We start from the raw sequence: 416884 nt of genomic DNA, 5'->3' as shown, positions 1-416884 counted from the left end.
TTCATGTTAAAAAGTAGACAAATAGAGTCTGTCTTCACAATTTTTACATTCTTTTATTTACTGTATTTAACCCATACAGTTTTAAGTCCAAATTGTAGGAACAAAAATGAAAGAACACTTGCTAAGTTTTATTTTTTAAAATCATCCTGTTTTGCCTAACATTGAGTATAGATAACATTGAGTATAGATGCATTCAACTTTTTACATTTTGATACCTGGTGTGTTATTGTAAGTAAAATAATAACCTTCAGACATTATACTTATTGAGTAAAGATTAACATATATGTAACGTATTTCACTGTTTTAAAATATTTAGCAATTTCAGTATGAATTTAGATAAAACAGATAATAAAATCAGAGGATATAATTTTGAGAACAATTTCTTCCTGGAGTAAGTGTTCTGATTAGATTTAACCAGGCCCTCATTAAAAGGTACATGTCCGTGCTTTACACTCAAGAGGGTTCCTAGCAAATGACCCCATGAAAACATTTACGTGGAATTCTCATCTCTGCCAAATGTGCTGGATTTTGGCATGGAATCAACAATGCTGATGTAATAGTAAGCTAACTTGGATAGAAAGAGCTCCCGACCTTCCTTTCCGGTAGGTGTAGTCTCATGGAAAATCACCTTTGAATCCAAAAAACTGAATGATGTAATGGGGGAAATGATGCCTGTGGGAAAATCTAGAGGAAGTCCCCAACTGATCAGTCTCCTTTTCTACCTCACTCTCAGATTCTGTGGGGAAACTTCCTAAAGGGGCCTCTTGTCAAGGATCATACAGTCAATGGCCATTTACTGACCAGCAGCAGCATGTGGAAGGCACAGCGCCTACGATTACAAAGGAGCTGTGAGGGCTGCTGAGCAAATGAGCTACTCTGCACCCTCCAGGCCTGTAGTTGGCTCTGATAGAGTCTAGCCTATGATCTGCCAGAAAATATTTGGCAAAGAGCTCACCTGTTCGCATAAGTACAAATATTCAGTTGACATGATTCCTCAAAGAGAGTTGTGAGGGTGAAAGTAAGTTCATTGTCCACCTGTAATCGTCCTGAACTTCTGAGGTAATGGATGTGAAAGTGCTTTATAGAAACACAATGCAAATACAAGGCACTTTCAGTGACTACTTCAGTACCAGAGGCTCTTGTGGAAACAAAGAGAGACACACATGGACCCGGGTCCCACATGAATAGACTGTTTTGCCATCCATTTTAGCCCTCTGAAAGAGTGTAGTTCACATCCCTTGCAGTGACTCATCTAGAGTGTCCTTTGGTGAACTACACATAGGCATTGATGTTCTTTGTTCTCCCAGCACATACCTGTGGTCCTTGTAACATTTGATGTGTACATTAGAAATCCATGATGTTTTTCAGGCAAAATAAAACATGTGAGGTAGAAGATCGGCCTAGAGCCTAAAGCATCATATAATGCACTCCCAAGTAACAGCTATATTTTATAGTATGTATGTGCCAGAAACAGAGAAACAGAGATGGCTCAGTTCTTTAATTCTCACAACAAACATGAAAGATGTACCATTATTACCCCCACTTTACAGATGAGAAAACAGAAGGGTATAGAAGTATAGTGATAGACCCCGAATCACACGCAGTAAATGGCAGTGTCAGACTCAAATCTAACAGGTCTGTTGCCAGTCTGTATAATTAGCATCTGCGCTATATACTTTTAAGTATTAGTTTTATGTATACTGCTCTATTTCTAATAAAAGTTGTACTATTTTGTAATATATCTGTCATCTTAGTTTTCACCAGATTTTAGCCCATGAGAGACTTCTCTGATGATTATTGTGTATACAATACTTTCTATTTGCAAAATATTTATCAATTGCAAATGTTGTACCATAAAATAATTTGAGAAATCCTCACTAAAGCAGAAAATAAACATGTGTTATATTAAAGGTGGACTTCATTAAGTAAGTACATACAGCTAGGTTCCACTTTATTAATTTTCAGCTTCTCATTTCTCGGTATACATGATCCGAATGGTTTTCACAGGGAAGTCTCAAGTGCTCTTCTCCTGTATGCTGCTGCTTTTTAAAGGTAGCTCATTTTCACTTACTTGTTCATCATCCTCTTCCTTCCTGCAATTCCAGAAGCCGTGTTACTAATTACTGACCTAGTCAACCCTCAAAGAGGACAAAGGCAGCTAAAATTGGAGTGCTCTTTACTTTAGAATCACAATGGATTTTCCATTTTTTAGAAAGTGTAAAGCATTTTTAACTGAAGGGCCCAGAGACCTTTCAGTTATATGGGCACTTCAGTTTCTGCTAAAAAAAAAAGTTATAATTCAATTTTTCTTTTTAAAAAGTATTTCACACACAATTTGAAGTATCTGTATGTGTATATACATGCAACAGGTATGCACGTATGTATATGAATTTTTCATTCTCGCGTTAGCATTTAAAGCCACAGAATTATAATGCTCATACTCATTGCAGAGATATTTCTCAAAAAGTTAGCAAGAATAAAAAATAGTACTAATTACAGTAGGGGATGAATAGTTGTAAATCACCTCGTCACAGAGCCTGGCTGATAGATGCTCCAGAAATATTTATGAAACTAAGATGAGCTATCACTGAACTGCTATCTCTGGCCTTGGAACCAAAAATGAAGAAGTTGGGGGCCGGGGATTTAGCTCAGTGGTTTCTCCGCCTGCTGCGCAAGCGCAAGGACGCCAGTTCGATCCCCGGGACCAAAAAAAAAAAAAAAAAGGAGTTGGTAAATACAGTGGACACTTGACTTACAAACTCGATTAGTTCCCCGAGGTCTGCTTGTAACTCAAGTTGGTTGTAAGTCAATACACCTGAGATCTGGATTTTTTTACCTGGGTACACACTATAGATAACAAAAGGCAGATGAATCTTCCATTAACCTAATTAACTCAAGTTGTTCGTATGTCAGGCTGGTCACAACTTGAGGGTCCACTATATATGAGAATTGAGAAGGAATTTAGAAATGATCGAATGCAACCCTTTTGTTTTTAAGATGAAGAAATCACTTCAGGAAAGCCTTCTCCAAGACCACACATTTGTTTAAAGGCAGATGCTGTGTTCATCACAACGTGTACTTCCGCACTCCCACCTGTTAGCGCATCTGCCGTGTACCTCACCCCTTTGAAGTGCTGGCCAGCGTTCTCACACAGTGCTGCCCAAGGCTAAGTTAATGCACCCCTGTGTGCCTCTAAATTTCTTAGCCACATTTTAAAAAAATTGTAATAAGTGAGATGAATTTTAGGAATATATTCAATTCAATATCATAAAATATTATAATTCCAATAACACTATAAAATTGATTAAGCAATTAATTTCCCATTACTATAAAAGTTGGTCATTGTTATCTCACTTTTTTGAGGTTTTTCAAAATCTGGAGTGTAAATCATATTTTCACACATCTCTGTTTGGATTAACCATGTTTCAAGTACTTAATAGTGACCTGGCGCTTTGAACTACCTTGTTAGGCAGAATGGCTCTAAAATCAAAGGGAAAGAAAGTATTATTATGCATTTTAAAAGTTGCAGTATTTTATTACTGTATATTTATTTATTTTGGGGGGCAGTACCAAAACCACTGAGCTAAATCCCCAGCCCCATTACTGTGTGCTTCTAAAATTCAATTTTAACATAAATGCACAAAAATAAACTATTCCCTATACGGAGTCAATATATATATAGATATTATACAAGTGTACATATATATGTAAACAAACCATCAAAATTACTGAATTAGATTGTTTTAGATACAACTTCTGCCAGACTTTCAAGGAAGCAATATCTTCCACCTTACACAAATTATCTCATTTTTCAAGTAACTCTCGACAAGTATACAATAAATTCCATTTGCAGCACAAGAGAGACTTAAACTGCTAAGTAACTTAAAACTATGACCCAGCAGATCAACAGTACCACACTGTTGATTAGCAACATTGTATATCGTTATCCATCATTTCCATATGCAAACGGAGAGTTGGTTCTGCTGTCACATAAGGGTCCTGCTGCTTGACAGACTGCTGCATAGGTCCTGCTTACCAGGTATTGTACTTACCAGAAAAATGAAAGAAGGAAGAGAGTTTGTCTTTCTCATCACTCTTCAAAATCTTGTTTCTAACAAGAAATTCTGTAGACGCAGAGACTATTGCATTATTCAGTGTTAATTCCCTGAAAAGTTAATGTCATTATGGGTTCAGGTAATGCCTTGACCTTTTTTTGTATATTTGTTCAAAGCTTTGCTATATATGTTGGTTGGTGGGTTTTTCCCTTTTTGAATTCCTTAGCTTTTGAAGTAATAACAGCTGAGAGGGGAAAGGAGAGGCAGGGGGTGGAAAAGAGAAGAAACTGATTCAGATCACATTCCTGGAAGCTTCTGATTTGGTACAGTACAATGCTTGAGATAATTTTATCTCTTTTTCAAAGGTCTATTACACTTTCCTTTTTTATTCTCTGCCCCAGAACATTAATCAGAAGACTACTCTAGTCTTTCCTCAAAGTTAATGGCTCCACATTAATAAGGTTTTTTTATTAATTAATATAAGGCAATGTAGCCTTGTCTTTAAATTTTTAATTCTTTTAGATGTTTATCACCAAACCTAGATTCTTATTACTCTCAATGAGTGAAGCAGATAGACATGTTAGAATGTTTGTAGCTATACGTAGCAGAAAACTACAACACGATTGGATTAAACCATAAACATCCCTGATATAAGAAAGTCAGTCATGTAGTAACACAGGAACATTATCAATTGCCTGAGTCCTTTTCATCCATATCTCTTGTCATCCTCAAGAATTGATTAGTCTTCTGACAGATGTCTACCATAATTCCAGTTCTATGCAGATAACTAAAAATGCAGAAAAAGGAACATGTTTTCTTCATGCTGTCTTTTTAAAATAGAGAAAAATCCTTCCCAGAGAGACTACACCTAGATGACTTCCCTTCAATGCCTCACTGAACAAAATTGTATCATGTGTCAATGTTTTAGCCAGTCACTACCCCAGAGACATTACCTCCATGACTAGCTGAGACTAGCAAGTCTCCCATGTGGGGCTGCACCTGAGGCTCGCTGCCCTGTAAGTACATGGCTGCAAAGTTTTGTGAGTATTTGGATTACACTAAGGGCCTAGTAAAAAGGAGGAATGGTTCTTGGTTGGGACATATATAGAGTCCACTTCAAATAAGTCAGAAATGGTGAAGGGCTTTAAGATATTGTCAGTGGGGCTAGAGAGACTTGGACTGTTTTGATCGATATTAAGGAGTTTCAGCTAAAGAGCACTTGGGTAATATTAGATGAGCGACATAAGTATTCTGCCTGGTGCAACTAGGACATTGGTGATGACGTTTATTTTGAATTAAGATAATATCCAAAAGGAGAAGCAGTTTAGAGGGAGAGTAGATCGAATTGTACCTGAGTGTGAATGGCAGGGGCCTAGACTGTTTGAAGGTCAAGAAAGGTTTTCTAGTCCTTAAAGCACTTTCAAATACTAAGGCATGTGTTAACCAATAACTGACAGAGGACAGTACTAGGGGTACTAAAGTTTATTGCAGAAAATGATGAGTAAAACAAGAGAGAAATGAAGGGGTTTAGAAAAAGAAGTACTCCTCTCAGGGTGAGAAAAAAGTGGGGGAATCTGGAGTTCCTCGTGAAATGTATAAATTTTAATTGAATCTTCAATAAAAGATTTGACGTACAATTATGTGTGGTGGCAAACATGGGTAATCCCAGCGCTGGAGGGTAGGGGTGGGGGGCTGAAGTAGGAGGAGAGCATGTTTAAGGATAGCCTGGGATGAATAGTAAGTTCAAAGCCAGCCGGAACTACATTGTGAGGCCAAAAAAAAAGGTTTGAATCCAGCTGTGTTGATGTATGCCTATAATTCCAGCTATTTGGGAGGCTGAGGCAGGAGGATTGTAGGTTCAAGGCCAGCCAGGGCAACTGAACAAGCTCATGTCTTGAATTAAAAAGTACTGGGACTACAGCTCAGTGGTAGAACTTTGCTGGGTTCCTTGCCCAGTACCTCAAAAAAACTTGACAAATAGGAATTGAAGAAAGGTGGGGTCACTCCACTCTCTGTAAGGCAGATTTGAGGAGTGGTGAGGAGGAGTTGGGTTGCTAGGGCAGGTTTGAATGGATAAAATCAATAGGAAGCTTGTGGAATAATTGCATAAAATATATTTCCTCTATTACTTTCATTGCAAACTGTATTAGTCAGCTATGCTACCGTAATGCTACATACAAAATAGTAGCATCTTACTCACCGGTGTGCTTGTGGGTCAGTGCTCATCACCTCAGTGTGCGTTCGTGAAGTTTGCATTCATATTTGTCCCTCAGGTCGCTCCTTCTTGGACAAACAGTTTCCCTCAGCATACTATGGTCATGCAACAGGTGACCATTCCAGAAACTCTTGGTACTTCACAAGGCTCAGCTTAGAGCAAGCAGGATCATTTGCACCCATTTTCTCTTAGTCAAAATGCATGATCCTGCCCAGTATCACTGGGCCGGGGACGTAGCTCAGTGGTGCTGTGCCTGCCTCGCAAGCACAAGGTCCTGGGTTTGATCCTCGGTGCCCAAAAATGAAACAAAATGTCCAGTATCATTGAGGGTGGAAGGTAGGGGCAAGGAAGACACTGAATCTTTCTAAACAATAGTCTAATATGTAACATAGGAGGAGTAGAATTGGATTTTGCTGAGCAGCCATGAAATTCCTAGAACACCAGGATTCTCAGCTACAGTGCCTAGCGGGCTTAGTGACAAACTCAGGAAAGCAGTCTCAGTAGAGTGACCTTTTTCTTCCTCTACGCTTGTGCTATTATCCCAAAGGGATGACATGGGCTGGTAAGTTGGTCACTGGGCCAACTAGGCAAAATAGAACCAGCAACTTCAGGAGCATCTCATTTTCATGATCAGTTGCCTTTGGTCTCATGCAGCAACATTGCTCCATTCTCCTAGGCTTAATTAGAGGCTGCTGTTGCCTTCCTCACCAGCCCTGCTAGTGAGTGATAAAAACTCAAACAATAAAATACTTGCACTGTTTTCCTTAATATGTAGTTTTTGGACTTCTTCCAAAAATCCAACACATTTATGAAAGTTGAACCAAGTCACTGTGCTAATTATTCTACCAACTGTGTATCTTAATTAGTTGTTTAACACGTGGTCCGCAGAAGTGACATGGGTTTCCCCATTGTATAGCTAACTTACATACCTGAGATTTGAAGACATCTTCAAACTATTTTATTTCTAGAGAGCAAATGAATTGCTGCATAAATAAGAAATTTTAGTAGTGTTTTTTAATTCCTGAATCAAATATATGGCTAAGGTTGTATTTAATGGATCCATAAATTCTCAACCCCAAATGGCTCCATGATGCTTGAGTAGATCCTGTAAATAAAGTATGTGCACACATACATGTGAGAGCCTTGTTTTATAAAACATGTTTTAATAAGACACCAGTGATGTGGTCGTAAAATATAAAAGTGAAGCTCACTTCCTGCTTCTCTATACTTCCCAAATTTCATTCAGCACTTTTTCTGCACTTCATTCTGTGCTTTTTTTGCTACTGGCAATGATTAGTGAGCCTGAAAAGGCCGCATACAGTGGAGGAAGAGATGTCCTTCCTGACACTCTTCAGTCCTGAGGCTCCAAGTCCACAATTCCTTAGAAAATTTCTAGCTTCACTTTTAGGGTTCTTTTCCCCCTACATATTAAAAGAGGTATTTGAGAGAAAGGAAAAAGAACAGGGAAATCACAAAGACAAGAATTTCAGCAGGAGACAAGATTTTAAAAGTATATTTATGTTTAAGCATTAAATATTACCTGTCACAGGGGTTGTCATTGAAGAATCTCAGTGAGCCCTGAGCATGAAAATCTGGTTCAGGAAGAACAATACATTGGAAGATGCCTGGCCACACATGTCATAGGAGGAAGGCCCTGGTCAAGTCTAGTTTCTAGGAGTGCATTCCCAGGGGCAACAGAGAAGTTCAAGTCTAGTTTCTAGGAGTGCGTTCCCAGGGGGAACAGAGAAGTTGCAGGCTGGGTAATACGGCAGCTGCATTGTGAGAATGAATGAGGATATCAACTTGGAAGAGTAAGAGTAGAAAGAATTCAGAGAGATAGAATAAAAGCTGAAATTGGTAGAAATAGGTTAAGCTTAATGTAAAGGTCATGAGAGCCTGTATTTCATCCGTGGCTGGAGTACTTTTCTGCACTTCACCTGGGATGGGTCCTTATACCAACCAATTTGGAAATTGAGCTTCAGATTTTTTTATTTGCTACAAAGAAATTGATTAACTGAAAAAAAAAAAGGTTACTTAATTGATTTGTTTTAAGGTAAAAGAAACAAAAGCCTTCAAAGAGAATTGTTGCTTGATTGGTAAGTGGGTTGATTTGTCAATAAGAAAATGGAAGGAAGGAAGGAAGGGAGGGAGGGAAACAAAAGAATGAAAAGTGAAATAAGCGTTCTCTAATTTCACAGTTTTTAAAATCGAAGCTGGATGTGCTGGCACACCCCTTTTATTCCAGCACTCAGGAGGTTGAAGCAGGAGGACTGCTGTGAGTTTGAAGACAGCCTGGGATACATAGTGAGTCCAAGGCCAGCCTGAGCTATCTAGCACGAGTATGTCTCAGTAAAGAAAAAGTCTAATAATTATTACTAAATTATGCCCTCTTCATCAGATTTTTGACCATTTTTTCAATCTATACAACTCAGATGTGTCCTATTTCAGTGTGTTGTATTTATAAAATGGTTTTTGAATTTTAAAAACATATGAATGTTAGTATTTTTATAAATCACAGTAGACAAACTGTGGATAATGAATTATATCAAATAAGTATGATTACAAGTAGATACTTTTAAGTTAGAATTAAGTAACGAGTTAATAGACTATTTACCTGGCATGCAGGAGATATTGGGTTTGATACCCAGCACAGCCAAAACTAAAGCAAAAATAGAAATAATTTCAGTAAGTTGTCAAGGCAAAATATTTCACCTTGTTTCCTCCTGTATTTAGGTTTCTTATAAAACATAGCTTATATTTATATATAAGGTATTGTCCATAAAGCCTCAAATTATATATAATATTTTATATTTTAATAGGTCAGTCATACCCTTTTGGATACTGTGTTCCTAGTCTAAGTGCCAAATAGTGTTTTAAATTCATTTAGGCAATTTGGCTAGCATTTCTCTCATCTAATCATCAACTTATCCATAATAGGGAGTTTGCCTGCACACTTACATGCACACTCACACACTCACACACACACACACACACACACACACATGGAGGGGAGAGAGGGAGAAGGAGAGAGAAAGAGAGGCTCTACAATAGGAGACAAGAAGATTGACTGGAGACTCAGGAAATCAGAAAAGTGTGACTGGGAATGTGACAGGACTGCTCTAACACTGTTGGTTCATACTAGGTGGCTGCTTCCCTGATCCTGGGCAGTAGTTTTGTTTTATTGTTTTAGAAAAACTGGTGTCAATACCGAATAGTTTCTCTAGTGTGAGAAACTGAAAGTATAAATAAGGACTAAAAGGTATAATAGATAGTGTGAAATAGGAAGAAAAGGGGCAAAGGGGAGGGGGAAGTGGGAGGGGTAGGGGAGAGGAAAGAAGGGAATGGAATGAATACGAGAAAATGGAGAAATGGAAATAAAGTCTTTGTAGATAGGGAGGGATGGAGCGGTTGAAGGGAGGGCAGGGGAATGGGGAAAAAATAAGAACCAAGATGGATTATGAAAAGGTGAAAATTTCCAATGATGAATGTCATTATGTGGTATACCTTAAATGTACCAATATAATTTAAAAAAAGAAATAGTGTAGAAAGTTTTACTTTATTTTACTTTTCGGTTTTTCCCTTGTTTCTGGAAGTAGTTCAAGATTTAGAAAGTATCTTCCCACTTGCATTTAGAAAACCCATTTCTAAAGACTCTCCTTCTGTGGAAAAACTCTTAATGTGACATTTGTAGAAACAATTTCAGAACAGAGTATTTTATTGCTTGTTTCAGCAGAGTTTTTAACTGTTCTTTTCTAAATACTACAAATGCCTAAAATACATAATTAGTTAACCGCAGAGATACAGCTCTACCTGATACAGTAATTATAGGTCACCTCAAAGATAGTAGTAACATCTTTTTATAAGACTTAATTCATATTTCTCTCACACAAAAAAATAGACACCGAATTATGACTGGAGTTTATATAAGACCAGTCTAAAGCCAACCATGGCTATGTAATTCCAATGATTCTCTCCCCATCAATGGAAAATTAGTGTCAGCTGAGCCGGAGTCCACAGAGTCTGAGTAAATGTCTGTTTCCTTGCCACAACTGAATGTGTGAAACTTTTTTCAAATGGTAAAATTACTATGAAAGGTCAGGAGATTAGTTTTACATGCATCATGGAATCCATTTGCTTTAATGGTATTATAACAAGAGAATAGACGTTTTTCCTGAGTTTAGAACCAAATTAGAATTCAAATATTCAGAATTCTGGCTCAACCCCAAACTATTTTCTTTAACGTGATCGTCCCTTGACAAAATGATATTCTTTCAAATTAGGAAGAAGGAGGATTTCTGGGAAAAAATATACACATATGAATATATGTATATATGCACTACTATTTGAAAGGAGCATGTAATCTAAAGGTACTGCACAGGAGCTCCATGCTGAGCTTGTCCTTCCTTAGATTATGAGCACCTTGAAAGCATATATTACATATATTCTGTAAATAGCTGCCCCTCGGGAAATAATAACTTTTCTTTCAAAAAATCAAGGAGAATCCACAGGTCTTTTGAATTTTAATTAATTACTGCATGTCAAAAAGTTGAGTCTCATACACTTCCCAAGTAATCAGCCCATATCTTTAGCTTCTTAACGTAAGCAAATTGTTCAATTGTGCCATCATTTTATTCATCTGTAGAAGTGAATAGTGTACATAGTAGGCAAACGCTAAATGCTATATGTATTGGTATTTCTATGAGTCTGAATTTCCTCTAATATGACAATAATGACTCATTTGAAACAATTCATTAGATTTGTCACTAACCCCTGTTATGTTTATAAAAATGCCTCCTGTATAGCCAGACCAGAGAATCTGTCTTATCTCAACTGTTTTATTATGTATTCCTTCATGAGGTATATACCACCAGTTAATTTAGAAACCATCCCTTTCTCTGTCATTCATCAAATCTTCATCACTCTATTCCGGGGGTTGAGCATACCCCCAGATACCTGTAGGAGGCTATGATGGGGACTAAAGAGAGACAGAAACAATATTCAAGGTATAAGGGAAGACTGACGGAGAGAAGTCTGTCTCTAGTGGACAAGGTGAATAAAACTCTGCAGTTGACCCACTTTTATTAGCCAGCCAGAAGCTCAGGGGAGGGGAGGGGTAGTGTACTTTTCCTGGAAAAGTGACTGCAGTAAGAATGGGGCTATAAAAATGAGTTAATCATCACAAAGGGAACAAATTAATGGGGATTAGGTCCTTCCCCATACCTGGATTCCTGCTTTTTTTTTTTTGCATTGTCCTCTGCAGATGTTATCTTCCCTCAGGAGTGCTGTGATTATGAGCTTTCTCCACAGAGCCAGGAAATACGCAGCCTTCCACATATTTCCCTATTCCTAAAGCAAGTTACATTGTCCTCGAGACTGCAGGGCCTAAGTCACAAAGTCTGGTCCCTGCCATTTTCCTCACATAGCTTGGTCCCCAACAACTCTACAGTTATTTTGTTTGCCTAAAAAGAATTATTTGTAAAGGAAGAATATTGGTGACAAACAAAATTCCCTACATTCTCTCTTTTTCCTGCCTTTGAAGAGTTTAAGGTCAGAGCACTAAACCCATACATGCTCTGGTTTAAAGAATAATTGAGTCAACTATCATAACAGAGGGCCTGAAAATATCTGAAGGTAAAAAAAAAAAAAAAAATCTGAAGGTAGAATGAATAGTTTATACTAAGCCAATATGCTCCAAGCTCTGAAAACATTCAGCAGCATAACCTCAACAGAACTATGAGGCAAAAAATAAGGGAAATGCTTTGGGCTTTGGAGCTTTTCATTTCCTGTGAGCAACACATCCCCTGCCCTTGTCTCACCTCCTGCTCATTGTCCTGGTGGAATCTTCCTGCGAGTTCCCTGCCTGTGCCTAGAGCCAAGTCCTTACATGAAGGCAAGAGCTGTTTGAAATTGTGATGTACAAAGCAGGTTCAGCTAGGCATAATTTGACTCTTTTGGAGGGCTGTGGCTATCTGTTAGTGGATTCTGCCTGTAGTTTGGGATGTCTTGGTTTACAGAGATGTAAAGTGTAATTGGCCTAAAAGATGTCTCTTAATAAAAAAAAAATCCTGTTAGGGAGGACCGTGGTCCCCTGCCTTGTTTCTACTAAGTGGAATGTTGTGTTAACTGATTTTGATAAGGGGTTGAGAAAAGGAACTGATTTTTCCACTACCACCTGAAGAAAGCAGGTAAAACTTGCTGTGACATGTTTGCCTCCTCTAATAGGTAGTGCGAATGTAGCTGCTTCTTTATGAAGGGCAAGCACCCCAACTTCTCCAATCTTTCCTTGAGTTGGGTCCCCTCTTCTTTCCGGCTGGTACCCCACAAGCCGGGTGATGCTCTCAAAATCTAGACAAGTGCCAGAAACACCATCTTCAGCTCAGATGTGCACTGGCTGACGAGAGGCAGGTGGTATGTGGTGAGGAAATGTCACCAGCCGCTAGGCCTCAAGTTATCAGCATGGATTGACAGCTAAGGGAGGTGGTGCATGCCTTTGTACTGTGGCCATAACCAGTGACTCTTGAGTGACCACAGTTTTGTCCCTACAGTAAACTTGAAAATACTGCACTGAAACAAGAAGATAGTACTTGAACCTGGCATCAGTTAAGGAGTAAAGTGTGCAAGGCCAAGCTTTCTCATTTTTCTACCCTGCTTATATGTGAGGTTGTAGATGTTTCCTTGGGGCTGACGAAGACAGATATCCTGTAGTTATGATGGTATCGGTATACGTCGGTCCGGGCACCTTTCCAACTTCATGACCATCATCAGTTATGTTTGGTGAAGGTTGTTTCCTCCATCCACTACCGAAATTGGCACCAACAGCGTTCTAGGGTTCATGACGCAGAGGTGGGTGTGGCTAAATTAATAGGTAGTTTTCCACCATCCCATACACAGTCTTTCCCACCTCCTTGTAAGCCAAGGCTATTTTCTCACTTCTCTTCCTGCCTATCTGAGGTCAGTTTATATATAAACCAATGGCAAGGTCGAAATTAGCTCTGAGCATTATGTTGAAGGGCTTAATCCTTCATACATTTCTTTCCCTTTTCCGCATTTCAGACTCTCAGCACTTTCACTTGCTACAGATTATGATCATGGACTGTTTATGATCACTATAACAAATACATTCCCTGTTCAAAGACTGAAGGAACCTAGATGGAATCATTTAAAAGGACTGATTTCAGCGATCAAAAACATGTAACATCAAAATAACATATTATTTTCAAAATATCATAAAGCTTATGATTTTACTAATTCCAAATTCAAATTTTATATCTGCCTTTAGAATTGCAAAAGCCCATAGCTCTGAAATGATACACATTCATGATATTGGAATTTGAGCCCTTGTCTTTATGTATCTCTGCTCAAATATTTAAGTCACTGTATCTGGGGAAAGTTTTGTTTTTGGATTTTGTTTGCTTTGGGGGATTGAAGCCAGGGTCTTATGCATGCTAAGCAGGTACTATACCACTGATTTACATCCCCAGCCCAAGTCTGGAAATGTTTCAGCTTTTCTGAGAGGTTCTCCCATTTCTGCAATCTCATTCTGCCTCTCCTCTTCTCTCTCTCTCCCTCAGCTTCTCCCTCTCTCTTTCCTCAAAACTCCTTCCTATCGCCACTTAGCATTAAAAATAAAAATCACACCAAAATTATTTTGGTGTCAATCTTGACCTCCCCATTTCATAGTAGGCTTCTCCTTTCTTATAGACTGAAGAAAGAAAAGAGAAAGGATATTCCTTTACTGGCCTAGAAGGAAATATGTCCTTTCCTTGTCCCTAAGTTAAAATACTTGAAGATTTACAAATTATTGGAGATTTAAGAGCAATTCCGACATGTGCAAACAGCATTGCAGAATTGCACCAAACACAGACAAACCTAAGCACCCATCTCATTTTGACCAGCTTTCAAGTATAGTTGCCAAGTCCTAATCAAAACTCTTCTTTGATGCCACAAAATAAGTATTGAAGAAGTATGTATTGGTTTAGGTTCCCACACAAGTAGACTCTGAGACAAGGAGTACAGGTAGTTTATTTTAAAATTTCAAGAAATACAAGTAAATGAGCATGAAAATGAGACAAGACATGGAAGGACACAAAGCGTCTACCATGGCAGTGGGAAATTGACTCAGTTCCTCAGTGGGGCTCAGGGAAACTGTCAAGGATCTCTCAGTCACCCGAACTGTGGGATGTGGAAGCTGGGCTTCTTTTCTACCAGTTCCTCCATCTACCATGTGTTTCTGGAGATGATTAATAGTCCACCATTTCTGGTTTATTAATGTATGGGCCAAGCATGTAGTTACAGCCAAAAATTAGCTCTTGAGCATAATTATTAACGACCCTCAGGCCAGGAGCTTCAGCTTTGAACGCTGATTATTCAGAAGATATGGGTACCAATAATTTCCCCTATAAGAGTCCTGGACCTGGAATTCATTATATGCAACTGTTTTGAATCAAGGTTATTCTTTGCGTGTCTGGAAAATCTAAACAAACTATTATTGTTTTTGTGTTGGTATTTAGGCATCTGAATATATATCATCAAATACAATCAAAAGAAGTATAAATTAGTTCATCACAAAATCAGATGTGCAGTCACATATTAACTTGAAGTTCTTTGTAGACTACCATTTGAAATAGGAGCTTCCGTAGGGAGAGATCTAAAAACATTTTTCTATGAAAGCTGTTTAATTACAATCTGCTTTAATGGTATTTTATCACAAACACAATGAGATATCGTCTCACCCCAATTAGGATTTCTATTATCGAAAAAAAGAAACTAACATGATGATGAGGATGTGGAGAAAGAAAATTCTCATACCTTGGTGGAGATGCAAATTAGTAAAATCACTATGAAAAATAGTATGAAGATTCTGCAAAGAACTAGAGATAGAACTACTGTATGGTCCAGCTATATCATTACTAGGTTTATATTTAAAGAAAATTAAATAACTATATCAAAGAAATTCCTATACACCTGTGTCTAGTGCAACACTTCTCAGAACTGCTAAGATACAGAATCAACCCTGGTGTCCATCAGAGGATGAATAAATGAAGAAAATGTGGTGTATTATACACAATAGAACTGAGAAGAAAGAATAAAATCCTGTGAGTAGTGACAACATGGATAGAATTGCAGGACATATTATTAAATGAAGTAAGTCAGACAGCTATTACATGTTCTCAATCACATGTGGAAGCTAAAAAAGTTGATCTCATAGGAGAGAGTTGTTACCAGAGGCTTGGAATGGGGAAGGTTGGGAGCCGGAGAGAATATGGTTAATAGGTACAAGGGTTGCATTGCAAATGAGAAATAACTTCCATTATTCTGTAGCAAAGAAGGGTAACTATAGTTGGTGGTAATTAATTGTATATTTCAGAATACATAGTAGAAATAACTTTGAACTTTCTCAGCACCAAGAAGTGGTAAATGGACTAATGACCGTACCACTTACTCTGATCTGTTCATGGATGTATCAAAATGTCACCCTATATCTTACAGACACATACCATTATGATGCATCGATTAAAAATTTAAAAATCTAGATCCTGGAGTCTAAAATAATAACACACTTTATCATATCATAAACCTTCAAAACAAATGTTTAACTATCTTCTGAAATGTGTAGGAAATGTTTCTTAAATGCCAAGTGACATTTGTAGAGATAAGCTGTAAGACAAGTTTTTTTACCACCAACTGAAATACGGTTTCATTAAATATCAGTCTTGATATTAATTGAGCTTGCTCTTTATTTGGGAAGACTAAAGCAAAGTTGTATTTAGGAATAATTCAACAACTTTAAGCTCTTCTAAATCATTTCAGCAACAAGGCCAAAAGAGAATTCTCGAATCTCAAAGTTGGAGGGAGCGTTCTACTTTTCTCCTATGCCTTGGGCAGGACTACCCACTATCACAGTTCTCTTCTCCGGTCTTCTACCCCGTCACTCTCTGTCTCCACAGAAATTGGCCCTTCCACCAGCCCCAAGGGAGCCCATTCCATTTTTATTAGGAAACTATTTACATAACCCCAAATCTCATCAAGATTTGCTAGAGTAACACTTTACATTCCCCCAAGCATCATCACTTTCCCTTTGCCTGTCCTTTTGTCTGCTGTTCTTCAAAAGAGAGCTGCTTGCTTTCTTCCATTGACTTCAAGATTTGGATCTAGGATTCCTTCTTTTTGAAATCTTCTCTGCTACCCAGCCCACGGGGATTTTTCTTTTCCTGCTTCTTTATCATAATATTCATTCATCCCCATATCCAGTCTTTATTGAGTGTTTCTCATGTGGTAAGCAGAGTCCTAGGTACTGGTGACACGGTAAGATATGAGACAAGCAATTTTTGCACTGACCAAAGTTCTGCTTAATAGGTGACATCTACAGTGAAGATCAAAAAATTTTCAGATCTAAGACCTAGGAAGTGAACAAAACACAATAATGTTGAATTCTTCGTGGGCATAGTACTCTTTTAATTGTAAACTCCTTCAAGTACTACTGCTTATTTATTTGTATTTGCCACAATGACCCGTAAATATTTGTTGACAGATCTCTCTTCATAAGTATGTAATACTACCCTAAATAGATAGTCAATTCGATCATTTGGGATTTATATGATGTTGTATTATAAGTACATGGTATTCATGGAAAGACATGTTTTCTTATAGAAGGCTGAGCAAATATCAAAATCTTAGTAGATGTTAACATGAAGTTGTCATGGAAATGCAAGAACTGGTTTCACTTTCAACTCTGAAATCCCTTCAGAATCAAGGCAGATTTTTCTAGCCCTTAATCTTCCTCCAGTCCCTGTTGATCCCTCCTGCTCCAGCCTTATCAGTCTCCCATTAGAAAGATATCAAGGGTCAAGTAAGTCACCCACTTACAGCTAATTACACTCAGTCCTATAATGGTTTTTACAGCAGCATAAGGAAGTATGAAACCCCAGTTAATACATGCACTGTCTACAATGCCTCTAATGACAAAAGATGACTCAGCTAAGGGGGAAAGCCTCTACTTATCAAGACAGAGTGCTTTCCTTTGAATTGTCACGTGGCAGCTGATCTTGCCTAACCAGGTGAGCTTAATATTGTTGTCTAAATGGCTGTGGGCTATGTGTGTATGTGTGTGTGATTGCTAATTGGAAAGCACCTGAATTAGTATTTGGTAGCATCATTATATTCATTGTATAATGGGAGAGCATGGTCCACAAGAGTTGGCATTATCTCTTCAGATATTGACTTAACAGCTACAAAATATGGAATAATCACAACTAGCTTGTAGATGTATTTATAGATAAAACACCTAGTAGATAGTAGGTGCTGAATAAATGTTAGTTTCCTTCTATCTTTTCTAGTTGACCTAACCAAATTATTCATTCAATTAGTCACTTAGATTTTAGCTAATGATTAAAGAGTAACAATGCAGGATTTAAAAAAAAAAAATCAAGTCCACTGGATTTGGTTTTATACATGGATTGAATAGGCAGTTGGCAGCATCACAGTTCATTCTTCAATTCAAAAATGTTCTCCTTGAAGGCCTGGGATGTTTACTATTGGAAATTAATCATACTGTGTTAAGTCACTATCATTTATCTACTAGTAAATATAAAATATTAAATTTTAGCCCACTGATGTATTAGCCATTCCACATAAATTAGTTTGTTATAGATTAATAGAATAGTAACTCAATTAAAAGAAAATCTGGTAACACAACAACCATCCCTTCCCAAACTTACTGTTTGGTTTTCCCAGCACTGGTAAGAGAGTATTTTCTACAATTTTGAATTAGTACCTCATCATTTAAAATGGAAAGATCTCCACATTTCTCTTTACAAATGGAAAACGTTGGCCATGTTTGTCTCTTGCTCCTTGAACAGCTGCTTCCTTGAACATCTGCATTTCTCATGGTTCCACCCCCATCAGTCTTTATTGTACTGACATTGAGGACAAATACAGGTGGCCGACCATCATCATTCTAAAGCTGCTTTGTTTTTTTCCCCTTACACTCAGCCTGCCCTGCTCCTTCCCAACACCATCTTCACTTCTGAAACAGGGAGGCTGAGGTGGAAGAAAGAAGCTGAGAAGGGAGTGTAGCACCTCCAAAGGAGATGTCGTTTTAACTGATTCTTAAAGACACTTTTTTGATATGATGGTTGCTAGATCTTTGATAGGAAGACACAAAACAATAGGACACACAGAGAATCTGAAAATGACACCTTTTTCAGATGTCCCTAGCCTTACAAGAATAGGTCAAATCTGAGGTCAGAAATTCCTGACTCTGACTTCACAGCTGGTGTTTCTAACTGGGAGAGGCCACTGGTATTGTAGGTACCTGGAGAGGATATTGTAGAAGCAGTGTCTGTGGTATGGATAAGGAAAGGCTATCAGAACATAAGCCTGGCAAGACCACAAAATGAGAGTCATACTTCTGACTTCACAGTTTGCCTTGGAATGACCTAAAGGTTTCAGTCAATACCCAGTACAACGTCCATTCATTGCAATTCTTCCTTGTATTTTTCCTGGGCTACTAGTTCAGGGTTGAGAAAATGAATCACATCTAATCTTTTACAAATAAAACTGATGGTTATTTTAACAGCTTATCAGTAGATAGTAAAAAGGTACTTGGTTAGCTTTCTTAAAGGATGGCTTTTGATGAACACCTGATTACCCCAATAAATTCTTCAGATGGCTCCTTGATCTTGTCATGCTTTCAGTGCCACATAAAAGAACCAAAAAGACAGGAAATATGTTTACTCTTGTCGTTTTTGCTCAACATTTATTTTTTGAATACTTACAATTTTCCATCAATATCTGAACATTCCTGGGTTCCTGCTAGCCTTCAGTGAGGATGACACTTGAAACTATCCACAGATTCAATCCATAAATAAACTCTTTTCAATGTGTAATGACAGTCACGAAATTCCCTTTTTCATATGCTCTGGGAGAATTCATTTCAACTCTATTTCTCAGCCTTAAAGGTGCACAGAAAGTATTTCCTCTGGAGCCATAAATTTTCTTCAGGCAGAGTCACAACAAAACAGCTGTGATAATTTTGTTGTTGTTGTTGTTCCCAAGCATTGAACTCAGGTCCTTGCACTTGCACAACAGGTGGCGAAACCACTGAACTAAATCCCCGGCCAGCTGTGATAATTCTTATTCATTGCAAGAATCCCAGTGATTGGGGGGGGGGAAAGGAGACACTGTCTTCTTCAATAGTAAAAACTCCAACTTATTGGATTATTTATTCATTTGAGTCCTCGACTGTTTATACTATTCTTTGAAGTGTTCTACCTATAGTCTTCCAATCACCCTAATTTCACCTGTTTTAAGATTTGGTACTTTGAGGCACAGAGAAGTCAGTAGTTTGGTTGGAAAAGAGGCCAAGTTGGGCTGTAGATTTCAGAAAATGTGCCTAACTACTATCAGATACTGCTTCAACTTGAACTTTAGGGGACTATTTAAAGATAGAAAGTAGAGTTGCATTGTCACCCATTTGAGAAACAGAAAGATAGGTTCACCATTTTAAACAGTTCCAAGAGCACAACTCACATAATGGTTTGTATCTGTAGTAGCCCCTGGAGTTGCTGAATGTACAGTCTATGTAGATAAATGGTCCCTCATACACAACAGCTTTTACTCTTCATTCTCATAAGTGGTTCTTAAAGAAACTGATTGACCTCAGATGAGCTTCTACTTAGCTCTCACCTCATATTTGGAATCAAAGATCAACGTTAAGTTCTCACAATTAATTTTATATCTTCCCACAACTGCTTTGCAGTTTCTAGGGGTGAATTAAACCCTCTGTAGCTATTTATTTTGTTTCTGGTCATGTAGAGCGATAGTTGAAGACTAGGGTTTTCAGAAATGAGCTTTAAGAAGTTGCAGGCCATTTGCTCACACATTTAATTCTCTGGGACAGGTGAGCATGGTCTGACCTTCTCATGCTGTTGCAGAGCCGGGAACAAAATGATAACTCACTGTACTCCAATGGAAGGCATGTTAACCCTGCACGCAACATTTGTGTTCGGTGGGGTGTGACTCCCAGTGAGTGGCGAGAGTCACTCAAGCATTGAAAATGACCTCAGAGTTTGCCTGGTAGGTACCGACCCACTCACAGAAGGGCAAGTACTTCTCTGCACTATGGAGCCATATTATTTGTATTATAGTGTCTATTCTGTGAGAACAAGAACAGTGAAGAAAAAAAACCATTTCATATGTAGAAAACAAAGTTCATTTCAAAGAAAAAAAATGAGCATATCTGTTCATCAGGTGAGCAGAATGAGAGTCAAGACTTCAAACTCTGATATACGTGTTTTCCTTTGGTCTAAAATCTTCTTTTTGGATTCCAATATCTCAAATTGGAGAAGGAAACTAAACCAGTTCTGAACTATGTCCCTGAGACTGAGTAAAAATGAATGAACTTTCTGCTATGTTGCCCTTCTTAAGGGCTCAATGTGCTGGACCACCAGCAGCTTTATGCTTCTGAGATTCTGTCTCAGTCCATAATCACTAGTCAAGTATTTGAAGGGACAATTTAACAAAAACCAGAAAAGCATATTATTGTTTTAATTTGGCCATTTGATGTATAAACCCTGCACACTTGATATTTTTAACTTGCAATCTCATGTGTTCAGTTATTTTTTAAAAAACAAAACAAAACAAAAACCAGAATACTGGTTTTTGGTTATCAAAGTTGGCAACCGCAATGTAATGTTCCTTTTATCCATTATCTATAATATTAAATATGAGCTGGATCATGAGTAAGCCCCCATATGAGGACTGCTTGAGGCCTTTCTTCATCTCATGAACAAAGGTAACTCATAATTATCAAAGTGGAACAAAAAATATCACACTATGGAGAAATAGTTAATATGTCTCCCTGCATGAACAACTTTATACCAGAATTCCCTTTCCTCACCGACTTCACCTCCGGGACTGTTGTTCATGGTGAGAGCTTAGTCTTCAGTGTGAAGAGCCTGCAAACTGTTCGTGGGTCATCAGAAAGTTTGTGAACTGAAAAATGAAGTAATGGGCTCCAAAATTTATAAAGAAAACACAATCCAGATTAATTAAGTGTTCCAAGCAACACATTTTGTCAATTTCAATAATTATCAGATGAATCTTTATGAAAATGTTATTACATTTGAATAAAGTCTTGTGAGCCAAATTTAATTCATTGTTCAAGTATTTCAAGCTTGCCAGATGCCTGCAAAGGAAGTGGGGCTAGTTGTTAAATGATTTTAATAGAAGCCACATCATTTCAGAAACACAACTATAAGGGTCTTTTTCAGATTTTTACAGCATTGTATAATATAGAAAGTGGGCCCATTTGAATATTTTGGATATGGTATATAGTGAGAATCACAAATCGTTTCTCGGCCTTTTGGCTAAAATCAAGTGTAGTAAGGATCACAAAAGTATCAAAACAGCCCTGTTATATGTATATAGCAGCTTTATGGGTGTATATAGAGAGATATATATAAATTGTTTTTTAAAATCATTGTATTTTAATGATCATTTATAGTTAGTATAAGATTACAAAAAAGATTAACTACCCGCAGATAGTCAATCTTGAGAGTCAATCGGGGATATCTTAGACCCTGGAAGAATGTAATTTACTGAAAACTTGTCAGCTGAATTAAAGCTCATATGCTATGAACTTAGTGGAGAGCTTTTTGTATCATTTCTTCATATAGCATAGCCCTCTGCCCTCAATTAATGAAGTGTTTTGACATTTTATCTCTGGTAGCTCATTTGCCTTCAACCTCCCATAAAACAGTGCCGTATTGAAGGCTCAATGTTTTTGCAAAACTACCAAACAAAGTAATCTCTTTAAGAACACAGGGAACACACTAGAGAAGTTTCTCTAAAAATTGTGGCTCTGTGTTACTTGAGTATTTACTTAGCATTCACTGCATGCCTGGAGTTAATGGGCTCTCTTTCTCCCCAGAAGAACACAGACTGATATACAAGGTCAGGTTAAATAGTAGCCAAGTCTCTTGTCCCTTTTATAGAAGCTATCCGTTCAAAAAAAATTAACTGCATGTATGATACAAATTGTTTTTATAAAAAGAAAAGAATATTAGTCATTTGAAGAGAAAAACTAACATAGCTGAAACACATTTTTAAAGGTTATTCTTTAATGCCGTATTTATATATACACTTGCCATCTGATATGAAAATACTTGAAATTTTTTTAGTATCTTAATTTCTAGAATGAAAAAAATGAGTATCTTTAATGATTTCAATGTCGTGTCCACAAAAAACAAGGATTAGGCACAATAAGTTTATCCATCTTACCATTTTTATCTAACAACAGCTAAATTGCAATTTAATATTTTCAGATAGTATGCTATTTCCTGAACTACTTTGATAATTATGAAGTAACCTTTGCTTAAGATAATAATTGCGAGTTTTAAAAATATTCTGTTGATATGTTACTTGCAATACTGCTTGTCTTAAGGTACTAGTTTTCCCAAAGTTATTATTGGGTTTGGTAAATGAATTTCAGTCCCAATTTAAGACCTGAAGCATGCCACTTAACCTCTTCTAGACCTCAGAGTGCTCAACTGATTAGTGGAAGAAATAATAGTCCCTACCTCGTGAATTTGTTTTAAACATTAAATGAGAGAAGAGAGCATCTTACCCAGTGCCTGGTGAGCACAGGACAAGTGGAGGTTTCTTGTCATCTCCTGGTCTCTCCCCTGGAGACAGAGGCCTAAGGCATATCCTGGTTCTTCCATCCATCTCTGTGGGGGAAAATTCTGTATGCCTCAGTTTCCTCACCTGATAAATATGTATATAATGTCTTCATGTGTGTGGTATTAATGTAAATGTCCTAATTCATGTAAAACACTTATTTGTGGCTCTAAATAGATTCACAGAGAACATTGGTCAGAATGTAGCCTTCCTGGTCAGATACAACCATTTCATTCATAGATGGATAACTTTGGCACATTTTTCAACATGCCACCAGCATCCACTCCATTGTTCTGCCAAGATATGGGGTAACATTTCCTGGAAAAGTCCTTCCTTTGAATTGAGCTTCCAAAAGGTCCCTGTTAGAAAGCAAATACTCTGGGTTGCACATTGCATAATGGCTTCTCCAGATTAAGGCCATTTCTTCTAACAAGTTAGGAAGGAATCTTTCCCTTTTAAACAGTGGTGCTATTGCTGGCTCTGGGCCTGCCTGAGACTTCTCCCAGTCCATTTCCTTAACCCATCAGTTCCTATTTTTTTGGGAATTTTTTTTTTTTATCATAAGGATATTGTAGGAACTCTGTTTTGTAAAAGAAATGCCTAAAGCAGCTTTCAGAGATAGAGGTTTATGAAAGGAAGACAAAAGCAACATTCAATTTTAAAATCTTATTCCAGCCATGAAGCAAATGCCACAAAAGGGTACAGGAAGAAAATTTGTAAAAGGCTTATCTGCCACTGTTTACCAAGGATTTATTCTGTTGTTAAGCAAACAAGCTGAGAACCAGATATTGTGCTAGGTACTGTGAATAAAAAGATGAATAAGCTCTATTTTCAAGGAACTCGTAGCAGTAAGGAGCTCTAGGACTAACTCTTAGGATACGAGGATGGGTGAAGAATTCTTTCACCTTGGAGCCTCCAGTCCAAATGAAGACAGCTTTGCGATGATGGTGGAGATAAGGACTCTGAAAGGAGTTACCATGAGTATCAGGAAATTTGCATAGTCATGCACCTAATTCAGACTAGAAAAAAGCAGGGCTAGAAGAGTGGACCCTTGGGTTAATCCCTGACCCCTAAAAAATAAAGGTACAAGGGAAGGAGCATAATTTTGCCAGAGAAGCAGATGCAAAGATCTGAAAATGATAGAGCATTAAATTGCAGATTGAGCAACATGCCTTCTTGTTTAATCTCAGAGGAACCCTGGGAAGATAGAGGTGTGCATAATGTCCACATGTACAGAAGAGGATGTCGAACCTCAAAAGGATAGTGTTTTCAAAGGTCACAAGGTCAAAATCAGTGGCTGAATGGTACCTGAGATATTAGTGTTCTTATGATCTCCACTGTGTGTTGCCATTCACTGCAAATATATTGCACCAGAGCAAAATAAATAATCCAAATTATTAACTCAAGGTATTTGGAGATTGAATCTAGTGAAGGAGACTAAACTGCTTAGTTTGTCTTGAAATTAGATGGTTTCTAATACTAATGTCAAATCTTACAGGCTGAGTAGGATGCATACTCAGTAGAAAAGGGGGGGAAAAGGTGAGAGATTCACCAGATGAATTCGGAACAAGGCATGTGAGATTGTGTGGCTGCCAGTGTAAGGCAGGAGACATTGGTTACTGAAGGCAAGGCTGAGTGATAGGTGGTGTGCAAAGGGTAGAAGTTTTTATGTAACACAAAAAGAAGGCTGGAATTGATTAAGTAAGGAATAGTCAAAAGTTTTATTCAAATAACTCAGCATTTGAAGGAATAACTCATGGATAATTTAGATAATAAACTTGAGATGTATAAAAAAAAGACAGGAAAATTATATGCAATATATTCTATAAAAGGGATCAGAGAGTTAAGATATAAACTAAGACAAAAACAGAAAGCAGTTATTTTAATCCAAACACTAATAGAGGATTAGTATCAAATAGTAACAGCTTTAAGCTTTAATGCTGCTTTACTGCATGTTTCAGTGACTTCAGTTTGTCCATTTTTATCATAGAAGGTTGGTTGTTAAAGGCTGGTAAGAGAGGGGAAGAGAAAGTTATTGTTTTGTGGGTCTAGGATTTTAGCTAGGGAAGATAGAAAAGTTTCGGAGTTGGACCATGGTGCTGGTTGCAACATCAGTGTGAATGTATCCTATACCATTGAATACAACACTTGGGCTTAAAATATATTTTATTGTTATGCAGACATAGTGAATTACTTTCTTTCAAAGTGAAACATAAATTTCTAGTTTTAATATAATGGAGAGAGAAGACTTTCCTACCATATTTTTCTTTTTAAAAAATTGTCCAAACCAACAATTAGTGCCAAAAAAAGTGAAAAGCACATTCCATCTTGAGGAAATGCAGATATTTTTAACTTCAAGGAATGATACATAAAAACATAGTATGAAGGGAAATGGTCAATGCCCTGAGTAAGAGGAAAGCACTACGAAGAGCTGCCTCACTTTGGAAGATGGGTGATTTCTGAAAATGGTGGGGGATTATATGAATGTGTGTATAACCTACACATATGCACAAGGATACACATAAGCTCACCCTTTCTCGGTATAGTTTACTTCTCTCTCCATGCAATACAGATACCAAGATATTAGGTAGAGAAGGGGAAGAATATCTGTCAACCAGCAACCCTGAATGAAGGTCTATAAATGAATTACTAAGACCTTCAGCTCTTGTTTCCTGCCTATGCTAGAACATTAGGAGGCAGATGCATATCTTTCTCAAGAAAAATAGAATTACCTGTAAGAAAAAAATACCACAAATAGTGGCATTTGTGGAGAGTCTGGAAAGTGCGTGCCTGTTGGCCCCGTTAGGTTGAGACTGATAGTGCACAAGTCCCACCGTGGACAGAGAGCCCACATCACCTTTCTGGGGCTTCGTCTTCAGGTGTGAACTGCGGTCAGGAATCAGGGAAGGAGTTGGAGGGTACCATTTTAATCCCAGCTTGATCCCAGTGTTTCAGGTACTTTCTTGATAACACTTCACAGTTTCAAAATGATGTTGCATTTTTAGAGATGTATTCAAATTTATTCAAATTTATGGTAGAGAGAAACATGAAGAGAAAAGGAGAGAAGTGGAAGTACAATACAAAGAAAATACATGAGCACCTGCCACACTTTAAATTGGATAAATTAAATTGGATAATCAATGGATTGCTACGTTTTCCTTGAGATCCAATATCAAATGAGCATAAAGTTCTGAATATCAATTACATAATGCATTTCATGTTGTCTTTACTGATCCCATACAAAAAATTTTTTCTCCCTTTAAAAGCTAGTTTTCTGGACCTTTGTATAGATAATTAAATAATTATCTATTATACATAATTAAATTTGTGGACAAATATTATATATTATCAGAGGTGTTGCATATTATTACCTTTTGAAATGATCATGTTAGTCAGCACTGCCTTACAAGGCAATCCAAAGGCCATGTATTGCGTAAGTAACAGCAATCCACCATTACACATGTTCAGAGATGGCCAAAGGCCTTATCTCATTTAATGGCTAACAGATTCATGATATTACCATATACACATATACCCTCAGCAGAGTGTTTATGCCTAAACATTAGACACAGACAGTGAAGTCAAATTGTTTAACCCTGGGTATCTTGAAAACTCTAAAATTTGCTGTTATATATTATGCCCCTCATATCCCATTAAGAATGTATATAATGTGCACGCCATTTTTAACAGATATTCATTCATTGTCATTGCCCAAGTGAGGAGAATGGGTGGCCTTTTTTAAAAAGTTCAAGAACTTGGTGTGCTTTTTAATACCCTCTCACACACAATATGAAGAGCAAGCTTTGGAATGACATATAACTGAGTCCAAGTATTTTGAACAAGTTCCTGATGTTTCTTATCATGAAATTAGTATATCACAGTACCTGGCAGGGAAACGTGATGAATAAATAAGAATGTATAATACACATAGCACTCAGTTGATAATTAAGAAATAATAATAATTATTCTAACCTGATATGTTATGAAGGAGCTAGAAAATCTTAATCTAAGAAGCCTTCAAAATTTAATACTCTGGAATTCTTGGGAGTTTAGTGATTTAGGAAGTTCTTGCCAATGAAAAAGCCTTGAATCCAATTGTATATATAGTGAGTATAATAAGATAAAAGGGAATGCTAGGAACCTACGAAAAATTTCCGTCTGTGTAAGGAACATACCACAATGTGGCTCAATAATGAGGAAGTGCTACAGGAGTCCAAAGTGACTGATTGTCTTTCATGTAGGGCACAATGCAGAATACCAGGAAGCTGTGAAAGCCGCAACGCCATGATCAGTTTTTCTAAGAAGTTAGTGTAACATATCTGCATTCCTGAATTTAAGTACATTTGACAGGACTAGATATCCTATTAGTTTATAATATAGTTGTGAGAATTCTACTTATGAAAGATTGGAAAGTGTAGTGTCACTGTAACCTGACAACAGGAGTTTACAGAGACAGAAGAGCAGATAGCCAGCTAAGTGATAGGATCTGAGAAAGCCTGCATTATACAGTAAAACCGTGACTTAACACCTCATCCAGTTGGTTTCAGTTCATGTTTTATATTAATTAATGGTTCTTAAAAATGCCATTAGTGGGCCGGGGATTTAGCTCAGTGGTTTCGCTGCCTGCTGCGGAAGCGCAAGGACCCAAGTTCGATCTCTGGTACCAAAAAAAAAAAAAAAAAATGCCATTAGTTCCACAAGTTATACTCATCACTGAATGATGAAGAAAGTCGATCATGTTTTAGGGTACGCCTGTGTAATTGATGTTTTCCCTAGAAGAGTTGCCATATTGCACTGGGACACAGTTGTATGAAAGAGATTTTAGGTATTTTTTGGAACCATTAGCACTTTTTTTCTATTAATACTTGTTTGTTTTGGGGGGTGGCATATCAAATTTATTTACTGAATATATAAATATAAAGTAATTTTTTTAATGTAAAGTTTTTTAAAAAGTGCATTAGTGAAAAATATATCAAGTAATGGTCTAGATGGATTGCTAATATGACACAAATAAGTGGTATTAAAATGACTGAAGTTTGAGAAACATATTACAAAGAGGTTTAATTCAACAAAAATATATACACGTGGATGACTTGGTGAGCTCAGACATCTGGGGTACTGTACATTGGGGTACCATCCACTGACATGTGATGACAAAAGGCATATAGAAAGCAGTCCACACAGCCTTATACAATTATGTGTACTAAGCAAATTGCTGAGAAGTAACAGTAGCTATGATGATATGCACATTCTCCAACATCCTACAGACAAGGGCATGAACTTTGTAATGCCTGTATAGCCTGGAATACTTTGCATCATTCTTTCACTGCAGTGGCAACCTTGATGTACCAGTCCAAAACAGTATGAGTATTCTAAATAGTTGCATAAATTGTCAGATTCTCTACTTCAACATGTTTTCTTTGGGAATAGAAGTGATACGTTTGTCAGTGGAACTGTTATTCCGTATTTAATAGATGCTTAAAGATATTTTAAGGTTTTCAGAGAAAGATTCTTGGAATACAGGAGATTTTGAACAAGTAAGTGAGAAACAGGACCAAATTCTTAAATATGTCTAACAAAGACGGGAGTGGCATTAAGCTAAGTAATCTCACTGGGACACAGAGCCTTCTAGGGACATTAGAACACAGGGCTCATTATTTCTGGAGCACTTAACATGTAACATTCAGACACTGCACTCTGTGATCATTGTCATTTTCTTTCTGAAATGACAAGCAGTCGACCTTACATGGAAGAAAGCACGACTACAAATAAAAGTAGCTGCTTAATTTTACTTGGTTTACCTTTTTTCTCCCTTGTATCATGTTAAAATTCCAAGTATAAAAATGTTAAACTTCCTGTCCTAAGCTTCCCCTTCTCAAATGAGGCCTAGCCTCACAAGCCTTTTGAGTTTTTAAAACTGTATGATTAGTAAACCTGCCTTAAAGAGCCAGCAATATACTGGACATGGGTCATAACTAATAACACATGAATGTCACTGGGCAGTCGAAGGAAAAGTGAGAAGCTGGAAGAGATAAATAACTACTGGGATTTACTTCAAAAATCTTGAGAATCATAAAAGAAGACTAAATCTCAAATACACAATACACCTTAAATTGTGACCAAGGGAAGAGTTGAAGGGCTTGTTGTAATAAGCTGCCAGAATCTCTGGCAGATGCCTTACTACTTTAATTTTCCAAGTTGTTTGGGTGGGTCACAACTGCACTCCAACATCCTGCCTACAAATGCTAAATAAATACCAAGTTCACGTCAGACTAGAGAACCAACGCACTAACGTGGTTACTCAAGGAATTTGAATACTTCTTTTCACTTGATAATTCACATCCACACTAATTGAAGTTGGCACAGCCAGAAGTGTATATTATTATATATATATATATCCCTTGTGCAAATGCTCAGAGGGATAATGAAGGTAGCCAAATGTAGATTCTGTTAGGAGCTGTGGGAATCAGCTTAGACTGTATCTACTGTAATAGAACAGTTTTTATTTCAGATGTAGGCTGCAGGGCAAGTATTGGTCTTGCAGATAGTAAGAGATATTTGCAGGGTGTAAGGTTTTGAAGCACTCCTAGGAACTAACAAACTAGGAGTCTCTGTGTACACAAATCAATGAATATACATGTCATTTTAAAAAACTAAGGTTTAGAAAACATTGAGCAAGGAAACAGGCACAGTACATGCAGCCACTTGTCTAGCAGCAATACATTAGATTTTTCAGATTAAACATTCCAGCACCACCCCACTCAAAGTGCCTGCTACACTTTCCTGAGTTTTTTAAGAGGCAATTTACATCCCTACAACCGACCCCACAGGGTGATACTAAATCTGATCACAAGGAACAGTTGCTAAGTCTCCATACCCTTTCAACTTTGCTCCTGAGGAGAACATGTAAGTTTTCAGTGTTTAAGTGTGGTGCTTAGAGAAAACGACTTTAAAAAAAAATAAACAAAAATCTCAGTGGCAACGGGTGTGTTCCTTATAAAGGTGCTTACAGAATCAGACCCTGAAAAACACAGACGCCTCATTTTCCAAAGGAGGAAATGGGTTTAGACGTTTTGAGAGGTCTCTAGTCTGTTTGGCTGGTTTACAGTCCTGGTCTCCCAGCTGATCTGTCTCTTCGCTTTGTAAGTTTCAGCAATTAACCAAGCCTGCCTGGGAGCTTGCTTCCCCCCCACCCCCCCAACTTCCCTGTGATGTTTTGAACTGCCTTCTCACAGACGTCATTCAGCCCTTGAGGAATAGTTTCTGCCTGGTGAGATTGAATGATACAGTTCTTATTCACAAAGGTTTAGAGTCAGATTCTAAGCAGGGGACACAACGGAAATGCCATTGGCAGGTAAATCTGCCCACCCCGATGCAGGGTGGAGAGCTTTGTTCCTTCCCTGACTTCTCTGCTTCACCAAGAAGACTGTTTTCCTGTGGTTGCGCCGAAGTGAAATTTCTTGGCAGGTCTCCGTGTTACAGGACCCGGTCATTGTCATTTTCTCTTCCTTTCTGTCTAGATGAGCACCTTCAGTGTTGGAAAGCTTTAAACCTGTGATTAATGGAGTTGCAAAATAGAGGGGATCAAGTGACCCCTTCAGTGCACTCCTTTCCTCTGTGACCCAGATGAAGAATAGATTCAAAAAAGCTCAGTTCCACCCTTGGCAATGCAATACAGAAAAGAAACTGTCACTTCCGAACAGGCTAGTACCCGGAGTAAAAGCATGAAGGAGGACAGCGCTCCTGGGGTTTAAGCCTTCCCGGAGAGCCGGACTGAGCACAGGAGGTGAACTCCAGGAAAAGGGGATTTCTTCAAGCAGTCCGCCTGGGAAAAGGAATATGTAAAATCTCCTTTGCAGAAAGACAGGTGACATGCATTAATTAGAAGACTTGAAAACACTTTTTTCTTTTTCCTTTTTTTGTTCTTTTTCCAAAATGAGCATTATTATGAAGCCAAGATCCCGGTCAACAAGTTCCCTAAGGACTACAGAAGCAACTTGGTAAAGTGCTTTTTCTCCTGCTTTCCCTCTTTCCATTTTAAGACTGACAGAATACGGAGTAGGTAGTGATTACTGACGCGGGCTGGTGTGTGATGTTAAGGTTTTGTAAGAACAGAGTGTTATTGGTGGCTCTTTTATTCTCTGTTTGCTCCCTGATCTTGTCTGCTCTGTCCAAAGAGGTGCTCACGTTATTTTTTAACTCCCTGTGGACTGTAGTAACTTATCAGGCGATAATCTTTGGAGAAAAAAAGAAACCGATAGCTGTGTTCGGAGTTTTGAAAATGAAGACTTTTTCATTTTTCTCTGTATGCTTTGGTCGCTTGTTATTTCAACTTCTCTGCTTGCTGCAAGTGGGCTGGAAGTTGTGCTTAAACACAAGTTTTGTGTTTAAAAATAATAATGCCTTGCGTGTTGGCCCAGATGTGTTTTATTTCTTTAGTATTTTATTTCTTTAATCATATATGCATGAAACCAACTTGAATATAAAACTATGTAGTTAAATCTATATCAAATTGCTAATCATTAAGTTATCTTTTATGATTTAATCATATTCCCTGTTAATCGTGGTTTTAGTAATTTTTATTTCTACCATTTTTTTAGACATTCTTGCTATGGAGCCTCAAACTCTTAGCAATCCTCCTGCCTCAGCCTCCCAAGTACTGGGATTATAGACGTGCGCCATCCTATCTGGCGATATTTCAACCATATTACATGTTTGTCTATTTCAATGTATTCTAATATTCATTTTACTGTTTCTCCAATGCTGCTTTGAAATGCTTAATAAGCATATGACCCAGAAGGAAAATTTCCCAACAAAGTGACTCTGGTGTCTAGAATAGCTATTTATAGAATATATGGCTGTTTCAAAGTTAATCTCATTTATCTAGTGATTGTAAATAAACAACAAACTCACCTCTTTGAAATGGAAGTAATTATACTTTCCATAGGAGAAATAAGAGCAGTGACTAAGGGCAGAGGGTTGGGACAGGATGTAAGCAGGCAAGCAAATCTATTACACATTTGTGAGCAGGCAAAGACAGTCTAAACATTCAAATCATTTCCATCAGAAATTCAGCCCTGCTTATGTGGATGGGGACTTGTGTGCTGTTATTACCCTAGTACTTTATAGTGAACCAAAAGTAAGAATTGCCCATTCGGTAGTATTTCTAATGAAGTTTTAGTAAGTTGTAGATAAAGATTTTGCCACCTGTAATGCTTGTATTTCCTTATAAAATAATACATGTGATAACCCATTGAGTTTATTTCAAGACAATTTTTATCTACAAATATATTTGTAAAGCCATTTATTTTGCTAATACTGGGAAATATTCAGAACTAGTTCATGAATTCCCATACCAAATCTAAATCTCTGATGTATGTAATCACAATTCATAAAATAAGTGAATCTTATGCATTTGTGATAGCTCACGTGTAAGAAAATAGAAACTAAAATAAATAGGATTTAACCAAGCTATTTTTCTCATTGCCTAAACTGCTAGGAGACATTTTCAAATTCATGGCTCAAATGGCAAGAACTAATTTCAGGAGACTAATGTTAGCACCCTTTACTCTTCAGAAATTGTCACAGTTTATTTTTATCCACAACTCTTGTGTTTTATTTTAAATTGTATGAGATATTGTCATACGTAAATAGGTCCACAATTCAAAATACTATTAAAAATCTTGATTTGTTAATATGCCTATTGTTCCATTTAATTTTAAATATTCTACATAGTGTTGTAACTACAGTACACCAACCTTTTTAATTTACATCTGACTTTATACTATAACTATTTCAACTTTCAAATAATTTGGCCTAAGTTTTTAATGGTCTATTACAATAGTTTTGCCATTTGATTATCCTTTTTTATCATTCAGAAACAATGGATGCATATTTATTTGTCTACATTTATTAATTTACTCAAGCTTGTATTACAAAATCAAGATAGATTACAGATTAGGTACATAGCAAAATATATACACATAAACACACATACGTATTTCCTAGTTATCAGTAAAAGACAAAGCAAGCTCCAATGTCTTCTTCCAGCGTTCCTATTCTAGCTTCTTAACCACCCCCATTCCTTTTCAAACGCAAAGCCTACTTCATCTTCTTTCACAGTTGACTTCCTGAGAAAGAATCCTACTGATTTACTGTTTTTCCCTTTTCCCTAACTTTTTTTCATTTTGTTTTTCAGAATACTTTGTTTTGGGGGCCTTTCTGTTGATTTTATCATCTTAATTTTGTCTGTATAAATCAAATTCCTTTCCACTGGCCTGCTTTTCCAAATCTGTCTCCCAGTCTTCCTTGAGATGCCCCAAAGTCAAATACTACCTTTGGAAGTCTCCTGTCTTCTTCTGCAGACTGACTGCAAAAGGTCAGCCTTACTTGTAATTCAAGTTTTATGAATTTCAAACAAATGAAATAAAAATAATCTTGAAATTAGCCTATTTATTTTCTTATAAAATATGATATAAATTTTGAGTTTATATAATAAAGGCAAATGAGATGTTGCTTTTATTTATCCAGTAGTGATTGAGTTCCTACTGTAAGCCAAGTTAGAGCAGACAGTGATTATGGTATTTATTCTTAAGCATTGTTTTAAAAACTTCTCATGCATGAGATTGAGAAAACCTTAATATGTGTATTTTCTTATGCTCATAAAGTTAATGCAGTTAGGAAATTTATTGATTGGTGCATTATTTGCCTTTCTTTTTCCATTGTTTCAATAACAATAGTCTATCTTCTAGTTCTGTGTAACAAAACAATGACATTGCATTCCATAAATATTTGAATTTTATGCATCTTAAATTCAGATTAATTTAACAAAATAATATTGCAATGATATTATCTTATTCTTTCATATCTTTATCACATTTTTCTATTTATAAACATATCCTAGGGATACTTATTAATCTAATTAAGCTATGTTATTTAGTTTAAGTAAAAATTAAATCAGCCTTGAACATAGAAATATAGAGAATTTTGGTAAATACTGAACTTTATTCTTTAGTATTGTCAGATTGTTCACTGTTTAGAATTTACTTGTTACATTTAAGATTATTACATAATTGGGGGATATGTTTTCCTCCAAAATACAACTGTGACTTTTTTGTAAAGCAAATCTTAAAGTTGAGATTAAATATGTAAAAATTGTACTTACTTTTATAGACATAGAAAATAGTCTGAAGGGCTCTCCTCCAAGTTTTGGTGCTGTTTACCTTTTAGGGGTAAAACTGGCCAGAGCAGGGACATACTTTTTATACTGCATTACTGTATTGCAGGAATTTTTTCATTATGAAAATACTAGACATGAAAGTTTGAGTTCATCCTTTTTAGTGTAGATAATCTATCCATTCAAGAACAGTTTGCTCATGGTTCAAAATCTGAGCATTTCAGTACAGGGTAGATACAATTCTTTGAGTTACTTTGAAGCTCAAACCAATAAACCAAGCTCTCCTCCTAAGTTATAAAAACCCAAACTGACTGAGCATTCTTACTCTGGCCTTAAGATCACAGTGGAAAACATTTGATTAGGTTAATATGATTGGTTTTATAAGTGAGAATGAAAAAGTTGTAACACTCTTTAACATACTGATGGGAAAATTACTCATAGCCCCCATTATCCCATCCTTAACTATTCTCATTTTTAACTTAACTTACATACCTTAAAAGAATTGTAAATATTGTTTCTGTACTCTGCTTTTCATTTACCAGATCACTATCTTTTGAATAATAATTCTTTTATCTTTTACTTTATTGAGTGTCTTTTATGAATAAGAATTATGGATAATTTTAGGTGGAATATATTATTTGGTTCTTATAAAACCACTGAAAGGATGGCGTTGCTAATTCAAAATTAATGGAGGCAAAAATGAGTCTGAGATAGAATAACTTGGGCAAGGCCATCTAACAGAACTGCCAAGGACAGGATCCGGGTCGTTTTATTCCACAGAAAGCGCTCTTTTTCACTTCAGCATGTTAGCTCCACTGCTGTCTAAATAATTATCATTCTTAATGACTGCAAAATGTCCATCTTATAAATACATCTGAATGTACAACGATATGTGGAAATTTTCTCTTTAGAGGTATGATGGTCTATACAATTTAGGGCTGATGTTGTGTGTTAAAAATGTCTATTTGAAAGATGCTTGTAGTGGTAGTCTTTCTGTCATCATGTTCTCCACTACCAGCAAGTAAGCTCATCTGTGCCCTACAATAGAGAACACCAAGCAAAAGGTCAGTGGCTCCCAGTTTTGAATAGATCATCTTTCCAATTATGTTAGCAAGTTGTGCTCTGCTCTCTGCAAGCTCTGTAAGGTTAGAAACAAGTCCTGCTTCTCCAGTTTTGTGTGAAGTTTCATAGGTTTTGTATCAGCTTTGAAAAACACGTGAAACCTTCCTCTGTCTGGTTTTAGAAGCTTGTGTAAGTGAAAACTAAACAGGATTTGCATATTTACTGCCAATCCAATATATATTGTGATTTTGCTTGAGTAAGTTATTGCTATTGAAATTGGTTCAGAATTTTAACCATACAATATATATTTTTGATATTATTCTGCTGATGTCACATCTTTTAAGCAATAGAGCTAAAGAAAAATAATGTTTTGGAGAAGTGATTAAGATACCTTGAATATTATTTAAAATATAACCAGGGAAACAGAGTAGTTTGAAGATTACTCCTTAAAGTCCTAAGTTATCAAATTACCTGGAAAAAGTCGTGTGTCCACTCCACATCTATAATGCTCTGTCACTGGAAAAACCACTTAGTCCCTCTGCAGCCAAATCTATTCACCTGTAAGAGAAAAGATGTAAACTACAGTCTGAATTTCAAACATTTTTTTTTATTTGGACACTTTTTCCAAATGAATGTAACTTGGATTTTAATACAAATGTTTTTATTTATATTGAACTTCCTGAGGAATTTAAATACCAACAGTTCAAATGCCTCTGCCTTATAAAACCTAACATTCATGGGACATTTCTCACCTCTGAAAAAAATCACAAAAGAGTTGTAATTATAATAATAGTAAAGAACCGATTATTTATTTAGCATCTTAGTTTTTACCCATTCATACTTGTCTGTAAGGAGGAAATCAAAGATCATTAAAAATATGTGTACCTAACAGGTCAGTAATTCAACATGGTGATGTAATGAGATGCTGAACTAGTATTGAATTCATCAGAAGAAAGATCTTCCTTTAGTCTGGGTATTTAAACTGGAGCTCTCCGTTTACCTTTTCTATCATGTCACTGGTAGATATAGTTCATAGGTAACATAATAATAATAATCTGCTCAGTGACTTTGAATTCTGTAGGCTTTACATCAATACAGCTGGATCTTTTTCATGTGTACAGCAGCACTTGGTCCAAACTGTAACTTTACTCTTCTTCCCCATCGATTTAGGTCATGTGATGGTTTTGACTCTGTAACTAAATCTTGCCTTTCAGCAGAGGTAAGGGAACAGTCTACTTATAAGTCCCTCTGTCAGTCATTCCAATCATGTAGTAAACTTTATTGAACCAGAAGGAATGAGGGCAAGAGCGCAATTATGAAAATAAGAATGGCTAGTGATGGAGCCACTCAATTGTTACTAGCAAAATTGAGAAAAGGAGATTCTAAGATGAAGCTGAAGAGGAGGGCTATTAATGTGTTCTTCAAGTACTTTTTTACTTTCCTTTTGGAGCACTGTCTCGGGACTATATGTGAATACAGTAATTTTTCTTTTGGTACCCGGGATTAAACTCGGGTCCTTATGCTTGCGAGGCAAGTGGCAGAACTACTGAGCTAAATCCCTGGCCCAAAATACAGTAATTCTGGTCATAAACATATAGGATGTCAAAACCTGTATAAAGGCAAGGGAATGGCACCTGTGGGAGATCTGCTTGGTCCATTAGGATAATATTTATGAAGAAAGTTCAGTCTTAAAAGCTAAATGTAGATTTTCTGAGGAGCTCCTCCAGAGATAGCTGCTTTCTGAAGAGAAAATACAGGAGCTAGAGATATGTTAGAAAATGGGACAGTAGCGGTAAGGTATGTTTTAGTCTAACATATCATATGTCTCAAGGGGTAAGGGCCTAGAGGAAGCCCTGGGTTATAACAGGACACAATGACCGGGAGCCTGGGAAGGTGCTGTCAAATGTAATATATAGAGAGACCTAACAGAGGTTGAGCCTGGGGTGGGTCTCAGCTCTCAAACTGCCTAGCTCTTAGCTCAGATTGGACCTATACTAGGAAGTACTTTAGAAGAATTGAGAGTAGGAAAAATTCTAGAGCCTGTGGATCCAGTTTCTAAACACAAAAGAGAAATATGAATGGTAACTAGTTATTATTCACTGTCGAACTCCTATGGGATTAGCTCTCCTGGGAGCATCCTGGGTGATGTGTGAGGATATGGTGGGAGATGCTATCAGAAGGCTGACCTGCTCCTCGGAATAGAAGTTATAAAAATACAAGAGAAAGATTTCAAGGGCCGATCTGGAGAAGTGTAGCCATTCAGGAGAAAAAATTCTAGGAAGAAGTCAGCATAAAATCTCCAGCCCATTTTGGACCAGACATTGATGATCTAGCACCCTACCCTGTTGAATCACACTGCCAACTTTTGGACGAAAGCTGACATCAATGCACTCAAAGTAAAGGATATTTCCACCCATCATCTCAGCCCTATTAACTTCAGTCAGAGGGTCAAGGGACTCAACTGCATTTCTCTATTATACAAGAGTGGAAACCAAAAATTAGAATACTAGAAACTAGTTGTACAGTACATAGCACCGATCACTATTTCCAAAGCTTCCTTATGAAACCAGTCCTGATGTTTTAAACCCACAATTTAGGAAATGTTTATGTCTAATAACAATCTCCTTTGCTTAGATTTCAACTCAGCTTAAATTTTAACCCATTTCCTCTAGTTATCAGTAGATTCTCTTTTATGACATTTGAAAACTACTAGTGTTCTTGGTCTTTCTTCATTTCATATTACTAAATATTCATTCTGAATTATAAAGTAGAAGGGACTAGTATGACTTGTTAGAAGAAATGTTTCATTAAACATAGTTTCCATATGTACTGTAATTGTTTTCAGACTTCCTGCAAAAGAGTGGTCCCATTGTGCCTAATTCTCCTTGCTATTTAAAATACATCTAAGATAAGAAATTCATCTCTTTTCATTTGTATGAAATACTCATATATGTGTAGAATTCAGCAGATTACAATCTCTAATTTCTATGAACTCATGACATTGCAATGTGGCATAGAATTTTTTGTTTCAAGGAGTTTATATGATGAATTACCATTAACCTCGGATGTCACTGCAAAACCTATCGACTTATAACCAAGGGCATTATAACATGAAATAAGCCAGTACTGGTTGTAATGTTTCCTTTCGTAATGTGAATTTGTCACAGAACAGCAGGTAGATTGATACAGGCTCACCAGCTAGCAAGGGCCAGCAATTCCTACATCTATAGGAGTAGTTAGATCAGTAACCTTAATACTAATGACAGCTAAAATCTTGCACATCTGCTTTTTAATTGAACTCGACAGTGTGTACAGTTGAGGTCATTTTCATCCTCAAACAACTCTGTAAGTAAAACATGAGTAACACAGCTTGTAAAATCAGGGTGCTTCAGAAAAACCCTGGTCTGTCTAATATGAAATCCTACTTTGTTCCTGCTATGATTCTCCTTGGTTTGGTTCTCCTTGGCTTAGTGTGATTTTCCATACTATCCAACCTGTTTTGTCCACATGTGGTTCTGCCTTGTGGCATTACAAAAAGTAATCAGCAGGCTGCTTCTTACACCTTTCCTTCTTGTCCTAGAACAAACTTCTCCTTTTAGCCCATACTAGAACGTGTCTCAAGAACCTGTTCTTTTTGATGTTTGTCTGCCTTCTCTCCCAAGTTTTGCATTCAAGCCTTCAAGCATAGACCCTAGAGATGTGGAAGGAAAGAGAAAGTGGCCTTTGACACAGCTCCATCCCTTAGACCCAGCTCTACTTCCTGACTCACTCAGCTTCCTGATCCTCTCCCTCTGGTCGCACTGTAAATTGCACTGGTTTTTCATCTTTGGCGTTGGACCAGTTTGTAGGACCATAAACCCTTTGAAATGAATGGGACCACAGAGAATAACCTATAATCTAATTCTCTGCACTCCTAACCCCAGTGTGAAGCTGGTACATTTTGCTAGTTTTTAACAATTTTGGTCAAGTAAGATCAAGAATAGCTATAAGAAACAATGTGAATGCTTAAGTATTAAAAGGTTTTGCTGGAGAAATACTTTTTTAACTCAATTTTTTTTAAACTCAATACTTTTTTTAAACTCAGAATTTTGAGGTCAACTAGAGAGCTGAAAGCTATTCTATTAGGCAAATGAATAAAAGCAGTTCTGTTATAATTTCTGTTAGACTTCAATGCAATTCTTAAACATGTTGGTCAAATTAACTAGTGCCACAATAATTGTATCATAACTTTTCAAAACTTGGACTGGAGGATTATATACAAAGTTATGGAGATTGAGGCCTCAACAATCTTCCAAAAGGAATAAATGCAAAATACCATTTTGGACCAAGACCCTCTCCAGAAACTGCACTGTGATTGTTAAACATTTCAGAAGTCACATAAATAATTAAGTAGCTATAATTCATATCCTAAAATTCTAAACTCAGTCCTTTATTTCTCATATAGTCTGTAATGGATATAAATACAATGGCAGTCTCGAGTTAGTGAGTCCTTATTATGTTCTAGGCACCATGCTGTGCATTTGATAAGAAGTATGGTAAATACTGTGGGACACTCAGCATTCTTATTCCTCCCTTTGAAGATGAGCAAGCTGAGACCTAGTAAAGCAACTTATTCAAAGTTGTGTGATGAAAAGGACAATTTCATGGATTCACATAATTTTTAAAAGTATAAAATGTTAGTTTTGGCCATACTATATCCATTAATACGTTAAATGAATTAATATGCCCAAAGTGCTTAGCACTTCTTTTAAGTGCTTAGGAAATGTTACTTTATATTATATATTTTTCAAATTTGTGTATTGGTGTGACTTTTTAAGTAGTCAAGAACCATATGTGAAAGCTGATTCACTCTTTAAGGGCTTCTTTTCCATAAGGTGGTCCTCTTGGGCAAAACTCAGACTGAAGAAGCACTTCTGTACAACCGGGTATTCTGGGTAAGTCACATTTAACCCTGGATTTCAAGGAAGACAAGCCTCTTTGTAGGTTGGTCAAAGAAGTAAGGCGATAGAATAAGAAGAGATCTATTGGAAGCTAAAACACTATGGTTTAGTTATTCAAAAATTGGACAGAATCTTCCAGAGAAACTGACCAGGCAGGAGTTTAATCTGACAGGAATGGCTCAGCTTGGTCCTGGAAGTTATCGGGACGTGAATCCATGGGAGAGCTGTCTCCATATGACTTTCCTCTTGGGGCTGCCTGGTAGTTCAGTCTCACAATAATGGCACTGGCATGCCTCTGTAGTGCTCTAAATTGCCTTCTCTTCTAGTCCTAAAGTTTGTTCTTGGTTATGTCATTCATCATTATTCACAGCTCCATAGTTTATAGATCATTCATAGATCATTATTCACACAACCATAGATGAATCTTATCCTCCTTATCAGACTACAGACTGGGCAGGATTCCTCTTTAGTTTATTCTTTCCTTCTAGTTTAGCAAAACGGGCTTAAATCTCTTTCTCTGTCTGTTCATGGAGAAAGATGGTACTAGTTCGCTCAGATGAATTTTCTGTCTAAAAAGACAACAGGCAAAAGATGTGGTCTCCTTAGGTATATTCCTTTTTTAAAAAAAAATTATTAGCACATTAGTCAACAATGATTACATTAATTGTAAAGAATTGGTACATGTATATAACACATCTCAGTTCTGCTTTGTTTGGTTAATTTTATTGGAACATTTTAGATATACATAATGATCACATTCATCATAGAAAATTTGTACTTGTATATACTATAGCTTAATTCTTCTTTTTTCTCCAACCCCCTCCTCTCCATTCAACCTCTCTTCCTCTCATTTACAAAAGCTTTGTTTCCATTTTTCCTTCTATTCTCTTTTTTCTCTTCCCTTGCCCCCTCCCCATTTGAATGTTTTCTCCCCATTTCCCATTATCTATTATATATTTTGGTTCTTATATACACTTTCAGTTTCACACACCGGAGAAAAATGCCGTATTTATTTAAACGTGTATCTGATTTATTTCACTTAAGGGTATGATCTCAAGGTACATCCATTTACCTATAAATGTCTCAAATTTATCCTTCTTTATGGCAGATTAGTACCCAATTGTATTTTTTTAAAACCCACATCTTTATCCATTCACCTATCAATGGATACTTGGGCTGTTTCCAATATTTAGCTATTACAGATTGTACCACTATAAACATGGGTGTGCATATATTGCTGTGGTATGATGTTTTAAATTCTTTCAGGAAGGTACCAAGTGTGGAGATTCCTCGAAAAACTAAAACTAGAGGTTCCATGTGACCCAGCTATTCCCCTTCTTGGTATCTTCCTGCCTAACCCAGAGTATTGCTTCAGGACATGTGGTAAGCCATAGGGATGCACATGTCAAGAATCCAATAGATTAGTGAGAGTAGGCAATTAACATTCCATGGTCCCTGTTTCTATTTATTTTAATATGCATAGGTACCAAAAAATGTGTAAGAGTATTTTTTGTTATAATTAACAACTGTGCCTTGAGTTAAGGGTTATAATTGAGGATGGAGTTGGCTACCCTAGGGGAGAAAGTGGACCACAGAAGATTCCCTGAGTCCTTTGATTGGAAAGAAAAATTATATATCCAAGTCTTGTTGTTAAAAAGGATCTAACTATACAGGAATCAGTAAATGTTTCTAGACTAATATAAAAGAGATTTTTAAAAAGTCAACTTGTTGTTGCAAATATGCCTTTATACAGAAATTATCATTGAGAAATATTTTATATGCATATGTATGAAATTATACACTTAGAAACACACGCAAAATTTTCCCATAATTGTAAGATCTTTTTCATGTAAATAACAAAAGAAACAGGCAGTGTTATTGGAAACCAAGATGGCTAATTTTTTTTATCTATGGGCAACTTCTCATAAATTAGTGGTAGATACGTGAGAAAATGTACTACGAGCTGTGTTGTGCGGCTCAGAGAGAAAAAATGTTGTCATCAATCGTTGATGTCTCTCAGGGGAAAGAGGGGTTATAACGTGGCCATTTGCCATTTAAGTGACCCCTGTGATCTCATAATCATTTTATATATGTAAACTCTCCTGTTAAATTTGCATTCAGATAATATCATAGCAGAAATAGGTTTTACATACATGCAAATCCATATGTAAGCTTTTATATATATATATATATATTTGTATTAAATTCTTTTATTGGTACATTGTAGGTATACAACACAATTACATTTCTCATTGGGAATTGTACCTTTATATAATGCATCTTGGTTCTTATTTTTTCCCCATTCCTAGCCCTCCCTTCACGCCCTCCACCCTTCCCTATTTACAAAGACTTTATTTCCATTTTTTCCATTTCTCAGCATTTTTTCCTTTCCCTTCTTTCCTTTCCCCTGCCTCTCCCACTACCCCTACCCCTTTGGACCTTTTCTTCCTCTTTTACATTATCGATTATTCATTCTAATCATTGGTACATTTTAGGTGTACAATATAATGACATTCATCATTGGAAATTTGCACCTTTACATAGTCTCTCTTGGTTCTTATTTTTCACCCTTGCTCAGCCCTCCCTTCAACCCCTCCAGCCCTCACTATTTACAAAGATTTTGTTTCTATATTTCCATTTTCTCATATTAATCCCATTCCCGTCTATCTTTTCCCCTAGCCCTCCCACTTCCTTCCCCTTTGCCCCTTTTCTTCCTATTTCACATTACCTATTATACATTTAGTCCTTATTTACATTTTCAGTTTCTTACACCAGAGAAACTATTCAGTATTTGCACATGTGTGTCCTATTTATTTCACTTAAGAGTATTGCCTCAATGTGCATCCACTTAGCTATAAATGTCTGTAATTTCTCATTTTCTATGGCTGAGTAGTACTCCATTTTATAAAAAAACCCCACATTTTCTTTATCCAGTCTCCAGTTGATGGGCAATTGGACTGTTTCCAAGTTTTAGCTATTACAAACTGTGCTGCTATGAACATGGGTGCACATATATCACTGTGGTATGATTCTTTTAATTCTTTGGGGAAGATCTCCAGCAGTGGAATAGCAGGGTCAAATGGGACTTCCAGTCCTAGTTCTTTGAGGTATCTCCATACTGATTTCCACAGTGGTGGCACCAGTCTACACTCCCACCAGCAGTGGAGCAGGGTTCCTCTTTCCCCACAGCCCCGCCAGCATTTGTTATTGGTTGATTTCATGATAGCAGCCATTCTTTCTGGAGTGAAGTGGAAGCTCAGCATTGTTTTCATTTGCATCTCTCGAATGACCCGTGATGTTGAACATTTTTTCATATATTTATTTGCTATTTCTACTTCTTTGTCTGAGAAATGTCTGTTCATTTCAGATGCCCATTTTTGGATTGGGTCTTTAAATTTGGGAGATCTGATCTTTTAAAGTTCTTCATAGATTCGAGATAGTAGACCTTTGTCTGAGGAAGAGCAGGTGAAGATTTTTTCCCACATTGTGGGTTGTCTCTTCGCACTGCTGGTGGTTTCTCTTGCTGTGCAGAAGCCTTTTAATAAGAAGAGATCCCATTTGTTGATTGTTTGTGCTAGTTCATGGGCAACTGAGGTTTTGTTCATAAAATCTTTTCCTACACTGATGTCTTCAAGGCTTCTACCTAACCTCTGTTGCAACTTGTTCAGTTTCTATTTTCATATTTAGATCTTTAATCCATTTTGATTTTAGTTTAGTGCATGGTGAGAGATATAGGTCTAGTTTTAATCTTTGGCAAGTTGAAGCCCAATTTTTCCAGCACCATTTATTAAAGAGGCTATCTTTCCTCCAGTGAGGGTGTTTGGCTCCTTTGTCGAAGATGAGATGGCTGAGTGTGTCTGGTGTTGTTTCTGCATCTTCTAATCTTTTCCACTGGCCCTCAGGTCTGTTTCTCTGCCAGTACCATGCTGTTTTTATCACAGTAGCTTTGTAGTATAGTTGCAGGTTAGGGATTGTGATACCCCCTGCCATGTCTCTGTTACCTAGAATTGCTTTTGCTATTCTGGGTCTCTTCTTGTTCCAAATGAATTTGTGGATTGTTTTCTCGAGGTCTATGAAGTATGCTGCTGGGATCTCAATTGGAATTGTCTTAAATCTATATAGCAGTTTTGGAAGTATGTCCATTTTCACTATATTAATCCTTCCTACCCAGGAGCAGGGGATGTCTGTCCATTTTCTGATATCATCTTCAATCTCTCTTTTCAGAGTGCCACAGTTTTCAGAGAAGAGGTCTTTGATTTCTTTCATTAGGATGATTCCTAGGTATTTCAGTTTTTTAGATGCTGTTGTGAAAGGAATTATTTGCCCTATTTCTCTCTCGGTGAGTCTGTCATTTGTGTAGAGGAAAGCTATTGATTTTTGTGTGTTGACCTTATAACCAGCTACTTGACTGAATTTGGTTATTAAGTCTAGAAGACTTTTGGTGGAGTTCTTGGGGTCTTCTATATAGAGTATCATGTCATCTGCAAATGATGACAATTTGACTTCTTCATTTCCTATCTTTATTCCTTTTATTTCTTTCTCTTGTCTAATTGCCCTGGCTAATGTTTCCAGAACTATATTGAAGAAGAGTGGTGAGAGTGGACATCCTTGTCTTGTTCCTGATTTGAGTGTGAAGGATTTCAGTTTTTGACCATTTAGTATGATATTGGCTGTTGGTTTTTCATAGATGGCTTCTATCAGTTTGAGGTAGAGACCATCTATTCCAATTTTTTGTAGGGTTTTTATCGTAAATGCATGTTGGATTTTGTCAAATGCTTTTTCTGCATCTATGGAGATAATCATATGGTTTTTGTTCCTGGCTCTATTGATATAGTGTATTACATTAATTGATTTTCGTATATTGAACCATCCCTGCATCCCTGGGATGAATCCCACTTGATCAGGGTGTATGATCTTCTTGATGATCTTCTGCATTCTGTTTGCCAGTATCTTATTAAGGATTTTTGCATCTATGTTCATTATTGAGATTGGCCTATCATTCTCTTTTTCAGTTGGGTCTTTCTCTGCTTTGGGGATCAAGGTGAGGCTTGCTTCCAGGAAGGAATTTGGGAGTATTGCTTCCCTTTCAATTTCATTGAAGAGTTTAAACAGTAGTGGCAGCAGTTCCTCTCTAAATGTCTTGTAGAATTCAGCAGTGAAGCCATCAGGGCCCGGGCTTTTCTTAGTTGATAAGTTTTTAATTACATTTTCAATTTCATTGGTTGATACTGGGTTGTTCAGAATTTTTAAGTCTTCGTCATTCAACTTTGGTAATTCATATGTATCTAGGAATCTGTCCATTTCTTCTGTGTTGTCCATCTTATTGGCGTATAGGTTCTGGAAGTAGGTACTGATGATCCTCTATATTTCTGTTGGGTCTGTTGTAATTTCACCTTTTTCCTTCCTCATTGTATGGATTTGGGCCTTTTCTTTCCTTTTTCTGACAAGGTTGGCTAAAGGTTTGTCAATTTTGTTGATTCTTTTGAAGAACCAACTCTTGGCTTCATTGATTTTTTTTTTTTTGTATTGTTCTCTTAGTCTCCATTGCATTGATTTCTCCTCTCATCTTTATAATTTCCTCCTTTGTGTGAGCTTTGGGGTTGTCCTGCTCTTCTTTTCATTTTTTTCAGATCCCCTTTTGTTGCCAGTTCAGTGGGTCCAGGTGGTTGAGTATCAGAGTGTTCCATCTTATTTCCCTTTGGGGTTGCTGTAGGTGATCTGGAAGTCTGGTTTTGAGATTTATTTACATGTTTTCTCATTTCAACTGTGGCAGGGGGCTGTTAGCGCCTGCACAGATTACGTCCTCTGAGCTGGGTGAGGTGGGACAGGGGCCAGGAGCAGTGGTAGGTATGGTGACCCAAAAGCCCTTTCCTCTGGGCTGGGAGCAGCGGGAGGGATGGTGACCAGGAAGCCCCTTCCTCTGGACCAGGAAGAGTGAGACGATGGCTCAGAAGCCCCTACCTCTGGGCCGGGAACAGTGGGACTCAATACCTTGGTCTGGTGGTCTGGTGTCCTCTGTGTCTTTGTATTGTGGAATCAGGTGACTGCCTTTCTGCAGCAGGGTGATTTGGTGTCTTCTGTGCGACTCAGGACCTCGGTAGGGCATGCACCGGCCTGCCTGTCTGCAGCGGCTTGATTCGCCGTGTGTTCCACACGACTGGGGACCTTGGTATGGTGTGGGCAGACCTGCCTGTCTGCAGCGGGGTGATTCGGCGTGTGTTCCGCACGACTGAGGACCTCGGTAGGGTCACTTTTATATATTTTTTACTATCACCTATGAAGAACATATTTTGTGTAAATATTGTGAACATAAAGACTTTTTTGGATGTTGTAAACCAAGTAAAAGAAATAATAATTCTAGTTATCAAATGCCACCTTTGTGATCACTGCCCACATTAAAAACAGTTCTAGCAGGAGCCAAAAATCATATTTGCGCCTGTGTAAGCCACTGTCCACTCCCACTAAAGATAATGATGATCCTGATTTCAACAATCCCAAATTACAGTTTTCTGTGTCTGAATTTTACACAAAAGAAATAGTATAGTGTGTACTAGTTTCTGTCTGTCGTCCCCACACTACCTTACAAAACGATGTTTGCGATTCCTCCACATCCCTAATTGTTGTGTGTGTGCTTTGTGTGCTTCATTCATCCTCACTGATATATAGTTGATTAAGTAAACTTTTGTTTGAGATTATAGATTACAGGTTAAAAAAATAGGTGTAATATTTAAATCACAATTTATTATATAAAACTGTATGAACATTTACAAGTGCTGCCATGGAAATGGGGTGTATTTCAGTGTACAGTATATGCTTACCATGTACAAGGAGGATCAGGGTTTGATCCCTAACATAAATTTTTTTTAATCCTACACAATGTCATTTTACAATAATTGTTTGAACACATTTAAATGTACTTATTCTGTTTAGGTTCACACCAAATGGACCTTTCTTCTAAATATCCTTCCTAGACAGCCCTGTTCAAAATTAAAACTCCCTTCTCTGTGTTCTCATAAAACCTTGCAGATTGTTCTGTTTAACTCTTGAAACTTTGCAGTTATGTCTGCTGCCTCTCCTGGCTGTCCTATGAGTATGTTATAGGATAGACTGGGGTTGTTCTTTGCAGAGGGAAGAACCTCTGTTCTCAGCCCGGTGCATCCTCCCGTCATGGGCAGTCAACATATGTCCATTGCGTGAGGGTAGATCAACCACATGTTCTATGTTATAAACCATCTGCTTTTATTTCTATTATTTTTAATTAGATGGCGCTTTGCTAGAGACTGTACTAGGCGACTTGTAGAGACAAAATTTTTTCCTAATGGCAAGGAATTGTAAAGTATCTGGGAGGATTTTACTAATTTGCTGTGGCGTTCTATAACTTAATTGACCACCTCCACTGGGAATTCCGTTCTCAACACATCTCTCTGAGTACTCTCCATTTCTCCCTTATTTCCCATTTTAGAATCTACACCTTCAAGTTTTCCTCAACATTTCTCTTTGCTTGACTGATGCGTCTCAGTACCAACTAATAATGAATGGTGCACAGAGAGGTGCTAAAGAGTATTGCACATGTTAATCACCCAGTAAACATAGCTGACTTTCTCAGTGAGTGATTCTGAAGTACAGCTGAGAGACATGTTGGCAGTAAGTACCAAGAGCACCACTTCAGGCTCACTTTATCTTCCTGTGACCATCTTGATGCCCATCATAGCTGTCATATCCAGGCAGATTCCTCATGCTAGATGCTGAACCAAAGAGGCTTGAGCCCTAAAAAAGAGAATTGACCTTTGACCTTCAAAGTCAGAGATCATGAAGGGTTAGGTTGCCTGCTTCTCTTCTGAACTTTTCCTGTTATAAAATCAGCTTTTGCCTTTCCCACACTTTTAAATTTAAAGATTTAAGAATACTAAAAAAAATCAAAGACTGACCCACAGTAATAGAGGAAGTGATTTGTTTTAGTGTTGTATACAAACATTTTTTAGCCATTGGCCTTATAGTCTTTAAAGAAGAGTTTCACTTCTGTGAGTACATTAGTTGAAAAAGTAAAGGTGCTCTTTTTCATTGCTTCATTTAAAACTACTTCTAATATATTCAGTTCAGCCATCCTATGAAATAGATGCCGTCATCTTCATAGAATTTACAATTAGTGGACAAAATATTCCTGAGGGGCAGAGGATTTCTAATTTATCTACTGTTATCTCCTTGTGATAGTTGTTACTTTCATGATAGGATATTATATTGATAGTTAAAAAGTGTTTCCATTCCTTTCTGAAATCCAGTGGTGAACAGAAAAATTAAAAAACCTCACTACTTGCATCTGGAAGTCAGGTAATGTGAAATTAATCTGGATTACTTAATTTTTTCCAAAGCAAAATATTTTTCCTGGGCTAGAGAGATATTTTCTTTTTTTTTTTTGGCCTGGATATCCAGGCCATTTTATTAAGAGATATTTTCATTCTAAGTAAAATATTTCCTTCATCACCTCTTCACAAGATTTGTTGGTCAAGTTAAATATTTAAATTGACCTTATTTGAACACATTTGAGAATAAACATATTTCTTGTTTAGGTGAATTTAACCTTTAAATGTTCAACAATTTAAGCCAGGAAATTTTAATGTATGTATAAAAAGGGAATGTGACAGTAGAACATCAGAAAAAATTTCTGGCAATAAGTAAATTTTTAATAAAAATAACACATAAATGAGAATTTTACAACTTAGCTTGTCAGAAATCTGTCTTAACAAATAATCTCCCAGAGATTGTTAGTTTTATAGTTTCTACCTAAATTTTGAAAAATTTTGAGTTACTGTTTCACTAGTAAGGAAAGTAAACTTTTCTTTTCTACAAATAACTTCTACTAAGTTTTTTTTCCAGCTTTCCAAATAGACTCCTTCTATTACTATGGCTGAGCAGTTACATTCTTTTTTTTTTTTTTTTTGGTACCGGGGATAGAACTCAGGACCTTTCGCTTACGAGGCAGGCACCGGAACCACTAAGATAAATCTCTGGCCCAGTTATATTCTTTTATTATTATCTTTAACCCTTGGCTATAGCTGAATTAATCTAAGTGAGGTCATTTCATCAAATAGAGATCTAGTAGGAGTTACTGAAAGAACTGTCAAAGACAAAATTCCAGAAATTTCAGAAAATCAGAAGAAAATGGCATTAGGGTTTGCCCTTAAGGATTGCAACTGCCTTATAAAGTTACCATGTGACAATAGAAAACCTGTTTCCAGAGAAATATCATATTATTATCAGATTTGACAATGAACTTCATTATGCCGTGATGCCTAATCTTATATCTGAACCATTACCATTTCAGTGTCTTATAACCACTCCAGCTCTATGGGAGTAATTTTTAACTGGAGGGCTTCAGAACCTACCACACCTAGTATATCCTGCCTCTCCAGTGCCCACTGTATGGATTTCCACTCTCACAAACTTTTAGCTAGTAGTCAAGAAACCTACAAGATTTGGGTTATGAACAGTGTTTATAAGATTTTAATTGAATTTTATGTTAATTTGTAACTAGAACTTCTCTTTCTCTCAGCTTCATACCCCTCGTACTCTATTCTTGGCTTACCTGCCATCACTTTTCTCTAGCTCAGTAGCTATGCTGTAAAGCATGTAAGACAAGGATAGGCTGATTGAGGTGGACATTTTTGATCTCTAATTTTCAAGGCTGATTATTTTCCAGCTAGGTCTTATTTTCAGGGAAATATGGTAGTAGCCTAAAATGATAAGAGATATAAATGCATGGGTATATAAAATAATTCAACAAGACTTTTATTTAGGATAATTTCCTCTAGTTTTGTATAAGGCAGTTTCTATATAGACAAATACACATTTAGTTTCTTTGTTGGGCTTGGCTCTGGAGTTACAATGGCACCTCCCTCATGAGCTTAAATCATTAAACAAATAGAATTATTTCAAATTGTGGTTTAAGTGCAATGAAGAGAACTCACAGGAGACTGATTTAAACAACTGTGTGTGTATGTGTGTGTGTGTGTATATCTGTGTATCCTGGAGATATACTTTAGTTGGAGTAGTCAGGAAAGTGGAGAACAGAAGGAACCAGGCAAGTGGACTGAGGCACAGAAAGAAAGCCATATCTTCTTTTAAAATGAAAAGAAATGAAAGAGTGCTCTTAAGTGCTTGTATTTTTGGGCTGGGGATTTAGCTCAGTGGTTCCGCTGCCTGCCTCACAAGTGCAAGGTCCTGAGTTCGATCCCAGGTACCACAAAAAAAAAGAGTGCTTGTATTTTTTTAATTAAGTTTATAGGTACATTTTAGATATACACAATGATCATATTCATATAGGGAATTTGTACCTGTACATGATATATCTTGATTTTTTTCCCATTCCACTACCCTCCCTTCAACCCCTCCTTCCCTCCTTATTTACTAAAGCTTTCTTTCCAGTTTTTCCTTATTTTCTCATTTTCTTTTCATTTCCCTTCCTTCCTTTCCTCTTGCCCCCTCTGTAGTTCCCCTACCCATTTGAATATTTTCTTCCTATGTCACAATGTCTATTATACATTTTGGTCCTCATTTACACGTTCAGTTTCTCACACCAGAGAAACAATGTCATATTTACATGTGTGTCCAATTTATTTCACTTGAGTATGGTCTCGAGCTGCATCCATTTAGCCATAAATGTTTCAAGCTCATCCTTCTTTAAGGCTGAGTAGTATTCATTGTATAAAAAAACCCCACATCTTCTTTATCCATTCACTGGTGATGGGCATTTGGGCTGTTTCCAAGATTTAGCTATTACAAACTGTGCCGGTATAGGTGTGCATGTATTGCCATGGTATAATACTTTCAATTATTTTGGGAAGATACCAAGAAGGGAATACCTGGGTCAAATGGAACCTGGTATAGGTAAAGACTTTGTGAACAAAACCCCAATCGCACAGGAACTATCACAAAGAATCAACAACTGGGATCTCATGTTATTAAAAAGCTTTTGCACAGAAAAGAATACACCATCAGAGTGAAAAGACAACCCACAGTATGGGAAAAAAAAAATTTTCCAGCTGCTCCTCAGACAGAGGACTACTGTCTAGAATATATAAAAACTAAAAAAATATGAGATGCCCCCAAATTTAAAGACCCAATAAAAAATGAGCATCTAAATGAATAGATACTGCTCAGATGAAGAAGTAGAAACAGCAAATAAATATATGAAAAAAAGTTCAACATCACTGGTCATTTGAGAGGTGCAAATTAAAACACACTGAGATTCCATCTCACTCTAGAAAGAATGGCTGTTATTAAGAAATAAACTAATACCAAATGCTGGCAGGGCTGTGGGGTTAAAGGAACCCTTCTCCACTGCTGGTGGAGTGGAAACTGGTGAAACCACTGTAGAAATCAGTGGGAGATTCCTCAAAAAACTAAGTGTTTATATTTATATGGTCCTTACACAGATTTTCAGTGAAAATCTGGACATCTTGAAATGAAGGATTCCCTACTCTTTAGTCTTCAGTGCTTTTCTTGACTGAGCTGTTTTGTACATCTGTCTGACCTGATCTCTGAGCTAGCCTGTGTTCCTGGGAGCCTGGGTGGGTTGAGGTCAGAGAGAAAGGACTTCACATAAGAGAGCAGAAAAGCACTCTGGGGTAAATGTGTTCTCAAGATTGCTGCGTTGCTGTAAATCTCTCCTTTCTACGCGGTTTAAGACCCTCTCAAGAGTTCAAGTCACTAGGTTTCAGAGCATTTTTATTAGGTGTCTGATCACACCTTCACTTTAGGTAGAAACTCACCCACCAGGCTACCTGCTATTGAATTCTCTCCTGCTAGAATGCATAGCTTCCAGTGTTATAATGCCATTATAAGCTAAACTTAGCTATGATTTGCGTTTGAAAATATAATTGGTTTGTAGGTTTATGCTAGCAAAAGAAAGGTTCTAACAACTAATTGGAATAGTCTTCCCTGCAAATGCAATGTTGACCTTCTGCTGATGATAGATTGAGACTGCAGTGAAAATACAAAGGATAGAAGTGAATTACAGGCTCCAGACCAGAGTAGGAGTGTGAGAGACATATATCCAAGACCAGGTACAAATATTCTCACTGGGAAGACTGCCCAGGGCCTGGATGCTTCCCTTTGTACTGGCCACGCTCAAGTAATTTATTAGTGGGGTCTGTCAGCTTCCAACACCACACTATTGGCTGGTAAAACTGAAACCTGCACAAAGCATTGTCTCAGTTATCATCCTGTGTTCATCTTTCAAGTAATTTCTGGTTCATAAAACAATAAAATAGAAACAAAAGGAATAGTAACAACCAAAGAGCCTGAATGAATATTTTATTGTGAAATATTTTGCACTGTAATTCTCACAACATAATATCCATTAAATATATATATACCACTATTATTCTATCAACCATAACAATTTGTTAGTTAATGTCTACCACTTCTTAACCATAGTGAATTACAGGGTTTTATCCTGCCCAGATACCATTCATATACATATTCGTATATGTATAAGTATGTATGTAAAAATGACAATGCAGCTACATAGAAGCACTCAAAAACAACTCCAAATTGAGCCAGCAGAAGTGGAAGGAAAGAGAGGAACATATCCAAAGATAGCCCTGTGTTCTCTGCACACTCAGTGATAGCTCTTTGCATCATTAAAATGTCACACAATTAAATTTCACCAACTTTACTGCTGTCCCTGAAATTTTCTATTTTTTGACAACAGTTTTTCCTTCTGGGAATTCACATAGTATCTTTGGATCTTACTTGATGTTTATCTTAATTGAAACAAATTCTCTTCATCCTTTTTCTCTGAGACTCCTACTTGGATGCTGAAAGGTCATTTTAAATGTGTACAGCATTTGGGAAACCACATAATGAATTCAAATAAATTCAAACCTATTAAAAAGAGGCTTCTTTTTCCCAAGTTCCAGAGCTTATAAATCATTTAGTTTTTCACTGTACTTCTTTTAAAAGAAAATTATTATTCTACTTTCTTAAAGGTTTTATCTACTGAGAATAGGAAAATCTTGGGTTTTCATTGAATGTCAGAAAAAAATGTATTTTGTTCAGTAATTACCATTAAGCTCTCCTGGAGTTTTACAGCTGCTACAGTTGTTACCACATTTAAGGGATATTCTTTGGTCACATCATTTTAAATATTTCTTAAATTATCTGTCTTTAGTCAAGCACATCTATTTTTTAAGTATTATTAATTTTATTGTTACATTTAAGGTATACAATATAATGACATTCATCATTGGAAATTTGCACCTTTACATAATCCATCTTGGTTTTTTTTCCCCCATTCCCCTGCCCTCCCTTCAACCCCTCCACCCCTCCCTATTTACAAAGACTTTGTTTCCGTTTTTTCTTTTTAAGCACATCTGTTTTTTAAGTTTACCTGTGTACTTGTGTTTAGATGCAAACATATATGTACAAAAATGTTCCACAGCAGTGTTTGTACCAGAAGACTAGAAGAAACCCAAATGTCTATCACTACAGGGCTGGCTGAGCAGTCCATGTGTAATAGTGGAATAGTATGTGTCTATGAGGAAGGTCACTAGTATGCTGGCGTGGAGCTGCCTCCAGGTGCAGTTTACTGTTTTTATAATTTGAAAAGATGATAACCATACTAACAGGGCTCAATTTTCATTAGCTTTCTTTGCATCTCCTTAGAGCTTATGCCAAAAAAAACACATTGAGGATATAAATTCTGTGCATACTCTCCTTTTGCACAAAAGAAAGCATAATCTAAGCATTTACTGTTGTTCTTCAATTTGCATTTTTCACCTGACAATATATTGATACATGAAAAAGCTTCTGGGATGTTTTTTAACAGTTTTGTTGAGATATAAGTTAATGCCATACCATTCACCTATAGGAAATGTACAGTTCACTGATTTTTAGCATATTTACATAGTTGCGCAAGCATCACCACAGTTGATTTTAGAATGCTTTTACTACTTGAAGAAACCCCTGCCCTGAAGCTATCACCCCCCACCTCCCTCCCCTTCATCTGCACTTCCAGCATAGCCATAAGTAGTCACTAATGTATTTTACTTCTCTCTAGGTGTCCCTAATCTGAATATTTCATGTAATATGTAGTCTTTTGTGACTGGCTTCTTCCACTAGGATAATGTTTTCTGGGCTTATTCATGTTGTCAGCATGTGTCAGATTTTATTCTTTCTTATGGCCAATTACTATTGCATTTTGTGGGTATACATATTTTGTTTATTTTTTCATGAGTTGGTGAACAATTGGGTTGTGTTGCTTATGGCTATTTTGTGTTATGCTTTAGTGAACATTTTATGCAAAAGTTTTAATGTGGGCATCTATTTTCATTTCTCTTGAATGTCTACTTAATGGAGTTGCTGGGTCATGTAGTGCTTCTATGATTTTTCCAAAGGATCTGAAAACTCATTCTTTTTTACAGCAGAAAGTTATTCTATTGAATGGCTGCATCTTTAATTTAGTGCAGGTGTGTTCTTAGATGAAGTTAATGCACAGTGTTCCATTTTATGTAAAAATACAAAGATTGTACATAGATAAATATATTTCTTGTCAAGGAATATTCAGTCAAATGATGACAAAAGTTGCTAGCTTAGGAGAGAAAGTGGCTAGAGGCTTGGTGGAGGGGTACTCAGTAGTTACCGTTTTGAATTTTGGGAATTTTTAGTATGTACACAAATTAACTTTTTTAGTTGAAAATATTACACATTAATGTGAAAAAAGAAGAAATGTATTTTCCTAGTACTTCCCTAACAAATGTTGGTCAGGCCAGGTGCTGCTTAAGTTGTTCATGTTCCAGCCACCTCGCTCTGTGAGGTGCCTAGCTCTGCGCACTCTGACTTCATATTTGGCTGGTAGGCAAACATTTCATGACTGATTTTCTATTTTTAAGAGCCAAGGTATCATTTCAAAAACAGATAGTTAGTGTTTAGTTTTTATTCTAAAATAGTCTCTTTCTCAAATGTTTTATTCAAATCAAGCTTCATCAAAGGAACAAAAAGATTGGAAAGAACATCTCGGTGAACCCAAGGTTGGAAAGCAAAAGGATAGGTGTGACCGAAACGCGGGGCACTGGTGCTGAAGAGCAGAGCCAACAAGACAGAGGCCTGTAGATTTTCTTGTGCGTTGGAGGCAGAAGGGAGGACTCACGACTTTTTCCACAGCTCTGAGGTAGCACCGTGTTTGGTTTTACTCGTGCTTGAAATTCAGCTTTAGTTCTCTATTTACTTGAGATAAAACCCAGAGTTGTTATATAGGAAACGTAAGAGGAGATTCTGATTTCTGTCTTTGGTTAAATTCTCTTTGTGTATTAAATGATAGGAAAGAACAAAATTTCCTTTGCTTTGCTGATTTGTCTATTCTTGAATCCATTCATTTATTCAGTAAGCATTTATTAATTCAGCCCTCACACACAATACTTCACTGTGACCCGTGGCCCCTTCTAGAGAATCTGGAGAATATGATTCCTAGCTAGAGGAAGAGTCATTTAGTATCTGTTTTAATCTTCAAGACTCAAGTTGTGTTTTGGCTTATCTAGATTTCTCCTCAAAGCCTCATGTGCTCATAGGTGGGGCTTTTCAGAGGTAGCTAGATTTAGGGTGTGTAAATATGGATTAAGGGTGCATGATACCTAAATTAGTCCACTGATTGGTTTAGCATAGTTCTGGGTGTGGACAGTGGGAAGGTCCACCTTAGGTGTGGGTGGCACCAACCAAAAGGCTTGTAGCCTGAATGGGAGGGAGGCTCACAGCTGCTGCTTCCACTTCAGCTGGCTTCCCCTTCCTCCTACTGCCTGCCCTACAATGGCCATGGACTGTTTCTCCTCTGCGATGCCCCTTTGCCATGCTGCCTTGCCTTGGAACCAGCCGACTATGGACCGGAACCTCTACAAATTGTGAGCTGAAATAAACTTTTCCTCCTTTAACTTGTGGGTATCAGGTATTTTGTCCCAGCAATGAGAAAAGTAACTAAGACAAGTTGGTGTTTTCAATCATATCAACCAACGCTGATTTTGAAAATAACATGACTTCACTTCATATTGTCTATCTCTAAAATGAAAAAAAAAAATCTACAGTATGATATTTGCTAAATAATAATTCAAGAAAGATAGGGAGAAAAATCTACAAAAATAAAATTTTAGGAATACTGTAAAATAATTTACTAGTATCAGAAATTCATAAAAGAGTGTACTGTGCGATAGCAAATCTTTTTAGAGGAATAAAGTCATGAAGAAATGAACACATTTTTATTCAGTCATTGTGTTCTGCTGTGAAAATGAGAAGTATGCCGTGTGTAGAGACTGCTTATGGGTGGAGAGAGTTCAGTCTTGAGATCAACAAGGTGTTACCAGAACAAGTAGTAACAGCCAATTCGGTTTCTTCTTAACAATCTATTCATGAAGAATTCACTTATGGAGAAGTGCTATTATATTTCATTTTATTAAAATATGGAAATACCTTATATCATAAAATATATTTCTTTCAAACCTTGACTTATTTTTCCTTTAGCAAGTCTATTATTTATCTATTTCTAGAGGAAAAGACACTGAAAATTTTTTTAAGAAATAGAGATTTTGCTGCCATGAAGCATCTAGTAATTCATTTTCCAAATATCAACAGAGTTTACAGAGTTTTTTGTGTTGAATAAACCTCCTTGTAGTCACCTCATTTACACCCTCATCCAAAAGAAGAGCAGGCAGATCTTTGACATTTTTAATTATAATGTGATTAGAGAATATGACTCTGCTGATGATCTAATGACGGTCACTAAGGACCCTGTGGCTTAGGAGCCGGGACTGTGTTGTGTACATTGCTGTGCTGGGAGTGCAGTGGCAAGAGCACCACTTGGGTATTTGTGTATTTCTGGATCTTGCTCTGTCCTTCCCATACTATCACTTCATTTCAGTTGGAGAGGAGTGATTATATTCAGTCATTATTCTCTTACTAGGAAAGGCGATTGATCAGGCACCCATACAAGGGAGAAGAGTTGCATTTGTCGAGTCAGGCTGAGGCCTGCAGTGATAGAATCACCTACCCACACTGTCAGTGAGAGAGGTTTCTAAGCCAAGCTGCTGGCTGCCAAAACCTATATCTCTGTTGCCCTGTTGTTCTCTCTCAGACAACCAGCCTTACGGGAAACTGCCTAAATACAACTTTTACAATAAGGAATGGCATAACAATAGTTGGCCCACAAGTCAAATACGAAATATAATATGGTATATATGTGTATATGTATCACAGATTCTAATTACACTCTTGCTGAAAATTTCTTTATAATTTATTGAATCAGAAAACATTAATCTTAAAATTCTTATCATCTGCAAACTATTTACATTCAAGGCTCAATGGCCTCTATATATTTTCTTTTATCAAAATGATTTTGTACTATAAAAGCAGTTCATGGTACTCTAGGTTTTTAAAAATGTGGAAAAGATAAGAATACAAAAACAAATCACTCATCATCTCAGCACTTCCCCAAATAATCACTGCTAGTTCTTAGGTATTTTCTTACAGTTTTATTCTAGCTGTTTACATTTTGTTATTTACTGTAACCATTTCCCTGTATGTTATTATTATTTGAAAGAAAATTTAGTTATAGATTTACAGGTATAATATTCTAACTTGAAAATATTTCACCAATTAAATATTTGCCTATTTTTGAACATTTTGGTTGCTTCTAATTTTTCCTAGTGGTTAAAAATATCAGCAAGGAGCATCTTTGAGCTGACCTGACTTGGCCTAATACCTGGGCTTATCTCTGATTATTTCCTTAGCAAAATAACTATGTAAATGGTCATAAATATTTTAAGACTCTTAATGTATATTACAACATATTTTTATGGAAGTTATGTGAGGTCACACCCCAAGTGTTCTCATTTTACTGCACTACCACCAGAATTTTTATAATTAAACATTTTAATTTATATATTAGATTAAACTAATATTTTAAAATTGTTTTGCCTAACATTTTTGGACTACCACTGTGAATGAACTTGTTTTTCATATATTTGTTAGCAGTATCTCTTCTGTGGATTTTCTATTTGCCTCTTAGCTGTTTTCCTATCACGTTTTATAGTTTTTCTTGCTGTTCACAAAGTTCTACGAATAATAGCTATATGAGCCACTTTATTTTACATTCATTGTAATTATATAGTCTAGTTTTTAGTTCTTCTTTTACTTTTTTCATTGATTTTATAGTCATATCTAGTCATTTTTCTTCAAACTTATTTGCTTTTATAATTTCAGGATTTTTTTCCTATCCTAAGAGTAGATAAATGCTTACCTATATTTTCTTTATTTGTGGATTCATTTTTAAGTTTATCTTTAGTCCTTTTAGAATTTATTTTTATACAAGGTGAGCGTGCAAATTTATATTATTCCCAGATAATATCCTAGGACTATTTATTACATTCTTCCTACTCAATTTATTTCTTTGTGTTACATATAAAATTTTATATATCATATGTACACTTGTCAAGTAGGTAGTTAAATTTTACAAATACAAACCTGTAAAAAAGAAGACAGCAGCATCTATCATATATGTACATTTGTCAGTTATATTTTGACAGAAATTTTATTGAAATTATTAGAATTATGTATTTGAATCTGCCTTCTAAGTCTCTTTGTTTCTTGTGTCTATTTTCTGATCTTGTGTCTATTTGCAGTGTCATCGACTCACTGGTTTTTGGGGAAAAATATAACAATCTTAGGGCAGGTAATTTTTAGAAATATGCTAGCGTATGGTCATGGCAACTTATTGGAGTATAGAAAAAAATATTGTATTTTTTCTCATTCTCTCAAAATTTATATTTTTAGCATACTTCATAAAGAAGAAAATATTTGGCATAATAGTGTAAGAACACACCATAACTTATTAAAACTAAATATACATAACAGTGGTACTTGCACTTTTTAATAATAAAAATATATTATTCATTAAGATTGGCTATCGCTCCACTAGCTCATGTGACCCACAGGAAGGTCTACACAGCAGTTTGCATTCATAGATGGCATGGGAAGAGAGCTACTCCAGCCCATTTCCAAAGTAGTTCTGTGAACTGGACTCTCAGGGAAGGCAGGCAGACACATGGTATGAAGGTAGAAGCTATTAATCAGAGAGGGAACATAAGTGCAATGTGACCATGGCAGACCACTGTGATTCTGAGCTCCTAAATTTGCTCCTGTGTGAAGTCAGGATTATTTCTAGAGAGCAACAAAGTTCAAGTGACAACACTGGAGAGAAGAGCAGGTTGGAGAAACTGGCCTGGACCACCTATTCAGCCAGTTGTCCTTTCTCATTAAGAGCCTATTGTACAATCAAGGAACTCTTTGATCAATAAAATTTGAGGCATGCATTCTATTTTTATTTTTTAAAAGTCCAATAAACAATTGTACAGAAAATTTCATCACCATGAGAAGTTATTGTATTCAATCCAAATCATCCGTCCTAACCCTGTTTCCTGAAGTGGCCATTACTGAGGCTGTAGAATATTAAAGTTGACTTTAGCCTTGAGTGACCATAGGCAGAGCCTCTTATTGCTTAAGATTTCACTGAATAAACATGGGCTTCTTTCACATTAAATACTGTCCAAAAACACTAAAAATATGAACATATCTCCTAAAAATCAGCACTTTATTGTGTACCTTTTAGTGGAAAGGCATTCTACAAATTTATAAGCATTGCATGGTGTATGTCACCAGTTAGCTTAGCTAGCAAGGCTGTAGATAGGTATTTCTACAGATCAACTGCTTTCACAGTCACCAACCAGCATAGTTTCATGGCAGAAGCATTTATTTCAAATAGACTGTGGTTCCTGTTATGATCAAATGAGATCAACAATATAACATAACCCTATCATAGTGGTACATGGGTTGTATATGTGTGTGGCTATTAGTTGTTCACAGACAAAATATTTAATACCGGACTATGGCTTATAATTGTACTAGCTTTTACAAAACCAATTAGATTCTCATACTGTAATGAACATATATGCACACACATGTACATACTTAAACTGATAGAATATCTGAGTTTTAGAAATATTTTGTTGTAGAGTTCTGACAAAAAATAAAATAGGCTCCCTTTATCTAGATAGATATCAGTATGTGAAAATGTAAAAATGACCACAATCCTAGATTGTTGAACAATTTTATTGAATGTTTAGTTTGCAAGTTGAATGTACGTTGGCATGTATACCGTTCCTTTCAACAAGGAACAACCATAAAGAATTCCGTAAATGGTCACTCTTCTTTAAATAAAAGCAGCCACATAAAAATTGTGAAATGATTAATCATAATGGCTAAAAGTATCTCCTAAGGTTCATATAGTCCCCAACTGGTGAAAGGTTTTTAATATTATATTAATTAAGATCAGAGATGGTTTTGAGTAGAGTTATAACAATGAATTCTATTATTTAGTAAGAGATGGAAGACCTAATAGATAACTATTTCTCTTTGGACATTTATGTGTTTTTATTAGAGTAACAAGTGCAGAATTTTCAGTATCATTCTGTGTAGAGTTTTGTTGTTTTTAAATAATATCTGTTAATGTTAAACTCATTTTTACTTTATAATCTTACCAAATATAGAGCCTACAATGAAGCAAAACAGATGTTGAAATATGTTCATTGCCATTGGGTGGGGAGAAACTTCTGAGAGGTTTGCCTCAATATTTTACAAAATAAATACCTGTAACTCTGAAAAGATGGGTCTGTATTCAAACATAGCTAGCTCTGCAGAAAAGAAATAGACTGTTTTTTGTTTATCAGTGAGTACCTTCATCTGAAAAATACTGCCCAGGACAATAAAGGATTTTCTAAAATTTAGTTATTTAAGAAGATACTAGTTATTATTGCAGCCTGAGAGATATAACATATTTGTATTTTTTTCATCACATACTCATTAAATATTTTCCTGTATTGCTTGAAATACTTTTGAGATGCATGAAATCATCTTACTTACATGGCAGGCAGGAAAAGGGTTCAAGTTACTAGGAATTTGCAAGATGTCTGAGAATATGCTGTGCACTTTGGTTGCTTTTTCTCATCCAGCCTCCTAGAACTCTATAGAGCTCAATCTTGTCTGCATTGCCAGATGCAGAAACAAGATGTAGAGAGACTAAGAAATGTCTCGAAGGCACAAAAGCTATTGGAAGAACCCAGAGTAGAGGCCAAGTCTCAAGGCTCCAATAAATGCATCCTTTCAATGGAAAATGAAGTTTAAATGAGGATAGGTTTTACAACTACTTCATAAGTTGAAGTTTTTCTTTGGTAAGGTTTTTCAAAAACTTGGAGTTATTTTCCAATTTTATTTCTCTTAAAGAAACATTTTTTTCCTGTTGCTAGTGTGTACAGTTATAAAAATAAATGAGAGGTAAACAGATAACAGTGTTCTGGCTGCCTTCATGTCTGTGAGCCTGACATGGATCCCAGGAAGAAAAATGTGCTGCAAGGAGACTTATGTGATATATTTACTTAAGGATCCTTTGACTGCTTTTTTACAATATCCAGTTATAGCCATGTTACTTTCCTCTTTTGGCAAAAGCACACATTTGCTTGACCATTATTTTGGAGGAAGCCAGCACTGCCTGCCACTTCCAACATGTCCTTATGTACCCAAGCTCATAATTGCAGCATCTGAGCTTGGAGCTCCTCTGACAGCACAATTGTGGCCAATTTTACTGTCTGTGTGAACACTGGTGAGCTTGCTTCGGAGGCCTCTTTGTCAGCAAAGAGCATATTGCAGATGTACTGCACTTTGCATCATAAATATATTTCCAAAAGTAGCTTCTCATTGAATGATTTTTAATGACATATGTTTTTCTAACTATAAGCTAAACACATATTAATTTTAGAAAAATTGGAAACTCCAGAAAATTACTTGTTATAAAACATAAATAATCTGGCATCACAGCATCCAGGAATAGCCATCATTAAAATAAGTAGATTTGCTGGGGATTTAGCTCAGTGGTGTAGCCGCCTGCCTCACAAGCTCAAGGACCTGAGTTCGATTTCTAGTACAAAAAAAACAACAACAGCTTTCTCTAAAATAAGTTGATTTATTTCTGGCAAAACTCTTGGAAACATGCACACACCAAAAATATATTTAGACATACAAACATACATACTATAGGGATATATATATAAGGATTTGACAAAATTGGTCACAGATGTTGAATGTTTCTAATGTTTTTATTGCCATGTACAGATGCTCTTCCATTTATGATGGATTATTTCTTAAACCTCACATAAATTGAAAATATTATGTCAAAAATGTATTTAATCCAGCTAAATTACCAAATATCATACCTTAGCTTATCCTACATTAAACATGCTCAGAACACTTATGCTAGCCTACAATAACCAAAATCATCTATCACCAAGCCTACTTTATAATACTGTGAGTGTGGAATATCGCATGTAATTTACAAAATATGTACTGAAAGTGAAAATGAGAAGAGTTATATAAGTACATTTGTACATCATTGTCAAGCTGAAAACTCAGCAATTAGATCGTCGTAAGCCAGGGGCACCTATAGATCCTACTATAATGTGCCAGATGAGAATCAGGACTAAATGTATTAGTTTCTTTCTGTATTGTCCATTCAACATTCTTAATAAGCATTTTCCCATATGTGATATAGGATTCTAGGGCGATGTGGTGTTCTAATGGTATCATAGAAATATATTTTAAATATCACAAAATTATTTAGCCATTCTTTCCTTGTTGATCATTTAAGCTTCTCCCCTATTTCTTACTATAGATAATAGTTCTTTGAACATTTTTAAAGTAAATCTTAATCTATATCTTGGCTTACTTAGCCAAAAGTTTTGGAAATGCCATTACTGGATCAGAGAGTATAAATGTTTTAAACATCCCATTACGTATTAGATTGTTGGATATTTATCCAAATATTCCTACTTAAAGAAAATGGCTTTTTAAAGAAATCTTACAGTGATTCTCTTTTTTAAAAAGAGAAAATATTTATAATTGGCATTTAATCAATTCTATATTTTCATAAAATTTCACTTAGCCAGATACTTACGTATTGTGGCTGGTAAACTAAGGCCCATATAAGAGAAACAGAAGCACAGAGGTCTATCTTCTAACCCTGGCCCAAAGCAGTTACATTTGTATTATCAAATCAGAAATCAAACAGTCCAAGCCCTCTCTCTCCCTCTCTCCCTCTCTCCCTCCCCCTCCCCCTTCCTCTCCCTCTCTCTCCTCCCTCTCTCTCCTTTTATCTCCCTCTCTCCCTTCTGGTCCCCACCCTCTCTCTCTCCAGGGTCTTTCCATGTAGCTCAGCCTGGCCTTGCACTCACTATGTAGCCCAGGCTGGCTTGCACTCATGGCAATCCTCCTGCTTCAGCCTCCCCAGAGCTAGGATTATAGATGTGCACCACTATGCCTGGCTCAAGTTCTTTTTTAAAATGATTTCAATAGCTGAGGAATTTGGGGGTAGGGGAATATTTCAATGTTTCATTTAAATGTGATCTATATTGACTGTGCAGTTTTAAAAAACCAAGAATTACTTAATTCAATTTTGTTTGTTTACCAGTAAGTTGCTCTGAAATTCATGTTGCTCCAAAACTGGTCATCAAAGTATGGTACTCATATTAATGCTGTGCCTGAATTTTAAAAATGTAACCCTGTGCTTAAGACTCTGATAATTAGTTGCTCTGAATAACACAAGGAAGATTTATTTTTACCAAGCACCCCAGTTATTTCTGGGGCAGATGATCCAAGGTCACACTGTGAGAAATGCCCATATAATGAAGAAGAACTTGAATTTGTTCCTTTGACAGTATTTATTTTGTTGCTTTGACACTAGTTTTATACACACACACACACACACACACACGTGCATGCGCGCACACACAAATACAGAATCCACCAAAAATGTATGCTCACGTCAGGAAAAGAAAAACTTGTATAAATATTTTAATATTAAATTTATTGAGACATCATGAGATTAATACAAGTTAACTTTGGCCTCTACAATTACAAGAGGTGCTCAAAGTGGTGGCCATTAGTTTCCAAACATTTATTAGTATGGTGAACTGCAGCTTGGTCATTGAGATTGCTGCACGTGCATTTTCAATTTCTTCTCTAAGGGCTGGCAGTGTAGTGGGTTTTCTGTGATATACAACATCCTCTAGGGTCCCCTGAACGTGTTGAGGAAATACATTTTTCTTTTCCTGAAGTGTGTATTTTTTTTGGCAGACTCTATGTGTATATTTTTGTGTATAATTTATTTAACTGAAATCTGCCTCATTTTCCTTGTCTATAAATAAGAGAAGGAAATATCAGTTTCTTCCACCTGAGTTTTTTATGAGAATTACATGCGAAAAATGTAGTACAGTCCTTAGAAGTAATAAATACTCAACAAATGTTCTCATCATTGCTATTGCTGATATCATATCAAATAATTATTCCTGTGTTGGAAAATATAAATGTATTATTTTAAATTATTTGCATTATTAGTGGATTACTGGTTTTAAGAGAAAGAGCTGTTCTGTTTTGTCTTCTAACATGGATAAATTCTATTTAAGATATGTCCCTTGTCATTCCCTTGTTGTCCTTTGTTGTTCTCTGGTCTCCCACCCTTCACACCAGTGGAGTTGAAATAGAGTTGAGCCCAAAGGCAGGAGGAAGCACTGCTCAGAGAGTTTGATAAGATCCACGGAGAAAGCATCAGTTTTATTTTTTGTCAAAAATAAAATAGTAATTCGGTTGCTCATCTGTTCAAAGAACACATTAGGAAGTGTGCAGTCTCCAGGCCAGAGCAGAGCTATCATGTGTCTGTGGTGTCAACGAGAAGAGGTATTTGCACGGTTTATTCTCTCTCCCCAGGTATAGCAATAAAACTGCTGTCAGGAGATGGGGACTTTGTAGCCAGGTATGCTAGTAGTCCCAGCTACTCAGAAGGCTAAGGCAGGAGGACCACTTGAGACAAGGAGGCTAATCTGAGCATTGCAGTAAGACCCCATCTCAAAAAAGAAACAATGAGATTTAAAATAAATACATATATATTGATGTCCATATATTGAAAATACATTTACTAATTAGTTGTTAAATTCCTATACATAGTTTCAGGATTGTCCTAAGTGCCAAGAACACAAAAACAAATGTATTAAAGGCATTCGGTTCAGTGGTTTTCTATGATAATCTTTCTGAAGCAAAGCATGAAGCAGAACCTTCATGCACCATTTAATTTGTGGCTACTTCCTACTAACCATTAATGTGTATGGAATCCCTGGCTATTGGAAATTCAAGTCATTTCAGAATGTGATGATTTAACTAAAGAAATCTACTTTGAATAAAATAGGGTACCTAAAGCACAAACCAAATATCACAGGAGAAAATACCAATGATCCAGCAAATTTTCTGAATTATCTCTAATGGAAAACTCTCTCCAAGGCCTCCTTATTTCAAGTCATGTTGAGTTAAGCCACATAGCTTAAACAGTCCCCTGGGTGTCAGTGGAATTTCTCCCAGAGCTGTGACTGTGTCAAATTGTGTTAACCGCCCTCCTGATCTGTGGGAAGAGAGCATTTATTGAGAGCTTTCTGTAAAAGCGTAGCAAAGCAAAGCACCTAACAAATACTCTCCCATTCGAATTTCTAATAGTTCTTTCTCACACCTAGAAGGTTGTGAAGAATATAGCAAGAACTTGACAATAGCCATATAAGGTTCAGTAGCCAAAAACCTGTTTTGATATTCACGTAAGCAAAAAGCAACCGTGGCTGCCAAGTTCTGAGCAGGGGCTGGTATGAGTGGGAACTGCAGGCACCACAATTGCTGCTCCTTATAACAAACATTATCGTGCCTTCCCAAGGCCAGGCAGGGGAGCAGACCTAGTGGCTGAATGACCCTTTATGGATAGTTATTTCACTTCATTAGGATCTTGTTTTTATGATAAGCAGATTGTCCTTAACTGGTTTGAACTTCATCCTTCCCTCATAATATAAATTCTTAATCTGCCGTCCACAAATAAGCTTTTGGGGTCTGTAACCCCTTAAAATAATAGCAAGAATTTACAAAGCATCCATTGTATCACCAGTGCTCAGTTCTTCACATGCTTTATCTGCCTTAATCTTCAGAATAACCCCACCAGACAGGCACAGCTTTTTTCCCATTTCTGAAGTTGAGGAAAATAAACTTTAAAGAGGTTAAATAACTTCCAGCAGGACACAGAACTGCATGGCAAGAAAGTCATGATTTGAAGTAAGGCTATATGACTCTGAAGCCCTTAGTCTTAACCATTACCCCATACTGAGCTTTTTGGGATTGTATATAAATAAAGGTAGGGGTGTGTGTGTGTGTGTGTGTGTGTGTGTGTGTGTGTAGATTTCCAAGAGATTCGATTTTAAGGTGTTTTAAGGTGTTCTCTGACTTATACAATTTGAAACCCGCTGCTACATAGTACCAGTATATATGGATTATTAGAATGATCTGAGCAGAAATGATCTGCTTCAGAATCCAGGACATGTCTTTACCTGTTGGGACTCTATACTGGGCCTATCAGTTGAATTTGGTTAGCTCATCCAGAGAATCTGCAAGTCTTGAGTTGAGAGCCCAGTGCTTTACAGACATGTCATTTGTTCATTTCCTGTACCACCCATTCAATATCTAGAGAACTAGCAAAGCTGCAGTAATGTAAGTAGGTGAGCTTCGGGGTAAAGAAATCATTAATTTGGCACCTTCCATGTAGCGTTAGCATCTCTTGTTAAGACTGGCATGTTACTCCAGCCATCTATTGGAATATGTTATTCAACAATAGTTTTCAACTAGTCTGTAGTAAATAAATTGCTATGGATTTTTTTTACTGAGCCAGAATTAAAGTGTGTGTCTGCCTGTCTCTCTCTCTCTCTCTCTCTCTCTCTCTCTGTCTGTCTCTCTGTCTCTGTCTCTGTCTTTCTCTCTCTCCCTTCCCTCTTCTTCTCCCTCTCTCCATCTCTCCTTCTCTCCCTCTCTTCCTCTCCCTCTGATGATGTCACAGCCAAATAAAATAAAAGCCTCAATGTCAAACTCATAACAAGATTTTGTTCTGATACAGATTATAAATAACTAACACCTATGGGCCAATCTCTGCACCGAGAAGGTTGTATCTTAGCTGTTAGTTTCAATACCTAGAAGGTGTGACAACAATAAATTCGTTAGTGCTTCACTGGACTTAAAATGTATGCATGTTTTGTGACCATCAGGTTTATACTGTGATTGTTGAAATTAAACATGCTCTTATTTTCCTAAAATCAAAGGAAACCTTATAGTTGACTATATTGGATGACTTTAATTATTACCTTTCAGTCATTTTCTCTTAAATCATATTCAGAATACACTTAAAGGGGATATATGAGTATGTAGGAGAGGTTTTAATGTCTAGGGATATATTTATTTGAGTTTAAGATATGTCATCTGTCATAGTCAGACTCACTTTTTGCAATAAGTAAAATGACAGCATTACTAGTCTTTTTCTCCAAATTTATGACTTGTAGTTTCTGAATTCTTTTCACTATTATTTAAGAAAAGCAACGCTTTAAATTAGTATTTCTTTAAAAAATAAGCATAATTGAACCCTGCTCCATTGCTAGCTAGTGGGAGTGTAGACTGGTGCAAGCGCTGTGGAAATCAGTATGGAGATACCTCAAAGAACTAGGACTGGAAGTCCCATTTGACCCTGCTATTCCCCTGCTGGGGATCTTCCCCAAAGAATTAAAAGAATCATACCACAGTGATATATGTGCACCCATGTTCATAGCAGCACAGTTTGTGATAGCTAAAACTTGGAAGCAGCCCGAATGCCCATCAACTGGAGACTGGATAAAGAAAATGTGAGTTTTTTATAAAATGGAGTACTACTCAGCCATAAAAAATGAGAAATTGGAGACATTTGTAGCTAAGTGGATGCACATTGAGGCCATACTCTTAAGTGAAATAAATAGGACACACATGTGTAAATACCGAATAGTTTCTCTGGTGTGAGAAACTGATAGTGTAAATAAGGACTAAATGTATAATAGGTCATGTGAAATAGGAAGAAAAAGGGGCAAAGGGGAAGGGGAAGTGGTAGGGACAGGGGAAAGGAAAGAAGGGAAAGGAAAAATGATGAGAAATGGAAATAAAGTCTTTGTAAATAGGGGAGGGTGGAGGGGGTGAAGGGAGGGCTAGGAATGGGGAAAAAGTAAGAACCAAGATGCATCATGGAAAGGTACAATTCCCAATGAGAAATGCAATTGTGTTGTATACCTACAATGTACCAATGAAAGAATTTTTAAAAATAAGCATAATTGTCTTAATGCAGTTGAATACAATCATTATTCAGTTGCCTTAACTTATGGAAGAGTCACTTTTATGGACTTAAAAGCTAAGTAGTACATAGGTTACTTGGCTTTAACTTGAATTTTTTTAATGTTAATTCTGTTGAAACTTTGGTAGAGAATGGGAAGAAGTTCTCATTTTGCAGGTAATGAAACCCGATTTGATAGTGAAGCTGCTTAATCATCTTCATGTATTCAGAGTTATTATGTATCTGATTTGCTTCCTTTTTGTCACTGTGTACATTAAGATGCTTTAACATGTAAGGTATAAATGGTCGGTTTAACCCTTCATTCACATACGGTTAGCTGGTAAACAGTTCATTCTGATACAGGAATGCTTGGGTGCATATGGAAAGGTTGTGAAGGAGTGTGTGTCTTGCATCAACAGCTGTCTTATTTATGATATATAAGTAGAATAGAGCAAATGTACAAATGTTTGTTATTTTTAGTACCGTTTCTCTAATAAAGCTAAATATTGTATTTTAGAGGGAGAAAACAAAGATGTATGCAGTGAGCCAAGTTAAAACTGTCTTATTAAAACATCAAAACAATATATAGGGTGTTCTAGGATATAGGAGTAAGAATTTTAAAAAAGAAATTAACATTTATTAAGTATGTACTACTTTCTAAACTGTGTTCTAAGTGCTTTAGTGTTCATTAACCCATTTCAGCTCTCAAAATATTTTTTATAATTCTTTTGTAGCAAGTGTAGAATCTTAGTCTCAGAAAGGCTAAGTAGCTTTGCTCAAGGTCCCATACATAGGAAAAGCAGTTTAAAGAGGGTCATTCCAAAGCCCGTGTGTTTTGTGCTACTATCTGGTACCTTAGCCAACTAAACAGCAATTAGGAACCCAATTTTAAAGAATTGCATCAGTATTTTAATAAGGGACGACTGCATCGTAGAGAAGCAATGAAGTATAATGCATAAAAACAATGAATTAAGAAACGTCCAGCATAATAAAACAAAAACAAATGAGACTATAGGTATGAATGGCAGAGAAGAATACATTTTCTATTGTTACTGGAAAAAGGCCCATAGAACAGAAGTGGCTGGATCCTTTGGACAGTGAGTCATCTGCCCGGACCAGCTGCTTTCCAGAGTGACTGCGGAAGGAGCTCTCCTTATGTCCAGGTAGGGAGTGCTAGTGAGCAGACTTAAGAGTTGGACAGAGAGTTAAAGCCATAGGGAGGGGGCACTACAGTAAAGTGATGGATGCTGTCAAAGCTATGAAAATTATATACAGCATACTTTCTCTTAGGCCTATCAGCAGAGCTTTAAACATCCAGGAGAAGGCTGACACCTAGCAGTGCGGTTGCAGCCCTGTCCCTTACACCTCATGTGGTAGATTTACACGTTGAATCATTTCTTTTTCTTTACCATACAGAACTCCAGCAAGGAGACAGGAAAAACTCTACTTCTTTGTTTCCTTCCCCATGTGTACCATTGCTTCAGCAGTGTTTATTTTGGTAACAGAAATACCTTGCCTTCTAGATGCAACTTAATCTCCACCATTCCAAAGATTACCTTTCTGAGGTCATCTTAACATCATATCTGTGCAATAAATATCTCAGGTTTCTAGTTTTTTTTTTAAAGGACACTGATCTCACATTACTTCCCATCCTAAAGCCAAAAATACCTTTGCCCTTACTGCACGCTATTCTGGGGAGTGTTTTGGCATTGTCAATACCATATATTTTTGTTATTAAAATTCTTCAGTATTTTAAAGTATGTATGAGATTTCTCAGGTAAAATACAGACTTTGACACAATATTCAAAAGGGATAACTATATTTCAGAGAAAACTTTAAAATACACCACTTTGTCCCTCCTTCTAGTTGTCTCTGTTTAGTGGTGAGGCTGGGGAAGGGAAAAGGCAGTTTTAGTTATTTCTGATGGGAGCATCAAAGACACTTCAAGCTGCTGCACAAGTCAAATGACTTTTTTCCTACTTCATTCATAAATGTATGAGAACTAAGACTTCATTATATTTAAATACAAACTACATATCCTTCTTTTTCTATCCCTACCTAAGTTCTCACATATTTTCCAAATGCCCATCCAGTTACTGGTATCTATTAATCCAAATGGAAATGACCAATTCCAGTGTTACTTCTGTTGCTATTTTACAAGAGTCACCGATTTTGGTTAAGAAGCACAAATGACACGTTATAAAGCTAAGCACATTTTTCATTAGCCATGTACCTCTGGTACACAAATAGTAGCGACAGGTACATGAAACTTATGTACACCCACACATACACATCATAAGACAATACAATACCATAAGACAATACAATACTCCCATTTACTGGAGAAGAAAATGAAGCATGAAGTGCTCATGCTAATAAAAAAGAGAATGAGGTTTTGAATACAGACAGCCTAAAACCTGTGTTCTCAGCTACCATAATGTAGTGTGTCCATGTTTCTTACTGAAGAGAAGAAGCTAAAATCTCAGGAGCAAGTGTACTCTTAGCAAGTTGGCAAATGCACTGAACTGAGACACAATAATGCTCTGAACTCTCACATAAAGTAAGGTAGCCAGCACACAATGAATACTTTCTGTGTACACTGGGAAGTGTGGCTTACAGATTTTATATTACTGAGTTCACACAGAGACACACATTTCTAAAAGCACTATGATGTCTCTGTGATAGATGAGGAAATGGAAGCTCAAATTGATTAAGTGGACTACCCAACATTATCTAGCTTTCCATGCTACACTATCTCCCTCTTTCCTCTTTTCCTTCCTCTCCTTTTTTCCCTCTCTTCCTTCTTCTTTCCCTCCCTTCCTTCCCCCTTCTCCTTTCTTCTCTTCCTTCCTCCTTCCCTTCTTCACTGTCTTTTCTGTCTTCCCTTCCCCTTCTCCATTCTTTCAGTTACTCACACACAACCCAACAGCAGTGAAGAGACTGTTGTAGACATACAGGGCCTGTGGAGAGGAACACCTCTGAGGAAGATGATGTGATAATCCTGGAGGGCCCTGCACACCCTCCATCCTAACTGAGCACATGGTAGAGGAAGATGAGCTGAGTTCAGTTAGAGTATGGGAGGTTGAAGTTAGAAAGGACCTTAGACATCAGCAAATCTGGTGTTCCCAGCCTGACAACATATAACAGCTTTTGAAAAATAAAGATTTCTGAGTCCAGATTCATATCTACTCACTTTAAAGCCTCTCCACAGAGATGTGTACATCAGTAACTGAGAGTGATAGCAATCCTCTTGATTGTACTGATGAAGTAACTAAGTCCAAGAAAAACCAAGAGACTTAGCAAAATCACACGTAGGTGGTGACATAGTCAAAACTCAAACTCAGGGCCCCCAATTCTCAACTTAGTTCTACAGCCCAGGGTTAGAGCTTATCTTTTTGTTGTACAGAATTATCCACCTCCAGTATTCTTTGAGGATTTGTCTTCCAAAGCTGGTCTATAATAATGTTTAAATGAATTTAAACATGGTTGTTATATGTTCTTCTAAATGTTATTAAATGTTTCCCATGTAAGGCATTACAATCTTGTTAGGATGATTAACAAGGTTACCAAACTGCGGGCCCTAGCTATAATCTCTTTTAAGCTTTCCCATTCTGTAAATTGGAGACATTTAAACATGTCCATTCATTTTAGCAAAAGGTTGAGTTCCATGCAAAGGTTTTGAACATTGTGCTCAGCTAAATATGTGTGAGTTATAATAAAGTATATTAAAATAAGAATTTGTTTTTTATTCAAGCATTATGGAATTAAAACTAATCCAATTGTTAAATCCTCCTTTTAAATTTTTATTCCAAAGATCAGATGAGTCATGCTTTGGCTTCTGTGAGACTCTGGGCATTCTATTGCTCTCTTTAGATAACTGCAAATTCCTCTTCCACAAATAAGAATAATAATCCATGGCCCTTCCCTTACCTCCTGATGCCCAAGGCTGCTGTATGAATTCCCACAATGGCTATAAGCAGGCTTTACAAACATGATGTGACATTGTATGCATATATTGATATATCACATTGTACCTCAAAAAAATGTATAATTATGTTAATCAAAAATTTTTTTAAACGTTTAAAAAGATGGAAATGCTAGCTACTCTGATTAGGTCATTATACATCTTATTCCTATGTCAAATTATCACAGGGTACTTTATAAATATGTAGGTAAAATAAGGAGAAGGAGAAATAATTCAGGACAATATGAGAGGCATAGGAGGAAAAGCCTTTGGGAGGAATTTCTTTGTCTCCCTCAGTCAGTCAGGGTCGCAGAACATCAGAGGATCCTGGATATGCCAAATGGAAAAGTACTCAGTACCCTGAGGATTGTTTTCATGTGGCCTGAGGGGCCAAGTATGTTGGTGGGATTAGTCACAAGCCAGGCTGAAGGACAGTTACATAGAAGAAGCCAAGAGCAGAATAAGCATAAACAGGGTTTAGACTTGTCTTTCCCTCTGATCAAGTTTAAAGTTGAGTTCTAAATTTTACAGAAAAAGAAAGATAAAACAATCACATTTTAAGATTTTATAGGTATTAAAAATGCAAAGATGATACCCATACTGACTGTTTATAGAACCTTGGGTTTGGATTTCATGAAGTACATGCATATGCTTACTCTGTAATTATCAAGGCCTATTTTCAAAATGTGGTCAAAATTAAACTTCAGAGGTCAGAAAAATATGCAATCATGTGTTTTTTCCCCCTAATCTTTTTAAAAAACTGACATCTACTCTTTTTTAAATTTAGTTTGGTATATGAAAAAGAGAATAGAATTTAATTTATAGCAAATTTCTGTAAAAGTGTGCAGTTTTACAATGAAGTCATCCACCATTGGTATTCATGATATATACACAGGATAGAGATTGAGGTTTGTTTTATTTACATATTTACACTGTGGTGGCACAGCATAGTACTAAATATATTATAGGCCAGGAATCAAAACCATTATGACTGCTATAGGAAACCTAAATCTGACATGACCATCTATGGCCAGTTAGAGAAATCTTTATAGGGTGAAAGGCTGCCTCACACCGACAGCCGTGTTTACACTGCACATAGACCTCCATGTACCATTCTGGACTCGTTTAAAAAGCATCTGTCATATTTTAAAAGTAGTATAATAGGGAATAAAATGGGAGCTAAGATTATACACAGTGAATTCTATAATAAAGAAAAGAAAGACAGAATACATGTAATTGGTGTCATAATCTAACCAAAAAGTAGGTGAGCTGTCACAAAATAGATGAATATATCCAAGTATTTGAGAGGAATCATTGCATAAAAATAGAAGGAATTTTAATGGCCTAATGGCTGAGGAATTAACTCTAAACTGATTTTCTTTTAAAACAATGAAGACATGGACATTGTTTCTGAACTTGGGATTTTTATAAAATAGCTGTGCACTGGGCCAGGGATTTAGCTCAGCAGTTCCACCGCCTGCCTCGCAAGTGGAAGGTCCCGAGTTCAATCCCCGTACCAAAAAAAAAAAAAATAGCTATGCACTACAGGGGATTTAGCTCAGTGACACCACCCCTGCCTCACAAGCACAAGGTCCTAAGTTTGATCCCCAGATGAGTTTGATCTCAAGTTGGCAATAAAATATCTCTTGTGCAGTAACTACATTGAAGGTCAATGATGGAAAGTTCAAATTGGGCTCTTCTCTATTATATTAGGAACCATAGAGCCAAAAGAATGCTTCAGGTAGCTTCTGTTGATTGTTCTTGAAAGGCACATTTGGCTCCAGGAGGGCATTTAGTTTATGAGTTCAGAGGAGAAGGGTCTTAGGCGTTGGATTCACCCTGAATCTCCATCTGAAGAAACAATTCAACTCTGACTGCATTGCTTATGAGCTCAACAACAAGGAACGGTGGTACTGTTCTAGATTTTCATAAATTATAAAATACTTCTAGAATATTTCCATGATTTTCACCTGGAAATGTGCCCATTTAAAATGTCACACCCAACCCCATTCTGAACAGGACAAGCCTATTGGATCTGGTACTTCTGACACCCCATTGGCTCAGTGATGCATGATTCAAACCCTATTGGCAATTTGTGGTGCTAAATCTCTTTTACAATCCAGAGACAAATTCATGTGTCAGCTTTATGAGAGAGCTAATCCCCTGTACCATTTCTGATTATCATCAACACAGAATAGAAAGAAACTGCCTTTCAGACCACAAAGCAATCACAACTGTTTATAATGTTTACAAACTTGTTTTCTCACACTTCTGGTGCATTTCTTGGATAATGAGAAATGTCTTAATGAAAACAGATGTAACCAAGGAAGATGAAGGTAGGAAGAATAAAATCCTAAGAGGAGGAATGGTAGAAGTAAAGAGATACTGTCCTTGGTTTCACTTGGGCCAGAGGTTGATTAAATGTGAAATATCTGAAAGTTCAACATCATTTCATCACTGCCAGCTTAGTTTGGTGTAATATAATGCATTCAGTACTGTTGAAATAACAAATCCAGTAATTTTCTATGGTAGTGTTTAGAATAAGACAGCTCTCTTCCTTGGTCTCAGCCCAGGACCAGGATTTTCCATCTCATATTTTTTACCATCCTCCATGCTTTACCATCCCCAGCTTCCAGATGGCAGGAGAAAGCTCAGGAAGGTGGGCATGTGGGAGGGGCTGCAGGCCCATCCTGCGGTCCCAGGATGTGCTGCTGCTCACATCCAGCCACAGACCCTGTTCTCACTGCAAGGGAGGCATGGAAATGAGGATGGCTTATGTGCCCGGAAATGAGCAGAGAATAGAATTTGGCAGACAGCAAGCAGAATTTGCCACATTCATGGTCAGGATTATTAAATTCTTTGCTTTTCCAGGATCATTTTATCCTTAGTCAGAATTATATACAAAATCATTTCAAGAAAACATGAAAATGTTTTTAACTCTTCAAAATCCCTATTGTAGGAGATCTCACAGCATTTTGACAGCCATTGTCAGTGTGTTAAAACCTTTAAAGGTTAATCTATAACTGTATATAATTCACTCAATATAAGAAATCAAAAGGGAAGAGCACAGAGGAGGTGAGCCGCTCCCAGCACACAAGAGGAGGCTTCTGGGCCACCATACCAACCCTGCCAGCACACAGGAGGTGAGCTGCACTGGCGCCAGCAGCACCACCCACCCCACCTCCTGTCAAAATGAGAAGATACGTAAACAAGTCTCAAAACCAGACTTCCAGATCACCTACAGAAACCCCAAAGGGGAACAAGATGGAACAATCTAATACTCAATCACCTGGACTCCCTGAACTGGCAACAAAAGAGGATCTGGGAAAAATGAAATCAGAAATAATTTCTCAGATAACAGCAGAGATTGTGCTCATAGTGCAAGACATGATTAATAAATCTAAAGAGGACCTCAGGAACATGATGGAATCCCAACATAGGAAACAAAAGGAATCCATAAAACAGATGCAAACAGATTTCCAGGAAATTAAAAACTCCACTGAAAGTCTATGGAGCAGAATGAGCCAATGTGGGGACAGAGCTTCAGATATAGAAGATAAGATTGCAATTAGTGACCAGGAAAAGAACAATTGCTTTAAAATTGTTAGGGACCATGAAAAATCAATCCAGCAGCTGCTAGACGATACAAAGAAGAATAACAAAAGACTGATCGGAGTCAATGAAGAAACAGGAGAGAGTGCAGATGACATAAAAAACCTGTTCACAGAAGTGATGGCAGAAAACTTCCCAAGCAGGGGAAAAGAAACATACAGATGAGTGAGGCATATAGGACTCCAGCTAGCCTTGATCATAAAAAAATCTACACATAGGCATATAATTGTTAAGATTCCAGAAATGCAACAGAAGAACAAAGTTCTACCAGCAGTTAGAGAAAAGAAACAAATCACACACAAAGGAAAGCCCATCAGAGTCACAGCAGACTTCTCAATGCAAACCCTCAAGGCAAGGAGAGCTTGGAGTGCTGTATTTCAAGCCCTAAAATAAAACAGCCTCCAACCCAGATTGATGAACTCTGCAAAATTATCTTTCGAAATGGAGAAATAAGATACTTTTATGACAAAGAGCACCTTAGGAACTTCATGAATAGCAAACTAGCACTCCTAAAAATTTTAGATAATATCCTAGGAAAAGACAACAAGGATCACACCCCTGGAAGCCCAGCAGAATGAATCCATTGGGCACGACAAGAAATTAAATGCAAAGGAGGAGAATCCAACAAACGGAAAAGATCATGACAATGATAAGTCAATTTGTATGAGTTATAACCATCAATGGTATAATGGTCTCAATTCACCAGTCAAAAGAAATAGACTGGCAGAATGAGTCAAGAAGCAAGATCCAACAATATGCTGCATACAAGAAACACATTTAATTCAAAAGGAAACTCATAGACTGAAAGTTAAAGGGTGGAAAACAATACTCCATGTGACAGGAACCCGAAAACAAAAAAAGCAGGAGTTGCTATCCTCTTTGCAGATCAAGTGGATTTCAAATGAAAATCTGAAACACTCTGGTCCCAAGAATTTCAAATAAGGGATACTCAACTTGTATGTACAAATCTATTGTGAACATGTGTTTTCATTCCTCTCAAGTAAAAACTTAAGAACAGGACTGTTGTTTCTTAACAGTAATGCAAGAAATTGCTATATTGTTTTCCAAAATGGTCTTATCATTTTATGTTCACATTAGCAGTATTCAAAAGTTCTAACTGGTTCACACCTAAGCTGACATTTGTTCTTTTAAAACTTTTAACTTCATCTCCCTAATGAGTGTATAATTCAATCTTGTTATTGTACTGATTAGTATTTTTCTGATTCTAGAGTTGCACACCTTTCCTTGTGCTGTACTGGCTATTTATCATCTTCTTGTGTCTACTTTTTAATTGGGTTGTCTATTAATGAAATCTAAGAGTTCTTTATATATTCTGGTCATAGGTTATATGCATTGTAAATATGGTCTGTTTAAGGATTACTTTTCATTTTTATGATGTCATTTAAAGATCTAAATTTTGATGGAATCTCATTTATCAATATTTTTCTTTTATACATCATCTTTTTCATATTCTAGGAAATTCTTGCCTAGCCTAAATTCATAAACATTTTCCCTTATAATTTCTTCTTAAAGTTTTATAGTTTTAGTCTTATATTTAGGTTCATAGATCCTTTCAAGTTATTTTTATGTATGGAAATACAGGGTTGAGGTTAATTTTTTATATACAGATACCAAGTGTTCTAGTGCTATTTGCTGAAAACACCATCTTTTCCTCTGCTCTTAAATTGAGTTTATGTTCTATGAAATGTTAATGTTAAATAATCTTTCAAAACTCAGTGGACCATGTATGTGTGGTTCTATTTCTAGATTCTCTGTTTTATTCCAATGATCTATATGTCCTTCCTTACGCCAACACTGCCTTGATTACTGTAGCTTTAGAAGAAGTCTTAAAATTAGATACTAAATGTCTTCCAACACTTTTTTTTTCTTTTTCTTTTTACTTTTCTAGGTCCTTTGCGCTCCTACATAAGTTTTAAATTTCAATATCTAATTCTTCATTTATAGCAAGTATACATAGACGTGAATTTTTATATATACCTTGTGTTTTCTAATCTTGCTAAATTCAAATACAAGTTCTAGGGGCTCCTAGAGATTTCTTAGTATTTTCTCTGTAGATGATCATTTCATCTACATGTAAAGATTTTGCTTCTACCTTGCCAATCCTATCCTGATTGTGTCATTTTATTGCCAGACTATTTTGGTTTGGGCCTATGTTTCAAAGTTTAATGGACAGATGAAGAGTAGGCATATCTGCCCTTGTTCTCCACCTTAGGGAGAAAGCATTGTATCTTCTCCATTCGTATAAGGGCATTTTTGCTGCAGGTATGGAGTACATGTCTTTAATCTGTTGAGAAGGTCCTATTCTACTTCTAGGCTCCTGATAGCTTTTACCATGAACAGCTGTAGAATTTAGTCCAATACTTTTTCTCCAACTAGTGACAGGATCATATGGCTTTTTCCTTTCCTCTGTTAAAATGATGACTTTTGGGGGTGGATCTTCCAATGCTGAACCAACACTGCCATCCCTATAACAAAACCACTTTCTACATACTGCCAGATCTGACTTCTAAGAGTTTGTTTTGTTAAACAAATTTCTATCTATGTTCATACTTTTTTCTTCTATTATCTTTATCCAGTTTTAGGATTAGCACAATGTTGATTTCCTAAAATGAAGGGAGAAGTGTTCCTTCTTTTTTCTGCTTTAATTGTTTGATATAATTTATCAGTTAAAATGTATATGAGCCTGCTGTTGTCATATAGGTAGGTTTTCAAGCTAGGAATATACTTTCTTTAATAGGTGCTATTCAAATTTTTTATATTTCCTCCAGAATTAGTTTCATTAATTTGTCTTCCAAGGTACTTCTTAGAAGTTGTCAAATTTATTTCAGAACAGATTTTTGAAATATGCTTTCTGTATCCTTTTAAATTCTGTAAAATCTGTGGTAATGTGTCCTAGATCTTGATATTGTAATTTAATAAAATTATAATTGATATTTTGTAATAGGAAGAAAAGGTCTAAAGGAGCAGGGGAAGTGGGAGGGGTAGCGGAAAGGAAAGAAGGGAAAAGAAAAAATATGAGAAAAGGAAAAAATGGAAACAAAGTCTTTGCAAATAGGGAAGGTGAGGGGGTGAAGGGAGGGCAGGGGAAGGGGGAAAAAATAAGAACCAAGAGACTCATGTAATGGTACAAGATCCCAATGATGAATGTAACTGTATTTTATACCTAAAATGTACCAATAAACTTAATGGGGAAAGAAAAAAAGGGAAAGCTAATCTAAATGTGGCCATAACAGAGTGAGATGTCTGCCTTCTAGTGTGAGCTCTTACATCTTCCTTTCTTATTCCCTATGATGATGTATTTTTTATTATTTTTTATTTTATTGGTACAATGTAAATTTACATAATGATCACATTCATCAAAGGGAATTATACCTTTACATGATGTTTCTTGATTCCATTTTGTTTCCCATTCCCCTTCCCTCCCTTCAACCCATTTTCCCCTTCCTTATTTACAAAAGCTTCAATTCCATTTTTTCCTTCTTTTTCTCATGCTTTTCTTTTTCCTTCCTTCCCTTCCCCTTCCTGCCTCTCTAGTTATACCTTCCTATGGAATGATTTTTTTCTTCTTTCACATTGTCTATTATACATTTTAGTCCCTATGTACATTTTCATTTTCTTACACCAGAGAGAAAATGCAATATTAACTCATATTTGTCCAGTTTCTTTCACTTCAGAGTATAGCTTCAAGGTGATATGATGATGTATTTTAAAAGAATTGCAGAAGAGAGCATTTGTCTGTAATAATCACCAAATTAAATTATAAATCCTTCATCTCAGTAAAAGTGAAGAAATCGTGTCTAAGTCAGACCACATAACTCTCTGGAACCCTTTTTTGTTCTTTTCTTCCCCCTTTAAAGTGGAAAACCCATGTATTTGGATCATTGAGCTTGGAAACTAAGTAATATCACTTCTCCAGAGTAGATTTAATAGTAGGGCTGGGGAAAGGCTTCCTGACCTGTTTGAGGGACAGTCCAGACCCAGAAAAAAACATGCTGTATGAGTTTTCATATCCAGTCAAGGAAAAGAAACAGATTTAGGTTACATTTTTAAGTCAAGTTTAGTAGAATTATCAGTTTTTGTTTTCAACTATATTCTTACTGTAAACTGATTTAATCTTAACATATAACATTTTTGGGGCGAAGGATTTAGCTCAGTGGCACCACGCTTGCCTTGAAAGTGCAAGGACCGAGTTTGATCCCCACTACCAAAAAATATATATATATATAACATTTTTTAATGATAAGCATTGTCCCAAAGGATTCATAATGTAATAATTCTTATCCAGTTAAGCTTTTAGAAATTAATTTTCTTTTAAGTCTAAATATATACATACTAGCCAGAGATATGATTGAGAATTGGATTTTAAAGCTCACCTGTCCGAAAGATAATCTTAATCTCGGGTAAGACAAGTATGTTTTAAAGATTAGTCTTTTCAGAACTTCAAAAGATCAGCTGATAATCACTGGAGATCCCTGTGCAAGGAGAAACATATGTGAAGGGAAAGAACAATGCTGAAAAATTAACCTCGAATAATAACTAACCATTTACATGTGGGATGGTGAGTTTTTCACTCTCAGCCAGTCTACTGCTTTTCTTGCCTTTTCCTGTTCTGTAATCACCACAAGCACAGATTTGTTGTAGAACCAATGAAGATCCATCTCACAGCCCATCGGTGGCCTGAGTCCCTTCCAGGATCTAGGAGGCAGGAATACTAGCAGCTTCATGTACTTACAGGTTTTTGTAAAGTTTTAAAGTAAGAATATTTTCATGTTATTTTTCTCAAAGTGGACTCTCAAAATTGTATAACATTTTTGTGCCACAAAACCTCGATTCCAGCCCTGATTGCATGGCCAATTGTTGATCAAATGGAAAGATTTAAATCATTCCCATCAAAATGCCTTTAGACTCCAGTCTTCTAAATGCCTTTCCAGATCATTTCTTTAAATGAATTGAGCAATCTTATTAGTTGATAAACTCTTTCCTTAAACAAATGGCCATTTCTTAGCCAAATTAAAAAGAGTAATGAAATTCATTTGAAGTAGACTCATGTGGATAACCATGGTGAATAATAACAGGGGAGTGAGTAGTGCTGCACTCAAAGGCCCTCATACATTCACCATATCAATGTTTATTGAACAATAGCTATGCATGAGGTTCTATCCTAGGTGCTGTGTACACATTAACCCTGTGCTTGTGGCATTTACGTTCTAATGCATAAGTAAGTAAGATAAAAAAAAAATATTAAACCAAGTTTACCAGAGGCTAATAAATGCTGTTGGGAAAACTAAAAAGGGAGGAAGGCTGTAAGACTCAGAGATTAGGCAATTTTAAATAGGGTAGAATGGAAGTATTTCACAAGGAAGGTGGCATGGAACTGATACCTGGGCAAAGAGTATCTCAAGCAGAGAGAAGTGCAAATGCAAAGGCCCTGAGGAAGAATATGCTCAGATATTCAAGGAACAGAAGGGGATGCAGAGGTGAGCAAGAAGAAGAGATGGAGATGGGAGATGAGCTCAGAGAGGCTCCAAGGGGCCCACAGCACTAGGGGCCTTAAGCCACTGAGAGGACATAGTATTTACTCTGAATAAAATAGGACACCTTAAAGGAAAGGTGACTTGTGCTGGTCTGATTTTCATTGTAGCAGGTTCATTCTGTCTGCAGTACCAAGAATAAGATTGATGTGGGTAGGAAGGAGTGTGGGGCATGACAAAACTAAAGCAACTTCACTTGCTTTGTATCACAGAAAAATAAACATAGAAACATTCTCCACCACCACTTTATCTTATTAATAAGATATTATTCCTCTTTAGGCTTCAGCTTAAACAAGTTAAAGGAACACTGCATTTTGAAAAAGTAGCATCTTTAGGAGTTCTGGGAAGGAAAGGGTTTTTGGTAACCTGTAACTCAGCATAAGGAAAGTAAACTGAGTCGGTCCTTGCAGGACTGAATCCCACTCCCAGGTCTATCTCAACCTAAAAAGTGATGCCCGCTTGCTCTTCCCTCTGTGCTCTTGGTGGGATCAGTAGGTGACCCCTGGGTGTGAGAGAGGGAATATGTGATGCTTGCTTCTTTCTCAATCATAGTGAAGCCAGAAGGAAATAATTAGCTAAATCCAGGCCCTACCAACAACCACATAAATAGACGATTCTCACTGTCTATTATCTTATTGGCATATAGTCTAGTCTATATTTATGTTTTCATTAATTAGATACTATATATAGTTATTATTTGAATACTTCATTATGAATAGTTGTACATATATTCATTAATTAGAATATATATATATACACATAGTTATGACTTGAATGATTCATCATTTCTAGATAATTGCTGTAAATATGGACCTCCTTCTGCCAAAGTGGACTCTGCCTTTACAGTCCTACCACTCATTTGTCTCATTAAACTGGGTCAAGCCTATTTGGTATCCTTATTTTTTATTGTAGTGAAAACAAATATATCACATAAAATCTCTAAAATTTTTAAGTGGGTAGTGCATTATTGTTTTTGTAAGCAGTGTTGTACAGCATATCTCTAGAACTTTTTTGTCTCACGTAACTGTCACTTGAGACCCACTGAGTAGCAAATACCCAATTTCCCTTTCCTCAGGCTCCAGGAACCATCATTCTAAAACAGGAGATGAAATATGATAACCTGGTAGATGTTTGATACACTGAGTTTGTATCAGTTTCTCTAAAAATCAAAGAATGAATTCTAGGAACAACAGAGGTTAAGAGTAGGGGAAATATTTATTGAGAGGGTAGTTCCTGAAAGGCAGGAGGGGACCCAAATGGGTAGCTGGTGAAAGTTTTATAGAGCAAAACCCACATGGATACAGTGTGGGTTATAGCTATGATTAACCAATAAGGTTACAAGTATAGTCGTTGTGTAGGTAATCCAGTGGGGAAACAAGCCATGTGACAAGTGTATATGGCAAGAACAAAGACTTTTTCTAGGAAATGATGAGTCCAGATGTCTTGGACATCCACCAGGGTGACTGATATCTATCTAGACTTCATTAGGCCCAGTGTTTGTCTTTAGAGGAAGCATGCAGGCCTGGTCATTTTGTCTTTATCTTGAGGCCTGGTCTCCAACAAATGTGTCTCCAGCCACAGTTGTAATGTGTTTTATCTTTGTCCTGACTCTCCAGAGGGCTCAGCCCAGTCTGACACTCTATATATTTTTATCTAACTTAGCTGTCTATAATATTTCTACTTTGTATTTTTACAGGTTTAAGCTAAGAATCTCACAGTGTCTGTCTTTCTGTGACTGACTTATTCACTTGCCTAATATCATTAAGGTTCATTCGTGCTATAGCATGTGGCAGACTTTCCTCCTTGTCTGAGACTGAGTAATATTCTATCATATGTATATATCACATCTTCTTTATCCATTCAGCCATGCAGGGGCATTTAGATTGTCTCCCAGCTTCATGATTGTGAACAGTGCTGTGGTAAGCATGGGAATGAGGTTATTTCTTTGTCATATCCATCCCAGTTCTTTTGGATAAATACCCAGAAGTTGGACTGGTAGATTATATGGTAAAAATACTATTTTTTGAGGAACTTGCACACTATTTTCTATAGTGACTGCACATTTTATAGCCCCACAAATAGCGCGCTCGCATTCCATTTCCTCTGTGGCCTTGTCAACATTTTTATTCTTTCAATCATGGTCATCCTAGCAGGAGTGAGGAATGTCTCAGACATCTAACTCAGGCCGTCACTTTCATCTTCCATCTATCTACCACCTGTGTTACTTGATAGTATCACTAATAAGCCAGAAACAAATGTCCATGTCTCTAGAGATCACCTGATAATTTTACTTATAAATAAGCACAAATTCTTTGTGCCAGGCTTTTCTTTGTTTAAAAAAAAATCTGTGAAAATGGTAAAATTTAGTTCCTGTTCTTAAATGCCTGTCTTCTGAGCAAATACACATAGTATGCAGGGTATCATGATTGGATCATTTAATTGTGTAATCTAGTAAAGTAGCTAAATATCCTCTCAGGGTATCCAGTTTAAATTTGATGGGAAGTTTTTGATAGAGAAAGATTGTTATCTGTGCATATCACTGTAAACTGCTATTTTCCACAGTCTCATCTCTATAGGTAATCAGAACAAAGTAAATATTAAAATAGTGAATTTCAGGAAGCAGTATTTTTTTACTCCAGATTATCTAGTTTGACTGCAGAGAAATTCTGAGTGAGCAAATTATCATTGATATTAATAAGAAACAAGTTTATAACCTTGTGATATTGAAAACAATGGGTAAAATATTTAATATAAAGAGAAAAAAATCTACATACTTGTCCAGCTCTATATTTTCATTAAGCTCAAGATTAAACCCTCCCCTCCCTGAGGAGCACAGCACCAAAGTAGATTCCATCCTACTGCCAATAGCATGGACTCTGATGTACACAAAATAGTTGGCAAGGAAAATAAACAATCATGTAATTGTGGCCAAGGATCCTCAGGGTACATCCTGAGTCTGGAGACTGAGGTCAGAAGGACTGTTTCTGCCCATTATATTTGGCCAGGGCCCCACCCCACTGGTTTAAATCCCCAAGCTGTCCACATTTCCTACCAGGAAATTGTTCTTTCTCCTTGGTGAGGAATATCTAGGGAAAAATCAACAGTCTCCACCCTCTCCCAGGATGTTATCACACTGGAAGTATGGTAGGGTGGGACATGTAAGCAGCTGAAGTTGTAGAGCTGCCTGATTTCAGCATCTGTCACCTTGTTGATTGCCAGGCTGGAGGAGATCTGCCCTTCTCTTCCCTTTCTGAAGCTCCTCTCCCTTTAGATTCTTCCCAAAGCCATGTGTTCAGCTAAAGAGAGTGACTCAGATAAGGGAATGACCCAGACAGAAGATAAGAAGTAATAAAAAATAAAACAAAAGCTGCTAAATATTGGGAATACCCTAGCTGCCAGACAGTGTGGTAAATGCTTTCCAAACATTTTCTCTTCCTGACCTTATACTGGCTCTAGAACTAGATGTGTTAACTATCTTTGTCAGGAAATTGAAACTTAGGAAGGGAAAGTATCTTGGCCAAGATCATGCAAAAGTAACAGAACCAAGATTTGAAACTTAACCTTGATTTCCTCTCAAGTGAATGTTTAACAGGAACATCTTTGGTATCTCCCCACCTTCTGATAGGTAGCAGTAAAATCAAAATAGTCAATACACCATTGTTCTTAATATAATATAGTCAGTACACCGTTGTTCCTAATACACAGCAGCAGAGGCGTTCTCCAATACTCCTAGTGCTCTAGAGGCTCCCAGGGTTCCTGGCAGCACTCACCAGGTTCTTCCCTGCAGGGCCCTTTCATGGATACTTTGGTCATAGAAGCTGCTGTTGACAGTGGCTCCCAGCCTTTACCATGATCCTCACTATGTCTCAGCTCCTTCAGACTCCAAGATGGAAGTCATCATAAGGTCCTGAATACTATGATAGATAAGGGTTGCTATTTACCCAGGACAGTTGCAGTATCCAGGCTCAAGGGAGAGACAAATTGCAGTTAAGAAGAGATGCAAAATGTCTAAACCAAGGAAGCAGAGCCTAGCATCAGGCTGAGAAATGACCCTCAGCAAACAAAAATAGTTATAAGACCAGTAGATAGGAAATATGGGAGCCATCGAGTAGGTTGGATGGAAGGTGGATAGGGAATGCATTACCATCCAATAATTCCACTGAAATAGAAGAGTGTGAGAATGGTTTGGTCATTTGGTCAGTTTGTCTGATTTGTTTATTTCTTATGGAGAACTGGTTCTACAGACTGTGCTATGCATGCACAGCCTTCAAGAGCACTGACAGCAACAGGCCAGCTGGTTCCTGCTCTTACTGCCTCCCCACTGGGGGCCAGTGCAGCTGTATCATTGCTTCTCTACAACTGCCTTCTGATAAAAAGTCAGCTCTTTTAAGGAAAGCGTGCATCTCATAATTGCACTAGGGGAAGAAAACATGTGAAACAATAGAGCATATCAGTTAGTGGCATTTGCTAAGCCCTTTCATATACTTAGTAAGACTTCCTTAATTCAAATCTCAAACCTCCAAAGAAATCCACCAAATAGGTTACAGCAGAGAGTTTTGAACCATACTGTTGTATTCAAAACTAATGAGTCAGAGGATTTAACAAATTCCAAAATGTTGGGTCCTATAAAAACCTAGCAGAATTAGCCTTGGTATGCATGATCTGTAAGTTATAAAACCTAAAAGTTTAAATATGGACTAAAATGTATAATAGATAATGTGAAATAAGAAGAAAAGGTCCAAGGGGGAAAGGGAAGTGGGAGGGGTAGGGGAAAGGAAAGAAGGAAAAGGAATAGATGTAAGAAATGGAAAAAATGGAAACAAAGTCTTTCTAAATAGGAGGGGTGGAGGGGTGAAAAGGAGGGCAAGGGAATGGGGAAAAAATAAGAACCAAGATATATCATATAAGGGTACAAATCCCAAGGATGAATGTCAACATATTGTATACCTAAAATGTACCAATAAACTTCATGAATTTAAAAAAAAAAAAAAACCTAGTAGAATTAGGCTTGGCATGCGTGATCTGTAAGTTAATCAGAATATTCACTTCAAGTTGACACTTAAAGTTCCTCCCAGGTAAGGAAGCTAAGAAGTGTTCTTATATTTTTGAATTATTAATAGAACACAAAAATAAAGACATATAAACACAATGTGTCCATTCTCCCAGGCTCTACAATGAAAGTTTAAATTTAAAACTCATTTATGAGATTAATGATTTGAACACATGACTTAACATAGAGCCACTACTCTATGCTACATACCACTCATTGGTCAAATGGAAAATATAGTGTCTATCTCAAAGGGTTATCCTGAAAATTCCCTTGCACCAGGAGTATGCTCCAAAATTTTCTTATCATGAGCATTATCATAATGATTATTATAATTGGATATTATTGTCATCCTCATTTCTTTAGATATTTTCCCAAGCTTCTGTTAATCTTGTACTTGGGCTACATGTAGTAGGTAATGAGTGAAAGGAATTCTAAGTGAGTGAAAGAGAATATCTGAGTGGTTGCTGAAGAATGCTTGAGAAGTTCACAACTCTGATTTCTTTGGTGTCACAGTTAAGGTGAGGGCTACCTTACCTTTCATTGCTTTCTGGTTTTATTAATACTACCATGGTATAGACTGTTTATCAAGGTATGTTTCAGAAGGAAGTAGCTTATTCTAAGTGATGTTTATTTTCAGCATTAATTAACTCTCAGTTAAATTAGGCTTTCCAGAAAAGTAATGGGTGGTCTAATTCTTGGTTAATTTATTGCCCACTGAGTAAAAAAGTACTGTTTTTTGTTTTGTTTTATCCAAAAACTTGCCTCTCCCAAGGCAAGTTTTCTAGTTCTAATATCTGAAGGATTTGAGTTAACAAACCTTACTTGGGGGCGACAATTTCCTCTTGGGTTTATTGATTTGCTATTTTGTGGGTTTCTACTCTTCTTTAATTAGGTTTATTTTAACAAGTCAAACAATATGAAAGTATTCAACTGGAGAGGAAATAGACTTACCCATCTCACTACCATAAGATAGCAGTGTCAAAAGCTGACATGTGTTTTCCACATATTCCTTATAAGCAGCTTGTGCTTGCCGCTCCCTGGCCTTGCTCTCCGTAAACACACCAGTCCTACCTATTAGGCTGAGCCTTAGAAACTTGTCATTTTGATAGGCCCCCACTTTCTTTTATGCCAGCCCACAGAGGGCACTGCATGTCCGCTCCCTACACATCCTGAGTCCCTTCTGGGACTGGCTTCTGCTGCTTCACTTTGGCGGGACCCCACCCCCACCCCAACTCCACTCTGTCTAAATATTACTTTTTACCTGCACCTCAATGACGCACATCTTTCCACTTCTTAAACTCTCTTTCCATTCATTGTCTAAATCACATTTGTGATTGCCTAATAATTCACCCAATGTAGTAGTTTGTTATTTCTATATGTAATACAGATACCATATGTTTGAGAGGGGTTTTTTTTTTCTCTCATTACTTCATATAACTAGACTTTAGTGCCTTGTTCCTAAATATTATGTTTAATATATCTGCATTTGTTACAGTGTTAATCTAAGGACAAAGGACAAGCTGCAAGTGCTTATTCATTGAATCTGTTGTAATACCGTATAGTCTTTTTTTCTAAAAGGCCAGTCACCAATACTGACATTTAGTAATGATTTACAGTAGAGATTCTTATTAATAAAGCTTTTTCTCGATAAAGAATTTTCAAGATTATTTAACATAATTGAACTCTACCAGGGAAATGATCTCAGATCCTAACTCTATCTCTAAAACTAACTGTATTCTGAGAAAACTTCTATTTACCAAAACTTAGATTTGGGGGGATTGATTTTTTTTTAAGTTCTTTATATATTCTAGATAGTAGACCTTTGTCTGAAGTACAGCTGGTAAAAATTTTTCCCACATTGTAGGTTGTCTCCTAGCTCTGTTGGTGGTTTCTCTTGCAGTGCAGAAGCTTTTTAATGAGATCCCAGTTGTTGATTCTTTATGCTAATTAGTTCCTGTGCTACTGATGTTTTGTTCATAAAGTCTTTTCCTATGCCAGTGTCTTCAAGAGTTCTACCTAACTTATCTTCCGGCAAGTTTAGTGTTTCTATTTTAATATTTAGATCTTTAATCCACTTCAATTTTAGTTTAGTGCATGGTGAAAGATAGGGGTCTAGTTTCAGTCTTTGGCAACTTGAAACCCAATTTCTCCAGCACCATTTATTAAAGAGGCTATCTTTCCTCCAGTGGGGATGCTTGGCTCCTTTGTCAAAGATGAGGTGGCTGAGTATGTCTGCAGTTGTTTCTGCATCTTCTAATCTATAAGGATTAAAATGAGTAATTGATAATGTGAAACAGGAAGAAAAGCTCCAAAGGGGAAGGGGAAGTGGGAGGTGTAAGGGAAAGAAGGGAAAGGAAAAAATATGAGAAAAGGAAAAAATGGAAACAAAGACTTTGTAAATAGGGAGGGGTGGAGGAGTAGAAGAGAAGGCAGGGAAATGGGGGAAAATAAGAACCAAGATACATTATGTAAAGATACAAGTTCCCAATGATAAATGTAAATGTATTGTATACCTAAAATGTACCAATAAAAAAATTTAAGGAAAAAAAATAGAGTGATTTCCCCAAAGTGTGATACTCATGTTACTTTGCCCCAACATAATACATATAGTATTTAATTATTTGTTACAAAATTCAGTTGTTTTTAAAAATGAAAGTCCTAAAAATAACAGTGACCATTTTTATAACTTCACTATCAATCTTTTATTCTCATTAATATTCCTAATATAATAAACATTCTCATTAATATTTCTTAGATTGATGTAATTTCATTCATATTGGGAATCACTTTCTATAGATTAAATTTTATTTTTTGGATGATTTTTAAGACATTTTCATAAGTCTGGGTAATAGATAATTTAGGCCTTCAAGTTTATTTTAAATGAATGTTCCTTTATAAAGAAAATATCTCCATCCAGTGGGCAAATTGTTATATTACACCCTACAAAGAAAAGTTTGTTAGCTCCTATCAAGCATTTTTCTGACCTATTAACAAACATTTTGGTTTTAATAGGTAATATTATGGCAAAAATGTTAAATATTTTCATATACTTACATTTTTCCAAGAATTATAGTGAAGTGTCTCTAAGTTAACTTCCGTAATTAAATAGAAAAAATATTGTAATTTAAAAATACAAATTACAGATTTTTAGTTTTGAAATTTACTCAATTGAACTGAGAAAAACTAAACCAAGACTCACATTCCTAGTCTTGTCTATTTCTGTTCATGTGGAACAAGGGTACATTATTTCCTTAAGAGTGGCATCATCTCACTATTTTTTTTTAAATCAGCATGGATACTTTTAACATGTGTTCACATTCTTAGATCCTCATGCTGAAGAGCTACCATAACTCTTTCTTCAGAAGGAAAATCCACAACCATCTGCCTTCAAAAGCCCTCTTTAAATATCTTCTCTATGGAAACTTCTCGTGTGTCCTACCTTTATTTTTGTATCTCAGTCTGTTCAGAGTAGGTGCTTAATAGTGCTTAAATAAGCATATGCAAAAGGAATTTGCCTGAAATCCCTTAATATGTCTATTTAATGATTAGAAATCCTTTTCCTCTCAGGCTTTCCTTGGCATAGCCAAGGTGCAGGTACATGTTTGCCCATCCTCTCCAGATGAATCAGATTCCCTACATTTGGTGTCACAGTTACTGACATATTTTTGACTCTGTAGTTATATAATTGAGCTGGAAGGACTTCGGGAGTAATAAATGGTTAAATCCAGTTAGCTCAGTGACTTTGGTCAATTAACTTTTCTAGGATCTGTTATCCTTTCTATACAATGAATCTGTTCAACTAGTCAACTTCACATTGTCCTTAGAGGACTGAATAAGTCTATTTGTAAGGTGGCACGTTTTTAAAGAAAACTTTAAATTGGAAAGCATATTGCTGACTGGTCAAGCTATATTAGAAGGGGTTTTCTCTTTGCTTTTTATTTGATGGATTGATTTGGAGACCAAGTTCTTTGGTTATAGATCCATTCATGAAATCCCCTAGTTTATTGTCCCAGTTCAGCTCCCAATCTTTGAGTTACAACACTATTTGTTAATAACTCCAATAAAGAAAATAAAAAGGTTTTTCAAAAGTATCTGGCTAATAGTTTATATAAAAATTCTAATGGGAAAATACTGATGACAACTAAACCTTTTATTTATTCATTCAGTTTCTTTTTTAAACCACATACCTTCCAGATTGCTTCAAACCATGACTCTACTCTCCTAGGAGCACATGACAATTGACTTTAATGCTGACTAAGGTTTCACTAGACTAGCTCTTGTGGAAAGTTTGTCTAGATTATAAGGACCAAGACTTTCAAATCTGTGCGTATGTAGTTTTTTTTCCTTCTAACTCTAAAATCTGTGTTGTCAATCACAACACCTGTCACTTGTTCATTCAATCACTGAGTCAAACCATTTAGGGGTTGTTTTTTGATTTTGGTTTTGTTTTCTGTTTTTGTGGTTCAAGGGATGGACCCTAGGGCCTTTTGGATACTAGGTAAGTGCTCTACCACTGAGCTGCATCCCTAACCGCAGCAAAGGTTTGGGAAATGCCATGTGGAGGACTAAAAATACAGTATTGAGTCTCTGAGGTGGATTAACTAATGGTCAACTTGGAATGCCCAGCTGAACTGAATCAGCATGGTTTGGGTGTGGAAGATCCACCTGAGGATTATTGCCAATGGCCATAAAAAGAGAACTGGAGGGGAAGATCAAGGACTGTTGATTTTCTAGGAAAAGCATTCTGAGGCTGGTTTTCCTGATGTGAACTTGGCTGTTCACCTTGTCAGAGAAGGAGCTTGGGGCCTCTCTGTTGCTGGGAATGGCTGCTGTTCTCAGGGGAGCTCTGATCTTCACCGTGAACATCACTTCCTGGCTCCAGTATAGATCCCTCGGCCTGGTGGCACAAATCCTTCACCCGACAGGTGCAGATTTTCTGGCTTCCACCACTGTCCTTTGGGCCTTTCTGGAGCAGATCCTAAATATTGACAAGCATGAGACATTGTTGTGGGTTCTAGGCCACTAGCTGGACTCATGGAGGACATTGTCTTGGACTCTAAGCCTTAGCTGGACTTGCGTGGGACATTGCTGTGGGATCCGGGCCCTTGGTTGGATTTTTGAGGCCTTTAGTGTGCGATTAATCCCTTGTACTCCTCTGCATTTGACTTTTTGGGTAAATATCATAAAATAATCCTATAAACTATGTGTTCTGTATTAAATGTATTCCCTTCCAAAACCCTGACTACAACAGTCTCCATTTACAGAAAACTCACAAGGTAGGAATGGAGACTGGGTGGTTGAGCTGTTGAATGCATTGCCAGTTCTGTCACTGGAAATGGAAATGTATCTTGGGAGCACAGAGAAAGAGCATTTCACGCAGCTCTGAGATAGCAGAGAGAGTTTTCAGAAGCAGGCTAAGTGCTCAAGATTGAATGACAATTATGCAGGGAAGAGGGGCTGAGTAATGAGAGTAGAGGTCAAGAGCGTGACCAGGAAATGGCGGTTCAGTACACACCAAGTTTGGAGTACCTGACGGGGAGAGTTGCAAATTGAGGTTGGGAAGGTGAGTGATTGAAATTAAGAGCAGATGGTTGACTTTCCGTGTAGCCAAGAGGTTTGGCCTTCATCCAGAAGGTAACAGTGGGTTGCTAATGGGTTTTAAATGGAAGAACACAGATTTGCATTTTTAAAAATTCATACTTCCTACAGACTGGGAAATGAATTCAAGAGACTAATTATAATAGCTATTTTGATAATGTAGGTGAGAATTGATAGACTCTTCAAAATAAAATACTGGTAATGAGGAATGGAGGAAATAACAGAAAGTAGTGATTGTATCAGTGTAGTGGGGAAGGCAAGAAAACCAGGTCTGGATGAGTGAGGACATTAGGCATATAATGGGCATTTGTTGGGTAGAACAGACATATTTAATGAATTACTATCTATTTGTTCTTTTCTGAAAAGAAATTTTGTACTTAGAAGAAATATTTTTGTAGAATGTTCCTTTTTAACTAAAGTTATATTGAGTTTGCATCTGGTCAAAACCTTAAGAAAATAAGAACATGAAGCCAATATTTTTTACTTTTATTTATTTCAGTATTATCATTCTTTACCAGCAAGAATCAGCTGTAAGTTTTCCTACTGTCAAATCCTGAACTAAAGCCACACCCTTTGCTAAAATATCAACCCGATAGTGTTCACAACAACACTTTCTTTCCTTTACAGTTTCGATGTGGACAATGGCACATCTGCGGGACGGAGTCCCTTGGATCCCATGACCAGCCCAGGATCCGGGCTAATTCTTCAAGCAAATTTTGTCCACAGTCAACGCCGGGAGTCCTTCCTGTATCGATCAGACAGTGACTATGACCTCTCTCCAAAGTCTATGTCCCGGAACTCCTCCATTGCCAGTGATATGTGAGTATGAAAATAGGCAAAGGAAGGAGTGAGGGCCTGTAGAAGACAAAGAAACTCCTCTCAAGAGTTAGTGATTGGATATAGCCAGTGATTTTGGCTCTACTGTGTCATTCTCCTTTTAAACAGAATGAGTAAAATTATACAAGCTGAAAAGGAATGGTAGCTGTAACTTGAGCACACTGTAACTCATGATTGAGCACACTGTAACTCATGATTGAGTACACTGTCACTCATGATAAGAAACAGTTGTTTTCCTGGAATATGAGAATTAAATTTTTAATAGAAACTTACATTTAAACCACCAGCTTATATTTATGTAGGACCTGAGTTTTAGCTACTCAGGTGAAAAGGGCATTTTTTAATATTTAGAAACCTTTAAACTCAGTTTGAGAATCTCTGTTATATTAGAGTAGATAGTGTTTTGGAGATATCTCAGTTGATGTATGTTCAGATGTTTTGTTTGCCAGATCACTTGAGAAATCTTTTGTAGGGGGGTTCTCAAATTAAACTAATTTTTAAATAGGAATCACTAGAGACAACCACAGAAAACATTAGACAGATTGAATACAGTTTAGAACATGGCACAGATTGGACAATAATTAAAATAGAAAAGTGGATTTGCTGATCTTAGGTCATCATTAGCTCATTTTTGTAGCACATTTTTGTAATTGTTCTACTGTTCTCTCTGTATTCGGGAATCTTTTGCATAGCCCCAGTACTTGTACTGTCATTTTTGGGTTTTTCTCTCTTCCTCTTTCCTTCCCTCTGTCCTCCTCTCCCTCTTCCCCCCCCCCCCCGCCCTTCTCTCTCTGAATTGGTCTCAACTTCCCTCCTCTTGATCTAGTCATTTGCCTAGTAACACTCACTTTCTCCTGGCACCGTGTCAAAAACTCAGAACAGTTTGCCATTGGTCTTATAGGATTTATTCTCTATGGGACCCCTGAGGGTTTCTTTTGGCACCATAACAGATCATCAAGGTAGGTCTTAAATAAGGTCTTAGAAATGAAATTGTTTTACTCATTATTATAATGTGTAGTTCTTCTTTGCTATTTTTGAGCAGTTGTATTATTGATATCTATTCTTCTTCATCCTTAAGCAATTTTCTTTGCCCAGTGATCCTATTTCTATGTTATCCTTGTCCCACTTTCATGGGCTTCAGATTTGGGACCTTTATGTATTCATTCACACATAATGTGAGTACTTCTTGAGAACCATAGTGTATGTGAAGTTCCCAATCTGTGGGGCAGTGGAGTCTGACATTCTAGACCATTGTCATAAAATATGATAGCCACCAGCCTTGAGGTATTTACAAAGTTTTGCAAGGATATGGAGAAGACAAGGAAGAGTCTCTCTGACCAAGAGTAGGGTGAAGAAAAGAACAGGCTAAGGGGAAAACATTTGCAAAATGTGAGGGATGGAAAAACCATGAGTTGGTTTAAAAAAAATCTGTTTGGTTTGAGTAGAAAAATATGCCAAGAGAAAAAGAAGAGTCAAATATTTTAGAAGCTGAGAGCCACAGAGGTTTTTAGCTGGTGTTTGGCCTGGTCATATTCTTGTTTTCATGCATTATGATTACTTTTGTGGAATTATTGCACAATGAAATGACTACAGGAAAGTAGTTGATGTCAAATTCACGGAAACAAAGCAGATTAAATATGATAAACACTTAAACTAAGGCAATGGCAGTATGACAAAAAAGTTGAACCACATACAAGAGGCACTAAACTTATGCGTATGTTGAGGGACCGACATTCAGGAAAGAGACTGAAAGAAAATGCTAATGTTTTCACCCTGAATGAGTAAATAAGTGATGTTTACGTGAGAACATAATGGACAACATAATGACAGACAATAAGTAATGAATTTGGTTTTTACAGGAAAAGGATAGGGAGAAAAAACAACCTTTGGGCTGGGATTTAGCTCAGTGGTTTCGCCACCTGCTGCACAACAGCAAGGACCCTAATTCAATCCTGGGTACCAAAAAAAAAAACAACAACCATTAATCACAAGGACCAAGAGCAGAAATAACAGTCCAGAGAACTGGGAGAAAGTTGAATAACCAGTTATCACCTGTAATTACTGGATCTTTGGATGACAGTTGACTTGGGGGTTTTGGGTGATAGAATTAGAAGCCCAGTAGGTGAGGAGAGAATTGAGATGCAGACCCGACCCAAGACAGTGCACACATCCTTGTAGACGGTTAATGAGCAAAGCCAGGGAGAGAAGTAAGCCTGCATGAGGAAGAGTCAGGGAGAGAAGTAAGCCTGCATGAGGAAGAGTTAAGCTAAGGGGGATTTTCAAACTTTTTATTTTAAAACTTTATTAATTAAAAGTAATCTTTAAAAATTTAATACTTGAGCTGGGTAAATAATCCAGAAGATAGACTAAAAATTCAAGGAAAAAAATAATGTTAAAATAAAATTGTAGTTGCTGACTAAAGTCTGATCCTAAGCTCAATAGAGACTATCCCTGAAAAAGTGGTAAGTATTGTGTTGCTTAGGAAAAACAAAGAAAAAGGAAGAAAGTGAAGGGGGGGTGGGGTATGAATCTGGAGCTCAAGGAGTAAAAGGTTTAGAAAATCAATGGCTAGTGATCTCTACTTTGCAACCAGAGAGAAAGTATAGCCATTAATAACAAAGGACAGAAGGGTGTGCTGCTTGACAGGAAGGAGGAGGGCTAAAATAGCCACTATGCTGATCACAAAAGAAAGCAAAAGAGAGATTAGTAGATGAATTCTGAATGTAATCATAGGTAATTATAAACTAGGTGAGACAAGATTGAATGCTAAGGTGTTCTTGAGCACTAATTAGTACTCTAACATTTGATTTAGAGAGCAGGAGAAAATTCACAATGAGTTAGTAGACTCTATTTTATGTGTTACATCACTCCAATTATGTTTCCTGTTTTCTAAGATTTTATAAACTGAGCTTTGGATGCTAATATATACAAATTATTTCATATATTCTACTCATGTTAGTAAAGATTAAATTCACATATGCACCTTTTGAAAAGCTTATAACATTTCATATTTAATTAGGATATTTATTTCCAAAGCCCATTTTGGTCTCATATTTCCCTGAACCAATATACGAGGGTTTTTTGTTTGATCAGATTAACATAAGATGGACAAATTTAACCAGACTATGATGCAACTCAGTGTATTCTTCAAGAAATAATATCTTGGCATTCTCAGCTATCCTATTCCCTTGGGATATTTTCATTGGAGCAATAAAGTTTTCCTTTCATATTCACTGACACCTGGGAAACAGTCTTTGCACCTGAGAGATGAAATTTCTGTATGAAGAAAAATAAATAGAATAAATAATTGCTAATTCAGTATTCCATCTGATACAACACATAGCATTCTACATATAAGGGATTATGCCTTCTTTTCACTTCTCATATGGCCATGTGTAAATCTGTTATCTTACCTCATTCAAATTAATGCTGTGTATATTATCCAGTGTCTCTAATTCACCTGCTTTATAGACAACATTACATTTTATTCATTTGATAATTTTATATCTATTGTTTTGGTTTAGCTTTCCTGTGCAGAAAATCCCTCAGAAATTTCAAACACAAACACTACCAAGAAAAGTTTATGATTATCATTCAAATGAAATGTTTTGGAAAAACCTTTCAATGCTTTGTAATTTTGAATAGAGGTGCTTAATTTATTGGGAAAATGAGAAGTAGGTAATTACTTCCTAATAGAATGTCATCATCTCATCTTCTATAAATAGACAATAGTAAAAAAGATGAGACATAAGGAGGAAAATACAAATAGTGATAGCAGTGATAAGCATAATAGATGTTACATGTGTATATTACTCTTCACCTTTCTGAGTAGTTGGGGGCGGGGTTTGGGGGGGTTCAGTGTTTTATTAGTACATGTTTGCAATATATAATTACATTTACAATGGGGAGTTTGTACCTGTACCTAATACATCTTAATTCTTTTTTGTCCTCTTCCTCTCACATCTCTCCCTGCTTCTTCCAACTCTTGTTCCCCTTTCCCATTTGAAAAAGATCTGTTTCCACTTTTTTTTTTACAATCTCAGTCGACACTTTCACAGACCTTTCAATAGGGAAGTTATTATGCCATTCTACAAGTGAAAGTTCCATAGCTCAGTGATCCTATTTTTTGTGAACATGACAAACACTTTAATTGTTTCTAGGAGAACATTATTTTCATAGTGCCATTGTGAACAAAACGCTGTAAACTACTATAGCAAGACTAAATTCATTTACCCAACTGAATTACTTAGCCCTATGAAAATATGGCTAAGAATAAGGTAACATAAAAGCTCAAAGTGACCAAAAAAGCAATCAAGCAAAAGTACAGCTGACTCAGGCTTATGGTATACTCAGGATCAAAAAATGTCACTTATTTAAGGCAGAAGAGAAGTTTCTGGCAGCTTCTGCCTCAAGACTACCACAAGGTTTGTTAAATACAGACACTACCACAGCAACTTAATTCTTAATGAAACTAAGAAATAAAACAATGCTAGGTATTAGTGTGAGTACAATAAGGAAATAAATACATGGAAAGTAATTTGAATTACTATTGATAGTAGAAACAACTAGGTGATAGAAGGTTGCCCCAGTAATGTCATGAAGAAACACAAAGAAAATTACATAACAGAGAAGCACATTTTTCTCCTTAAAGTTTTTCAACACACATTTAAAATTATTTTAGCTTCACAATAAGTTACTTTGATTGTTACCTATCACCCAATAATAAGATGTGTGTATGTGAAAACACACAAAGGTATTATGCATTGTGAAGATTAGTAGGAGAATCAACAGTGACTAGACAACATTTGGCTATAAAGCTATTAATTTATTTAAACATAAGCTAACTCTCAAACCATTTAAATTAAATGAAAAATCAATTCACCTGAATAACTGGTCCCCTCTTGCCATCCTGGGTAGAACACACACTGGCATATAAGAGCCAAGATGATGTAGCTTAATAGTAGAGCATTTTCCTAGCATGCATGAGGCTTTGGGTTCAATCCCCAGTGCCAGAAGGAAGGAAGGTAGGTGGAGGGAGGAAGAGAGAGAGAGAGAGAGAAACAGACAGACAGACACAAACAAAAAGAGTTCCATGAAGGGTAAAATATAAATTAAACATGGTTTTTTAACCCATGAACTAAGGAATTTAAAATACCAGTGGAACATACATATTCTATTTTTAATCTCATACTATAAAACATCACAAAAAGGAAGGCCTAATGTTTTGACATTTTGAATGGTTATATTTTTAATCCTACAGGATGAAAATAAAGAGTGAATTTCATTGCAACACTCCAATGAAATTGTCACCAGGTCTGGGTATCATTATACTGTATTCTAGTCTTATATAATGACAAGTTATTTGAGTCACATATGCTAATATCTCATGATTATCATAGCCAAAGTAATAAATATAGCCTGAAGTCTTAAGGGTTGTGGAGAGATAATTATTACTCCTGAAGATTTCTTAAAGTAAAGAGAAAAAGAAGTGCAAACTGGCAAAGCATGTAGGTAATTCATTATTCCTATCATAAAGCCACTGCCATTCTGTTACCTTTTGGGGGAGATTTGCTGTAATATGTAGCATACAATGTTCTTCATCTCCTTCATACCTACTAAGTTTCTTAGTGTCTATATTCTAGTTTTACTTGTGGGAAAAAAAGATAAAATTAAGGAAAATCCTTAGTGAATATTCCTCACCTCCTCTCCATTAAAGAAATAGGCAGAGTGAAGATGAAATATTTAAATTTGTAAATCTTTGATTACATAATTGTGCTTTTATCCAGATTTAATACTTTACAAAGGGTAACAGCTAGTTTTTACAAAAAATGTGAGGGAAAATATTTTAACAATAAAAATGATTACCCACAATCCCATGAGATGTCCAGTTCCTGTTAGAGAGTAAGCCAGGGTCAACGAGGACATATGAGATTGGCCTGGTGAGTGCGTGCCAAAAAAACACAACATCTGAGAGCAATTTTTGAGTGACATTAATTAAAATTAAGAAATTATGAAAGCTGTCTTCAAAGAAAAAAGCTAACCCAATAACCTGGGTGCCATGTGGACCTAAATGACACACTCATAGCCAGAAATTACAGGCTCCTCCTTTGAATTTAAAGGTCGTAGAGGGCAAATGGCCAGTATGAAAGTGTCTGGTTCATCTAACTGTGGTTAGTGTACCTGGTGCTCTCACTTGCTTTTTTAGTTTAACACTTCTTTTTTATGAGTAAAGAACACTAAGATAAAAACTCCAGTCCAGTGTATTACAAAATGGAAATTTTCTGAACTTTAAATCTTTTTTTGGTACCAGTGATCACACTCAAGACCTTGTGTTTGCCAGGTAGGCACAGTGCCACTGAACTACATTCCCAGCCATGAACGTTAAATCTTGATAGTGAGTGGTGGGACTGGGGCAGATGTGACAGGCTGAGAGAAAGAAGAAAGTTGATTTCATTCAGAAGTAAGACGTGTGTGTGCTCCACCACATTCTACATAAAAGAATGTATTAACTGGCTGGCATTTTAGAATGAGTATCATTCTTTTATTCATTGAACAAATATCAGTAGCACCTACTTCATGTCAGGGTATCATTTGAAGACAGATTTATGAAAACAATACCAAAAAATGCTTGGAGTGTGTGTTTCTGTCTTTATGTAGTTTTTTTTTTTAACTCTAGACAAAAAAAGGGACAGGCAACTGATAGTGAGATTTCTGTATAAATACCTGTTTCCGCTTCAACTATTTAAAACATTCTTTTTTGCTTGTGAATCTTAGCTCCTTCGAGAATCTTTTTTACTATTCTCTGAGCCATCTCTTTTACTATGCTCTGAGCCATATAAGGAGAAGCAGTCTCACTGCCGGAACATTTATGTGATGTGTTTCTGGAGATAGATATACTGTGGAGTATTACTAAATCATTATGTCTAGCTCTCTGCAATATGAAACATTTAAAGGTTTATTATTATGAATATAAGCAAGGAAGCCTTATCCCTACCCACATTTTTTTCTTCAAAGAATGTAAGTTGGGTATACAGAATGAGCTTTGCTCTCAAATTTGTGGCACTCGGTCCTGGGGTTTGGGTCAGGTTAGATGAAGATTCCATCTGCTCACTGCAATTTCTGTCCAACTTTTTGTCCAGTTTCTCTTAATTGCCTTGAAACTTCAGGGTTTTTCCTAACCTTGGGTTAAGAAAAGAAAAATTGCTGACCCTAAATACTAGACAGCCTGAAACCCTCTCATTAGAAGCAGACAGTTAAAAGCAGAAAGAGAACAAACAGCCAGTAGCCCTTCTACAAATGGGAAAGATTGCTATGTAACTGACAGAAAATCATTAAGCAGTTCAGAGAATGACAGTCTCCTATAAATACCACGAATGATCCCAAAATCAAAACATTTTAAATGTGTTTCACCTGCAGGAAGATCAAGGCTGCTTACACAACTCACATTTCCATGCCTCAAATTCCATTCCTGTTTGGTGCTTGAAAGAGTTTTGGATTTGTTATAACCAACAAGACCAGACGTGTTTACTTGGCTGGTATTATTTTTTGTTTGTCCATTTGTGTCTGGTTGATAGCATATTGGACCACACAGAATATTTCCATGATTATAGAAATTTCTATTGGAGAGTAATCACCTAGAATCTAGACTACTTTCATGGGGCTGTAGGATATTTGGATTCATTTTAGCACCCAGACAACAGCATTATTAAAACAGTATTTGAAAGCCTAGGTTCAAGTCTAGCTACACCACACATTTCCATTCCTTGGAATTTCATGACCCATGAAAATGTCAAAAGCCACCTCAAGACAGACCTAGGGTTCCTACTTATTTACTTTTTCTGTTAAAGGACATTAACAAGAAAATTCCCACCAAAATATAGTAGTTTGGGGTTTTTTTAAAAAAAAGAAAGCAAAAATCTCAGAATAAAAGAGAGTTTCCCAAAGGAATATGGTTAATTTTTTTAACACTTCACTCCATGGTAAGTGTTTCCCTCATTTTGACAAAGACCAATGCCTATTCTCTTGGGTGAGCCCCAGGTCTCAGGCTGGCATTAGGAAACCACTGATCTCTGCCATCTGTCAAGGGTGAGACTATCAATGAGTTATTTCTTGTCTTGGGAGTGGGGATACAAACATCTGTTAGTGCAGAATGCTCAGAATTAGATACTTGGTGTTGGTAGAAGTCTGTGTCTGGCACATAGTAGGCTTTCATAAAACATGTTGGTTTCCTCACTATTTAATCAAGCCCTTTTTAGATACTTAATTTTTCCACCACATGTAGACCTTTCACGCAGTTGTTCTGGCTACCCATTAATCTTCCACCCAGGAACCCATCCTGAAGAAAACCCAAGAAAACAGGATGCCTGACATTAAAAAGAGGCTTGTCGGGAAAGATAAACGCTGAAAGAAGAGCTTGTTCCTAGAACACAAAGTGAGAGTACTTGTGAAAGCCTGCTGCTGAATACTCAGCCCTTTCCAACTTAAATCAGGACTCAAAGCCTCTGAGGATCATTTGTGACATCAGCACTCCTGGAAACTTCCAGAGCAATATTGATTATTATTAAATGATATAACTTAATATGCTCGCTGAATATATCTACTGTGCTACACACTTTTTAAATTGATAAAATTGGATATTGTTACTGTATAATTTTGAGTACATTATCTTTGCCATTGTAAAACTTAACAAATTGGAGCACATTTATGGGCATCATGCATTTTCTATATGAAGCCAAAATTTTTATCTTATAACACATAACGATTCCAGTTGCACACTAGAGAACTTTTGTGTTCACAATACATTCTAATTCTGTTTGTTTTATTGTCAATGCATATGTGTGCACCAGAAATGTGAAAACATACATGAGCCAAAAATTATGGGTTTTTGTTTTAAGAATTTCTTTTCTGGTCAAAGATCAGGTCAAGCCTTAATTCTTTATTTTTTAATTGGCATATAACAAATTGTATATATAATTAAATTCAGTGTAATGTTTATATATAGTGAAATTATTAAATCAATTTATCCATCACTGTCACATACTTAATATTTTTTGTGATGAGAACATTTAAAAGTACTGTTAGCATTTTTCAAGTATACTCTGCTTTATTATTGTTAAGAGTCAGTAGCCCCACTATAAATCTCTTGAGTTTACTCCTCTTTTTTAGCTGGAAGTTTATATTGATTGACTTATATTTTCACACTCCAACCCCAGACCCACTTCTGCGCTCCTCTTCTGTAACTTCACGTCTTGTTTTGTTTTGTTTTGTTTTAAAACAAACATGTATATGAGATGATGAGGCGTTTGTCTTTCTGTGCCTGGCTTATTTCACCAAGCATAATATATTCCAGCTTCATCCCTGTTGTCACAAATATCAGAGCTTTCTTCTTTTGTGAGGCTGAATCTCACTCCATTGTGTACATACATACTTCATTCTCTTTATTCATCTGTTGATGGACATTTAGGTTTATTCCGTATATTGACTATTTTAAATAATGCTACAATCAAATGAAAGTGTAGGTATCTCTTCAGCACTCTGAGTTTACTTTCTTTGGAAATATATCCAGAAATGGAATTGCTGAATCATATAGTGGTGCAGTATTTTTTAATATTTATATTCCCACCACCAGTGTACAAGGGCTGTCTTTAACATCCTTGTTAACATTTTTTATCTGTTGCTTTTTGGAAAAAGGTAATACTTACAGGTAAGTGGTAACATCTTGCTATGGTTTAAGTTTACATTTCATGAATGATTAGTTAGGTTAAGCTCATTTTCATGTACCTCATTGGACATTTCTACGTCATTTTGAGAAATGTCTATTCAGGTCCTCTGCTCATTCTTTAATAGTATAATTTGCTTTCTTGTTATTGAGTTGTTCCTTAATTATTAAAATGTTAATATATGACAAATTGTAGCTGGGGATTTAGCTCAGTGGTTTCGCAGCCTGCTGTGCAAGCGCAAGGACCCGAGTTCGATCCCCGGTACCAAAAAAAAAAAAAAGACAAATTGTTTGAATTTTTAAAAACTTAAAAATATTTAAGATCACAGCATTTTCTAAAGTTAAGTGAGATTTTTCTAATCATGTGAAATATAGATTAGAATGTAATATTTACAGAGCAGGTATTCTTTAAAGGATTTTCCCATAAAGTAGTACAGGCAAAAATATATATAATAAATTATTTTAATGTCAGTAAAAATGGTAGTTCCCCCGCCCTCATACGTAGTACTTTTCTCCTCCCTCATCTGCAGACGGAAGGCAGGAAGCCAAAATGTTTCTGTTAAAAGATTGAGCCCGAGGGCCAGAGATTTAGCTCAGTGGTTTCGCCGCCTGCTGCGCAAGCGCAAGGACCCGAGTTTGATCCTGGCACCAAAAAAAAAAAAAAAAAGATTGAGCCGGGGATTTAGCTCAGTGATTCCACCGCCTGCCTAGCAAGTGCAAGGTCCTGAGTTCAATCCCCAGTACCAGAAAAAAAAAAAAAAAAAGATCGAGAGCACACAAACTTTCCTTAGGATTTTACAAACACACGTATTATATATAATATACATATATAAATTTATATATAGATATTTATATATTAATGCTTCTGTATTAATATGCTATCCTCATTGTCTTTGTTATATGTGACATATATATGGGCTTATCTCACCCTGGTTATGGACAAATGTTATTTAACTTTCAGCTAGCACAATATACCTTAATTTAAAAAACCAAATTTTATTTTATTTTATTATGTCATTTTACGATTGTAGGACATGAAAATCATTAGGAGTACTTAGCTTATTTTGTAAGTTATTGGTAATATGTTGTTTTACTGTTTTGATTTTGTTATTTTGATATTTTTGCATTCCTGTGTAATTTCTATTTATTGTTGTTATAATATCATCTTCATGAAATTAAAAATATACTAAAGAGTAAGCATTGTTTTGGCATTAATAAATGTATTCTAGATAAGAATTTTATATTGTTTAAGAGCAGAGCCCTGAAGTCATATGACCTGACTCTGAATCCTGGCTCTATAACTTCATGCGCCTGTGATTTGGTGACCTTCTTGGGCCTTCTTTTCCTGTACAGAAGAATTTAATAAGAGATAATCATTGTTAAGTATTTTTACAGTGCTTGGAACATTGTAATAATTTGATAAATATTAATTACCACTATTGTTTATAATAATTATAATTAGTCATGATTATTGCCGTTACAGTGTTTATAATTTCATAGGATATCTGTTCTTTGGATTTTTAAAAGAATTCTGGTAAAATCTGGTAAGAAACAATACATGGTGATAACATATTACAAATTGCCCCCAATGCTGAAACCAACAAAAAAAAAGATGTTTCACAGTTTCATGATCTAACTTGTTTCTGGAATTATCTCAGGTGCCATTGGTGATTGAACATATTTTTAAGATGACAATGTGATTTTCCATATTTAAGTATAGTATGTGAATAGTTTAGGGGTCCTCATGAGGTCTCTGTAAGAAGAATTGCTTTTGGAGTCCTCTTGGCTTCTTGTCTATGTTTTTGGCTTCTTATTACAGAGAGAACAGGGAAGAAAGATAGTAAGAGACATAGAAGTAGAGGCAGAATAGCAAAAGTATAGAGAATGGGAGTTCTTTATTGTCATTCCTTTTCTAAAAATCAGAAAAATTATATGACACACTTAAAAGACATGTTCATATTACATTTATTTTCTCCTAACCACAAATAAAAATATATTTTACTTGTACATTACACTGTGACAATACATCTGAGAAAAAGTTATTTAAGGGCCAGGGATTTAGCTCAGTGGTTCTGCCTCCTGCTTCACAAGCGCAAGGTCCTGAGTTTGATCCCCGATACCGAAAACAAAAAACAAGACAAAGAAAAGAAAAAGTTATTTAAATATTGACTTGAAGACAGATTTTTAAGATTGTATATTAGACATATTTAAAGATAAATTAAGCATTTCATACTTTTGAAAAGAAACAGACAAGATATAACCTACCCCTTATAGAGAACATCTGCCACCCAAATTCTAGGTATCATTTCACAGTTACTGAAATGAGATAATCTAGAGATATTTGGCAGAAACAATTTGTAAGAAATTTTTAAAATGACATATCTCCTTCACTAAAATCATAGCTGTCTTTATACTTTGACAAGAAAGCTCATTAAATAAATTATCTTAAATATTATATATCCTACCAATTTTTTTTACAAAGCTTGAGAGTGAAATTCAACTAAAGAAATAATTAAATGTTTTAAGAAATGTAAAATGCTTTTGAATTTTGAGTGATTTAATCCAATGTAATTCGTATAAAAAATTAGACTTATTTCTATGGATCAATTTCATTTTGCCTTGGTCAAGACAACTTAGTTCTTAGAAAATGAACTTTGTAGTCAGGTGAGGGAATTCTAAACAATAAAACAAAAGAAAAGACCTCTATATTAGTTACTTTCCCATTTCTAGAACACAATAGCCATTACCAACAACGTAAAGGAGGAAAGTTTTAACCTTCTGAGTTTTCTTTTCCTTTTTTTTTTTTTTTTTTTTTTTCTGGTACCAGGGATTGAATTCAGGATCTTTGGAGGAAAGTTTAGTTTGGTTCAGTTTCTCATGGATGGCTGTCTCCAAGGCAAGGGCATGGTGGACCAAAACTGCTGAGTGCATGGCGGCTATGAAGCAGAGCAGGGGAATAGCGCTGAAGAAGAAGGGCCAAGGGACCATACATGGGCACCAAGGCTAAGCCTCTGTGACCCTCCCAGAAGTGCAGTGGACACACCCTTGAGGGGCTTCCACAGCCCATTAGGCTGACACTCAACCCTAGCTACCACAATAGTTTATTTGATCCTCAAATTAAGTAGATATAGTACATGGCCAGTCTTTTCTCTTTTATATGTACCTCCCACCCTGGAATAATGATTTTTAAATAACACATTATATCTTAGGTACCAGTGAAGTATCTTGAGTATAACTATATAATTCTGTTGGAATTGTCTTTGGTTTTTGAACTTTTAACCAAGTAGAAACAACACACACTGTGCAGATTTACTGATCTGTTCATTACTCACAAGAATGGTTGGCTCCACATGAACTCTTAAGATGGTGTGCGTGTGTGTGTGTGAAAAGTCATCAAATGCTAAAGTGCTTAGCCCTGGATTTTGAATTTATGCTTTCTAGAAACTGAAATATCTCCAAGCATTTCTCATTTGCCCTATGAGAGACAGATAACTTTTTCAAAATGAATATATAAGGAAAGTTGCACATCTATACTTGAGCCCAGAAAACAAGGTCAGGATGATGGGCAAATGAAATGTAGATTGGGTGCCCTGGGCATCCTTCTGAAATTTGCCGTTTAGTTTTGACCTTTCTTTTCGACCAGAATCTTGTATTTTATCACTTTCCTCTGTTTTCTGTCATTTTTCTAGAGCCTTAGTTCTAATCTATTTTTAAAGGCTGTTCTGTCAGAGTCAGACAGTGAAATCATAGGAGTGGGGGGCACACTAGGTATGCCTGTGCAGTGAACTAGCTGTGTAAGCTCTTAACCAAGTGGAGCCTCAATTTTCTTTTTTTTTTTCCATTAAGTTTATTGGCACATTTTAGGTATAAAATACAGTTACATTCATCATTGGGATCTTGTACCATTACATGAATATCTTTGTTCTTATTTTTCTTCCCCATTCCCCTGCCCTCGCTTCACCCCCTCCACCTTTCCCTATTTTCAAAGACTTTGTTTCCATTTTTTTCCTTTTCTCATATTTTTTCTTTTCCCTTTTTTCCTTTCCCCTACCCCTCCCATTTCCCCTGCTCCTATAGACTTTTTCTTCCTATTACACAATATTAATTATAAATTTTTTAAATTACAGTAGCAAGATGTAGGAGACATTACCACAGATTTTACAGAATTTAAAAGGATATAGAAAGCATATTACAAAAATACTTTTTGAAATAAATTTGACAACTTCTAAGAAGTACCTTGGAAGACAAATTAATGAAACTAACTCTGGAGGAAATATAAAATTTGAATAGCACCTATTAAAGAAAGTATATTCCTAGCTTGAAAACCTACCTATATGACAACAGCAGGCTCATATACATTTTAACTGATAAATTATATCAAACAATTAAAGCAGAAAAAAGAAGGAACACTTCTCCCCTCATTTTAGGAAATCAACCTTGTGCTAATCCTAAAACTGGATAAAGGTAATAGAAAAAAACAGTATGAACATAGATAGAAATTTGTTTAACAAAACAAACTCTTAGAAGTCAGATCTGGCAGTATGTAGAAAGTGGTTTTATTATAGGGATGGCAGTGTTGGTTCAGCATTGGAAGATCCACCCCCAAAAGTCATCATTTTAACAGAGGAAAGGAAAAAGCCATATGATCCTGTCACTAGTTGGAGAAAAAGTATTGGACTAAATTCTACAGCTGTTCATGGTAAAAGCTATCAGGTGACTAGAAGTAGAACAGAACTTCTCAACAAATTAAAGACACATACTCCATACTTCCAGTGAGAATGCCTTCTATGAATGGAGAAGGTACAATGCTTTCTCCTTAAAGTGGGGAACAAGGGCAGATATGCTTATTCTTTATCTGTCCATTAAACTTTGAAACCAAGGCCCAACAAAAATAGTCTGGCAATAAAATGACACAATTAGGATAGGATTGGCAAGGTAGAAGCAAAATCTTTACATGTAGATGAAATGATTATCTACAGAGAAAATACTAAGAAATCTCTAGGAGCCCCTAGAACTTGTATTTGAATTTAGCAGGATTAGAAAACACAAGGTATATATAAAAATTCAGGTCTGTGTATATTTGCTATAAATGAAGAATTGAATATTGAAATTTAAAAGTTATGTAGATGTGCAAAGGACCTAAGTTAAAAAAAGAAAAAAAAAGAAAAAAAACAGTGTTGGAAGATGTTTAGTACCTAATTGTAAGACTTCCTCTAAAGCTACAGTAATCAAGACAGTGTTGGTGTAAGGAAAGACATATAGATCATTGGAAAAAAACGTAGAATCTAGAAATAGAACCACACATACATGGTCCACTGAGTTTTGAAAGATTATTTAACATTAGCATTTTATAGAATATAAACTCAATTCAAGAGCGGAGGAAGAGATAGTGTTTTCAGCAGATGGCACTAGAACACCTGGTATCTGTATATAAAAAATTAACCTCAACCTTTTATTTCCATACATAAAAATAACTTGAAGGGATCTATGAACCTAAATAGGAAAACCTAAAAGTATAAAACTTTAAGGAGAAAGTATAAGGGAAAATATTTATGAATTTAGGGTAGGCAAGAACTACCTAGGATACAAAAAACATGATGTATGAAAGAAAAAAACTGATAAATGAGATTCCATCAAAATTTAGAACTTTAAATGACATCATTAAAATGCAAAGTAGTCCTTAAACAGACCATATTTACAATGCATATAACCTATGACCAGAATATATAAAGAACTCTTACAGCTCATTAATAGACAACCCAATTAAAAAGTAGACATAAGAGGATGATAAATAGCCAATATAGCACAAGGAAAGGTGTGCAACTCTAGAATCAGAAAAATACTAATCAGTACAATAACAAGACTGAATTATACCCTCATTAGGGAGATGAAGTTAAAAGTTTTAAAAGCCTTGTCATGACTTTTTCTTTCTATTGGATTCTCCCCCTTTGGGTTTAATTTGTCACACCCAATGAATTCATTCTGCTGGGTTTCCTGGGGTTGTGATCCTCATTGTCTTTTCCTAGGGCATTGTCTAAAATTTTTTGGAGTGCTGGTTTGGTATTCATGAAGTTCCTGAGGTGCTCTTTATCATGAAAGTATCTTATTTCTGCATTAATTTTGAAAGATAGTTTTGCAGGGTACATCAATCTGGATTGGAGGCTGTTTTCCTTTAGGGCTTGAAATACATCACTCCAAGCTCTTCTTGCCTTGAGGGTTTGCATTGAGAAGTCTGCTGTAATTCTGATGGGCTTTCCTTTGTATGTGATTTGTTACTTTTCTCTCACTGCTTGTAGAATTTTGTTCTTCTGTTGGATTTCTGGAATCCTATCTATTATATGCCTATGTGTAGTTTCTTTTTTATCAAAGCTAGCTGGAGTCCTATATGCCTCACTCATCTGTATGTCAAGTTCTTTCCCCCTGCTTGGGAAGTTTTCTGCCATCACTTCTGTGAATAGTTTTTTTATGTCATCTGCACTCTCTCCTCTTTCTTCATTGACTCCAATCAGTCTTATGTTATTCTTCTTTGCATTATCTAGCAGCTGCTGGATTGATTTCTCATGTTCCCTTACAATTTTAAAGCAATTTTTCTTTTCCTGGTCACTAATTGCAATCTTATCTTCTAAATCTGAAAGTCTATCCTCACATTGGTTCATTCTGCTGTGCAGACTTTCTATGGAGTTTTTAATCTCCTCGAAATCTGTTTGTATCTGTTTTATGGATTCCTTGTTTCCTATGTTGGGATTCCATCATGTTCCTCAGATCCTCTACTTATTTATCTGTGTCCTCTCTAGATTTATTAATCGTGTCTTGCACCATGAGCACAGTCTTTGCTGTTATCTGAGTAATTATTTCTGATTTCATTTTTCCCAGATCCTCTTTTGTTGCCAGTTCAGAGAGTCCAGGTGGTTGAGTTTCAGATTGTTCCATCTTGTTTCCCTTTGGGGTTGCTGTAGGTGATCCAGAAGTCTGTTTTTGAGGCTTGTTTACATATCTTCTCATTTCCACTGGGAGGGGTGCTTCTAGCACCCGTGTGGCTCACCTTCTCTGCCCTAGGAGCATGGGATGGTGGCGGGGGAGCTTCCTTCTGGGTCCTGGGACCGGCTCAGCTTCTCTGCCCATTGCGTGGCTTCAGAGTCTCCTAGAGTCCTTCTCATGCAGCATGCAGCTAGTTGAAGTAATAGAAGGTGGTCCCGCAAGCTGGGGGGCTCTCAGCAATGTCTCAATTTTCTTATCTGTAAAATGGAAATAGTACCACCTACACTGCAGCATTGTTATAAAAATTACTGATATTTTGCTTAAAATGCACATAACATAGCATTCTCCTTACTTTTGTATATGATTGCATTTTTCATAACTTGTTTTAAAAAATCCTTAATGTTGTCACCTTTACTCTCTGTTACCACTGATTTAGTTTGGTGCCCCAATTCCTCTGTCCTTAAAACTTAACTTTCCTAGCTTCCACTTTTACCACTACAAAGCCGTCAATCCCTTACAGTCTGACACAATGGCTCAAGGAGTCATCTAAACTTGTCTTAACTGAGTATTGATTCTCTTGAATCTTTGCAATTCCTAGCTGCATAGGAAAGCAAAAGGCATTGGGATATTAAAATCCTTACTACTAATAATTATTACTATAGCTGATGTTTATTGAACATTAATTGCATACTGAGTACATTCTCTGTACTTTACATTATTAATTTGATCCCCAAACCATACTCTATGTATACACTATTGACTCCCTTTCCTCATGAGATCAAGAGAATGAGAGGCTTAATAATTTGCACAATTTACACACTAAGAATGTGGCAGGGCTGGAATTGTAACTCAAGCTTTCATCAGAGTAAAACCCATTTCTTTCACACATTGCACAGAAGCTCCATGAACTGCTTCCTGGCTTGATACCAACCTCTATTCTTGCATTTCCTGCTATGCATGGAATTTTCTAGAATCTTTGAGCTACTCATGGTAGCTGCTCAGATGCACCATGTTCTTTCTTACTCCAGTCATTCTGCCCCCTCAGCGTCATCTCTTCTTGCTTGGTCCCTCTGGGGCATTGGTTTCCTTACCACTTCAATACCCCAGACCCCTCTCACAGCCATTTTGCTAGGATTGCCCTCAGAAGAGATTTTTTGATTGACATCCTGGCTCTGCCATTTGTTAGCTTTCAGACCTTTCTGAATTTCAACTAGCTCCTCTACAAAATGCTCATAAAATATGATGTCCAACCTTCCTGGAAGTCTATGAATAATCACTACAAATAACAGGTGTACCTTGGTAAATATAATTCTGGAATTAGTAGCTTGCAAAATAATATCTGCTTCTTTTGAAGTGTATATTTTTACCTTTTTCTGCTTCTGTTTTCTACCCTTTCTCTGTATGATCTGATGGCCCCCATAAGAACTGGTCTCATTATAAGCAATGATCCACTTTGAACATTGTCTACATGCCCTTTGAGCTATGGGGTGCTTCATGAATGCTGTTTTAGGCCACTTAGGTCCTTTTCAGATATTTGTAAATGAGCAGACAATTCAGTAGCACTGTTCTCCATGAGGGTTATGTCCAGGAAACTTTTCTGTGCACAAAAACTATACCTGCTTGATTAAAGAGCATTGGCTAGCTCGATCACATAATAGTCTACGGAGATGTGGGAAATCCTTCCTACTAATGAGTTATACTAAAAAAAAAAAAATACTGAAAAAGTACCCTGAGCCCTGGTTTCTCATTTTCCTCTAAGAATGCTGCACAACTATTCTTGCCTTTCCCTGTGCCTCTAAGACACGTCATGCTGACACCTTGCTCCTGTATCCTAGGTGTGGGGTAGCTGAGATTGCTGTAGCAACAGCACACCCAGGATAACATTCCCCCATAACTACAGTGGCTGGGACATGAGTCAGTTGAAAAGTTTCTCGGAGTTTTTAATTACTTTATGATGCAGTCCTATGTCATCTACAGTTCCTGGCCCGTGTAAGAGACTTACACATGATGGTGTGGAACACTTGATGCTGATCACCTTCAAGTGTTAGATGGCCCAGGGTCCTTTCACAGAAGCCACTACAGCAGCTGGTTTCTTCCACTGCACCCCTTACTAATACCTGCAATACAAGGCCAAGAGGAAAACTCAGGCCTCAGTGCTGGAATTTTATTTCTGCGAATGCATGTCCTGTGTGCCTAAAAAGCAACTGTGACATTGCTAGATGATCAAGGAGATTCTTTTTCTTTTTACTCGGAGAGCTGGACAATGGTTTACATGGTGGAAGACACATTTTTAACCTAGTGTCTAGGAAGGACATATGCAAAAGCATAAGGATGGAACTACTGTAATTCTCTATGGGGATTTATGAAAATGGAGCTTGCCATTTAATAGTAATCAAAAGGATTTTCAGATTTATTGGTGTCTTCTAACACAGGATTTGGTTTATTTTTCAGACATGGAGATGACTTGATTGTGACTCCATTTGCTCAGGTAAGCACAGCTTGGCGAGTGGGCAGCCTTCTCACAGACGGTGAAATTAAATTTGGGGTTTGTTCTAGTGCTTAATTTAATTTTAAATCAAATGCAACTAAAAATATGAATTGTGTTCCTCATCTAGTAATTCAAAGGCAGTGCTAGAGAATATGATTTTGCCTTTATAAACCTGTTTTGTATATCCCTGTCAACTCAAAGTGTGTGTTTGCTTCAAATGGCAAGTAAGCTAAAGGATATAGGAATTAAATGGGTCCAAATTTCCTTAACTGACATAAACACAAGAGGCAGAAGGCTATATCATGGATTAAATTACATTTAGTATAATTAGGTACATGATTCGTGCTTAAAATTTAATAATCCAATTTCATCTGATACCTTATTTACTCATTTGTACATGTGTTATTTGTACAAAGATTTAGCTGAGTAGCATGTTTATGCTTATTCCTTTTAGGTATACATACTGTGAAAACATTTTAACCACACAATGCAGAAGCAAAAAGGTGATAAAATAACCTAAAGGGTTTTGGAACATATAAAAGTATGAATTACTGGATGTTCTTAGTATAGACCAGTGTGTTTCAACTCTAGCTATACATGAGATTCACCTCCACTACTCTTATCCCAGTGACAAGACTTCTGATCAATTAAACCCAAAAACTTGGGGGTCAGACCCATGCATTTGCATTTTTCAAAGGCCTTAGTCCATTTACAGTGTGTAGTGTTAAAGTTGAGAGCCCTGGTGTAGACAACCAGGTACAGAATGGAATAAACCTGATTTAACCTGGGTAACAATGAAGCCTTAAAGTCAACATTGACATTTAAAAATGCTAAATATTGAAATATAAATAATCCTAAGAAGTTATAAGAATTACAATCAGAGTTATGTCATAAATAGATATAGTACCTCGGGCAACCATTATGGCTTTGAGTAAGTCACTGAACTTTTCCAGGTCTGGTCTCCTCCTCTATTAAATGACAATTCTGATTACCTGCCTCATAACATTTTTACAAAGCTGACATAATACCAGCTTTTAAATGCTCAGGAAAGTTTCTAAAAAAACGTAATGTGTAATAATAAATTATAATTATTGGTTTAATCATATAGATTTTATCTCTAAAATAGCATAGATATCATTTTTAAAAATGAATGATAGTATTTGGATGTTAACTCTACTTTTAAATTTTTTATGGCTATAATTAAGACCAAAATTTTAATCAATCCATAAGCAATATTATGCTAACAGAAATTTTCTAAATTAAGACAGGCAATTAAAAATAGAATATGCTCACCCTCCCTTTCAGATAGTTAATACCTTGATTGCTTAAGATTTTGCTAGAAATCATGATTTCTTCCTATATCTGGATGCCAAAAAATAGGTATTTTAATCATATTTATAAAACTAAGTATTTTTAATTGATTATTCTTGAGAACTTACAATTTCCTGTCTAAGAGCTAGGCGATGAACAGAAAACAATGAGGCAAAAATATATTGATAATTGGGCTGGGGATTTAGCTCAGTGGTTCTGCCGCCTGCCCCACAAGTGCAAGGACCCAAGTTCGATCCCCAGTACCAAAAAAATAGAGAGAGAGAGAGAGAGAGAGAGATAATCATCGCAATGTATAGAATCAGTCACTCTAATTCAAATTCATTCAGATAGGTATTTTTTACTTTTAAACTCTTAACACATTATAAAAAATGTACCTACGATACTTTGTCTTGGTTTTTTTTTTTTTGGTATTGGGGATCCAACTTGGGACCTTGCGCTTGTGAGGCAGGCGGCAGAACCACTGAGCTAAATCCCCAGCCCTAAAAAATGTATCTAAATATACTATAAAAATTGAAAAACTTCTGTATATAATACTTTGTCTTCTATGAGTAATTTTTACTTATCACCAACAAATAGGTTAATAAATTCAACTTGGTCTCTGCCATCAGTGCTTTTAAATTTTAAAGAAATATAATCATTTACATAATTAAACATCTTCTCTAATGTACCTATAATCTCCAAAAGCTAATTAAATTTTAGTATACTGGTAAGTTCACATGTATATTATGTTAATAAGCTCTTTAATTTTAAAAATGTATACATAATATCCTTGAAATTGGAACTTTGAATATAAACCAACTCTGTGTAATATGTAGACATATCTTATGGCTGAAATAATCCTAAAAGTCTCAGAAGACTTCACTTATGATTAGTGAAGTTCATCTAGGAGAAGGTACAGTAGTCATTCCCCCAGTGGCTTCATCATACTTTTCACAAATGGGCTTCTACTTGAGTATAAGATCTGGAAAGTTCCACTAGAATATGAAAAAAAAATAATGTTAAATCCTGAGCAATTTTAGCACCGATAGAAAATCCTTGAGGGACCAGGTAAGACAGAAGACCAAGTTAATATCCGTTTGCCTGTGGCCTTTTCATAAGCCCTGTCGGGCTCACTAGCATACACTGTTGCCCTAACCATCAACTCTGAAACTTTTTTGGTAATACAAGATAAAACACTTACCACTTAATTCTAAATATTACAATACTAAAATATTAAAATATTGAAAGCACAATGTGTCAGTTGAAGAGTAATACCAACATCAGTCGATCTGACATTCAAAAATTACTTTTACCAATGTACAAAAAACTGCTGATTTTAGCCAAGTCACTCAGGAGAAAAGTTTAGCAAATAGGCCAAAGAACTAAATTTTTTTTCCTACCATGCTTTCGGCTTCAGAGTTTCACAGTAATTTTGGTGAGAAAACCACACTGCTCTCAAAATAAAATCTTATTGCATAAAAAGTTTAGAAAAATAAATATAAGCAGGAGAAAGAAAATTTCCCATAATTCCAAATTCCCAAATTAGCTACTGTTGACCTTTACTTTACATCCAATTAGGTTTATTTTTTATGCATTATCTTTCTTATGACTCCTAAAATAGCCACCCACTGTCTAAAGTGGTAAAAGATCTTTTCCCAATCCCAGCTTCATCTTTTTCCTCTTCAGAATCTATTTCTCTAAAACATGAAAGTATCTTTCCAAATCATGGTTTCCTGTGAAACAAGGAGAATAAAATCCTACATTACAATAGAATTCAGAACATGGTACAGAGATATATCCCACCCTGTTATCTACAGCTGAAACCTAAACCTTCTTAGGTAGACCTAAGTTTCAGAAAGGATCTTACAATATCCCTCCATGTTTTAGTCTAATATCAAAAACACCATCAGAGTTAAAAATTTAGGCTAGTAACCTAAACTCTTTTCTACCTCCAATTTTCCATGCTTTCACCTACAAGGGAAGCAGAATACCCTTGATCCCTAGAAAAAGTGTCAGCTGCAATTTGTATATTTCAATTTAGTAATAGTCTCTGATGTTTGTGTTGAAATCTTTTGGTATGAACGTCTCTTTAGGCTCAAAGGCTGGGTGCACGGAGAAACCCTACTGCCCTGAGCTATGCCATGCCAGTTGGCCATTATCCATGTCCTCCCATGACTATGACACTTTGGGGCTGAAGAGCACTAAGGATGCACAGCACTGCTGAAATGTCAGAACCCCTTCTCTGTAATCAGCTGCCTCTGGTCCTAGTCATATTGTTTGTGATTATGGCTCCCTTGTAAATCTCTCTAAGTCAGCTAGAGTTCTCATCTGGAAGTGTGTAATGCTAAGAGAAGTGGAATCTTTGATGAAGGAAAAGCCCACCAAAATATTATCCTGGATCCCTAGGCACTTCCTTACATCATTCAGATTAAGGAGATATGGCTGACTGGAGAATACAGGGTAGGAATAACTGCGTAAGTTTGCCTTTAAACTATGTACTGTACGTGAGATACCTTTAGAACAAAAAATGTTGTAGTTATGAACACTACAGAACATTACTACTCCATTGGTAATTAGACCAGGGATTGAACTCAGGACCTTGCGCTTGCGAGGCAGGCACAGCACCACTGAGTGAAATCCCCAGCCTCATTACCAATATTTATTAAAAACACCCCTGGTTGTCTCTTTCAGTTTCACCCAGCAGCAGGGATCTTATGGCCTCATCAAAATCCTCAAGTTTGATGAAACCATCAGGCCTCTCCATTAGGCAATGGTAGAAGATGATTACCTCATTTCACTTGCCTTTGAGTGAGGGCTGTTCTTTAGCTTTCATTGATATAAATTACAACTAGCATCCTTTTAGATGTTAGATGAATTCTTGATAGATTAAATGAGATGAAATTGTCAATAACTTTGACATACAAGAACAATTTCATATGGGATGATGTTTGTTTTTCAATCAAAATGACCTTTTTGTCTTGTAAATAATTCTAACTTGATTGCAGTGTTTTTTTCTGAAAGTAAAACCCATATTAAGAATTCTTTCACCTTACAATTCTCCCTCGCCCAACCTTGCATCTCATGTCTTGTGTTTTACCCCCACCTAGTGGCACAAAGTGTATATGTCATTAAAAAAATCAAAACGTTTCTTTCTAGGTTATTATTATGTCCAGTTATTGTTAGCTTTTCTATGAAGCCCACACTTTTCTGCTGATTACAATGAATTCTGTTGGTTAATTTAAAAGGCTAGTATGTGAGCCATCTCTGTCCAAAACTTTTCTGTATCACCATCAGTATTTCTTTCCTGAGGTATAGCTATATAGTATTTTTTTTTCATCATTCCAAGCTATTTTTTACCTTGACCAATTTACACTTTTACTTGGAGGTATAAAAGAGAAAGAAATGACCTCAGTTTCTACCACTGGGCTATGTGGAAGAAATCTCAGGGACCTCGTTGGTTAACAAAAATTAAGGGGTGATGAAAATTGAGCAGTAAAGCTCTGACTACAACTCTTAGAGGGCTGAATTAATTCAGGGGAGTGAGAGCCACCCTGGAGCAAAAGTAAAGAATAATTCAACCTTAACTTGGGAGGTCCAATATAACAGTTTCCATTTCTCCTCTCCTCCTAGAGCAGCAGTTGCCTGCTTTTTGTGCCCTGCAAATGCAAGGGGGCCCTTGAAAGGCAAACACAGTGATATTTGTTAAATTTTTTAAAAGCTCCGGATTCAATCAGCCAGGCCCAGGGCAACACCTCTTAAAAGATGAGTCTGAAACTGTTCTTAATATTTCTTCAAATATCACATTGGTCATAGTGCAGAGAATGATCATTAACACATAATCTAAAATGTATAAAATACTGTTTTTCCCAGTACAAAAAAAAAGTGACCTAAGATTGCACACCTCAGGAATGTTATGTCTTCAAGTTTACTTACTGTAGAAGTGTTTGTAAAACCAAACTTTAAGGGACGACCTAAAGGTCAGGTGGCTGGGGACAGTAGTTGAATCCCTGAAGGAAGGACAGGAAAGAGATTTCCTTTCTCACTTTTCATTTCAAAATATTTCATGTATATAACAGAATATAGATAGTGACTATGTGAACAAAAATAACAATACTTCAGTGAACAATTTACAAAGTAGAACAGATTTTAATGCTGTGTAAATGTCCCCTCCAGCTTATCAATCTGCCTATTCTCAGAAGTAACAATCATTTTGATTTTGTCTTAATTATCAAAGTAGAGACTTTTTGCTTGATAGCCTTCTTTTCTGTTTAAATTCTTAAAAATGATAGGGCATGGATTATTTAAAAATACATAAAATTACATTAAAGAACAAAACAAAATAATTCGGTATCTTTAGTATTATAATAGAGGAAAATGGCTCTATGGAAAATATTTCTTTCATAAAACTATTTTCTTTCAAGAATTAATTTTCTTTGAAATGAGCATAGAACATGAATTACTGTAATACTATTTACGTTTACCACTGTCAAATGTAGTGAACTTAAAAACCATGTAAAATAATATAATCCTCAGAATTCTGAGGTTAAAATTTTTGCCTAGATAAGGGATAAATTCGCTGGTGCTATAATCTTACGTAGAATGTTTTATTAGTGTGTTTGGTATTCACTACTTAAATCATAAAGTAAGCCTGCGTGGGTCATTTATCCAATTTGTTTCTGCATCATTCAAGATTTCATGCCTCTTAGAAGACGCCATGTTCTGAAGTTAGCTGTTAGCTATTCAAATACTCTACTCCATCATAGGCAGCATGACCTTTCAGAGCTGTGATTTTTTTTCTAGGCGATAATGAGCCCGGTTTTTCCAGTGACTGAGCTAATCATGATTGGTTCTTTCAGAAACATCACCAACTTACTCAGGGAAATGCTATAGGTCACTGTTGCAAAGAATAAACAGCTCCCTTTGACTTGCTTGGATTAATATCAGTTTCCCCCCGCCAAAAAAGAGACATTTTTTTCTTAGAAGAAAATAGAGACTGACTTTATTCTGGATCTGTCTTAGATGAAAAAACTTTAGAAACAGTTCTGGAACCCTTGGAGCAATTAGAAATTTGGGAGCCAGCTTGTTTTAGTGCTAGACATTAAGTAAATTCTTCATGTTCGTGCCAGATCCCTAACCAAATGAATATTACCATAGTGGCCCTGCAGTCATTCAGTACTTCCTGCTTACCAGGCACTGTTCTTGGCTCCCAGCCTGCCATTTCATATAACCCTCACAACAGTTCTGTGAGGTAGATACCACTCCACGTTTACATGGGAGGAAACTGAAGTACAGAGAGGTTCTGTAATTTATCTGATTTTATACATTTAACATATAACAGAGCCAGGCAGTCTGGCTCATTATGTAGTACCTATCAGGACATTTGATTTCTGTGCTTTAGATCAACTTAGAATGTTGGTTGACACCAAGATCACCTATATGTGAGTTCTCACCCAATGTGAGTTCCGCTTTGGGGAAATTTGGCTATTCTAGGAGGAAGTGAGGGGCCTTAGGTTCTTATAACTTTGTTCTCAGTCTCACTTTCATTCTCTGCGCACTTTCCAGTTCCAACTTGAACCTTAAACAGTAAGGTGCTATCAGAGGTGGCGGCATCTACATGTCCTGCTTTGTCACATGTGTGGATGTATTGTATCTATGTATTCACTTATTCAAATTTTTACTGAATATCTTCTGTGTGCCAGACGAAGTGCGCAGAGCAGTAGCATTTTATATAGGAAATAACACCCTGACAACTTTTTATAACTCGCAATTCAGATAACCTTGACAAAAACAAAGAATATCCATGAACTACCTCTAGATAGTTTTCTCTTTAAAAAATCATTTTAATTGCATTTAAAATGGTACCAATTCAAGAAGTCTAAAGAATTCATTTTTGTTGTAGGTCTTGGCCAGCCTCCGAACTGTACGAAACAACTTTGCTGCATTGACTAATTTGCAAGATCGAGCACCAAGCAAGTAAGTTGTACCATTTTTTGTTGTGTTTTCCTTCTTGTTTTCTCCTCCATTTAGATGCAACTCAAGGCAATACATTAGACTTCTCTGAATCATTGCCATGTTGTCTAATCATGTACACTAAATCATGAGATGCCCTGTTAATTTTCTATAAATACTTAGAAGTGACAGTTGTAATATCAGAAATGAAACAGTATGACAAATAAATACAGTGATTCCATCTGTCAGAAATCAGCTGGCACGGTCAGTTCTCTGCCCGGTTACATATTTATGCTCAGAGTAACTTTATAGGTTTGGCTTACCTCATAAATTAACCACAGACAAATAATCTTGTCCAGACATAAAGTCAACTCAAAGTCACCTTCCTAAGTCTAAAACAAGAAATAATTGGAGAAAAAAACACAACAAGCAAGGATTTTTAATTGTCTACTTTTACTGCCTCTCAGATCAGCATTCACAGAACAGTTAAACTCTGATTGATAGGTTAGCTGTGGAAGCATTTGAAAGAGGAAAAGCTGAGATGGAAAGTGATTATAATATGAAGGTCCTGATAAAGGCAAAAATCTTTTTTAAAGTTAATTTGCATTGTTAATAGGGAAGGGTGGAGGGGGTGAAGGGAGGACAAGGAATGGGGAAAAAATAAGAACCAAGATACATCATGTACAGGTACAAGTACCCAGTGATAAATGTAAATGTATTGTATACCTAAAATGTACCAATAAAAGAATTTAAGCAAAAAAAAGGTTAATTTGCCAGATTAAATGGAAAACTAGTAAGCTATTATTCAAGTTTCCCTTATTTTTAAAAACTATTGATAATAAAATATTAAAATAATCAACCTCAAAGAATTTTCCTGAAGATAAAGCTATTTAAGTATTGAGAACAGTGAATAGACACTTAACTGGGATTATAGCATACTTAAGTGTATAAAATTTCACAGTATTCCTACTTCTTAAAGAATATGAAAAATCTGAACTTTCCATTCCATAATAATATAATTTACCTCCCAAATTCATAGTTCATGATTAAAGAAGGATGTGGCCTTTATCCAAGTACTTCTTGTTATAGAACATGCCTTTCAAAAATTAGTATAAATGCCACAATGCAAATGATTAGAATGGAACCCAGAGCCTCCAGCTACTTGTGTTTTCCAGATAATACATTTTTTAGTTCTATCCCCTCAGTCTACACAGTTCTCATCTTCCTTTTCCCCTCCTCAAGTATTGGAGTAACTGCAATTTATCTTTACATTGCAACTTAAATATAATTGCAATGGGGCGTTGTCCCTACATACTACCTAACATAGACACACACCCACAAGTCCAAACTGGCCAACATGGCTCCCTATCTCCATTTGATGGTATCCTGTATGAACTGCCTGTCTTAACACTCACCTCTCTGTTGTCTCTCTCCTATTGCCTATTTGTCTGATCCTTCCAGTGCCAATTCCCAGTGAGCAGGAGTTGTTGGTTCACATTTGTATTCCCAGTGCCTATCATAATACAGAGTAACCATTCTGCAAATGCTTGTTGGCTGTAAGTGTAAAGTGGTCAGCATTTGAAACCTGAGGGAGTCCTTTGAGGAATCCATTCTTTGCCAATTATGTTTTCTATGCCATGTGGGCAGCTGTACAATACCATGCTGACCTCAATAGCCACTTGGGGCTTTTGTTATTCAGTAGCTTATAGGTATAATCACCTCACCTTGGAAAAGTCTCAGATCTCCAAGAAAAATGGAATTGTTGGTTGTCGTTCTCAAACGTTTTAATCTCAAATTTCATGTAAAATATCAAGGTCTTATCTTTTTAAAAAACTAGAAACTAAATCCCTTTAAGCTTCTTTCAGATATGGTCACCTGGGTACCAGCATCTAAACCTATAGAAGGGAGATAGTTATAATCAGACAGGTGTGAAGGAATCACACTGTTCTGAGGCCCATTCCATGAAGGCAGAAATTTTCAACTGATTTATAGGAACAAACAGATTAAAATGGAAAAAGAAAGACAGGAATTCACAGCTAAGAGCTGAATTTACACTTGTTTTGACCAACTGTACAATGGGGAGGATGACATCTAACCAAACAGTATTATCTGGTAAAATCTAAGTGGAGACTGGTGTGGTTTTTCTTGATCAATGAAGATTTGTATGTATCTCCTTTACTGATTCAAACCAAATTAGTTGCTGGTAGAATGGTGGGATTCATTCTCTACAAAGACAAGCTGTGTAATATTCAGTGACAGCAAGGAGAACATAACTCTGGCACATTGCTTGATGACTCTGGAGGAATCAGAGTCTGACTGCTAGGAACTCATGGAACCACAAGAACATTTTCAGGCTCACCATTGGAGTTTGAAAAAGATGTGTGGTGCCTTGCACCTTCTTATTTGCTAGGAAAGGTATCAAAGCTCAACCCCTGGGTGATGTATTAGTCAGTTTTTCTGTTACTGGAACAAAATACCTGGGACCCATAAATTAAAGGAGGAGAGTTTTTTTGGCTCCTGGTTTTAAAAGTTTCGGTCCATTATTGCCTGGCTCCTATAGCAGGAACATTATGGTAGAAGGTGTAGTGAAGCAGAGCTACTTACTTCATGGTCAGAAATGGGAGAAGGGAAGAGCATCAGCATAAGATATACTCATACCTTCCAAAGGAACAACCCCAGTGAACCAACGAGGTCCTGAGTCCCAACAGCGCCTTCTACTATGAACATTAGTGTGTCGATCCACTGACGGGTATAGCACTCCCATGATCCAATCACCTCTCCAGGAGTCCCTTAATCCAGTCAGGTTGGTGACTGACAGGTGAATATCCTGATAGACATTTCTGACTTTTATCAACACTCTTCTGGTTCCTATCACCTAGCTCTCTCTTGCCTCTGAGATTCTTTTATTCCAAAGGGAGCTGTGGCTCATCCTTCATTAAATGATGTATCAATGAAACCACGGACTAATATTTTCTGCTTGCTGTTACTTGTTGAGATTTCAAGTTCCTGAGTAGGATTGTAGGATTGATATTAAGAACACATAATTAGTAGTCAACAATTTGGTTTTCCAAAACTAGAAAAGTATAGAAATACGCATTTAATATTTTTCCAAGACAAAAGTAAATTTTTTCCAAATTTTAAGAACTAAAAAGCAGCAACCTATATGTAAATTATTTGAATAAATTCTAGGCACAACCATACCACCTTGAACATATCTGACCTTATCTGAATAATAAACCCTCAACAAAAGGATGACTACTAATGTATAGACCAGAGCTATTTCTGGGCAACATTTTAAGACATTGACATTTTGTTTTATGGAGCATTTATCAAGTTCAAATTCATGTAAAAAACTAAGATAATTTAGAAGCAAAGCTGGGTACATTGTCAATCAAACACAAATTTTGAACCCGGAAATGACACCCATATATCCTACAATGATTCGCAATCAAAGGTGTAGTGGAGCCAGTGAGGATTTGCAGTGTCAGACAGCGCCCCCCTAGCAAGACAGTTTGAAAGAGCCAGACACCATCCACACGTACTTGTGACCATTCACCCAATGTACCTAAATATCCCAATGGCAAAACAACAGTGCTGAATCCATCACCAGGATCACATCACTTGAGTTCCAGTCTCAGCTCTCTTCCTTGGAGCACATTTTCTGCTTCCCAAAACTTTATTTTTTCCTTCAAAAATGAGTCTACCTGCCTTGAGTTTGCTGTGCAGATGGAGCAAGATAATTTTTTAGACTGTACATTCAGCACAGCGTCTGACACATGCTAAGTGCTCATTAAGTGTTAGCCAGTAGAAGAAGCACACATACAAACTTCCTATATTTTGCAGACATCCTTCAATGTATCTATTCTTAAAGTGTTTTTAAAGATTGCTATCATTTGAAAGCTACCAATTTTAAGTAACATCTCTGTGAAGTTATATTTCAGAAAACTTTAATGGAATTTCCATAAATGATATTTTTTCAACATAATTTACTGATTGAATATGGATACATTGTATGGAATTTATAGGAAATACAAGTTAATTATGTACCATTATAAAAACTTTGAAGTTTTTATAATCATCTTCCAGAACTTAGCAAAGATCTGAAAAGAATAGAGAATACCAGATAGAATCTCTTTAAGTACCTTTGGTTCATAATATAGTATTTCTAAAATCTCTATAGTATCTATTTAGACAAGTTATTAACGTACCTCTCTGATATATACATCAGAGATATTTCTCAATGTAAGAATATAGGAAAAAGTTTGAATGCCTCCTCTGTAAGATAGTTTATAAGGAATTATTCACTTTGATAATATACAGGCAATTTATGCCAAAAATAAAAGTTGCTTACACTGCATTAGGAAAACCAATTGTGAATTGACTACTTTTTCAAACTCAAAAAGTCTGTATTTATTTTGGAAGTCCTAGCCTAATAGAATAAATCAATAAGAATTTCTTGCTATTATGTCTCTGTGACATTTACATCAGTTTAATCTATCCTAATGTGTGACACCATGAGATTTTAACTGGGTTGTTTTTTGGGGGGGGGGGTTCCCCCTGACGTGGTCTGAAACCATGGTAAAAAGGCACCCAGGAAATTGACTGGCTAGTCTGAAATACATCTTCATTTGCATCTCCTAAGTTAAAAACAATCCTTTAAATTAAAATCTTTTTAAAAATATATCTGAAATGTCTCAAAGAGAACTCAGATCATAAGCATCACATATTCACTGCTTTATATTTTTCTTTGACAGACGATCACCCATGTGTAACCAACCATCCATCAACAAAGCCACCATAACAGGTAAGAGGGATCTGGGTACTTATTCTTCTCATGTCTAGGTATGTTATCTTCTAAGAGTCAACATAATACTACTGCCAGCTTATACTACAATACTAAAATGTTAAAGAAATGAATTTTTTCTTCTCTACATTACCCTTACTATCATTGATGTCATAGCTTATCCATTTAAGCTGTTCCTTAGAAAATCTTTACTACTTTTCTGTATTTTTAACCATTTCACTTTGTGTTTGGACTCAGTTTAGCTTTGATCTGGGCATATGTGTTTTGAGAGATAAGCTGCCTTTAGAATGTTTGCCATTTTGGATCCACATTTGGTTGTCAGCATGGTCTTAATATAATTCTTAGTTTAATGTAAATGAAAGCACCGATAAAAGGACTAAGTTTTTGTTTAACCCATATCCCACTTGTGTGTAAGAAGGGACACTATTACTATTCCAGTAGTCCTTGTTGGGACTGAGAGAGCCGAGAAATTGAATTTTTGAGGGCAAAGAAGACATTATTATAATTTGGATACATTCAATAAGATCAAGAGAAAAAGATACATGGATGTTTCGGAAAGAAAAGTGGAAGGAAGGATGAGTGAGTCAAGGGCATACAAATAAAATTATCCAAATCCATATTAGCCTGTTTTACACAGGAGACTTGACCCCAATTCCACCAAAAGCAGAATAAATGATCTCATTTTGCTGACTCTGAAACTGAATTAAATTTAATAACTTCTTGAAACTGCAAGTGATTCATTAAAATAATGGCCTAAAAAGGAAAACCTATGACTTCTAATATTACTACCAGAAGAAAATTAATGTATCTTCCAAAGTAAACCAGTACTTCATTTGATTCAAATATCTTTTTTGGACCCAACTCATAATATGCAGAGGCGCTCCTATCAAATTTTCAGTAAGTAAACTGTGCTTGAAATTTTATTTTGTCATGTCCAGTCAAATGGCCCCATGTGTGGTCATCATATATGACTTGATTCTGGAACAGTTGTTAATGTTTTCTTCCAAGGGCCTATATCACTTGAAATTTGTATTTCAATGACTGTTTAATTATAGGTTCTTGCCAGGGATTTAGCTCAGTGGTGCCACCACCTGCTTCACAAGTGCAAGGTCCCGAGTTCGATCCCTGGTACCAAAGAAAAACAAAATTTTTTTTTTTTAATTAAAGGTTCTTTTTTTCCATATTTCCTTTTCAAGTTCTTGTTGGTGATGATTTTTCCATTGTCTTTTCATAGTGTACATACAGTTTACCAGTTCTGTTCTTGATGTTGATCAAAAAAGTGACAGCAAAAATTCCTATATACCAAAATAAATTCAAGCAACAAATTTCTTCTTTAGAAACTCAAATTCAATATAAATGAGCCTAAACTAAGGTGGAGGTTGGAACTGAATCCCTTATTTCTGTATATTTTCCTTATCCTGTTGGGGAATGGACAGGCCCACTTTGAGGGTCATATGTCTGGGGCTTCTAGTGAAAGTAGGGCTGCTCCAGACTTTCAGGGTATCCCTTTGAAAAGGAGCTACCCTCCTCCCTCCCAAATGTTCAATAAGACTGACTTTGTGGTTTAAGCAGAATACAGTGCTAACTTGGTCTCTGACAGCTTTTTTAAGCTCAAAAGGTCACATATGAATCTTCATAGGAGAGACAGCATCCTTCTAGAAGAACAGCTATAGGTATCAGTGGAAATTGTGTCCAACAGAGATTTGGGTTCTGCCCAGCCCGGATTCACGGGAGAAAGCTACTCTCAGGGGGTACAGACTTGGTCTTACCTGCTTGGGAGAGAACCCATGGAAGTCCCTAGATACTTTTTACAGAATATTGAAGCACTGGGGCAATGCCTGGAGAGGGAACTAAGAGCCACTGGAACCAGGCAATTCAGGTTAGTATTGTACCCATTCAACCCTGACCTGAGGCCTACAGTGGAGCTACAGGGTTCATTACAGGCCTACAGCTTCCCTTATCTGGGAAGGGATACAAATTACATTACATTACCTCCTTAGAGCAACTGGGCTTGTAAAAGAGCCCAACAAGAAACTGCCTAACTTTTCCTTTCCTTCTTGCCTTAACATTGCAAACCAAGGTAGGAACTTGGGATGGGGTATCTGGGAATGAGGTGAAAACCAGAAAAAGCTCCCTTTCTCTGAGTTCATTCTAAAAAAGGGGACCCTTAAAAGCTAAATAGTAAAAATAATATGAATATTGGTGGTTGAGACTTTGACAGTAGTAAAACTTGAGACACTCAGAGAAGATGGCATTTGGATGTTCCCTCCATGCTCATCACCCCTGCTGTCAGAACCTAGCAATGCCTCCGCAGTATGCCTGGGAAGGGCAAAGAGGGGTTGCAGAGAGTCTGTGAGGCATCCTTTGGGTGAATAAGGCCTTCTTAGAAATTTTGTTCAAGTCCTGCAGGAACAGTGCAGCCTAATACTGATGGTCATGGCTGAGCCAGAAAGCTGTGTCAGTAGCATTCGTAATGCCAGTCACCCCAAACAGTTTCACAGAGCATCACTGACATGGCGTGCCACAAATTGTGCAAATTGTGCATGTCTGAACTCAAATCCAAGGCTGTGTGGCCCTGGTCAGGTTACATCCTCTTTGTTTACCTCAGTTTTCCCAACTATTTCATCCAGTGATTGCTAGGTTGAATGAGTTACCCCGTGTGTGCTTTTTTGCATAGTGTGTTGCAGAAAGTGGTCAATGAATCTTTTCCATTTTGTCTTACTGTTTTGTTTCTAGGGCCTGCTCTATTCATGTGCAGAACTAGTGGAGTCAGTTCAGACTGCTGTACAAAGTACTGTAGACTGGTCTTCATAAATCCACAAACCACATAGGTTTATTTCTTATAGTGCTACAGGCTGAAAGTCTGAGATTAAGGTGTCAACATGATCGGGCCCTAGCAAGGCCTCTCTTCCAGATGGAAAGAGAACAAAAGATTAGATCCAGTAATAAGGTCACTAATCCCATTTACAAGGCCTGTGCCTTCCTGACCTAACTCTCTTCCAAAGACCTCACCTTCTATTACCACCACTTTGGGGGTTAAGATTTCAGTAGGAATTTTAGGTGCACACACATTTATTCCTTAACAAGAAGTGGTAGAAATAATAGGCCAAAAAGGTGAAGGGAGGGAAGGAAGGAGGAACAGAGAGAGAATGAAAGAAAGACAAGTTTTGGGGATTGTCAAAGTAAAATATGTGCATCCCCAACATGGCCTAAAAGGACATATTTGCTTTGCTCCTAACAAAATGGGGCCTTCTGTTGTCCCAGGTGTGTCCTTTTGCTTTATTACTGTCAGAGATACTGGTACCTTTGTGATTTAAGGACAGACTGTTCTTCAAGTCTTTTTACAAAGTAAGTAACTCTCTGTAACTCTTCCATAATCCAACGCTTTACTCTTAAAAAAATAGAATTAAGAACTTTAGCTGTCTACATTATGTATGTCATGCTTTCTAAGGATTTCCCACACTGAACTTAGAATACACATTTACCCTCTTTGAGGTTGGATAAGAATTAAAGTCAGAAAAGTTTGATTTCACACCATTAAAGTTAAAACATTAGAGTTAGTTGCCTGCCAGTTTTTATCTCTGTTTGTCAGAGATAAATATATAAATCTTGAATAATATAACAATTCTTTAAGGATAAATCTTCTAAAAGTTATGTAAAGAAGAGTGCTCAGTGGGCTCACCAAGTGTTGATTTTGACGACCTCACCTCATGCCCAATACTTTTTGTTCCAAAAGCTAATTTAAAAATGAAGAGTAGAGGTATCAAAGGACAATGATAGCATAGCAACTTTTCTAATACATTTCATTTATGACTTTGTTTTCACACAGTAACTGCAGGACATTTTTAGTCATCTGCTTGCTAGAAAGCTCACCTGCAAGTTGTGTGTGGCAGCACCAAAGAGAGTGGGGAAACAGGAGAGGGCAGCAGAGAGTCAGAGATGTCTGAGCCAGGCCTAAAGGGACAAAGGGATGGAGATGCCCTGTTTTTGAAGTAGAGCCAAGTTGTGGGTGATGGTCGATCCTTTCATTTGTAGATGGTGTTCAGAGAAGTGTTCTGTGGCTGCCTTATAAAACTTTATCATGTCTTCTCAATCTCACTTTCAGTATATTTCTGAATTTCTGTATTTTCATCCTCTTTATTACAATCTTCTTCAACATGAGGGTTTTCTCACAAGAATGTAACTTAGAGAAAATCTACTTACATTTCTTTGACAGGTGAGAAAACTGAGACTTTATGACAGAAAACACTATTTCATCTCACAGCCAGGAATAAACATGTGCTTTTCCCATGTCTGAGGCCTCTATCCAATAAATTCATCAGAATAAGGTGGCTTTCAGACTCATAGAAGTATATATGTTAGAAAAAGTAAAAGAACGGGCCAGGGATTTAGCTCAGTGGTTTTGCCACCTTCTGCGTAAGCGCAAGGATCCGAGTTCGATCTCCAGTACCAAAAAAAAAAAAAAAGAAAAAGTAAAAGAAGTATTAAAGAATATTAATTTCTAAGTCGTGGATATAGCTTTGGATTATTTTACATGCATTTGAAAATTAGAAAATATCTTGTTCTAGCTTCTCTCTGGATATATTTTTATAGTTAGAGGTATTTTAATTACATCCACTGATTCTTTATCCTAGAGGCTAAAATATAGCCAATATAAGGCAAAGAACTTTGAATTTTGGAGAATACAAGGTTTTATACCCAAACAAAGAAATTGGTTCAGTTGCACTCTCTTTACCTGCAGAGGGAGACACATGATGCAGTGATGTGCATAAAACAACACAAAGGCAGTTCCAGTCCAGGAAAGAATAACAAAGACATTTAACTGAAACAACTTTTTTGTTGTTATTTGAGCTAAGGATATAATACTTTTAAGTCTCTGTGTATATCTCTCTTATAAAAACAAGTATATATAATATAAAAAGAATTACATATATGATAATATATCCATGATAATATACATGATAGTTGAGATCAAGAGCCACATAAAAAATGGGTGCATGCTTATAATCCCAGCTCTCAGGAGGCTGAAGCAGGAGAATTGCCTTGAGTTTAAGACCAGCCCTCAGCAACAAAATTTAGTTTAAGGGCAGCTAGAGCTACATAGAAAAACCCTGTCTCAAAAGAAAAAAAAGGGGGGGGGTGGAGGAGATCTATGTGAGAGAGATACAAAAGTTCTAAGGAGACACTGAACTAAAATGTGCGTTAAGTCAGTGTGTAAGGCAGACAGGAGACCAAGCCATTGTCACCCTTCTCATCAGCCAATAGGAGGCACTAGCTGTATCCTGTAGTCCTTTTTATTTTTCCTTCAACAAGAGTAAAAATCGCTGTAGTCAAACTTTAATACTTGCAGAGAATGAGTATTCCATAAGCTTAATTTAGGCTGTGCTTGAAAAATGCTAACAATGCATTATGTTTAATAGCTTTAATTAAAAAATAAAGGTTATATATGTACATTATTATACATTGACTTGTCTGAGGATTTTGCTTGTTTTACTTTTTACTTAACATATCTAATGACTGAATTTGTAAGCTAAAGGAGTTTAGTTTTACAAAGCAAAAAACTCCCATGAGAAAGATTTGCATAAATGCATGGAGCATGACTCTTTACTAGTTAAACATCTAATCTATTAGAGCAAGAAAAGCTACTATTGCCTTAAATATATAACTTATTTCAAAATTTGTTTTGCCATCTTATGCTTTTCTTTATAAAAGTAGAGTTATAATTATTAATATATTACAAAGAGCATGATTGACACAGTGACTTTCTAACCAGGAATTGATTTAAGTTATACTTGGTTTTATAAATAGTTAAAGCAAGTGATAAACCCAAATCATGGAAATTATTTAACTGTATTTCTATTGCATTAATATCTGATATGCATACTTTGTTACAAGTTTAGTTAATTGAATGATGGATGCCAAATATTCATTTAATCAGGAGAGCAGTAAGTTTGAGTCTTGCCATTTAGGTTGGAAATCCAACTTTCCTCTAACCAAGTAAATTTTAGTCAATTTACTTAAATTTGCTAAACTTTGTTTTCTAATCCAGTAAATCCTAATTCACTGCCTAAAGTCCTTGGTGCCCAGAATGTATCAATGCAATGTTATGGCAGCATGATCAGGGTTTTGGAAACAATAAAGGACAGATAGTTACAAGTGAACATGGGACTCTAAAAGTATCTTAAGGAATTCTCATTGCAGACTTATGTAAATAGCAGTAGACTTCATTTTATAAGCAATGGAAAATCATCAGTCTTACTTGTTTATTTGTTTGGTTGGTTGATTTTTATAGTGCTGAGGATTGAACCCAGGGCCTTACACATGCTAAGCAAGTGCTCTACCACTGACCCACACCCCCAGTACCATCAATCATTTTTAATCAGGAAAGCAAATAAATGTTTTAGAATGATAACAAATGTAGGCCTTATGCATGATAAAGAATGTGACTATCACCTGGGGTGGTGTGCCTGGCAATGGAGAAGAGGGAATAGATTCACAACTCTTCAGAGAATTGAGCAAATTTGGTGGTTGATTAGAGTAAGGAAGAATTTAAAAAATGAAATCATGTTGTTAATGTGCATAAAAGATTAAAAACAACCCAAATACTAAATAACACTGGAATTCTAAGTGTAAAAAAATCTCATGATAAAAGTTTTAATGATCTATTTATAAGAAAATTTTAATGTAGAAAAATGTTTCTGCTTTAAAGAACACATCACATACATTGGATTCAATTTAAGACATTTTTAGATGTTGACTAGTGACTGGCAAAGGCAGGCAGTATCCCTTTATAAAAGATTTAGTGACAACATGTAAGAATTTCTCAGGTCTCAATGACAGGTCCTACTGCCTGGAAAAGGTACAGGTGAGACACTGCCTGATGATATTTGAGGATTAGGGTTCCACGATCAAGTGTAAACTTCATTTTCAAATACTAATATCTTTCGGATAGAGCAGCATTCTACTAATTATTGAGCCAATGACATGACTGTTCTATTTTCCAATTGATCAGAAAAGCTATCTTTTTATTAGAGAATCTAAATATCACCTAAATCCATTCCAGTCAGTATCCCTTTCTCACTGCCTTCAATTGAAAAGGGTAAAACTTCCCAAACTTTCCTGATCAAAGAAATCCCCAGAGGGTATCTGAATACAAATGCAGAAAGACAGATTCTCAGACACTCCAGAAGAGAATCCTCTGTATAGGCTCAGAATCTTTACTGTTAACAAATGATCCTAGGTGGAAAATTTGATGGGCCAAATTTGGGAGAATAATAGGATTATTGAATGAAGTAAGTGAGAATGCTGCCCGTGCACAGTGTTGTCCTTGGGTGGCTGATAATCTGTTGGGAAATTACTGTCTTCATGAATGAAAATAGTGATACCCACCTCCAACCCTGTAAGTCTAGAACACACAAGATAATATGTGTGAAGAGCTCTGTGATTAGTGGAAAGGCTAATCCTTGTCATGATGGTTGCAGTCTGCAGGGTCTTCATCTATTATCTCTTAAAATGTGTACAAGATTTTATTTAGACCCACTTGCTCTGCTCAAAGAAGAATTCAAGCATCATGTCTGATTGTGTATGGAGGTAGGAGAGAATTTGAGAAATGTTATGTTTAGTTTCTGTATTCTTTTTGTCTTCACAAACACAAGAGTAAATCTCCTTAAGAAAAAAAAAGACAAGCAAAAAACAACAACAGCTGCATTCTTTAGTCACTCCCTTTATCCCTGAAGTGCTTCCCACCCTTTTGGGCCTTCAAAACTATTCTAGGCATACTCAGAAATACAATGATGGTGGTGAGAAAAAGCATTTCAAATTCCTTTGGGCTTAATTTCCCAAATTTTACTTCTTAAATGTTACATTGAATTGTTTAAATAAATGAAGAATTCACTCACCATGTCCTTTCTTTTACTTTCTAAAAAAAAAGTTTTAAAATCAATTGGGTATATTATTAATACTAATATTAACAAGAGTTAACATTTATAGTAATCCAGAGGTAGACACTTTTGCTATTCCTGCTTTATACAGGAGAAAATGGTCCAGAGAAGTAAAATAATTTGATTGAACATACACAGCTAGCAAATGATAAAGTATAGGTGAAGCCTTACACAGAAACAGAATGTTATGTCCTTTCTTCCTTAAAAGTTATTGACATACACACGCAAGTATACACAAAATATGTCTTCCACTCCCCCAAAGTTATTCCCTAGGAATTTCAGATAGACTTTTTCTCTCTTCCTCTTTTATTACATTATTTTCTTTTTCCATTGGGGAGCTGAAAATGAATCTGTGCCATCTATGACTGAATGTATATGAGTAGAGGATAGAGCAGAAGAGAGAAGATTTATGGAGGCAGAAATCCAAAGAAGTCAGTTATATAAGCTAAGGAAAGGGTCTCTTGCCTGGGACTTGGAAATCTCCCAGCACTCTTCAGTTCCCACAGTTCTCTTCCTGATCCTTCTGTTGCCATGGGTGCTCAGGGCCAGAGCATCAACCAGGAAGGCCCCAGGTCACATGAGAAGTGAGGCAAAGGGAGTCACGGATGAATCAGGGCAAAGCAGTGGCTGGGCTTTGGCGTACACCTTGCTTCTAGGACCCCTTACTCACTAGTGTAAGCCTCTGTAAAAGCAAGCTCTACCTGGTGGGGATCTGCATCTTCTCTGTGTACAGAGGCTTGTTGGGGGCTTTTCATGGCAGTTAACTTCTTGGGCACTATTTCTAGGCATGAAATTTTCCAGCTCTACAACCCCCATATGCATTTGATCCGGGTGCTTCTGATGCCTTAACATCCGGTGCTCTGTTGTATGCTATCTTCTCCTCTTTTTGTGGCTCTTATTGTGGCACTGTTGGCCCTGTGGAAGTATTTCTAGTTCACTATATTTCATGCATGGCAAAACAGATGGATATCAGGACATTTTTGTTCTGATTGTTTCTCTGGTGTTTGCATATTGCATACTGAATTATTCACATGGAAAACTTCATTTCTGTGTCTTCTGGGTTTGCTCTTTCGCTCATTTAGTCCCTAAAGTGTAAAAGACTTTTGCAAAGGCCCCAAAGACCCAGTGAGCCCTGCCTGAAACACCTCTGCTGAGTCTTAGAATCATTACCCTCGAAATTTCTGGAACGTACAAAGATTAAATAAGCTCTATTGAAAAAGAGTATCAAGTATATAAAAGTATTTATAGATGAATGAATAAGTGAAAAAAAAAAAGCAGGAAGAGAGGATGAAGTGGGACAGGGTGAGGTCTCTTTCCTAAGAGAAATAGGAAACTACTTACACCGTTATTTTGCTTAGAGAGTAGAAAGGGCTTGGGAAATTAGTAGAGAAGCTTAAGGATAACTTGGCAGCATGAGAAAGAAAAAGCCTTCAAGTAGTAAAAGAAATGTTTCCCATGTAGCCAAGGGGAGAAATAGAAAAGAGGGGCTGATTGTGGTACTAAGGGACTAGTAAGAGTCTATGTGACACTCTCAAGTCATTGACAGCAGACAGACAGTGCTATTTGGTGAAAATTATTTATATAGAAATATATCTTGGGTTTTTTCTTTCCTGCCTTCCTTCCACTTTAAAAAAAAATTCCAAACTTTCATAGGTTCTGTTTGTTTTTTTGTTTGTTTGTTTGTTTGTTTTTGTCCAAGTCATAACGTAAGCAGAAGGGGAACATCAGAGATCTGTATTCAGAAATATCTGAAAACAGCCATTGTTTCATGGTTGACTGTCCTTTTTACCCACTGTGTGTGACCTTGGATAAGTTATTCAAATGTCTTCAATGTTTTCTCTTCAAGTGGAATGAATAGTAATACTGTATTTTCCTAAATTCAAAGCTAATCCATGTAAAAAAAAAATGCAGCACAACATTTGGTACATGGTAAATATTTGATCATATTAAAAGATCTGTGGAACATATATAGTGAAAAACAATATAAACTATCAGTAGACACAATTATGTTATTCAGTTATTTGATCCTCAAAGTCATATTTGGAAACTATTAATCTTATATGAGCTCAGCTGCTGTTGCTGAACAATTTTGGAAATGACTTTAGTACAGTTTATAGGCCATGCAAGAAAAAGCCATCTCAACATTTAATAGCAGTGTTTTTAACAGAAATATTATTTCCAATACAGTTACAAACCCTACTCACTGGACAGGATGCCAAATTAACCTAATGAGGCTTACTCCGAAACTGAAGCCACTATTAAGAAAAGACAATTTTGAAAAGTTTGCAAGTATGACTTGAACTGTGAAGGAAATCCAGGATACAGAGCCCTAATATCTTAATCGTGGAAGCATCTAGAATAAATATATACACAGGTTTTCCTAAGTGGCACATTGATAGAGACACTGTCATCTGGATCCCAGTCGGTGTGTGAGGAAAACCATAATTCCCGACAGAGCTCCTCTTTAGCGTTCAGCCACATTCCTCACCGTCTGTGTCTCCACAGATCCTCCTTGTGAGGCACCATTTATTCAAAACTACTGAGCATACAGGGTGTAAAGAAAGCCAGGGTGTCTGGGCCCACTGGCTCAGAGGGGCCTGATGACCCACCTGATTCCACAGAAAGAGCAACAAAAGCATTTTGTCACAGCTCTATTTCCTGGTGAGTCTATTAAATCATTGCAGGGCACTTACAGTGCTTCAGCATCATGTTCTTCAAAGATTTTGTAGAATTCTCCCCTGGGCCAGTTTATAACCTCCCTTTAGAGAATTGGTGTATCAGCAATGATATTTTGGTTGGAAGGCAAAAAGCAACTCTGCTCACTTACACAAAATGAAAATATAGTGGAAGAGTATTGGAAAATTTCCCAATTCTCTGGAATTAGTGGGGAGGCTAGAGGATGAGGTTTTGAGGAATCAATGCATTTTCAGAGTACAGAAAGCCACACATCAGGGAGAGAGTACCATGGTAGGAGCAAGCTAGTGAAGTCCCTGTGACTATTTTTAGTTTCCTTGTTATTCTCTTTAAAAGTAATGCCTCAGTGAAAAGGTCTAATTGGTCTAGTTTGTATTTTGAGTCATGGCTAAAAGAACAGGGCATGTATCTTCAGTTCTACCAGACTAGTATAATGTGGTAGTAAGACCCTGAGTTATAAGGCCAGAGTTTGTAGATTCATATTCTAGATCCTTCACTTAAAGATGTTTCTTCTCAAACCATTCATTTTACCTTGCAGAACTTCAAGGTCATCCTTTTTTAAATGAGCAGAATAATAATTACCTCATAGGGAGGCCATGAAATATTTTTGCTTTACTTATGAAAAATGAAGCAAAATGAAAGGCACATACTAAACACTCAATCATTGTTGGCTGTATTATTATTTAGATTATCCAATGGAGATATCAAGGAACCTCTTGAAATTACGGTGCTCTTAGAAAGGGGAAATAAATGCGATGGGCCAAACGCATATTGATTTTAGTGAGATAGCTGCTTTTTATAATACTCGGTTTGTTAGGAATGTGGGACGGCAACTATTTGTGTACCCCTGAGAACCCAGTTCCTCTGAAAGCACAAAAATTATTTGACCACTTGATTATTCCAGCCTTACTCATTTATTGGTTCCGGTTACATGCTTTAGTTCTATACAGGGTACCACTAGGATGACCTGTGGCTCCTGGTTTACTTACAAGTATAGAAACCAAAGCAAAAAAACAAAAAAAAAGAAACTTCACTCCTCAGATCTTTGCTTAATAGTAATCTAGTTGGATTGTTGCCTAATAAGCTGTTCATAGTTAGGTTTACTTTAAAGGATGTAGGATAATGAGAAGAGAATTACAGTATATACAGTCTTCTTAACTTTCTGAAAATAATATGTGATTGGGTCCTAGTATGTGAATGACTTAGTGGTATCTTCATTTAGTGGTACATTATTGAACATTTGGTCATGAATACCCACACATTGGCCTTCATCAAAGGCCCCTTAATACCATCTCCACCTTCATCCCAGACAAGGTTTCCCAAGAAGAAAGAATCAAAAGAATCTGAGGTCGCCTACAAAGGGCACTTCAGTCCATCATTGGCATGAGATGGATTCAAGTTGCCTCAGCACCAATGAAAGCTCAGTGCAGAACACCACACAATTCACCCACTTGTAATTTAGTGTTACTGTGAGCAGGAGGGCCCACCCTCAGGCTCTGCAGAGTGGACTGAGTCTCATGTCATGGTACAGCCAGTCAGATGGAACTTTGTTTTGTCCATAGCTTCTTCCTACAGAGCCACAATGGTGCTGACTGGATGCTTCCACCAAACCACCACACTCCTCCTCCGCTCCATACCTGACCGAGCTTCCGAGTTAACCAGTCGAGCAGGTCCTGGCCTGTCCTAAGTCCATCATCCCAGCCTCCATTCCGTATAGTCTAGATTTTCCATGTCCTAATCATAGCCATTCACTTCACCTGAGACCAATCATGACTTCTGTACCATACTTTAACAACATCTAGTCTGTTCCCAGGCCTGACTGTGTTAGTCACTTTCACATTGCTAGGACAAGATACTGAAATAAGCAACTTAAAAAAGAAAAGAGTAGTTGGTCTGGCTCACTGTTTCTGAGGTATCAGTCCATGGTTGGCCAGCTGCAGAGAGGAAACATCCCATGGACGAACCTAACTGAGGAAAGCTGCTCAACTCTTAGAACCATAAAGCAGAGAGAAAGGAAAAGCGCCTGACAGGAGATACATTCTTCAAAGGCAAGCCCTAGTGACCTGTTTCCTCCAACCAGGGCCCTTCTGCCAATAGTAGTTCAGCTGTAAACTCATCATGAGTTAGCTGATTGATATGGTTAGTGCCCCATGATCTCATCACCTTTGAAAAGCCCCATCTCTGAACACATGAACCTTTTGGAGGACATTGTTTATCCAAACCGTAATACTAACTCTGTGCTGTCCACCAGTGGCACTACATCATGTTGTTCAACAGAAAGAAGGCATTATTAACTCAAAACTGAAAGTATGCCATCTGTGGGGTTCACTTTTTTAAAGATATATGTCTTTTTCCAGGGGAGAAACTAGGCATTGTAAGAGGGTGGGCCTTGGCTTTACAAAAGCAAAACAGAGGATCCTGGCTATGCCATTGTTAGGCATTTGGCTTTGGGAACATTATTCTCTGAGCCTTTATCTCATCTATAAAATGGAGTAATCATTCAAACCTATTTCAGAGTGTCAAAAAAGGATTAAATAAGATGAATGAACACCGAGTTTAGTGTCTAGAACACCATAGGAACTAAAATATTTAACTCTTGAATAAACAAAGTTTTCTTGACTATGCTATGATACTTCCCTCGGTGATTTTCAAAGCAAATTGTCTTTAGAATTTAAAGCTCAACATAAGCAAGGATGAAGTAAAGAAAACAATAACTGTATTCCTTTGAAAAATCATTTTCCTTTATTAACTTCTCCCTTATTGCCTGTGCTTATAAGAAACTAACCAGGCCTGCAAAAAACGTTTGCCTGTTTCTTTAGCCAATTCTTCTCTACATGTTTAAATTCCTAATTGTGCACACAATCTTAGTCACTATATTTTCATGTGCAAGCAATTAAGACTCACTTAACAGCCCTCCCCCTGGAAGGTTTTGTTCTCCATCTGCCACAAATCAGATTCCTTAGGAACGTGTTTGATTTTGAAACAATGTGGAAGTATTGTTCATTTCATTTGAATTTCATTTGTGTACCATTTTTTAAAATGATGTAAATGGACAGCCACAAAAAGCTCAGCAGCTGGTCAAAACAAGACATCAAAGAAACCACTGAAACGGGGCAAAAATATTTTTGAAAGTAATACACTGGGACAAAACAAAATAAAAACAATAGTCTGATAAACATTCCTCAGACACACTTCACTCATAAATACAACAGATTTTTTGCAGGGGGTTACTGGGGATTGAACTTGGGTCCTTGTGCTTGCAGAGCAGGTGGCGGAACCACTGAGCTAAATCTTCGGCCTTCTATAATAGATTTTAAATAGGGGAAAATGTGAATGTACCCCACTTCCCACTTTGAATATTAGTTATCATGAGCTCACAGCCATGTACATGAAGAAGAGGAATGAAAGAAGCCAGAGATTTAGCACAGTGGCAGAACATTTGCCTAACATGCACTGGGTTTTCAGTGTGTGTGTGTGTGTGTATATATATATATATTTCTTTTAAGCCACAAGGAAAAAAGCAGGAAATTATTAAACTTACAAGTTTTCCCAAGAAACACAGTGTATAAGTTGAGCTTTGAATGATAATAACCTCAAAGAACCCAATAGTCTGTATCATGCGTTGTTCATTTAAAATATCAGCTGCAGAAATGAGTTCACTCTCACACAGGCGAAATCCATTTCTATTTTTGTTCAGTGGGCTTCTTTAGAACATGAAATAGAAGTTAATGCTTAATGAAAGTATCAAGTTCTCAACACAAATATTATGAACTTTTAATGTTAAAATTCAAAAATCAAAATGGACAAGGATTAGCTTTTCTTGGAGATTTTTTAAAATATCAAATTTTGAAGACATGGCACAACCATCTAGCTTTCTCTGTTTATGGTCTCCATTGTTTAGGAACTTAAATCATCAGCCTAGGTTAATGCAGCAAATCTCTACATATTTATAAATTGGATATTTTGTCTACCAGGTTCCAAAGGCTTTAAGAAACCTTAAATATTTTGATATCATTGGATAAAAGCTTCTGTGAAAGTTCAAAGTATTATTTTTATTTGGGTAAGTCACACCTGCATATTTAAAATGCCTTTGTGCAGAATGTAGCCCAATCTGCTTTCAAATCAAATGTTCAAAGATGTATAGATTCATACGTGTGACAGATCCCCTTAGGTCCTTCCCCATGAAGAAAGTGAAAAGCTAGGAGATCCACCCTTGATTCCCTCTTTGTTTGTGCATAAGCATCAAGAGTTGAGAAAACATGAGCACTCTTTCTGGAGGTGCGTAGCCAGATGCAGGTGGTCTGGAAGAGGGGGCCTAAGGGCTTGAAAATAGTTATTAAGTAAATGGAAGGGGAAATGTAAATGGAGGGGACTGTGCTTTTCATTGAGAGTAAACATTTTTATTAAAAGGCAACTATTTTTTAAGAGCAGCTAAGCTCAGAAATCACAGATGTAGGATGTCTGCTATTAAAGAAGTTAGTTCCATCCTAGGGTGTAATTAAGAGTGAAATGAAGGGTGTGCTACACGCTTATGCTAGTCCTTCATAAACTTGTCTGTTCATTAGAATCACCTGGGGATCTTTTAAAAATTCCAGAGAGTGAAGAAAAAGCCAGAGGGCCAGAGATCAGTTAGAAGACAATACCAAGTACAAGAATAGGGTGCAATAGAGGTCCTACTCTAGAGTTGCATAAGATAAAAGGACAAAAACGTAGTATTTAGTAACTGTTAATTGTATGACTTTACTAAGTGGGTGTAAAATGCTTCTACCAATGTCTAAAAATTTATAATCCACCGTAAAATATGTAGGACAAAAATAGGTAAAAACCTAGATTCTAATATAAAATTAAAAACTGGTTTATCTAAGTGCCAACATTACCTACATTACACTTATAAGAAGGTGGCACACTGCTGTAATCCCAGTCCTCGGAGGAGGCTCAGTCAAGATGATCACCATGAGTTCAAGGCTAGCCTAGGTTACAAAGTGAATTCAAGGTCAGTCTGGACTACATGATGAGACCTTGTCTCAAAAGACAAAAAAAAGGTGTCCCATACATTGAACATTCCACAAAACCAGAACTCGTGATCTTATTTTAACCATTTGGGATGAAAATTTTCGAAAGGTATTATGCTCATTATTAACATCTTGGAAAAAAATGTATCAAATGTAAAATGACTCTTAAATGACTCTGGCCAACCTTATGAACTTTTGCTTTTATATTTCCCTGTCACTGACAGATGTGCTTAGAAGCAAATTATCTATGAAGCATCTTTTTTTTTGGCCCTATAGTATAGAGGGGATATAAGACTGGGGATGTAGCTTAGTGGTAGAGTGCTTGCCTGCCATGCTTGAGGACCTGGGTTTGATTCTCAAGACTGAAAAAAAGAAAAGAAAAAGAATTTTTCAAAAGAGAACAGCTCAAAATGTTGGTGTACTTTTAAGTTTTCATCTGCTAATCCCATATTGTGTTGATCTATTTTGTGTAGCCATAATAAAATTCCACACATGAGTAATTTATATAGACCAGAAATTTATTTTCCTACTGTTCTGCAGGCTAGGAAGACCAAGATCAAGTCACTAGCTTCTGATCAGGGTTACTGCATTCTCACATGAGGAGAGGTGGAAAGACATGAGGTAAAAACTCCCCTCCTCGATACTTTATAATGAGGACATCCAATCCTTATGGCCTAATCATCTTTTAAATGCCCCACTTCCTAATACTATTACAATAGAGAAAACTTGAATTTTGACAGGGATACTTTCAAACCTTATCATTGTCCAGTGGTCACTTTCTTCTTGATGTTACCCAGGTTGGCCATATTAACATCTTTTCTGATCTGTTTCTTTCTTCTTGGACAACCAGATTACCAAACTATTTTGTTGAGCATAAAATAAAAGCATACGAACTCAGAATAAAATTTTTATGAAAAATCCATCTCTGAAACAGTTTTAGGATATAAAATGCAAACAATGAAAAAATATTTAAAGGTGTTTGCTTCACTGTTCTGGATTTTCTTTATCCACTTATAGCTTTTGAAAAGTATAAATTCCTGGATAAGTTGATTGCTAGTACATTTCTATAACTAATAAAATTAACATTAATTAATTATCAACTAACCAACAAAAATATGTTTAATTCGTGTTCCAGGTTTCAGGGAAACAAAAGTAAGATGTAGACCCACCCTCTAAAACGTGATACAATATAGCTGTGACTATAAAAAAGAAACGAGTATCAAAGTTGAGATAACCTTCAAAGACGTAAATATTTATGTTATTTTTACTTAGCGTGAAATTTTTGAATGCATTTTCATCTTTTCCTCTAATACCAGTACTGTTTAACTATAGTCAGCACTGACTAAAGTTTTATTTTCACAGTTTGCATTGGAGAAGATATTCATGATTTAAATGCCAGGTCCTGAAAGGGGCTAAATCTATTTTGAAATGAATCTGCAATCTGGATTGCAAAGCTTTCCTGATAGTTTTAGTGATTTTCTTTGACTATGTATTTTTCAGAAAGACTACGCAAGAAATTTTAGCAAGTTTTATTAATGCAAAAAAAAACATAGAAGTAGAGGGGAATGGAATTAATATGAGAAAATGAAAAAATGGAAGCAAAGTCTTTGTAAATAGGGAGGGATGGAGGGGTTGAAGGGAGGGTAGAAGGGGGAAAAATAAGAACCAAGAGAGTATTTAAAGGTGCATATCTCCAATGATGAATGTCATTATGTTGTACACCTAAAATGTACCAATAAAAGGATATACAAAAAAAAAAAAAAGAATTACAGTGAAGTATAGCTGTTTTGTAAAAATAGTTTAAAGTTTGTAAAAAAAAGGAAGTTTTGTAATTACTTAGTATGTTAGTTAAAATACCATCAACCTCATATTTGCTAGACTTAACAAAATTATTTTAAATACATTTTGCCTTTTTTGACACTATTCGATAGAATGTGTAAACTAAAAAAAAAAAAGAAACCAGGATCATAGGTAGTCTTGGGATTGGACCACAGAGCCTAAGTGTTATAAGAATTCTGAGGTGGTAGAGATCAGTTTGGATCATAAGCAGTGAAAGTTTCCAGCAAACATGGTATTTTTGCTGAGCCTTGAGCACTTTTCAAATACGTAATCAGACTTTCTGTGGTGGGAGTGTTAATGGATGATCACTATCTACCGCTAGCCAGAGTTCTATGATTGCTTGTAGTTTTCCAGCAAGTTGGCCCCTTCCATCATGACCACTTGCTATTACAAAAGAGATATAGTCACTTGTGGATACTAACAATTCTCATTTCTTCATTTTGCATTTGGCATATTGGGTTTCTGAACATCATGGTGAGCGTTTAGAGACCAGATCTATGATCCCATCACTGTTATTATCTTTCTATGTAAATTTTGGTCAGTAATCTAACCTGATTTTTCTATTGTAAAGTGGGGATATTGGATTAAATAGTATTTAAGGATCTGACCAACTCATAATATTTTACTTTTTAATTTTTATTTTACTTTTCATTTTATTTACTTTTTTAATTTTTAAAATGCATGCTTCTGTTTCATTGCATTTATTTTCTTTAGTTATATTTCCCTAATAAGTGATTAGAAGATATGCCAAGTCAGTGTGAATTCTGCTCCTCCCAGTATAAGTTACTATGGGGTATCCTCAACACTGTTTGTTATTTGAGTTTTCAACAAAGAGTTAAAAAAAAAAAAACAAACTCTAGCTCCCCTAGCTAGTCATCCTCTCCAGTTGGCAGAAGTCTTCATGTGGACTTGATGGTTGCCCAGAGCAACAAAATATTAGGGACAGAAACATGTTCAGGGACTCCACTGTATAAGTGACTCAGAGCTGAGAGACCTTTTCCAGCTTGACTGGAGCCCATACTTAGCTGGAGTGGGTATTAGTCCATGCCTGTCTGCACTATTCCTTGTTCTTAGAGTTGTCTACTATTTGTCCTTGCTAAAATACAGAAGCCAAACTTGAAACTTACAGAGAAGAGTTAAACACTTAGAAGGCAATTGTCTTCCTTCAGCATGTCTCATACAAGAAGGATCATTACGCTAGTAAATATAAACAAGATGAGAAGACTGATTGTGGACTTTGAAGAGCACATAGCAAGAACATTATAAAAACTCAATAAAAATTCAATGTAAAAGCTACCATTCAAAGCCAATTATCTCTTTTGAGTTAGGAGCACCCAGTTAAGGAACAGCTCACAAAAATCAATACACTTTCCCTTCTCTCTGTTGGAGCCAGACATCTCTAACTATGGTCTAAATTAAAATGTGGATTTAAAAAAAATGTTTTTCTTTGCCTAAACTTCTTAAATCCTGAGGTCATCGCTTCTCTGTTCAATCAGTCTGGCTCCATGATACCAATTACTACAGCTTGTTAAGGGAGCTGTTAGCATCCAGGAGTCATGTTTTTTGCTCTGTGTTGCCTGGAGCAAGAACTGGAGGGAAAAGTATTACCCAAGTCTTGTTACTTGAAGTCTTCTCTCTTAATCTGTTTCACTAGGTTCCATCTTAATTATGTGTTAGGTCCATGCTGTTTTTATACCAAGTATGCATTCTTCTCATTTGCACATGAACAATATGATTATGGCAGTGATGACAATTATATAATTACTTTTTATTTCCAATGAATGCTTATCGAGTATCATTACGATCACAAATTGGTCCACCTGATTTGTAGGTTGTGATTTGAAATGAATATTCTTTTTGAGTGATGAGAAGTGCTTGACAACAGTGACTCTTATCTGAGTAACCATAGCAGTTGTTTGGAAACATGGCTTCAGATCACTTGTTTGCAGATGTCTTTTTCCCTGTGATCCCGGATGGAATTGAACCCATATACATTACTTGACATGCAAAACATACGTGACCCTGGCAGATGATTTGGCTGACCTTGAAAACTACAGCTGTTTAGTCACTTTGAAAACACCAAATACAAGCGATTTACCAGGGTTAGGTTTTAATAATTTTATGCTGCCTGATGAGAATTCCAGTGCTTCAGAGAAAAAAATCAAATTTGTAAAACAATGGAAATATATCATCCTTTGTATCGATGTTGTCATTAACTTTTTTTTTTTTAGAAAAAGTGACAAGAAGACTTTGCTTGATGTTATAGAGGGAAAGGCCAACATATATGTGGCTTTATCTTTATTTTCTTTGAAAAATTAATGAAAAAATCAAAATTTTGATTTTATTTCCTTTCTACCCAAATCAAAAACAGTCTGTGATCACCTACAAAGACCAAAGATTTTCTGCTCAGTATTAAATATGTTCCCTCCTTAGGCATTGCCTAGTGGAAAGTTAACATTCTGTACCAAGAAGGCTCTGTAAGTGCCCCAGCTGCTTTATATACTTTATATATTTAGTTAGAATATAGTTAAGCTAGAATGAAAGAGACCTGAAATTTTTATTATGCACATGTATAAAACATTCAGTTGTATGTCTTAAATATATCCAAAAAAAAATAAAATTTTAGGAAACTGAAGTTTTTTAAATTGTCCTTTAATTAAGGTAGTTTATCTCTCCTTACTGTAAAAGGAACCCAGTGTGGGAAGTCTGGGGCTGACGTGGCTTCTCTAAAATCAGGGATCCAAATTTCTTCCAAATAATTCTTCCACCATTCCTGGTTTATAGATTCTGCCCATATGGTCCAAGATGACTACAAGATACCCAGCCATCACATCTAAGTTGCCAGCAGCAAAATAAAAGAATAACATGCCTCTTCTTCTGGAAGAAACTTCCCAGAAATTCTGCATAACACTTACACTTACACTTCCTTGATTGGAATTTACTCACGTTCTATGCTGAACTGCAGAAGAGACTGAGAAATAAAGAAATTTTATCAGTCAGTCCCCTAATTCCAAGATTTCAGTATTCTTTAAGCAAATTAGCCTTTTCTTAACTTCTTGCTTATTCAGTCTCTCTCAAATTCCTTGCCATCTTATTCTCCTTTTATTCACCTTGGAAAAGCCCAGCTCTATTTTAGTCCACCTAACAGCTTTCTCTTCTTACCACAACTCCTGGAGAAAAAAAAAAAATTCCAGGCACATGGAGCTGGGATTCCAGCAGTCAAGACCTCTCACTTCAGCAGACCTCAGTGCATTTGACACTCTGTTCTTGCTCTGCTCCTCAGTCCCCTTGGTACTTATTCCAAAACTTCTCCCTCCTTCCAGGTCTCCCAACCCAGTAACTTCTCATGACATTTCAGCAAATGGCTTGTTGCTTCATAAGAAAATCTGAGTTAAGACAGAGACTTCCCGCACACCTCCACCCCAACTGCCCACACTGCAGTCACGGTGAACTCCTATTGGCTCACTCAACTCCAATTTTAGGGTCTTCCTCCTCAACTCCTCATCCATCTACTCTGTAAGTTTTCAACAAGTTTTTGTTAGAATTCACTGTGTACCACATATTCCATGATCTTGCTGCTGCAAATACTCTTTACCATCTTTCATAGCCTCATCATCCTTAAACGTGAATATCTACATGCTTCTTTCTGACTGAGTGCTTTTCTCACTCTGTACTCTAGATGTTTTCATGTCCTTCAATAGTTATGTTTCCCACTCTTATGCATATGATTTTACTTTACTTGAACTTCTTCCCTGATTTTTTGACTCTCTGATGCAAAAGCTCAAGGCCCACCAATATCACAGTATTCAAGTCTAGTATGTCCAAAACTAGATTCACATTTTTAAAAATCTGCTTTCTTGTCTCAGCCAATGAAGCATTTTTATGTTACAATAAACTGGAAATTATACACCCCTCCAACAAATCCATATTTTTTTTATTTTCTAAATATTTCTCAAATCTATGCTATCCTCTCTAACTCAGTAATACTTTCCTAGTTCCTGTCCTCTCCACCTCTCCTGTAAATTACACTAGTAGTGCTTAAAATAGTGTTTTATGAAACTGACAGGTGTCGTTATCAGTTTACTTTTTTAAAAGATATAGAATTAACAGAAAATGCTACAATATAAAACCATATAGTATCAAGTATAAGTATTGTTTTATAAAATGTTTGATACACACATGTGCATGCTTACACATTCATTTTATCAGAAATACCTCATTATAAGTCAAAAAATTTGAGAACCAATTTTGAGTGATCTGCCTCTGGTATACCCTTTCTTAGCTACACCTTCTACAGTGCAACCAAATTCACTTTGTTGAAAACATTAATCTGAAAATATCAGTCACCTGTTTAACCACTCTCTACCTCCCCATCAGCAACAAATTTAAATCTAATATCCTCAATGTGATGCCTAAGACCCCTAGCCAGTGAGGTACGGCCTCCTCAGCCCTGCCTGCCTATCAGTAGCAACTTTCTTCCACTCACACAGACCTTGTTTCATACTTCTCTTCACTGGTTTGCTCTCAATCTCCACATCTAGACCACACTTTCTCTAACATTTGCTGGGCTTGCATCATCTCATCCTTTGGGGGAGTGGATGCCTAAAATTCAACATCTCCCTTCTTCCCCAAACTAACATAGGCTCCTCTCCTGGTCCACAGGTTTCCATATCTGCTAGACCTACCTGTAGTATAACACGAATCAAGTTTTTCTAAAAGTTGCAGTCTATATTTCTTAATTCTCAAGGAGCCTGCCCCATAATATGGCAATTCTTTTGTTGTGTCTTCAGTGTACCCAGTGGTGGGTGCTGGGACACCAAGGACAGTGGTGGCAAACCTATGGCACTCATGCCTCAGCAGACATGCTGAGCCCTCTCTGTCCACATGCTAGCCAAGTTGCCCCAGCCAAAGTCTGTCAAATTATCAGCATGCGTACAACAGCAAATATTGAATTAATTGTGCAAAAGCATGCCAAGTTTTATCTTTCAACACAAAGCTGTTTGTATCATCGAAAGCTCTGTTACTGTATTTTTAAGACAAAATATGTTAATGTATGAATTGTTTTTTCTAAATTAAAACTTCAGCATTCTGGTTTAATTGCAGTGTTAACACTTTGGGATAAGTAAGTAGGTTTGGGGTTGCAGTTCGGGCACTTGACGTCTAAAAGATTCACCATCACAGCCATAGATCTTAAGCAGAGGTGCTCTTCTCAGGACTTCTTGAAATTATTATTAAGTAACATATAAGAGACAGAAGAAAATAATTCATAAGAAATGAATGAGGGGGGCCGGGGATTTAGCTCAGTGGTTTTGCCGCCTGCTGCGCAAGTGCAAGGACCCGAGTTCAATCCCTGGTACTAAAAAAAAAAAAAAGAAATGAATGAGGATTGATTTTGTCCATATTGTTAGCCCTTGGAATCAGAATGAAGAAAATAAGAGCAGCAACACCATCACTGTATTTGTTTTGCTGGTCAATATGTTAAATAACTCACAGAGGTCTATGTATCAGTCACTTTTCCATCACTGGGACAAAATATCCAACACCTGCAACTTAAATCAGGAAAGGTATATTTTGGCTTATGGTTTCAGTGCATGGTCCTCTGGCTCCAAGGCAGAAACAGCATGGCAGAGGGGTGTGGTAGAGAAAAGGTGCCCAAGCCATGGCAGCCAGAAGCAGAGAGAGAAGGGAAGAGATGGGGACAAGAATACACCCTGCCGGGTCATACCACCTCCAGCCAGGCTCCACCTCCTAACAACACATTCAGCTACTGCACTCATCAAGGGATGAATCCACTGATGAGCATGATAGCCCCATGTTCTAATCACCTTCCACACACACATAAGAATCTGGGGGGACATTTTAGATCTAAACCAAAACAGCCTACAAAAGGACATGATTTTGTGAAAAGGTCAAAATTCCTTTTAGTGTATTCCGAGTGGCATTCAAGAGTAACCTTATAGTGTTTAATAAAGGTCAGCCTTTCACCCAATTGCTACTGGTCAGTCAATGACAACTCTATTTATTCAGCTTTGTGAAAACACTCAGGAAGCACAGTGTGCTGCTCCACACCAGGTGCACAGAGCCTTGCTGTGACAAGTGTCAAAAGAAGTGTTTTTTCTTTTTTGGAGGGATACACTTTCAAATTTTTCTTCCTTATTTGGGCTGTGGTTTCTTTCCTTCCTCATTCCCCACCACTATATAAAGATAGACCTCTGATGGCTTTCTCATATGGTAGAATTTCTCCCTCCATATTTATTCTACCTTTGTTCAAGAGAAGGATTCAGCAGTGCCTGCCTTGTATATGTTAGGCCAGTTCTGTTGAGTTGTTTTATGATCATGGGCCAAGAGCTGCCTCAGCACTCCACACCAGCCCCTGGACTGTGCCCCTAATGAGGAAAGCAAAGTGACTTCAAGTAAAAGGAAGTGGTTTGTGTTGTGGAGAGAAACTTGGAAAGAAACACCACCAAGTATACTAGGGTCTCTATTTTCCATGCTGCCTACAGCTGGGTTAACATGTTTCAAAATAATCAGTCAATTTAGTTAATTCTTTCAAACAGCTAGTCAATACAGTAAAGAGGAAGGGAAAATAAACAAATGGTTTTGTGGATGTCTGGTTTAGCTTTACATAATCTCACTCATTTCTAGGGAATCATTTCAACTCTTAAGGAAATGTGAACATCTATTTTGCAAACTATTACAGGATAGTAAAACACAAAAAATATATTTTAAAAATGTTTTCATATTCAACACATATTTATTTTTTCTAAATGTCATCTGAACAGGTAGAAATAACATAGCTGGCATAAATCTCAATTATAATGGGGGGAAAGAAAGGTTAAAATAAGCAGAAGTTCATTTCTTTCCTTTTCACCCTTCAGAGTCTGAATATCTCTCCTTTCTACTTCCTCCATTTTGTTCTTACCCCTACCTTTCCATTTCTTTTACTCCTATAATCTCAGTAAAAAGAACTCTATTTGCCAAGTGGTATGGGAAAACTTAATATACATGGTCACATTTAATTCTCATAAAAACCTTATGAGGTAGACAAATTTATTATCCCCATTTTATAGAAGAATAAATTGAGGCTCAGAAATTTTAAGGAAATACTTTATAGTCATTATTCTGGGAAGTTCTGGAGCTAAGATTCAAACTCTGACAGTTACATTTCAGATTCCACACCCTGAAAAGAAAAAAAAAAAAATGACTGTCTCACATTTCATCTCAGTTCACTTTAGTTACCTCCACATTTTTTTTTTTTGGATGTTCTTCATACTCTCTCCTCTTTATCTTTTCCCTATATTGTTTGCATTTTGCTTTTCCTCTTATTTCTCAATCCTTCTTTTATTTCTCTGTATCTCCCATTCCTTGTCAAAATCCCTTTCCTTTCCCTACCCTCTTCTTCAATTTATTCCCAGCTCTAAATCCAGTTGCTACAATTTGAAACTTAAATATCACCCAAAGGCACCCACAAGATGTTAAAAAGTTATTTTCCAAGGTGGTACAATTGGGCAGTGGTACAGCCTTTAAGGTGTCACCTAGTGGGAGGTGGGACCTCTTATTTGCTTTCTGGACATGAGGTGAGCAATGTTCCTCCACCACACACTCCCACCCCAATGTGTTGCCTCACCACAGAGCCCAAAACATCAGGGCCAGTGATGGATCACAGACTGAAACTTCCCAAACTGGAAGCCAAAGTAAACCTTTTCTCAATGTAAGTTGATTGTCTCAGGCTTTTGTTCAGTGACAAAAAGCTGAGTAACACACCCACATCATCTCCCTTCATGAGCCCTCCTTGTTCCTCACTGTAGCATCTCTCAGGTCCAGATGCTGTCTCTTCTTTCACTTTTCACTTCTGCTTTCCATACATTTCTCTCTCTAAGTTCGAAGTGATGCCTGGCTTCAGTCCCAAGATAGGGCAAGGATAAATGAGGGGAGCCCACGTCATTCTGTTCCCCTACAGAGCATACCATCAGTGATTATAAAAAGGAATTTTATCCCTGCCAGATAGATCACAAATTAAGTTATTGTTGAACTTCAGTTGGTCTCCAGTGGCTGAAAATAGAAAATGCCTCTCTTCGTGATCACTACCAAAAGTAAGTTCTAGGCAGGAGATAAAAGCCAAATGTAGAACTATGAGATCAATGCCAAATACAATTGCTATGTATAGTTCACTTGTAGTAAGTGTTGAGGGCTATCTGGTGAGGTAGTACTTTGAACAAAGTCATATTTTACTTGAATGACCATATTTGGAACTAGCCAGTACACAAGGGTTTCATTTCCTCGAATCAAAACTATTTGATGACTTTTCCAGGAAACACCCTGCAGATGTCAGGAAAGAATTCCAGATTCTCAAGCTACTGGCAATAAATAAGCATCTTTTCCTCCCCCTAATAAGTCACAAAGGGCCTTTATCAGGATATAATTGTATGCTCATGGATCGGCTTGGTTACCAGAAATAACTAGATCATTGTTGTATGGATGAAGGTGGTCTAAGGTATAAATGTTTTGAAGAACCATCACAATTCTAGAGACCTGAAACTTCATGTTTTGTTTATAGGAAATGTAATGTTTTTCTTGGGACTCTGCCCTTTATTCTGTAAATGGGAACTGTTTTCTTTCTCTGGAGATAGTTCCTCGGACTTTTGTGTTGTTTCCAAGTTCACACATGGCTTGCCATTTCTCCAGCTCAAGTTTTACTTCACACCTTCTACAGATGATGATAGTGGTGATGGTGGTGATGATTTTGTAATTCTTCTCCTAACACTAACAACCTCAGTTGTAATTTCCCATTTAGAATTCCAGTTAGAACCTACAAATACATATAAAGATAGAACAGCACACCCTTCCATTGTAGTCACAAATTATAGGTCATTGGTTACTTGGTGAGCAGACAAATTGTCTGCCTTTGGGTTAGATATCTGAACCTGGTCCATTTAACAATTTGATTCAATTTGTTCTCTTTTTTATTGTATTATATTCATTGTGGTACTGGAATTAAGCTCAGGACCTTCACACTAAACTATATTGTCAGCCCACTCCACCCCCACTCCCCCTGTTTTTTTCTTTTTGAGACAGTCTCACTAAGTTGCTAAGTTGCCCAGACTGGGCTTGAATTTAGAATCCTTCTGCTTCAGCCTCCCTGGGTGTCGGTATTACAGGCTCATGCCACTGCTTGGTCAACCATCTTTTAACAAATAATGTCTTGAGAGTACTTCATGTATTAGGCACAAAGTAAAGCCCTTGAGACACAATGACAACCATATAGAAGCATTATCCCTGGGCTTTGGTCCTATAATTTAGGGACAGGAGAGAGGAGAGGTGTTTGAATCAAATCCTAAATAAAGTGTTATATGACAGAAAAGTTATATGAGAGTAGAAGATAGGAAGCAGCCCAGGCCATCAGGAATCCCATGGGAAGATAAACACTCATGTCTAGCAGAATGGGTCTTCTGAGAAGATCCCAGAGACATGTGGGCCCATCAACGATAACAAGTAAGTTGAGGCCAAAAGTCATTTCTTTCAGTGTGTCCTCAGTTTGTGATGACTATTGTAGAGCTTAGAAGACAAGCACTGACTTTTCTCTTCTTCCTAACCCCCACTCAGAAGAGAATCCTGTTCTTCCCCCAACTTTCTTCCTCCTCCTCAACAACCAGAAATTCTTCCAAGTCTGCCACCACAACTGTACCATCTTCCCAGCTCTCAGGTTCTAAATTTGGACCTCCCACCTGGCAGGACACTTAAGGACTAATTCATTAAGTCAACTGGATTTCTAAAACATTCATTCGGATGTGAAATGCCCGGAACCTCTTGTGTAGTCATGGTTGTACTCATTTCTCCACTTGCATTCTACCTCCCAGAGTCAAGATTTCAGCCTAAGACTTTCAAGTAATTGCTTAGATATCACAATAAGGATATCTAGATTTAAAATAGAAACACTTTATGTTAATGAGTCTGCTGTTCCTTTGTAAAACCCAGTCACAGGGTGAGGGCCTTCTATTGGACAGCTTCGACAAGAAACAGTCACCCTTCATCCCCAATCTGTGGAAAAGAAAAATTCAAGGCCAAAGGGAGAAAGACAAAATGTATTCTCTGTCTAACTAATTTGTGTAACCACAGAAAACCAGCCCTAGGAACCAACACACTAATCTTAGACTATTTTTTCAGACTCTAAAATTCTCCTAAATCCCCATTCCAGTATCAGTCATTCTTTACAACCTCTGCTTGTCCCTAGGCAGCTACTTGTGCCTGGGATTCTTACTCCAAAGTTCCCCTGTGGTATTTTTAATAATGCTGTTTGATGCTGCAGCCAGCTTTTCTGTGGTTTGGGAGTTAAATGGGATGCAGTGATGTGGTGTGCTGTAATAGGTTTTGGAGGAATCTTAGGACAAATTAAATTGCAAATAAAATAGCACCTGAAAGAATCTGGTCCTTTTGTGAAAGAGCTTAATACTAGAGATAAGAGGGCTTAGAGCCCTAAGTGATCAAGATGAAATATTTTACTCTGGATCAAACTGAGTTTGGAATTAGTTTTCAACTCAAATGCAGAGTATTCACTTTGATTCACTAGTTTTTGCTCACCTAGTCTTTTCCTGTTTGCTTTTCAGCCTAGTAAAGCCTGAGAATGTATGCTACTTGAAGAGAAAACAGTGCTGGGGGGGTGGTAATTATCACCTTTCCTTAAAGCACCAGCTCCTCTGTGATGAGAAGTACCAAGTTTAGGTAATTACCATCACTACTACCCAATAGGTCTGACGTCTGTTCCTATCTTGACACCCTAGCCCTTGCTGAGAACAAACATTGCAGAATTCCGTAGCTTAATAATGGTCAGCTTTTCCTTTGACCAGTGGTTACACATCTTTGGTATATTTGAATCATGTGTGGTTTTGGAGTAATGGAAAATTTTTTTTCCTGCTATTTAATATAAAACCAGTTCTTAAAGGTGCATCCATTTATAGAAACATATACACATATACACACATAAGCACTTACAAAATATATGTATATTTATATATTTTATTTACATCATACATAAATTTGCTTTGGGGAAATGTTTTTTTTCAGTATCTCTTTATTATAGGCCTAGTGAATAACCTATCATCTATGGAGTTCCTTTTAAAATGTCCTCTTTGTTAATAGATTTATTCCAGGGGAAAGAGGTGATATGTAAAATACGATTAATCACCAATTAAAATAATGAAAAATAACTTATCTTGAGTCTTTTTTTTAAAGCTTTCTCAATTTATTAGATCACTCTTTTTTTTTTTTGGTACCAAGGATCAAACTCAGGACCTTGCGATTGCGAGGCAGGTGCTGGGACCACTGAGCTAAATCTCTGGCCCTTGAGTCTTTGTGTCAGATACTGGGCTAAACTTTTTCTTCCTCTGTCCTCTATCACCCATCTCTTGGTCCTCTTCCCATTTCCAAAAGATCTATCTCCATGTTACCTATTATTTATCTTTTATTTTGCTCTTTAAATTATTTATACTTTAGTTTTCTCATATAAGAGAAACAATACAGTATTTGGGCTTTTAGAAAATTAAAGTAGGGAAAGTCTCAAAGGGAAATCCAAAGACCTGTGTTCAGCATGCAAACCATTTTTTGGCCATAGGGTAATTATAACTCCAGGGTAGTCAACTTAATCAAGCACATATTTTTATCAGTAAGTGATTTATATACTATATAAATTTTTAAGCAATTTACATTAAATTTGCATTTTTCTTACCTGGTCTATTGATTGCAAAGTGCTAGAAGATAGGCTTTATTGAACTCAAATTTTGTGAAACTCTGGTATTTGGATGTAAATGCTCAGTCAGTTCTCAACAATTCTTGCTTAGAACATCAAAGCCATGCCATGTCCAACCACTTAACTATAAAGCTAATTTCAATAGCTGAAGTATGAAGATTGATATTTAAAACACCATTCATCTTTTCTCTTATTGAGCAATCCTATGCGTAGAATTCATCGACGTATTTTTTTTCTTTGCTTTCTAGGGACACACACACACACACACACATATATATATATAGTCTCATTTTGCTTTCTCTGAAAATATCATGCGTAGCATTGTAGTTATGCAAAAGTGACTTGGTGTGAAATAATAGGCCATGAGGGCTGGGAGGGATCTCACTGACCAGTGCAAGGATGTCTTCTACAGACAAAGGGAGTGAAACCAGAGCATTCTAAGTTCTCAGCAAGGTCAGGGCTGGTCAGTGCCCAGAACTCATATCTTCTGACACACACAGCACATTTGGCTTTCTACACAACTGGCTGCCTTAGTTAAAGACAAAAAGGAGAATTCTTTTCTCTTTACTAGTAGAAAGTTGGACGAATAAAGTCACAAGAGGTTTCTCTTTTATAAGCCATAGAGAAATTCCTGAGGTGGTTTTATCTGCTTGGCCCTGTGGTCTTTAAAGGATATGGCAGCATCTCTAATTGGATAAAAGTGGAAATATATGACTATGAAGAGGTTGAAGTACCTTTGCCTTACTCTCTTTGATAGCGATGTGAATAGTGTTACATGTCATGACAAGTAGTAAGCCAATACCAGTCCTGTGGAATTAAAACTTTAGACTCTATCATGAGTTTTCCCAAAGCCAAATCCCACAGGTCCATTATTGGTTCCAAGCTCTAGGTCTAGAACCAAATCAGCTGGGGCATGAAATACTTTCTACAGAATGCCATTTGAATAATTACAAAGAGCACTAGAAGTGTATGAATTAAATTATTGTTTGAATACTCCTCTGCTTAATTAGGTAGGATATTGGAATGTCCTTTGTTTTATCTCTTTGTGATGATATGAATAGCATGAGATATTGTTTCACAATGTTATAATAATTACATTTTTTATTGAGTACTTGCAGTGTCCCGGGTCTAAGCTTTTGGTGTACATATTATCATTTAACCTTTACAATTATGCCTGGATACAATGTTATTCCCATTTTAATAAGAGGACATGTCGTTTGCCTTAATTAACTCTCTCAAGGACATGCAGAGTAAGTGCAGCAACTGGAGGGCCGACTGGGTCAGGCTGACCCAATAGCCCTTTAATCCCCTATGTTAAATCAATTTCTCTGCCCATGTGTACACCCACTTGATCCTTGAGTTAATTTATTGATGGTGACATTTAATTTCAGTTTTCTTCAAAATAGAACGCTGACTGTAAAAACCAGTTAAATGGACTGAAGTTTGTATTTGAATAAAAGTTTAAAGATATCTTCACATTTATGTATGTATGGGAAAGGAATTGAAACGGGAAAGAAAAAAAAAGGAAACTTAGTGAGTTTATAGGAACTTTACTAATTGATGTTTTCTGTATAGAAATCTTAGGGTACCTTTCTCAATATGCCTTTATATTCTAACTCCCAGATAACCCATTACCACAGATCACTCCTTATAGCCATTCTGAATTCTCATTTTAGTGGGAAAAGGTTTCTTCTGAGTTCCTTGATAAAGACATTAAGGAAAGAATTTTGATAACTTCTTCCAGAAAATGACTGTAAAAATTCTCATTCTGTGCAAGATGTTTTTGTTGCAATGATTTCTACCAGAAAGATTTTGTGGCTGATAAAATATAATCTGTAAAGTTATCGTTGAGGTGAAAATTTAAAATTATAAAATGTTACTAGAAAATATTTGTTCAGATGTCATCCAGCTTAAGAACAACTACTTTTGTGTGATTTCCTACTTGGTTATTCTAGAAGGGGATTCATGTTTACACAAAATTTAGCAGGAAGTAAAGTCACTGGATCAGTAATTGATCAAAGCTGTTTTGTTCTGCATAAATTTTGATAACCTGATTTTGAATTTGAAGATTAAACTCTGAAGCTTGCTTTTAAAGGCAACAATCTTCAGTGTTGCTGACTATTGTTAAACACAGCAACCTAAATAGAAGTTGGACTTCGAAGACAGGGGAAAGTGAGGTAGGGAAGAGTGGAGGTTAAGGAGAAAGGAAAATAAGCTGAGCCTCCTCATAAATGAGAAAGGATGAAATGCATCTCAAATAGAATAGAGTGCAGAGGAGAGAAGATAAATTTAAAAATTTCTCAGAGGGCTAATGAATGCTAGAATGGCGCCATTTATTTTCCTTAGCTCTTGGAACCACTGGTGCCTTTCACAACTGTTAATTTTCTTATCTCTTATTTTTTTTCCTCTGCAGTTAGTATCATCCTGACACTATTCTTTCACTCGTTGTCTTAGTTACTTTTTTGCATTGCTGAGACAAATTACCTGACACTCAAAGTTAAGGGAGGAAAGGTTTATTTGGCTCAGTTTGTAGAGGTTTCAGTCCATAACCGGCTGGCTCCGATAACGGGTGGTATCACAGAACAGAAACAGTTTATGGTGGGCAGAAGGTAGCAAAACAATGAGGGGCCTTACCAACATCTTTCTGCCCAATTTATCCAGACTATTTAGGATGGGTAGCACTCATGCCCTTAATCCTGGTGCCCTTGAGCCTAGCACTGTACCATGAATCAATTCCAGCATCACACACTCTAGATCCAGCCACCTCTGGAAAAGCCCCACCTGTGACCTGTGACCGCATGAGGCATTGGGGGGACATTTAGGCACCAGCCATGACACTCATTTACCTGAATTTCAGCTCTTGTGCAGAGACAACAGAATAGGACCAATCTAGAATACTATGTCCCTAACTTGGAAACAGATAAGTAAAGACGAAGTCAGAGTGGGCCTTGAGAGACACAACCTAACCACATCTCATGGGGCAGTGGAAGAAAACATAAGGATAATTAGAAACTCAGAAAGGAGCCCCTCAGAGATATAAGAACTTCAGGCCTTATCCCATTTAAAGCCCCTTACAGAAGCCAACAAATTGGATGCTGGGGAAAATTCCAAGATGACAAGGACGTAGTTTTGGTCTTCTGAAATGTGTAGTATGTTTACCTATGTCTGAAATATCTTCTCTTCCACATCCCCATACCTCTATGTTAGCATGGCCCACAAAGTGCTCATTTAAACAGTTCATGCAGTGGAAGAAGTCTTTTTTCAGGTAAAGGTCTACTCAGAAAGAAGCCCCGTATAGAAGTCTGTAATGCAACAGACCTATGTAGGCGCAAGGGAGTAGGAGGACCAGAGTCCCACCGTGTTGCTCCTTAACCCCATCTACTTTCCAGGAAAGGCATCTCAGGAACTTTCTCAGCATGTCCAAAGTGACAAGAAACATGATCCTGCAATTGCCCTTGGTCTCAACTTTATTAATTAATAACAGAATAAGGGACCTTGTGACAAATATTTTACCTCTCAAGGCCTCACCAGTGAAACACAACTGTAGCCTAATTACATTTGAAGTTAGTTCCAGTTGTGAACAGCCTGAAAATAGCTAACATAACTAATTTGGGCAATAAGATTGGCTAGAGAAAAGGAAATGACAGATTTAGACTGTGGTCTAAATTTCTCTCTGGATATATTTAAATTTTATAGATGCAAAGAAATGAACGTCTAATTGTGAGTCTTCAGGTAGCAAAATTTGTACAGAATATATTTTGTTAAGGGTTAAAAAAATCTCTAAGCAGTTTGCCCTCGAGTCTACTGGTTACATTTTCTTTACAGGTATGGACCCTGAGACTCCTGTAACTTTCCTCTTGCCACATAAGTACTATATCCATGTGTAGCTCTTCTCTTTAGCCCCTAGAAATAGAGGCTTCTTCCTGATTTTACAAATGGCATGTGTATGTATACATGCATTTTTAGCTTGCAGTGGGGCATTCCCCTGAGTCAAGCTACACCTTTGCAGCCTTCAAAGAATGACTATCTTATTGACCCTAAAATGCAAAGGTCTTAAACCTTTACGACACAATCACATCAAGAAATACTACTTTCCCTGCAGTTTCTGTACCCCTACTTTATTATAATTTTTTTTTTTTTTTGGTACTAGGGATCAAACTCGGGACCTTGCACTTGTGAGGCAGGTGGTAGAACCACTGAGCTAAATCCGCGGCCCTCCTATCTTTATAATAGGAGTGTTTCTTGATCTTTGGGAGCTAACACTTAAGACATCTACTACTAGTGCTGACAAAGATCATGCAACACATATGTTTTCTAATACATTCTTCCCTAATTTTCTCTGGCTTTCTTTGCTAGAGCTTACAATAAAGTAATCCTTAATTTTAGAACTTCCATGCTCATTGATTCTTGATTTACCACTTTCCTTTGTGCAAAATGAATGCAAATATAGAAGAGTCTATATTTCCACCCCAAAAAGGTGTTACAGTGACCGTTACATTTTTAAGCCAAGAAACAAATTAACTCCTCCATCCCTGAGTATATCTTCCAACCCACCCCTATTCCTGAGTTCTTTAATTAGACCCAGTTTACAGGACATGACTTGACTGAAATTTATAGCCACACTGAGACACCAAGCTCAAGAGAGCTATTAGCCCAGACACCCTCTCAAGCTTTTAAAGCAAGTGGATTATTTGACAGAAGTGTAGCCCTCTGCAGTAATTACATGAGTGCAAGTTAAAACTGCTTCATCTGCCCAGCATCCCTAGATGTTGCCCTTAAGAAGGATGCTCTCTTCTAGCCAGCCTGACTGTGTACCTGGTGCTGTATCTGTAGTCATTTTCATCCTTTTTGCCAATTTGGGAAGTGTAACATTATTTTACCCTTATGCCTCTCCTTCAGTTCCACTCCTCTTAAAGGTGATTCAGTGTTTCTGGGATCCATCATCTTAGTTTTATAACTTACATTTCATACTTGCATGTGTTTTGGCATAAATAAAAGTAAAATGACAACATCAAGACCTAAGAAAACCTTAAGACTTTTTTGTATGTACCAGTAGACACAGAAGTTGTTGTAGAAAATGTTTCTCTATCCTCCTAGGAAAAGTCTCCCTCCTTCTGCACATGACTATCAGAGGACTTTTTCTGTAAGATGCAGTTCTGATTGTATTTCTCATGGTGGTACCCACTGGAGAGTCTGCAGTGCTTTCAGGGTAAAACTTAAACCTCTAAACCCTTCACCTAGCAATAGTGTCCTCCGATAAAGTGACCAGGAGCTTTGGTATTGGATACACTTGGCTTTAAATAGTGGATCAGTTCAGGTGTAACCTTTCTCATTTCCTCTCTCCTCAACTACGTAATGAAGTAACACACACTGTCAGAGGCTTGTTGGAATACTCATAGGAGATGCTAGTTTGTCAATAAGTACAGTGCCTTTTCTACCACCTCCCTCCAAGCCTTTGACCCCACTGGCATCATTAGGCCTCTTCCTCTCACCTGTGTGCCCTTCCTCCCAGAGCATGCCTTTATGTCAGCCCACAGATTACAGTTTCCGGATCCAGTGGAGCTCACCAGTGCCTCTGTATTTCATACATACATTTTTCTATCACCCTGGGTGTCTCCTCCACCCTCACTTTTTATCAAAACTCCAGGACTCCTCCTTGCTCTTTGAGATAGCAGTTCTTGAAATCCTTCTGAGTTTAAGCTTTCCCCTTCTATATAATCATAAAGCTTTCATCCACCTCTTTCCTCATACAGTATTGTCACGTCAGAGAGTTTCGTCTGCCTTCTGTAATGTAGTCTGAACTTCTGAGAGGGAATTCTATGTTTCATTTATCTGTGACACCCCAGCACCCTACTCATTCCTAGCAAATATGGGCTAAATGAATGGGCTTGAATGAATAGTCCAGAGCTAAGAAAAATCATGGTTTTGAGAAATGTGGTGTGTTGGTCAGCTCTATGTCACTGTGACAAAGCACTTGATATAAGACAACTTAATGGAGGAAATGTTTCAGACATTTCAGTCTGTGGTTGGATGGTTCATTGCTGTGGACCTGAGGAAAGGCAGAAAGTCATGGCAGAAGGAAGAGGCAGAAGAAAGCTGCTCACCTCATGGCCGCTAGGAAACAGAGAAAGTAAGAGAGCAGGAAGGGTAGACACCAGGGACAAGACACAGTCCCCAAGTTCATGCTCCTATAACCAAGTCCTTTCAAACAGGCTCCATCTCTTAAGCTTACACTACTTCCTACTAGTGCTATCAAATTTATATCTCACCAATGGATTAATTCACTGATGAAGCTGGAGACTTCATGATCTAATCACCTTCCAAAAGCCCCACCTTGGAATATGTGAAACTTTGGTGGAACATTTTAGATCTAAACACCAATAGGTGGCATAGCTGCAGATATGTCAGTGTAAGAAGTAACACATTCATTGTGCATGGAGGTGCACACTTGTAATATCCCAGCACTATAGGAGGCTGACACTGCAGGATCAGAAGTTCAAGGCCAACCTAGGTAACTAAAGCCACTTAGGCCCTGTCTCAATATTAAAAAATTAAAAATGGGCTAAGGATATATGGCTCAGTATGAAGGCCCTGGATTGAATTCCCATTGCTACCCCTCAAAAAAGCAATACACACTCCCTAAATGGGCAAAAATGTTGGAGATAAAAGACTAGATGGCTTATAAATAATTGAGATTTTCTTTCTATAGGAAGTCTTAGAAAATTTACTAAAGCTAAAATGGCTTTAGCTTTCCTTAAAGCAAATGGCTACTGTGGGCATATACGTGAGATGAATACCAACACCATCATGAAAAATCCACTTGATAACTATGCTTCTGATGCTATTCTTGACCTTGAAACATTTCTTGAGTTCAGGGATAAAATTGGAGTAAAATGGGTCCTGGTGTTGGGCTCCCCTCTTGGCATGCACATCATCAACAAAGAGATTCTTCAGGGTCTTCTTGAACCTTGTTAGGGTTTGTAGGAGCAAACATGCAACCACAACAACACACTGCAACTTGAAAATAACGTCATTCTTCTGCTCCTAGTCAGCTACTCCCACCAGAGTATTCTGGGTCAAATGAAAAGTGTCAGAAGCATATAAATTATTAATTACATCTTCTAAATCCAATAGCTCTTCAGGGCTGATGTGTTCTGTTTTGAAAGTTTTCCCTAAATTACCCTCCTTTTTAAACCTAATTTCAAGGATACTATTTTAGTTTGTGTAATGAATACTACTTTATCCTTTCCCATCCCATGGAATTTTTCTTTGCCTTGAAAATCATTTTGGATTTATGATTCTTAGACACACTAATATTTTTTTCTCATATCCAAATTCCTTTTCATTCAGTTTTTTCACAATAGTTTCTTTTCACCAATGAAACTATATACAAACTTCAGAAAATGACCAGCATTGCTTAGTTTTGTTGTGTGGTACAAAGACTTAACCCAGGGCCTTTGTATTGAATGACATCCCCAGTCCTTTTTAATTTTTTTACCTTTGAGATGAGGTCTCACTAAGTTGCCCCCAGGATGGTTTCAAGCCTGCAATCCTGCAGCCTCAGCTTCCCAAAGTGCTAAGATTGCACAAAAGGCAGAGAAACAGTTTCAAAAATCCTAATCCAAAAGACCACATCACCAAAGCAAATGTAGAAATCCTTGCACCAAAAGAAAGAGATGAAAGGAAAATTAGAGCTTCTTGCTGAGGGGAATTGCAGGTACCCTATGGTATCTGGACAGAGGTATAGGGAAGGCAGGTGCAGGCAAGAAAGGAAGCACCTCAGCTTCTCTCATGCATAAGTCCCTGTATGAACCCCAGGCAGGCATAGGTGCATAGGTGACCTGCTGTGTGGTTTGCGTCTCAAAGAGGTGTTACGCGCGGATGTAGAATATACTAATGCTACAGCTGGGGTAGTCCTGGGCAAACTGGGCTGTATTGATCATTATACCTTCCCTTTTCTCTCTCTCCCTCTCTCTCCCTCTCTCTCCCTCCCTCTCCCTCCCTCCCTCTCTCTCTCTCTCTCTCTCTCTCTCTGTCTTGGATTTTCTGATTCTGGCTGTAGCTAATATTCATGATCTTAGACCAGCAACTCTCTGAGAGAGCCCTACTTATAATAAATGTGACCCAATAAGACAGTAGAAGATCAAATACCTGTAGATGTCACCCATGACAACTCTAATTGTTTGGTCATGACTAGAGTAAAGTGTGAATAATTTCTTGCACGTCCTCCTTTTAAAAATTACAAATACTGTTCTGTGCTGACCCCTTTAAAATTTTGTGATATATCTTCAGGTGCTTCATATGGGCTTCTATGGAGATAATGATTTACCTCATATTATCTAACACATAGTATATTGTTATGTTCAATAATCTGTTCAATTCTATTGATAGCCTTGTAGAGCATTTCCAGTTTTCACTACTACGAATAATATTGTAAACATCCCTTGTACCTGAACATCTTTGTGTCCTTTTGTGAGGATACTCACTGAATAAATTCTTGGCTGTGAAGCTGAATAAAATTTTCATAAATATTGCCAAGCTATCTTGTGAAAAGACTATATCGAGTTGCAAGCCCACCAACAACATGAGATATGCTTGTATTCTCATGCCCAGTGGCCCTGGAATTCACAGAAATATGTTTTACCACTCAAGTTTAATTTCAAATAAAGTTGATCTCAATTTTATCTGTTTATTTCCCACTTCCCTCATCCCTCTGTAAAGATTCATTAAATAAGTTATCTTTTGACATTTTAAATTTTCCATGGATATATTATTAGTTCTAGGTATATTGAGAAAATTAATGTCCCATTTCTGCAAAGTTTCTCTGTATTCTACTTTAGGTTTTGTTTAGGGTAATTCTTTCTCATTGAGGCTTTAAAAATATTTTTTCAATTAAATCCATGTTGTTCAGATGAATTTCTGGATATCCTACCCCATGGTAACTTTCAGTCTTGTTTTCCTGCTGCAGTACCTATCACCAAGTAGATTATCAATAAATGTGTTTTGAATGAATGATGAATACATAAATAAGTAAGTGATATCATTTGCATCTTTTTATTCCTTCTCATGTTACATGGAAATTTGGAAAATGAATGCCAGAACATATATTTAACAAAATCTTACACCATGATATCTTAGAGCAGGAATTTTGTTTTGTTCACTGTGATACCCTTATCATCTGACACAGTGCTGGCATATAGGAGACCTATGTGTGAATGAATGATAAACTACAAAAAAATAATGAGATAAGTAGGACTTGAGTTGTTTGGAGTGAGCCAATGACAGGCATTTCTGGAAGTAGCAGCTTATATATGACACCAGACCAGAAAGAGTTGTGTTTTCTGAGGCCCAGCATTTTTTTTTTTTGGTACCAGGGATCGAACTCAGGACCTTGCGCTTGCGAGGCAGGTGCGGGAACCACTGAGCTAAATCCCCAGCCCAGCATTTGAAGTCAGTATCATCAGAACCTCCTACTTATTTCCTTGGTTCTGAGTAAATTAAACAGAAATGGTTAAAAAAAAAAAAAAGGGTCAATCAACCTGGGACCAGGACCACATTAAGTAGAAAGTATAATATTCTTATCATCTTGTTAAGTTTGGAGGGTTAAAATTTTTCTAGTGAAAACAAGTATTACCACTGCTTGCCAAAGTGTTCATAAAATGGCCTGATTGCTAAGAACAGGACACAAACCAACTCAAAATAAATGGACCAAATAGCAACAGAAATAAATGTGCCATAATGTTGTTGGATGGTTACCGAATCTTCTCTCCACAAACCACCATTCTTCATTATAAGGTTGCATCCTTCAAGCTAAGCATATCCTTGTCAGGGGACCTTCAGGGAAGAACAGTCCCTTTTCCCTTTGGTGTGTCAGTTTCCTGGGTTGTTTGGGGTCTTATAAAAATCCTCTTTATGGTTCATTGAATTGCACATGCATTATGTAACCCATTGCAACCCAATAGATGAGCCCATGGTTTCATATCTATAAAAATATGCCACAAACCAAACCACCTGTGAGGTGCCAACTCAACAAATATGTCTGTGTAAAAAATAGTCATAAAAAACATAAAATGAGGGTAAAAGAAGCCCAAATAACAACCTAGAGGTCATATATTTGATGCCATGAAGCATGAGAGGAAAAGTGTACTATGTGAGTTGAAGAAAGATGGCAGCCAGGGTCTTTGGTATTCCAAATCACCATTGCTATATGAGAGGGTCATAGAATGTGAAATGAATCAGAGCAACTACTGTGGGTCCCCTATTGGGAAAACTGCAATTATGGATAATTACGTGCGTGCACTAGGAGAAATGCCAGATGTTAGAATCTATGTTTAATATGAAAATCTCATTTTGTTTTCTGCAGAACCTCAATATATCGCTTTTCCTATAAAATGTGGGCATATTTCCAAAGGAAAGAAGAATTTCAGAGTTGCATTTTGACGTCTTGTTACATTTTAGTTAAATTCAAAGGAACATGACTCCCTTCTCTCAGTAACATTAAATGGTGCTAAACATGTTATCTTAGATTGTAATTGAAATTAGACTCTTTGGAATGAAATGCATGATAGTATTCCCTCAAAGGCCCCTTTTTCTACTGATTATATTAATTCTTCCTTGTTAATAAGGTGGTAATGAAGGCCTTAAGAGCTTCCACTACTGGAGAAATCCAAGAAATTATAGATAAATAGACTTGATGCTGAGTGTTACGAATCTCTTTCTTTCTTATACATTTAGTTCCCTCATCTTTTTTTTTCTAAATTTCATACTCTTAGCCCAAACTCCCCAGGGGTACCTTACATGATAACACTTTATAAGGGACCTAAAGTCACACAGTCTCAAGGAAATGAAAGTAGAATGGAGCTGAAAAGAACAGCCCCAGAGAAGAAGAAAAAGTAAATACAAAGGTGCTGCATTACAAAGTTTATCACATCTGCACACACATAAATACACACACACAAACAAAATCCCCCATGTGTGTATGTGTGTGTGTATATATATATGTATACATGTGTAGCTAGTTGCTAAGTTACAAGAGACATTGTCCATGAAACTACTTAAAGCCATTGTGTCTAAGAACATTCCATATCGGGGAGAGACACAAAGAAGTTCTTCTGCCCATATGTTTTACATCTCTGGTCTATAGGATCATAAGTTGCTCTGTAGGATCTTCCAGAGGCTGCCTTGACCCTCCCAGAGGCTCCCTGTAGAAGCCAAACCCTGCTTGTATCTTCTGTGTAGCTGGGTTCCTGTTAGTCAGAGGCACTTGCTCAGCCAGGCCCACTAGGATGCCAAGACAAAGACAATGAGGCAATTGCAGTGATGACTAAGGCTTTACTGGGGCTGCTCAGGCCAGGAAATCAGGAAGGGAGATTATGCCCAAGGGCTGGGCTGGGCTGGACTGGAAGGAGCTGATCTTGGGAAGAAAGAAACAGGGCCCAGTGCATTCACCTCTAATTCAGCAGCAAAATTAGAATGCATCAGATCAGAAGTGTTGTAAAATTTTGCTTTTCTACTGTTCTGACATAGTGTGCTGTTCTATGTGCCTTCTCCTGCATGAGTGCCTAATTTGTAGCAGATATTCTGCTAAATGTTTCAAATACATTATCTTGTTGGATGTGTACAACTCCATGGACTCTGTTTTACACATTGGAAAACAGACCTGAAAAGCCCGAGGAATTTACTTATATTTGCAAAGGTAGAAAGAGGTGGAGCTAGAATTTGGATCTAGGTCTTTCTATGTCTGAAACCATTGGCTTCCTATGCTGTAGAGTCAGCACCCATTTTATTATTCCTGCTAAAAAAGTATGAATCCCAGCTATGTATAGTAATGATGAGAAGAGTTGTCTTTTTCTGTTTCACACTTACAACAAAATCTTTACCTTTTTTCTTTTCATGTTTTATGCATATGACAAGGTTTTCAGATATTTTGTGTATACATATGCATGAGAGAGGAATTGTGAAGGTGAGTTTTTCATTCATCAAGTAATGAAAGAATGGAAAGACAAAGTTGGACAAACAATGCTTGATTCCAATGTATGCTTCAATGTACACTGATCACATTATTAATTTTAGCAAAATAAATACGGAACTTCTGAGTACAGTGGAAGAAATTCCTTCAGTAGAGCAGTCTTGACTTACTATTCTTGTCAAATCAAGCTGGACATTTTTAACATAATCATTTCTACTGTTTTGACTAACAAGGACATTTCAAGTACATCATCTTGATCTTGGGTGAACAATGCTTTGATACTGATAATGAATACCCTTCCTCACAATCAGGTAGCAGTGTTTATATTATGAACATGCCACAAGGTCAAGAAAGGTCCTGTGTGGGCATATAGAAGGAATAGTAATTAGGGAACTTTTCTTAAGGGGAAAATGAATCTAGTGTTATTATGAAATATGTGCTCATTGATTGCTTACTTCCCTTATATTAACTATCTTTTGAAAAACTGTAGCTTAAAATATACTGCAATGTAATGTGAGCTTTGAAATGTTATTATACAATTGAATAAGATTCTTTGAATAGTTTTTTTCTGTTTTTTATTTTACGTCCTTATATTTTGAGTTTCTAGTTTTGAAATGTAATATTCTTGATTTCAACTTATACATGCCTCATGTGAAATAGGAAGAAAAAGGGCAAAGGGGAAGGGGAAGCGGGAGGGGTAGGAGAAAGGAAAGAAGGGAATGGAATTAAGATGAGAAAATGAAAAAAAGGAAACAAAATTTTTGTAAATAGGGAGGGATGGAGGGGTTGAAGGGAGGGCAGGGGAAGGGGGAAAAAATAAGAACCAAGAGAGTATGTAAAGGTGCAAATTTCCAATGATGAATGTCATTATATTGTACACCTGAAATGTACCAATAAAAGGATATACAAAAAAAAAAACCTTATACATGCCTCTGTAAAGGTTATCTAGGCCAGTATTTCCCAAACTTATTTCCATCGTGCCACATTTGATGGTTATATATCTAGTGAAACTATAGTAAATAAAAGATGTGCCTTGTGTTCAGTCTTTTCCCTTCTATTAGTTGGCTTCCCATGCGTATACCAACACACCTGAGATAATTAACTTGTAAGAGAAAGGCTTATTTGGCTTAACATATTGGAGGTTCCAGTATCCCTATTACTGTGGCCCTCTGGTGGGATGCATGATAGTAGTGGGGAGCACACAGCAGAGCAAAACTGTGAGTCAGCAAACAAAAGGGAAAAGGGAAGGGGCCAAGGTCCTGCAATTCCATTTAAGGACTCGCCCTCAATGACTAGGCTGCACCTTCTAAGTATTCTACTACCTCCCAGTAGCACCATTCTGGAGACCAAGACTTCAGCACATGAACCATTGGGGTGGATCCAACAGCCAGACTACAGCACCCCTATTTGCTAGGAAGACTGAAAGAACTCAGTAGTATTTTGGCACATTTGTGATGTCTACTTTTTGGCATGCAATTGTGAAGTCTAATATAGACAAATAAAATTTAATTTTACCTTTAAAGCTTATACCTTTAATTATTCCAGTGAATTGTGGATGAATGTACTAGGCCCATTATTATAATGTATATGATTAAAATGTTTAAATCTTAGCCTTTTTCTCTTAAAGTAAAATAAACTGTGCATGAGCTTTGGGGAGATATTATACAGGCGCTATAATGAAGACAAGCACTATACAGAATTATGCATTGACGGTAATAAAGCTAGCAAATGGCACAGTTTTGGGAAATATCAGAAAAGGCAAAATGAGGATGGGGAAGTAAAAGAAAGGATTGTAAATTGGAGCTATATGAGGTTAGAAACTAAGACATGCATCACAGAAACTTCATTTCTCTGTCTGATGGGAATTTCTGCTAAGCTCAATTTTAGAATTTTTTTTAAAAATTGTGGAGCCCAACACACAATTAACAATTCTATTTTTGTCAAATAGAGCTATTTTTAACTGAATTGTTACTATATGCTAGAACTATGATTGCATATGAGAACATTTATGTCCTACATTCTTTGTACATTTAATATGACAAAATAGTAAGGACCAAAAGAGCAGCCATCCCCCAAAGAGGCCTTTAGAAATCTTCATGTGTGTCAGTACTGTATATCGTATTAGCCTTATTATTATTATTACTTTAAATTTCACTAAGGGCTAATACAACTTTGTTTTGGAATCGTACATGCCCATATTGTTTGAAATGACCATGAAAATGTGACTCATGGAGAAATAGAATTATTTCATAACCTCTTAAAAAATTTCTAATCTAAAATATGACAAGCATTGATTAATGACCCAACTTTATACAACACTTTATTTATTTATTTATTTATTTATTTATTTATTTATTTATTTATTTTGGTACTGGGGATGGAACTTAGGACTTCACACTTGCCAGGCAGGTGCTGTGCCACTGAGCTACATCCCTGGCCTCTATACAAATTTTTATTGACCAATTACTTGTGTACCAGATGCTGTGATGGGAATTGGGAATGCAGAGTTCAACAATATGGTCACGATTCCTACTTTATACTCTAGTAGGGCAAACAAACATTAAACAAAATATAATACTGAAATTTCTTAACTATCATGAAGGCAAAACACAGTTGCTGTGAGAGCATGTCACCTAATTAGAAATCAGCCTTAAACAAAAAGCTGACAGAGTCCTCTGTGCCTTTTGTATGTCTAAGGCACCTTTTGTATAAATTTAAAAGGTTCCATCTCTAGGCAAGTAGGACCCAAGGGTTGTTTCCTGGGTGCATTAGAAAATGGTTCATCCTTGTCAGGTTGAAATAGCCCTGTCTGAGGGGGGAGAATGAGTGGACCATTGCTAATGAATGATTTTAAAGGAGGACAGGGCAAGATCACATTTGTGTTTTAACCTTACTTCATCGTTTGGAGTTGTTGTGGCTAAACTCTTTCTATTTGCTTGAATGAAACAGAAGAGATCAAATGGTTAAAGATTACTATTTGACTGGGCACAAATCTTTATTAGATAGATAAGGACTGAGGATTTTACTAGAAATAGGAGCTCTTTTTTGCCAATGCTAGACAGAATTGATTGGTTCAGGACTAAATCACCAACATGAATACCCACTCATGAATCACACTCCCTTCTTTCAACATCTAGGTTTCCCTGATTCATATGCAATCCAGAACTTACGCAGACCACTCTGGTTTTGCTTATGAAATTTATGTGAGCCGACGTAAATAGGCATGGCTGTCATTTGATTCTGAGTTTGAATGCTACTATTATTTTACATTAAGTTATTGATGTTCAAAGAGGGAAAGCACTTTTATATTGGTAAATGTTGTTACTAATGAGATGAGCTCAATTTTGTTATAACATGGCGTACAGTGAAACTGTGCTTTATGGAACGCTGTGACATCTCACCAGTGGGGAGGTAGGCTTTCCAAAACCCTTATGCTTTTAATGTGGGTCTGCCCTTAAGTTCAAGGAATTGAGCTGGTTTCTTATCTCAGTATACACAAAGCTACATATGGCCTAGATGAACACTGGCAGTTTGTCTCAGGGAGAGGAGAATCAGAAAATGGCTCAGCCTATAATCTCTTACGTTTAAAGTAGCTCTCACAGACAAGTTTCAAAATAATCCTTGCAGAATTTTTAAGAGCATAATTAAGTTTTGTTGCTTTTTGACATCCAATTGTAATCAGATATTCAGTGCAAAATGTATTCCACTGTATTTTATGGAAATTCATAATGCAGGCTGATGTCCATATATTTATTTTAGATAATTAGTTTCCCATGAAGAAAATTCTTTAGAGAAATACGATCCTTCCCATTTTAGTGGCAATAAAATTGTAAATGCAGTTACAAGGAGGAAAACTACTATCTGTCTGTTGTTCTACTTCATTAGTCCCTATTAATTTTATTATTTTCCTCAATTTTTAGAAAATATTCAGTGTCATTATCCTGCATTGGGTTTTTCCTCTGTACCAGGCATTGTGATAGAATTCACTAAATATCATCTCTAACCCTTTCCATAACTTAGCAAGGTAAGGGCCATTATTCCTATTTTATAGATAAGGAAATAGAAACTCTTAGAAGTTAACAAATGTTCTAAAATTTAATTGCAGTCACTGGTTAAGTTCAGTTTCCAAAGTTCTAGTCTGTCTGACTATAAAGCCAGCATCTTTCAACTCCACCCTATCTGTTCTCCATTCTGGGCCAGAATCTGATACAAATCTGTCAAAAATAAAGTATTAAAAGGAGACTTATAGAAGCAAACTTAGTCCTCTGAAGAGAAGGCAAAACTACTTGTGGTGGGGGAAATTACCTTTAACAGTATAAATATAACTTATACTGTGTGTGTGTGTGTGTGTGTGTGTGTGTGTTGAAACATTTTCAATGGTGAATTAGGGAGCAAATAAATTACGTTAATAAGAAAATAGCAGTAAATGTGATAGATTGATAGTTGGGCCCAAGAAGCTCATATATTTGTGAAACCAGGTAAATCTTTATTCCTTCTTACAGAGTCTATCATCACTTTCTAAAAAGCCATGTGAATTTCAGTCATTCCAACATATATTATGTGGTTCCATTCTTTTTAAAAATTTTTTCACTATTCATGAAACCCATTGATCATAAAAAAGAAATTTATTAGAATTCTACTCATCTGAAATTCTTGAAAATTCCCTGCAATCAAGAAGTGTAGAATTATTGTTGACGTTTCAATGAAAATGGGAATTTCCCAGGCTTCATCTCTAAGGTTTAAATAACCAAGTGCAGCGTGTTGCGATGGAAAGAGCATGCCATTTAGGGTGAGATAGGTTGAGTTTTTCAGTCCTACCACTTAGTTGTGTGACCTTGAGTAAATCACAAAACAATTTCCAAGCCTCAGTTTCTCACGAGAAAGTAGAAAGCTTGACAAACTGATATCCCTTTGGTATTATGATGGAATTGATGGTTGTACATTTTGTACATCCTTAAGCAATTTTTCTCTAGAACAGTTGCTATCAAAAAGTTTACTATAGTGGCTCAATAACCTTAAGAATAATAACAAATAATCATCATTTTGTAGGTGGATACCAAGATAATTTTGATTTCTTTGTATCAAAGACTGGACAGATGAACCTGCCTGAACATATACCATTCCATCATCATGCTAAATGACCTTGACTCTTTAAACATCTTGATTGGAGTTGTAGACATTTCGGAACTGTTTAGGGGATGCATTTGGACCATGATAAACTCCACTGCAAATGGAGAGAATTTTATCATCACCTAAGCTGCCCCAAATTGCTGGGTAGGAAGTAAATAATGGATTTAGTATCTAGTTAATTCTCTATAAATTCAGCTTTTGAGACCAGGCCTCTTAGAAAATCATGAGCAATTGAACATTTAACTCTTGGTGATACTGAATTTTCTATTCCACGGTTATTATTATTCAGCTATGATTCTTTGTCTTACCAGTTTTTTTTTTCTGTGTTAACAGGAAAGACATGGTTGCTTGCTGTAGTCTGAAGCAAATATGGGCTTGGTTTTTGGCCTGTGATTGGGTTCAACCTAAGGAGTAAGTCTGGAGCACTTCAGGGAGTGGGTTTTGACCACAGTACAGGGGAATCACCTTATATCAAAGACTGCAGAAAAAATTAAAGAATAATCAGGACTGTCCCCTAATCTCTCTCCTTCATAGAGGGACAAACACACATTTCTGAAAGGTCAGACAGGGAATAAGCTATATTCCACTCTGCCATCTCATGTCTCCTTCAGTGGGTCCTTGCAGGAGAGGACACTAAAGAATAAAGTTGTAACTGGCAAGCAGCCCACACAAGGAGGCTGCCTGGCAGAGGGCAGAGCCTGCTGGCAAGAGGAGTCCTGTGCATTTCAGAAATCCAGGCCACATTTTCCAGAGAACTCAGGCACTGTGAATAAGAAGAGCCTCAAAGGGCTGGTTTCTGATGTCGCACTAGGCACGATAAGAATGCCATTGACGTCAGCAGAGTCATCATCAGGGAGAATGGCACCCCAGCTCTTGAAACCACACCAAGCAATTGCAGTGCTTTTGAAAATTAAAAGCTGGTGCCGGGTAGTGGGGGTGGGGAGGGAGAGAAACAAAAGGGGAAGCAGTGGCTCCAGCTGAACTGTCTTTTCTTTTGTACATTTCCTGTATTTAAAAAAAAAAAAAAAAAGGCACAGGACGCTCCCAGGCACACACTCACCAGCTCTTCAGCCCAAATTTGAGGGAGGGGTGAGAACTGAATTTAGATAAGACAAACTGTGCCACCCAGGTGCTGGACAGAGGCCCTGAGCCACAGGAGAAAATAGTAGCTACTGAGAATGAAATTGCTGAACTAAAACTGATATGCTTTAAAATTGCGCTGCTGAGTAGATTACAAGGGAGGAATCAAACACATCAAAGGAGCTCTATAAAGCAACCCCTACACACAAACACACACACACACTCACACACTGAACTCCAGTTCTGAGCCTGAAAAAAATGACAAAGTTACTGGTTTGGGAAGGGAAGAAACACTGCGGGTGTGCTGTGCCTTTAGTTATCCAAGGCAACTCCCTCCAAGAATGTCACCTCCAGCTGCAATTCAAAGTTTACCTAGACTGGAAAATGTCTGGAGGTTAGGAAGACTTTATAAACAATTCTTTAGTGAAAATAATACCCCCTTTCCAATGCCACAATTAATCAAATCCTTTCATTCTTTTTCCCACTCCTTTTGTTCTGCAGGGTACCCTCATACCCTTTCTCATTCTCCTCCCTAAAATACAAAAGCAACACAGAATAGACTTGATGGTATCAACTGTTTTATGCTTTATTTTACAACATTGATTGGTAGCTTCCCGAGCCCGCAGAATCTTTTACTGATCTAACTTTATATCCATACCTTTTGGTACACCAGAAAGAATAAATTTCTGAGCTATAGAAATGTTAGCAGGGAAACAAAAGAACATATGCACATAAAGCAAAATCTGCCAGGAAACGTGGGTTTACTAAATTGCACTGTGTGAATCTCCTATTTCAAATGGACTGCCACTAGAGGAGCAGCCACATGAGAGAGACATGTAGTAATGCGGTGGTTCTTTTTCAAAGACTTGTTTGTGAAAAGGACAAAGTGCTAAACAGCATTTCTTTCAAAACCACGTATAACACTTAAGACAGACACCACCCCTCCCTCTCATTTGTTTTTTGTAGAGGTAATGAAGATTGCACTAGACAGGCCTCTTATGATGGCGTAAATAAAAGTTTAGCAAAGCATATTTACTATGTGCACTTAACCTGTCTTAGTTAGGGTAACGATGGAAAGAAAGATGGCTAATTGTCCAAGTAGGAATTTTGCTTGTATACTCTTAAAGGAGTAACTTGGCAAATCTGTTAATGTGACTCATACTAGCTCATTTTTGTGCTGTTTTGTTTTTATTTTATTTTGTCTTTGCTTTTGTTTTTTTGTTTTGCTTTGTTTTGTCCATTTTTTACTTCCTTCTTTCTCTTTCTCTTTCCTCCTCCACCCCTTTCTTTTTTCCTTGCTTTCTTTTATTTATTTTCTAATACTCATAAAAAGAATGGATTTTGAAAATCAATCCCCAAAACGGATGTGGTCCTGAATCAGTCAGAGCCCCTTGCCCCAAAGGAGTGAATGCATCTGTGTTGTTATATGATTAAGCAGGGCCAAAGCCTTGTGCAACAGTCTCTGCCCCTGCAAGGGTCCAGAGCCCTGATTGGGATGTTAATGCTGTCAGTACAGCACATGCCATCTTTCCATTCCCTTTTCCAATCCTGCTCTGTGCCCTGACTGCAGGTGTGCAGACCTGTCTCTGGGCTGTTCCTCTCAGTTGTGTCTTTCATCCCCTTGTCTTGCCCCACCTGTTCTCTTCTGTAATACTCAATTATTCTCCATCCAGGTAGTTTCTTGAGTGGAAAATAATAAAAGACTTTCTTCCTTCCTTCTACCTGGCATTCCTTTTGTCCCCTGATTTCCCTTCCCCATGCCTGGAGCTCTCCCAGGCCACTTTTGAATGATCACGCTCTGGTGATGTCCAGGTGCCCTTTGCACCAGGCAGCCTGCCAGGAAGCCCAGAAGCCCCCACAGTCCTGAACTGTTTGGGAAATCAGGTTCAGGTTCTCTGCCCACTAATTTGTGACAGGAGGTGCTAGTGAGCCTGAGAGGGATGGGAATTAGCAAGCAAGTCTGGCAGTCAACTGATAGAGAAGCTTAAGAAAGGGGATCATTTAGAAAAAGAAAAAAAATTAATCCTTTTCAGGTGTGTTAATTTCCTTTATGCACAGAGTTACCCTGGACTTCGGGGTTGTGAGACAGCATGTAATCTTTCTTTTCCCTAAGGCCTGACCTCCTTTATAAGAAGGAGGCAAGGATAAATGCAGTGAATTTGATTATGCATATCGTTCTAACCCTAGTTTAATGAGCCATGGAAACAAAACAGCTCAACTTCCTATAACTGCTGTAACCCAACACTAAAAGCATCAAGAGCACTGTGACTTTGGTTACACATGTTTGTAGCACAGGCCTCACCTTGCCATTTGAACTCTTCAGCAGAGATCTGAAATGGCTATGTTCTTCTTGTAGCCTGCATAAATCTTTTGGAGTTAAGTTGGGAGAGGGGGAAAAAAAAAGAAAAAACTTATCAAAATGCAAATAATGAAATTCTTCACTCAATCTCCCTTAGTTTATAAATAAGGAAATGGAGCCCTAGAAAGGTATCATCCTTCACAGATAGACATTTTTTAGGACAGAATCAGATATTGGGTTCGGCTTAGGAAAAGTTCTCCCTTGATTATATTTTCAAAAAGTTGTACTTTTTCCAGTTTCTAAGATAATGTATTGATTGACTCCACAGTTGTAGAAAAGCTACAAAGTGGTATCAAGACGAGACCACATCTATTAAACAGTGCTGCCTTTTTACATCGTTTAAATGAGAAAGCTGATGCTCAGAGGATTTAAGTAACTTGTCCAAGGTCATGTAGCTTATGACTGGTACAGTGTGATATAAGCCTAAGCCTTTCTGACTTCCACAAGCATGCTTTTCACCACTGGTCTATGCTATGCTGCCTCAGACAGGCTGTCCCTAAAATGAGTTACTTCTGATCTGCCTCTGACATGTGGGCCTCCACACCCAAAAGTTTCCAGAATTACAATGGCTTGTATTTTTCCTATCTGCAACAGAGGGTAGGATGTCTAGAGTAGAGAAGAGCCTTTCAAATGAGGGTAAAACACCTGATTTGATGTGAGTATTCAGAACTACTGTGCTAAAAGCAGGAAACTTAGCAATTGATGTTTTAAATGGACTGGAAAGTTCACCAGTATTGGAATCAGTATTTTGATGGCAAGACAGCAGCGTAGGAACAAAGAATTGAAAGTATTTGCCAAAATTATGAATTAAGAGGATGTATAAATAACAGATTGTGGAAGGGAAACAAAGATTACCTGGAAAAACTTTTTTTTCATCAATCGAATTACCTGAACTGACAGAGAAAGGAAATATCAAAGAAAGATTTGCTATTAGAAAATTGAATGAAGAAGATGAAGGAGAGATGTTTTTAGAATCCTCTTTACTACTGCTCATTCCCAAAGACCAAAAAAAACAAAACAAAAGAGAGAAAAGACTATGTGTCATTTAAAGATGAAGTCCTGAGGCATAGGGACAGAGTTAAACACAGAAATCAGAGAATTCTTCCTGCTGATTGATCTTTAGAAATTAAGTGTAATATTATCAGGACAATCATGCCTTAGTGATAAGATCAAAGGAAACACCCATTGGCTTTGGGAAATGACATTCTGGAAAATCAGCAAGAAGATAGGACTTAAAATTTAAGCAGATTACTATAGGGTGCAGAGATAGATAAATCAACTCATGATTAAAATACAATGTATAAGAGCAGGCCTGCTAATACCACAAAGGCCACTCAATGAAGGGAGGGTTTGGGCCAGCCAGGCCAGAGAAGTGGCTGCTGGTGCATTACAAAGATAAGACATATCTGAGATGTTTGAAGAACCATCCTAAAGTTCAGTAAGGCTAAAAGCTAAAGAGTAATGTGGAGCCCTGGAAACTGAGCCTAGAAGGTAGAAGGATATGCTTTTTACTTCACCCTGTGCTGAGCACCATGAAAAATACAAAATATAAAGAACTATAACTAGCTGTTATGAACCTATAGTTCAATTTGTATAGGTGGGTAAATGCCTGTGTTGGAATTTAATTTCTTGAGAGATCGTGGATTTCCTTGTTCTGAAAGTATTTAAATTTATATTGGAGAGTTATGATAGGGAATTGACATATTTTAAGGGTAGTAAGAATAGCTAGACATGGGTCTGTTGTGTGGTGTTCTGGTAGACCAATTCTATCTCCCCTTCCCCAGCCCACTGCAACACACCTGTGTCTGTCTAGTGTCATGGCATAAATACTCCTACCAGGGCTGATTTCATACTACCACTAGTTTAAAAATTCTTTCACAAGATTCTTGAACATTTAACAAATGACAAAATCCAGCACTGGCATACTACTACAACAGCAATTCTGTAATTCTCCATGTCAAATAAGTAATAGATTCAGGAAGTCATATACAGACTAGAGAGAAGATGAAAACTGAAAATGTAGTTCAGAGGTAGAGCACTTGCTTACCATGTAAAAGACCCTAGATTTAGGATCCAGCATACCAGAAAAGAAGGAAGTGGGAGGGGTGTCATTAAGATCTTGATTAGTAAGGAAACACTTCAGTGAGAAAGTAAGGCTTAAATTGGGACTTTAAAAATTTTAAATAGATAAATAGGAGCAAGTTCCCCACTGTGATGCATAAATGGTGAATCACACCTGTGTGTGTATGTGTATATGTGTATATGTGAGTTTCTCTGTGTGTGTGTGTGTGTGCGCGTGCACGCCCCTGTGAGAGAGGAGAGAGAAGTGTGAAAACCTTGTGGCAGAAAGTTCAGGTGAGTGAGGCTAGTAAAAAGGGATTTAGGCTATAAAAGGTTTGACCAGTGAAACTAAGAGGTTTTGAACTTTAACCTAAGTTGGCAGGCAGTGTTTTAAACATAAATGGAGATAGCAATATTTTTGCCAATGCAACTTTTTTATCTGGGCTGGGGATTTAGCTCAGTGGTACCACGCCTGCCTTGCAAGTGCAAGGTCCTGAGTTTTCCTGGTGGGGGGGGGGGTTATCTGATAATAAGTTGAATAATTTGGTAACTGTAGCAAAATGTATGTACCTAGAAGCTCAGGATAGAATAATTTGCAAAACACAACGGCCTCTTATAGGTAAGAGTGCTCCAGCTACTCTTAATCTTATTCTCATCAGTAAGAGTATTCCAGTCTTGGAATTTTATAACTTATATGTTAAGAAATTATATCCCAGAGTCTTGAGTAAAGATATTGTGAAACCAGAGAAATAATAATAGCTCAATCTAGAGAAATGAAGTTCAGATGAAGGAATTGACACGTGGAGATCTTGTATACTGGATTTTTCTTACTATTTATTGTTGCTGTTGAATAGTTACCACCTGTTGTTAAATTACTCCAAACTAGGTATGGCAAGCAACCTCTCATCTTGCAGAAAGTTGTCTTTTGTCTTGGAAGCTTTCAAAACCTCACTTGAACCATGAAAACTTAAAATATATCTATCTCACTGCATCTGAAACTCTTCCCATTCCTGTTGTCTTTTTAGTCATTCCTTTTGTCACCGTCCTTCCCCCCTTGCTATTCTGCCTGTCTGTCCAGTTTTCCCGTCATTCCCCCACCTCCGCCTGGCTGCAGAGTCACCCAGGCAGCTCTGGCTTGGTATCTCCGTTCACCAGAATTCCTGCCCCCATGGAGTATGTGCAGGGCATCTTCCTCTTGAGCCTCTTAAAACTTGGAGGAGTGTTTCAGGCTTTGCAATTCAATAACAGGCCTTTGTGTGTTCTTTTTATTGCAGTCATGGTGAGTTTTGAAAGCAGGGTGAAAAGGAAAGGAAAAGTAGTAAAAGACATGCACCTGGATAGTCACAGAGCACGTTTGCACATGTTCTTGGCAAGTGTTATTTTCAAAACCTGTCTGTGTAGGTCTGAGCTGGGTCAGTTTGATAGATCAGTGTCAGAAAGTAAAAATGTGGTTTGCACCCTCATCACGCAGTGTAAATTCCATACAGCACATACATTTAAAAAGTCTAAAAGATGAGCTTTCTGAACACCACTCTTTCTTGTTTATTTTGATTATTCATTGGAAAATTGTATGCTTTTAGCTATTGTAATTTTGTGAATATGCTCACTCAAAAAGACAACTCAGTAGTGTAGATACTAAAAGCATGTTGCTAATGAGATTAGTCAGGTTCTCATTTTAGTTCTTGCACTTTTATACATTTTTGGCTATTTATTCATTAGTTAGGAATAGAGCAAGCATTAATTCAGCAACAGTCTGGAATAAATAATGTGTTCCAATAATAATTATCTGTCTTCCAGAATATTGTGTGAGTTACATTATTGAGGATCTAAACAAAATCCAAATTATTGTAAAGTTATTTTAAACTATTATTAATTTTTCATGTAATCATAGATTATGGTCTGTGGAACACTATGTTATAATTATTCAACACAGTATATAGGTTTCATGGAAGGGCAGTAAACCTTAATAAATGTGCTCAGGGTGTTCTGTCAGCCTTTTCTTGGTATAAACATCATCCATTGGTAAAATGGATATGTGAATGTACTTCAATTATTAACAGCAGTGTACATCCTATCAAGATTTCAGTCCTCCTACTGTCCCCTTTCTCCTGGAACATAGATCAACATCAGGAGGAGGCAAATGAGGTCTCTGAGAACCCAAAATAGATGTCCATAAGGCTTAAGCATTAAAGATAATGCACATCTTTAGTCAGAAAAATTATGTCCATATTTTAGTGATGATTCATATAAGCTCAGTCATGTGTTTCCAAGCCTTTCTGATGTTTGTGTACATACATATTTTGTTGATTTTCTAATGGAAATCCTAATGGAAACTCTTGAACATTTTTCTGCCACAAAGTGTACTTCCAAATCATTTTTGTAGTTGTTTATTGACAAGCATTTATTTAACCAAGAAGGTCGATCATTTATAACATCTTTGAAACTTTCTTTCTCCTCTTGCTTTTTTCTTTAGAAAGAAGTAAACATTGAAGATTAAAAAAAAAAGGACACCTAACATCAAATAGAAAAATAAGTCCTGTTCTAAATGTATAATAGGTCATGTGAAATAGGAAGAAAAGGGGCAAAGGGGAAGGAAGTGGGAGGGCTAGGGGAAAGGATAGAAGGGAATGGGATTAATATGAGAAAATGGAAAAATAGGAACAAAATCTTTGTAAATAGGGAGGAATGGAGGGGTTGAAGGGAGGGCTGGGCAAGGGTGAAAAATAAGAACCAAGAGAGACTATGTAAAGGTGCAAATTTCCAATGATGAATGTCATTATATTGTATACCTAAAATGTACCGATGATTAGAATGAATAATCGATAATGCAAAATAGGAAGAAAAGGTCCAAAGGGGTAGGGGTAGTGGGAGGGGCAGGGGAAAGGAAAGAAGGGAAAGGAAAAATGCTGAGAAATGGAAAAAATGGAAATAAAGTCTTTGTAAATAGGGAAGGGTGGAGGACGTGAAGGGAGGGCTAGGAATGGGGAAAAATAAGAACCAAGATGCATTATGTAAAGGTACAATTCCCAATGAGAAATGTCATTGTGTTGTATACCTACAATGTACCAATAAAAGAATTTAATAAATAAAAAATAAGTCTTGAGAAAGGAAGAGAATTTCTTCTGAGTGTTTGGCAGCAGCAGTGATTATAACCTTATTACACTCACTATCTCAATAAGTATTCCCATTTACTGAGCGCTTACCATGTGCTACATTATTCTAATGGCTTTGCATAATCTCCACCATAAATCTGTGAGATTGAGTACATTGTTGGGTGCATTCTTATTTTATATTTGTGGAAACTAAGGCACGGAGAAGTTAAATGACTAGCCCAGGGTCACACAGATGATAAGAAACAGCCCTGAGTCAAACTAAGGCAGTCTGTTTCACAGATTAACTCCTAACACAGTGCTAGTCTGCTTTTATTGTACCTTAATGCATCCCTTCTACAAGAGTGTACCACTTAGGTTTACATTTCTTAGAATAAAACCAATAAATAGTATAGTTAGCTGAGTTATCAGAACATTTATGGTTAGTGGATAAAGAAACTATGTGTGAGGTTGTAATGAATACTTCATTTATGTGAGCAATTATTCTAGTTTGTTTTTGATAATATACTAAATTTAACAATGGAACTCCAATTTTATGTTTCACAAGATTTTTGACATAGAATCCATGTAGAAATATTGACATATTCTCAAAATTACAGTTAAAAATTTGACATTTATGTCAACAAATATCAGAACCTAAATTTTTAAGAAGAAAGTTCTAGAATATAGAAGTTTCCTACCATCAATTTCATATTTCTGTCCCATTTTGTCACACATATTCTGTTTGCTGGTTAGATTGACTTCTGTCAGCTATATTCCTAGGTATCATGTCTGGCATTTGTAAGTGCGCGTGCAAGGAAGGAAAGGAAATGAGGAAGGCTAGAAGGGAGAAAACAAAGGAAACAAAAAGGATTAGGCCCCAGATTTCCCCAATCACCTCACACACATTTTATTTTAAATATAGCACCTCCATCTCAGTTGTTCAGATAGAGAGAGACAGAGAGAGAAGTGCCTGAGCTATGCTGGGTTTTCAGAACATTCTTGTATAAATGAATGATCTGCCCACTCAGTTTCTCTGATAGAGATTACTTGGCTTCATTGATTTCCCATTACCAACCTAGTCTAATTGCCAAATTGCCAATGCCCCCTACCCAGTCAAGAGTTTCAGTTAAAAGAGCAGAAGCACTAGGGATATCAGCCTGTAGCTGTCTAAAAACTGTGGTTTTGGTCTCTGCCTAATTCCTTTTGGATTTAGAAGAAAAAAATATAGATGGAGAACACATTTAAACATCTCACACTAGTACGTATTTTTTTTAAAATTACAGTGACCTAGTTAAAAATTGAGTTTTGTATAACCCTGAACAAGGGCAGTTCATATAAGAGATATCCAGGGGACAGTCATCCCCCCAAGACCCTATTGGGAAGTGGGATTCTGAGTACCTCTGGGTGTTGCCTTAGAAAACTACAGAGAATGAGCCTGCATTTCACTGACCATTCTCTAGTTCCAGGATCATGGTTGCAGTGTCATAGCTCAGAAGGAGGCAAGTTGAAAATCTGCAGGAGCTATCCCACATGAGACCACAGGAAAGCCAGGAAGAGAAAGATGAGATTTCAGGTAGCCAGCTGAGCATCAGACAACACAGCAAAAATATACTGATGTTCTGTAGTGTACCATATTGTGTCTATTATTAGGGCACACAGGGAGAGATTATTTGTTTGCTGATTACTTGTAAAGAAAAATTTTACAAGCCATGTTTGGAGGCAAATTGGTATTTTCAACATAGTTCAGATCCTTCTGGCTATAGAAGCATTGACAAGATGTAATGTCAGATATTGGTTAAAACTATCAGCCCTGTATTCAGACTATACTGAATCCTGGCCCTGCCCTTTAGCAGCAATGAGATCTGGTGCCTCCTTGACCTTAGTTTCTATAGTGGTTAAACAGGTATAATAACACTACCTTGATAATGCAGATTGAGATAAACCACATAATGCCTACAGTAATGCCTATTACATGTGCAGCATGTGCTATGTAACTACTACAGATACTATTTTAAACTAAAATATAGTGTGTGGTTGGTTTGGAGGAGGTTGATTACCTAGGGGTATTGCCACATTGATGAGCTTTCTGGGACAATATACATGACAACCTCAATTTAAGGGAGTAGAGGTTTATTTTGGCTTATGGTTTCAGAGGTTTCAGTCAATGATCAGCTGGCTACAGGGCAGAAGCATCATGTTAAAAGGCATGGCAGGAAAGTTGCCAACCTCAGTGGCAGCTAGGAAGCAGAGAACCAGGCAGAAAACAGAGAAAGGGGCCAGGGACTTGATATAGTGCCCAGGCTCAGGCCCCCATGACCCATACAGACACACCCAGCAGGTGCTTTACTAATCTAGGCATCCCATGCTGATCAGGTTGATAGTCAGGATTAACCATCATAATTGCCTAGGGAAGAAGAGATGGTTACCCAGTTCTTCAGAGCAGTATTTTTCTTGTTGAATTAACTCTGAGCATCTTGCTCTTGGGCTGGCCATACAGTCTCAGAAAAGTAATCTTGTCACACCCCATAAGTGTGCTGACTCCTGCTGTCAAAGTCACAACAACCTTAATGGTAGGATATTAGATCATTCCTTAAGAGCTACAGAGTGCTTTGGGCTCACCCATGTACACATTCTTCCCAGTGGGTAAGTTCAGAATGCTAAATTGTCAGTGTTGATATAGAACAGTTACACATGATCAGAAGGTCAGGTGGATCTGGTTTTGAACACACAGAACATTTGTGTGAGAAGCAAGCAGGGATGTCCCTCTCAGGAGAGTGGGTACATGCCCTGGGCACTCCCTCTCCCCTGGCCAATACAAGCCAAATCTCCTTTTTCTCTTATTTACTTGTTGACCAACCCCCCTGGTATGGGAATGTTCTTTTTCCAAATATATTCACACTCTTAACAGTTACTGTCAGGGTCTAGCTTGACAGTCTCTTGGGGGCTTGTTTTCATGACTCTATGTTGATCTGAGAGAGGGCAGGCAATTCTGTTTGGGTCATTGTAGACTTTAAGATGGATACCTTGTACTTTCCTTTCCAGAGGAAAGGAACCAGAGCAAGAGAGCAGCACCCAAGAGAAAGGGGCCAGCTACCACACATAGTACCCAAGGTCATGCCTTCATGGACCCACCCAAACATAGCCAAAAGTGTGCTTTATTAGTCTGCTAGGCATTTCCTAGTCCAGTCAAGTTGACAGTAATGACCACATTAATATATAAATATGAACATATGGATATGTCTACATAACACACACACAGGCATATACAGTAGGCCTCCTTATCTGTGGGGAATCTTCTAAGACCTCCCAGTGGATACCTGAAGCTCCATATAGTAACTAATCCTATAAATCCCGTGTCTTGTTCTATTTGTATATGTCTATAATAAAGTTTAGTTAATTTATAAATTAGGCATAATAAGAGATTAACAATAATAACTAATGAATGATATAGCAAAATGATTATAAAATATGCTATAATAAATATTAGTTAAAGCTTATAAATTGTCTCTTTCTACACTTTTTTATTTAATGTTTTTGGACCATAGTTGCCTTTGGTTTACTGAAATTGAATAAACTGAATCTTTGGGTAAGGAAGGAGAGGTTGCTTTACTGAACCCCTATGAATTTGTTAATATTTTTTAAGGTAAAAACTTTGAGAAATGCTGTACTAGGTCTTCTCCAAACCAGGAGATAAAGTACAGATATTCACCCTATTAACCTTTTAGCCCTAGCTTTTTGCTTAATTCTCTCCATGCCTGACCATTACCACTTTCACACACTATAATCAATGTAAACTACTATTCTTGAGGTTTGATGCAGGGAGTGTTTTTACAAAAAGCCTATTCTCTTTTAAAATAATTTTTATTTGTAAAAGTAAAAGATGAATCTATAAATGAAATTGCTTTACTAACATTTAAAGATGCAAGGAGTGTGCCAGATTACCTTGGAAAAATTCAGTCTACACCCTGAATTTTATTGTCCCAGTTTTTCATAATCCCGCAGTATTATGTTAAACATACATTTTTTTCTTTCTAGTGTTTATACCAAACTATCTTTTTCTCCAGCTTCTGACTTTCAAAGAGTTTAAGGAATTTATGACTTGGTGCATTTGATGTGGCACAGTTCCACATGTGAGGGATGGTGATTTGGATTGCACGACAGAAGTACGTGCCAAGAATAATTGGCTTCTATATTGCGGAACAACTCAAATTCTGTGTGCATCACAGTATGTAATTTGGGTGTACAAGATGCCTGTAGTTCAAAGTGCTTTGCTCTTTTGCCATGGCAAACTGAGCTTCCTGTTGGCTTGGTCCTTAAGTTTTCAGTAAACAGATGGGGTGCAGTTAGGAAGAAAGTATCTATTAAGTGCATTCAAATGCTGTGTAAACTTGAGTGCCAAGGTCTTTTTCCCTCTCCCTCTTCCTGGCCTCTCCCCTTTCCTTCCTCCTCTCACTTCTCTTTACCTTCTTTTCTTTTTTACCCCTGTTTTCATCCTCCTCATTTTCTCACTCCTTTCACCCTCCTTTCCTTCCTATCCATGGTAGATATTATTATTCCCACGTAACAAATATATTAGCTGAGGCTCAGGGATAATTTTACATGTAGTAAGTGGCAGATCCAGATCTATATTAGAGACTCAGTTGGGTATTCTTTCTACTCTGCCTGGCAACCTTTGCCCTACACCTCTGTTTTGAAAAATAACACCCCTGTTCAAACATGCATACAAATAGCTATCAATGTACAAAGTGGAGTTAATTTTCTAGGAAATCTGTCTTATTTAAATCAGCATAACTATCTATTTTCATGGAAAATGGTTTCCCTGTTTCATGAAAAATAGTTAAATGGGCCAGTGGTCATCAAACTTGAATGTGCAGAGCCCAGCAGGTATTATTAAGGGGAAAGCTTGCCAGCTACAAGGCACTGAAGAGTTCTAGGGTTCCCAGGAAACGGGAAGGCATTCCCTGTCCAAGGGAGGCTACTTCCACCTAGCTCTGGGTTAATGCTGAAGTGTCTGGTTGTGGGCTCCCTATTGTCAAATCTTTGGATTTTTTAAAACAGGAAGAAGTCCAAAATTTTCTGTGAAAATTTCCAATTTTTAAGCAATGTGTGTGGACCAAACAAATCACATCTGTGGGCCAGATCTGGCCTGAGAAGTGCCAATGTGCAATCTTGACCTAATTGCCCTTAATTCTCCACTAACTTCTCTTGACCTTGTAAATTGTCCATTTAAATGGCTAGGTGATGTAGTGAACCCTTTTGAGCTCTGTCTTCATGATATACACAACTTAAAGAGAATGACCTTTAGTTTTTTAGGTTCAGAAATTTGACTTTCTTATTACCTAGTTAGATTTGGTGCTATTTCTGACTCTCAGAATTCATGAGCATAATACAAAGATAAGAACATTAAGTGACTTATGGTGAGAAATATATTGATAAGCAGGCAAGATAACTATGCTGGCCTAATCAGTTCATTCTCTCCATGTAGTTCAGCCATGGGGAAGATAAATTTAGAAGCTGCTTTAACATACATAGAGACAGAAGCTAGGGACTGAAGAGCTTTAAAGCACTTCCCTGCATTGAGTCTTGAGAATATTCTTTCTTTTAGGGTTGTCTTAGCAGAGGGCTGAAATGATAGGATGCTGCTGGTCTCCCAAATATGCAAAATACATCTTATAAAAATGTCTATTTTGTCTTGCTATTTTATGAGTGACTCTCAAACTCATTCTCAGAATGCTTGTTGAAACATGGATCACAGGATCTTATACCCCAAGGATCATGATTCTTTTTTTTTTTTTGCTGTGAGTCCTGAGAATGTTGTGGTTTGTAAAAAGTTTTTTAAAAAATGCTGCTGCTGCTGGACTATGAGACTGGGCTCCACTGTCATCTTCAGCTGACCATTTTCCTCCCTTTGAATGGTTCTCACTATTTTCTGTCTCTGCTTTAATATGCTTATAGATTAGTAGGGGTATATACTGATCCTGGGATTAAAATCCAAGTATTTAGGAAATTTGTAGGTTATCTATGTTTACCTTTCTAAAATGTTTGATTTAATTAAAATATTTGATTGCTTTATTTCATCAGATTCAAGATGGCATTGATTATAAGGCACATCTGGATTTTAGAGGCATTGAAAAAGAATATACGTTTTCAGGGTCACTACCATTCAATAAAGTCTCAATTTTGGGTGTTCTGCTCTGGACAAAGTTTTATATAAAACTCAACTGGGATGGACACATTTGAAGGAAGGATTCTAAGATGTCTTCTTTAAACAAACATAAGGTGAATTTTAAACATCCTTTTCCAATTCTTAGTGGAAAAGACATTGCTAGTACTGTGACCTAGGGCTGACTTTGACATCTAATTGAAATTTATTATTATTGTATTCATCCTCTCCTGCTCAAATGTGACCCTGCAATGCCAAATCTTTACCTCAAAATGAATCTTTTTGTTTTATTGGATTGGTAGGCCTATACACTTCTTTTTAAATAGTTGAATGTCAGACTCATTGTACCCTTAGCCAGTCAGGAAGGATATTTAGGGCAAGAGTTTCTCAGTTGTAATAATCCTACCTCATCTTTATGGCATACATTATTGCTATTAAGGTAAAAAAAAAGATTTGAAAATGAGGGTTAATTTCAGTAAGATCTTCATGAGTATTTGTGAGGATGACTAGAGAGGCAATAATTCTAAATCTGTATGCTCTACTTTTAACTCTATTATTGGAAAGCCTGCTGAGGGTTGATATATGTATTTTTTTCTTGAAAAATCACTGAATAGGCCTCCATAGTTATGTAAATATTGTGCCTGCAGTGATATCTTTCTCCCACAAAGAATGTGATGGGAAGCTGACCCTCCTCTTGGAACAATTTGAAGAAAGTACTGTAGGGCCAGGGATTTAGCTCAGTGGTTTGCTGCCTGCCTCCCAAGCGCAAGGACCTGAGTTCAATCCCCAGTACAAAAAAAAAAAAAAAAAAAAGTACTGTATTCCAAATTACCCAAGAAACTCACTTGCTTAGAGCTAAACCCTCCCTGGACTTTCTCCCTGCGGTTAGAGGTAAGGAACCTATTAGAATGGATCAAAGGAGTTATCTGATTGATAGGAGAGATTTCTGATGCAACAAGTCCTGGCAGGGTTAAGGCCCCCAGGGTGGGGAAGCTGAACTACCAGCTCAAGAAAAGCTCCTAATGTTGCTAAACAGGGCTCATTTTCACTGAACAAATCAAAGAGCCACAAACTTGGAGTCCAAAGTTGAGCTGTCCTAGAAGTTTGGGAGACCTGAGCCAATAAGGACACAGACCAAGGTGGACTAGCATTTAACTCTGACACCACATAGTGAGGTTAAGACTTTATGCTAATCAGCTGTTCTCTGCCCACCAGAAATAAAACTACTTGAGACTGAATAACTCCTGAAGTTCTTGGACAGTTTGAAGGAGGGAGAGTTCTCACACAGAGAAAGAACCTGGATTTTCTACTAAAAGGGTATCTCTGGGCTCCAGCAATTGACTAGAGAAACAAAAGAGATGTGCCAATGTTTGCATCTTAGTATTACATCAGTCTCTGTAAGCATAAAATCAAATGAAACAAGATCTATTATGACAAACAGACTCTTAAGAAAATTGCTCAAATCCAGTTATTCCTGACATTCATTTATTCAGCAAACTATTGCCCAATGCATCAAAACCTGGGATTTACAGTAGAATAAAAGGAATACAATTTCCACACTTACAGAATTTTTCAAATTCAGTGGATAATGAAAGTTTATTGAGTAATGTCCAATTGTTGTCTAAGCTTCTTCTCTCCTGGGTATCAGTAGCGTAGCTTTTCAGAAACGATAATTCAATTGGGACACCATTTGGAATCTCTATTCAAAAAAGAAAGAAGGGCATTTTGGACAGATATATCACCATGGACAGAGTTATAGACATGTAGAAAAAGAAGTGACTATTTCTGAGTAGCTTATAATCCATAGTGTGCAAATGGAAAAAAGTGGTACAAAAAAAGCCTAGGTATGAGTGCAAGTCAGAGCCACCTCCTAACAAAGTTCACACCATGACTGTTGTGCATCACTGAAGAGGTATAAAAATGGCTCACTGTATTGTATATTTTTGAAAAATCACTTGAGTAACCTCAGCTGTGAGTAAGGGTGAGCAAAAAAGATCACTAAAACCACTGGAAGCAGGAAAAATAGTTGTGAGAGTATTGAGATGTTATAAGCAAGACATTGTGAAGGAAAACTGGAATTGCTTCCATATGCTGAATGTTATGAAAAATAAAGGTATACTCTCTGCCTTCAAGAAGCTTGAAACAATACTAGCGACACAGAGAACAGGGGTCTATTATATTGTAATTAATTGGCAAATGTGGTTCTAAGTGTTATTAATGTAGTTCCAAGTGCTACAGAAAGTATGCAGTATCTAAGTTACTACCTGGAGAATGCTCCTGGGAGGAATGCAGGAAATGTTGACCATAGTCAAAAAAGAGATAAGAGCAATACCTTAAAAGATTTAAAAAAAAAACCCTCCAAAACAGTCAGACCTCTTTTGTATAGCAGTGCCGCTATTTAAAGAATGTGAATTTTGGAAAATATAAAAATGTCTGTATTTTTTAAAATGCTACTCCCACAAAAGACTCATGTACCAATTGGTACCTCATGAAACTCAGGTACCAATTTTTGCTCATGAGCGTGGAACATCAAATTCTTCTACAAACAGTAACCCCTGCTGTCACATTATATGGCACATCTCTTGTTTTAAACATGTACATGACTTGTGTTAAATATGGTGATTCTCACTTTATAACCAAAATGGGTGGATGTTACAGCTTGTGAGCACTTAGGACCATAAAAATGCCAATGTGAGTCACAAGGTCTGACCCAGGTATAAAGATGTGTTACTGTTGGTGTTGATGAGCTGCATTTCCTGGGCTTACCTCATTGAAGTTTGCTTTCTCAGTAACAGAATGGATCTTTACTAATAGATCAAGGATCTAAATTCTGCCCCTACTTCTTTGACTAATAATGAGTTTTGTATTTTGGGGAAGACTTCTTAACGTTTTGCTCTGAGAATTTCTGTCTGTAAGTAACAAATTAGTCCAAATCCTACCCAATATTGAGAAACTGGTGATTCTGCACTGTGGCAAAATATCTTTGACAGATTTGTTCAATTAATTAACAATATAATTGAGGTTACTCAGTGAAACTTAATTATACTGGGTAGCATCTGCTTAGTTAAAGGATTGCATTCCTCAGACTCCCTTAGAGATAGGTATATGGAATGAAATGTTAAGAAGAGGGAGCTCTTGCCAAGGACACTAACTTTTACCCTTGTTCTTCTAATATTGACTTTAGAATGTTCAGTGATGGCAAACATTTTAGAGCTTCCAGTGATACAAACAGGCCCCTGCAACACTTGTGCCATAGGGTCACCACTACTGGTTTTTATGATAGCTGAAGAATCAAAGGCCATCTTGTAACCTGAATGACCTCAAGAATAGAAGACATATGTTAAAGATGGTAGGGAAGAAATATAGGAATCTAGGTCCTTGCTAAACATAGTATCTTCATTCCAGCCTTGGCTTGGTTCTGGATTTTCTTAATTTCAAACTCAAACCCCTATCTTACTGAATCCCCTACTTGTTGTCTAATTCACTTTCTGACTGATATATGGGTATTGGGTTATCTTTATATAATTTTCCATCACCAGATTTTCTCCTTGCAATATTGGAGACAATAGCTTAGTAACTAGCTTGGAAACTTCTTAGTGCTATTATCATTTCAACATAACTCACTGGGTTTTTTAAATTAATTAGTTATAGGATATAGGGAAACTCAGCCACAAAATATGAACTGCTAATGTTCAATAGAAATTGCGAAGAGAAAGAGTGAGGGAAATTTGTGAAGGAACCATAGAATTTTTTTTGGAAGCTGAGAATTTGGAAGATAAAAACAGTGTTGATCTGCAGTTAGCAGCAAATCCATAGTTTTTAAAATAAGATGAAAACCCCTATTTCTTGTGCACCTGTACTTTGATCTTCTTGTCTGTCATTGCAATGTGATTATGAGGATTACTGGGTCATTCTCAGCCTGAGTTGTTTTTGTGATTTAATTTTCTGGGAATGGAAAGGGGTCATTAAAGAATATCATTAAAAAGAGAAACATGAGGTTTGTAATTGACCTTCCTTAAAGTAGTTCCATCTGGAAGATTTTATCAGTAAACATTTATCAGTGTATTTAGCTTTTAGGAATATTCTTTTCTACTTTCCTTTAAAACAAACAAGCAAAACTTAAAAAGAATCACATTAGTGCTCATAGGTTGCTCCTGTGTATGCTTTATGGAAAGAAAAATAATATTTAAGAAAAATTATCTTCTAAGATAGTTATACAATTTTTTTTTCAGTTTTGCTTCAGTGATTCTCTTCCTCAGAAGGTATGCTGTTCTTCAGTGGTTCTGCTTCATTGTAATTTGATTCTATGGAGATTTAGAGAGGAGAGGTGTTAGAAAGAATGGGATATTCATGAAATGTAGTGAAGAGGTTTGAAAAATCTCTTATAGCTCTGTAGGTGTGATGAAGTCAGAACTAGTTTGAAGTTTTATATTTTTCTAGAATACAGGAACTATTTTCAGGAAGACAAACACTGCTGTAGTTTAAATAAAAGTACTAACATGATGTATCACCTGCCAAAATACATTACCCAGAAGTCTTGTAAGGTTGTGTTTTCTGCCTGTCAGAAATGTTTCATTTTTACATATCTGTTTTCCTGCTTGGTTGGTTTTGCTTGTTGAATTAAGCATGTCAATAATCATAGATTATTTGCCAGGTTCATGTTGACTTTCAGAAAGAGAAAATGGTTTTTTAAAAAAATCCTAGTTTGAAGTTTCACCTTATATTAATCAAAGCTTTCTTCTCATTAATAACCAACTCTGAGCCTACTACTCAATGAATTTAAAGGGCAAAATTTGACATTGTAATTAGACTGTAATAATAAAACATCCTCATACAGTTGCTTTCACGCTCGCTAAAATGTCCTCCTGGATACATTTCTCCTGCATTAGTATACTGATGACTTCATCCTGCATTTAATGTGTTTCCCATGAGGTTTTAAACTATGGATACTGTTTCAACTAGAACTCTATGAGGATTTATTTTGTCTGTAGGTCCAATATGTGAACACTCGCGTTTTGGCATCATTCTCAGCTTTCATACACACGGGGACAACACCACTATTAGAGTTCTAGTGCCATCTATTTCTGGGTTATGTGGCAAACAGAAAAAGAAAGTATTTCTCTCTAGTAGCTTCCACATAGTTAATTGTATAGCCAGTCCTCTGAACCAATCAAGTGCAGTGGTTCCAGCTGACTATAAAGAGGCTCTACATAGGAAATCGGGATGTTGTTCTTAAAAGGAAGGAAAAATACTAAGTACCCATAAAAACCAATTGCCCACTAGAAATAAATACAGTGATCTATTTTGATGAGCGAGCCACATCTCATTATATATAACTAAGTGATTATAGTTAGCTAATAGATTCTGAAATCTTACTGTCCCCTTGAACTTTGGCAGTAATACTATATTTATAGCACAAAGTGACTGCCAGGGAAAAGAATAGCAGGACTGAAAAGAAACTTCATTCAACTAATTATCAAATGAATCATAGATATGCCCTCTATTACAATTTAGTTCTTCATTCTTAGTTTCCCCACCCCCTCCTGTTTAGCAGTTCTCTCTGTAGGTACCTCTACCACCAAATCTCACAAATTTCCTCTCTCCTTTGACAGAAAACTCTACAAGTTCTCACTTCCCACCCTTAAATTCTTCCAGAGTAACCAGCACAGCACTTTGCACGTGTTAAACAACTAAGAATACTTGTGCAACTAATACAGAACACTAAAGGGAAATTCAGGAATGAATTGAGAACCCCAAAAATAGCCTATTCGTTCGCTCAGCCTGAATTTTGCTTTGGTTTCTGTTTCTGAAAACTCTTCTTATTTTAAGAAGGAATGTTATTATAATTGTTTCATACCTGTTAATCTGTTATTGCCATTTTAACCAATTATCAAAATGTCCTGGAGAATTAGAGATAAAGAAACTAATGTTATCAACAGTTCAACATATTGTATGAGTAAAAATGAAGAAAAAAAATTTTTTTCATTTTTTTTCTGGTAGGGTAATGCCAGGTGAACTCAAGAGCAGACTTGAAGTGCTATCAGAAGAAAGTAGTTACCACTGCCAATCAGGTAGTCAGAAGTGAAGAAAAGGTACAAAAGAAATTTTCAAAGTAAGTTTTCTTGGCACACATAGCTATTTATCTTGTTTCTGGAAAAACTATAGCTCCACTGTTACCTAAATTTGTCCTTTAGTCATTTAGTAAGTATAATATCCCCAGTGCAAAAGAGGAATCAATTACTGTGGTAAGTAATATCCTTTGTAAAAGAATACTGAAATACAAAAAAGGACATTTTTTTAGTTTGATTATTATTTCATTCTTTTTAGGTAAGAATTAGTAACTAAGCACACCTTATTGTGGAATTGTTAGTGAATATTCTGCATTGTAATTTAATAGGCATAAAAATAGCAAAATAATTCTCTCCTTTGTCATATAAGATAGTTGAATGCTGTATCATTAGCTAACAGCAAAAAGTCATTTCCTGCAAAATTGGGTGGCAATATGCAAAGTTCAGTATAAATAAAACTGCCTTCAGAATGAGTATTTGCCGCTGATATCTTGCAGCACATTGCCTATTGACTTATATTTTCAGAGCCCTTAGCTATCTAAAAAAAATAGTACTTTTTTTCCCCCAGAATCACAGAGTCTGACAGACTTCATGACTTTCATCATCCTCTTGATTCCCTCTTAAAAAAGAATTTGGTCTCAAGAGCTCAAGATGATAGTAGATTCCTGCTTGTGACTCCATACTTAGAGTCAAAGTTTGCATTAAGCCCTAGCTTTTTAAGATTGCTGTTTCACAAATAATTCCTATATAATATTCAGGTACCACCAGCCCTTTATTTGAACCATCTGTCATCTCAGGCTTCGTTGCACTGCAATTGAGTTCTAGGTTAAAAATGGATTTTCTCAACATTTTTCAGGTGTCATGCCATTGTTTTCTTATAGTGATGACATCCTGATAGTTGCTCATGATGTATTTTTCTTTGTAGAAGTTCATTACTAATGACTCCATTTAATGATCATTTGTCTTAGTCTTCATGCATTCTTCTGGCACACACTGGACCCTTTCATTCCAGATGTGTGTCCTTCAATTCTGAAAAATTTTCTCATATTATTCATGGATAATTTTATGGCCTCCATTTTCTTTCTGGATCTCCTATTAGTTGAATATTCTCGATCAAAATCTTTTAGTTTAATCCTTTTAATGTTTTCCTCTTCTCTCATTCCTTTCAATTTTTATCCTACTTTCTAGAAAATTGTTCAAACTATCTGCCAAGCTTTCTATTAAAATTTTTATTTTGACCATTATTTTTTTTTTAATTCAACACCACTTTCTTCTTTGCTACTTTTCCATAACATCTATTCTCTGTTCTTTTGTCGGTAATATCTTAACTTTGTAAGGTCACACACTAAATGTCCTTTAGAGCTTTTCCTCTGTCTCTCTGTTTCCTATGAATTTCTTTGTTCAGTTGATGCTGCTGCTTATTCTATTTTCTCTTCTTCATTCTAAAGAGTTTCTCAGGAAGCCATTCACTCACGTGTAAGAATGACCCACAAATAGCAAAATAACAACAGTGATGGCAATAAATACACCATCAAAGGTTCTGAGAACATAAATAGGGCTTGTTAACTAGAGGGTTTTACTGTTGTCTGATTGAGTGTTCCAGTGTCTTACTTTTGGGAAAGTTTCCCCAAGTCATTATCAGAGGATTTCCTAATTGCCACCTCGCAACTTTTGCCTGGGGCATTTACATAACTGCTAGTGTTCAGAGACCATCACGTATAAGGAAGTTGAGTGTCTTACTAAGAATTCTATAGACTTTCAGTTAAACTCCCATTTATCAATCTGGAGCCTCTCCGTTTTTTTTCCCACTGTGCCTACAGTCCTCAGTTTGAATTCTCTCTTGTTGATTTCTTTCCTCCAGCAGGGGAAGGAAGTCGTTGAGATCCAAAAACTCCATGAAATTTTCATATACTTTCCGCCCTTCTCTGAACTCCTGGCTTAGCATATGCTCCCTCCAAATGCTAAATCTGTCTGTGTTTGGCTGAGCATATTAGTTAGTTGACTTTCTCTTGGAATTTACTCTCTGTTACCCTTTCCTCCATTGTGCTAATATAGTTTCTACTCCTCTATCCATATTCTCATTTCAGAAAATCAGTTGAAATATTTCCTCTGATCTATACTCCCCTATATCTATATCTTTGTGGATGTGCACTTTTATTCTTTTACTTTCACTTTGGTGAGCTGAGAAAAAGAAAAGAAAGTGCACACCTGTATGGCTATACCCTCTTTCACTGGAAATCCTTTACTGGAAAGCCAGGGGAACTACGGCTGAGGAAGAAGGTGGCTTGGAGGTACACCTCATAGTAGGAAGAACCCAGGTAGGACAAGTTTTGTCAATGATCAGTAAGATGCTACTGTTGCTGCTACTGATGATGATGACTAACATTTAAGGATAGTTGACAAAGTGCTTGGTGCTTTGCTCAGTTCTTCACATGGCTTATTTACTTTTATCCGTTTAAGAACATCTGAAAGTAGATAATGAGGCATAAAGGTGTGATACAATTTATCTAAGTTAGTAGATGGTAGACCTAGTACTTAAATCCAGGTCTAACATTAGAGACCATTCTCTCAACTGCCATACTACTTTGCCTCTCATAAATTCCTTAAACAGGATGTTTTGGCCAGCTGTCCCATTGCTAGGAACAAATGCCTGACAACCATAACTTATGGAGAAAATGGTTTATTTGACTCATGGTTTCATTAACCCATGGTTGGCTAACTCCCAGGTAGAAGGACACAGCATAGCAAAGCTGCACAGTTCATGGCAGCTGGGAAGCAGAGAAGGTAGTGCGAGAAAGGAAGGGACAGAGACCAGATAAAGCACCCAAGTTCACACCTCCATGATCTACCCAGACATACGTAGAAATGAATGTGTTTTGCTAATCCCCTAGGTGGCTCCCAAGCCAACCAAGTTATAATCAAGTTTTTAACATACGGATTTTAAATGGAAGTCTTGTATACACAATCATTTTCCATGTTCATCATTTAGGAGACTTTCAACTATGTTAAAGTTATTAATTGAGTTATTTAATAGTGTCAGTAATATAAAATTCTTTCATGTTTGAAAAACAGTAAGAAAACCCACATCAGTGTGATAGATGCTATCCATATCTGTAGTTTATTAGACTTAAGTACTCATTATTATATGAACTCATAGACAATCTACTTGACTTCTGTCCTCTTATTTCTGTTTTCTGAGATAAATATATTGCTTATAACTATGTTTTAAATCATATAGAGAGACGTGGAAATTGTGTTTATACAACACCAAACATCTGGGAGAAACAAGTACCCAGCCAACACTTGTTAAAAAAGATTCATAAGCAAAGCATGTTTTTCAGTTGTGAAAACAGATTCAAGCCCAGCATCTTGAAGAATCTTCATATATCTGTTTATGTTTGAAGAATGGCTTAGAGATCATTAAGATTAAAATTCAATTAATTGTGCTTTGTTGTCCTTGCTACCAATTTCAGTCAAACCAGACTTTCTTGGCACTTTTGGAGACAAAAGACTTTAATTCTTTGACTTCTTAAAATTTTACCAGTTTAATAAGGTGTATTCCAGTTTTTATAGCTTGTTTCTGTGTATTATGTAAGTGGACTCCTCTTGTAGATATTCTTGAGTCTTGCTTCTTTTACATAACATTATACTTGTAAGATTCATCAGTGCTATAGGTAGCTGAGCGTTGTATATAATGAGAATAATGCCATGTGACTATATAGTGTTCTCTTGTGTAAAGGAACAATTTATTTGTTCAGTGTTATGGAGTTTTAAAGTTTCAATATAGAGATATTATGAATAAATTTATTATGAAAATTCATGTACATGTATTTTGATGCACCTATGCATGCCTTTTGGGGGAAATACATCTAGGAGTAATAATCTGAATCATTCATATCTTTAATTCACTTGATAAAGAGAAAGTGTTTAACAAAGTGTGTGAAAGTCATACGAGAGTTCCTGTGCTGTATCCTAGTCAAAAATGCTTGGCATTGTCAAGCTTTCCTTTTTTTTCCCAAGTATGCAGGCTCTAGGATGAGATCATTTCATTTCCTTGATTACCAATGAAGGTGAGCACTCTTTCATATATTTAATAGGAATTTGGATTTTTTTGTTATACTTCCTCATGAAAAGTACTTTCTAAAAGGCATTTTTGAGTATCCTATTGAGAACCAGTTAGAGTATTTGCCGCAATGTGGCAACAAGAGGCAACTTTATCCAGTAATTGTTTGTATTATGCTTATAACGAGGATATATTTAGCATCATCTCTGGACTTAGCACCATTTATCACTTTTATCCCCTCCCACTATTTATCCCCTTGTTTTCCAATTGATTGCTAATAGCACCTGTCTAGAACAGGAAAATATTTTTGTAAAGGAAAGATAAATAATGAAACTGTACTTGTACAGATAGTTCTGATAATTTTTTAAAACTTCACTATTTTTTGTAGTTTTACTTCTCTCAGAAACCTCTTTGCTAATTTCAAAATAATTGTTAGTGCCCTTAAATCAATCAATAAAATCAAGTATATTAGTCTTTGAATATCCAGACTTGGTACCTTCTTGCTTACTTTCCTCCTTTGTTCCCTCAGGTTTAGCAATAAAATGTGAAGCTTAACTGGGTGAGTGGGTGTCTGAACATTCAGTGCTAGTGTCTTACTTCATCTCTCTGCCTTTGCAAACTTTCTGGAAGACTCTCTAAAAACCGTTAAAAAATAATTGTAACATATTGTAAGAAATTCTTGAATTTGTGACCCTTTATATTTTCTAAAAGACTATATAAAGTGTCTTCCTCACAGACTGTAAGGGATACAAAGCCAAAGGATCTCAGAAGGTAAATGATATCCTTAAGTTCACTTCACTATAAAGGATGCATATAAGATTAAAATCCTAGTTTTGTAGCAATTAGTCCATACTCCTATTAAACGAGACCTAATACAGTAGTGTGGAATGCATGGGCTGTTTGAATTCCAGCTCTGGGATAACCAATTAAATTTGCTGGGTAAATTAGTGAAGTTTTCTATGCCTAAGTTTTCCCAGCAATAAAATGAATATAATAAAAGTTTTAAGGATTCAGTAAGTTAATTCATATAAAAATGCCTAAAATTATTCTTGTCCTACATGAAGCCTCAATAAATCTAAGCTATATAATCCTCCTGTTGTTATTTATTTATTTATTTATTTTTAGTTCTTTTATTGGTACATTTTAGGTATACAATTTGTTTACATTTATCATTGGGTGTTTGTACCTGTACATGATATATCTTGGTTCTTATTTTTTTTCCCCATTACCTGTGCATCCTTCACCCCCTCTGCCCTTCCCTATTTACATAGATTTCATTTCCCTTCTTTTTCTTTTCTCATAGTTTTTCCTTTCCCTCTTTTCCTTTTCCCTTCCCCTCCCTTCACTCCTTTGTCTTTGGACCTTTTTTCCTATTTCAAATTATCAGTTATTCATTTTAATCACTTTAACCTTTGTTTACACTATCAGTTTCTCACACTAGTGAAACTATTTGGTATTTACACATGTGTCCTATTTATTTCACTTAAGAGTATGGCCTCGATATGCATCCATTTAGCTATAAATGACTCTAGTTTTTCATTCTTTATGGCTGAGTAGTACTCCATTTTATAAAATAAACCACATTTTCTTTATCCAGTTTCCAGTTGATGGGCACTTGGGCTGCTTCCAAGTTTTAGCTATTACAAACTGTCCCGCTATGAACATGAGTGCACATATATCACTGTGGTATGATTCTTTTAATTCTTTTGGGAAGATTCCCAGTAGGGTAATAGCTGGGTCAAATGGGACTTCCAGTCCTAGTTCTTTGAGGTATCTCCATACTGACTTCCACAGTGGTTGCACCAGTCTGCACTCCCACCCTCCTGTTGTTATTTAGAATTAAGGAACAAAAATATGTATAAATATAAAAAACAATAAATAACCCCTTAAAATTCTTAAATATAATAAAACTAACATATAATGGTGGCTAAAACTCAACATAGAGTAGTCTTTTTATTTTAATGAAATCAGCATCACAGAGGTGAGCTGATGACATAGAATCACACAAAGTATTCTGGTTCTTTTCTGAACTCATATTTCTGCCCTCCAGCCCACTTAGCACATCTGTGCCACAAAAACCAATAAGCAACAATAATTACTTAAAGCTCACCATTTTAATGGCATTTCCTTTTATGAATTTGAAGTACTTTATTTAAGCAGTTTCCTATCATCTTGTATTCAAAAGTTTGGATCTTAAAACTGTATCCTCCAAAATCTATTTAAGGCTTGATCCCCAGTTAATGGCACTGCTGGAAAGTGGTGGAAACTTTTAAGAGGTGCTGTCCAGTTGGAGTGAGTTAGGCCATGCTGGGGGTTGGGAGCTGCCCTTGAAGGCTGTCTTGGGACCTGGCCTCTTCCTCTCTCACTTCTCAGCCACCATGATATGAGAGAGAGCTTTGCTCCACCACCCGTATCATGATGCTCTTCCTTGGCACAGGCCAAAGCAGCTACGACTGAAACCCTGGGAATCATGAACCCAAAAAATCTTTTTTCCCTTTAAATTGTTTAATCTCAAGTATTTTGTCACAATGAAGAAAAGTGAGGAACACAGGAACCTATCATGAACTGCTAAGTGATCTTGGATATTATGCTAAGGAGCTTAGAATTTTTTCTTAAACACTGGGGCATAATTGGAAGATTTTAGTCTAAGACAGAACTATCAGCATTAGGTGTTTTTTTGTTTGTTTGCTTTTTGGTTTTTGGTACCAGGGATCAAACTTGGGACCTTTCGCTTGTGAGGCAGGTGCCGGAACCACTGAGCTAAATCAGCATTAGGTTTTAACCTGTTCTTTAATTTTGACACAATTAAGAGTTAAAAGATTCTCTGTAAGGATTTTTTAATGTTATGTTTAAACCCAAATATAAGCATTTCTGGATCATATGCCTGAATTGCCTTTGCATTTGCTAATGCATCAGTACCCACGTATAATCAATCACCTGCAGAAAAAGTATTTGAATTAGCTCTAAATTTCTCATATAGAGACTGTAAATATTTGAAGGATTGTGGAAGTCCTCCTATAAGTGTGTGACCTCTCAAATTTGGGAAATGTTAATGTGATGATAGAATTGGAGTGGGGAGGGGAAAGACAAGCACCAAGCAGTTCAGAATTTACTTCAGTAATCATGTAAGAAGCAAAGAGGGCTTGAACTAAGGGAGTTAAGGTGAAGTAATTCAGTAGTTATTTGTAAAGTAGACAAAAGGTGGTGACTTCTGGGAGAACAAGCTTGAGAGAGGGAGGACTCAAGAATCATATTTGAATTTCTAGCTTCAGTGACTCTGAAAATAATGGTGGCATCTACTCTCAATAAGAGCAAAAATTCCAGACTAGGTGAATACCAGTGTCACAAATATGGAGTTTGAGGCGTCTAAGTAGAAATTTGTGGAATATGCAAAAACAATCTAAGCTGGAGTTCTCAGCATGATAGTAGGTAGATACTGTAGCTTTGAGGGTAAATGTACTCACAGGCACAATTATACAGCGAGAAAAGGAAAATATAGAGCAAAAGTTGTGCAAGGGATTGAAAAAGAGCAGCTGAAAACATAGGCAGAAAACTGGAGGAGAGTGCTGTCTTCAAATCCAGAGTAAGAGAGAATTCTAAGAAGCACTGGAATGGTTGGAAAAACTTCAAGGAGAAAGCATTGTTTGAATTGGGGTGAGGTGGGGGTTGGATAGACAAAAAGAGTTGGTAGAGCAGAAAGAAAGAGGAGTGGTTTCTGTACGGGAAAACAATCTAAACAAAGTCCCACATAAAAGATTTATCCCAGAGGCTATAGCTTGGCTAGAGGAGGCAATATAGTGGCCAAACATGGGCTCTGATATCAGCCACCTTAGGTTCAAAGTCCAGTTCCTACTTTAAGTTATGTGACCCTGGGCAAGTTGCGTACCCTTTCAATTTTTCATTTTCTCATGTATAAAATGAAACAATGATAGCATAGTCTTTATTAGGTTGTTTGTTTTTTACTGTTTTATAGAGACCCTTTGCAAAATTAAAGTTGATTTTCTATAAATTGCATTGTTTTTAGCTACTGATGAATATTTTATTCTTTGCCCTTCTACCACTCCAACACCTTTTAAAAGTTGTCATTTCTCTCTTTCTCACCTGTTCTAAAGTATCATTCAATCTTGATTTCCATTGGAAAGCTTCCCGGGCAATTGTTGTCTATATATACCTCATAGTTCTTGCATCTCTAATAACACCTGATATTTCTCAGGTACAAATAAGTACTTGGTTTTTAATTTGGGGAGACTATTTTGTAATAGTTTCATGTAGTTGGATCTTCTCTCCTCAAGAAAGATTGTACATTTCTTAAAGTCAAGATACATCTTTAGGTTATCTGTACATTTTGCTGTGCTTGAGACAGCCCCTGTTCATGCTGTTGTCCTTGTGCAATGTGTATTAAGCCATAATTTCTAGTGTCCCTTTTAACTCTGTCTAAAAGTAGTAGTGTGAATGATGCTTAGAGAGCCTAGATGTAATGCATACTTTTAAAAATTAGCAGCAAATATTTATTAATAACTGAGTGCATAGCACACCTATTAACAAAATAATGAGCAAAAGGAGAAAATAACCTATCGGTAATTGTACTATCAAGCAGTCATTTCTTTCAAGGTGGGAAAAGGTAGGGAGGCATTTTTCTTAACAGCAAGGAGATTATAATCTGCTGTTCAAATTTAATAATATAGTAGAGCATAAACACTTTTCTTGTCATTAAATATAATTCTAATGGCATTTCCTTTTGTGAATTTGAAGTACTTTAAGCAGTTCCCTGTCATCTTGTATTCAAAAGCTTTCCAAATTTACCTTTATAACTTTTCAACCTGTGACAAATACCTTTGTGGTGGAGTCCTTATGATTAAGATTGGTTATTTCCTTACTATGTATTTGTAGAATTAGAATAGTTGGACCAAGGATATATACCCAATTTAAAAAGATTTACTTTTGCTATTATTGTCAGATTGCCGTGGAGAAATGTTATATGTGCTCTATCAGTGGTATTGATGTTATGAGTTCTCTCCAATGCTGTATTTACTATATTTATCTTTGATTAATCAAATACTATTTTGTCTTAATATTAATTGTCTTAACATCCAAAATATTAAAATCTATTTTCTATGTCTAATGAAAACCATGTATTTTTACCTTTTATCATTATTCATTGATTTATTTTCTCATTGATTTTAGAGTGTTCTTTAGAGATTAAGGATATTAAATCTATATTTATTGATTTTGTTTAAATATTTTTATCATTTACTCATTTCTATTTTTACTTTTATAAATAATAAACAGAACTTTGAATTGTCTATATAGTCGGCACATATTTTATAAATCTGTAACAAGACTTTCCCTCCCTCAACAGATACTCACATTTAATCCTAGCCCTATTGTGATTTTACATTATATATTTATGCTTTTAATAATTAGGAATTTATTTAACTTAAATTAGGGCTCTGAAATGCTTTTCTTGGATTTCCTGAATTGTCAGAACTCTGTTGCATAATTGATCATTTCTTATTGTCTTGAAATGCCACTTCTATGGTTTACTAAATATAAAGATGATTGATTCTGTCTTTAATCTTTAGATCGTATTCCTATACAAAAAGACTAAAGTTACAATTATCATGGGTTTTTTTTTTTGTTTGTTTTTGTTTTGGTACTGGGGATTGCACTCAGGACCTTGTGCTTGCAAGGCAGGCGCTAGAACCACTGAGCTAAATCCCAGCCCTATCATGGGTTTTTAAAAACTGTATTTTGTTATCATGGAGAACATGTTCTGTTTTAATTTATTTTTTAAAATTTTCTAAGTTATTTTACATGCTTTTGCTAAATTATACAGATAAATTTATAAATTATAAGAATTAATTTCATAACCTATTTTTATATCCTCCAAAAAATTCCCATTAAATTTTTCACTGGAATTGAATCATAACCAGTTTCTAAATACTGTATTGCATATCTTCTTATGAAACCTCTGCCAACTATTTAAGAAGCTCTTCTTAAATTGTAAATATTCCCAGCTAACAAAATATCATAAGATATTAGAAAATCAACACCATGAATGAAAAGAAACTTATGAATTTACAAGAAAAAAATCTATTTTTCTGAAGAGAATTTATCTTCTATTTTCCAGGAAATAGAGAGATAATAAAAACTATGGGAGTGAGTATATTCATTAATTGTGATCAGGTTTCAAGGAACTAGAGCCAGCATTTTGAATAAGTAGGATAAAAAATTAAACATGCTTGAATATTGACTTAGTCAAGCAAATCCCTTAGAACATAAAGCAAAAATCAAAGATAAAAATATTATTGAAATGTCAAGAGATTTGAATAGTGTAGTGAAACTAGGGTGGTAAAAGGAAGGGAAACATAATAGCAAAAGAAATTCCTTGACCTGAAGATTAATTCAAGTCTTCAGGTTGAAATGCTTAACAGGGGAAAAGGGATAGTGGCCTAGACACACACTGATGAAATTTTGGAATTTCAAGGATAAGAAATCGATCTAAAACCTCCTTGGAAACAAAAAAAAGATCTTTCAAAGCTATCAGACTTAAAAACAGGGACAAACTAGGCAGTATTTCAAAATACTGAAGAAGCCAAACTTGTTAGCCAAACTATCAAGCATTAGGACAAACTAAAGATGTATTTGAACATGTAAAGGATCAGTTTACCAGTTTCCTTTCTACACACCCTTCTGAATTTATAAAATAAGAAAGTATGACCTGCAGATACCTTCAAGCAAAACTAAGCAACAAGAATCCAATATAAAAATTAACATGGGGTACAAAAGACCCTGCAATCAACCCAGGTGTTTCTTGAAACTAAAACTCAGTATGACAACAGTGTAGTAGGCCTAGAAGTCAAGTAACCTACATTCAAGAGTCATCAGAAGATTCCAAGAAAGATGACTTCGAGAAGAAAAGTAGACATCATAATTCGAATTGCATAATTATAAAAATATTTTAACATCTTAGAGCAAAACTAACTGTATAAAATGTATAAATTAATCTGAGAAGAGTCATGGTGAGTTTATAATACTGACTTTTTCCATTCAGGAAAAAAGATATATTTTCTTTATAAAAAAAATTCCCCTTTGATGTTTTATAGTGTTATTTATATAAGCTTTTCACATTTATTAAATTTTATTTCTACATATATTTTATGACAGTTGTACAAGAGATTTCATTTTTTTAACTAGAAAATATACAATATTGTAAATCTGTATTTTATAATATTCAACTGTTCTTTTTTTTTATTCTTCTATTGGTACATTTTAGGTATACAATACATTTACATTTATCATTGGGTGCTTGTACCTGTACATGATGTATCTTGGTTCTTATTTTTTTCCCCATTACCTGTTCGCCCTTCACCCCCTCCACCCTTCCCTATTTACATAGATTTCATTTCCTTTTTTTTTTTCTTTTCTCATAATTTTTCCTTTCCCCTTCCCCTCCCACCACCCCTATACCTTTGGACTTTTTCCTATTTCAAATTATCAATTATTCATTTTAATCATTTTAATCCTTATTTACACTTTTAGTTTCTCACACTAGATCAACCTTTCTTATAAATCATAGTTTCCTACCTTATATATTTTACTTGATGCTCTTGAATGTTGAGTTACCAAATTGTCATGTTGAAAATACAATAGTTTTACTTCCTCCTTTTAAATTTTTGTACTGTCTGTTTGGTTTTCTTGTTTGATTGCTTAGAATTCTCTGAGCAGCATTAAATAGTGGAGGCAGGGGACAGCCTTTTGTTTCTGATTTGTTTCATTGTTGATTATGGATGTGTCTGCCAGGCAAGGTGGCACACGCCTGTAATCCTGGCACTCAGGAGGTTGAGACAGGAGGACAGCTGAGAGTTTGAGGTCAGCCTGTGCTACATAGTGAGTTCAAAGTCAACCTGAACTACATAGCAAGACCCTGTCTCAAAAAAAAAAAAAATATGGATGGTGTTAAGTGAAAGCTGCTCATCAACATGAACTATTTTTATTTTATTAAGAGTTCCTGTTTTACTATCAACTGTTTAATATCTATGATGGGCTACATTGCAGACATTGTTGAGTGGTAGAATAAAGATTGTAAGTTCTGTTTATACTACAGGAGACCATTATAGCAACATGATAAAAACAGTTTTTTGAGAGACTAAACTGCTAATAGAATAAATATGATTTTAAAGAAAATATTTAGAAAAACTGTTTACTAGCTTACATCCAGTGACAATTGTACAACCACATGGAAAAAGACATAGAAAATACTTACAGAAGGATTGAATTCAAGAGACAAGCAAAATAATAAACCCACTTTTCTTACCTCATTACTATAAATAAAATTCAGCATATTTAATATCAAAATGATTTCAAATCTAAATTAATATTGAAAGGAATGAATGCATTTTTTAAAAGATCTACTTTTCTGTAGCCTACCATGCCTACTTATAAAAAGCAAAAGTAAACAGCAGGAGGTTATCACTCCTTAAAGGTCAGAAAGAATTTGGCTTTCCTTTCTGAAATAAAGAGTGGCAAATACCTGATGTTTATGCTTGTATCTAGATGTCCTCCCAAAGGTTCAGGCACTCATAGGTGAGGATTTTCAAAGGTGGCTAGATCTAGAGTGTGTGAATGTGGCGTAAGGGTATGGTGACTAGATTAGTTCACTGATTAATTTAGAAAAGTTCTGGGTGTGAGTAATGGGAAGGCCCAACCTGGATGTGGGTGACACCGCCCAAAAGGCTTATAGCCTGGCTGGGATTGAAGGGAAAGGGAGGCTCCATGCTGCTGCTTGCTGCTTCCTGCCTGGTGTGACATAGACTGTTTCTCCTCTCAATGCCCTTCTGCTGTGCTAGCCTTCCTTGCAGCCAACCAACTATGGACTGACACCTTTACAAACTGAACTGAAATAAATCTTTCCTCCTTTAGCTTGTGGGTGTCAGGTATTTTGTCTCAGCAATGAGAAAAGTAGCTAAGACATCTGAACTCTATAGTTGTGTGATTACCACAAAATGTTGCTTAAATAATATTTGGCTCTTTGCCCTCCGTTTTGATAGTTTTCATTTTTTTCCGGTAAAAAAGAAATGATTTTTCATATTATAGGTGACTTGGTGTGTTAGTCAACTTTCCGTTATTGTAATAAATACTTGCAATGATCATCTTATAAAGGGAAAAGGTTGATTTTTGAAACACAGTTTGGAGGTTTTAGTCCATAATCTGTTGGCCTCATTGCTTTTGATCTTGGAGCAAGGCCCCGTGATAGCAGAGTGTGCATGGGAGAGTGAAGCTGTTCACTTCATAGTCAGGATGCAGAAGAAGATAAAGAGGAAGGGAGTGGGGTCCCACTGCCCCCTTCAAGGCACATCCCCAGTGCCCCAGAGGTCTCCAACTAGGCCCCCCTCTTCGTGTTTCCTTTACCTCTCAATAGCACCAAGCTGGGAAGTTAGCTTTTAAGATATGAGACTCTGGGGGACACTTCAGGTCCACACTATATTACTTGGCATCTTCTAAAAGCATGAATTCCATTGTGGATTAAAAGGATTTTATGACTTTTCCTCATTGTTTTATAGATAATAAATTTCCATACATGATAATTAATACCAATTTTTTACTTTAACCCTATTTGGTTAAACATATATAACACATAAACTTCTTGGGATGTTGATGGAGAACTTTTTCATCTCTTTAACAGTGGCTGATAGTATCAAGCCATCATTTTTATTTTTAAGATTTTACCTATTTATATTGGGAATAACATTATACATCTTTGTGTTCTCTCTTTCATATTAATGGTTTAGATCTTGAATTCTATGATCCATGATCTATATTCGAGGGTTAAATAAATATTATACTTTTTCACTGTGAATCTTACATTCACACCTCTGAGGATTGATACAGATTTGGGTTTGTTTTTTTTTTCTCAATACCAGGGGTCGAACTGAGGACCTTGCACTTGCAAGCCAGGCATGGCACCACTTCAAGTTTGTTTTTAATAAACCAAAGATCAAAACCAGGGATCATCTGTACAGTTGCCCTCACATGATAGCTGTTTGGGCCCCTCTTTTGCCCTGCAGCCTTTTCCTGTGGAGAAACCCACAGTTTTCAGCTGAGTACTTACGGGCAGAGGTTTTCTTGCAACTGTGAGTGGTGAGTGACATGAAGCAATATAAGGATGTTGGTAGTTGGAGAATTACTCCTTCACCATCTGGTAAGCATTTTGGGGAATGGAGAAAAGTACCACAACGATAAAGGAGAGTAATCATTTTGCAGGCAGTTTCGTTTAGTTTAGTTTTCTTTTGTTTTGTTTTTTGAGACATGGTCTCACTATGAGTTCAGACTGGCTTTGAACTCACTATGTAGCCAAGGCTGGCCTCAAACTTACAGTGATCCTCCTGCCTTAGCCTCCCAAGTGCTAGAATTACAAGTGTGTGCCACCACACCCAGCTTTTGCAGGCAGTTTTGAGATTTGATTTAATACCTGGAGAGCAGATCATTCTATGGTGGTCAGTTCAGAATGATTCTTTGTGATTTACAGGGTGTTCCAGACTCTATGCTGAGTCTGCAGAGATCAATTTAGAAAAGAGGAAGCTGAGACCTGCAGTGATCCAGGGTCATATCTATTACACTTATTTGAATCACATAGTAAAATTCAAATTCAAAATGTACAGCTACTGTCTTACTATGGAATTTACACTGACCCATTCTGAAGCCACATAGGATGTGGACCACGGTAAATGTTAGAACGAGGTCAGCTAATGCTGCTCTCAAACCAACTTCAGCTCCCCTGACCACAGACTGAGAACAAGAATATGGACAACGTGTACATGTGAGGCTGCAGCATGCCTGTTCTATGCATCGTGTCTTCACTTGAACCAGTAGATCTTAGTGCTGCTGCTTTATAGGAATCAACAGTTTAAAACTATGTATTATAACCATTTTAGGATAAGAAGTCAGTGAGAAGAGATCCAGTTATATTTTAAACATTTAATACTTGTGTGTATATGTAAAACTGTATTGAAAAGAAATAGCAACTTGTAATGGTATTAAACATTGGGTTTATATTTAATATTTCATGTTGGAATTATATATGCCGTTTGTTTATTTCACTGATTTTTCTGTATTTCATAGGATTTCTATCATGATATTTTTGATGTATAGCTTTATAACATAAGTAATAGATAAATATATTCATGCCATAGAATATTTTAAAAATTAAGGATAGGAAAGTGCTACTAAAGTGCTTCTTTCCCTCCCTCCCTCCCTCCTTCCTCCCTTCCTCCCTTCCTCCCTTCCTCCCTTCATTCCTTCCTTCCGTCCTTCCTCTCCTTTCTTTTTCTTCTTTTTTTTTTTTAGGTACCAAGAATCAAATTCAGGACCTTGGGCTTACAAGGCAGGCACGGTGCCACTGAGCTAAATTCCCGGCCCCTTTCTCTCCTTTCAATTGACAGAAAATGGTATATATTTAGGGGGTACTTTGCGATGTTCCAATACATACGCATATTGTATAATGTTTAAATCAGGATAAGGATATCTATCTCCTTGTTTATTGTTTGGAGTGAAAACATTCAAAATCTTTTCTTCAGGCTTTTTGAAATATGCAATATATTATCATTCTCTCCAGTCACCCTACTGTGCAATACAACATCAGAATTTATTTCTTCTATCTACCTATAAGTTAGCACCCGTGGATCAACCTTCTCACGTCATTCTGCCACCTTACTCTGCTCAGCCTCTGGCAATCACTATTCTACTCTCAGCTTCTATAAGATCAACTCTTACATTCCAAATATGAGTAAAGTCAGGCACCATTTGTCTTTCTTTGACATAATGATTTCCACTTCCATCCATGTTTTAAATGAAATGATTTCATTCTTTTTTATGGCTGACTAGTATTCCATTGCACACTTTATGGACAGCAGTTTATTAAATCAGTAATCAATTGGTATGTACTAAGGTTGGTTCCATTTCTTAGCTATGGCGAATAGCTTTGCAATAAACATGAGGTCATATGTTTATGATCATAGGGCAATTCTTTAACATTTTGAGGAACCCCCACATTGTTTTCCATAATAGCTGTACTATTTTACCAGCCTAGTACAAGGTTTCCTTTTTTCCATTTCCTTGTTAACACTTATCTTTTGCTTTTTTTGATAATAGCATTATAACTGGAGTAAGGTAATATCTCATTGCCATTTCACTTTATATATTCCTGATTCTGAGTGATATTGAGCAGTTTTGAAACACCTGTTCAGTAGTTGTGTGTTGTCTTTTGAGAAATGTCTGTTTAGGTCTTTGCTCAGTTTTTTAATCAAGTTTTTATTTTTTGCTTAAGAGTTTAATATCTTATATATTCTGTATATCAATTCCTTCTCAGAATATAGTTTACAAATATCTTCTCTAACTCTTCAGGTGGTCTCTTTAGTTTGATTGTTTTGTTTTCTGTGAAGATACTTTTTAGTTTATTGTAACCCCATTTTTCTGTTTTTCTTTTTGTTTTCTTTGTTTTTGAGATCCTATCCAAAAGCTCTTGCCCATTCTGATTTCCTAAAGCATTTCCTGTATATTTTCTTCCTGTTGTTTCAGTTTCATGTCTTCTAAGTCTTTTATCGATATTTTCTATTTAACAAGAGATAAAGGTCTAGTTTCTTTGGTGTATATGTGACCATCTAACTTTCTCAGCACTATTGATTGAAGATACTGTCCTTTCACCAATATGTGTTCTTATTCCCTTTGTCAAAGATTTGTTGGCTGCAAACGTGTAGATTTGTTTCCAGGCTCTCTATTTTATTCCAGTGGTCTACACGTTTGTTTTTATGCCAACACTGTACCATTTTGATTACTTTGCTAACTTTGTAGTATAGGTGCGCCTCCTCCTTTTTCCCCGCAGGTTGCTTTGGGTGTGTGTGTGTGATATGTATGTGTGGTATATTTTATAAATTTTATAATTGTTTTTCTAATACTGTGAAGAATGCTAATGTGTTTTGATAGAAATTGCACTCAATCTGTAGATTGCCTGGGTAGACTTTTTAGCAATATTGATTCTTCCAAACAAGGGACATAGGATGTCTTTCCATCTCTTTGTGTTCTTCTCAGTTTCTTTCATCACTATTTTATAGCTTTCATTATAAAGATCTTTTACCTCCTTGATTAATATTACTCATAGAGGTATTACAAATAGGATTGCTTTCTTGATTTATTTTTTGGATATTTAATTATTGGCATATAGAAACACTTGGTTTTTGTATATTGATTTTATATCTTCCAAATTTGTTATTACTTCTAATAGATTTTGGTGGTTTATCTGGGGTTTTCTATGTAATAAGATTGTTATTTTTTTTTTAGATCATGTTATTTTTGAAGTTCCTTTGACCTTGTTCACCTTCTTGAAAGTATTTACTTAGCAACAAATATGTATCTATTTTATTCCAGTTTCATAAAGCTATAACAGGACATAGGTTGAACATCTCTAATTAAAACGTTTAAAATGCTGCAAATCTGAAAACTGGTACTCAAAATTTTTTGTACTTCAGAGCATTGTAAATTTCAGTGTTTTGGGTTAGAGATGTCAACTGGTAAAGTTTACCTAAATATTCCAAAATCAGAAACTCTTCTGGTCCCAAGAGCATTAGATAAGGGATGTTCTACGTGTAAATGAAACTGGGTAATTTGGAATGAACAGAAATTTGTTGGTTCACAGTTTTGGAAGCCAGGAAGGTGTTGTAGTCAGGGTTTGCAAGGAAATAGATTTAACACAGGACATAATGTATAGGATTATTTTATGATATCCACCCAAAAAGTCAAATGCAGAGGAGTACAAGAGATCTGTCCACAATGCTGGAGATCTGAATAATCCATCTGAGGGCCTGAATTCCATGGCAGTGTACTGTACAAGTCCAGCTAAAGACCTACAGCCCAGGGCAATGTCCTCCAAGAGTCAAGCCAGAGGTTGAGAGCCTATGGCAATGTCTCATGCAAATCCTTATCAAGCATCTGCACTGGAAAGCCCCAAAGGCCAATGGTGGAAGCTAGAAAGTCTGGGCCAGTGGGGTAAAGGATCTGTGTCCCCAGGGTGAGGGATCTGCACCAGAGCCAGGAAGTGATCCTCAAGGCAAAGACCAGAGTTCCCTGAAAGGCACAGCAGCTATGCCTGGTGACAGTGAGGATGTGAGCTCCTCTGATGAGAACAGTGGCGTTCGTATCAGGAAAACCAGCTGTGGCAAGCTTTCCAGGAAAATCAACAGCATACAATCTTCCCTTCCGGTTCTCCTTTTATGCTGTTGGCAACAATTCTCACGTGGGTCTTCCATGCCCAAAACCATGCTGATTCAATTCCACTGGGTGTTCCAAGTTGACCATTGGTTAATCCACCACAGAAGGCCAATGTCAAGGTATTAATGTCTGACAAGGGCCTTCTTCCTGTGTTATCACATGGCAGAAGGTAATGGAGAAAGAAAGGTAGAACTCACTCTTTTATAATGAACTCACTTCAGCAATAACTTCATTTGTCCTGAATACAGAATTCTAAAGAATCTTTTAAGGATCCCAATTCATAGTATTGTTACAGTGGCAATTAAATATTATGACCAATATTAGAGCACATACATATTCTAACAATAGCAACATTTTCCAGAATTTTAACTGAACACTTACAGATACGAATATTAAGAATTATGGGTAAGTTTTTGTTAAAAGTGATATGCTACAGATATTACTCTGTGACTAACTTTTGTACGTAATATGTTGGGGAGATGATTTCATTTCAGTACATATAAATCTAAACTGATCTTAGATTGCATACAATATGTATATCAGATTTCTTATTTAACTGCTTCCCTATTGATAAAATTTTTATTACAAATAGTATTTCACAGAAAATTGTGAAAAAGATTAAAGGGGCTGGAACCAATTGTTTCTGAAGTACGGAATATTCTTCAAATTTCACAAATTTTTTCAGTACGCACTTAGAAATCACAACTCCACTGGCAAGTAGAAGATTTTAGGAAATCACAAATTCTCAGAAGTTCTAGTAAAAGCTTTAGTAAAAGTTTTAGTAAAAGCTACACTCTACTAATACATATTTTGTCATTGCTATTCTTGTGCTAGAAAGAGTAACTCCTTTGAGCTACATCTGGAAGGTGGCTGTCTTGGGTAGAAGAAGGAGAGCGTCGTCTGATGGATGGATAGGAAAGGCTCCTACCCAGTCTCATTCTGAATCCCTGAGCCTTGGCTGTTTCCCAGAGTAGTTCACTGATCCAGTGAGCATGTTAGCCCTCAGATGTGTTGGACAAAAAATATATTGGAAACTTTCGTCAAATCTTGGAAATCAACTGTCAGTCCAGTGGATGTACATTGTAGTGTAACTGCTTTAACTGCCAGCAAATGTCTCTTAAAATTCAAAGCAAATTAGTGAAAAATAAGGGAAATTTTGTTTTTTAGAAAATTTGAGAAATTCTTAATTTCTTTAAGTCTCCAGTTCTCTAATAACTAAGCCAGTATTGGTTATTATTTTGCTAAATATTTACTCTATACAGATATTATTTCAAGAGTTTTTAGTTTTTATTATTACATGTTTGCAGTACATAATATTTACATTTCTTGTGTGGAGTTGGTATATATTTGATGCCTTTTAACATTCAAAAAAGCCTTATAAAAGCCATTACAACTTTATAGATAAGAAATCCTAGATCAGAGAGGTTAAGAAACTTGACCACTTAGCAGAGTTTTTAAATGACAGAGCTAATTTGAAACCATGTTTTTATGTATTTAAAGTTCTAGCTTTTAAAACCACATTGGAAAGAAACTTTCTTACTAAGTTGGTGATCAAATATTTTCATATATATGGCAATTTAATTTGGGGCAGATTATGCTTTGAATCATGGTATCTTTTATAAATGATATCTTTCATTTCAATAGTAACTTTTATTTAAATGCTGGATTATAAATAAGACCATGAAGCAGTGAGAAAAATAGCTTTTGCTTTTATCTGTGTCACCCATACTATCTGTTTTTTGCTTTTGAAGAGCAAAGATAGGCACAACAGATTAGTTGGTATGTATTACCCTGAAATTAGAATTATTTGACGTTTTTAAGGCAAGGAATTGATTGAATTTATGAACATAAATTGGCAACAAAAAGTAATACCATTTACTCAATAACAATTCTTTGTTCTTTGCTAAGAATATGTGTTTCAACATGAAAGTAATAACCATATTTATAACCTGCTAAAGGTATGAACTGTATATAAATTGTCAGGGTCATAAAAGCCATAAATGGTCACTAGCCATTCTTCAGGTTCCATATTTTTCACTGTCAATGCATTTAGCCTATTCCTTTGGCTAAATGGAATAGCCTATTTAGTCTATTCTTTTCTGTTTTTCTTTCTCTTACACAGTAGACACCGAAGCCTAAAATAGTCTAGCCTGTTTTCTATAATTACACAGCAGTATTCTCAAACCTAGTTGGCTATCCAAAGTACAAATCAGGAACTTTTTCCATTAGTTTCTCAAGTACTTCTCTAGGTTCAAACTCCAGTGTTTTCACTATTGCGAATAAGTTTCTCTTTTATTTATGAGGTTGCCCCTACAGCTGAAGAATTGTGTTGCTTTTCCTCTTTATGGTATAAAGTATATACATATTAAATGTAAATTACTGATGTGAAATGGCAATTTTAGTTCACACTGATTGATAAAGTGAACCAGGGGACTCTGGTTCACTTTAAGGAAACTATAGCATTCTTTTGTCTCTTCAGCCTTCCTCCCTTCCCTTTTATTTCAGGAATTCTCAGCAGGTTGCTCAAAGCTCTGAAGTAAGCACAATTATTGAAAAGCACTTTCTAGAAAGAATGGCTCTAAGGTCTGACATGCATCAGTTCTTTTTAGTATAAATCACATAGGAAAAAAACACATGGATCTTTAAAAATACAAAATACATTTATAATGAAAAAATAAAATAAACTTTGAGAAGTATTTAGAAAAATTAAAATAGTGTTCTAGTACACAATACTTATGTCTGATGTTAATCTTAGAAAATGTTAAGAATCTTCAGTCTATCTTTATAAGAAGTAATAATAGATTTTGAAATAATTTCATATTAAAAAATTTTCCTTTCGTGTGCCTGACTCAAAAACAAGAATATGCTTGAAGAAATCTGATGTGCCCAGCACCATGAAAGAGAGACTCTGTCTGAGTACTAGTTGTGTTCAGATTTGTACAGGAATCACCCAGGTAAAAAGGAGAGGACTTCTCTGCTGGATTAGAAAAAGAGCCTCTTGCCTCAGAGCAGAGTCCACCAGTACTATGGCTAATAAGGGATAAGTTTTTTTCAGAAACAAAATGATGGTTAGAATGCTGGTAGGAATCCCACTGAAATAATCTCTATCCATGTTTAGTCCTTTAATAACATCTTCTGAACCCTTTGGAGCATCCAAGCTCTCACACGGTATACGTTTGTTGCTGAGTTTTTTTCTCCTTTCTATCCAATGCTGTGAAATCTGCTAATTTTGACAAACCAAGTCTCACAACACTAATTTATTATAAAAGAGGTAGAGATGTATTTCTCTTGTATTGGGAATGGAGAGAGGGATGAGGAAGATAGATTTAAACAGATTTTTGAATTTCATACATTAGTTGAAAGAAAAAGTTAAAGGCAGATCATTTAAGTGACTAGATCAACCACATTAAAGTGCAGAACAACTGCACTGATCTATTTGTGCTTCTAAGAAACTATTTTCATTCTGGCTAGTTGAATTTACCCATTTTGTTCCTTCTCTCTAGATTATCCTAAAAAACTTTTCCTGCCTGATAAATTCCTACTTACACTTCCAGATAAAGTTGAACTGTTTCCTCCAGTGTGAAAGCTTCCATGATTTCAATAAATAAATAAATAAATAAATAAATAAATAAATAAATAAAGTAAGTAAGTAAGTCACGGCAGTTTAATGAGCTTCCTGGCCTTTCCCAGATTCTCAAGTTTTAGCTTACCTTACAGAAGATGAAAGTGAGCTTAGATGACTTGAGGCACTGGTTCAGGAGTACACAGCTAGATATGAACCCAAATCCAAACCTAGGATTTCCTCCTGAAAACTCCTTCTTATTTAGAAAATTGCATTACTTATTGATACTTTGATTTATATTTGCTTGCACATTTAACTTCCTCATGAGATTGTCTTCATTTGTTAACAGAACATTGTTGAAGGAATTGTATTTCTTTCTCTTTTTTTTTGAAGGAATTATATTTCTATAGACCGTATAAGTCAGATTTAAATTTTTAATTTATTTGACACTCGTTGCCCGACTCTAGGCTCCTCAGATTGGGATTCTTGCACACAAACCAAGGATGCTTCATACAGCCTTGAATCTGCCACCTGTCACAGTGTCTGCCATTCAGAAATTGCTAACTATACTTTTCAGTTAATAAATGAAATAATGAAGGAAGGAGAAAGACTTCATCTAGTAAAGCTGTGGCTTCTAGCAAAGCAGTTCTTTTAAAAATGTGTTTTTATTGTCTCCATTGTGTGTATAAAATATTTCTTAAACTCATGTGAATTATACTACCAATATCAACAATCATGTTAAATCAAATGAAATCAGTACAGGCTTGTCATGTTCGTGGTCTGGGTTTAGGGCAAGTTTTGCTTTCCTATAAACAAGCACACTGAAACTTTGAAATACATAGTACAGCTATGACATGCAGTTTACATATCCAGGCACTTTTTAATCCAAAGCTCAAGTAGGCAGTTTTAAGCTTTGGACTTTAAGTCATGGTGGTTCATGTTTTGTCACTACAAAGTCTACAATTAAAATATATTTTGTTGGTCTTAGGAGGTTTTCATAAATTTGGGGTTATTAAAAGTTGATCACGTAACAGTAAACATCCAGGCACCATATAATACGTGCAATTTTTTACTCAGTAAATTAACATGTGTGTTAGTCAGATTTCCATTACTGTAACAAATACCTGAGATAATCAACTTATAAAGAGAAAAGATTTATTTTTGCTCATAGTTTTAGAGTTTTCAGTCTATGGTCTTTTGACCCCTTTGCTTTTAACTCTGTGTCAAGGCACCGTATCATTGCAGGGTGCAAGAGGTAGACCAAAAAGCCATTCATTTCAGGATGGGAAACTGAGACAGAAGAAGAGACTGGGCTCCCACAAGCTGCTTTAAGGGCATGTGCTGATAACCTAGAACCTCACACTTGGCCCCACCTCTTATCTTCCCACAGTACCACAGTAGGGAACAACATTTAACACATGGGTTTTTGGAGAAAACTTGAGATACAAAATATAGAAATATGTTAATTTGATGACGAAAAAGCTCCTTTTAAAAAAAATTTGATTTTTACTCTCCCTTCTGCCCCTTGTTCTTCCCTTTGCCTCCTACCTCAGATCCCATTCCCATCTCCTCAGAGTCTATCTCCCCATATTCTACCATGTCTCTTCTATTTTGCTCTTTAAATTATTTATATATTAGGTCTCTCATATTTGTTAAACAAAAGTTGTCCTGCTTTCGTCTTTTCACCTGAAAATCCATGAACAATAAGAGTTAGCAGAAGGTATTAAACTGTTCCTTCTGTAACAGTACAATTTTAAATCAGATTTTTAAATACAAAAGAATAGACACAGGAATAATAGCACTGACTTCAATTCTAACCCAAATAAGGCAGGAAATTGAGTGAAATAAGTTTTTCCTCTAATCTTATGTGGAAAATAAATGTGTCATGGCAAACCCCTATGAATCCAATCTGTTTGGCTTATTCATATTTGCAATGACAGATTCCAGAAAATGTATCAGAAACCTAGGCAATATTTCATTGTAATTATATACACCGGAAATGTGTGAAGTATGTGATAACTTCTACATTAAAAAAATTCCTGATTGAAATACTGTATCAATCATATTTTTTTCAGTAACTCTCAATAGAGGCATATTTTCTCCTTCCTTAGTTCAAACTGATGTAACAAAATACTAAAAACTGAGTGGCATATAAACAGGAGAAACTTATTTCTCAGTTCTGAAGACTGGGCTATGCAAGATCAAGGCACTAATGGCCTTAGTTTCTGGCCTAGTTCCATTTCTAGGGGCATAGATGGCATCTTCTGGATTTGTCCTCACGTGGTGGAAAAGGCAAGGCACCTTTCTCCAGACTCTTTCAGAAAGGCATATTTTTTCCTTAAATTCTTTTATTGGTACATTTTAGGCATACAGTAAATTTACATCTATCATTGGGTACTTGTACCTGTACATGATGTATCTTGGTTCTTATTTTTTCCCCATTCCCTGTCCTCCCTTCACCCCCTCCACCCTTCCCTATTTACAAAGATTTTGTTTCCATTTTTTCCCTTTCTTATAATTTTTCCTTTCCCTTCTTTCCTTTCCCCTTCCCTTCCCACTTCCCTTACCCCTTTGGACCTTTTCTTCCTATTTCAAATTATCAATTATTCATTTTAATCATTTTAACCCTTATTTACACTCTCAGTTTCTCACACTAGAGAAACTGTGCAGTATTTACACATGTGTGTCCTATCTATTTCACTTAAGAGTATGGCCTCAATATGCATCCATTTAGCTATAAATGTCTCTACTTTCTCATTCTTTCTGGCTTAGTAATACTCCATTTTATTAAAAAATCACATTTTCTTTATCCAGTTTCCAATTGATGGGCACTTGGGCTGTTTCCAAACTTTAGCTATTAGAAACTGTGCCGCTATAAACATGGGTGCACATATATTGCTGTGGTATGATTCTTTTAATCCTTTGGGGAAGATACCCAGCAGGGGAATAGCTGGGTCAAATGGGACCTCTAGTCCTCCTTCTTTGAGGTATCTCCACACTGATTTCCATAGTGGTTGTACCGGTTTGCACTCCCACCAACAGTGGGGAAGGGTTCCTTTCTCTCCACACCCCCACCAACATTTGTTATTGGTTGACTTCTTGATAGCAGCCATTCTTTCTGGAGTGAGGTGGAATCTCAGTGTTGTTTTCATCTGCATCTCTCGAATGACCAGTGATGTTGAACATTTTTTCATATGTTTATTTGCTGCTTTTACTTGTTTGTCTGAGAAATGTCTGTTCATTTCAGATGCCCAGTTTTGAATTGGGGCTTTAAATTTGGGAGGTCTGATTTTTTAAAGTTCTTTATAGATTCTAGATAGTAGTCCTTTGTCTGAGGAACAGCTGGTAAAAATTTTTCCCACATTGTAGGTTGTCTCTTATCTCTGTTGGTGGTTTCTCTTGCAGGGCAGAAGCTTTTTATTTCTTTTTTTTATCTCTTCAAAAAGGATGTTTTATTAATGAATATAATACAATTATCATACCAAACTCAATTAGTAATAATTTCTTAATATCACCAAAACCTCATTTCATATTCATATTTCATCATATGCCCCTAAAATAACTTCTTACAATTGGTGCATTTGAATCAGGATCTAAAACCAGGCCCACATGTAGTATTAGTTTATATTGGCCCACAGTTTTGGAGGTTTCAGTCTGTGATAGACTAATTGCCCCTTTTGCTTTTTGTGAAACAGCACATCCAGCCTGCATTGTGTGGCAGAGCAAAGCCTATTCACTTCATGGCTGGGAATCAAAAGAAAAGAAGAGGAAGGACTGGGGTCCAGTCCAAGTCCCATTGTCTTTCACCGGCAGGCAGGCACACCTTGATGACTGTAAGACTTCCACTGGGCCCCACTTCTTTTTTTTTCCCCCATTAAGTTTATTGGTACATTTTCGGTATAAAATACAGTTACATTCATCATTGGGATCTTGTACCTTTACATGACGTATCTTGGTTCTTATTTTTTTTCCCCTTCCCTTGCCCTCCCTTCACCCCCTCCACCCTTCCCTGTTTACAGACTTTGTTTCCATTTTTTTCCTTTTCTCATATTTTTTCTTTTCCCTTTTTTCATTTCCTCTACCCCTTGCACTTCCCCTGTTCCTTTAGACCTTGTCTTCCTGTTACACAATATCAATTACACATTTTTAAAATTACAATATCAAGATCTAGGAGACATTACCACAGATTTTACAGAATTTAAAAGGATATAGAAAGCATATTACAAAAATCTTTTTGAAATAAATTTGACAACTTCTAAGAAGTACCTTGGAAGACAAATTAATGAAACTAACTCTGGAGGAAATATGAAATTTGAATAGCACCTATTAAAGAAAGTATATTCCTAGCTTGAAAACCTATCTATATGACAACAGCAGGCTCATAAACATTTTAACTGATAAATTATATCAAACAATTAAAGCAGAAAAAAGAAGGAACACTTCTCTCCTCATTTTAGGAAATCAGCATTATGCTAATCCTAAAACTGGATAAAGATAATAGAAGAAAAAAGTATGAACATAGATAGAAATTTGTTTAACAAAACAAACTCTTAGAAGTCAGATCTGGCAGTATGTAGAAAGTGGTTTTGTTATAGGGATGGCAGTGTTGGTTCAGCATTGGAAGATCCACCCCCAAAAGTCATCATTTTAACAGAGGAAAGGAAAAAGCCATATGATCCTGTCACTAGTTGGAGAAAAAGTATTGGACTAAATTCTACAGCTGTTCATGGTAAAAGCTATCAGGAGCCTAGAAGTAGAACAGAACCTTCTCAACAGATTAAAGACATGTACTCCATACTTCCAGCAAGAACACCTTATATGAATGGAGAAGATACCATGCTTTCTCCTTAAGGTGGGGAACAAGGGCAGATATGCTTACTCTTCATCTCTCCATTAAACTTTGAAACCTAGGCCCAACAAAAATAGTCTGGCAATAAAATGACACAATTAGGATAGGATTGGCAAGGTAGAAGCAAAATCTTTATATGTAGATGAAATGATCATCTACAGAGAAAATACTAAGAAATCTCTAGGAGCCCCTAGAACTTGTATTTGAATTTAGCAGGATTAGAAAACACTAGGTATATATAAAAATTCAGGTCTGTGTATACTTGCCATAAATGAAGAATTGGATATTGAAATTTAAAAGTTATGTAGGAGTACAAAGGACCTAGAAAAGTTAAAAAAAAAAAAAAAAAAAAGCAAAAAAAAAAAACAAAAAAAAACAAAAACAGTGTTGGAAGATGTTTAGTACCTAATTTTAAGACTTCCTGTAAAGCTACAGTAATCAAGGCAAGTGTTGGTATAAGGAAAGACATATAGATCGTTTGAATAAAACAGAAAATCTAGAAATAGAACCACACATATATGGTTCACTGAGTTTTGAAAGATTATTTAACATTAGCATTTTATAGAATGTAAACTCAATTCAAGAGCTGAGGAAGAGATAGTGTTTTCGGCAAACAGCACTAGAACACCTGGCATCCGTATATAAAAAATTAGCCTCAACCCTTTATTTCCATACATGAAAATAACTTGAAGGGATCTATGAACCTAAATAAGAAAGCCTAAAAGTATAAAACTTTAAGAAGAAATTATAAGGGAAAATGTTTATGAATTCAGGGTAGGCAAGAACTACCTAGGATACAAAAAACATGATGTATAAAAGAAAAAAAGTGATAAATGAGATTCTATCAAAATTTAGAACTTTAAATGACATCATTAAAATGAAAAGTAGTCCTTAAACAGACCATATTTACAATGCATATAACCTATGACCAGAATATATAAAGAACTCTGAGATCTCATTAATAGACAACCCAGTTAAAAAGTAGACATAAGAAGATGATAAATAGCCAGTATAGCACAAGGAAAGGCGTGCAACTCTAGAATCAGAAAAATACTAATCAGTACAATAACAAGATTGAATTATGCACCTATTAGGGAGATGAAGGTAAAAGTTTTAAAAACCTTGTTATGACTTTTTCTTTTTGTTGGATTCTCCCCCTTTGGTTTAATTTATCATGCCCAATGGATTCATTCTGCTGGGTTTCCTGGGATTGTGATCCTCACTGTCTTTTCCTAGGGTATTGTCTAAAATGTTTGGAGTGCCGGTTTGATATTCATGAAGTTCCTGAGGTGCTCTTTATCATGAAAGTATCTTATTTCTCCATCAATTTTGACAGATAGTTTTGCAGGGTACATCAATCTGGGTTGGCGGCTGTTTTCCTTTAGGGCTTGAAATGTATCACTCCAAGTTCTTCTTGCCTTGAGGGTTTGTATTGAGAAGTCTGCAGTGATTCTGATGGACTTTCCTTTGTATGTGATTTGTTTCTTTTCTCTCACTGCTTGTAGAATTTTGTTCTTCTGTTGGATTTCTGGAATCCTAACTATTATATGCCTATGTGTAGATTTTTTTTGATCAAGGCTAGCTGGAGTCCTATATGCCTCACTTATCTGTATGTCAAGTTCTCTTCCTTGGGAAGTTTTCTGCCATCACTTCTGTGAACAGTTTTTTTATGTCATCTGCACTCTCTCCTCTTTCTTCATTGACTCCAATCAGTCTTATGTTATTGTTCTTTGCATTGTCTAGCAGCTGCTGGATTGATTTCTCATGTTCCTTTACAATTTTAAAGCAATTTTTCTTTTCCTGGTCACTAATTGCAATCTTATCTTCTAAATCTGAGATTCTATCCTCACATTGGTTCATTCTGCTGCACAGACTTTCGATGGAATTTTTAATCTCCTGGAAATCTGTTTGCATCTGTTTTAGGGATTCCATTTGTTTCCTATGTTGGGATTCCATCATGTTCCTCAGAGCCTCTATTTTTTTATCTGTGTCCTCTCTAGATTTATTAATCATGTCTTGCACCATGAACACAATCTTTTCTGTTATCTGAGTAATTATTTCTGATTTAATTTTTCCCAGATCCTCTTTTGTTGCCAGTTCAGAGAGTCCAGGTAGTTGAGTATCAGATTGTTCCATCTGGTTTCCCTTTGAGGTTGCTGTAAGTGATCCAGAAGTCTCTTTGTGAGTCTTGTTTACGTGTCTTCTCATTTCCACAGCGGGGCGAGGGGGGGGTGCTTCTGGCGCCCATGCGGCTCACCTTCTCTGCCCTAGGAGCTTGGGATGGAGGCGGGGGAGTTCCTTCCGCTTGCTGGGACCGGCTCACCTTCCGCAGAAGCTTTTTAATAAGATAAGATCCTAGTTGTTGATTCTTTGTGCTAGTTCTGTGCTACTGAGGTTTTGTTCATAAAATCTTTTCCTATGCCAATGTCTTCAAGAGTTCTACCTAACTTATCTTCCAGCAAGTTTAGTGTTTCTATTTTAATATTTAGATCTTCAATCCACTTCAATCTTAGTTTAGTACATGGTGATAGATATGTGTCTAGTTTTAATCTTTGGCAGGTTGAAATCTAGTTTTCCAACACCATTTATTAAATAGGCTATCTTTCCTCCAGTGAGGATCATGGGCTCCTTTTTCAAAGATGAGGTGGCTGAGTGTGTCTGGAGTTGTTTGTGCATCTTTTAATCTATTCCACTGATCCTCAGGTCTGTTTCTTTGCCAGTACCATGCTGTTTTTATCACAGTAGCTTTGTAGCATAGTTTCAAGTTGAGTATTGTGATACCCCCTGCCATGTCTCTGTTGCCCAGAATTACTTTTGCTATTCTAGTTCTCTTCTGGTTCCAAATGAATTTTTGGATTGTTTTCTCTAGTTCTGTGAAATATATTGTTGGAATTTCAATCAGCATTGCATTAAATCTATATAGCAGTTGTGGAAGTATGGTCATTTTCACTATATTGGTTCTTCCTACCCAGGGACAAGGGATGTCTTTCCATTTTCTTATATCCTCTTCAATTGCTTTTTTCAGAGTGCTGTAGTTTTCAGTGTAAAGGTCTTTTGTTTCCTTTGTTAGATTGATTCCTAGATATTTCTTTTTTACTTTTTTTGGATGCTATTGTAAAAGGAATTGTTTCCCTAATGTCTCTCTCAGTGAGTCTATTATTTGTGTATAAAAAGGCTATTGTTTTTTTGAGTGTTGACCTTATATCCAGCTACTCTACTGAATCTGTCAAGCCTACAAGTCTTTTGGCCAAGTTTTTGGGTCTTCTATGTAAAGTATCATATCATCAGCAAATAATGACAGTTTAACTTCTTCCTTTTCTATCTTTATTCCTTTTATTTTTTTTTCTCTTTTCTAATTGCTGTGGCTAATGTTTCCAGAACTGTATTGAAGAGGAGTGGTGATAGTGGGCATCCTTGTCTTGTTCCTGATTTTAGCATGAAAGTTTTCAGTTTTTGACCATTTAGTATGATGTTGGCTGTTGGTTTTTCAGAGACAGCCTTAATCAGGTTGAGATAAAGACCTTCTATTCCAATTTTCTGTAGGGTTTTTATCATGAATGGGTGTTGGATTTTGTCAAATGTCTTTTCTGCATCTATTGAGATGATCACAGGGTTTTTGTCCTTGACTCTCTTAATATAGAGTATTACATTTACTGATTTAAATATGTTGAACCATCCTTGCATCCCTGGGTTAAATCTGACTTGGTCAGGCTGTATGATCTTCTTGATAACCCTCTGTATTCTGTTTGCCAGTATCTTGTTGAGGATTTTTGCATCTATGTTCATTAGGCAGATTTTTTGGTTGGCTCTTTCCCTGGTTGTGGAATCAAAGTACCACTTGCTTCCAGGAATGAGTTTGGAAGTATTTGCTTCCCTTTCAATTTCATTGATGAGTTTAAAGAGTAATAGTTCTTGGTGATAATTCTCTAAATGAAGAATTCTAAATGTAGAATTCAGCAGTGAAGCCATCAGGACCTGGGCGTTTCTTTGTTGGTAAATTTTTAATTATGTTTTCAATTTCTCTCATTGTAATTGGGGTGTTTACAATTTTTACATCTTCATTTAACTTTGGCAATTCATATGTATCTAGGAATCTATCCATTTCTTCTGTATTTTCCATTTTATTAGAGTACAGGTTCTTGAAGTAGGTATTGATGATCCTCTGGATTTCTGCCGGATCTGTTGTGACTTCACCTTTTTCATTCTTAATTGCATGGATTTGAGCCTTTTCCTTCCTTTTTTGATAAGGTTCACTAAAGGCTTATCAATTTTATTTATTCTGTCAAAAAAACAACTCTTTGATTCATTGATTTTTTTTTTTGTATTGTTCTCTTAGTCTCCATTGCACTGATTTCTGCTCTGATCTTTATAATTTCCTCTCTTGTATGAGCTTTGGGTCTGTCATGCTCTTCTTTTTCTAGAAGCTTTAGGTTATTTATTTGAGTTCTCTCTGTTTTCCTAATATGGGCATTGACTGCTATGAATTTCCCACGTAGAACTGCTTTCATTGTGTCCCATAGATTCCTGTGTGTTGTACTGGCATTCTCATTTACTTGAAGCAACTGTCTAATTTCTTCTTTAATTTCCTCTCTGACCCATTGGTTATTCAGGAGAGTGTTATTCAATTTCCATGTGTTTCTGTGGGTTTTGCAGTTTTTTATGCTATTGATCTCCAATTTTATTGCACTATGGTCTGATAATATACAGGGGGTAATTTCAGTTCTTTTACACTGACTTAGACATGTCTTATGAGCTAGCATGTGGCCTATTTTGAAGAAAGACCTTTGTGCAGCTGAAAAGAATGTATATTCTGATTTTGTGGGTGGAACACTCTGTAAACATCTATTAAGTCCATTTGTTCAATACCTTAGTTCAGTTCTATAATTTTGTTGATTTTCTGTCTAGATGATCTGTCTATTTGTGATAGTGGGGTATTGAGGTCCCCTACTACAATTGTATTAGTGCTTATTAGTTTTTCATGTCCATTAGTATTTGTTTTGTGTAGTTGGGGGCATTCATATTTGGTGCATATATATTTAGGATTGTCATCTCTTCCTCTTGGATTGTTCCATTCACAAGGATGTAGTGACCATCTTTGTCTCTCTTAATTAGTTCTAGTTTGAAATCTACTTTTTCTGCAAATAAGATTGCTACCTGTGCTTTTTCCTGGGTTCCTGTCACATGGAAAACTGTTTTCCATCCTTTGACTTTCAGTCTATGAATTTCTTTTTGAGTTAGGTGTGTTTCTTGTATATAGCATATTGTTGGATTTTGCTTCTTAATCCATTCTGCCAGTCTATTTCTTTTGATTGGTGAATTGAACCCATTAACATTGATGGTTATAATTGATAGATATTGACTCATCCTTGTCATGATATTTTACTGTTGTTGGCTCTTTTATTTTTTATTTTTCCCCCTTTCCCTTTAGTTTCTTGTGTTGCCTGGTTGCTTCCCTCTGTTGGGCCTCATGGAGTTGTGACCTTCATTGTCTTTTTCTAGGATATTGTTTGGAATTGTTTGGAGTGCGAGTTTTGTGTTCATAAAATTTCTCAGGTGTTCTTTGTCATGGAAGTATCTTATTTCCCCATCAATTTTGAAAGATAATTTTGCAGGGTACAACAGTCTAGGTTGGAAGTTATTTTCTTTTAGGGTTTGAAATAATTGACTCCAGGCTTTCCTTGACTTGAGGGTTTGTGTTAAGAAGTCTGCTGTGATTCTGATGGGCTTTCTTTTGTAGGTGATTTGTTTCTTTTCTCTAAGTGCCCATAGGATTTTGTTCTTCTGTTGGGTTTCTGAGATCTTGACTATTATATGTCTAGGTTTAGATTTTTTTTTGATCATGACTAGTTGGAGTTTTATAAGCCTCACTTATCTCTATGTCCAATTCTCTACCTCTGTCTGGGAAATTTTCTACTATTACTTCTGTGAACAGTTTTTTTTTTTATGTCATTTGTACTTTCTCCTGCTTTTTCATGGACTCCTATCAGTCTTATGTTATTCTTCTTTGCATCATCTAGCAGCTGCTGGATTGATTTCTCGTGGTCACTTACTATTGTCAAGAAATCTCTGTTTTCATGGTTGCTAACTGCAATCTTGTCTTCTATATCTGATATTCTATCTTCACATTCACTCAATCTGCTGTGAATACTTTCAAAGAAGTTTTTAATCTCCTGGATATCTGTTTGAATTTTTGTCAGGGATTCCATTTCTTTCCTATGTTGGGTGATCATGGTTTCCATTTCTTTCTTATGCTGGGCATTCATGGCTTCTAGCATGTTTCTGAGCTCATCTATGTTTTTATCTGTTTCTGTTCTAGAGCCTTTAATCATGCCTTTCACTCTGCTCACCATCTCTGTAGTTATCTGGGAGATTATTTCTGTTTTTAATTTTTCTAGAGCCTCATTCATCCATTTTGTTACTTCCTGTGCTATCATTTCGGGGTGTCCAGGTGGTTGATTGTCAGGCTTTTGCACCTCATTTCCCCCAGAGTTTGCCTTTGGTGGCATGGAAGTCTGGGTTTATGCCTTGCTTAACTGCCTTCTCATTTTTGTTTTTTGCTACTGTCCTTCATTTAATTCCTGGGTTGATACTTCAAAATTGCTTATTGTAAGTATCTTTGTTTAAGTGTGCTTGTATTTAGAACCCTTATGGAATGACTGCTTCTCAGAGGTGTCTTCCAGATGTAGCTGCTCTTCAGGTTTTGAGTCTTTAATGCCTCTGGGGCTATCTCATTTTCATTATACCAGGAAGGACAACTGATTAGATCAATCACAACACTTTAGCCCAAGTGATACAATCAGCAGCACCATAGAATCAAGCATAGCTTATAGAATGACAATTTGTGGCAGTCATTAATCTATCACCTTTAACTGCGTGAATTAAATCAAAATTGAGGACCAGCCCAACATATGTTTATAGTGAATAGACTGTTCAATATAACAACTTTACCCTTCAGGGTGGGGAGTTAGAAGGAGTCGGGGAGGGATGGATAGATAGGTAGAAGGATAGGGAAAGGGTTAGCACAGAGGCCAGAGGACACAGGAAGATCATGCAAACTCTAAGAAACTGTTAAAGACAAGAGGAAAAGACAGAATGAAAGAACAAAGACAAGAACAGAACAACCTAACAGCAATAGGCAGGCCAGAAACTGTATTTACTTTCCTTTAAAGCTAATGACAATCGAGAGAAGGAAAAAGAGAAGAAAAGAAAAATAAAGAAGAAATCAAATTAGTGCCAGAACAGAACAAAAAGGGAGATGATGAACAATTTGGGCCAGCAAGGGTATGAGAGAAAGGGGGTTGAGGGGAAGAAGAAGAATAAAAGGAAAAAAGAAAAATTTGAAGAATAGAAAAAAATAAAAAGTAAAATTAAAAGTAAGACCAAAAAAATTAATTTTGAAAATAACAAATAAAAAATAAAAATGAAGGGGCTCCTTCAGGGTATGTCTGTGCTGTCACAATAGACAGTGTGGACAGCAGTGTGCAAATATAAGTCAATGAGTCTCAGCTAATCAGTAGCAGACCCATGAGATTCAGGAAAATTTGGGTTGCAAGTCCCAAGTTGAGCTCCTTGTCCTTCTGCAGGGTTGAACTCTGCAAGGTTTTACTGCAGGTTCCAGCTGCCCTTCCCCTGAAGATAGTGCAGGTTCCAATGGGAGGTGATGATCCCTCCAACTTACCAAGTACAGTGGTCTGGTGTGCCTTTATTGCAGAGATTCTCTTCACTTTTCCAGTGGGCTTCAGTTTTCATCAAGAAGCCTGAGAGAGGCCCTCTTCCTGTTGTTCGCTTCTGCTCTATCTTCTGGAGCTCAGGACAATGGCCTTTATGACCCCCTGTGCCTGTGTAGTGTGGACCAGGTACTGGTACAGCTAAGAGGCTGGTGGGAGGGACTGCAGGCACGCGCAGAGCTAAGTAGGTCGCTGGGGGGTGGGATTTGGGCGGCAGGGAGCCCCACTGCGAGGTCCTCACTATCTACTCTTGAGTCGCTCCATAAAGGCATATTAATCTCATCCATGATCTCTTTACTCTCGTGATCTAAGCACCTTCCAAAGGCCCCATGTCTTAATGCCATCACCTTAGTGATGAGTTTTCAACAAATGAAATAGGAGGGGACACAAACATTCAGACCATAGTATCTTCTAGTCTCCATTGAATGAAAGAATTAATGTCATGGGAATAAAAATCTTTTTATGCTCCCCCACTACATGAAGACCTGATCAATTTCATTCACTCATCACTAATCTCCCATGCCCACCTCCTGCTCATCTCCTCAGTCTCCTCTCCCACACATGCACTCTCTGCTGTAATGGATGATGGGCAGGTTCCCAAATGCTCTATATTCCCATTACTTTACACCCATGTCCATGTTATTCTGTTTGTTGGGATCCTTCCTCACTCTCCCTACTTCACTCTTGTTCTCCTCTGTACATTAATATTTCCCTTTTAACACATCAGGAATTTCCCTCTCTAGGAAATTCCTCAGAGACCAAATTAGGTGCCTCTCTGTGTTCCTGCATTTACTATTGGAGCCCACATAGTGTAACAGGGATTGTTTGATAGCTTGTTGTCTCTTCTTGACCATACCACGAGTTGCTTAAGGGTAGGGACTTATCTCATTCTTCTTTGCATATCCATAATCTTATCCAGCATTTGGTATAATCCCCATGATCAGTGAATCAATCAATTTTCCATTTGTAGAGTGAAAAAAGTACATTTTTTAGCGTAGAATCTGAAAAACAAATGGGAAAAATTGGAAAATCTAAGGTAATAATGCTTTATATTCCATGACAATACTTTATTGGCATTGAATATTTTTTTAATTTTAAAATTATATTTTATTTAATCCATGTTATTGAAAATTCTCTCATTCTAGCATTTTTTCTTTTTTATGGAAAAAAACAAAATTTCATAAAAAATAGTAAGAAAATAACAAGTTATTATAAGGTATATCATTATCTTCAAAGTAGTTGCTCAGAGTACAAGGCATCAACAAACAAAATTCTTAACAAATCTTTCCTGATTTTTGTTCTCCAGGAAATAGAAGATTTAAGATGCTTTTTCTGCAAAGAAAACCTTCTGGAATTTTTTTATGAATGTAACAAGTAGACCATATTTAGCCTTTGTGTTCAAGAAATAAGTGGAGGTTAATGTGTAGGAAGAAGCAAATCTCCCAAAATATGATAATCAGATGTTGGTGAACCTGCAAGCAGTGTGCGAATGAAGCATAGAATCTTTTTTTTTTTTTTGTACCAGTGTTCGAACTCAAGACCTTGCACTTGTGACTCAGGAGCAATGCCACTGAGATAAATCCCTGGCCCAAGCATAGAATCTTTTGATAACTTCCTTTTCTTCAATAAAATGTATTTTCTTTTTTAAAAAATACTTTTTTTAGGGCTGGGGATTTAGCTCTGTGGTTTCGCCACCTGCCTAGCAAGCTCAAGGACCCGAGTTTGATCCCCAGTACCAAAAAAAAAAAAAAATACTTTTTTGAGATATGGTTTACATACAAAAAGGTATGGATATTTATTGTACACAATTTAATGTGTTTGAAAGTTGGTAGACACCTATGAATTGGATATCACAATGCCATAAACTTTTTCATTACTTCTATATTAGTCAGTTTTTCCATTGCTGGACCATAATACCCAACATGCAAGTTAAAGGAAGAGAGGTTTAATTTTACTCATATTTTAGGGGGATTCACTCCATGGTCAACTGGCTCCAAGGCATAAACATGGTTGAAGGGTAGGTGGAACAAAGCTGCTTAGTCCATGGGGGCCAGGAAAAAGAGGAGGGAAACAGTGCCAGAGAGGAAGGAGCAAGGGACCAGACACAAACTGCATCCTCCAAAACACACCCAAACGTCCAGAAGTGTGCTCCTTCAATGAGTAGATCCCAAAGCCAATCTAATTGACATTCTATACTAACTGCTGCAACCTCCAAAAATTTCATCCTGCCCCCCGATTTGATTTTGTTTTGTTGATTTTCCTTTTGTGGTAAAAGCATTTAACATAATATCTACCCTATTGGCAAATTTTTAATTGTACAGTACAATATTGTTAATCGTCTGCCATTTGTTGAACCGATGCTCTCCAGAACTTACTTTGCAAGACTAAAACTTCATATTCTTTAGCCAGCACCTCCTCATTACCCCATTCTCCTAGCCTTAGCAACTGCTCTTTCACTTTCTGCTTCTCTAAGATTAACCATTTTAGAATCCATTTGTATGCAAGATGATGTATTATTTGTCTTTCTGCATCTAGCTTATTTCACTTAGCATAATTTCCTCCAAGTCTAATCCATCTTAGTGCGAATGACAGAATTTCCCTTTTTTAAAAGGTTGAATAACTGTCAGTTGAATGTATATCCCACATTTTCTTTATCCATTTAAATGTTTATGGATATTTAGGTTGCTTTCAAATCTTGGCTATTGTGAATGTTGGTGTAATGAACTGAAGAGTACAGATACTCAAGATCCAGATTTCAGTTGATCTGGATATGTACCAAGCAGCGAGATTGCTAGTTCAACATATTTCTTGTTTTGAAAGCAGGATACCCTCTGGACTTTACTACAACAGAAATAATTTTTATCTTCGGTAATCAGGCTACTTGTTAGAATGAGAGAAATAAACTAGGGCCTAAGTACAAAAATAAGATTTAAAAAGGGAATCATCACTAATAGATTATTAATTCAAGGGTTACAAACACTCTATATGCCCTTTTTTTTGGTCATGGGGATCAAACTCAGGACCTTGCGCTTGTGAGGCAGGTGCGGTGCCACTGAACCAGCCCTCTATATGCACTTTTTAAAAAGTTGATTTACAACTCAAAATAGTTTAATGACATGTTAGAGTTTACTAACAAACTCTACTTAATGAGACCCAATGTGAATGTAAAAATCATCACTGTGAACAGAATATTGAAAGTTCAGTGTTGATGGATTTATAGCCAGTTGCTTTGTATTTCTTCCTCATTCTGTTTATTGTTATAAAATCCTGGGACATGAGTAGCCTGTTGGACCAGATAGCAACCTCGCTGTAGCAGAAGCAGAATCAGGGCAGTGTGGTTTGTTTCAGAAATTGTGTAGTCTACTAGTACAAAGTGGGCGGATGGGTGCTTGGTGATGACTTTCTGATGGGAATCCACAGAGCTTACTTAAAAACCAAAGATGAAAATGTCTTCTTGGCTAATTGTGTACCATTTGTTTATTATCATCTTTTTTTTTTTTTTTTTTTTTTGGTATCAGGGATCAAACTCAGGACTTTGCACTTGTGAGGCAGGCGGCGGCACCACTGAGCTAAATCCCTGGCCAATGTAACATTTATTTAAAAAATAAAAATTGCAAAATATTTCCAATGTATTTTTGCAAAATTTGATATTTTGAAGAGAGCAGAAATATGGCATACTCTGGGATTTTAAATATGGATTTTTGTGTTTTTCTAGACTTTGTCAACTATAACCCCCTCCTCCCCAGCCTCCCTATCTCCCAATCTTTCCTTATTTCTTTCCTGGTAAGTACAAGAGAAAATATATTTCTCTCTCTCATGTTTCCTTTCTTAATGAAAACAACCAATAATGGTAACAAAAATAATCAAACTCTTGAATTCTGGCCACAATGTAAGCCACATTTTAAACAACTTCTTCCATAGAGTCACTTTGGAATTAGGTTCTTGACCTATATCACTGGCATTTTTTGTAGTTCTGCACAATCCTCAATTTAAAATAAGAATTTCGTACTACAGTTCTAGGACTATTCTATTCTCATTCAATTTTAAGCTCTTTTTTTTTTTTTTGGTGTTTATTCTCCACACCCTTGCCTCTGACAAATAACTGATTATCTCAGTTTTTATCTTTTCTATTTTTAAGGCAAAACTGAAATTAGTTCATGCATAATATTGATATCTCTCAGAGTAACTTGAGGCATAGAATAGTTTGAGTGTTTTTGATCACATATATTAGTTTTATAACTTGCCCTTCATGATAGATCACTCCCTGAGCTGACTCTGGTTCTAGCCTTGAACCACTTAAAAAAATTGCAGGCATAAAATTACTGGTTTAAACTGAAACTCTCATGCCTTAAAGCTTAGTAGCCTGAAGGAAAATTTCCAGAGGCATTCTATAAGTTTAATTAACAGCTTATGTTGACTGAGGGATATTATGTACAGCATTGATCCATAGTGTAGCTGATGAATTCATTATGCAGAAAATATAACCGATTTGTTATTGCATTGGGCAATAAGAGTGAAACCTGTCTCAACAGGAATATTGCAAGAGGCAAGGCAGTGAAACTTTCAACTCCCCTGGGATTGAACCAACTTGCAAAATCTGGGCCATCCATCATAGTAAATGTGTTCAAACCCAATCATACACCCTTCACAGCTCATTGTACTCATCAGTACTTTAAAGGTAAACAGTCCAAAGTTGTCACTTTCAGCCAAGATTTCAGTAGCCTGTGGTTTGGGCAATGTGCCTTAGCTGTCTTTCTCAAGGATGTGTTCTCAGTTAGTTGTACTCTGTGGCCCAGTTTCAACCAAATCTGAAAGGACAAAAAGGCAGTCTTATTTATAAGAGATGACATTGTATTACATCTTTGAAACTGTTGTCTTGAAAGTCAAATTACACCCACCTCAAAAAAAAATCTTAGAATTACTTAGGGGTTAATTCCATAGATACATTAGAAAACTGAATTTCCTGCTCATAAACTATTTAACACTCATAGGGACAGAAAGTAGAGCAAATGTCCCTCTTATGAGCCTATGTGTGTATACGGTGTCTGTTCATGAGGGAGTGCAGGAAAGAGAGCTCAAACAGGAAATAATTGAATTATTCATCATCACTGTTCTGATTACCTTTGTGAAAAAATATTTTATTTGGAAATAATTTCAAAATACTGGAAAGCTTCATAAATAGTACAAAGAACACATATCTCTCACTCATATTCACCCATTGTCAACATTTCACCTCATTTGCTTTATATCACTTTCTCTGTGTATACACATGTGCGTGCACACACACACACACACGTATTTTTTCTCTGCTGCACCTGAGAGAAAGCTGCATATATCATGCTCTTCCATTCGCAAACTTTCTAATGTATACCATCCAAGAACAGGAGTACTTTTCTGTAATACTGCACTATGTTCTCAAGTATTGGATTGCCTGTGAATGTGATAGCATGCTTTATACTTTTATATCAACTCCTAATCATACTAAACTTTGGAAGGTACAAGTCAACTATTAGTTGAGGAACAACTCAAGTTATCTGGGGGGAAATTCATATTGGTAGCATTTGAAATTCTGAAACATACATGATACATCAGTAAATAAATAACTAAATGATGGCTTTAGGAATCCAATTCATACCTGAAAGCTTTATCAAATGACATATGATGGCCTTATTTAGAATTTTAGACTTTAATTAATAAACCTTATGTGTTTAGAGATGCAATAAAAAACAGTATTAGAATTAGCTAGTGTTAATTAGGATGCACAGTGCATCTAGTTTTTCTCTATTTTTTTATCCTGTTTTCCCTCTTGTGATCATATAATCTCAGGTTCTGAAAGACGTAAAGTAGTTTCCGTTTGGACAAGTGTTATTTCCTTCCTCCCTGTCAATAAGCAGTGCAGAAGTAGAAAGGCACTGGTGATCTGAATTGGGTCCTGGATGAAGCAGGGTTCCAGTGTGTAATCTTTATGGTACCACACCACAGACATCCCGTCACTGGACTAGGTAGTGGAGGTCTGTCCGCAAAATGGTATTTATAGCTGTTTTATATTTCCTATCTTAATAAAAATATGCAGGTTTACACTGCTGTGAACAAATAGGATTGAGATTTATATTTTGTAATCTATGCAGCTAATTTTGACAGCTGACATTTATGACAGTTGCTATTTTTCCCCCTAAGGGGGCTTGTTTATTTAATAGTGTCTATACACTGGGGAATGAGAATGATAGTCCTTTGGGGATTTAGAAATGGTGGCAAGGTTCTGTATAGGAGGATGGCATGATGTTAGAAATTTTATAAAAGATAGTTGGATCCCTGGTAACTGCAGTGGACAATATAGATATAGTCCTGCAAAGGCATTCACAAGGCTGATTCATTGACAACATACATACAAAGAAGTCCTCCAATATGTACAAACAACAGATTGACTTCTCCAGATAAACCCTTCATTTATTCATTTGACAGATTTGTATTGAGAAACATTCTTCTAAAATCTGGAGTTTTGATACTAAATAAGATAGTCATAATCTATAACCTCATAGAACTTACACATCAACTATTTTGCTTTAAAATGTTGTATATTCAGATGTATTTGTGCTCTGACCATACCACCACAATATGTCATTCCATTATCCTTTCAGGCATAACTTGGACTCACAAGAATTTAGTTATAAAGCTATCAAATGTTCAAGAGGAGAGAATGGCTTTAGATGACAAGTCATGGAAAGAAATAATATTGGATAGACCCTCCAGCTCTTAGTGATTTAATAAGAGTGATATGCTTGGAGACTATTTATTGAGTAGGAAGAAATTTGCAAACATCCAAATGTTCAAATGTATAAATGAATGGGACAAGGGCCCTGGGATGAGGAGAACCTCCCACCAATGTGGATAATGTTCTTCATGGCATGGAGACCACATTTTGGTTTCTCACAATGTATACCAGGCTGGAATGACTTCCAAATCAGGCTAGAAAGACAAATGACTGAAGCTTGACAGAAATTTCAGGATGGTTCTTGTAGGATTTTGGTTGGCAGATTTTTCTAAAAATCATGAGAAAACTGTGAACCAGCAATCTTATCACTGCACAATATATTTGAATCACATAAGCCGAACAGTAGTCATCCAATATCCAAAGCTCATCCTGGCTTTTGTAAACATACTTCTTTTTGTTAAGATTAAGCTATGGTCCTAAATCCTGAGTGAAATAGGGATTGTTTTTTAATTGTCATTTATATTAGTTGGGATTGCATTTGGCTGTAAGTTCAAATATTTAAAATAGAAGTGGCTTAAACAAGATAGACATTTCTCTGTCCTGTTAAAATCTGAAAGTACGCATCCCAGAGCCAATGTGGCAACACTATTCCACAGCGTCTTCAAGGACAAAATGTTCCTTCCATCTTACTGTTTTATTGGATGTGGAATTTATGACTAAATTATGTTCATGGCCCAATATAGAGGCTCCAGCTCCAGCCATCAAATTCATATTCTGTCCTGTAGGGAAAAGAAAAAAATAAAAGCAGACAGGCAAAAGGTACATGGCAGATATATTTTAAGAAAATTTCCTGGAACTTCCATATATCATTTCTACTATGAACCCCTTCATTGGAATTTTGTTAAGAGGCAACATTTGGCTATAAAGGAGAATGAAAGCTTTCTCTATCCTTTGGAGTCATATATTTAGGTGAAAATTGTGATTTGAATACAGTTGAGGAGGAAAGCATCTGTATTAGAGGACAGCCAATAGTCTTTACCACAGTATTGCTTATTAGTAATGCTGTGAGCATTTAAACCATTTAATGTCAATGCACAGTGCTCCATTTGCAATGTACTTTATATTGTGATTTTTTTTACCAGGTAAGCTTAGGAACTGCAGTGTGTGGGAGAGTTTTGTTAGTTTCTGTTTTCCCTCTGCTAGCCTAATTAATTTTAATGGCATATGGCAATAGATTCCCAACATCAAAGTTTGCATGCCCACCTAGAATTGGGAAAAAAGAAGCTGGTAGCACAAAATACAAGTAGTTTCAGTTCTTAAAACTCTTTGATGCTCTTCATGTTCTTATCAACTCATACCCTCATCTAAATTTGAATCACAGGTACATTGTGACCTTTTTGTAGAGTCCTAGAGTCTCACACGAGAATTACTGTGCTTGTTCTAACAAGACTGTGCTCCGGCAGGCATGCCAAAATTTGATAGCTACAAATAAGGAGACATGAAAGGAGAGAGGCAGGAGAGATAATTTCTTTTACCACTATTCCAATGTCTTGGATTAAGGTAGACAATGGTTACTATTTTGCTGACAGGAGGCAGACATGCTGCTTAGAATGAGCAATTACAGAGCTGACTTAATTTCCAATTGGGTTTATGGAAGTAGCAAAAGGTATGTAACCAAATGTCCCTAAAAGACTGAAATAATTTCATTTGTTCTGTCATTATAAGAAATTAAAGCCAAGTACAATTACATCCCAGTAGTACAAAAAAACCTATTAAATTGTTTATTTTTTTATTGTTTAGCCATTGTTACTGAGTGAATGAAGTGAGCTTTCTGATTACCTTGACCTGCCACATTTTAATTTTTGTCTGTCCATTTGTTCCAAATCACATTAGAGGGCCTTAACTGATTTTGACAAAATAAGCTACATTATTAGGTGTAGTTTAATCTGAGACACTTAAGCTTAATTATGAGATTAGAATTTTCAAAAGGGCATGGCTTCTTGATTTCAGTGTTTTTAGGAATGTAATTAGTGGGGATTCTTTGTGTTTTTTGTTTGTATGAGAGAAGTGTCTGTTCTTTCAAAAGCAGGCTCCCAGTGATTGAGAGAGCTGCCTCCAATAAAGCCCAAGGCAAGATGTGGCACCCAAACTTCCAAGGAGGGGAAACTTGGGTGGCTGAATGATGTGCCGTGAACTCACCCATAAGAAGGGTGTCAATATGATTTAGCATCCAAACCAAGGCACTTTTGAGAGAGAAAGGCAACACTATTCAGAATCATGCCCGGATAGGGCCGGGGATTTAGCTCAGTGGTTCCGGCGCCTGCCTCTCAAGCATAAGGTCCCAAGTTCGATCCCCGGTACCAAAAAAAAAAAAAGAATAGGGCTGGGGATTTAGCTCAGTGGTTCCAGTGCCTGCCTCGAAAGCACAAGGTCCTGAGTTTGATCTCCTGGTACCAAAAAAAAAAAAAAAGAATACAGAATTATGCCCAGATAGGGCCAGGGATTTAACTCAGGGTTTCTGTTGCCTACCTGACAAGCAGAAGGACCCGAGTTCAATCCCTGGTACCAAACAAAACAAAACAAACAACAGAATTATGCCCAGATAAGTGACATAAGCCTGGTAACTTCCAGACAAATTTGGGATATATGGACCCATTACCCATAAAGAATAGGGAGTAATAAATATCTAAGCCAATAAATGATAGTGTTTATATGTAACTGGAGAATAAAAGATTTTATAGTATACTTGGGGAGAGAAAAATGGAAATGGGGTCTATAGAAAAACAGAAATCACTCTACCAGTGCTATCTGCCTCCTGGCTCAAAAGCTACTCTGACCATGTGATGTTTCTAAGTCTGAGGCTTGTCATTCAGATTCATACTCCTCTAGCAGTCTATTTATTGATGTTCAGACATATTGAAAGATACAAAAACATTACAAAAAGGCAACCTTAATAAGGGGAATGTGCCATGCCTTTTTGGTTCAGTTCAATTTAGCAAACATTTATTGGACACCACTTAATATGCAGCAGCCGATGTTTAGCACCACAGATGGAAAAACAAATTTGATATGGTCCTAACCCTGGAGAAGTTCAGTCTTTAGTAAACAATCATTGTAATAATTGTTTAGCAATTTGATGATTTGAAGAATTAACTTTCTGATCTGACTTTAAAACATCAAACATCATATTTGCCTGTCTCTATTATTACAGAGAACTACAAGGTAGTAACTTAGATTTATCCCAGTTCCCTACTAATTAATACCAGACAATATGGAAAAATAAAACGAAACAAAACAAAACAAACAAAAAAAGCCAGGCTAGTCGGGCTGTTTGCTGAGGCTCTTTTAATCCAGAGGTCCTTGTTTTCCAGATTGCTAATTTATGTTTTTTTCCACCCAGAAAGCCCTTCCCTATGATTTGAGCTATTCTAACCAAGTCAACATAGACAAACTACAAAGATTTAGAATGTCTGGACTAAAAACATTTGCTTATTTAATTAGATAAACAATTTGATAATGCTTTCCAGGAGTAGTATTCTTAATCACATTGATTTTAAAACAAACAACAAGAAAATCTAGGGTGACCACCTCAGGCAGACAGTGTTAGATAACAGAATCTTGGTAAAGAGCAAGTATTGAAGTGAGCTTTGGGAATAATTTCAAAACTAGCATGCTTTAGTTGCCTGCACATAAAATTCATCATCTTTGTAACTTTTTGAGCAGTCATTATTTTTGGACTCTGTTTTGCATGCAGAATCCTAATTGAGCTTTGGAAGCATCCTTAGATGTACTTACTGCTTTCTCCATTTCACAAAGTAGGCAACAGACGTAGGTAAGTTATTCAGCCTATATGAGGTTCTCTGGCTTATGTGAGGGCCTAAGTGGCAGAGCTTAGGTTTGGAAAAAAAAGAAACTGCCTTGCTCCAAAAACTGCTGTCCTGAATTGCAGTCTCTGTATGATCCCTCTCTGGCCCAGCATATAGTACCCTCAAGGATTATAAGGAGGGATCCTCTGAAAAAAGGAGTGGGGGTAGGGTGTCAGAACTGATTTAATCTAACAGGTTAAATTCAAGTGCTACCTTCAGCTTGAAGGAGAATTATACTAGCAGTGGTTACTGGCCCAGATAAAATCATTACTAAGTGTTTGTTGTCTCACAGAGAAGAAAGGATCCTGAGCCCATAGGGCCCTGCCCTTGGGGAGGAGTAAGAGGTGGGCAATGGAAACAGCAAGAGGAAAATTCAAACTATGAAACTTTATGCAGCTCTCAAAGTCTGAATTCTCTTCAGCCCTTTATCTGGTAGACCTTATCTGCTCTGCATCGCACAATTTCCTCTTTAATTATTATTATTTTTTTGTATTAAATTCTTTTATTGGTACATTGTAGGTATACAACACAATTATATTTCTCATTGGGAATTGTACCTTTATATAGTGCATCTTGGGTCTTATTTTTTCTCCATTCCTAGCCCTCCCTTCACGCCCTCCACCCTTCCCTATTTACAAAGACTTTATTTCCATTTTTTCCATTTCTCATCATTTTTTCCTTTCCCTTATTTCCTTTCCCCTGTGCCTCCCACTACCCCTACCCCTTTGGACCTTTTCTTCCTATTTTACATTATCGATTATTCTTTTTAACTATTGCCTTCTGGTTATTGCTAGCTTCCGGTTCGTGTAATTTCTATGTCTTCTCTCCTCCTTTGTGCCCGTGGGTATAGCACTCTATTCCTTCTTTCCCTCATACTTAAGGTTCTACTGTGGAGAGTTCAGCAAGTTGGAGAGAGAAAAGACTGTGTGTGGTGTCCCTGAGACCTAGAGCTATGAGCTGGTTCTTGCTCTGGCTGAGCTACTAAACTTCCTTTCCTGTGGTTCCCACGCTGTTCTCTAAATACCAACCAAGTTTTCAAAATCTGATCATGGATTCCCAGGGAAAGGGGAACATGGACATCTTTCTCAGGAAGCCTGGCTAGATCCTCTGAGCTTTGCTGACCTGCTGTGTATGCTTCTTCCGTGGCATACATAAATTTCCTTTGAAATCACTGCAATTGTTAATTTTTGATCAGTACCTCTAAATTGTGGACTACTTGAAACCAAAGATCTTAATTAAGCTTTGTAGTTTCAGCATCTCATACAATATCACTCCCCACATACCAGTCATTTGTAAATTCAGCAAGTAGTTTTTGACAAGCAGTGAGGCAAGGCAACACTTAGGTAGACAAAGATGAATCAACTTTATCTGTAGGGTAGGATCGCCACCAGGTAAAACCAAAACCAGTGAATTATGTGAATTCCCTCCAACTCCAAAACCCACTGCCCTCCTCTCAAGTGTTTCCCTCCCCTGGTGATGTCAGGACCGACTCTCTCCACCCTGGACCTTCCTGCCTATTCTCTGTACTTCTTGCCGTTTGCGTCATCAGAGTCTTATGTGGAGTTTCCTTTGAAGGAACTTCCACATAAAGGAAGCAGGCTATGAAAGGCAGGAACTGGAATATCTAGATGATCAAAGTGGCCAAAAAAAAAAAAATTAAGTTAAAAAAAATTAACCTAGCATGACCAAATATGCAGAGATGAGACTCTGAGAAACTGTCTGACAAGGTGAGGAAGTGGAGGCGGGGTCAGCCACAGGAGATAATGAAGGATAGTGGATCTAGTGAGGTAGAATTTAGAAAAGTTGTGAGGAAGCTAAATGACATTTGGATGAAAACTATAGGAATTAAAGATCTAGAATACTGTCTTGAGTAAGAAGAAGTGTTATTCCTATTGCTGTTATTATTGAAGAGGTGCTTTGCAAATACAAGATTATGTAAAAGTTATTGAAACAGGAAAAGGACCTCAGAACTGTAGGAAATAAATGCCAGTAGTAATGTATAATATTTTAAAAGGAAAATGAAGGTCAAATGGAAAGATACATTTTTCCTATGCATTCATCAAAGAAAGGTTGGTGGGCTTTGATAAATAGCACTTCCTGATTGGCTGGGTCATAGGTCATTTTTAGGTCATTAGGGTCAAGTATTTTTGTTCAGGGTGTATTCCTCCCAATAAATCTCATTGGTCCGGTTGGTCCAGGGACAGCTGAGATCATCTGGCCAAGACCATTCCTGGGTAACTGTTGGATCCAGAAAAGGAATCTCTGTCTTCTGACTTCAAAGCAGTGTCTTTTAGTGACCTTCTGTTAGCAATACCAGATTCCAGAAACATGTTTTTTTGTTTTGCTTTCTTTTTAAAGAGTTGCCCAGGCTGGGGTCAAAATCCTAGGCTCAGATGATCCTCCCACCTCTGCCTCCTGTGCACTTGGACTACAGGTGCACACCACTGTACCTGGCAGAAACACTTCTTAACTTCTCTACCTGGAAATTATAAAGTCCTAATGGGCTTTTCTAAAGTGCTAGTCATCATAAAGCTTCTGTCACTAGTGCTAAACATTGTGCATATTAGGGGTTTAAAATGTCCATTAAGATTCATGCACTTATTTTGTTTGTTCCTTAAAATATCTGACTTCTTAAAAAAATCAATTGTCAGGGCCGGGCATTTAGCTATGGTTCTGCTGCCTGCCTCGCAAGCGCAAGGTCTCAAGTTCAATCCCCGGTACCAAAAAAAAAAAATCAGTTGCCTAAGTTTTTAAGATCTAAATGTTTTTAACAATTCCAATACAAGGACTTTTTAAAAAATCTGAAGATACGGCAACAGCTGGCCAGCATTCCAACAATCTAGCCTGCCTTGTAAAGTCCCCCTCCCCTCACAGAACCCAAAGTCCCTACCAACCATGTCTTTCATTCATTCATTCACATGATGTGTCTGGCTTCTATGGGCATTTCAGTGGATGATTCCTGCTTCATATATCCGATTGGCAAACCTATAGTGCCCTGAGAAAACATACCTAGGGAGACAATTATTTACAAAATATGTGTATATTAGATAGCTAATAACTTAGAGTGCTCTGTGTTCTATTTACTTCTCACTTGTACTAAAAGAGTAGAGGGAGAGTTTTATTGTAAAGTGGAAGGGAGACAAGAACGAAACTAACATTTATTAAGCCAAGTAATTTCTATCTCAGTGTCCTCAAATTCATTGATAAGCTTCAAAATCAAGTTAATAGATCACAGGATTTTTTTAGATGAGGTAGAATACAAAATATCAGAGTGAACCACATACAGTAAGAATAAATTTTTTTAGAATAAATATTATTTCATGTTCTGTTTGTATTCTCTATATATCAAATATATATTTGTTTGTGGGTGGTATATATACTACTTCAATTATATACAGATTTCCATTACATCGTGTATAGTAATTTTTTGTTTCTCTCAACTAAACTAAAAAGCATGGTTTTTTAAACAGACTCTGAACGAATTTTGCCATGACTATTATAGATGATGCACAAGGGTTGCTAATTGTAGGAGTCTGCCAATGTTCCCTTTAAATACAAGTACTGAAACATTCCTATACACATTTTTATACTACTAAGAATTGGCACCCACATATTTTTAAAAATGAGCACAATTAACAAACACACAGGATCCATTTTACCTCCCAATTTAAACAGTTCTACTGTGTCGTAAGATGAAAAATACTGTTTACTGTGGTTCATTGACCAAAAATAAACTTTCTAAGCCATTGAATCTCATTCAATCCTCCCAAAAGCCCTGTATGAGTGGAGTCTGGGGCTTTAACAGATAATGGCAATTTCACAGTAGTTAAAGTTCCCCATAATGGTCAGTTGTTGGAAGATCTTCAAGAATATTAGAAAGGAATGGTCTGTTTGGCTAGGGCCTTGTAAAAGACAAGTCACTTTCAAAATGGACAAGTAAAATTATTGAGCTCCCAAGGACAAATTTGAAAAAATACGTACCAACATTGAAAATAGAATGAAAACTCAAGATATCCAGAAACGTTTTCCATTGGTTAGATTTGTAAGCAAAATTTATATAAGAGGAATAACAATTCTAAGTGAAATAGTGTATGTACTGAGCATAGGGGTGTTAGAAAAATGGAAATAGTTATAAAAACTTAATTTAACAACTTAAAAGTTTATTTCAGTAGCCTGGGAAGTGGAAGGTCCTGAGTTCAATCCCCGGCACTACAAAAAAAAGAAGAAAAAAAACCACTAAGCTGTAAAGGGCTGTTAAAAGAAACTATGAACTTATCAGAAAAATATACATACAGTAATTTATTTTGGTAAACCTTTAACTTGTCTTAAATCAAAAAACTTTACACTTATTAAAGCCTTCATTATCATAATGCAAAAATGTCCACACAACAAATGCAAGAATTTTAGCCAATGAATATATCCTGGAGATTTGTATATAATAATATATTATATACAGTATATTTACATCCTTATGTTTTCAGACAATGAGAAGAAAAGTACTATGCAATTGTGTTTCTTTTATCAAGGTGCTCTCACTTGAGCATAACGCTGGTATCTTCAGACTAAAATTTGAAAGATCAGGGTATAGCAAAAATTGTCAAAAATTACGGAATAGAGTTGAGGAGATATATATATATATATATATATATATATATATATATATATATATATATCACAATGGTAGACATTTGTCTTACATTCAGGCTTGATCTCCAGCACGGGGCGGGGGAGCCATAGACAGTGAAAGAGAAAGATGGTAGTGGGGAATATGAGAAGAAAATAATAATTAGAATAATTGTAGAATAATGTTTCCAAAAGCTAATCTTAAAGTTCAAGAAGATATAAATGATGTGCTTTATGCATCTTGCTTACTAAATCTTCAGTTTAAATTGTTCTAAATAGCAACTACCATCAAGATGTTGACAATTGTGTTGATTTTTAGAGAGGTACAGGGACTTCCATCAGTATCAAAAATATGTACAAAATTCTTTGGGGAGTATTAAATGTGTTTTAAGATGAAGTAGGGAAGAGATAACTTGCTACTAAAAACAGCTCTTTATATTTTACATGCAATAGACTAGAGAAATGCAATTTTTTAAGAAAATCATTTAAGTTGAAAGGAAACCAAAAAAGGAAATAAGAATATGGATATATGTTTTTTTAGATGAAAATCAGTCTTAAAATTCAATTAAAAATATTAAAATATGCACTGGGGGCAACCCTCTAGGGTAGTGATGGTGAATCTTTTATACCTTTCAGAGCTTTCAATGATACAGCCGGCTGTGGCACGCTTATCATAGGTCCACCACAACTGCTTTGGGGGATGTATTTTTAGTTCTATTTTACAATAGAAAAAACTGAGGTACACAGAATTAAGTAATTTTCTCAAATGTGCCAAATTATTGCTAAGTTGCAGAGCAAACATTTGAATCTATGCTTTATCTTGCTCATGATTGTCACGATAGGCCACTAAAATGCATACCTCAGAACTCCATTTTCACTATGCATCTGGACTACTAAAATGGCTTCTTAATCTCCCTCTTCTTCATTTTATCCTCTTGGGCTACTAGTGCATTTATCCAGTGCCCACAATATCCATTAGCTCAAAGCCACACGTGTAAATATTCAACATTATTTCCCTTTCTCCACACTGAAAGGAGTCTCTTCCAATCTATTGAAAGCCCATTTATGTAACCTTATTTGGGCTCCAGGCATTTCTTCTACTGAAAAGAATGGCAGCTAACTCTCTTCCTCCCACAGCAATTCAATCCACAAACTCTATTGATGACCAGCATCCAGAGTCACCTTTTTCCTGGAACTCTGAACACTTCAGTCCATATGTCCCTCTCACTGCTCTGATCTTTAGTAGCACTGCAGGCTAAATGATTTATATGCCACCTTACACTGTCTCTAGGCAGCAGCTGATCATGTGTCTGGTTTTCTCAGCAGGATATTGTCAGGTCTTTCCTAGGTTGAGGGCATTCCGCCTTTCATGTTCTTGTATTTCATAGCAACTAGCACAACAGAGAGCCTCAATAAATATGTATGGATTTTTTATTGCTGTTTCTGAGGAAAAGAAAAAGTGAAGAAAGAAAGATAGAAGGTTACTCTCTGAACACTTCTCAAAAGCATGCTTTCAAAGGAGCACCTTATTGGTTATAGAATTTTTCATTTGTGTAAAAAAGAGAAAGGGAAATAAAATGTCCTTAGTGGGAATTTCAGACATGTGGGAACATCAAGACCATGTGATAGTGGTCATGTTTCAGAATAACCTGACTTATAGGTAGAGATATAGGACAAAGTTTTTCAAATATGCTTCAAGAGATGATAGTTAACATAAATAAAAAATTTTAAAATCTAATAAGTTTTGATTACTTAAGTGACATTAAATAGGTCTCTACTATATAAGTTCTAGCCTTTGCTTTGTTCACATTCATTAGAAATCACTACACATAATTGTTTGACCAAAGAACTCCATCACCAAGTAGAATATTGTGGGGATTATGTTCACTGAAATATTCTTTGGGAAATGTACCTCATGTAACCTTATGTACAAGATGTCCTGTCATTAACCTATGACATATCTTGCATGTATTTCTCATGTACAGTGAATTTGCACTTTTGGTATGGCCTTATGAAGGTTATTCTAGATCTAAGATTGTCCACTCACATTCAGCTCAGAATTGGTTAATATTTGTGGGTTGATGGTGATGATAGAAAACTAGCAATTTTTTTTAGGACCAAGAACCTGTGGGAAGGGAACAATGTGTTAGTAACTTATTGGAGATTGATTTCATAAACAACTCTATTATACCTTATATAATGAGGCTCAATTATATAGTTGCTAATTTAAGGTAGCGCACATAAAACAGCTGGAATTCAGAGTCCATGCTCTTTCTGATCGATTGTGCTTCTTCCCCTGAGCAACTCTATAGGTTAAGGATTCTTCCATGTACGTGGAAGACCTTTCTTATGCCAATCTAAATCCCCTGTCTTAGTTACTTTCTTTGTTGCTGAGACATAGTATTTGGTACCTGAAAATTAAGGGAGAAAAGGATTATTTGGCTCATAGTTTGTAGATGTTTCAGTCCATAGTCTGCTGTCTCTAAGGTAGGATAGTATAGTACGGGGATGTGGCAGAGTAGAAGTGTTTCATGGCAGGCAGGGTGGATGGGAAGCAAAGAGGGCCTGAACTGAGGAGCAGGGAAGAGATAACCCCTCCCAGGCCACATCCCCAGTGACCTACCTCTTTTCAGCAGGCTCCACCTCCCAGCTGCAAGTCAGCTCTAAGACCCCAATCCAATCACCTTCCAAGTCCCCATCTATAAGCACATGAAGCTTTCAGAACCATATCGCCCTAGTTTTGAACAGCTGTAAGATAAACTTCTCTTATTTTAGCCTGTGTATGGAGCCAGCTGATATACAAGAGAATAATCTTCATATGTGATGTAATCTTGAGTTCCTTTTCTGTAATGCACTTGTACTTAATACAGGTTTAGCAGTAGGATAACAAAGCTTCTCATGCATAAGATTTACTTTATAATACAGGTATTGAGAACAAAAATTGAACATAAGAAATTACCCATCAGAGGCTCTGTATGTATATAGCATGTTTAGAAGGCCTTAGTTTTTATTGGAAAACTTCTGTGTGTTTTTTCTTAACTCAGCCTTCAGTTGCTTTAAATGGAATGAATTTCTTCGGCATTACATTCCCTTAGGTATCTTATAGTAAGAGAGGCATAAATGCAAAACAGAGATTTATGTAAAAGCAATAAATAAATAAATAAAAGGAAGAAAACGGCAGCAGATTCTGCAGCAGTGTTGATTAAAACAATTATATTTTCTTCTATAATCAGGAATTGTCAATCTGGAGTTCTTGGTGACTTGAAGTCAGTGAACACTTTTAGAATAAAAATATTGATCATATGAGCATATGCCAAGCTTTCTGGAGAAGTTTGCATCATATTCTCAAAAGATTTATTAGACTTCTGAAAAGGTTAAGAAGGGCCATGCCTTTTAAAGTGCAAGGCATCGGAAAGTATATTTACCACCCAAATCCTCAGCAGGTACAGTCATTTAAGAAAGTGCCCCTGCTAAGAAGTCAGAACAAAGATCTGGGGAGGAGGAGGAGGAGGATATGTATAGGGCATCATAATGAGCAATGCTTCAGGTAAAATTTATGGTGAAATTGAAGACATATAAAACCTAATTATAAAGATTAGGAAAACATTTTTAAGACAGAAAATTTAAGGTTGAGAGAAAATCTTAATACAAGGCTGGAGTTTGAACTAAATTCCTTTAAAATGGAAAAACTAGCAGAGTATGTCTGTGTGGGGGGAGCCTAGGGCTGGGGAAGCAGATGTGGATGAGGCCAGGATGATGGGGATGGAACAGAGCAATCTCATGGGACGGGGGAGAGACAGTATTGAATTGTGTTAACATTGGGAGAAAGACAGAAGTTTAGACAGTTTAAATACACCTGTTAGAAAATAAAAGTGAGCCCTACAGACTGAGTAAGTCATACATTCAGCTATTCTTTCCATTTTAATTTTCATGGGAATCCATTCTTTGATCTTGGGAGGATGGCACATGACCTTCAGTATGTTTAACTCTTTTCTCAAAACTTGATACCTGTGTATTGATAGATTCTTTTAAAATTTCATCTTCCTTTGTAAGGAGCATCTTCCATTTTCTTTTCAATATTAATATTTCACTTCAGCAAGACATTAGTATAACCATTCTAAATTCTGGAAATGTCAGTTCCTGGTATTCTTTAAAAAAAAAAAAGAGCAGAGTTTGAAAGCAACAGATTGAGAACAAAGAGATGAATAAACATGAATATATCTAGGGAGCTATATCCAGAAGAGTTTTACTTCTTGAATGTTACTTGGAAAGAAATATTCTTATTTGTTAGAAAGCAAAAGTACTTATGAATTATTCACTCACAAATAATTGTTGAACGTCTTTAAATATCAGGGACTATTTTAGACATTAAAGAAAGAAGAAGGTATGAATGTAAAAATGATTAAGGAAAAACAGAAGAACAAAAAGCAGCAAATTATTTCCAGGTGGAAGTACTGGCAAAGAGAATAGCTGCAAATGAGATAGTGACTAAATGATAGTTTGGAAATGTATTGAAAAGCCAGGTGAAAAAAAGGTCTTCTGTGAACACAATAATTATAATATCAATACAGTAAGTAGGAGGGGTTTTATGCGTAGGGTTCTTTTTTTTTTTTTTTTTTTTTTTTTTTTTGGTACCGGGGATCGAACTCGGGTCCTTGCGCTTGCACAACAGGTGGCGAAACTGCTGAGCTAAATCCCCGGCCCTGTGTGGGGTTCTTGACCAAAGGAATGACATATTGAAAAGAGAGTTTAAGACTATCCTGATTTTATCAACAGGACTATAGCAGGAAAAAGTTAAACCAAGAAGGTCTGGGAATAGGCTATTACTTACAAGCAGAAATGACTAGATGAGGATTTGACTGTAGGTGGCAATTATAGAAATTATGAAGAAATTTGTAAGTCAGTTGGTTAAGTATTAGATGGCAATAAAATTGAGGCAGAAGTGAAGATAGGCAAAAATGAATATAAATGTAGCCCAAGGCTTCCTATTCACCAATAACAATATCTCAGAATATCACAATTTCAAATATAATACATCCATACTTGGTATTTGGTCGAGCTAAACTCCCAGAACTGTAGTATCATGGTAATGGACAGGATCTTTGGCAGCTTCTGGTCAGTTCAGGAGTTTCCTTTACGAAAACAGCTGAGCCCATCCATGTCGTCTGACAATGGACAGTGGACAACCTGAAAACCAGCTTACAACTCACATAGCACCACATCAGAAATTAGAAAATGAATGAATATCAGGGTTGGGTAGGCATAAGGAATGATTTATATAGTAATTGACAAAGATAAATATCCAAAGACTGTTGTACACTGAGGTTGATTGTATATGATGGACTTACAGATGGGAATAAAATTGTTTTCTAAAGTTGTAACAAGGGCATTTAAATAATATACCCAATTCTAATACTTGTTTTTAAACCTGCTTATAACGTTTTTCTTACTTTCTTGGAGCAACATCCTAGACAAAAGCTTCCTCATTAACATTCTTTAATACCTTCTTTAGTCTTGTGTTGCTGAAATACCAGTTTGGAATGAAAATTAACTTTGCTCAAACCTATGAGTATATATATTCTGTCATGAATATCAGTGGCACAGCCTTGATAGGTCTAAATCAGCTCTAGTTGCTAAAACAAAACACCATAAACTAGATGCTTTTCTAGAAGCTAGAAATCTGAGGTCAGGGTGCCATCATGATCAGATCTGGTGAGGTACACATTGTATACTCATGCGGCAAGAGGACAGCAAGCCGGTTGCCTGGCCTCTTCTTATAAGGACACTAATCCCATGCAAGAGGGCTCTACCTCCTTAACCTAATTACTCCCCAAAGACTCTCATCTCTAAATCCCTTTGTTTAGGGATTAGTTTTCAACATACAAATTTTAGGGAGAGACAAATATTTGGTTTATAACAGTCTTCTCTTTTGAATCTCCTTACTCTGGAGAGATTTTTCTCCTACTCTTTGTTGCCCCCCAAACTCCTTCCAGACATTACTTAGGATTTTCTCCTTATCTGGTCACCACCCTCTGTACTGGCCTTGTCATTTCCAACCTTCCTTTTACTCTATCCCCAGAGTCATCTTTCTAAAAGGAAATTCAATCATGTGACTGCCTCACTTAGAAGATTTTTAATGGGTCTTTTAGAAAAAGCCATAAACAGAATAATATGTCTTCCAAGACTGCTTCTCCAGCTTTGTCTTTGTCTATTGCCTGCCTAAATCTCTATATGCTTGAAACCTATGTTGTCCAGCTTACAATGGCACATGTTTGCTTTCTGTCTTGAATGACACCTCCTGTCCTCTACTTGGTTAACTCTTCACTTCATCCTTGGTGAGTCAGAGTCAATACTTCTCCTTTCGCAAAGCTTTTCCAGATCTTCCCAAGGCTGTGTCAGGTGGCACCAACCCTGTCCCCCATCTCTGCCTTGTGCTTATGTTGCATGAGGACACACTGCCTGGTTTTAGAGGACAACTTGCACACATACTATTGTGTGACTATCTTCCTCTTCGGACTATAAGCTCCTTGAAGTGTGAGGTTTTGTCCTTCCTTTTAGTGTGCTCAGCTCCTGACACATGGCAGGTGATGAACATATATTTATTAAAATGAAAACACCATAACCAATCAAATGTAAACTTGAGCATAGGTAGGAGCTTTTCACTACTTTGTTCATTATTACTGTCTCCTAGTACAGTGCCTGGCACCTACTGTGTAAATGCTTAAAAGTTTGTTGAATGAATGATGACTTGCTCCAATATAAATAGCTCTTCATATTTTTTGCCTTCTTTGGGAGAAATAATTTTTATTTTAACTACAAATGAAATGGATGTCAGAAGTAAGCTAGGTTTATTATACAAAAAGGCCCGTGGTAAATTCTGTACTGAATCTAACAGCAAGGTTTTCCTAAAGCAGATGTAAAAATACATAAATATCTTCAGATTGAACTCTTGCCCCTTTTCTTGAATTTCTTTTTTCTTTCCTACCACCCTAAAAAACTGCCCTACTTAACTATTAAGGTTCTAGATCCATAAGGTTTCCTGAAGTATTAGCTGATAGGCTTACTTGAATTCATAGGACTAAGGTAGAAATGTAAAATAACTCCATGGGGAAGGAAAGATAAAATGGAGGAAAATAATCTATGAGGTAAGCAATGCAAGATTATTTAATTTACATTCCCTCACTTAAAGTAACTCACGATGTTCTTGTTATTATTTCCAATCTATAGATTAAAAATTTAGGGCCCCAGAAAATTTGTGAATTGCCTTGGGTTTGTGACTTTGTGTGCAATGGAATAGAGATTGGAAACTTCTGCCAGTTCTCCAGTTTCTTTCAAGCAATAGTATTGTTTACAGTTGCATACATGCATACGGAGCCCCCAACCCAGATGTCTGATTAAACTTGCTCAAACTTTAGTTCCTTGGACGAAAGCCCTCCCTGTTCTTATACTGAGTTCCAAAAGCTCTCTCTTCCTCTGCCTCGGCTCTCCAGTGTCAGTGCATGCAGACATTTCTGCCTGATCAACCTGAACTTCAAACTAAGTCCCTTCAGTGAAATAAAACAAAGTGAAACAACTCTACATTTTGTGTCTTCAGTAGTACATGATTAAAGATTGGGAAAGGGGAAATGTGGAGTTATCTTTATAGAACAAGCTGAACCCTCCCTCCCTCTCCCTCTCTCTCCTCTCTTTCCCTCTCTCTCTCTCTCTCTCTCCACTCTATAGCAATCAGCCTATTCTTCCACATCCCCATGTAGAAGAGGCCTCAGGTTGGTTTTTACCAAACTAGAGCTTCTCAAAGTATTATCTTCGGTCATAAGTAGCCTTATTAAACACTTTCTTGCAGGTACTCTCTCCCTGAAATTCTGTATGAATTCAGGATTTTCCTCCATCTCATTACAGTATAATTACAAATTTGTAAATAGAAGGCTGCATTTTTAGCAGGGAGAAGCTATGCCCTCTCAAGTCACACTGGGCAGTCCTTCTCTTCATGCCTGACATTATCCAGAAACAGTGCCTATGTAGGGTTTTAGTACAGAGATTGTGTTCAATAAGAATAGTTGTCAGAGGAGCAAGTGGTCTAAAAGTTACTTAATTTTATCTAGTAATATTGTGGCCAAAGATGGTGGTCCTACTGACCTCAGCCTTGCCTCTTTCAATCCCAGTTGTTCCACAGCCCTAGAATTTTCCATGGAAAATAAAATTAGATCCACTATCACACAGCACTGTGAATTACTCAACAGCTTCTTCTTTTGAAGAAAGTTCAAAGCTTCTATATACTAATGCCTGAAAAAATTTCTATAGTCAGTGTCTGCAGATCTCTGGAATTTCTTGGACTTTTCCAGCCTCTTTTGCCCTGAGCCAAGCTCTATTCCTGGTTGTTCATTTTTCTCCATGCACATACATACACATCTTATTGATCCAAGCCCAGGTGTTTGCTCATATTGTTGTTTTTTTTTTTTTTTTTTGGTACCGGGGATTGAACTCATGACCTTGTGCTTTTGAGGAAGGCACTGGAACCACTGAGCTACATCCCCAGCCCTGCTCATATTGTTTTAAATCTTCTTCACTTGCTTTCTGTTTCTTTGTGTAGAACTCAGCCTTCTCCCACTCTGCCTCGTGTAGTCCCCTTTCATTGTCCCATTGCACACCCGCTTTCTTCTTTCAGAGTACTTCCTACTGTGGGGTGTGCTGAAATTGTTCCCACTACTGGACTCCAGGCTTTTCTTAGAGAAGAGACACACTCCTGTCATCCTTGTTGGTGTGAACTAATCGGATGATGCAGAGTCAGTGCTAAATAAAAGCTGAGTTGCTGATGGGACTAAAAGTCAATGACACTCAACCCTGTGGTTATTTAACTTAAAGTATTTTACTAGAGCCTTAGGCAGCACTAGAAAAATGTAGATGGTGGGAAGATAAAAGAAAAAAAAACCCTCACAAAATTACATACGTCTTCACTTTGGAGAACTTTTTGAAGTACTAAGTGAAAGTTTATATATTTTAAAATACTTCAAAACAAGGACTTGATGCCAGAAATACACTTGGAAATGACAGCTGCTTGCCACTGGCAAGCTTTGCTTAAACAAGTTAAATGTACACACCGAGAGGGAATCCAGGGCCTTCATGTATTTCTCATTAGATAAAATGTATAGAGAAAAAAATCATGTCAGAAAAAGTGTGAGCTAACCTGTACAAATCTACAGCCAAGTCAGGCGGTAACTAGCTCAAAGCAATACATGGTAAAGCAGAAATCATTTTCTCCAGCTCTGCCTATTTCAAACACTATTACGTCCTTTCTTAGGAACAAAGGGGATTTTGGTGGGAATCAAGAGAGGAGAGACTGGGAAAGGTATATACTTAAGCATTTGCTCTTAGGAGCTGTTTAATGAGGTTGTTTTACTTTTAAAACAACCTGAATTGGTGGTGGTATTTTTATTAATTTCAAATTAAGGGCAAGCAAATGTTATTCAAAGTACATTTTGTTGTTGTTGTTTTGCAATTACTTTCCTCATTTGTAGCAATAGTCCTGTCTAGGAATTACAACAAACTTATACAAACCTTTCCCTCACAAATGTTGGCAAAGATGACGAACCTGCATGTTACATGTCCTGTTGTGTGGACCCTTTTACTTCACTGGTCAGCATGCCAGTAAATTGTGGGTGAGAGTAATGGGCTGAGCATTTCTCAAGAAAACAACTTCAGAGTCTAGCTAACTGCTCTGGCTCTGAGCGTAAGCTTTTTTCTTTTGTAAAGGGAAGCTGCAGCTTCAGCATCCTCTCCTGGAGGCCCTGGCAAGGTTTTAGGCCATGTGTCAGGGTAACCCTCGCACACATCACCATGATGGAAGCCAAGGGCTGGCTTGCAAGCACTGAGGACTCTTTGTTCACAGGAGCATCTGAGCAGAAACACGGGGGTCACATAGTTCAAGGGTGCCTTCAAGAAAACCGATGCTGCCATGGAAGGGAACTGCCAAAGGCTCAAGTTATTAGTTACTGTTCTATTGCCCTCTCCTACCCTGTACAGCACTTAGCCGATAGTTTTTGCCTGGGTGTTTTTCTCTCTTCAGTTCCTTGACACAGCAAGATTTTGGACAGTTAAATAGAAGAGTTTTCATATATTTTAAAGTAGAGCCATAGTGTATACTGCTCTCCGTGGATGAAAATTTTTATTAATGAATGCAGTGTGTGTTCTTGGTAAAAGCCAAAATTAAACTGGCTCACTGTTTTTGTCCTGCTAGCTGCAGATGACATTTAGGTGTGCTGTTTGGGGTAGTGACTCAGTTTCCTGTAGGATAACTGGCAACTCCACATTGAGGCTTTTCTTTCTTTTTCTTCTTTTGTAGGGATGAAAAGGTCAGTTACTTGATGTCCTTAGAACACTTGGGTGTTAAAATTCCTAAAAGTGAAGGCTTAATAATGATCCTGAAAAACCTGGGGCTAGTCATATTGCCTATTAACCCAAGGAATTTGGAAAAAAGTAGTATTCTCAGCTCTACGCTAATAACAATAATAAGTATTTGGACACCAGTTTTGTAAAAGAGCTCTTTATTCTCTTGTTAATAATTATTTGCTTACTGGTAGTATGTATGTTCTGGATCATTTTTTTTCCTTTCCTTTAGCTCATATTCAAATTTTAATATTCAACATGGTAACCCATGATTTGGACAGAAAAATGGGTCTTCTGAAATAAATTGCCCCTCTTGTTATTGTACTACCTTCTTAAGAACAAATCCTGTATCTAAGTGCACGATGTCTTGAAGCATCAAACTGAAACTTTCCTGAATTACTTTTCCACATTAAAAAATAAAGACTGAAATATAATATGTGGAGACCTGTGTTGCCAGGTCCAAGGTCTGAATTTGTACTGAATGCAGAAAAGCTGTAGGAAGTTAGTGAAGATGGAGGAAGGTGAGGAGTGGGTTATGTGCTGAGAGACCTTGCCTGGCACTCAGGCTTGGAGACAGTTGGACTGCCAAGCTTTAGGGTTGTGGAGAGGAGACTCCTGGCTTCCAGAGGACTGAAAAGATGACAGTGAACAAGTACTCATATGGCAATGCCTCTACCCTGTTGGATATGCTAAATGTGAGCCACTCAGATGACCATATTTGTTAAAGTTATCTTTAGTGTTGTTCCTTTTGCTAAGAAAAACTTCACCCTTAAATTTTAATTCACTTAGCAAGGTTAGCAGTTGTTTGTACACCTAAACTATGTATTTACAGAGATTTGTACAGAAAAAAAGTAGAATGAAAGAGGCAAAAGTGAATGGTAAATTGTTCAAGAATACTTGATGACAACAAACCATGGTGGCACATGTAACAAATACTTTGAAAGTTACTGTAACTTTTACAAATTTTATTTAGTAACTTATTTGAAAAATCCCAGGATCTTGAGATTCAGTCCATGAAACTCTCTGTTGTGGTACTGATAATTTATGGAGTCTAAATTTCAAGAGTAGACTATCTTTTCCAACAATCCTATAGATTGGAAGATCAAAAAAGGGATTTCACCACTTCTTGCAAGCTTTTCGATGTCTTTCTAATTGACAATGACCAAGTTTATAAAATGGGCCCTTGGGAGTTATGTTTTTTTCCATCTATGAATGGTTTACTTGTCCCCACTCTAATGTTCTTAAATTCTCCAGAATTGATCAGTGTATGGAGACTGCCTGTGAGCCCCTTGGTCAGCTTTTTAAAAGTTGAACTGGCTTCCCTGTGCCTTTGGATATGGTCTTTTGTTTTCTTGTACTCGTGGTTTATTTGTACATGGTGGGTTGAAATGCCCTTCCACACTTTTGTCTTTGGCATCAGAAGACCAATTTGGTCTTATGCAATTTTACAAGGAAGCACGTATCCAGGTCATGGTAAACTCTCCTTACCTTGTGGTTCATTCACATTGCTGCTCCTTTAAGATAACTCTCAGGTCATTCTAAATAGGAAAAGGTACCATATCAGCAAAGGTGTCCCGTTTGTTTGTTGCTGACCACCTCAAAATCTAGAAGTCTGGCACTTAGGGCCTGTGCTGGGTATGGAAAGAATCTGCTCTTAATAGAAATGTCCTTATTCCCACATTCTGCTCTTAAGAGAAAGTCCATTCAAAATCTTCAGAAAGGAACCCTCAGAAACTCTCAAACGTCGTCCCTCAGAAGAGACTGTGAGAGGGTCTTAACCCTGCCTGCACACAGCCTCTCGGTGGACGCTTGCGTCTGAGTAGCAACCGGAACCTAGCGTGCGGGGCGCCGGGGTCCAGGGCGGGGGGCAGGTGCGCCACGCACGCGCCTCCGCGCCGGATTCCGCGAGCCAGGCGGCGAGTGCGACCGGGCGGAGGGCGGAGGGCGGCGGGCGCTCCACGCCGGGTTTTCCGCAGCTCTCCTCCTGCAGACAGCCCGCGTTGTCGGTCCTTCAGATACACACGAACGCCTGCGCCTCCAGGCTGCACTTCAGAGCCGTGGCGCCCGACCGGCCACTCGGGTTGATGCAGCGGCGAGGTGGTGGAGCTGCGGGGAAGGATGCGGCGGGGGGCGCGCGCAGGCTTTGGCCATTCGCCATCTCCGCGTGAGGGAGTTGAGGAGGAGCCAGGCCGCCCGCGGGGGGCGTGAGGGGGAGTGTTCTCGGAAAGCTCTGCGATGGAGCCGCGCTGCGCCCGCCGCCACGGGACTTGAGAAAGAAAACAGGAAACGTGGTGGCCGCGCGCACCGGCCGTGGCTGATTCATTCGCTTTGAGCGCCCTGCAGGAGGCTCGCTCGGCAGGAGGGCGGGCGTGGGGCCGGGACTGCACGCTGCCCGCGGGGCGGCGAGGTCCGCGGGCCTCATCCTCCAGAGCGGGCATCCAGGACGCCGACCGGACGCGCCGCACAGAAGTCGCACCGTGCTCTTTCCACCCGCGTCCCCCGTGAAAGTTGGCTTGTCGCACTTTGCGCACCCTCCGGGAGGCCGAGCCTCAACGCCAAGCTGGATAAACTGCACCTCCCCGAAGCCGGCTACCCCGAGAGAGCAGCCTCCGCCCCGGTCGTGCCACCGGGCTGGGCAATATGAAGGAGCAGCCCTCATGTGCGGGCCCCGGGCACTCGAGCATGGCGGGGTACGGCAGAATGGTCCCCTTTGAACTCTCTGGCGGCCCCTTGAAGCGCTTGAGAACTGAGTCCCCCTTTCCCTGTCTCTTCGCAGAGGAGGCCTACCAGAAACTGGCCAGCGAGACCCTGGAGGAGCTGGACTGGTGTCTGGACCAGCTAGAGACCTTGCAGACCAGGCATTCCGTCAGTGAGATGGCCTCGAACAAGGTAAGCGCTTGCTGTGCTGTCACCCACGCCCCTAGCCTGCCCATTCCCACGCTGGGGAAGCACCAGACTTGGTGACCCGGGAAATACAGAGATACTTGTCACACTGCATATTAGCAGTTCTGCTCCCTTGGAAGGAGGTTCCTGTTTCCATGCCTTCCTTCTCTCTTCCACTCTAGCTAAGTCAAACGTTTTGCAAAACCAACTTTGACATAGTTTGATTGAGTGTCCCCAAGACACAGGGCTGCTAAGTGACACTTTGCCCTTGCAGCAGAAATCCAGTAGGGTCGGTTAGCAGTGCATATTTATAGGTATTCTTGGGATTCCTGGCTGGAAATAAGAGTTGCTGCATATCAATGAAATCACTTGGAGGCCACCCCCAACTGCCTTCAAACTCAGAAGAGTTTGCTGAACTTGGAGCCTTTTCTCACGTTTATCCATTTGTCAGGGTTGTCTGCAAGAACTAATCCTTTATATATCCACATCCACCGGAACAGTAATGAACTTGGAAGGTTCATTGCGATCATTACTTTTGTTTCCTTCAGAATTAGAGAGCAAGCCCAGAGTCTGAGGTCATTTAGTTACCCTGAGGCTTTGGCTGGGCATTTGTACCACATGTGCTAAGGTGCTCTTCTCAGTTAATGGGGTTTGGGGGGCTGAGAAACAACCTTCAGTCTGAGGCAGCCTTGAAATAGCCTGGAAGGCAAGGTACTGTCTTTCTTCTGTATTTTTTGAAATTCCTGCTCTTTTTGTCATTGTTGTGCAAGGGAATAATTGGTGTTTTGTATGTTTTTAATGAGTGACTGGCTGAGGGAACAGAAAAGGAGGCATGACCATGTTGGATGCAGATGGCTGAGGTGTTCACCTAGTAAGGATTGGTCATGTTGTTTGACAATAACAGTTGCTTCTAAAAGTTATTTATATATTTTGGGCCACCTATTTGCAAGGTCAAGAAGGTTATGCCATTTTACTGTTTATGTGTACATGTCTTTCAATGAATGATACCTTTTTTAATGCTTGCTATAATTTTTATCACTAGTTTTTTCTCATGCAGTTTTTACAAAAAAGCTATAGAGTTGAGCCTTTTGCTTATCTTTTCTGTTATCATTGCTTATATAGATAGCATTGTTATTTAAATGAAAAGTTGGCTTCAGATAAATAAAAGGAGTTCCCCTAGACCCTGCCTGCAGGTAACTAACCTACCCATATGCAAGTTGACCTACTCAGGTGCCTGCTGATGATCAGATTCCTGGCGTTTGTTTTGAATTGTTTGTTTTTGTCATTTGGTCATTTCTAAGTTTGGCTTGGTTCCTCATTAGAATGACTAGTTATTGCTTTCTAATTGGGACTCTTCCTCTCTGCAGTGGCATTAGGTCCTATTCTCATTTGACTATTTTTATTTTTATAAAACATGTTATTTTTTCATAATTTGATTCATAATCGCAGCAGACATATACTGCCCTCTCCAGTGTCCTAAATGCTAAATGGAACTGTTCTGCAGTGGGCCTGAGTTCTCAGTTGCTTGGGTGATCCTTTGTAGTAAAAAGGGAGAGCAGAATCTGAAGGCATCTAGTAAAATACACACATTTATTTATATTTTCAAGATGAATTGGCAATACTTTTTTCAGTGAAATGCGGCTCGGCACAACAGTTACTTCCCCAAATCCATAAGCTTAATTTGAAAATTGATGTTCATTCTAGCAGTGTATTGTTGAATCAGTTCAACTGTGAATAGTTTATCTGTACTTTAAGATAAAAACATTTTAGGTCACAATAATTCCTCAGAATGATATCTTTCTTTCACAGGCACCAAATAAAGTGAGGTGTATTTTTTTCTTTTAAATCTTCATTCTATAGGCTTCCAAATTAAAATTTGAGTAAATTCACATGATTAGTAGGGAATATGGGCTTATTTAGTTGAAGTGAAATAGGTGGAGTGAAATAGGTAGATTTTTTCAGAATTCAGGTATTCTAGCTGTGTTTCTGTCTTGTGGTTGAAAGATTATTGACATGACACTTTTGAAAATAAGCTTAGCACAGCTGGAGCTGCTGCTTAAACTTAACATCTAGACTATTCATTTCTTTTTTAATTCATTTATTTCTAAATTAGTGTTATGCTCACCTGGCCTTTTATAGATGAAGGATTAGCCTAGAAAGAAGAAAAGCTCTCGATGAAGGCTGTAAAGTTACCCTTCTGCTTGATAACAAGGGCATAAATAGGCCACATCTACAAGAGCCAAAAACTGAGTTGGAGCAGCTGATCTCACGGTCTCTGTGAGTAGTACTCTGCCTTCTGTCTGGACTGGGAATACACACAGCTTGATTCACGTGTTGGCTCAGTTGTTGTCTCTTTAGTATGAATGAATAAATCTGAAACGTTGTTTTTTGGTCATTAGTCTTATTGCCACTCATTCTGTCAGTGTTTTCCATGTATTCTGTTTTTACCTTTGAAAAATTAGTACACTTTTCTATTTTCATTTTTCTTGGGGTTTTTAATATGTATTCCTAACATTAAAAAGCCTAATAAGAACATTAGTAAGAAATCTGGATTTTTAAGTGATAGTAGAAAATATTTGTTATTGAAATGAATTTGGATGTGAAGAGAAGGAAATTGATTCCCCAAACCCATTTAACAAATTGAATTAACAAATCACATAAATTTTTTAAAAATCTTAATAAAGGGAATCTTAAACAGAAGTTTAAAAGTGATGTTAGAACAACACGCTGTAGTTTCTGCATTGGTGTTGTACTATACCTAGTGCTTGCTGATGGAATAGAGGCAGAAAAAAATTATTGAAATCTTGGATAAGGAAAGGTTAGCTGAAACACATGTAGGATGCTTGTACCAACTAGGATAAGTGATTCCAGATGGCATTTAATTTGAGTGATTAAATCTACAGCATTTACCCTCATAAGCACATTAATCTGCCTCTGATTTGTTTAGATTTCCTTTGGAACCTCATTGGTACACTTGAGAGGAGTTTTAGTGAGGTCTTAAAGGTTTGGAGACAGACAGACCTGGAAGTTCAATCATGGTTTTGTTCCGTTTGTCCCTAGCACAATTACATTTAAAAAATGGTTTAAACTTTTTTAGCTTCAGTTTCCTTGGCAAAGTATGAATATAAGGTTAATGTGGGAGTTAAAAAAGTACCAAAAGACAAGCTAAGACAGTGTCTAACAAGAGTACACACTGTACCTTTATTATTTGGGGTTTAGGTGAAACTTTATCAATTGCCTCTTTGGCTAAAATGGGGGGTTTGTTTTTACTATTCAGATATAATTTATGATAGACATTTTAAGTTTATGAAGTATTATAATTCTTAGATAAATAGCTGTCCTTACCTAACTACACTTGTTGTCTTAAATTTAGAATTCCAGACAGAAAAACTAAATACATTTAAAAAATTTTACTGTAAAACTGAAAAGACAGCTCTTATTAATCTTTAGAATATGTATAACCTCATGTAGGTTGATGGGCACTTTTCCATCCTTAGTGTAAGTCTTGTAAAGCTAAGTCCATTTTTAGGAAAGTGCTTTTTAATGCAGAATAGTTTCATCCTGTTTTCACTTTTCTGTCATACGAAGTATATGAGGGTGGGAGGGAATGGCTAAGCAGGCAAGGACAGAAGTCCAGACATAGGTCTTTCAAAGACTGTGTGTCCTGGAACCCTATAAACTTAGTCCTTTTGCACATGTCACCAGGCCTTTTTAAGTACAGTGATGTTTGAAGGAGAAAACAAAATCATTTTGAATTCTCCCTAAAGCATAACACCACAAAAAAATGTATATTGTTTCTACTCTCATTTTAGGGGCAGTTCCAAAGCTTAGCATTACTGGAAACTTGTTTCTGTTGCCTATAAATGAAACTGGTTTTCTGGGTGCTTTTCTGGCTGCTCCCCCTGCTGCCTTGTGAGTGTCAGTGCATAGTATAGCCTAGCACTTTCTGTGAAGCTGATAAATTTTTTTCCAGGCCAGAGGGATGTTTGAAAGAATATGGGATTTCATAGAAGTGGCTTAATATAAATGTATTGTAGCATTACACAAGTGCAAGATAATTTAGAATAGAACCAAATGTTGAACTTTCCTAAGAAGGAAGGTGGGAAAGATAATTTATACAGTGAAAATAGCAACAGTTGTTTTAAGATATTAAAACACTGTATTTAAAACTTAGAAAAGAGAGTTGTGTTAATGCACCAAAGAAAAACTTAAGTTTAAAAAAAATATTTTCTATAGTTATAGAAAACTTTTTGTTGTTTTGAGTTGGATATCTCCTTTCATGTAATTAATAAAGATAAGTTTGGCGAAGATTTATAAAACTTCTATATAGTGCCTTAAAGTGAATATGAAGTAATAAAGTTCTTGTTTTCATAAGTACTATTTGAAAAAATGCTCTCTTTGCTCTTAATAATAGAAAAAGGGAAACGCTTTTAATGAAAATTTTGTTTCATTGAATGGTAAGGCTTTGACTGTCCCTGAGCAAGATACTAAGGGGTAAACAATTGTCTCCATTGACATCAGCTAAAATTCCTCTGTTAGTATTCAGTGTCAGGAAGCTTAAATATCCCTGTCTGTAACATCTAAAACTTCTCAATTTTATGATTAGTAGATCAATCATTACTAGAAAAATTGCTTTCAGTTATTACGTGTTAATTTAATTTATGGGAAAATGGTAAGTTCTGTTCAAAAGCATTATGAACTATCTCTTATTAAAAATTTCAAAATTTAAGCCTTAGCTATGATAAAATAATTTTTATCAATGTTACAAATAGAATAAGCAAACTTATTTTTTCCCAAATACATAGCAAGATGATAGATAATGTTTTGGCTCAATTCAGGAAGATTTCTGTGATAGTCGCATAGATTGTAGCTGTTATTTAAGATAGAAATATGTAAGAGTTGTGAAGTGTGATTTATGTCCTGATGTTCAATTGCTCAATAAAATACGTAGCGAGAGCAAACAACTTGTTTTTAAAACTATACGTTGCTGAGACTTGTTATGTACCTGGCACTTGTTGTGATAGTTTTCATGGTTAGTTTGAGCTCTTTCTAGAAAATAGAAAAATGGGCAGGCCTTTATCTTAATATTCACACTAATTTGAGAGGCATTTTCTTCTATTCACTATATGCCTTAATATTTGCTTCAACAACAAGCAGTTCTTCTGTGTTCATTAGGAAATTAAATTGGATCACCAGCTATCATAATAATGTTTATAATCTTGGAGAATATTCTATTTTTAATAAAATATATTTTCTGTGTTATTATTGTTTAGTATTCTGATATTTAAAAAATTGTTTTGCCATGTAACAAGGATGAATGGAATTTACTCCTTGGTCTAGAGTATTGGCCAGTGATGATTCTTAATGGCAGCTTTGCAGAATGGAAAAAACATAGATTTTTTTTTTTTTTGTCAGTTGAACTTGGGTTTCAAATTCTAGCTCTCTTCTCTTCCTAGCTGATATTTTGGGCAATATGCTTTCTTTGGTGCTCAGAATGCTTCACCTCTCTGAACCTCTTTGAGAACATTAGCTGTAATGTATGCAAAACTCATTTGGTACTGAACACATATTGGGTGTTCCATAAATTATATGTGCTCATCTGTCTGAATTATACACAGAAATCCTATGTATCTTGCAGTATAAGAACATAAGAGTTCTAATTTCTGTTCTAGTCTAAATTAGTGTTGCTCAAATTTTGTCATTTCTGTGTACATTCATATCTGCTAGTATATGTTATTAAAGTAAGTTATTTTAAAATGTAAATACTCACCTGAATGCCTTAACTTTAAAAATGATATATATGATATCATGGGTTTGAAGTTCTAGTTATATTTGTTCTAAAACAGATTGAATTTAATATATGACAAAATCAAAAAATATTGATCTTTAGGCCACCTTAAAGCATATTGCTTGTCACTTAAGGGCACTGGACATACTTTGGACATAATCATCTAAATCAGCAGCAAAAAACAGTATTGTCATTTTTGGTTAGATATGTTTTATTTGAACAACTAAAGAGTTTTCTTTCTCTACCATCTCTCTCTACCATTGATATTTCTTTAGTAGAGGAGAAAAATGGCAAGTTTATTTAGAAGAAATCTTCTATTCATTAGGTGGTCATTCCTCAGGCAGAATGGTATGTGGATTTAGAGCACTCATCTTTAACAAGGCTACCTTAGTCAAATTCATCTTCTGCCTTTTACTAGATGTAAATTGGACCACTTTACCTTCCATGCTTCAGTTTCTTCTATTCTTTGTTTCCCCAGAAACAAGACCTAAGTATAGATTAAAAAATGCCAGCCCCAATCAGCCTATCCTTGCTCTACCTGCCATTACTGAGCAGCCACTGAGCAAGAAAATAGTGAAGTATAATCTTCAGCAGGACACTGGCCATCACCATGGTAATGAACAGCTATTAATTATAGCTGAACTTTCTTTTCCACTTAGGTCTTACTTTTAGGGAAATACTGTTCAGTAAACAGTTGGTATGATGATTTGATGAATTAAAAGGAGAGAATTATAAAGATTGAAACACAGTAGGTACTAGTATGTCATATATCTGCATCTCTGAAAGAATATGGTTAATATTTCTTTTCATATTTTGGGGAGGGTGGGTTAGAGAGGGGTTTGTTTGCCATCCTGATTCCTGTCTTGATGAGCTTCTAGTGGTAGTTTGATGATGTCAGCTAACCAGAAACGAATACTGTGGTGTTTCATTTGCACATCTACCCTCAGTGACTTTTACAACGCCAGTTTGTTCTGTATGGTATTTAGTCTCTATTTCTGTTTTTAGTTTGTCTTTGGTTTCTTTGTGTAATTTTGCAACATAGTCCATCAAACTGGTTTGACTTTTTATCTGATTAAAATTTCTTGAGCTTTTTCTAGCAGAAATATGTACAAAGTGGGAAAGAATAACCTAGCTAACTTTTTTCATCAAAGGCTGTATCTTTGCTGTTCCTCTCAGTGAGAGTGAAAGCAACCCAGGCACAAAATCCCTTATTAATATTTACAGTTAAGAAAAGTATATTAAGAATGTAGTCCTCCGTTTCACCTTTCAACATTTTAAGCATCTTGTATACTACAAATATTTCCTTGTTCTGACAGCTGAGAGGGTCTAGCAGAGTCAAATCCTGTTAGCACACCTAGTGCTCACATTGTGATTTTCTAATACCATTCTCCAGTAAAAGGAACTAGGACTGGTTGGAGAAGTAGCTGGTTCTAGGAATTTACATAGGAATTATCAAGATGAGCCCAGACCATCTTGTAGTGCCAGAAAGTAAGGACTTGGTCAAATAAAACCCCATGATGGTTATGTATCAGAAGGATGCAAGAGCAAACTGAAGGAGCTCCCCATGCCCAAAGCTGGAACAATTTGAGCAAAAAATGATGTAATAATAGATTACGACAATTTTCAAAACAAATATACATGAGTCCATAATGATATAAATAATTGATTGAATAAATAATTAAATATGGGAGAATAGATAAATCTCTTGTGTAGAATTGTAAATAACTTACATAGGTATTGCGCCCAGAAGAAGGGAGAATATAGCCCTGCTGGGTAGACTGTGCATATTGACTTCCTTCCAAATAGTACAGTAGTAAAAGTGTGGGGAAAAAAGTGTAGCTTTGCAGTGAGAAACCTCACAAACACTTCCTCATTTGGTTATCAAGATTAACTTTTACAGTTGTAAGTTATGTTGCTAGTGTGTACTCTTTATATGAGCTGATTAAAATGGCACTTTGTGACTTTTTCCTACTATAACTCCAATCTGATGAGAAAAATGTCAGACAGATCCCAGTTGAGGGACACTTTACCATATGTTTGATCAGAATCTCTCAGAACTGTCAAGGTTATCAAAAACAAGGAAAATTTAAGAAACAGCCAAGAGGAGCCTAAGGAGAAATGACAAGTAAATAGAACTTGATATCCTGGGTTGGACCCTAGAACAGAAAAAGAACATTCATTAGATGTAAGCCAAGGAGATCTGCTTATAATATGGACTTTAGTAATGTATCAATATTGGCTCAATAATGTGGCAAATGTGCCTCAATATAAAATGTTAATAATGGGACAGTGGGTGTGGAGGGGATGGAAGCTCTCCATACTCTATTCACAAGTTATCTGTAATCTAACACTATTCTAAAACAGGGAATTCATGTAAAAAAAGTTTTTAACCATCCACTAAAGCCTATCTGGAATGCTACCTCCTCTGTGAAACTGATTTTGTCCTCTCCCCCTAAACCTCCCTCTGTTGGATATAGTATGTCTTTCTCTTTTGACTATCAGAGGATTCTGTTTGCGATTGTCTTACTTAGGACAATAGTCTGTTTTTGTTTTACTCCTCAGAGGAGGCTCTCTGTACTGCTGTTAGCCCAAACCCAGTGAGTGTCAATGTAACATTTTGTAGCTGGTCACATAAATTAGTATATAGGGTATATGACAGTTAATATAAATTCCATTTATTGCCTTGGATTGAGAGTTGAAGCAAAAAAAATCCTCCTTTTTAAGAAAGTGTTTCTTTTTTATTGACAAGAGTCCTGCGTATTTCTCAGTTCAGATTTCAGTTCTGCTTATGGGTATCTATCTATCAGAAATTTTATTACAACATATGCTAGGTTAGTCTCATCTTATTTAAAAGTTTATAGTCCACAGGCAAGAAGCATAAAAGCCACATACTCTTAAACTTTTCTTTTATACCTATTTTAGTAGTAACATCTTACTAGTTTGAAAATGACCTGTATGAGTGTGTTCTCTGCCAGCCTGGGAAGAGAGTATATGTATGTTGACTTTTGCCTGTTAGCAGGCACTCTGTGGAGTTTTTCCCGGGGTATGCTTGTGTTCTCATCAGCATCTCAGGTCTGCTGCACCATAATCCCTATAGTGGCAGCCTCTGGCTCTTATTCCTGGCAAGTTGTGTGCTGTGCAGACATAGACACCATAATAGGAAACACCTCAGCCTGTCATAAACAGGTCTGGAGAGAAGAAAGTATAAAACATGATGGGGATGTGCCCATAGTAACCAGGCAAAGAGGCTGCCATACTGGAATACGTTCAGGCCAATGTGTGCCTTCTCCATTTCAGAAAATAACTGGCTGATTTCAAGGCTGCTCTCTCTGTACATGCTTGTAGTTTTGTTGCTTTATTTCTGTTTCAGACAAATTGAATGAATACATTTTTAAAGAAATGCTCTTTCAAATATTTTGAGATGTATCAATGTGTTTGCCTTTTGTTCTTCTCTTTTTAATTTTACCTGATCATTCCAATCCAGACTCATTGAAGAAGGTTCACTATAGTAGTGAATTAGAGAGAGGGGGAAAAAAATACAAAAAGATCATGTGTCTTTTTAAAGAACTATAAATTACAGTGAATTATACAGAATTACAAAGAAAAGAATATTTCTAGTAAGGTGACCTGTTGTTTATGCCTTTATGTCAACTCCATGTTTTAGAAAAGAAGTACTTTCTTTGACCAAGAAAGGTTCTCTTTTATATTTGCTGTTTTTTTATGCTTCAGGAAATTTTGAATGAACTACAACTTTGACAATGGCCTTATAGCAAAAATTTAGAAAGAGAATAAATTCCCAATTTGAAATGGCTTTCATAGTTTTTGATTAAAAAGATAGGTGATTTACAGGTGATTTAAATAGATACGTGTCATTTCATTATTTGCAGAGAAGCCCCATTTCACAAGAGATTAAAGACTACAAACAGTAAACAAAACTATGATTCTGTTAAAGCAATATTCAAAAATTAAGATACATTTTGGAAAATGTTGAGAGTTTTAATCAGTGTCTTTCATAGATTAGGTGTTCAATGAATATTTTTTGACTAGTTTTTTCCTCTTTTTACTAAGGACTGATTCTTTTTTTTTTCTTTTGACTCTTTCAAGTCAGTTTCAGAAATATGCTGTGATAAGAATGAAACCAGTTAACATTTTATTTGTATATATTTTGATTTTCCTTTCTTTGCTTTCTTAGTCTTGTATTCTGAGTGTGGTTTTAGATCTCTATAAGGATAAATGATCATTGGATTTTAATAATTCATAAGGAATCTTTTGCTAAAAAGGAAGCCAATTTCTTTTCTATGCATAAGGAAAAGATTAGTTTCTCCTGGAAGATAATATTTGGGTAATTTTTCTTTCTCAAGTTAAAGATAAAAGAATAGGGTAAAATGACACAATGCTGCAGCACTTGTCCCATAGATTTGCCACCACTGCCCTAGAATAATTTCTAGGGTAAAATGATTAAAGGATACACAGAAGAAAAGGCAAAAGACTATGAGCTTACATTATTACAGACTGAATGTGAATATATGAAAAAAATTTATTTGAAAAGTCAAATTCACTGGAAAGCTTACTTTTTTTTAGTGTGAATGCCACACATCATTATCTATTTGGTATATGTGAACAGTCTTTGACAGCAACTGACCAGAAAACTCTTAATATGTACCTTACCTTCTAATGTAAGGCATACTTTTATATATTTTCTCATCCCTTAAACCTTAAATTTCTAATTTAGTTCTGGAAACACTATACCACATGTCAAAACAATCTCTGTTTTGAAAGATGAAAAACTGAGGCTAAGGTACACTTGTCCCAGATTCATATGCTTTTTACCACTACCACCACCACTACTTCCTCCTCCCCCTCCTCCCCCCCCTCCCCCTCCTCCCCCTCTTCCCCCTCTTCCCCCTCTTCCCCCTCTTCCCCCTCCTCCCCCTCCTCCCCCTCCTCCTCCTCCTCCTCCTCCTTTTTTTTGAGACAGGGTCTCATGTAGTTCAAACTGGCCTTGAACTCACTATGTAGTCCAAGCTGGCCTCGAACTCATGGCACTTCTGCTTCATGCTCCTGAGTGGTGGGATTACAGGTGTGAGCCACCATGCCTGGCTCATATGCTTCTTATAGGTATAAAAATGATGATTTTTCTCTGTGTAACATTGGATGAGGATGGGAAAATAGAAGAACAAGTGTTTGTTTTCAGGCTGCGTTTTAAGGATATATCCATATTTTTAAAAATGATTTATTTAGGGAGTGCTAGATTCCAGAATAGCAAGAGTAGTTTTAGCAAAATCTCCTAATGGAGAACCCTGTAGTCTGTCTTGTTCTGCCTTCCTTCTTAGTCAGTTGGATGGGAGCTCAGCTGACCCCAGCTCCAGGAAGAGCTTGATGGTGAACAGTGTATTTGGGTGGCAGCCACTCTGGCAGATAGGTAGTTAACAGGGACTCATACCATAAGGCCCTTATCATCTGAGAAGGTTCCTACCTGGGGTTTTGAGCCAGGTAGATCACTCCCTTGCCTCAGTGGTTTGATTTTAATGATCTTGGTATTCTGTTTTGTTTTGTTTTGTTTCTTGGTTCTGGCTTCTTGGTATCTCTGCTAACCACATAGTCTGTGAAGCCTGAGCTGACTTCCTATCGTCCTTTTTCCTGGTGTGTTATCTTAATTTTATAGCTTTGAAAGACTAGTCCACTTTTTAATTCTCAATTCCGTGATATGTTTGTTAATCCTTTAAAACTTGAGGGCTAGACTAGATAGATGTCCCAAGGGCAAAATGGAAAGGATAGATGGATTCGTGAATAGAGTGAGTAATGAAAATTGAAGAAAAGATAGAAAGAATATTTTACGCAATGTTAAGTGAGGAAAGGGGAAGAATAGTAGAAGGCGGAATGTCTATCTGGACTGCCCAGTGTCAAAACTCCCCTTGGCTAAGGCAAACTGACTAGTTTGTTCCTGTCATCTTTCTGCCTTAGCATTTGCATGGTATAATCTAGTTGTCATGAACCTTTGAGACAGCAATGAAGAAAAAAAGAAACTAGACTGATCAGCCAGAGGGTGTGAATATTTAAGGGAGGATGGTCAGCTGTGGTGATGGGGGAGGGGGCAGAGGTGCCTGGGAAGGGGAGATTTATGGGTGTAGTGTACTTCATAAGGCTCAAGTCTCATTTAGCACTCATAGCTGGCATCACCTCCTTCACCTGCTGCCTCCTTGAGTCCCTGCCCAGTAGCAGCACGGGTGGGTTGCTAAATCCAAATGCTGGGTATTCCCTGAGAGCCTCCTGCCTGGGAGTGAGGAATGGGGCATGGGACCACAAATTCTGGCTGCAGTGGGGTGAAAGCAGTCAGTGTCCGAGTAAGCATAGGGCGGTTCACTCTAATATATTGTAACTTATTTTTAGATGCTAGAAGTATAAAATGGAACAGAATAGGCAACGAAAAAGTGAACTTTTTTTCAATCTGGTCTAAGTCTCCTAAATTTGGATGAGCTTAGGAATTCCTCTTTTGGATACAAATCTACCACACATAAGAGTTATGACCTTGGATAATAAAATTAACTTCAGTTTCTCTGAGTTCTATTTTCTCTGTAAATCAAGATTAACATAATCTACCTCACAGGGCTTTTGTGAAAATTAAATGAAAGCTTACGTAAAAGATGTAGTGTACTGTATGCACGTGGTAGGCATTACAGCCTATCTTTAGTAGGGTTGAGTGCTGGAACTATTTTTGAACTTAAAGGTCAACATTATATGCTGCCATATAGGTAACCCAGTGCAATTGGAGCTTGAATCAACAGGTCTAGGAGAAAGCTTACAGAGTGTGCCTTTGAAATCCTGATACCCAGTCACAGTGATTTATGGAACCTTACTAGCTTGCATATGTGAGGTCCACTGAGTTTGTTTACTTTAGTTTTAGCTTGGTTACCTAGCACCCTGTGATAGCATATTTTTACTGCACTCTCACTGACTTCTTAATTATGATTACTCTAAAAGAATATATATCAAGGTAGCCCCAATAAAGATTAATGAGGGTTTGAGGGTCCCATGTAGACCTTCAGTCCACTGTCTAAATCTTGGTCCTTTACTTATACTTTGCTTTTTCCTCCCCTTGATGACATCCAAGGCCCCTTCATATGCTTGTTTTGGTTCTGTGAAATATCGAGGTTATAATTAACAAACATATCAGATATCCATTCATACCAAGATACTAAGTGTCACTTCCTGGTGAAAGTAGAAATAAGAGGGAAAGTAGACCCTTTAATCCTTTCACATATTAGGAATGGCAATCCAGCTGAAAAGCAGTGTGGATAAGATGACCTTGGATCCAATGCCAGTCCCGTGATGAGTTCAGTCATGAGTCTCACGGTAGCTATAGCCAACAAGACAAGAAATTCTCTGCTGCTGTAGTTGTTGTAAGAGTTGAAATGAGCTACTGCATAGGTCCCTTTCCATTTTCCACTGACTGTCAGGCATTCTGCAAAGAAATCAGACTTTATTCCACTTAAGTCTTTTTTCTTTTAAATTCCCAAAGTCCTTAGAGACTTGTGAGATCAACATGTTCACCTTATTTTACAGATGAAGTAACAAGGAGCAGAAATGTGAATCAGAATAAACCAGTCCTGCATTACTTTGTCAAGGCTTTTATCTTGTGAATACAAATTTTTTTTTGCTAGACATACAATTCTGATTTCAGTCTTTATTGACATCATTTTTGAATGATATTTTTAATTTTGTGTGTTTTTGTTATATGTATTTGATCCCTGATCATTCTCTAGATCAGATCCCACTTTCATGTGGAAGATGAATCATTAAGAAGTTTTGGTTTTGTTTTGCATCTTTTCACTTTAGATAACAACAATCCAAGTTTTTGGCTTTCACTGAGGGATTTTTGTTTTAGCCTGTTTATTGAAAGATATTTCTGTTCTAAGCTTCTTCAAAGTGAACTGAGATTTTCATATGAGTATATATACAGACACATAGATGGATGGATAGACAAAACACAGACATACCACTAAAAATATAGCTAGACATGTAAGCCTTTTGTGTGTTCATGGACAGTACAGTACTTCATGGTGTCATGGTGTTCGTGTCCTATAGAGAAGTTCAGAGTGCATTCAGCACACAGGACTGAAATGATTGGGAAACATCAGAGATAGATCTTTTGGAAATGGAAAGAAGAACAAAAGGTAGAGGGAGGGGAGGAGAAGACGTAAAAAGAATTAAGATGTGTTGTACACATATAATAGCTCCCCATGATGAATGTACAAGTACTAATAAAAATTTAAAATTTGAAAGAAAAAATTGGATCTTGAACATTGAGGAGTCATATAGGTTGCTAACAGGGAGGTGTATTCCAGGGACTAGATGAGGCTGGGTAGGATTGGGTACTCTCATGGATTTAGCTTTACGTTTAGGGGAGTGGAAGGTTAATGGGTGTTCTGGAAGTGTGAGCCTTTCTGGAACAGAGAATATGATTATAGAACAAGAGGAAAGTATAAGAAATGTAGACTGGGCCACAATACAGACTGCTTTAATTACCAGTTGAAGCCATTTACAATGATCTATAAATTCTGAGGCACCTTTGCTCTTGGTTATAAGGAAAATAATAACATCGTGATCTTAGAAGAGTGAATCTGGAAGTGGTGTGCAGCATGGGTCGTGTTGAGAGGAAATAATGAAAGCAAGAGGAATCTGTTGGAAAATTAGGCACTAAAAGGATAAATGTTTGAAACAGGATCAGAATAAAAAGGAATAGATAAAAAAAAGCTTGCATGGGCAAGGGAGATTGGGCAAAGAATATTTAGGGGTCTGCAGTTACAGGAGAGTATGAAATTCTAAACTCAAATGATGGAAAAGGTAATGGTTGGGAAATCAGCAGGAGAAGCCAATTTGGGATGGCAGGTTGTTGGACAATATCACAGTTAAATTTTTAGTCATGAAATTGAGGTGGGGCTATGGGTCTTCGTAGAAATGCCCTGTAGGCCTTCAGTTGTCAGAACAGGATATGTGAAGAGGCAGGATTTTACTAGAGTATTGCCTGCATACTTGATAGTTGAGGCCTTAAGACTCATCTACAACATGGGAATATGTAATGATTGTGCTTATTAAATAAATGAGATAATATCACCAGAGTGCTCAACACATGGTAAACAATAAATTTTAGCTTTTCTTACTTTTTACTATGAGTTTTACAGAAAGACAGTTTTGTGAATTATTAAAACTGATGTTCTGGAAGCTATAAAAGCTATCTGCTTGGCGTATTTTCTTTGTATCCTAAATTGAAGTTCATATGTTCAAACTCACATACTTGCTTCCTGAGCTATAGGGAAACTAACAGCCCCAGCTATCATTATTTATGTTCAGTTGCTAATCACTGTTTATAGGCCTGTAATGTTTTCACTTTATAAATGGTTGAAGACCTTAACTACTCTTCTGTTCGTTACCCCTAACATAACACAATTCCTGAGCTTTATTTTTATTTGCCATATTCAGAATCAAATCAGTTTTAGACAAGATCAGGCACATTCATACCACTATGGCTGTAGACTCAAATCAATTTTAAGGGGTTTTTAAAAAGCTTCTTTTGAAGAATGAGATTATCTCAGTGTACTAATCTATATTCACCCAAAGTAGAACAAATACACAATGGAAAAAATCTAGGCGAGACAAACTATTACTTATGGAGAGTTGCAGTACAGTCCTTCTGTCTGAGTGTCTTTATGTCTGTTAGGGCAGTGCATTCAGAAAAAATTATCCCAGTGTGTTTGAGATCTCCAAAAGCATTCTCATCTGTTATCAGTAATGTTAATAGTTTTTAGACCAGTCATAGTGAACCTTTTAGAGCTTTCAATGATAATAAACAGCTAGGTAGGTTTGCCACCACCATCTTAGATCATTGATGCATAAACTACTGGGTAGCTGTCACTGTAGGAATCGAAATGCAGCTGTTTTAATCAAGTGATTTTCCTGCTGAGCATGATGGCACACACCCATAAGCCCAGCCCTCAGGAAGCTGCAGCAGGAATATCATAGAGAGTTAGAGGCAGGCCTAGACTACATTGTGAGTTCAAGGCCGTCATGGACTACATAGTAAGATCCTATCTCAACCTCCCTCCCCATGTTGTTTTTCTTATGACAAGCTTTAGTTTTTCTGGTCATCATATAAATAATACATTGAACTCCTGGCACATGCTTCATACACTTTGCTAAATCACCCACACTAACTTTGATTCTCCACACCACATGGAACCCTTTTACATAAAATGCTGCTTAATACAGTGCTTATGGGAGGGAGGGCTAAGATTTTTACTCCCATGAAGCCAATCAATAACTGAAGCTCTATGCCATTGTCTGTCCCATAATTCTTAAAATCTACTATTGAGTCACTGTTGGAAAAGAAAAAAAATCCCTTTTTTACAATATTGTTTACTATTGCTTTCAGTTAACTTTCATTCATAAAATGTTTATGACAGAAGACTGTTAGAAAAGTATTGTCCATTATGAGTGCTAGATTCTAATTTTGATTGTATTATGTGGTCCTCAGTGAGTAATTGCTTTGGTTTTCATATTCCTAATCTATGGAGAGGGGATTTAAAAACTAGATTGTCTATACATGCCCCTTCTACTGGACTATTCTAAAACCTGTTGGAAATTTTTGATAGAAGTGGTCCATCCTAAGACAATGTCTTTGAAAATAACTGCCTATTCAAAACTCATTTTTCAAACAGCTTTCTTTATCTAGAACTCTGAAGAACTCAGGAGGGTCAGAGATCCCTTAACACTTTAAGAACGTACACATGCACAAAACCTTCACATATTTAAATCTCCTACATTTGACTCAAGACTCTTCTCTCTTACTGTCTTCCTTCAAATCTGTGCCTACTGGCCTCTTCCACATCTCAGCATGTGGCACCAACATCCATCCAAAGCAGATGTTCATCAAGCCAGAAGTCTAGTAGTTGATTCTTCTTGCTGCTTCACTTCTGGCATCTACTTTATGAAATCTTGTTCACTCTTCCACTCTATAATTCTCTAAAGAAACAACTTTCAAGGCATGTACATCACATCATGTTCAAAATGTACATCATATCATGGCACTTCCTGCTCAGAACCTTCCAGTGCCACTTCACACCCTCTATAATGCTGACAACCTTGTCCTCTATAAGGCTGACAGCCTTGTCCTCACCTGCCTCTAGTCTCATTCTGGTCCCTGTCCTCCCCAGTGCTGCCTATGTTCCTTCAGCCCTTGCTGAGAGTGTTCTGCCTAATATTTTTTAATTGATACATTAAAAACATAAACAATAGATAATAATATGGTACAATATGATGTTTCAGCACATGTATGTGTAACATAATGTATAAATCAGGTTAAATATTTATCTCAATTATTATTTTTTTCATGGTAGAAACATTCAGAACCCTTCTGGCTTTCTGAAATATACAGTACCTTAATTTTTTAAACTTAAAAATTTTATTATTACATGTTTGTAGTACATGCAGCTTACAGTCATCTTAGGGAGTGGGTACATGTACACAATATAGCTTGTTTCTGCCTTAGGGTTATTTGCAGTCACATATTTTAGTTACTTTTCTCTGGTTGCTGAGACAAAGTACCCAAAACCCGAAGTTAAAGGGGAAAGGGTTTATTTAGCTCACAGTTTGTAGAGGTTTCAGTCCATAATGGACTGGCTCCAAGGCAGGGATGGCAGACAAGTATTGCAGAGGAAAAACAACATGGTACGCACAAGGTAGCAAAAGCAAGGGGCATTAACAACAATGTCTTTCTGCCCCTTTTATCTTATTCAGACTCCTTAGGGTGGCTAGGACTCCTGCCCTTAATCTTAATGCCCTCGGGCCTAGCCCCACCATGAATCAATCACATACTCTAGATTCAGCCACTTCTGAAAAAGCATGAGGCTTTGGGAAAACATCTAACATAAGCCATAACATTCCACCTCTGCCCCCGCCCCCAAAGATCACCAGGACCACTTATTCCTATGTAACTCCAACTTAGTATCCCTTTACCAACCTTTCCCTGCTCCCCCTCCTTCTTATTCTCCCCTGCCTCTGATAGCCAGCATTCTACTCAATGTCCATGAGATCTGCATCTTTTTATATTCCACATATGAGTGAATTATGCAGTACTTGTCTTTCTGTGCTTGGTTTATTTCATTTAATGCTCTACAGTTCCATCCATGTTATTGCAGATTACGTTCTCTTTTATAGCACAGTAGTATTCCATGGTGTATATATAGCACATTTTGTTTATTCATCAGTTGATGTACACTTAGGTTGTTTTTGTATCCTAACAATTGTCGGTAGTGCTGCAGTAATTGGCTCTGTCTAGTTATTTGGGTCTCTTTAGATATGGCCCACGCAGTGCAGCTTTCTCTGAGTACTTAATTTTACAGCTTGCCATTACATATCGTGTTGCCACTTTTTCTGTTCACTGTATTTATCACTCATTGTTTTGTCTGCTTTATTGTCTTTAGGGCCCAGGAGTCCAAGCTGTGTAGGAGCAGAGAACTGTCTGACTTGTTCATTACTCTGTCCCCCATGCTGGGGGAGCTGTTTAGTAAATACCTGTTGGATGAATAAATAAATAACCATGCTAAAAAAACTACTGTCTGGTAGTATTTAAAGCCCATTACTTTCACAAGAATTTTCTATGAAACTTTAGCGCTTTGTTTTTACTTGTTAATAATGTCAAGAGTTCAGTAGTAAAAAGTTTGAGAAATGCTGTTAAAGTATAAGGTTTATATATTACAGTTCCTGGCAGAGCCTTGACTATACTAATGTATACAGTGTCCATAAAGGTTAGCACTATGTCAGAAGTGGATTTGACAGTGGAAGCTGTCTTTGCAAAGTGTTGCATTGGAGTGCTACTCTTTACAGCACATTTTGGGAAGTGCTGTCTTAGACATAAATGCACCTTAATTGGAGGAAGTGAGTCATATACTGACTATGGAGGCAAATTTATGCCAGCTATAAACAAAACAGTCTACAAGCAAGGGATAGAAAAATAAAACCTATTAAAATGTGGCAAAATGAATATACCTCCTGAGACTATTCAGTTGTGTACAAAAAGTGATACTCACTTTCCTGCAGTTTTCTATCTCTAGCAGGTGGCACAAAACTTGGCCTAGACTAAATATTTTTTTGTCTGTTCAATGATGAGTGGTTAACAGTGATCCAGGATTACTATTTATGTGTTGATTTTTATATCCTGAAACTTTACTGGATTTATATTAGTTTTAGCAGGTTTTTTTTTTGGTGGGGTCCTTCAGCTTTACTATATATAAGATTATGTTATATGCAAACAAGGACAATATGTCCTTCTTCATGCAAAATTGGAAGCCCTTTATTTCTCTTGCCTAAGTGCTCTGGCTGGGACTTTGAATACTGCATTGAGTAAAAGTGGTGAAACTGGGTATCCCTGTACTGTTCCAGATCTTAGAGACATAATTTTCAGTTTTTACCCATTCATTATGATGTTGGCTGTAGGGTTGTCATGTACTGAGGTAAGTCATTTCTAAGCCTAATTTCTTGAGAGCTTTTTTTTTTTTAATCATGAAGGGATGTGGAATTTTATCAAATGCTTTTTCTGCATCTATTGAGATGGGCATATGGATTTGGACCTTCATTTTCTTTATGTGAACTATCTTTCGTGTTTATTGATCTGTGTATGTGAGCAGTTCTTGCAGTTCCTGTGATAAATCCACTTTATCATGATGTGTTCTGTATGTGTATGTATATAATAGAAAATACATACAATATATAAAATATACAAGATATGTATTATATATTATATATATAATTCCCTTTTTGCTTTTCTGTTGGATTTGATTTGCTAGTTTTTGGTGAGGAATTTTGCATCTATTTGCATCAGAGATAATGGTCTGTAGTTTTCTTTTTCATTGCATTATCTGACTTGGGTAGTGGGGTTTTGCTGGCCTTTGACAGTGAGTTTGAAAGAATTTCCTCCTTTTCAGGTTTTTGAAATAGTTTGCATAGTATCTAGGAAATACTAGTATGGCACAAGATAAAAATTGGGATTCATTATTTTGTGAATGGATGTCTAATTGTTCAAACATTTATTGAAAGGAATTTTTTTCTTTTTTGAGTTAGAGCTCAGAGTTTATGACACAATTACTTTATGATCCACGTATCAAAAAGTTGTATGTAAAATACCTATTAAATATGCATTTCTAGCAGTAAGCCTAGATGCACTTGTTACTATTGCTTTAGAAGACAAATATTCTCTCTGTTTAAATTGTTTTCATGAAGCGTACCACTGAGTACATAGTGAAAATTTTACAATGGTTATCATGACCCTCATAAGCATGAAGTATTGGTGTTAACTCAGGCCAATTTTAGTGAACTGGGGATCATCATTTTCTCCATATGTAAAAAGTTGCATTTCATAGAAGATTATTTTTGTGGGGGCTTCATTTATGTGAAGTTTAGCTTATCCAATTACTGACTTGATTATTCTTCAGTGTACCAAAAGTTCTGGTAGATTACAGTGATGATGATGGTGGTTTCAGCTCTATTGAGAAAATACATGTAAAAGTCTGTCTACATGAATTCAAGCGGTATCAACAATTACGGAATGCTGTGCTAACATTAAATAAGAGCCCATGTAAAAGACAAATATAACCACAGCTGTCAGACCCATCTCATGTTATTTCAACCTCAAGGAACTGCTCAAAAAAATAATAAAGTTCTTTATACTGTATTACCTTTTCTCAATAAATGTTGCATGTGTTTTCTGTTTGAAATAAAGCATTTATAGAGAATGAGTCTTAAGATTTTTCAGATGATTATTCAATTTTTACAAATCAACCTGGAGTTGGTCTTAATCTCAAATCTCCATGATACTGCAAGAGACATTTTTATTTTCTAGATGTGATGATTCCTTAGGAACAGAGCTGTCCTAAGACAAATGTGGATCCTTTATCACTAGAGGGCAGTGAACACAAACAGATGTAGTGGCTTTACTTGCTTCAAGATGATTTTTCTTTCCTTTTTTCCTAACATTAGCATTAATCAAAGTAAAGTTTTATAATATGAATATAGATCTGAAGTTCTGAAATTGTATGAATCTTAATTGATTATAAATGAATTGTAGATTATTATCTGCCTTTACTGTGTTTTTAAGGCATTCAAAAACAGACAGAATAAGTGTTTTTAGAGATGCTAGTTTGTGGTAGTGTTGTATGTAACACCTGAAGTTTAACCTTTCCTCAGAATTATTCCAAGAGTGTTTAGTAATCAGATTTGTATTTATTAAAATGAAAAGTAGTGGATATATAAGAGCCTACTTTGTACAGATTTGCTTCTTGATTAATAAAAACTACCAGAGTTGTCATTCTAAGTAGAGAATTATAAATAAATGTAGACTGATTATAGGATTAAAATATTTTCCAGTAATTCAAGTCCTATGGAAAATAGTTCAAATACAGACAAACCCCCTTAGGCTGGAGAAGTATAAAAGGTAATACATTTATTTTAAATAGTCTTTCTTAAATATTTCAAGTACGATAATAAAATGTACAGTTTAGAATTGATTATGTTAATAAACTTCAGTATAGACTAGGCTAAATACAGAACAAAGCTTGAAATACTATTTTTATTAACACACTGATTTGATTTTATATAACAATGGGCTTCAATGTGATATTTCCATGTATGCACACATTGTGCACTGGTCACATCACCCCTACCACTTGCCCAGCACCCTTCCCAGTTCCTGGTGATCACTATTATACTTCAGGTCAACAGGTTTTGGTTTCCACATATGACAGAGAACATGTAGTACTGGTCGTTCTGTCTGACTTATGAAATCCTGTTTTGGGCAATTTGAAGTACTCTGAAGCCAGACAATCTGAGTTCACATCCTATCTCTGCTGCTGAACTGGCTTTGTGACCATGAGCAAGGTACTTGACCTCTGTGAGCCCCAGTTTCCTAATATTCTGGTTTTTATTTCTGTATTCAAAAATACATCTTCTCTGTCTTGACTGACGTTACAAAGTCAATGATGAACAACATGTGTTAATGTGTCAAAGATTCAACTCTGTCAGCAGAATTTTAAGTATCCTAAAATGTCCTGAAAGAGTCCAGAGAGATTATTGATTCCTTGGGATATCTATTAAGGACTAAGAAAATGAGGACTAGAAGATGAATGGACATAGAGATTCTGAGAATTATTAGGAAAAGACAAAAAAATAAACTGAATGCTAAGGAAAATTATATTTTCTGTTTCAGTTCTCTCTCATTCAATATATGTGTATGAAATCATTTGGATATTTGGGAGCTGCAGATTATAACTAGGAGACTTGAGCTCTAGCTGTCTGCTTCTCCTCAAGCTGTGTTGTCAGGACTCTTTGGAGCTCAGTTCCTCTTCTGAACGTGTTTTCACTGATCTGTGTGTCAGGCCATCAGCATCTTATTTGCGGTGCACACTCACGTAAGCATGTCTCCCTACAGGTAGGGCTGTCTACCTCTGGGCATCTGGTCCTTGACTTCCCTAGTTGGTAGAAAATCTACCTCTCCAAAAATCTGATCGTAGTCATGGTAACTATGGTTCTTTAATTCAAACACCGTAGTCTGCTGCCCCTAAATCCATGCCATTTATCCTAGTGTTTGCATCAGCCTGATCAGATGACAAGCTATTATATACCATGAAGAACAAAGATAGAAAGGGATCTGTGTTTATATCTCAGTCTTGTCACCTTTGGGGCAAGTTATTAATGGTTAGCAATACTGAGCTGTGGGTGGTGGTTTATGCCAGTAATTCCAGCACTCTGGGAGGTGGAGGCAAGGAGGATGCAAAGTTCAAGCCCGGGTTGACCAACCTAAAAATCCTGTCTCAATCTCTGAAAAAATATGAAAAGGGCTGAGGCTGCAGCTCAGTGCAAATACCCTGTGTTTAATTCCCAGTATTGCAAAAAAAAAAAAAAAGGAAAAATCCATGTTTTTACCTTAAAATACAAATACTAGGCCAGGGATTTAGCTCAGTGGCGCTGCGCCTGCCTCGCAAGAGTTTGATCCTGGGCGGGGGAGCTACAGATACTACCTACCTACTAGGATATTTTGCAAAGATTAGAAATAAGGTATATAAAGCTCTTAGTGCATAGTAGGTGTCAAATTCTGTAACTTATTACAGTTACTTCACTAATATTGGCAGATATTAAGTATGACAGTAAGAATTGTATCATTCTGGCCTTGAAATTTCCCCTCTGGATTGTCTAGATTCTGCAGGTTGCCCCTCCCATGGCAATAGGAAAGAAATTCTAATCTGTGTCTTACAATGGGAGAAATGAAATGAGTTGTAATTTGGTTTAGGGATGAAAAGATTTATTCGCTACAAATATGAAACATTCCTCGGTACTTTTTCCTTGACATTGTCCAATTATCTTTGCAGAAGATTAGGGATTTACAGTTGAATAATTTCAAATTTAGTACCTACCAGATGCTTAGTGCAGTTATTGCTGAATAGCAGTCTATAAAATGAAGGTACTATCACATTCAGCAAGGAGAAGGGTCAGTATGTTTAGAGGGAGTGATAATCATATGTTTGTGCACACATGTACATAAACTTTTAAGACTGATTCTTCCGTATGTAATTTGTTTTAAATGTTCTGTGGTGATTTTGCTGAAGGTGAAAGCCCATATGGGAAGCACTCAGGAAATTTGGGGTATAGTGATGAGGGAGTGCTCCTGGCTCTTGGTGGGCCAGGGAAGTTAAACATCTTGGAATACGTGGTGTAGCCCTTCACTACGGAGGATCTCTGGGTCCTACCAACCTTTGAAAAAGTCCGAGCAGCTACTCTTATAGGTGAAAAAACACATTATACTTTCTAAACCTACAGTGCCGCTACTTTTCACATGTACACACTATAAAGTTCCACGTGGTTTTTAACCCATAGCAGCTTTTTTATCAATTCAACAATAGTGCATTTGAAGGGAAGATTGCATTTTGCTATAGTTGAAACCTTTCCAAGAGTCATTTGCATCATTTCAGGGGAAATATATCCTAATCTAATGATCCCATATTCATTTTCATTATTACTGTAACTTTCATGCAACCTTCTGTATTAGAAATATCACAGCAAATATCAGACACATCACAGCAAACGTAGTACTTGCTGTTTTCTAGGTACTCTATATATATGCACAATTTAATTCTCACAACTCCATAAGGTGCATACTTTTATTACTCTCATTTTCTAGATACATAAATGCAAAGTTTAAATCACTTGCTCAAGATCACAGAGCTACTCAGTAACAGTGAAATCTAAGTCTTTTGACTTTGTAAGTAGTTGTGTACTAATACTTATTTGTATTATTTAATATAAACTCATTTCTTTATGTTACCAAGAAACTATTATACTTTTAAAAATGTGTAGGGAATGCTTAGTCTGTATATATTTAATATAAAGTGTATATGTAGAAATTGTACTTAGGAATTTCATTTTAAGATAGTGGAACATTTGTTACAAAAAGAAAAAAGTAATTTGAAGTTTGAAAGAATCAAATAATTGATGGGTGAATAACAAACTGAGATCACTGAGAGTGAGGATAGAGGGAGTGTGATTTGAATTTATATTTGCTACTTTCTTTTTCATAATAGCCACTTTATCTAGTGCCTATATTGTGCTGGTTATGCTGGATAATGTGCTTTTTATTTTTGTATTAGTATACATTTATGATACATAAAAATGACGTGTATTTTAGAGAATTATCAGGTGATATGTATTTGGATTTAAATGTCGGGATATGACACACCCACCAGATCTTCAGGATGTGGCCTACCACTCCTGCTCCTGCCTGGGGTCCTTTGCTCTCCCCATGCCCCTCACTTGCCTTCTCACCCCATACCCCTGGCTTGCTTCCTCTTTCCAGCTCCTATTTATCCATCATCTTCTCAGAGAGGCTCTTCCTCACCATCTTACAATGTAGAAACCCATGTCCCTAGCACTTTGTAGCCTCCTTAGCCTTTCTTTTTCTCCATTGCACTTACACCTTAGCTGTTGAATGTAAACTCCAGGTGAAGAAACTTGAGTTAGTTTGTTAGTCCTCAGCACCCAGGGCACTGCTGTAGTAGTGCTAGTAGGGCACTGCTCTGTAGTAGGAGCTTAATAAATACTTACTGAATGAAAGGCAGATATAGAATAGTTAGAATTTGGACAAGGGCTGAACTATCTGGTCTTGAGATATGCTTTGATTTAAGTCTGACATTGAAAGTTCAGTTTGAAGCAGGCAGAGTGGACGAAGAATGCTATTCCAGGTACTGAACTAATAAAGATGGAGAAATGAGATCGTTTGCTTAATCTCAAATTGAGGTGGCATCCAAGCCTTTCAGAAACCAAGCAAACAGGATAGGGAATTAAAGTTAGCAATCTGGCGCTCACGAGGAGTATGGATGTGGCAAAGCCATGATGCCTGTTTGTCACTAGCTAGCTTTGAAGTCAGAGTCATGGTGAACTTTAGGAAAATTATCCTGGTGGTAGAGATCAGTGTGGGACTCAGGGAAAAAGCCAGAGACAAAAATGTACATTGAGACTGGGGATTTAGCTCAGTGGCACCGTGCCTGCCTTGCAAACACAAGGTCCTGAGTTCGATGCCCGGTCCAAAAAAAAAGAATGTACATTGGGAAGCAGTTACAGTGTTTTGGGAGTGAGACACAGAATGATGTGATATAGCCAAAAGGAAACATATATTTAAAAAAAAAAAAAAAGAATAAATTTGAGAGTTTAAAAACGTTGATAGAATTGAATTGTTATAATAATCAGTCATCATCATCTGATATCTGTTAATCATTTGTGAGTCATCTTAAATGCTTTCCATGTATTATCTCATTTAATCCTCATAATACTTATTAATTGTTGCATAACAGATCACTTTAAACTTTAATGCCTAAAAATATCAGTTTGCTTTTATTAGCTATCATAGTCTTGTGAGTTAACTGGGTTTGATCAGAGATTCTCATTCAGGGTTCCTTGTGTGATTCCTCATGGGGTTTGAGATGATAGCCAAGTCAGGAGTCACCTGAAAGCTCATCTGTGCTGGATGACGAATGTGGCTTCTGTTTAGGTCTGGCTGCCTACTGGCTAGGCATATGGATTTGTTTCTGGTTGGGCCCTCTCTTTCCACTTGCCTTGAAATCAACATGGACTTCCTCCTAACGTGGCAGTCTCACATTTTCCCATATGCTTGGGGATCCCTATGCCATGTTCAGAGAGAGCAAGGTAAAAGGTCTGAGGCTTCTGACTTACTTAGGCTGGGCATGCAGTGTCATCTGTTGGCTAAAAAAAGCCAGCTCATATTAACTGTAGGGTTCTGTGGCTCATTAGAAGGCATCTTTGCAGACTAGCTGCCATGGTAACCAGTTAGAAGTTAGGATTCATGTGAAAGGATTTGAAATTGGAGTCCATGTTTATATAAGCTCAGTGAACTTGGAAAATCATTTTTTATCTCTAGGTCTCACTTTAAGTGGAAATAGGTAATTGGAAGAGATAATATTGAAGGTGCTTCCTTTTTTCTCTCACACTTGAGTATTTGGATTGAAGTGATGGGAATGGGAATGGAAAGGAAGAGCCTGAAACAAATAGCATTTTATATGGGAAAGGACTTTGTCACAAAGTTAAGTGAAGGAGGGAAAGTAATGTGGTAGAAGGGAACATGCCAGGGTTATTTAAGGGTACAGTTCAGATGATTTATATTAAACACCTGATAGTGTGTGAGCCACGTGAGACCTTACTGAATGGTAGGAAAGTGTCACAGATTTCATGAGACATTGGAAGAAACATGACCCCACTGACTGAATGGTAATAGTTATGATAAGAACTACTTTAAATAGAAAAATGTTTCACAGTTTTGAAAAAGTTTTTTATGACTGGCAGAACATTTGAAAAAAGGGAGTATCTCATATTTGGAAATAATGACACTAAGTTCAATTAAGTATTCTTGAAGAGCCTAGGCCTGGGAAGGAGTATTTGTAGAGATCCTGAGTTAGGGAATTAATAGAAGAAGGCAGAGGAGACATGACCGGAAAAGTGGAGAGAAAATCAAAGCAATTCAGCATCCTGGGAGTTAAGGAAGAGTGGTAAGAGTGATCAAACAAAACCCAACACTTCAAAGAAGGTAAGGAGAATAAAAGACCATATAAAAGGAGGATGTTGGTATTTTTCCGGGGGAAGTTACAGTCAAGTATTAGTTTTAAATTCATTTATAGAGGATTAAGAGGAATTTGGTAAATGAACATAATAGGTATGAATGGGAACTGAAAACTTTAGCAGCAAAGGACCAATAGAGATTGAAAGAAACAGAGAATACAGTGACCTCCCATATCCATAGAGGACACATTTCAGAACCCTCTGTTGACTACTTTGTGTAGTACTAAACCCTACATATGCTATATTTTTTCCTATACATGCATAACTTTGATAAAGTTTAATTTATGTAAAGCACAAGATGCTTAAACTATAATAGACTTACAATGGTATACTCTAATCAAAATTATTTAAAACTTAGGTTTATTTCTGCAATTTTTGTTTAATATTTTCAGACCACAGTTGACTGAGTGTAACTAAAACTGTGGAAAGCAAAACTGCAGATAAGGGGGATCTACTATATTCCATGGATGTTGATGATGAGCGCGTACTAAGAAAGATGAGCCTGACACAGAAATACTTAAATGGCAGGAACCCTGTGAAGTAATCATATCAGCAAGTCACAGAAGCACAGAGTAAGAAAACTGTGAGTTGGAGATGAGGTAGAATAGGCAAAATTTTATGTTAAAATAGGATAAAAATTAGATTTCCCTACCTGCAATACCTCCTTAGTAAATAAAAGTTACAGAGTAGTAATATCCCAAACCAGACAAAAAGAATTTAGATTTCTTATCACATTTCCTTGTTAAAAGTCTCTACTCAATTCTGTATTTCTAAAAGCCATTTAACTTGTGTATAGCCATAAGAATGTTCTCTTATGATCAAATTACACATTCTGAAATCTATGCACAAAACTCCACATCATTTATCCATACACAGCACATTAGCTTTCAAATTCCTCTTCTCCCCAGGTTTTTAATAAAACACGTCCACATTTAGATTTTGGAAGCTGGGACAGGGATTTAGCTCAGTGGTTCCACCGCCTGCCTCACAAGCGCAAGGTCCCGAGTTCGGTCCCCTGTACCAAAAAAAAAAATATATATATATATATAGAGAGAGAGAGAGAGAGAGAGAGAGATTTTGGAAGCTGTAGAGCTCAGCCACATATAGCAGTAAAAACAAAAGCACCTGAGACGAGCTATGCTGCACAGTTGAAGGAATGCATCATTTTCAGCTGCATTCTGGATGTCAGTCCTGTTTTACAATCACCGCGCTTTTATGGTGGACAGGGGAAAAACCATAGTTACATCTCCGTCACCAGGGAAACCACTTGTTTTGGATTTAAATAAGGAGGCACCTAAAAATGCTTGATTTTCATTTTCAGAACTGCTTTTATGTGCAAGCAAAGAGAAGTCAGAGAATATTAAGTGGCTCCACAAGGACTGGCATTCTTATTTAAGAGTGGGTTTTAAATAGCATAGTGGTCGTTATCCCTGTCTGGGATGGGGAAACCCCATTCATCTTTTCACAGGGCAGCCTCAGAGCTGCAGGGAAACCATTATTAAATGGTGTTCTAGGGAGAGGAGGAAAGCCTCCAGAGGCTTGCCCTCCCCAGCCAATCACAAAGCTTCCTGCTCTGCCGAGTCCACGCCTCCTGCCCTCACAGAGCAGGGATGGAATGTGATTGGTGCATAGTTGGGGTTCTTTGGGAGGGGCTTCTTGTCACTCTTCTCTGCTTCCCCGCAGTTCCTTATTTGGTAGCTTTTGACAGAACTAGTCTTTCTTGCAGCTAAGCATCTTGACATACATTATTCATCAGCCCTGGAGCTCAGGGAAAGAAAGATGCAGACACTTAGATCTTTAGCTATTCCTTTATTACATGGATGTTCCTTATTCAGAATAGTTGTTAAATTTTGTTCCATTCTGGAGTTTTACAAATGGCAGGTGTTCAATGGGAAGACAGCTGGATGGGACTTAATGCGAGGCATTCTTATGTGTACTTAATTACCAGATATCTTTAAAATCCCACAAGCAGCATGGCTTGTGGAAATTGTTGAAGTATCATTGTTTTGAAGATACACATTTTAGAACTTACTGACTACACATATAATCAATCAAAAATGCCTGAAGCAAACTATTTGTTGTCAGTGTCTTGGGGCTACATAAAGGTAAGATTTATTTTGCCTTTGAAAATGCCTACTCTGTTTACATAACTGATGGTTTTAGCAAACAAGATGGTATCTATGCTTTCCAAACAATTTTGTATTCTTCCCTTAGACCTGAACTAGGAAATACATGTTTTTGTAGTGTATAAGTTGTATAAGTTTTTAATCAGATATAGTTTGGATATTGAAATAGCATTCTAATGTGCAGCAGTCCTTCTGTTTGTCATATGGTATAACTCTGGGTTGTGTTTTTAAATTTCAAGGTAATTAAATGCATTGCAAATAAATTATTGGACTAAATTTCTTTTTCTGACTTACAGATTCTAGCTAGTGTGTAGCATTTGAAGTTTATACAGTTAATTTGTGGCTCTTTCTAAACATCTGTACTAACTTTAACCTAATGAATATGTTTTCATCATCAAAGAACTATAGAGGGCATTAAAAACTGACATTACTTCATGATTTAACCAATATTTTATTAAAATGAAAACTTGATTATCTGCTTGTAAAACTGAACGTTTCTATGATATTATTTTGTTAATTTCAAGAAAGGAATTAATTCACTGAATTTAATAAGATTGTGCCTATGCTTGGCAGATTTTTTTGTCCACTCTTGGGGTAAGGGTAGCATTGTGGTCTATTTCCATGGTGAAAGCAAGAGGTTGAAAAACCTTCTTCAGTCCCAAATTATGCATCACTTCAGCAAGTGAGATTTAGCCTTGGATATTTGAGCCAGTCACAACACATTTTTAAAGATTCATTCTCCATTACTTTAAGGACTTTCAGATTAAAATTTCTTTATTTCTTTGTGAAGGAAAATTTTCCCTTTACTATTGAGATTTATTTCAATTTGAAGAAAATTCAAATATGTATTTCAGTTTTGGTTTTTCAAATAGTCATGATTTTTCATCTCCCTTTAAATTTATGATTGGTTAGATTTTTTTAAATGTTTTTAAATATGTAGATTTTTATTATTTGGATTCTAATAATTTCTTGACCAGTATTTTTAAGTAAAATATATAAAATAATATAAGAAGCTCCTATATCTCTCCTGAATTATCTCTTAGATTTTAGCCAGCTTATACTTGATGCAGTTTTGAAGGGTTTTGTGTTGGTGTTTTGATTATGAACAGCACCTCCAAGAATTTGAATGTAGAATTTTAGTATTTATCTTTCTGAGGAAAATTTTTGCAATTTTGTGTGTTTTAATACTTACACCCATAGAAACTTTCAACAGGGGCTAACAAATATATTTGATCTTCTTCATTTTAAAGAATTTTTTTTTATAAAACCAGTTTAGTACTCATTTAAATAAGCTTTTAATAGATTCAGTGGATTGCAGTATAACATATTAAATGATTTTTAGCAGAGTATCGTGGAAAAATAAACGTTTTACCACTTGCTCTGTACTTACTCCTTAAATATATACTGTGAGGATATGTAACACACACTAACATGATGCAAAATTACAGATTAGATTTTAAAGTATTTTATTAATGTATTCTGCTTCCTTAGCCATCTTAAGTGCAGAACATAAATTAGAGAATTGGAGTTCTAAAATCCAAAATGCAGCATTTAGATTCAACTGCATTTTCACTTTATGCCTTAAATGCTGAACATAGATATTCTGATGCATAATGAGAACAAAGGACTTGAAGCATTCACTTACAAGTCTTCCTCTTTTTTGCTTAGTCCCAACCATGATATGTATTTTTTCCAACTATTTAGAACAAAACCTTTGAGAAGTTCACAAGCAGAAAATATTTAGAGGTCACTTTAAAAAATGCTTAATAAAATTGTTCTGCATTTTATGAGTTTTTATTGAAAAGCATTTCTATATTTTGTCTCTTAAATCTGTTAATGCAGAAATACTGTATAATGGTGTTGCAGGAAGATTGTATTACCTTTTTAATTATCCTTTTCTCCCCACTCATGGTAATTTTTATAGTTTTCTTAATGAATGTTATATGCTTATCTCAAAATGTGAGAAATTCCATTGATATTTAAAAATGGGTTAGGATATTGTTTTTTAGTACATCAGGCTGTGTACTACTCCAAAACCAATTTATAAGATAAACTAGGAGTTGAGAAGGCATTCATGGTCATTATTGTGGTTAATTTGGCTTCCCTAGACTGAAAGTTTTATATCAATACCCAAAAGGTGAACATTTTTAATTCGTTTTAGAAAATATCTTTATGTTATAACTGACTCTTAGCAAATTGTCTTTAGGAAATCCCTCATCTTCTCTCCCTGGGAAATAGAGAGTTGTTTTAAATATTGTCTCTTACAATTATGTGAAAATTAAATCTTGACTTCCTTGGAGCATCATGCAAGTCTTATTAGGGAGACAGAAGTGTTATCAAGGATTTCTCTAACCCATGTTTTTGTGTTTTGAACAAAGGACAAGATAGTTGTGTGGGAATAATATATATGATGCAGAAATACTCAGTGGAATATGTAGTTTGTCATATTCAGTCCTCATAATAGATTCCTTTCACTAGCATTTTTTTGCTTTTGTTATCTATTTTGATGAATTATATAAACTGCCCAAAAACTTAAATTTCATGTTTTGTATTCTTCCAGAAAAAAAAATCCAATTATTTGTGTAGCACATCTGCAAGTAGCATGAAAAGTCTTTCTGCTTGGGCATAAAACAACATATTTTTCACACCAGGTTGTGTATAGTTTAGGCGGTCTGTGAAAAACTGGCCTATGTAACTTTTCCAGTTGTTCTCAGAAGGCTTATGTCATGTTGTTTAGTTGCATTGAAGGAAGTACAATGTGGACCATAGTCACCAGACTGCTGAGGGTCTAGCAGTGGCTGCAAGCAGTAACTGTTCCCCCATCTCATATATAAAAGGACTTTTTCATGACCAGGTAGTTTTTAGGATTTTCTTCTGTGAGAGATTACACATGATACAATGTATTTGAAATATAGCCACAGTTTCTCGTATGAATACTGCCCCCAATTCTTTCATGGAATTAGATGAAGGGGCACTCTCTGTAGTCATAACTATAGTAAAGCCCTTCATCTGTGTGTCCTGTAATGATACAAATCAGCTAGCAGTATAAAAGGACCAGAAGTCAGGGACTGAATGCCAGAAAGGGCATTGGGAGAAAGAATTTAAATAATATTGGGCACCTGTTATGTATGTCCCAAGTTAAATATAAGACCTTATAATTGGTAAATAACCAGTCATTTACTGAAGAAAATGTAATTTGTAAGGATGGGCAAAAAACATTTTGAACACTGTTGTAAATGTCCTTGTAAATGAATATTCTTTTAGAAATTCTCAAATTTTACTTTTTTCCAGTAGATAATAATATGTAATGTTAAATAAAAACAAGCAGGGCTGGGGATTTAGCTCAGTGGTTCCACCGCCTGCCTCGCAAGTGCAAGGTCTGGAGTTCGATCCCCGGTACTCCCCCCCCCAAAAAAACCCAAAAACTCATGTTTTTGTATGTCACGTGATGCCAGTATAAAAATATACGTACAAAGGTAGAAAAAGACATAGAAGACAATATGACTAAACTATGGTTGTCTTTGAACAGTGGAGATTTACATGGCTTCTTTTTTATCTGTACAGTTTTCTAGATTTTCTGTTGTATATGTGCATTATAATTAGAAAGAAGTTATAAAAATACATGAAGAAAGAAAATGAAATTTATGTCTGTGGATTTGAGACTAAGATCCCTAAAGCAGTAAAGAAAAAACTAGAACTTGTATTGATAGTGGCCAGTTCTTCATTTTTGACTGCAAGAGAATGTTAATATGCATTCATTATATCCGACAAACTATTGTTTGGATTTTTCTTTGTCACCCTATCGTTTTGTGGTCTTAATTAAATTTCTCTACCTAATTTAGATGCTCAATAAAATTGACTTTGGAGGAGATTTGTTAAACTATTTTTGAGTTAAGCCATCTTTGTATGAATTAGGTACAGAAGCAGTCTTTTTGGAAAATTCTGAATAAACTCTCTAGACTTACATGAGAATTTATAGTGAAACTCAAATATTTAAAGCCTACTAAAGACTAGAGTAAAATGTTTTTGCCTTTTATGGTTAAGTATCTATTAAAAATGTGTTTGCCTTGTATGGTTAAGTATCTATTGAAAAAATTGTTACAGTCTGTTAAGAACACTATTAAAAACATATTTAAAACGCTTATTAGTTGGACTATTTCAGAATTAAAAGAAGATATATTAAGAACCAGCTGATGAGGGAAATACAAAATCTTGGAGAATTTTAGGTACTAAGAATGTTATGTACTGATATGGTAGGTTAATTCCTGTGCATCTTTGGACACTATGGTCTCAGTAAAATGTGAAGTAATGAAGTAGAATTTTGAAAATTGACTTTTTTCTGTGCTGTGGGTTGGGAAATGGAGTGGCACATTTTCTGGATTCTGAGAACCAATAACCTTACACTTCCTAATTGAAAAAGAACTTTTAAAAGGAAATATTATATAGTATTTACTCATATAGTTTATTTCTTCATAGTCCTAAAAGAGTATTCAGATGACTATTGCACTTTTCCCTGGATAAAAGACTAGATTTTAACCTTTGGCCAATACTATATATTAAGTTTTTCTAATGATAAATTGATAACAGTGTACCATGTTGAGTTGTGTAGCAATACTTTTGTGTTTATAAGTTGTAATTTTTTTCTGTAAATGCTAATAATATCTCTTAATTTTTAAATTCTTTTTTACAATTAATCTCATTGAGTGTCAAAATCTGCTGTTCAGTACAATAGCCAGAGAGCCCCTTGTGACCATTTGAATTGAAGACAATTAAAATTAAATGAAAGTCAAAATTCATTTTCTCACTTTCACTAGCCACATTTTAAGTGCTTAATTTGTATATCTGCCTAGTGACTACTGTCACAGACAACACACTGTTTTTCCACACTGCAGAAAGTTCTATGGGGTACTACTGCTCCAAATTCTCAGTGTATCTTCCTGTGCCTCAAAGTATGCTCATGTTATTTCACTTAAAATTTCCTCTTCTGTTATTTCATTTTGCCTTTTTGTTTTTCAGTTTAAAAGGATGCTTAATCGGGAGCTCACCCATCTCTCTGAAATGAGTCGATCTGGAAATCAAGTGTCAGAGTATATATCAAATACATTCTTAGGTGAGAATAACAACATTAAATTTTGAATTTTCTTTGAAATTGATTGTTTGTTTTTTGGAGACAGATTGAAATACCAGCTCATTTTGGAAACCAAATAGAGTTTTTAAATTCCATTTGTTTTTATTCTTCATATTAATAATTTAAGACAGTATACCTCTAAAACTTACAATATGAGATGACAGTAAATTATCATTATATATTCACTTAGTGATGCTGGCTATTACACCCATAGTCTCATGGATGCTAAGCAGGTGCTTTACCTCTGAGCTATATCTCCAGGTGGTTTTTTTCATAGTAATGAACTGTAAAATTTATTTTTATATAGGCATACATTCAACAGATTGTTGGGTGCTATAAATTTAATGATAAATTAGAAATGGTCTCTGCCCTTGATGCCTTGAAAGTCTAATGGATACCAAACTTAACTACGTGGTGTGCAAAAACAGCACAACTACTAGAGAAAAGTTTGCTGGCAATAATTGAGAATATAGTATTCTAGCACAATCCCTCTGCCTCATTTGCAAAAATAAAATACAATACATATAAGTCAATAATTTTATCTTGTTTGTTTGGATTTATTTTCAAACCAAACTTTTTCTAACAATTAATTAGCATATTATTAGATATTTATTGAACATGTACTATCTGCACAGATGAATTAGGGTTGCTCACTGCCCTCAATGGTGGATGAATATTCCTGGAATTTCTTTTACAATAGAAAACAGCAAGTAGTGTGTGTGGAAACTCAATTCTTGAATGATATTTGGGATTCTCTGTGGTCCCCATAAAACCTAGTTACATCATAGTCTTCATCACACTGTAGTATAGAAACAAAAAGCAACTCATTCAGAAATGCTGTTTCATTTCCTACAGTATGACATATTTTATGTTAGCTGTTAGGTTCACACATCTCTGTTTTTATTAATTTGTGTATGAAGTTTCTACCATTTTAAAGTATGTGTTGAAACTGAAGTCCTTAGTTGTGGCAAGAGCAATTTTCAAGCCACTGAGTGGATTTCAAACAGGAGGAGTTGGTGAACAGTGGAAATAACCAAGTGTTCTGATTTCTGCAAACCTGTTTTCATAAGTCTTGCAAATATTTTATTAGGACATTCTATCAAAAGTTAACTGCTGGACACATTTTATATCGAGTTAGTGGTATGTTTTGTTTGTTTGCTTTTTGCTTAATTTGGTGTTTTGAGGATCTCAAAATAAGTCTACATCAAATTGTAAATACAAGGAAAAGTATTACTTTGAAACATTTCCTAGAATGCATAGTGATCAATTAAAATCTGTTTGATTATGCATATTATGATTATAAAAACAAGTAGAATTAATAATGTAGAAAATTTTCTAAATTTTTAAGATAAGCAACATGAAGTGGAAATTCCTTCTCCAACTCAGAAGGAAAAGGAGAAAAAGAAAAGACCAATGTCTCAGATCAGTGGAGTGAAGAAGTTGATGCATAGCTCTAGTCTGACTAATTCAAGTATCCCAAGGTTTGGAGTAAAAACAGAACAAGAAGATGTCCTGGCCAAGGTAAGATGATTTCAAAGAGCATTTATTCTAAGTATGAAATGATGCCTTTGCATGAATTTTGATTCCTTCTCTTTTACATGGGTGGAAAATTCATTACTGTATGTGGCTTTATTTTCTTTTTTTGAAGATAGGAATGCACTTTATAAAATGCATTTAATTATAATAATTTAATTATACATGCATTAAATTTAAATATAAATTATTTGTGTTTTATTAATATGTGAATTTAGAAGGTGGCTTTGTATATACTTTTTTGCAACTTCATTGTTTTTTTCCCTTAAAAAGAGAAGTCTACCATCTCTTCTGAGTTTTAGTAGAACAACAGTTTCTTTGTATAAATTTTATCCACTGAAGAAGTGCTTTGAGATTTGATATTCAAAATATGTGAATCTGATGTATTGTCCAAATCATAAAGTAATATTGTTCAATTGTTATTACATTTAAGTGAGTTTTACTTAGTGGTGCATGCATTACATTTAAAATGAATCATTGTTTGAAATAATCTAACCATCTTTGCATTAAAGTCAGTAATTTTAAATGCTGTGTTCACTGCCTCACGTTCTTCCACTGACTCATATTTTGGTATCTTTTTTCAACCCCAGGAACTAGAAGATGTAAACAAATGGGGTCTTCATGTTTTCAGAATAGCTGAATTGTCTGGTAACCGGCCTCTGACTGTTATCATGCACACCATTTTTCAGGTAACATAATTGACTTCTACCATGTTTCTTTTATTCAAGGACTTGCTTTCTAGAATGTGGATTTTGCATGCATTTTGTCTTCCTTATTACTTGCCTTCTTTTGCTTATTTTTCTACTTTTAAAATTCTTACTTGTTCCTTTAACAAGGGACAGAGATACAGAAAGGTGAAATGTGGGTAAAACACAAGTAACTCAATTTTGCTATTTTTTGTCCAAAGTTGTGATATATATCAAAGCAGTCTGTTAAAACAGTAGTTTAAAAATCATCTCCAGGGGCTGGGGATTTAGCTCAGTGGTTTCGCTGCCTGTTGCACAAGCTCAAGGACCCAAGTTTGATCCCTGGTACCAAAAAAAAAAGAAATCATCTCCATGACCCCAACTTGCATAGATAATGGAAAAGATAATCTCAAACTATTTCTTCAGTCTGTTTTTTTGCGTTTTGCTGTGTTGTCCATATATCCATTTGTCATTCTTTGGACCCTGTGCCCCAGCTCAAGGAGAATTTAAATGAGAATTTGAGGCTGCGGCTTACGCCTTGAGGTGGAGTAGGAAGCTATCCCCCTAGAGCAAATGTTAAGGTTCAACTGGTGTTACCCAGGGGCTGGGTCCTGGGTGCTTGAGCAGGGACACAGGAACCCTTACAGTCCACAGTTCATTCCTGACTCCTCCAACTTTGATAAAGCAACCTTAGGACAGTTCAGCTATGGTTTTATCCCATTTTCTGGAACTGGAGCTTTCCAGATGTTTCAGTTTCCCTCAGGAGACATGCGAAAGTGCTATTTCTGTTTCTGGGTTATCCATAGGGCACACTAATGTGTGATTTTTTTTTTCCTCACATACTCCATAGAACCTCTTTTTGTTTGTTTATTTTATAAAGACAAACATGTTAACAGGATTTCTTTTCCAACAGGAGCGGGATTTATTAAAAACTTTTAAAATTCCAGTAGACACTTTAATTACATATCTTATGACTCTGGAAGACCATTACCATGCTGATGTGGCCTATCATAACAACATCCATGCTGCCGACGTTGTTCAGTCTACTCATGTACTATTATCCACACCTGCTTTGGAGGTGAATCTCTTTTCTAAAATTTTAAGAACACTAACTTGCCACTCATAAAGGGCTCTTAAACTTTTACAAACTGAAGGGTCTGCAGTGCAAACAGTAATTGGCTTCATGGGAAGTATGTTGATTTGTAGAGGAAAAAATGTGATTAATAAACAGTTGAGTGATGAATTTTGTCTGTGAAAGTTGATCAGAGATTTAGGGATTCACTTGTTTGTAATACTGCTTCTTTGAAATGACCCGTGGACATTTCATAAAGCACGTCTAGCTTTTAGACTTGGTCAGTTTTTTTTTTCTTGAAATAGAGTCTGATGGCTCTTGTATTTTTAATTCAAAGAATCTGATTATTAACCTGACTATATTAAATATAAACAAGACATTGATATTTCCCATAAAATTTCTTAGAAGGAAATACTTTAATTTTTCCAAATCCTAAGTTGTTCCATTAAGTGTTTACTTAAGGAATTTGATTTCCGTAATCATTTAGGGGAATAGATTTTCTTTTCTATATACTTTGGATTTGTTTTCTTTGTAAAATTGTGTTAAAAACTCACTTGGGTGAGTGGTTCTCCATTGGACTTGATTTATCTCCTTCCCCCTTTTTTTCCTCCCACCAGTGAACAGGGATATTTGGCAATGTCTGGAGACATTTTTGGCTGTCACAACTATCATGTTTTGGGTTGTACATGCTACTACCACGTTTGCGGGTAGAGGCCATAATATATAGGACACCCTGCTACGAAGTGTTATCTGGCACAAAAATGTCAGTGCTGAGGCTGAGAATTGAGCTTGGATGAAAGAAAATACCCTTGTCCTAATTAATTTTATTGCTTATAAAATATTTTCTTTAAAAATAATTTCAGAGAATTTTTATATTATTTTAAAAGAATGAAAAAGTTTTTGATCATACAGATAAAATATTTTCTTACAAAATTATACTTAAAATTGGTAATTCTCTAAGACTTTCTAATACATCATGATATATTATGAAGCTTTATTATCTGAGTTCTAAAAGTTATTTCTCAATTGTTTATATTTTCCATTCATATCACTATAGAACAATCATATATAATATTTTTTTCCAGGCTGTGTTTACAGATTTGGAGATTCTTGCAGCAATTTTTGCCAGTGCAATACATGACGTAGATCATCCTGGTGTGTCAAATCAATTTCTGATCAACACAAGTAAGTGAAGGTCATTTCTTTTTGTAAAACAGTTTTTTTCTATGTATGTTTGTGAATGACATAATATGAAACCTTCAGTGATTTTTAGAAAACTTAGGAATCTAATGGCATTGATTGGCCACTGGACCAAGGAGGAAATAAAAGAATGAGCTCAGGAATTGGAATTTCCAGATGAAGCACAGCATAAGTGGCCTAAGTGCTTCTAGGTGTGCTCAGAAAGAGTCTTCTCAGCAGGGCTAAAATCCCTGAAAATCAAAGGCAGAACTTCATCCTGGGATTGGCTGAATTAAAATGCAAAATGAACTCCCAGCTTCCTAGAGTATCTATTGTTAAAGTGAAGGAATAGAGTAGAAAGGAAATCTAACTAAAATTCAGACTTTCTTTCTACCTGAGTGAAATTCTAAGATTCCAGTGGTGTGGGGCCTACTGATACATTTCTTCTAAAATGAAGGCCTAAGTGGTTGCACTGTTCACTTCTACAACCAAGAAAGAGGCACAATTACTAGTGGGGCTGGATTTTGGGGACAGAAGCATCCTCATTCAGGTGTGTTCTGGCCCATTCACCAAGTACCTTGAAAAGGTGTTAATTTTGAATGGATCCCAGAATAAAGGAACGCTGTGGAACAGAGCCAGGTTGCTGTTTGGCTGCTATGCCACCTGAGCTGTATGATTTAGCAGATCCAGTCTTTCTCAGTGTCAGTAGCAGATAGGGATGCAGTTTCGGAGCCTGTGGTAGGGCTTTATAAGTGAATCATGGCACACACCTTTGGGATTTTGGAGCAGTGCCTACCATCATCCAAAGATAACTACTTGCCTTTTGAGAGATAGTGCTTGATCTGTTAATAGGTCTTAATAGATGACACTGAATGTTTGATCATGGTCCACCGATAGGACCTGTGCTGCCCATTATGAACTGTTACTGCAAGCCACCAGGGTGAGCATTCATGGCAACACTCTATCATCAAATGGAAGTGATGTGTATGGAATAGTGCCCAAGCAGACACTGAAGGCACAAGTAACTTACAGGAAGTGGCCTAAATGCTTATGGTCCCCACTCCTATTTTACTGCTGTCTTGCTTCTACCTGCACCTGTGGTCTTATAGATAGTTCCTTATAATCAGTAGTAAAGGGCCTGGTTTATAGATGATTCTGCACAATATACAGTCACCACCCAGATGTGGACAACCGCAGTGCTCTTACACCTTTCTGGGACATCCCTAAAAGGCCAGTGATAAAGGGAAACCTTCCCAGAGGGAAAAACTTTGGGCAGAGTACATACAGTTTGCTTAAAATAAAGCAGGTACAGATGTATGATTATGTGATCCATAGATTGTAGCCAGTGGTTTGGCTGGATTGTCAGTGACTTGAAAAAAAAAAGCATTATTAGAAAGAGTTATGTGGATGGATGTCTCTGAATGGGTACAAAAGGTGAAGATACTTGTGTATCATGAATGCTCACCAAGGGCTGACCTCAGCAGAGGAGAACTTTGGCAATCATGTGACTGGGATGGATGACCTCTTCTGTAGATATCAGATAGCCTCTTTCCCTAGCTGTCACTGCCTAGTGGGCTCATCAACAAAGTGCCCATGGTGGCAGAGACAGAGATTACATATAGGCTTAGCAATGCAGACTTCTGTACAATGCTTACCTGGCTGTGGCCACTGATGAATGCCCAGTCTGCCAGCAGCAGAGACCAACACTGAGCCCCCACTGCCATTACTTGGGATGATCAACCTGGTGACAAGTTTATTACATTGGGACCACTTCCACAATGGAAAGGGGCAACATTTTGTCCTTAGTAATATAGTTACTTTCTCTGGAAACAGATTTGCATTCCATGCAGACAATGTTTCTGCCAAAACTACCATCCCTGGACTTACAGGATACCTCATGTGCTGCCACAGTATCCCATACAGCATTGCTTCCAGCCTGAAAATTTACATCATAGCCAAAGAAGTACAGGCATAGACCCATGTTCATAGAACTCAGCAGTCTTACCTTCTCCCCACAATTCTAAAGCAGCTGGCCTGAAAGAATGGTAGAATGGCCTTTTGAAGCCTTTGTTACAACACAAGTAGGTGTTAGTGCCTTGCTGGGCTGAGGCAGAGTTCTCCAGAAGATCATATGTGCACTCAGTGTTCAGTGCCTGGTGCTGTTTCTCCCATAGCTAGGTTTCGTGGGTCCAGGAATCAAGAGTGAAAATGGGAATGAAACACATGTTCTCAGTTATGTAGTGGTACCTGCCAACCCTCCATCTCTCATCCAGTAATAACTGACAAGAAAAGGGTGCATGGATAAAGTTGGTCTTCCTGCCTGCATTGGTAGCATTACATTGAGCATAATTTAATTTATTCTGGATCCAGGGTAGTTCTTACACTTAAGCAGATTGGTCTGTATCTAATAAAATGATGAACTTGAATTTATAAAGGTGTGCACAGACCTTCAGTGATAGAATGATTATTAAGTTCTTAATGTGTGCCAGGCATTGAATGGATTGTGTTTATCCTGTGTTGGTTCACTTTCACTGTTCACTGCTCAAGGTTGTCATCTTTGTTTTGAAGGATCTATAATAATGGCATAAGGGATAGGAGGCTCTAGACACTGTCTGGTTTTAAGTACTAGCCCTAGTTCTTACCAGGTAGGTGACATTGGCAAAGTTACTTATTTTCCCTAGGGCTCATTTTCTTTATTTGTAAATGGCTATCACAGCAGAATTTTCCTAAGTGAGATGTGGTGAGCATTAATGAGATATTCCACACAAACCACACAATACAATATCTGATACTTAAATCTTCTAAACGTTGTGCCTTAGGATATTCTTTTCCCATTTGCACTTGGTAAATTAGGAAAACTGAAGAACATAGGACAAACCAGACAATGCATATTAAATTACTAACCTTTAATTTTTATACAGGGGATGTGTCAGCTTTTCATTACTGTGACAGAATACCTGAAAACAACAGTTAGAGGAGAAAACATTTATTTACTTTACAGTTTCAGAGGTTCCAGTCCATCCATAGTCAGCTTTCTCCATTGCTTCTAGGCCATTTTTAGAGGCAGAAACATCATGGCAGAAGTGCATGCCTGAGGAAAGCTGCTCATCTCCTGGCAGCTAGGAAGCCGAAGGAGAGAAAGCCACTTTTAAGGTTTATTCCATCTCAATTAGCAGCCTATTGGATGTTGCTGTCCACATTCAGGGGAGGTCCTCCCACCCCATAGTTTACTGTCCATCTGCCAGTTGTCTCTGGAAACACTTTCACAGACACACCCCAAATCATGCTGTACTAATTTCTTTGTGGTTTTTCAATCCAGTCAAGGTTAACCATCACAGGGCCTAAGTCTCTAAATAATTTAGGGAGGTTTTGGAAGAACTATTGAGAGAATTGTACAGAGATAGGACAGATAAGGTAAATGGTGATAAATCCTGTATAAGAACTTAATTTATAGGACCAAGAGAGCAGTTATTCTGTGGTAGGAAAAGGCTTCATGGAAGAGATGATATATTTACTTAAAGATGAAAAGGTTTCAACACAAATGATATGTAAGTGAGCTTCTCTGCCCCTCTTTGCTGAACATTGTACCAAAATGTGAAAGCAACTTTCTATTATTCATGAACCTTCAAGAACTCTGCTCTAAGTCTTGGATTAGCATTGTTTCTGGATGTTGACTGAGACGCTATAGAATGTGATCCTCTCTTTTAGGTGTGACCACATACCTTCAGGCTTTTTTTTGTTTTTGGTACGGGGGATCGAACTTGGGTCCTTGTGCTTGCGCAGCAGGCAGTGAAACCACTGAGCTAAATCCCCGGCCCTCTTCAGGCTTTTTTTTTTGAGACGGGGTCTTTCTCTGTAGTTCAGGCTATCCCTGAGCTTACTGTATAGCCCAGGCTGGCCTCAAACTCATGGTAGACCTCCTGCCTCAGCCTCCCAAGTGCTGGGATTAGGCATGTCACCCAGCTACCTTCAGTCTTAATGACAAGTAGAAAATTAAATGACTACCCTGAGGTTCAAGTTCTTAAGTGCTAACATTTGTTCACTTAAAAAGCAACAGGCATCCCCACATTCTTGTGACAGAGAGACTGAAGGGGTTGTAGAAACCACCAGTCTAATGAGGAATCACTTTGTAATCTTTCTAGTCAATGTGGACTCTTCCTAAAGAGGAGATAACCATTTTCCAAGCAGGCTTAGCAAGCACTCTTGGACATCTTAACATTTTGTAGAACTCCCTGATACAACTTCCCCACTGCAGGCCATCCACCTCCTTGAAGGAGCAGCTCTCATCTTGCTCTTCTGCAGGCTCAATAGCTTATTTCTGATATCTTTCTTTATGGGGCATATAAACCAGTTAGAACTTCTAAGGCCACGTCAGTTCTTCTGTTAACATACATTATCTAGATGTATATTTACTCCTTTAAAAGACACTAATAGAGGGCCAGGGATTTAGCTCAGTGGTTCCGCCACCTGCCTTGAAAGCAGAAGGTCCTGAGTTCGATCCCCGGTACAAAAAAAAAAAAAAAAAGACACTAATAGATGAATTCAGCGTTATGTCTCCAATTAGAAAACATGCCTTCCTTTTATTAGAGATTTATTTAATATGATTCTACTATGAACACACAATACATGTAGTAGGATCCTATAAGTTTAAAATTTTTTAGTTTTAACATGTTTTAACCATCCTTAGGAGCCTTTATATTTTATAGACTTAACCAGATACTGTCTTTTGAAAAATGAACATTGTTGCTTTATCTAGATGCAATACCTACTACTCTAGGCATCCCTGTTCCTATAGGTTGGGAGCAAAAATTTAGATGTGCCAGTTTTTATTTGTATAGTTCTAATGAAGTCATAGAATCTCCCAGTAGAGATAGGTCCTGAGCCTCTCCTGTCCTCCCGAGCTCCTTTAAAGCAGAATATTGGGTACAGCTTTTAAATATATGTTCTGCGAATTAGTCAAAAGACTGATTGTGCATGCTTTTAGTCTTTCCAATGACTTATGTAGAAATAGGAAAGCATGAGTCAATTTTTTTAATGACTACCTTCTAAATCTGGGTCTGCTATGGATAGGACTAGGGATAAAGCAGGATCTTTCTGCCTGACTCATACAGGTCCAGGGCAGTATGAGAAAATGGTACAATCTGTACCTGCGGGCATGTAGACACCTGGTGCAGCATCTCTGTGCAAAGCCATGGGTAAGCAGGTGGGAAGTGTAATTTACATATATATGATGAACTGCAAGGATACTTGGGTGAGGAAATGGAAATAAATGAATAAAACTTAGACTTTCAGTACTAGCTAGTGGAAGAAAATAAAAGCAGCATAAACCAAATATTGTTCATGTGTTTCATACTCTTGCACTCACTGAGTATAGACAATTCTGTGTCCCATGATCCTCATGTGACATAAATTACAGGGTAGGTAATCCATAGTTACCAAGGCAGAAGACTTTATCTTCTGCACATGTTGCAGATGTTAATAATGCCGTGGTCTTTTACTTCAGATAGAGGAAGCTGAGGCCCACAGAATGACATGACCTGCCTTCTGTCAGTAGCATTGGAATTCACTCCTAAGATTCCAGTGTTCTTTCTGCTTTTACATTATCCATTACATTCTGTCCTGGATATTGTTTTATAATGGTAAAAGGCATTAGAGAAGGTTAAGGGAAATTGCATCCTGAACCCAAACTATCATACAATTTAAAAAACAAAATGTACTTCTAATTGAGCAGATCTAGTGATCTATGCCTTTTTCTTTCAGACTCTGAACTTGCCTTGATGTACAATGATTCCTCTGTCTTAGAGAACCATCATTTAGCTGTGGGCTTTAAATTGCTTCAAGAGGAAAACTGTGATATTTTCCAGAATTTGACCAAAAAGCAAAGACAGTCTTTGAGGAAAATGGTCATTGACATTGTAAGTAACTAATGAAAGCCAAAAGAGAAAAAAATCACTGTGGTGTAAGTTGCTTTAAGAAAATGTTAAGAGTCGGGCATGGTGGTGCACGCCTGTAATCCCAGCACTTGGGAGGCTGAGGCAGGAGAATTTCCTTGAGTTTAAGGCCAGGTTGGGCTACACAGTGAGTTCAAGGCTAGCCTAGACTACATAGCAAGACTCTGTCTCAATAAAAAGGAACTGCATTTCCAAACCTATTATTGATTGGCCTTTCAGTTCTGGAAGCTGCCACTGCACTTGGTAAATTAGGCATTTCTAATTCCAGATTTTCTACTTCTAGCAGTTTGGGTTTAAGTATGATAGTTTACTGTCATTATTCAAGTTTTACTTTCTGAATTCTTGACTGATGGGAGGTAGAGAATGATGTGCAGAAAGCACAGGACATGGACTGCAGCTCAAATGAGCTTTTCCGTCCACTTAGAAATATTCATGACTTTATTCTTTTCTCAGTGCATATTATTCCGCATGATTCTGAGACAGATGTCTGGTTGTTTAAAAATTATTCTCTTTAGCTTTGTACATAATATAGGCAGGAATTATCTACCCCCAGACAAGTTAAAAATTAATAAGTTCATCCTAGTCCATTAGCCACTTTGTAGCCCAAAGAATAAATTAAACCCCAATTTAGCCACACAGATATTGGCCCATTTCTCACCATGAAAGTGGTGGTCAGTGCCTGATGTTCCTGTGTGTTGAGCATGTGAAAACTTGGTGGGAAGAGACTTCCACACACTGTCATTGGAAGTCAGTTTCTTCCGATCTTTACATTCTGCAAAAAAAAATTTCCATGTGAAAATTCTGACTTTTTCCTCTAGACTTTAAAATATTCTTTGCCTTTTAGGTACTTGCAACAGATATGTCGAAACACATGAATCTGCTAGCTGATCTGAAAACTATGGTTGAAACGAAGAAAGTAACGAGTTCTGGGGTTCTCCTCCTTGATAATTACTCTGATAGGATCCAGGTAAATCATTATTGTATTCTTGTCCTGCATGTCTATGTGTTCAGCTTTAATAAGAGGTATCTTTCCTTTCTCCCATGTTTTACTTTTAGTAACTAGTGATAGACAGGATTTTTACCCACATTCTCACTCCTGTGAATTAACAAGGTAAAATGTTACTGGTCTTTTCATTTGCATATGCATTAAAAAAAACTTAACACCCCAGAAAACCAGCCATTTAAGTAGCTCTGAATTTAATCAACCATGTACATAAACAGTTTCTCTTATGATACTTAGATGCGGTAGAAGTGGCATAATTTGGAGCTATTAATATAAGTGTGAACCACACAGAGACACATCATGGTTGAGCTATTTGGAATAAATCTTACACTACATGTATTTTTAAGTGTCACAGACATCCAATGTGAATTTCTAGCTTAAAAAAAAGAGCAAGTGCTGAATAGAGAACGCCTCCATTTCAGGTTCTCCAGAATATGGTGCATTGTGCAGATCTGAGCAACCCAACAAAGCCTCTTCAGCTGTACCGCCAGTGGACAGACCGGATAATGGAAGAGTTCTTCCGCCAGGGAGACCGAGAGAGGGAGCGTGGCATGGAGATAAGTCCCATGTGTGACAAGCACAATGCATCTGTGGAAAAATCGCAGGTAATACATGATTTAGCTCATACAGCTTTTGAAGAGAACAAAGCTACAGCTGTAGCATTTACAGTACTCACATCTCACAGTATTCTATTAGTAAAATTACTTCGTTTTGACAAGCTCAGTTTCACCTTAGTGTTTAGAATCCAAAATCTTTCAGTCTTATGACTTAAATTCATGCATTCCTGTGGCATTATATTCATTCCTCATGACTATATTCATATGGTATAGAGCATTTACCTTACTTCAGTTATCTGGATTCACCTGAGAACCAAATATGCTAGAATAAGGTCCAGATCTACACCCTAACATGTAAATGACAGAAGAATGTTTTACATTAAATATACTCTTGAAATCAGGGTTCTAGAAGCTAACTTTCCCCAGCTGTTGCCTCAAGTAGTGATTATTTTACCCAACTAAGGTTAGTTCTCGGTTCAGTATTTTATTTGTTGGCTGTGATCTAATTAACCTTTCCCATTGTGTCAGTCCTGTTGCACTAGTTATACTGGATTTCTTTTTCAACTAGGTGGGCTTCATAGACTATATTGTTCATCCTCTCTGGGAGACATGGGCAGACCTTGTACATCCTGATGCCCAAGACATTTTGGACACTTTGGAGGACAATCGTGAATGGTACCAAAGCACAATCCCTCAGAGCCCCTCTCCTGCGCCTGATGACCAAGAGGAGGGCCAACAGGGTCAGAGTGAGAAATTCCAGTTTGAACTAACTTTAGAGGAAGATGGAGAGTCAGACACCGAAAAGGACAGTGGAAGTCAAGTGGAAGAAGACACTAGCTGCAGTGACTCCAAGACTCTGTGCACTCAAGACTCGGAGTCTACTGAAATTCCCCTTGACGAACAGGTGGAAGAGGAGGCAGTAGGGGAAGAGGAGGAAAGCCAGCCTGAAGTTTGTGTCATCGATGATTGTTCTCCTGACACGTAACAGTGCAGACTGTCACACCTTTTTTTTTTAGTAGAAAGATTGTTTCCAAAGTGCATGTCACATGCCACAACCATGGTCACACCTCATTATCATCTGCCAGGACGTTTGTTGAACAAAACTGACCTTGACTACTCAGTCTGGCGCTCAGGAATATTGTATCCAGTTTCTTCACCTCCATGTCATCAGAGCAAGGGGAAACATCTTCACAAACAGCATTTGAACATTTCAGCTTGTTAGAGCTGACAAAGCAGATAAAATCAACTCCATGATGTTTTCAAGGGAGCGTGGCTCATCAGGAAGCCCAAAAGTGGATTGGATTTCAGTTTCCTGCTTGCAATATTTTCTGGAGAAAGAAGGCATTACACGGAAAGAGAGAACTTAGTGGATAAAGCAGCAAACATGTCAGGAAGAGTACAGCGTCAATCTGTTTCCAGAAGGAAGAAGAGCCACAGAAATTGCATAATTTTCTAATTTCAAGTCTTCCTGATACATGACTAAATAGTGTGGTTCAGTGAGCTGCACTCACCTCTACATTTTGTATGATATGTAAAAGATTTTTTGTAGAGCTTACTTTTATTAAATGTATTGAGGTATTATATTTAAAAAAAACTATGTTCAGAATTTCATCTGCCACTGGTTATTTTTTTCTAAGGAGTAACTTGCAAGTTTTCAGTACAAATATGTGCTACACTGGATAAATCTAATTTACGAATTTTACTTGCACCGTATATTTCATAGCAATTAACAGATTTGTAGTGGTCATTGTTTTATATACCAATGACTTCCATATTTTAAAACAGAAAAACAGCTTTATGTTGCTGGAAACCCTTTTTGTAAGTCTTCATTTATTTTGACTTTTTATTTCAATCTTTCCCAATAAGCAGAGTTGCTCTCCGTTGAAGTTTTTCTTCATGTTGTGCAAAGTGAATATTTGTTCTGTAATACTTTGACGTGCGTTATGTCCATTGTGTCTTAAGCCTCATAGAAACATCAGCTGGTGTTGTCTGAAGCAAATGGGAGATTATATAAATACCCAGTAGCTAAAATGGTCAGTGTTTTTTTTAGATATTTTCCTATGTAGTGTCTTCTGATGACTTTTTGCTGTGTCGATTGCATTTCACAAGTGCACGTCCTTGTAGTAATCCACACATTTCATGTTCATTTTTGTTTTTTATAGCCAGTTAGAATAGAAGGTTTTACCTCTTCTGCAGCTTTAATGTGTATTTGAATCTCTGTCCATGTTTGCTAAGTGAGTCTTATCAAATATATCACCACCATCCTAATTGATGAAAAGAAGGAGGAAGTAAAATTAGGGTTAGCAGTTAATTCTACCCTGAGGTTGTCATGACTAGCTTTTATTCTAGGGTTACAGACAAAAGTTAGCAGCTAACCAGGCAATGTTTAAGAGTATTAACAGTATATTAACAAATACAAGAACAATTCTATTTTTTTCCTATAGTTTCACCATGGTTTTGGAACTATATGAAAAATATCCCCAACAAGTGCTTTTAAGTATAGCAGCTACTCTTTCTTAATAGATAGCTGTGCAACTTATAAGAATCACTGTATCACTTACTGACCCAGAGCATGTCTTGGAGGAGGGAACTATTTCTTTAAACACACAGAGTGAGCAGTTGATACAACCATTAGACTAATAGCTTGGTAATGTCTGAAATACTGGATTAGTAAAAATACCCTGCCTACATGACAAGTTAGAGATCATTAAAAAAAAACAGCCAATTTTAGCACCAAGAACTATATTGAAACTTTAGAGATAATACCAGTGTTTATCTGCTGACAGCACTTGGTATCATGGGCTATTTCATGTGGACTTTCTTTCCAAATCAGTTGTTAACTTCTCTGAAGAATTTGGAGCCCACATAATCATTTTTTGCATTGATAGTTAAGAATTGAGTTAGGAACAGAAGGGTTACCCAGCTGCATTGAAGGTAAATAAGCCGTTTAAGAAAAATTGCAACCCTGAACAAATTTGTATTTGGAACTTATGAAAGAGTCTTCTGGGATCAAGTAATTAAGTCATCAACCAGAGAAATGACCCAAGCTGAAGATAGTCCCGTTTTAATTTCCTAAGATCCAACTGATGTTTAACACCCTTGGTAGAAAAATATGATTTTTTACATAGGGCAGAATAGGAATTAACCAGTTACTGGGTTTCCGCTCACTTTCCCTTATGAAAAAAACAACAGAGTAAACTACAAGAAACCTATATTTGACCAAGTGATTTCCCAAGAACATTTGGGAACTTGTAGTTCTTTTAATTATATTTGTTCCTGAGGGAAGCCTGGAAGGAAAAAGCAGAGTTGAGGGTTTATTCCTCTTTCCAAATCATTCTCTCCTTCCCATCCCTACACATGGTATTTCCCCCACAGAGTGCCTGGAATTTTCATAATAAAAAATTTAAAAAGCAGCAATATGTCATAAACAGATCTTGACATGAAAGGGTTTGTAACTGCACTTAAAGAGACTTTTCTAGTTTGTTGGTTTTTAATGGTACCATGTTGTAAAGATACTCGCTGATGGACAATCAAATTGTAGGAAAGACATAATATCCAAGAGTTAGGGAGTAATGCACTATACAATCTTTACCCTCTCCCCCATGTTCTCTCTCACCAAAATGTGCTTCAGAAATACTGCTTTAAAAAGAATATCCTTACACAAGTGGCTTTACATTTCCTAAAATGCCATAAGAAAATGCAGTATCTGGGTGTAGTGCATGGGGAAAAAAGTCCAAGTTTGTATAAAACCAGTACATTTCAGCTTGCAAGTTACTGAACACAATAATGCTGTTTTAGTTTTGTTTTCTTTTGCATCAGTTAAAATTCACAATAATGTAGATAGAACAAATTGCAAACAAGAAAAGAAAAAAACTTGAATGAAATGGATTTTACAGAAAGCTTTATGATAATTTTTGAATGCATTATTTATTTTTTGTGCCATGCATTTTTTCTCACCAAATGACCTTACCTGTAATACAGTCTTATTTGTCTGTTTACAACCATGTATTTATTGCAATGTACATACTGTAATGTTAATTGTAAATTATCAGTTCTTATTAAAACATCATCTCATATGGGATGGTGTTGATATATTTGGAAACTCTTGGTGAGAGAATGAATGGTGTGTATACATACTCCTTGTACATTTTTCTTTTCTCCTGTAATATAGTCTTGTCACCTTAGAGCTTGTTTATGGAAGAGTCAAGAAAACTATAAAATACATAAAGATATATAAATTTAAGTAACATAGCTGCAGGTCTTTGGTCCCAGGGCTGTGCCTTAACTTTAACCAATATTTTCTTCTGTTTTGCTGCATTTCAAAATAAAGGTAGAGCTAGGGCTGGGCAGTATATATCTAAGCTTTCAATTAATTAAATTTCTGACAATAGCTGGATTTGACAAAATCACAGACAACCTCTGGAAGATTCTGCAACCCTTCTGAGATAAAAATTCTTGCCATGGAACAGCACCACATGTGTGATGATTTATCGGCCAGCTGTTGATCAGGAGCTACTTCAGTTAACATCTGATTGTTTTTAATTTCAGACACTACTTGGGAAATATATTCTTATCCAGTGATTCTAGAAAAGTCTTTTTTTTTTTTTTTTTGGCTCTCATATGAAAATAAACTTGGTTTGAAAAAGGAGCTATAGGTCACTTGATTAGTCATCTGTTCATCAGCTTCCTGTCGGGTTAAAGAAATACCCAATATAGAAAAGGCCATTTTTTTAACCATAGAATTTTCAACTAAAATTAACCAAATTTCTTTTAAACACCAAGTTGTGTACAATGTCAGTTCACATAGCATAAAGGATCCATTATTCTCTAAAGTTTATGAAAAATTCCTATTTAGAATTTAACTTTGCACGGTGGCTCCTGAAAGTTGTGAATAATTCCTAGTGAATAGCGTACAAACCCCCTGCTGCTGCTGCCCAGCCCTTAAATGTGTGGCTTACTGGTGAAAGGAGAGATTCTTTTTCTAGGAAAAATGAGCCTCCTATTTTATTTGATTTTATTTTTTGACACAAACTGTAGATTTTAGCAGCCCTGGCCCAAAGGAATTTGATTACTTTTGTTTTAAATAGTACAAACGGGACACTATAACTACAAAATACATCCTTACTGATTTTAGTTGTTTTTAAATTTTCTTTGGATATGTTTCAGAGTGGTAAATTGTGTGTGAGCATTACAAATGATTCTTTTAGTGGTTTCTTAGCCTCTCTTACAGCCCATGGGGATAGTACTGTACATCAATCAATACCTTCATATGAAATTTTGATATGCAATGAAAATAAAAGCATGGGTTGATTCTGCCTATTTATGACTTGGTCTTTTACAAATAAAAAATTCTTGGTTTTAAATTGTAATTTAATCAGCACACATTTCCAACATTAGTTAAAATTGTTGAAATGAGGTAACGTCATAAGTTACTATTCATATTTGTAACCACATGAAACCAAATGTTGACTGATCTTGCTATGTAAAAAGTTTCCCAAAATTATATATATGGCCTATAAGATGAAGCAGTGTTTTCTGTATAGGCATACAGGGTCCTTCCATGCTTAATTTGCTACACCAGAATATTCAGTTACCATTCGGACATTCAAGAATCATGTGCCAGGAACCTACTACACAAACTACAAGGTTTGAAGGATTCAGCAGTACACAAAACAGTCTGCTCTAATGGACCTTAGAGTCTGTACAGGACAAAGACATTACACTATCCAGTGCACATGCCATTATTACTGTGCTCAATACGATGAAGAAGCTCAGTGCTGTGATTAAGAAGGAACCTGAACGTGACTTGTCCAGGGCCAGACAAGGCTTCCTGGAGGAAGTGCTATGGGACAGAGACCTGAAGGACCATAAGAAGTAATCAGGGAAAAGGAAGTAGGCTGAAGAAGGGTTCCCAGGCAGGAAACATCATTTGTAAAATCCTGAGGGCCAAATGATCTTGAGATTTTCAAGAGAATTTGGAGGATGAAAACAATTGGCAGGGCACAGGGAGATGGGGGGCTGCAGAGGACCCTTGAGTTATGACTGGCCTCACAAACAACTTGGGTTATGACCACAATTTTAGTTTTAGGACCAAAGTCTTGAGTAAATGACCCAAATGCTGGTCTTTCCTGTGTGGGGTTAACTGAGAAATCCTGGGCCAATTTTTCTAAGGACACTGAGATCTGCCTGGAAGAAAGTGTATTCTAAAATTATACAGGACAGACTTTGAAGGCTGTGTAGAGGAGCCTGAGCCTTCAATTGACCCTGTGGTTGATGACATTGTCACCATAGCTGTGTCAGTAGGCTTGCAGGTAGGCAGTGGTGATGTTGAGAAACTGGTGGAGGAAAACTCAGAGGAAGTGTCTACGGAGGAACTTCAGCAACTCCTGGCTGAGCAACCGAGAATGGCAGCTGGGGCGCTTTCTCAAGAGGACAGGAAATATCAATCAGTTCAGCAAAGTTCTTGTGAAGTAAAAGGAAATACTGAAAATATGGACAGAGCTACAAATATTTGCAGGGAAGACCCAGCCAGACAGAAAAAGCCAATCATTGCATTCACTTGCTTAATGACAATGTCATGTCATATTACAAAACTGTTAAAAAACAAACAGACAACCTAAGATCAGCTTTTAGTTCTGAAAAGGTCAAGACGTAGTGAGCCAGGAGCAGGTCCTAGTGGGCTACAGACTCTCCCAAGGATAGAAAGGACACCAGAGAGCCAGAGTCCAATGTTCTTATGGAAGGGGACGCTCCTTCCAAACAATAACCACCTTCCATTTCACCCACCCTTCAGGCAAGCCAAAGATGTCAACTTGAATGGTGAGTACAGTATGAAATTGTTTCTGGTAAACTAGGCATATTTTATAATTTTTTTGGTGAATACGCTAGGAAAATTATTGGTGTTGCTGATAAATTACACACATTATACAACATTTATTATGGAAAGTTTAGTTGAGGTATGTTTTAGGAGGTTCAGAATGCATTATGGGTATTTCCATTATTTCTTATCGGAAAAATAGTCTTGACTTTCAGTCGGCCCTCAAGTTACAACCAGCCCTCACGAAGAGTCCCCTGTATTTCTAACCATCCTATGTGAAAAAGCACCCCTGCGCCTGTGCCATCACTTTATTCCCATAACCCCACTCACTTTATAACACCACAAGTGGATAGACACATCTGTTTATTGTCTCTCCCATCAGAATATACCTTAAGACCAAGGTCCTAGCATACCAGTGTATTTGTAGCACGTAAAACCATGCCTGAGACAGAATGAGTCCTTAATGTGTGTCCAGTATAGCTACAAAATTGATAATGGGTATACAGTCATCCCACAGTATCCATGGGGGTTCATCGGATTCAGGATTCTTCACTGATGACAAAAGCCACAGATACTCAAGCCCCTTTTATAAAATAGTGTGGTATTTGGACATAACTTATGTATATTCTCCCTTAATTGCATAATACAATGTAAATGTTATACAAATAATTTTTGTACTGTATTGTTTAGAGAATGACAAAAATTCTACACGTTTAGTACTTTATCCTGAATATTTCCTAGCCATGGTTGGTTGGATCCGCAGACATATTATCCACAGATACAAAGTCTGTATAATTCAATCTGAGATTCAAAACACTTTGGGGTCATAGAGTGTTTTTCAACTTGACACCATTAAAAACATTCTGGGCTTTGTTTTTGAGCTGGATGGAGTTTATAAAGTTTTCTACCTATTGCTAACAAAAGAACCTGCGTATTCCTCATGAATTTTGTTTTTTATGAATAACAGTCCATTTTTCACATTAAATGAAAGAAAAAGCATAAATTTAATCCCCAGATAATGTTCAGACTATAACCAGCAGAATAAGGTAATTAAACAGAATGACCAACTTAGTCTCATTATCTATTTCCACACCAGTAAAGAACAAATGCTACAGCAAAAGGTGTCTAGTTTGTGCCTTTCAGGAAATTCTTAACCAATACTCAAGTCCCCTTTAAGGATCATGACCCCAAAGTGAAATGATGGGACAAAAGAACCAACTCTTTTTCCTTATGTGTACCACATGTTGATTTAGACTAAACTGGATGTGTTGAGCTTCTCCAAGTTTAGATTTTTGACTGGAAACATTTTCTCAGGCACACATCAAAACATTTTAAAAAACAAAGAAACATCTTCCCTGTAGCCAGAGAGCACCAACCCTTGTTTCAATAGAATCGTCCCTGTGCTTTTTCTGCTTTCTGATCCCAGTTCTGTTTTCCCCACAGTTCTCACTTCTAATACTACTAAATGTCAAACTCATTGTACTGGGTATAAATATGAGTCTGTGAATTTGGTGTATAGGAAATACTGCTTTATTTCCTTTAAATCAGTTTATTTGGAATCTCTGTCCCCCACCTATCCTATTCTTGGGAATTTTCATCCCTGTTGTCTTGGCCACATCCCCTTTCTGCAGTGTAACAGTTCCCCTGTACACACTGAGCACCCGACAGCAGGCTGTGTTGTTTCAGCTGCACTGAATCCCTGCAGCCTACAGCCATAACACCTTGAACGCGCCCGATCTCATCTGAATCCCTGCAGTCCCCCAGCTCTTCATTTCCTTGCCACATACACTGTTTACCAGAAACAAGTGCTGAAGCTGAAAAGCCTGCTTTGGGGGTCCTACTTCCACAAGCCCATCAGACTGCATAAAAAGAGCCCACCCTGCCAATATCTTATTGCTATCTTGCTATGGTTTGAGTATTTAAGTGCCCCTCAAAATTCCTATGTTGAAATTTGAACCCTTAGCTATTAGGAGGTAGATCCTCTGGGAAGGTGCTCAGGGTATAAGGGCATTGCCCTTATAAATAAGATTAGTGCCCTTATAGAAGAGGCCCAGGAGAGCTTGACTGTCCCTTCTATAATTGGATTACTTAGGTAGAAAGTGTCATCTGTGAGTCACAAAATGGGTCCTCACCAGATGCCAAATCTGCCAAGCCTTGATCTTAGAAGCCCCAGCCTCCAGATCTGTGAGAAATAAATTTCTGTTATTCATAAATTGCCCAGCTTATAGTATTATAGCAGCCTGGGTGGACAAAGACACAACTATTTAGATTACTATAAAGGGTTAGAGATTTTGCTCAGTGGTAGAGCATTTGTCCAGCGGCCTAGCATGCATAGAGGCCCTGGTTTCTAGTAATATTCTTTTTCCCTCCTATATTCTGAACCTCATTCATTCTCATTCCCTCCCTACCCCCTCCTTTCTTTCTTCCTCTTCAATATTAAGCTTTTAAAGAATGACTAGTTGTGACTTCTGTCTGCCTCTTCATTCTGTAAAATTCTCAGTTATTACTTGAAATGTGGAAAACAGAGATACAGGCATATCATACAGGAATAGTTCAGTCAGTGAACCTTACACATCTGTCTGGCAACTTTCAGCTCCAGTAATGTCCACTCATCATTTTGAGATAAGAGAAATTGAAAAAATTGCCTCCAGGTAGAAATTATCTGGCCCTTCTGTTTACTTCTTGTAGGGGGATTGAAGGAAAGAGCCTTTTCCCACTGAAGTCTCTGTTCCACTTCTATCCAAGATCATCTTCTCCTAGCTTTCATCTGTTTCAATTACAATATACAACACTTGAAAATTTTATGAAGTAAAACTTATATTTGACCCTTGCCACATTCTCCTATATCCCTGTGTGCATATCTTTGTATGGTCCCCAAGTGGTATTGGCTATTTTGTAGTGAAGAAAAATTAGGCCTAGGAAGATAAATTGGCATAGCTGAGTTATTCACAGGCTAAATTCCTAGACTGATCATTTACAAACTACAGGTTTGGCAGAATTCATATCACCATCTCTAGATCCTATTTGTGTTGTACCACTAACAAGGAATAAAACTGTGGAAATGCCTTTGATCTCCTTTGACCATTCATTACTAATGGTATAATTTTATGATTTAAAGCTGGATGATAATAGTTCATGTTCACTTAACTTGTCCACCCTACCCCTGTGTAGCCTTGCTGTGTGGTCAGAGTTCTCCATGGTGAGAAGACTTGGCATAAAAGTATAAAGGGAAAAAAAAGAATCAAGCTGGCAAGAAAGTAAAGAGATGAGATAGCTGTGTGCCTCTGACCAGTGGGAATGTCATGAGATGCAGCAAGGCAGATTTTAGTGGGACTCCTGGCATTGCTGACTGTGATGCAGGAAATGGAGCTAGGTCAGCACCCAGCATAGGATGGAGTCCCTTTCACCACTGTAACTATTCACCAGGGCATTTACTAGATACTTTAAAATCTTGACCTAGCAGAAATGGCTTTAGGATCTGAACTTGTAAATGTGTTCCCTGAAAAGCTCTATCATCTTAAAATTGCTTTTTCTATTCTCCTTATTTTGAGCCAGCAAGCCGACTAAAGGATACAGTGGCACACACTCTCACTCAGGTCCTAGCCCATCTAAGGTACCGCTTTTACCACCAAGCTGAGTTAATTGGAGAACCAAACAGTCTCTCACCTTGGGGCTTCTCAACACACTTTGCTCATTTTCTCCCTAGCGCCAGTTTCTGTTTCTCACTGTTCTTTTACAGCCATTAGGTAGAAACAGACAAACATCCAGGCCACTCCACCTCTGCTACAACGTGTCAAACAGGTGTAATGTCCCTCTCCACCCCAGCAGAAGTCAAGGTCAAGGGGTGAGGAAGGAAGCCACGAACAGTCACTGCAATCCAGGCAAGTTTTTAAAAGCCATATTTGACATCACATGGAATTCTATAGCAATCAAAGACTATCTTTGAAAACATATTTGTAAAATAATTGCAGTGATCAGTGACATACACCTAATGGATAGACTAGGAAAATTAAACAAGCAAGGGTGAAACAAACTAAGGAGAAATGGGAGGAAGTGTAGAAAGGTGGGCCCTCAAATGAAAAGAATAGAGACTTCTCAGAAGTACAAATGGCCAGTAAGCATACAAAAGCATGTTCAACATCTCTGGTCATTAGAAAACTGCAAATTAAAACACTAAGATTTTATCTTACACCAGAAAGAATAGTGATCATCAAGAAATCAAATAAATGCTGGCAAGGCTACAGTGAAAATGGAACACTTCTACATTGTTGATGGGAATATAAATTAGTACAACCATTATGGAAATCAGTATGGAGATTTCTCAAACTAAAAATAGAAATTCTGTTTGAATTTCTATTCTCCCTTCTAAGTATTCTTCCCATAAGAGCTAAAGACATGTTACAATAATGCATGGATAGCCATGTTTAAAGCAGCATGATTCATAATAGGTAATTCCTGAAAGGAGCCTATATGTCCATCAACAAATGAATGGATTAAAAAAAATGTGGTATATATAGATAATGGAATACTAATTGACTGTAAAGGAGGATAAATTTGAGGTATTCGTAGGAAAATGGAAACACCTTAAAACACAATGTTAAGTGAAATAAATCAGACACACAAGCTTAAGTATCATATGGTTTCTCTCATTTGAGTAATGCAAAGTATAAATAAATAGCAAAATGAAAGATCAGTAAAACTAATCAGGGAGATAGATCTTTTGCCAATGGGAAATGATCTGAGACTGAAGGGGAGCGCAGACAAAAAAAAAAAAAAAGGTTTAAGATGCATCAGGTACATGTTCCAAATACCCTGAATGAATTTTCATTATATGTCACAAACATGAACTACAAAAAAAATTATAATGAAAATGGAGAAAGGGAATCTAGAGATGGAGGGAAGTAGGTGGAGAGGGAGAAGGGAATAAAAAGAATCAAGATCTGTTAAGTATATGTATCTGGATGAATGCAAACTTCATGTACAACAACAAAAAAAATTACCAACAAAATAAAAAGAAGGATTGGCCCACTGCTGCCACAGTTCCCAAAAACAGTAAAGATACTTCCTGTTCCCCACAGGATCAAGTTCTTGGTCCTTAACATAGTACACAGGGTCCTAAAAGGTCTAATCGCACTGTATCACCCTCAACTTCATCAAGCCTGAGTAGATATCCTTGTGCCTCAGCTAAGTGGTCCTTTTACAACATGAATTCCATCATCTCTGCTTAGAAATGGCTTATGTCTCTACACAGGCACAAGCTTTCCAATTAGTATTTTGTAACTATCTCTAAACTGGCTTTTTTCACTGTGATAACATATCTGAGAAATCAAGGTAAAGTAGAAATGTCTTGTCCCTAGTCACATGCCCGTTGTCTTCAGGGCTTTGGCAAGGCAGATCATCAAGGTAGAAGCACATGCTGGAGGTTTACCCTATAGTGGCCTGGAAGCAAAGTGAGAGAGAGGAGGGGCCGGGGTCCCACTACACCCTTCAAGAGCATGCTCTGAAAGAAGTATGTTCTTCAACTAGGTGCCCTTTCTAAAGTGTCATCACCTGGGGGTCAAATCTTCTACACATGAGCTTTTGGGAGATATATAAGATCCAACCCATAATATGTTGTAATTCTTTAACTTTGTCTTACCCACTATATCGTGGGATATTTGAAAGCAACTGTACTCCTTTTTTGTCTGGTATGTAAGGAATTAAGTCAAGATATTACTTGATCATTTTTCCCCACGAACAAGAGCACTTCTCATGCTGACATCAGCAGCAACTAGGATCACATTAGAAAAACAAATCATCAAGCCTCTGACCAGATCTCCAAAATAAGAATCTGCAGATGTGCCCTAAAGTCTAGGTCTTAAGTGCCCCAAGTGATTATTATGTGACACCTCATGGATTTTTTTCCCCCTCTTTAGCTTTGAAAAACAAAGCAAAGGTAATGATGTCAATAATATTCCCTTTCAGTATGTTGTATTTAACTGAAAAGACACGTTACGTTACTACATGCAATGCAGTAGGTGACCTAGCCAAGGTCACCCTGAGGAACACTATAGTCATCTGTTCAGCCAATTTTCATCAATCAAGAAAGCAACAGTGAAGTCATCATCTCCCTTTGGCAGTAGAACAAATCTGGGATTGATAGTTTCCCTCAAGTGTTGAACAGCATCACAAGCCAGCATAGGCTAAAAGGTATGAAGATTAAAATGTCATAAAGAAGAGATAAGACTGGAAGGAAATCCATATTCTTTCTGGAAGCCCATAAATGCAATGAACAAAAATCAAACACCTTCTCAGGAATCAATTACCACCACTAAGTTCTCTCACTCAACCACACAACCAAGGACCCTCTGCTTCCATATTGGTGAAATCACACAATACAGAGCTTGGGATCTGGCATCATAAAGGGCAGCCAAGGGGGTCAAATGAAACAACCTAGACATTCAAAGGAGAATTCCTCATGGAGTTCCTCTGACCATTGAGATCTAGAGATAGGAAAGACCAGAAGATAATTTTTCTTCTCCCAACCACATTGAGGCATGGTCTCCTTTTGAATCTCATCATTTTGAGGCCTGCAAAAGCATCTACCGAATGACATACAATGTCCCTTGCAACGAAAAGCAGTGGCCAGTATAGAAACCTGACAACACATCGCTTCACGTCGCTTGTCCTTACTTCACTTGCCTCAATTTGCCTTAATCTTTTTCTCTCTCTCACTCTGCTTAAAAGCTTGCACCTCCAAAATTAACTCTTATTGTCTTGATCCCTCCCTCAGGCTCCGTTTCTTAGAGACCCATATGCTATCCTGTGTATGCTGAATGACAGATGCCAGGTGTGTTTGCACTATTAAAAATTGGGCTTTGGGTGTTACAGATAGGGTCCGTGTCCTCTTGTTTCTCTAGAGCTCAATTTACTGTCTGTCTTATAGTGAGTATTCATAACACAGGAAAAATGTAACTGAGTAACTGCCTAAATTAATGAATGAATGAGATGAATGGTACATAATGGGTGAGGGAGGGTGTGAATTGGCCTAGAATGGTTTAGAGATTCATAAGCAGGAGCTAAGATGGAAAAGGGGCCAAAGGCAGCTGGAAGAGAGCAGGAAGCAGAGTAGAAGTTGAGGAACCAGGCCTTTAACTCCAAACAAGGGGTATGGGAGGCTTAAGAGAAAACTCTTCACTTTCTAGGAAGTTTTTACACACCTATTATAAAAGGAACTTTTGATGTCTACTCAGTTGTTCAGATTTTGTCCAGGCCTTATGAGATCAAGTATTTCTGAGACATGCAGCCTGGCTCCAGCACCTTGTATTATAAGTCCTCTATACTTGCCAATGATTAGGTCTGGACAGACACAAGGGGTTTCCACCTAATACAAGGAGACACGAGCAACTTCTGGGAAATCATCCCTTACTCTTAAGAGGTGGGAGAGGAAGACATATATAGTAGTCTCTTCTGGGCATGGGAAATCCTTCCTAAGGATATGGCTGTTGAACCAGTGGAAAGAACTACTTGAAAATTGGGCTGGGATTTTTGTCAGTGTTTCCACTGCCTGCTTCAGAAGCGCAAGGTCCCAAGTTTGATCCCTGGTACCAAAAAAAAGAAAAGAAAATAGACAACACACTGAGAATATCAGAGCAAAAAACCCAGAAAGAACCTCAGTCTTTGATAATGTGTTTGACCTGTGAAAGTACATAATCTGGGCATACCTCTAAACTCAGGATCTAAGATTATTTAAGCCATTTTAGTGGGACCTTCTGCTATTTGCCCTTGAGAGAATCTTATATTCCCACTATCTGTTCTACCAACATGCCTAGTGAGTTGGGTTTGGGGTGGGAGGTGGCATAGTGCAAAGGCTGGGCTTTGGCTCCAAATTAGTTGGATGACATTATGCATGTGCATTTGTCTTTGAATTCTACTTTTTTCATTTTAAATGTAGGAATTATAATATTAGAAGAGCAAATGAATAAACTTTAATTTCACTAAAACTTCAGAATATTCTCCAATCTGTGGCTTTGTAATCTATTAGTGGACTGCAAAGGGGTGGCCTAATTAGCAGAATAGGGACCCTCTTACCATTTTAGGGTAGTATAATAGAGCAGTGTTTAATAAAATAGCTCAACTTTGGAGCTTCAGATTTGCCAGCAGAGAAAAACACAGACAGTAAAGTGATTTTCAGGCTTTTGAGAACCTGTTGCTTTTACATCTTGTTCTGAAAATAGAAGATATAGCATGTCAGTTTATCTACATCAGACAGACCAAGGCAATACCTAGACATGAGAATACTACTTGGAAAGTTTGGCTGAAAATTAACAACTGGACTGTAAACTCCTTGAGAGATAGGTACACATCTTAAGCATGTCTGTGTCTGTAACTGTGTCTAATCTAGAGCTGAATAGATTTGTTAGCCACTAATTTTTATGTAATCACCCAAAATCTGTGCAAAAATTTCAGATATTTCCTTTCCCTTGTCAATCCTCTGCTGGATCATTAGAATAATTCTCAGGTGAATTGTAGTGATGATTAGTGTCTCGAGGGAAAAAAGAGAACAATAGGATATTCCCAAACTCCTAGGATATAGAAGAATTCTTCCTGGCTACTCCTCACCCAGGGAAAGTTGGCTGCTTTGGGGGACAAGTAGCTTGCTCCTGTTTGTGAACATCGGACTTTGCCTTGTTTTCAAATTTCCTTACTGCCAACATGCATCCTAGAAGGACAAGGGGAAGAGAAAGGGAGAATGAATTTTCAATTCCACTCACTGCCTGGAGACACACTGAAGAAGATAATCAGCAGAGGCAGGGCTGGTTCACCATCACATTAAAAAACAAGAATGACTCTGTACCGGGAGTCAATAACCCAAAGCATTTGCCTTCAGAGTTTTCACTGCCCCTTCCTTCCCTGTTCAGATGTGTCACCCTGGGCATATTCTTCAAAGCTCCAATTGCCTTTCTTGTAAGAGCTCATTCCCATGGCTGTTTTATTATATTGTTTTGTTCCCTACCCCAAATGTTACACAATTACAGTGACAAAGAAAAGAAGGGAATGGGATGGACCTGCAAGTTCTGCTGAGGAGTGCTTTGTTGTTTTAATAGGCAAAGTGAGAAATTTTAGAAAACATTTTTTGCTGAGCTAACTCACACCCGTCTTGGTGGGGTGGAGAGGGAAGGAATTTTAAGCAGGCAGAGAGAATGACAAATTCCAAATCAATGGAACCATAACTGCCTAGTCTACCGAGCACCACACCCTGTATGGGACATGGGGTGTCCCGGAAGATAAGACTTGATTCTTTTCAAGAGTTTTCAATTTGGTTGGAAAAAGAATGAGAAGGGGAAGGAATCAGAAAGGAATATAGTAAGCATTGAGACTGGGTCACCACTTCTTCCTCATTTCAACTTCACGTCAGCCCAATATTTCATGGAAAGCCATATGAACGGACAGGGAGAAGGTCAGCTATTAACAATGGCAGATCTGATGTTTGAATATAAGCCAGTTTGTCTCTAATGGGTCCCAAATCCCTGGGGAGGAAGATATTTGACTTGATCGTTACTTCAGTTCTTTATTTTATGTCATTTCTGAGCATGGAAGGCATTCTTTAGTAAATTTCTTTTTCTTTTAATAACTACTATTTGAGTGCCTTATATCTTGGACAAAATACTTTCCATACATTATTATCAGATCTCACTACACACTTACTAGATAAGTCTCCTTCTCACTTAACAAATTAAATATACAAGAGCAGAGAAGTTGACAATAAATCTACCTCTGCCCTCAGCAAGTAGCAGAGCAAGGATTCCAAACATGTTGGCTGACCTTCGACTAAACCTCTGACATATACACAGAAACATGTATGTGTGTGTTTAAAACATTTAGTCCCCATATCCAAAGCCAAATGAATAAGGGCAGACACAGAAAATACTCTCAGTTCATTCCTTGTACTCTTGACTATTCTCAAATGCTTTGCAGAGGCCATTCTGCTGCAGCCAGACTTGGCTCTTTTCTTGAAGACAATGATCAAATGTGTTCAGCACTCATGCATGGTTTCTCATGATGATCAGTTTTTTTAACTGAAGATTGTGACAATTGCAACAATGGCTTATTAGAATTTACTAGTGTTTGTCATGCCTAGACCTTATAATAAGAGAAAGAAGAGAACTTTTGGGGTCAGTGAAACTTTCTATTTTTCTAAAATTTACACGCATGCTGACACACAGCTAGCTTCAAAGCATAGACTCACCTTTGCAGTAGGACTGGTCTCATTGTTGAGTCTTGGTTTCCCTAAACAGCCTTAGGCCTATTCACCAGAAAGGAGAGAACAAAGTTGCCAAGAGCATTTTATAATTCCACCCCTCCCTCTTGTTTTCCTAAGGTAATTAGCACCCTCACCCATAGGAATTGTTTTTCTTTACTCTGAGAACTAAGTGTTTCTTCTATCTGAGGAGACCCCAAGAGAACTTCTAGGTTCAGGTCTAGTGGGATAAGGGTCAAGTGTTTGCTTCAGAATTATCTCTATGGCCAGGGATGTGGCTCAATGGCACCATGCCTGCCTCTCTCACGAGCTCAAGGTCCTGAGTTCAATCCTTGGGACCAGGGGAAAAAAAATTATTTCTATGGCCTCTCATTCAACTGACCAGTGGCACTCAAAAAGCATGCTGACAGGATTGATTTCTCACCTACAAAAACAGAGTTGAAGTTCTTTAATGTACAATTCCAGCTTCAAATGGTTGTTAAGGAGGATCTATAGTAGGATAAAGGGTGGTGATAAACAAGAAAGGACAAAGGGAGAGGAATTGAGAGCTTTTTCCTCAAGATACTGTTCTAAGCATCCAGGGTCCACTACTATGGCGCCCCTTGAGCTCTAAGAAAAACCCAGAAATCTCTGGGCCTGCAGTGAAATGCACTTGTAATGTGTCAGATAGGTCTGACATGTTCCCCAAGTTGGACCCCTGCCGGAGCAGACCTGCAGCCCGCATCCACAGGAGCACAGAGATAACAGAAACCCAGCAGCCACCCTGGCCCTGCTGGTCTCATCACCACCCTGTTTATCAGCCATCCCCAGATCCATCACCCATGGGACTCTAAATTTTAATTTTCTACTCTCTTGACCAGTGCCCCCTCCCCTACCTAAAATGCCCCATTTCAGCCATGAGCACCCTCCTCTCACTGCCAACAGCCTTCTCACACTTGGCCCATCTGCACCCAGATGGCAATAAACTCATTACATGTTGCTTAGACTTTGTCTGCCTCAGTGGTCTCAATCGTGCCTCAGTCTGACCTTACAGTGTCACCTTGCACAAATTTTTCAATTAAGCTGAGCTCCAATTTTCTTTGTTAGTTCTACTTCAGATAGCTAATTTATTGATTTTTAAAAAATATATTGTAAAAGTAATATGAATACAAGGTTTAAAACTTGAAATTCTTACATGACTATCTGTTTTGTGGGTGAAACATCTGAAAATCATTATAGTTTGTTTTTTGGATTTTCTTTTGCTCACTGAATAGCTCTTCTTCATCATGTTTTTCTTTTTCTGTTTGTATGGGGTTTTTTTGTTTTGCTTTTGCTTTTTGGAAACAGGATCTCACTATGTAGAGTTCAGGCTGGCCTTGAACTCCCTATGTAGCTATGATGGAATAACCAATGATTAACTTTGAATGCCCAGCTGAAAACTGAGTCAGCGTGGTTCTGGGCATGAAAGGCCCACCTGAGAATTGTTGCCAGCGGTATAAAAGGAGAACTGGAGGGGAACATTGTATGCTGTTGATTTTCCTGGAGAAGCTCCTTGTGGTTGGTTTTCCTGATATAAACTTAGCTGTTATCAGAGGAGCTCAGGTCCTCACTGTTCCCAGGGATGGCTGCTATTCTTTTCAGGGGACGTTGGTCTTTACCTTGAGCATCACTTCTTGACTCCAGTGTAGATTCCTCAGCCTGGGGGTACAGATCCTTCACCCCACTGGCCAGACTTTCCAGCTTCCACCACTGGCCTTTGGGCCTTTCCAGTGCAGATCCTTGATATAGACTGGCATGAGACATTGCTGTAGGCTCTCAGCCTCTGGCCAGACTGGTGGAGGACATTGCCTGGGCTCTAGGTCTTTAGCTGGACTTGTGGGGGACATTGCTGTGGGATCTAGGGCCTCAGCTATGATCTTTGGGTCTCTAGTGGGTGGACAGATCTCTTGCACTTCTCTGTATTTGACTTTGGGTGAATATTACAGAATAATCTTATAAATTATGTGTCCTATATTAAATCTATTCCCTTGCAAACCTTGACTACAACAATAGCCAGTTTAGCTGGCCCTGAACTCATGGTAATCCTCCTGCTTCAGCCTCTGAAGTGCTAGGATCACAGGCATCAACCACTACACTCATCTGGTCTGTCTGTTTTTAGAGGTTCTTGGTGATCAGTGCATTTAGTGGAGTTAGACATTAGGAAGCCAGCATCATGTGCAGGTCTTGTGGAATGGAGAGCTTCATAAAGGCATTCTTGTTTGGCCATTTCACAGGGGTGTGTCTAAAAGAAGTAGATACCTTTAGGTGTTTTTCTTTGAGATTGTTGATGTTTCAAGTTCTCATCTTTCCAATACCTTTCCTGCATTTCTACCATCTGAGAATCATCTGGGAGAGAGTCAGAGCTCTCAGTTCAGCATAATATACTTTCATACACATTCACTTTCATACACGTTTACTGTGGAACCAGTTTTCTCAGGAATGACCATCATCTGTGAGTCCAGAATCCCTTTGGATCACCCTCCCTACAGGGTAAGCTTTAGAACCAGCATGAGTAAAGAGTAATCATCTTTACTCATGAGGGAGGGAGGGAGGGAGAGGGAGATGAGGAGATTTTAACTGCTTCCTATATAGATTTTCAACTGATCCTTCTGCTTTTGGAACAAACTACTACCCCTATTTCAACAGGTCCCTGGATTACCCAGTTTCTGAACCTTTGTGAGATTCTGTAGAGTAAATCAGAATATTAATGGACTTCCTTTACTCTGAATCACATTTCTAACTCTGCTCACAAGTTAGTAACCACTTATCTTTCTCCTGCCAGGTTCTAAAATGTTATTTTGCCATCTCCTTTTCCATACCCTTTCCTCTTTCTAGATTTGTGTCTGTAAAGAAAATCCTTTATGGCTATTTTTTTGTGAATAGAAAAAAAATATATACATATATACATATACACACATATACATGTAAGCTCTATAAAATTTACTTAGTATACATAGTACCTGTTATATAGCAAGTACTCAAAAATAAGTTGTGTCTGTATGTAGAGCAAGATGACAGGGATTTGTGAGTCTTAAGTGTGGCCTGTAAGTCAATGAATGAGGACTTAGAACTGACCATATGTGATTCAGTTGTTGAACCAGAGTCAGAGCAAAAAGTTTGTGTTTTTTTTTCAGATCATTTCCTTAGTACATGCTTGTAGTATATGATGTTTACATTCCTTTTTGGAGCTGGTACATGTACATAATATATCTCAATTTCTTTTCTCACCTAGTTTCTCTCCACTCTCTCCCCACTCCATGTTTTGAATACAGCATCTATCTTTTGTTGCTAAATAGCTCTCCCCAGTCTCACAATGTGTTAGTCAAACTTTCATCATTGAGACAAAATACTTGAAATACACAACTTAAAGGAGAAACAGATGTTTTGTTTTGTTTTTTGGCTCATGGTTTCAGAGGCTTCCGTCCATGGTTGACCAGCTCTAAGGCAGAAACATTTCAGCAGAAGGGCGGGGCAAAGAAAAGCAGCTCACCTCATGGCGGCCAAGAAACAGAGAGTAAGGAAAAGAGTATCAGAAAGAAAGGAAAGGGTTCAGGGACAAGAATATGTAGACCCTTCTAACCAGCCCTACCTCCTAATGGCACATTCAGTTATCACAACAAATTCATTGATTTACACCCCGTAATCTAATCACCTTCCCAAAACCCCACCTCTGAACATAGGAGCTTTTGGAACATATTTTTCTCAAACTCATATTCGTTTGTGTCTATGTTGTTGCTAGAAAAGTTTCTAAGAAGGAAAGCACCAGACTTTGGTTTTGGCTCAGGTCTTTGGCCATAATCTGCTCTTCTGCTTTAGCTCTCAGAAAGCCCACTTGAACATTATTTCTAGCATCTGTGTGACATGTGATTACATAACCAATCAGAGTAACAACATCAGATACATAAACAAGGCATGATATTAAAGATGTCATTAGTATCTCTGTACTTTCAAATATAGGTAGTCTTCTAACTATAACTTAGAAACTCTTCTTAGGTGACTTACATATTGATATCCTAGCAGCCAGCTGGTAAATAAATATAAATACATTGCTACAAAAATAAAATATTTCAATGTTTGTGAAAGTTGTTAATTTATGTAAAGAAATGATTAGAGGAATATTCAAGTAATAAACTCTAGGAGATGTACTGAAAATAGAAATTAAAGAGATTAGATAACTAATATAGAATAATGTAATATAGTGAGTCAATAAAAAGTATGTTAATGTAAGAAGATGAGATTATATCATAATTCTAATTTTTATAGAATTGATAGGATATGCTTTACAAAATAACCATAAAGAATGGTATTGTGATAAATTTTAAGTATTTACTTCCATTAAAGTATTCAAATGTAAACCTTATCAAATCAATTTCTACAAACTCTCAAACATCTTTAAGAGTTGAAGCTTAAGGTTTTTAATTTATCCTATTAAGTTGATGTAAAATTTCTTCTAGAAAACATACTATAAAAAGACTTTAAAAATTTTTATTTGGCTGTATTTTCCCCAAAATGACTGGCTAAATTTCTAACACTACCATTTACAAGCCAGTTATGCTTTAGTTTCAAAAACATTTTGATGGTGACAATCCTGTGTTGTAGGTGTTCTCACACTATCATATTCAGCTTTTAAAATTTTACACTATTAAAAATATAAGCTTACACCATTCACTTATTTTTAAAATTATCATACAGTCAAATTATCATACAGATCAGTTCTACCTCCTTAAAAGAACTATCTCCCTGCTGACTATTTTATAATCATCCCTCCCCCAACCTGTGACACCTGGTATAGTGATCATCTCCATTCCTTTTTTCTTTTGAGAAATTTATATAAGTGGAGTCATAGCATAATCATCCCTTTTTTTTTTTCTTTTTTGGTACCAGAGATTGAACTATGTACCTTGAGCTTGGGAAGCAAGCACAGAGCCACTGAGCTAAACCCCTGGCCCTAATCATGACTTTAAAATAAAATTTCATATTTAGTCTTGAATCCCATGAAGTTTATTTTATGATGCTGGCATTTATCTTTAGTCTCAGTTCATGCCTCAGTAGGCCTTGCAATATCCAGCCAAATTGTATTGTCAGATAGCTCCAAGTGGTATAGCAATTGAAGGTGCTGTTTGAGTAAACTTTAATATATAAGAACTAAGAGATATTATATAGGGATCACTGAACAGATTGTACCTAAAAATTGCAGAGAGCCATTCTCCCTGGGGCAGAGACTTCAAGGTAGTTCTCATTCCCTGTAGGTATCTTTCTCAGATTGGAGATGCTTAGACACTAGGCAGCAACTCTCAGCCCTTCTGGGAAGGAATTTCCAACAGAAATCCTATGAGAGCAGCACCTTTGACAGAGAAGAGGAGCAAGAGTGGCAGTGGCCCTGCCTTGTTTACGTGCACATATACAGGAAGCCCTTGCAGAGGTTCCCCTCTCCAAAGAAAGGTAGGGGCTTGACTAGCTAGTGGAAAAACCAGTGAAATTTGTTCTCATTGCTAATCCTATTTCTATGTGTATAGTGGTGCAGCCTGTGAAAAGATGTGTTATTCCATGTCATAGAATGTTTGGTCACTATAACAAAAATACTGTAAACTGGAGAGGTTAGATGAGATTTATAAACAATAAACATTTATCTCTCACACAGTCCTGGAGGTGGGAAAGTCCAAGATCAAAGCAATGGCAGATTTAGTGTCTGGCGAGGTCCATTTCTGTCATGGTTAAAGGGGCTAATTAGCTCTCTGCAGTCTCTTTTATAAGGGCACAAGCTCAATCAGTAGTACTCCATCCACACCATCTCATCACCTTTCCAAAGACACAATCTCCTAATAGTATTTCCTTGTGGGTTAAGATTTCAACAAATGACTCTATGGGAGTGATGGTGAACCTTTTAGAACTTTCAGTGATACAAATAGCCTGCTGTGGCACATGTGTCATATGTTCACCACCACTGCTCTGGGGGGATGCAGAGAGCAACATTTGATGGTGGCAACTTACTTACCAAAGGGGCAATCTTATTTTGACACAGAGGGAAGAGAGTCCTCAAATCTACTATCATCCCTCGAACCAGCAGCTGTACAAAGGTACAGGGACATAGCCCCAGGTTAAGAGCTGTACCCTGTCCAGTCTGGCTGGCCTCTGTTCTGGGTTCTCCCAGGTGCTATCAGGCTAGCTCTCAAGTTCAATAAGACTCAGGGAGGTGTCACTGTTCAGGTCATCTAGCTAGTTTGACCATCAGATCACAACCAGAACAAACCTAGTCTCATCATTTCCAGTCCCATAGGCTTTCCTCTTCAGCAGATCAGTTTTCAATCTGAGAACTAAGGCCACCCATATCCTCATAGCTGGTTTAGCAATCAGTATGGAAACTGAATCCACCTGTGTCCCCATGACTTTACACTTTCTTCCAGAACATTCTTGCACAGGAAGACTATAGGCATATATAACTAATTTTTCCTCAGAAAGTGTCTTAAATTTGTTCAGACAATAGATTGATTGCTCATTTGAACAAATAGCCTCTTTCATACAATTTTGGGAGCGATGTTACATAATTTTAGGGAAAAATCATTTGAGTAGGCCTAGTTCTCCTGCCTACAGGCCAGCTATGACATTCCAGGCATAATTGCATTTTGGCCTTGGGTCACAACTGAGACCTCAGTGATCCTGCAATGCTGTAATCTCCAGGACAAGACCACACCTGCGGGAGACCGTCAGGGAGGAACCAAATCTTCATCTGCCTAGTTCCTTATTGTTCTTAGATTTCCACTGCCCCCCAGCCTTTTGTTACACCTTGTCTATCCCAATGTGAAGTACTAAACTTTGCATTTCACGTGTTACATTTGTTTCCCCATTTACTGAATAAAAAGTGCTGCAAGCTAGGGGGTCTTTGTCTTTGCTGCCCAGAGCAGCACTGATCAGACCCAAAGCTCAGCTTCTTCTCATTTGTCTACCTTTCCTGTAATTCGCCATGTGCTGCCGTGGCTTGCAGGAGACTAGGACTTACTGCAGAGGTTCTGGTAATGTCCCCTTCCCCTGTTCCCTACAATACAACAGATTGCTTGTCAGGTCAAACAGCTTATCTATGAAACTGCCTACCAAATTTGCTTGTAGACCCTCTCTTTACTGTGTCCACCATGTCTAAACTGAAATACCATAAATTGTGCCAAATTTCAACTAAATTCTTGCATTGAAAGACCCATCATTAAACCACTTGAGCTCAGACCACAGAGCCTATAAATAGCTACTTCTGATATCTATCTTTTGATAATGGTTAAAATGCTACCAGAGGGTCTTTTTCTCTTACTGCATGTTAATATACTTAGCTTTATTTCTTCAGTGGTTTGTGATAGGTCTCCCACCACCTCAGCAGCTATTATGTGTAGTAGTTGCCCTCTTCCTATCATGCCTTGCCCCCTCCCCTGTGTGACATCATGCCAAGATGGTTGCTCCCACCAAAGAATAAACCCTTCTTCCCAGTATGCCCCTGTTCCCGCCTAGAAAGTAATATTCGCTCACCTCCTACCATCTAGTGACATCATGGGATCATGGGCTCCTCCATTCCCTAGTCACTACCTCACTCAACCCCACCTCTGCCCCTACCAACCCCACCTCTGCCCCTACAAACCCCACCCTAGTCTCTATAAAAGACTCTCCCTGCCCTGGCCATATTGCTTTTGTCTCTCCTTTGTTCAGAGACAGCCCAGCAGATCTATACCCCTAATAAAGGCTTGTTGTGACCTGGTCTGGTCTTAGTCTTCGGTCCTTTTACCTGACATTTCTGGTGCCATGACTCGGATGGTAGATGGTCCATTAATGGACGATCCCCTGCAGGACGGGGTTGATTGACCTTTTGGCCATCTCCAACAGACCTATCTGCCATTGCCAGGACCCTCTGGGGCTTTCTACCTTTGCCATTGCTGACACTACACATCCACACCGGTCACCAATGTCTGGGTGAGTAGGGAGTTCAGCCTCCCTCTCGTCGGGTTCTCTGTCTCATTCTCTCTCCCTCAGGGACTTCTCAGAAATCCAAGCACTTGGCCAGAGAAACTCCCACGGCCTCTGGGCCCCTGAGAAACCCCCACAGCCTCTGGGCCCAGGACCGTCCCCCTGGGAGAAGTCCCATCGGCCCGCCTCCTCTGGTTCTCTCCCTTTGGGAGACTCACTCGGAGATTGTCAAAGGAGATAAGGATGTTTCTCCCCTTTGTCTTTCTCCCCAGAGGCTGCCTCCTCCTCACCCGCTCTAATCAGGGGGCTCAACAATCCAAACCCCGCCCCTCAACGCCTTAAGGCTGCCTTCTGGCACAACTCAACCCCCTCGAATTGTTGGGACAAGACTTTAAGCCAAAAAGACTTGTTTTGTATTGTAATCAGGTTTGGCCTCAGTATAAATTAGATAATGGGTTTCCATGGCCCAAAAATGGCACTTTCAATTTTAACATACTGTGTGATTTACGCAACTTCTGTCAACGCAATGGGAAATGGTCAGAAATCCCCTACATACAAGCCTTTTCTACCTATGCTCTTAACCCTCCCTCTGTCAAACCTGCTCCCCTCAAGTACTCCTAGCCTGAGCCGATCACTCACTGCTCATACCTCCCCCATTTTATAACTCTGTTGATAGGAAAAAGTTTTAAAGTTTAAATAGATTAGCTATTAAAGTAGTTGTGGAAGCAAACTAGGTAGTGTATCCCTTTAAAAACTTGCCTTAGCCCATTGCTTCTGCTGTTTAAAGTGAAGGTTATATAGCTTCTTTGATTTGTAGCTGCACTATAGATAACATCCTAGCTCTAAAGAACAAAGTGGGAATCCTTGAACAAACTTGTGATATACGTGCTTTAACTGTCATGTGTTTAGGGCTGTAATCAGTGACAGAAACCACCTGTGTCTAACCATTAAACAGGAATTGGAACTTTATTTACTTAACAAAGACCACTAGGGATGAGATAATGACTGACAAAAGTATAAAATGTTTATAGTGAGTCAGAGACAAAATATTTTAAAAGATATATTTTTGATATAAAAGGATTTTATATGTTTGTCTTGTTAGCAGGACAAGACCAAAAGGCCTAGGTACGTCAAGAAGGTGTGCGGAAGTGATTTATAAAGGAAATATATATGTTTACTTGTTGTTTTCAAGTTTGTTGTAAAAGGTTTACAGGAATAGAGGTTTCATTCCTTCTGATTTTAATTCTACAAGAGATCTCTGTTAATTGACTTACAAAAAGTTTTAAATAGTCTTATTTATAATTATAAACCTAAAATTATAAACAGATTATAATTCCATTGGGCTAAATATATTTGAGTGCACTCTAGTTTTAGAAATTGTCTTATATCTTTGTTTTTTGTCCAATCGTACAGCTGTTTTGTTTATAGATAAAGGTTATTAAGTTCAAGGCATGCTCCCCTTGGTGAATAAAGGAGCAGCCACATGGAAATATTTTCCAGTCTTTGTTCACTAGGGGGACCTCAACAGTTTTCATCTTACAACAGACTGACCCAATAGTTTTCATAGCCTTATAAAAGACTTATATCAATAAATATTACTTAAATATATTATTATACTGTTTATATCAATTGTCATCAAAGGGATAAATTCTAAATATGTTATTATGGTGTGCTTACACTGGTCATTTTCAAAGGACTAAATATCCTGTAAAAAACAACAATAACAAGGTTTTATTTTTTGTAGTGTACTAAATGTATTTGTACTTTCTGACTGTACAGGTTTTCTAATATTTGTTTATGATAATAACCTCCTTTTGATTCAGGTATTTGCCTTTTTGTACACTCCAGCTATTTATAACAACAGATACATACATGGGCTGAGATACTTTTAGATGGTATCCTATCAAAAGATAATTTATTTATTTTTTTAAAAAATAATTTAGATAAAAACTTTTGGTGTTTTTAAAAAATGAGTATGTTTAACAATGGCTATTTTATATCAAGATGGACATTTAAATGTGTTACAAAGGTAAAGTCATCATAATTGTCATGTTAAAATATTATTTGTGGCTCTTTTTCTGTTAATATTCTACAGGAATTCAACTACTAAAAAACAACCATGACTGAGAACAGTAACAGTTCTCTATATTTTAAATTCCAAAATGTTTGTTATTCAGGTAAAACTGTAATAGTTAAGTTCATTATTCTTGTTACAATGCTAATGCTATTGACCGTCTCTTCTGGGTGTTCAACAACTAAAGTTTGGAGACCAAAACTAAAAGGTAACTGGACTATGAGCACAGCCAATATTTTGGCCCTGGTCCCTCAAGGTCAACAAAGATCCAGGACATGAGGGAACCTTCTCTACAGGTTCCTACATCTTTGGTAAGTCACTCAACCACCTAAACTGGGAGATTGCTGGACACCAGAGGACAATACAGTGTGTGCCAAAGGAGGGTCACCAAGAAAAAATCTCCAATGCTTTCACTGAAAGCAACTTGGTCAAGCAAGGCCATGACCCATCCTGATGGCTGACACTGACAGAAAAGCAGAGAGGCACTATACATGGTTCCAAAGTAATGGCCTGGAGAGACTTAACTGACCTTAATAGATAACAAGAGGTTCATACTGATTGACACAGGTCTCACTTTAACTTGGTCTTAAACACCCAGCAGAAAAAAATAACCAAAAGAGGTATAAAACAATGACATAATAATAAAGCTAGACTTCAGAAAAATTAAGACATAGCCCACCCATTAAAATCTTTTGGTTCACTCATGACACAGCCATTTCAAAAAGGTACTAAATAGAAGTGAAATTTGGGTACTAAATAGAAGTGAAAATCATTAATTAGCTACAAATGTGTACAGATTCTTTTCAAAAAAATTAAAAGAAGTTCTTTACAGGTACCCAATCCTAGAAATCACTGGTCTCCAGATCTCTCCTTTTAGATAAGTGTTTTTCTGATTCTGTGATAACTAATTAACTATCATGTAGTGATCAAAAAAACCCCCAAAAACCATAAAGTAAGAGTATTGGGAAAAAATCACCTGCTTGTCAGCCACAGTCAGGATAAGTTCTATACCAAGCAGCTACAAGATTTATTCTTTTTAAAATAATGTACATCCTTGTTCTCTGTTTATGATCCCTCTTCTCATTGTGCTTATATTTCCTGGATACCTACCCGTGTCTAAAAAGATCAAGCCTTTTATGTTACACTTGATCACCTTAAGTCGTCCAGTGTCCTTGTTGAGGTTATCAGTTCTCTTTATTTTTAAATATATCTAGGAGGCTTCCAAAAACTGAGAGATACAGGAATAAAACTGTCCTGGCCTTGAATTTAAAGAAGAAGTCAGGTTCATAGTAACACCACACTCATCGGTATGTTGGCCTCCAAAAGACATTTGCTCAGTTACATACACCTTTTATATTCCAAAAAAAAAAAAGGATTATAAAGATTATATAAATTGTGTTTATCACTTTTCCACTCATTCTGTAAGAGCAAGGACATGACACATGGGCCCTTAGATCAGGAGCTATGATCTCTTCCATAACAGTCTCTTACTTCTATAACAAATGAGCCCCTAAACATCCAGCTGTCTCTGTAAAACCTACATAAATAATGAATAAAAAATTACATGTCAAATGAAAAAAAAAATTAAAACTCAATGGGCCAGATAGATATGTCCCCCAAGGTACTAATCAATGGTGGAGTACGTTTGGTTCCTGGAGCTCATGGCTCCCCTGGCTATTACCACTCTTGGGACCCCTCAGTATTATCTGTTTAATTCTCTGTTTTGGACTGTGCCTGGTTCGCTGTTTTCAAACTTTCTTGCAGGAATGATTGAGGGCATTCACCAATCAGACAGTCACAGAGTTCATCATGGCAGGGTACCAGCCAGTACGGCAAAAGGAAGAGGTCCCCACTTGCCACCGGCCTCATCAGATCCAGGTCTAGCCCTGATCTTCACCCCTTGTCAGCAGGAAGCAGCTCCAGAAGAAGAGACCTTCGTCCAGCTATCATAAAACAAAAGCCTGGAATGATAGGTCTCCCACCACCTCAGCAGCTATTATGTGTAGTAGCTGCCCTCTTCCTATCATGCCTTGCCCCCTCCCCTGTGTGACATCATGCCAAGATGATTGCTCCCACCAAAGAATAAACCCTTCTTCCCAGTATGTCCCTGTTCCCACCTAGAAAGTAATACTTGCTCACCTCCTACCACCTAGTGACATCATGGGATCCTCCACTCCCTAATCACTACCTCACTCAACCCCACCTCAGCCCCTACAAACCCCACCCCAGTCTCTATAAAAGACTCTCCCTGCTCCGGCCATATTGCTTTTGTCTCTCCTTTGTTCAGAGACAGCCCGGTGGCAGATCTATTCCCCTAATAAAGGCTTGTTGTGGCCTGGTCTGGTCTTGGTCTTCGGCCCTTTTACCTGACAGTTTGGCCTGATAACCTTTTTGGAAAGAAAGTAATCAAAAGCTCTGTAGGACCCAGTGGGAATCACTCAAGAACTCTGACTCCTACAATTTAAGAAACTCAATTTTAAAATAGAGTGTGCCTCTGAAGTTCCTTGAGTTTGCCATATGGAAGTCTCCCCTAACATAATACTGAGGTACTTCCTGAGTTTGAATTTCCTTTCTGTACAGTTCTTAAATACTGTTTATCCTGGGATGGGGATTTAGCTCAGTGGTTCTGCCACCTGCCTCACAAACACAAGGATCCAAGTTTGATCCCTAGTACCAAAAAAAAAAAAAAAAAAAAAAAAAAAAAGGATTGTGCAAAATACTGTTTATCCTGTCTCCTAGAAACAAACATATTCAAGGAATTCTTTAACTTATCATACCTGGAAATGTTCACACTTGTAGAAATGTCTTCTAGAAGTAACATTACTCTTTGTGTCTCTATTCCTATTTGTTCTGAGTCTACAAGAGGAAGTTCTCAAGAAAGAAGACAAGCAAAAGATCTGACTGTTGGGCCGGGGATTTAGCTCAGCCGTTCCAGCGCCTGCCTTGCAAGTGCAAGGTCCCGAGTTCAATCCCCGGTACCAAAAAAAATACAACAAAAAACCCAAAAAAACAAAAAAGATCTGACTGTCCTCAAACTGGCTAAAAAAAAGCATGAAATCAGTGAATCTCATCAAAATGCCATCTTTATAGAACAACTTATTTGGATCACTTACAATCTTCTGAAATATCTATAGTATCAGTTGTACAATGAAGAATTAAAATAGGCAAAAAAAATTCTTTAAAAATACCATGAATAGATTTCTGTTTCTGATCAAGATGAAGCACAATGGAAAATGGCTCCAATAGACCGCTTCTACCTGAGACTCACAAAAGGTCTGAACCACATATTGTCAATCTGTAATCTACATGCTTTATTTATTTTCCTAGCTATTTTGTTAGTTTAGACCTTGGTTTATTAATCTCTGCTGTTTATAAGATTTCTATCTAGAATATTTTTTATTGCCAATGGACAGAATTAGAATAGTTTAGGGAACTTAATTGGCTTTATTTTCAACTCTAAAACAGGCAACACTTTCTAAAGTAGAATAGATATTACAATGAACTGAAAAGAAAGAGTTTGGTTTTATAGACAAGGGCTAGAAGAAAACATCTCATTTCTGCTAACCTCCTTTAAAATGTGACTCATGTTAAAACAGTGAATATATCCTGGTGGTGCAATGTTTTACCCCTTTCATGTGCATTTATATTGGGTAAACGTTTTTATAAGGATTCAGACAGTAAATATTTTAGGATATTAGAGGCAGATGGGTGTTCAAAGGAGAGTGAAAAGTCTACTGCTATGGTCAAGCAGCAAGATCAGCAGGTGCCTAGCATAGATCATAGTTGTCAAGATTTGGCTACAGACAGCAGTCTTGTGACAATTTTTGTTGTTTCTGGGACAAGAAGAAGTGGATCTAATAAAGTGTACAAAGCTTTGAATATGAGCTTACTTTCTAAAAAAGGACATTTAGTGAAAATGTCAGTTTGAAAATGAAGTTTGGAAGGACTAAATCAAGGTCAAAATTCAAGGCTAAATAAATCAATTACCATTGCATATAGGTGTGGATTATCCAAACTGAGTTCTATAATATTTAGGACTTGCTACACTGAGAGAAAGTAAGGAATTAAGGAGAAATATTACAAGTGAAGGGAAAAAGAATCAGCAAAAGGTCTCTTTTAAGTAACCATCCCTAAAGCAATAGCCAAGGAGGAAAGAACTAGCAGGAGGAACTAGCTAGGAGGAAAGCACAAGGAGGGAATGATTCTCTGGATTCTCATATTAGTTGAATAATGAAAGTGTTTTATGGGTGAGAAATCTGGGCAAAAACAAACAGCAACAACAACAACAAACCCATGGAGAAATGGGATTTGGATCTGGCCATCAGCAAAGATGTGAATAAATTCAGTGACTGTGGAATGGAATCATAACTCCAAAATCTAGCTGTTAAAATTTTTCACATTTTTTAATGACAAGTGTTCTTGGAGGCTAATGGCAGAATGTCAGCAATGAAAGTCTAGGAATCACAGGTTATCTAGATTTCTTGAACAAGTGGACAAGTGAGTTACATTTGGGAAAAGCATCAGATATCTGTAAATGGTGGGATTCTCCTTTCTACTTCCTAAGAGACTTCACTTTGGAAAATGGTGCCATCATTATTGGCTTCTTAAAAAAGAAAACCAAAAGGATCACAGAGTTGGGATGAATTTGAGCTTTACAAATGTGGCCAGCCCATTTGCAAATAGGCTTCTTTACCCCATATTTTCCCTTGGAATCGCCCTCCCTCCCACTCATTTACCCATCAAATCTATTTCCTCTCAAATCCCAGCTGAAAGCATTTATTTTTTTCCCCTTGCCTATATCCCCTAATTTGAAGCTCCATTTGCTCTTGCTTAGTATTAGTTATCTTTGTTTTATTTTGGTACCAGGATCAAACTCAGGACCTCATGCTTGCCAGGTAGGTGCTGTGCCACTGAGCAAAATCTCTGGCCCAATACCAGTTATCTTTGATTGTTTCCTCATCAGCAGTTGTATGAAGTGTTTGGTGATATTGTTTCTGACAAGCTGGTGGAGAGAGAAAGCAATATTATCAACAGAACTCAGTGGTTTTTAAAACTAGTTTAGTGACAGTGCATTAGGGGATTTCAGCCCATGAAGGGACTTGCATGACTATTTCATTTGTACACTCTGGGAACCTCCTAAGGGATCTGCCCCAATGCACTACTCACAATAGGAATTGGCTTTAAGTAGCTTATCATTTAACTTGAAAAGAACTGATTCCCACACAGAATTGTGTATTCATGGAGAACTTCTAGAATTTTCCTGTCTCTACATCTTTTACTCTTGCAGTGCACAGATTTCTTTGCTCTATGTAAAAGAGACCCAGAAAGGTGAGAGCCAGAGGAGGATACAGAGGAGAGGCACACAGCAGGTTACACTTTGGGGTCCATGATGGCTTTTCATTTTTAAATATTATATACTGCCAGAGTGTAAGGTATTTTGTATTAGGTACAGTCATGAGAAGGATGCATAATGAGAGTGGGTGGTTAGACATTTCATTCTATACTAGTATCATCCCCGCCCATTATAACCATATAATACAGTCCCTTCTTTTTGTTCCTGTGAAATATTTCTGATTATAAAAGGAATTCTAAAAAAAGAAAACATGCTCACTGAACATTTATATAGAACCAAAAAGCATTAAAAAACAAAAAGTTAGGAGGCCGGGATTTAGCTCAGTGGTTCTGCCACCTGCCTCGAAAGCACAAGGTCTGGAGTTAGATGCCTGGTACCAAAAAAAAAAAAAAAAAAAAAGGCTATCACCCAGAGCTAACCACTGTTAAATTTTATTGTATTGTCAATTTAATGTATTGATTTAATAATCAAATGTTTATTGAGTGCTTATGATATACCATTCTTTTAGGCATTACAAATACCGAAATAAAAACATAAAATTTTTGCTCTTAAGTAAACATATTCTCTTTTCTCCAGTATGTCTCTCTTCCTTCCACTTGGGCATCCTCCTCTGTATTTTGTAGACCTTGGCTACAGTGGAGTGTTAATGAAATCCCTGTCTGAGAGTTTCCCAGCACTCTGCCTCCTGAAGAATGTTTACTAGTCTGGGTTAGCTGACTCTTTTGCATTGTTATGCAGTGTGATAGACATTCTGATTTGAAGTTGAAAAACCCCTACACATTCACTTGGTACTAATACTTGTCCTGCTGAATATTTGACCAACCACAACATTCTTCTGGGACTGACAAGGACTTATGGCAGAGTCCATGTCTGAAAAACAGGAATTTTGAATTTTTGTTTTGTGCTTGTTTTATTTTCAAGGCAGAAAATTACTGGTCTAGTCCTTAGTTGACCGTAAAAACCTTTGGCCATGTCCTGATGGTACCAGCTGTACTCTTAACCTGTTCATTTATTCATTTATTTATGTCACTATTATTGAGTACTAAGTACTGTGCTAGACACAAGAACTGCCAAGACACAGCAGAGAAACTCAAGTAGAGGGGAGATGTCAGATAAGCAGTCTCAATGATGATGCTGAACACTCTAGAAGAAGCAGATAGAAGAACTAAGGGATGGTCACTTGGCCTGGGACAGGTAGCTCAAAGAAGTCCTTCTGGAGGAAAAGGTATCTATTGAAGCTACACACCTTAAAGCTTCAATAAAGCAGAAGAAATGAGGGTCAGCAATCCAAGAAAAAACCCCAGCATGTTTAAGCCTGGGGCAATGGAGAAACAAATGAATTACTATTCATTATGTCTGGGTAAATTTGAAGGGGAATAAATGGTGTGCAATAAAACTGGACAAGTGGGATTAATGCCAGTCTTGGCTTTTTTTCTGCTGTGATTCAAGCTATAGATTTTGCCCTGAAATTTTCAATGGCTATTCAAAATTTTGTGGATTTTTTTTCCTCAAAATTTTGTTTTTAAAAACCAAGGGCAGGGCTGGGTATTTAGCTCAGCGGTGCGGTGCCTGCCTTCCAAGCACAAGGTCCTGAGTTCGATCCCCAGTACCACAACAACAACAACAAAAAAAACCCCAAAGGCAAAGATCAATTCATAATATAAATAGGATGGGAAGAGGAACTTTTTACAGTTATGTAGGTAAGAGATACAGGCCCACTAGAGCCAGAGAAGAGACAAGATATTTGAGAGATGTTAAGTAAGGAGAAATGAAAGCAGTTCATGACTGGCTATGTGCTGTGGAATGAGGGTCAGGATGGCTCCCTGTTTTCTGACTGGACCACTGGGTGGCATCCACTGACAAAAGAGATACTGAAGGAGGTGTTCACATTAGGGATGTGGAGGAAGATGAACTACAAAAAAATGAAACCAGAAACAGCCCTCCAGAAAGAAGGGAAATTAAGAACTAAAAAGGTCCTGTGGAATCTAGTTAACAATTTCTTTAGCATGCTGGAGGCCAAAGAAAGATAATGAGTTAGAGTGAATGGGAGCGGGAGGAAGGTACAATAAAGGTGGATTGCTACTTAGCTGTGAAGGGCAGAAGGGAAGACACTACAGTAGCCAGAGGAGGATACAGTGTCATGGGGGTGAGGAGTTTACTTGGAATTGACTGTGAGACAAAATTGAGGACAAATCACAAGCAGAGAAAGTTTGAAAATTGAAACAAAAGGATAACTGATAAAACAAGGTCACTGAGGAGATTCCAGAGCACAGACCAGCAGTTCACTGTGCAAGGGTAGTGGCTTTCCCAGGAGATATTTTTGAAATGTGTGGGACAGTTTCAGTTGTCAGTGATTGGAGATGTGTGGGCCTTGAGTGGAGCGAGTCCAGGGAGATTGTGACCTGCAGTGTGCAGCACAATGAGGGTTCTGCATCCCAAACAACTTCCAAATGATCCACTCTGTAGTCAAGAAGGTGAGAAACCATTTAATATGATCGAATCTATAACTTAACAATGTTTTCTATATAAAGAGTGGTTTTTATACAGCTTTATTGTAGGCTAAATCTTCCAAGAAGGCAACGACTGGGTAAGTCAGGTGAAGATTGTGTCATGTTTTCTGGAAATTTTACCATTTTGGAAAGCATTTTTGTTCCTATTGTTAGAGTTCCATTGCTGATCACCTGTACCAGTCTACATATTTATAATGATCTCATAGTGATTCTGTTAGATGAAAACATTTGCTTACCTACTTATGTATTCTAATACAGCAATTAGTGCCTGAGCATTTACATATTAAAATACACATTTTAATTTTATAATTACAGCACTAAGTAAGAAGTAATTATGTGTTTTGGGACATAGCTTAGTCCATTTCATGTTACTGTAACTGAATATTACAGACTAAGTAATTTAGAAGGAAGAGAAAAAGTTTCTTATACCTATGGAGGCTAAAAAATTCAAGGATGAGGGACAAACATCTGGAGAGGTCCTTTTTGCCATGTTACCCAATAGAGGAATGTTGAAAGAGAAAGAGGAGGGGGAGGGGGATAAAGAGAACAAGATAACTGAATTTGTCCTTTATCAGAAACCCACTCCCACAATAACTAACCCATTTCCATGATAATGAGATTAAAAAATCACCTCTTAAAGATCCTGTCAACACTGCCACAAGTGGGGGATACATTCAAACTACATGTAGCAATAGATTTTTTTTCTCTATAAAGGAAAAAGGGATTACAAAATATTTATATGAGGTCATTGGGTCTGATCCAGGAGAGAATCACCAGCAAAGGTAGAAGCAGCTAGCAGAAGACAACAGAAGATTGTACCATACAGAAGGTGGTAAGAATGGATGAGATGTACATAAGTTGAGGAAGGGGGATAAGAATTTGACTTTCACCATCTACACATAGGAAGTGAAGATGTGCCTAAAGTAAAGGAAGATATTAACTTCAATCAACTAATTTAAGTAGGAGAAAGGAAGCCTGACAGAGCTGCTCTGGTGGTTGGTCTACAGACCATAGGAAGACTGCTAGACAGCGTTGAAAACCCAGCTGAAGTCAGAGACCATGACTTTGTGGAAGTGCTCAGCACAAACCCTTCTCTATGGGAGCAATGAGGAGGATGGCTAGATTAATGCAGGGTGAGAGTATTTCTAAGCAAGGATGGCAGAAAAGTAAAAAGTCAAGATAGGAGCATTGATTACCAAATTAAAAATGGTTTATGGAGTGAACCATGATTAGTGTACGAAATGACAATTAAGAGACTGTTACATCATAAAGGGGAATCCCCCATATAGTCATGTTCAACCCCAGAAACCAACAGTGGTACATCTTTCCTCTTTCTACTCCAAGAATTAAAACTATGTGTGGTCCCTACTTGGCTAATTAGTCAGTGGAGGATTGAAAATTTTTCCTGTTTATGGGAACTGGCCAAGGCCAAGGCAGTCTGGACCACTGCAGGTCATCTTCAGCCCCAAGGTCTGAGCCAGAAAGGGGTCAGGACAGGTGACCCAAGTTCATTTCCAGCTGTGCCCAACAGTCCCCTTCCCAAGCAACTCCTGATCCTTGCTTTTGGGGAAATAAATGAATAAATAACTTCTTCCAAATTTTCCTGTTTAGTTACATCAGTTTTTTTTTTTTTTTGACTCTCAGGGGTTGACATTCTTCCAGGACTCTGTCAGAAAATATAAGTTTAAAATATGAGGTATAGACAATGGACATCTGTTGGTTAAAAACAAAACTGTAGCTCCAGCAGCTTGTGACTAGGACAGGCTTGGGACCAGGACAGGCTTGCGACCAAGACAGGGTGAGGAGGACCCCCCCCCCCAGGTGCCCACCAGCCCCAGCTTGGCTGAGCAGGGCCAAGCGGGGCTGAGCAGTTGCAGCCTGACTGGGACCTGCTTCCTCTGGCTTGCTCCACCAGCTTGCGACCAGGACAGGCTTGGAACCAAGACAGGCTACTTGGTTGCACACTGCCATACTGCATAGGCACAGTGGGACATAAAAGCCATTGTCCTGACCTGCAGAAGTGAACAACACAGAGAGGGCCTCTCTCAGGCTCCATGATGAAAACAAGCCCACTGGAAAAGTGAAGGGTCTCTGTAATAAAGGCACACCAGACCACCATGCTTGGTAAGTTGGAGGGATCATCAGCTCCCATTGGAACTTGGACTTTCTCCAGGGGAAAGGCAGCTGAAACCTGCAACAGAACCTTGCAGAGTGCAACCCTACAGGTGGACAGGGAGCTCAACTTGGGACTTGCAGCCAGAAAGCTGCCTGAATCTCATGGGTCTGGGACTAGCTTACTGAGACTCATTGACTTATAACTGCACACAGCTGCCCACATTGTCTATTGTAACAGCAGAGACATACCCTGAAGGAGGCCCTTCATTTTTAAAGGTGATAGATTAATAACTATCACAAATTGTCATTCTCTAATGATGTATTTGATCTTATGGTGTTGCTGATTGTATCACTTGGGCTAAGGTGTTGTGATTGATCTAATCAGTTGTCCATCCTGGTATAATGAAAATGAGATAGCCTCAGAGCCATTAGAGACTCAAAACCTAAAGACCAGCTATATCTGGAAGACACCTCTGAGAAGCAATCATTCCATAAGTGTTCTAAATACAGCAACAAAGATACTTACAATAACAACTTCAAAACATCAACCCAGGAACTAAACCAAGGACAGTACCAAAAACAAAAATGAGAAGACATTTAAGCAAGGCACAAACTCAGACTTCCACCCCACAAAAGGCAATTTCTGGGGGAAATGAGGTGGAAAAGTCTGATAATCAATCACCTGGACACGCTGAACTGATAGCACAGGAAGTAACAAAACATATGAATAAGGCTCTAGAAAAATTCAAAGCAGAAATAATGTCCTAGATAACTACAGACACAGTGAGCAGAGTGAAAGACATGATTAGAAGATCCAGAACAGAAACTGATAAAAAAAAATAGATGAGTTCAGAATCATGCTGGAAGCCATGAATGCCCAGCATAAGAAATGGAAACCATGATCACCCAACATAAAAAAGAAATGGAATCCATGAAACAGATTCAAACAGATATTCGGGAGATTAAAAACACCATTGATAGCATGCAGAGCGGATTAAGAGAATCTGAAGATAGAATATCAGATATAGAAGACAGGATTGTGGTGAAGGACCATGAAAACAGAGATTTCTTAAAAATAGTAAGGGACCATGAGAAATCAATTCAGCAGCTGCTAGATGATGCAAAGAAGAATAACATAAGACTGATAGGAGTCCACGAAAAAAAGGAGAAAGTACAATTGACTTTAAAAAATCTGTTCACAGAAGTAATAGAAAACTTCCCAGAGAGAGAGGTGAATTGGACATATAGATAAGTGAGGCATTTAGAACTCTACCTAGCCATGATCAAAAAAAATCTACACCTAGACATATAATAGTCAAGATCCCAGAAACCCAACAGAAGAACAAAACCTACAGGCAGTTAGAGAAAAGAAACAAATCATCTACAAAGGAAAGCCCCATCAGAATCACAGCAGACTTCTCAACACAAAGCCTCAACTCAAGGAGAGCCTGGAGTCAAGCATTTCAAGCCCTAAAAGAAAATAACTTCCAACCTAGACTGTTGTATCCTGCAAAATTATCTTTGAAAATCGTTGGGGAAATTAGATACTTCCATGACAAAGAACACCTGAGAATTTTCATGAATACCAAACAAGCACTCCAAACAATTCTAAGCAATATCTTAGAAAAAGGCAATGAAGGTCACAACTCCATGAGGCTCAACAGAGGGAAGCCACCAGACAAGGTAAAAAACTAAAGGGAAAGGGGGAAAAATAAATAACCAACAACAGTAAAACATCATGAGAAAGATGAGTCAATATCTATCAATTATAACTATCAATGTTAATGGTCTTAATACACCAATCAAAAGAAGTAGACTGACAGAATGGATTAAGAAGCACAATCCACCAATATGCTGTATACAAGAAACACACCTAACTCAAAAAGAAATTCATAAACTGAAAGTAAAAGGATGGAAAATGGCTCTCCACATGACAGGAACAAAGAAAAAAGCAGGGGTAGCAATCTTATTTGCAGACAAAATAGATTTCAAACCAAAACTAATTAAGAGAGACAAAGATGGTCACTACATCCTTGTGAAGGGAACAATCCAAGAGGAAGAGGTGACAATCCTAAATATATATGCACCAAACACGAATGCCCCCAACTATACAAAACAGGTATTAATGGACATGAACAACCAAATAAGCACTAATACAATTGTAGTGGGGGACCTCAGTACCCCACTATCACAAATAGATAGGTCATCTAGACAAAAAATCAACAACAAAATTCAAGAACTGAACTGAGCTATTGAACAAATGCACTTAATAGATATTTACAGTGTTCCAGCCCACAAAATCAGAATACAGATTCTTTTCAGCTGCACACGGGTCATTCTCCAAAATAGACCACATGCTAGCTCATAAGACATGTCTAAGTCAGTGTAAAAGAACTGAAATTACCCCCTGTATATTATCAGACCATAGTGCAATAAAATTGGAGATCAATAACATGAGAAACTGCAAAACTCCCACAAACACATGGAAATTGAATAGCACCCTCCTGAACAACCAATGGGTCACAGAGGAAATTAAAGAAGAAATTAGACAGTTTCTACAAGTAAATGATAATGCCAGTACAACATACAGGAATCTGTGGGACATGATAAAAGCAGTTCTACGCAGGAAATTCATAGCAGTGAATGCCCATATTAGGACAACAGAGAGAACTCAGTTAAATAACCTAATGCAGAACCTCAAGTTCCTAGAAAAAGAAGAGCATGACAGACCCAAAGTGCATACAAGAGAGGAAATTATAAAGATGAGAGCAGAAATCAATGCAATGGAGACTAAGAGAATGATACAAAGAATTAATGAATCAAAGAATTGATTTTTTGAAAGAATCAATAAAATTGATAAACCCTTAGCCAACCTTATCACAAAAAGGAAAGAAAAGACTCAAATCCATGCAATTAAGAATGGAAAAGGGGCAGTCACAAAGACCCCGCAGAAATCCAGAGGATCATCAATACCTACTTCAAGAAACTGTACTCTAATAAAATGGAAGGAAAGCACAGAAGAAATGGACAGATTCCTAGATATATATGAATTCCCCAAGTTAAATGAAGAAAATATAGAAATTCTAAACACCCCAATCACAATGAGTGAAAATGAAAATGTAATAAAAGATTTACCAACAAAGAAAAGCCCAGGTCCTGATGGCTTCACTGCTGAATTCAACAAGACGTTTAAAGAACTAATGCCATTACTCTTTAAACTCATCAAGGAAATTGAAAGGGAAGCAAGGCTTCCAAACTCATTCCTGGGAGGAAGTGTTACTTTGATTCCAAAACCAGGGAAAGACCCAACCCAAAAAGAGAACTACAGGCCAATCTCCCTAATGAACATAGATGCAAAAATCCTCAACAAGATACTGGCAAACAGAATACAGAGGGTCATCAAGAAGATTATACACCCTGACCAAATTGGATTTATCCCAGGGATGCATGGATAGTTTAATATTTGTAAATCAATAAATGTAATACACTATATTAACAGAGTCAAGGACAAAACCCATATGATCATCTCAGTAGATGCAGAAAAGGCATTTGACAAAATCCAACACCCATTCATAATAAAAACCCTACAGAAAATTGGAATAGAAGGTCTTTATCTCAACCTGATTAAGGCTATCTATGAAAATCCAACAGCCAACATCATACTAAATTGTCAAAAACTGAAAACTTTCACGCTAAAATCAGGAAAGACAAGGATGTCCACTATCACCACTCCTCTTCAATATAGTTCTGGAAACATTAGCCACAGCAATTAGAAAAGAGAAAGACATAAAAGGAATAATGATAGAAAAGGAAGAAGTTAAACTGTCATTATTTGCTGATGATATGATTCTTTACATAGAAGACCCAAAAAACTCCACCAAAAGACTTCTAGACTGACAGATTCAGTAGAGTAGCTGGATATAAGGTCAACACTCAAAAAACAATAGCCTTCTTATACACAAATAACAGACTCATTGAGAGAGAAATTAGGGAAACAATTCCTTTTACAACGGCATACAAAATTGAAATATCTAGGAATCAATCTAACAAAGGAAGCAAAAGACCTCTACACTGAAAACTACAGCACGCTGAAAAAGGAGATCGAGGAAGATATAAGAAAATGGAAAGACATCCCTTGTTCCTCGGTAGGAAGAATCAATATAGTGAAAATGGCCATACTTCCAAAACTACTATATAGATTTAATGCAATGCCAATTGAAATTCCAACAATATACTTCAAAGAACGAGAGAAAACAATCCAAAAATTCATTTGGAACCAGAAGAGACCTAGAATAGCAAAAGCAATTCTGGGCAACAGAGACATGGCAGGAGGTATCACCATACCCAACTTGAAGCTATACTACAAAGCTACTGTGATAAAAACAGCATGGTACTGGCAAAGAAACAGACCTGAGGATCAGTGGAATAGATTAGAAGATGCAGAAACACTTTCAGACATACTCAGCCACCTCATCTTTGACAAAGGAGCCAACCACCCTCATTGGAGGAAAGATAGCCTATTAATAAACGGTGTTGGAAAAACTGGATTTCAACCTGCTAGAGATTAAAACTAGACCCACCGCTATCACCATGCACTAAACTAAGATCTAAGTGGATTAAAGATCTAAATATTAAGACAGAAACACTGAACTTGCTGGAAGATAAGTTAGAACTCTTGAAGATATTGGCATAGGAAAAGACTTTATGAACAAAACCTCAATAGCATAGGAACTAGCAGAAATAATCAACAACTGGGATTTCATCTTATTAAAAAGCTTCTGCACTGCAACAGAAAGCACCAACAGAGCTAACAGACAACCTACAATGTGGGAAAAAAATTTTTAGCAGCTGTAAATCAAAGGGCTACCATCTAGAATAAAGAACTGAAAAAAATCAGACCCCCCAAATTCAAAGACCCAATTCAAAACTGGGCATCTGAAATGAACAGACATTTCCCAGACAAAGAAGTAAAAGCAGCAAATAAATATATGAAAAAAATTTCAACATCACTGGTCATTTGAGCGATGCAGATGAAAACAACACTGAGATTTCACCTCACCCCAGAAAGAACGGCTGCTATCAAGAAATCAACCACTAGCAAATGCTGGCAGGGGTGTGGAGAGAAAGGAACCCTTCTCCATTGTTTGTGGGAGTGCAGGCTGGTGCAACCACTATGGAAATCAGTGTGGAGATACCTCAAATAACTCTGGCTGGAGGTCCCATTTGACCCAGCTCTTCCCCTGCTGGGTATTTTCCCCAAAGAATTAAAAGAATCATACCACAGAGATATATGTGCACTTATGTTTATATCAGCAGTTTGTAATAGCTAAAGCTTGGAAACAGCCCAAGTGCCCATCAACTGGAAACTGGATAAAGAAGATGTGGTGATTTTTTTTTTCTTTTTCCTCATTAAGTGTATTCATACATTTTAGATATAAAATACAGCTACATTCATCATTGGGATCTTGTACCATTACATGAGCGTCTTGGTCCTTTTTATTTGTCCCCATTCCCCAGCCCTCCCTTCACCCCCTCCACCCTTCCCTATTTGCAAAGACTTTGTTTATATTTTTTTCCTTTTCTCATATTTTTTCTTTTCCCTTTTTTCCTTTTCCCTACCCCTTTAGACCTTTTCTTCCTGTTACACAATATCAATTATACATTTTTTAAATTACACTATCAAGATCTAGGAGACACTACCACAGATTTTACAGGATTTTAAAGGATATAGAAAGCATATTACAAAAATCTGTTTTGAAATAAATTTGACAACTTCTAAGAAGTACCTTGGAAGACAAATTAATGAAACTAACTCTGGAGGAAATATAAAAATTTGAATAGCACCTATTAAAGAAAGTATATTCCTAGCTTGAAAACCTATCTATATGACAACAGCAGGCTCATAAACATTTTAACTGATAAATTATATCAAACAATTAAAGCAGAAAAAAGAAGGAACACTTCTCCCCTCATTTTAGGAAATCAACATTGTGCTAATCCTAAAACTGGATAAAGATAATAGAAGAAAAAAGTATGAACATAGATAGAAATTTGTTTAACAAAACAAACTATTAGAAGTCAGATCTGGCAGTATGTAGAAAGTGGTTTTATTGTAGGGATGGCAGTGTTGGTTCAGCATTGGCAGATCCACCCCCAAAAGTCATCATTTTAACAGAGGAAAGGAAAAAGCCATATATATATGATCCTGTCACTAGTTGGAGAAAAAGTATTGGACTAAATTCTACAGCTGTTCATGGTAAAAGCTATCAGGAGACTAGAAGTAGAACAGGACCTTCTCAACAGATCAAAGACATGTACTCCATACTTCCAGCAAGAATGCCTTATATGAATGGAGAAGATACCATGCTTTCTCCTTAAGGTGAGGAACAAGGGAAGATATGCTTACTCTTTATCTGTCCATTAAACTTTGAAACCTAGGCCCAACAAAAATAGTCTGGCAATAAAATGACACAATCAGGATAGGATTGGCAAGGTAGAAGCAAAATCTTTATATGTAGATGAAATGATCATCTACAGAGAAAATACTAAGAAATCTCTAGGAGCCCCTAGAACTTGTATTTGAATTTAGCAGGATTAGAAAACACAAGGTATATATAAAAATTCAGGTCTGTGTATATTTGCTATAAATGAAGAATTGGATACTGAAATTTAAAAGTTATGTAGGAGTACAAAGGACCTAGAAAAGTTAAAAAACAAAAATCAAAAAACAAAAACAGTGTTGGAAGACATTTAGTACCTAATTTTAAGACTTCTTCTAAAGCTACAGTAATCAAGGCAGTGTTGGTATAAGGAAAGACATATAGATCATTGGAATAAAACAGAGAATCTAGAACTAGAACTACACATATATGGTCCACTGAGTTTTGAAAGATTATTTAACATTAGCATTTTCATGAAAGTATCTTATTTCTCCATCAATTTTGAAAGATAGTTTTGCAGTCTGGGTTGGAGGCCGTTTTCCTTTAGGGCTTGAAATACATCACTCCAAGCTCTTCTTGCCTTGAGGGTTTGCATTAAGAAGTCTGCTGTGATTCTGATGGGCTTTCCTTTGTATGTGATTTGTTTCTTTTCTCTAACTGCTTGTAGAATTTTGTTCTTCTGTTGGATTTCTGGAATCCTAACTATTATATGCCTATGTGTAGATTTTTTTTGATTAAGGCTAGTTGGAGTCCTACATGCCTCACTTATCTGTATGTCAAGTTCTTTTCCCCTGCTTGGGAAGTTTTCTGCCATCACTTCTGTGAACAGTTTTCTTATGTCATCTGCACTCTCTCCTCTTTCTTCATTGACTCCAATCAGTCTTATGTTATTGTTCTTTGCATTGTCTAGCAGCTGCTGGATTGATTTCTCATGTTCCCTTACAATTTTAAAACAATTTTTCTTTTCCTGGTCACTAATTGCAATCTTTTCTTCTATATCTGAAATTCTATCCTCACATTGGTTCATTCTACTGTGCAGACTTTCAATGGAGTTTTTAATCTCCTGGAAATCTGTTTGCATCTGCTTTATGGATTCCATTTGTTTCCTATGTTGGGATTCTATCATGTTCCTCAGATCCTCTATTTTTTATCTGTGTCCTCTCTAGATTTATTAATCATGTCTTGCACCATGAGCACAGTCTTTGCTGTTATCTGAGTAATTATTTCTGATTTCATTTTTCCCAGGTCCTCTTTTGTTGCCAGTTCAGAGAGTCCAGGTGGTTGAGTATCAGATTGTTCCATCTCGTTTCCCTTTAGGGTTGCTGTAGGTGATCCAGAAGTCTGTTTTTGAGGCTTGTTTATGTGTCTTCTCATTTCCACGGGTGGGGGTGGGTGCTTCTAGCTCCTGCGCGGCTCACCTTCTCTGCCCTAGCAGCTTGGGATGGCAGCAGGGTGCTTCCTTCTGGGTGCTGGGAATTGTACAGCTTCTCTGCCCTAGGAGCTTGGGATGGCGGCAGGGAGATGTGCTTTTTTTTTATAAAATGGAGTACTACTCAGCCATAAAGAATGAGAAACTAGAGTCATTTATAGCTAAATGGATGCATATTGAGGCCATACTCTTTAAGTGAAATAAATAGGACATACATGTGTAAATACCGAATAGTTTCTCTAGTGTGAGAAACTGAGAGTGTAAATAAGGATTAAAAGGATTAATAAGTAACAATTGATACTTTGAAATAGGAAAAGGTCCAAAGGGGTAGTGGTGATGGGAGGAGATGGGGAAAGGGAAGAATGGAAAGGAAAAATTATGAGAAAAGAAAAAAAAATGGAAACGAAGTCCATGTAAATGGGAAGGGTGGAGGGGTGAAAGGTGCACAGGTAATGGGGAAAAAATAAGAACTAAGATACGTCATGTATAGGTACAAGCACCCAATGATAATTGTAAATGTATGTATACCTAAAATGTACCAATAAAAGAATATAAGGGAAACCCCCTCCCCAAAACTGCAAATATCCACATTTGGTCTGAAGATTTGGAGTATTTAGCATTGGAAAATTAGGAGCCTGTAAGAGTTTCTCATTTAACTTCCCATAGATGCTTCCATTTCCACCTTTTGGGATGCATAACCCAAATCCATCCTTTTCTTTTATGCTCAATTGCAGAGGAAACAAAGGAGGGAAAGAACAGAATCAGCATCTTATGGGCACATTCAGATTTGAGGATTTAAATGAGGAGAAAATGTGATGAGAGGAACATTGGCTCCCCAATGGAAATGTTGCTAGCTGTGCATTCCAGGCTGCTCAATGACGTTGAGAGCATCAGGAATATGGCTGGGCTTGGAGTAGAGTTGCACACTTTTATGAGAATTGGATATGAGTTCCAGACCAATGTAGGAACTAATGACAAATGGCTACAACATCAATAAAATGTAAAATATTTGAAAGTTCATGGATACAGAGGACTAAAACCAATATGAATTAATATATCAAGAGTAGACAAGGAAGTGGGGAAAAGATGGGATGAAACAATTCACAAAACCAAATGGCTAATAAGTGTATGAACATTTATATAAATACTAGTAACCACAGAGCAGCAAATGAAAATGAGTCACCTAAGATTGGCAAAAATTAGGAAATGCATAAGCATTGCAAAGCATTAGCAAAGATGTTGAGAAATAGGAATCTTCAGGCCTTTTCAATGGAGGTGTAGTCTGGTAGACCCACTCTGGAAATTCAATTCATTTGGCAGAATTTGATGGAATGAAACATGAGAATACTCTGAGAAGCAAATGTTCATATATATATATCTCCAAGAGAAATTCTTTGGAAAGCTCATAAAAGACATCTTGAAGGATATCATCAGGTGTTGCTCATAATAGTGGGCAGTTGGAAGCAATTGATGTCCATCACTAGGTGAGTGTTTAAGAAAGTGTAGTAGATGCACACAACAGTGTACTTAGAAAGAAGGTGTGCTCTTTGCAGAAAGAAAAGTGTTTTTAAAAATATTGAGTAAAAACCCTAAGAAATATAGCAATGCCCCTTAGAATTTGAAGTACAGGCAGACATTAAATGCCCCTACATATTTTGCAAGGCTACTGTATTTGTGTGGAAAAGTTGATTAATAGCTATAAAAGTAATACTGAAAATAATGAACTGGATAGATTTTTTTCTCTTGTAAAAATACAATAGCATTCCATGGTTATATGGTATTCCAGAATCCCCAGGGACTCAACCTCTATCCTTTTTCTTTACTACCTGACTGATCTCCACCAACACAGTCACAACTCTGCCAGTGGGAGGGAGGAAATAAGCAAAGGAAGGACACATTGCTTCCTTGTAAAGGTATAATCTAGAAGTTCCACACATCACTTTTGCTCATATGCCACGGGCCAAAATTGGGACATATAGTCACACCTAGTGCCCAGCTATAAATTCTAGTTCCATGTAAAGAGAACAGAAGCAGTGCCTGCCATGATCATGCAGATGCAAGGAGTACACATCCAACACAATAGGGTGGGGGGCTGAGGAGGTAGAAACAAAAGTGGAGATCAAGGTGAAAGGAGAAGCATTACATTTATGCAGACCATGAAAGTGTTTGTGTGGATTATGGTAAAACGTCATAGACTATCATAAACCGAGATTTATGACAAAGCAATCCTCTCTATGTGAGGTTCACTGCAGAAAAGGAAGAAAAAAGGACAAAGAAGGAACGAGGGGGAAGGAACGAGAAAAGAGGGAAGGAGGGAGAAGGAAAGAGGAGGAAGGGAGGGAGCGAGAATGGGAGGTAGGAAAGGAGGGCTGGGGAGGATCCAGGGAGGGCGGGCCAAGAAGATGCAAGAGAGAGAGTCAGCAGAAGTCATAGTATGGCAGTATAGGAATTCTCGGGAGTGCAATAGGTAGTGGGTAGTAATAATTACAAATAGGTTAAGTTTCTAGGTCTTCCAGGACTCAGAAGCAACTTTCTCAATAGTCTCATGAAACCAAAAAGAAACTGATTTGGCCTCAATGATGTTTCTCAAGCTGACAAAGAGCCACAGGAAAGCTCAAGAGTTTTCAAGACTGAACATTCTGTTGTTGGTGAACTATGCATGTCTTCATTTACAAATGCCATTAAAAACATAGGGATGGTGGGCCAGGGATTTAGCTCAGTGGTGCTGCTGCCTGCCTCAAAAGCTCAAGGTCTTGAGTTTGATCCCCAGTAGCAAAAGTTTTAAAAAACCATAGGGATGGGTAATGGAGCAAGATCTGAAGCTGCCATGTTCTGGCTCAAGATAAAGAAAGGAAGCAGTCTCAGTGTCTGTCTGCTGGAAAGCGATGTCTTGAATTAAGCCTATATAGAGTGTGTCATTTGACTTAGTCAAAGAAAAATGAAGGGCTTGTAATGATGGTGTAGTTAATTATGAAGTGGCTAAAGTGAATATCAATAATCTACTGGCTAAAATATAGATACTATAGAAGTTCTTTCGTACTTAGCCAACTGTCATCAATATCCATGGTGGAATAGAAGGAGAATAAGAGAAAAACTTAGAAACAATATAGATGCAAGTTTATATTCTTCCTTAAGAATAGTAAGTAGTAAGTGTACAGACTTGGATGAGTCACTTAACCTTCCACAGCCTTCCTTTCCTGAGGGGTAAATGAACCTAACAGCAGTTGCTGAGCAGAGGTACTTGGGATCTGATGCATAGTGGGCATAGGCTGTCTGTACTGCCTGGGTTAGAGAAGTGTTCAATGAATATGAACACCATCCACCAAATATTAGAATAGATTTTTTTCCCATATCATTTTAAAGTTTGTCACTTGGTTAATTAGAAAGTTTGTGGTATTTCTAGTCTATTAGTATTTGTGTGTGCATGTGTGTGCACACATGTTTACTGAAAAGTAAAGAGAATTCATATTTTTGAACATATTTCATTTACACATAACATTCTCATCTTTTATTTTATTCATTATTATTACTATTATTTGGCTATACAGGTCAGTCATTTTGCCCACGGCTCAACCATAGTTGATCTTGGGAAATATGACAACATATTCCCCAGAGAACCTGAGAAGCCGGCACATGAAACCAATTGATATAATGACAGGGCTTTCTTTTGCCCAGATAATAGGGCAGCACTCACATCAATGATTATGAAGTTTAAAAAGAAATAGCATTAAGAATCTTTGAATCTCTTAAAGGAAAAAAGTCAATGAGACAATGTCTTGAACCGAGAATCTTAGTAGTACTGCTGTTTTCTGGGCACACACATAAAGTACAAAAAGGAGCCGTATGTTGATTTACTAAGCACCAAGCTTTGCACTAAGAGAGCCAAACCCTCACCTACTTCAAGGACCAAATTAATCACTACGGAGCTCAGATTTCAAACACTGATAGAGAAACCAGTAATTTTCAGTGAATGACTTTCAGTATATACTGACATTCTAACCTGAAAGAAAGCTAATAATAGCAAGGAGACTTCTCTACTAGCTGGGATTTTCACAGGATAATTACACCCCTGGAGGATTAAAGGTTATCATCGATGTTTCTTGCTGTGTAAGACCATGGAAATGATTGTCTTCATTTACCACCCATAGCTGCTTCTCTGGCTCAAAGACTTGATGGTGGATAAAAGAGAATATGTTGCTTGTAAAATCATGCCTATGTTTTAACTGGCTTCTAATCACATACACTGTATTTCTTAAAAATAGAATAACAGTCATAGAAATAAGAGAATCAATTCACAAACTTTGGACCTTATTTCAGTTCAGGAAGTTTTGAAGAAATTTTATATGATCTCTCTCTTGCTATATACATGTGTGTATATGTATATATACACATAAATATATATACACACATAAATATACATATACACACACATATCTAGAGGAAGATATATATCACAAACATGTATATGTGTGTAAAATCACTTCTGCATAAGAATCATCTTCATAAATTAATGGGATTAAAAACCTTCTCTGACTCACTTCCAGGAAAATGTTTGTGTCCATATGAGATTGTATTTTATACAGTTAAAACTAAATGATCATTTCTGTTTTGGCTTTGGTTTCTAGTTGTTCACATTCCTTTTATGCTAGAGCTTGGGATCCTCTCTCCTTTTGTCTCATATAATCGCTTTCTTGTCCTTTAGCTTTAATTGTCCTCTTTTAAATAGTATTTGATTTTATAAGATACCTGGAATGTGCTGTGTACCTATATGCTCTTAAATCTATTGAAGAAACCTACCCATCCCTGGATGAAACAAGGCACATAACCTTACCTGGGCCCTGTCCAGATGCAGAATTTAGCCATAGACATTAAACCCCTCTTTTTCTCCTTATCTTTAAATTGTTTCTCTGCAAACTACTCTCAAGTAAGAAGTTCCCATTCCTAGATTACAGTCTCTACCTTGTCACCCTCTCCAGGCTTCCGCTCCATTTAATCTCCAAAGTGATGTCAAATTGACTTTTTTCATGGACAGCTCAAGGTTTCTTGGGGAGCTTACTGCTATGGCTAAAAGCTAAGGTTTTGTCAATTCAGCATCAAACAACAATCAGAGGTGGGTGAGTCAAGCCTAAAGATGATACAACCAGTTCCCCATGCTCTTACCAGGTTTTCCCTTCTGGAATGATAAGACTTTTCCTCTTAAAACCAAATGGAAATCATTGGGTTTTTACTCCCACATATTATTTTGTCCAATAATTTAAACCACAGGGCAAAAACTCAAGGAGTAAGCACTATTATTGGAGTAAATGACAAATATTGATACTTCTGGCTTGTTTGATATGAACGAAAGGACTACCAATCCTCTAAGGACCAATGGCAGAGAAGCATCTTTAGATAGAAATCAAAAGCATTTTCCTTCAGTGCAAGCCCTGCCCTGGTGCTTCTAATGGAAGTTTGATTGGGGTCACCACTTGTTAACCTCAGGTTGACAACTATCAAGACATCACTTAGTGGTATATTAATTTTCTAGGGCTGCTGTAACAAAGTACCAAGAATGGGGTGGCTTACAATAGCAAACATGTATTCCTTTTAAATTCTGAAATATAAAAATCTGAAATTAAGATACGCTATTTCTAAGGTTCTAGTGGAAGATCCTTCCTTGCTCCTTCCTAGCTTCTGGTAGTTCTTGGCAATCAGCAGCATTCTTTAGTTTATAGAAGCATCACTTTTCTCTGCTTCCACCTGAGATGTTGCCACCTCCTTCCTGTGTATCTCTGCCTCTTCCTATGGCCTTCTCCTCCCTTTAAGGACATCAGTAATGTTGAAACAATGGACCTCCCTACTCCAGTACAATCTCACCTTAATTACATATAAAAGAAAGGAGGGGGAGAAGAAAACCCATTTCCAAACATAAGGTTACATACTGAGATGTTAGGGGTTAGGACTTCAATATTTGGGTGGGGAGGCAGATTTAATTCATAATATTTGAAATCAATTTACCTTAGCATCTCCCAGTTCCTCTTAGGTCCTGAGGGAAAGCATTTGCTCCTGAAGGTGGGGGGTATATTACTGGGGTAGGATCAGGGCTGTCAAAGAGAGTCCATCTCCTCACCTCTCCACTTCTCAAAAGGAAGAACTGATGGCCCTTTGCTCTTTGTCTGAGCCCCATTACATTTGCCTGACAATTGGCACATACTTCAAGCAGTGACCTTACAAATACCGCCTCCATTTGGAAAGTGAGTGGTCAGTCAGAACTACATTTATAACGTAAAAATACTTGTAAGTCTGCCAGAAACATGAATGACAGGTACTTTCCACAAAAGTTTCTCTTCCTCTGCCAAGCAAGGAACTGTTCTCTAAAGTACCACAGAAGCAGTGAACTCCCTAGTTATAAATCTTTTTTGGAGAGAGCCAAATGGGCAATGAAGAGCCAACTTTCTCTACCCAGATTTTCTCCATCCATGCCTGCTAGCCTGGAAGAGCACCATGGAACTCTTGGGCTACAATTGGCTTCAGGAGAGAAGCTGGCAGTACTTCTGTCTGGGAACTCTACACAAGGTCAATCCTAGAACCCTGGTGGGGGAACTGGGGAGGAAAAGGAGGGTCTGCCCTTGACTTCCTAGTAGGTTGGCAGGGTGGGTAGAGCCAGAGTGTTGGCAGTGAAAGCAGTTGGACCTCTGCCCAGGACCCAGCTGCCAATTGCTCCACTCCCTGGTGGCAGCTGCCTGGGTACTCCTTTGACGCAGCAAGGGCACTCCAAAGGCCAAAAACAAGGAGATCAGAGGGGCAGTCCGGGTGGAACCAAGCAAAGGCAAAATGTGTCAGAGGTGCCTCACCGTACATGCCCTTCTGGAATCCTCTGCCCATTTCCAGTCTCAGCCCATCTGGCCAAACCTTGTTTGCACTTGGCTAGCTCTCAGTTTATGCTAAGATTTGGACAGAACCAAAGTAAACCTGACCCTTTTTACTCCATCCTGTCAAAAGACAAAATTACAACAAATTTAGTTGTATATCCCATTGGCTTTTAATTGCATGAACTGGGCAATTATCTCATTCTCTGAAAAAGAATGAGTGTTTTGGTAAGCAAAACACTTCTGAGCAGTGAAGATTGGGTTTATAGATAGAAAAAGACTGAGAAATACAGAAATAAAAACATTGCTTGGTTCTTTCAGTTACTTTTCTTATAGCATTAAAATGAGAGACTTCTGTGTAAACTGGGCCTCTTAACTGGTTGCAGCAAATCTCCTATATTTTTGGAAAATTATCTCATATCAGAGTTCAGTTTGATCATCTGGCACCTAGCATGGGTGACTCCATTCTGGTTTGGGCTGGTCTGTTGAGGCCAAATACAAAAGGCTAAGCCAAAACCATGATCTACTATAAATGTAATAATCCTTAGAATTCATCTCAATAGAAATAAAAATTCAAGCAAAGCCTTGCAAACAATCTTTCCCCAACTCTAAAACAAGGTGGTAAAAGGACAGGCAGAAAAGATTTTTATCATAACATTGAATCCCTCAGGCTCTTTCCTCTGTCCCTTCTGGCTTTTTAGTTCTGTGTTTATTAGATCTAGTCTTTCATACCTAAAGTCGTCTTCTCGATTCTGCTTTTCAGGATCCTGCTTCTGGACACTAACTTTTTATCTTCAGAAGAAAGGCAGCACAGAAAAGTTGAGCAGTCTCCCTGTGGAAAGGGGGTGGGGAAAAATACTTAACCACTTAAGTGGTGATCTGGGCCCCCATTCACTCCCCCAAAACTGAAAATCTTTTATCCCTCATAACACTAAAAATTGAGCTCTATTACAGACTACATGGAAGGAGGCAGTGATGAGGGTCCAGTTCGGCAGGAGGAGGAGGAAGCAATAGAAGAATCCAAATCTGGTAGAGACAAATTGCCCATCCCTTCCCAGAGCAGCTATGGCACTAAGTAATGGGTCTGCCAATTGTACTACTGGAGGTTGAGGCCCCTAACTCCCTGCCTTCCTACACCCTGGACACAGAGTGACTCCAAGAACCCAGATTTAGGCTGGTTTTTATGTCTCTAGTGATCCAAACTGATGCTAACTGTAGTTGGCATAAAGCTACCAGGCTAAGCTGTCAACACAGATTTCTTCAAAATATCCTATTTTAATTGTATTTAATTTCATCTGCAGGCAATAAAAATGAATCATTGAGAAGTCATGCTTTTAGCACCTTATGAAAGCTCCAAGGGGGTAAAGTCTCTCAAGTGAATTTTTTTCTCCCATACTTACTTAGAAGCCAAATTTACCTCAGACTTCAAGATCATTCCAGTCCTACACTTCCTGCCAAGTTTGTCAAACTTCAAACTAAAAGGCTCAGCTCAGAATCTGTGGTTCTAAACTACTGCTTTGACACAGCAGAGCAGTGAGGGAGATGGGGAGAGTTTGATGAAAGAGAACAGTCGTGGATGCAAAGTGTCCCCAAACCCAGATCTCACCCTCAGCATATGGAATGCTCTGCACAAAGCTGAATGAGTTCACACCCAAGAAACAGACTTTCTCTCAAGCACTCTGATGAGCTTACATGTGAGTGCTGAAACTCAGAAAACCCTTCTCCAAAATGTGGTGCTGTGACATGCTAAGCAGGAGAAGCAGTCTCAGGTCCCAGGTCTATCTGACCTTCCCCTCTCCACCCCCATCTTTCCACTGATTTTGATCTTTTGTGAAGTACAAGTGACATAGACAGTACAATTGGCACTATGGGACTACTCCCCTCCACTCACCTGAACCTGGGCAATGCCCCAGGGCCAACTCCATGATCTTTGTCCTAAGGCCTACTACTCAGAGCCAGAGATAAGAAAAACAAAGACCCATTGGAAGATTCTGAAAACCCAAACCAGGACACATGCATGCCAGACCTGCCCACATGACCTACATGAACCTTTCTTTACTTGGAATTCATCAAATGTTTGTGTATATGGACTGCATATCATCATCCAATTGTAACAGTGAATTATGGGAAAGGACATGTGCAGTAGATAGAGCTGACATAACTTAGCACTCTGTCAATCATGCTTTGGAAGACTCAATAGGTCATCCCCTAGTCCCAGCATAACATTTTAAATTCTTAGACCCAATGCATTCAGTGCTCATGCCATTTTCCTTTCTGCTGCTAGGAGCCTGCTCATTCTTTTTTTTTTTTTTGGTACCGGGGATCAAACTCGAGTCCTTGTGCTTGCACAGCAGGCGGCAAAACCACTGAGCCAAATCCCCAGCCCTAAGAGTCTGCTCATTCTGAGGGCAGTGTCATCTGGTTAAAACTGCTGTTTTTTCTCACCGTCGCCTACCATGTCCAATTCTGTTTTTTGTTGCACACAAGAACCTAGGAACCTGTCTGGGTGGGATCCCATTACCCACAGAAACACAAGAGCCTGCTCTGAAGTTCCCTTATTTACCAATGGACTGGATCCACCAAGGAGGAACACAGTTGCTTTTAAATCTTGCTAAATTTTCCTAATTAGGGAAGATTAAACGTATCACAGGAGAGACTCAAAACCAAACACCACACTTAGATCCCAGAGGAACTTTGTTTTCAGAGAAGCTCAGTGATGTCAAAGACATCATTTGTTCCAAATGCACCTTTTCTGAACTGCATTTTAGAGCAAACAAAACTTCCCAAATAGTTTAAAGCATATGTAAAATATCATTTAAAAAAATTTATGGGAATACAGACATTTAGATTTTAATTTCCGTAATTCCTATACTGCCTTGGTCCAAAATAATCTGGCCAATTTTACTTCCAAAGAAGAGAAACTAAATCATGGTTTTCCCAAGGTCAACTCTGAAAATAAGGGAGAGAGATTCTGATAAATGCCAAGTTACTTCTCTGCATATCTTAGATTACTAGTGCTGTTTATGCCAAGATTGTGAATAAAAATAGAAGAATTATAAATAAAAATCCCACTTTACTCAGAGAAAAACTCCGCTGTCAGGCTAGATTGTAGCCCAACATCAAGTCATCTTATTGTTGCTCAGGAGAAGATGCAACCAGCAAAATGTGGGTGATTCAACGTGTCTTCAAGACAGGGAAGACAGAGGATTCTCTGCTGGAGGCTGAGAAGGGTCCTTTCAGAGAGGGATGACATGTTTTTGACGGGATTTGTACACATAAATATATTTATGTCTTATGTAGGTACTCCAGCTTCACACCTAGCTCTAACTACTACGTAATGAGCCAACTGGGCAGCAACAACCGGATATCTTCTTATGGGTTTGACCCTTCCAGACCATTCACAGACCATTCACTTAATATTAGACATTTTAAACTATAGCAACTTTTTTAAAAAAGCTTTTGATGTCTGACTTGGAGAAAATGACTGGAAATTGAAAAACAACTTTAATTGAAGTAATTATGAATATGCACCATGCTCTTTATTTTCAACTATCTCATTTTAAAAGAGGTCAAAATACCTCAATTGTTCAATGAACCATAGAATACCAATTATTAAAATTGGTGTTCAAATGACATGAGTTCAGAAGATAAAGAGAAAAACAGTTTATTTCAGTTTTCCCAGAAAATAGAAATGTTCATCTGTGTGGGAAGAGAAAGACAGTCACGATTACATTCCAGAAAATCCTATGCAAATCTGTTTGTGGTTCTTACCCTGAATTCTGCCTAGGAAAATGGGCCATGACCTGCCACCCTTCCAAGCCTGGCACCCTCAGCTCCTGCCCACAACCACGGCAGGCTTACACCTGAACCATAGGCCAGATGTGCACCAGCAGCTGCCAGCATTGGAAGGTGGCAATCTTTAGAGTTCAAAAGGCAAAGACGGTTTACTACAGCTACTCTTGGTGCTTCCTGGGTTGAAATTACAGGCTCTTTGGGCTTCATTAATAATGAAGAGGAAGAGGTGCTATTCTGCTGTGAAGTTCAATGATGCTGATGAGTTTTATTTTTGCACTTCAGGATTTCTTGTTCCTTCATCATTCAGGAAAGCTATTAGATAACACCAGGCAATGTCAGTGTATACCTTGCCCTATACCACCTTCTGATACTAGATGGGAGCAGCCTGATGTATTCTCCAAGGCATCAGCTTAAGGAGAGGAGCCAAGATTCCACTCATCCAGCCTAAGCCACAAGGCTGAGTCACAGCTCAGAGGAGACAAAGGCCACAGTGTGCCTGGAGGTAGAGAGGGGAGCTAGCAGCTGACCTTCAGGTTCCCCTATAGGACCAGCTTAGTAGTGCCTCCTCTGGTCAACAATCTATGCCAGGAAAAGCCAAACTCATCCTATTGAGGAAGAAATTGCAGAACCTGGTCTAGATTTTGGAAGTTCTTGGGGTTCACAGACCAAATATCCCTTAAAAATGAGTGTGGGAAACAACAGATTAGAAAGTCAATGAAAAGCAGGTGACAGAAGAGGCTGACATTTGAAAAATGCTTTGATAAGATTGGTTGAAATATCTCAGGGATCAAAATAGGCTATATTTAAAACTCGATGCCTTGTCAGCATGCACAGGATGCTCACCTTAGTTGGGAAATTTTAACATTTACTTTCTGAAGGACAGTATGTCCTGAGAGTACAAGAGTGACATCTATTTTAGCACCATTATTCCATTAAAAAAAAAATATTAGCTCACATGTAATGTGGCCAGAACCACAAATGTTTCTTATTGACATCTGGCTTAGCTAGCGGTTAAAGGCATGCAACAACAGAAATTGCTTTTCCAATACAGTTTTTTATTTTCCTATCCACAATTGCTGAAGGTACTGATCTGACATCACACTCTGCTGACAGAATCTGAGCATACCAGAGCACTAGGCCTTTCTTAACCCAGGCACCTACACATGTCAGCCATCCAGGCTCCACAGGCAGCTCCCTGGGTCTCATCATCTCTCAGTATTGCCATAGGGGTGGGGAGAGGCAGGGGATTGGCCCATTCATTGTTGGGAATGAGGAATGCTGAGCACCTGTGCTTTCCTGTGCCACACACCTTTCTAGATGACCCCTGGCAAGGAGCAGTGCCATGAAGAAACCACACTGTAAAACAGAAGTCAGTGAATAGTGAAAACAAACCTCTTACACAGTGACTATGAGAACTAAACACCACATGGCTAGTGTACATGAGACATCTTCTAAGGAATCCTCATTAGGAGCCCAGGAGCTAGCACCCTGCAGTTTCTCACAAATTCCATTATTTGTGGCCAGAGAGAAAGGAAAGACTCAAACAGAGGAGCAGAGAGAATACAAAGACCACAGACTGGTATACATCTTTGGTTCTCAATGTTTTCCAAATCCCTGGTTCCATAAGGGCCTCTTTTTATTTTCTTAAGCTTAAATGATTTATTTTCAACCAGAAAGATTTGACTTAGAACTTGTACTTGAGAGGATTATTAACAATTAATTGACATTCAGGAAACAAGCCATAAAGACAGAAAGGTCACTGAGGAACTGTCATAAATATGGTGACCAGGTTTACCTAGAAAGTTCACACTCATTTCCTCTTTCATATCCAACATTCCAGCTTGACAATACATTACATTGTTATTATAGCCAGAAGATTCAAGGTGGGCAACAAAGTTCTCATGAGGAAATTTGAGGTTAGCAGAGGGAAGGAAGAGGAAGACTTTAGATAAAAGAGGAGGAAATGCTCCAAAGAATCTCCTTTAGCTATGGCCATCAATATATGCACCTGAGCACATCTCAAAATGACATATAGACTGGGCATGGTGGCACATGCCTTTAATCCCAGCACTCGGGAGGCTGAGGCAGGTGAATCACTAAGTTCAAGGCCAGCCTGGGCTACATAGTGAGACCTTGTCTAAAAAAAAACAAAAAACAAAACAAATGAAATATAGCTGATAGCTATTCCCTTTCCCCCAGCCAGGTTGTTGATGAATTTAACAAGGAAAAAGTTATATTACCCTATTATATTTTTCTTCACTCAAAAGCTCAAACATTAAAATCTGTTATTGTAACTCGCAAATAATTCTGGCTTGGCAGAATGTCAAATGTTTAGGTTTTATACCGTATTAAGAGGAATTCTAACTGATTACAGAACTTGGATGGCCTTATCTAATTGGACTATCTTCCTGTTCTAAAAGAAACAAAGCAGCAATGAGATTGTCCCGCTCATGAGAATAATGGTGATTTCCAAGTTGAAAGACAAAGAAAATATCTATGTGAATGTCCAGGACCATAGGGACAACAGTTGGCAGAAGCCTCTCTGCCTCTGCTATCAGCCAATCAGGTTATAAGTGAATAAAATATATTATTTGCACACTCTAGGCTTCAAGGACCAGATGTCCATTCCTCCAAAAGTCATATGAAAATGAAATGCAACATCTCCTTTCTCACTCTGTTTGAGGGTCTTTGTGGCATCTGCTAGATAATGAACAAATTGCGACCACGTAAATCAATTACAACTACACAAATATGTATAAGATTAACAGTCTGGAGGACTGGAGACAAACTCTGCTCAGCTCACTTCCAAAAGGAAGCCTGGTAAGCCACGAGCATACCTGTAATCCTGATGTCACTGGGTGTTGTAGTGAGCAGTGGGTCCTTTCCAGATGCCTACTGTCCTGTTCAAAAGAATTAGATGGAACAGGTGGTGAACATGAAAGTTTAACATTTATATAGGGCAAAAGAAGATGAAAATGAAATGCAAAAGAAACATTCTAGAAGAAAAAGTACTCTAAAAGAAGTGCTCTGCAGAGTGCGTGTGGGCCACTTGGAGCAGGAAAAGAAGTAAGGCCCATGGAACACAGCAAGCAGGTGCGTAATGGCCTCCATCTTTTATAGCCTCTTTCTGAGGTCAGATCTAAGCCGTCCTATCAAAAACCTGCTTGATCTCATACTAGAAATTGCTAGCAGGTGCAGGGCTCCACCTGATCTCGTGAAGTTCCTGCGCTAAAAGAACTGAAGACAGTATTCCCTGATTGGTATCAGGTGCAGGGCTCAGGAGCCGCTGCTCTGCTCCCAGGGTTAACAAGTGTCTGCAATTGACAGGTCACGTCCAGTTGCCCCAGGCCCATGCCTTAATCTCCTGCCTCACCAAAACTCTGGAAGGCCGAGGTGAGAGCAGAGAAAATTTGAGCCCAGCTTGGGTATCTGAGTGACTTAATATGAGCTTGTCTCAAACAAAGAAATGCACACACACACACACAAACACACACACGAATGAATGTATGTATGTCTGGGGATATAGCCTCAGTGCAAAGGCCTGAGTTCAATTTCTACTGCCGAAGTGGCGGGGGGGAGGCTGGTGGGGCTGAAGTGAGCTGGGTTATTTTTTCCCATATTTGCTATTCAAGTAAGTTGCTTCATCTTTTTAGGAAAGAGGTAGGAATAAATGATTGGAGAGACCAAGTGTCAGGTGAGAATGACAATGCTTATGATTTTTCTTTGCTTGAAAGGAACTATTAAGAGTGTAAAAGAAGCTTTTCAGCTTCCTATGTCTCTGTTTCCCATTGGCTTAACTCGTTGGACTTAACTATAGTATATAACTGACCAGAGATGTGGCTCTCTCTCAGGGGAGGTGATCAAAAGCATACCAAGGAAATCTCACCCACACCTTTTCAGATGCATCCTCACTACAACACAGCTAACTTTAGGAGTTTTCTGAAGCCACTCACGGGCAGCGTAGAGTCTGCCTATGGAAAGATCTAAGGCTAGCATGTTAAGTAAATCCAAGGCTGTGCTCTACAGCATTGGAATTCACCTGCACTCTTCTTTCATAATCTGTGATGTCTCATTGCTTTGTCCATTATAGCCTCAGAGGAACATACTGGTATAAAGTGAATGAGATTACTCTAACACAAAAGTGCTAACCCTGGAGATATGCCTTTATTTTGAGAATTAATCTCAGCAGATTAGCAAATTCTGGAGAAGTTCAAGTCCAAAACCAAACTCACCTGTCCTTTTTATGAGTTGAAAGTCCAAAGTTCAAAATTCTTAACTCCAAAATCATCCTAACCAATTTCTCTTGCTGCTCAGTTTTAGTCAGGATCCCAGTGGTTTCTGAGTGATGCAGTGAAGACTAAAAGATTTTTTTCTTTTAGTCTTGTTAGGATGCTGGTCAATCAGTGACAGTTTTCTGGAGTACATGACTATAATCTTAAGTCCACAGGGGGAAAAAATCCCATTGACACCATGCATTACCTGATGTTAGAGATAAAATCCATCTCTGTATACTTTCTTCTCTCTAAAAATCTCTTTTAGGACATTGCTGCTTTCTTGAGATTTCAGGCATGTTCAAGAAAGGTAGCCTTAGCCACTACTTCTTATTTGAATTTCTCCTCTTTCCTATCAAGCATAATAAAAATTTCTTCATTTCCATTTCCTCTGTGAACCCAGTGTCCCTGTCCTCTCTCTGATGACCTCTTCCCTGCCCCATGCTGAGTAAAGATGGGAATCTGTCTCATTTCTTACTAACTCTTATATGGAAGATGTTTTCTGTTCTTTGCTAAATATCTTTTTTTACATGGCCTCTTGATATAAAATTGCTTAGGTCTGATAACCTGCCTCCTCATACTTGCTGTATCTGGAGAATCTCTCTTTTTTTAATTTAAAAAAATGTTTTATTAGTATATGTTTGCAGTACATAATGATTACATTTATTGTGGGGAATTGGTACATGTACATAACACAACTCAATTCTTTTTTCCCTCCCCTCTTCCCCTTTTTTTGCCAACATCAGATTCATTTATTTATCTTTTAAGTCCTTATAAAGTTGATTATCATATGTACAGATTTATAGCCAGACTACCAGGCCAAAAAACATACAAAAGAGAATCTCTTTCAACAGATTCTTAGCAAGACTGCTCTTAATATTCTGAAAACATTCTTGGTGCTTAGAAACCAGCTATGTCTTCTACCAGGTGTCTCCAGGCTCTGTCTCTCTTTGCCTTTGGAGATTCCAAATCTTTATTATTTTCTGTGCAATGTTTGGCTGCAGTCCTGATTTATGCACCCAGTGCATTATTCTCATTCTCTGATTCTGCTTTCTTTTTATTTTGGGGACTCTTCAATTGGTCTAGAACTTACTGTGTTTCCCAAGCAGGTTCCTTTCTTTCTCAGTACCTCTTGCTAGATTAAGTGTCGTGTTCTGATGCATACATTTGCTTTCAATCATATGCCTCTAGATTTTGTATTTTGGGTGCTCTATAATGAAAATATGTCAAACCAATAAATTCTACATCATAATATCCATCCTCTGTGTTTAAATATACCTTGCCCACCTTCTCCCACTTGAGTTGGGTAATCCGCACTGACAGATACGCTCTCCTCAGACATGAGTATAGCTCAGACTGGTCTCAACCTGTACTTGTTCTTCAGGCCTCTCCTTCCATCTTGTCAATAATTCCAGTTAGAATATTAATTCTCCAAACTTCTTGGACAGGTACCTTTGAGGCTTGGGCAGTGATCCAGTGGCTGGAAATTATAATTCATCAAATCATACCTTGAATATTTTACATGGCTCTCTGTCCTTCTCTCTCTCAATGCTGTCCATTTCCATTGAATAAAGCTTTCCAGTTTTTTAAGAAATTCTCTTTCCAGGGACTTTCCATTTGTGCATTTAAGGACCCTTAAATTGTTTCCAGGGAAAGGACTTAAAATCTCCAGTGAAAATGTACAAGTGACCGACAAGCGCATGAAAATATATTTTAATTTGTCAATCATTTGGAAAATGAAAATAAAAACTTAACACCCACTGGGATGGCTCAAATAATAATTTTATTTAATTAAAAAAACAAAATAACAAGTGTTGAAGATGTGAGAAAATTGGAAACCTCATATATTGCTGGTGGGAATGTGAAATGTTTCAATTGTTATAGAAAACAGCTTGGCAGTACCTCAAAGAGTTCAACAAAAGCTCAATTAGATGGCTCACATCTGTAATCCCAGCACTCTGGGAGGCTGAGACAGGAAGATTACAAATTCCACACTAGCCTGAGCAACTTGCAATATAGTGAGACCCTGTCTCAATATTTTTAAAAACTGTAAAAGAGGCTAGGGATATATAGCTCAGTATGAAGGCCCTGGATTTAACCCCTAGTACCACAAAAAAACTTAAACAAGTATATGATTCAGAAATGCATTATGCTCAGAGTAACTGAAAACAGATATTCAAACAAAAATTTGTACAGAGAGGTTTATTACAATATTATTCACAAAAGATGGAAACAGAGATCTCAGTGAGAAGCCCCTGTGGACCAGAGCTTCATGGGTGCACTCAGGTCCCAGGCAGGGCCCTGCCCAGACTCCAGCAGCTTGAGCACACAGGCCCCAGCTAAAGGCCTGCCTGAAAAAGTGCTGCACAGGAGCACAAGCAACAGCCAGAGGCCCACCCAGATACCATTGGTAAGTGCATGCAGACCCCAGCCAGAAGCTCACTCAGACACCAGTGACTCAGGTGCACAGTCCCCAGCCAAAGGCTTTCCCAGAAAACAGCTACTCAGGGGGCAGGCCCCAGTCATGTGCATGCCCAGATATCATCCCAAGTGTGCACAGGGCCCAGTGAGAGCCCTGCCCAGACAACAGGGCAGCACAGGTATGCAGAAGGCCACCATTCTGAACTCAGGAATTGGCATTGTGGTAAGCAGCAGAGAAAAGGCCTTTCAATGACTTGCTGAGTATTGAAGACAACTGGGCAAGCAAAAAGTCACCTCAACAAAGGTGCACCAAGCTGCATCTGTTGAAATGAGAAGACACATAAAGAAGTCTCAAAAACAGACATCCAGATAAGCTAAGGCAAACCCAAAGGGCAATAAAATGGAAAAATCTGATACTGAACAACCTGGACTCCCTGAACTGGCAATGAAAGAGGATCTGGAAAAAAATGAATTCAGAAATAATTTCTCGGATAACAACAAAGATTGTGTCCATAATGCAAGACATGATTAATAACTCTAGAGAAGACACAGATAAAAATTAGAGGAGCAGAGGAACATGATGGACTCTCATCATAGGAAACAAATGGAATCCATAAAACAGATGCAAACAGATTTCCAGGAGATTAAAAACTCTATTGATAGTTTATGCAGCACAATAAGCCAATGTAAGGAGAGAATATCAGATCTAGAATACAGGATTGCAATTAGTGGCCAGGAAAGGAAAAACTTTCTTAAAAATACAAAGGAACCACAAGAAATCAATCCAGCAGATGCTAGATGATGCAAAGAAGAACAACATAAGACTGATCAGAGTCAATGCAGAAACAGGAGAAAGTGCAAATGACATAAAAAAAATGTTCACAGAAGTAATGGCAGAAAACTTCCTAAGCAGGGGAAAAGAACTTGACATGCAGTTAAGTGAGACATATAGAAGTCCAACTAGCCATGATTAAAAAAAGTCTATACCAAGACATAATAGTTAAGATTCCAGAAACCCAACAGAAGAATAAAATTCTACAAACAGTTAGAGAAAAGAAACAAATCACATACAAAGGAAAGTCCATCAGAATCACAGCCGACCCTCAAACCCTCAAGGCAAGAAGAGCCTGGAGTGAAGCATTTCTAGTCCTAAAAGAAAACAACCTCCCACCAAGATTGATGTACCCTGCAAAACTTTCTTTCAGAATTGATGGAGAAATAATATGCTTTCATGACAAAGAGCACCCAATGAACTTCATGCTTACCAACCAGCACTCCAAAAAGCTTTAAACAATATCCTAGGAAAAGACAATGAGGATCACAACCCCAGGAAGCAAAGCAGAATGAATCCATCAGGCATGACAAGAAATTAAATGTAAAGGGGGATAATCCAACAAAAAAGAAAAAGTCATGACAAGGATAAGTCAATACATATCAGTTATAACCACCAATGTTAATGGTCTCAATTCACCAATCAAAAGAAACAGACTGGCAGAATGGGTCAAGAAGCCAAGATTCAACAATATGCTGCATACAAGAAACACACTTTATTCAAAAGGAAACTCATAGACTGAAAGTTAAAGGGTGGAAAACAATACTCCATGAGACAGGAACCTGAAAAAAAGAGGAAATAGCTACCTTATTTGCAGATCAAATGGATTTCAAACCAACACTAATTAAGAGAGACAAAGAAGAACACTACATCCTTATAAAGGGAACAATCCAAGAGGAAGAGATGACAATCATAAATATATATGCACCAAATACTAGTGCACCCAACTATATAAAACAAGTACTAAGGGAATGAAAAATCAAATAAGCACTAATACAATATAGTGGGGGGCCTCAATACCCTACTGTCACAAATAGATAGGTCAACTAGACCAAAAATGAACAACAAAATATTAGAGCTCAATCCAACTCTCGAACAAATGGACTTAACAAATGTGTTCCACCCCAGAAAATCAGAATATACATTCTTTTCAGCTGCACACGGGTCATTCTTCAAAATAGATGACATATTGGCTCATAGAATATGTTTAAATAAGTACAAAGGAATTGAAGCTATCCCCTGTATATTATCAGACCGTAGTGCGATGATATTGGAGATCAATAGAAAAAGAAACTTCAAGAATTTCATAGGCACATGGAAATTGAACAACATACTTCTGAATAATCAATTGGTCACAGAGAAAATTAAAGAAGACATCAGAAAGTTTCTACAATTAAATGACAATGTCAGTACAACATATTGGAATCTATGGAACACAATGAAAGCAGTCTTAGGAGGGAAATTCATAGCAGTGAATACTCATATTATGAAAACAGAATGAGCTAAATAAACAACCTGATGCTGAACCTCAAGCTTCTAGATAAAGAAGAGCAGGACAAATCCAAAGCTCATACAAATGAGGAAATTATAAAGATCAGAGCAGAAATCAGTGCAATAGAGACTAAGAGAACAATACAAAAAAATCAATGAAGCAAAGAGTAGGCTCTTTGAAAAAATAAGCAAAATTGACAAACCCTTAGCCAACCTTATCAAAAAAGGAAAAAAAAGACCCAAATACATGCAATAAGAATGAAAAGGGTGAAACTACAACAGACCCAGCAGAAATCGAGAGGATCATCAATACTTACTTTGAGAACCTATATGCCAATAAGATGTAAAACACAGAAGAAATGGATAGATTCCTAGATACATATGAATTACCAAAGTTGAACAAAGAAGAACTAAAAATTCTAAGCAACCCAATATCAATGAATTGAAAATGTACCAACTAAGAAAATTTACCAACTAAGAAAAGCCCAGGTCCTGATGGCTTCACTGCTGAATTCTACAAGACATTCAGAGAAGAACTATTGTCATTACTGTTTAAACTCTTCAATGAAATTGAAAGGGAAGCAATACTCCCAAATTCATTCTTGGAAGCAAGCATTACTTTGATCCCAAAAGTGGAGAAAGACCCAACTGAAAAAGACCCAACTATAGGCCAATCTCACTAATGAACATAGATGCAAAAATCTTTAATAAGATACTGGCAAACAGAATGCAGAAGATCATCAAGGAGATCGTACACTCTGACCAAGTGGGATTCATCCCAGGGATGCAGGGATGGTTCAACATATGCAAATCAATAAATGTAATACACTATATTAATAGAGCCAAGGACAAAAACCATATGATCATCTCAATCGATGCAGAAAAAGTGTTTGACAAAATCCAACACACATTCATGATAAAAACCTACAGAAAATTGGAATATACAGTCTCTATCTCAATCTGATAAAAGCCATCTATGAAAAACCAACAGCCAATATCATACTAAATGGTCAAAAACTGAAATCCTTTACACTAAAATCAGGAACAAGACAAGGATGTCCACTATCACCACTCCTGTTCAATATAGTTTTGGAAACATTAGCCACAGCAATTAGAGAAGAAAAAGAAATAAAAGTATTAAAGGTAGGAAATGAAGACGTTAAAATGTTATTACTTGCAGACAACATGATACTGTATATAGAAGACCCCAAGAACTCCACCAAAAGTCTTCTAGACTTAATAACCAAATTCAGTAAAATATCTGGATACAAGGTGAACATACAAAAATCAATAGCTTTCTTCTACATGAACAACAGACTCACTAAAGAGGAACTGGAGAAACATCTCCCTTCACAATAGCATCCAAAAAAAATAACCTAGGAATCAACCTAATGAAAGAAATCAAAGACATCTACTCTGAAAACTATAGCACTCTGAAAAAAGAGATGGAAGAGCATATCAGAAAATGAAAAGTCATCCTTTGCTCCTGGGTAGGAAGAACCAATATAGTGAAAATGGCCATATTTCCAAAACTGCTACATAGATTCAATGCAGTTCCAATTGAAATTCCAACAGCATACTTCACAGACCTTGAGAAAATGATTCAAAAATTCATTTGGAACAAGAAGAGGCCTAGAATAGGAAAAGCAATTCTAGGCAACAAAGACAAGGTAGGGGATATCACAATCCCCAACTTGAAACTATACTACAAAATTACTGTGATAAAAACAGCATGGTACTGGCAAAGAAACAGACCCAAGGACCAGTGGAACAGATTAGAAGATGCAGAAACAGCTCCAGACACACACAGCCACCTCATCTTGGACAAAGGAGCCAAACACCCTCACTGGAGAAAAGCTTGTTTAATAAATAGTGCTGGAAAAATTGGGTTTCAATTTGCCAAAGATTAAAATTAGATGTACATCTCTCACCATGCACTAAACTAAAATTGAAATGGATTAAAGATCTGAATATTATAACAGAAACACTAAACCAGCTGGAAGAGAGGTTAGGCAGAACTTTTGAAGACATTGGTTTAGGAAAAGATTTCATGCACAAAACCTCAGTTGCATGTGAACTAGCGCAAATAATCAACAAGTGGTATCTCTTTTTATTAAAATGCTTCTGCACAGCAAGAGAAACCACCAGCAGTTTGGAAAGACAACCCACAATGTGGGAAAAAATTTTTACCAGATGTTCCTCAGATGTGGTCTACTATCTAGAATACATATAAGATTTTAAAAAATTAAAAATATATTTTTAAAAATTAGAATATATATAAAGTTTTTTAAATCAGACCTCCCAAATTTAAAAACCCAATCCGAAAATGGGCATCTGAAATGAACAGACATTTCTCAAAGTAGAAATAGCAAATAAATATATTAAAAAAATGTTCAATATCACTGGTCATTTGACAGATGCAAATAAAAACAACCAATGCTGAGATTCTACCTCACCCCAGAAAGAATGGCTGCTATCATGAAATCAATCAATAACAAATGCTGGTGGGCCTATGAGGTAAAAGGAACCCTACTCCACTGTTGGTGGGAGTGCAGACTGGTGCAACAACTTTGGAAATCAGTATGGAGATACCGCAAACAAGTAGGATTAGAGGTCCCATTTAACCCAGCTATTCCCCTACTGGGCATCTTCCCAAAAGAATTAAAAGAATCATAGCACAGTGATATATATGCACTCATGTTCATAGTGGCACAGTTTATAATAGCTAAAAGTTAGAAACAACTCAATTGCCCATCAACTGGAGATTGGATAAAGAAAATGTGGTTTTTAAAATATAGAATGGAGGGCCGGGGATTTAGCTCAGTGGTTCTGGCACCTGCCTTGCAAGCACAAGGTCCCGAGTTCGATTCCCAGTACCAAAAAAAAAAATTAAAAAAATTAGAATGGAGTACTACTCAGCCATAAAGAATGAAAAATTAGAGATATTTGTAGCTAAATGGATGCATATTCAGGTGATACTCTTAAGTGAAATAAATTAGGACAGACATGTATAAATACCAAATTGTTTCTCTGGTGTGAGAAACTGAAAGTGTAAATAAGGATCAAAGGGCATGGTAGATAATGTGAAATAGGAAGAAAAAGTCCAAAAGGGAAGGGAATATGTGAGAGGTTGGGGAAAGGAAAGCAGGGAATGAAATTAATATGAGTAAAGGATAAAATAGAAACAAAGTCTTTGTAAATAGGGAAGAGTGGAGGGGTTGAAGGCAGGGCAGGGTAATGGGGAAAAAATAAGATCCAAGAGAGATTATAAAAGGTACAAATTTCCAATGATGAATGTCATTATATTGTATACCTAAAAGGTACCAATAAAATTAATAAAAAAAGACTGAAACACCCCAAATATCCACCAACTGATCAATGGATAAATAAAATATAGTATAAACATGAACCATAGATAGTATTCTGTCATACAGAGAAGTACCAATATATGTTGTAACACACCTGAACCTCAAAAGCATTATGCTAAGTTAAAAAAAATGGACACAAAGATTACATATTGTATGCCTGGGTCTGCCATACTGTACTCATCTTTGGATTTGTCCACTGAGGAGAGTGGCTGAGTGTGCTGTCAGAAGGTTGGGCTGAGAGAAAACGGTTGGTCCACAAGATGTGACCTGGAAGGGTGCATCTCCCTCCCTGGCTCCGCCCCTCTCTCTCTGCTTCTTGGCTGCCATGGCCTGAACAGTTTTCCTCCACTATGCGCCACCCCCCCTGGTCTTCTCCATACAAAGAGAGAGTCACACACATTTCTTTCTTGGGTTTGTTTTTTTTTTGGTACTGGGGATCGAACTCGGGTCCTTGCACTTGCAGGGCAGGGGCCGGAACCACTGAGCTAAATCCCCGGCACTACACATTTCAAAAACAAGTTATTAACAATACCAAGTGGTGGTAGAGATACAGAGCAACTACAACTTTCAAACACTGCTGTTGAGAAGGCAAAATGATACAGTCATTTTGGAAAGCAGTTAGGAAATTTCTTACAAAGTTAAACATATAATGACCTTAAGACTCAGATACACCACTCCTAAACATTTACCCAAGAGGAATGAAAACTTGGCATTTCACACAATAACCTGAATACAAATACTGATGAGAGCTTTGTTTATAATCTCTTTACTCCTTCAGACAACCTAAGTGTGCCTAAGCCAGTGAACAGAAAAGCAAACCATGGTGTACTCAGTGGAAGCAACTACTGATTCTATGGTATATTCAGTGGAAGGAAGGAAGGAAGAAAAGGAAGGAAGGAAGGAAGGAAGGAAAGAAACTATTGATTCAAATAATAGAAGAATGCTGGGCAAAGAAGCCAAACTCACATGATTCCACTAGTATGGAAACTAAAACATTATTGTGTAAATAATTATAAGTGTCACTGTAATTAGGAAGTTGTAGTTAGCCAAACTCAAGGCTTTTTAGAGAAAAAACACCAGAAAACAGTGGTTTCCAATAGCTGGAGGTACACAATGGATCAACTACAAGGGAGAAGAATTTTTGAGGTAGTGGAATTGTGGTGGTGGTTACATAATTTATGTCTAAGCAAAACTTCTGAGCCAGGTATGGTGACGCATGCCAATAATCCCAGGAGGCTGAGGCAGGAGGATCATCCAGAGTTCGAAGCCAGCCTGGGCTACATAGTGAGCTCAAGGCCACCCTGAACTACATAGCAAGACCCTGTCTCAAAAACTCAAAATCAAAAAACAAAAAAACTTCTAGAATTGTGCAGTGAAAAGGACTACATTGTATGATACGTAAATAATACCTTAACTTGAAAAACTAGAAAAAATTGCATGCATGTATCCTCATATTTCAGCACAGCACCTGACGTGGGGTCAGGCACTCTATAAATGTTGAATAAACACTGCTTTCATCTGTATTTTTAAAAGTGTGAAATGAAACAAACACAATTTTTACAATAAAAATTAAACTTCAATTAGCTCATAGGTTATTAAGCCTCCCCTGGCAACCTCATCAATAATTAGAAATTTCTGAGGGTATCCAAAAAACTGGAATTGGGAATGATTGATTTAAAGTTTCCATGACTTTTGATAGCCTATATATGGCACAAGTGTTTAGTTTGTTTTTGACTTAAGCTGTGCCAGAGAAGCCCAATTCCTTTCAACTTGTATGACAAGGGTAGGAAGATGGAGAACAAAAGGTCTTAAACTGTGGCTGTCAGAACACTCTGAGTGATGAGTTAAGGCAAAATGAAAACTTAAGCGTAGTGTAATGAGTTTTCTCCACAAGTAAATCCACTGAACTTAAAAGACTTCTTTTCTTGCATTATATACTTTCTTCTTTTTGGTATTCAAATGACTTTTATTTAGAAAATAATGGTTATAGCAAATGATTTTTTTTGATACTTTGTTGTCTTTAAGTGTTCGTTGAAAAAGAGTCTGCAATGCTATTCCAGTCATTATCTGTCCCTCTTTCACTCCTTCTCCATCTCTGTCTCTTGGTCTTTTATTTACCTTTTTTTGTGGTATTAGAGATTGAGTCCAGGGGTGCTTTACTACTGAGCTACATCACCAGGCCCTCCTTCTTTAGTTTGAGACAGTCTAAATTGTTCAGGCTACCCTCAGCCTGCAGGGTACCTGGGATCCCAGGTGTGTACCAGAAAACCTGGGTCATTTGTCTTTTACCAAGCAAGAGAATTCAAGAATCTGGTTATTGCATTCTGGGGGCACTGGCCAGCCATTCTGTGACCATATGGTTTTCATTCTTCACTGTCCCGGGTCTCTGTTCCCAGCTGACTGCAGCAAATGCAGCAACAGTCCAGCATGTTTTGAAAATGTTGGGAAAACTCACCAGGCATTTTCTGAGATTCAAGTTTTTTCTCAGAAGAATTGGACTTAAATGATTAAAATCTAGTTTTTAAAGGTCACACATTTCTCCCCAAGGCTGAAATTTACACCTCTTTGGATACACTGCTGTTTCACCTTTCCTATTCAAAGAACAAAGAAATCAGCCCCATGTTCATGTAGGTTATGTTTGAGTCATGCCTTCATTCTTGGCTCAGATGACGATTTCGTGTGGCTAGCAACTTCCGGAACCCCCTGTTCCATTTGTAGATTTTACCTGCATGGAAAAGTCACTCCAAGTGCCTGAGAAGACACGTGATTCCTTCTACCCTTAAGTAATGGCTTTTTGAAAACATTCTCAGCTCAGTATCCTTGCTCTGTTACTCTACTGAGTCATGTTTGTTTTTGCAACATGATTGAGATTTTCTAAGATGCCATGCTGTGCCACGGGGTAAAGGAACCCAGAATTCAAACTCAGAGTTGGTAACAATATTTGTTCACTGTCATTTGGCAAATGCATTGGAATTAATCTAAATTTGTCCTGACAATACATTCTAGTGGTTAATTGTTACAAATTGATTATTAATGCAAACAATATTAACAGTTAGTTGTTCATACAATGCTTGTCATGTGTGGTATTCTTTAATTATTTTTATAAGAAGCCTATGGAACCAGTTATTGTATGGCTGGGAGGTCATAATCTTTGGCCCACCCCTAACTTTTCATTCCCACCCTGACCCTGCCTCCGAGGCTCTGCATTATTGACTGTGCATGAAAAGCTTGGCCTCTTTGCTTCAAGGTGAAGTTAACTTTGTGAGATGAAATCTTTCCATAGAAACAGACAAACCTTAGTTTCTGGCTGGGACTGTATCTGGCTTAGGTTTCCCCTGTCTAAGCAACCCCCAATCAGTTATTGAGCAAGAATCCCTGTCTTAAGCTATTGCTTCTAGGGAACCTGATTAAGACTGGCATGTCACAAACATCACAAGTTGTCGAGATATGAAAGGTCAGAGGCCATCCAGATTATTTGTTAAGAGGGCTGCCCACTAAGCACATTCTGTATTACTTGGCAACAAGCTAACGCACCTAATCGCAGGGGAGAAAGTTGGCCACTTCACATTAGGTTGTTTTCCTAAAAGATGTGGGGAAACAGAGTTGACTATAAAAAAAGACACACAGCAAATCATATAATGTTGAATATTCTGGAAGCCAAAAGTAAAAGTAGTCCATGTATTAATTTCTTGTGACCACTGTAACTAATCACCATAAACTTGGTTGTGTAGGTAGAAGAATTTATTATCTCCCAGTTTTGGAGTCCAGATGGTCAAACTCATTATCACTGGGGCAAGCTCAGGTGTCATCAGGGTTGCATTGCTCCAGAGGCTGTCGGAGAGAATCCTTTTCTAGGTTCCTGTGGCTTCTAGCACTTCTTGCTTTGTGACAACATTGCTCAGGTCTCTATCTGTGACTATACTGCTTGCTGTTCTGTGTCTCACATCTCCCTCTGCCCTCCTGCAATCAGCACAGAATTGCATTTAGAACTCACTTGGATAATCCAGGAAAATCTCCCAATCTCAAAATTCTTAACGGTATATGCAAAGATCATGTTTCCACATGAAGTAATATCCCCAAGTTCCAGGGTCTAGGACAGGGTATATTTGGGGGAATCATTTCTCAGCCCATCACAGAGTCAAATATACTGCTACACAGCATCGCTGTGCTCTTTTCATGACAAACCAAAATGACCCAGTACCTCTCTGCATGTTTCATCCTGCCACAGCCTGGCTCTCTCTCTCCCTCCCCCTCCCCCTCCCCCTCCCTCTCCCTCTCTCTCTCTCTCCAAAGACTTTTCCATTTCTTTCAGGAGAAACACTGGACCCTGCTCAACCATAAATGACAATTCAGATTAATGTATGTAAAGCAACGTATTGCGAAGCAGTGCACTATCTACCCTGGGGTTTTGTAGGCCCTTTATTCTTAGGGGAGCTGGAGAAAACCAGTGAGCTGCTGTCAGAGAGGGAGGGTTTAAAAAGGGTAAGACTTGGGGAGAGGCGGCAGCTGGAGCGGCAGGGGTGGGAGGGGGGGGAGGAAGGGGATGGGGAGGGGGCGGAGGAGAGAGAGCCAGCCGGAGGGGGAAGGAGGGTGGGGAGAGCCCTGGCGAAGGCTGTGCCCGGCGGCTGTGTGTCTCTCACTGCCGGAGGAAGATGAGGCTGAAGATTGGGTTCATCTCACGCAATTTGCTGGTGGTGGGAAGTTTCCTGAGGCTCGTGGTCCTCTGTTCTTCCCTCTCTGCACAGCCTGACGACCGGAGCCCGCTGGGCAGGATGAGGATGTAAGTATTGGCATTACGATGAAAATCTGCTCGCTTCAAGTGTTGCCATTGTCTTCCATAGTGAAGGACGGTCAACCCCCATGAGAACAGTCCACAGTGTAATCAAAAGAACTCCAAGGAAATATTTAGCAGAAATTGTGTTAATTGATGATTTCAGTAATAAAGAACGCTTAAAAGAAAAACTAGATGAATATATTAAGCTGTGGAATGGCCTGGTAAAGGTATTTCGAAACGAGAGAAAGTTTAATTCAAGCACCAAGTATTGGTGCTCAAAAGGCTAAACTTGGACAGGTTTTGATATACCTTGATGCCCACTGTGAAGTGGCAGTTAACTGGTGTGCACCACTTGTAGCTCCCATATCTAAGGACAGGTACCCAGCCATGGATTATTTGCCACTGAACAAGAGTTCTTCTTTGAACTGGGTCTGTATGATCCAGGTCTCCAGATTTGGGGTGGTGAAAACCTCGAGATTTCCTACAAGATATGGCAGTGTGGTGGGAAATTATTATTTGTTCCTTGTTCTTGTGTTGGACACGTATATCGTCTTGAGGGCTAGCAAGGAAATCCTCCAGCCCTGTATGTTGGGTCTTCTCCAACTAAAGAATTATGTTAGAGTTGTAGAGGTTTGGTCGGATGAATATAAAGACTACTTCTATGCTAGTTGTCCTGAATCAAAGGCAATATGGTGATATATCTGAGCTGGAAAAATTCTAAGAAGATCATAACTGTAAAAGTTTCAAGTGGTTCATGGACGAAATAGCTTATGATATCACCTCACACTACCCTCTGCCCCCAAAGAATGTTGACTGGGGAGAAATCAGAGGTTTTGAAACTGCTTACTGCATTGACAGCATGGGAAAAACAAATGGAGGCTTTGTTGAACTTGGACCTTGCCATAGGATGGGAGGGAATCATCTTTTCTGAATCAGTGAAGCAAATCAGCTCATGCAATATGACCAGTGTTTGACAAAAGGGCCTGATGGATCAAAAGTTAGATTACGCACTGTAATCTAAATGAATTTAAGGAATGGCAATACTCTAAGGACCTGCACAGATATACTCAGATTCCTTCAGGGAAGTGCTTAGATCGCTCAGAGTTCCTGCATCAAGTGTTCATCTCCAATTGCAACTCCAGTAAAATGACTCAGAAGTGGGAAATGAATAACATCCACAGTGTTTAGAAAGAAACCAAAAAATCTACCTACTGACAAGTAAATTTATACAGGACTGAAAACCACCTGAAACCTGCTGCAACAATTATTGTTAACTCTGTACAGCTCCCAATCTGGAACCTCCTGATCAGTTTGAAGGACACTGATAAACTGCGATTTTACAATAACATTATCATATGCAGTTTACAAAACTGCTTTTACCTTAAACTTTGTAGATGTTTACATCTTTTTTGTTTTGTTTAAAGATGACATTTGTAACTTGTGCCTTTAACTCTGTTGTGTTAGAATAGAATTAAAAGCTTGTTGTCTTCTTTGGAATTACACTCAGGGGTCTGAAAGGCAGTTTGATTTTTTTTTTTTTAACACACTTGGAAAAAGGTTGGAGCAACCAAACTTCAATATATATCTTGGTGATGATCAACCTGTTGTGTCTTTACTTAATTTTACATCTTTCTGAAGCACTGCCTCAGGGTATTAGCCACGGTGGCCTTCCTTCACAGTCATGCTGCTTTTTTGAAAGGTGAATTTCAATAACACATTTAGTGCCTCTTTCATTTCTTGGTATATTTTTCAAGAGCTTTTGATGAAATTTATAGGCTGATAATGATGAAATGAATTGTCACCTGTGTGGGAAGTACTTATAGCACTCAGAAATGAATTTATGTGCTGCCATTTGGTATGAAGTTGAGTATTGTATAACGAACAAAAAATGACAATATGGAACATCTCAAGGCTATTGCATAGGGTTTGAAGATTGTGTGGCATTAGCTCCCTTACCTACTGGTGTTCTCAATGCCATCTGCCATACCAGCTCTTAGGATAGCAAGTCTTCCAGCTAGAGAAAAAAATTGTCCACGTACATTTGGAATTTACTTTTCCCTCATACCTGTCACTCTAAAAAAAATACAAAAAACTATAAATAATTCTCTGTATTGAAACTTCAAAGGGAGCCTAACAAAGGCAACACAACACCACTATAAACACATCAAAGATTTGTCCTAAGGTAAGAATTTCCATGCCCTTGTTTAATTAAGCCTTACAAAACTCTTGTGCATTACGGCATAAGATGTGCAACCTATGAAGCAGAGTGAATTGCTGTGTCATTTATTATCTTCATCCAAATGCAATTCCATGCACATTTCTTAAAGTTAGAAAGTTGACTATTTAATAATATAGTTCAATAACAAATGTGAACTATTTTCTGTAAGAGTGGATATTAGTTCTCCAGTTTTTCTTAATTTCTTTTTAGGAAATATACTCTTATTAGTATTTTTCCAATGAAAATATTTGTTTGCATTCAAACATTTATTGATACAGTACCTACTATAGGAGAACCAAATATTTCAAATGGTCAATTTGATTTTAATTTCTACATAGTCTTTTATTAGCCCAAATATTAAAATGCCTAAATTCAGTGCTTAAAAAATGTAATGAGGTAGGGAATGGTAATTAAGGATCTTTATCTTATAAACATGGTGTCATTACAATGAAAAGAATTCACAAACTACTTCCAGGGGAAAATATTTTTAATTAATGCTTAAAAAAGAAAAGGCAAGGGCCAGGGATTTAGCTCAGTGGTTCCGGCACCTGCCTCACAGGCTCAAGGACCTGAGTTCGAAAAAAAAAAAGAAAAGGCAAAACCTACATTTGTTTGAAAGGAAAGCCTTCAATTTCTTTCTTCCAAACTTAGTTCTTAAATTTGGAGAGTAAAAGTTAAGCATCGTCAACAGAGTTTTATTTATAATTTTGAATTGTCAATTTGTATTTTGCTACTAATCTGTGATCAGTCATTTTAACATTCACTAATCTTTAGGGATATTTAAAAAGAAATACATTTATATGCTTATATAACTGCAAAATAAATCAGCTATAAAAAAGAAACAATTGGTACTTTAATTACTTGTGTGTTTCACAGATAGGTACCATTTTCCATGTTGAATGGATTATAACCTTGTTATTTATGCATAAGCCTAAGAAAGGTGCCACATGAACTGTGCATGTAATTTTATGGGTAAATTAAATGGGGTTTTTTGTGTGTGTGCAATTTGTTAAGAGAAGATATTCTATGAACATGATTCTATATATTGAAATCAGAAACCTTACCAAACATGAAAAACATCAGAAGCTGCTGTCATAATGACTATTTTCTACTGTAGGCTGCTTTGGAAATAATCCATATCATTGCTTTGTACGTTGATAATATCACTAAGCATTTTTACACATTATATAAATTTGATTTATGCAGAGTTTGATACACTGTATGTTTCTGTAGAAATTGTATAAATATTCAACATTTTATTAGGGTAAATTTGAGAAGCTTATGTATATCTTAATTCTGGGTTGCTTGTTTTTTAGGTGAGAAAAAATAAAATATTGTATTTTAATTCAAACAAACAAAAAAAGGGTAAGACTTGAACCAAACCTTAAAGTTTGGTTCAACTTGGCAAGAGAGAGGGGAAAGGAGTTCAGTTGATTTTCTTATTTGATTTTTACAATTTCCCTTAAGGGTTTTGATTTTGAAACATTTTTGGCCAACTCCTCCATTTTTGGCCAACTCCTCCATTTTTGGCCATCTCCTAGTAAATATATTTTACATCATATATTTTCAAAGTATGTGAAATATACATATGAAATAAAAGTTTGTAATACTCCTTAGCATTTATGAGTTCTGATTATTCCATTCCATTCTGTTCTGTTCTGTTTTATTCCATTCGCTTTTGTTCCATTCCATTAAAAAATTCTGGTTGAGGCTCAGTACATCTCTGACTTAAATCGTAACCATTAAAGTGGATTGAGACACAGACATTTGAAAAACTGCGACTTAAGATAAATACTAGAGTTATTTTAAAGTTAAGATAAACACTAGTAGTGTTTCTGGCCATTTATGTTATTAGTTTTCTATTAGTTCATTAGTTTCTGTTAGTTCATTACTTCATATCCCAAAATACAATGAACTCAGACAACACCTATTTATAGTCTCACAGTTTCTGTGGGGCAGCAATCCAGGCACTGGTTAGCTGAGTGCATCTGCTTCAAAATCTCTCACAATCCTGCAATCAAGGTTCTGGGCAGTCAGACAGAGCTGTAGTCCTGTCTGAAGGCTGGATTCGGGGAGGTGGAGAATTCATTTCCAAGCTCACCATCATGCTTGCTGGCAGGATTCAACTGCCAGTAGACTTTGAGGGCCTCCATTCTTTGCTTACTTCTGGCTGGTGGCCTCCCTTCAGTTCATTCCCATGTGGACCTTTCAGGGCAATTAGCAAGACGGCAGCTGGCTTCCTCAGGGTGAGTATAGAGGACGAGCAAGATTCAGTCAGAGGCCTTTTCACAGTTTCTCTCAGAAGTGATTTCCCATCACTTTTGGTGTATTCTGGTCAGACAAGAGACTCATTATGTCCAGCCCACATGTCAGGGGAGAGGATTATGCAATGGCATCAATACTAAGACGTAAGAACCACTGGGAACCATCTTAGAGGCTATAAATTTAGGTATTTTTGCTTTCCTTGAGGCAGAGGAGTGAATATAATTCATGAAGGAAGCAAAACATGTTAGTTTTCAAAGGCACTGTTCTTATCTCCTGAATCATAGTTCATTCTTTCTTGGTAACAAAAAACTTTAGTACCCTTTAGAGTTTTGATGCTGGTGTAAAGAAAAATATTGAGGCATATTAATAGCAGGATGTTATGCCACACATAATCTAAGGTCTTGCTACTTTTTATTAATTTGTTTTAGTGATTAGAAGATTGGCATTTGGAAAAATAATTTTAAGCTAATGGATTCCTCTCTGTCCTAAGGCTATGTTTTAGTCACATATAGTGTTTTAGGATTGGTCTCATGATCAGCTAGTGACTCACTGATACAGCTGTCCTATACATAGCATCTCCCAGTGTGCTGGCTGCTGTCTAAATAGTAGGAGGAAGAAGGTAGCTTCTAGTAGCAAGAAGCAATAAGAGGCCTAATAGATGTAGAAGAAGATGAAGTTGAGAACTCCAGGCCATTTCTGTAGCATTCACTTTATGAGGAAATAATAGGGCCATTCTTAACCCTGCCTTTGTTTCCATGGTGATTTTTACATGCATTTCAGTCGAGGACCATTGTGCTGAGACACACTGAGAATCTTCTCCTTGTGAGAGCTCCCTAGATTGATTTCAAACAACAGTGCTCACCAGGAGCGCAAGCTGAATTCTAAATAATGACATCAAGACTTTGAGTAGCAGAGGGAGCTGTCATGGAATGGCCAACAAAAAGAAGTAACAAACATTTTGTAAAGAAATTGTTTTCTTTGTCCTAGCAATGACACTGGGGTGTGAGAGAACATTACATCCTTACTGCAATCCTATGTCTAAAGTACTGGAAAAATTTGCCCAGAGCTCCCAGTTTGGGGATAGATTGAGTGGGAAAGAGGATTGAGACATCAAATGCATACTTCTTTTTGTGTTTTTCTGCATATTAACCAAATTATTTAAAACATAGTGTCTTTCACCTGACAGGCCCTTTGTTTTCTCTTAATAAAAAGACATAAGAAGGTAGGGTAAAGCTGAATTGTGAGTTCAAGAAATTGAAGGTCAAAGAAGAATTTTGCATATCTCAAAATTGCTGTTGAAATATACTAAAAATATAGCTGCTATTTTTGAATATATTTTTTAAAAATGATAACATACATGTACTCTTTTATTCTTCATCTTCAATTACTCTTGATCTTTTTTTTTTTTTTTTGAGTAACGGGGATTGAACTCGGGACCTTGTGCTTTTAAGGCAGGCAGTGGCACCACTGAGCTAAATCCCCACCCTACTCTTGATCATTTTTAGTGGGAGGGTCTCAACTTCAGAGTCTTGTCTGATACAGATATTGGTAAATATCTATTCATGAACAAGGTCTTGAGACTCTAAGGACTTTTCTTTTCAGGGGCTCTATTCCTCTCTGCTTGCTTTCCTTCCTCACTTCAGTTTCCTTCCTTTCTTTTCCTATTTCAGTTAAGCCCCTGGTCACTTTCAGTAATATACACGGAAGACTGGATGTCCAAGTGCTGTCAGTGGGGATTTTAGCCTCTAGCTGGGTCTCATGAAACCTCCTGAAGAGTTGCATCAATAGGCATCACCAAGAGGGCAGGGAGGATGGTGAATCTGGGCCTCATAAAGCCCAGGAGTTGGGAAGGGGCTCAGTAATTCCCACACAAGTCCAAGCACTACCAAGCAGTGAAACTCAACCTCTCTTTATCCCGGGTTCTGCCTGTCAGGTGGTTCCACTAATTGAAGTTTCTGTTTGTGTCTTCTTGCTCCCCCACCTCATATTGCTGATTGTCCCTCAATTTTCATTCCATATTCTTTTTTTTATATCAAAATGGTTTTATTTCATAATACTTTTAAAAAATGTTTATTAGTACATGTTTGTAGTAATGAAGTTTACATTCATCTTAGAGAGTAGGTGCATGTGTATAACACATCTTGATGCTTTTTAAATCTGCTTCCTCTCCTCCACCTCCACGTCTCTAAATCTCCTTTCCCCATCTTCATTATTATTTTTATTCCTTTTAGTTCATGTTTACAACATATAATGTTTACACTCACAGTGGGTATTTGGTGCATGTACATGATGTGTCCACTGAGATGCTTTTTTTTTTTTTTTTTTGTTACTGGGGATCAAAATCAGGGCCTTGAGCTTTTGACAAAGGCAGTGGAACCACTGAGCTAAATCCCTGGCTCCCTCCACTGAGATTCTTGATGGAAGATCTAGTGATCTTCTCTCTTCTTATTGATCTTTTTGTGAAATCCACCTTCTGGGTCCAGGATTGAAGACTGGCAGTACGGTATTTGTGCTAGGGAAGATTCCATGGGCAAAATGGTGCCAATTTTGCTGGAATTACTTTCTTTACTGGTGAACTTTCTCTCAAAGGGATTGAAGGTTTCCCACAACCATTTGCCATAAGACAGTGTTGTCTTAAATAAAAATGCCCATGGCTCTATCAGTGAATAACTTGCCTCATGTTTTAATCTGACATAAGAATGATTGCTCATTCATTTTATTATATTTTCTTTTTCTGATCCTTTAATATTCCTTAAAGGAAATATTCAGGTCTGATAGGCAAATTTTATTTCTTTCCTCAGAAAAGAACACCATTACGAGAGAGAAGGCTTAATGGAATTTTTGAAAGCGTAGATGAAACCACTCTAGATTGCTCTAGATTGCTCTGATTTGGTATGTGAGTGAACACCGGACAGGAGACTGAGCAGGGCTTATGCATGGACACTGCTGGACACTGCTGCATCTGTTCCATCCATGAGATCAGACAAACCATCTAAAAGATTTATCTGTTTCCTTGTGAGTGAGTCAGTTTGCTCCTGCTTTCATCATCTCATGTGGTCAGAAGACAACACATCACAGAAGGTCAGGAATGGAAAGTTAGGCATCACAGAGATGAGGTATGCATGGCTGGCTTAAGTTTGGTTCTCCTTGCATTATTGCTTACATGTCTCGCTTTAGGAGTCAACAAAGATACCAATTGGGAATACTTGCTTTCCTTTTGAAAATGACTAATCTGAAGTTTACACATACAACATTTGAAAAAATCACCTATTTCGGGAGGTTTACTAGAGTTTCCTCTCTGACCCAGTTTGAAGTCCTTTGCTGTGTTTTCTGTTTCACTCTGTGAGATTCCGACTGCTATTAAACACCTTCAGTTTAATTTGCTCTAGAGGCCAAAGTCCCAGAATCTGGTCCCTAGCAAGTGACAGAAAGGCCTAAATTGTCTGAGTTGTCCTGAGTGTAACTAGTACCCTACTTCCTCACCAAAGCAAACAGATTTGAGTCCTGCATTCTAAATGTGAGCTCATCTTTATACAGCGAGAGAATAAATTTCTGTGAACTTGTGTTCTACACCTCTATTTATACATCCACATGTTTTCTGCTTCCTTTAAGATAACAAAAATCTGCAGCTGAATCCACAAATTGCTTAAATGACCTCATTTAGTCTTTCTGCTTCGTCCTATTTATAAGATCACATTTAAAGAGTTAAAATGGGGAGACAGGTGCAGATACAGGTGGAAATTCAGATTTGTAGTTGAAAATGCAAAAGAATGAAAAAGCATCTGGGCAAAGAACTGCCTGGTAATAACAAATGATGGCAAAATGGCCAAGGCAGTCTTATGAATCATTTTACATAATACGATTTTGAATTCTGATTTAAAATTAAGGAAGTCATAGGATAAATTTATTTCAAAAAGAGCTTTACAAAACTGATGTTGTTTTAAGTTTCTCATACCACTGAGGTGAGCTATCTCAAGTGCCATCCTTTCTACCCAGGTGTCGTGTGTGGACCAGCAGCTTCAGCCTAAGAGAGAAATTCTCATGAGCAGAGGTTGCAGTTTAACATAAAAGTTTGAGAAGCAATGACTTAACTACTTTGTTAGTTGTTCTCATTATCCGGTCACCTCCATTCCAACTGAATTTGTTTTTTGTCCAATCCAGTCACTCCCTGCTCCGTTGTGTGCCTGGCAAACCAGGCCCACATTTATCTTGGCCATCAAAGTTCAGCATGGTCTCGCCCAGCTCTATTTGTAGTCTTACTTGAATCCTCATACACATTCACTCTCTTCACCCAGGCTGGAATATTTCATTCAACACATTAGTGTGAGTGCCATAGGGTCACAAGTTACTTGCCTTTTCTTATTCTGTGGAATGCTCTCTTTTCCTTGCCTCTCTGTACACGCTAATATCTGGCCAAACCTACCAGGACCATGTCAAGCACTATATCCTTTGTGAAGCTTTTCCACAAATGGAAGGGGTCTTCATTCTCTTTGAACTCTTGTAACATTTTTAGCTCTTTTATAGTATTGTTCTAATTATGGCTTGCTTTATTCATAGAGTGCTTATCAGCGCTTCCCCCTCCTGCTCTATATTGTGAGCTCTTTGAAACATTGGCTATATTTAATCATAATTCTTCTCCTGAAGCTACTAGTTCAGTACCTTGCACACAGTGGAAGTCAGTAACTAAATTCTCAGGCAATATATCCTCATGAAAATAGTCATAGACCAGGCCTCACATATAAGAACAATAATGCTGACTTTCATCTGTATATATTGTGAGCTGGACTTTTAATAGCTGAAGAAAATGTCATTATTCAGTTACCTTTTTGAATTATTGCTTCAGTGACCAAGGACAAGAATAACCTTTTTGACTTTAGAACACCATAAGGGTATTAGTGCTAATATGAAATTAATCCGTGGCTCCTTTTTTTTTTTTTAAAGACAGGATCTCATTATGCAGGTGAGGCTGGCCTTGAACTCACTATGTAGCCCTGGCTGGCCTCAAACTCCAGACGATCGGTCTCCAGCCTCCTGAGTGCTGGGATTACAGGTGTGTGCCACCATGCCCAGCCTGGTTTATCTTTTTTGATGTGGGGTGCTGACCAGGAAAACCACACCAGTGTATGAATCTTGATTCTGCTCTTTCCTATGTTCTCTAATTTGAGCAAGTAATTTGAACTCTATAAGCCCCAGGTTTTTATGTAATAAAACAGGACACAGAAAGCATTTAGCATGGTGCCTGTCACATGAAAAACACGTAACAAACAGTAAATATTTTGATGATATTAAAGATAATGGTGATAATTACGATGGAATGAATGGGACTATGTATTTTATTATTATTATAAAATCATTTGAACTACTAGGTCCTGAGAGTATCAGAATCTGCAGTGTGTAATGTTCATCTTCTATGCTGGGCAATAGTGGGCAGACCTGATTCCCTAGGAGGTATTTCTTACTCTCAGTTGGAGGATTATATTAGTGAGCCATTTGGATACCTGGATATCCAACTCATAAAAAGAAAAGACTTATTTTGGCCACAGCTTATTTTGGTTCCCATCTGTGTCCTATTGGTCCTGTTGCTTTTGGGACTGTGGTATGGCTGCACATCATGGTGGGGCATGTGTGGCAGAGAAAAACTGCTCATCCCTTGGCCAGAGATCAAAAGGAAAGAGAGCATAGGGCCCCCATATGTCCTTCAGAGTACACCTCACTGATCTAAAAACCTCCCCACAGGCCACACCTCTTAAAGGTTTCACCCACCATGGAGAAACCGTGGTTTCTTCCACTATGGCAGAGGACCAAGCCTGTAATACATAGACCTTGGGGACAATTATTCAAACCATAGCAAGAACAGAATTATTCCAGTGTGATATAGCACTATTAACCCAAACATGGAAAAGCAATGATTTTCTTATTTTTCTCTCACATCATTTAAACAGTTCTCTGAATAGTTTATTATTTTTAAGTACTAAATGAAACAACACCTATAGTTTTCAACAGCTTTAAAGTAAGAAAAATCTGTATGAAATAAAATAAATTTTAAAAGTTTATCATCACCATTCTGAACACGGAAAAATGATGAGAATGTAGGAGCAAGATAATTAGATTATGTTATCAACCACACTACTCCCACCTGTGAGGTTGTCATGGTGATGGAGGAGCCAGTTAGCACAGTACAATCTTTTTCTTTCTTGTTTACATTTTCTGTCACCTGTCACAGTGGGAAAAGCAGCAAACCTATTATCCTAGCAATTTTAACATAAATTCTTGATTAAGTCGATGGATTTCCACTTTTGTGGACACCTATCATTAACTAGGACTTCCTTCTTTGATATCTCAGCTTTTAAGTAATTTTCCTTTCTTTTCTGTCCTCTGACGTGTCTCATAGTCTCTGTCCTCCAATCTTTGGTAAACTAAATAATCTTATCTTTCATGTTCATTACCATCTTCTTACTAAATTTCCAACTTTTAAAATACATTATTTAATATTTCCCATGAAATCAATGACTCCACTTCCCCCTGGCTCCATTCAATTTGTTTCTTATGTTAAAATCCAAAAAACTGAAAAGAGGAACACAGATTATTTTTTTTGCTGACAATTCTCACCTAGAAGGGTCTAAAATTAGCTGGGTGCAATGGTGCACACCTGTAATCCCAGCTACTTGGGAGTCAACCTGGGCAACTTTGACTCGATCTCAAAATTAAATAAATTAATAGGTTAACAGGGCTGGAGATATAGCTCCATAGTAGAGTACTTGCTTGACATGTCAGGAACCCTAGGTTCAATCTCAGTCCTAAAGAAAAGGGGTATCACAAATTTTCACTGCCATTGGAGAGGCCTAAGAGTTTGTAAGAAAAGCATTCTTATTGGTTCTAAGTAGAAGAAAGAGAGAATTCTGCGGGATTTTGGAAACCTATTTCCATAGCTTACCATCCATTTCTTCACAGTATCCCTTTTTTCTCTGATGGGTACTTTTCTCTCATTCTTAGACCCCATGATCATGATCGTGTGCTGCTCACTTTCCCCTCTGGAGCCAATTTGCATGAACCCAGTGTTCCAACTAGGGTGGCTGAGCAGGTAAGATGTAAACAGAAGGTGTTGTCTTTCCCCTCCAGTCACCAGGAGACAACTTAGCTGCACGTGAAGCCACCAGAGCGAGAGTAACTAAGACCTTATGATCTGTTGGGCTCAAAAGCAGAGTTGATAGTTCCATGGGCCATTTGAGTTTCTGGCTTCAGCCATTTTGAATTTTGTTTGCATCGCTATGAGCTGACTACTCCTGTCTGGAACAAATAGCTTTGATTCATTCATAGATTTTTTAGTCATGAAAGTTAAGGGGAAAACCTGAATGCTTCTAAATTCCTCACGTGGCTTTTATTACATAGGGATGCTAGGAAAGTTTGACTTTACCCTGTTTCTATAGACTTGTAAACAATTAATACAGTGGTAAAAGCAAGAGCTTTGGAAATAAACCAAAGAACAAACAAACAAAGAAACAAAACTTGTTCTCAAATTCTACTTTTGTAGCTGTATAGCCTTGAGTATATTGCTGAACTTCTCTGATTCTCAGTTTCTGGTTTCTTTACTTGTAAATGTAGTTGTAAGGATGAAGGGAAATGCTGTGATTCTGGTAAAGGGCTTAGCATGTGAGCAAGCCTGGAATGGGTGGGGGTGTGATATTTTGGGAATGTACAAGAGGAAAGTCAGAGTTCCAATGGGTGGGAAGGAGTCTGCCATCTCTTTTTTTTTTTTCCCCCCATTAAGTTTATTGGTACATTTTCGGTATAAAACACAGTTACATTCATCATTGGGATCTTGTACCATTACATGAGTCTCTTGGTTCTTTTTTTTTTTTTTTCCCCTTCCCTTGCCCTCCCTTCACTCCCTCCACCCTTCCCTATTTGCAAAGACCTTGTTTCCATTTTGTTTCCTCTTCTCATATTTTTTCCTTTCCCTTTTTACCCTTCCCCTACCCCTCCCAATTCCCCTGCTCTTTTAGTCCTTTTCTTCCTGTTACACAATATCAGTTATACATATTTAAAATTACAATATAACATCTAGGAGACATTACCACAGATTTTACAGAATTTAAAAGGATATAGAAAGCATATTACAAAAATCTTTTGAAATAAATTTGACAACTTCTAAGAAGTACCTTGGAAGACAAATTAATGAAACTAACTCTGGAGGAAATATAAAATTTGAATAGCACTTATTAAAGAAAGTATATTCCTAGCTTGAAAACCTATCCATATGACAACAGCAGACTCATAAACATTTTAACTGATAAATTATATCAAACAATTAAAGCAGAAAAAAGAAGGAACACTTCTCCCCTCATTTTAGGAAATCAACATTGTGCTAATCCTAAAACTGGATAAAGATAATAGAAGAAGAAAGCATGAACATAGATAGAAATTTGTTTAACAAAACAAACTATTGGAAGTCAGATCTGGCAGTATGTAGAAAGTGGTTTTGTTATAGGGATGGCAGTGTTGGTTCAGCATTGGAAGATCCACCTCCAAAGTCATCATTTTAACAGAGGAAAGGAAAAAGCCATATATATATGATCCTGTCACTAGTTGGAGAAAAAGTATTGGACTAAATTCTACAGCTGTTCATGGTAAAAGCTATCAGGAGACTAGAAGTAGAACAGAACCTTCTCAACAGATTAAAGACATGTACTCCATACTTCCAGCGAGAACACCTTATATAAATGGAGAAGATACAAAGCTTTCTCCTTAAGGTGGGGAACAAGGGCAGATATGCTTACTCTTTATCTGTCCATTAAACTTTGAAACCTAGGCCCCACCAAAATAGTCTGGCAATAAAATGACACAACTAGGATAGGATTGGCACGGCAGAAGCAAAATCTTTATATGTAGATGAAATGATCATCTACAGAGAAAATACTAAGAAATCTCTAGGAGCCCCTAGGACTTGTACTTGAATTTACTAGGATTAGAAAACACTAGGTATATATAAAAATTCAGGTCTGTGTATACTTGCTATAAATGAAGAATTGGATATTGAAATTTAAAAGTTATATAGGAGTACAAAGGACCTAGAAAAGTTAAAAAAAAAAGGACAAAAAACAGTGTTGGAAGACGTTTAGTACCTAATTTTAAGACTTCTTCTAAAGCTACAGTAATCAAGGCAGTGTTGGTACAAGGAAAGACATATAGATCATTTGAATAAAACAGAGACTCTAGAAATAGAACCACACATATATGGTTCACTGAGTTTTGAAAGATTATTTAATATTAGCATTTTATAGAATATAAACTCAATTCAAGAGCTGAGGAAGAGATAGTGTTTTCAGCAAATGGCACTAGAACACCTGGTATCCGTACATAAAAAATTAACCTCAACCCTTTTTTTCCATACATGAAAATAACTTGAAGGGATCTATGAGCCTAAATAAGAAAGCCTGAAAGTATAAAACTTTAAGAAGAAATTATAAGGAAAAATATTTATGAATTCAGGGTAGGCAAGAACTACCTAGGATACAAAAAACATGACGTATAAAAGAAAAAAAATTGATAAATAAGATTCCATCAAAATTTAGAACTTTAAATGACATCATTAAGATGAAAAGTAGTCCTTAAAAAGACCATATTTACAATGCATATAACCTATGACCAGAATATATAAGGAATTCTTAGAGCTCATTAATAGACAACCCAATTAAAAAGTAGACATAAGAAGATGATACATAGCCAGTATAGCACAAGGAATGGTGTGCAACTCTAGAATCAGAAAAATACTAATCAGTACAATAATAAGATTGAATTATACACTCATTAGGGAGATGAAGTTAAAAGTTTTAAAAGCCTTGTCATGACTTTTTCTTTTTGTTGGATTCTCTCCCTTTGTGTTGAATTTGTCATGCCCAATGGATTCATTCTGCTGGGTTTCCTGGGGTTGTGATCCTCATTGTCTTTTCCTAGGGTATTGTCTAAAATTTTTTGGAGTGCCGGTTTGGTATTCATGAAGTTCCTGAGGTGCTCTTTATCATGAAAGTATCTTATTTCTGCATTAATTTTGAAAGATAGTTTTGCAGGGTACATCAATCTGGGTTGGAGGCTGTTTTCCTTTAGGGCTTGAAATACATCACTCCAAGCTCTTCTTGCTTTGAGGGTTTGCATTGAGAAGTCTGCTGTGATTCTGATGGGCTTTCCTTTGTGTGTGATTTGTTTCTTTTCTCTCACTGCTTGTAGAATTTTGTTCTTCTGTTGAATTTCTGGAATCCTAACTATTATATGCCTATGTGTAGATTTTTTTTGATTAAGGCTAGTTGGGGTCCTATATGCCTCACTTATCTGTATGTCAATTTCTTTTCCCCTGCTTGGGAAGTTTTCTGCCATCACTTCTGTGAACAGTTTTTTTATGTCATCTGCACTCTCTCCTCTTTCTTCATTGACTCCAATCAGTCTTATGTTATTGTTCTTTGCATCGTCCAGCAGCTGCTAGATTGATTTCTCGTGTTCCCTTACAATTTTAAAGCAATTTTTCTTTTCCTGGTCACTAATTGCAATCTTATCTTCTATATGTGCAATTCTATCCTCACATTGGTTCATTCTGCTGCACAGACTTTCGATGGAGTTTTTAATCTCTTGGAAATCTGTTTGTGTCTGTTTTATGGATTCCATTTGTTTCCTATGTTGGGATTCCATCATGTTCCTCAGATCCTCTATTTTTTCATCTGTGTCCTCTCTAGATTTATTAATCATGTCTTGTACCATGAGCACAATCTTTTCTGTTATCTGAGTAATTATTTCTGATTTCATTTTTCCCAGATCCTCTTTTGTTGCCAGTTCAGAGAGTCCAGGTGGTTGATTATCAGATTGTTCCATCTGGTTTCCCTTTGGGGCTGCTGTAGGTGATCTGGAACTCTGTTTTTCAGGCTTGTTTATGTGTTTTCTCATTTCCACGGTGTGTGTGTGTGTGTGTGTGTGTGTGTGTGTGTGCTTCTGGTGCCCATGCAGCTCACCTTCTCTGCCCTAGGAGCTTGGGATGGCGGTGGGGGGAGCTTCCTTCCAGGTGGTGGGACTGGCTCACCTTTTCTGGCCCAAGTCTGCCATCTCATAGGACAGGAAGAACCACAGCAGTGACCTCAATATTGAGTCCTGTTTAGAACTCTTGGGTTCACAGCTCACATGTTCTATAGAAGTCTACAACCAGAGTTTTCCTCCAACCACCTAAATCAAACAATGCCACTCTCCTTTTTAAAAGCTTTCAACAGCTACCCATTTTCCAAATCTCTGAACGTTAGAAATAAGATCCTTTTAGGGCCACTGCTAGGCTTCATGTGTCTTTGGGCAATTTTCATACAGAGCTGCAGGGTGGATTGAATGAAGGCTCTTTGTAGAAGAATGCAGAAGCTGTGTGTATACTGGGCCTTGACCCTTGCCTACCTGTAGCTCTCATCTCTTCTCCTATGCATGTAGTCCACCTGCCTCCTCCCTGGTATCATGGGTGTTTCCTACCTCCTTAAAATCTGACAGCTTTCTTTCCTTTGGATCTGTCTTCCACATCTCTAGCTCTGTCTGGAAGCTTTCTCCCTTCTTGGTACCTGGTGAGTCCCTACATTTGTGGCAGTGTGAGCTTTTCCCCTGGGAGCCCTTCCCTGGCCACACATAAGGTAAGCATCTCCTTAGCATTTTGTACTTTCCCTTCCCATAACACGTATCCAATGTTATTACTCTTATAATGGCTTAATGAATTGTTCTATTTCATCTCTAGCCCATTGGATTTCAATACTTGTAGGAATCACACTTAGGAATCTAATTAAAAATGTAAAACTTGGGGCATTTAGCCCCAGGCTTCTACTTCATTTATTCTGGGCCTCTATTTTGTTGTTTGTTTTTTTTCAAAGTAAAAGGTATGAGCATTTAGCCCAGACCTCCAGATTTGAGTCATGGCTCTGCCATTTCCTAATGGTGTGACCTTGGGTAAGGTGATTCATCTGTTTTTCTCTTAGATTTCTCATCTGTGAAAAGGGGATAATAATAATAGATCAAATGTAAGGTTGGTCTGAGAATGAGATTATAACCCATGTAAAGCACTTAGTTCAGTGGCTGGTAAATATCATGCCTGCAATGCACGTTAGCTGTCATTACCAAGATGGCCCTAACAGGGGAGTTGCCTGACCACAGCTTGAGAGGCATAGTGAATGTTTCAAGGTCAGCACTCGGTCTGTGTTGCTCATCTAAGTCCCCAGAACCTAGCACTGTGCCTGGTACTTAGAAGTCACTTAATCAGCTCTTCTCTGACTTCTTTGAACAGTCATTTTCTGCACGAGTCCTTTGGTCCCTCTTCCTAAATTATTGCATATTTTATATCATTCACTAATTTTTGGTGTATGTTATCACCTAAATCATAAGTCTTTCTCAGGTAGTTTTAAACAATCCCCTTGTTAGATCGTGTCATATTTAACCAGTGTCTATTGATGAGACATGAATTGAACTAGCCACAGTTATTTTCCATTACCTCCCAACAGGCATGTACATTAATTTAATCCTTAGATCATCCTTTTGGGCAAGTACTATTTTGTTTACAGATGAGGAGGTGGAAGCATAGAAAGGGAAGGAGGAAAAGTTGGTTAAGAGAATGCAGGTAGTTAATGGGAGAGCAGGGACTTGACCCTAGACCTGTGATGCTGGATGGGGAGCCCTGCAGTGCTTTATTAGCTCTCATCAAAGGCTGAGGGCTAGATGGGTGGAGAATGGTGATATAATCACTTTGCTTTCTGTTTATTTCATTGAGTCCCATATGATGAGCCCGTGCATGTCATCAACTGTGATGTCATCTAGGAAGTCATTAGTTTTCAATGACCTCAGGGCAATTGCCACCAGAAAGAGCTCCCTTGGTCAGTGTCATTAGGGGACACATTAGCACACTTTCACTCCTGGAGCCTTGCCACAGTGCCCCACATGTGGTAGAGTGTGCTGGTTATCATCCAGTATTCATCCTTTCCTTTTTATGGAGTCACAGCAGGTCTAGCCTGGTACCTGGCTGGCAAAGGCCACATTTCCCAGCTCCCCTTGCAGCTTTCTGGCCAATTGGATATGAGAAGTAACGCATGCAATTTCTGGGCCATGCCTCTAAGGAGAAGAATGTATTTCCCTTTCTCATTTTCTTCTTGTTGGACAGATGGTGAAAGTTGTGAGATGGGAGGCACACATTGAAGCTTGGACTCTTGACAACTTTGAGGAACAGAGCTCCAATATCAGCTTGGATTTCACAGGAATGAAATACATGTTTAGATGTTTAAACCACTTTTGGGGGGGCTCTGTGTTATAACACATAAATATAAGCAAGATATCAGGGGCTACTCAGCTTTTGGAAAAATCATAATCTAACCTCAATTTCCCTAGAAAAATCTTTTTTTCCCCCTCCTTGAATTGGCCCTTTCATGTTCCTTTTACTAGTTGTAGCTATTATCCCTTCTTTTTTGCCAGCTGTACCCTCAGAATGCTCATACCCTCAGTTGTCCCCATTGAGAATGCCATTCTTCCAACTCTCTGTACATTTCAGTTCCCTGAACTCTACTGCTTTTGGTGTGTGGCTGAGACTGAGCCCACATGTATTGAGGAAATGAGGACTAAGCTGAGACTCAGGCAAGCTCTAGAGATGATACTGAGCAGGACAGGGGATAAAAGCCAACTGTCAGATGAAGTTGAGAATCAAATATTTGTTTACAAGGAGGAGCCAGGGAACAGGAAGAAATGGAGGTCAATACAGAACTGGACTCAAAAGCCAGGCAGATACATAAAAACAGAGATAAAGGAGAGTGTGGAAGTTAAATGCAGCAGGGTTGGTGAAAGTAAAGTGTGCAATCCGGAGAGGGAAAACAGATGCAACAGAAAAAAATGAAGAACACTTTGGGACTAAGAGGAAATTCCCTCACACGGAAAACACCTCAGAGTTTGCCTTTTGTAGCAGGAACCCATTGCTGACTGACACCGAGACCCACCTAGAGCTCAACATAGCAGCTCACAGATCCTGACCTGGCCTCTTGGAACTGCCTACGTGAACACATCACAGCCTCCCTCCTCCAAAGGACACTACCATGCTGTGGACCGTCCCACGCACTGAGTCCCTCAACCTCCCTTCCAGTCTGTTGTTCCTTTCTCCACGAGTTAGAGAGAACTCTGTAGTGGTGGGCTGAAGGTGTGTCCCAGGCATTTCTGGAACTTTTTGCACTCCCTCATCCCTGATGTTATCTGTGCAGAGCAGCAGACAATTGGACCAGTGATTTCCCTCCAGAAGAGCCCTTAATGGTTGATTATTCCCGATGGCTGCTGCACATCAGCCAGCTCTGGCTTTCTGGTCTCGCAAAAGATCCTATAAGGAATCTAATTTCATTTCTTTCTTTTTTGCTTAAAATAGTAAGAGTGGATTATATTGTTTGCAACTAAATGTCCTTCCTGATATCTCCAGCTGTTGTATACTCTTTTATATCTACTGTTATCTCTTGCCTTTACAGCTATAGTGTAAGAAAATTGTAGATAGACACTATGTTTTATCCTCTTTTTGAATCATTTATTGTCCCTTTCACAGTGCTGGGTACACAATAGGTACTCAGAAATATTTGTTTTATTGAGGAAAAAAAGGTCCTTCTGGAGAAGGGAAAATATGAGCTAAATCAATGATCTTCTTGGGAAGCACATAAAATGATTCACAACATTATAAAGAAATATTACATGTTTATGTAAATGGAAATTTAAACTTATCTAGACATTTTCATACATTTTCTTAATATTTGAAATAGAGGCATAGAAGTAACTATGTATTTATAAATAAGTAAATGGGAGTGAGAAGATAAAAAATTTTTATTGCTACAAATAAGAAATATAAAATACCTGGGCTGATGATTTCTCGTGGTGCTTTTCAGTGACTTAAAATTTTCATGAAAGCTAAAATCTGAGCAAACTCGGCAGTGCGCCATCTTGTGGTGATTCCTTCCACCTGCAGTGTTGGTCCTATTGTTCTTGGGCCACTGTTTGGAAGGTCTCCCCTTTGGGCTGAGGGTCCCTCGGGGAGGAAAGGCGAGGTCGTTGTGTGGCAGTGGATTAAGGGTTCCGTAAAAGTCCACTGGTCCAAAAGAAGCAGAGGGTTGGGGGAGGAAGACAGGTCCAGTGGGTACCTGAGGGAAGAGGGAGGAGGGTGGGCCTAGAGGAAGAAGGCAAGAGTGATCTGTACCTGAAAGGTACAAGGCTGAGTTGCAAAGGAGACCATTGTGCCTACTGGGTGCCACTGAGTCATGTGTGCCACAAAAATAACAAAGGCCAGGGTGGAGGGGAGTCCTAGTGCAGCCCCCTGTGCCTGCCTCTCTTTGTCCCTTGGCAGGGTGTCAGTACAGAACAATGATTCTTTAGGGCTAACTTCTTCTCCTGGTCAGAAAGAAATCATCTTCAAAAAACAGACTTGCTCCTGAACCACATACAATACAGCCTGAAATCTTTCCTCTCCACAGACAAAAGATGTGATTTTCGCTGCGCTTGATCTTATTCATCTTTGACGCAATGGCACCCGGGGGAATTCTGGTTGCCAAGAACATTAGAAGAGACACAGCATTTTTCTTGGGTAGCTCAAGGTCACTCTCTGTAACGTCAGAGGAGGCAGCTCCTGGGATCATGGAGTCGAACAGTGACAATTATGTTTCCCAACAGATGTCAGTGTCCTTAATCTGCCCGCTGTGAGTGAAGCAGCAAAGGGGACACTTTAGTCCTCCGAGGAGCCTCCACTTTGACTAGGGTGTATCCAGGAGCAGGGAGCTGAGGGTTTACTGCTAGAAATCTCCCCCTCCTTCCTTACAGCACAAAGGGGATAAAGTAAGGGGAACAGGCAGAGTAGAGTCAGGGAAAGAGGAGTAGTGACGCTGAGAGAGGGATGGAGGGAGGGAGAGGGGACAGAGGAGAGGTGGAGGGGCACCCAGCCAGATGCCCTGCTCTCCCGAGACCCAGAATCTCATCAGAAGAGCAGTTGGAGTGGCAGCAGAGAGGGCTGGAAGGAGGGTTCTGCAGAGAGAGTCACTTTCAGAAGAAAGAAGGACCAAGGGTCTCAGGGTGCTCAGGCTCCAGTGACAGCACTGTGGGAGACTGCTGGGCAGCAGGGACAGCTGGAGCTGAGAGGGGAGCTGATCAGGAGGAGATGCCAGGGGTGCCAGGGCTCCCACCCAGCTGGCACAGGATAATGGCAAATCACCAAATGGGAGACGCTGGGGGCCAGGTGAAGGTTGGGGCTTTGCACACAGCCTCCTTTGTCACTCGAGGGTAGACACTGGCTCTGTGGAGTGTGGGTGGCAAGCAGGAGAGGACTGAAGTGGCCTCATGGTTCCATCTGCTGAGTTTTAGGGGGCTGTGATGTGGCAGTGGAAGTCCTTGTGGTGCAGGGAAGGGGGCCAGGGTCTGAGTTTGGGAGTGTATGTCACCTCTTCTAAGGTTTGTAATCTTGGGAGGTTCCCATCACTTCTCCAACTGCATTTCCTTATCTGCTACTCAGTGTGCCAGCCCTCACAGAACTGTCCTTCCATCATGCCACATTTGCTGAGCAGCAGACTCATGCTTAGGAGCAGCCCAGCCCATCTGGGCACCCAGTTCTGTAAGGCCGGTGCACACAGGGAGAAGCTGAGCACAGACGTGTTGGGTATCAGCCCCAAGGTCACACAACAGCTAGGGACTGGAGAGGCTGGATTTGAACCCAGGCAGCTTGGTGCCAGAGCCCAGCCTCCCACCGCTGCTGGGACACAGATAACAAGAGTCTGAGTTTTTGTCTGGAAAATGGAAAATTTGACCACCTACTCAGAGGTGGGTTCCATCCCACGTTAGATGGCCCCCTGTGTTTTAGGAATAATGCGCACTCTGGGGCTTACCCCACATGTGTATGCCCGAGCTTTGCTGCTCACACAGAATGCAGGAGTTGAATGGGAAATTCCGATTCTCCACAGCTCCCCAGGTCATCAGGTGTGGTCCTCCCCCTGCTGGCAGCTAGAAGGGGACACACATGGCCTGTGTCTGAGGTCAGAGGCGCACCCTTGTAGCTCTGAGATGGAGAAAGAGAACACCGGATTTGGGGGCTGCCTAGGAGCCTATTATAGAATTATTCTTCTATTTGGTCAATTTTATTCCATTTGCTAAAACTATGGCTAAAGAACTGATGAAATTATATAGTGCGGGTGTCCTGAAATCAATGACAACAAAGTACTACTTGAGACAAGAGTTAAAAACAGTAAAGCTCTCTCTGCCCTATGTATGTGCTTTTCTTTTTACACAGGGCTAGATAAATATACATTAGAAGGAAATCTGTTTTTCCTTTATCCCAGCCCTGTGGTCTCCTGGTCACCATGTGGGTATGAAAGAATCCAGGAATGAGGTCAGGATGCAGGGGGACATGGAGAAGTTTCAGACACATAAAATCCACCATGGCACTAACCCCTGGGAGGCACGTCCGTGACACTATGGCCTACTTGGATTTTTTTCCCCAGTATGGTTTTTGAAGGGGAGAAGAGGGACTTGGGATGGAAAATAAACAACAGCTAACATCACCCTAACAAGCAATTGTAAGCTTTAATATTTTTAAACATTAAGCAAACCAAGGCCATCGAGACTTCCTGGGGGACTGAGCATGGTGGTGCATGCCTGTAATCCCAGCACTCTGGAGGCTGAGGCAGGGGGACCACAGTGAGTTCAAGGCCAGCCTGAACTACATAGTGAGAACTTGTCTCAAAAATCTAAAAAAAAAGACTTTCTGGGGAAAGGTGATGCTGCTACCCACAAATATGTCACTACACATATATTCACGAATTTCTAACGTCATAGAGGGATGTGAGGAGGGGCTGTTTTGCCTATGGGGTGGGCACCCTAACCAGAACACTAGTGACTTAGGAGGAATTCTTGTCAGGGCATTTGTGGGCTTTTAACATCCTTACTTTTCTGAGGCAGAGAGGCTGAACTAATCAGTCTGTGGGTTTAGGGAGCAGGACTTGGGGCCACCCAGTGTCAGAGCCCAGAAGAAAAAGGGAGAGGAGATGGAAAGCAAAGTGAGTCAGCGACAGGCTGAGGAAGACTGTGGTGTCCAGAAGTCAGAGAACTTGGATGTGAGTCTAGGACAGAAATGGCAAGGCTGTTTCAGAGGTAAAGGGGCCAGAAGGAAATGTCAGGTCTCAGATTAGAGGATGGAAAACCACCATTGACCTGTGCAGTGACTGTCTTAGTCACTGTCTTGTCAATAAGATACAATATCTGACACTCACAACTAACAGGAGAGGTGTATTTCAGTTCACAGTTTTATCAGTTTCTGTCCAAAGTCTGGCTAGCCCTAAAAAAGAAATGGCATGGTAGAAGGGCCTGCCACAGAGGAAAGCTGCTCATGTCATGGCGGTCAGGAAGCAGAGAGAGAAGGGAGAAGTTGGGAGTGAGATAGATCCTGCTGGGTCATGCCCCAAGAACACACCTCTAACCAGGCCCCACCTCCTAACAGCAAGTTAGTGGTAGCTGCCCCATAATCCAATTACCCTCCAGAAGCCCTGCTTCTGAGTGCATGAGGCTTTGGTGGGACTTTCTAGATCTAAACCACATGGTGAACCTTGACCCTCAGGGTAAGGCCTGGACCCTCACAGTGAGAACCATAGACAGCCTCTTCCGGAGGCTGATTAATGCTCTGACCTCTGACCTGAGAGTCAGCTATGATGTTTCTAAGCCTCTACCAATATTTCCACCCAGCTTATTACTATGATTAAACCAGCAGTTTCAAAACAGGAAACTGTGTCCCAGAGAACAGGAAGTCAGGAGGATGATACAGTGAGGAAGCTCCCCAGGTATTTCCTCTTAGACATCTGGAGAAGCATAAGCCACAGTCTGATGATGAGGACCATCCTGGGCTTAGAAGATGCTGGGAGGTGGAAGTCAGAGACAATCAGAGGCAGTCAGAGGTGAAAGAAAGTCTGGAATTGAAATTACAGCTAAGTTTTAAAACATGAATGCTTCTTCAAGAGCTGATGATGTCCTAAAATCAAGTTGAGGAGTAAACAGTGAAATCAGATTCTTTCCTAACACAGTGGGCTTGGTTAAGGGAAGGAGAGGGATTATGAAGCCAGAGGCTAGGCCTGAGACAGAGCAGAGAGTCGTGGCACTGTGGAGTGGAGAACACCATGTGGCTGGGGCTGGTGTGACCCTGGATGCCTCTCTTTCTTCATTTTTGACACAACACAGACATTTGCCCAACAGAAACCTGAGCAGGCTGTGGACTGGGCCTTTTGCGTGTGCAAAGCACCCAGTGGGAGGTTCCCGCACTCCCACCAGTACACTTCTTTTCTTTTTATCCAGAAATACACAGTTGTTTTGATTCTGTAAAGGGAAATAGTGAAATCTCTCCCTGCCCTCATCTCTTTCTCTCATGGTCATCACCTATTAGAAGGGACACACACTCAGTGCCCTGTGTGACAAAGAACTTCTAGGTATTATCAGTAATTCTCATGACCAAGTCCTTGCCACTCTGAAGAATGCAGCTTTAGGCCACTTGAAAAAGAGAGGCAATTCAGAGACAAACTCTAGTCACCTGCTCACAGCAACCTTCAAGGAAGAGGGCTGACCTATGAATCCAGGGCCCGAGCCTTCAGAGCGTGGTTGCACCCCCAGACACAGGGTATTGCTAGGGCTCACTGAGAATACTGGTCTGTGGCTGCCTAGGCAGCCAGCCTCCATCTTCCAGTCTGACTGAGTACTCCCTCTTGTGGCTCCTTGGAGCAAGTTCAGCACATCAAAATTCAAAACGGGTAATTCTAAAGACAGCCTGAGAATGATCTGTCTCTCTACTTCCTATTATCCCAGCGAGGAAGGGAATCAGAGATGGAGGAAAGGGAGAGGGAGAGAAGGGATCAGGGATGAAAAAGAAAAAAGGAATTGGGATGTGTTGTGTGCCTGTACCAAGTCAACACAAGGAATGTAAACATCATGTACTACACTCATGTACTAATACACTAAAATTCAATTTGTCTAAAGAATTAATCTGTGGCAGGGGAAAAAGAAGTAATAAATTGCTACTAAGTTTTTAATGTAAGAAAACTGAGAAAGAGAAACTATATTAAGTAGCAAAATCAAGCAAAGATCTTGTCTAAAAAGTTTGCCTTTAAAGGAAGCAACTTTTGACAGTAAACATGGCACCAATGTGATCTAAAATGGTAATTTATGAAGAAATCTAAGTGCTCACTGTAGAATCAGTGCAGTGTCCTGTGTTTGAGGTGAGTGGCTAATGCAGATACTAGCAGATTTGGGCTCCATACACGGCAAAGGGTGGGAGAAGAGGTCGTGCTGGGGCATCAGCCTACAGCTGCATGTCAGATCCTGCCCCAGGACTCTATCTGGGTGATGTTGGCCAACAGGGAACTTCAGTTATACCTACCTCACGCAACTATTGTGAGAATTAATATATTTAGGATCTGGCTTGCAATAAGGTTTCAATAGCATTAGTACTTATTAATAATGAAAGAATCTAAGCAGAGGTTTAAGAGCTTATTCAGGCTGTGTCCCCCCCCCCCCCAATAGTTCTTTAGTGTTTTTGGTTTATTTCTTTGACACAGAGTGTCTTAGATACTTTTCTCATCGATGAGACAAAATACCTGACACCCAAAGTTAAAGGAGGAAAGGTTTCTTTAGCTCACACTTTTTAGAGGTTTCAGTCCATAATAGGCAGGCTCCAAGGCAGGGTGGCATGGCCAACAGGCATTGTAGAGGAGAAGCAGTTCACGGCAGCCAGAAGATAACAAAGCAACAAGGGAGGACCACAACTCTTTTTATCCCTTATATCTTATCCAGGCTACTTAGGGGAGGTAGCACTCACACCCCTAATGCTAGTGCCCTTGATCTTAGCATTGCACCATGAATAGATCTCAGCATCACACACCGTAGATCCAGTCACCTCTGAAAAACCCCCGCCTATGACTACACAAGGCTTTGGGGGAAATCTAAACACAAACCGTAATACAGGTTGTCGCTATTCCAGGCTGGCCTCGAACTCGAACTCGCAGCAGTACTTCTGCTTCAGCCTCCCAGGTGCTGGGATTATAGGCATGCACCACCACGCCCATCTAGTTATTTAGGTTTTTGAAAAGTTTCTATTACAACCTGAATATTGAAGCTATTTTTTCCCCTCTTATTTGGAGAGTTGGATTCCTGCGATTTGAAAGCATACTGGTTTGGGAGCCAAAACAAAATCAGACTTGCACCTGGCTCTGCCTTTTAGCAACTGTCTGACCTAGGCAGGCGCTTAACATTTTTGGACTTCAGTTTCCTTATCTATAAATGGAATAATTTGATCAGAAGATTTTAAGGGTGCTACTAGTTGGGATATTAAATTTAGGTGGGTTGTGAGAACAAATACATGAAAATGCAGGAATGATTAGCAGGTGTAAATAATTTTACTCACACCATTATGCACCATATCTATTTTCTAGATGTACACAAATTAGTTTCTATGTGAAATGAAGCAATTTGCATGGAATCCACAATAAGGACTCTCCCAGTGAAAATGAACTCTCACCCACACCCTCATCCAATCTCGGAGCATAACAAAAAGAAATAGGTAGCACTGATTGGTCCCTCAGGCTAGAGCCCTGCTGTGCACAGTCACAGATACGTTTCTCTTATTTGTGTACAGCGGAAGCCCACACAAAATGTAAGTACATAATAACAAGCTGACACATTACCTGAGAGATTTTCTCCGTTTTCCCAATTTGAGTTGCACTCAGCTTCCTCGGAAAGCAGCAAAGCTCAAGGTCAGAAATAGTCTGGTCTGTATCACTCTGGTTAAACTTCATAGGCTGTGAGGGCCGGAAGTCAGGAGTAGCGTTTCTCCTAAAACCACTAATGAGCAGGTGCAGGCCAGGGTTAATGGGAGTAAGAGAGAACACTTGGATTTTAGCCTCCTGCAGACCACATTGTAAACAATTCTATTTTCCCATTTTCCAGGTGATGTGTTTTTACAAGATTATTATTTTTTAAAGTCACGTTACATAGGATCAATCTTAATGATTGGAAGCAAAGAAAACAATTTCCCAGCATAAAAATGGGAAACCTAAAATGAGGGAATAATCTGGGAGAAACAGCTAGTCTCTAGGAATCTAAGGGTGTAGTCGACTGGGTTATGTCCTCATTCTCAGCTGCTGATGGCTCAATCCACTTCTGTCTCGGTTAAGCAGAGGAAGACATTTTTCTCAGAATCCTTTGAAAAAGCTATAAAACCAGACTTAGGGCCCACCCAGGTAGGAGTTGGTCCTACTTGCAGGCGCTCCCCAGAATGGATGCCATGCAGCTAGTCCTGCTTCTCCTTCTTCAGACTCTCAGGGAGACGCGCCCCATGGCAGGGCCCTGCTGTGAGAGCTGTGAGACTGAGCACTGCTTTGGTAGGGAAGTCTGCTGTGCCTCCTGAGGTGGGAAAGACTCTGATGCTAATTTATTAGTTAGATTCTTGGCAGGAAATAGGTGGCACCCTCAACTGGGATGATTCAAAAGAGTTTAATGAAAAACTACTATAATTATAAAGGTGTGAAGAGAATAGGGGAAACCAACAAGGAAGAGGAGGCTCCCCAGGGCCGGCCACTGTGGGAAGCCGTTAGCACTCCCAGATCTGAAAGGATGAGAAGTTATTAATGAAATGCCACAACTCCTGGAGCCGGGGCCTCAAGGAGAGCAAGGGAGCCACTTCCACCTTGTGGCTTGGCTGTGGGGAGCAGGCAGATTAACACTCTAGCCTGCTCCTTTCCTGACTTTCAGGCTCCCAGTGCTGCCCCTCACTGGCTGAACCCAGTTGGAGGGCAGGAGCCAGGGAGCTAAAGCACAGCAGAGCTGGTGTGGAGGGCAAGCCGAGATGTCCTAAGGTGCTGTGTGCCTCCCTCCTTCTGCACAGATGCTCACCCCAAAGGTGTGGGGAGAGGGCTGGCTGAAGGACAGCCTTGTTGCTGTCTCCTTGGTGAGGCCTCTGCACCACTGCTGTGTCATCGATCATGCCTTCCCTTTTCCTGTTCACTTTTGATTCGCAAAAAACCTTATTTTTTCTTTTCTTCTCTTAGTATGTAGCTCTTTCTTCTTTTACCTTTTGCTTGGACCCTTTCTTAACTCATTTACTTTGCCTTTTCTATTTTAGTTTTGTTCAAGTGAAACATGCACTGAATGAGCGTCATGGTGGTCCAGGTTCTAATCCTGGTCCTACCTCATTATGTTTCAGGCGAGGCCAGGTGATTACTGCCCTCCTTAGACTTGGGACCATTGTTTCCTTATCTATAGAGAGAGGGGCTTAATTCATTACTCCATTTGGACATTCAAGAAATTCACTGAGGGCCCACCTTGTGGCTCCCACTGTGCTTGGTGTTGGTGATATAGAAGTGAAGAGAGCACACAATGAGTTAACTCTCAAGAATCTTTAATTTTATGGGGAAGATGATGCCTCATGAAATAATCAAATCAGCAAGCATTTGTCATAGTCATGCTACTAGAAAGGAGGTGTCTAGGGGCTGCTATGTCAAGAAGAAAAGATGTGAGGCCTCCGAGGGCAGAGAGCTTGGTGTGCCTCGTTCCCTACTCTGTCCCCAGGGCCTAGGAGAGTTCCTCGTACTGTGGAATAAATAAATCAATAAAGTGGAGGGTAGGTTCAGGCCAGAGGAGCGAGCTGGTGCTACTTTTATGAAGCTGGGATGGAAAGAGCTATAGAGAACTGACGAGCAGCATGGTAAAGGCTGAAGCAAGAAGACCAAGCCTGGAGTGGCTTCTGCAGTGTGGCTCAGCTTTTAGAGCTCTCAAGCCATACTGAAAAGTTTCACTTTACAGTATTCTGAAACAATAGGAAGACACTGAATTATTTAAGGAAGAGAAAAAAATAGAAGAGTGTCTGCGTTAGATTGGATACTCCCTAAGCTTTTGTCTAAATTTGTGTTTCTCTCTCTGCAACAGATTCCTCTTATTTCTGTTCTTCCTTGTTTATATATTTGTGTTACTTATTTGTCATACACACAACTCCATGGTAGGCAGGTGCCATGGGAAAATTAAAGAATATTAAAACTTAGTCTGTCTTCTATAAGCTAACAAGGATTTATAGAAATCTACAACTGGCATATTCTGGAAATAACAAGCTAAGTGCCGTCAAGGGACTTAAAGGAAATCACAAGCTATAAAATCTGTAAGATTCCAAGGAGAACAGAGAAGATACCCAGATACAATGGTGGTGGTTCCAGGGGAGGATACAGAAGTCAGAAAGGAAGAGTGGATGCCTCATTTTTGAAACAGGCAACCTCTGAAAAGATCTTAATGGGAAGGAAAATTTCAACAGGGAAAAAGGAGGGTCTTCTAGATAAAACACGGAGCCTGAGCAAAGTACCAGTAGAGAAAAAGGATGGAGCACAGCGAGCAGGAGGAGGAATTGCTCAGTTACAGAGGCCTGGGCAGAGGGAAAGAGGAGTGAGTGAACGAAGGCTCTGTGTGTCCTTGAATGCTCACTGCTGGGTAGAGGCAGTTCTGAGCCCTGCAGGTGTGTGAGCTGAAAAGGGATGGGACCTTGGGCCAGTGTCAGGACATGGTGAAAGGGAGGAGCCAAGAGCTGAGCCAAGATCTGATGGGAAGGGGACTGTGCAAAGCCCTTCCAGAGGTCCAAAGGTCAGGTAAACTGGTCCTCAACTAAGGGAACGACCATGCGAATGGAACAAGGGGCTGCGCTTTATAGCTATGGATTTACAGCCACCAGTCTTATGTGCCCAAAGTCCTTAGCAAATGCAACTCAGCAGAGGAAGACTAAGAAAAAAATTGTAAGACTTGAGGTCTGAGAACTTCGTGGCTAGAAAAGTTTTGTCATCTTTAATAGAAGTAAAGAAGAGAAACTGGCTGGGAAAAAGATAAACTGACATTTTATGCTTTAGAGAAACATGACTTCTATATAAAAGGATGTGTATACAATAAAAATTAATGAATACACCTGAAATCTACCTAAAAGTCCATCAAGAACAGAATTGTGTACGAGAGGATGATATTAGATAGAATGAACTAGAGGTACATGTGTCAGCATGGATACCATAAAAATGTACTGGTAAGAAAGCACAGACACCAAGGTCTCATCAGAAAATATGGCATACTTATATGGTTTATCTGGAAATACTTCAAAGATGAGATTATTTCTACAGTATGCATGAGAGAAAGAAACCAGAGGGTTAGTAAAACACTCAGGAACTAGCAACAAAGGGAAATCTTTACCACTCTGGTTCTTAAACGATAAAAGGTGGGATTGGTGTTAATGAAGCCTGGTGAAAGTCAAAGCCATGAGAAAAACTGCTAGAAGGCAGCTATTGTCAAAAAACGAAGCTGCGGCCAGAAATGCAGCCAGTCAGGGAGAGAGCAGGGGCAATAAATAGCTTATATGTGTAAGTTTTCTACACTGTAAGAAATTACTAGAAACTCAATGGTTTAAAATTTAAAGTTTGCTATGGTTTAGTTCTGAAGGTCAGATTTCACCAGGCTAAAATCTAGGTGTCTGCAAATCTGTGTTTCTTTTGGAAGTTCTGGAGGAGAATCTATTTCTTGCCCTTTCCATTTTGTCAAAGCCATCTGTGCTTCTTGATTCATAGTTTCTTCTATCTTCAGAGCCAGCAGAGTAGCATCTTCTATTCTCTCTCTAACTCTGACTGGTTTGCCTTCTTTTTATTAAGACCCTTCTGCTTCTATTAGACCCACCCCGATAATTCAAGTTAATCTCCTCATCCGCAGGTCCTGAACTAATCACACCCGTGAAGTTTCTTTTGCAATGTAAGGTAGCATATCCACAGGTTTTGGGGACTGGGGCAGGGACATCTTTGAAGAAGGAGCATTATTCTTGCCACTTTCTCCTCTGCCATTCCTCAGTCTCCTGTTGCTGCTTTCCAGAGAACAAGTCCGGTCCAAAGAATGCTGAAGACATAGGCTGCAGAAGTCTGCCTTTGGAACACATCATCCTGGAGAAGGATGGCGAATGGAACTGGGAGGAGCACAGAAGACTAAGCAGTGAATATAAAGCTGCATAATGAAATGGGCCACATGATATCATTTGTACAAATGGGAAAAATACTGAACACTTTAAAAATACTGTATCTTATCAACCATTACAGATATGTAGTAATATCATTTAAAAAATAACCTTAATTTTGAAGCCTTAGACTAACAAAAATTGCATATATTACAGATAGTTTCCGTATACCTCATACAGATTATTAACACATTGTATCCAATCTTGTTAACATCTTACCTTGGCATGGTGTGTTTGCCACCATCAATATTGATACATTTTGACTAACTGAAGTAATACTTTATTGGGATTTCCTTGGTTTTCCCATATTATTTTTTCTTTTGTTCCTGCATCCATCCAGGGTATCTTACCATACTTAGTTTCCGTGTCTCCTTTTTGCTGTGACAGTTTCTCAGACTTCCCTTGTTTTTGATGGATGATAATATTTTAAAAATACACAGGAGTCCTGAATACCACATTTAGAACAGTGGATACCTCTGGGGACATTATGAGGGGAACAGGATCCCAGGAGAAGCACACAGGTGCTCCAGTCACCAGCAATGTCTTCTCTCTTGAACAATTCCTGAAGCAGGTGTGCGAAGGATTTGGAACTGAGCATTGTGAATGTTTGTAATACTATTCTCTGTGGAGTTTTTTGAAAAGGTTCAGAGTCAAATTAAGGTGGAAAAGAAGAAGCGAGAGGAAAGGAAGAGTTAAAGACATCATATTACAATGATATGCCCACACCCATGTTTACAGCAGCCCAGATAATAATAGCTAAATCTTGTAAGCAGCCTATATGTCCATCAACAGATGAATGGATAAAGAAAATGTGGTATTACACACAATGGAGTACTACTCTGCCATAAGGCTGGGCTTGAGTCATTTGTAGGCAAATGGATGCACTTTGAGACCATAATGTTAAGTGAAATAAGTCAGACACACAAGCTTAAATATGGTTTCTTTTATATGAGAAGCCAAAAATACAAACGAAGAGCAAAATGAAAGATAGATCATAGGAAGTAGGGAAATAGATCTTTATCAAATGGGAAGGGGATCAAGAAATGAAGGGAGAGGAGATGGAGGGGAGGGAAAGGGGCTGGATAAAGGAATTAAGATGTATTATGTACACTTGATGACTCCACACAAGGATAGAAACATTACATACCACAGACAAACATGTACTAATACAAAGTATTACATGGGCATAGGTATGATGAAGTAGGCTCAAGGGAATTAGGGCATCAAGGTTGGGTAACCTGAGGATATTATTACCACACTGAAAAATGTTAAAATTCAGGAAAAAGATCTGGATTGAGCAGGTGGCTGACAAAAAAGCTATGTTAGTGACTGGAGAAAGGTCAGGCTGGAGCAGTTGTTTTGAGGGTGAGAGTTAAAGCTATGTGAGCGAGTGAGCATGCATTCTTTATGGAGGAAAGGAAGAAAAGTGAAATGCAGGATGCAATAAAAGATGTAAAGATGGAAATGAGTTTATAAACTTGGGGTATGAAATATTTAGTAGGCTTTTTACTTAAGTATGCTACTTCCTCCTGCCTTGGTTTGGGTGAGCCTAAACAAGAGGTAGTTTGACTTTTCCTTTTATAACTTCATCTGCTCATAGAAGGGATTCTTGGCTTTTATTTTTCTTAGATGGAAGAAATAGCACCACTTTGCCTCAGTTTGTTTCCATATTTAATTTGGCTTAGTACTTTTCACTTTTATTTAAAGAGGATTATGTCTCATTCCTTTCTGACATTTTTACTTTATGCAAACCATACCTATTTTAAGGTGAAGAGATAAATGGGAGTTGAAATAATCAAGTTAAAAATATAGGATGTGGGCTGGGGCTTTAGCTCAGTGGTGCTGCCACCTGCCTCGCCAACAGAAGGTCCTGAGTTCAAACCCTGGTACCAAAAAAAAGGGATGTTATAAGAAGAATGTTGTTGACTTTGGACTTCTGACAGTCTGATTTTGGGATGGAATTAAGATTTTTAAATGCTTGTTTATTTTACTTCAAAGGAAATAACAGTGGAGGGGCTGTGTTCCTTCTTTTGTTAGCTGATAGGAGTTTAAATTTGAGTGTTGCTGAGATCCATTTGGAAACATACCAAGGGGGGGAACTATCTTTTAAAATCCCGATAATATTTGACAGCAAATATGATGCATCCATGCACATCATAATATAATAGGTTATGGTAAAATATGAATTTTCTGGTGAAGTATGTTGTTAAAGATGCATTGACTACTGGGTGTGTTGGTGCACACCTGTAATTCCAGAACTCTGGGAGGCTGAGGCAAGTGAATCAGTTTAAGTTCAGTCTGGGGAACTTAGAGACTCAGGGACATCTGTCTCAAAATAAAAATATTTTTAAAAAACTGTGGGTGTAGTTTAGTGCTGAGGCTCAGAGTCTCACACACACACACACACACATACACAAACACACACAATACACTTACTGCAAAACTACATTTGGGGACTATTCAGTGCACCTCAGAAGTAGGTAGCAATATTTTCCCTCAGGTATTTCTAAAGAAATCCAAAAGGAGGAGAAGTTGGAGGGAGGAATATGTTGATATAAAATGACCCTATTGGATTGTTGTTCTGATAGCAAAGAAGATATTAGAAGGTTAGGGTAATTGGTCAAATCATTTTTACATATATAGAATTGCATGAGGTAAGATGGTAGAAGCCAGTAAGTGTAAAGAACATTGAAACATGAGAAGAGAGATTTGGTTACATCCCTTACCTGCTATAATCCTGGACAAACCAGGATCACTGGCCTTTACCCTCACAGATTCCACTAGAATTGGTCTAGGGTAAGACTGAAGCTTGACACTTTTTTTTTCGTACCAGGGATCGAACTTAGGACCTCATGCTTGCCAGGCAGGTGCTGTGCTGCTGAGCTACATCCCCTGCCCAAAGCCTGACACTTTTAAGGGTGTTTTTGAGGTGATTCCACTGGGCCCAGAGGTTTGAGAGACCCCATATAGAAGTGCAGTTTATCATCTCTCAGCTGCTTCTTGATAGAAGAAGAAAAGTGCTCAGATGGGAGCCTGAGGTGTAGCCAGAGGGAGAATGTAGTGCATGTGAGACAGACTCTCAGCATCCATTCCCTCTAGGGCTTAGTCCAAGCCAGCTGAGGAGCCTCATTTTCCTGGCCACTGGTGGGTTCAGGGCAGAGCATATGATCTTACTTGTCAAGGAGACACGGGTGAAGACTGCTGTTGCTGCTGAATGGGGTCAGGAGATATTGTTCTAGGAAAGCCTCTCTCACTTGAGAAAAACTCCCAGGAGAAAATGCTGGATGTTTTATTTTGTGTTTAATTTGATCTGGATGTGATGTCTGATTCTACTGACACTGCCTGGCTATTTGTTTGTGGATGAAGTCAAAACAAAAGCTCAGAAGGTTCTGGTTCTGGATGACATTGTGAATTCACTATTTCCATCATTGCCCAAATCCAAACCATTCCTGGAATTTTTGTTATGTCAGACTTTTAAAAATCTATCTTTAAAACCACCTTAAGTAAGAGTTTGTTATTTGTAGTGAAACACACTTCAAGGGAGGCAGTTCATTCCTGGAATAGAGTCAAAAGTGAGCTTTCTAATGTGGTTCTTTTTGGGACCATGTAAGTCTTCTTAAGGCTTCAGTGAAGGCAGTTCAGGCTCTGAAATCACAAAATGTTCAATTTAGTCACATTATGCAAACTCCTTATTTTTATAAGTAGTGAAAACATCAGGAGGTTATAATGACATTCTGAAAACTTGTGATATGGCTTTGTCTAGAAAATGCAGAAGACATTGTATAGTGAAACTTGATTTTAAAGGTCACATGACAGCATGCCAACATTCAAATTGTTTATATCCTCCAAATGTACAGTGATACTATGTCCCCTGTATGCAAAGTGATACCAAGGAAGTTTCTCCCTAATCTTAGCAAGGTGAAAATATATTTACAAGTTTTACTGTTGGGTTTTGTTGTATTGAGTTTCAGTCTTCACAGTCCAAATTTGACAATCAAGAGAAATTAGATAATTGCCCAAATTCCTTTTGCTCCATATTAGAAGCCACCAAGATGCAATTGAACATATGCTTTCCTCTTAGCCAAGTGGGTGTCAGCCTTCTTCAGATGATTTCAAAGAAATGTAAACAAATGATTCACCTGTTCTTAGGTAAGTGTGCCACTGTGGATATTAAACTTGGTACTTAGAGATTTATCACTTGACTGTAAGAAGCAGTCTGACATTAGAAAGCAAATATCTCTGGGCAGAGTATTACTCAAGTCCATGATGCTTGTGCTGAGGTGACCATACCCTCTGTGGCCTCCCAGAAAAAAAAGGCACACGTACCTGGAGAATAATCTTAAACTGATGATGAAAAAGAGAAAAAGATGCAAGACAAAATGAAAAACTGTATAATTTTAAAGATGAAATAGGAGATTGCAAATTAATATCATATTTACCTCTGTCTGTTTAATTCTGCTTAGGGTTACTTGGGGTAGAAAGACTGATGAACACTCATAAGTCAGTTTGTCTCTTTGCATTAGTTATTTCTCTAGAATATTCATGGAATGACCAGAGCCTAAACTCTGGATATGGAGCTCACAATGATTAGAGTTCTTCTTAACATGACTGCATAGCAAATGATGCCCAACATGAGACCATAGCAGTTTGTTACAGACATGGATTCTGTGGACAGGAATTTGGACAGGATACAGAGGAACCAACAAGCATTTGCTCCAAGATGTCTTGGGTTCACCTGGAAAGCTTGCTGGAAACCTCAAAGGCTGGAATTGCATAAAGACCTGGCTACTCTGGAGCTGGAGGTTAATGCTGGCTGTTGGCATGGGGCATTAGTCCTTTCTACATGGGCTGACTTGCACTTTCTCACTGTGTCCACACCAAATGTCTCTAAACGGCAGCACCTGGCAGAAGCTGTAGTTTTTCTTTGTAACCCAGCCTCAGAAGTCATGTAGCAACACTTCTGCCAAAAAAAATCTATTGATTAGAATAGTCAGAAGCCTGTTAAGATCACAGGGAGGACACACATACCTCACCTTTTGATGGGTAGGTGAGTAGCAAGGTCCCACAAAGTAGCTGGGGCTGAACATATTCCTGTGGACACTTTTGGAAAATAAGGTTGGCTACTGTTAACTTACTATGGTCAAAAAATTTCATCTTTTGAGGTTTAGTATTCTATGGCTATGGAGAAATCCTTCAATCTCTGTCATTCAGTTGAAAACCTACAAAGATTATGGATGGGACATTCCTATATTCAGGTCTTGAAAAGTAGTCCCAAATGTACATACCTCAAGAACATCTTAAAAATAATGATAATATTCAATCTTCCTCTAAAAAATATTATTGTCAAAATAACTACACATCAAATACTCAGAAATTAGCCGGAACCTGATATCATCTTAGATCAGCTGGATCTAAATTTCCTCTCTTTTTGTTTTTTTAAAATTTTTTAAAAAAATTATTTTTGGTACCGGGGATCAAACTCATACCTTGCGCTTTCGAGGCAGGCGCAGCACCGCTGAGCTAAATCCGCAGCCTGATCACATCATTATTGAAAGTTTTACTTTCTTGTCTACAGTCTAGAGTAAGGATCCTAACAGGCCCTGCCTCATAGAGGATACTGTAATAAAATGTTTGTAAACTAAGCACTACAGATAGGCTCTTTTTTTTTTTTTTTTTTTTTTTTTTTTTTTAATGTGAAAGCTACATTTATTTAGGGCAAAAGAAGAAGAAAAGAAGTCCCCAAGAAGAAAACGTGCTTTGGAGGAAAAAGAAGCTATTCTCTGAATGCAGGGCGGGGCAGTGCAAGAACGAAAGGGGAGTGGCAGCAAAGTCAATGGGCCACGGCCTGTTCTATATTTTTTCTGCGCTCGCATCCAGGCAGTTGGGCGTTATTGTGAGCATGTGTCCTGGCTGTAATTTGACAGCTCTCATGATTGACAGGTCACACTCTATCCTCCAGCCTCTTTGCTGTGCTCTAAAATCTTGCCTCATTTCCCCCGAGGGACATAAATCCCAAGTTGTCCCACAGGCCTGGTGTGATGGTTCAGCAGGAAAATGCACGTTAAATCATTTGGCACATAGTCAATTTTGTGTAAAATTTGATATTATTATACTCAGTTTGCTAGCTCTCACCTAGCTTAGCAATTTTTACATCTGGTGTTTCTGAGACATAACAGTTAAAAATACAGATTGCAGACATCCAGTTTGGTGGAAATGTGTAATTGTAAAAGTCTCTTTCTTTCCACCTCCACACATCCAGTTAATTCTGATGCATTGGATGCATCATAGATGGGCACTGGGGATCCACTGAGAAGATCTTTAGGGGCTGTGAGAACTTGGGCAGTGAGGTCTGTTGAGTAGGCTTCTGCTTCCTGATTGGCAGTTGGGGTCTGTAGGCATCAGGAGGAGCCTCAGGTCTGTAAAAGGGAGAGGGGGCCTGCGAGTGTGTTGGGGGGGGCAAAGCACCCCAAAGAAACTCTGCTCCATGGTAGTTTGTCCTGCAGTCTATGAGCCTCTTTCTACCCAGATTTTAGTGGGAGTTAGGGTTTGTCTATTATAGCGATTAGGAGGTTATTCTTCGCTAACAAGGTAGGAAAATTTCCTAGGACTTAATTTTTGTTTGAAAAAATCAAGTAATTAAGGAAGCAAATTATATTTTGTGGAAAACCAATTTACATGTCAAACAAAGCAAAGCAAGGACTGGTCACTATTTCCTCTAAACCAATGATCGAGCTGATATTACCAAAAGAGATCTACAGCACCAAGCTTGTCACTGATATAGCTGACTCTGTACACTCTGCCTTTCTGGAAGAAATGCAGACATTAATGTCAAGTGGTCACCTTTAGGTGTGACTGATGAGAAGTTAGAAATGGTTGATTTTGTTCTCTTTAGTGAGCATATTCCGTGGGCTCTTTGATAACTCAAGTATTACTGTATTTAGGAAAATATTTCAATCTGAAATATTTTTTCCTGTCTCTGTCCTTCCTGTATGCTCTTACTTCTGTGATTTCTTGAGCTATAATAGTTTGTTTCTGGAAAACAATTTGTCCATTCCATTGCTTAACATACAGAACTGTATTCGTTGTATAACTTTTCCATTTTCTCATTTATTTAGCCCTACATCTTATTCTAGAATAATTATATGTGTATTGCTGATTAATTTTCCAACTTTAAAAGTTTTCATAACTACTTTACATTTTTCCTCACTACCAAACTTTTCTGATTCAGTCATATTTATATAATGGAATATACTAGTTATATACATTGAATGTATTTAGTGATAGTATTTAGATATTTTTCATGCATTTTTTTTGAATATACTGTTTTTCTCTTTTTAAGTCTATTTGCGTCCCCTCTCAAAATGCTAGCATTAATAAATGGCATTTAAATGCTATACTCTTTCATTCTTAGTCACAATAATTCTTACTCTTCCCTCTGCTGGTGGCAACTGAGTACAAATGTTTCTTTCAGGTCTTTATAAAGATATATGCCTGCTATATGAATATAATTTAGTATTTATAATGTAAATATATTATAACTAACGATGCCCAATATATATTGACATCACATGGAGAACAGTGATGGACCCTGTATTACTTAATTCTAACAATTCAGTTATAAGGAAGAGATTCAGTTCAAGGAAATTAAAGCTTATCAATATTGAATCCAGCCTACAGAGGCAAGATTCAAATCCAAGGATGTCTAAATCCAAAGCATATACTCAATCTACGACGGCACAGTGCCTCTGATCTAATATCTTCAACTAAGAGAACTATGCACTGGCTCTTCAATAGACAGTGGGCTCCTAAGACTAGGGATTGTGTCAGAAAGACCTGGCTTTGTAGTTTATTCCTGCTATTTACTGTTTCTTTCACATTAGGGTAGTTATTTACTATTTTTAAACCTCAATTACTTCATCCACTACTATCTATGAGGAGAGTAATGGCCATATTTCAGGAGGTCTGCCAAAGTTAGGAATTCATATAAGTCATGATGTAAGTAACTAATGTATGGTAAATCTGATGACCAGAAACTTGTTAAACATATTGTGCATTATCCAAGCTCAAGTGTGTTGGGCATGGTCTCTTTTGGTACTTGTCTTTTATATAACTTCCCATAAATTTTAAATGTTATTTTTCCAGTAGAAAGGGGTCTACACTTTTTTTGGCATCTCCTTTGAGCTCACACTGAAACTTTTCCCCTCACTCAATCTACTTTATGAGCTGCATTTGATCTCATTAAATACTGAGATTGGAATGAGAATCTTATCTCTTCCACTTCATTTTTTCATTATTCTATTCAAAGCAACTTTTGACGTTTATCTCTTAAAAAGCAAAATTTATTACTTCAATGGTTTATTTGAGATTGGTCACTAAATTCTATTTGATGCCACATGACAAAAATTTAATGTTAATGTTGCTGACTTTAGGGCCTTGCCATGCTTGGAAAAAAAGTGTTATCATCATTAGTAATGTTTTCAGTGAAGAAAACAACATGGTATTGGGTATTTGTGGGGATGGTAAAAGTTCTTTTCAAATGCTTCAGAAACTCATAAAAAATAAATGATACAATTAAAAAAATTCTACAGTGCTGGCAAGAATGTGGCAAGACAGGAATCTTTAAATAATGCCAATGAGTCTGTAAAGTGGTTTGATGTTTTTGGAAAGCAATTTGGTAATATGTATTAAAAGCTTCAGAAGTATTCATACATGTTGAACTTTTTCAGAAATCTGACCTAAAGAAAGAGAACTCAAGTAGAGCTTTAGCTAAGGCATGCTCATCACAAGGCTGATGAGTAATACAAGGCTGATGAGCGAAAACTTAAAAAACAATCCAAGTATGAACAGGGATTACTAATATGAATAACCTATACTAAAATTAACTGCAATACAACCTTTAGAAATATTGCAGGCTGGGAGTGTAACTCAGTGATATAAAGCACATGCTTCACGTGCATTAGGCCTTAGGTTTGATCCCCAGCACAAAAGAAAAAAGAAAGCAACCAACCAAACAAAAAAGCACTAAAGCTAAATTGAGAAGACACAATAAATACAGTGACAGGTGAAAAAGAAAACTAAAATACAAGAACTACACTATAAACTACCTCTCTCAGTCCTCTCTGTGTGTCATGTTCACGCTCTCTCTCTCTTGCTCTCTGTTTATTCAAATTATAAACATATGCACTGGCTTATAAATACAGTATTTCTTCTACATACTCTTTTCCTTCTTCAAAATCTAACAGAATTCTTTGTGTCACTCTAGAACTATTTCTTGCTTCTTTTAGTTAGAAGAATCAAGAATGGATTATATTTAAGTTTAAAAATGCTCCACTATTGATAGAAAGAAAGCATTTAGTGCTCACCTTTTCTTTTTAGTTTGTTACAGGCTTTTCAGTTGAATAAGGAAAAGATCTTACCAAACAGCAGGAACATGAATCCAACAATTATGGCTATGTATTTTTTTTAATGTATAGTTAATAGAGTAATGTGACTCTCGAATTTTTTTATGCCTTTACCAAAACCCTAGTTCTATACAAGACTTTAATGTGCATATTGTCTAATATTCTTCAATAATAAATCATAGTACAGGTTACATATTCCTTATTTAGAATGTTTGGGACCAGAAATGTTTTAGATTTTTAAAAATCATACCATTGGTACAAGTCAAAAATAATGTGTTCAGAAACACAGTAGCAGGCCTGGAACAGATGTATCAGCTATTAAATCCAGCAACCATAGCAGAATTGTGTTTTTGTTTGTTTTGTTTTTGGTACCGGGCATCAAACTCAGGACCTTGTACTTTCGAGGCAGGCAGTGGAACCACTGAGCTAAATCCCTGGCCCAACAGCATTGTTTTAACTGTGAACCTTACACGTGGTCAGGCATGGAATTTTCCACTTGTGCCATCATATTGGTACTCCAAAAGTTTCAGATGTTGGGATATTTCAGATTTTCAGATGACAGGTGCTCAACCTGTATTTTAATTGTATTTTGTAGTTTTTGCATTTTCAGCTTTGAATTACAACCGGTAAATAAAATGCACATAATTAAAGTGTATAATTTGATAATTTTTTCATACATGTATACTCATAATGTCACGTTTGCTATATAAAAAATTATGCCAAAAATAACACTTTAAATAACAAGTATTTATTATTCCACATTTTCTGTGGACCCTGAATTTGGGAGTGGTTTCACTGCATTGCTCAGGCTCAGGACCTTTCATGTGGCTACAACCAGAGGTGCTACAGAAACCCAAAGGTTTGAATGAGGCTGGAGAGTCAGCTTCCAAGATGGCACACCTCATGGCTGTTCCCAAGGGGATTCTGGTTTCTGCTTGCTGTTGGCAGGAATCCTTTGGTTGTTTAAATGTTGGTGCAACATAGTAGCTAATCTTGCCCAGAGAGAATGGTCCAGGAGAGAATAAACAAGAGGAAATTGAAGCACTTCTTGTGGCCTTACCTTTAAGAGCTATCATTCGCTTTCTGTTCATTCTATTTGTTAGAAGCAAATCAGCACGTTCAGCTTGCAATGAAGGGAAGCGGAATTCACCTCTACTTCTTAAAGGGAAGAATGTTAAACATTTTAAAGAATATATTTAAAAATCATTTCTCCTATGAGATCAGTGATATAAGCATGATAATAAATGTATCTTATATTAAGATAAGCCAAATTATATGTCACTGTCTCTAATATTTTAATTCTGGAGAAGTCATTAATCATGCAAAGTATTTTTCCAAATGTCACTGTTTTTTATGTAGAATCTTTCCGCCTGAATTATTTTTAAGTAAATTATTATTTCAGCCTAAATTAGTTAAAAACTTATTTTGATGTTTTTTCAAGGAGATGTGTCATTAGAAATGTGAGCACATGTTTTTTTTCTGAAGCCAGCCAATATTGAGAAATTTCTGGCCAGTAATATCAAAATGCCTTATTTTGGGAAGAAATAAAAGAATATAGCAGAGGATAAATAAGAGCATGCACCTAAGTTATATTTCCTTATGTCAGGATTTTGGCTCTCTCATTGGCTCACTTGAAAACTTGGACTTTGTAAAAAAAGATGTTTTTCTGATAAATACTGAAAATGTGTCCTGATTCTAGCATGTGTTCCCAGCATCTCTCTAGCAAGCACATGGAGAGCACATTTCTCAGCTCCAGAGTTTCCCCAGAAGGCAAGGAGTCTTCTCCACCCTTGCTGCTGTCAAAAGCAGCGTCAGCCCTTACACCACACTGTGGGCTGGTGGGCTGTGCACTTCTTGGGTTTCAGCCCTGCATTGTTGCTGTACACATCCACTCACTTGGTTATTACACCAGCCTTAGGAAGGATGATGATTCTTATTAGTATATTTTTTCTGCTAAGAAACTTAATGAAATAAAAAAATAATTTCCCTTGGCTTTTCATTCACTGTACAAATATTTTTTGAACACCAATATGCCAGGCATAACTGTAGGTGCTGATTCTGCAGGGAAAAAAACCACCAAAGTTCCCTGCTTTCAGAGTTACATAAAAGAGGGGAGACTGAAACACAGCTTGTTCAGAGGCTACATTCCTAACCACTGTGTCTATGGTTCTCAAACTTTTATGGGAATACGTATCCCCTGAGGAGCTTAAGTAAGGTGCATTGATTCCCTGGAGATCTCCATTCAGAAGGGATGGTAATCTGGAGTTAACCAGCCAGCATAGGTGATTCTAAATAAATGCACTGGGGATCTCACAGAAATCCTGCTCATATGCACTGCTCCAACTACCAACCGGAAAGGGGGACACATTTTTTCTCCTGGTTCCGAATCTTGTTGCATCCTCAGCTTTTCACTCCCCAGATTTATATAAACAAGTGTCTTGGAATTGAGGGTTTATGTGTCCCAAGTTCATATTACACTTTCAGTTTCTTACACGAGAGAAACTATTCAGTATTTATACATGTGTGTCCTATTTATTTCACTTAAGAGTATCGCCTCAATGTGCATCCACTTAGATATAAATGTCTCTAATTTCTCATTTTTTATGGCTGAGTAGTACTCCATTTTATTAAAAAACCACATTTTCTTTATCCAGTCTCCAGTTGATGGGCATTTGGGTTGTTTCCAAGTTTTAGCTATTACAAACTGTGCTGCTATAAACATGGGTGCACATATATCACTGTGATATGATTCTTTTAATTCTTTGGGGAAGATTCCCACCAGTGGATTAGCAGGGTCAAATGGGACTTCCAGTCCTAGTTCTTTGAGGTATCTCCATACTGATTTCCACAGTGCTTGCACCAGTCTACACTCCCACCAGCAGTGGAGCAGGGTTCCTCTTTCCCCACAGCCCCACCAGCATTTGTGATTGGTTGATTTCATGATAGTAGCCATTCTTTCTGGAGTGAAGTATACTCTCAGCATTGTTTTCATTTGCATCTCTTGAATGACCAGTGATGTTGAACATTTTTTCATGTATTTATTTGCTATTTCTACTTCCTTGTCTGAGAAATATCTGTTCATTTCAGATGCCCATTTTTGGATTGGGTCTTTAAATTTGGGAGGTCTGATCTTTTTAAGTTCTTTATAGATTCGAGATAGTTGACCTTTGTCTGAGGAAGAGTAGGTGAACATTTTTTCCCACATTGCGGGTTGTCTCTTCACACTGCTGGTGGTTTCTCTTGCTGTGCAGAAGCCTTTTAATAAGAAGAGATCCCATTTGTTGATTGTTTGTGGTAGTTCACGGGCAACTGAGGTTTTGTTCATAAAATCTTTTCCTACACCGATGTCTTCAAGGTTTCTACCTAACCTCTGTTCCAACTGGTTCAGAGTTTCTATTTTAATATTTAGACCTTTAATCCATTTTGATTTTAGTTTAGTGCATGGTGAGAGATACAGGTCTAGTTTTCATCTTTGACAAGTTGAAACCCAATTTTTCCAACACCATTTATTAAAGAGGCTATCTTTCCTCCAGTGAGGGTGTTTGGCTCCTTTATCAAAGATGAGAGGGCTGAGTGTGTCTGGCATTGTTTCTAATCTGTTCCACTGGTTCTCAGGTATGTTTCCTTGCCAGTATCATGCTGTTTTTATCACAGTAGCTTTGTAGTATAGTT

The 416884-nt window shown here is 37.5% G+C and overlaps 1 protein-coding gene, 3 long non-coding RNA genes and 1 pseudogene across 9 annotated transcripts; 3 read left to right on the top strand and 2 right to left on the bottom strand.

The window, feature by feature from the left end:
• The first annotated feature begins 29347 nt into the window (after positions 1-29347).
• Positions 29348-305863, top strand: LOC101715566 (3',5'-cyclic-AMP phosphodiesterase 4D). Of its 5 annotated transcripts, none has more exons than XM_021261384.2 (15): positions 29348-30950; positions 92817-93008; positions 112174-112210; positions 119421-119494; positions 124225-124274; positions 254247-254359; positions 288452-288545; positions 289912-290084; positions 290687-290785; positions 291696-291860; positions 292940-293039; positions 298794-298948; positions 299829-299951; positions 300410-300592; positions 301113-305863. In XM_021261384.2, the coding sequence occupies exons 1-15, from the start codon at positions 30886-30888 to the stop codon at positions 301527-301529; spliced, it is 2040 nt and encodes a 679-aa protein (XP_021117043.1). In that variant the 5' UTR covers positions 29348-30885; the 3' UTR covers positions 301530-305863. The 5 variants fall into 5 exon arrangements, with proteins under 5 accessions (XP_021117043.1, XP_087045548.1, XP_087045546.1 ...); XM_087189422.1 differs by lacking the exon at positions 29348-30950 and adding an exon at positions 53442-55297; XM_087189420.1 differs by lacking the exon at positions 29348-30950 and adding an exon at positions 55369-56021.
• LOC147824582 (uncharacterized) lies at positions 300165-301835 on the bottom strand. The gene is made up of 2 exons (XR_015442294.1): positions 301653-301835; positions 300165-300575 (listed from the first exon to the last, which is right to left on the bottom strand). It is a non-coding gene; the product is annotated as an uncharacterized LOC147824582 (long non-coding RNA).
• Positions 305864-313739: 7876 nt separating the features above from the next.
• Positions 313740-359228, bottom strand: LOC110350086 (uncharacterized). 2 transcript variants are annotated; one of them, XR_015442293.1, is made up of 5 exons: positions 359137-359228; positions 358962-359024; positions 353062-353161; positions 317590-317646; positions 313740-316062 (listed from the first exon to the last, which is right to left on the bottom strand). It is a non-coding gene; the product is annotated as an uncharacterized LOC110350086 (long non-coding RNA). The 2 variants fall into 2 exon arrangements; XR_015442292.1 differs by having other exon boundaries at positions 358962-359200.
• Positions 359229-373159: 13931 nt separating this feature from the next.
• Positions 373160-374560, top strand: LOC101698473 (N-acetylgalactosaminyltransferase 7 pseudogene; annotated as a pseudogene).
• Positions 374561-378562: 4002 nt separating this feature from the next.
• Positions 378563-392112, top strand: LOC147824581 (uncharacterized). Its single transcript, XR_015442291.1, has 4 exons — positions 378563-378710; positions 380566-380880; positions 384758-384845; positions 390924-392112. It is a non-coding gene; the product is annotated as an uncharacterized LOC147824581 (long non-coding RNA).
• The last annotated feature ends 24772 nt before the right edge of the window (positions 392113-416884 follow it).

Source organism: Heterocephalus glaber, unplaced genomic scaffold, assembly GCF_053883595.1.
Source record: "Heterocephalus glaber isolate CG9 unplaced genomic scaffold, H.glaber_assembly_v1.0 deba00001538, whole genome shotgun sequence".
Taxonomy (NCBI): domain Eukaryota; kingdom Metazoa; phylum Chordata; class Mammalia; order Rodentia; family Bathyergidae; genus Heterocephalus; species Heterocephalus glaber.
The sequence above is the reverse complement of the archived record's forward strand: the minus strand, read 5'-3'. Positions and strand labels throughout refer to the sequence as shown.

Excerpts from the sequence above, each read along its gene's own strand:
- LOC101715566 (XM_087189420.1), top strand. The coding sequence starts at position 55,930 with ATGGCCATGGACTGTTTCTCCTCTGCGATGCCCCTTTGCCATGCTGCC. Across the intron at positions 293,040-298,793 it reads TCAATTTCTGATCAACACAA|ACTCTGAACTTGCCTTGATG; the intron begins GTAAGTGAAGGT and ends TTTTTCTTTCAG. Across the intron at positions 298,949-299,828 it reads GGAAAATGGTCATTGACATT|GTACTTGCAACAGATATGTC; the intron begins GTAAGTAACTAA and ends TTTGCCTTTTAG.